Genomic DNA, 576,716 nt, shown 5'->3' on the forward strand with positions numbered 1-576,716 from the left:
CAGCAGGCTCTTTCTGCCTTAGAGGTTGAACACACTCTTTGAAAGCATAAGCAAGGAATGAACAGGCAGAAACAGCAGGGCATATTAACTCCTTGTTGACTTTGTGATTAATTTGGCAGGAAAAAAAGCAGTGTAATATTCAATATTCAAAAGTTCAAACTAGACAAATTGAAGCAGAAGGAAATCAGTTGTTTTGACACAGAGAGTACCTGTCAGCAAATATACATGAAGTCAAATGGGCTTTTTAATATCTAATTATAATCATAGACCAGCTTTATTAGAATTTATTTTTTGCATGAATGATTGGAATAGAAGTAAAGATTTGTTTTCTAAATGTTCTTCTTAATAATGAAATAGATTTAAATGTAGTTGAAAAGAAAAACAGAGAAAAAAAAAAAAAACAAAAGAAATCTGCTAATCCACTTTAATGAAGACAGAAACTACATCTACTTGTCTTGACTCAAGTTTTCAGTGAGATCTGGATCCTTATGCCGTCCCTTGTGACTGGACCTCTCAGCTCTGATCCTTTGCAGACCTTTAAAAAATTTCAAGGACTAATTAACATACTGAGGTGAATAGACCAGATTGATAGCATTTTGTAACCGCACAGACAAAAAATACGTTTTTGTGCACATAGTTTACAGAAAATGTCTGATTTCATTTTGTTGTAAATCCATTGCAGTGCCATTGGCTTCAGAGTAGTTGCTCCTAATTTCCCAAGGCACAAGAACTCCTGTATTTTATTTTCTTTTTCAGAAAGAAAACAAAACACATGCTTCCAAAGTATATTTATGGTCAGAAAAATAGCATATGTGCCAACTATTTGAACACTGTGCTCCTGAGTTTTTTTGACACACTGTAATGCTGCATGTACAAGGATTAGATCATAAATATTGGAATGCAGAGGTGAAATATTAATCCCACCTAACCAGCCATCTAGGATGTAACTCCTATCCAAGTTAGTTCTCTAGGTACCCTCTACAGAAAGGGATCAGCACCTTTGCTGGGGTGATTATTTTCATCCTATGATATGTGGGATAGGCAAACCTGTGGAATATTCTGATCTTGCTTCATAGAAGAAAATCCTAGGAAGCTTTGCTAGACAGCTTGCAATAGATCAGATTATTAACACCCATAAAATAGTACTAACCTTACAAAGCTTTGGGCAGATGGGAATCATTAGGTTTGGGGCCGGTTAAAAGAACTGAATCTGAGCAAAACAATAATGACAGGAGGTTGAACAGGGGGAGTTAACATATGCAATACTCACTTTTTGGCATGCTCACTTCAGTTGGATTCTCAAGCTTCCACCAAAGTTGGAGTTGGAATTGGATAGGTAGTAATGCAAATGATGTTAGAAAATTAAATTGAGAACAGACAATTAACAGCGGAATGTCAGAGTATGTCACTGTAATAACATACAAATGCTAATGGCGTCTGATGTATGAATGCCACCACAAAAGGTGGAAAACACTTGAGCTTACCTCATATATAGGAAGAAATGCAAATACTGCACCAGCCTGTTTGCTTGCAAACTCTTGAGTTTCCAAAGGTTGGAGCTGACCAAGGAAAGCCAAAGTCAGTGCATTAGTAGCAGAGGACAAAACATAATGAAGACATTCTTACTACTGCAAGAGAAGTTTTATATTCCCATGACTTTTAAGGTTATAGCCAGGTAAAGATGGAAGAGCTCCACTGATATTCAATTAGAGTTGTAGAAAGTATATGTAATGAAATCTGACTCTCTTGGCTTCTGATTTCAAAGGAACTCTGAAAGAACTATTGTATGCAACCAGGGATAATAACCACTGTTATTCTAGTACTTTCACGCTTCCTTAAGTAAACTTAAGATATTCAGGTTTTCTGTTGAAGCAGAGGAAAATTCTAGGGTTTCTTTTACATGTTTAAATCAGTGAATCAGTTTGTGCTACCTTTTAAACTGAAATTTGAAAATGTACAAAATGAGAATGAAAACCACAGACTCTTATATCCCTCTGTTTTTGCATTTTTGTTCTAGCTTGTCTGTTGAATGAGAAAGATATGTAGGGCTATTTACGGATAATTTTAAAATGAGAAATACATTTTTATTTTCTATGTGTTGCACAGAACATAAATATGTCATACATTAGCTACCTTTTCAGGACCCAGAGCTTTGAAAAACTTGAAGCTGTGAGCTGCTTCCCCGTGTCCAGCCTTTTCTAAATCTGAAGGTGAACTGGTCAGTGACTTCCACCTGTATGTACAAGACAGAAAAAAATCTGAAGTTCCTATCAAAATGACAGTTATGAACACAATATTCTTGTATGGCTCCAAAATGAAATTATTTTGAAGTGTAAGTGATTTCATATATCTTAAAAATATAATTTATATTAGGACCCCTTCATAGGTGTCATGGAGTGCTTCACTAATATTTTGTCAATCCAGGTATGGCTGTCACCTGTAGAAGGCTAGAAATCTTAATATATACACCATTTACAAGAGTCATGTGCTAATTCACTGTCTGATAATGGCTTTTCAGCATTTCTTTAAGTTCTGACTAGTACACCTGAATGTGACTTTCATAACAAAGGTGTCCTCTGCTCATATGTCTGGTTTCCAAATTTAGTCATGAGAAGAAATTATCTAGAGTGTTTGTTAGTGCAGATTAACTTGCCTTTATAATCAGAAAAATAAGTCAGGCCATACAAGCTAAGGAACTACAGGGAGAAACTACAGCAGGTAGGTAGAACTCTATAGAAGAATGAGACCATTCTTCTAGATGCTTCTATCTACCTGCTGACATTTTTCAATAGCTCTTCTGAGATACTTGTTTAAACTGTAAGCACTTATGCTGTTGAGATGAGTTTGTCCCTTTTCAAGTGCATGCACATTTGGGGAATATTTTCCCACAGCTTTCTTCTGGAGAAGCTGGCTGGTCATGGCTTGGCCAGGTGCCCTGTTTGATGGCTAAAAAATGACTGGATGGCCAGGCCCAGAGAGTGGTGATGAATGGAGTTAAATCCAGCTGGCAGCCAGTCACAGGTGGTGTTCTCCAGGACTTACTGATGGACCCAGTTTAATATCTTTACTGATGATCTGGAGAAGGAGATCAAGTGCACCCTCAGTAAGTTCACAGATCACAGCAAGTTGGATGGGATTGTTGATCTGCTGGACAATGGGAAACTTCTGCAGAGGGACCTGGACAGGCTGGACCAATGGGCTAAGGCCAATAGTATGAGATTCAACAAGGCCAGGTGCCAGGTCCTGCCCTTGGGTCACAACAACCCCTCATAGCACTACAGGCTGGGGGCAGAGTGGCTGGAAAGCTGCCTTGTAGAAAATGGCCTGGAGGTGCTGGTCGACAGTGGCTGGACATGAGCCAGCTGTGCTCAGGTGGGCAAGAAGGCCAATAGCACACCGTCACTAGCTCACAGTGCATGGTAGAGCACAGTGCTCATAATGCTACAGTTGTGGGCTTGATCCCTGTACAGGTCATTCGCTTGAGGATTGGACTCAATGATCCGTGTGGGTCCCTTCCAACTCAGAATATTCTGGGATATTCAATCTGTGTTATATAAATACTGTGGCCAGCAGGATTATGGATGGTTATTCCCCTATACTCAGAAAGGTAAGGTCACACTTCGAGTGCTGTGTCCAGCTCTGGGCCTCTCAATTCAGGAAGGACGTTGAGGTGCTGGAGTGTGTCCAGAGAAGGACAACAGAACTGATGAAGGATCAAGAGGTTAAGTCCCACGAGGAACAGATGGGAGAGCTGGAGTTATTTAGCCTGGAGAAAAGGAGGCTCAGGGGAGACTTTATTGATCTCCACAACTGCCTGAAAGGAGGCTGTAGCCAGGTGGGGGTCGGCCTCTTCTCCCAGTTGACAACAGGACAGGAGCAAATGAGCTCAAGTTCCACCAGGGGAGGTTTAATTTAGATATCACGAAAAATTTGTTTGCTGAAAGGGCAGTCAGGCACGGCAGCAGGCTGCCCAGGGAGGTGGTGGAGTCGCTGTTCCTGAAAGTGTTCAAAAGGCATCTGGATATGAGGGATATGATTTAGAAGTGATTATGTTTATCCTTGGTAATGGTTGGACTTGATGATTTTAGAAATATTTTCCAGCCTTAATGATTCTATGATTCCATGAATATATATCTGTTAATAACACATAAAAGGATTTGTGAATCGAGATCCTCAAATATCACCTAATTAGTGATGAATATTGTATGAGTTATCAGAAAAGTGAATTATACCAGCATCACAAAGATAAGTGACTTGTCCCAAGACAATTGTCTGCACCCTGCAAAGAACAAAGCCTAGCACCTGTAAGTAACACAGCCTTTTGTATGATGGTTGGCTAGCTCTCCGTTACAGTATTTGGTGCAGTTAATCCAGAGGAACCAAGTCACTCTTGAGGTGACAGCATACAAAGCTTGGAGAACAATAACACTGAAACTTTCTATTGTATGGAGTGTGGCTGCTTTTTTCCCCCCAGTTCTCTGCATAATTAAGCATTTCTCCTTTTCTTTGTCTGTTTAGTCAATGTGTTTATATGTATGATAGACATTCTCCTCTACTGAAATATTTGAAGAATCCTCAAAAAGTAGTCACAGTTTGACACATGTATGTAACTTATGGAAAGGTTCTTTCAAGTTAGCTGACTCAATGATAATATCTTTGGTTGCAGTGGTTTCAGACTGGCTGCTGATTATTCAGAGGAACTACAGGGGTCCTTCAAACACAGAGCCAAACACTTCTTTGTATTGATGAGTTACTGTTCTGACTGCAGTGACACTACTCATATTAGTAAGAACTTCATGGAATAATAATTATTAGCAGGATATCAAATTAAATCGGGTAATATTAAAGCACCTTAGAGGTTTTCTATTGTCCCAAAATGCTTTGGTTGAAAGGCAGCCTAAGAATGGACATGGTACATGAAATCTTACCACTAAATAATGCATAACTTTTTAAGTCCTAAACATTTTTTCCATATTTAGATTGCATTGTTACTTAAGACACTGTGTGCATTGCCTCTGAAGATGCCCTCTTCAATATTTCTGTTCATTTGGTTAATCCAATAATTAATGATCCAGAGAGTTCCAGAAATACTTAAACTAATGGGCTCTTTGACATGACTTGTAACTAAACCATATCCCTTAAAACCTCTACCTAGAAAAAAAGTTCAGCACTGCTATTGAACAAACATTTATGCCAGTTCCAGAATGCCATGATCTATGAATCCTCTACCCATGTATGTGAATATATCCATAACATCCCAGCAAATGTAAGATGACCATTTCTTAAGCTGAAATATTAAATTTGGTTTATTCTTCTAAAAGGATTTGTGTTTTGCTCGAAACTGATCACATTAAGCTTTTTAAATAAGTTTTTGGAGATCCAGAAATATAGCAACTTTAGGAATTTGAAAGGCAACAGGCTGCTAACCTGCACAGTATATATAACATATCACCTCTAGTTAGGCTAAAAGCTGAGACAAGTATCTAGTCATCACTATTACTGAGTTCAAACCTTGATCATCACCTAATCCTGACTGTCACCAACTCATAAAAATGACAAGATTCATCCATACTGGGTCAAAAACCATCTGAATATTTCAATGAAAGATTATTCTGAATAATACATATTACTAATTTTTTTTCTGACCTTCAGATGAAAGATATTTTTAAAGCATATTTTCAGAACTGTTCTCCCAATCATATATATATGTAAATGTATGAGATCTTACTTGTCTCTGTCCAGCCTGAGAGGATATATAACCTGCTTCTTTTCCATATGTTGGCTCTCCTCTTTAATTATAGCAGAAAAATCCTTAACATCAGAAGGCAAAATCAACCGACTGGTATCTGATAGTTCAAACTTCCTGGCTTGTCCAAAGTAACCAAAATAGTATCCAATCCTGGCGTGCCAAAGCCTACAGACATAGTAGAAGCAGTGCCAAAGGACAGAAAAGTAAAATGGATGTTTTTAGAACTGGAACAGAAGTGAGATAATATCTGTGTACATTATCAAAATCTGCAGCACTGTTCTAGAGTTCAGCTAGTTATAAAACATCAGTAAGATTGTTTTTATAATTTTAATAATTTGAGAATGAAAAAAAAATCATAAGGTCGTTGTAAAAAAACAGAAGAAAAACTAGTTCATGTTTGTATATACAAAAACAAAGAATAAATGTACCAAAATTCTGAATTGTTCCTGTTGTAAAGTGCTACCACCAGAGCAGGATCTACACAAAATTTCTTCATTTCTACTTCCAGAAAACAAAAAGAAGCCCCTTCAAATGTACTTGTAAGTCAAGAAGGAATTACAGTTGTCTATGAAGTATTTTCAAGCTTCCATGGTCTAATTGCATCCACATTGATTAGATGCCATGCTTATGATCCATGTCAATTTAATAAGTATTGAAAGCTAAAATAGGATTAGAACAGGAGGTAATTTTTAAAATGGTAGTCATTACCTATGTTTTCAAAGTAAAGCTAGAGCTGAAAGAAAATGACAGTCTGCAAAAGATCTGACTTCCAGAGAAGTGTTACATTAAAACCAGCTCTTACAGGTGCAGAACAGAAAATGCACTCAGTGTTTTGCTTTATTTAAGTTCTTGCCTATGTACAAGTGCAGCAGGAAAAGGAACTTTGGAGATAGCTCAACTGATTTGCCATAGCAGTAAGAAGTGTTGGTCATTTTATACCTGACTGAACCATCAATGGATGCTGTTGCTATCACATTTTTCTCCTCTTCAATAAATAAGTCAACCACTTCAGTAGCATGTGCCCTCCAGCAGAGCTCTTCCTTTATTTTCTGAGGGGAAAAAAGCAACATAATCACATTTGAGGCAGTTCTGTACCTCACCATGGTTGCTATCTTAGTGGATTTATTAGCATGTCTTTCTGAAAATTAGAAGAGGTGAAAAAATAATCCCTCCATGAAACAGCCTGCAAATGGCATGTGGTAAAAATGCCACCCAGAGGACATGGAGAATTTCATTTTTAATATACCTTCTTTAAACACAGTGAAATAATGCTAACACTGTTTTATTTGTTTTTCCATTTTTTTTCACAGCATTAAGTTATTATTTCAAGCACAAAACATGATCTTTATATGCAGAAAACATTTGTATCCCTGTAGAGCTCTGCAGTATTTTTTTTCTGTTTGTCTGGGTACACTGTTCAAGTTAAGAAGATTGGAAAGATAATTCCTTACATTTTTTTTGTTTCGTGAATCTTCTAAGAATGAGGCAATGTTCCAGCGAATAATATATCCTTCTGTTTAAGAAAGGAGAAAGCAAAACATCAGTAAGTTTCTTTAGTGCTACACCTTCACTTGTGTTTGCCATTTACTCTCAGTAGACACTGGGCAGAATGAAGCAGAGAACACAGGTCGGTTAGTTTACAGTGAATATAACTATCTTATTGTAAAGCTCAGAGTAGAAATAATGGACTGCTCATTAACATGCAAAGAAACACATATGCTGGTTGTAAATAATGTGTCATTAACTGGATAGGTTTGAAGTGGAAGTAAGGTAAAGCTTTTTATTTAAATTATCATTGAAAAACAAGTCATCTTGTCAAGACAGATGTCTATTGCACAGCTGAGGTATGAGAACTTCCTGGGGATTATACTGGTTTTCAATCCTGGTAAAATGGACAAAGTTTAATTAATTGTATACATAATGAATGCTTAATGTTTTACAACCTTTTAGCGCATTTATGTGGAACTAGAATCAAAGAACCATTTTTCTTATCATCCACAAGTGCTCTGTTCCCTGCCTAGGCTGCCTCTTCCCTGATGAAGTTGCCTCTTACTTCTCACTTCTACTACAAGGCAGAAGAATATTTTGTGTAATTCCAACTTTCATACCAGTCATATCTGATTTCTAGGACTGTACATTTGCAAACAAGGGAGGAGGCAGGCAGAGAGGCTGACCTTTTCATAACAAGGAAAAATCTGTAGAGGGGAAAGGAAATTGGTAGCAGCACTGCAGATAAAAGAGAAGAGCGTGGAAAGCATGAAAAGTAAATACACAGTGACACGAACACACAAAGGCAAAGGGAGAGTATTAAATGAATATGTAGTAGGGTAGATACTTTTCCACAATTAATTGAAATACTGTTCAGTGCATGCTGCCTTTCTGAACTCATTTATGCATTTGAATCTGAGAGGAGTAGAAACTCCTCATAATTTCCAGTATAAAAGTCAAATTATCGCTCAATTTTGAAACAAAAAGGGGAAAAATCCCTTGCTCCATCCGATTTCTGACCACTTAAGAGAAGGAAGCTGGCAGAAAATAATTTTAATACATATTTTAAAAGGAAAGTGACACATTATGATGGACACAGAGATGGAAAATTACCAGGGTGATTCCAAAGGCTTGAAGAAGAATCAGACAGCAGGTAAACTTTTGAACATTCTGCCAAAGGAAATGCTTTTCCTATATAGCTGTGTACTGCTGCAGTCATTACTGTGCACTCTGTATCAGTGTTTGAATCACAGCTCTTGATACAGCTCAAGTAGCAATTTTTATTTAGTATTATTACTATGGAACTGAAATTTTTACTTGTTCTTAGCAGTAATCTTTGCCCTTGGGATCAATGTCATAATTTAGATGGAAAGTATATTCAGGGCATGCGAATGAAGAAAATTTTAATGTTTTTTATGAAAACAATGCTACTGATAACACTATAATACTCATCTTTAATCTACCATCCTTTAATAAAACAAAACACCTTTTACAATTTTTTAATTATAGCTTTGATAGAAAAAACCTGGCAGCACTTGGATCATCATTTCCATATTTCTGGCACATTTACATCATGATATTTTTTTGTGCTCCTAACTGTCCTGAACAGAATGACTAACATGTTTACTCACCTTTACTGCCTGTCAAAAGAATTTTGGTGAAGATGTCTGTACACAGTACTGTCAGAGGACCTGAGGGATGTTCTGAAAATGGCAGAAGTTCTTTCATCAAGTTTCCCTAAAACAAATATTCAAACAAATAAATAAACCAAACATATTTATATTATAATACCTACATTAAAAATATTAATTTGTCAGAATTTAGGTGCCACTGATTTTATCTGTCTATCATATCTATCAGCTCACATCTATTCGGAAAGCTGCTAAGAAGGTGAATTCCTCAATCTACCTATGACAAAGATCGCTGTGGTGTATTCTTCTGGACTGCTGTCTCTTGTATGTCGAAAGGACAAGCTATTCAATTCTTCAGGCAAGTCAGTCTAGTTGTCTTGACCCCTACTTCACCACTTACCCCCATTTGGTGTGGAATAACATCAGTATGCCCCTCATTTGCTATTGAAATATTGTGCTTTGCTGCAAATAGGCCCATAATGTCTCCTTCACCAACTTGTTCTACTTTTCAAATTAGCACCAGTAGACTTTCTCCATTATTGCCTCTTCAAGTCTAGGAGGATGTGAGGCAGAATGTCTTGCTGATAAGGAGATTTTTACTTTGTCATCCATGTAATGATGATGACAATCATTTCAGTGTCATCATTCTGATGAACTTGGAGATTCCTACAGGAACCTAAACACACTAATATATTAAAATATATTAACTGTAAAGAAAACAAAACCTAGTAAAGCTCACACCCACTATACTTGGATACATTTACCATAATTTTCTATTTTTGCATAAAATATCTGCAAGGTTACCTCACCATCTTTCTGAAAAAATCTTCCCATGACTTGTTTTAGCTGGGATTCCTGTAAAAGCCTTACATGCCTGACTTTTTATGATCACTGTTTGCCACAATGACCAATATTACCAATCAATCAATCACATCATGGTACTTTTCCTTCTTGCTGTATTTACTTTGTGTATCTTATTTAGAGTAACGTGATGTCTGGAAAATTCTTATAGATTGAGGTGATATGACAAATAAGCCTCTGCCATTTAGTTGCATTACTGGCTTTTCAAGCCCATAACTGTTGTAGATGTTATGTGTTAGGACACTATTCTCTTCCGGTTTGTTATGCTACTAGTGCTAGCTGGCTTGTACAAATTTCCAGGCGTATTTATCCTCTTCTGAGAGTAAGACACTTTGCCTTGCCTATCATCCTTGCTTAGAAGGTAAATGTTGTGGGTAAAAAATCAAATTCTAGACTTTCACCTAAATTTAGAGTCAGTTTGTTATAATTATTTCAAATCATGTTTCCTTGTTTTCTGCTTTCCATTAAGCCCTGCTACAGTTACTAAAGCAGAACTAATTTGGGTCTACGGAAGAAATTGATAACCAAAAGATGCAATAAATATCTGCTGCTGCAATTGCTAGATAAAGAGCAATTTTCCAAAGACTAGTGGAATTGTCTTCTCGATGTTCCAGTCCCTTCCCAAAGACATTCAGTTGGCTACCTGAATACTCCATAGGCGGATGCAGCTACTTTCATGAGCAGAAGCCAGTATAGGCGAGTATCCTGCTTTAGCGTTCAACAACCGTGCATCCATCTCTGGATTTTGTGTGTTCTTACTTGTTTCTTCTGCTTTGGAACACAAATGATGATATATTTTCTCAAAAGGCTTTAGTATTGCTTTTCAATGCACAGAAATTACATAGCACCAGAAAAAGAATTACATTTGAAAATAATGTCCATCATCAAGATGGCATTACTCTAAAAATATTACAGGTTTGGATAAAGATCACTGAAAAGAAATGGGAACAATCTTCATCATCTTATCTAGACCAGCCAGAACTATTGCTCAGTGATGTAGGGGAACCTTATTTAAAAGAGAGCCATAGATTTTACAGGAACTGTAAGCACAACTGAGAGTGGAGGAGGAGTGCAGGACAGAAGTCATCAGGACAGCTACCAGGTGGATGTGCAGCCTCTGCATGAGGCTTCTAGAGATAACAATGAGTTCAGCAATGAAATTTAATAACTACATGACACTTAACAGTTCTGGAATCAAAGATTTCAATACTTCTCCAATTGAAAACTTCTGCTAAATACAAGGGGATGGCCACAGAGACCCTTTCTGTGTTTCTGCTGACTTCCAGAGCTGGAGATGCTGGCAGGACCTTCATAGACATTCAGTGGATGCAAAACCTAACATGAGTGTCTATTTCATTCGCAGCTACAAGGCTTAGGCATATTCTGGTTTTAGGGTATGCTTTCTTTCCCAAATAAATGGATAAATCTATATGGCAGATGATTGAATTTCTTACTACTGGGAAATTCTGCTTTCCAGCAGAGGATTTCTAAGGGATTCAGAACAATCTAGAGGATTTACTTCTTGCAAATTCTCCAACTCATTTGCACATCTTAACTCTTAAGCACTAGGCTCTCTCTTGATTATGATTTTTTTAAGGACAGATACCATAATGAAGAATTTCCCTTCTAAAATTTCACCTAGTTTCAAAGCTTTTGTCTGTGAGGCCATTTACTGATGCTAAAGTTGGCTTTTGCTATACTATTTCAATAATTCATTGTTTGAATATTTATGTAGAGGAAAAGTATGTATAGTTGACATTCTCAAACTCTGAAAGTATTATCATGTCTACTTGGAGAAAAAAAGCAATTAAGGTCTTGCATATCCTTCATCCCGGCCTGGCTTTTGGGAAATAACTGCAAATCAAGGAGGGAGCAGAAGATGATGAGATATGTCATCCATGTATCAAAGGTATCCCAATTATTCTAAACACAGTTTGCCAGACTGACAAATTTAGTTTCTACAATAATCTGGGCAGAAGTCATGGATTAACATCAAAAAGAATGGAAAACATCTTTCCATACCTGTTTTTATTTCAGTATTAATTTCATCACTTTCTGCATTTTTCTAAAAGAAAATAATAAAATGTAAGAGAATTAGGAACTGGAATTTGGGTGTAGCTACAGAACAGTTCACTAGTTGAAATTATTTTAAGAACTTTTTTTTTTGTTGGATTATTCAAATATTCCTCCAATTTCCACGAGTATAAACAAGAAATACTTTATTTGAAGAGAATCAACAGATGAACAAATCAGAAACTAAATTAATGGGAATTAAGGAGCATGTTAAATGTAAAATTGTCTGAATAGCCTTGATGTCTTAAGATAAGCAAAGTCAATCACTTAGAATCATGTGAATGTAACCTAGATCTCTTTGAGAGTGTCATTCAGAACATGCATATAGTCTTGTTACTGCCCTGAGCAAAAATTAACAAAGTGTATAAATACATTTATACATATATAAATATTTACTCATGTCTGCATTTTCAATAAGAGAATTTTCACAAATCTTCATTTGTGCCTTGCCACACAGGCTTCTGAGGATCCCCAGGGCTGACACAATCAGTATACTGACCTCAGAAATTACCAAGTCAAATAAGGCAGGGAAAACTCTGTGGCCATGAGTGTTTGAGGGATCTCAGAAGAGGACAAGTCACTTAAATCTCATCCTACACAATTATATGTAAGGCTTGATGTATGGGACTTTCAGGAATCTTTTTAAAGGCTGCAAATCACTTTCCATTTGTTATTCTAATGAGGACACAGCACGGTGTACTGGATACTTTAGTTTGCAGATGGCAAGTAAGCCAGTGTTTTCTTGGGAATCTATCCAAGTGCCATGTTCTGCTGAGACAACATGCTGGTAAGAATCTGAGAGGTAGCAGGATTTTCCTCTTTTTGCCTACTTACTTTTTATTGCTCTGCAACTATGGCATGTCCTTCTGGCATAGAAGGGCAAAAAGTGGCACAAAACCCCATAAGACTATCCTTAACAAAATATACAGGTTGAGATAGTACAGTGGTGGTTAAAAAAAAAAAAAAAAAAAGAAAAAAAAGAAAAAAAAGGAAAAAAAAAAAAAAAAGAAAAAAAAAGATACTTTCATTTGAAAGAATGTATCCAAGCAACTGTGGCTGCAATGTAGAAATGGTTCTGCTTTTATTCACGTACTTCATTATTTGTCTATTTTACCTTCCTCTTTGAATCCTTGTGTACCCTCATTTGAAAGTCAGAATTGCTAGTGATAAATATCTGTCAAACACTTTGATAGTCACCTATTCCATGTGCCACAGAGCCAGCTGACTAACAAAGGATTCTTAATGTCCTGTCCCAGTCACCTTAACAAAGCTGAACAAAAATAATTTCTTTACAATTCTTGATATTTTGTTTTGTGGATAGTGTTATGGAGGGATTTGAGTAAGCTACAGTATTTTAAAACCAAAACCAAAAAGACACCAGAAATTCGTTATGACTGCTACCAAATCCATCAAACCACCATACCTACCTCATGTAGGTCCAAAGAACTTCCCTTTTGCTCTGGAATGGCACTGGCCTCACTCCTCACAGAAGGAGCAGGGGACAGGGAACTTCTTTTCCTGTGTGAAAGAAATTATTGAAGATCTCTGACATTCCTGAAGATACTATTTGATATCTGGAAATCAACATCACCCAGCATTAAAAAGCATAATAAAATGATACTTGAACTGATTAGAGTGATTAGACTAAGGGTTATTTGTTTTATATATTTTTTAAAGTAACTAGGCAATATTTGCATATTACACAGCCAATCTCTCTCGGAAGGAGTTTTGAGCTAATGAAATCCATAGCAGACAAAAATTAACATTGGTATTCATCCTTAAGGCATGAAAGGGAAAAATTAACTGCATGTCAATGGCTTGCTCCCTTTCATTTTACACAGTACTTTCTCTGCAAATAGTTTTAAATTAATTATAGAAACTTATTTTCAATTTGTTATGAAAACTCTCAATAATGAGATTTTGTGAAGGAAAATAAGGAAAAAAAATGGATGTGATTGTAAATGGTTTTGTTTCTGAATCAAGAAAAATTCTGACTGAAAAATTCTGCTCTGTTTTTTGCAGGAGTATCTGAATAACTGGGATAGTCAGAAGGTATGCAGCTGGGGTAGTGCCCTTAAATTTGGTCAGGTGGCCATAACTTTTCAAAATTTGGTGAGTATTAAAGGCCTTTCAATTTTCAGTGTTTGCCTTTACAGATTTGCTATCATGCTTGAACATTTGTGTGTGTGCATGTGTATGATCAGTCAAATTTATCCAGGTATCTTCCCAGTAAACACAAAACATTCTAAGACACTATGTTTTTCCAAGTTGTTGTAGGATCCTCCTGTTTAAGAATAGTAAAGGCTTATTTTCATTTATATTAAAAAATTATTTATGAATTTTAATCACTTCTTTTTTATTTGGCTAAGATTTCTTAAACTAATCATTAAAATAGAATGTCAAAGAGAATTTATGTTCAATCAAATAGCACTGATATCAAGTAGCATAAGCTACTTGAAGATTTTAAAACAACATAAGACCATAAACCAGCTTTATGGTTCACAAGAGGAAAAAAGCTGTCTAATTGCTAAAAAAACTTAAAGCTGCGTAAGTATTTAAGCCATACTGAATCCTTTTGGCTACCACTGTCTTTGCATATCCATTGGAAGACAACCTATGGAAGCTTCTAGCTTGTTTTAAGAGGAATCTTGTGGCTGCACATTTTGATGTGCTTGCCTCTTTGCTGAGAGTATCTAAAAGCAAGAGGATTTTATGAGGTTTAAAATAGAGAAAAAGCCTGCTGCCACACAAAGGAAAAAAGGAGACCTGATTAGAAAAATAACATATCATATTGTTTGACAAACATTATGAAAGTATAAGAATGGGTAAGCTAGTTAACTGTACAAACTTGAATTGATTAAATACAAAAAAATCTGAATTTAAATAAGCTATCTTGGAGAAACATTACATCATTTTACTACAACAAAATTCCAAGTGACTGTGCCTGTCTTCAAGGAGGATAAAATGAACAGTTGTTACCTGGAAGGGGAAACATTATGTACAAGGAATAATATGGCATTGACTCCAGAGCCCTGGTTATCTTCAGGAGTTTTACGCCTGACAACAAAGACATTTGTACAGGATATGTCAGATAAGTTGTGTAATGTTACAGAAAATATTTCACATTTAACTTGTAATTTAAAAAAAAAAAAAACACTTTTAATTTCCCAGAATGCATGCCACCTAAAGTTTTAGACAGTATTTCAGAATCAGTTAAGCAGTTATGATGGTTTAATGTCAGTGGAGAGGACATACAGAATGTGCCTGTGCCGGGTAGAACAGGTACCTGATGGAATGATGAAATTTTCATTCAGCCAAGTATTTTCTTGAAGATCAGTATTTAAGAGGAAAGTGAAGTTACTGAAGTAGCTAAGTTAATGTTAGCAATATACCTTTTTCCTGGCACTCAAAGAGTGATGTGATCCCTGGGTAAAACACCCTACTTACAAAGCATTGACTTTCCTGTCTTCCATGCATCAGTATGAATTGGTTGCCTCATATACGGGGAAGAAAATAAAAAGAAAAGAGCCACTGTCTGAACTGCAGTGAAGTTTTGATTATTTTCCATGATACAGAAAACTCTTCTCTCTTTCTCACAAACTTGCCAATTTTACACATGAAGGATGAAGTGAAGCTCTTGGGTAGGACAGTTAGACATTGACTTTGTATGGTCCTAAAAGACATGTATTGCTTCACTAACACAGGAATACTGCCATGCTGCTCCATTCAGTCTAACCAGACATATTGCCATTGTTCAGTTTACTGATGTAGCAGCTTAATGGGCATAAGAATCTCTGGAACCATCCTGTGTTCACTCTTGATCACTTTCTCTGGAAGATCTTTGCTCTCAGACCTCCAAAATCACATCAGGTTTCTCCTCATTGAATGTGACTTCTAGTCCTCTAGGTACGGACAGTGATTGAGATACTGATAACGTAGAACACCTGCCATTATCATCTGAAGTAGCATTACTTCCAAACATAAAACTTCCAAAATAAGGATGTTTCTACAGGTCAATAGCAGCCTCTAATCAATGACTAGAGTGATGTATATAGTGAGAGTTGCTTCAGTGGCAGTGCTGAGTTAGGTTAACATTATTTTTTAATTACATCATCCCTTCCCCAAATGACTGTCCTGATCACTTCCCTACCTGCAATATCAGGACTAGCTAGTGAAGTAGTTTGAAGTGGGAGGGAGGTGGGCCCACATAAATTGCTTTAATTCCACTTGTAAATCACGCTTTATATTTGGGCATATTGAATTCCCAGTATGCCATTTGGAAAGTTTGTATGACATACTGGGGATCAAAAGTCATGAAAGTAATACTTACAGGCATTTCACAGAGGCAGATTCAAAATCCCACAAATTTATTTCACCATTTGCACTTCCTGTAGCTATCATTCTGAATCCTTCTTCTTTTGAAACATCAAAACACTTAATATCCACAGAAGATAAAAAAGTCTACAAAGAAGATGAAAAGAAAAAAGAAAGTAGGAGTAAGAGTAGGACACTACAGACAGTGAAATATTTTAGCTGTTAATCTAACAAAATGTCTAAATTGACAGTGTCTACAACAATTGCATATGGGATGCTATTTTAATACTAATGTACTTGAGCTACATAGAAGCAGAGGAAGTAGAGAGTGAAAGTATTGGGAGACTCCCTGCTGCAGAGGACAGGAGCCTCCAACCTGACCTGCTTTTTACAGCACAGTTGCAATTTGAACATGTGAAAACAGGTGTAAGGGCTGAAGATGAATCAAAAGTAGGTATCTGTGGAGATACTCTAATCAAGCTAAAGGAAGAAGTCACTGAACAGAGATATAATGACCTTTCCATAAACATCATCCACATCTGTTACAAAGTTGGTGAAATTTTAGAAGACAGGACTTAAGTCTTGTGGACTATTCAAGTTAAATTGAAACATAAATTTGACATTTTATTTTACTGAAGCAGTAAGAGGAGAAAATGGAATTACTCTGATACTCAGCTTGATCTTTACGTGCCACTATTACTAAAAGTCAGCCTAGCTACAGGAAGAAATACATCTCGTTTCTAGAGGTGTTTATGTGAGAACCTCAACTTACTATATTTTACAGGATTGTGAAGTGTATGTTCAGAGAAACTCCTTAATTATGGTGACAACCAGGCAATGAACTTCTAGGAAGATATAGCCCTTAGAAACAGTCACTTTCTTACATGATTTATTCTGTGTATTTATTTCAGTGTGCTGAAAAGTTTGGAATCACAGAATCACAGAATGTGTAAGGTTGTAAGGGACCACAATGGGGAATAATTTTTGGTTCTTGTCCTGTTGCTAAAACATGAAATCCTTGTGAGCACAATAAACATTTTACTTTCCAATCTTCTGTAAATGATGTGAAACTTCGAAGTGTTTCTCACCTCTTTATCATTTTTCATGGAAGTGGTGTTACACAGAAGCCGAATCTCTGGGAAAAAATCTTGTGATTTTAAGGAGCTAGGCTTCAGTGACAGATACACAACTGGATCCCTTCGTGGAAATGGCACTATCTCAGGAAGCACCCACGTGACATATAGATCTGTTTGAGCTGAGTCACCCTATTAAAATAACTGACTTAATGAAAGAGGAAGGAAAGAATTTCTCTATTCATGAAGAATTACAGCAAGTGTGTATCAAAAGCTTGTTTTCTGTGACAAATTACAAAAGCTGTTACAGTTATTAAACTAGCATATGCATAAACTGCAAACGAAAGCTTCATCTAGACATATTCCAGCTCTCCTTAAATTACCTGCTATTACATCAGAAGCTGTGCAGCGGTGGCGTTCAGAGCTATTGATTTTACTCATTTTAATTATCTCCTTAAAGTAAGTTGTCTCCTTAGTTTTAGCTGCTTATTTCACAAGCATTGTTACTCTCCATTTCATATCCACCAAAACATTCAGTAAAAGTGATGGTTGTTCCAGTTATGTGAGAAGAGAAGCTATAGCTCAGCTAAAGCCCTGAGACTCTGATTCCTCCCCCTCACACCTAGAGGCAACTGGGAGTTACTTTGATGTTTTTCCGACTAAACCAAATCCACTCCTAGTGAATTCATCTAGTTCCTGCTCTAACATTGAAATTTCTGTCCATTTTTTGAAGTTTACTGAAATCAGCTCCTTCAGTTTGCTACTGTTTTCACAGATATCTTGAGCTGCAGAATGAAGCAATAATTAAGATTTTAGTGAATCTTATGCTATTGAGTTAATCAAACAAGAAATGCCTTTAGAGAAGGACTAAAAATTGAGCGATCTCTAGTAAAGTCCTGTGAAAGATGAACTGTTTTGGGCTTCTACTCCAGTTTATCTTGCTAACTAGTCTTTTTAAAGCTTTTAAAAGAGCTAACAATAAAATAACTTGTATTTCTCATTATCACAGAAATGTTTGTGGAAAATGTAGTTCTGCAAGTATGTGAAACAGTATTAATCTGCTGAGCTTCATAAAGACTTGGAGGAGATTCAACACCTCACCAACCTGTTTGTCAAGGGATACATTGTTAAACAATTTCAGTAATAACACTTGGGAACAAGTGGTGTGATGCAGTAGTTCCAAAAAGTCTGAATAACAGAAGCAAACCTTGTAAAAGCAGCTTTTCATTAGCTGGCTCAAATGAATAAATTATTTACTGAGATGAGAGCCTGTATATTTGGGTTTTTTTCTCAAATATATCATCTGTCTAAACCCACATTTTCTATCTTGCAGACAGCAGCTTTAAAGTTTCAGAAGAATTTTGTCCCAGGTTAAACATTCCAATTTGAGGAATGTTCCATCCAGAAACATGGAAGTTTGTTTGAGAAGTTAAGCCATAATTATTGTAAGCTGCAAATGCATCCTGTTAATTTTAGCTGAAAGGAACACAGAATAGATGCTCGAAATCAAGCCAAGCAAGTCAATCTGATTTTTTACTGCATTGTTGCTTTGTATCAGTTCCTAAGAATCCATATCATAATCTATTAATTTTAAACAAAAATAAAATGAAATTATCTTTTCATTCAAATATGATCTTAAGAAGCTCTTTAAACAGACTAAACACCATCTGTAGTAACACCAATATTTTAAAGCTGTTGCCTCAAAGTATCTGTAACTACTGAAACTTCAATCACAAATGAAAAAGCAAGGAAAATATTGTGAGAGTGCTGAAAAATAGAGATGGACTAATAAACATTTTTAACACTAGACCAGACAGAAAGCTAATTGATTACATTAAAAAATTAGATTGTTCCTTGACAGTTTCTAAAAGTTTATCCACTAATTAATAAAAAAGTCATATTTTACCTCAGAAGTGAGGGGCTACCATATGAAATTAGGGGGAAAAAAGAAGCATATTTGAAAAACCTGAATAAGTTTTATCTTCCCTCTCTGCTCCAAAACAATAACAGCATGTTGACCCTCATCAGCCTTCAGATATAGTATCCTCAGCACACGATGCTCATCATTGCTGTGTTGTGCTAAAGGCAAGGCTTTGACTTCTTGCCCGCTTTCAAACTCCCAGATTTTCACTGTTCCTACACAGGGATGACAAAAATGTAGAAAAGAGAATGAACTTTTAGCAATAACCTGTGCTGCAAATCCAGAAGCTTAAATAGGATTAAGCAGGGAAAAGAGAAAGAAAGAGAAAATACAATTTGAGGTCAAGAGCTAAGTCACTAGTCTTTCAAAAATTGTAACAGTGTGTTTCTTAGCACTGGTCAGGGCAAAAAAAAACACAAAGAAAACATCACTACCCTCTCAAATTTCCCATCTTTTTTCCATGTCTACTGTTCTGTGCAGCCCAGGATAAAAAAATCTCTGCTTATACTGCTTGTTACAGTTTCTGAATAACTTTATCAGAGAGCAATCAGTGTGTGGGCTATCTGGCAGAGGACTTCAGGTTCTGAGCAACAGCAATGAGCAGAGTGACCTGATTGCTGGATTTATCCCAGAGAGCTAGTGGGGAGAAGAAGCTATGGAATTTTCTTAAGTAAAGCAATTAACTACATGTGACTTTTCTTTTTTAAGACATGACAACATTCGCCTTCTGTTCTGCTTTTAATATCCATAAAGGGTGCAGTCTCTGCTCCCAAGTAGAAAAAAGAAACGTGAGCCAGTATGTTGTGTGGAAAAGAGTTTCTCTTCATGTGAGGCAGCTTTCATAAGTTTCACGTACTTCAGAAATTCAGGTGTGTACTCTTGAACGTTTTACTCATGCACCCTTATTAACAGACATACAAAATATAGAAAACATCCCTCTCTCTCTCTCTCTTCTAGTGTTCAATGACTTCCAACACTATAAAATTGAGCTTAGAGACTAGAAAATTTAAAAACTACCAGTCTTCATCTGCAGCCATTTAGCTATAGATCTAGGTCCTAATTACTATGAAGAAACAACTTTTCAGACCAAGAGCTTTGAAGAGAGTCTTTCAAAGAGTAATAGGCTAAAAAACAACCAGAGCCCAAGCAGCCTAAAATCACAGCTCTGTGAACCACCTATGAGAGAGAACCCAACCAAGACCCATCCCACCCTTCTACAGACTGACAGCTGCACAATCAAAATTAATTCTGTCACTGAGACAGTCAAGGTGGAGAGTTCAGCCTTCTAATGTAATATGCCATTAAAAAAGACCCCAAAACAGTAATAAAAAGTAGTAAAGGTAAAAAAAAAAAAAAAAAAGAAAAAAAAGAAAAAAAAAAAAAAGAATAAAAAAAAAAAGAAGTTTTAATTCTATAATTGCTTTACCATCACATGCCCCAGTAGCAAGATAAACCCCATTTATTTCAATGGCTGCACATGTCACTTCAGTATTCAGCCCATGTGCATCTTCTATTTGATATATCTGAGATCCTGTTTCTAGGTCCCAGACCTGAAAAAATAATAAGATCGTTATTTTTAATACATCTTCTAAAACTAGTCACAAATGTGTTCTACTGTGATAGGAGAAATTTTGACCAGTACGAAATTTTTTACTGAAACACCAGTGTATTTTCCCTGAAAATGTCCCCCTCTCTCTAGGGAAGCCAGCCAGGCAAGGGGAGGCTCCATTTTCCATGTATGCTATGAAAAAGACCCTTCTTAAGTCAGAGAGATTGACGTTAAATATAAAGTGGTTTTACAGTTTGAAAGGAAAGAAATTTAATTAGAAAGAATTGTTTGAGTTATAGAGTCTGTTCAGAATATACAAATGAGGCTTTTCAGAAAGCTTTGGTCCAAAAATGTAGAAACAACTATCTCTGATCATTATTGAATCCTTTTAGAAATGTAAGCAACATCTTGTAACAAAATACCAGTATTAAATTTGGCCACTTTAGTAGGATAGCTCAGATTTAACTGGATTTATCAAGTAGCCACTGATTTCATATGCACTGGAATCTGAGTTTCTGTAGCACCAAGTGCTCCAAATTATCTTGTGATTGTAGTAGTGTTGCAGCCATGTGGTCTAAGAAAGGCAGGGTTTACAGTGTCAAATAACATCTTTAGAGAGAGTATAAACTGAACAAACCATTACACAAGCCTTTCTCCACAGGAATGCCATGCATCACCAGCTGACCCAATAAAAGATGCCACGTCTCCCTACAAATTTTTCCAGCTAATGTATCAACAGCTGGTGAAAACTACAGGTTCTCAGTACTTCTTATGATTATTGTAGCACTGTTAAAAAGAAAAGTTGGATCTTCTGAACCCAAGTAGGGTTCATGGCTACCACTTATTTGGACCCCAAAAATAGCCATAAAAACAAGACTTTGAATAAAAAGTACTAGTAAGTCATAAAATTTCCTGATATCTTATTCAGAATAAAAAACCCCTGAGACTTATTTTTCAGTACAAAGGGTGACAACTTACACTCACCTTCAGTATTGACTCAGTGCAAATGCTGAGAATCTGGTGAAAAGTCCTGTTGTAAAGCAGAACATTGAGGCTCTTCTCATGTGTCTGAGGCAACTCTTTTGAATATTGTATCACATTAGCTAGGGGATAAATATCAATGACTTCTGAACCTGCACAAGGTGAGAGAAGTGAGAATATATACATTTTGTGCATAATTACTTTTCCCGGAAATTAAAAGATTTCAAGTAAACCATTGGGATCATATGAGTTCTTCTGAAGAGAGTATGGAATATTGTTTGTTTTTTTACTACCTGTTCTCTTCACACAGTCCCCAAAAAGCACCAGTCAAACAATGACGAACTATTTATCTGTCTAACACAGTCCTCTGCCCACCTTTGATGAGATTGACATCCTGACTGCAAATTAGTAGAAGACATAAATCCCCCTGTTGCAGTGTTGGTTGGCATGAAATGGAAAGAACCCAAATATATAAAACCCTAACTGGGAGATCTATAATTCAAATAAATTCTGGTTTCTGCTTTCTTAGAGAAAAAGCAATTCTATATGCAGGCAATGATGATGTCTTTCCAGTACCTTCCTTTATACAGCACTGCAGTTCTGAATGGTGTTTTCCAAACACCTTCCACTGCTCTGAGATCAGGAGTTGCAAAGACAGAAGCAGATGGAGAAAATAAGATAGAAGAAAGGACAAGGTCTGTACAGTGCTTTCAAGCCAGAGTGCATGTGCAGTCTCCCATTCTAGCTCCAGTATTCCTGCCCCAGTGTCCCTGCCGACCTACCTGCAGAGGAGCAGCAGTGAGTATGGAGCAAAGGAGGAAGGGCAGCAGCTTGGAAACAGGCACAGAGGGAAAACTATGGCAATACTCAAATGAAGCATGAAGGTGAGCTGTGATTTATGAATGTTAGTGAATTACTAAGTGAAAAATCTCCTCTGTGAAGCCAGGTACAGAGCAATGAGAATGAATTCACTCATATGTAGCCTCAGTCTCTTGCCCTGTTCAGGGGCAAGGAGACATTCACTTAGGCTTTTAATGGAAACATTAACAGATTCTAGGACCACATGTTTACAAATATTTAGGCACTTATAGAACAATTTTTTATGAAGGCAAATTATCTCATTTTGTCAAGGAGTGACCGGTATAAATTCCTGACATTGCTAACCCCTGAAAATCCCATAAGCATAAATTTGCAATGAAGACAGCATCTGTATCCTTTAGTAATTAAAAAATCAGTAGAAACCATCAGGTTACTGAAAACAAAATATTTCACATTCATCTTCTTAGATCTGACAAGCTTTATGCCTTGTTCCTAATCCAAGGACAGAAAAAGCTGTCTCCAAAGACAATTACTTTATTTGCCAGGTACAGAGGCTCTTCCTTAGATATAAAAGGCTAACATCCTTAGTTACACCTGCAAAGCTTTGGTCCCTCAGAGGTGCCAGGCTCCCTGCTACAAAGTCAGGAAACAAAGCCCAGAAACTCCAGGTCGAGTTCCCACAATATTTTATTCCTAATCACTTGGGCAGTGTGTCTGTTGACACCTCAGGTTGTAGGGCTGTCTCTAGCTACTGAGTTAAATAAGGAGGTTGTTTACTGAGTTAAATAAGGATACTTGTGAGAGCTCTACAGAGATTGTATGCTGCTGTTTTCATCTCCAAACAAGAGGCAGGTTCTAGAGAAATAGTTACAAGAAGATCAATAACTTACTAGCTTTCAAGAAATGACAAGTCTATATAACAATATCTGTAGTTTAATTTTGCTGTGGGAGCCTCACCTTGCCTTCAGAGAAGCCTTTCTCATTTCCTTTGGTTCCTGCTGTTAATTCCCATGCTGCATATTTTCATGCCATTTTCAATATCGAATTTAGCTCCGTATATAACCCACTTGAAAATAGTCTTAGTGTGCAATACTCTCATCTCCCAGTATTCTGTGTATCCTCATATACCTTACTCCTGTATTCAACCTCGGTTCTATTTAATCATACTGATAATTGGATTCTAGGAGAAGGGGCATGCTCTCACAACTGCAAGAACATACCTGTGAAAAGCAGGCCATGATCATTGTCAAATACCATGGGAAAGGCATTCATCTCTTCTGGAGTCCCGTGATCTTCATAGAAGACCTGCAGTGGTGAAAGAGTCTGTATATCCCACACTCTAAAAACCTAGAGGGGAGAGAGAGAGAGGAGAGAATCTCATACTGCATCTTGTCTGGATTTTCAACTATTTTGTTTCTATGACATTAATATTGTAGCCTCTGATGAAAATCACATTGTCAAAAATCATACATGCCAGAATAAGCAAGAGAAACTTCAAAGATATCTTTGTCCCCTTTTTACTAGGGATAAAATGCACAGAAAGGTTGAATTTTGTAGTCTTGATCTGAGAGGTCCACAGCAGAACCAGATCTCATGAAAACTGGTTCTACCCCTTAATGACAAGATGATTCCATTGTGTCTTACTTTTCTACCACATATGGATAAATGCCACTTGTTTAAAAACTTGTATTTGAACTGGAGTACAAAATGGTGTGCAATAGTACAAAAAAAAATTTCAGGGGGCACTGGATAAAGAAATTCCTGAAAACTTTGACTGACAGCCGGTGTTGGACCAAATCAGGATCATAACACATTGCAGAAATATTATCTTTATGCATATAAAGTTCTTGTGCTTTCCACAAGGAAACGCTATCAACCCCAGTCAAGGAACCATCCTGAAAGGAGCATTAGATGTATTTAGATGTATTTGATCTTACCTTCAAGTTCAGTGGAAAACACAGCATCTGCTTAAACTCTAGAACAACTGTATGTTAGTAGCACTTTTCATTCTGCCTGATCAAAAGCTGTGTTGAAGTTACTGCTATCCCATGCAAACTATTTTTAATACTTCAAGAAATCATGATTTCTCAGATCCCATGGCCTTTAGTGTGGTCTATTTCTCTGCAAGATAATTTTACTATGCTCTCAAAAGTTATTCTGTCATCACATCTGCCTGCAATTCTTATTCAGCTGCCATAACTGGTGAGTCGTACATAGGCATTTGTGCAAGTTATTTTTATTCATTCAATTATGCTATTATTATGGCTTCCTTTTAACTGGGATTTTAACACAAAGACACATGTCGGTAGAATATCAACACTCTCATCAATACTCTGAGTGTTGTGGGCCTTGACAAAAGTCACAACAAGATTTTAAAGGATGTTACAGTGGATCCATTAGAATTCTGAAAAGGAAGAGAAGAAAAGGAACAGATACATCAGTCAGGGTTTAAACAAATCACCTTTGGCATCAGACAGAAATTCATACATAAGTATTTCAGAATGTTAAGTTGAAGAGAATTTCTCCTTAATATTTTGTTTGTTTTCAGAAAAAACTCAAAAATAAAGGACTCCAAAGAACTTCTTACTGAGAATAAATTTTCCCTGAGAAAGTACTGAGTCAAAAGAACCATGTCCATCACATTCCTCTGACTTCTGATTACATTTCAGAGTTCACTCAGACATGCAATTTCTAAAGCCTACAAAGACCAAAACAGTCATTGAGCAGCCTTGAAACCAGAAAGCCGTTTGAATAGGGAAAAAAAAAAAAAAAATCATGATGCCCTTCATCCAGCTGAACAGTAAACCACCAGAAATTGAAAGAAGAATCAATGATGAGAATTGAGAAAGTTAGGGCAATATCACAGCTGGATCTCCAAGCTCAATTCTGGTACAGTCACTATTACAGCATGTAAAAACAGGGATAAGAGCTGAAAATTAAGTAAAAGGAGGTATCTATGGAGATACTACAGTCAGGTGAAAATAAAAAATCACTGAACAGAGATAAACCTTCCCATAAACATCACCCAGATCTGTTACAGTGTTAGTGAAATTACACAAAAAAAAAATTTAAGGAAGACAATTATAACAGTCTGATGGACTATTCAAGTTCAATTGCTCAAAAAGTGAAACATAGGTTGATACAATGTCAAAGCAATAAAAAGAGAAGATGATTTTATAGCACATGAGCTTCCTGTGCTACTTTTTGCTGCTTGTTCAGCTGTTAAGGCCAGTAGCACATTAAGAAAATGCAGCCACTTAAACTGACAGCAAAACCCGAGATACATTGCAGCATTCATAAATCTCTTCCCTGCCTTATGGCTGCCTTCTTTTCCCAGCCTGTGGGCAGGCATTGGGAGATTACATAAACCACTGTTCCACATGAGTAACTCCCACACACGGCATCACCAGTGTGGCCGCAAGACACAATGTCAGTGCTGCTCATCTGCATCAGCACACTGACTGTGCATGAATCCATGCATGAACAGAGGCAACAAAAGGCAAGCTTATTTAGAAATCAGGAAGTGGCTAACGGGAGTTGCCTTAGGACTGTTATATTAATACTAGCTTTACTGTCCTTACTTATTTACTGAAGAATATCCCACAGCAGCCTGAGAAATACCAGGAATCCCTGAACACCTCAGGGAGCATATTCTTTATGGCAACATGCTTTTGGACTGTGGATGCTGAAATGCAAAATACAGACTATATACAAGCAAACAAAACATATTAGGGAGAAGGAATGTGGAAAGAAGGTACTTCAAGTGCTATTGGAAAACCCCCACTGTTTCAACTTCATAGGGAAAGCTGAGGTGTACTTCCAGAAACATTATAACTACAATAGTAGATATAATCATTTACATTAACAAGAAACTTCATTTTGTTTAGTTGTTAGCAGAACTGGCTTTGACCAACAGACAGACTTTTTAAAGAGTTGGCAGAGTAGGGATACTCACCTGTGTTCCCAAATTGTGACCAGCCTTCTCCACACAGTTGGTATCTGACACACAGCAGCATTCAAGGAATGCACACTGCATCTCTTTCCTCTATCTTGGCTGCAACAACCCCAGCAAACTACTCTGTTATCCTCTCCAGGACTGCAATTTCGAGCAATTTCCTCTGTTCTGAAGTGCTCTTCTTGTTTCATTTATTTTTCAACCCAGTGACAAAACCATATCATTACAGATGGAATTTCCACAGACACTGATAAAAATTTGGAACCAAATGCCCCCGAAATTCAGTGGGAGTTCTTGCCACTGAGACCCACTCTGAGCTTTCTGACATGTCCCGAAAAATTTAAATGTCTATATGTACATTCATAAACATTTTCCTCTTGAGCACCACCTTCCTTCAAGTCTTAAAACTCAGAACATAGAAAAAACTCTGAACAATCTTTTTCATTGGCTCTGAAGTCTTTGTTTTACGAGCACATAAAACTAGCAACACACCTCTCTTATATTTTTCTCAATACACTCAAAGACAGAAGGCAAAAGATTCATATTAACAACTAAAATGTGAAAGCAGAGGGAAATAGAAAAAAGATGGGAAATAGGGCCATTTGTAAATAAATTTGTAAATAAATTTTCTACTTTATCTCATAACAATAAAGTTCAGGCTTGGGAACACTTATCTCTTGCCAGGTTTTTATGCAGCTACTGTGGAAACATGCTTTGACTTTGGAAGAAGCAAATCCTGTTCTCCTTTCTGTCTGTAATTAACTGAGACAGATAAGGACTAAAGAAGTTCAGGTTTTGCCCCTCCCCATTCCCCCACCAAAACATAATCCCTTCAAATTTCTGCTAGTTAAGAATAAGTGTCTTTAAAATACTGTTCTGTGGGAAATATCTCAATAACTCTCCAGAGAAAACAGTAACTTTTAGTTCTTCCAAACTCTCACATTCCACCAATACTTTTTGAAAGTTAAAGAATATTTGTTTTTTGAAGAAGTCAACTTTCCTCAGTTTTACTGAATAGTGATGCTGCAAGTCTTCAAAAGGACTTGTGAAAAAACACTCATGCAGGGAAATTCAAAATCCAACCACTCATGGGGCTAGAAGTTGTGCTAGCCTCAGTATTCACTGTAGGCATAGACAGGAAGAGTAAGGAACAATTGAAGTTGATATTTTGTTGAAGTGTTTAGTTAAGCTGCTCCTGTTTTGCTACTCTGTTCACCTTTTTGAGAGGTCATTTAAGGCTCCATGGTCTCAATGAAAAAATTCCAAACTCATACAAAACGTCTGAGACTTCAAAGACAAAAATCATTAGGCATGAATGTCAAACTGCAGTTCTGCTTGCTGTGTTATTTAAGTTATCTGCAAAGAGTGCCTATACGTGTCTTGTGATCCCTGAAGGTGATCTTGCAAAGTGCTACAACTCACTGTCACAGTAAGAAGACTTAGGAACAAATTGATGTCAATGGGATTACTTGTGAGGTTAAGGCAAGGAGGACTTAGTTCTAATCATATTAATGCAATGTGTTGCAGCAGCCAGTTCTACAGCTACTGCCTTACTAAGATAGCATCTTGACAAAGTTCAAAATTACGAGCATTTCAAATCACTTCCTCAGATAATACCATTAACCTGGTAGTGTATAAAATTACTTACTTTTCCCAAACATGAAAAATTACTTACTTTTCCCAAACTGTTGTATGCAATAGTGAGTCTAATTACATAGTAAGGAGTCTGAAGGATATTTACTAGGTGCTGCTATTGAGACTGTAAATGCTCTGCATGTCTTGTCTCTGCAACTTGTGCAGGATGTGCTGACAATAGACATACCTGATCCCTGCTGCAAACACAAAATAACACTCAATACTTGTGGAGAACAGCTTCAGTGGACATGTAGATGGGAAGGGGGACAGAAACAGGAAGCTAGAGGTGTAGGACAGAGGTAGCTGCCCATGGATATCTGAATGAGAAGAGTTAACAAGTGAGGTTCCTCCTGTCAATCTTCAACCAATCTTAGAATAATTCTCTCACCTTAGATAAAGTTTTTGAAGTAATTTTACTTTTTCATGGAATAACAACAGTTCTGGTTGGAAAGGACCTTTGGAGATCACCTTGTCTAATACCATAGTTCAAGTTAGGCCACATAGAGCAGGGCCATGTCCAGATGGATTTGAAATATCTCCAAGGACAGAGATTCCACAATCTCTCTGGGCACCCTACATCTGGGCTTGGTCTCCCTCACAAGAAAGAAATGTTTCCTGATGCTCACACAGAATCTCCCGTGTTTCAGTTTTCATTGTCTTTGTTCTGGTCACTGGGAGCAACTGAAAAGATCCTGGTACCATCTTCTTTACACTCTCCCTTCCAATATTTATCTACATGGGTAAGATCTCCCTTGAGACTTCTGTAGGTTTTTGTAGTGATTTTTTTTGTTCGTTTGTTTTGGGTTTTTTTTTTCAGACTATCTAAGGTGCAGAGTCATTTGAATATTAGAAAATGGGACAGGAAATTACAGAAAATTGAGTATCTTACATGAAAAGTCTGAAAAATATTCAATGCTATTGAAAGATTATGTAATATAAGAGAAGAATAAAATTTGTAATATCTGGGAGAAACAAACCAAAGAGAATAAAGGCAGAGCAGTAAGAGAACTTTGGTTTCAAAGCTGTAAACAAAAACCATGTCTGATATAGATGTGGCCACATAATTTTTGTGAAGGATGACTGGAGCATATTTCCCAAATGCCTCTTTTTCAAATTATCTTGATTAAATTTAATATTGTTATACAATACATTCCAGTAACAGCCATTATTAGCAATGGTTTGACATAAATTAAGCAGTGTGTTTCCAGCTGAGTTGTTCTCATTTTTCAGGAAGACGAATGACTGCACTATAAATATATCCTTATAACAATATCATGTGTTTTCAAAACTGGTTAGACAGACATCCACACTAAGAGGCATTGATACAATCACCTGCTCAGTTCCAGTCTGACAAAGACACTTATGACTTCCCACAGGGATTTCGCCCAGCCGATATTAAGCAGATCAAGAGAGAGAGGACAGGATACTGATAACATCAAAGGCTGACTAAATTTGCAAAAGTCAGAAAATTAAAATCTAATAACGAATCTTACCTCCCTTTATCTTCTCTGAAATGTTAAAAATCTACTCTTATGTTGTCTAAGAATAAAGCTAATGTATGTACAACAGAGTTACTTTAGAATAGGCAAATTTTATCAGGGAAATGTTTATGTGGTTGCATCATGTTGGCTGCATTAGATTTTGAAGAAATTATGGATGTAATGAAACTCTCCCATGCCCCAAAATTGAGATATGAGTAATCCCTGTTTATTGCACTACTCTCCTGCCAGGTGTAAACATGTGCATTGCTCTTTAGCTGCCAAAAATGAAATTACTTTAAAAAGAAAAAACCTAAAGAACACTGCCTGCACTTGTTTAAAACAAGAGGTTCATATTTACAAATTATACTGTACAGTGGATTAAAGACTGGGACTATACTTCTTATATTAGCCCTACTGATCATCAAACAAAACTGTTTGTTTTTATGAATTGAAGCCTGTAGGCTCAAATATTGTTCTCCTGACTGACTTAGGTGGTCAAATTCAACCAAACCCACCACTGGAGATGTTCTCGTAAAATTAATGAGACAACTAGTGAAGTAAACTTTGGCTTTCTGACTTCTTCTAACAACTCAAGCAAGACATGAAGCTGTAGCCTCCACTGTTCAAGTTGTGAATCCCCACTCTACACTGAGAGAGAATGGTTGTCACTGCTTCACAGTCCTTTCAGTACAAGAGCCATTCACTCAGGTCTGATCTGTGCCATTAGCCTTAACCTCCTTGTTTCCACAAAGTTTAAGATCATCTTTCAGATAACGGCCTGCTTCCTGCCACATCTCCAGGCTTAATAGCCCCTGGGCCTATGAGTGTTTTTTTTCCCCCTTGATACTTCCTAAATGCATTCAATCAGTTCTGTAACATGAAAAAAAAAAAAGTAATAAAAGTAATAAATGCTTCATGATGCAGCACAAAAATAAGAATGGGGAGGCAAACTATAGAGAGACAGGGTCAATGAAGGACTGAGTGACATGAAGGACAGGAAAAAATAAATAGCAGAGGTTTTCTATGCAGTATTCTTTTATCTGTGCTGAAGCATCAAGTCAGCTTTCCATTACTTCCTTACCCCACAGACTGTTCTTATATTACCATACATTCTGTGAAAGTAATTTTTCTGTTTATTGGCCCCAACAGGAAAAAAACAACCAAACGACTATAGCAATTTCTATTAACTTAGCCTACTGGTATTTGTAGAAAAATGCATTAGTGGTAATGTAATAATCAGGAAGATCAAGTACCTTTATATAAGACAATCTTGCCTTGCCTAGCTTGAAACATCAAACTCATGTCATAATTCATTGTCTATCTAGTGTATCTTGGAGCATCTGAGGATGCTGCTTAGCTGTAATTCCAAGTTCAAAGCTGGCTTTTTAAAAAGGACTTAACATATTCTACCAGTATTTCTTGTCAATAAAAAAGTATTGTTGCTTCAGTACTCGAATAAGCCATACTATTTTGTAGAGAAAAGGTGTAAAATAGTTCTAACAGGAGGAAATAATCACTCATTCCTCTTTTTATAGTTCCCAAATGATAAATATCAATGGTATTACAACCCTAAATCTTGAGATATGCTTTGGCAGTCATCTTGGAAAAAATGTTTCCTGAAAGCTGCTTTAGTGGCTTCTGCATAATAACTCTGATCAAAGAGTTACATACACTTGCATTTGCAGTTATATACATATGCTTTTACTTTTATGCCAATAATCTAATCTATGCCTATAACATGCCGACCCTTTAGCAAAGAGGCATGTATTATATGAGAACCTGAGTCTGTATTTTGGTACAAAGACACAGGAGATGAGTTAATATATTCAGACAAATTTTACAGTAATTACTTTTTGGAAATGTTTTCAATCAAAATTTAGGTCAAGACAGACACATGGTAAGTGTGATGAATGTAGTTCATGCTGGTCTGTGGTATATAATTTAACATAAACTGTATTTGTAGGAAATCTGAACACAAGATTCAGAGCATGTTCCTATGATTAGGAACACATAGATCACATCAATATTTCAGATCTTCTTCTAAATTTACTTAACTGCTGAAAAAAAAGGTGTGGTTGTGGACTACAGCTGCAACTGCACCTATGCAAACTGTAATCTCCAAGGTCTTCACAATCTGGAAGATCGGAAACAAACTTATATCCATGAATATTATACTCCAGAGCAAGTTCAGCAACACAGAATTATGAAAATTCCAGCTTTGGCCCTCCCTTCTACCTCAATGTCACTACTATGGAAATACTAATTCACATGACTAAAGATCATACAGAAATTATATACAAATCAATGTCTCTGCCTAATTTGTAGATATCCTTATGTTATAAACCCAAAAAAACTAAGTTTACTTTTTTTATAGGAGAATTAGAAAAATTTTAATAGCTGCCTGACTACTTTTTGCTTTAATAGTTAAAGAAATCTTCATTTAATTAAATAGAATGATAGTTTGAATTTAAATTCCAAAATAGTTTCTTAATTGTTGTGGTAATTGTTTTGCTATTACTGGCACAGGACAACTTGTTTTCAGTTGGATTAAATATCACAGAGGTTTCTTTAATGCTTTCCAGAAAGCTGTATTGCATATTACCCAAAATGTCACAGAATAAATCAAGAAGTCTGCTCTAAGAAGAAGAGAGCACTGCTCAGATGTTTCTTCTGCTGAAAAAAAGCAGAACTGATCTAGTGAAGCATACTAGTTTTGACTGGAGTAGAATTAATTTTCTTCCCAGTGGCTGGTATGGGGCTATGTTTGGGATTTGTGCTAAACACAGGTTGATGATATGGAGATGTTTGTGTTATTGCTAGCTGGGCTTGCACAGAGCCAAGGCCTGCTGAGTAATCTGTACTTTTGGAATCTACCTCACAGTGATGCCTTCCTCCCCTTCTCCTGGGATCTACTCTCTTTTTCATGCTCTGGTATGTTCAGACTGTTAGAGTTAAAAATCTTCTAAACTAGCTCTTCTACTATGATACAAATCTCCTGTGATCTCTATTTTTTTTCACTAGTGCTGTGAAACGAAAGCTTCAGATTTGCTCATTTTTACATTTTTGTATAAACCACAATATGTACTTGTGTTCTATAGTATGGAACTAAGGCTAATTCCATAAAATAAATCCCCTAGTACTCTTGTAATAGATGTGTAAGATTCATGGTATCTTTAAACCATTCACTGCAGGTTTTGAGCCCTTAATTCAGCCAAAAATTCTTTAGACTGCGATGTGTTGCTGCAGCATGAGTGTAAAGCCAATACGATTCCTTACTTTTGAACTCTGTAGTATAAATCAGTTGCATACAGGCTGCAGAGACATTCTTGTGAGCACATTTTACATTGCACAAAAATATATTTACAATGACAAAGGAATTTTTCAATATAGCTCAAGAAAAATAGCCATAAAGTTTAAAATCAGTCATAATCTTCAAAGGTAACAATTATGTAACAAAGGTAACAATTGCAAATCTTCTGAAAAAAATTATTCCATGCTTTTCACTTTGTTTTGCCACTTGAGTTGAAAATGGCATAATAAAAAAGCTCTTCTTTTTATATGGATAGTTGATATGGTTTAGATTGAATTTAATTTTGGGAAGGTCTTGAAAAAAATGTTTAATTTAATTTTCCTAAGCTTTTCCTCTAGTTCTGGTATTCTGTCAAACATGTATTGTAAAATCTATATAAAGAAATTTTGTTTTGCTAGGGTACAATGCTTCTATGACATCATTGATATGTCTCTAACTTATTTTCAGTAAAGATATATAGGCTGTCCTTATTTTGCTTCAGTGGCCTCCTATATCACAGTCGCTGAAAGATGGAAACAAAACAGAGAAAAATATTTTGATTTTTTCTGCTAGGCAGATTGAAAAGCAAGTTGGTCTTTGCATTTTAGGTGGAAACAAATTAAATGGTAATGTATCAATAGATAGAATGATAGAGAAGAGAAGTTGCACACCTTTATGTAATTCCTGGTTCTTGACTGTCAAACACAAATGTGCTTTAAGCAGCTGGAAGCAGTCCTGTTACGGAAGGAAGCTGACCTCCTCCTGCTATTTGGTATAATATTTATCTTCTATAGATTGCATATTTGAGGCACAGAGTGATAAGCACTTTATTTGAAAGTCTATGTTTAGACTCCTCTGTGAGGGATTCCTTCTTTTCTGATGTAGTTTTCACTATGAGCACAAGATTTATATGACTCTTGAAAATCTAGGAATTTGTCCATTTTCTTTTTTTTTTTTTGAGAAGTGTAATTTCAGCCCTATTACTCACTGCACTATTTAAACACACATGGATTTTAATTAAAGCATACTTTCATATATTCATTTGCAGGTCCAAGTGATCTTACTGATGTCATTGACACTACTTAGCTATATTTAGTTAAGATCACGTGTCTACATACTTAGAGACTTTTAAAATAGATTTTGCTTTCTTATAAATCATCATATTGAATCATAGAAAAGCCCAGAAGGCCCCTCAAAAGATCTTGTACATTTACTGCTCCAGGGGCTTCAAACTCAGTGGCTTTTTCATAAATATCTTAATGTTCATTCATTCCCCTTAAGTCATGTCTTACATCTTATTCCATTTTCCCTACATGTATAGCTTGAGGCTATCTGTCAAAACCCTCCTTAATTCACAGTAATGTATGCCTGTAGCAAAGTTACAGAGTTATCTACAGAACAGACAGGTATAGATTTGTAGGAGTGAGGAAGGGAGAAGGGTTATGGCTCTAGAATTATGTGAACACAGGAAATTTTGATAATTTATTGTCAGCTAGTATTAATTTAGAAATGTGTGGGGGTTTTTAAGGATAAGATTAAAGAAGTGAAAATGTGGTATCTACTGCCACCATAATGAGCAATGGTAAGCAATTATAGCAGAGGAGTGGCATGGGCAGGACAAATAGTTCAGCAATATTTCCTACATAATCCAATAAAAATCTGGAAACCTTTGAGATAGAAGGATATCAGCTGACTAATTACATTGGGTCCTTATTGATTTATAGCAGCTATTTTTCATTGTCATACCTTCAATTTTAATGACCATTCTGAACTCTAATACTTCTGCTCAAGGCCTGAAGCTTTAACCAGCTGGTGGTGTAACTGGTTAATTTAGTATCTATTCTCTCTACTCCATCACTGTAGATGCTAATAAGGATATTGAATAGTGATAAATATAGAAAATATGGCATTGGACCACTTTGAAAGAGTTCTATAGCCGTTCACAACTACTCTTTCAGGGGCTTCTCTTATATTTTTGCACATGTTTATAGAAGTTTTTATTCTCTCCCGAGAAGTGTTATTTTGACAAATCATATAAATAACCAACACCATGATTCCACCAATCACTTCTCATATGCCCATCCCTTTTGAGCAGAATATTGAAATATTTGGTGGAATAAATGTTATTACTGATTTTATTAGCATTCCTGCTTATGGGCAATGCTTTGGATGAGTAAGCCTTGTAAAAGACTTAGAAAGAGATCAGTAGTTGAACATGATACAGAGACACCAGAAAAACTCCACCTATGGATTTAGTAGGCTGGTAGGAAGAGAGAAGTGCAAAAGAACAGGAAGAAATTTTTGCAGGTGACACTACTGAATGAAGCATTCGAGTATAGGTTCTGTTTTAAATCTTCCAGTTACTAAAGTAATACAGAAATCATCAGAATGTTAATATCTACTATTTTAAGTATTCTTTTGTCACACTTGCGAAGATAATATGTCAGATAGTTCCATTATAATCCTACTTCTCAACATAAAATAATTCGGAAATTTTAAGCTAAATCCCTGACTTTTTATTAAAATAAATGAACTGATAACCAATTACTATGGGAAATACGCAAAAATAGATTTCTACTTGAATTTATAACACTGATTTCACAGAATCACAGAATCATTTGGGCTGGAAAGACCTCTAAGATCACTGAGTCCAACCTCTGACCAAGCAGTCCTTTGTCAACCCTGTCAACCAGATCATGGCACGAAGTGCCACATCCAGTTGTGTCTTAGCACTTCCAGTGATGGTGATTCCACTACCTCCTTGGGCAGCCCATTCCAGTGTTCATGAACCCTTTCTGTGGATAAATTCTTCCTGATATTAAACCTAAACCACCCCTGGCACAGTCTAAGGCCATTTCCTCTTGTCCTATTTCTAGTTGCCTGGGAGAAGAGGCCAACAACCATCTGGCTACAGCCACCTTTTAGGCAGTTGTAGAGAGTGATAAGGTCTCCCCTCAGCCTCCTTTTTTTTTTCCAGGTTAAACACTCCCAGCTCCCTCAGCTGCTCCTTTTAGGACTTGTGCTCCAGGCCCTTCACCAGCCTCATTGCCTGTCTTTGGACATGCTTCAACACCTCAATGTCCTTCCTAAAGTGAAGGGCCCAACACTGAACCCAGGATTTGAGGTGCAGCCTCAACATTGCTGACTAAAGGGGGAAAATCACTGCTCCGGTCCTGCTGGCCACACTATCGCTGAGCCAGACCAGGATGGCATTGGCTTTCTTGGCCAAGTGGGCACATTCTCAGCTCAAGTTCAGCTGCTGCTGACAAGTAACCCCAGGTCCTTTTCTGCTGGACAGCTTTCAGCCACTCTTTCCCAAGCATGTAATGCTGCCTGGGGTTTTTGTGGCCGAAGTGCAGGACCTGACATTTGGTCTTATTGAACCTCATACTGTTGGCCTTGGCCCATCAATCCAGTTTCTCCAGATGCCTCTGCAGAGCCCTCCTCCCTTGCAGCAGATCAACACTCCCCCAGTTTGGTGTCGTCTGTGAATTTACTGAGGGTGCATTTGGTCCCCTCATCCTGACCATCAATAGGGATATTGAAGAGGTCTAGACCCAGCACAAGTCCCTGGGGGTCACCTCTAGAGACTGGTCACCAACTGGACGTGGCACCCTTCATCACCACTCTCTGGGCCTGGCCATCCAACCAGTTCTTAATGCAGCAAAAGTGCACCTGTACAAGCCATGAGCAACCAGCTTTTCTAGGAGCATGCCACGTGAGACAGTGTCAAAGGCTTTGCTGAAGTCCAGGTACACAACACCCACAGCCTTAACCCCAGCCACCAGGTGAGTCACCTGCTCATAAAAGGAGACCAGGTTAGTCAGGCAGGACCTGCCTTTCCTAGACCTGTGCTGGCTGGGCCTGATTCCTTGGTTGTCCTGAATGTGCCATGTGATCGCACTCCAGAGCCTCTGTTCCATAACTTTGCAGGGCACAGAGGTTAGGCTGACAGGCTTGGACTTCTCTGGATCCTTCTTCTACCCCTGTTTCGTTGAGGTTCAGAAAAGCTTTTTACCTTCGCACAGGAAAGGCTGATGACATGTTGATCTTTTTCATTTGTCACAATATCCACAATACTATGTCTGTGTCCTAATAGCTTCCCTATAGGACTAAAATTAACAACAGGATTCCACAAACGAAGGATTCTGTCATTACCTGAAAGAAAAAAATATTAATATATATAGTCAGAAAGAATAGTCACTTGTATTACAAATAAGCTTGGTAATTGAGAGCTTAGTGTTCATAAGTCTGTCCTTTCATTCAGGTAGACTACTCCCACATAATGATGTGAATTTTTCATTCCAAGACCTGGAATGCAGCTTATGTTTCATTGCTTATCCAGAAACACATATTAAAAATTCATAACTGATTAGGTTTTCAAAGCCTTTTTATTTTGCTAAAGGAAGGGCAGGGACACTGAATGGGACTACATGGACTAGTCCCAGAGGAGCAAAGTACTTTAACAGAAATACAATGGAGGCTCATATTTTGTTTCCTTCAAAGATGTAATTTAGAAAAATGTCAACAAGTTTTTGTGTCCTGTTAGCCAGGACACAAAGGGATAACCTCCTTTATGGAAGAAGGTGAATATGCAGAAAGGAGTGGGCATGAAAGCTGTGGGCAGACAGAAAACAGTAACTGCTGATTATTTAGTTTGTAGTAAAGTAAATGAGAATTAGGTATTTCATACTTACTTGTATGTTCAAACTTTGAATTTGCCTACAATTAAAGGAATAAACTTTGATTGTGTTATAGGTGAATGTTTGGTACTATTTTGCTAATAGTTTCCATAAATATTTCAAAGCACAAGTATGTTAAAAATGTATTTTAACTTTCAATTCCTGGCAAATATTGCAATTGCATGAATTGTATGCATCTAGTGAACAGTCTATTTTGAAACACAATAAATGAAACAGTCACATTTTGTCTAGACTTCTGTTTGAATTCAACTTTTCTCTCAGCTTCAAATGAAGACCAAAAAGCAAAAAAAACATAGACTAGGAAGTATATGCCCCAAGAGAACCAGCTCAATTATGTTAAGCACTCAGCTCAATTATGTTAATCATCTTCCTTAAGCTTGTTCGATATACTGTCATTAGTCAGTCCCTCCATTTCTCTCTCCAGAAATCTATTCCTTTCCTTCTTAATGCAGCAAGATGTGATTTGTTTTGGAGCACTCCATTTCCCTTTTCCTCCATTAAAAAATATTGTTCTCTCAGTTAAATTGATTCCACTGTTTATGTGGCTTCTCTCTAAATGAGAGAGGCTCACTGAAGGAATGATCTACTCTTAAAATAGCTGCAACAGAAAGCCATTTTGATTTATGCCAGCTCATTTCACAAGCACGACTGAGACTTCAACTGTGCGAAGAGCTGTAACAGCTGCACCAGCACAGTGGAGGGAGAACTTCTGCACAGAAAAGGAAGGCCATGCATAAGTACCTGACTGGCTTGAAACTTCAAGGGGAAGAGATTCTTTTTTAGGCAAAACTACTCTAGACAATCTGTATATGCTGTAAGCATGGCAGGAAGTAGCTTAAATGGGTTATAACTACTCAAATGGTTTATGAAGTCCTTTTGGATGAGGAAGCTCCAGAATGTGATGGATGTCCCTGCTCATTTCTTCAGAGTTTGTGTTAGGCTGTCCCAGACATGTCCTGCAAGTTAGCAGAACCCTTGTGTCCAGATCAGGGTTTAGGGTCAAGTCCATGGGAGTAAAACTGGGCCTGCAGACCTCCCATGAGAAGGACATGAAATACAGTTGACAGAAACTTCCAGTGAGACTGGTGAGATTGGTTAAAATATCAGAAGGAAGAGACATTGCTTCAAAAATATAACCCTTATCAGCCCCAGATGGAAACTGTCATGTCTTAAGATGATGGAGAACTGGGCAGAAGTTGTTGACAATATCTGATCAACTTGACTACCCACTGGCTGCACTTTTGAGGAACAGAACCTTCCTTGGTCTTCCTAACTGCTCTGTTCTTTCTATTCCTGAAGTGATGGAAAATTATTGGAGGGGAGGATAGTGCCCTATAATTCTAGCACAGAGGTTTTTTTAAGAGTAGATTCACTAATACATGTCATTTATTAGAGATAATAACAGGAAGATCAAGTGACATTGGAAAGAAAGCCTTTCCGTACATTAAAAAATAGTGTTTGTTCTTCATGTGAGAGTGGATTAATTTTAGTTCCTTTTAGTGTTGTGGAGATAATGGTAGATTTTATTATAGTAGATGTGCTCTCTTTCTCTGTTTCTGGACTAATGCCAGATTGGCCCTAACATTCACTGCTACACTGGAACATTTCCTGGAACATTTGTTCTCTCCATGCTCCAAATATGCCTCCGGGATTCAGAATCCTGACACAGAAAGTGTGGGTACCAAGCGCATTCAAGAAAAGCTTGAAGATGGTCTATCCAACAGCAATTTTTTAAGATTTTGTGAAATCAGTGATTTGAATCAAAACAGATTCAGTTGCGTGTGGTCTTTTCCATGATAAATAATTATAAAAACAGATGTTTAGGGTGTTTTTAGAAGTGAAATTCTACAACCACAGCTCTATTCTACCTAGATGTTATGGACTCAAATACTTTCTTTGAACATGTGATGCTCTGTCAAACTGCATCTCTTGCTGAGACAGTTTTGCAATTTGTGTGGTATTACAAGACTGCTGAGATGTCTGGATTCCAGTGGTGAAACCCACTTGAGAACAAAAACATTTTTGAATGGAGAAATGCTAGGCTTAGCCTGGCATCCTCGATAGACTGTAAATGAAAAATATACCTCCTGGTTTCTTTCTATGCTGCTACTCTCACACAGAAAACTCCTTATCCTTTAAAAGAACTTGTCTTTCCTTCAAATCTGCCTTTTAAATAATCTTGCCTTATAATGTCTGCAAAACTTCTTCAGAACAGTCAGACATCTAGTGAACTAGTTAATAAACATACTGACACATATCTAGGTTTTTTTTGTGCTTCCTTCTCTATCTTTGTATGTTCTTCTTAAATTTAGACTGTATCATAGAAAAGAGTTTGCTATGCTTCTGAGAGTTAATATTAGAGGAGTTCTGGTGATTTCTATCACTAGGATTCCTGGGATTTCCTGTAAATGTTCTTCACTTGTTCCAGGAATTTACAAAGGAAACTGAACAAGCACAGAATAGTTCCTTTTAACGGTGTTAATCTGTTACTCATAGATTTAGAAATCACTAATAGTTTTTCTTCTGCTTCATTGCTCACAGGAAAACAAAAGCCAGATTTGAAGAACTAATAAGGTTAGAAGTTGATGTATCATTTAAAACTGATCATCCACTGCTTTTATATGCATACCCAATTTGACTTTAACTGCAGTCATTCCCTGAAATGATGATAAAAGACATGGCTGGAATTGAAATTAATAGAGAATAAGAAGAAAACTTTACTACTCAATTTAACTTTACCATTCAGTATAATATTAATGCAAAATGCTACACAGAAAAGTTATTTTGAACTTCTCTAGGCTTTGTATCTTAGGCTGCTATCAGGCTTTTATCATTTTACTGGTTGAAATCTAGCCTGAAGCATGAAAAGCAAACTCAGTACCAGGTTTGTTTTTATCTTACTCATTTTTATAAATGTCAAATATCCAGAAGACAAAATCAGGTTGTGTCACAGTACTGACAAAGTCATGAGCATAATCAAATACAAATAAATGATGGAAGAGTATGTGTGTTAAAATATGACTTCTTTAATAGTCAGAGTAATAATTCATCACAGTATGTAACATTCCATTTGTGCTATGAACACCTGGGTAAATAACATTAAATTGAGGCTTACTAAAATGTTTAGCAGACTTACCCCTGCTGAATAATTTAGAAGCTAGCCTGCAATCAAAGGCTGGATTTTCTTTTATGTTAATAGCCAAATGAGACAAATAAACATAGCTTTTACAAATGTTTGAACATGTCACCAAGAAATCTATATATTATGATTCCTGAATTACTATTTACCTGAATTACTATTGTTATGGTCTCTCAGTTTTAGGATATATTACAGGTAAAATTGCAGACTCTCTAATTAACAGGACTAGCTTATGTTCATTTGAAATAGTTTAAATGTCATTAACTGGATCATCAACATGTGTTTCTCAACTGGTGAAGAGTGAGATGAGATGACAGATACAGAGAAGTGAAGATACAGAGGCAAACACAGTGTTTGCCTGAGGGTGTGCTGTGCCATTGTGAGCAGTGTATTCTATTAACAGAGCACAGAATTCTAAAGCTCAGCTTTTGAAGGCTTTATAAGAGGGGTCCTTCAAGACCTGTAGCATTATTCTAAATTCTGGATGCAGCTTCATAGTAGGCCCTGACTGATCTAACTTCACAGTGAAACTGAAAGAGATAACCCTACCCTGTCTTTGTCTTTAGGCATGCAATCCCATTGTGTTCTGGGACTCTTAGTAATACAGGTCAGAAATAACTTCCTTTCATATTCAAGGGGAGCAGCAGGGCTAAGCTTTGGGAATGAAGGTGAGAGGCAGGAGGTCGCCCTTCAATAAAAAGATGAAGGACAGGGGGAGAAGCAAGACAGGATTTCAACTCAAGGGCGTGTAAATATTATGAATAGACAGGAAGATTGGTAGAAGTACAATTTCTTACACTTCTTCAAAAATCATCAGTCCTTAAACACAATATTAAACTTTTTTCATGTTGCCTACACTTTCAGTACTTTCATGCAGTGAAAGTCAAAACAAATTAGAATTCAGTGTTGAGAAAACTCATCTGTTTCTAAAATATTCTGATTAGGGATCTGTTTGGACGGGATAGGAGGCCCTGCATTCTAAGTCTATCCTCCAACCATGACAAACAAGTGATGGAATCTAATGCAATCTAAACTTTTCAAAAATCCAAGCTCCATTTTAAACAGAGAATATTTTTCTGCAAATGCCACTACTCACAATTTTCCTGAACATCACTGCTCTATTTTTTGCTCTAATAGGCATCAGTGGCATTCCTTGTTAAATGTCACTTTTCTAGGTTATAGAAAAGATACTTTTTTAATCTCTGCACAATAGTGCAGTTAGAGCTTAGCTCAGTTGGTTAGAGCATGCTGTTATAAACACCAAGATTGTGAATTCAATGACTTTATAAGCCATTCACTTAAGAGTTGGACTTGATGATCATTATGGGTCCCTTCCCCCACCCTTTTTCTATATTCAACTAATCTTTCTCAAACATGGTTCGTATCAGCAAGATAGAACCAGCACATGTATCTAAGGCAATGGTTGCTGCATGATTGTCCTACTCCTTTTCTGTGCCACAAGTGTTTACTGCTGGTCACCGACAAAGTGGGATGAGTGCATTAGGCAGACCTTTGGTTTGGCCTACCACTGTAGCCCTGATTCATGCCTGAGATGTTTTGGTTTTCTGAAATTCTTTTCCCAAGAAATTTTCTGTAAACAAGAGACATGTTTTTGTAACTGCAAACTTTGTTTACATTCTTTCCCTAGAAGCGACTTCTTGATATCCCTCTGGTCTGACCAATGTAATTGAAGAAGTTTGTCTTTGTTTCACCAATCAAATTGGTAGAATAGTATATAAGGGAGACACATCTCAAAAATAAAGGAGTAATTTTCAGCCCTCTGAGGTTGAAGTCTTGTGTCGTTGTAGTATACAACAGTGTCATCTCACAGCTATTATAATTTTCTTAGAAAGTTTATCCAGATTTTTCTCTTCTGCTATTTCCGGAAGAAGAATTTCCAGTGTGTAAAAGAAACTTTTTCTAGTTCCTGTGTAACCGACTTTCTTTCCTATTCAGATACTTCACCTGGTTTTATTACTACAGCAAAATCCTCCTGTTGTACTGTATGAAATACTGAGACATTTTGTTCAATAGGACCTCCCTACTTTATATCATCAGTAAATTTCTCCAGACTACTTTTTGTGACAAAGTAATCAGTGTAAACAGTATCTCCTCCAAGGCTAAACTTCAGAATTTTCAATAATAACTCTTCTACAGCTGTATTGCTTTTCCTTTAAATCTTGTGTCTAGAAAATCAATAGAACTGCCTGGTATTTATTTTGATATCTTTCACAGTTTTCCATTTGGTAAACTATTACAATTTAACATAAATTGCATTACTTTCCATATACTGCCATATATATTACCAAGGCTGGACAGGATAGTCTTGGCCATTTAGTTCTCACTGTATATAAATGTAAGAGTTCTTATGTTCGCTATTGCAATTTTTAACAAAATTTTAAGCAATAAAGACTTGAAGAAAAGCAGCATCAATGTCACCTAAGGGCACCACCCTATCAGACAGAATATATAAACAAGATTGCTGCCATACTCCAGCAGCATTTCTAAAGCATCAAACATGACCACTGCAGTAGACAGGCCCATAAAATTATTGGATAACGGAAGAAATGGATGTAAGAGTGCCATTTCTGCAGTCTGCTTGGGAGAAAAGAACAAACAGTAATACTCTGAGGAAACATGATCAGAGAGACCAATGGAAAATACTAAGATGGGCCAATGTGATTGCTTAAGATACGAAAGGATGGTGAAAGAGTAATAGGGTGGAAGCTCTGCTGATGCTGCAAGGAAAAATGTGTGTAACCTGGTGAAGGCCACTGTGACTTGGAAAGATACCTTGGAGTAGTTGAACATACTGTTTCTTCTGTTTTATTACATAAATGATACTTGAATCAAACCCAAATGAGGCCCTTGACAGATTCCTGTCAGGAAGTATATCTCTTCAGACAAAGGCTGACAGTAATCAAAAGCAAGGCCTCTGTTTCCTCTAATTGCAGGCAGAAGCCATTGTTGAAATTCTTAACATGATAACTCAGCTTTATTTGATCTTATTTAACTCAAACAAAAAATTTGGATTTTTTTTTTTCCAAGAACACACCCTTGGAAAAAATAGTACTTGAACAAACCCAGTACTTACCTCCAGTGACAATGACTTTTGCCTTTCCACAGTATGTGAAGGCATTTACTCCTTTAGGGACAGAAAATTCCTTTACAGGTCTGCAATCATTAATAAAAGTCATGTAAGAAATATTAGGAAAATGCAGTCATTCTGCCTTATTTTTTTGTATTATACAGAACTGCTGTTTGCATAAGGTATGCAATCTCATGTTAAAGGCAAATTGATTTATTACAAAGACTTAAGATTGATACTGGCATCAATGAAACAGGAATAGAGTATACATTCCATTAAAGAAATAAATATCCATTCTGCACACCTGAATCTTTTAACAGGCAAACTCCAAACAGACTCCTAAAATGGTAGCTGTTGCCAAAGTAAGCTGCGCATAAGCCTGTGTGCTTCAAGCAATTCATCACTGAGGAAAAGTACCAAAGAATTTGTGTTTGCCTGTTTCAGACATGGAGGTCTACTGTGATCTCAATTCTACATTAAGTAAGTGCACTTACTTTTCTGTAGCTTCTGTATAATGTACTGCATGATGAATAGTCTTTATATGACCTATTTTGTGTGGTATGACAACATGAAGAGACCACAAATATCTGAAACTCAACAGTTATTCTATTACATTCACCGCTAAAGCACTGGAATTCAAACAGCCAACACAGACTGAAATTAACTCAGTGTTCCATCTAAACCCATCCTTTGTGCAACTTCTGTTTGTCTCTCCAAGTTTCATCCATTGCTACTAATCAGTGACTATTGTATTGATTCTGGATGTAGCAATAGCAGGGTTAACACCTGTCATTCCCAGGAAACAATGACTGCCAGTGTAAATAAGCTGTAGTACAGAACTAAATGAGAATACTTTTAATTTTTTTCCTTTGAAATTCAGACAAGTATTAGTTCATCTACCTTGGGCTTGAGTAGCCCTTGACATTGAAAACCAAAAATGGGGGTGGCAGTAAAACTGACAAAAGACTCTGGAAACTTATAGCTGTTATAATTATAGCTGTTCACTGACCATTTTTGACAAACAAACTTAAATCCTATAAGAGAGAAGATGCATTGCATCCCTCTGAGTACAATAACAACTCCTTGATACAAAGTTAATTGGGGAAATTTCTTTTGTTAGAACAAGTAAATCATGTTTTAAACTAGTTATTAGATGGACATTTCAAAGTGATTTGATTTATAGGTATTTTTAGGACTATTATTTTCATTTTAACAGCTGTGCAATTTTATCTAGTGTGAGAAACGGCGTAGAGATATGTATTTATTGCTTAGAGATACGTATGTGGAGACACAACTACAGCCAGTGTGAAATGAAGAAGAACTACCAAGATAGTTGCAGTTAATGTTCTATCTAATGTATTGAAGTATATGATAGCATCTGCTCTTTTGACTAGACTTTTGGCTCTGCAGACTTAGTATTTTTTCTCTTCTAACTAATTCTATTTTTCCAAAGCTCCCAACAAAAACAAACAGTATTTCTCAGCTTTTCAGCTGACATGTATGTGACCTGGGACAATATAAAAGTGCTTCATAGTTCACTTTCCCCATCCTCAACAGACATGCAATACTCGGAAAACCCAAAGTTACTGTATTGATTCAAGAATAAGTGCAAGAGTATCTATGCCCTGTGTTGTCCAAGAAATAAAAAATATTATAATAATTGTAGATAATAGCCTTAAAGACCTATTAATCTCTCTGGATGTACCTCAAAGAGGAATTGAACAGCTGTAATATTTACAGTATTTTGAAACATTTGAATGAAAAGTTCTATTTACATGTTATTTATAGGTCCTTCTTACATCAAATTGAATTTGTATTATATAATGTGTTATAAACTTTTCTAAATTCACAGACTAATTAGGCTTGTAATCAGTTAAATCAGCTAATAGCACTGATGAACAATATGAGTATGGACTTGGCACAAATAAGGAGGCTCCTTAAAACCTCTTTTCTGCTGTAAAGTAGAACCACTTCACAGCCCTCATAATAAATTATGTTCATGGTTTAATCTTGTATAACTCAAACCTGTGAAAATAAAACTGTAAATGAAATTAATTTGAGTTTATTTTTAACTGAATATAAATTTAAAATTAATGGATACATGATATATATGCAACAAACCAATCCATTTTCTACCTAAAATTTGCTTGCTGAGGAGAAGTTGGAGGAGACAACACTGTCAATATTATACATTTTAAGGGTTGTGAGTACTGAACACATATGGACAGTCCTCTCCTATATCAAAAGCTAGTTCACAAAAATATTCAAGCATTTAAACAATTGTGTTTTTGTTTTTCTTAGCAATGCTAATAGTAAAGGCAGATTCAATATAACAAGATGACATCTTATGAGGCACTCATCTCCAGTAGAGTTATAAAGCAGAAGACCTATTGTTTTCTAGAAGATGTCAGATACTTACAACTGGTCCTCTAGTCGCTTTATGTCATCCAAAACAAAAGAATTAATACTGTCTGTGGAGCAGGATCCAAAACGTTTTAGGGCAGAAAAATACTTAATCTTCCCAACCCAGTCATCATGTAGCTTGCGTTTAGGACTAGGGATATAGATGAAGAACCTATTAGGCAACAGTAGCAACTACCATGATGTGTCCGTAGGTCGACAGGGATTTTGTCAGTGAGATTATAGACACAACCAATGCTAGCATTTAACATCCAGGGCAGACACAGAACCACTCTTCCAGCTCAAATGCAAGCAGAGAGAAAGCTGAGGTTGAACCATGCACTTTTCTAGTCACAATTGTGCTTCCATCTCATTGGGCACAATAAAGCTGTTCCTTTGTCAAACTGGATAACAGCAACTGTGAATTCTGCCCTTGAATTGTATTCTGCATCCTCTCAAGTGTAAGATCTCCTGTAAAATCTTCTACTGAAAATGATGGCATTTCCTTCACACAACAACAAGCAAATCATACTTACTGCAGTCTGAAAAATTATTTTCTTTGGTTAGATGGGGTAAATTTATAAACAGAAGATAATCCTCCACTTAGGGCAAACAAAACCCAAGTTAAAACCAAAACATAATGCAAGACTGATAATATTTTATCATTAGCTACTTACATGTCAAAAGATTCGGAGTCCAAGATTTTAAATTGTGATATTTTCCCGGTTTTAGATTGTTTCATTATGAAGTCATCACTGGTGATAGTAAGCAGATAAACATAACCCTTATCATCTCCCATTAAGATGGTATCCTTAGCCAGGTTATCTGCCATAGTCACCGTACAAACACAGAGCAGACAGTTTTTCATTGGTTTGATGACAAAGCCATCACTCTGTGGAATATGGTACACAGTTTATTAGATATTGCACTAGGGCCCTAAAATCGAATCTATCATGCCTATCTAGTTATTCAAATCTTGACTTTGTTCTTTCAAGCTGCCCCTGTGGTAGCTGTTTCCTGGTATCAGAAACTCATGGAAGACTATGATGAACTGGAGTTAAAAGCAAATCCTAGAGGTTTCAGCAAGATTTTGTTTCATAGGTAGCTTCTTGCATTTCAGAAGAAATATTAATTACAAATTCTAGGAAGGATCTCTGCATGCTCTGTGGGATGGTTTATTTGCTAAGACTGTGTAATAGTTTCCTGTTCAAAAACAAGACACTCTCTACAAGAAAATTTGAAATAACTAAATTAAAGAATAATTCAAACCACAAAATATAGCAGTAGTACACAGGGAGAATCTATATCAGAGTCTGAATTAATAATACAGCCTGGGAGTGTCAAGTATACCAGTATGTTTCAATTTTTGAAGCACAGAAATAGTGGAAATGAATACAGTTGCAAGACACTGTGGTATTTTGCTAGAAGGCCCAGGAATGGTATTTTGGGTCATCTGCATTACACTGTTTATTGGTTCTACTGTGCGATTCCATCTGTTATTTGATTAAAGCATCCTTGCCAACCTAAACTGGGAACTGTTCACATGCCATAGGAATTAACTGCATCAAAGCTGTCTGTGTAGCACAGACATTAGAGATATAATAGAGATAGAACTGTCCATATAGTATTTCTGTGGTCTTGAAAGAGAGCTGCACCAATAGGATACATCAGCTCTCACTGATGTAATAAGTGGAGGGAACTTGGAGAATAATAGGCGGTGAATAAATACTTGAGCCCTCCTCCAAGAAGTCAAATTGGATTGACAAGAAGACTTAAATTGATGTGTCTCAGCTAGGGAAGCAACCTTTTAATATTGGAAAAAAAAATCAAATCCCAAGAAAATCTTACGCTAAAAATAATTACTTTGCTTCTCCTCATCATCTCAGCTAACTTGGAATTTCCAAGAGAAGTTGCAGGAAGAGGAAGAAAAAGCTGACATGGGTCAGCAAAAATGTGTAAGACATTAAAGAAAACTTTAACAATTTTGACATACATTATTAAGATCAAAATGTTTTTATCTTAGAAAGTCCTGAACAAAACACAGGATATGAAGAAATATTTTCTTTAAATCAGGATGTTTCCCCAAAAAGATCCTGTGTTATATTCCTTGTAAAACCTGTTCCTTGATTCTTAATAGATTCTGAGATGTACACTCATGCACATGTTTTAGGTATACAAGTGCACACATACACACTAGACACACAGGGAAAAGAAATTCTTTGGGGGGTTGTTTGCACCATAGTGTAAAATTTTTCTTTTCTCCCAAACTTTTAATATACTTTAATAATCCCATTTGGCATGTAGAGAGTATTCCTCCTTTAGTGTCAACTCTACGGCTTCACTGAGTTCCTACAAAGATAAAAATTAAAAGCCTTCATCCTGTTAGACCAAAGGTATGTGAATGTATACTGCAAACAAAGATTGATCAACTTTCAGGTTTCATTTTAGCATTTGTCTGATCCAATGTAATACCTTGCTCTCTTTTGATTTATAGTCCCAGAGAATGATTGTGCTTTCAGTAACAGCCACAACATATTTCAGATTAGGCAGATAATCACATCCAGTGATCCAAGCAGTATCCTGAAGAAAATAAAAAGAGTAGCTAAAAAAGGATTTTCTCTGTAAATTTATCAATTTCTCTATCATGTAAGTACATATTTTAAACCATTTTCACATAAATCACATATACTCTGCATTAGCACCTGCTAGGTCTAGTTCCACTGAAAGTTCTAATTCGAGGAATAGCTCATACATGAAGTTACAGAGGCACCAGGCTCAACCTCTGTTATCAATGACTCACCTGAGAGGCACAATGTTGCACAGGAGAGGACACAGTACAGTATACAGTTAGCTAAACGACAGTGACACTCTGGAAAAGCACTCTGAGCAGAGAAAGCTTAATCTAAAACATCTCAAGTAGATAAAGCTTAACCTGGAGACAGTTTGGTTTGAAACAAATGAAATTTAAAGGCAGCCAAAATTTCAGCTATAAAAGCAAAACTGAAATGAATGTTTATGAAAATAGGTGATTTTATTAAATAATTTACGTTCTCCCAATAGGGAGATCAACTATTTACAAATATATACATCTGCCCATATTAAGCCATTGTTCAAGTATACCTCCTATTATACAGTATTAACATAAAACAATTTCTCCTGCAAAGTATAGATCAGACTCCTGATACTTCTACTTTTATTTCCATTGTTGTACACAATATTGGTTTTGCTTGTAGTGTAAAGGGTCCAAAATCCTGACAGAGGGTATCAACACTGTTGCAGGAGAAAGCTTCTCTCCTTCCTAATGATCTGTGGGCAACTGGTAATAGACTTACAAGGAATTTTTTGTGCCATTTACAAGAATAAATGTAGAAAATGTCAGTCCAGCAGAGGCTTGTGGATTGTTTGGTAATTCTTATGGAAAAGTTTGATAATTGTGGCTTTTTGAGGTCCTTATAATAGTGTCAGATAACAAGGACTACATGGCTTGAGAAAGATGATTTTATATTTGCAGTTGTCACTAATTTGCTGTGCTGGCTTATGATAAGTCAAAGTAACAGGTTTCTGCTTCAAAGGAAAGGTTATTAGAATTTCTCTTCTTAGTGCTTGACATACTTGACAGATCAACTTGACATACTTGACAGATCAACTAGGCAGCTGCACCAGATCAACCTTTTCATTATGTTCTTACTCCATCCTGTCACCCAAGGGCTCTTATCTTTCCTTTCTTCTTTTCAATATAGCTTCTGTTTCACTCTCTCTTGCTTATCCATTGGCTCTGTTTATGCTTTTCTAAGTGATACTTAAAAGACATTTCATTTCTTTTTTGAAAGAAGTAATTCGTTCACTACTACTATTCCTATCATCATTCAGTTATGATTCTACATTGACTACTATTTTTGGGAGCTGTCAGCTGGACAATTGTTAGTCAATGCAGCCTACTGTTTTGTTGGTTCATTTTTTTTTTTTCCAGTGGTCATATTTTAAAACAGAAGAATGTGTGGTGCTAAGCCAAATACTGCATAGAGTATTAAGTACATTTTATGTATGCCTCTATTCTTCATTCAATCGCATAATCTCATCAAGAAATGAAATCAGTTTTTCTTGAAGTGATCTGTTCTCCGTAATATCTCTGTAACAAATCTATCCATAGTTCATGTTCCATTAATACCATCACAATGCTAGGAAAGTTCTGATGACTGCAGTCCACTGGATTTTATTTCTAGCACTACTGTGTTTCAGTCTTTCTGGCTTAATATCCTCAGAGCCAAGACCTCTGTCACTCTGTTTGAGTGGGTCTCCATTCTCAAGAAGGAGAACACTGAATAGAAGAAAGCATAGAAGTATAATATGTTGCAATCTGTAAGCCACCCTCTATTACAATAGAGACTCTCATGTTCAGCAGTAATGATCTCAACTGATCAAATGATCCCCAAATGATTCTCCATCCCAAAGATGGATATAAATCCAAACTATTTATAACCTACTTCTTTCTGCCTCTAGGAAAGGCTGAAAAAGTGGAAATATCTCAGCTGGGAAAGGATGGGAGTGCACCCTGTAACAAAAGTAACAGCAGATCAGGGTAGCCCACATAGATCTGGTGCAGAGCTGAAACAAGTGGATATTCACGGATACTAAAACTAGGAGCTTTACTATTGTATTTGTTTGGAATAACAATCCTAACAGCTATGGTATTGCACTGTTATACTGTGAGATACCATTATGTTAAACATATCCTTCTTTCACACATTTTATGGCAAAGATGTCCTTCAATGGTTCCTAATACTTCCACAGCTGCCAAATATTGCCCTACTTTTGCCACGAAAACTCCTTCACATTCATTGAGGAATCATTTTAAGACAACTGCTTAGTGCTCAGAGAGGAAAGGGACCCTGCAGCCACTGCAGCATCAGGCTAGCATTCCAGCTTCTTTCCTTTGGTGTCTCTGGGGGAGATCCTTCCTATGCATATTTGAATTAGGGAAAGTGGCTCCTACAAGCAAAGCAGGAATGACTAAAACTCACTCCTCCAGCATTCCTAGAGGAGAAACTATTATTCTAGTCAAGTTTCCAAACGTCAGTTGGTCTCAAGAAGGTTTCTCACAGTTACCTCTCTGCACTGATTCCACTGATCAGGTTAGTTGTTGCAATAAATTAAATGCAACTCAGGCCCAGAGCTGTTATTCTGAGTTGGAGTAATAGGGCCCCTGGTGTGGAGTACTTCTTTTGCATTTTACAACTACCACAATACGTAAGAGAGAACCAACAAAATGCACTGCCTCTGGCACAAGATACCTACATTGACTTTTAGGACAAGTGTTCACATCACTTTGCTAAGACAGATGTCTCTTGTCTATAGGTCATTTAAAAGAAGCTCATTACCTAAAATCTGTAGTGATACTCCCAGGGTAAACATGGTTTTAATGTATACACTGTGTAGCCAAATGTAATACCTATTACATTTGTAATACCTAGCAAAATGTAGAACTGTCTCTCATTAACAAATTTAAAATTTTACTTATTTAAATTTTACAGTGACAATCGACGTTTTGGATTTTAGAAGAAAAAATTCTGGCAAAGTAATGGGTAAAGGATAATTTGGCAGAAAAGCATTTATCGGAGGTTTTATTTATCAGAGGAAATAAATGAAGTTACCAAATTGTTTCAATAACTGAAAGGAATAAATTGAAACTATCTCATCTACAGCACTCTATGAAAAATCATGCAGAAGTCTCAAAGTTAGAAACGGCGTTAGAATAATGCTTAGTTTCTAATTATTTCAATTTAGTACATGCTGATTTTTACTTAAAATTATTTAACAGGAAGGAGATAAAAGAGGACTTACTTCAACTTCGATGGTTGTCAGAACCTTCATCTGAAAAATCATGAAAGATACTGTCACAATAACAAGGTAGTTCTTAAACTAAAAGTCTAAGCAAAGTCATCTCTCTTCACAGATAGATCAAAACAATAATTGCTAACTGAAAGAGCAGGCGGTTAAGATCTGAGAAAGATCTGAGAAAGACCTGCCTGCTGTCTGATCCCCTTTATATTGTGAGGAACTTAAAACTTCTCTTTCCCTCACAATTGTTTCACGGTTTCTAGTTTGAGATGTTGAAGTGAGCAAAATAAGTAAAAACCCCTCACTTTTGCAATGTACAGACTACAGATCAGCGGGCCTTCTCATGAAATTGTGCTTTTAATGGTTATTGACAGCTAGAACAGCATTAGCTCCTGTGAGAAATAGGATGTGTCATACAGAAACGCAGGCTAATGCTGGCCCAATGCCCATGTCAACTAGTGCCAGCAAATTCCCTGGCAGAGGCAGCACCTCAGGCTGCAAACAGGAATATCCACACTGGTACAGCATCTTTCATCAAAGGTAACTGCTGGTAGACAGTGTAGCATACGGTTCAAAACCTGAAGTGTCTAATGTGTCACCATCTTCCAGAAGAGACAGGGTTATCTTCTACGTCCTTTAACAAAACCACTAAGTTTTCAAAAGCAGTTTCAATCTTTTCTCTTCTGAAACACCCACAGATGATTTTTCACTTCCTCTCGCCTCTGCCCTGATCAGTAATTACCCAAAAGGACCTCATACTCATCCCACAATTCCACATTTCATAAACCAAGAGGCTACAGTCAAAGTTCCACAGAACAGGTGTCATCATGGACAGCCTTTGAGCAGAGTTTAAGAGTACTGTTAACTAAGAGATGGATATCCATGCACTGTATCTGACTTGGCTTTATCTATCTAAAATGTGCCGTTAAGGCTGAGTATTCCTACAGGTCTTATGTGCTGGTCAAGGCAGCATCATCTGAGAACCTGAGAAATGTGTAGTTGATGGTGTAGAGCTGAATACAGGTGTTGAGTCATATTAGGCCCACATTTGTTGCACAAAGCAATACTTAGCCCTCAAATAGAATCACGGAATCATAGAATAATTAAGGCTGGAAAAGATCTTAAGGATGATCAAGTCCAACTGTAAGACTAACACTGCCAAGTCTACCACTAGATCCCCAGTAGCCACTTCTACGCTTCTTTTGAATATCTCCAGGGCTGGCAACTCAGCCACTGCCCCAGGCAGTTCCAATGGTTAACAACACTTCGGATAAAGTAATTATTCCTAATATCAAATTTAATCCTCCCCTGGCACATCTTGAGGCTGTTGTAATGCCTTAGTAATTTTCAGAATCACTTTCTAAGTGGGAGTTTAGGTCCCTAATTCACTGTGTTAAGAAGCTGGGTGTAAAATCATTTACATTAGTCACTGATGTCAGATAACATCAGTCCAGCCTATGAGGAGGCAGCAATTCAACTTGAAAATAGCAGGGGCAGGTAGGGGGTAGGGAGGAGAGCTATTTTTAATCTTATACTTTGGGAAATTATTTTTCATAGGTACATAAGAGGGATAATGTTCTGGAGGACAGGCTTTCAAATACATTATTTCAGCATTTACCAACACTGCAGTACTGCTTTGTTATTTAATCATCTGCAAGAGTGCTTTCTTGGTTTAAATGCTCCCATCCTAAGTATTATGCACTGATCAGTGCATAACACTTATTCTAAATTCTAAAACCCATAGAAAGCATTAGTGCTGCTTTAAAGTTTTACTGCATTGCCTGAAATAACTTTTAAGGAACTGGTTGCATTAAAATTGTACAAATGTAAAGCACCCATAAAACACAGATGTGCGATAGCCTGGGTTTCTGTATGGCACATTCTATCTCATAGCATCTACAGGTGTATACCACTAAATAATAATATAATCATCTGGGAAATTATTGTAAAAACTTTAGTTTAACAGCATCTTAAGCCTGAATTTCTACTTATAATGGTAGAGATATCCTTACATTTTACTGATGAGGGAACTAACTGTGAGCCAGTTTCATGAAGACTGTTGTAAAACTCATGACTTTCAAGCTTCTAGATGTTGCTGTACTGAGTAAATCTTATTTGCTAACAACTGTCTCTGTCCATTCCAGATATTTTCAGTAGCTGTAGAAAACAGTTAATTCTCTGATTTCCACTCTATATCTAAAAGTTAATTCCAACAGCATGATTTTTGTTTAGGGAAACCTTTTCTAAACAGAAATGCAGATTATTTTCTATTAAATTAATTTCTACGAAGAATGCCATCTCTACATTCTATCAATTTGTGGGGACTGTCTAAGAGGTTTATAATTGAAAAGAACAATGCATATTTCCTGCTGTACTTAAAAATATAGAAAAAGTTAACTTTGATAAGAAAGATGTGTAGGTTTTTAAAGGGAAAATTTGAATGCTAGATCACAGTCCACTCAGTTTCCTTATGTACTGCCTAATGGAATAATAAAAGAGTTTGATTTTGAATTACCTGTTTGTTAAACACAGTTAGCACTCCTCGCTGAGAGGCTGTTATTGTGAGATGCAGAAGGGGCACCTTCACTATTCCCTTGATAATATCTTTTCTCTTGACAACTGTCAATGACAAAATATTACTCTTCATCTTACAGATAGAGAAAACATAAACAACTACATTAGTAAGGAAAACATAAACAAATGGGACTATAATACTAAGAACAGTTTCTCTTCCTGAAATGTATTTTGGTACCATATACAAGGTAGTGATGCAATTTATCATAAATTGTCCTATACTTGGTTTAACGAATCATGTTGCATTTTAAGTATCATTAATATCATAATTCTGGACGTGCCAGTTCTTCCTCCTATTTTCAAAAAAACACAGAAAGACCTTGAGTAACTCCATAAAAAATAGTCTAGTTCAGAAAAATTCATAATTTCAAAATAATTTAGGAACATAGAGAACTGGGAAATGCAGCAGTGGAGTGTTCAATGTTTAGTAAAAACCTATGCATTTTGGAACAGAGAAGAAGAAGCATGAATAAGCAAAGATAGAATGGTGATCTTATCACTCTACTTTCAAGCAAGTGAGCAGCACACTGCATTAGAAAAAATATAGTTTTTTGATGTAAGATGAAGTATGTCACCTGAATGAGTAATCTGCCGTTTTTCAGATACAAGCAAAACCATGCTTTCTTTCGATGGGGATGACATGCCATCCCTTTCTCCTGTGAAACAGCCAAAAATCTAAACAAAACAAAATAGAACTAAACAATTTATTGCAAAACTACTTCTGTAAGAGGTATGCGTGAAGTCAAATAGTTATCTCACATTATAATAATTTAATATTCTTTGATTATGATTTGACAAAACAGACAACTCCATATTTATAAACTGAGATATTCAATGCAGCATAGTGGTTTACACAAAAGAGCTTTTCCACAAAGATATGTAGATGCCCATCTGCTTGAAAAAAAAATAATATAAAGACCATTTTTTAAAAATCCTTTTTTGGCTATCTCCTTATGTCTGATGATGTTCCATTTGTACTGAACATGATGAAGATCCCTGCAGAGGATAGTTAGGTAAGTAGCTTCTTTCTGGTCCAGGGTGTGAAATTTGCAGCTGAAATGCTCTACAAATCTCAAATCTACAAAATCTACAAAGCTCTGTACCCAAAAGTAGTTTAGTAATTTCTTTAGGAAATTAGTCCCACTTAGCTGTGCAGATTTTTAAAAACTCCTTTCTTATATTATAGACATTATATATACTTCCTTTCAAGAGCTCTAAAAGCAATGCCCCTTTGGATGGGAGACAAAATGTTGTATTTTATTCTAGTTCAGTATTTTCCATTTTATACAATAGAGTTCCCATTTTCATTCTTTGAGAGATTCGGATGTACATCTTTCAAAAAAATACTCTCACACAACATTACTCTTCATCTTTCACTTCACAGCTTCCTCCATTCCATATACACAATTATTAGCTATCATACATCCACAGTTTTCAAGGAAGTTTAAACGCAAGCCATATTAAAAGACTGTTATCAGTCAGCTCACACGCGGTAAAATTTGAGAAATGCTCAGAGAAAGGGTTCTGGGTAATTTTATCCCAAGGAAATCATGCACAGATTTCAAAAGGAAACGAAAGGGGCATCACCTCTTTTACTACACCCCATACTGTGTTTGCTTGTGTAATTATGTAGCCAAATTATTTATGCAATTATGTAATTTGGTAACTCATTAGAAACTCAATAAGGTTTTGGAGTAAATGATCCTCACTCCAGCAAACATACAGAGCTTCCCTTACTTCTCTTATAAACTAATGAGCCCAAACATATTTTGTTACTGTTCTGCTACTCTAAACAAAGCACAATCAGTCCTTCAGACTGTGAGCTATTTTCCAGATTTGCCCCAAGCCCTACTTGAAGGAAATGTTTAATGGCTGACATGAGCAAAATCCATTAATAATGTGACACTGTAAGTAAAACAAGAGATAAATACTGTCACCATTTAAAGTTCTAATTAATTTTTCATATTTAAGAAAACTTTAGAAATCCTTACCTCAGGCCATTCTGGCCTTTCATCAGGGTTGCTCATAACCTTCCTGAAAAAGGCCTGAATATTCTGATCCTTGACTGCTGGACCAAAAAGTGTTCGTGTGGTTGAAGAGAACTTATCATAGTCTATCTCATCTGTAGGGGAGGAACAATGCCCACTCAGTTTAAAACTGGCAAGCTCCTTTCTTATCCACCCTACCTCTGGTTTTATTTCTCCTTCAATACCCACAGCATGCAAGTTCCAGTTTCTCTCACTGTATTCACTAATGCAAACAGAAAGAAAAAAATCAGTCCTAATATTTGCCCTTTTCAAAATTACCTAATTTGCAATGCATGACACAATGCATGAGGAAACAGATAAAAGAATAGATAAAATATTCTCACATCTTTTTTCTTCCCTTACTTACCATAATTCTGATTTGTTTTTCTGAACCTGAACGGTGTGTGGGATAAAGTTTATCCTTTCAAGGAGCAATAGCCACTTGCATTATTTACAAATAGTAACTGTATTTACGTAATTAATCAATCAGTGCTTTTATGGAAACAAATTAGCATCATGCTAACTTCTATATGTGGCAACACCACCAATTATATTTTCTGAGTGATCACCATGGCCTTATAATTTGGCCAGAAATCCTAACAAGAGGAGAAATGAACTTTCACAGTGTAATCTCTCTACTTCCTGTAAAAATCAAACAGCTCTAGTTAGAACATCAATTTGAAGGAAATTATGATCTCTCTATGATATGTTCTCTCCATGTGAAAATTAAACTTTTCCATCTGAATTAATATCTCTTACCATCATCCTTAGTATACAAGCCTGAACTCTCCTTGGTCTTCTGGACGATCATTTTTTCAACTAGATCCTGGAACTGCTCCAAAGCATTCTTGAAATCAATTGATTCAAGAGCAGAGCAGCTCTTCTTATCACGAGCCTTCTTTCCAGACATCCTTTATTAGCAGAAGACAAGAGGGAGAGCTCTTACAGCTGTGTCCAAGCCTTGCTTTGTTCCTTTAACTCCCACATGAATTCATGTGAGATGCAGCTGCATGACAGGTTTACCAAACACAATAATAAAGAGGAGACCTTGCCTTAGCATCTTGAGATGGAAAACAGTACAGTGACCTGTGGATGTCACAACATCCCATCGCATCACAGAATCCTACGCACTGAGTGCCCCCAGGTCATGAACCAGGATCATTAAGTAACCTGGCATGTGAGATAAAATTATTTCATTTTATCTCATGTAATTAGCAACAGAAACACTTAATGTTTTTTCTCACAGAACAGTTACGGTTGGAAGGGACTTCTGGAGATCATAAGAGTCCATCCTCACTGCCAAGGCAGGGTCACTTAGAGCAAGTGACACAGGAACGCATCTGGGTGGTTTTTGAGTGTCTCCAAAGAGATATTTCCCCCCAGCCTTTTAGGAACGCTTTTCCAAATGTTTCTTTGGGGAGAGAGCTGAAGGGGTGGAGAGCATTTAGCGTGTATTAACTGCATGAATAATTGTGATTTTTAGCTCTCCTTTCACCTCCTTTATGTTAGAGATCAATAAATATCAGCCATTTATCACTACACTGAGCCCAAAACTTTGTTCCAAAGTATAACTTGTGGTAAGGTGTCAAGTATTGATCTTCAGACACAAAAAAGATGGAGAATCCAACACATTTGTTTCAAAGGGTAATTGCACAAACTATTAAAATTTAAGCCTCTTTGTGTGGCTTATACTTCCTTTCAGCAGTTCTTGTAATATTTAATTTACAAGAAATTTATTTAGTTGGTACATTCTATTCAATATCTAGTTGGTACATTCTTGTACATCTAGGGGCCTTTGTATCTGGACTACTTCTCCTTTCCGTTAGGTTTCGATATAATTGTGATTCTTATCCACATTTTTCATCTTTTCAATATCTTTAAACAATACTGATGCCACAATAGTGAGATATATTAATAACTTGAAAGGCTACCTAGAACAGAGGCTAGACAGCGTGAAAGGAATAAAGTAGGTATTTATTAAAAAGGCCTTCAAAGGATACACCTTGGGCAGTACAAGAGCCCAGCCATGGCTCTACAGAAGATGGACAATGCGTCACACGTTTTTACACTTTTGTAAATTTGGTACATTTACATTTTGGGGTTAATTGTTCAATTACAGCTTCAGGTTATGAAGCTCATCCTCTCAGATTGTTCTCCTCAGTTCACTGCTGTTTATACTTTTGGAGCCTGAACCTGCAATGGTGTCCTTGATTCTCAAGCTAGAAAAGGATTGTTTTGTCTAACTAAACTGTGAAGAGAACTTGCTAACACTTTATCTGAAGTTCAGAGTTAAATACTAATGCACTACAGAATCTGGAAAATATGAAAGCTAAGATTTAAGGCATCAGTACCATAATAGGCAAATGATGAATTTCAGACTATTTGTTAAACTCACCTTTCTGTAGACCACACTGATCAATTTCTTTGTATAGTTCTTTAGCTATTGATCTCCAGATCCACTTTGCTATTACATCACCCAAGGCTGATGCCAGGTTTACTTGAACTCCTTTCTTGAATTCCTGAATGTGGAGTCTTAACTCTGTGGAGATTGTAGTTGAAATGAAGAAATTATATTTTATATTTCCTCATGGCAATCTAGAGGATTGATATCAAACAGGCATATTTCAAGAATACTCCAGTCACTTCTTCAAAGAAGACAAAACAAACAAAGACAATAGCTTTCACACACACTCAGCATATCAGCTAAATGACATTTTTGAAACATAAGGAAGGCAACTAATTGGTATTAAAGAGTTACTAAAAATAATGCATGGAAATATCTCTGCATGAAATCGCTAGTTCTTCAAGGAAAGTGGTGTCTCATGATATGCTACCTAACACAAGCAATCCAACAGTTTGGGATTCTATCATTTCAACAGGAAGAACCCAAAAGTTTCTGGGTACTTCTTCTGTACTGCAATGAACATTTCTTCTGATTAGAATAAGGAAAAGAGCTTGGCAGAGAAAAGCAGCAATGATGCCTGGAAAAGGGAGGGATAGCCTAAGGATACATTTTTGCTGTTTCCAACAGTAATTCTCCAAGAAAATATTTCCTTTATGTGTCATGGTACTCAGTGGCTGGTTAGATACTCTATCTTGGTCAGAGTTGTGGTATATTTGACAAACTGCCTCTAGCTGAATTCTTAAGCGGTGCTTCTGTTGATTAATTTTTCCAGTCTCTCTCATCTAAGCTTGTATGACATCAGGTTCTATTTTCATTTCCCAGTTAGTATCAGTGGTTTAAGGTTGATAAAGTCCTCAGAATAGAGAGGTGAAGAACAGAAAGCTGTGCTTTGTTCTCTTGCAAAAACCCATGTGGAAACTTCATGTCATATAACATAATGAAAACATAAAGAAACCCCAAATGAGGAATCATTGCTTTCAGTACCAGCTGATTCTGTCCTCTTCAGTGTTTACAATCAAGAAAAAGTACAGTACAATTTAAAAATAAGATGTGATGACTGAGTGGACTGAAAAAAAAGTAGAGGAGATAGGAACTGCATTAGAAGATAAGCGCAGTCTAAAAGGCAAATTCAATATTTAACTGATGAGTCAGGAAATCCTTTCATCAGTAGCCCTACAGTCGCATTAACTGAATGAAAAGCATTTCCTTCACTGTCTCCCTTACTGATAGTGTGGAAAGCACTGGATATGGAATATGATATAACTGATGTTTATTCAGAAGCTGACTCTCTCAACTCTTCTCTTCTTACCACATAATCTTATTAGTCTCAATTATTGGAAATTCTCAGATACAAAGATAATGATATGTCTGTTTGGGTACAAAGAACAGCTACAGCAAGTTGATTATAGGATTGATACCTCATTTGAAAAATCAATAATTTTCAATCTTTATCTCAATAACTACCATAAGTCTATGAAATGCCATGCAAGTTTTAAAATTCTGACCATGCAATTTGATGGCTCATAACAAATTACCCAAACCTACTGAAGAAGACAAACAGCAAAGATGACAGACCTTCTCTCTTGCCTGTACAAGGCTGCCAGTCACTCTCCCTGGTGGTCTTATGCAAAAGCAAATTCTCCCCAAGTAAAATGATGGTTCAGAACAGCCCCAAGTGGATCACACAGTGGATCTAAACTGGCCTTAGTTGTTAAAGAGGCTCTGAGACATAAGAAACTTTGTTCCTGACTCTGATTTTGGTCCAGAGAAAGTCCAGCCATTTTAAATGGGAGGAAAGAAAAAAATCAGTCCCTGAAGATGCTTTCTTTTGATAAGCTTACCCACCCTTTGCTATTTCTTCCGCATAAACATCCTGTTAAACCTGGTTGTGTTTAAGTTGTATCAGGATAGATCTGCTTGGGTTCAGACTGACTGAACTCTCTGACCAGTATGGGGCTGGGCAAGTAATAATTTTTAGCATTGTAAAATTAAAATTCTTCTATGAAACAGTGCTTAAGGGGTGATATCATGTTGACATTTACATTTGCTCACTCTTTTTTCCTACTGGCTCAATTTTTCACTTTTCTTCTGATATTAACACCCCACAAGCAGTATTGCACTCCTTGCTATAAAGTGATCTTCTCCTCTCTGTCATGAACAGCAGCTGAAATGACCAAGCGGTAGTTTTAAAAACTGTATAAAACTGTATTTCCTGTTAACTATATATTGATTTGTATGTTGGGCTCTGGAAAATGACAAAGCAGTGAGTTTGTTAACACTTTCACTTCATGTTTGTCACACTAACAAGAAGCTGCAGCATAAGTATGAACTACTATGGAAGGTTATTCCTTAAAAGAAACCAGTTTATATCACAAACGAATTTAATAGTGTTATTGTTGCATAAACTGGTGTTGCTGGTCCTATAATAGTTATACAGTGATAATGTTTAGAGTTCAGGCTGCCCTATGAGCTGTGTCTGTACAACCAAGGACAGTATGATGTCAGCAGGCACAAGCATATATCACCACTTCTCTTAATCTACTCTGCAAGAAACCAGTGCCACAGAGGCATCAATATGCATCTGCCATCTGAGCACATAGCACAGTCCCACACAGGTTTCTCCAGCCAAGATGAAGTTCATCTCATGTAACTTGGGCATCTAAAAGTTAATTCAAGTCATCTTATGTGCCAGTCAATAAACACTTCCAGAGGGTGATTCATCTTACTGGTCTTAGGTGCTTAACTTTCAAATGCATGATTTAGGTGAGATGAATCACACCTGCAGCTCATATAGCTCTTTGTACACATGTCAGGTATACCAGAGCTCAGACAGACTGCAGCCAGCTTCCAGCTGCAGCCCAGATGCTCTGACTGCTCACCATCACCTCCCAGGACTGCCTCCCCCTCTGAAAACACCTGTGCTTGCTTCCGTGAACTGAGTCTGAGCCAAGCACCTCCCTCAGCCCAGGATATTCTCACATTCTTGCACCATTTGCACTTTACCTGCTTTATGGTTTGGATTTAAAGTTCACATCCCAATATGGACTAGATTATACACATAGGATTACCAGTTCTGCAAGATGAACCAGCTCTCCTAGCTTTAAACCTTTACCATTAGGGTTGTGCATTTTGGTGGGGTTTTTTTTTGTTTGTTTGTTTTGTTTTGGTTTTTTTAATTTAAAAATTTCATTATCAATAAATGTATGTCTATATTAAAAGCCCTGTTTTAATGCTAAGAGGTTGGCAACAGATGAAAGTTTTCTTCTGTCCACAAACTCACACTTGCTCTGTAGATATACCCTGCAGCTATATATACATACAGTGAATAATCACTTGACTTTCTGCCTCTAAGGCTAAAGAATAGCAAAAACAACATGTAAGAAAAAAATATGCCAGGAGAACACTGTAAAAAACCAAACAAGCTGAAGCTAGGTAGCCAGAGTCTTTGGGAAGTGTTGTTTGTTTTGAGCAGCCTGCATTCTGGCTCTATACCATGCCATTGGAAATTATAACCTGTCAAAGTTCAAAATAGGCATCAAAACCCCAGCATTATCTGACCCCCAGAACAAATTTATTTAATAAGGACAAAAGCTTGACTTTCCTGCTCACTCTCTGCTTGTCAGGGAAGATGGGAAAGAACCTCTGACTTCAAAGGCACACTAGCAGAAGACAGAGAACAGAGAAAATGAGTGAAAGCAACACTTAAGTCAGTGAACATAAAATGAAATAGGTCTCTTGAATGCCTTAAAACACTCTTTTTCCACCCTACAATATTCTAACTGCAAAAGCCCAGACATTTTTAATGGTGCAGTTACAACTGGGAGTCACATTTTTGGTTTGTATTTTCACCCAAGCTTAGAGAGTAGCAGTGACTTTGAAAGTTTATTTACTGTGCTTCAGATTCCTCAGCTCCAACTCATGACACTCAATGCTCTGCTGTGCTGAAGCATTCCAATTACTAAGTACTATAAACTCTTGAAGACAGTCCCAGACATTGGCAAACTTTCTACTTGTGAATTATTAGTTCCAAAGCTGCGTTTTAAGGGTTGTCTTGTGCATATATAAGCATATTTGGCCACCTGAAAATTTACAGCCAGTGCATCTTCCTCATGTGAACCGTGCGTAACGGACAACATGTTAAAAGCAGAAGAGATCCAGGAAGTCCTTGGGAGTTTCAGAGACAGTTTTTGTAGTACAGGACTGGGGACCTTCTATTCCTGCTTCTTCTTGTACCTTTTTAATCCCATGAGCTCAGCTACATAGATATTTAGTACTTTGATGCACTTCCAGTAAGTCACATACATACACTTTAAAAATGGTTCCGGTCTGTCCTTTTATGCAGTGGCAAAAGTAAAGGTAAAACCCTTTTTGGAGCAGAACAGGATTGACTAAAGAATTAATTAGATTATTAAAACCATAGCTGCATTGGTTCTAGAGTGGGTTAGGTAAAACAGAATCCAAACTAGGACTGGGGCCAGGGTTCTGTTTCCAACTTTGTCTTTGACCTGCTGATACAGTAAAACAGCATGTCTTTTTGTTTTGCTTCATATGAGAAGTGACACTGCATGGAAGATGAATGGAACTCTGCTCATGAAGTCCAAGACCACTAGAATAACATTAGTAATTTGACAGAATTAATAATGGGACCTTGCAAATAAAGCATTGCAGAGATTGCACATCAATGGATCTATTTAGTTTTGCTGTGAAAAAGCCCAAACCAGGGCTGAGATATGATCTTTATAACCTGCAAGTTACGGGTTCTCTTATCTTCTATAAATTCAAAGACATCTAGAGGGATTATTTCTGGCAGGTGCTGTGGTGAAATACCTTTTGGAAGCCCTAAGTATAAAACGGAATCTGACAGTGGACACTATGTTTTCCGGCATGTATTACTCACTACATTGAATTTTTCCTGTTCTTCTTACCACCTTTTCTCTCCTTTCATTTTGCAGGGATAAAAAGATACACTAAATAAGATTTTCCTACACAGGCAGAAGATAGAGATGTCTTTTTCTCAATGAGGTGTAGTATTATTTTGGTTCAGTCATATCATTGTTGGACTTTTAGAATGCAATCACAAAATTATGTCTTCTCTAAAACTGATGCTCAAGTACTGTGGTCTATTATCAGGAATTTTGGAAGGTCACGCGTTCTGTAAATACAGCTTTTATGGTAAAAACCATATAATTGATTTTGAGAAAGGACGCTGCTCCTTCCTTTGCAACGAGAAAAGCCCGGTCGACCAGTAATGAAGGAACAGATCGAACTAGCTTTTTAAAGTAAGTTTCAACTACCGATTACATCATATATGAGGGATTTAACAACATGGATCATAAATAAAGTTAACGTCAATAAGAGTAGGTACTCTAATCAGTATTTAATTTTTCTGGGGAAGAAGTCTAAATAAATATTGGTTCTACCTCTGCCCGGAGCTGGCCGCAGAGCAGGTCTGCCCAGACGCGGCCTCCGTGAGGGAACTGCTGCTGACGGCAGCCGTGGCCCAGCAAAGTGCCCAGAGGATTTTTAAGAAAGAGGAGACAACAGCCACATCCCAGGCACGACCAGGCTGCTCGCCGCGCTGGGAGTGCCAGAGGAGCTGTCTGCCCGGAGCCAGCCATGCCCGGGCCCGCCCCGGGGCAGGCGAGGGCCAAGCACTCGGGGGCGCGCCCTCCGTGGGCGGGAAGGCGGCGGGGACTCCTCCTCCTCCCGGAGCCTCGGTGTGCCATGGGGCTGGGAGCGGGCCGGGAGCCTTAGCCCGCTCCGGCCGGGAGCCATGCCCGCGGAGAACGGCACGGGCAGCTCCAGCCGCCCGGAGCCCGCGGCGCCCGAGCAGGAGGTGCCGGGCGAGCGGCCCCTCTTCAGCGCCGGCACCTACGAGCTGCTGGCGCTGCTGGTGGCCACCATCGGCATGCTGGGCTTGTGCAACAACTTGCTGGTGCTCGTGCTCTACTACAAGTTCAAGCGGCTCCGCACGCCCACCAACCTCTTCCTCGTCAACATCAGCCTCAGCGACCTGCTGGTGTCCGTGTTCGGCGTGAGCCTTACCTTCATGTCCTGCCTGAGGAGCCGCTGGGTGTGGGACGCCGCCGGCTGCGTCTGGGACGGCTTCAGCAGCAGCCTCTTCGGTGGGTGCTGGGGCCGCGGGCGCCGCCTGCCCCTCCCTGTCCTGCTGGGTCCCTCGTCTATACCGCTTCTGCCGGCGGTCCCGCGCCCCGTCCCGCCTTCCCAACCGCCCGGTGCCCCCTTCCCAACCACCTCGTCCCCCCTTCCCAGCCGCTCCAATCGCCCGGTGCCCCCTTCCCAGCCGCTCCCTGCCGGTCCCCGCCGCTCCGTCGCGCTTCCCAACCGCTCCAACCGCCGCATCCCTGCCGCTCCCGCGGGGCAGTCCGGCCCAGGGCGTTCAGTCGCCGCCCTGCCGGGGGGGTGGAGCCGGCGCTTTTTGGTAAAAAGCTACCGTGCTGGAGAAAACGATCCGAAGCAAAGAAAGAAATTATTCGAGAATCAGGTTTTCGACCTTCCGCCTTTGCCTGTGTAAGGTGTGGTGGGACATTTAGGGAAAAGGGTAGCAACGGTGTTAGAAGAGGTCTCGAGCTGACTGAGTGATGCGCAGAATTCATGAGCATAAACGACTGTATTTTGTAGGAGGAAGCACTGCAGTCTGTGGATAAGGAGCACGTATGACTCTGGGTGTAGGGTCAGCAGTGTTCCACCTCCGTGGAACAGCTGGAAAAGCTGCTCTCCAGCAGCCTTCTCAGTGTTGCGTCTTGTCTGTTTATAAAGCTACATAGTGTGTGGCAGTGCCTTGAATTTCTTTAACCATATGTGAAATTCGAGTACCATCCTTCAGTCATAACGGTGTCACAGTTAGGCTTTGGGAAACCACTGATTCCTGTGAAATTTTAGCACTGCAGAAGCAATACTTACACTGTTTCCATTTCCAAAACCTATAAGCTCTTCACTGCCTTCCTTCCTAAAATGAATACATAGCCTTTGCAGAGGTCTGCAGAAGAACAGATTGCAGTCCAGCTATGTACATGCAGCCTCTTAAAAGGAATATTGCTTTTTGTTTACCAGTAAAGGATGCTGCAAAAGAAGAGACTCATGTTTCTAGTGCTGTGAAAGTAAATGTTTGGCTAACCAGTAATGAAGTCCAAAGCTCATGTTAGATACTTCTTCTTCTGGAAGAGCTGTATAAATTAGATGTGGATCACAGTGCACCTACTGGATGTATGTAGACTGAAAATTGACTCTAGGGTGGCATGTTAAAGTCTTCAATAAGCTTTGTAGCTTTCCTGCATACATAGCCTTTGTTTCACATGGCTCGGTGGTCTGCATTTGGTGGGCTACTCTGCCAAGGTGCATGGTTGCTCATGCTTGATTTGACTACTGCTGCATAGTGCAGCAAAAATTTTATGTCTTGAAAGTTATAGTGGGTGCAGGATGTGGTTAATCATTTGTGCAGTGTTTGGTACCAGATGATTTCTGCAGTGCACAGCTCTCAACATTTGTGTAGCTGTTGGTATCAGGGAAAGTACTAGAGAGCCTCACCGGCATAAGTTTGTTGCCATCACTCAGCCTATTCAAATTCTTGATAAACTCGAGTACTTGTCTGCTAAACAAATGCTGCCAGACAACTGAATGTTAGTCTTACACAGAGTATTGTGTAAGAGTAGAGTACTGTAACAGTAGAGTACTGTTCCTACCTTTGTCTCTTATACATTATACTTACTATTTTTAATGGAGGCATTTTTCATATAGGTTGAAAAATAAGATACACAGTAAGGGTGAAAAACCAGACTATAATATTCTCATACCATCCTCTTAAATAGTAGAAGTAGAAACAATGAGGTATATAAATTGGCAAGGAAATTGCTTGATCACATGTGACTTTAATTTCTGCTTATTTTGAGGTGTGCTACATAATTTGTTACTATAAATATATTTAGTGTTGATGCTTTCCTGCATCTCTCTATTTAAGAATTTTTTTCCCAAAGAAATGTAGGCAAATTCATGGGCCTTGTCCAGAGAGTAAAGTTAGCATCTGTGATTTGCAAAATTACATCTTCCTGTGACTATGTTCCCCTTCCATAATGTGCTTCATTGGGAAGAATTTTTTTATTGCTATTATTATTAGAAAAGTGTGTTTGTGTGTTGTTGATTATATGGAAGTGGAGAGTAAATGCACAACTTAATGTTCAGGAATAATGCCTTAGTTACTTTTTTCAGCTGCCATGTAAAGCAATCAAAAATATTTAACTTGGCTATCATAATTGAATGCTAATCTGATAAAGTGATGTCTAATTTTAACCTCCACAGTATTATTTTTATATTCTCATCTAGAAATAGAAGGAATGTCCTTTCCTGTTTTGAAGATAAGTGGTTCCCCACTTGCACAGGAAAGCAGAGGAAATGCTGAGGAAAAAAAATATAAATGATACCCTGCAGGTAGCATCATACTCTGTTTGCGATCTGGATTATCTGGATTACTGCTACTATGGCTTCTATTTTCATTTCGTAATGTGTTTATGGAAAAAACAGTAATTTGAAGGGGTTTTTTGCTTGTTTGTTCCTGTTTGGTAATGTTTTGTTGCTGTTTGGGGTTGGGTGTTTTGGTTGGGGTTTTGTTACTGTTGTTGTTGTTTGGTTGGTTTTGTTTTGTTTTTTTTCTTTGGGGGATTCTTAGTGGTTTCCTTCCTGGTTTTTATTTGGGTGGGCTTGTTTGTTTGTTTGTTTTTGTGAGTCTCCCCGTGGTGGTGAAGACACTGATTAACCAGGTATTATGTTTATAAATAGACTTCTCTTGTATATAACAGCCCAAGTCACCTGTTATCTTGAGGTGATGGTGGGAGGGAAAGTAATGTAATGGAAGTCTTACATGTGATCACTTACTTACAAGTGATTCTGAAAGCATAGCACACTCCCCAGAAATTTTTGGGAGTACAAAGTACATTTGTTGATCAGAAAATATACAAATTGACAGCTTTGAAAGGTGAAATTCTCATTAACTAAGCAGTGTACTTAAAGCTTTGCAGTGTTCAGTTACTCAGTAAGCCACAATGACATAATAAAGTGGTGGTAGCTCTGACACCATGGATATGGAGTCTATTAAACCGTAACAGATCATGTGAGGTTACTTTAGTGGTGTGGATTTGTCCTGGGGTTGGACCCAGTCTGGCTTATTTGAGATGATGTGACCAAAACCTCTTTATTTACAGCTTTGTGGTGTCATTCTTGGGTATGATTTTTTTTGGTATGATGACCTGAGCTTTCTGTGCCAGCCCTTCAGGGCTGCAGGCTGTTCAGTCTTATTTTCCATCCTTATGCATCTTCTTTAATCAGAAGATCAGCCCCTGAGACCCAGTACACGGTATAAGTTGTTCTCTGCATGTGTTGGCTTATAAATGAGAGGTTCCCTGATAGTAAACAAGTTTGGGACAAAATATCAAATCTGCTTTTTTAAAATTTATTTTATGTTTTTAAATAAGATTTTATTTTAAATTCAGAGCTAATTCTCAATAAATTTTAAAAATCAGATTCTTTCTAATTACTGTAGTTAATCAGGAATCACATTAAAAATCATGATTCAGCAGCTTTATTTTAATTTTCACGTGTTGTTACAAGGCTTTTTCTCATACTGTTTTGAAAAACAAAATCAAGGTATTTCTATGTTTTTCTTAAGGATTCAGTATGATTAAATACATAGGTGACATTTATGCTTAAAATAAACTGGTAGCATCTATATTTTCAGTAGCCTTCATTGCGTAATAATGACAGCTTCTTTCCCCCCCTCACAGATATGAGGGCACTGTCTATGCTTCTAATAATTTTGCATTGAAGAATTGAGCATTCTCTTTGTAAGAGTGCTTCTCATTTTGCCAGCTAAGTTGGAGGCGTATTAAGATCCCGAACTTAGACACTGTAAGCAGATGTTCACAGTCTGAGACTTGTAAGTTGAGAAGATGGCAGCAGAACTACAGATTGTCTGTCTAGGAATAAATGGCTGGTTTTGTGTTCGTCACAGTAGTCTACTTCTGAATTATCACAACTTTATCGTAAGACAAGCCCACGTAGTAACATCCGCTCGTGAGTTGCACTGCATAGCTCAGAACCTGATGTTTGTGCTACTGCCGATGTTTTCTTTGACTTGACAGATTTTCATTGAGCCTTTAGAAGGTGCAGAGACCTGCTTGATACTGTGCAAAAACTGATCATTTTGACTACTGAACATCTGTGCTCGTAAATAACAATCCCTATTTTCTTTTACCCATTAGAGTCTGAAGTCAAGATGCAGTTTAGGTACATGTCTTCATAGCAGAGGCAGCAAGAAGGCTTTTTTTCTCTACTACAAAGCCATTCTTAGCACCTCATATATTACTGTAGGGAAAACGACATAAATGATTACCTGACAAGTCTTAGTCTAAGCTTTGTGACGTAGTTGTCTGTTTTAGACACTAATCCCCACTTAGCTCCAGTGTTTATTCTGTTACAGGTGATGTATCTTGGTGTGATATGATAGCTGCACATCAATTAAGTGATGTATTTATACCATGAGGGCCACGTTTCTCTGGAGGTGTGCAGTCAGCTCCATGCTGGCCCTACTGCATCTTCCACCTTCTCTTTATGTAAAAAGCTGCTAACTCTTTCCCTGTCTGTAGTCAACCCAGCTGTAAGTAGTAGAGATTTGTGTAATCTCTTTATCTGATTTAACAATACAACTCATATCTGGGAGATGTGCTGTCTATCATTGACAGCTTAGCTTTTTGATTTTGATTTCTAGAGAAGACACCTGACAGCTAAGCATACCCAAAAGTCTTGATTAGCAGACATAGAATTTCTTTCTTCAGGTAAGAGGGTAATTGTGAAATACAGAGTCAGGGTGTCATGATCTTTGTATGTACCTGCTGGGTTCTCACAGATATTCAAGGTGTTGTTTTTTTTTTAATGACAGTGACTGTCAGAACTTGATGTGCACAAGAGAAATTTGTGTACTGCTCACCCCCAGGCAGTGGGTGTCTGCTTTACTGCCTTCTGTACATAGAAAGAGGCCCTGAGGGTTTTGAGGTAAGCTGGTCTTATCACATAGAGCATACACACTTAACCCCTCAAGCATAAATCACTTCAGCTAAAAGTAATGGTAGCTAAAACCATTGGCCAGTACTGGTGTCCTAACACCGTCTGAGGTGTTAGAAGGTCTAAAGCCTTCTTTTAATTGTGCAAAGGAGGAAAGGAGTGGAAAAACTGCTTGATAACAGGAATGGTCTTGGGGAATAGGCACCAAAACTCTTTATCTGAGGCAGTCTCTTGACAGAAGATTGCATAGTGAGGGTGTACTGTGGGGTAGGCTTTGTATCATTAAACTTCGTTTGTGATTGAAAGGCTGCTGTTTCTGAAGTGTGGTTAGAGACCTCTGTTTTTCCTAACTGCAAGCTGTTTTTGTAAGGGTAGAAAAAACTCTGGCAGATTTTAATGTCAAATTAATTAAAAGTATTATGTCCCTTCTGGACAAATTACCACTGGTATGCAGCAGCTAGATCTTGATGAGCTACCAAATCAATTTGGAAATCTGAGTGTATACTCCATTCCAGTAATGTGAACTAGAGGATGGGAAAATTGTAAGTTTTACAGACTGTACTCTCCTGTGAAAGGCTACTGTGTATACAGCTGAGGTCTTTTATTTGTTTGTTTCAAGGCAAGCTGATACCACCACCAACACCACACCCAACAAACACTGAAGTAAGGATTAATTGCCTGACAGTGTCTTGTGGACCTGGCTTCATTACAGCCTGTTCAACTAAGGCTCTTCCCCTGCACAGTGACAGTGATGTCCTGTGCCACCCTCTTGCATTACCCATGTATGTTAAATGCACTGGTTTAATCTCACTAAAGCGTTTTCTGTGGTTACTCAGCAGATAGTCTTAGGATCTTGTGTTACAAATAGCTGGAGGCTCAATCAGCATGCTTTCAGCTTTAGCTTTATTTATTTATTTATTTATTCCCCAGAGTTAGTTAATTGCTTGGAATATTGAATTTGGAAGAGGTGATATATTTCACCACAATTTTATAGAACAGTTACATATAAAATATACTTGAAGTTTGTTATGTCTAAGAGAAGTGGTTTTTCACCTACCTAGATTTGAATGCAGATGTTAAAATTGCTTGAAAAATTAGAGGTGATACATAGCTGGTGCCTGTTGCCCTAATCCTTTCAGCCTTCTGATGTTTGCTTTTTTGTAGTAGAGTTTCTCACAGACTTTCAGGTAAACAAAGTGATGTTATAGCAACTGTCCTTTTTGTTTATCATTCCTCTCTTGAGGAAGGACAATAAACGTCTAGTTTGACCAGTGTGGTTAGAGAGGTGGCAACCTCATTGTCTAATCCCTGGTCATTGTCCAAACTCTATATGAATCTAAGTAGAAAATAAACTTCTCTCTTTTTGCCCTGACGACCTGACTGTGGGTGCGTCATTCATTTTGTGTCCTATAGTGACAGGTGCCTAAAATACTGTAATGCATAACTGCTGAATTCAAATAGACTGGTTATATATTTTATAGTACAAAACTAGAGAGTGCAATAACACCTTCCCTTGCCATGGACAGGAACTTGCTTCTACTAAATTGCTGCTGTCTAGCTTTCAGATGTGAAAAGCAGCGAGGAGGGATTGCAGAAGGGTAGTTTTCTTCTGTGATTAGATATGCAAAATAGTCATTCAGCACTTGAATGTAGGGCAAGGATTAATTTATATAGAAAATAATATGGCTTTTGTCTGAAGTCATGGTCTGTCTCAGAAATGGATCTTATTTGCTACATTTTGCTGCAGTTGCTCTGTAGAGATGCTCAGTCTACGGGAATATTTGATATCACCTCTGACTAAATTATAGGACATGCTTGGGGCAGGGGCTCAATATGAGTACGCTCTTGCATGGAGAGGGCAGGAGCTGTTGTGATTGTTCAACCTTGTTAAAACAAACACTTCAGTTCTGAAGACACTGCAATGTTTTTCTTCTAATTAAGGATTATAAAGTTAGAATACGCACGTCATATGGTGTAATGCAGTACAGCTTAGCTGTGTTTTGCAGTCTTCTCTGTGATGACCTACACTATGCAGATTGAAGTATTTAATGATGTATCCAGAACTGACTCCTGGAAAAGCCAGAATAGGGAAGAGATAATTACCACATATGGTGCATAATCAAATCACACTAAATGCAGTACTTCAGTAGGAAAACATTACAAAATGGAAAAAAATTTAAAATTTTCTTCATAAACATCCAAATAACAAGAAGTAGCTTGTCACTCCTCCCTGATTCTTTGTGGCTGGCTACTGCAGAAAAGGAGTTGCAACATAGAATTTGCAACTAGTGGCTTAAACAAGAAGACACTTCAGTTTTGCTACATTTATCTGCAGCTTCAATGGAAATGACCACATCTGTGCTAGGGTAATTGCCCAGGCTTAAATCAGAGCTAAAACTAGCAGCAGTTCCTAAACACAAAGAGTGTTTATGTTTATAATCAGCACTTACAGATAGGGGTATTGTCTGAGATGAAAATCTGTATATCAGACATGCAGTCTCTGTAACACTGGGCAGTAAGTCTTTCTGAAAGAGAGTGAATTGCTGGTGGAGTAAATCAACCCTCAGAATCTTGGATCTTAGCCTTGAATCAAAATATGTAGATCTCCAGTACCTCAAGAAGCATAACAAAATATGTTTCAGATGAAAATAGAAATCAGTTTGAAATGTGTATTTTTGCTAAGGGGGGTGGGGCCAATAGCCAAACAATAACCATGATGGCCTTCTGTAACAGATTTGGTTTTTTAATCAGCACACATTTCATCATATTAAAATATGCAACTCGCTCAGGATGAAATTTAATAATTTCTAGAAAAGCTCCTGTGGAGGAGTGGGGGCAGGGGGGGGGAAGTAAAATTCAGTGCTTTCCTCTGCACTAGACTACAGAAATGGAATGAAACATAGAAAATGGAGCCATACCACATGCGTAAATCATATATATCTTATGCTGTGACCTGCATTTCCTGCCTCGTGCCTGTATGCTGCCAGGCACTCCTTGAATGCCAACACAAGAGGGATTTGCATTTTGATGCACACTGTCCAAAAGGCTGCCCAAGGTCTAATTTACAGTTCAGGGAGGAAATTCAAGTATGTCTTTCAAGAGCAGTGCTTTTAGACTGAAGGAGCTGGATAGAACGTTGTTTGAATGCCTATGTGCGCATATGGATTTTAGAGGTATTGAGCATCCTGTGACTTCCTGGAGAATGTCGAGGACTTGGTAAATTATTGCTTGTGAACACCTGTACTTTCAGCCAAGCATGTGTGCTTTTGATGACTTTGTCATGGCTAGAATTCAGTACTCATAAAAGGGATGGAGATAGTATTAAGACCACACAGGGACATTAGTCATTGAATACCATTCAATGAAGGAAGATTGTAAGGAGCAAAGGTTAATTTAGGTATTCTGACTCATTATCCTGAGGAGCTGCTCTTTCTCTTCACTGATCAGAGAAGCTGCAGTGCACTATATAAGCAAACTGAGCCTTAAGTGATGTGATTTTCCTCCATAAACATGTCTGTGGATGACTATCATAACTGTCAGGTAAACTTTAATAATTCCTAATCTTTGAGTAAGCGAAATGGAAGGGAACTTGTTTCCTTGCCTTGTGTTCAGGAAGAAGAAGACTGTATTTGATTGAATAAAGCCCTTACCTGAGCCAGTGTAAGTGTGGAAGAGTATCTCTAAAATCCTGTAGTCATTTTCTAATGCCTGCTAATATTTTTCTTAGATCCACATTGTTCAATGTATTTTCAGCATGTTAGGTCACAAAAAAGGGCGTGAAGGGCTACTAACTACTTTTCAACTTCATTCCCCCTCTGCCCCAAAAAAACCCCCCACCAAACAACAACATAAAACCCACAATGAACCCAGCCTTAGGTCTTTGGAAGACTTCTGGCCCACATTTGCTAGTCTGATTTCAAACTATGAAAGTGAAATTCTACAGCAATGCTTTATACAGGAAAAACCCCACAAAACTAAATGTGAAGGTTACTGTATGGCCAACAATGTCTACATCTTTTTGTGATGCAGGTTTAAAGATAGTTAGAAAAAAAAGCACATTAAAATATGTTTCATTTAATCGAGAAAGCTTTCTAAGCTCACCTCTTATAAAAAGGAAATCCTTTAATAATTGCAGCATAAAGTAACTTTCTTAGAATCCTAAAGGATATCCTACTGTGACATACTGGTTAATAATAAACTGCTTTGCTGTTGAATACCTTTACGGAGAGGCTATGTATTGCTCTAGATTTTGTTACTCCTAGTTGTCTTCCTAAAATCCATGTTGCTGGTCCTTTTGTGCTGCTGTTAATTTATCTTCAATAAATGTTTATCCTTTTTTCAAAATGAGATCAGGTTCCTGCTGAGTATAAAAGGGTTGTTCTCTCTTTGGGAGTGAAATCTGCAGCTAACCTTTTTAGAGCTGTACACATGCAAGTTACGGCACATATGAATGTACTTGGAGAAGTTAAGTTGTGTGCATATGCATGAAAAACTGCTTGTGCTTTGTACGAGATAAAACCTTTACAGATTTAGACACAGATATCTGTATAATCTCACAGAATGCTGTGAAATACACCCTTTGTTGCTTAAGAACCTGAATTGATGACTGAATCATAACACATTTCAGGTGTCTGGGCAGTTGCCTGATGGGAAATTTGGGTTTTGATCATGAAGTGTTACAGATCATTGAAATAGAAATCCTTATATTCTAATCAAGACAGAAATGCCTTGGCTTCATGAAATTATAGAAGTGTCTGGATAGGGTAATACTGAGAGCTGAAGATAATGTGTGATTTCTCTCATAACATGTTATAATTGTGTACTGGGTTTGAGGTGGACAGAAAAGGAAGAGAGTGCATAAATAAACAAAGATTGATACTTTTATGAAAGCAGCAATATGGGAAAGGGCACTCAAAATAATGGGATACCTTCAGCAATGTAATGCTTTGCCTTCCTGGTTCTTCTTGGAATGCGAAGACTTCCATGATATCTTGAAATAAACTGGGATTATTCTAGTCATTTGTTCACATTAAGGTGCACATTTCTACTTTCACTTACTGAAGGCTTTCTTCAATTTCAATCTCAACTCTCACATTCACAATAAAGAGATTTTCTTTATTGCTGATTATTCATTTTTATATGATAGGTTTTTTTCTTTTGAAGACCCTAAACAACAACAGCAAAAGGAAATCACAAACTCCAAGGGAATGTATGTATAACAACAACCAACCCTACAGCCAGTAGAAAAACCCCAAACCTTGGACCATGATACCTCACTTAATGAAGTAATGTTTAGGAAGAAGCATTGGCTTGGTCTCTTTTTTCCTTGTCCCACTTGTTAGCCATTATACATCATGCATCAGATGTCAATGTCCTACTCTGAGTAGTTTGAAGTTGGTGATTCTGTTTGGCTTAACAGTTAGTGAGTAATGCACAAAAAAATCTTATTTGTGTTAGATTCGTAATATGAGACAGGTCATTTGAATTAACCTACTACAAAGCAAACATTTATCAAGAGGAGTTCAGTCCAGTCTACAGTATTTGTGAATAATTTAATTGATTTTTTTTTTTTTACAGGAATTGTTTCAATTATGACTCTCACTGCACTTGCCTATGAACGCTACATTCGGGTGGTCCATGCAAAAGTGATTGACTTCTCCTGGTCCTGGCGGCTATCACATACATCTGGCTGTACTCACTGGCCTGGACTGGAGCTCCTCTTTTGGGCTGGAACAGATACACACTGGAAATTCATGGATTAGGTTGCTCAGTGGACTGGAAGTCAAAAGACCCCAATGATACCTCCTTTGTGCTCCTTTTTTTCCTTGGCTGTCTAGTAGCACTGTTGGGATCATGGCCTATTGCTATGGCCATATTCTGCATGCAGTAAGAATGGTAAGTTAGTTTCAAATAAGACTTCCCTTAATGTAATACTATCAGTGAAAAATATTGAAGCTGTATATTAAGGTTGGATCCAAGCCAAATTTGCGCTCCTCACTTTCCTTTTAAACTTTTGAATATTTGATGTTCATCTTTGTCAGGTACCACTAGATAGGTTGTAGGACTGGGAGAGAACCAGCCTAGAGCTGCTGAGGTCTATTTGATGTGTGGTTTTACTGGAGGGAAGTAGGGAAACTTGCTTGTGCTTACTAATCCACATCAGATCCTCACCTGAAAATTCAATCCAAATCCTTAGTATGAGAAAGCTTTCATACTAATTATGAAATGATTCATGTTTTGTGGGTAGTTAATCTGGACCCATTCAAGTTTATGGTCAACAGTATTGGCATAGCGGATAATTTGTGAAGTATGTTCATGTGTATGTCCTATCTTTTCCTTATTTTATGACTCAGGTAACATTGGAACCTGGGCTTCTGCTTTAGAGATTTCATCATTTAGGGCAACGAACTATGTACAAAGCAGTACAGAGAAATCTATTTATGAATTGTCTTTTGTCTAAAGATTTTTTTTCACAAACCTAGAGGACTGTCTAACTAGTGAGACAAAGGACCACTAATGCAAACTGAACTTGCTTATGCAATAGCTGAGGGCTAGTTATTTTTTTGTAAATGATTATAACTGCAGCATGCTTTGTAACATATCTGGATTTTTTGTTTTCTAGTAGATTGGCTATTCTGTTTTTTCTCAGCTTGTATTTTTACACTTAATGTAGAGAATAAAAGTCTGAGAAACATGATGTAAACTTCCAGAAGAATTATGGTTTAAAAAGATAATAAGGTGTATGGTGTCTGTGCCTTAAACTAAAAGAGTGAGTCAGTTACTTATAAATAAATGTAAAACTATTCAGGTTCAAGTAAAACATAAGGCTTACTTTATTTTACTATTTTTTTCCTCTACAGCTTCGCTGTGTAGAAGATTTCCAAACAGTTCAAGTGATCAAACTTCTAAGATATGAAAAGAAGGTGGCTAAAATGTGTTTCTTGATGATCTCCACATTCCTATTTGTTGGATGCCCTATGCAGTGGTCTCTCTCTTGATAACATATGGCTATAGCAACCTGTAACTCCAACAGTAGCTATCATCCCATCTTTCTTTGCCAAGTCAAGCACTGCTTATAATCCAGTTATCTATATCTTCATGAGTAGAAAGGTAGGTACATTAAAGGTTTTCTTATTTGAATTATTAGTAGCCAGTATCACACTTGTGGATGTCAATCTGATATACTTTAACCTGAAAAATTTTTGAAACATTTCAACAGCTATGATAAATGGTAACAATCTCAAGGAATAAAATCCCTGATGGTGCTTTAATACTAGCAGATTAGAAATCTTAATTTGCTTATATGTAAATTCAAACACACATGAAAGGGATGGGAAAGAGCGTCAGAGTTTAAATGTCTAGTTTTGACAGTTTACCTGTGAAATGGATTGCTGCTAGAAGACCTCATCTGAATCACTCCCTCACCACAGCAGAACTCCATCAGAGGAGGTTTAGAATAATCAGTTCTGTTTTTAGGAATAAAACTTGCCTCTGACTTCTGTGTTATACCAACACAAGGATTAAAACTGGTAGTGTAATGTACACATTGTAGTGTAATGTGCACATTTATACGAGGTTGTTAAAGATATCTGGTGTTTAATAGAATTCCTTGACATGGGTAAAAACCCATGAATGATTGCTGGAGGGGTTTTGCTGGTTTCCTTACCTTTAAAGCCACTATAGAGATGGAATTTTCTGTGATTTCCTCCACTGGCTTGCAGTGGCCTGTAGGGACCAGGCAGCCAAGTCAAGATCAGCCACACAGGCAGCCAGGCAAAGGCTGAGTGCAGCTCAGGTCAGGACCAAGGGCAAGGGGGAGCTTAAATGTTTCTTGAGTAAAAGCAGGAGGCTCCAGTGTGGCATCTTGCAATTCTTCCCCCACAGCTCGTTTCACAGCAGGCTGATCCACAACTACATGACTGCCCAATATCAGAGTTATTCTGGATATGGGAGGCTAACAACAGTCACGTTCTAAAAGGCTTTTTCAACAGAGTGACTTTTTAATACCTAGTTGTCAGGCTGAGTATCTTACCTGAAAAACATTTTATGGTTCTGATATCCAGCAGCAAATCAAACTTGTACCAGGTATAATGCCAGGAAAGACACAGTCAGGATAAGTATCAATCATCTGAAACCTGCTTATTGGAGATGCACTGTGAAGTATTTCTTCTCTTCGCTCTAATTCTCAGAGTTGGACCAAAAATGATAGTAATTTTGCTCATTTTTTAAAATTGTTTTAACCCTCAGAAGGAATCCTAAAACAAGTTCTCTGTGAGTAGTTTTCCTTTATCTGGCCTGGTCTCTACCGTGCTTGTACCAGCTTGCTACTCGGAGGTAGACCATTAGCCTCTGAAAGTTGGCCAAGGCTTCACAGTGACCATTTTTTCCTCTGAGATTACGTTCTAATGAGATCTTGTAATTAGCTATGTTCATTTCCCACAGGACACACCTATTGCCTTCCTTGTCAAGTAGGATAAAGTTTTTCCCACAGCAAAACCGTCAATTCCAACTTGGCATGTCAGATTGCTTGCTTGCAGGTTATCTGGGAAAATGGAGGCACTGGCTGTGCAGGATTATACAGAGTAATCCTTAACACAGCTAAATGGAAGGCTGTTAAAAAAAGATGTCCTACCCCTTTTTCAGGGAAAAGGTACATTTATTCCCACCTGCTCCTGGATGTTTGTTGTGTTTGGAGTTTTTGTTGGTTTTTGCTTTGGGTTTTTTTGGTATTATGGATGGTTGATTGGAGTCTTCTTCATACACCGCCAGGCAAATCTTCTTACAGGTTATTAATAAAGTGGAAGTACCATCTTATTTCTCATAGAACCAGAGTTCTTCCCCCAAAGGAATCATATTTGAGCTTCAAATGTATGCAGACATGGAACTACTGAATGAATGCATTCTTTACCCTCATACCTGGATCTTTGTTTTGTTGAAATGGAGACCATAATTAGAGAATTAATACGTTTATTACAAATTTTCCATTCTATGTGCTGGTGCCAACGTTCACTTAATACCTCACGTTATCTAGTCACTCTGTAGAACAGACTTCCTGTGTCACAGTAGCTTCTAGTTGGCTGAAGGACTTCTATTCCATCTATATTCAATGGGAACATTTGACTTGTGTTACTAACCATTGAAATTTCATTTTACATCTGTGTCATGAAATGCTTTTGTTAAATTCCAGACTCTGGAGTTATTTAAAAGGAAGAAACTTCCCTTGTATCCCTTCCTTGCCTTGTTCCTTCCTTCTGTATCCTCCTGTGGAGTGTTTGTGAGAATATTCTTCCTGCTGGATCTAATGTGTGATTTTTGAATATGGAAACAAAACCTATAGCACACTTTGGAACCTAATCCTCTTGTCATTTGCAGATCTTATAGCTGGTAAATTACTCAGTTCGCATTTCAGTGCCCTCTGTTGGCTCGGTGATCCTATTGAGATGTAGAGAAAAAAAGTGCCCACTACAAAGGGCACCATGTTTTGTTACTGAAACTATTCAGAAAACACATAGAACCCTGTTACTTTGAGTCATTTACTGTACAGTGCCCTTCACTTGCTTGTAGGTGATAGTGAGTGCTTAGGAAGCTGGACATCATTCTGTTATTCTCTCTTGCAGTTCGACGCTGCCTTTTGCAACTCCTGTGCTTTCCGCCTGATGAGATTCCAGAGGACAATGAAAGAGACCCCAGCAACAGGGAGTGACAAACCAATACGACCAATAGGTTATGTCTCAGAAAGCAGGGGACAGGCCCAAAGAAGAAAAGTGACTTTCAGCTCTTCCTCTGTCATTTTTATTATCACCAGTGATGACACTGAGCAAGTAGATGACAGCAGTAAATATAATGAGACAAAAGTAAATGTCATCCAAGTAAAAACCATTGCAGGATGAGTTGAAGAGACATGAGAATGAGATGGATTTCAGCCACTAGACTGTTGAGGCTGGAGACTGGTTTCAGTGGCAGTGTCTGTGGGCTGCCTAAGGAAACCACATTCTTAAGCTGTGAAACACTGAAGGATTCAGCATCTGAAGCTCTCCAAGTAGTCACTTTGGTCACAAGTGAGAAAATCTCTGCTAAAATTGTTTGATGGATTTACACTGAATTTCTTAAAGCATATTTTATGATTGCATTCAGAACTTTGGTATCTTAATGTTTCTGTATATGGAGCCGTTCAGTGGATAATTAAATGGATCTTATTTATATAATTTATTCTCAGTGAAATATTTTTTTCCCACAAACTAGGACATGATCTGATACTGTAGCTTGTTGGATACAACTTAAAGGGAAGTACTCGAACCTGAGAAAACAGCAGTATTTCAGTGTTTCAGCTGACCTTTCTAAAGATCAAGTACAGGGTTTGTAAAGAGAAACTACTCACTGTTCAGCGTTATGAAGGTAAAAATTTGAGTAAGTAACAATAACGTGTATGATTCTTTATTAGTAGTTGTACAACATATTTACGTGATTACTGGCAATCATGTAACAATATATGAAAATTAAACACTAGAAAGTTGTGGTAAATTTCTTACTTTAGGTACTCTGAAGTGCAGTGAAATGAGCTGAAACTTCATGAACTGATTTTCATTGAAATAGTGAGATTCATTTCCTTTCATGAAAGGAAATGAAACAAGAAATCAACAAATGAAGTGAAAAGTCAAAGAAAGGAAATATAAGGAAGTGAAATGAAATTGAAAAAAATGAAAATTCTTTGGAGAAATTAAATTTTTTGAAATGGAATGGAATGAAGTACAGTGAAATGAACCAAAACTTCATGAAGTGATACTCACTGAGAAATTGAGATTTCATTTCCTTTTGTTAAATGAAGAAATTTCTTCACTGCTGGGTACTGAGATTGCTCACTCTACACTTTCAGAATTTGAGCTAGCCATGGTGATGGGGATCACAGCAGCAGAGGCAAGTTGCCATTAGGGTTCAGAGAGCTGCAAGAGCATACAGCTCCAGGAAAACTGGGGCTGGAAAAGGCATGCTGCGGCAATCCTGGGAGGGGCACCAATTTTGCTCCTACATCTTTCTAATCTGGACCTCTCATGGCGATCAGAAAACCTGCCCTGGTGACAAGATGCCATTAAGCCTGGAGTTGGGGTTAAGAGAAGAAAGAGAGCCTAGAGCTCCAGGGACACTGGGGCTGGAAAAATACATGCCAGGAGGATTATGGTAGGGGCACAACATTGCTGCCTTCACACCTTGCAGATTAGGGGCCATAAATGGGGATGGGCATCTCAGCTACAGCCCCAAGGTTGCTAAAAGGTGAAAAAAAAAAAAAGAAATTCTGAAATGAAGTAAAAAATAATGGGATGGAAATAGTCATTGAAATAGTGAGGATTTCATTTCCTTTCATGAAATGGAATAATTTTCATTAAGAGATTAAAAAGTGGAGCCAGTCAGGTGAGCACCCTGTGGTGATGCCCTTGCAATACCTTGTTGAGTGTCAGTGTCCCTGACTGTAGGCTGAATTAACAACCTAAACTAAGTTTTTTGAACTGTTGGCGGTAACTTTTTCTCTGCAGCTTGTCAGATATGACTCTGTGAAATTAGTGTGCTGCAGTCCCTATTTGCTCATCTTTTAAAATATAACTATTTTCGTACTTACTGCAGCACTGTTTCAAAATTCACATCCTGCTACAGAATTTAAGTGTTTGTACCTGTCATCTTTGAGTAGCATTGGGTTATTCACAGTTTTGTCATATTTTTGAAGATTGAAAGTCCAGTCTTTGGTCTATTTTGGGTGTTGTCAAGAACCGGAAAATTTATTACAATGTAGATGGAAAGACTGATGCTGGACCTTTTTCTTCCATTACAGACATGGACGATGGTTAGAATTAGCATTTGAACACTTAGGTTGTTCATTGAACAGAAGTGCAGACTGAGAAATAGGAGAAAGTGGGAAGGACAGAAGGATAAAGAAGACACAAGCAGGGTATATAATTAATGAAGATTTTAAATAAACTAGTCGGTAAGAACGTTCATGATCCTGTCATGCAAAGGGAAATTATAGGTGTGTAAGTACCATGATACCTCAGAGCCAATTAATTTCTCCTAAGGATGTTTCATTGATTTTGCACCTAAATAAAAAAAAATGTAATAATTTACCTAAAATACTATTTTTATATCTGCAAATGCAGAAGCCTCGGTTTACTTGTTGCCTCCCAGCACCTGGTGTGTCAGACTGTTGGGTGGCATTCAGCATCTCCATGCTAGGGGGGGGATCCCCTCTCACCCTGTGGTTTTGAGACAGTCAAGAATCCTGAAGTGGTGCCCACTGACATACCAGTGCTGGGGCTTTTGCTGGTGTTCTGGATCCATAGAGGCAAGAAACTGCAGGGATGGCAACAGAGCTGCTCCACAGCCATGTCACCTTCCTCCTTTGTCAGCTCCCAGAAGGAACTAGATTTGTGCCGTATGTATCTAGCTTCATGCAGAAGAGTTGGGGCCTTATACTACTTTTTTATTTTTAATTTTTTTTAAGTTTTTTATTTTATTTTTCTAAATCACAGTCATTACATCAGTCAGGAGATCAGTATTCACAAGCATACCCATTTTGCTCGTGTCCTGCATAACACTGGTCTCCTGCTGCTCTTTCCTGCTAGAATACTGCCATCAGCTAAGTGAAATGGATATGCAACCACTATACTGTGCTAAACCACCCAGAAAGAGCAGCTTTTAAGAATACATTTATCCCTGGCTTATATAAACAACCTTCAGCTCAAGAACAGAATTTGACTGTCTAATATCCAGAGGTAAGAGATTAGAAAAATCTGGCTATGATGGTGGAAGATTTCACAAACTCATATTGACGCACATGCAAACATCTCAGTTTGAAAATATCTGCAGTCAGGCATTTCTTTTGTCAGTCTGTGTCACCACAGTTAAGAACGTTGTCATTTCTCATGAAGGAAAAAAGGAGGGGGGCTGAGGCTGGAACTGTCCCAGAGGATGGGAATGCCTGTTCCTGCTGCTATTAGGGCTGGCAGTAGGTGCCCCTTTGGGGTTAGCCTGGTGCTTGCACATGCCCCCATCCCTCCCTCAGTGGCAACAAAAGCAGGATGAAAAGCAGAAGGGAGAAGCGCCCAGCTGATTTCTGTTTTTCTTCTGCCACAGGCAAGCCCTGCAGCTTTTGAATTCCACTGCCTGATGCCAAAGGCTGCCTTGCCTGCTGCTCTTGACCTGGCTCTGCATTCCATTTATCCAGTTCAAACATAAGAAAGCTCTTTACTTGCTCTGCCCTGACCAGATTAGTATTGAAGAAAAACTTGTAACACATTAAATCTGAAGAGGAAATGAAATTGATTTTTAGTACAAATGGAGAAGGCACATTATTAACAGCAAGACTAGGCATGAAATGCTGGCTGGCCCTGGACCTTTTTCCTCTCATTTCCTTGCATTTTCCAACAGTGTTTGCACTCCCTCTTGTGGCTTGCTCAGCCCAAGAATGAGCCTGGCCTCCTAAAAAACTTGTTTTCCTTAGATGTTTCCTCTCCATACAGGAAGATTCACTGTTTCATGTCTACTGTATTTTGTTTATATTGCATATACTTCTGTCTTTGAAAATTATAGGAAATAGATATCTGTAACTAATAGGAAATCTGGCCTGTCATAGTGATAATTTGAAGACCTTATGTCTTTGCACGTTCTGGAGAATGAAGCCAGATAGGCTGGTTTTATAGACTGTGTAGGCATGGCGCTGGAGCAGCATATTAAAGTGCTTCTAAATCGATTTTTATTCTTGCTGAAACTTTCTCCAAGGGAAGGTAAAATTCCATCTGTTACTTCTCTAAAAGAGCACGAGGTCTGCTCTGTGGGGGAATAAAGTGTATGTGTAGCATTCACCACTCTATATTCATAGATAAATGATTGAGACGGAGGCCAGATATAGCACAGAATTATCAAACCTTATTTAATAGGCTTTCTGCCACCCTCTTATTTATCTGTATTAACTGAAATTTTGTTATATTAGCGAGCTTCCAGGTGTAACTAAAATAGGAATTTGTTTCTGTGATGGAGGACATGGATGAGGGTATTGAGTCTTTCATTAGTACATTTGCAGATGACACTAAACTGGGAGTGTGTGTTGATCTGGGAGGTGGGATGACACTGCAGAGAGACCTGGAACGGTTGGATGGATGGGCAGAGTCCAATAGGATGAAGCTGTGTAAGTCCAAGTGCCGAGTCATACATTTTGGCCACAATAACCCCCTGCAGTGTTATAGGCTGGGGATGGTGTGGCTGGACAGTGCCCAGGAGGAAAGGGACCTGGAGGTTCTGGTGACAGCAGCTGAACATGAGCCAGCAGTGGGCCCTGGTGGCCTAGAGGGCCAGCATCAGGAATGGTGTGGCCAGCAGGAGCAGGGAGGTCATTCCTTCCCTGTCCTGGGCACTGGTGAGGCCACACCTGGAGTGCTGTGTCCCGTTCTGGGCCCTCAGCTTAGGAAGGACACTGAGATGCTTGAATGTGTCCAGAGGAGGCAATGAGGCTGGTGAGGGGCTTGGAACACAAACCCTGTGAGGAATGATTGAGCGAGCTGGGTTGTTTAGCCTGGAGAAAAGGAGACTCAGAGGTGACATTATCATTCTCTGCAACTCCCTGAAAGGTGGCTGTAGCCAGCTGGGGGTTGGTCTCTTTCTGCAGGCAGCAACTGACAGAATGAGGGGACACAGTCTTAAGCTGCACCAAGGGAAATATAGGTTGGATATTAGGAAAAAGTGTTTTACAGAAAGAGTGATAAAGTACTGGAGTGGTCTGCCTGGGGAGGTGGTGGAGTCACCATCCCTGGATGTGTTTAAAGACTGGATGTGGCACTCGGTGCCATGGTTTAGTTGAGGTGTTGGAGCTGAGTTGGACTCAATGATCTTGTAGGTCTCTTCTAACCTAGTGATTCTGTGATCTGAGCGAGTAATGGGAAAATACTCATCATCTTCATGTATTCATGGTTTATCTAATTGAGTTACAGCAATATGTCCCCGATACACTGTGCCTTTCATTTTGTTTGCACTGTTGGTGTATTGAGTACATGGGATGGGCCGTGACTGATATCTAGAACAGTCCCAATGCAGATTCCACCTACAATTACTCTTTTCTAAGGCACGCTGAAGCCTTCAGTAAGAGGCCTTTACACAACTGAGCAGGGTTTTCTTTCCTTATGCCAAATACACATTTATTTTAGCACCCTTTCAGTAATATGTCTGCTAGTTGAGTCTAAGGAGAGTTTATACTTGGGAGCTCTTGAACAGGAATTCTAATTATGCTGCTAGAGGAAAAATACAGAAGAGGATTTTTGTCCACTTCTGAACCTTTTCAGCACTGAGCTTAAAAGATCTTTTGGGTGTTAATACAGCACATATATATATATATATATATATATCAATCACACAATACCAGTGTACACCTCAATGTCACATTATGGCTCCTATTAATCATGACTTCTGGCTTTACAGAGATGTAAAGTAACATTTATTTTAACCCATCGGAAATCAGTGGAACTTTTTACAATCCACAGAACTATGTATGGTTTTCACTTTCTCAGTTGCCTGAAAGCTCTTGAATGAGGGGCTAGTAGGACAGGAGAGAAGGGGGAAAGTGTGGGAAGACATTATTTTCTTTTCAAAATCACTAAAACAATGCCTGCTCTTTCTTCTAGTGTGAGAACATGATGGTAGCCATGTGACTAGTAAATACTTCGGATGTTTAAGAGTACATAAAAGCATCTAGAGAGACTCAGTAAATAAATAGTTCAAGTGAGATATCTATTTATGACTACACAAAATAGTCCAACTCATGAATTTTAGATGTATTTAAATTTTTAAGTAAAAGCTTAGGATATAGCAGTCTGTCTCCTGCCCGGGAGCTATTTCTATTAAAGTTAATTGCATATCTGGTTTTCCAGAGATTTACTTTGAAATGTACTGACAGTGGGGAGTATTTGCTTCGGCAACTGTTTTGAAATGGCTTATTGGTACCTACTGCTGCAATAAGGTGTGATAGAATAATAATCGTATTTATTTTGAGTTTTATCTAACTACCTTTTATACAACCAGATCAGGTTACTGTAAGACACTCAGCTTTTAAGAGATTTAGGAGACCATGCACTGCCAATTTCCAAGGTGAATGAGAAAATAGTGATTAGAAAAGGACATGTTGCTACCTAAAATGGACAGAATGTTTTCCAGGAACAGTATGTCCCAAGCCTGAGCTTTTGAACATCAAATCCTAATTGAAAAGTCCTTGAAACACTACAAAGAAGCACATAATGATCGTGTCTTTCTCTGAAAGATAATGAACAGAAACAGAAATTATATTGAAGAAGTCAAATATCAGAAAGTTTGATAGCCATACCTTCCTTTCTTTATCTAGTTTTCAGACAAACAAAGCATTGTTGTTTTCCTGAGTGAAGTCCCTTCCATATTCTTATTTTTCTGTGTTTCTTATTTTTTTAAACTAGCTTTAATATTCTTTTATCAAAATGGTATTCTTTTCTAACAGAAAGGCACAGATGTGTGGACTCTGCTAAGTAAAGAGGGAAGCATAATTTAAGACCTCTGCCTTATTGCAAGGAGGTTTGTGAGGCCGGCATGGATTTAGCTGTGGGAAAGGGAACTGACCTGGTGCATATTAAAATATTTGAGAGCACGATGTTCAAGTGAGATAGCATGTACTTTAAATCTAATATATCTTACATTTATTCTGCACATAACACACGGTTGTATCTGAAGAGAGGGGATACACAGATCTTGAGAATATGCACACTTCCATTAGAAACAGCTTGAGATATACATCAGTTGCATAGCAAGACCATTTTATATCCAGATGAGATGTGTCACCCTGCAGAGGGAGCCATTGGGTTATCAAGCCAAACAAGACCATTGTCTTGATTGCAGGAATTTGACGTGTGTGTGTGTGTGTGTGTGTGTGTGTGTGTGTGTGTGTGTGTGTGTATTCCTGTTAGGTCATTAGTTTTGTTTGTTTGTTTTGTAGTGAGCTTGGATGAATGATTACAGACTTAATTTTCTTCAGGCTTTGCTACATTTTGTGGAAACTCATAGCTTAAACCTATTTATCCTTCCTAGAGGTAACAATTACATGCTTAGTGCTTTCTCTACAAAGGAACAAGATAGGAAAAGAGGTTCATTCTGTTCCAGAGTAACAAGGACAATGTTTAATTTGTATAAATACACCAGATCTCACAAGGGTACAAACTGTCCAAGCATCATATCTGGTTTAGACTGCTCTGTGCAGATGGGAGCAGAATTCTGCTGAGGAAAAGAGAACAGTTATTTCATGGGAAAGATGACTTTCTAACAGGGACAGTCTGATGTAACATGTACAGAAAAGAAATGGTCTTTATTGATCAGAATTTAATTTTTTGCTGTTTCTAACTGTAATTATACTGTACCCCACCATTGCTAGACTTCCCCCAAATCAGAAAGCTGCACTCCTGGTTGTTCTTTGCCAGTCTGCTAAGGTGACTATGTCTGGCATTGCCTCAGATGTTGGCAGTAGACACATGCTGAATTACAATTATGTCAGACAGTTCCTCTTGGGAAGCTAAAGTTGTTCCATTTGTATTATATGTGGGCTGGACTGGCAGATAGAGACCTAAGACATTTTAAATTCCAAATAGAGGTTCAAGAGATGTTTTATGCTGCAGCACCTTCCTACTTGAAAATTAATGTTCTACGTCATACTGTCAGATTTCAGTGTTCAGTTAAAGCAGTTATTTTGCTTTCTTCCTAAGTAAATGTGCCACCAAATTAGGAACTCCACCCATTTCAGAACAATACAAGTCTGAAGAACATAGAAAGTAATTTTCACCATGCCAGTCTGTTCCCTAATGTTTGTCACGCTTTTCCCTTTATTTTGGAGGCATTTAGCACCTTTGAGCAAAATATATCTGTAATCTGCAAGACTTTGTGTGTTATGACAGAAGTGTCTTTCTTGGAGCCAGTGTATGTCCAAGAGAACTTCTATTCTTCTCACAAACATTATTTGCTCGAGTAAGCTGTAAGATTGTGTTGCCTAGAATTTTTTTTCCTATATTTTCTGGCTTATTCTGCTCTTTCCCAGTCCTCCTAATGTTGTTTTTATAACCTTTTTGAAGTGGTCTCCATTGGCTCTTGTACATCCCTGTTCAGATTATACTGAAGAGTTATCTCATTGCATTTCTCCCTTCTAAAGAAGAGAGAAGCATGCTTTAATTTTATAACAGGATCGTTTTTCCTTAGCAGCTTATATTTTCAGAGTTTTAAAATGTGTCTAAATTTTGGTCAGGTCATAATGAGACTTACTGACTTATAATATCTTTCACAGTGATACCTTCCAAATATAACTTGCTTAAAATTAAGGACAAAAATTGCTAATATTGTCTTACACTGAAGAATGTACCTTAAGGCCTGAGAAATATGCTGGGGGAGGAGGAAATGGATGGGAGGCTGGGAATAAACATGACTGCTGCAAACCTGTTCTTCCTATTCCCTTTCTACCCAGTGAACCACATGCTGTCCTGGTTCCCCATTCTCCACTGAGTCACTTTCTGGCCCAGTTAAAATTAATAATTCATAAAGGCAGAGTAAAGGGTTTTTTCCACATGCATCTTGGACTGTACTTCAATTTGCTGTATAAACATGGAAACCTTTTCCATGCATCCATGGGAACCACAGCAATTTCACATTCTCTAAAACTCTACGCTAGTACTTCAGTCAGGTTTTGGCTTTATTTTCTCCCTAGCCCACAAATGTCTTTGCAGATCAGTCATCTCAATGCTACTTTAAATGGCCTTGGAAAAATATGACCATGCAAGCAAAACCTCTTGTCTTTGGTACTTGAAGATTTCATAATGACACTCCTTCCCACTGTATGTCTGGAAGTTCTGAAAAATAGCAATATTTTACTGACAGATCTGATAGGTAGAAAACTGCCTGCCCTGAACTGAGTGAAGGGTTTTTCTGTCAAACCTGTGTAGTACAGGACAGTGATTTTACTCAATCCTTTGTTGCCCAAGCAGACTGGTAGGAAGAACCAGCAAGCTCTGGTCTGACCTAGTTCCCACAGGCAGGCCTCACGTATCGAACATCTATACAGTAGTTTTGTGAAGTAGCAGTATTACTAAACAGAAGTTTTGGCTCACTTTGTCAGTACAATTTCATTCTTAAAAAACAACCAACCAACCAACCATGACTCTAGAGAGTTGTTCAGCTTATCTTGGAGCAGCTTACATATGTTTGATGAAATGCCAAATTCTGAGAATTCCATTGCCTGTATTGACTAAAACTATTGATAGCAATGCTCATCAAAAATGCATGGCCTCAAGCTGTTGTTCCAGCAGGGTGCAGGTGTTCTGTAGGTCCTATATCAAATTTATCATACCCATGGATGTCTTGAATATCCTAGAGCATCTCAGATGTCCACAGGCACCTCTATATCTGCAAAAGTATGGAAATTTAAATGTCTGCCGACTTCAATGAAAACCTTATACCTTTATCTCATACCTGAGCATTTAAATTTTATGTGTCCAAATATGGGTGTCTGAATGTGGGCTTGAATTTTCCCCCACCTGCCTTTGTGAAACAATTAGTCAGTCATATCACTTCATAAATGAGTTTTATTGAGGGCTTCTCTTGCCTTCCTCTCTTTCTTTCTTTCTTTCTTGAGCAGAATACTATGAACTTCACCTGGACACTTTGGTTCCCAGGCAGCTAATCACCTACCATGCAGGCTGTGACATGCAATAATGCTTTATCCAGATGCATGATCTGGCCCAGTTTTTTACAACTATCAGGTGGCCACACAGTTTGAGGCAAGCTGTTGTCTGGAATGTGCTCTTTGTGTGTATTGTGATAGTTGCTGGTTTCTCCTATGAGTTTGATGCTAATGAATGCAATTCCACTAAACGGTGTAATTTCCTTGGAATAGCGTTCTCTAATGGAAAAGCATTGCATTGAAATATTTTTGGCTAGCACTACTTGAGAAGAATGAGGCAAACAGCGGTCTTTCAGTCTTTTTTATAAATAAAAAGTTTTTAGACATGTTTATGCTATCCCAAGTCAGTAGGGATTTTTTTTTCATTGCAAAGTGAGCAGCTGCTGAAGTATTATGGGCTTCAACAGGAGATATTACATGCTACTATAAAAAGTAGCACAAGAGATGGAGAGAAACTGTTGAGAATATTACTCCTGAAAACCATATTCTAACTGAAATAGCTTTGCTTAGGAACATATAATTAACTTGAAATTTTTTTTTTTTACTTCTTCACAAAGAGTAAAGCATCGTCAATTGAAAAATTTTTTTCCTGAGAATCCATCAAGTCCAGTGCTGTTTGTTACTTCATACTCGTGGTAGTGTTCTGAATGTTAAACAGTTTTCAACTTGTTTTTATCAGTTTGTTGTCAATTGGTGAAAAGGAGATGCAAAATGCTGCCAAATCAAGATTGCAGTAATTTGCATGCATTTAGCATTCTGGGGAAACTAACTGCATGAGATACAAGGCAAAAGGGACCCCACAGAAAGCTTCTCCAGTAGAATCTGCTTTGCATCCCAAAACATTGGGTATCTCCATATGGCTTCTCCATGACTGTACTGCCTGATCATCCCAAATTATCCTCACATTTCGGTACAGCAGGACAGTACTATGTCTCATACAAGGAACCAAGAAAACAGGCCCCACAGGAAAGTCAGTAGCAGCAGCAGGAGTATATTTCTGTAGTTCAGTGATCTGTGAACCCCCCTACTCATGAAAAGACAATTCAGATCTCTACAACAGAGATCTGAACCACTTCTCTTACCAGGCAAGAAGATATTCTTACTGCTGCTAACAAAGAAGAAGAAAGCAGTTCTTGATCAGAGCACCACAGGGGGGTGATTTTTTTGATAGAGAAAGTAATTGTCTTCCATTAAATAACTTGTAATCCCAAACTTCAACACTGCTGTCCTTAGCAGCTGTTTTAGGTTTCAAGAACATTGGAAAGTTACATTTAATTCCAGTGTCTAATTATTTCTTTAATCTTCATTTAAAAAGCTGTTGAAATAAAGGTCACAAATGCTAACTATAAATTTCCCAGGTCACTGCTTTTCTAGAATTCCTCTGTTGTTACTAGAATAAGCAAATATGTTATGACTGCAACATGGATTAAATATGCTAATATGGTTTTTACTCCTACCATCCTAGCAAACATGAAGATTGTAAGACATAATGATTTAGCAGACATTTTTCCATGGCTTGATTAACTACTGAGTTAACAAATGAATCCTTTTCAAATAAAATGCAATAGGAATGTTGAAGATTTTTTTTTGTATTAGCTTATGATTTTAGTTTCAGGGAACACTGGTAGACATAGTGGCTATCTTTTTTCCACAGTGCAGCACAAAACAAGCCATTATCAGAAATTCAAACCTTTAAAATGCTGAACATATTAAAACTGGCTTTGTCTGTCTTGGAGACAGACACTTCCATAATTCTGTGAAAACAGAGCACAGGGATTAAGTGCCTTCCCAGCTTGTTGGCTTAGTCAGACTTCATCATCTGTCAGATTTCCCTATAAGCACTCTCACACTTGGCTTACACTACACCCCTAACAGCAGCAAGATTTGGAAAATCACTAGCAAGAGAACAAATATAAGCGCTTTGGGGATGAACTTTTTGGTTTGTTTTTGTATTGTGCCCATTGTGGTCAATGTTGACCCTAAGTATTTGACAGCTGACATTACAAACGATGATGTCTTCTATGGAAAGGAACAGCATTGGCACCCTCATTCATTATGCAAGATGTCTAGCTGAAGGAAATTTTGGCACCTGCAATCATAGCTCCAAATGGAAAAGACAGATCCAGAGACTGTTCAGACTGACCTTGGGTAATAAAATACCATTTCATGTTCATGGATGTAAATCCATCATGGAATTTTCTTGTTAGCACTGCTACTAGCACTGCTTCAGCTCATGGAGGCTTGATAAGCAGAAATGTTAGTGGGGAATAAATGTAGTGTAAAACAATGTGTTGCAAGTACTTGGATGAAGCAACAGCCAGAGAAAATCAAATAAGAGAGCAAAATCTGTAGCTGTAAAAAGGTTTTGGCCTGGCCAAGGCCAGGGTGAGCAGTGAATTATGAAGCATCAGAGCCATAGCTTGGCAGGGCAGATAGCATGTAGCAATAAAGGTGCTACCTAGGAATTAGGGAAGCAGGTCTGTGGCAGAGAGCTGGGGGGGAGGTGAAAGCAGAGCAAGCTTAGAGAATCTAGCAGGAATCTAAACCCCACGGAAATAGCTGTCTTTTCCTGCCTCAGGCTTTCTTTCTGAAAATGGGCTAGCTGCTGATAGTGTAGATCCTTTGCTGATAATATACAGAAGCTATGTTTTAGCTGCTAATTTGCAAGAGATGTCACTCAGAAAACCCTGAAATCTAGCAAAATTAAATAAGAAACTATTAACATGAGCTGAATGGTGATTAGTTGCTACACTTCAATTTGCTGAGTCAGAGAAGAATACATCTCACTTGGTTGATATCAACAGTGCTTGCTCACCACAGAAGAGGCTGAAGTCAGTGGGAGATGGGTTAGGCAGTGCCCACACAATTATTTAACAGATTAATTGCATTGACCATCTTGGATTTGATTTTTTAAATGAGGTTATACTTTTCCTCCTCCCTCTCTTTTGCATTGGTTTTGTCAGCTGCTGTTGTTTACAGCAAACATTAAGAGAGAAGCAAAGCTACAGACCCAGCTGAGTTCCTCAAGGTCAGCTATTATGAGGCTGTTGTCTATAAACAGCATTGTGCACATGCTGTCAAGGTCCACAGGCTTTTCATTCCTAGCAACTGCAATTTGCTGTTAGTGGTAATTGGGAGGTAAATCAGGGCCTTGTGACATCAAGCCACTGCATCTGTGCTTCACTTCTATTCTCTTTGGTTTGCGTGAGCACTGAGAAGCAGTTAGTATGATTTTCATATTAGCTCATCTTAATGCTTAAGGGTGCTTGGATATCACAAAGGATCACCAGAATTCAAGGACAGAAAACTACACCACAAAGAAATGCTATTTTGAGACTTTAAACACAGTAACAATAAATCAAATAAGAGAAATTTATATTAAATACTATGGCCTGCTGGTGACCCTTTTCAAGAGAAAAAAACTAACAAAGATTAAACTCAAAGTCACTCGTACCAGCAAGCTCAGACCCATGCTGGTATAATTTGCAATAACATTATGGACAAGTAGGGCTGCCCTTTCCTGTACTCTAGTTTAAAAATGAGCAGAGCTGGCCCACAGGGCAACCCCAGGCAACAATCTCACTGGGAAATGCTAGATTGCTGCCTCACTATGATGACATAGGAGACAATAGAAACTACAGGTTTCTATATCAACAGATGTCCATCTGTCTGGGTCTCTAAGCATGCTTAGTGTGTAATTTACCCACAGAGAAAGCTCTGAGTGCTCTGTCTTAGCTTCTGGCTCTGCAAGATGGGCCTTTCCTTTTCTTTTCATCATCACACTCCTTTTGCAGTATGTGACCTGTGGCTAGCAATGACAACACTTTCCTGACATATGCCTATCTGCAACGCATGAGATAAAAATGCATGGTTGTTTCTGGGCTTTTGGGTGCAATGCTCCCAGCTCATTCCAGTACCTCCATTCCTATCTGCATTTATATCCATGTCAGTGCTTCCTCTCTGACACTAGCAGAAGTGCATACTGTCCTGGATTTCTTTCCCAAATTGCAAAATATCAGAAGAGACTTTACTCTCAAACCATAGCTACCTTGAGCAGAGACCAAAGCAACCATGGAAAGTTTAAGCTGTTAAGGAATGTAATAAGTGAGGAGTGTCTTAAGCCTAAGAAACTTAAATAACTTTTTCCAGTCTTGACTGCCTCTTGCTGCCCACAAAAGCCATGATGGAAACAGTTGTCTTTAAACCCTGATTTGTGTTCTGGACTCATGCTGAGAGTTCAGCTTGTTAGATATGAGAAGATTTTCTTCCAAGAGGATTACAGATTTTGCCAGAGGTAAAATGGGGACAGGTTGATACCTGATGTCATTCCTTAAATACACACTAGTGCTAACCCAGTGTTTTAAAAAGTACCTGCTGGAAGATGAATCAAAAAATCTGATTTTACATTCTTTTTCATATCAGTCTCAACCTATGGGTAGTCTGCATTGTGCCCCTATAGGGTCATCTTCAGCCTACAAAAGACTCACAAAGACGCCTGCCCTTAGTTCAGGAAATGCATGTATCACTTATAGTTTCAGTGACAAAATGGCTAAAAATTCACCTGTTTCTTCAGTGAAAGTATTTTGTGGGGAGAGAGCTCCTGACTTGGGGTTACAGTGTCCACCCTGATCTTTTTCAGCCTTCTGATGTTTGCGTTTTTGTAGTGGAGTTTCTCACAGATTTTTAGGTAAACAAAGGATTATTTTGGAAAACTAGTCTTTTGTTTACATACCTCTCTGGAGGAAGGACAATTGATGGACTTCTAGTTTGACCAGTGTGGTTGGAGAAGTGTCACCTCATTGTCCAATCCGTGATCATTGTCCATTGTCTATATAAATCAAGGTCAAAAAATAAACTTCCCTCTTTTGCCCTGAAGACCTGACTGCATGTGTGTCATTTATTTAATGTCCTCTAGCAACATTACAGTATTAACAAACGTGTTTTTCCACTTTTTAATGTTTTAAATGTGTGGTGGAGTATTTAGTATCCCTCAAATAGTTTCTGTCAAGCAGATTGTGGCAGCCTAAACCAAGATGAATGATCTGGCAGCTGTCCAGTGGGGAGATGTTTATATATAAAGCCTTCACAGGTAAGCATTTTCTATCAGCTGCATCAGAGTTGTCATGAATTGAAGTGGCCTCCAGAGTGAATTTTCCTCCCTAAGCTAACTGGGGTGCTCAGCAGCCATGGCTAAATAAAATATTGAAATCCTACGCATGAAGTACTGTAAGCAGAGACCTACCTGGTTGCACATGTTGTGAGAAGCAAAGGTGTCAGAAAAGGAAAGAAATGAGACCCAGAGCTGGGGGAGCGACTGGAGAGACCATTTTGCCTCTCTTGCTACTGCTGAGTGATAAGAGATAACAACTGGTGCATCTTGAGTTGCCTCTCTCTTCCTTGTTAAAAATTGACTGGTCTTCCTAAATGTCCCAATACCTTACAGTCTTTCTTAGGGTAGAACCTCCTCTGCAGCATTTGTGCATCAGTTGGTGACTGTCTTAATGATGCAAAGGTTTAGTCAGAAATGTCACCTTGGAAATAACGTCACTAAGCTTATACCATCAGGTCTTACTTTATTTTGTAGGGTTGAGGTAACTTGAGGTAACTTTAAACCCATCTGAGAGCTGTAGTGAAAGTATCCCACTTTATTAAGTCATAGGTGAAAGAAAAATAGTTGTACTCTTGAGGACATTGGAAGTTCCTACTGCCATTCTCAGTTTAATAGCATTTGCAAACATGATTTGCAGCATGTGGCTACTTCATGACACTTTGCTCCTTCTTTCCTCTGAAAGAAAAAAACTCTATAAAAACTGGTTTTATGGTACTTTTGTGGGCAGTCTTGGTGTGTTAGGAAAGAATGTCCAGTGAAAAAGGTAGAGAGATTTTGGGCTTGCACATTTGTCCTCTGAAATTAGTTGTGGGAGGCACAGAGCTGTTCAAGGACGAGAAGCCAAATTCAGGTGACAGGTTTTTAATATTGCCTCAGCATAAAAATTCCACTGTCATTATCAAAACAGCTCTGTCTCTTGGAAATACTAAACTTCCTAATAGATACAAGCTTACAAGTGCAAGGTTTAGGAAGGAGAGAAAAGGAAATGTTGCTTGAAGGTTTCGTTAATGTGCAGAGCTGTTTAATTAATCAGTGCTGGTATCTATTTATCAACCTGACAACTGCTTCCCTCATCTCCATCCCACTGTTTGTTGACACTCCATTTGCGTCTTCATTTTTGGAAAATGGAACGTTAAGGCAGTAAGAACTGGTGTAAAATGTGACTGGTATGGTGATGGTGTAAATTAAATCTTTCATTGATTTTTCTTGAAAGGGAAGGTGACCCTACCCTGTGTGAAGCTGTAACCATGGCAGCAAATCTAGTCACTGGGAAAAAAAATGATGCTGCTTTTACAGCAGGAGGTAAAAATGGACATTCTGAGCTGAATGTTTTCTAGCCCATGATGGGGAGCTGGAGACCTTTTCATTTAATAGGCTTTGACTTTCAAAATAGATTATGTTACTCTGTTTCTCACAGAAAAGATGTCAGTGGGAAGAGACCACATTTGATAATTGGGCTACACCAACACACAGAACTGAGGGACACTCGCACCAGAAGAAAGCCCAATCCCTGATGATAGTATCCAGTAACAGGTGTCAGGGACACAACAGTGTCCCAGATACATAGGGATCAACTGTTACTTAGATAAAGGATCTTTATATCATTGTCTGCATAAAGGCACCTTCAAGCATTGGAAAAGGACCTGGAAGCATTGAAAAAGGACCTGTATGTAACCAGGAATTCAGGCCATAGCACCTATGGGGCCCTGTAAGTCTCTGAAGTCCTCTACAAAGAGATAATTGTCCTTATTGCCTGGGAAAGGGGGAAGCATGGATACTGAGCCAGCAAGGCCAGCTTGCTTGCCTAAAGCTGAAGAGAAAAATCTGGGCCAAACTAGTGCTGGGAAGCATGATCTTCAAGTCTATGCTCAAAGCATTGCTGATCCTACACCACTTGCCCCCACAGCTGCCAGAGTGCTGTCCCAAGCTGTGCACTATGTGGTTAATTAGAGACTCTGTCCCTCTTTCTAGTCACATCAAGAAAAGTCAGCTTAGACTCCAGAAACAGAAACTTGTTCCACCAGCAGCATTTTGATTCAAAGCTAGTTTTGTTATCCCTGCTGTGCTACAGAACCATGGTAAAATTAAAAACACTTGTTCTAATGCTAGTTAAGAGAGAAACAGAGAGAGAGATTTATATACAAACTGCTGCTTCTGCTTTTTTTGGATGGCTGTTACTCCATAGACAAATTCTCTGCAGTAATACATCCAGTTGGAACTCAGAGGAAATAAGAGAAAATAATAAGCAACTTCACATGCAGCACTGAAAATCTGCCAGTATCAGGAATTCTGCCCATTGACAGAGCTGGACATGCTGTGTGCTTTACGCAGTATGCTTTTTGTATACAAGATCTCAGGGCTACCTTTTGCAATCCAAATATCTGATCCCAAACTTCCTTACCAGTTGTACAAAAGGCTGTGGACTTGTTTGTGCCTCCTGGAGACACATCAGGCATAATACTTGCTGCAGAGGCCAGTCACATTTCCAGTGGAGCTGTTAAGAAATCTGTTTCTCAGGTGGTGACTCTTTTTGCTCCAATAGAGGCATCCTCTGGGGTTTGTATCTACAGCACTGCCCCCCCGGCCAAGCTAAGTGGGAAGGCAACTGTAAGCAGGCAATAAGGAGAAAGGGAATTTGCTTCAGTAGGCACAGAGGAATGTAAGATTCTTCAGAAAAGAGTGGTTCGAGGATCAAGATCAAAGGAGAGAAGCAGAGGTCAGAAAAAAGGCAAGTGTGAAGGCTAGAGAATCAGAGGAAGGGAGAAAAAGAAATTAAAAAAAAATAGCCAACCGTTTAATGATCTTACTTGAAGATTTCAAAGGAGGAGAAGGATCAGACTTCCTTCAGTGCTGGGTCATTGCTGAAAGACATCACTCAGATCCTCAGAAGATGCATTTTCCATCTTGACAGCTAACAAATGATTGTTCAGGCTGACTGGCAAACCTCTTTTTCAACAGACTAATCTGCTGTTGGGATTTCTCTGGCACAAATTTTTTTTTGAATAGCAATTGGAAGAGAAACAGAAAGAGACAAATAAAGCATATCTCTCTGCTTCCCTTTCATATGACCCCTACTTTTTCCACCTCGTAACTAATTCTGATGCTGTGTAGGGAGTATATATATACATCTATCTGTCTGTGTGTCTATCTATCTATCTATCTATCTATCTATCTATCTATCTATCTATCTAACTATCTATCTATCTATCTATCTCCATAATAGCAAATGGGAAAGGGTAAAGAGAGACTGGCAACAGAAAGACAGAAAAGAAAATAATAGAACAGAACATTCAGTGTGGGAAAACATCCACACAATAGAGCACATTAGAGGACATGAGAAGAAAATTAAAACAATGTGGTTTTTAGGGGAAAATGCTGATGCAGATGGACAGATTTAGGATCAAAAATAACAGATACACATATAAGCAGTTAGTGGGTGCATAAGGTGAAGCAAGATTTTGTCCAAAACTTCTATTTGGGCAGTAGATAAACTTCAAATATTGTCTCAGTTTTAGCAAATAATTTTTTTAAAAAACCTGTAACAAATACCTTTCAAATAAAAGCTTTAATGAAGGTCTGTTGGTTATTTTTTGCATAATCTAAGCAAAACTAGCAAAGAATATTTCAAAATTACTAAAAAAAGATTGTTAAAAGGTTTTTGCAACATTAACTTTGTGTGACTCAGATTAGCATATTGAAAAGGTATAATCATACTCCCAGCAGGAGATGAAAATGTCCAGTTTTGCAGAAATATTTGATTTTTGCTGTATTGTGATCAGTGCATATTGTAGCCACATTATGTTTGGTGCTTTTAAACTGTGAAGCCACATAATATGAAATGCCTTCTAGTAGCTTATGATACCAGCATATTATTTATAAAATCCTCATTTTGCTTGGGAAAGGTGTATTAGTAACACACTTCGGGAGCTGCTTCATTGCTGAGAGCTCAGAACGCTCTAATGAGCACTGATTTGGATAATCATACTACTAAAAACATTCTTTAGGCTTTGATATGGCTCAGTTTCCAATGCAGGTAATATCAGTGCATATGCACATCTAAGTGTGTGTTTATGTGCAGGACAAAAGAAAAAAAAAACAGTTACACATGCAGAAGGCAAAGGAAAACTGCTGGTGTAGAACTAGACCTTCATTAAAGAGTTTGTAGCTGTAATTGTATTACTAATATAAAAACTCATGGTTTGGATCCTGAAAATGCTAATCGCTGCTTCTGATAACATACATGTTCTTTGGATCAAAAATGCATTGAACTTCTAAAAGCTCTTAGGAGATGCCTGCAGCTCCCTCCCTGACAGCTGTGTGGTCACAAACTGAGCCAACAGGGGATGAACAAACTAATGAGGAAGGCTTTTGATGGAGGTGACAGAGCTGAACACCCACATAGGCAGAACCTGAGGCAGGGCCCTGTTGGTCTGAGCTTACAGGACGCACCTGCTTTAAAGACAAATCAGACCAACAGTGAGAATAACAATTAACTGCTTTGAAACTGGTGTTTGTTACAAACCTTATCTCCTTGCCTTCTTTCTCCTCCTCTCCACCACCCTATGTGTTTTTTTTATTGGATAGGGGATGCAGGCCAGTGTTTGAGCAGTGGTTTGTTTCACCATACTGAGTAAGAATCAGATCACATGGAGCAGACTTTTTCTAATGTTAATTAACAGATACTTCAGCTGCTTTCATGCTTGTGATTCATGCTGAAGATGTCAGATGCTAACTTGTACTACAGAAAAAACAATCCTGCCCTGTCTAAACTAGAGGGTGAAGAATGCCATCAATATGGGTAGGTGCTTGAAGAAATCCATGGGTTCAGATTTTTGGGGGTGGAGCCCCCTATTCATTGGTTAGGCTAACTGAATTAAATTAGATTAATATTAAAATACAAGTGTCAGGATAAGGATTAACATTGCATTATCAAATCATACAGATCACAGTCTTGCTTTTTTATTAGATAAATGCTTTTTCTTCTATTTAACTCAACCAGAGTGATCTTTGCCAAGGCTATATTGTATCAAACACTCTGTTGTATTCATAAATTTGGCTCATGAGCAATAATTCCTAAGGGAAACCTTCTTGGTCACCACTTTGCTTGCATAGATATGCAACTTAAATGTTGATGGTCTTTTCTTGTCATTACCTTTATTCTTGTTCAGAGTAGAAAAACATGCAAATGTCAGACACATAAAACCATTTCCAAACAAGAAGCTAAGCAGTGAGCATTGTTCAGGGTCTGCTGGTTTTCTTCTGCAACATCTTTCATGTCACAGTGATGTCTTTCACAAATGGAGGGCTGCTCCTACAGATACCATGCATAGGAAGAGGAAGGCTTCACTGAGTGATGGGGTAGGGATGAAAGTAACCAACTGACATAATGCAACATGTGTTTCTAAAACGCTGAGGAGGTCTAGTTCATGTTCGTATGCTTGAGGATTCCTGTCTGTTGACACTCTGTTATTTGTACTGTGCTAAAAATCACTCTGTCACTAGTGAACATATCAAACATTGCACAGGGAGTGAGGTCTGACAGTCTTTGTTTTGTGTAATCTTTAAAGGTGAATTGTGTAGTTTTTCAGTATTTCTCTTTTGACATCATGGCTTCCATGTCGTGCTTACAGGCTACATAATCCATCACACTGTATTGCTTCATGGACTGAAGAAGAGAATGTACCTGAATAAATACTCTTGGACAAAGATTTGTGTCCATCAGCATGTATTTAAAATTACACAGTAAGCCTGTACCTGTGCAGGGGAGTCAACCAATGTTGACACCCCTCTTGCTCTTCTGGCCAGCTCTGATCATGGGCCAGAGGAGCACCTTGGAATAGGAAGATAGAAAAGCTCAAGAAGAGGGCTGAAGCACAGACTGACAATGATTTTTCATTCTTGTGTCATCTTCAGCAGCCTGATCAATTTATATTTACATGAGCTGACTTTAAATTTTATCCCTGGAGTAACAACCTTCATGAAGAAACCTTCATGAAGAAGCCTTCATGAAGAAAGAGCTTCCTTGTGTCCAAGAGTTAACATGATGATAGGCTCCCAGGATGTCCCTTGCCGCTGGGACTGGACCCCCCAAGACAATGACTCCTCCAGTGCAACATGTGGAGTGCTGACATCACCAGCCACCTTACCCCCTCCTCCAGCATCTAATTTAAGGTACCTGCAGCTCCAACACAGAAACACTGCACTCCCCACTCCTGTATTGACAGAAGGGCAAGATCATGAAAGGGCAAGAAAGCCAATATTATTTGGAAACACCTTCATATTTCTCCCTTAATTCAGCTGTTCTGGGACCCCTGAACCAGTGTGCATAAATGCCACCAGCACCTAAGTCAGGAGGCTTACTTGCTGCTTTCCTCGAAAACATTGACGCAGCTGAAAACCTGTTCCCCCCTTCCCTTAATCCTGCCTTCCCCTTTCTTTTGTGGTTCAGTGTTAGGGAATCAAATGCCAGGCAGAATATTCAGCAGCTAATAGGTACAAGGATGAGCAAAGTAAAATAACTAGGATCAGTGGGAGCAAGCTAACCTTATTCTGTCAGCAGAGATGTGAGTAGATGTATTAGTAGACAAAATAAGGTTTGCTTTTGGATTAGGTGTGCTGCCCTGAACTCACCTGCAGTCATTTAGGTGAAAAATAATAAAAAAGTTAAAAAACAGGCTAATGGCAGAAAGGAGGTTTGTTTTCCCCAGGGCAAACTAAAAAAATCACACATACCTTTCTATAACATTCCTGTAAGTTCTCTAACTCCCCTCTGTGACTAGGAGAACATCAAAATGAAAATGTTTTCATGACAAGTATAATAAAAAGTGGCTACTACCCTGAGTTTCATCAGATGCCTCCGGTACCAGTGGAGATCAACCAATAAAAATTACTTGTTCAAAGAAAAGTCCTAATTAATTAGGTTGTTCTACTGGATGTCTGTCATCCCTTGATTTAAAAAGTGCACCCCTCAAGATGTCATTGGCTAAAAAGTGGGAACCACACAAAAATTTCACTATGCAACAAAGTACCTTGGGATCCATTCTATGAGGTCAATAAAAATGACCTCATTAATCTCCTTCTGAAGCAAATATATATTTCAGCAATCAAACTGATAGATATCTCTAGTTCTGTTGGCTCAGAAAGGATGTTTACTTTCCTACCTGCATCTGGCCTCCTACATCAGACAAGACAGATGACTACAGTGTATAAGCTTTTTCCCCCGCACAGTCTCTGAAACAGATTGAGATCTCTAGACAGTGATGCACATTGGGAACCAGAGGAGCTGCCCAACAGATGGCTTGGGAGACTTCAAGCCAGTTCTCAAAAGCAATTTAGGAATTAAGGAGCTGATGGGACTTGTGTTTATTTGAGAAATGGAATTTTAAATTCTCCTGGATTACCACACTGCTTCCAAATGTTGGCCTCAAACCTAATTCTATTGAGGATACAGGGTGAGCTAAGAATATTCAGTGGAACTGTGTGGTGTAAAACCATTTCCAGTTTTTACAGCTATTTAGATTACTGGGGAAGGTGCTGTATGCCTGACTGTTTGACCTGTACATAGAGCTCATGAATCTCAAGTCAAGTATAACATTTTTGGTCAGAGCTGCTGAACCAGATAAGCAGAAGGATTTGGTGACAAGCAAAGCCTGTAAAGACATTGCAAAGCAAGCTAATTTAGTAAAAAAATGCAGAGAAGTTTTAGAAGAAAATCTTCAGAAATTTTCAGGAGTTTTCAGATTATTCTCAAAAAGCATTGGCTGCTTTTATTTGGAATTTTATTTCCATGCACAGAGAGACCAGAATACTAGATGAGAAGATTAAAAGGCAAACTCTGAGGCAAAAAAAAGCAAGGATACATCTGAACCAAAGCAAAATACCTGAACCAAAATGCTGACAGCAGTTAGTTTGTTTGAACTGGCGACAGAGTAAATGTGACCCACAGTCACTTGACGTGAATAAAAAGAATCTCCTAGAGAGAGACTTTTAAAAAATACTTTCTGTCCTGGAAAGTATGTAAGATTTATCACTAAACAGGAATGGTGTCAGACTAACAACTCAGACAATTTTCAGAAAATACCTCATTGAGGACAGTCCCTTCCTGGTGGGGAGCAGCACCATGCCAGAGGTATCCACAGAAACATTACCACGGTCAAACACAGACAAACTGCTCAGAAATGCCACACGGCAGCAGCATCATACTGCTGAACATCCCTGCAGGGGAATGATGCTGAGGACACACTGCTGGGGAGTTGTGGCTATTCCTCAGAGGAACAGGCAGCTTTGCTAGGCTGTTATTCTGGGGATGCTTGTGGAAGGGATGGTGATGTTGCTGGGGATGGAGAGTGAGTCCTGAGTTCATGTGGCAGAGGCTATATAGGTCCAGGATTGGATGGGTCCTTTGTAGCATTATCTGGCTTATCCTCTCATCCAGGAAATGAAGCACTTTCCTTTCCAGAAGAATTTGTGCCTACAGCAAAGAACCTTGCTTAGAAGTTGACCTCACAGTAATAAGAAAAGGTCTGGAGGACATACGATAGGTAGCCTGAAGTTTGTCAGCAAGAGCTTCCTTGAATCACATAAACTCATCATTATGCAAATTAGCAAAAAAAATTGAGCATAAAGAACATACTCCCTCGCTTTATAATTTTATCATTTTTCTACTACTTGAATCTAAGTAATAAAAATAAGTGCAAGGATTTTTCACATGCCATTACTGCAGGTGATACTGGGTCTTTTGAAAACAGTTACATCTGTCTAATTTACACTTAAGTCTTTTATACAGTGTAGAGGGCCTTAAGGGTGTCATTTGCACTTACACACACTTCAAGGCCCTTTACATTGCCATGTTCCAAACAAATCCATGGCAGCCTCCATGAAAGAGAAAATTGGGCATGGTTCTTCTAAAACCGAACTTCCTGGCAGATCTGCAGCCAGCACTGAGAGGTGGAAGGGCACCTAGGCAGTTTGAGGATTAGGAGTATTGTGTAGAGCAGTGTCCATGTTTTTTCCTTCTCCTCACACCCTGGTCTTCTCTTTCCCTCTCCCCTCTCCTGCTCATGCATCTGTTGCAACACAGAGATCTCACAGCTAAGTAAAAGAAAGTGAGGAGGGAAAATTATTTTATCATGATGGTTTCATGTGATCCCCTTGTAGGTAAAAATAAAGTTGTTAAACTGGTGACCATGCATGCATCTCACAGAAGTGACAGCACCAACTCCTCTGTGCTTTTCTTATATAGCAGAGCTAAAAATAGGCAATATGATACTGGCATGAGATTTTATAAGACTGTCTGTATTTCCCTGATGACAAAGAAATGACCTGGCACCACCCATCCCAGTGCCAGATCAGGATATGGCATGGAAGAAATTACATCAAGAACAAGAAGAAATGATAGGGAGCCTTTTAACAAAATCTTTTGAGGAGATTTCACTGTGGAGAGCAGGAGACTGAGTGGTTAGTGTGAGGCTAGGAGCAGCAGGAGACAGGATGCAATCAGTGTTCTATAGTGGGAGCAGGCATGCCCCCTTCTTCCTCCCTTCTTCTCCCTCCTATGACAACGCCAAGCTATTTTTTTTTAAATCTGAGTCCTGAATCTGATATCCAAGAGGCTACTCTGGTTTCAATGTCAATGACTATACTCTGACAACACTAATGAACACTCTCAATATCTTGCCTTTCTTCCTTCTTCCCCACAACACTCCAAACATATCTTGAGATATATTTCTTCTGGTTTACCTCTAGAATCAAAATCTCTGCATTCATCATCAAACAGAATTATCACATTCTGGCCAGTGAGAATAAAAACATGGTGAATAAGATCTGTGTAACCTCAGTGTAAAATTATTTTTCAACAAACACTTCAGTAGTATGAGGACTGAGAGGCAGTAAAAACCACTCACAGTCAAGAAAGAAAAGGGTTCTGTCTGAACAGAATTATTATGTCTCTGCACCCTTTTTGACTTCAGAAGAATTTCACAAGATAGGGTGGGAGAAGTTCTGACCCAAGCAGACTTTCCATAAGTGAAATCTGCTAACAGAAGTGTCTGATAGATCAATCATGCAAAAGCACTTCATCATTGCTATTGCTTTTCTAGCCCACAGTTATGAGTAATTTCTCATTTCCTTCCTCATTTCTTCCACAGGATGTTACAAGGCAGAGCAGATTGCCAAGAGAGCAAATGAAGGGATGGCACCAAAAGCAGCTGTCAAGTTTGGATTCTTAGACAGGAACAGTCTGATCACCAGCAAAGCCCACAGAAATATTAGGCTTTGAGTAATTTTCTCAAGGACCATGGGGAACAGAAAAAGGGAGAGGGACAGTAGTGAGGGAGATTGTTTCATTGCCTGTTTAATTTTGCTGTACATGGACATCTTTAATTTGGAGTTGAGCTTTTCATGCACAAAACATAAAGAAGTCCAATGCGATAAATATGAATCAGATATTTCCCAAATGCTCAAAGGATATTGTTCAATTTGAGAAGATCATGCATCATGACAAAGCTGTAACTATCTTTTGTAGTTTGAATGCACAGTTAACTCAAAAGGAGAGTTATTCCCATGCCACATTAAGGCATGGGCATACAAAGACTCAAGCAGCCTGTTCATTATGGAAATTTTGCTACTTGTGTCAGGACTGCCTTCCTAATTTATTTCTGTGAGCTTGACCTGTATGATTTGGTAATTTCTTTCAGTTTTTACCTTTGATATCTGTTTTGTATTTCTAAAGGGTCTCAAGAGATCAGTGTGGTCTCATGGTTGCTGTTGTATTTCAAAAGGGCCTCAAGAGATCCGTGTGCCATGGTAACTCGCACACAGTTAAGTACAGACAGAAGAGACACTTTCAGTGATCTTTCTAACAGCAATGTAAGTTGTTTCAATGCTGCTTTGATACCAAGCATGTGGAGTGGCAACTTTCCAGTTTTTCTAGGAGCTGGCAGCTAGTATAGCTCCTTAATAGAACAGCAACATATTTCTCTTTCAGATTTGCTGCTTCTAAATGTCATGCTTGTATGTTGATTTATAGAGATCTTTTCTTGTCAGACCCAACCAGTAGATATATGAAATAGATATAATATATGCAAAAAATAATGCTTTCCCCTTGATTCAATTAAAATTTATGGGAAACTATTGTAAAATTTGTCTCCTTTAGGCCATTTTATAAAGCAAATCAAATAGTTGGATCTCTTCGAAAGACAAGTCTTCTAATTTTATGCAGAATATTGCACAGTGCACTGAAGAATAAGGACAAATAGTTGTTAATTTACAAACACTCTTGACCACATATTTAATTCATGGAAGAGACTGTCATTTCACTGCTTAATTTGATATATTTGAATGAATAATGCATCTATACTGTTCACTGAAAGGTATGTTCAGATTTCTAATATTTCACTTGAACACTGTAATAGCCTCCAAACCTACATAAAGTGGGGAAAAAAATCTAATAATAAAAGAACTGCAAATAAGATTTTAATTAAGAGCCAGGAAAGACAGTCACTCAGCAGTCTTACCCCTATTATCTCTCATGAAGAAAGAGATAGAATTTGGTGGTCACTCTTAAAAAAATCTGAAGGGCAAAGTTCTAATATAGAGAAAAGCAATTGTGGTTTCTGCATATTCAACACAGAAGTGGCCCCTAATATTGGTGCAAATGTAAAGAGTTGTGGAGTCTTCCCAGGCTCCTGGGCTGCAGGTGAGGTACCTCCTGGGTTGCATGAGTCACTGTGGTCAGTGTCACCCAATTTGCACTGGGCTGTGTTATAAATAACCCCCAGTTCTCTGCTTGGCTTGTTCAGTTAAAATAGCTGCCAGTGATGCTCAGCAGATTTACAGCTTTCATGATCTTTCACATCACAGCTGACCTGATAGCTTCACCTTTGCCCCAACGCCACCTCTTTTGCCAGAGCTGCTGCAGTTTGTTTGCCCTGCCCACTTGTAGGGTTTCAGCTCCTCAGGTGAAAGAAAGCTAAGTTTGCTGCAGTTAAGATTTTTGCTGTCTCCTAACTTGACCTGCGTGGAAAATGGAGAAAAAAATATCCCTTAATGCAGGTGTAAAGACTAAGCCATGGGAATTGCAGCAGCATCTTAACTTTGCTGCCTTGATAGAAACATGCCCAGAAGGGCTGTTAGGACATGTGTAAGATTGCTGTGTCCTATAGGTACAACAGTCCTGCACAATGTAATTGGTTATTCACAGACAGATAACCATCCTCATACAATGGACAGACTCGGTGTGAGATAAAGGTGTTTTATTTTCCCAACAACAAAAGCTGATTTTTTTTTTTTTTTTTTTTTTTTTTTAATTGAAGAAGAGGTTTGAATTTTCAGAGAATTGTGTGGAAATGGCTGTGAAGTTGCTCAGCTTGGCTCAATTGTCTTGGAATGTTGTGGACACCAGCTATTGTTTAATGCACTGTGTGCCCATTCTGTGCGCAGCAGCCCTGAGTGCAAGCAGAGAAAATGGCCACCTTAGACATTTGTGCCCTCAGACTTCATTCCACAGAGATCTTGTCCACAGCTGGGCCTGACTCCTTTCCAAGCAAATGAAAAGGGAGAAGGCAGGGCCCCTCTCATGATGTGACCTGTCATTTGTGTCCAACGCGCTGAAGTGTATTTCTACTTTCTACAGAATATCTACAGCGAAAGATTAGAATATGAGGCTTTCATTGAATGACTGTATGGTAATACACCAAATATTTATTGCAGTGCATTAAATGGCTTTGTAAAGCCAGAAAAATATTTTCACAAGTACTGTATCTTTTAGCCACAATTCAGACTATTGAACAATTCTTGGATGAAATTCGGTAGGAATTATTGAAGTTCTGCAATAAGTGGCTGGATTTATGGGAAGCAGAATAGTTTCTGAGGCCTAAAGATGATTAATTTGGATGCAGAGCTTAGTCCAAGTAAAAGGCTGAATTTAAAGATGTAAACAGGTAAATAAACAGTGTGACATAAACCCATACACAATTAATAGATATGATATTTTAGGATGTACTTGTGGATAATAAGTATGTTTTCAGATAAGCAGCAATACAGAGTAGCAGTGAATGTCTTTCCACTCTGGTGCAATATGATGCTATTTTAATTTCCTGCAGATTTTAATGAAGTTCAACTGCATTATCTAGACTAACTATTTGTGAGTGTTTGATTAAACTTCTAAATAGACGATCAGAAATAAAATTATGGGATATAATGGTGAACAAAATTGAAAAGATGAAGGACCTTTTAGAATGAATAAGAATACATTGTAGTGGATGAAGTAAAAATAAAGTGAAAACAAGGAATTGATAGAACTCCTTCTCAGAGGCACTTGATTACTATTTCTCCTTCTAAATGGCTACTGAGTAAAAAGGCTCAAATGGTGGGTTTGCCATATCACAGGTCTGTTCATTTTTCTTTGTATTTTGGTTAGTTGTAATACTTGTAATCAAATTTATTCTGGCAATAACAATGTATTCAATGTGCTTTTTCAGATGGGAACCTCTATCCCTTGTCAGCTTTTGTAGTTCGGGGGCTAACTGGCAACAGAAGCAGTGACACTACCACGTTCCATTGCAATCAGAAAGGGAACTTAGGAACTAATAAAATGTTGATTCATCCCCAGTTCTTGTAACAAACTACTATTTACTATCTGTGCACCTTTTGGGTAGAACACCCAACTAGGAAGTAATGAAACTTCTCCATAGGTTAATAAGAAGTATCTCCGTAATTAAATTAAATGAAAGAAAATGTAGCAGCTTGTAAGAAGATTGTCAGAAGCAGATTGGATCCAATTTTTTTTTAGTCTAGAGGGAAAAAAAATTAAAAAGATTGAAAAATTGTTTGCTTTTCTGTGTTTCATGTTTTTCTTTCTTTTTTCTTGCATAATTTTTTGTTCATGTCAAGTGCCCAATCCAGGAAAGCCTAATCCAAACTGAAAAGGAAACGTCAGAAAACACTTTTTTTTCAAGAAGGAAAAAAAAGGAATTGGTGTTTTTGACTGATGATTGTCAGAATCACTGTGACTACAATCAATTTGACTTTTTTTTGTTTTGGTTTAGCTTTTTAAATTGATGAAAAGCTCTGCCATATTTTCTGCTTAATCTTTCTGGTAATAGATATTCAAACTGGAAACACAAACTTGTCAAAATGCAAACCACTGGAGCTCCATTGACCCAGTTGCAGTTGGTCTATACTGAACTGCTGTGTTCCTGCTGCTGGGAGAAAGGAAGTTCCCCTTCACACTGAGACACAGCAAAAACATCCTGACAAAGCCTCAGTGTATCTGCACTCTGTGATGCAAATACAGAGTTTGTAGCTTTACAGCACACAGTAGAGTGGGGACAGCTGGGGGAACTCACTTCCCTACTGCTCTGAACTAAATTACAGATGATGGCATGCTTAACAGCTTCACTGAGGTCTGCTCTCACCTTGTCATGGAATTCCTGATCATGGTAGCTTGTTCTGCAGCCTTTAATAGGAGACAAACCACAAATACAGCATTTATCATCTGTTTTTGGGTGATAACCTATGTTGCCATCAATTCTTTCTCATCTGCTCTAGCAACATAAAAGGCATTTTAGTGGCTGTAATACTTTTGGAAGGTGTTTGGTCAGAAGTCTGGGTTCTCACAGGTCTCAGGAAAGTTTGCACATTACACATGTTACTGGTAAATCCCTGAAGATAAAAGGATCACCTCTTGTGAAAAGGGGTAGTTCACATTTCTGGTGTATGAAACTGGGACTTGTCCATACTGCACAAAAACATGGTTTAATTTATCACAAGAATCTTACTATATATTTTTGTGTTTGTTTGGGAAATAAATGCACACATTATTTGTACAAACTACTGAAAATCTACCAGATTAAAATTACCTGCTGTCCCATGCAACTGACTGATACTGATGATCTAGGTGTGGCAGCTTCTAGATACCCACCTCTTTGCCATCTGATCTCACAGAAAAGTAAAAAAAAACCCTTGCATTTGCTTTGAAAACAGGTATGCCATATGACAGCATAGTACCTATTTAAACTCTGATGGCTGAAGCATATCCTTTAGTTTTCATGAGTCATGCTTTGCAGACATCTGTCACGGAATAACATCTGTAATACCCATGTAAAAGTGTGTCCATATTTTTTTTTCAATATTCTGATCCCTCCTCTTTTCTAACAGATACCTTTTTTCTATTCATTCACCAAACACACATAGATTATATGTTCTCATGAATATAATTGACCTTTACGCTGCTAAACACTATGCAGGTTTAGCGACTAATATGTCATGATTCCTTTGTAAGTGTTTTGATTTGGCCTGCAGTCAGAGCACTGGAAATAATTCTAGCACCTTAGCTTGATGAGAAGTAATTGTGTTAATTTTAATAATTGTGTCAGTTTTTGAAAATACACTTTAATTTAGGTCCCTCAAAAAAAAGTAATGATCAAAATTTCAAGCAGCTCAGACCCCAGCTGACACCTTCTTAGACAGAATGCCAGCTACTAATCAACACTAAAGATCAAATTGCAATTTTCCAGACTGCTAAAATAATATGGCTTTAGTCTTGATGAATTATAACACAAAAATTTTGCATGAACTGTAAGAAAACTTCACTTCTCTTTCTGCATAGGAATAGTCAAAGACAAAAGTATGTGAGTGTGAAGCAAGGAGAAAAAGTGCATCAAATCTCAGCCTTAACTAATGGCTTTAAAGAAGGCATTTCCAAACATCTTGTGGCAACTCTGTTTACCTTTGATGTCTCTTGCTGGGCTTCTAACCTCAATGTCAAAAACAGGTTCCTCAGAGGCAGCTGTCAGAAGTGCAGAACAGTCTCTGCTCTGTTGTGATGAGAGTCAAGTGTGCCTCCATGCTCGGTCAAGAGGTAGCCTGCCTGCAGGCAAATGATAGAAATGTGCTAGTGTGAGAATAATTAAACAAACAAATCTGGTTTAGACAAAAGCAGAAGCATTCCCAACAGTAATCTATTCCAGATTGCAAGGAAGTGTTCAACAGCTTTCTTTGAATTCTCAGGGGATTGCTGTAAAATGAGAACCAACAAATGTCAGAGAAACAGAGAGTATTCTTTTGCACTGTGTTAGCATTAGCTGCCAGCTCGAAGACCTCAGGATCACATCTACATGGAGGTTGGATGTAAGACACAGAACTTAGCTGGAAGTGGTGTCACAGTGAAGAATTGCTTAGTGGCTGTGGTCAAGCAGTTAATTTATAAGCAGTTCTGAGCTATACCACATACAGTGAGTTTCTTTTAACTCTTATATTCAAAACACTGGGAACACAAGCAAGTTCCTTTTGTCCAAAGTCACATTTCAATGGTATGCTTGGCTGCTCACAGGGAAGTGATAGGGAGCAGGAAGTTAAAATGTGACTGCTGCTTTCCCTGTGAGCCAGCAGATGCCATGTTGAGGTTAGCCAGAGGGAAAGAGTGCAACTAGGCACATACACAATACAAGAGGAAATGTCTCTGAGGAGCCTGGACCTACCAAAGACAGCTGCCACAAGCCCAGGTGTGACCAGACCTCCAGTCTCTCCAGCACAACAGCTGTTTTCAGCCTTGCTTGAAATCCTGAGATAAAACAATTTTTCAGCATGGGTCATCCCAGGCCAGTCATCATTAGCTGTGCTGGAATGCGGCCTTTTCCTCTTTACTTAAATTATGTTTTAGATGGCAAATCTGCCAAACTCTTTGACTGTATGCCTTGTCAACTGCAGTACTCTGGAGAAAGGGTTTATACTCTTGACAAAAAATCACTTATTTTCTTCAGTCAAAACTACAGGCTAAACTAATCATCCTAGACAGCAGTACATACCATTCCAGAGCTAAACTACTCATAAAACAGAAGACAATTTCAGCTAAGGGCTGGATCTTAATTTTATTTTGCAATTACACAAGTCATCATTGGTACAGGTAACTGGAGTTGTGCCAAATTATCTGTTCTTCTCCCTCACACTCCCTGACTTTTTTTGAAAGCTGTTGCTTCCTTTGGGAGAGAAGGTGGCCAAGCTCCAGGGGTTTGGTGTGTTTGAATTGATGTGGCCTAATAACCTGTCTCAATATCCTTGGTTTTTTACCTGACCAGCTAAAAACACGTCTTTTTGATCACACAAGTCTGTTGATTTCCCTTTTCTCTCCCCTTCTCACCTATCAATCTTACTAGCTGCTAGCTGTCATCTGTGAAATACCAGTGAAACAAGATGCAGTTGTCATTTACCAGCACACTCTGGTAGCATCTGCTCTGTAATAAAAGAGCAAGCAGATACCCAAGCCCAGAATTGAGGATTTATCTGACACACACCTTGTGTGTTGGTTAAAGGGCCCATCCAAGTAACGGAGCACATGTGGTGATGGGAGTGCTCTGCTGGGGACAATTTATGAACAACCATCATGGATCAGACCAGTATACTTCTCCCATTGTGGATAGCAACAGATGCAGAGGAAAACCAGACAGAGGTGAGATTTGCCTAGAAGTATTTCCCTAGTTCACCAAGACTTGCAGCTTGTTGAATTCCCAAGACCAGAGAGCATGGTTTTGGTATTTAATAGCCCAATGACATATTTTTCTATGTATTTGCATCTGTTGTTCCACAGCCATGAAACTTAGCACCTTCAGTGTACTGTGTCTCCAACATTAGGAGAAGATTTATTCCCCATTTTCATTAGTAATTAATCTGCAAAGGCCAAATTGTCTTTTGAGAAGAGCTAAGAACTTCACCCCTTCCTTCTAGAGGGAGTTTAATCCACACAAATCTACCCCTTCACTCTCAGGTGTGACTGACATGTCCCTGTAAACCAGAAGGGGCCTCTTCCTATATCCTTAGCAGATGTTTATCTAGTTAAGTGGGCATGAAGTCCCTGAATTTGCTGCTGCAGTATTATAGATGAGAATATATATGGTTATATAGGGTATATATCTCTCTTTAAGATAGCACAGATTTATGAGAAGATATATACTGTGATAAAGTATAGATTAAGGCAACATCTGGGTACCTTAAGAACTGCAGAGAAATCACTTCTGGGCATGCTTTGGGGAAATTTGCATTTGTGCATTCCCACCAATGATATGGCCTCCAGCAGTCAGCAAGCACTTGTTCCGGAGGCCTACAAGGCTGATGCAAATGTAGAGCTCCCTGTAACTGCTTCTGGCACAGCACATCTGGTCTAGATTTCAATTGGTAGTCTGTGCCTCTTTTAACAAAAGCTTTGGAGAAAGATCCAGGCAAAGAAATCATTTCACCTGTATACGAATGCAGAACTGTAATTTGCCTTCGTAGTGCTGCACAACTAGTGAAATAACTTTTTCTTGGGTAACAGCATAATATATTTTTTATGAATATACAGAAACAGTTCCTGAGCCATTATCTGTCACATCTGAGGTAGCTATTTATACCAGCTGCAGAGTTGTCTGCTGTTTCATTTTCCCAATACATTTTCAATATAAATTTCCAATCCAATCTAAGAAGACCAGTAATAATAAAATCTTATTTAATTATGGTATCGGCTCACTATAATTTTTCTAAATTATTTTCCTAAATTGTCTAGCTTTTTACCATGAATTCTATTATCTGCTTCCAGATTTTCATTTAGCTTCAACAGTAATTCACCCTCTCCTAAAAATGCAATGCTGGAATGCACATGAGAGCCTAACATATCCAACAAAAGAAGTTTAAATATATGCAAAAAAAATTTGAATATTTTGTAATCAAATGTCTTCAGTTAAGTGTTTACAGTTTACTGTCAGTCAGACTTATAATGGTTTCAAACAAGACTGCAATCACTTATGGCAGTGTGTTACAGAAATAGATTAGGAGACATCGTGGCTCAAATAAGGTGTCAATTAAATCTATCAAGCGATGACAACCGGCAAAGGCAAACAGCTCAGCAAGCTGCAATCACTTCTTAATGATAAATTAGTGACAGAGGTGAGACAACAGTCAAGGTTTCTGGGCCTCACGTTTTGCCCTTGTTTCTTGATCACTTTGCTCCTGCGTATGTAAATTTTGGTCCCGGCCATGCAGTATTTCTTTCCAGTGAACAAACAACATTTAGTTCACTTTGAACAACAAACTTTTGTATACTTAATCAGCCAGTTTATTAGAGCATGAAGGAAAATTGGTCATGACTTCAGTTCCTGTACTGCTGGAATTAACAAGCTGGCTGATGCCAGCACTAAACTTGGAAGTGCTAATGGCAATTAAAATCTATTTTCAAATACATCTGACAGTTTTAAGGTGAAGTACTTGTATTCATGTGAATTTCCAGACTGCGTATAAAAAAATGTGCTACTTTCTTCATGAAGGTGTCAGTTGTGGGCACAACATAATTAGTTATTAATTAATAATTAATTCTCTCTGATATAGCATTTTTTTCTCTTTTAATGGCTGTATGTGTCCTCCAAGGTCTTTGATTAAGGAAAGTTTGAAACTAAAATTTACAAGCATTGCTATTTTTAGTTACTGTTTTACACACACACACACACACACACACACACATACACACATATATATGCATATATCCCAGAAAGAGATGACAAAATAGTGCTAACATTGAAGCTGACATAAATTATCAGTAGCTCAATTATCATTTGACACATATTATCATTTGACATACAGTTTATGTAGCCTGACCAATGAATTTTCTCTCAGATGCATTTGGGTAAAATACTTCAAACTAACAAAGTATGTAACACCTAGCTCAAATCGGACTCTGTTCTTCCAAAGGTAATCTTAATTATTCAATATATTCGCACTATGCGGGGTGGAAAATAAGGGGAGAATAATCATACTTTGTTTTCCACTTCGTTTTCTAAGCCTGCTTCCTGGCTAATTCAATCTATTGGATCAGTAGGAGGGACATGGGATAGATTAAAAAAATGTTGACTGTCAGATCACCAGGGGATTTGAATTAATGTTCTTCTGCACAGAGTAGAAGCATATGGGCTACAAAGTGCAGTCCTCCTTGGAAAATTACTGTCAAAACAGTACTATCTCAATTAACACAGCTGCTGACTTGTGAAGCAGGAATCAGGTTTTACTTGAGTTAACCTTCAAAAAACAGTTTCAGAGTAACTGCTTACTAATAACCTCTGGCTACACCAACAATATTGCCTAATAATAGCTTATGCAAGTCACACCTGTACAACTCCACAAGTGCTACTGTAGCATATAGCATTCTATAGACTCTATGATAATGTGAAGGAAGGAAAGTAATATTCAGCCACCCTGACAATTGCTATCAAGATCCCATTTTCCTCCTGTCAAATGGGAAAGCACTTTTGATTGAATACCCTTCACATAAAAAATGGGAATTTCACAGTATGGGCTTACTGCTCAGTTTGCCTGCATTTCAGCTGATCTCCAAGGTGGAAGTTGTCTTTGTAGCTAATCAGATACAGACATTTCTTTTCGACATTTCTGCCACAGATGTTCCAGCTGGCTTCCCCACCAATTTCCATGAAAAATAGGATCTCTTATATGTAACTTCTTTATGTGCAAGCTATGGAATGTTTTATCTAAAAAGATCATTAACGTCTGAAAGTTAAGCTCTAAGAATAATGAGAGACTGCAGCTAAAGCTTTATCTAGACATGAAATAAGACTGCAGCCCAGCAAGCGACCTCTTCTGCAGAAACCCCTATCTCTCTCAGCATGCACCAGAAAGCGGTCACGAGGAATTCTGCTCAAAGTACTATCAACTAACACCATTAAAAAAATGACAAAGTTTGGTCTTCTTCACCATACTAAAGAAAAAGACATTCCAGCTATTAATAATGCATGCAAAAGTTGCATGAATTTATTGCATCAATTTATTAATGTCTCAAAAGAAATATAATCTAAAAAAATCCTCAAAATTATGGTAGTGCATCAAGAGCAACTTTAATCTTTCTGATACTTTCACAAGTACAATATGTAGGTCTCTGACCTCTTTCGTCATGCATAAAGATTGAAACAAGACTCTGACACAAAGGTGACTAGTGCAGATTTTTACAACCAAGAACATCAGGATACTGGTGGAATGTGCATCTTCAAATACATAATCGGTTGGTTTTTTATTGTGTCTATTACACTTCAAGATCCCTGCAGCATATGGTTTTATTTTCCATATGCATCAAAATTATGTAATGCATTTTTGGAGTCACTAGAGATTCTGAGTGCTAAATATAAGAAACATCTAAGGAACCTGTTTTACAGAGAGTAGCTCTGAAAAATGTTATTCAAAGGTGTACTGACTGAAATTTTTTTTTTGCCTCTGGATATGCAGGTAAATGTTTGGGCTTGTGAGCAGACTGCACATAAATATGCACTGAAGCAAGCAAATTACTTGAGTGGTTGGGTTTCAGTCTGAGAAAAGGGCTTGTCCTAAATTCAAGGTAATCCTATTCCATAAAGCTGCTATCACTAGGACATGCATTCTGCAGCTGTCTTTGGCAAATATATGAGGAATACCTCATACATCTTGAGGTTCCCCGTGTTCACTATGTATTTCTGCAGCCCCTTTTGATGTAGATGACTCATTCTTCTCAGATAAAAAAAGCAAACCATTTGCTCATCATTTACTCTTTTTAAACATTTGCTTTCTCTATAGAATGTTGTGAAAAATGTTGGAATTTCCCCTTGCAGTTAAATGTAAAAGCCTCATGGTTTCTTTGAAAAAGACAACTGATGAGCTCAGTTTAGCACATCTAATTGCTTTCTTTACCATTACGGGAGTCAATATAACGCAAGCAACACACACACACAAAACTTACGTAATAAGGACAAAGTACATTGTATCATAGATGGCAATTCAGCATACTCACACAAAAACTGAATAAAATATTATTATATTTTTGCTTACCCTGCTTTTTTAATAATTGCATTTATAAACTTTAAAGCAAATCATTGTTAAATGCTGAGCTTTGCCTGAAGTCACCCGAGAATCCATTCATGAGTCTTTGGACAATAAGCTACAGTGTAAAAATCAAGGCAAAAATGTTATTTTTCTTCATTCTTCTTTTCCCTTTCTCTTTCATCTCTTGCACTTTCTGCTGAAAGGCCAGTTTCAGTGCAATGTGAAAATTTTCTGCAGATGAGACACATTTCAATGGGTATTTCAGCCTTTTAGCAAAGTAGTCAGTGTTATAGTTTTACAACCCATGATAGGGAAGGAACACTAACTTTCACACACTTCAGTTCCTAATTACCAGAGGATAAATGGGCACAAAGTTATTAAGCAAAAGAATTTGAACAGCATCAAAAGCAATAAATGTTCCATAGGAAATTAATTTGGTACATTTTAAGGGCATTGTAACTATTCACCATAACTTCTTCAAGAACTGTAACTTATTTGGTACTCCATTAAATTATTTTAATCCTTTTTTAATGAATAAAGTTATTCAATTCCATTTAACTACTCAGAATTTTTTTAAAAGCAATTTGCAAGATCTAAACCCTCAAATATCTTTCTGTTTGCCTTCTTCAGTTTATCTCTCTTATTCAGCTTTTTATGAGTCACTTGAATTACTTCTGAATCGCAAACACATTTGGGTGATTTAGAAAACAACTGTAAAAAGAGGAACTCATCCTGGATTATTTAAATGACAACTGTAAATCTAGGGTTTATTAAAAGCCTTTTTATAACTTGCTTATGCATGGCTTTCTCAAATCATCACTGCAGGACTGGTAGTGACCTGCAAAGGAAAGGTACCTTTCAGCTCCTGTTGCTGCTTCAGAATTTGTATTCTGAAAAATGATGCCAAATTGCTGAGAAATTTGCCTTTTCAAAATGATTGAGCTATTAACAAGTCAAGAATGTATTTTTCATAAGGAAATTACTTCTTACCTAAAAATATTTCAATTCTGTCATGAATATAAGTAATATAGTAAAATGCTGGGTTTTGTGGAAGATTTTTGAGGTTAGAAATGCCTTCTGGCTTGCATTTGCTTTCTTTGCCAAAAGGAAGGGAAAAACAAGAGGTGTGGAAATACCTGCAAACAGCAAAAGAAAGTCTGTTAACGCAATACAGAACATTGCTCTGGGGAAAGAAAACACACTTTTCGCAACAGAAAAATGTGTAACACACAATGGAAGATCAGCTGCAAAGGAAAATGAGCCATTGCCTGGACATCAGGATGGGGTGAGCAGAAGTATTGCACAGAAGAGCCTCTTCAGTCTTCTGCTAAAGCTGAGTATATCAAATTCTGCTTTGGGGAATAAAGCCACATGGGATGATTTTGCTTCACACGCTCACAGCACACAAAAGATGTCTTGCTGATTAATATAAGACTATGTGCAGGTGGCTTATGCCACCAGGTTTTTGACTGATACACCTCTAGTGGAAGATGTAGACAAGCTGGTGCTATAAAACTTTATTTATCCTAGACAAAGAAGGAAATCAGTGCCATGTCTGCCCCAAAAAACTAAGACAGTAAAAAGAATATCCATCGCCTTATCCAATTTCTGGATTTACAAAGAGGCTGCCAGAATTTTCACAGTCACAGAAGGCAAGTGAGAAGGCAGATGGCAGAGAAAAGCTTTCCAGTGAGGGAGCAGAAACACCCTCCAATACTCTGACCATGGAAATCACAGGGAAATCGTCCTTCTAGCTCATCAGAATGTCTAAATTGGGCCAGAGTGGTGTAAGGACGTGGTCACACCTCCTGATAACATGCCTGTTCGCTCTGTGCTGGGGGGGCTCAGGGGTTTCCTCTCCTTTCATGTAACGACTTCAGTGGGGCTGAGAAGCAATGGGAAAAGTTCACAGGTCAGAATACTGTAATACCATCTCACGAGGTAGCACTACTACAGGAAAGGAAAGGCTGTATGTGAGGTAGCTGGAAGTCACTGCAGTCCTGAGGAAGAGGGCTGCCTCCCTCAGGAGACACCAGGGCTCAGAGGCAGCATGGCAAATCCACTTGGCCATACCCTTTCCCAGTGACACCACTGGGAATTCCACCAAACGGTTGAAGCTATTTTGCCTTGAAGTCCTGCCCTGTGTTACACACTAGGGATTTCACTTTCACTTTTTATTGGATGTAACTAAAAGGTGAGGCAAACATGAAAATTCTTCTATTTGGCACATGCCTATTCAAACTAGATTTTAGTAAAATACCTTGTCAGTTTCCACCTCTGTCAAAAGCTGTGTCCATCAGGCCTCTTATGGGACGTTCTTGAGAGTACTGATTCCAGAATGGCTCTGCTCTCCTCTCACTATCACCTGGCACTCAATTCCGAATCTTCCTGTGTCTCCTATGGGAATAAATATGTTTTGACAAATTGTTGAGCTTCCTATTTCAAAACTTTCCTTTTCTTCTGGCAACTGCTCAATTTCCTCAACTTCTTTCATTTTTTTCATTTCTTTTTAATAGCAGAGCCACTCTTTTTAATAATAGAACCACTGAGAAACAACATTTCCAGTTACTGTTTTTGGCATAAATTCTAATGCTTTTGGGACATGAGTGCCATTTTAACTGTGTTTTGACTCTGCATTTGCTACTGTTAACACCCACAATAACCATATATTAACTGAAATTTAAGGCAGTTGCATCTTTTCTAGAACCTGGCAGGAAAGAGCGAATATTTAAGCTTTTTACATCTCTGTGATCCAAGACAGGTATACTGGAAAATCTTCCTCTATGGCAAGGGGAATAAATCTGTTCAAAAATTCAGACAGAACAGAATATGCAAAAATAAGTGAGAGTGGCATATCTGAATTCTAAAATAAGTTAAAAGTCTCAAAGAGTTAATGACATATACACCAAATACAGGCCACAAAAAGTGCATAGCTAAAATATTACTGTGGAAACAAAAGAAAAAACAAACCCCACTGTAAATGTTGAGTGACTGCCTTGCCAAACACCCCACTGACCCACTGGAATGTACAAAACTGTCGAACTCCAATTTTATAATCAAATCCACCTTTATAATCTTCTGTGTTATTCAAAGACCAAAGTACTCAACAAGCAAACTAACACTGAAAATGAGAAAAAGGGTGCCAGGGCTACTCCATCAGTGAGTATGAGCAGGAGCTGAGGGAGGCCAGAGGTCAAAGAGCAGGGCACAGTCCCACTGTCTCTGGAGTCGGCAGGTGAAGACAGTGCAGATGGGTAGAGCCCATTCATCAGAGGCCCAAACATGGCTAAGTGATGAACTGATCCAGGGTACTTCCAGGGATTCTAGTCAGGAGGAGCATGAGGACAAAGCTGGAGGTAGTTCTGGAGAGAGGGCTGACCCATGCAGGAGGCAGGTACACCTGCTGACACTGCTCAGGGTAACAGAGGCCAATCAGTGCTCTCACGGCCCTGAAACAGTAACATTTACAAACAATGTGCTCTAGTACAACTTAGGTGCACTTTTATTAAATGAAGTGCTGGTGACACACAATGCCTGATCAAGGACAGCAGGGCTGTTTCTGGATTTTGGTCAGTTTATTACCGTTGTTTCAGTTTTTTTGCAACTTGTGGTTCTTTTTGATAATGTGAAATAATCTGAACAATTATGAGGCTATTAATTAAAAGGAAAAGCAAGCCTGCCAACCATATAAATAAGAAAGTGTTATATCCTTTGAACTCCAGAAAATATGCAGGAGTAAGCCACAGGCCTTGTCCAATGAACCACAGAAAGAGAAGCAGCACACCCCGATGCCAGGACATCTTAATACTAGGCATTACGAGGGGCAAAAGGCAGAGATACCAGACAAAGTACTGGGATGTGCATACTTTGTTAAAAGTCACAAAAATAGCGGTGTGTAGGAAGCAGCTGAAGGCAAGGTCTCTGTAGAACGCTATGGACACAACCAGGAGCAAAAGCAGCTGGGGAAGGAAAGCTGCGAGCCCAAGAGCAAAACTCCATTTGCTCTCTGCTGTCAAGTACAACATGTAGAAATAGGGAGAGAAGTTATGACGGATATCCCTTCTAGTCAGGTGATAGAGGTAGGCATGCTCCAAAAACTCCCAGCCATAGAGGTGATAAAATGTCAGAGTCAAGGCTGCCAGCACTGATCCGGCAACTGTTCCAAAGAGTAGCACGTCGCGGTTCAGCATCTTTACAAAAAGGTGCCAGAGGCGCGCCATAAAGGTGAACTTTGCCGTTTTGTCACGCAGCGCCCCGTCCCCGCGGCGCGGCCCGGCGCGCAGGCGGAGCGCTATGGGCAGCGCGTAGGTCAGGGGATAGATTTTCATGTGCACGGCCAGCCCGTAGCACACGGCGGCCTTGCCCACGCTGCCCGCCTCCACCCAGTACAGGGTGGCGAGCACCAGCAGCGCCACCAGCGCCTCCGCGTTGCCCCGGCTGGACACGGCCATGGGCAGGGGGTTGAGGAGCCAGGCGGCGGCGCAGCACCCACAGGCGCGGCGGGCGGCGGTCCCCCGGCGCCGCAGGGCCCGGTAGGCGACGACGGCAGCCGCCAGGTCCCCGGCCACGAAGAGCAGCTTCCCGAAGGCCTCGGCGAGGAGCACGTTGGGCGTCAGGAGCCAGGCCAGGAGCGGCGTGTAGCGGTACGTGGCCCGCCGGTAGGGCGAGCGCCCCTCGGTCACCAGCCGCGCCGCGTCCGTGAACACCCGGTAGTCGACGTCGGTGTAGCGCACCCGCATGGCGCGGTCCTGGTGCAGCCCGTACAGCACCAGCGCCAGCCTCGCCAGCAGCCCCGCGAGCAGGGCCGCGCCCGCGCCCGCCATGCCTTCCCGCGGGCTGGGGGGAATGCGGGAGCGCGGACACGCGGGGCCCGGGAGCTCCCGGCGCGGAGGCCGCGCTCGGGGCGCCTTCCGCCGGGCTGCGCGGGGAAGAGGCGGCCCCGCGCCTGCGCGCTGCGCGCCGGAGCCGTGCGCGGGCGGGGCCTCTCCGGGCCGGCGGGGAGCGGGGAGCGGGGAGCGGCCGGGGCCGCGGGGCTGCCGGGCCGGGCCGGGCCGCTGCCGGCCTGGGCTACATGAGGGCGATCGGCGGGCGCGGCTCTGCTGCGGGCCGGGAGCCTGGCAGGGCACGGGTGCCGGTGTCCGGGAGAGCTGCGGGGCACCGCCGCTGCCCATTGCCCCCTCACTGTGCCCGGGGCTGTCGGGCTCCACGGGCAGGGAGGCGGCAGATGCAGTAGTAGTTAAGTGAGAAGGAGAAGGAAAAACAACATCTGTTATTTAGCTTCTGCAAATTGCTGTGTTTTGCCTAGACGTACGAGCTCTCTCTAGAGCACTTAGGTGAGCTTCCTGCCGCAGCAGATTTCTCATTTAATTAGATCAGAAACAGTATCGTGAAAATTGGAGCTTAGAGAGAGTTACTTACAACAAAGGAATTCATTTTACTCTATTTTGAGGGGCTATTTTGTATGCTTTTCAGATAGTTTTCCTGTCTGGATATTTGCCATCACACATTTGAATCGGGGCTGATTGAAAAACAGGTGTTTATTACTTATCACTGTTGCGGGTTTTATATTAGGACTTATAAGGGATTTTCTTAGAGATGCTTTAGTAATCAAAAATACACATTTGCTTGTTTAATAGTAAATTGCAACCTCACTCTTTTTGCTAAATGGTTTCATTTGGGTATATTTTGGGAGCTGTAGCGTTACAGAAAATAATCTGCTTTCTCTCGGTTCTTAGGATACTCATCAAAGAACTGGGAATCTTTTGCATTTAGCAGAGGCATCTTGAAGGGTGGCCTAACTGGTAGGGAACAAAATATATTTTTGTTTGTGTGCACACAGCTATTAATTTTAAAGCTGTTGCTCTGTATGTAACAGTAGAATGGGGTATAGTCTGAGGTATCCAATGGGAGAAGCATAGTAACTAACTAACCTGGAGAGTCAGTTTTTCCTCTGTCAGACACTTGCATATTTTTTACTAAACTGGACATCTTCAATAGGAAATCTTAAGGGCATTCTCCATTAACTCACCATATGATGTCATTAAGTCCTAAAACTGATTCTTAGGGTGTTTCTGGGAGATGGAATGAGGGTGGTTGTTGATCCTTGGTAAATAATTGTTTACTCACTACTGCTGTTCTACTTTAGAACAGGAAAGATTGGTAATATTTTATTTTCTTCCCTCTTTTATATATATTGTACTATAATGGTTGGGATACTTTTAAAAATGCTTCCATCACCATATCATTGTGCCCAAGCTTTTCTCTGGAAAAGCTAGGAGATAGATACTGAATAAAATTAATGGGACTGAAATAACTTGGAAGTATATATGTAGATAGTACTAATTTTTTAGTTTGGAAAGGTTTGCAAAGAGCTAATCTTGCTATCTGCCAACTTTCTCCCAAGATTGTTTGCCGTTTTGTTGCATCCTGGACGGAACATGTTTTATTATTTCAGACCCTTTGAGGAAGCTATTCATAGTCAGATACGAACACGTTGCAGCTCATTTGCTGAAGTGTCCAGGTTTAATGATATCAGTGGAATAATATGAGTTTAATAAATAAACTTAGGAGTATGCTGATGTCTCATGGTTTTCTTGTCTGTTTCTGACAGTCTGTTTTCAGACAAATCTTTTATCTGAAGTTAACAGAAGTTGTTAAGCTATCAGTAGTGACTGTTTATCAGGATTCTAAAGAGGAATAAAGTAGGTAATTTAATTCTAAAGGGTCATGAAGTAAATAAAACAGAAAATCTACCTTAGCTGTTGCATATAGTGTGACTGTATGACATTGCCTGAGCTGGAAAAAGAATTGATTTTCCTTATCAATAATTTAACATCTTCAAAATATGCTTGAAGCTCTTCAGAGAATTAAGATTTGGCTCAAAAATGCATTTGGCTTCAGATTTGATACCAGCTTGCTTAACGTGATTTGTCATGTACTGTAGACTTTAATGCAGGAAGGAGGGCAGTCTTATTAAAGTTATAAATCTGTTGTTCCTGTAAAAAGCTGCTTTTATTTATATAAGTCACCAGGAGCCACTTTTAGAAAATGCTGGGAGATAAAAACTAATAGGACTGCTGGGACTGAAGCTGATTGATTCCAGTGCACACAAAGGTACAAACAGCATGAAGAAAAGTGTGGAATTGCCATGACATAAATAGGAATACATATATACATGTATATTCACTTGGGCATAAAGATTTTATTTCCTTACCTGCCAGCATTTTGTTTACATGGCCTCAAAGATGGACCATATTATGAGGTCCACGCTTGGAAGCGACTGAGGTCGCTTCTAAATGTGCTTTTATTGCCTACTTGTGATGGGGGATTATAAACCTGAACTCAAATATTAACTTCTCACTTCACTTTCTGTAATGGAGACTACTTGAGCAGCACCAGGACATATATTCCATAAACTCATACAAACTGCCACTACTTATGAGTTACACAGCAGTGGTAGCATTAAAAGGACAGTGAACTCAGGGCCTTGTTATGCCAACTGTTCTAAAGTCTAATGGAAGTTTTAACCATCTGAAAACCAAGGTACAACTGGAGGGTAGCAGCTGGAGTGAAGGAGACAGTGCCATGCTGGTTCCCGCCCAGCCAGGGGCAATCCTCACATTTGGTAGGAGAAGGGAACACAGGTGACCTTGCCCCTGATAAGTAACAGCTGTGTTAATTACAATGCAGCCTCACCCTGATGAGTCACAGCTGTAGCCAATAAAGGTGAGTGTGATAGAAGGGAGTGGGTTAGCAGGTGAGGGGAGAGTCATGAAGGAGGGAGGCTGAAGAAGGATCTTGAGGCGAGAGAATCGCTGCTGTGAGGTCAGTCTGGGCCTGCAGTTAGAGCAGGCTGTTGTTGGAACCCGCAGTCACACTCTAGCCAGGTAAAAGCCTGCAGTCAGAGTCTGCAGACCAATGCCTGCAATCTGAGTTTGGCAGGAAATAACCAACAGTCAGAGGCTTCAGGGGAAAGCTGCAGTAGGAGCTTGCTGCAGCCAGAGTCAGTGAATAGTTGAAGTCAGGATGGCTGAGCTGTAAAGAGGAATAGAGCAGGACCCTTTTCATGCTGTGAAAAACAAGAAGTCTGCATCTCAGCTTATTTCTAGCCTCTAATGAGAGGCCTGCTGCAACAGTCAGGTTCTTGCCTTTCAGGAGTTTACTGCCTGTACTAAGGTGGAAAGTTATGTTTTGAGAAAGGTTAAGCTGAGGCTGCTGCCTCGGCAAAGATGCCTCAACAAAAGATAAATATATGTTTGAATCCTGGATCTGATGGGTGCAGTAGGGCTATTGGAGAGACTAACAGATTAGATCTGAGAACTTTGAAGAGACTAAAGAGGCTGGTAAAGGTTGATGATTAGGAGATTACTCTGTTGAACATAAGGGAGATGTTGTGACTGGTAGCAGTGCAAGTAAAGAAAGAACAGGTGATGGTTTGTGATGGTGAGAACCTTATTAAGATTCAAGTGGCCTAGGGGACCAGATAAGCCCCCTAGGAAAAACTGAATAATTATGGAGGAAAGAGCAGTAAAAGGCTTTGTAGGAGGAAGGCAGTTGGAAGGTGCTTCCATGTGCTGTATTTTAGATCATTCTACAGAAACTTCGGGGTGAGTCATTTCTCATGTCTCTTCTCATAATCTATTTGCTAATGGCTAGCTATACTTTTAGACTTTGTTGTTATGAGATAGAATTGGATCATAAGGATTATCTGTTTTTCTGTAAGTTGTCATACTGTATGTATGCAGTGACACAAGTCTATATGTATAAAAGGTGGTAGGAAAGTTGAGTATTTAAAGAAGTAAGGCAGACACTGGGCAATAGCTGTTACTTGGTTTCAGACCTCTGAAAGGAGAGACTGCTGTGCTGTAGTGTATTAGAGTTCCCTTTTAACTCTCAGGTTTTGAACTCAGAACCTTTCCTTACATGAGAAATACTCCTGCCTAATGTATTTGTTGACTGACAGTAGGTTTTTGATAATATGATAAGTACAATCTGTTTCTTGTTAAACATGAAATTCTGTAGGAAAAGTGACCAACACTTTTCTTAGATATTTTGGGCTTGATAAAATAAATTGGTTTTGCAAATAGGATTGATGCCTTTCAAATACTTAGTGTGTTGAATTTTAGCAAAAGAGATATATTATTAGCAAAAGAGAAGTATAGTTAAAATTATATAAGATTATGTAAGGAAGTGTTTGTTTCGGCTTTAATACTGGAATGAGTAATACAGGAGGGTCTGCAAAAATTAACTGAAAAGCACATTAGAACTCCTCACAGAAGAAAATCACTGTTATAAATAAAAGGCCACCACACTCCTTTAAGAGGGAGTGGTGGCCCTTTATCTCCTTAAGCTTTTTCTCTTACTGTATATTCTTAAAACTGCCTGATAAATCTATACCCTTATTCACACATTGTGTTATAAATGTGGTTGTCTGGAGAATGTGTTTGGGGTTGTAAAGGAATTATTTTTTTTCACCACATTATGATTTTGCACAGTATGCTTTCAAGTGGTATTGGTGGTGTTCTCTGCTTGCAATGGTTATGCTGCTTGTATGTCAGTGTATTTGGTAAAATTCTAGGCCTTCAGGGAAAATGAGAACTGGATAAAAATCAGTCTGTAGGGAAGCCTGTTAAATTTACCATTAGAGAGGAAAGAAAATATTATGTCTGAGAAAACACAGGTGATGGCAAGAATAAGTCCGCTGAAGTATGATGCTGGCCTGGGGGCAATTGCAAAAATATGGCCTGTTTTGCTTATAAGGCCATGGTGAATCTGAGGTGTGATATAGTAAACAGGAGTTGCCTGCATCTAAGATGCCTGACTTGCAACACCAAAACAAAGCACTTTCCCCCTCTGTACATTACTTCTGTTGCTTTAGGTAATGGTGCAGGCAGCCCAGTGGTTTAGGACTCCAGAAGTAGGAACATGCAACCAAGGATTGTGTTGAATTTCCTTTACTTCTTAATTTTTTCCCTATTTGCTTCTGCTAGTAAAAGAATGCAGAAAGAGAACTGATGAACCCAGGTGAAAAAGAGGCAAATGACAAATTGTGGATTTAGGAGACTGAGGGTTCCTGGCACCCGAGTGCTGGTTTCTGACCATTGTGCAGAACTCAGTGTCTCCAGAAACCCTCCAGAAAGCACCTGTGAAAGGCTAAATCTAGTTGTGTTAAGCATCACTTCTTGCCACCTTTTGAATGTGTAAGGGAAACATATTGTGCATTTTAAACTTTTTTTCCAATTCTTTGGAAGGGGAAAAGAGACAAAACTTGAAACATAACTTTGCTGTTCTCAGGCTGTGCTGTGTTTGCAGTTACTCACTGAGATAAGAACAAGTAACTGTAATTACAGATAAACTCTCAAACTAAATCTTGCAGAGTTGGTTGATAGGATCACTAGGTACTATTTTCATCACCTTATGCTTTTGTACATCAGATAGATCTCCAAGGTACTTTATTTACAATAGATAGAAATATGAATTCTGAATCTTAGGTGCAGATGGAGCAGTTATTTTGTTTTATATAGCATTAAAAGGTTTATAAATTTGCACAATAAAATCAATGATGCAGTTTCCTGCTTTTGACTTTGTGGCCCACACTGGTCAGTTGATCAGAGGAATTAATATCTTAATTTCTTTTATACTTTATGACCAAGAAATGGCTTATGAAATGCTGCCTTTACTTCTTGCAATAAACATCATACTGTTTCTCCCCTGATGAGTGTTGCATATACTTTGACTACCAGGTGCAAACGTTGAAAATCATAAAGAGAAGGTCTCAACTTTTTTGATGTGGTCACAGTGAAAAGGAAGGGAAGATAGTTGAAAGTGAGTGTGGCGATCAGTGGGAGCACATTCTTCCCTTTGGATGATTTTCACTTTCGTTGGGGAAATCTCACATGCTTAAGCAAGGGATTGTTGTCCTACCACCTGCTTTAGTTGTGCTGACAGAATGCCTTTAGCAGTTCACACAGCAGACAGAAGACTGAAGCAGTATGTTATCAGAGATTCACACCTGCAAGTGCTGTATTGGACAATAAATACAAATAAAAATAGATGCCTTTTGGATTATTATTTCTTTTACTTCTCGATGATACCGTTCAGCGTAACTATTTTTCCAGCAGTTTAGAAGCAGCTGTTAGAAAAGGCAGAGCTCAGCTGCTAGGGCTGACTGTGCTGGAAGGGCTCCAGAGCTGCTTTTTTTAAGGAGCTACAGCACATGTGTGCATATATAAGACCCTGGGAGTGGTGAAAGAGAAGCATGAATAGCTTGCTGTTTTTTAGTTTCTTGTTCTTGTACTGGGGATATCTAGAAGGAGGAAAACCCCACCTGCACTATCTCCCTTGGGTGGAATGAAGGAATGTCCTGTAGGAGAGGGCAGCAGCTGTTGGAGAGCTCTAATCTGTAGAGACATAAGTAGTCTTCTGGTCTACCCAAAGCTAATTTTGCCTTTTGCTTCCAAATGTCTTTAAGATCTATCTACCTAAATAGATGTTGGGATTTAAAAAAACCCTATAAAACCAAATTAGCTTTTCTCACAAAAGAGTGCTCTGAGTTGGTTGGTACTGCTAGCAGGTATACAGTGTGTGTGGAAAAATGAAAATTATTTGGGTTTCTGCAGCCTCCAAAAGTTTTGAAGAACCAGTTCTTCTCTCATTTATTAAGCTTCAAACACTCCCTTTGGAAAAGGAAGGAAACGGAAGGAAACATTCTTTTAGCTGTCTTTGGCACTTTTGGCCTTAACCAATAAAGGGCTTTCCTGTCTTCTTTTGTGAATTATTTACAACTGGTTAAATATCTGTTTAGTATCTTTCGAACTCTTACTATTGTTAAACTTTTTCCCTTCACTATTTTTTAGGGGATGGCATGGTCTTCTAAATATTTTTTGGGAAAGAATCCTCAATTTTTCTAAAACCTTTTAAGTGCATTTATGGGAAAATGAGGATCTGTCTTTTCAATACCTTTGCCTTCCTCTTTTTGATAGCTTGTCAGAGAGATCATCTTGAAAAGTGCCCCTGAGTAATAATTCTACATTAATATTCCTTTTGCAGTTGTATTCTGCATAGTGTTTAAGATGCCATTTGTACTTTGCGTTACAGAATCATAAACTAAAGAGAGATGTCCTAGGGACTCAGCTGTACAAGATGTTTCCTTCACTAGCTGTCTGTGGAAATTCACCTTTTTTTTCCTCAGTACATAAGGTTTATTATCTCCTAAATATTTAGTGCTCTTCGTTCAGTCTCTGGTAGTTACTTGTCGGGTCTGTTGCTTATGTACTTGCCTCTTGCTGTGTTAATGATCCCAGGTGGTGGTGCTTCTGCAGAGTATAATTACCTGGTAGCAAAGTTGTGCTGTCTTTGGCAGTCACAGTTCTGTCCCTTCTTCTTTCAGCCCCTTACAAGATAGAATGATACTGTCCCCTAACCTTATGTACATGTGTCTTTCAACTCAGACTTCAGAGCTTATTAATTCCCTGCTGATTCGAAGTGACAGCTGTGCCATCAATCTGTTTGTCAGTTTTTCCCCCATTTGGTGTGTTGGATATGCTCAGCTTTACACATAGGCCTGGGAAATGCTGTCTGGTTGCTTCTGCTCTCCAGGTCTGCTGCACCTAAATCAGGTGTTGGGAGTCAGACTCCATTGGCGTGAGCACTCATGGTTTCAGTGGCAGAACTCCTATCCTAGGAAGGAAATCCCAAGAAAGAGAACTCAGGCTAGCCACGTGTGCAGACTTTGGACAATTCATACACAGTGTTCTATATCTGCAAGTGCAACTGGCAACAGGCATGTCACTCGTTTCAGGATTGCTTGTCTTTCTTCATTCTGGGTACTGTTGAATTTCAATATTTGTCCTTGCTGACTGCCATATTGCTGAGTTTGACAGGTTGTTGCCAGAATTTAAGTCTGCTGACATAAACGTTGCATATGTTTTAGTAGAGATTCAACCAGTGGCTATCCTGTGTCGGAGTAGATCCTGCTTTTTGTATAGTAGAAGGTTAGGAGAGGGTGCATTTTGAGGAAAGAGGACAGCTATATCTCCTATTTATTTGATGAATCTTTGAAAGAGTTGATTGTGCCAAAAAATACAGTATGAAAATATCCCCTGGATGAGATGGATGTTGTGTTGAATATCGATGCAATGAAAAGTACCTGTAGTTTTTCCTTATTTTGATTACTGTATATTGGTACAAAATGTAAGGAAATTGTTTCTGTAAAAAGAACAGATTAGTCAGAACTTGATACTTAACAAGAAGCCATGCTATTTAAGGGTGATAGAAATTGTCAGAGTTCCTTGAACAACCAAGACTGGAATCATGCAAAGTTAACATTATGTTGAACTATGTCATGCTTCTACAGAATGCATAAATTACTTGCAATGAATCTTACTCCTCCAAGTGCTTTCTGGGGTTACTGTGTTATTCCTGAAAATTAGATGAAAAAATACATTTTCTACTTCCAGTAAAAATCCTGCTGTAGTAATTTTTAGCTAGGATAATCCAGAGACAGTTGAAAAAATGAAATTTCTGCATCAGTAAACCTGTGGGCTTTTTCAGGAGGACTGCTCTGTCAGGTTTTAATTCCTGTTAAAATCATTAAAATTTTTAAAAGATGGAACAGTTCTTTGTATAAAATGACTAGAGAAATAATTTTTTTGTTCTTTTTAAATTGAATTGGTGTGTAAAGACAATTTTTTTCTGAGAGCCAATATATTTATAGAATTGCATGGGAAAAAATTGAGCAAAAGTTGCTCAAGGGAATGTTGCTATGCCCCCCCTTAGCACCGCCAACACCAGAAAGATTCATTAATTCAGTGTCCCTTTTGATTTTCCTCTGAATTTCAGAGTTCAGACTTCAACGAAGTGAGAGTATCTCGAGCAAAAGAAGATATCATATTGAGATTTGGCTTCCCCATATCCCTTGATGTCCTAGTGCAGAACTTGGTGTATAATTTCTATTTGAAATGAATGAACATATCTACCTGATTCCTTGGAGACTTCTTAAAAACTAAAAAAAAAATTCCTATTAATCTCTAAGCCCAAGTCTATAATGTTGCATCTGTTTTTCCTTGCACCTCACAGACTTGTCACAGTTGTGGCCTTTCATGCGACCATAATAATCACGAGGGCATCACACATTTTTGTTTGAATGGATTTAAAAAGAAAACTTAGTTTTCAAATGAAGTGGGGAAAGTTTTAATAGAAAATTCTAACCCAGGTTGTTTTAATTTTTAGGCAATTATTGACATGCTCTCTGTACTGTTTCTCCAATCCTAACAATTTACAAATGAACACTTTGTAACAAATGAAAGAAATGTTATAAATTATTTTTATTACCAGAGTAATTTGACAGTTTTATTTGTCTTTGGAGTCTCAAGATTTTCAGCCTCTCTGTTTGGAGAGGGGAGAAAACGAAACAAGTTTTCTTGGATATTCTTCAAACCAGGAAAAGTCTACTTGTGTTGTAATTTTTGCCACATTTTCTGTGGGTTGAACAAAACCCTGTCACCAAAACTTTGACTTTTGTGGAGATACTTGAAAAACTTTAGATACTGCTATCAGTCTGGGAGTTGTGAAACCAGTGGTTAAACAGGGCCCTAGAGTGCTTTCAGCACTCTTCTGCTCTGCCTAGAACACAGTTGACATGGAAGGGATGGTGTAATCACAGAGCCATTTAGGTTGGAAAAGACACTTAAGGTCAGGTCTGACTGTAATGGTACAGGTTAATTTCCTTCCTGCCTTTTGTAGGTCTGGAATATCTGCCTGTGCTGTAGATACCACTATTCTGATGGGAGAGGTGGATAAGAAATATAACTACTAAGAAGAGCTTCCTGCAGGTGGTGGTGCTGGTGAAGTCAAGTGTTTTCCAGGTGTATGTTTCATGCTAGTTACAGTGGTACCAAGAGGATCAGACACCATGTGGATTTGTCAGGTTATTGAAGAAAAACCATCACACTATGTATGGAAATGGGAATATGCTTCCAGTAGCATCTGTAATATCCTCAGGAACAGATCAGTATGTGTGTTCTCACTTGGTCTTCAGGATGCTGCTTTTAGGATTACTAAAAAGCAGTGGAGAAGGTGACAGAATAAGCCATTTCCTATAAAATGGGAAATAAAGTTCAGAACAGAAACATTGTGTTTCTTGAAATAAATAAAATATGAGATATTAATATGATAGATTTGCTCCCTGTACCATTCTTGTCCACATTTGATTTTTTTAGGTATGAAGAAGTTTACTGGCAGGTTAGGGGTGGCAAGTGATGTCTGGCTTTGATTGCAGCATAATTCTTGTAGAGGTGTCAGCAAATGGGCCTTCATGCTTGGAACAAATCATAAAGCAGAAATGCACTGTCAGTACATTTGTGTGAGGTGTTTACTTTGAGATAATATTTTCTTATACAGTGGCTCATGCTCCTGTTGTTTGATGAAAGTACAGCCAATAATGCTACTCTGAAGAGTTTCTTGTTTTCTAAAAGTAAATATTTTCTATGTGTGGGAAAGAGAAGAGAAGATTAATGTCTAGGAAACATGTGTGCAACAGTTCAAGGCACTTGATTATCGATCTCTCCCATGAGTTCTAATTGCATTGATTATTATTTTTTTAATCTACTCCAGGTGCATAATATATTGTCATTTATTACATATTAGCATATGTGATGATGTTGCTGCTGTAATTGGCAATCCAATGAACAGTTATGACAAGAATTTCTTATTTTTTCTGTATTGCTTTTTGCTTAATGTAGGGGCATATAAAATTGAAGGTAGTCCAGCTAAACTTGGCAGACAGTTGCTAGTTCGAATTGTTTCAAAGAAAATGACTGGAGAGAAGACCAAAAAAACCAGTAAAATTAGAAGTCTTGCTTGCCTTTTTTTTTTCTTTTTTTTCCCCCCCAAGTTCTCATGAAAAGGCTTTGGCTTAGCATTAACTGTTCCATATGACAGTCAGCTTGATTTGAATGTCACTGAAGAACATCTCCAGCTTCTGTTCCCCAGTCTAGATGAATCTTTTTGGAGGTGTACTGAATTAAAGATTAATAGCAATAGAGAAGATAATATGGAAGGGTTAACTCTGAGGCATGACAGGCTTGACTTACTACCTTTTAGGGATTAATTTGTACCAAAGATTTTTATGAAGTATTGAATTTCATGAACTGGTTAAGTATGTTCCTATGTAAACTTAAGCCTTCATTCCTTCAACCTATGTTTAAAAGTTTGAATATGTGTAAGGAAAGGAACATTAAGCTCAGACTTTGGTTCATTATCAGGTTCATTATCATGAAATACTGTTTACCTCAATAATTCTGTTATTTTCCTTGAATGAGATAATGCAGTATATCACGTTTTTGTGTATGGTCTGTAGTGGTATCCAAGTCACAAGTGCAGAATTGTACCAGTTGATCTTAGGATTTAAGAACTGAGCGACTTTTAATGTGCTTTTTGCCTTAGGAAGGTGTTAGAAACTCTTATGTAGTATAGAACTGAATGGAAGTAGCCTAGGGTAATGTTACAGTCTTGGCAGTCTGAAAGTTCAATGTCTAGCCTGTGCTAGCTCTCTACCTTTCTTCTAAGATTAATGGAAAGAAGTAGATATCCACAGAAAGCTGGAGCAGATGAGTCTGCCAAAATGATTTACAGAGACAGGTGGACAAGTATGTGTCTTTCATATATTCTTACAGTGAACTTTAGGTGTGAAAATATGAGATAATGTAATAAGCTAAATTTACTCCTTTATAATTAGTAAAAAATGAAGGTTTAAAAGGGGGAAAATAGATCTTAACACAAGGTTAGTATGCTATTACATTTGGTTTCAAATTTTTGCTAATTGAAGGGCCTGCATTTAAAGGTTGTACTTAAGGAAGAATAAGTATTGGTTTGTGTAATAATAAAGTAATAAATAAATAATAATAATGCTGTTCTAGTTCAGACTGCCAATCCACAGATAAAGCCCCATGATTTTTCCCCCATAGTCCCATGTGGCCAATTTTGGCATTTTTTTCCCATGTGGCCAATTCTGAATATATATAGAAGAGATATAAAGAAATGCTAACAAGTAAATAATTTGTTCTTCGTTCAGAACGATGTCTGTCTGATATGATCTGGTTTATCATGTAAGTAGCTGTAAGACTTTTGTGGGTCTTAGATTTTTACTTCAATGATATGTGTGATGTAATAAAGTAGCTCTTCCTGTTCAAGGAGGGAAGACAGCCTTTAGATTTTGCCTTTTGTTTTGAGGAAGAAAGTGTATCTTCACATAAATGGTTGTGTTTCTTTTCTTATATTGCATTTTTTTATCTCCTGTCCTCTGCAGCTTGTGAGCTGAGAGCTTGCTGGGAAATCTTTCACCAAAATGCCCTGGAAGAGGAGTAGGAATCTGCAACAGGTTGATGAGTTCACTTCTTAACCCAGAAAGTCCAAGCATGTCAAAATCATCCCTCGAATTTGCTTGTTCTTAGACTTGTCATAATTTGTTCATGTGCCTAAATGGATTGTTCAGCTGAGAAAGGTACCTTTGTGGACAAGTGACTCCAGGATTACTCAGCAGTGTAAAGCAGTATCTGTCCTCCTTCAGATTCATGTACAATCTGTCTCTCTGCCTACGCACCAGCTCTCACTTCTAGCTTCTTTCCCTGCTCCAGTATCTACTGCCTTGTATTCTCAGTTCATGTCCTTTTGTTAGAACCCAGTATTGCTTTTTCCTTGAGTTTTTGAGGTGGACTTTCCAGGAGGAAAATTCCTCTTTGCTCTTCATCCAAATCTATTCCTTCCCGTTTCTTGTGGAACCTTCATATGAAATACACAATTTGCTTCTACATAAAGGTTAGTGGTTGAAAATGTAGCATCTCTAGCCTCCAGCTTTGCTGATAACAGTCCAAAACAGCAGGGACAGGAAATGTCCAACCACTGCAGCCTTCACTATCTTCTTGAAGTCTTCAGGAAAATTCAGGCTAGGACCAACACCTTTTGTGGGGATAAATTTAGCCCAACAGTTTTTGGTAGATTTCTAAGCAATTTCAACACCTTTTAGAGAAGTGCTAGACAGCTTTAATAGATAACTTGATGATATGACCAGCCTTTTGTATGCTTGCTTATTCATTCCCTTACCATTGCATATTTTATCTTGGCAAGTGAATCCTGTCAGCACAATTACATCATCCTGTATAAGTCAGGAGGTTTGCTCACACATTAAAATTCATCCAAAACAGAACTGATCCTTGGTTAATGGAAAGGAGAAATTATAGTCTGAAACAAATAACTCTTGCAGCAAGAACAACCAAGAGCTATTTTTATAAGATGTTGAGCATGTACATTTCCAGAGAGCCGAGGACTGCTCAACATGACAGCATTTGTCATAAAATTGGTAGGAGGGATACCTGCTTAAATTTGGAAATGAGAGAGTATCTCTATTAAACTGAAAAGATTATTTTAAGGGTGTAGCTCTTGCCTTTGTGATTTTTTTTTTATGGTATTAGAGGTGTTATTTTCACAAACTGTTCTAGTTCAGCTTCTTTCTCCCTCCCCTCCCATCTTTTTTTGAAAGAGTGGGAAGGAGTCACACATCTTCAATGCATCTTTAATGTGATAGTCTGAAAATAATTCTAAGTATAATACTCTCAGTAACTGTGGTGAGTAAAGATGCTGTTATCTTAAGCCTTTTTACTTTTGTACTGCACCATCACAAATATGATATCACTCTCAGAAAAATTTGAGGGTGCCATCTTTTTAAAGAGACCTTGGTTACAGCTCCATGAGCCAATTGTTTGATAGTCTGTATGATATAATAGTATTTCTTCTTGTTCCCTAACTAGAATATGGAAGGGTGAAGGAGAAATAATCAGTTTGGGTCTTAAGGCTGTCTCTTAACAGTAGGAAACTCAGCAGGGCTAGGGATTGTGTTTCAGCACTGACCTGTGATTCCATATTCAGTGAATTCCCTAATGTGATTTTCACCTGAGGCAATTACTTTTTTTTGCTGCCAATACCTTGTGATAGATATCATGGACAATCAACCATTTGCAATAAGAAAGAAACCCCCCTTGTTTTGAGGGAGTACGGATTAGCCAGATGGATGCAAACTCTTGTGCCACACTTCCCAAAAGTAAAGACTGGAGAGGAGTCTCTTTCATTTCTCACGGAAATGTAGTTCTGTGGCCCAGTAAGACAAGGACTTGGTGATAGGACTGAGGTCTTAAAGGATGCAATTATGAAAAGAATTGGAGTTGTTTTCAGTACATGAAGTAGTAGAATAAACAGAAATAACTTGGAGGAGATGGTTGTTAGCTTGAGTCTGTAACAATATGCAAATATTGCAGGTAAGAAATGTGGTTAAAGTTTGAGTTCTCTAAGAGTAAATTTTTTTTTTAAAATCTGAAATTTTAATTCTATTTTATAAATAAATGCTTAACGGCCTGCACATAGAGAATGGAGTTTTGTCTGTAGGTTTTGAACCCAGAAACCTCAGCAACTTTAAGTTGCTGAAACAACTGGAAAAGCAGTTGTATGTATAAAATTGCTTTCACTTAACACTGATATTCAAGTACTGATCATTGTTCAAAAGTAACAGAAAATAACTGTTTCCTTAGCCTTCTAGTTTTCCCCACAAAGGAGACTAATTATCTGCACTTGAATTTAGTCAGAGCATCAAGATCTACCTTTCAATCTTACCTTATCATTTAATTCTGGATTTAAGTATTTGTAAGATTAAAATATCAGCATCGTTTACCTAAACACTCTCCTTTTACTGAAACAGTAAAGTCTGTGATAGGGTTTGTATTGAACACTGATTTTTAAAAAGGTAATACTATTTTTCCTGTAGAAATAGTATTTTCCTAAAAACCTACAGAAAATCTAGGTCTGCATAAATTGTGGAATGTATGAAAGTCCTTGCCTTACATGCTACATATCTCAAGATACAAAGCAAATGCAATTTTTTGCTTCCAAAAAATTGCATCTTCTGCTTGAAATTGCGCAGGTTTTCCTGTATTTTGGGTTTTTTACAAGCCATTCTTTCTAGTCTCTTCCCCTCAAACACAACATACTGCTATGATCCTAGGAATACCACACCTATTTTTTTTTTTGGAAGATGAATGTCTTCAGGGGGAAAAGCCTGTCTGCATGCTAAAATTTTTTTTTCTTTCTCATACTGTTCCCATCTCTGTCTTTCACAACAAAATCCTATTTTATGTCCTCTTATTCTGTTTCTTATCTAACTGTACTTGACTTACTATGGGCCGGAAAGGTTTTGTACTATTGTCTCTTTCCTTTGAATTCATGGCCCTAACTTTGTCTCTCATCATTCATCTGCTTGCTTACTATCTGTAAATTTCTCAATTTTATTTTGCTCCCTGTGCCAGAGTGACTGTCTTAGTGCTGTTTGCCAAGTAACACATTTTAAATTACCTGCTCCCATTTGCGACCTGGTGTAATTGCACTTTTCTCTCTCCTAGTTATCGCCTATATTCATATTAAACATCTGTTGTGTTGTGTCAGTAACAAGCTCACTGTGTCCTTAGGATGCTGCTGGAATGAGGTTTCAAAGAAGCCTTCTCAGGTGGGGTTCCACAGGGTCTGGGGGGGGACCAGAGCCTCTTTCCTTACTGTATCTCAGGGAGCTGTGGTTTCTCAGGTAATTGCCCTGAAATGGGATTTTGAAAGCTGTGGGATTACTAAGCCTGTCCTCGGTTATAGGATTTTGGTGTTCAAGTCGGGAAGGTGTGGCTGTCCTGAGAAACACTTCTGGATTTCTCTGCCCTTTGGGAACGTGTGTCTTGCTTGGAGCCCTGTGCTGATCCTCTGAGTGCTCCGGAGCTCCTGCCTGCCTTGGTGGCCTGGAAAGTCAGTATACTAACACAGAAAGTATTAAAAAAATAAAGTTCAGGACTGAGAGAAAACTGGACAGAGGAAGGAAAGGGGCTTCCTCAGCACCAGTCACTCCATCTGAGCACTGTAGCTAAAGGGTGAAATTCTTGCCCCAGTGAGTGAGTTGGACTTTGAGTTCCCTACACAAGAGATGAGCTTTTCAGGTCAGTTAGCACTTACTTTGTGAAGTCAGTGTGTTCTTAATGAGGGAAACAACACAGGAAAGGAAGAAGGTAGTTTCTCAGCAACCCATAACTGACTTGTGCTGCTAGCAGCATAACTAGGAGTTAGAGCCCTCCAATGGTCTGCAATGGAGATATTTCTCTGATAATCATACTTTCAATTTTTTCCCCATCTCTTTGACAAATAAATTGGGAAGATTCTACTGTTTACATGCTTGTCCTGGGTATAACTTAATTTGGAGAAAGTGAAATTCTTTGTTTAGATTGAGAGACAGCCAAACAAGACCCTGGACCCAAACCTTTGTATTATATCCTGCTGGTATAGGTCATAAGAGCTACATAAATTGGTATATGAAGGTAGATACAGTAAATAATGTTTGCCTGTAAAGTGAATGGTGAAGATTCTTTATTTTTTTCCAAGTCATCTAATTTAATTTTTAGAGGCAGTTAAAATTGTTACATAGTGTTTGGTGACCTGAGCAACATTAATCTATGTGAGTAATGCAGATACATTTCTTTTAATTAAACACATTTTTAAGAAGTTAAAGATCTGAAAAAAATCAATCATGCATTGTGTCCCACTTTTGATGCCCTAGAAAGCTCCTTTTTAGAATCTGTTTTTTGCTGCTTCACATGTTTAATTATAATGTTTTAGGTACTGTTCCAAGAAAATCTTCAAAAATATTTTATCTAGGTTAAGTGAAGCCAGTTGTACTTTATCCTGTGGACATGTTTTTTGTTGTTAGGGGTCTTATTTGGCTCAGACATCAGTGTTGCATTTGTTTAAGTGATTATTTATTTTTAAGGGAAGAGATACCTCCTTTTAAATGACCTATTGGAACTTTTGAAGGTCAAACCTGATTTCTTGCCTCTTAATTATGGTGCCTTTTTTTTTCCTAGAGATGGTTTCTGCTAGGCTGCTTTAAACAGGTTTGGCTTCCACTGTGACAATAATAATGCCTTTTTTGGCAAGAGAGCTGGGAAAAGAAGGATCTTAAAACACTGCAGAAAAATTAGTATATTGAAATAGCAAAACTCCTCACCTCCTTGTGCTGATGAATGAAGCTATGAAGTAAAAACTGTGATAGCATTTTCACTTTTAGGAAAGACCACAATAGTGGTTTGAGAATGAAGGGCCTGTGAAGTGGGGATGCTTCTGTTACAGTCTGTAGCAAAAGCTGAATAAAGCATCTAATTTCTCTGGAGTTGTAGGACTTATTCTTCAATAAGTTTTTATCCTTGAATGAAAACTGCAGTGTAAGTTTGGCTGCTTAGGCATGCAGTCATTGCTTCAAAGCACTCTCCTCTCTGCATTCAGACTGCCCTACTGACTGCAGAGTAGCAATTCCTTGCATTTTTGCAGACTGCAGGAGTCAGGAATCAGCACTGTGGAGGAGGAAGTATGACTTCTGTCCTGTTCGTTCCCTCTGAATTGCTGGCATGGAGAGTTTATCCAGGTAGCATTGCCCAAGTGCTGGGTAGTGAAATGGAGAGAGGCCAGAGTAAAGAGGATGGCATTGGATGCAGCACTTGTACCCTGTAATGATGCTATTATTACCTGGTGATATTTAGAATGAAAACATTTTCATATTGCTGTTAATCATCATCCATTTGAGTTCGTGACTTTATTTGCTTCCTACTCTAATTAGCAGATACTGACCTTCACAGAGGCCTGTATACAAGTTATTGGGATATTGTGTTTAGCCTTAGGGGGTGAGGCTGGGAAGAACAGTCAATAGCTGTGACTGGAAAAGCACTCTTACAGTATTTAGAACATTAGTAACAATATACTGGAACATGCTTCTCCAAACCAAAATGATATTTAGTTCATTAAAAACGTGGTTAGGTTGGTGTGTGTACTTACATTTCTATATCTGCTGTTTGTTTCCTGGATGTGAGTTTCATGTCTGATGAAGCTTGCTGTGGAAGTGATTATTGAAAGTGATTGTTGCTTTGCAAGGGATTATCAGTCCAAATTGTAGTGTTAGTTGCATATTTCATATTTCAGTTAGTTGCACGTATTCTTAAGTGTTTGCAAATTTTGATGTTTTAGCAGAACAAAAAATATTTCTGATGATAAGAACTGAAATGGTAATATGGCCATAGAAGTAATCTCCAAACAACTTGGGTAACATGAAATCAATTGGAAGGAGCTGTGGCTGACTCTGTGGACCTAATCATTGGCCCCCCTGAATGTCTGCCAGAGAAGTACCTTGATTGCTGCTTTTTGCTTGGTGTGCTTTTGGTCTGAGATGAACTGAGCTGAAGCCAGATTTCATTTCTGTTTATTCTTCCACTATCAAATGTGAAACCATTTTCTGTGATGAACTTATGCTAGACATAAGTGCATTATAATGACATAAAATGACATCTATTACATATGCTACATATCCAGACTGGTGAATGTAGAACAAATAGTGTTATGAAGTCAAATGCACGGGGTAGAACCTTTTCATTACCATCCTGTACCACTATTAGGTGACAAGATGCTGTACAAGAGAGGGTGTGTGAAAGAACTATGAGCAGTGCTTTGAGTTTGTGACTGTAAATTTCAGTACCATCTGACAGATAAAAGCCATTCAGTTAGGTTTTTAGCCACCCTAGGCTTTTTCTGCCTTTAGGGAACTCCTTGAAATCTCCTGTGGCTTAGACTGATAAATTAGGTTTTCATATTTTGAAACCAGTTTTGTTCCTTACTACCTAAACATATTCCTAGCTACAGAGCCATGCTCTCTCCATCTAAAAGTTGCTGAGAACTTGTTCCCTTATTATTTGTAGTCAGGAAATAGATGTTATCAATTAAATGTAAAGACTGGTGATCCTTGTCCAGTAACAGTGGACTTTTTCTGCTCTGTACCTATATTGCTCTTTGTTTCCTTTTTTGCCCAATCTCCCTGAGTCTTACCTTCATTCTCTTTTCTTTGAGAGTGAGGTGAATAGCCAGGTGCATTCTTCTTTTCTATAGCATTCAATTTTTTTCAGTATTCTTGGATTTAGTTTTTGTTTTTATTTCATTAAATTTAACCTGAAAATCTAATCAATTTGCAAAGAAAGTGGGATCAATGCTTGTTTTCTGAATTGTCTTCCTTGCTTCCTCTCTTTCATCTTAGTTCATTCTCTTACTTTACCACTGGAAGCTGCCTAAGTTTTGTTTGGCACACAGTCATTGAGATAGTGAAATCTGATTTCACTCTGCTTCCTTATTTAATAAGTAGTACTGTCCTTCCCCACTGTGGATCATTTTTCAGTCTGGATGTATTCACGCTACCTTCCTGCCTTCACTATTATGATCTCTTTATTCATTTTCCCCTATCTCTCTCCTTTTATCCACAGGCTAAATCTATCCATGGCTTAATATCTTTCTTTCCTCCCATAGAAAACAAGTCTTTATACTGTAAAAATCTCATGCTGGACAGCTGATAGCCTTGCATGAAATTTTAGCTCCCAATCTAACACAGGAAAGCTCTGCTTTCTTTAGTGCCATATTATTTTCCTGCTCTCGTCTGTCTCTCTTCTCCTGCAAAAAATAAAGTTTAAACCATTTCTGTAGTGAGGGAAAGTAATTCTTTCGTACTAAGCATTTTGTCACATACCTCATCATGCTTCAGTGTCTGCTTCTTGTACTTGAAGTAAAACCTAGTGACAAAGCCAAATACATGTATCTTTGTGTTAAGTAGTGATCTAAGTAGAGAGTGATACTGTGCACAGTACCAAGATTCAGCCATTTTGGAAAGAGAGCGCGCAAAATAAGATTTCTTTCCCTACATGTCTTGCATCTTTTCTTTCTTGTTTTTCCTCACTGCCTGGGTACTTCAGGCTATGAGGTCAAGGCTACTTTATTTTCCTTGCTTGTGGAGTGGCTTGATATTATAGTATAGTTTAGTACAGATGAAATTTTTACTCGCTGACTCTCAAATATTGAAAGCTGAGGCAAGTATTATGATATAGGGTTTTTGTGAGACTTTTCTTGGCTGTAAACTATTCTGATTGACTGCTTTGAACTGCTACACCTGCATCTAATTTAGATATACTGTTTTTCAAAAACAGCTTGTGATTTTAGATAATACAGCCAAGGGTTTGGTGCTTTTCAAAAAATAAATATAATTTGTTTTCTCAGCTAGCTGTTTTGAACTCTACATCTATATTTTGGAATTTAAGGCAGTTTCCTTTAATATTGGAGGAATTGTATACGAGTTGAATGTTTGCTAATAATCTTGTAGGCTGAAGTAAAACAATCGTTGTGGTAAGGAGTGCATTCTGGGAGGGACTTGAACTTATACTGTGGTTTAAAAAAAAAACAGCAAACCCACATCCCTATTTTGTGGTTTTTTTTTTTGGGGGGTGGGGGGGACTATTTAGCCATCATAGACACCTGCTTATTTCCACTTTGTAATTTTTAGTCCTTTGAGTTTCTAGAGAATGATTTAAAAAAAAAAGCTCTCCTTTTAGCCTGAATGCCAGATAGAGTTTAAAAGAATGAAAACTCCATTCATTTCCTGTGAGAGAATGATTATATTTATTGCGTGTACTTGGATATAAATGGATGTAGATTGGTTTGGATTGTGATGCACAATCAGCAAATTGATTCTGGCTGATTTAAACCTTTAGAAAAACAAAGCAACCTTTGGGGGAAAAGAAGCTGTTTTATTTGATTGTCTCTGGATATGAGGCAGGGAATTCATGAATGATAGAGGGATCTTCAAAATGAAAGGTAGAGGAAGGAAAGAAAAATGATGAACGAAGCCTGTTAAACTGCTGAGCGCTCTTTTTCTCTAGTGCATTCAGCTCAGTGAATTAATGAGATTAAGTCACATCAACTCTGATTGCTGGAGGGAATGAGCAAAGTAGGCAATTTCAGTAGTAGCTTGCATAGGCAAGTTTAGTACTTGCAGGCTACGTATGATGCTGTGCTGCTAACATTTGAAGCTATTTCCTGACTTGATAGCTACTGCAATTTTTATTATTTTTCTGCTATGTATAAGCTTATCTTGCAGTCTAAAAGGTATGTAGTAGATAAAATACTTTCTTAGTAAGAGAACACCTGAGAGCTTACAAAAGCTGCAGAAGTCAGCCAGAATCCTGTGTTTTTGGTGTTTACCTATGTAACAGGAGTTTCTAGAAATTCTCTCTGTGTATAGAGGATGAGATCAGATACAATAAGGGGCAACTTTTTGAAATTTCTCTATTGCTCCCTCATCTCTCCTTATAAACACTTTCAAGATATCTTCCCACAAACCCATTTCAACAGCTTGGAAGAACCACCTCCTCCTAACTGTGATCACTATGAGGGTTTCTGGATTTTGTTTGTTTTTTCATTGTTTTCTTCTGCTGCAATATTCTTGTTTATCAGCTCAGTTTTTTGCCTTGTAAATTATTCCTTCAGCTAGTTCTCAGTGTTTCCTGTTAATTCTGTTAGGATGTCTATTGACAATTAATCTGTTCTGGTCTGTAACCATGGCATTCTCGTACATGATGCTCTTTCCTCCCTCCCTTTATAGGGCTTCTGAGTCCTCCTTTCTCTGGTCCTTTTATGCCAAAGGATTCTAAATCAATGTCTTCCTAACTAATCCTCAATAAGTGGCTTATTCTATTTTGATCTGAGCAAATGCTGTCCTATGAATCAGGACTGCCTGAGAGATTTTCTTGAAAAATAAAGAGGAAGAGCCTTTTCCTTGGTCTGCTGAAGTTTTTTGTTGGTTTAGTCACAAAGACATATTATGGGTATTTTTTTTTTAACCTGATACTGCTGTCAGATTGAATTAAGCTAGTAGCTTAGACTAAAAGTGTTGTAGCTAAATTAAAAAAAAAACAAACCCACAGTTTTCTTTCTTTACTTTGTATGAAGTTGCTCAGTAACACTCTATGTGTAAAGTATGTGGTATCTGAAGATGCAGATATTAACCTACAAACTGCTCATCTCTGCCTCTGGGGAGAGTGCTGTAAATACCAAGTGATGGGAGATGCTGAGAGCAACACACTCTTATTTTAATTATTTTATCTGAAGCAGAGACAAAATGTCTCATTTTGTGAGCACAGGGTTTGTTCTGTGTCAATATTTTTTTTTTTTTTTTTTTTTACACGTAATGGAAAACATCCCCAAGAGCTATTTTGGAACCTGGGAGACAGGATTCAGAACGGTGCTTGAGTCAAGGCTGTTAGTATGATAAGATCCAAATTTGAATGAAACCTCCATTTAAATTTTTTTTCCCCCCACAGATTTGTTCTATCCCTCCTTGCTTGCTTGATTTCTCCAGCTTGTAACTTATTGTAAGATCAGGCTTATTAATCGCAGGTCTTCCAGGCAGTTTTAAAGGAAAGTGGTGTGATGTTTAATTTCTGTAAACACTCTCACTTTTTGGTGAAATGATGTTGTATAGTCAGTTGCGGTAACTTTTAGGTGGGGGAAAAAAAAAGTCTTAGTAGTGTGTCAGCCGACTGTCGTAGCCTCTCTGCCTGAGAAAGCCTGCCCTCTCCTGGGTAAAGTTAGAACTGGATAAATTTTCAGGACTGCAGTTGAACTGCTTGAGGTGGTTGTGCTTTGTCTGGAGAAGTTGTTGAATTTCCGTGGATAGCTTTGGTGGGCCACTGTATTGATAGCAAACTCTGCGTAGCTGTGGCTTTTCTGTTACAGTGAGGGATAACAGTAAAGGATAAAAATTGTTGCATTAAGGCTTGAAATATATGCAAATTGTACTGTGTTCTCTGTGGGGGTGTGTGTATCTCTCATACTTTAAAAAAAGATTATGGAAATATGGGCTTTCCTTATTTCTAATAATTTTGCATTCCTATGAAATTGTCTGTCTACAACTCATTTTTTCCTATCAGAGCAGTATTATTTTTTGTTAAATTCAGGTTTCTTTTTAGTTACCGCCTTCTTTTATATTCTAAAAATCTTAGTTTTTTTAACTCCTTCCCTAACTGATGGAATACCAGTAGCTTTGATCGTCAGCATCATAAATTGACAAAGGCGATTAATGATTCAATAGTGTGTAAGGTAGGTGACAAACCAAAATCCTAGAGCATAAAAAGATGCCTTGAAGAAAGTGGTGAAATTTTGAAGTCAGTTCTAGGAAGTATATACTGTAACTTGTAATCATTGCAATGGCATTTGAAGAACTACATTAAACAGATTAATTGCAATTCACTCCTGAAAGAGCAGGCGTTCAGATCCCATCAAAAAGGCCAAAGACTGAGCCTGGAATCACTGGGTACCTGCTCAGAGCCTGGCAGGGAAACACTTGTGGTTCTGTAGGGTCACAAATATACAAGTTCAATTAAATTGGGTAGATTGTCTGTGTTTAACTAGCTAGTGAAAAAAAGTCTTATACTGGGTCTTATACTTTAAGGTAGCACAGTATTAACTCGTGTCAGTGCTTAGAGCCCAATTAGTATGTTTATATTTTCGTAGTAAATTTGAATGTGGTGTTTGTAATGCTCTAAAGCTTTAAAAACTTGGTCACAGAACAAGGTCATGCTGTACTAAGAGCTTGCACAGCATGTCTTTACTCCAAGGAACATTTAGTCTAGGCATAAGACAAGATAAATTGATGGATATAGGTGGCATAGTGAGATAATGCTGCAGTATTGGCCAGCTGGATGGATAGCAAAATTTCTGATCATAATCTGATAGATTGTTGTGCGCATCCTGGCATAATACTTTTACTTGAAGATGCCACAGGCACGTGATGTTATTGGAATACTTGAGTTGTACTGACAGTGAAAGCTAAACACAGAAAATGTAGTCACCACCTTGCTCAATCATGTGTACTTTATTGCCTTGTTAGATAAAGCTGCCCCTTGGCAGCCTTTCCCCATCATCTTTGTTTTATTAATGAGTAGTTTTGCCTTGCATTTTGAAAAGGCCATTCCTCTTCTGGCAGACTATGCCTTCTGGGGAGGCTAATGCTAGTTGTATATGAGATAAGTGATGACTTTCAACATGGGAAAGATGTGTAAGTAATTTATGAATTAAAGCCTTTTATAGGCTATTGAACAAATACACCCAAGTACTATAGAATGAAATTATCCTGTTACATATTTTTAAAATAAATTTTCTTTCTCCTTGCACTTATGGAAGGGTCTCTTTCTCCACAAAGTGATGGGAAAAAGGAAATTGTTGGGTTGTTTCTGGTCTTCTCTTCTGTTTAACACCATTAGGGTTTAAAGTTCTACTTCATTTAGACTATGGACATCCTGATGAAAAAAAAATTTCATGTGATTCAGTGTAGCAGTGTTTCTCACTGTAGTTGTGAGATACATCACTGAGATGTTTCAGGTATTCCTCTGGCTTTGAGGACAAGATTAAAAACTATGTGGAATACAGTTCCTTTCAATGTTACTAGAGAAACACCTTTTACCTTCCATTGGCCCAAGTAAATTTCTCTGCTTTAGAATTGCATTTATATTATTGAAATTTTATTATTTTTAAAGAGCATATACAAACCTTGCATATAGGATCTTGTATTTTACTTTACTTGTGATATAATCAGAATGGTTAAAACAAAGGTAAAGTAAAGGCAAAATTGGAGGCAGCATAGCTGAAATCTAACTCAACTGGGGATGCTTCTGCCCTTAGCTTTAAGGACATTCTCAGAAAATAAAAGCTTGGAAAATGCTGCTGCCTAACTTAGTCAGCTTTGTTGGGGAGCTTTCCAAAGATAACTGCTACCAAAATCTATTCTCAGAATAGATTACTTATAGAAAGTAGGTAGTTTGAAGTCAGCTTTTAAGTAACTTCATGTAGGTAGTCCAAGCATTGTAGTAATTTCATTTTATGTGGTGTTTTTTTTTTTTTTTTTGTCCCTTACATTAGCAACAAAATGAGGTGGAGTAAGAAAACAAATATTTGATCTCATTGGAAACTTGCTTTTTATGCCCTTTAACACAACTGCTATGTTGAGTGGATGGCAGAACAAGTGGAAAGACTGTCTTGTCATTATTTTTAAGTATTTTCCTCCTATCCCTCTTTAAGGGTAAAATTATATTTGAATTATATTTTTACTTTGCAAAAGAAGTTTAAACACCAGTCTGATAAATAAGATCTTTTTTTGACTTTATTTTGATGCCATATGACCACAAGGGTGTCACTTGTGTTCTTAGCAGATCTTGGGAGGCATTCCCCTTGTCTTCTAGTGCACCTGTCAGACTTAAAAAGTCAAACCATTGAACTCTGAACACTGCAGTGCTGCTTGTCTGGGATGTCTCTGTGAAAGCTAGGGAAATTATAGACTGAAATCTTTATTTCTCGTTCCCATTTCTCAACAGTGGACTAGGCTGAATCATAGAATCTGTTGGAAGATTAATATTTTGAATCTGACTTTATTAGGCTCCCCAAGATTCTATTGTATGTCAAGTAAATTTTAGTGGGAAACAGGTCTTAGTTCTCTGTTTAATCTTTGGTTTAAGGAATTCCTCTGCCAACTGCTTTCAACATTGATAACTTCTTCACTTTATGCTTGTGCTGTTGAATTCTTTCTCTTGTTCTTTTCCACCTCAAAACTCAAGAGTTCTCTCTTTTCTACACCATTTGTTTTCACATTTCCTTTTCTTTGTGACATGGTAAATTATTCTCGTCTATCAAAGTTGAGACACACGTCTGTCTGCTACAGAGGTCCTGTTCTTTGTTGCCAATGTGTCTCACTGAACAGAGTTAGTTGATGGCTCTTTTCATGTCATTTCACCTTTTACAACTTCTGTCTCTGAAAAACATTCCTATTTGTGATGGAGATAGTCTTTCTTTATTTACTCTGGTGTTCATAATGGGGCCATTATCAAACTTATGTCTTCCTTTCCTCAGCTCTCCAAGAAGTTCAGATCAGTTCTGTCCATTTTCCTTCTTTTTGTGGTGTCCACTGTGACTCCCTATTGTTGACTGAGCTAATTTACCACTAAAGTACTAAATTATTTGGGCTCAAGTATCTCAAGGCATCTGCAAAGTTTGGAAGAGTAGTTAAAAGTAGTTGCAGTAGATAATAATGACAAACTTCTTGCAGGAAGTTTGTTGGTTTGAGGCTCTCTGAGATATTAGAAAAGTAGAATGAGTAAGAGTGAAGCTGACCCAGTATGCATGGAAACCTCTCTGCTTGAATTGCATGATTTCCCACTCCAGCACCCACTCCAAAAGGTGCAGTGCACAGTAGAGGATTCTTTTGTGAGATCATTCTTGTAATACGAACTACTGTTTCCAGAAAAGGCACTTTTAAATGGAAATATACCAAAGCTTAAACACTTAAGTATCTTGTGCTCTTGTGGATGTGGAGTTCTGGGCATTTCAGCCCCCTTTCAAAAGAGGTATTGCAAAAGTATTCTTGCCTGCGTGTGATGGGGAAGTAAGACTGACAGACCTGATCTTTTTCCTTTATTGTATCCAATGTGAGGCCTTTACAAATTAGGCAGTTGCCTAGGACATAAGCAAAACAGTCCCGAGGGTGTCTTGAGTTGTCCTCAGGGTTTCTTCCTGCCTGCCTAAAACAGACTCACTCACTCTCTGCTCTCTCTGTTCCACTGCTCAGGGAAGTCTGCAGTGCCGACAGAGCACAGGCTCTCCTTAGTTTTCACTGAAGAAAATACATGAGGCGTCCAGCATAAGACAGAGGAAGAGGCAGATTCCCTGTTGCTGTTGGTAAAGAAAGATGAAGGAGGCGACACAGTTTCCTCAACAACTCCTCCTTTCCTTCCCTATCCCATTAGCCCACATTCTCTTCCTGCCCAGCCCTCCAGTGATGCCTAATCTCATTTACAGGGGCTCCTGCCAGATCTGCTGCAGTTTCTTGGCCGCTGTTTTCGGTGAGGTAGCCGAGAGCGCCGAGGAGGAGGAGGAGAAGGAAGGAGGAGGAAGGCTGCTGCTGTGTGGCGGAGCAGCGGCAGCACCTTTGACGTGCCCGTCCCCCACGTGACGGCCGCTCCATTGCGGGGAGGGAGCTGAGCCGCCGCCGCTCCGGCAGAGCACGGGAGAGCCGCAGCCTCGGCGGCGGCAGCGGCGCCTCCGCCCGCAGTGCGTGTGTGTGCGTGTGTGTGATGAGCGATCGCCGCGTCCCTCCGCCCGCTGCCGGCTGACACCCACCGCGCGGGGCGCGCCAGGAGCAGCAGGAGCAGGCGAGGAGCCGCGGCCAGCGCGCAGTGACCTTGGCCCAGGAGGTAACCGAGCGGGCGGGCTCCGCGCCCCTCCGCGCCCCCGCCCCGAGCCTCCCGCCGCGGGGCCGAGGCCGCGCTCCCGCCGGGCCCCCGGGCGGCGCCGCCGCTGTCCGCGGTGCTGGAGCTGCGGGCGCCGCGCCGGGCTGCCCGCGGGAGAAGGCGGGCTGCCCGCGGGAGCCGGTCCGCCCGGCCCTTGGCCGCCCTGAGCCGCGCACCCCCGGCGGGCGGTGCGGGGGCAGCCCAGCCCCAACGCCAGGGGACTCGGGGGCTGGGGAGGGCTCGGGAGGTTCGTGCTCGGAGTAGGGCTCGGGCGGCTCTCCGGGCTCTCCGCATCCACCGGTGTGGTCTGTAGATGGAGCACATTCTTACACCTGCGTGCAAAGCCGGAGCTACGGCATGATCCGAGCTCTTGCTTAGTGCAGCTCCCGTGTGACCCGGGGGAGGGCGGGGAGGAGACGGGGCTGGCAGGGAGCCGGTGTTTGGCGGTAAAGTGCCATGAAAGTAGGTGAAAGCAACCTGAACAGTGTTCTGGCTTGTTTCTTCATTTTCCCTCGTCACCTGCTCCCCTGCCTCGGCGTATGTGCGAGCACAGGTGTGCGGGTGAATTACAAGAAGGTTCAAAGCGTCTGGTTTGCTTTTTGTGCGCTTGAATGTTGTGAAAGTTGTTACGACCCGAGCTGTGAGTGGAGGGCACTGCTGAATACACGTCATGGGCCGACTCAGTCCTCCCAAAACTGGCCTGGAAGGTGCAGAGCGTCCCTTGGTGCAGCCCGTGGCGGGGAGGAAGAAGCGTGTTGTGAGGAGGCATCTGTGCGCTGTGGTGGTTAGCGGTGTGTCAGGGAGCTGCTCCGAGTGACAATTCATTAACGCCTAAATTAGATCAACACGTCACATCCATTATTTACCGGCAAAGGAGAGTAATGACAGTAAATGGCAAATTAGCAGCTTTGCTCCAATGTAAATATCTGTTGGAGTAAGAGCATAGACTGATTTTGATAACATGTTGGTAGAAAGTCAGGTTCATTAATCATCAGGGAAGCAAGGAGACCTGAGGCAAGGAGACCAGGTATTGAAACCACTCTTACCTTTTACAGTGCAACATCCAAAAGCGGATCAAATTTGTGGGACATGGCACAAGGAAACAATTATGGGCAAAGCAGCAATGGGGTGGCTGATGAATCCCCAAACATGCTGGTGTACAGAAAGGTAAGCCTTTGTATTTTTCAGGAGCTGAGGAAGGTGAAGTCCTGGACTCTTTTGCTTAGCAAGTCAAGCCATTATTTTTGCTGCTTCTCTCCAATTTCTTGAATAGATAAATTACTGTATCTGTTGTTTGAAATGGTAAAATCTGCACTCGTCAATTTTGCATCTTGTTCAGAAGGAGCTGCTTTTCAATCTGAGATACTCAATGTATTTCAGTCACTTTCTGCATTGATACATGTGATGTGTGATGGTGGTGATGTGCGAAGCCTGGACCATATTTTGAGGTCAAATGTTCACTTTTAAAGTTTATTTGTAAAATGAATTGGTATGTATTTAAGCTAAATATCAACTGTACACTACGGTATTTCTGTCTTGTGCAGAGAAGTCGGAACCATTAAATTATTTCATATGGGGGAAAAGTGTTTAAAGATCTCACTTATCTGTGATTGCCACATATCAAAAACCTCCCAAAAACACACACTTTAGAGTTTTTCTCTGGGCAGACTTCTAGTGTAGTTATCTTAACATCAATACACAAAACTTCTAGGTGTTGAACTTCAATAGTGAGGCTTATTTAGGGGTTATACTTGAATTTAAGTGAGAGTAAACACTTGGAGATTTTCAGATGCCTTTATACATTTTTTAAAAGCCTTAATTGCATTTATGATCAAAGAATAGCAAGTTCTAATAATAATGGAGAAAAATAATTTTACTGTTGCAAACTGAACTAAGTAATTACGCAACTGATTGTTTATCTTAGAACACAGTGCTTCTTAACTTGTTTGTGGTTGTTTTTATCAGGTGGAAAAAATCAATACTTTACTTTGTTAGAGGCATTGACTTTTCCCTTTACAAGTTAACTGTAATAGAAAGCATCTGATATATACTCAGTTTAGTCTTTGAGGTGAACTGAAGCATAAACTGTGGTAAGTGTTCTTTTTCCCAGAAATTAAAAAAATAGTCTCAAATTGAAGTCCGATGCCTGCTTTTTTTCTTTTCCTGTTTTAAGATATGTTGCTGGTTTCAGTTTGTTGTATCTGCTATTTTGTGAAATTAGGCTCCTTTTACATAAGTGAATGAATTTATGAACCTAACTGCAGTTATCCCTCTATGAATGCACATCTAGAAAAATGCAGGGTTACCCTGCAATTAACACCACAAGTGGGTTTCAAAAGGCAGTTGCACACATGAAAATATGCTGCACATATGAAAAGCAATATACTAGGTCTTATTGTTCATTGTAGGTTTTTGATTTTTCTAAACAGACTCTTTCCACATTTGCTATTTACTTCAATGCTGGCAAAAAGGTCTTTTCTCAGCTTATTTAGTATGCAGAGGGACAACACTGAGAAATTGTTTCTCTCTTCCTTTGGTGAGTTTGGTAAAATTTGTGACCTATGGTATTTAGTATGACCTCATGCCAAAATTTGTCGTTGCCTCTGGGAAGCATCCAGAACAGCTGAGGCAAGTGATGAGAGTCCTGGTGATGCATGGAAGATTTGAAAACGAGGAGGGGGAATAGGACATACTACTTCAGGTGTATGCTCAGGAAATCAAGATATCAAACACCTCTTCTGTTCTCTGCAATACATCTCTAAAGGGATGGTATGAATTTGTGTCCTTCAGTGCAACACTGGTCCTTTCCTTGTTGTCATTAAACAAGTGGTGCTCTGAGTATTAAGCTTTGAAAAATACTGACCTTCTGCAGCATTACCTGCCATATTTGGTTTTTTTTTGCCTACTTATTTTTGTAGTGCAGTGAATTAAAAATAATTTCAGATTATGCACACTGTGTTAGAGTACAGAGAGAAAACTAAGTAGCCCTTCCTTTGGCAGTACTCAAGGAACAGACAACAAAATAACTTTTTAAGAAGTTGTCTGTCTTTTCTTGAAATAGGATATTGGTGTAAGCAAATATTCTAATTTCTGGGTCTGGAACATAAGAAGAGGATAGTCAAGTAGAAATGATTTCACTTTAGACTGTATAATTCTTTAATAGGAACAGCTAAATCATAGAATTCCTTGTAATACATTTGAAAACTCAGTACTTCTCTCTCTATCTGCCATTGTGTTGGGAATGAAAGGACTGTATGAACAAAGAACTAGATCTGACAGCTTCGTAAAAGACTCTTTTTTTGACCAACTGGGAAAGTGTTAAGAGTTTTCAGGGAAAAAAAAAAAAAAAAAAGTGCTACTGGCTGGGTTGAGTCCAAACTGAATTTCAAGTCTTATGTTTTGAATAATGTTCCTGACATGCACAAAGGTGGAAATGGTTTCTTCCAGTAGTTTAAACATCAACAAGTGGAAAAGCACTAATTTTGATATCTGTACCTGCAAAGAATTGATGGGACATCTCTTACGTATTTAATGAATAGTTAAAATTTGGCTGTGCTGCGAAGGCTGTTATTTTAGCTATAAACTACAGTTTTGTAATCTGGTAATTCTGCAAGTCTGTCTAACTTCCAGACACAAACTGAATTAAGTATATTCTGGACTGCATGGAGTTACAGCTCTGTATTGTCTAAATCCTGATTCTGTCAGGAGCATTTTATAAAGAATTCTATACAAATGGAGTCCTTGTATAGAATTTTTAAATCTGGTTTTTAAGGTTTGTTTCAAACTCTTGACAAAAAAGGCTGGTTTCCTATTTTTTAAAATGTTTGTTTTTTTTCTTAGTTGCTTATTTGTAGAATTGTATAGTTGATAATCAAACTGTAATCTCAATTAATGTAGAGTGTTGATATTCTCATAATAGCTTTTAGTTCTAGCTGAACAAGGGTTTGATTAACTTTTGCTTTAGAAAAAGAATTCTTTAAAAAAGATCAGTATAGGATAATTTAATATTCAGTGCACACATAACTAAGAATTACTTATTTGAATCTGGAAAAGACAGCAGCTCAGATAAATAGTTCCCTATATAATTTTTACTCTGCCTTTTAAGATGCTTGTGTCAGTGTTTTTATGCCTTGGGGAATAATTTTGATTTTAATAGAATGTCAGCTGCATTATTCTTTTTGTCTATCAGCCCAATTATAAAGTAATGACATGTGACACATCATTGGCACTGACATACCTTAGAAAAAGTTCTGAATTTTTCTGTTGGTAGCCTGAGGCAAATATGAAAAATGTAAACCCCCTCCTTTCATTTCTTCTCTGACAGAGTCCATTCCAGTCAGCAATTAAAAGAGAGATAAGAGACTGAAATCCACAGTACTTTAACATCACAAATCGTTCATGTAGAAATTTCATATTTTGGCAACACTAACTTGCTGCTGCAAGCTAGGTCTTAAAGAAAAAACTTGAGATGTAGTAGTGTAGTAGAAAGCCCGTACTGTGAAGTTTTTCTAAGTTTCAGAGCTTGACCTGCCTTTTTTATTATTATTAATTTTAAATCTGTGCACACAATTAAAAGAATAAGTGTTTCCTGTTAGGAACTTCTATTTTACATCTATTGCTGGTTTCTTTATCTTTCTGGTCTGTGCTTTGCTTACTTTTTCAATCAAACATATGCTGCAACTGTTAGGAGTTCTGATTTGCAAACTTAATGATTATTATATTGCTACCTGAACTAGCTTCATTTTAGAGCTGATAGCTTTATTTTATAGAAATAAGATTACCCTTGTCTGAAAGGTAATATTCTTGTGACTGAGGTTTTGGTTCTCTACCTTCCTCCTCCCCCAAGTATTAAAATGGCCTTTGCCAAGTCTGATTAAAATTACTGACAGTGGGCTTGTCAGTGTTCTAATAAAGATAATGAGGTGTTTGTTCTGTTTCTGTGACAGTGGCGGAAGGTCATATATGTCAGTACTTGTGTATAACAAGGGCTGTATTTGTAATGTCACACTGCTTAGTTTATCATGATCTGATATTCTTCATAGAAACCTTGCCTCCGAAGCATGATACTTTCCCATGTTGTAAATGAGCAGTAGCCATGCAGGGACAACATCTGAGGAAACAGTGGCACCATCTTCTAATAACCATTCTCCATCTCTGCTTGCACCAGAGATGACTTCCAGTGTAGACTGCAGATAAAGCTGTGTCCTCACGTGGCCTTTATCAACTGCTCCCTAAAAAGATTTTTGGAAGAAAATCGTATAATGGATAAATGTGTTCCTTAGAGCCTGTGAGACTAAAGAAGGACATTTTAGGTGGATTTTTCTAAGTGTCCTCACTCACTTTGAGAAGGGAAGAGTCACTCTGATACTACACATTTCTGAATATGCCATGAAATTCTATGAAGGCATCTTGTTTGTTACTACATTGGGGAACTCAGGGTGCTCTAAGGTAAGAGAGAAGTAGTGTGGGGTTTTTTTGGCTGGTTTTTCGATGTGGTTTTTCCTAGTATATTTATAAATTTAAAAAAAATTAAATTATATTATATCTCTAGATTGTGCTGTTTCTTCTTCCAAGAAGAATAGTGACACTGGTGTGAATCTGGTTGATGGTCTTGGTGTTATTCCAACACTCATCATTGTAGAATTATTGGGGAAAAATCCACATTTGTGAACCTTTGGAATTCCTGCTGTAGGAAGAAATCAATTTACCTTCCTATCCAATGAGTTATGAGGAAGTTGTTGTCCTGGAGTAACTGGCTGATAGTGAAGTAAGCTTTTGCACAGAGAAATTTAGGGAGCAGGAACTTAATAGAGATGGACAGAATAGTTGCTAGATGCTGTGGAGTACCTTTTGTTTTTTCTATATGCTCTCACCATCATGTTTTGTATCTATCCTCTGTGCAGATTCACTTTGCTGTATTCTCTCCTGGAATGGTCATAGTTAGTACTAGGTGTAGCATGTATCTAAATTGTCATCTTTTGTGATAAAAGCAGTATAAAGGATTTGCTTGTCTTCACAACTATATAGAATAACAGAAAATTCCAAGGAAACTTGATTGAAAAAGATGTGTCTGAGTTGGCAGGTGGCTAGATCAGTGAGAGTGGCACTTGCCCTGTTTTGGTGATTTCTGCTGGTATTTTCCATCCTTTCTGTTCTCCTCTTTCTTCCACTAGGTGTAGAAATACATCAAGTGATACTGGAGTGAGAGGTTTACTGCTGCTTACTGTTCTGAGCTTGATGTGCTTGCATCACTGGCATTACTGTCAAATGCAAAAACTCCACAGCATTCTGTGGCACCATGTTAATTCCTTTCTCCATCCCACATGTGCCATCTGAAAAATGTATCTGCCTGTTTTGATTGTGCATTGTCATTTTCAGCTTCTCTGCTTCTTTCCTTTGAAGCAGTCTACATTTGTAGCTATGGAAACAATGATGCTATTGAGAGTGACGTGCAATGTCGAGGCAGAAATTGTTTGTTTTGGAGTTTTGTTTTCTTTCAGTTTAGACTTAAAACATTCTTTGTGGACTGCAGGAATTTTTATAGTAATCTCTATATTGTAATATTTGACAGGTCCCCACCAAAGCTGATATGAACTATACTGGTAAATGCAATAAAATACTTCCATGTAAATATGAGTTTTAAAATATGCTGTTTTCCCAATTCAGGAATCTCAAGCCAATTGAAACTTCTAGTATTGGAGTAACTTCACCAACTTCTTCAAATCAGTTTGTAAAAGCTGCTAAAAGAGAAGAAATTTGGCTTAATTTCCACAATAAAATGGTCAACTGAGAATTTTGACTTTTTGGTCTTGATTGCCACTTGCTATTAAAAAAAAAAAAAAAATCCCAGGCCCAGCCTAGGGAAAAAAAAGTGAATGTATTCTACTGTTTCCATTGTTTTGTTCTAACATGCTTTAAAACTTTTCTCACACGGTTTTGGAAAGGTAAACAGTGCAGGATATAGTAATAGAGAATGTGAACAATAGCCAGTTTTCAACTATGACTCTAAAATATAAAGCTTTTTGTGAAAGAGATACATAGAATCACTCTCTGTGTTGCAGATGGATAAAGAGAGATGCGACAGTGATAGGGCAGAGCGGAGGAAAAGCTGAAAAATACTACCTGGAATGGTGTCCGTTATTCCTGCTCTGCCTTTTTTCTTCCCTTTTTTTATGGAAACAGATTGCAGTAATAGGGCAAGAAAAGTCTGGATTTTGTTGGTATTAATATGAACCTTACCAAAATGTATAAAGGAAGGGGTCTTAAACTTTGAGGGTGGGCTTAGTACTGGTAGAGATGGACCACTTCAGAGAAATGCCTTCAACTGAGATAACAATGCATTGATGAAAAAGTACATATGCAATTTCCCATGGTGAAGGGGTCAGCTGAAAATTTTGATTTTTGGCAAGATTGCCACCAGCTACAACTAAAAGGTGAAGGTAAAAGAGGTTGTGCTAGTTATTAAAGTATATGTTGGTTACAAGAGTAACTGGAGTACATACAGTGGGAATGAGGCTGGCAGGGAAGCCACGGGGGACATTGGAGCTGAACTGTCTGAGAAGCAGAGTTGGGAACTGCAATTTCATCTGGCATGTGAGAACAGCCTGGGATAGTGCAGGAGAACAGGTTGGCCAAGAAATAGAGCTGTAGGAACAGGTATAGGAACACCTCAAATTTTTTGCAACTGTCAGGGGAAGCTTTTACTAGATAACATCCAGAATTCTTAACTGACATGAATGGGACCATGCCATCTGGACTGTTTAGCCTCCTAAAATTTGGGGCTTGTTTTGTGCTTGTGTATATTTATCTGTGTTTGAAAGCTTCCTTTTTCAGATGCTGCTGTGCATCTTTCTCAATTTGTAATGCTCAGTGTGTCTTTGAGAAGACAGTTTTATGGGCTTAGTTTCAGAGAAGCTGCCTTTTCTGGGAAGGTGGTCAAGGGTATCAAAAAAACCAGTGACATCCCTTTTGCTTTCTCTCACTGTTATTGCCACCTTACTGTTATTCTCTCAAATATGCTGCTGCCTGAAAGTTTATTGCTGATGGTTAGAAACTGGAAAGATGAGACTAATGTGTATTTTATCCATGTTTTTTCAAATGAAGAGGCCTATTTCTCAAGAGTTTTATAATTCTACTATTTCTACTCAGTTGAGGACATCTCCATAGCTGTTAAATGAAACTGAAGCCTATTAGATCTATGGCGTCATTCAAACAAGAAATCCTTTTGGGGAAGGCTCTAAGAATTTATCACGTAGTATTCATATCAAACATGTGCTGGTTTGAATCTGCAAAACCTCAATCAAGAGCCAAATAAGCACCAAGAACCATCTGGATGGAAATTTATCTGTCACAGTGAAATGATCATTCTCCCGGCATTCATGTTACTGTTTTTACCAAAACTGGGTAAAATGGGAATTTTGAAGCTGTATTAGTTCTTCTGTGTCACTTCTGCTGGGGCTGTGTTTGCTTTCTTTTTCTGACCTGGGCTGAATCCTGTTGACTAATGGAGTGTGAAGTTCTAGGGAGATTGTGCCACAGAAAAAGAGCTAGCAAACACAGAGGATCTCTTCACAATGCAGTTTGGATGTAAAAGGATTATTTAGCTGAAAGTGAAAACTGCTACCTGTAACATCAAAGGAATTTTTTTTTTTTCATGTAACTTGATGAAGATGATTGTGTAATATGAATGTACATGTGTACATGTATGTGCATATCTTTCCAGCCATGCGGAGTCCTGCTGACCTAAGACTATTGATTATTGATTCATAATTGAATAGAGATGACCAAGTGCTTGCATTAAAAATATATAGTATTTGTATTTAAATATATAACAGTTTTTAAAAATCTCATGTATGTGATGTAACAGTATTGTACATTGTCTTCCATGTTATGAAAATGAATTGCACTGAAATATTTCAGTTAGCTGTTTAAAAGCACCTTAATTCTGATGGAAAACTACAGTTTTTGATTTCTTTTTATATCAGAATGAATAATAAGTTTACTGAATGCCATTTGAAAAGATGTATTAGTGCTTCTTAACACCTACACTTCTCTGAACTAGAAACTGCAATTAATCATCTTTGAGCTAGATTCTGCCCTCAGAGCTAGATTCATGGCATCTCTTGATATCAGCAGGAACCATACAATTGCATTTGATGTAGAATCAATATCAAAAAGAATGACAAAGTTTAATAACCCTCAAAATTACAAAAACTGGAGTCAGGTGTCTTACAGTAAGAATTCTTTGTGTTGTATACTTCTGTCTGTATGGAGGAGAAAATACAGAACACTTTGTGGCTGTATTGCAAACCTCCTGATACTATCATATTTAGTGCTGCAGGCATAAGTTCAAAATTGTGAAACAGGTTGGCTTCCTAGTAGTAAATGCAAAACTTAATGTATGAATAATAAATGCTATTGTATAGGGCTATACTGAAGTTTCTCTATGTCATGAGTAGTTTATTTTAGCTGTGTCATCTGCAAAATAGGTGGTCTGTGGTATAATTAAACAAGTCTTAGTGAAATTCTTAAAGATCTGTTTACTTCATGCGGAGTACCTTAAGTTCATCAAATTACTACATTGGATGGTAAAGTACTACGGTTATAAGTATGCAGTTTTAGACAACCAGAATACTATAAACAAGAGTTCCAAACAGCTGCTCACAGCATTATTGGTTTTCAAATGTCTCAGTTTCTTTAAGAGTTACTAAGCAACCAAAATTCTCATTCAAGTCACTAGGAGCTAAAGGTTTTTAGTACTCTTTCATAAATCATGTCTGTGACTTGGTGGAGTCATCACACGACCCGCCTGAATTATTTAGATTCTGTCTCCTGTGATCTGGAGGGCGTTATCAGTGTCCATCACAGTACAGGAGCCATACTAATGCCCAGTAAATGTTAGTTAAATTTGAAGTTAATGCATTGGTTTGGTTTCCAAAAGTGAGAAGAAATATCTTTTGTTTGTTTAGATTGTGAAAAACCAATACAGTGTTTTCTCTGTGCTCATTTCTTTAAAATCTATACTGCAAGAATAGTACTTCTGCTACAGGAAAATCTTTTCCAGAGTTTAACCAATGTACTGCTCTATAGACAATTGTGCCCTGAAGCACTTAAGTTTGTTTGGAATGGAAAAAATTAGTTCTGATCTTGCTCTCTGCCATCATCTCCACTTCTTTAGCATTATTTTTGGATGTTGATGTTCATATTCAGCCGTTTACTGAACACACTATCCTGTTCTTATATTGAGGGTAGTGTTTGTATCTAGTTTTGAGGTACAATCAGAAAAAAGAACTGTGGAAATGTTCTGTTTATGTAGCTGTATTTGTATTTATCTGTGATGTATCTGTGGCTGTCATGCTATCAGCCTTTTAAGACACTGTGGTACACAGCTGGTGATGCAAGCCATAGCCAACACTTGTTGTCTCTAGGATGCTTTTGCTTTACATTTGTTTTGCTCCAGAAATTGAGGGTGAACTTTGATTCCAAGATACTGGACTTTGACAATCGTTTCTAGTTGTGTATTCCAATGCGTAGGAACTCTCAACTATAAATTACAGAAAATAAGATGTGCTGTTGTGCAAAGCAAAGCTCAGGGCTTTCGCTTGCCATCTTTATATAATATATGTATAAATTTAATTTTAAATGTATTGAAGATTTATAATTCTTCCTTCCCCTTCAAACAGGATCTCTACCTTTGTGTTCTGTGAAATATAGTTTATTTCTTAGGATTGTTATATGGGGTTTATTCTTGGTCACTTTTGGCAGTATTAAAGGATATGGATTACGTTCAAGGACAAAATTCTGAGTGTGAGGCATGGAGAGAAATATATGAACATGGCATCATTCTGTCACTTGCAATACACTATTTATGTGAGCTATATCACCGGTTTCTCTGGCTGGTGAATATGGCAAGACAATCAGGGATGACTGAGACCACCAGAATTCTGCAGGTGCGGTGCTGGAGCTTCACTAGGTGGTGCTCTTCCTCCTGGGTAGGGAACAGACATCCCACAGGGATGCTGAGAGGGATTCTCTTGAGGAAGCAATGAATGCTGGTCTCGTAATGAGGTCTTCCATGCTAGGTGTTGATGTTGGTGCCTCTACCCCAGTAAAGTTGTTGATCAAGTGTTTTGACAGTTGTTTTAATTCAGTGATCCATGTTCTGTGGTTTCCAGGGTGGGAAGTCTTCACTGTCACCATGTGTTTATCAGTTGGTCTAAATACTACTGTTAATTGTCTGCACTTGTGTTACACATGAGAGCCTGCTGGGCTTAGCATTCTGTTGGCAAATTGAAAGGATAATTTTTGTGCATAAGATTTTCAATCTAAATATTAAGTGAAAGATGTCAAAGTGATTTGGGGAGACCAGTCAACAAAGGCTGGGACTAGGTGATTTTAATTTTTCCCACAGTGCTTGGAATGGTCTTTGTATCACCTTCAAAACATTATTTGAGGATCACCAAAATAGAACTGAAATTTGCTACGAATTCAGTCATTCACATGATTTGATCCAAATGTAATTTGTTTTATTTTTTTATCTTGACAGGTCTTAGTAAGAAATATGTTTCTGTATGTTCTCACTTTTCTCCCATATCCCACCTTTCTGACCTTTGCACATAAGCTACATAGGCACGGTAAATGGATTTTAGCTGAGTAGGCCATGGCTGATATGAATACATTAGCATCAGTTGAAGTTATAGCCATATGGTTTCTTGCATTGATACATTTTTGTCCTATTATTTTTCCAAGCTGTCTTGATTAGTGGACAAGATGGACTGTTTCTGTGCCTATCTATTAGCCACTTAGACTTCAGAATGTTTTCTAGAAATGCATTGTTACTTATCCTGGGAATATCTTTAAATGTCTCAAACCTGTAGTAGATGCAGTTGAGGGTAAACGTGCCTCCTTTTTTTTTTTTTTTTTTTTTTTTTTAAAGCTAGGGCCTTTCCTATTTACTTTGTTGAAATAAAGGTGCAATTTTGCCTTATTTATGTGGCCCAAAGTGCAGAGTAACTGCTGTACTCACTAAAGTTATTAAGGTTAATTCCTTACAAAGTAGTACTCCAAGCTTTCTGTGTTGAAGTGCTACTACAGAAGTTACATGCTGGTGCTCTGCTGATAGTATACTAGAGGAGTCAATTCCATCTTTTCTTGTTTTCTGCTGAAGTCAGCTAGGCTGTAAAATGAATTAGCTGAAACATTTTAAAAAAAAGTTTTCCATTTTCCCTTCAAAGAAAATAAATTTATTGACTTTTGAATGACTTGGTCCTTCTGTAAAAATAACTTTTTACAATTGATATATCAATTGTAATGTGAGCTACTCATGCAGTGAATGTTATCTGACAAGTGAGAATAAAGGACATAATAGTCATTAGCCAGAATAGAATCTTTTTCCTGGAGAGGGATAGTCTTGAGGACATAATCTGCATTAGGACACGGTGGCAAAACAGTGGCAGAGAGCATGGTATACTAAAATTCAACAGTATCTGTACTCTCTGCCAAGGCTAGGATGACTTGTGATCAGTGCCCTGTTACATCACTGTGCTAATATCAGATCTCAGCTGATTGCCTCCCTATAGGGCTGAAAGTGATTAAGCAGGGGGAGACTGAAAGTGTGAGAAGTTGTCTGGGTTATGCTGCTGAGTGGTTTTGAATAAACCATTCCATATCAAGTGAGCTGAAAGGCATATAGTCGCTTTGTGCTTAACTTTGGATACAGATAAAAGGTATTATTTTAAATGACATGTGAAACAGCATTTATCTTAAAAGTAAGTGATGCCTTTCCACTTCCCTAAGAAGGAAGATTGGAACAAGAGAAAATCTTGACTTTTGCAGTGCTTTAAAAACCATAAACTCCTCATGGCTGCAGAATTCTTGTAATGCTACCAGAATGCTGTTTGCCTAAGAGCAAGGAGTTAGTTTAAAATTTGGGTAGTAGAAACATGGATATGAATAATTGTTGTTCTTAATTTCTGGAAAAACGCTGGTTATTCTCTGCCTCTCTTTCCCATTTTCAATTTGGAGATAATTCAGGGAATTATTGAAGGCACACTGATAAGATTAATTTTTTGTTTTTGAACATTGTATAGTGTAGTGATAGCAGTTTTGCAATAACCATTATTTCCTTATTTTTCTGACACACATTTTTCCAGTCGTTTTTCACAATATCTCTGTGATTCATTACAGATCAAAACTTTGAAGTGATTTTTTCCCTTTTGAGTTAAACAAAGTTTTCCAGGCTGATGAAACCTGTCTCCCAGTAGAGTGTAAGTGGAGACACAGTGGTAAAATCTCCATGTGGTGTGCTGATAATATATTGTCTAGAGTCATTGCTTCTATTCCTTTACCTGCTTCTAATTCTTCAGTAAGTGATGACAGAGGAAAGGAGATGTACATGACCTGCAGTACAGGCCCATCTGTGAAGACCAGATGGCATATTTAACAAATTTTCCAATGATTTGGTTATTTTCCCTTCCATTTCCTGTAAATTGTCTAGGGGAAACTCATGTGCTGAAGGAAGCAAGAATGATGGAAGTGCTGACCTTTATTGACAGAATGGCATTTTGTGCTTTATAACCACTGCATCCTAATCTTACTCTGTAATGCCTGTAAGTGCTGTGTTCAAGTGCCTGTGTTTCTATGGAAGCCAAACACACGGGGTGCTGTTTTGTGGTGGTGGTTTTTTTGTTTTTGTTTATTTGTTGTTTTTTTTTGTTTGGTTTTTTTTGTGTGTGTGTGTGTGTTTTTTTTTTTTTGGAGGGGAGAGGTTTGTGTTTGGGGTTTGTTTGTTTGTTTTTAAAATTCATGCCACTAAAAACTCAGAGGGTATCTGTAACTGATGTGTGGATCCATGTTTGTGAGATTTTGCTTTTCAGGAATTTAAAGCTAGTTAGAACACTAAATAGGTGTCGTGGAGAATGTGATTCAAGGAACATTGATCCTTGCTCTATTACTTCAAGGCCTAATTTTTGTAACATCTACTTTAATTGTACCTTTCAGTAGTATATCCTAGCATTCATGATGCTGAAGCAGGCTTTCAGTCTACATTTGTATGGAAAGAGTGAGTCTAATATGGATAGGGATGATTTGAATGAACCTATGCAGCTTCATACACAGTATTCCCATGAAACATGATTATACCTGCAAATCAAGTGGCTTGTTTGTTTCTTTTGCTCGTGGTTGGTTTGTGGTTTTTTGGTGGTGTATTTTTGTTTGCTTGTTTTCACTAAGGTATTATTGACTGCTGTGCCATTGCCAGCAGTTTGCAATTCCCCAAACTGTGTGTGCATGTGTACCCATGTTGAGTATTCTAGTTTTGCCTAAGCTGTGCTCTGGAATGATTAGCTTTGCCAATGATATAAAAGATTTTCCTCACTTTGGATTAGTGTCCAGTTTCTTTATTTTTTATAAACTTATAGCATTAAATACACTTTACTATGTCACTTTTAAATTTCATGATGCTAAACCAATATGTTTGTCAAAAACACCTTTACCTCTTAGAAGCTGAGAGGGTTTTTTGATTATAATTGGCAACTTATGATCAAAAACAGTAAAATCAATCTCCCTTTAAATTTTTTTTTAGAATGTTGCTATGTGCTACTGAGGTTGAGTCATGGTCCTAGACACTGCATGATTTTGAGTCTGATGCTATGTTTGGTTTAGTGCAGTGTCTGAGAGACATACATGACAAATTACAGTTTGAGACTAACGAGGATTTTCCTTCTGCGATCACAAAAACTTATGAGCCATTGGACGTTTTTGCAACTTTGGTTCCATTTGCAGTGCTTCAGTTCAGTATAGAAATCTAATAAATCCTTTAATTTGTATGATGTAGTTGCACTGAAATTTAAACCACATTCCCTGAGTAAAGGACCAGATTAAACACCACATACATAGTTGGTGTGGACTAAGGAAATGCAGCTTTTTTACTGAGGCAAGATTTATTTCTTAGTCTAATTAGAGTATTAGCATCCTAATCAGAGTTTTTATTTGTCTCATTATAATATTTTACATAGACTCTCAAGTCTTTATCCCTAACTATCCTATTAAAGTAAATTTTAAAACGTTATAGCACTAAAACTCAAACATGAGCTGTTTTGTATCCATTTCTTTCTCTGATGTTAGGCTCTTTAGGGCCCTAGGGTCAATAATACCAAGTTGTCTTCTATGAAGGATGGTGAAGGATCTCTATCCTGATAGAGTATAACATTGTTGTTAAATATTTCTTCCTCATAGCTCTTGGATCTGCTTGCATTTCTTGTTTTGTTTGCTAACATGATCATATTGCTTGCTCTTTATTTGTTGCTTCCCAAGTTCTGTTTTATATCTGAGTCTTACTATATAGGTCTTGATTTACCCAGCTACTAAGTCTGCACTTCTTCACCAGGAATTTAAAATATATGATTTGTGTTTTTGGCCTGGAACCCAGGTGTCAACCTATACCAGTACCAGCAAAAATCTCTATCATCTGCTGCTTGAACTTTTGGGGGGTTTCTGTAAAAAGACCCCTACATTTCTTTAACAACAGTCAAGCTTCTTTAACGTAAGTAATAGGACATCTGCATCATCCCCTTGTATTAGGGTGACTGAATTGTTTACTGCACAAAAACAATGATCCAAAAGAAAATCTGTGTATTTACTGATACATGTAGGTATAGCTTTTGGTAATTGCTCACTGTTAATTTTGTTGGTATGTTACCAAAAGTCCCCTTTAACTGTTTTCACAAAAAAAGACAAATTAATCTAGTTGTAAATACAGTGGCCTTTAAAGCTTCTAAATTTTTTGACTTTTCTAAAGTAATGAGAGAACCACGGGGTTTATCTTCTAAATCTTGGATCTGTGTCTACAGTCTTGGATTTCAGTCTACAGTCTGTGGACCAGAACACACCATTTACACATTACCAGTAAAACAGAGGTAAATATAACAGGTCAAATCCATAGCTGTTATCCAAAAATAGTCACTTGTGCAGACTTAGTTTCTCGGTGAGTGTAATCTAAGAGGCCCTATTACAAACCATGACCTTTAACAAACAAGCAATTATTACCCCTGTTTCCACTTAAGTCTGATGCCTTATTTAGCAGCAGTTTGAACTTTGCAATTATCTTAAATAAATGCAGGAGAAAGACCTTATTATAAATAAAATAAATAAAAAGCAGGAGCAGACTGATTTTTGATATAATTTGAACATCCTCTTGGATTAATGACATTTACAGTACTAATCAGAGACCCTGAAAATCAGTTCTTGATGCCTAGAATAATTGAAGCATCTCAGCTGACAGTGTTGATGCTCTTGAATTTTATATACATGAAAGGCAGTTTATTTGCATATAACTTTTCTTGTTTCCAAGTGCACTCTGTCATCACTGACTATTTTTAAGAAAGGCTAAGAATTCCATTTCCATTGTGGGAGTACAAAAATGTGTATTTTCTTTTAATATTAATCAATCAATATTGCTGTGAAAACTGTAACTCAGTAAATCAGCCAACAATTGCAAGTGATATTTATAGAAGCTTTATTGGAACCATGTCGTCTTAACCACTGCAGCCAGTGACTTCTGTTTGTTACTTTTTAAGTGAGAAAATCTCTGAGCTTATTTTAATAATAGTCTACAAGGCCCTGTTTCAGTTTTGGCTGTTCATACTTTTTCCTATCTTGAAGTGCTCACCAGACATTGCAGATGAACAGTGTCTTTGATTGTCAGTGCTTCACTAATATGGCAAGAGAAAATGCCTTTTATCTCGCAGCCTGACAAATTGATTTTTTCCTGCAGGGTACTGTTGGATCTAACAGCTTAAAAGCGCTCCAGTAGTGTCCCAGATATATTTCCATTTACTGTTCCTTAAATGGAATTTGTGGTTTCTGAATTTTGCCTTTTTTGGAGCCTCTTTGAAAGAAATGAGACTTTTTTAATACACAAAAAAGTGAGGAAAATGTTCTATATGTTATTTCATTACTAACTTCTACCATACTCTCTCAAAGGAGGTGTGTTTATTTTCTTTCACTTTTGAAATACTTTGAATTCCAGTTTTACAATGATGTTCTAAGGTTGCACGAAGTTTTGAAATTGTTTCTATTGCTTTAGTACATTTTTCAAATGTTTTTATTTTAAGGAATTGGTTGAGTGATTGAAAACTAAGCTGTACACTTGTGATTTTGCTTTGAAATATATACTCTTGTCAGTGCAAGTGTCTTAAAAAAGATCAGATTTTTGCAAGCACTAATTGAATGAATTCATGATAAACAACATAAAAAAATACTGGGTTATATTATCATCTCATTTTGTTACATGGAATTAATGTGCTTGGAGAAAGACATGTTTGGAACATGGACATTTATTATTGTTTATTATTTATTGGACATTTATTTCCTTACATTTTGGATATGTAAGGAAATAAATTGCCAAAAGTACACTGGCTTTTATTACTCTGATTTGATCGATCAAAGATATTGTTATTATTTTTTTTCAGTTGCTGTTAAGATCTTGACTGTTGTCCTGTTTGAGGAGGCTCTTAAGTTTCAAGCTTGCATTCTGTCGCATGTGTTTCTGTATGATCACTTGCACTCACCATTTCAATCCTGGATCATCATTAACTTGGAAATGCTGGAATACTACCTGTAATACTGAAACAAGTTTTCCTGTAATTCTGTTGGTGACTGATTACTTAATGCACAGGCTAGCGTACGCTTTTGAAAGAGATCTACTCTTTTAGTATCCCAGCTGCAGAATAAAATAAAATTAATAGTGGCAGCATAAGCCACAAGATCCTGATTGAGTAGTCAAATTTTAAAACTAACAGAAATTTTAAAACCAACAAAAAATACCCTATACTTTTAGGGAATGTTCTGAACTGCAGTTAGTTGAATATAATAAAACATTTTTCTTACTGCATACCCATGACTATCTGAAGTTTGACAGATATGAATTACATTGCATAGGTCAGAGTAAGTTAGGTGACCTTTAAATGTCCCTTCCAATCTAAACTATTCTTGTATTCCATGAAGTCATCTGAAGGTGGGTTTCTTTGTAGGGAAGCGGAGAGGTGTTTTTCAGTTTGTGTTTTTTTTTTTTTTTTTTTTTTTTTTTTTTTTTTTTTTTGTTGTTGTTGTTGTTGTTGTTGGTTATTTTTTGTGTTTTGTTTGGGTTTTTTGCTGTTGCTTTAGTATCAACACTGGTTCTCTAAGTCTTAGCAGGAGACAGACTGTTGCTGAGCATTTATGTTGCCAAAATGGTGAGGCGGATCCATTCATTAGTAGGACTACATGGCTATGTATTTTTAGAACCTTCCTGTAGTTCAATTAAGGCAAACTGTGTGATTTGTCTTTGACACAACAACTAACAGATACACTTTACCATGCTGCTGAGCTGACTTTCAGCATGATCTGGTTTTATACCTCCTCTTGCACTGCAGAATGTTTGGCTTAGAAGCAAAACACTTGGCAAGGTTTTCTAGTTGAAGAATACAGGCCTTTATGCTGGTGTATACAACAGCTAGAGGTATGAATTTGGAGGTTCCTTAGTTTCCTTCTGAAATAATTGCTATATTCAAGGAGAGGCGAATTTTTTGTTGTTGTTTTTGTGGTTTGAACCTCCATGTGGTTTCCCCATGGAGGGTCCATCATCTATCTAACTGCCTAACTATAATAAAATCTCTTCCTGTTTTTTCTAAATGCTAATAGTCTGTGTTTTATAAAGTAGATGATACACATTATAACTAAACTAGTATTTTAAAATTGAGTTTTAAAAGAAATTTTAATTAAGTTTTGCTTTGTTTATTGGATATAAATCCAATTTTGTTGATAATGAGTTTCATTAATGTTGCTATGCTTATGGAAGCATTTGTTGTTTGATGACTTTCTTGCAGGTGTACTAACTGATGTTAAACTAGTGGTTGATATCATTCTAATTTATCAGTGTTCTCATCTTAGGCTGCATTGTATTTATATTTAACTACCTGCTTTACCAGTGATAAGTATCTATTGGCTGGCCTACCTACCTGCACATTACTGTATTGATCTCTCTTCTTATCTTGCATTTTGTACTCTTGTACTTGAGTCAATTTATTCCAAGGACACAGAGTACTTTTCAAGTCATTTAAACACACAGCAGGAAGATTATCCAGGTGATAGTTTTATCATTGATTTTTATAAAAAGGACTGTTGTTCTTTATTCTGAGCTGGCACCTAAGCCCCACACAGCTGTTCACTCTCTCTTCTCCCTTATTGGTTTAGGGAGAGAATCAAAAGGGTAAAACTGAGAAAGCTAGTGGGTTGATAAAAAGACAGTTTAACAGGGAGAGCAAAAGCTGTGTGCACAAGCGAAGTAAACCAAGTAATTTATTCGCCACTTCCCATGGGCAGGCAGGTATTCAGCCATTCCCAGGAAAGCAGGGCTTCATCGTGCACAGTGGTGACTTGAGAAGACAAGTGCCATCACTCTGAATATCTCCTGCTCCTTTTCCTCAGCTTTATATGCTGAGCATGATGCTGTATGGCCTAGGCTCTCCCTTGGATCAGCTGTCCTGGCCCTGTGCCCTCCCAATTTCTTATACACTCCCAGCACACTTGTAGGTGGGCTGAGGGGAGAAGCGGTAAAGGTCTTGATGTATCTGTGCTGCTTAGCAATGAATAAAACCTCCCTGTGTTATCAACATTATCATCACAAATCCAAAACATAGCTCCATACTAGCTGCTTTGAACTGTAGTTTAGTGTATAGTGGTTCCCATGTTCTTCCAGTGTTCCACAGCTATGAGGTGTGGGTTTTATTGCTGGAGGACTGATGGTATTGTTTTGCAAGCTTGGAAACAGTTCTTCAGCAAACTTGCCTGCATTTCACCAGAAGGCAAGGGGATAAAATGCTTTCTAATTGGATGATTTAATGAGCAGGCCCAGAGGTAACTTAGAACTCAAATTTTTGTGATGCTATTGAAAAGGTTTTGTGTAGTGTTAAGTGGCTAAACTTTTTGTCATCTCATCACCTTCCCATGAAACGTAAAGCCCATAACACCACTGGTATTTTGGTGCATCTTAACATCCAAAACATAATGCTCTTGTTGGTTCTGTTATCCTTCTTCCCAGTGCTTAATTTTCCTGCCTTTTTTATCTTGCTCTGTCTTTCCATATTCCAATTAGGTAAACTCTGTATGAGTTTTTTAGTATATGAGTGGGGTCCTTCTAAATAGACACAAAAATAATATACTCTGAAACTCTTGGAAGTAGCTTTTCATCAGGGCTATATTCTCTCCTTGTGTGCATTTGCAGAACTGGGAAACAGATCACATTTTTAAAAAGTAAAAGTGTCTGCAGCCACAAAGAGGCTAACTTTAGTTACTTTTGCAGATTTTCTGTGTCTATGTGTGTCGCCACATAACTGTGAATTAGTACGAATTTGATTACTTTCTTTCCTGCTTAACATTTTCTCAAACAAACTATGTTTAACAGCTTGCTTTCTCAGGTTATTCATGAGAGTGGAGGAAGTGACTGGTTAAACATCTGTACCCTGCAAATTTGATGCTTGAATAAATGTGTAATGGTCTTGTCTACTTGAAGTGAGGTGCTCCAGCCAAAGTTTTTTTCCAGCCAACAGGTTTCCATCAGCAAAAAACGGTGGAAGATTAATAACAGCTTTTTTTACCAACTGTTTCCTCACCAGTTCCTGGTTAACACAAGGAAAAGTCACCCAGGGCTCCATAATAATTGTTTGTCCTCTGTCATAACAGAAGATTTTTTTGTATAGAACCTTCTCTTTCTAAAATATTAAGCTGTTTTCAAGTGTGTTGGAGTAACAGACCTCCTACACTCTCTCTAAATATACATTATATCTGAAATATTCCAAGATGATAGGAAAAGCTGTGACCAGTTATTTTCTTATAAAATGAAACTATTCTGTAGATAACTCGAATAATCGATCTTCTCTTAAAGAAGGCAAACATTAATTTATTGTCTATTTGATTAGTTAATATTCTCTTGCAGAATATCTCATGATTATCTTTGTCTTGTGGAGCTCATTTGTGTCTGCTCCAGCTGACAGAACTGTTCCTGGTACCCATCCTGCTGAATACACTTTAAAGAGTGCTGCAGCGCTCTCTATAATGCAGATTATTCATTGTTGTTTATCTTTTGGTACATTTTCTACTTTGCACTAAAATGGTGGAAAATTTTGGTTGGCTTACTCCCCGGGTGTTTTATATTGGTGGAATGATATTTGGGCAAAATAATGCCAACTCTTTTATAGGCTGAGAAGTTTTCTGCTATATTCCCATTTTGTACAAAGAGGTATGAGGTTTCTGTGCTGTCACAGTGCTTCTGTTATCTTCCAGCATTACTGCAATTCCATCTGTGGAATTCAGGCCTAAGGTGTGCCCATCACTTTTCAATCTATGCTCTACTTAAGGAGGCTGTGTGGATGTGGTGTTAAAACTCTTCACTTGGAACAACCCCATGTTTTCCCCGTATCCAGGAAAGGTACTCTGCCTCACAAAACACCCCATAATAGACACTTTCTAGGTCCAAGCTCTTTGCAATTGGAGTTCTTCTATCACCATGGTACCTTTGCTTTAGAGATGCAGTCACTGTTCTAAGTTGATAATGAATGTTCTTATTAGTTGGTAAGATAAAAACATGTTTTCTGAATTTATATAAGATATGCCATCTTATATATGGAGCACTGAATTTTTAAAAAAATCCAAATGAGATTGTATAAACAGCTCTGAAATTTAATCTCTTGGCCAAGTCATATGCAGTACACTAAATACTTATTAAGGATAAGCTGTTTCTATTTTTAGAACCAACATTAAATGGCAGATGCCCATAATTCTAATACCAGATGCCTCTGATGGGAAGGATTTGTGATCTAAATACTCCTTAACAATTTCTTCCCTAAATGCACATTCAAAGTGGCACATGACTTAACTGATCTAGGTAACTGGAGAAGCCCTTATCTCGGCTCATGTTAGGAAATGTACATTGGCAGGGTGCCCTTGATACCATTCTGTTTGCATAGGGTAGAGGAGATAAAAGTACAGAAGGCATGGAGTTACTCTGTTTAGTGCAATCAGTTAAAACACTCTGACTCCAACATGGAAGCCTGTGGGCCAATGTTAGTTGGAACCTGAGAGTGCTAGAGAGAAGTATATTGCTCACCTTCTTCTGAAGAGGAACTTTTGGGTATTTTTGAGTCCCTATTGTACGCTGAAAGGGCTCATGACAGTGCTGATGTATGTTAAAAGATATGTTTCATTGGAGGAGAGAAATGTTTGTGAAGACAGAGTGGATGCAAGAGGCTCTTTTTTTTTTTTTTTTTTTTTTTTTTTTTTTTTTTTTTTTTTTTTTTTACAAGCCATTTATAAGTCCTAGGCTTGCTGCAGAATTAATTAGAGGAAGTTTTTTTGTACTTTGTTGTATACAAGGTCAGATTAGATTGCCATAGTGGTCTCTTGGAGCTTTGTGTCAAAACAGAGTCACAGTCTAACCCTGGCTAGCAACTGAATAGCAGACAGCTGCTCACTCACTCTTCTGCCTTCAGGGTGGAGAGGAGAATCTGAATAACAAAAAGTAAAATTTGTGGGTTGTGATAAGAACAGTTTAGTCATCAAACCAAACAAAAATATGCTAATAATACTAATGATAATGATGACAACAACAATAATAATAGTAATAATAGTAATGAAGAGGAGAAAGAAAGGGAGGGATTAAACTCAAGACAGACAAGTGATGCACAGTGCAGTTGCTCACCACTCACTGACCAGTGCTCAGCTCCCCATACAGCAATTGGCTCCTCTTGACCAACTCCCCCAGTTTCTATACTGAGCATGGTGTTTATGGTATGGAATATCTCTTAGGTCAGGTCAGCTGTCCTCAGGATGCTCCCTCTCAGCTTCTTGTGCACCTGCTCCCTGGCAGAGCATGGGAAGCTGGGAAGTCCTTCACTTTGGGTAAGACCTGCTCCACAGCACCGAAAGCATCAGTGTCTTACCAACAGTATTCTCAAGCCAAATACAAACCACAGCACTGCACCAGCTACTAGGAAGAAAGTGAAATCTATCCCAGACAAAAAACAAGACAAACAATCGAAGGAGATTACGCTTTCCTATGAAACTCCAGGATCTAGGTTACCTAAGCTACAGGTTACTTTTATTTCAGAATTACTTGTCAGCTTTGCCAGTAAAATAGCCTAATTTTTATTCCTTTATTTATTGAACAGAAGTAGTTATATATACGAAAGTTCTTTCTTTTCCCTGTCTGGGGCTGTATGTGCTTGCAAATGTCACTTTGAGACATAGTCCAAGAGCTCTCAATCTGTGGTGGATTCTAGCATGGTTTTAAAGCACAGTGATAATCAGCTTTAGCTCGTGGAATGGCTGTGCTATTGTCACTGGCCATTGTGCCCCAAACTTGGGTGAAGAGGTGCTTATTTACCTTCCACTGCTGGTTGCCCTTGCAATTTTTTAAATGGACAAAATCTGCTGTAAACTAACTCTGGCTTGAAAAAAATTAATATCCACCAATTCATCTGGATTCCAACTGACAGGGAAAGTTTTGTCTATAGTCTCCTTTAAAGTGAAGGAAAAAACCTTTTTTTTCCCCTTATACAAATGTTTCTCCTGGCCTGGTGGTTGAATATTTTGTTATCAGTATCATCTAGCATAAAGTTTCAGCGTGGAGAACTGTTTTAGATATTTAACCTCATAATCTCCCCACTTATTTTTTCTTTTTTTGCTTTTAATTTTCCCAGGAAGAATGTGTTTGCATTTTGTCAAAACAAACAACAACAACAAAAACCCCCAAAACAGCAAACCCGAACAAACCGAAATCCAACAAACAAGCAACACCAAAAAGAAACCCTGAAAACTTGCCAAAACTTGCCACATTGTTGAATTAGTTCAGTGTAGACTAAGCAATGAACTTGCTATATGGTTAATTTCTCTTTGTGTATATTTTTGTATTTTGAGGTTAAAATTGGTCCTTGAATCTAAATGTGTCTAATGGTGTCTTTTTTTATCCTCTTAAACAATTGCTTTTTGATTTGATGTTTCTCTTACCTTCTTTCAAGTGTTTTCATATTTTCTGTGGCATTTTTTCTTTTCCAATCCATTCTGTTTGTCCCATTCATAGTGCCAGGCTGTTCAGGAGTGATGTAATGACGTGTGGAAATGCTTTGTTGGAAATGTTCCAATTTTGTCCATGGATTAACCTACAAATACTAAACTGTGATGCTTTGGTTTAGGTTTGTTTACAGTGCCTTTCAACAGATCAAATGGAAATTCGATCTCTAATTATTAAACCTTACTTCCTAATTCTAGTTATTTACTAGATGCTCATGTAAAAAAATGGTCCTCACAGAAGAAACTACTGGTGTTCCATGTTGAATCAGAACTGTAATGGAAGTTCTAATCAAAGGCAGATTTTTTTAAAAAAGAATATGAACTGTAGGAGGAAACCATAATGAATTAATAACCTTTTTATTAGAATTGATATTACTGAAAATGTTTTGTGCTCTTAAATAATGTGATATTTGAGTTTATCATTTTTAGAGAATAAGAGTGCAATGTATATGAAACTGCAGTTGGTGGAACTTGAGCAGAAACTTCTACATTTATTTATTGACAGCAAAATTAAATTACTTTCTAAAGAAATCTCAATAGAGACAAGGTTACAAATGTGACTGAAGCAAATTCATTTGAAATGTCTGCTGATTTGTGGAAATCGTTTTCCTTCTTTTTGCTGCCTTCTACTTGCATATTCCAAGCCAAACATTGCTAGAATGCCAAAGACAACTTAGCTGCTGTGGTGGAAAAAAAGAAAATACTGGGAAATCTCAGTGTGAAATAACAATAAAACATGGTGTTCTGGTCTAGTAACAAGGTAAATTAACTCCCTTCTCTTTGTAGCTTGTAGTGGTACAGACAGGGAAAAATCATTTAGACTGTAGAAAGCAATAAAAATGGACAGTCTGTATTGCAGTCTGTAGACAATCAAATAGTTCTGTTACTAAACCCTTGGCCAATCAAAGAAATTTGTTACTAAAACTGTGAACTAAGTTCACAGTTCATATTTCTATAACTCAAAAGGCAATGATGCCTCATGATGTGAAGCTAAAATTCTCCTCCATCTTTGATATGTAACATCAATTTTTGACTGCATAACTTAGAGAATATTCTTCTGAACAGAAATGCACCTAATTGGCTGGACAATAAGCTCGGTTGGTGGATTTTTATATTTTTTTCCTTTTAGGTGAGGACAGGTATTTGTAGTAAATTTTGTTACCATATAGGAGAAGGTATAATAGGAGAAATTAACTTATCCCCAAAAACATGTTCTAATGAAGTCAGTGACCAATGGCAATGTTTCTTGTAGAAAAACAGAACTTTTGGAGAATTTAATCAAGATTGGAAGACAAGGGTTAGAAGTATTCAATTCCTCTCTCAGATGCTCAGCGGGACAAGCAATTTCCAGAATGTTTACTATGAATTTTAGTGAAGTAGCACCTATCCTCAAAAGCACTACAAAATGTAGTCTTCAGCATAAATACCCTTTAGAAAAAGGTCAGTGTGAGTTGTATCATTCAGGCACAGATAGGGATAGGATTGTGATAAACTGGTCTTCGTGATATTGCATGTCAACACCAATGTCTGCTAGGCAAAGTGCTTGTTGCACATGATGACATTTGAATTGACTATCACCTGCCCATGGAACATTCTAATGTACAGCAATGCCTCTGTTATGAACTCATGTTTTTAAAAGTTCAGTGTACAAATTTGTTATAAAGATTGATGAGCAAACAGTGTCACAGAGCTGATATAGAATAGTCTGCAGTATGAGGAAAAAATAGAATTTTGCTGTGAAAGATGGGTTTGGCTTGCACAGTATTTTTAACAATGGGTTTATACAGTTCATTACTTTTTAAGATGGAAAGGTGAGACACATGGCTAACTCTTTCATTGCATTTCTAGCTAACCCAGGAGAATATTGTCAAGACTATCCTTGACAATAGGATATTTTTCAATAGTGTAGGTTTACACTAGTGCTCCAGCAGCTGAGCACACACTGAAATGGCTGGTTTTGGAGTCATGTGTACATACACAAATATTACTTTTTAAAATTTATATAAAAGGCTGAGTGATGTTATAATAGATTTGAGAACACTTATTATTATTGCAAACAATCATGCCTCAAGAGACATGCCAGATATCTTTTACAGAAAACATAATGGTGAACAAGCAAATGCGGCCCTATTGACCTGCATGGATGTAGCTGCCATAATCATGTCTAGGAAAAAGTTCTGTCACTCATTTTATCTGTGTGTAAATACAGGGGATGGAATAAAAGCAATGGAGGTATGCATATGGAAATTCAGTTCCTATTAGTGTAGCAAATAAGGAAGAATTTAGAATTATGGTATGCTGTAACTGACATTGCTTGTGAGAATCTGTTAAATTTACTTGTTTACTTCACCGGTGAAGTATTTGTGCTTATAATAACCCGTTTCTTAGCCTCTCTATAATTCCTATTTACAGTGAGAATTTAATGAATGACACTATATTTCGTGTGAGGGGACAAAAAGAAAAGCTTTGTGTTGGAAGCTAGCTGTCTTATCGAGTTTTAGTGAACTGGAGATATGAGACTCTGTGGATCCTGAGATGGGAGGCACCTACAAGTGCTCAGGGAGCTGGTTGGTGTTGTTGAGTTGTAATTGAGTGTGAGGCTATTCAATTATTTTTGAAAGGTTGTGGTTACTGGGAAAGGCACTTGAAAATTGCAAGAAAGCAAATGTTACTGCTATCTTCAAATAAAATACGGTGGACTTGGGTGACTACAGCCAAGTCAACCTTGAACTCTGGAAAAGTGAATAAACAACTAATACTGGAAAGCCTTTCCAGGCCCATGAAAGGCAAGAAGGTCACCAGGAGTAGTCAACATGGATTCAACAAGGGGAAGTCCTGCTTGACCAGTTTGATAAACTTCTATACTGAGTTGACTGGGTCCCTAGACTAGGGTGGAGCAGCAGAGTTGTCCACCTTGACTTCAGTAATGCTTTTGGTGGTGTCTCCCATAAGATCTTCATAGAGAAACTGATGTCATATGTGCACACAGTGAAGTTGACTGAATACTCATTGAAAGGTCAGGACCACAGGGTGTTGATCAGTAGTACAAAACCCAGTTGGAGGCCAGTAGAGGGTGGTGTGTCAGGGAAATTTTTAGAGTCCTAAGTTTAACATCTTCATTAATGATCTGAATGGTGGGGCAGAGTACCTCAGCAAATTTGCTGATAACACAGAACTGGGAGGCGTGGCTGATACACCAGAAGATTGTATTTCTATCTAAAAGGACCTTGGCAGGCTGGAGAAATGGGCTGACAAGGACCTCATGTAGCTTTAGTTGTAAAGTTGTTCTTGAGTGTTGGTTGATTTTTATAACAAAAAATGCAATAAGAGTGCAAAGCACTATGTGAAATTAAGCATTGATTTATACCGTTTCCTATGCATTGGTAAACATGGCTAACATACAAACTCATTTGTCAGTCAAAAGCCCTAGACCTTCTATCTCTCCTTCCACTTCCCATCCTCCTGCCAAGTCTGCTTTCTTTCATGAGAGGCTGAATATGATTTGGTACTTACTTTAAATTATTTCCTAAATAACTCTGTTGCTATGGTAGCAACTGCTGCTGCTGCTGGAATTTACATGCAGAGCTCTCTAGTCAGTAGATTTACAGAAAAGTAATTTAAAATGGTCAAGTTTGTCAGCATTTTTGTAGCCCACCCACAAAGCAGTTCATTATGCATCTCTTTGCTACAAACCAGATGATCTGTTATGACAGGCACAGTTAGCAATATAATAAAAGAGAAAGAAAGGCCCAAGCTATCTAGTGTAGGGTCTTAATTTTTTTAGTTCTTACGGAATGTAATTTGCTATTGTGTAGGAACAAGACCTCATTATGATCAAATGATTAAGTGCAATGGCATTTTATGATTTTGCTTACAAAATAGGGCTAAGCTTTTTGAATGAAAAGCTTTTGGATTTGAAGTCTATATCAGTATACTATTTTCTGAAACATTGTGACATTTCTTTTGAACTGTTAGGACTTCTAACCTTGTACCCTGATGCCTGCTTTCAAAGGTGAAGCCCAAGCATTGCCATGCTTACTTGATTTGCAGGAGTGCTTTTATATGCAGACTGAAGAGAATATGAGTAGCTGAAAGGTCTGAGCTTGTATTCCTCCTTAAACTTTGTAACTTTTTCCTGAGTTGTAGTTGTGAATGTTGTAATTTTGACTCCATGAATCGAGAATTAGAATTAAGTTTGCACAACAGCACTGAAAGCTCATGACAAAAAGAGGGAGTAAAGATCTACTGATCAAAAAGTTTGTGTCATCCCTAAGATGTAACATTTATTCACCTTTTGTTTAATATTCTTCACTTTCTGAGGTCTTCAGGCGGTAATCAATTTAACCTGCAGCATCATCTGTGAAGGGCATCTTTCTTTGGTCTGTGGATATGAAGCAATGCATATGTTGTATGGTATATATGGCAGGTACATATATTGAATTAATTTGTTGATCTCTGTAGTGGAGAAGGAAAAAAAGATGAGCTGTCTTAGTCTATTCTGTGTGACCAGAAGCTTTTCCCATTCTGAAGGAGCATTGTTGCTCAAATGGTAGAGGTTATTTGTCAGTAAGCAATTTTCTGTTCCTATAACCCATATAGCAACTAAGAACAGACTCCAGAAGCTGAGAAGCCAGGCATAACTGGCCAAGATATGTCTACATTGTCATGCTGCTGAGCTATGGAGAATTCAGCTTCCCTTAGCAGTTGATTAAGGTATCAATCTGCTTTCTCCCCAAGTGGCTTCAAAGCTCCTGTTACCGTACCTAAAACAAATAATACCCTTCATTGCAGTAAAATATGAGTGAACAACAGATATGTAATTTTCCTTTCCTTTAAGGGGTTAATAGAGCCTTTTTTATGGATGTGCAAAATAAAGGTTGTACTCTTCAACAAGTGAGTAAATGTTCTGTTATTTTTTTCTGTGATATAAAAGGCTAAAGCAAATGAATGTAGATAATATCTATCCATTTTACTTATCCCTTAATCAGTCCTTACTTTTAACATAAGAAAATTTTCTCTATTTCACAAGCCTTGGAATAAAAATTAAGCTTAAAAGCCAACTGATTTTGTTTTGAAGTTTAATTACAGGTATTACATTGAGATGATTTGAAATTAAATTTGACTTAAAATAGAAACTCAAAGTACATATGACAAATATCTCCTCGTTTAGGTGTATTCTGGAAAATAAAAATCACCTAATTCAAACAGCTTTGGGAAATTGCATGGCATATACCAAATTTCCTGAAAGGGTTCAGTGTCCCTTCCCTCCCTTCTTGCTGTCAAAATAGCTAGTTATGAACATTTAATCTAACAAAACAGTGTTACTTGATGTTGTCATATTCAAAATCAAGCATAATGCAAATTTATGCTCTCAGAAAAACCACTAATTGCATTTTTAGATCTGTTATAGTATGTAAAACAGAGAACTATTAAAATACAAATGGGGTATGTGCAGCTTTAATTGGAGACTTTAAAGCAGGATTTGAATTTTAAAAATGAATTTGCCTGTGAAATAATTTGCAACAAACAGCAATCTATCCATTGAGGCTTAATAGAAAATGCAGGTGAAAAATAAATGCATTCTTAAACTATTTTTTTCTACCAATATGTACAAGCTATTTCCCCAAAGTAAGGTGGAGCAAATATGCACCTCAAAAAAATTCAGGGCTTTGATTGCCACAAAGAAAGAATTTTCCTTTTGTGATGACTTGTTATGCCATAAAAAGACACTGCAAGCTCAGAGTTTCAATAATATCTCTGTTAAGCCTGGAATAAAGCAAGTCATACTTTTACTTAAAGAGTACCTGAAATTTGTTAAACTACTATATAAGCTGTTACAGTTTGAGAAACTTTGTTATGTAAAAGTAATGAGGCAACCTACAAAGCTGACATGCCTTTACAGCAGAGAAAATGTCTTGTATTTCAATTCGCAAGCACTTATTTATGAGATAATGAATTGCTGAATGATGTAAATATCGTATGATACTTTATCAGTTTTGCTAATCAAAATACTCAGGTGACAGGATTGCATGGCACATATGGATGCCTACTTGCAAAAGTTAAGTCTTGATGAGTCTCCAGTTATACCCCCTTTCATTTGCTATGTGTAAGAGATTCCAAAATGCTTCCCTATGCAATCGGTTATTATGCTATACCTAAAATGAAAAGGGCAAATCTGGAAGAGTCTTAGTAGGATGTGGTGCATTTAGTGGAAGTTTTGGTACCTCGTTTTGGCTGGGAATGGAAGAACAGAATGTAGGGAAATGCCATATCAAAGAGGTCACATCCTAAGTCCTCAGGTCTTGGCAGTGGATCATAAGTCTTGAACAGATTTGCTCTAGGCTATGTTGTTGAAAGAGTAGTTTGTATAAAAACAGACTCTTAGGAGTGCAGTATGCACATAATTGTTTCTGTAAACCTACAGACTTCAAAAACACCTTTTGCCATCTGCCTTCTTTTTTAACTATCTCTGGCTTTACTGGCTTGCTTACAGGTACTACTTTCAAAATGCATTACCACCATCATTAAATCTCTTGGAAAAGATGCTCAGTGCATGATTGAAGATGTGTGCTGAGATTGCACCTAGGACTGGTACTACCTTGAGCAGAACTACAGATATTTGGGAGTTTTTGTGGTTTTTGGTTGGTTTGTTTGTTTTGTTTTTGGTTCTTTTTTCCACTAAGTATCATTAGTGGGATTTGTTCTCATTTTGTAAATTAATGTGTAGTTTTTACTGTAGATATTATTATTTCTTTTTTTCCTTGTAGGCATAAAAGGGAAGTGTGAGAAAGGATAAGGTTTTAATGCTAATCTTATGTTGATACTGACAGACTACTCATTGGGCTAGAACCTCAGCTAGGGTTGAAAAAGAAGCCATCCTAGATTTTAGTTTACCTTAATACTGAAGGAGCTTCTGATCCGACATGCTAGGTTTTACACTGTGACTAATAAATCTGAGAAATAAAAATTTCCTAAAAGGTTGTAAATTACCAAATCTTTTGTTCTGCTTGTGCAGGACTTGAATTTCTCTGTTTGGTGTGCCTCTAAAATGCTGTGGTAATATTTAGGGTCTCTCTTCACCCTTCTTTCCCTCAAATACTACTTTTAAAACTATATATATATATTATTCTTCATTCAGTTCAGCCAATTATAAAGTTTGGAGTCCAATATAAAGTAATAGTAATAACCCCTCACACTTTTCTGAGTTTTTTTTTTGATTATGCTTCTAGTACACATTATGGGTATTGCTGAGGTAGACTTTGAAGGCTGCCACACTTGTTGCACAGATTAATAGATTTTTTTTTTTTTTTTAGTCATGCTTAATGGGCTCCAAAACTAAAATTCTGCTCTAGGAAATAGAGCACCAATATGTGCCACCATTGAGACAATCTCCTATTTTCTGGTGTTTCGTGTGGCAGGTTTTGGAGAACTTGATAAATGGTATAATGCATTTTTACTGTTCCTGCAGGAAACCCAAGACATGCAGTCTTAACTTTAGTGCCTTGAATGTGGGAAGCTCTATGGAACTAGGAAGTGGCCATTGTTTCATAAAACCTATTTGTTTTTACTTGTCCAGCTTAGAAATTCAGAGGTGTGCCTCTGAATCTAGGTGGTCATCAAGATTGCCTTTAGAGGAGGCAAAGATTTTCTCTGCTGCTGATGGAAGGTAGGAATGTAAGAAAGAGATGTTACAGTTCTTAGTAAATGAAAAGCAATGATTAAAATATAGGCTTTAACAGTAACAAGTAATTTTTGACCAGGTACATAGATCTAGCATTTTAAATACTTCTACATTGCAAGACATGCTTTTATGAAGAAGTAGTTTAATATAGGTGCAATCTTTAATGTTTTTTTTTAAACTGATTCTAAAAAGAAAACAATCCCAAGACAGTCATGCATGCTTTGCAATAATTATGTAATTATATAAATGAGACCACTGCAGAGTTTTAGTAAAATGAGTAAAATGTCCAGTACTGCTTGTTAGGACAAAAATATGTTGCTGGGAAGAATATATTCCTTTGAGCATGGCACAGCTAGTGTCCTTTTTATGTAATCAAATAATCTTGCAGATTTCAAGTATCTCTAAAATTCCCTTAGAAAATAATGCAATAAAAATGCAATCAAGATGATGATAGTAGTTCTTCTGGAAATTTGTTGCTGGTGGCTTATTAACCAGAATTCTTTTTTGTTTGTAGATTGTGTAGTTCAAGTCTTGTGCTTTACAGTCATGTATAGTTCAGCACAAGTCACTGAATTCTAATGAAATACATTCTTTATTGAAAAAAGCTTACATTTTTGGGTGTTGAAAATTAGGAGACCTCATACATTCAAAATGGCCACTTGCATCAGCATTCTTATAAACCTTTTAGGCTGAATTTTGCTGACTTCAAAGGCAGCCGTTTCTGTTGATTTTTGAGAATTATGTGTCCTTGAATGCTGTAAGGCAGAGCAGCATTTTGAGACAGAAGATTGGAACAAAGCCACAGCACACCAGTGAAAATAGGCTAGATGCTAAATATTTTACCAAATAATCTCAGTGCTGTTTAGTTTTCTTGTCCTGAGACAAGGATTTCTTTTTCCCCTCTCTCATCCATTAGGTTAATGGATATAGATGGCTTCTGCTTATTTAAGCTTTTAGACACTCTCTGTCCTACTCGTAATTAATCAGTTTAGAGTAAGTTTGCAGGGTACAAACCTCACAGTACCCAAAAATGCTATGTTACATTTCTGTACTCATTCGAAGTCTGAGTAACAATGTAGGGACAGTTTGTTCTGTGGTTACACACAGCAGCCCACATAGAAAGTAACTGGTTAAAAAGAAGGATGTCTGACCTAGTCCAGAGTGTATTAAACCACGCTTTTAAAAACACTTCTCAATGTCTGTGGACTGGTTTTATGCACTAAGTGCATATACTAGGAAAAAAGGCAACTTGCAGTTTCAATAAAGTTTCACAAAATGTCAAAGCACACACTTTCTTGGATGACATGGATAAAGGAAAGGAAAGGAAAAGGATGAGGCTTTCTTAGGTAGTACCATGAGGGAGAAATTTTGTCCTTTTATAAAATATGAATTTCTATGCTTATCATGTGTAATGGTATGTTGATGTCAAGTAAAATGGCAAGCTCTCTTCAGAACCTGGTGAAGATAGCAGAAAAATCTAAAGATAAGAAGTGATGCATTTCAGGAAATCCTACTGTTTATTCTAAGAGCAGAGAGAAGCTGTGATTAAACTCTCGTTTAAGCTATAGATGACCCAGTTAAAGGTTCGTTCATAACAGAAACTGTAACTTTAATCAAGCCAATCTAGTCGAGCCTATCAAGCATCTAATTATGTTTCAATGTGTTTTTAAGATTGGAAAATATATTTGTGGTTAGCTGGGGGCAATGTGTTGCAACTTACTACAGGCAATATTGTTTGTGGATGAGAATGAATGTAGTCATGTAATTCTGTTTCCTTATATTTTAATTGATTAAAAATTCTTGTGTAAGTCTTCATGTATTTTTCCCTTGTCAAAACCACTTTTTATCATCTTCCTCTATGCAAAACTGTTGGTTTTTTTCTATAGCTATGCAAACTGTAGCTTCCTGCAGCTTGCTTTGACTTTGCAGACAGGAAAATAAATGGGAGCAGAAGAAACTTCTGCCTTCCTGTAAGATAATTTACCTGTAAGGAGTTTTATTATTGTTGAAGAGTGGAAGACAGTGGTTGTTAAAAAGTAAAATATTTGACTTGAAATGGTTGATATTTACTGTTTATAAAACAATATCTAAAAATGAACTGAAAAAAGCACATGAACACTGCCTTCTAGTAAAATTAGTGGGGGAATGGAAATTACTATTACCCTGAAAAGAAGAAACTTGTCATTAGACTCATAGGCATGGTCTTTGTTCTTCCCCATTGACATTATTAGTTTTAAGGAGCAGTCTCACATACTCCTTGTATTTGCCTTTTGTGGAAAGAAATGTTATGTATCAGATTAGAAGTAATGGGTGTTACAACCATCTGCTTATTAGAGGAAAATGTATAAAATTGTCAAGTGTCAAAGGATCTGGCCTACATTTCTGGGTTAACCAGAAAGCTAAATTAGCCTCAAAACAATACACAGAAAATAGCACTCCTCTTTCCTTTTTCGTGTTCCTTGTTCCTAAGTTGCATTTCCTTTAATGACAGTTTTGTGAACCAAAGGAAGAGTGGAAGAGTAAAGAAGATGAGACAGCTGGTAATAGAGGAATTGATGCAGAAGAAGAATAATAGGATGTTCTAGCTGAACAAGTGAGCAAAGAAACTCTGTGTGTCCCTGATTTCCTGCATTCAGAATAATTTAAGTTTTAAATTAATTTTAAACAGAACTCTAACCATGATTTGTAGGTCTAATAATTTTCCTACCTCTACCACTTTTTTATTGCCTGCAATAAGCTGAAAGAGTCTTGACTTGAACTACCTGATCAGGAGAGATGTGGGAAATAACATACGTCTCTTCACCAGCAAGAGCTAATTCTGATGGAAGCATGTTTTCCCTATATTTCTTTGTGTAAAAACTTGGTTGTTTGGCTGTTTTTTTGGTGGGGGTGAACCTTGTTTTAACAATGCTGTGCTTCTGGCCTGTTCTCCAAATAACCCATGTGACTAGAAAAGGAATGAGTAATTAGAGTTCTAAATGTATGATGACTGCTGCAAGTGTCAAAGGATCTGGCCTACATTATGCCTCTTATCACATGGTTCAGACTTGCTTTGTTGCAAAGTGGGGGCATTCTTAAACTTATTTGCTACATTTATAAAAGTACTTACTTTCTCCTGTGATTCTGATTAAAAAAAAAAAAAATTCTCTCCAAAGCAGTGGAGAAGAAACTAAAGTTGATCTTGTGTCCATGGCCCTAGTGACTTCCCAATCTAAACTGTATGTGCTCTTTTATTCTGACGTTCTTTGTTCTAGTTGAATAATATGAAAATTCTATTAAATGCAAGGGAAACAAATTTGGTAAAGGGTCTAGAGCACAAGTCCTGCAAGGACCATCTGAAGGAGCCAAGGGTGTTTATCCTGGAAAAGAGGAGGCTCAGGGGAGACCTCATTGCTCTCTGCAACTGCCTGAAAGAGTTTGTAGAAAGGTACAGGTTGTTACTGGGTTTTCCCAAGTAATAAGCAGTAGGAGAAGAGACCAAGTTCTGCAGTTGCACCAGGGGAGGTATAGACAGAATATGAAGAAAAAATTTCTTCACCTCAGGGGTTATTAAACTGGCTGCACAGGGAAGTAGTTAAGTCTAAGTTTAAATACCCCTGGAGGAATTTAAAAGACATGTAGAAATGGCAGTTAGGAACATGATTTAATGGGGGACTTGGTAGTGCTGGGTTAATGGCTGATTTGATGATGTAAAGCTCTATTCCAACCTAAATGATTCATTGATCTGAAAAATCTGGAGATTTTGTCATTAAATTGTATTATGTTTTCAAGGAATTTAATTTTGCTTGTTATAGCTCATTGTCAAAAACATGACTCCTGCCCTTTAGGTAGAAGTCGTGTTTCAATAAGCACAATTAGGCAATTATCATTAACACCAACACCAGAAGCTCTCTCCTGTAACTGGCAGAAATATCAGAATTACATTTATAGAAGAGTATTTGCTAGGGACATGCTTGAGTGACAGCTCAGTAAATACCAAAGAAACTACATTTTTCTTAGCAGTGCATGGGCTTCATTGATCCCAGCCTGAACCACCACATACAGCCTATATCCTGTCTTTTTCCTCTTTCCTCCCCTCCTTGTTTCCCTTGCCCTAATACATAACATTCAAATATGTAAGAAATAGTTTAGTATTGTCATCTCTGATTTCCAGTCATAGTAGGTGCAAAATGGCAGCCATAGTAGACCTCCAACAATTCTTGCTCCAACAGCCAGACAATTACAGGGTGTCAGTGTGGCACTCTCTGTATAATTACATTGATACTGTAACTTAATTTTCATACTTTGGTTTTCTCAGAGGTGTCTAAAAGTCAAACTTCACAGTGCAAGTCTTGAGAGATGCTGCCGTTACTACAGCATTTAATGTTGTATATTGTAGCATTTCAAAATTTTTTTTGAAGCTTTAATTTTTTCCACTCATACAAGGAAACAGTAATGTGACGAAGAAAAGGTTCATGCTGAATAAGCATTCATTATTTCTCATTTCTTGTTCATATGACTACAGAAATATAGACAGGTTTGAGAGTTCTTGTCCTTATTCAAATACAGAATGTTCTAGTGTCAGTGCGATTTCAAGTTTTGATTGTCCTGAAAGAGATTTGTGGCAGAAATGGCTCAAATCAGCAGAGTGCAAAAGTGTACAGAACTAACTAGAGGAGAAGATTTCTGGTTTGAATTCCTAAAGATTCATGATTATGAGCAGGAGTGCTCAATACAGCCCATTGGATTTCAGGGTAGAGTAGCCTCTGTGACTGGCCAGGTTTCAGACTGATTTCTATTCTAAAATGTGGGCAGGAGTTGTTTTAATATTAAAATGATAATTTTTTTCTTTTGGTTCTTGGAGTTATTGGTTTTTCTGAAATATTTTCAAACAAAAGTCTTGAGCACATGTCAGGTATTTGGCACCTTTAGTTCATTGGCTTATTTAGTATAATTTTATAAACTAGAAAATGCTTCTTATTATGGGAAATACTGATCTGTTTCAATAAGCACCCCATGCTCTGTTAGGCAGATTTTATCACTGAGCAGTGTCCACTGCTAGGCAGAATGGAAATGACATCTTCCCCTTTTACTAGAGTTCCATCTCTTGGGAATCATCAAAGCTGTAGAAGTTTCTTCTGTCCCCACTGTGATACTATCACAAATTAATTTTGTCATAACCCTTGCAGACTTGATAAGGAATGCTCTCATCCCTCTGCTCTGTTAGGCAAGTTTTACTGTAGGACACAGGCAGATATCAATTTACAAAAGTACAAATTATGCTTGAGGGTGATTTTTTTTTTTTTTGATACCTTAATTATATTTTTTCCATTAACTGATAAGTGGATGTTGCTTTACAAATATAGAGTTATTCTGTGTATCTCCAGCTTTGTGTTGTTTCAGCTCTGGAGATAAACACTCTTGATATACCATGATACTTTTTGCTTGCTTTTTCTACTCCTTCCCCATCTCTTCTTTGCAGACAGTAAATCTTGTTTTCAAATATGCAGCACAATGCATTAAATTCCCAATAAAATGGAATAATGGCTTAATAACAAGGATGTAAATTAGTAGGGATTCACTGTGGCTTTCAAGGTCGTTAATGAGGTGCAACTTTTCAGGACCTCTGGACTTGCTTCAGGCTTCTAATACTGTTTCTAAACTTTTGTTGTACTGACATCTGAAGTCAAACTGTTATATTTGGTTATCAACTCATTCTGCTTACGCATATAAGACATATTTAAACTTATTTGGTTCCCCTGTAGTATCTAAATCTTCAAAATTCTTGCTAATCTGAGTCTCACTGTCACTCCATTCCAAAATTGTATACTTCAGTTTGATGCACCCTTCTGTGATTAACCTTTGTCTTTAAGAAACAATGTGTCTGTATGATTTGGAAGTCAATTGGTATAGGCATGAAGCTAATCTCTGCTTCTCTGGGGAAGGTGAGGTTCTGTCTCTTGTCAAAGATATAAGAGTAGTTTGTCCATAATTTGATACTACAGCAAATTAATTTTGTCATAAAATCCTGTGAACTCAGGTTTGTGTTTAAGAGTCAAAACCCAGAGCCCATTAGAGGTTCATGATAGTTTGTTAGATGCTGTAGAATCTAACTAACTATGGACTTCCAGAAGAATCAATAGAATTGGTTCAGGGATTAAACTGGCTCTAATCTTTCATGACCCATAACGTGAACTTTATATTATAACTTTTATAACTTCATTCTAGATTTTCTGATATTTTCAGATTTTCTGCTTACAACACCTGTTAACAAAATCTCTTCTAAAGAAATGGATTATGACTATATATTTGAAGAGACCTCTAGACTTTAGTTACTGAAGGCATTAGGAACTCTGTTTTAGTAAATCCTTTGTTCTTCACCCTACTTTTTTTTCCAGTTGAACTCTCCTTCAGTTTTGCATGCATAAAGTGACTTGCCTGCATAAAGTCTGCAAAATTTGCCCCATGATCCCTAGAATGCCTAGGAGAACACAAACTGGCATCTCTATCTTCCCACAGTTCTTCTTGTTGGCATGAGATCCAAAGACTGAATTTTTTGGTTTAGATTTATCCTCTATACCAAGAGCCAAGTAAACAGAGGGGTATGAATGTTCCTGTTAATGTAGAGCTGAATTTAAAGCATATGTTCTACTTTCTGGAATTTTTAAAAATTCCTTTTAGGAACAAATTTTGGTTTTGACATTTTTGAGATGCTTGAGCAAACATGGTGTTCATCTACCTTGAGAGCCCCGGAGAATGTTGGTCAGATCACTTCAAACTCTAACTCAAACTCAGGCTTGTGTTTGTCTGAAGACTGAATACAAAGAGATTTGCAATGAATACAAACGTCCAGTTCTTGCCAAATTTGCCTCAGTTCTCCAATCATTTTTAACACCACCTCCAACATGATTTAGAGTCAAAGTTATATTTGGTCTACAGTCATACTAAGATTGCAGATTGCAGTGGGTTTGTAAGTCTCTTCTGAATTTGGCCAAGTCTGCTAAGTGGCTGCTGGCACCCATTTGTCAGGGATTATGGCATGCTTTTTATAGTTGTTGTAAAAATGTTGGGTTGCAGTTGGGAAACAAAAAGCTTTCTTTAAAATGATACATATCTGAAAAAATATGCATTGTGAGAGCATGCTGTGTTAAATACTGAGAACTAAGTCTTATGCATTCCCTGCAAGACAGAAATGTCTGCAGCTGGAGTTTTTCATTGATTTCAGATTAAAATGTGAAATTGAGTTCTGTACTAAAAGTTTTGAATATGAAAATGAGTAGTGGGATGTTGCATCCTTCCTGCTGATAAAGTTTTCAAAGTCAAATTATAATGTCTAAGAATTAGAAATGACTGAGGTTTATTTTTCACATTCTCATTCTCAGAAGATGTAGGAGAGAGGCTGGTTTGCTTGAAGAGCATATTTGATTAACCATGAGACAGTTAATGCTGATGCTGAAGTGAAACTGAAGAATTCATAGTTCTGAGCTCTTATGTCAGGCTTTATGCAAATTCAGGTAAACATGATTTCTACAACTTAATTGTAGTTTATGATTTTAGGTCTTATTTCCTACCAAAAAGCTACACTAGATTTATATTTTTTTATGCTACACAATCTTGATTTTCTACACAGATAGAATTTTAAATCTGGCAATTTAAAATTGTGCAGAATTAAAAAAAAAACAAAACAAACAAAAAAAACCCCACACACAAAAAAACAACTAGGCTTTAGTATGGTTTGTTATTTGATTCTGGTACTTTACTAATTATACCTATGTTCCTTTATAAAACATTTGGAATATGTCCTTCAGGAAAGTATGCATTTTTCTTTTAACATGTTTTATTAGATAACAAACTGTCCTTTTCTTCCTCTCTAGTTTTAATACCGGTTTTTTCAGCTGCTCTGTCCCTACCTGCAGGTATACCCATGGAAGTCTAGATGCACAGGGTGAATTCTACTTTTCTTTTGTTGTGCCTCCATAAAGTTTGTAGCTGTGTTTCATTAAGTCAGATAAATGAAGACTGCTTACAGCATGAGATATAATTAGTAGTCTGAATGCAATTTTAGCATAACTTTACCTGTGTCAGACCATTCTTATGCCTTTGATTATATGACATGGCATATCTTCAACAGATTAATGCCTGTAAGCAAAGAGGAATGTTTGAAACAGGTGTCTGTTCATCAGAGTGTTTTGTTCCATGATATGGCTCCAAGAACCCTGAACAGAAAGCACCATATGCTTTCCAGTAGGACTTGAAATTTGTGAGTGTATATAGGTGCCGGTGAGTTAGAGTAAATAAAACCTGAATTCAAGTTTGATAAGGGAAACTGGCCTTGAAGACCTGTGAAGTATGCTCAGGTTTAATTGAGACAGCTTCTGCTCCCAAGTATTACTGCCAGGTGTGTCTGGCTGTAAAAAGACAGCTAAAATTGGATTGTAAGAACAGGGATTTTGTTTTTTCTATTTTGAGTTTTATCTTTAACAACACTGAGAACTTAAAAGCAAAAGAATTTTTGCATGAAGTTGTCCCTGAAATAGAGATAGATCAGACATTTTGTTTCAGACTTAGTGCACACCATGCACACTATGATGACTAACAGATAGCACTCTTCCTGGAAAATGTTATTTGGCCAAAATGCTTGTGTGATGCATTATTTAGAGGTAGGAGAAATTGCTGAGCAGAGAGGTTTGCATCAGCATGAATTTTCGACTCTGGTTTGAACCCATTTTTAATTTTTACTGTTGATGCGATTAGACATGATCATCCAACTCGTCACTGGGCCTTCTCCCACTTTACAGGCCAGTTATCCAGTTCTGATGAGCTCATGAAACAGTTCTCCCTGCACCACAGAACACATTCCAGCACTTCATAATAAACTCCATATGCTGCCAGATGGTAAAAATGTGAAGCTTCTTCAAATGTTTAAAGAGTTTAAAATATATGCTGTCTCCTTTCTCCCTTATTTTTCTCCTTCCTTAAGGTTCTTGCTCACTTCTTTCCCACACCTTCCCCCATACTTTTATGACTTCACTCTCAAGCACCAATTCTTCTTTTTCCACCCCTTCACCCAGCTGCTGCTATTGCTCCTCCAGCTCTTTAGTTCCATTCTCTGCTTCTTTGTTTTTGTCTTTTTGCTGCTCTCCTAATTTTAGAGCTTTAAATTCTTCCCTACATTTTTAATCTGGTATTGGAATTCTTCTTCCAATTTTTCTTTATAAGATTCTTCATGAGTTGTCTGTTCAGAGAGAAATTATAGGGGTGAAGTTAACACTTGGCACCTTTCTAACATGTCCAGAGGTACTTTAATCATAGCAAAAATTCATCACTTTTTGCTTTCTGCTTGTGAAAATTATGTAACATATTTATTGCTAAAGTCAAAGCAGTTCTGTAGCTTAATATGGACAACAGATGCATTTTTCAGAAAAAGATTTGAAAGGCTAAAAGACTACTCCTTGAAATGTATCTTTCTCAGGCTCTGCTCTGAGCCTTGGTCTATCTGTACTTCCACACAAAGTAAAAGAAATTCTGATGGTGGGAGATAGTCACTTCCGAATTTCAAGAGACCTAAAATACATTTGCTTTGTTTTGAATGAAAATCTTAAACTTTGGCTTTCCTTAATTATATTTTTTGCAAAATGCAACATATCACTCCAATCTGTTTTCTCATATCTCCTCCATAATTTCTCTGTTTTTATACATTTGATGCAGTGCATGCAAACATTTACCAAAAGTACCCATCTTGGTGTCGGCCTTGCGAATCTCTTGGCATATTGGGAAATGTGAGTTACCCTTTATGAGAGGAGTATTTGGAAACACAGAAGAAACCCCATTGAATTCAACAGAGAGTGTATCACATCTCTTTTTTTTAGGTATGATTGGGCTGCAGTGAGGAACAAAATGCCTTGAAGATAATTTCTATCAATATTCTAGTGTTCTTTCATGCAGTCACTGTCTCTTGTGAATATTTGTTTTCAATTTCATATTAATTGAAACATATGCATTTGTTCAGTGACTTCTTACTAGTTTGGACAATTACTTGCTTCCTCCATCCCTACACAGTCATGTCAGCCTCACAAATAAAGATGTAAATGTAGCTCAACTTTTAATCATCAAACATAAATTATATCAGGAAATATTGTTTCATTTCAACTCATTCAAATGGCTCAAAATGCTTGAGTAATCCAGCCTAGTTTTTAGTGATTTGACTTTGAACCTTAACAATGATGTTAGCAAATCCAAAATATTTTAGACATTTTCTAAACTGCTTTGATATTTCTGCATAAGAGAAATGTGAAGATTTTTTCCTTTCATTTTAGGACTGAAAATTACGTTTGAAATCTTGTCTCTTTCTTCATGGGACAGGAAACGTCTTGGTCTAGCTTTTACAGCAGCTGATGGGTTTTCTGTTTAATTTTATTGCATATGTAAGAGTTGGGATTTGTATGTAGACTTGAATGGGAGCTGTGATCTTATAGTGTGAATGAAAAGGACCTGATTCTCCTTGTTGCTGTCTTCCTGTCTGGTGTCTCATCTCCTTTGCCAAATGAAGGCTATGTGAAACCCTGATTGAAACACGATGTTCTTTTGAGCACATTATACGTTCCAGAGTTATAAATTTAGGACTACTGGATTTTTGCCTGAGGAAACCTAGACAGACATGCAGGTAGATGGGTTGGAGAGTACACATGATGTAAAAAAAATTTTGCCTGGGATCCAACCACTATATATACATTCAGTCAACCCAGCTGCTGGACTGCACTCAGTGGGCAGAATGATGCTGGAGTTGTTAAAATGCTGCAGGCTGGGACTGTTGGTTTACTACAGACGTGCTGTTGATTTAGTGCCTTCAGATTCTCTTTACGGTCAATGAGGATAAACAGATACTTTGTGGGATTTGATTTTTCCCAGCCAAATGTAGATGTTCTCTTTAGTAGAGAGAAATCACACCCTAGAGAAGACTTGTTGGGCTAAAAAGAAGGATTGGTTTACAGGCAGATGTCTGCATTGCCTGATGAAATCTATTCAGATGTCAGCAAATCCAACATAAGTGTATTCCCTCATAAGAGAGGGCCAAAAGCTTTGCAGTCTTTGTACCCTCACTGCATTTTCCAGGTCCAGCCTAAACCCAGTTTTGTCCTGCTGCTGTAGCCGAACTTGTTTGTGAGAAGAGGCTGTGCAATAAGAACCTGATAGGAGGAGCCAGAGAATAAGCCTGTCAGAATTGTTTTTCATATGAGAGGTGTATTTCAAGGCTTAGAGAATCTGTAGCTTCCTGAACAAGTCCTTCACGGAATCTGTTTGCAGAATAAAATAAACCACATGCCTCAGGCTTTAGTTACATGATACCAGAAATACAGAAACATTGGGGGAAAAAAGGGGTGAACAAAGTCACTCAAATGCTGCAGTTTAGATGGGAGCCTTGCAGAGGACTGAAGGAAGTGCTGTCTTGTTTTTCTAGGGGTCTTTCTAAAGAACTGAAGAAAGAAAATCTTACATGATTATAGTCCTCAAAGTGTTAATGGGCTGCTAAAATACCTCAAGGCTGATAATGAAAGGGATAGATTTTTTTTTTTCCTCTGACAGCTGAATTTTTTTTCCCAGACCTGTGCAGTAATAAGTATTAAACTAAATAGTGTGATAAGACTGTAGACAGTAGGATTTTAAGTTGGTCTTGATTTTGGAAAGGAGTGATTCACCTCTTGATGAAAACCCCATTTTCCAACTGAATTTTAGTGCAGAGGTTGAAGAGTAGATTGTATTTAATAAAGTGCAAATCAAATGTAGAATAGAGGTTTTTATATCCTATCAGAGTGTGTAAACTTTTTAAAAGCACATTGCTGTTGTTGACAGCTCTATAGTCTGTTTTCAAAGGAGTTGACAAAACCCAACAGGACCTGCAATGTTACTTTCTCTCCATTAGAGGAATGCCACACTACTCTGCTTTGCTTAAAGGTTTGTGGTTAAAATGCACAGATGGTTAAAATAATCTCTACTGATGATTTCAGGAAGTTAAATGTAGATGAACAAAACTTGTCCAAGCTTTGGCAAGGCAAGGGTTGGAAAAACAACCTACAAAATAGAGAGAATGTCTGCGAGGTCAGTGAAGCTCAGGGAAAGATGTGAACCCCAACAACATGGGTAAGGATGTTCCAGGTAGGGTTGTACCTGGAAGGCCCTGTGTAGTGTCTCTGTGCACTACCTCACTGCTTTCTGTGCTATTTCACAGGGAAAAACACTGCTCTGTGTCTGGCTGGGACAATGATAGTCTAAATAAAATAAACTCTGACAATGGTTAAGCTCTGAACCAAATGTGAGGCATGCTCTGTCAACTTTAAGAAATGCAATTTACACCATTTTCCTTTTGAATGGAGAGTATATTTTATGCACCGATCTCTGAATCTTATGCAATTTAGGCTTCTGATATTAGTACTCATATTTCCCTTACTGTTTCTTCTTATCTCATGCTTTAATTGAGGAAGAGTTTGGCAGAAGGCCTATAGTTTAATACTGCTACCCAAGAAAACTTTTAAAGGATTTTTATTTTCTAGTATCCTTCTAAACCTTTGTTACAGGTAATTTGTAGGTGGCAAAGGAAATTTGCATAGCTTGTTTCCTTCAGTCACTAACTGGTTGGACAGAGATGTGTGAGATGGGTTTGTGTCTGGGAGATAATACTAACTGTGGGGTAGTAGTTTTTCCTATCTGTATTTTTTCACAAGAAGCTGCATCTTGTAAAGAGAAATTTGATTTGGATTTGTGCATTAATTTTCTTCCTTCAAAAAGGATTAAAGGCATCTTTTCTAGCAAAAGGGTCATTACTATCATTATCTGTTTAAATCCTGTATTAAAGGTGTGTTTTTATGGCAGTAGAAGTATGTCTGGAATACTCATTAAGCATTGTAGCGTGAAAGCATTTTCCTGACTAAAACATGTCCGAGCAGCCAGCAGATCTGCAGAATTGCTTCCTGACTTGTTTAGGCTGAGCTGACACTGACTCTCACCTCAGGCTCTTATCATCTCTCCTGTCTCTTGCTGGCATAGTGCTTAATCACACCGTGCCACTTTCTTTCTTATGTTGGCTGTGCCTCAGAAGGAGATTTCAGACATGTTTAAATGACTTTTACAGCTCTTAAACCAATTTTTTTTAATGAAGTGAAATAAATATATTAAAAAATAAATGTTTGGCAAATTAGAGTATGCCAAGGAAACACCTTTTGTGGCTTCTTGTGGCTTCTTGTCAGGGACATTTCAGGTGTCATGAACTTATGATTGTTAGCATAAGTTAATGATACTTGGCTGTACAGCTAATTATTGAGCCTCTATAAAAACTGGTGAAATGTGTCAAGATTAGGGTTCTTTTGCCTGTATCTCTGAGAAATGTTTAATATCTTTGGGGATTGTCCATAATATGAAGCAAAATGGAGACTAAATCTCAAATGGAGTTTCTTTTATGGGTGAAACTCATCAAGTGAGCAGAACATCTTTAGGGCAGGATTTTTTTCTTTGTGAGATTGCAAAGCCAGATATGACAATTGCTTAATGAGGTGGGGTTTTTTTAAGGGTTTCAAGATACGAGTCTTTTTTGCTTATGAAGTGAAATCTAAAATGCTACTGTATTTCAGTTATACTCTAAAAACTGGAGATAATGGGCAGCCTGCCTGCTCATGCAGCACTTACTTGTTTCTAACTTGGTATTGTATCAGATTACATGGTGTTATTTTCACAGTGGCACTGTGGGCTTTGGGGATCTTTCTGGTGACTGGGATATAGAACTATCCTTTTTTAAAAAATAAAATTCAAAATACATTTTATGTCCTAAAGTATCAGGAATAAAAAACAGTCTCGTAGATTCTGAAGACCTGTAGCTTATTCTTTCTCTGTAATGCCACATATATTGTGGAGGAAAATCATAAAGGAGGTAGAGGAGAAGCATATCTTATTAACTCACATGTGTAACCTGAAAGGAAAACCATCTGTAGCACCTCACACCACAATCTTACTCTTTTTGCGTGTGACGAAAGAGGTTTTTTTAAATTACTAGATAAAGTAAAATCCTGCCTTTTGATAACTTGTTTTTAATTAAATTTGCTGGGCTATGGTTATCCCTTGAGATTGCCTATGCTCAAGAATTTTACCACTTTGTTTATACTTGTTGTGTCGGTTTTGTGGAGCTAAATAGCAGCATTATCATGGGAGGAGAGTCGACACTTTTTTTGTGAGGCAGTCGTATTTAACTAACATTTCAAATAGTAATGACACTGCTTTTTTATAACTATCAAGTTTAGTCTCAACACTAATATTCTCAGTATTGTGACAGTAGGAAGCCTCAAGATTTTTGAACTGCCAGTAAAAGCTGAATATAACTTGCTGTTTACTTGAAACCGTCTGTATTGGAGTGCTGTCTTGCCAGTCATCTAGTCTTCTAACAGTATTTATTTACTTCGAGTACCATTTATTTTTTTTTTTCTATGACAATAGTTCTTGACTGTCAAACCAGTGTTGGAGTGTGGTTCTTCTGTGCATTAATTTTGTCCTGGTTGTTGCTTTTAGGTGATTGCAAGATGGATACTCTCTGGAGAAGGACTTGGGCAAAAAAGTTTATTTTCTGGGGTAGGCAGAACTGGTCCCTTGGGAAAGCCCCCTGTGGGGGTCCTTGCAGGAGTGCATGTGGACTGCAGCTGAAACTTGCTTTGATGAGACAAAATACTTCTCTCAGTCAGGGATGATAAAAAGCTTAGAGTGACAAAGTTTCCACACAGGGTGGTAGGGGGTAATGAGAGGAGACCTGTACAATGAAATAACTGGTGTGGTCCCCATCACACACACTTTAGGGACATTATTTCAGCCAACCTCTTGTCGGGTCCCATGGTGCAATGGATAATTAGGAGTGTATTTTTGTGTTTACCTTAGTGTGCAAAGAATTCAGCTGATGTCCTTTGAGGAGACTGCGTCATAATGTGAGATCTCCACATTGAGGTGAAAAGCTTGCCTTGCAAGTAGATTAGTCATCTAAACTGGCACACTAATGGAGATGAGTTCACAGGGAAGCTGTCATCCTGTTAGGAAATGCCAGCAAGAAGCACCTCACCTTAGATATCTAAGCCTTGGGCATGGTACATATGCAATCTCCACAGCTATCGATTCACTGGCAACTTCTTAATGACAGAACTTGGAATTTTTGAAGTATGAATACCATCCAGATGTGAAGCCTTTAAAAACTATAATTAATAAGAGGCTTTTTGGAATAAAAGATGGTTTTCCTTTTGGAGAATATTGAAATTTTAAGCATATCTGTTAAGGAAAATTTATTTTCTAAAAGAGAATAAAACCCTCTGACTTTAAATTATTCTAGTAAGTTATTACATTAACAATTCTGAAAAGTTATTTATTCAATGTATTTCTGTAAATTTTTGTGATGAGTGCTGCTACTGGACAAGAAGATTCTGTGAGTGTTTGATTTTCTGTTGTCTTTGCATTTTTTTGTATATCTTTTTTTAATACCCCATTTTAAGTTTGTTTTTTTTTTCAGGCAATTGCAAGTACAAATAATTTCTCAAGGACAATTTTCATCCTGATGTAAGAAATAAACTTTTTACAGTAAGAACAAACTTTTGCTGGAATGACGTCCCCAGGAATGTGGTAGAGTCACTGTGACTAGAGATTATTCATCACCCTGTTCAGTCTGGTTTTGAAAATCTCACTTTAAGGTTCCCTTTCCTACAAAAGTGTGGCCTGGAGGATTTCTTGAAGCCCCTTCTAACCTGAGCTGTTCTAGTTTTCTAAAATTTCCTGTCAGTTATTTTGTAATTGCTTTAATGAGTGCTCAGTGTGTTCTATGGTTGCTTGAGTAGCACTTAGCTAGAGTTCAAAATTTTCCATCAGACATAAATACTAGGAATAGATGCATATAAAACTTACGTAGGCTTAGACAGTTTTGTAGTTACAAACACTTTAGCTGAGCAATTGGGGTATTTTTCTCAAGTGTAGAGCTTTATTTTCTTGCTCCTTACACTGAGTAATAGCTGTGTCCTCCTCTTGCTCCCTTGTGTAGCTTAGTCACCCAGGAATGACTCTCTCAGCTCTGCCTCTCTGCAAGGTGAGCGCTTCAAAGAGCTGTTGGTGGCTTTTAAAGTGTGGCCAGGGAGGCCATAATTTGTGGTGGTTTTTAACTGTCTGATTTGAGGTAGTTTATTTTCTGTAAAAGATTCACCTGTCTTTCGAATATATCATATTTGAAGAATGGGAGGAAGGAAAAAAGCCATCTGTTGTGAAGGTGTTTTGGTGGAGAGCAGATGTACTTTTTCTTATCTTCTACACATTGACTTCCAGCTACTAATTTTCTTTTATGAGAAGTTTCTCTCAGAAATGCTTCCACTACTTTGTGCTGTTTTAAATCACGCGGAGGTAATTAGGATATAAGATGGTTGCTCTTCTGTCACCTCGACCTAGGCAGTAAAAAAACATTGTTTACTTGCCATTTGTTCTGGCAGGATAATGCATTTTTCAAGAAAGAAAGGGAACTGGAGAATAAAGGAAGCGTTCAAACAAGGCTGCCAAAAGTGTTTCAGAGCCCTGTCTTCACTACAAAACCAGCATGGCTTATTTTAGGAGAGTTAGGAAGCAACTTAGAGGCGATATTTAAGAAGTATATTTAGGATGTGTCATTTTCCCTTACCATACTCTCATCTTCATGCACAATTGCTCAATTTATTGTAACTATTTTGGATTTTGTGGTGGCCTTTTGAGGAAAAATGAAAAGACAGTAGCTCCTCTTGCTTCTGTCTTCTGATATGTGAATGATTACCCGATATAATGAAATATTAGAAAACAATAGGACAAGATAATTTCAAAAATTAAATCTTAATGCAAGTATAAGGTAAAATTAGCTGGGATTCTAAGTTTCTGCCTGAAAATGAAATTAAGGGAAGTGATGGAAAGGACTTTCAAGCCAGCAATGACTGCATAGAATAGACATCTAAAAGGATAATGTTAGAAATATTTGAAATCTGTCTTTAAAGCATGAAGTCTCATATGTGTTTGCTAAAATTTTTTTCGTGTAAGTATTGTTACTAGTTTCTTTGTTACTGCTTCCTCCTTCCGCTATTCATAGTTCAAATTGCCTAGACTGGTACTAAAACCTAGACCTGAGCTCTATCACTTGCAGCGTGTCTCTACTACTCAATAAGAGCAGTACAATGAGCTTAGATTACAGACCTTCTGGGCCCAATCTGCAACTAACCAGGGTTGTCAGCTTCTGAGAGTGGAATGATTAATTTTTGTGCCTGTGTGAAAACGAAAGTTTCTTATTCCTGAATATGTTGGTGAGTTCAGATTTGTAGGGGTTTTCATGCATAAGAAGATCTGTGCTTTATGTTATTTTGGATGGGCTTTGTTATTTCATAGCTAATACAATTTTTAATCAATTTCTACCCAGAGATTCTTCTTTTCTCTTTCCAAGAAACACTGAAATGTAATGTTTCTAATTTTTAGCATTCTCCCTGTGTGCTACTGTTGCTCAGTGACATTATCAAGATAGCAGCCAAGGGTTCCTAAGGTTCTGAGTCACAGTTCTGCAGTAGGGTGCCAAAATCCTTACTAGACTTCCCAAGCATGCCTGACTTCAAGCTGAGGCTCCTGGGATTTCTAGACTGCCAACTCTGTGACAGAAACTCTGGCATAACTTTCTTTCCTGTATCTGGCAAACCACAGGTGCTGGTGTCTTCTGTTAGACACACCTGGCACAATTTTCTGCAACCCAGAAATCTCATTTTTGAATATCTCATGGTGTGAATAGTCTGCTTGGTGTATATTCCCTACATCTATGGATTTCTTTATATCACCTGCAGCCTTTTGTGTCAAGAATTTTGAAGAAAGTCTTGGAGGAAGTCTTTTGGCAGGAGAAGACCTACTTCTATGTCCTTATTGTTCTGCAGGAAATAATAGGTGTTAGAGGTGTACCCTTTTAAATTAATGCATATTTTGAGATGCCACATACATTTTGAATTTCATAGTTAAAACATAGAACACTATTCCTGGAATTGTACAAGAACTTTTTTCACAAAAAAGCACCCTCAAAACAAGAACCAAACAAACAAACCAACCAAAAAAAAAGCAACACACAAACAAACCGCCCCCCCCCCACCCTCCCCCCCCCCCCCCCCCCCCCCAAAAAAAAAAACCCAAAACCAACCAACCAAACAAAAAAACCCAAGAAAACCCCCAACAAAAAACCTCCACCAAAAATTGGGATTGAGATTTGGATTTCTAGAAAAAAAGACTGGAATAAAGTACTCATGAATATCAATTTCATACCCAACTACCTCTCTTGAAAAACTCCCTCTAATAAAACAATAGTATCTGAGTAATTCATGTGTTTTTCAAATATCAAATGTGAGGAAGCAAATTCATGGACATGAAGAAGCTCAGAAATCTGAATAAAAAAAACTAGCAGAAATAACTAAGAAATTCCGGGGGTAAGAAGTTAAGAATTTCTATGATTTATTCATTTATATTGCTCTGACAGTACTTGTCATTACGACAGTACTTGTTATTACATATCTAACATGATTTTTATGTTTTACAAAACAGCTACAATTTTGATGATGTTTCAACAAGTTTTCTGAAAACACTCAGTGTTAACTTAAGGCTGATAATAAATGTTTCAGAATAACAAACATGGATCTTGAAGCAAGAGCATTGTTTTATGGCTGTTCAACTAGCTGAAGAGTAAAAAACCCTGTGTTTTTCCCAATGGCAGATCAATAAAACATGGTTGGTCAGGTAATGGATATATTTGGATTTAATTTTTCAGTCAGGCTTATATTGTTCTAGAGCAAAATGGCTTGGATCTAGCATCTGTCCTAGGAATTTTTCTACTCATGCACACCAGCGGTCAAAATGCCTGGGCTCGTTTCGATGTATTTGTGGGTGGAAAAAAGCTAGCAAGGAAAGTGTTCCAAGCAATGTCTGTGGTTTTTGTTTTGCTGCTGTTATATAAAAGGCCAAAATAATACTATGAGATCATCTGAGAATCTTAAATATGCAAATATGGGTTACTGTTACCTAACTCTTGCTGTTTATTTTCCTGTGCTCCCTTGTTAGGTTCGGGAGGATTCTATTTTGTAGAAGAACACCAGTTTCTAGGTGTTTGCTCCAAGCAGCACATTTAGATTCTGTGTATCTTTAATGAAATAATGCAAGTGTAAGTTTGGGCATTTCTGTAGCTCAGTGGACCTTGTTAGTATTTTATTTACTTAATTAAATAAAACATTGAGTTCTCCATAAATTTTGCTTATACCCAATGTGTCAGTGGGGTTTCTGGCATCACAAGTCAGTCAGGTAATGTATGCTGGTAATGTCAAAAGTCAGACAATAAAAATAACATACAGAGGTGAATTTGATTAATTCAGTTTATTGAATTGCTAATTTGAAATATTTAATTGTATCTGATAGTTATACTGCTTGAAAATACGGAACAGGAAGAGTCTTTCAGAATGTCTGGAGAGTACCTACTGCCTTGTTAGCAAACTACTTGGAGGAGATGGTGTTTGCCCTGGAGTGCTACAATTCAAGGAGGAAATAGCTGTATTACCACTGGTGATACACAATTTTTCATTTAAAATTTTCTTGGTGCCTAGGATTAGAGGATGGTTAAAACAATGTCACTGTTTAGAAAGGCTTTAATATGAAATCTAAAGAACTGCAAGTCTGTAAGTCTCTACTCTATATAATATAGTACAAATTACTTAAAATAGGTTTTGTGAACTACTGGATAAATATGATATAGATACAGTAGATACACTTGGGAAGTGTCAGCATGGCTTTTGTGAAAAATAAGCCAATGGTCTGGCATAACCATTTGAGTTCTCTGAAGGATTTAGTTCATTGTTGGTGAGGGTGGCCTGAATGATTGTGCTGTATGTGGATATCCCATATATAGTAACAAAATTTGGCTTCATGAAACAGATGATTTTATGGAAACAAGGCAGTCAAGACCCAAGTAGGAACATCTTTCCTTTGACAAAAAGTCAATTGAAAGCCAAAAACTGAGGATAGCAATAAATTATTTGGTTTGGTGGTGGAAGGAGGGAGAGAAGGCTTGCAGGGGTTTGGTCTGCATTCTGAACTATTCAGTATATTTTTAAATGACTGGAAAAGGGGATATTGTAATGGCAAATTATTGTGGGAATAGGGCTATGGATAATTGTGAGGAATGGCAGAGGTATTTTAAAACATTGACTGGTTAAAGAAGACACAGGTAAAATTCAAGTAGACAAATATCAGGTTCTTTTTTCTTCCATCAATTCTTATATCACATGGTGGTTTCCAAGCTGGTCCTTGCTACACAATGAGTTACTATCTAAGGAAGGACAAACACCAATCTGTCATTACAGATATAGTCATGGAAACATCAACTTAATGCTGAATAGCAGTCAAAGAAGGAAATACAATGCTAGAAGTCAGTAGGAAGAAAATGCAGAGCAAAGCAGAACATCAGGGCAGTGTTGCAGAAATCCATGGTCCTCCAGCATTCTGAATTCTGTGCAGGTTTCTGCTCTTCTCAACGTGATGAGGAGAGAGTGAAGAAAATTCAGGAACAATAAGTATAGCAACTGAAAAACCCTTCTTATCAGGAAGCTTGTTGCTTGTGCATTCTATGAGATTAAACCACGGTATTTCACCCAGTTTTTAGTCTCTTACAAATAGGAATTCAAACTATTGCTTCCAAAATATGCCTAGTTTGATACAAATTGCAATATGAATCCAATTAATGTTATTTTCCAAGCAGTTTTTCAGGATGCAGCTGAATCAGAGCTTAATGACATCAGCTGGCTAGGTTCCTGTGAACTGCAGTGGGCCTGGAATCAGGCATCCCAGAACAAATTGTAAGAGGGTTTGGGTTCTTACATAACAAAGCAGCAAAAAATAAGCATTGTGCAATTTTGCCAAATGTCCATTGGATGCACTCTCCCCTAAAAAACCAATTCTTTATTCCTGCATCCCAATTTATAAGGGGGGAAATGGCTTTTTTAAAAAACCTTTGCCACTCTTTAGATTGTTATTATTGCCAATATCTGGGTGAGATATTCTGGGAGAATCCAATTGTGAAATATATAATAAAGGGTAAGATTGAGGAGGTTTTCTGCTAATTCTTTGTGTAAGGAAAAACATGCAGCATCTTGAAATGCATAAAGAAATATATTACACAACACTACTTGCATCAAACCAGTGTTAGTTACAATAAAGTTTTTGCAAATCTCAGCTACTCTTCATGTTATCATCTGCAAATAGGATAGTTTCTCCATTTTTTTTTTTTTTTAATTATTTGCAACGTAAACTTGTATTTCAATCGCTGGCAATAAGTATAAACTTCTCTTGCCTTCTCTTGCTTTTGGCAACTTTAATGGGGGGGGGGGGGGGAAGAAATGATTTACTAATTAATGTTTTTGCCTGCTGAGACGCCTTACCTAAAGCGAGCCCTGTTTGTCACAGTTGCATAGCAAGCGTTTTGTCCTGAGGACTAATTGGCAGGCTAGGTGGACTGTGACATTCAAAAATATGGAACAGAATTCAAGAAAGTAGAATGCAGCCAGAATTTTAGACACTTCTGTGCATTTAATATGAGATAATCTCAGTGGTTTTTCATACTGTTTACAGCTTCTGGGTATTTAAAATTCCAATGAATTCTCTGCAGGTTTTGTTTTATTTCTTTCCTTTTTTCCCTCCTCTTAGAGTAAGCATCTGATTTTAAACCGTACCATTTCTTTCAGAAACTACTTACTATTTTTTAAAACAGTGGTATAATGATGAAAATCGATTGTGGTTTCTATATGCTCATTATATAATGTACTACATTTGGGGTATTTTTTTCCACTTCTTCCTTTAGTTTACTGAAAAATTTTATCATTGACTGTAATGGGTTGATGCTGGCTGGATGCCAGGTACCCATCCAAGCCACTCACTTCCCTCCACAGCTGGACATAGGACAGAAAATATAATGAAGTGTTCAGGAGTTGATGTAAGGACAGGTGAGATTGTTCATCAAATACCATCATGGGAAAAACAGGCTGAAAGTAGAGGTATCAGTTGAATTTATTGCTAACAAAATCAGAGCAGGAAAACGAGACCTTAAAAATCACCTTTCACCCACTGGTCCCTCCTTCCCAGCTCTCTCTCCTCCCCCCGTGGCACAAGGAGACAGAGTACGGGGGTTATGATCAGTTCATCACCTGTGCTTTCTGCTGCTGCTCAGGGAGAGAAGTCATTCCCCTGCTGCACTGTGGGGTTCCTCCCACAGGAGACAGTTCACTGAGAGCTTCTCCAATGTGGCTCCATCTCATGAGCATCTCTGAACTGCTGCAACCTGGATCCATCCCAGGGGCACTAGTCCTGCTCAAACTGCTGTGGTGTGGGTCACTCTTCCACAGGGTGCAGTCTTTCAAGGGTGGGCTGCTCCAGCCTGGAAGCAGTGGCCTCCTCTCCCCACTGGGCTTCCCACTGGATCACGGCCCCCTCCAGGCATCCACCTGCTTTGGTGTGGGGCTCCTCCACAGGCTGCAGGCAGATCTCTGCATCCCTGTGGACCTCCAGGGTCTGCAGGAGCACAGCTGCTTCACCATGGCCATCACAAAAGGTTGCAGAGAAACCTCAGCTCCAGCTCCTGAAACACCCTCTACCCCTCCTTCTGCATCAATCTTGGTGTCTGCAGATTTGTTCTCACTCTGCTCTTCTCTGGCCACAACAACTTTTTTTTCTCTTCTTCTTTTCCAATATGTTAGCACAGAGGTGTTACCACCATTCCGAATTGGTCCAGCCTTGGCCAGTGGCACGTCCACCTTTGGGGCTACCAGCGACTGCCTCTGCCAGACATGGAAGATCCTTCTGGCAGCTCCTCACAGAAGCCACTCCTGCAGCCCTCCCCCCGCTACCAATGCTCAGCCATGCAAACCCAGTGCATCAACTGATACAGGGCTCTATCAATTTAAGGAGTGCACATTATATGACGTGGTTTCCAGAGGCACTTATTTAGGAAACTTCTCTGGGATAGCTAGATTCTGCAGGTCATCACATGTTCCTGCCTAGGCTAGAGACTGTGATCTGAAGCTGACATTACTCCTAAACTGAAGCTTAGGTGTTAGTGGTATTATAAATACTCTGCTCCCACTGACTCAATTGTGAATAATCATTTAAAACAATTTCAACCTTATATAATATTTGCTTAAAATTGTGTGTTCATTTTGCTTTATCTAGGCTTGTCCTGCCACTCTCTTCTTCCTTTATTCTCCATAGGTTTATATCTTTACTTGTCTGCTATGTACACTGTTTAGAATTAAAACTCTTGATTGCTGGGATTGTGATAGTGCCTGTGAACCTCAGTCAGGATCTGCACTGTTGTGCTGTGTATGACAGAAGAGCATGCTGTTTTTTCTCTTTGTGTATCCTCTGACAGTTGTATCCTGGAGGTTACTTATCCCAGCAACTGTAGGCTGGACACACATCTGACAGTTTTCCTATATGCTGCATCCTGTTATGTTTTGTGATAGCACAATAATGAACAAGCAATATGAGTCTAGAATACGTTGCTTTAGCTTTAATGGTGATATTGAGATTAAATGTAATCCCTGGTAAAAATAAATTTGAATATCAAAATAACAAATTAGGTGTTTTTTGTCCTTTGAAAAAGCTAAGAAAAAAAAAACCCTAACAACCCCAAAGCAAACCAAACAAACCTGTTGTGCTAAGAATCCACAAGCCATGAAGGGAGAAGGGTTAGTTTGCTCACTTGGGGCATAAACTTTTAATCACTTTTGTGGTCTCTCCAAATTTGGGCCAAGTCTTTTCAGAATGCTCATAGTGAATGCAGTAAAACAAATATTTTATGGAATAGTTGCAAGTTAATGCAGCAATTGGCATAAAACTTGCTAGCAAAAGTTGTAACCATGCTTCCTGTTTCTGTTTTCCTATGCTGCTGGCATATTTTGTTAAAGTATAATCAATCCTTTTTATACACAGATGCTGGCCCTTTCAGAGTTTATAGTAATTAGAGAGCAAATCTAAATTTACTTCATCAATGTCAAACAGCATTGAATACCTATTGAGCTTTTAACATTATGTCTGTAAAATCTGTAATTGATGACTTTTAGGAAATATATGGGTTTTACTGTGTTTCTAAGTATTTGATTATTTGATCCTTATTTAGACTCAATTGTGAATAGTTACCCTGAATGCCAAATTAAAGTAATACAAATCGTAAATATACCTCCGATGAACCCATTTTTTAACTAAAATATTTGCTGAAAATTTAAGGTATAGGTGAAATGTTGACAAGAAGGGGAAAATGTAATGCTTAGTAAAATGATGGGGTTTTAGTTACTAATAAATGCTGGTATAGTTAATTTTTGCAATTTTTTTTTTTGTGGAACTGTAGTTTAGTTGGCTGTTGTGCCTTGTGGCTTTGAAATCTAGCATTGTTAACACAATTCCTATCAGCATACTTACTGAGACTGCCTTATTTAGCTGTGATAACTTATACCTTAATCTGTAGCTATGATTTTGTGAGGCAACAGGGGCATGACATAAGCTATGTAATGTTAGACAGAAGTAAGAAGTGGACCAAATTTGAAAAGCTTCCTTAAATTTATATCTCCTTAAAATAGTATTTTAAGGAATTATATGGGATCCTGGCAAACCTCACATGCCAGGGTGCTTCAGCATCTGAAATGCTGGGGATTCAACAAGCTCTATGTTTGAGACTGCTGTGAAGAATGCTACAGATTTGTGGACATGGGGTTTTTTAAAATTTTCTTGGTTATTTAAATGCTGTTTAGGTAATAAAGACATTTCGCTGTCCTTTAATGTATTTTAGTTTTCACTTCTTTTTTCTCCCACCAATTTTCAGTCTGTTATTGCACCACTGCCATGAAAGGATTTTGAGATATGTCTTGCTTTTAGGTTGACTTGGGATGATAGCTTTGTTTACATTAACAGTAAACGAATATGTTGTGTATGAAATATTTGAATTCTCCCCTACTCAGGTATTTGGGGTTTTGTGGATTTCCTATTTACATTAGTTGGGAAATATGAAGGTGTATTTATTCAAGGTCCCAAGTTATTCTCAGACAATATTAAAAGTGTATTCAGTAAAAGAAAATCATCTTCACTTTCTTAGTCATCTGTGGGCTTTGAATTGTATGGACTTTAAAATGTAGTGTAACTTAGCAAAATCCACCATGGTCCATGGAAATATCAGCGTCTCTTTGATCACCAAGCCTCTTGAATACTCTTTGTGAGCTGTGGGAATTTGCAAATAGCAAACAAATTGTTGTTCATCCAGCCTATGACTGTGATGCATTCTACTTTGTCTTCAAAAGGATGGAGTCCAAAAAACTGAGTGTTCAAGGCCTTGGAGGCTTGATTTGTGTATTTCAACAGGGACTTAACCTAGCTGAAGACAAAGGGCTATTGATAGAACTAACAACAATTGTGTATGTGTTAAAATTAATTTACAAAACATTAAGAAATATCCTTCTACATTTTTATTGGATTAATGTCAAAAATCTTTGGTTCAGAAAAGAAGAAAATCTTGCTTGTGTTTCTTTACTAACTACTGAAATTAGAAAGGCTTGGATTTTGGAATGTGTTTTACCTGTATGTTTGATAACAATTTTTACCTGATTGAAAGAAGGGATAATATATTAGTTTATCTGTATTTGTGTTCTTGGTAGGAAATGTTTTACACTGTTCCCTCTTTCTGTTTTATCCCTTTTCCTCTTGAACCACACTATGTTCCCTTCTGATATGAAAGCAAGATTTTTTTATTAATTTCTTCATTGACTGCTGAAACTTAGCAGGGCTCTCTTGGATGAAGTTTGCTTCTTTCAGACACCTCCACATTTTTGGGAAAAGTTATGAAACTGTGAAACGCTTCTACTCATCCAGGAGAGGGTACAGATGAAGAAAATCCTCTACACAATTTTATGGGAAGACTTTTTATAGAAAAATGAGAACTTAGTCGTAAAAAATTATTCAAAAGACTGATATAGCAAGTGCTTATATTATCTCGAGATTACCTTGAATGCTTCTGTAAAATTTCAGTATGTTCTAATGGGAAGTTATATTTAGTACTTTAGCATTTTCAGTGTCATTTAGAACATTAATAAATTTGGAAACCGTATCAATTACTTCCCAGAAATTGCAAAATTACTCTTTCAGTTGAGGCTTCCAAGCACATAATGTTCTGAGACTAAACATCAGTATTTACTGATAATAAACCTGATAAGAGGCAACTTCAGTGGGCAAATGAGAGGAATAATGACATGATAGTGCTAGAGGTAAATGACTTAATGAAAATAATTTTTCAAGAACACCTTTGTTCAATTTGAAAAATGTGATTCATTCAAATAAAAATCCAGTTAAGTTACCCACCAGAGATGGTATCAGACTTTTTTTTTCTTTTGTAGTGTTTTTACACAGGCAGATGGCATCTGATGATTACAGTGGCAAGATTGCATTTTTCTTTTAAGACAATTTCTTCTGAAACCATGGAGAATTTAGTTTAGATTGTTTTTCTGCCTTGTTGCCAGGACATCTTAAATGACAGGAATGGTTAATTGAAATTACTTTTTGTTTCTAAACCTTCTACTTCTGCATTACGTGTTTACATGTTTTGAAGAGATTTTTACCTTTGAATAGTGTAGCATTTTTTCGTCACTGGATTCAGTGTGATTGAGTTTGGATTTTTATTTTCATAAATTGGAGTCTTATTTCTGATCCTTGAAGGGCTTGGTCTGAGTTTCAAATCAATGGCAAATGCTGTGTGACTATATTTTTTCTGTCATTCTTTGAATACAGAAAGTAGCATTATCTAATATAGTAGAGTCCTCTGCAGGAAGGTCCCAGGCAGACTTCCAGGCAAGGATTAATTCTTGATACTTGGCTAGTTACTTTTCTTTCCTTCAGTAGTTTGATTCTACTTATTTATAAGTAGAGATATCATGTTGTCATGAAAATGATACCAAAACAGATTTTAGGAGATTCAGTGCCTTTCAAAACTGTGGAAACAAGACCAAAACTAATCTTAGGCCAACCGTGATAATTTTTTTTTTTTTTTTTTTTTTTTTACTAAAACCTCATTTTTGGAGATGCTTTGCAGAATCTCTGGATAGTCTAGTTCTAGTGCTTAACTGTTTTTTCCTACCCATTCTTGTTTTCATATGTAGTTACTTTCTAAGATATTACTTTCTGAACATCAAAACACAGTTTCATAAACAGTGTTGTAAACTTAAGCCTTGTATCTAATATTTCGCTCTTTTTTGTTAAGAGTCATCTTATATAAAATGCAATGTGGGAACATGGATTCATTTGATTATTGGGGAGTGGGGGGTGCAAGAGGAAGGGTGTTATCACAAACCACATCCTGGACATCATGTTATCTTGTATGCACCTCTAAAATTGTTTAGCATTGCCCAGTATTTTCCTGAGTGCCACAGTCAGATTGTCTCACCTTGAGTTTGTCTATTGGTTGTGTCCTCTGACTTTAAAGTATTATATTTGTATTTCACAAATCCATTGGTCTTCCTTGAAGTATCAAAAAGGTGTTCCTTTAGCTGATTCTTAAAATACTCTAGATTATACTGAGTTCTGCAGAATGAAATATATTTAACCTCTCTAAATGTGTTTAGCTCTCTGATTCTGACCTGTGTTCCTGCAGACTACTGTTTTTACATTCTAGTGGAAAGGAGTACATGGCATTAAACAAAGGTGGGGTGCAGATGCCAACGGGGAAGTGGCTGCTGCTTGGCCTGCAGCACATGGATCACTGGTTCTATTGATGTTCTTCACTTAAACTGGAGATTTTTGAGATGCAGCAGAATGTTTCAAAATCTGATATTTATTTATTACAGATCTCTTTTGACTGTCTCTGGAATTGCTTAACTTTCTGTGCAATACAGCAATTACGTTTCACTGAAGTGGGCAGAAATATATGGGGCAAGTTTTAATCCCAATCGCCCTATACAATTATGAAGCCATAGTGCCAAGACTCTAAAGCTCAAAGTAAATAAGTAGTTACAAGGCTGCCTTGTACTCAGTTTTTGCTCTGAACCCTGCCCTTCTTCAGTCACAGAATCCGATGTTTTTTACTAAGGCAATTGGCTGTGAAATTCTCAATATGTAATTGCTATTTATATATGTAACTAATTGTGGGACCCCAGAGATGGGAAAAAACATTTCACACTCTTCAGGATGTGAAACTGTATTTGGAGACAAAGCCCAGACTAATTCAGAGATGCATGTTAGCGAATGTAACTCCTGAGAATATAATCCTAAAACTGAGAGTAGCAAGTGATGCAGACTGATACTCTGCCAGTTCAACTGTTATTGGTTATATGGACTAAGTCAGTACACCTCAAGATAAATCCAGTGGTGTAAAAGTGTAGTTATGTCTATCATAGATGCACATTTTATTTAAGAATTCCTAAAGTGGCAGAAGAATGAAAAATGCAGTTCTTATTGGAAATAAATTACAGTGGAAATAATGATATAATAATTATATAAACAGATTCTCCACTGTGTATTTTTGTGTAGGAAATACAAAGATACATAGGAGGTGACGTGGTTCATGAGGCATTATGTTGGAGGAAAAACAATGTTAAAACTAAGAAATGTGTGAAAATGGCTTGGCTGTGCTCATACTGGGGATAATATAATGTAAAAATTGCAGTAGTAAGCATATTTTATCATGTGTAAAAATTGTTCTCTGTTTCATGCATTTTTTCAAAAATATTATTGATTCATCTCGACTGTGTCCTAAACTGTGGTTTGGACTCCAGCCTGTGCTCAGCGGTTGGAGAGCTTTAGGAATTGTGTAGGAAGCCTTTAACATAAGCCCAAGAACATTGCTATGAGGGCATGGGGCAGGCTGTGCATACCATTTGTGGCCTTGTCCTTGCCCCATGTTCCATCTGACCCTATGCCATCTATAGCCAAACCCCTGACTTGTCCCGCAAGATGCAGCTTGAAAATCTTATACCTCTACCTAAGATTTATTTAGGATTGATAAAACCTGGAAAGAAAATTTTTGGATCACAAATTATGTGGCAAGGAGATGAATGCTCAAAATATTTAACAAATTCCGAGTGGAAAAATAATTTTCAAACTGGCGCTTGTACAGTGAGCAAATAAATATGGTAATCAATCAGTAGAAAAGAAAATTAAGTTAGATAATTATAGTGGACCTCAACGTTACTGCTTGTTATAAAAAACATAAAACTAAACTGCTCAGTATAGATTTAGAAAGTACATGAAGCACTTTGGTAGAGTTTGTATTAATAGAGCCACATACATTGTCTGATGGGTAAAACTGCTTTTGAAGTAAGTGCTGTAGAAGTGTTAGCCATTGATAAATTGAACTCACTTTTTCTTGGGGCAATTTAATGCCTCCCATACTGGATATAAGGAGTGATCTGTTAACATAATCTGAAAAGATTATGTTTGAAAGGAAATATAATTTGCACACAAATACTCAGCTTTCCTAGTAGATGTTTAATGGAAGAGAAAGATGCTACCTGTATGACTTGTAGAATAATTTGTACCATACTAACTGGAGACTTAATTTTGCCAGACAAACAAAAGGGTGTTCAGAAAATGTGGAGAAAGTTGGATCTAAGGGACAGCTGTGCTTGCATGCTGGAAGAATCTTCACAGATGTGAATTTATGAAACCCAGTTTAATGGCAGTGAACCAAAGATGCTATGACTCATACAGATTGAAATCTGCTTTACTTATTCATCACTTTAACAGTTTTTTTTTTTTTGGACACGTGCATTAGTTAACAAAGACATGGACTATATCTGGTTACAGTGAGTTACTGGAGCTTTTTCTAAAAAAATGCTACTGATTTTGCCATAGAAATGCAATGCTAGAGCAAGTTACTGAAATTTTAAAATCTGTGGAATGTAAGAAAGGTCTTTAGGAATAGTTTTCACATTGCACGACAAAACTTTTTCAATGATGAGCACCAGTTGGAAAATACAAAATTAGTATATACTCACCTTCCCATCTGAATATTCAGATGGTCTATGATTATGTAACTGGACCATCCTTTTAATAAAATTCTCCTAAAATTCATAATGATTTATAAATATTTTTATTTAATCTTGCAAATATATTGAAAAGTACTTGAAAATAATGGAATTATAGAATAATATGGCTTCTGATTTCATGCTGAACAGTTTCTTTTACTGGGCAATGCTGGACCTCAACTGTCTTGTGGCAGAGGATTGCTGCAGCTCTTTGTAAGTTACATTAGAAAAAGAAAAAAAAAAGTTTTATCAGTATATTGCTGCATAGAAACATTTATTAGAGGTCTGCACCAGACATTTTAAATAGCTTCACAATTTGATTGTGCATCTAATTCCCTAGTCTTGGAATATAACCCATTAAAGTCCTGAATCCAAATATCTGCTCACTCAAAGTTAAATTTGATTTTGGTGACAGTAAATTCTGGAAAACCCCAGCCCGTGTCTCATTTACATATTCTTGTATTACAGGTAAAAGCTAAATAGTATAAGTTGTTTCTGTTTTTAAAATTCTTGTACTGTTCAAGAGCTAGTAAATTACCATCCTGGTTTTGACAAAAAGAATCAGACTTTAAGAATAATGTGTATTTTATTGGCTTCTCTTTGTAAATCTTTTTCTACTCATTTTGAACTCAGATTTTCCTGATCTCCCCCTTACCCATGCAAAAAGATTAATTCTGTTTAGTTTGTTCTTATCAGTGTAAGGGATGAAACTTGTATGGTTTCCTAGCAGTACGTATATTTATTAACATATTGTATTCAAACATAGTAGCTAGAGGAAAACACTAGAAACTTCCATGCCTCAGCCTTATATGCAGTTAGTCTTATGGACAAGGAAACTTTCTTCAATATGTGGAGCTTCATGAGTACTGAGTGACCAGCACAGGAAATGAATAATAGCTAAGCTCTGCTTCTTTCTCAAATTACTTTCTTCCATTAGCTGCTAATTCTCCTAAATTTTGCAAGAATTTAATGTTCAGGAACTTTACCATTGAGTAGAATGGGCTAAATGTAGGATGGGAATGTAGGAACTAATAAGGCTGAATGAAAGGGCACAAAATAGCAAATACGTGATATTAACTTCATAACCTTGATGTTTTTTGGAAACCAGCTACAACCTCTCTCCCTTGCTGTCAGAATTAAGAAGAGTGGTGTAAAGCAGTTCCTCCACTCTTGTCCTTGGATTCTGAAGTGGCACTTCTCTTCTCTGCTACCAGTAAAGTCTCTTATGCCTTCCCACTGGCTGAAGGGCAGAAGTGGGACATACTTTTGACTCTCAAGCTAACATAAAACTAAGCCACCTTCTTTGTAGTAATTGCTGTTATTTAGCTCTCATGATTTGTCTTTGCATGATCTTCCTTCCCTCACCCCTGTCTGTCTGTGGAGCACAGACCATCATTCTTGATCCTCTTCTTCATTAGTAAAGTCACAGGATTATTTTGCTTGTGATATGATTTAAACTACAATTGGTATGCCAAACTGATAATGTTTTTCTATTTGAAACTAAATCTTCTTGTATCAAAATGAAATCTCTTTGTCTAACCTATGTGGTCAGCTGGGGTTTTAACTAGGAAAAAGTTTTTCTTCTAAGCCTTTTTTTAAAAAAAAATTGCATTGGCTTCTGGAGACCTCAGGCTGACAAATACAAACATCTTCAGTTCAGACTGAGTGAATCTTGCCGTGCCTTCTTGCAAAATATTTCCTTTATTACTTTTCCTCTCCAGCTGTGCAGCACTTATCCAGCCTTTGCCAAATTATATCTGTTATTGAAAGACTTTCCGTTCTGTTTTGGAAAAGTGCAATCTAGTCCCACTCATACTTTTCAAATGCTTTGAAAAAATTCTGCCTGTTACTTTCAATAGGAATATTTTTACTTCATTTACCTCTCACAGTGTAAGTTTTTCAAATGTCCCAGATTTACAAACCCTTTTGTCTCCAGGTTTCAAAGTACTTTATATTGGAGTCTTTCCTTCACAGCAAGGTGTTACTACATTTTCCTGGCTGGTTAGTGATGACAGATCTTGTTCCCCTTTTGATAGATTTCAGAACGAGTACTTGTTTGTAAGAACTTGTTTAGTGCTCAGTAAATACTTGGGTACTCAGATTCCCAGCATCACCTTTCACTTTTTATGTACTGTTTTGCATGTGCTTATCCACTTATTTAACATTTGTAACATCTCTTCCTTTGATGCTGTGTCACTCTGGATTTTGCACTTGGGTACTAACTAAAAAACTGCAATGGGTCTGTAATTTTGTCTTCTTAGGGTATTCAGTCTGAATTATGCATTGAATTTGCGGAAGTGAATGTGTTCCTCACTTCGTGGTATTTCTCACACATTTTGATAAACTAGATTATCTAATGTTTAATATTTTTACACAAAAATTCTAATTGAGAAAGATTTCTGTATCACAGACTTCCTTGAGTAGTAATTATTTAATTAGAAACAACGATTATCACTCACAGTATTTGAAAATGTATCAACCTCCATATTTTACAAGTTTGCATGGGTGTATGTGTGATTATTTTCTTTTTTCTGTGATTGCTGTTGAAGCAGAAATAAAAGTCTTGGATAAGAACAGGAAAAGATACATATCCACAATAATTGTACTGTTTTATCAAAAACACTAAATGTAGCAGATTTTCAGCTCTCGACAAACAAGAAATATATTTTCCAAGTCAATAGTTGTCATTAGACATAGAGATAACATTAAAAATTCAGATAAGTGTATTGAAAACCTAAAGGTGATTAAGTGCAACTGTTGTTTGCTCTACTCACTGCCACAGGCTAATTCCAGACTGTAGCTCTTTATATACAGGTTCCACTCATGAAATTTTATTTAATTGAGGTAAGATGAGGCATAGCATTCTAGAAAGAAATACTGAACTTCAGGGGAAAGAAAAAGAAATACAGTTCATTTCTTGACAAGAAACTGAAGAGCTCTCTAAACACTGCAGTTCTCAGTCCTCTTACTGGCATAGGAAAAGTAATCGTTAATCACAGTATTTTGAAAATAAGTTAGCAAAATATTGGCAGAACTTCACATCAAAATCTGCACTACAAAGTTGATAAGGATGTTGGAACATCAGTCCAATTAAACCTAGAGCAACTGACACGCTTACTGTCTCCCTTTTTTAGGATTTAACTAGACATGAACAAACATTACTGTTTACATAAATAAGCTTTTGTTCTTATGCAACACTTCCATATTCTTAGTAGCATATAACGTCCTGGAGTTCTATTTCCTCATGTCAGTTGGAAAAAAAATAATAATTTTTGTCATTGCAGCCCTAATAAAAACTGTTCTAAGAAGTTAGTGCAGAAGTTTCTCCATAAGTGGCATTAACAGTGATTTTGCAAGGAACTTTTCTTGGGGATTACAATACATAATAAAAAAGGATTTCTAACACAAACTATACAAAGGTTTTGAGAAAGAGAGGGTTTAGTATACAACCCCAGACTAAAAGCTGCTGATTTGTCTGCCAGATTACACAGGAATACAGAAATATTTTGCATGCATGTTATCAGACTGCATGCATTGAAGGACTTTAGGTTTGCTGAAATGCTGTACCCAGATCTGCTCATTGCAGTTACTAATTACTTCTGGTCTTGCTTGTGGGATATACCCTGCAACTTTCTATAAGCTCTATGTCTCATACAAAGAGAAATTTAAGGTTTTGATGTTTTTCTGAGGATACAGCATCAGTGTGCTTTTCATAGTCAATCAATGTTTTTTCCCTTAAGCTTCAAGGCATTGAAAAGATAATTTGTGCAATCACCCAAGTAACAAAGAGTTTCAGTCTCGAACAAATTGTAAAAAAGCAGACCAGGAGTCTTTATTAAACATGAAGGAAAAAAGGAAACAACAGAGAAATCAGTAGCATTTTGTATAAACTAAATTTGCTTTATGAACTGAATTTCTTTTATGCTGGGAAGTAAATGAATGAATGCATCTATGTTTTTCCTCCCTGTTTGTTCTTGAAGTAAATTCCAGCTTGTCTGCCTCGGGAAGTACTTCGAACTGACATTTTCCAAACTTTCTAATTGATATGATGCTATTCTAGTTAAGTCCCCATGGTAACCTTTTCAAAGTCTTCAAGTGGAACAGCAGCAAGATTGAGCTATCATTGAGATGGTTAAAGTTCTTCAGGCCCTTCAGCATCAGGGAAATAGCACTGTATAAAAATGCTAGTGACGTGATTTGCATTACTTTTTTTACATAGACTTTGTATAGAGTCTTTGGTTTTGGACAGATTCTGGGCATTGGATGTGGACAGAAAAGAAAATCAATACCAGCTGTCAACACTTAGCATTATTTTGAAGTGAGCTAAAAAATTATTTTTCCTTTTAGGATGAACAGCTGTGCAAGAAATAAGAAAATATTTGTCTAAGTAAAAGTGCAATTTTTTTTAGAACTCCAGCTCTTGCAGGCATAAAACTATGTCTCATTTATTAACATCTGTTTAATGTGTTGTTACTTAGTGTTCATCAGTAAACATATTTTTCACTGTACTGTGCATTTTTAGAGTGTTTACCATTGTTTAATTAGGTTTTTCTTACATCAGTGAAAAGGTGAAAGCTTAATGTTTTGCTTATGCTATAGCACGCATTTCTGCCTCTAATTAAAAGGGACTATTATTTAAACCAAACAAAGCTATTTGCAAAATATCATAGCTTTTTCTACAAGAATGTAACAGTTTTAACTGTAAGTTCATAATGTTCTGCTAGATAATAACACCACAGGAGTAACAAAAGGATTTAAGCTATTAGCTTTAGGCAATGCCGCAGAATTTTTAATGCTACCGCTTGCAAGTGTTCTAAAATTACTGAGTAGACCATTGAGGTTTCTGCACATTCAATTCCAATGTAATTGGCCCTATTTTGAGCAGTGTCTTGGATTAGATGATCTCCAGAAGTCCCTTCCGATCTCAGTGGTGCTGTTTCTGTGTCATACAAGTGCGCAACAACCAGGTGAAGTTTCAGTGTGCTAGTAAGCTCCTTTGGTCTGCTGTTTCAGGGAAAGTTGTGGAAGAAGAGGCAGTAGACTAACTCTGTGTTGAGTAATGTTTTAATTGTCTAGAGCTTTATGATGATATGCTTAAGTGTCCTTTGGGTAAGACTCAGGAGGAAGGTCAGTAAGGCAGATACCATGGTGAGGGTCTGTTATAGACTCAAACAGGTGAATAGCTAGATGAAATGCTCTGTAAACAGCTAGGAGAAGTCTCACAGTTGCTGGTACTTGTTGTCTTGGGGAACTTCAGCTTACCAGGTGTCTGCTGGACATAGCACACAGCAAACATTCTGGGGCATTCCTGGAGTATGTGAGAGATAACTTCCTGACACCATTGATGTGAGAGACAACTAGGGAGGACACAGTGCTGTGTCTGTTTCCTGTGAACAGGGGACTGGCTGGTGATGTGATGGTTGGAGGTAGTCTTGGGCACAGTGATTGCAAAATGATAGATTTAATTACTGGAGAAATAAAGAGCACGATTAGTAGAACTTGGTCTTCCAGAGGGCACACTTTGGCCGCATTTGGAGACTTGTTCAGAGTCTCTTGGGAGGCAGTACTGAAGAGTGAAGAAATCCAGAAAGGCTGGACAAAATCTTCAAGAAGGAAATCTTAAAGGCATCAGAGTAGGCCATCCTCTGATAATAAAAAATCTTCCTATAAATACAAATCTTCCTATAAATACATGGGCAACAAAATTAGGGGTAAGGAGAATCTCCAGGAAACACAGTGACAAAGGCTGAGGTGCTTGATGTTGTTTTTACTTCAATCTTTAATAGAAAGATCAGTTTTTCTGGGGTACCAAGTCTCCTGAGGTGGAAGACAAGGACAGGGTGCAGAATGAGGCCCTCACAATCCAGGAGGAGATGGTTCCCTTCCAGCTACACTACTTAGACCTGCACAAGTCTATAGTGCAGGATGGGATCCACCCAGGAATCCTGAGGGTGCTGGTAGATGTGCTCGCTGAGTCCCTTTCCATCACTAACCAGCACTCCTGGCTAACTGGAGAGCTGCCATTTGACTGGCAGAGATGCCCATCTACAGCAAGGGTTGTGAAGAGGATCCAGGAAAGTGCAGACCTGTCAGCCTGTCCTCAGTGCCAGACAAAGTCACGGAACAGATCATCCTGGGTACCATCATGTAGTGCATGCAGGAGAACCAGGGAATCAAGCCCAGACAGAATAGGTTAATGATAGGCAGGTCCTGCTTCGCCAACCTGATCTCCATCTATGAAAGGGTGACCTGCTTAGTGAGGGTGGGAAAGGCTGCAAATGTTTTCTTTAGGAAGACTGTAGGGTTTGGAAGCCAAGTAGGTGTTGTCATAGGAAAAATCTGTTTCCATACTTAGCAAATCCCTTTCAGAGAGGAATAATTTGCAGTGCCTTAGCATATTGGTGTATCATCCTTGAGGTGAACAAACTCTTAGAGTGTTTGCTTTTTTATTATTGAGACCCTTATTTAAAACAATGGTTTTCTGCCATTTCAAGAAATCTCCACCCACCCAACAAAAGAAAAATGAACTAGGCAAGAGTTGGACACTGAGACAGCTCTAAGACAAAATCTCTGTTGTTTATGTTTTGTTATAGATGCGTCATAGAATTTGAGGTAATACAAGCTGGCTGCAAAGAGTTACTTCTGTCTGCTAAAACTAAGTCATAAAAGGAGAAAAAGTTCCATAAAATGACAAATGTTTTCTTCCTACCCTTACATTTTGCAGTTCCCCTGTGGAATGTACCTCAGCTGGCATAAAAGCAGTGACTTTATGATGGACCTATCTTCTTTCTCTTAAGCCCAGACTTGTGTTTCATAGTTACCACACTATATCAAACCTGATTCAAACTGACAGTTCATGGAGCAAAAAAGCTTACCTCTGAGAAATGCTGCTTATGTAAGTAAAAATCTCTACTAAAGGTGCTTTCTGTGAATTAGGTCCAGAGTATTAGGTAAATCATAGAGCTTACTTAAGAATTTCTCTTTAATTTTGTAGTTCATTAACTACATGTTCTTTCATAAAATTCACGGCTATTCTGAGTAAGTTGCATAAGAAACTAGTACTGAGAAAATGTTGTGGGCTTTTAGAAGTGTTTCCTAATGGAAGCATAGAAGTCTTCGCACTTTAAAGTATCAATAAAAATATTATGAGTATACAGTTGTCAAGAAAAGGCACATAGTTATTTCTCCCAGGGAAGCAAAAAAAAGAATATGTGTCTGGTGTCAAGATGATGGACTGTTCAGTTGCCTGCTCTTGTTTGATCCAAATACTGTGTATGAGTTTATTTCGGACTTTCTTTGCTGACATATGTTAAATACATTCAACTGTTTGGGTGTTTTGTGCATTTTTTTCTTAAAAAAAGTTCCTAACTTCAGTTCTTAGAGATACAGTACATGTGCCTCTGACCACAGTTAAAATAACTACTTTCAGAAGAGGAGCATATTGCCTTTGCTTTTAAAATTTAATTCCTGTGACTTATACTATACTATGTTTTTTCTTAAAATAACCATTGGTGCTAGATTTAAAAGCAGTTTTATTCTTTCATAGTGTGATAAAACAACAACAACAACAACAACAACAAAACCAACTAAAGGAGCTGGTGGGGGGGATAGTATTTCCTTTCTTTGTAAGTGAAGTAATCAAGATATAATCAGAGAGCTATGTACATTGTTGGGTCTTTTTTTATTATTATTATAAACAACAATAATAAAAGATCTTATGATACAGAACCGCTACTAAAGAGAAAAGGCAGATAAATTAGGGTTTTTCCCAAATTTAGGGAATTTCTTTCCAAGCCATTAATATTCTCACATTAGGCTTTCTGAGCCAGCCCCATCCTTGGTTGCTTCTTTTTTCATTGTTTTGTTTCCTCAAACAGCTTGTAAGTAAAGACCAAAGTATTGCAGAGGAAACTTTTTAATGAAACTGATGGATGGAGGTGTTACCTGAATCTTCTGCCATTTCTGTCCTATTGTAATTGTTAAAGTTTTTTCCTAATTTGCATAATTTCTGTTAGGAGACTGTTGGTGTTAAAATTTACCAGCCACTCAGTAGTGTGTAGGAGGTTTACGAGGTGTATCTTGTTGTGCTTTGAAATGCCTTTTCCAAGATACTCTGTTCTTCATTATCCTGTGTTACTTATTCTTGTGCCTAATATCCTCTTCAAGGCACTCCAGATACTTCTCCTGTTTCAAAATAATCTTGAGTTTTCCTGACTTATTTTGATTTTGTTTTGTTTTTCTTTTAATAGAGGGGAGAGTTCTGCTGTGATATCTCTTTGAATATTGCTAGTCAAACTTCCAGCTGCACTGTGATAGGGCAGATGTTTGTTGAAGGCTTTAACAATCTGTTTTCTTCACTCCATAAAGGTGATTTGTGAAAAGGAACATGGTTTTGCTTTTTATGAAAAAGAGCAAGAGCAGATTTTGTCAGGCAGGGGGGAAGGAAAACAAAATGCTATTTGTATTATTGCAGTAGGGTATTAATCCTGAAGTAAACATGGTGAATTCTTATGTGTCCTTGAGAAGGGTGATAATCAGATTCATGAGGACAGTGATTAACGTGAGCTGGGTGATTACTCCACATGCTTAGACATCCTGCTCCAGGCTACCTGCAGATTCAAGTCAGTATGTCTGTGTCATTTATGCTTACTGTACTGTTGTGATATGTCAACTTTCTGAAAAAAACCTGAGATAATTTTTTAATCGAAGTAGGGGATTTCACTTGCTTTTTTATGTAAGGATGCCTCACATTTGCGATGGAGACTATTGGCAGTAATGTCAATGGTGGTGCCTCTTGGCCTCCAGTATTGACTGTAGCTTTTGGCAAGCAGTGATTATTCTCATTGCTCAAGGAATAATCAAGAAAGAGTGTAAATTAAAGAAATAGCTTGTGAACTCTTCTGTCAGTGGGTTGTGGAGTCAGCTTGGACTGCTCTGAGTCAGTGCTTCTGTAGCACTTATCTTGACAAATCCTCTTCACATGGGAGCTGTTTGTTCTTAGCGGAACAGATAATCTAGAGTCCTAAGCCTCTTTTTCTTCCTTTCAAAGTGACTATACAATTTGTCCTCAGTTTATACAGGAGATTAACTTAGATCCAAATACCAATGCCTGTCTGCAACACTCACTTTGTTGATAAGGCCTAATGATTCCTCAGTTCAGTAAAAAAGCCACAAACCGTTGTATGAGTCTCTGGCTACAGGAAAATACTACATCAGATTCAACAGGCCTCTAGTTTATATCTTATAAGCATATTTATAAACCTTGTTTGTTTTTTTTGCATCATTCCTGTGTCCAAATGGAAGAAATCCATATTTCATTCTCCTTGCAGAAACAAAAAGAAACAAAGAAAAAAAAGCAGAAACAAGTCTTACTTTCAGAGTAATTTAGGTGACTAAAATATGCTCAAATTATCTACTTTATAACTATTTTAGAAAATCATAACAAAGTTCAAGTGCATGTTCATGTTTTTAATAACTCCAGAAGAATACTATCTGAAAATATAAAACACAGACTTATAACAGCTATGTATTTTTTAGCTATATGTCAACCTTTTTATCCTGATTTCTTGCCATGTGTGCAGTAATGAAAACGATAATTTTGATATGAAGATTGTATTAAGTATAATATATTTAAGAAAAGTTTGTCTTTTCATGAAATGCACCTTGATGTGGTAGTTATGATGGGTTTTGACTCAAAAACAACATCCAAAATCTGTTTGAAACACATTGATACCTCAAAGTACCAATAGTAACCTTCACATGGTTATATATGTCACTTTGTATCAACTTGATTTTATTGTACTAATTAAGCATTAAATTTGCGTTACTACAAAGAACCACAGTAGTCTTTTAGCCTGACCCTTGCAGGTATCTAAAAGGATTATGTGATGTATCAAGAATGTCTTTGTATGACACTGAACTGTTAATACAATATTGTGAATACCCACTCTACATGCATTAGAAGTTTTTATGCTTTATAGCTCCATCAGGCCATATGTCCTTATGTATGTCAAATGTAAGCTGTTACATATGGCATCAGACTTTCACTGCTTTGGTGCCAGCAAAAAAAATCTCTTAGATAGGTCTACAAAGAAGCCTGCTTTGTTTCTATTTTTGTTTTTAAAATGGCAAGCAGACCCATCTCCTCGATCTATAATGAGGACAACAGTCATTAGCAGCTGCTTGTACATCTCCTCATACTGTTTCTGCCATGGCAAAAGCGTGCAGCTGTGCAGGTAAGGTTTAGGTTGAGTGCTTTGGAGGCATTTCCAGTTGTGGCAGCAGAAGTCGCCTGTTTCTCCACAGGCAGATTATCTAAAAGCAGGGCTCTTCCCATATTTCTGTACTCTGAAAAGATCTGCTTTAAGTAGGTTAGCTACAAAACTTCTCATTGCCTCCTCCGTTAATGTCCAGAGGGGAGAAGAGAGAGATGCCTCTTGCTCCTCTGATTTCTCTCCCTAAGCTGAAGGAACTGCTGCACTAAGCAAAGATTGGTAGCCAGTGGAAGCTGTCAGTGTGGCTTTTCTGATGTCTGCAAGTGGGAAACCTTGCTGACAGCAGTTGCTGGTGATGGGCAATGCCAAATTCATGCAGAGCTCTATGTATTTTGTGTAGTTTTTGCTGGGCTTTTGTGTAGGTTTTCTTTGAGCCAATGATGGCAAATAAAATTGTCTAGCAAATGACTAAGAGCTCCATAGCATGATATATATAAGCATTTCAACTGAAACAGTGAAAGTCATAAAACCAAGCTGAATATTTTCCCCCAATGCATTTTATATTTCATAATTCATGGTAGACATGACAAATTGGGCTATTAGCTTCATATCCGAAAGCTTCAAGAAATATTTTGCATGTGTTGAAACTAAGCTCCTGTGCAGATCAGTTAGGCTTAATTATCCTTCCTACAGCCCAGACTTTTGTCTTCCCTAGAACTCACAGAAGACTATGTAACCACATCTTGGAGTGCTACAGATTTTGTTTAATAGCAACAAAAAGAGAAGCAGATATGTGTTGATCCATAGGCTTATGTAGATGAACAACAATTTGTAAAAGTAGAGTTGCACCAGTAGCTTTTTCCATCAAATCTATTCCATATTAATTATACATGGATGTTACTTACTTTTGATTTATGAAGTCTCACCATTTACAAAAGTATTGCCCAAACTTCTGAAACGTTGAAAATGCCTTTTGAATTAAAAAGGGTATTTTGATTCTGTTTTGAAAGTTCTCTGAAATTCATTATTGAAAAATGGTGTTTAGTTCTGACTCCTGCATGCCCAGAGAATGTTGGACAAAAAATCAGTACTGCCAAAAAGCAGTAGAGCAGCGGGCTGGAAAAAAAAGACTATGGAGTTGTCAGCTATGCCTCACTGTTTTTAGTTAGTCTTTCATCTTTTGAAGTGAGGCAAAAATAGTACAATGTCATGTTAGTGTCTGAAAGGAAGAGCATGAAGGCAGATATGCAGAGCAGTGCTGGCAACCCTGATTTTGGCTTTGCTTGGTGTTTTTAATGATTAAATGACCGCTTATGTTGTTGCTGTTTACCAGATTTTTAATATCTATGCAATGATAATATGATTATTATATTATGCAATTGTGTATAAGTAGATTAAAACCAAATGATAAAACCAAATGCCTTGTTTGTGAAAGAAAACATAGCCCTATTATAACTTTGCACTATTCAATTTATACTTAGGTTAGCCTAAGAGATTTTTAAATGTCCATTGTTTGTATTTTGATTGTTCCTTCATTTTCTTCAGCGGTGTAGATGGCGTTTCTGAATCCTCAAACTTAGAGAAAAATTGAAAGACAGAGTGGACAATTTCTAATCTCATTCACACATATTGGTGTCTTTCAGATGACAATATAATCTGGAAGAAATTAGCTGCCATTTATTTGTTTGAAATGTGTTTTTTAAGTGACAATTCATAGCAATTCACATAGAGAACAATTTGTGAAAAAGACTTTTTTTTTTTTTTTTTTTTTTTACATAGTTAGGATCAGCAGAATGGGAACATTAACATGAAAAAATCAAGTTATTGTTAGAATTTTGAAGGCAACTTCCCTCATGCCCTTTTCAGTTTCTATCACTTTTGTATCTACCTTAAAATAAAGTCTGCAATATTTCATGCATGGTTTCTTGTTAATGTTAAGATAATATGAAAAACAGAGGATCTCTTTTGTAGAGCTTGTTTTCTGGGACAGGGTTGCCTTTTATGATTTGGCACCATTCTGCCAAACCTTGGCAGAACACCTTGCTTTATGCTTCATCTTCTGCTTGCACAGTACACACACAGATCATACATAAATGTGCAGTTCATGGACTATGTGAAAGGTGCTGTAAAAATCAGTGCAGAAGCATTATAAATATCAAAAATGTATATGCTGAATTACATAGAAATTATTGAGATAACCAGTTTAAAAGTAATTAATCCATGAGGCAGGCTTTCCTTCCTCAACTCCATCACCTTCAGCACAAAATCTGCTACTAATCTGTTTTCTCACAAACACAGCAATTTCTGTATTCTAGTGAAGTGATTGCTTGGCACGTTTGTAGCGTATCAGCCCTTGAATCTGTGATGGTTTTTGTGGACCAATCAAACAGTGATCACTAGTAGCCTTCCTCCCTCACCCCCAAATTACTGATATAAATGAAAATTTATTATACCTTTTAAATATTTCAGTTTGCATTCTCTAAGATTATCTTGAACCAAAAGTGTGGTGATATGCTCAATTAGCTTAATTGGTGCAGGTTCACTGCAGTGAAGAAACTCTAGAGACAAAACGATAGAAAACAGTATAAATATCTAAAGATTTGTCACAATACTCTGAATACTCCAGATGACACTATCTTTGCTTTGTCACTGAGCTGATGGAATTAGCATGCAAATCACATTGAATTGAAATGCCTTCATAGATGTTTTTCGAAAGCCTGAGTGAGCTTCCTAACTCAGTTAAATATCAGCGCTGCTTTTGTGCATAGATCAGGTACCTCACAGCTCTGACTGCACACTGGCTCAGTCTGAGCTTATAAAAAGTCACTCTTGGGAGAACCATTTGACCATAAAAACAAAGCAAATCAGGTAAGTGGAGGAAAGTTTTGCAAATGCAGTGCTCTGCTGCTGCCTTTGGAGAGAAATACTTCGTGCAGATGTTAATGGTTTTCTAGACTTTGCCATTGAGCAAAGGAAAGAGAATGGGCCGAATATCAGAGTTTGTCTGTTGTGATTCCCTCTTTGTGGTTTTGACATGAGCACGTGTTTGTATCCTGTGTCACCAAAAATCTATGGTAGGAACAAAGTAACCATTTATAACTGACAATGGCGCAATTAGAAATGTAAAAGCTTTAAGATGCCTTTGCATGTGAGGTATCCATCCTCTGAAAGAAAACATCTTTTCTTCTCCTTTGTGGTTTTAGGATTAGCAATAACAAAATAGTATTAATGGACTGATTTTAAGCCCACTGACTTGGCCCTAGACTGGTCGTATTTTCTTTTTAACGGAGGGTAGCTTTAAGGCTATGTAAATATGCAGTCTTATCCACCTGTTCTGGCTGGGCTCCTCTGTGGGCTGCCAGGGGACCCTCCCCCAGTGCAGATGGCACAACTTCCCACCTTCTTCTGGGATGACCTGGCTATTTTCAAAGCTGTTTCTTGCATTTTTTCCCTCATCCCTTGTTGCTCTACAGGCATTTTTGTCCTTTCTGAAATGCACTTTCCCTGAGCCACTCTCCGGGGTGGCTGTGGGACTCAGCTGTGTCCCCCGTTGGGTTGTCCTGGCATAGGGCAGCTCCTGCCTCTCCTGCAGCACCTCGGTACCTGGGCAGGGACACCTAGAGCAGAGGTAGTCTTACAGCAGCAGAACATCAGCTTCTGTTGTATTCTCTGATTCTTCTAAAAAAGCCAGCAATGAGAAAGGAATCTGCCATTTCAGTCATGGCCACAGATGGCGGACTGGGAGTGACCAAAAGTGAGGTTCTCATGCTCTCTACTTCGTTAGTGCTTGCTGCACTCCATGAAGTTTCCCTCAGGCTCTGCATGGTGTGAGTTTTAGCTGAGTGGCACTGAAACACAGAAATCTTTCAGGGTTAAAAGAGAGGCTGAGTGATGAGAGTGTGGGCACCGTTGCTGTGACCTCAAGTGTGGGGAGGACATCCCTCAGTTAGGGCACAGGCTGTGAGAACACCAGTGTGTAGTGCTGGGCTCTGAAATGCTGTCCTCAGCTCAGCCTCGACTAAGTGCAGCCTGGGCATCTACCGTGGGCAGCAGTTTTTAAGGCATATATAGCTAAAAGCCAACTAATTGTTTCTTGAACTTGAAGCAGCTTTATATAAAGTGTATTAATTTCTCTAAAATCCCACTGATTCCATGACCTCCAAAAGCCTCGAAGAAAGAGATTTCCTTACCTACTCTTTTTGCTCTTTTTTATTTGACAGACTGATGACTCATTTATCTGTCAGCAAAACTACAACATCTGAAACTTAAAAAAAAAAATCAATCCATATGGAGTGCTGTGCCTAATTATGGCAGTTACTAAGAAGCTGATAACACTTCAGAACAATAAATGGTAGAAACATTCAAATTTCAAATTGAAATATTAAAGTGAAGAGTATTTTCAGTTATGTTTTACTGAAGTGTTGTACATCTTCATTTCATAAAACTTGAGTTTAAACTTGTGTAGAAAGCTGTGGAGATTTGAAATGGACTGGCAGCAGGACTGAGGTCTTGGCTTGAAGGGCTTCTGGTAGTGAGATAAAGAGCAGGAGGAGTTGAGAAACTGGAAGATGAACAATTTCTGTTGTCTTTCTGCTTGGTGTTTAAAAATATAGGAAGTTCTGTGCAATACAGAGAATATAAAAGGACACTCTCAAAAGTCAAGGCACTGCTGAGTTGTTCACTATGATGGTGTGCCCACTACCTCCTCCCCTTCTTTTCTCTTGCTTGAGTACCAGATATTGGTGATGGTATGAGTGGCTGTCTCTGGCTTAAGCTGGTCTCTGGGAAGATCCAGAACACAGTAGTTAGGGCCATAAGCCTTGCTGAACAGCTGAGGGATGTTTGAGCTTGTGCCAACCAAACTACAGCTGGTACGTGAATGTGACTATAACCAAATTATCCTACTCTATAAATAGTGGACAGGGCCTGCTGAACTCTTGTGCATGGCAAAAGGCTGCATGCCAGGATCTTCCCTTGAATTGGGATGCCTCTCAAAGTTACTGCTTTGGGCTGAGTCAGTAGGTGAATTGGGAATAAATGTGCTGAAACTTTGAAATAATTTCTAAGTGATTTAAAGTATTGATTGTACACATATAATTCTTTAGATATGAACCATTGGCTAAGTCTGGGACTAGTTCTAGATCCAGAACACTTTAAACTCCCTCAGAAAGGAGTTTAGAGAGCAAGGAGGTCCATTCTCAGTTCTGTCTGACCCTCTTCCCTAGAGTAAATAATGAAGTGTACCTTGCCATTGAGTCTTGTTAAACCTCTGAGACATTTCCTATTCAGCTTTGTTAAATTGCTGTTTTATATTGACAGACTTGTTGTTCTCCCTCACAAGTGCAGTGCATTGCTCCACCCGTGACACCTGTGCAGTAGGAGTTTGTGCATCCTTACAGGGCCTCTTGTTAGGAGCTCTTGTACAGTTTTTGTCACAGCAACCCAGCTCATTAACAGCATAGTAAGTGAAGACTTTGTGGAGTAATTCAAGGTCTTACACAGATTTAAGATTTAATCAGAATGTATGACATGGCTTTGAAAAGAAATACATCCATATGTTATCTTTGAAGCAGATTCCTTCTTTTGGATTTGGAACTGATAGGTTCTTTGATAGAAGCTAAGCAGTCTCTTCGTCTTTGAGTTTTTATGGGTAAAACTGTTTGAAACTATTTTAATATTTCAATTATTTTATTAAAATTATTATTATAATAGACATTAATGAACACTTTATAATATTATTATTTATATTTTTGGATGCTGTATATAATCATGTATACATAACATATATAACCAAACCATGGCTGTGGTGGATAAACTGTTGATATAAATCTGAATATGTATGCAAAAGAGAACAGTTAATACTGAAATGTAATTGTAAGTATAGGCAGAAACACATTATTGTCATTAGGTATCACTGGAAGTCTCTTTATCACATTGTGTCTCCAACTAAACTCCTATTTCTTTCAGTCTTGTCTGCACAGAAAATGCAAGTGTACCTGTAAAGTGCTCACTACTATGTAAATGTAGTGGCAGTTTCCAATTCCAATAAGCATTGTGTTGGTATGTTTCTATTTCCATAGCCATATTGAGGTGTTCTCTGTTTCTATGTGTTCTTTTCAGAATTTGGCATAGAAAATTTTGTCATATGTCAAATTACAAGTTACACTATGCTTTGGATTTTATTGGTAGATATTCTCTCATTCTATCTGCTTTTACTTCTGAGATTTTTCCTGGGGCTGATAAGTTGAAGCTGAGAGTCCTATGATAGGAGAAAAACGTTTTCAGGTGTTTTAGGTGAGGTAGAGAATAAGAGGCAATGAAAAGCTATTAAAACTCAGAACTACAAACAAATGAATGTGAAAGAATACCTCTTGTCTTTCTGCTGATGGATTGCCATCAAATACTTGGCTTGGATAGAATCTATCATTTAAATGGATTAGGTGGTGGCGCTCTGTGCAATGTTTGTCTATTTGGAACATGATGCTGACTAGGAATGCAAGTTTTTGCCCCACAATTATTTCCTGAATACTGTCACTGACTGAGCTTTCTGCCCCTACATTAGTGCATTCAGCATCAAAGTGATTGATTTAGCACAGATAAGGATGTGAAAGTCATCAGCAGTAGAGAAAAAGTGGCATAAGGAAAAAAAAGTCTCTGGTTTTATAAAGCTTTTACATAGATTAAATAATAGAAATGGTCTCCATCAGTGGTAGGTGATGGAGAGTTTCTACCTCTTAGTTTAGCTACCTGCCATATCAGTTCTCAGTTGCTTTTTTATCATGGCTTGAAATCCTGAAACAAAGTCAGAAATAAAATATTATTTTTCCATTGATATCAGTGGATATGATGTTTGTAGCTACAACCTTGCCAATCTTATAATTCTTTTAAAGCTCTGAGGTACCTTGACCGTCCTTGTAAGATAGGGCAGAAAAAAGGGAGTCCTGGGTCTGTCTCTATCTGACAGTGGAAGGCGTAGCATTCGGGACAAAATTCAATGGTGCCTGTTTGGAAAAATCATTAAAGAAAATTTGAAATAGTCAGGTTTTTGGTATACAGAATTACTCGTAGAGCTTGCTGTCTTGTGAGAGTATTTCACTTCCGTTGTGGGAACACTGTGTTGCTGAAAAAATTATAAACTACCTTTGTCACACTAAGTGATTGTGACTGGCTGAAATTCAGATTATGACTGGTTAAATTCAGGATTCTCTCACTCAGTTTTACCAGTACAAACTAAAACTAAACTTGAAATAAAATATTCTTCCATTTAATTTTCGTAATTCTGAATTAAGAGAAGCTCACCTTAGTTTTATAGTATATAAACTATTTAATACTTAATATTTATATTGGCATCTAGCAACTTGCTTTACAATAAATACGATAGAATAGAAATTTAAAAAGTAAACCCCCCCCAACCAAATTACCCCCCCCTTTGTTTTCCCGTTTTTCAATAGAAGAAGCATAGAGTGGGAAATTGTTGATAAGAAGAGGTGCTCAGCTCTAAATAAGAAATACAGTATTCATTGAGGTTACTTTATGGAAACTTATTCTTTGGTAACTGCATCTTGAAGTTAAGCCTGGGTTTCTTTGAAATAATGTGTAATGGTGCATATTTATTTTATACTAGAAAAACATTAAATTTTAAATTGTCTTTTTTTAAAAAAAAGTCTGTAAAATACTGTATGCACTTACTTGTTTAGTCTTTTTGATACAGTCATATTGAGATTATCCTTCTGTAGATGAGTGCAAACTCTCTGTAGATTTTGTGAGTATGTATTTGCAGTTTTTGGGAAATGTGTGAAGTGCATGATTTTTTGTCCAGGTGTACTAACTTGCTGTTTCCTCTCCCTCTCTTTTATGTTCCTTTTTCTTTTAAGGATTGTCTCTCTAATAATTTGGATATAAGAAGCTTGTGGTGTGGTTCAGTTGTGAAAGAAAGTGAGTGGCAATGATGTCTTCATACAGTTATAAAAAGACCTGTATTATCACAAAGTAATGGAAAATTTCTAGCTCGAGACCTGAACTGAAATTATGATTTCCGGAGAGGATTCAGTACTAGTCAGTTCTTTGTACTTAGGAGAGAGCAAACTTTCCATTAATAATAATATTAAAAAGAAATCATCAGAATTTTTTTATGCTTTTTTTTCTGGCAATTTTTTTGCTCTTATTCTGAAGCAGTACATCCTACAGTATATGCACTCCATAGTGTTCATTAGCTGGCTCATCATCTGTCAGTAATAGATTTTTATTTTTTTCAGACACCTAAAAGAAACTGCAGAAATCAATCTACATAACTACAAAATCATAAATAATTGAGCTGGAACAGAGCTCGACCATCTGTCTGCCAGTACCTGTCTTAATTTCAAGATATTGCTTGGAAGGTATTTCTGTGTAGTTTATGGAGAAATTATTGTACTTGATTTGAGGATGTCAGTTGTAGTCTCTACCTGAAAAATCAATGACGTGGAGGATACTTACGATGGGGGAGCCTGACAATGTCACAATTTGAATTCTGGAGGGCAGAAAAGAATTCTGTTCACTGTTACTTTGGATGAAAAAGGCTGAGACATTAGCTGAATTCAAGGATGTATTACCAACAGCTAAAAGGCAGATAGGGCTATGAGAGTTTGAAAGGAGAAAAGGATAGGTTACATTTGGAAAAGCAGAGAGGCAAAGAGAGGAAAAAAATTGCCAAAGTCGATGCTCAGACAGATAGTGGCACACTTTTAAATTGAACTATTGAGAAGACCAGCTGTAAATATTGAGGTTGAAGTGCATTTTACAGTTAAAAAAAAATTAAAATCCATGTGTCTAATTATAGCTGTGAAACCTTTAATCAAAAATTTGGAGGAATTGTGATATGTTACGGTAGGAATTGATCGTCTAATTTAACTTCCTATCTGAGCAAGGTATCACTCTGTATTGCTATCACTCTTAGTTCAATTACATTTAATTGATTAAAAGAGTTTATGAACCAAAATTAAATCCAAAATGAAATTTGCATGCTATTAGGTGAGAGGTTCTGTTGACAAGTATAAAAAATTATGAATTTTATAAGCTCTTAACTGCCTTGGTAATGATTCTTTATTATGACTGAAATAAAAAGGAATCCCATGGTAACATGTGCTGCAGTATAAACAAACCATTTTTAGTGGGTTTTATTTTATTCTTTGCACTGTTATTTAACAATTTCACCTGATCATACAGCTTACTTAATGAGCTGAATATTGTGCCGCAAAATAAGAAGTTTTTTTAACTGATAAGCTACAGATATAATATATACCTAAAATAAATTAAAATATATACAAAAAAGAGCAAACTTCAAATTTGGAGATTCAAAGCCGAGACAAACAGAAGACTTGAGCAGTATTCTGCTCAAGGACATACAGACAATCACAATCACTAACTTGCAGCTTTAAGCAACAGTAAAGAAAGTCTGGAGTTGTCAGAAAGTATAAAAATGTGAATAATGTAGACAGAGTTTATAGAAATCTAAAATCAATTTCAAATGGAGTATTTTTTTTTTAATGTGTGTATGACATTTGTGTGTATGACTACAGAGAAGATTATTGAATCAAAAAGTCTTTTTGACACATGAGTTGTTGAGGCTGATGTTAAAGATACATCTTGTCCAGTAGGAGTGGAAGAATGATGAAAAATATAAAAGTGGGGATGTTTTCTACACTTTATTTTATTCTGTATTTTTTAAATTGTGGCAAATCTTTTATGAATTCAAGTTGATTATGTCAGTCTTTGCAGTCCATGTGTCTTAGGCCCCAAAATTAGATTGCTTCAACACATGGGATGATGTTTGCAAGTACTGACAGACACCACAAGAAGAGAAAGAGGTTTAACTTACTTATAGTCTATCTTTGTGAAGTGTGGATTAAATGTATTGCCTTTTCTGTATTTCTTTCACAACTTTTGCCGAGTAACTAGTAGTAGAGATGTATTGTCCTTTGTAGGTGAGTGTGAGTTATGCCCCCACTGCCTTGGGGCTGCACATGGAGCACAGACCTAATCCCGAGCAGAAAAAGCTGCGAGTCTGGCTATGTCAGGTTTTTGCCATTGTGTTCATGTGGCTACTGGGCTGCTCGTTACTGCAGAGCACAGGCAGGGCCTGCTTGTATTTGTGTGGAGAATTTTGCCTAGGTACATTCTATTTCTTCAGTGGCTTATATATAAAATACATATATAATTTCTCCATAAAATGTTTCTCTGGGGAAAGAGGAAGTGCATGCTGTGATGTGATTAGACTTGGTCACTGCTGCCAAGATTGCCCCCAACCAGTTTTTTCTTGAGAGGTTGTAAAGCTCAAAAGGGCACTTGCCTTTCTCAGATTGTCGATCCTCTCTGTCAAGAAGTTACCATCAGTGCTCTCCAAAACCTCCTAGGAACAACCAAGATATCCAGCTCCTCCTGCTTGTTTCTCTTGCTGTTTGTGTTGGTGTACAGGCACTTCAGAGAGGCAGCCTGTGCTGGTTTCCTAGGAAAGGCAGGAGCGTTTTCACCACAATGCTGTCCAGTAGGCACATCCTTAGGTGGACATGCTTGAGATGGGCTCATTTTAGTCCTGTGCTGCTGATTAGGAGCACTTTTGTGTCTGATAAACCCCAGACAGCTTTTGCTTGCCCATCTGCTCCACCCCTTCCTCACCTGATTGCTGATCATCCTTTTGCACCCCTGTTGGTCTTAGTTTATAGCAAAGATGCTTTTGCCTCGTTTAGTCAGAAATAAATATACTGCTGTGGTGGAGAAAACATGGATTTGAAACAAAAATGTACTATTTTAGATTTTTTTCAACATTAGTAATATGAAATGGAATTACTGGATAAAGACTTAAATGATACATTTAAAAAATAAATAGAGTTACTTAAAATAGCTTTTGAAGATGAATGGTTTGGTTCTCAAAGATTTTGATCGGATGGGGAAAGGATGAACATTTGCTAAAGTTCAGAGATCTAAATATTGAAAGCATGTTTTTGTTTCTGTGCACTGTGTATCAGCATGCACAGCTATGTAGTTTCTCTTCAAAAAGCGTTTCTATTTGTTTTTGTTGATTCATTTCATTATTACTTGATTCTATCATAAAACCATTACCTCATTTTCTTTCTTCTTCCATGTATGAACTGTTTTCAGTTGTATGCACAGAAGACACAATGTATTTAACCTTCCTCTGTCATGCATTATCTTAGCTGAGGCATTAAATGGTTACTAAGGCTCTCAAAATCAGTCACACCCTGCCGAACTTTTTGCAGTGAAATTTTTAAGACACCAAGCATGAGAAAACATGACCTGAATTTGAAGGTGTTTAAAATAGTATAGTGTTATGCATCTTTAATAACTGCAGTTGAGGTTCTTGCAAACAGCACTGAAAGCTGTGCTTTGCTCCTAGTATAGGTAACATAAAGATCATTTAGATTTTAACAACTCTTATGTACAACAGAATCTGGAGTACCCATCTATTTTATTTGTCTGTATTGAAGTACTGTCTCACAACTTATTTATGTATTCATTTCTTTCTTTGCCTTAAACCTTTTACCTAATATAATTTAATTTTTTAGTTCATGTATCATGCCAAATGTTAATTTTCTCATACTAATTTTTTTTTTGCCTTTCATTGATCAGTAGCATTACAAAAGGCTACTGAAAGTGCTCTTTATGATTATCTAGTTAAAATCCCCTGCCATGGTCATGGATGTCTTTCACTAGGTCAAAAACCTGTCTGTCTTTCACTTTTGTTCTCTACCTATTTGGTAATCTTGATTCTTCATTTTCAGTGCAGATGTGTTGCCCGTTCCTTCAGGGACCACATTCCATAACTTCATTTATTCTTTTCCACACTTCACTTTTTCAGCACTATATCTTCTCTAGGTACAAATATTAATTATTTCTGTATAGTCAGAAGAGGGAATAGTACTGTAGTTTTAATTTCTGCAAGTTAAATTTAAAAAATCTAGAGAAGTTAAATGTTTTAAATGCTGTTAAGTTTGTAATCAATGTAACAAAACTGCTGTGAATGTTTTAATTATATGAGCCTTGCTGTAATGTCTGAAGTTCTAAAATAAACTGTATGTTAATCACTTATTAATTATATTAATCTGATTTTTAACGCTGGAGTCATGGATTTGACAGCATCTGAGATGACATTAGGAGAGCATTAGTGAGGCTAAGAACTAATTATTGTTTTATGTATGTGCTTGGCAAGGATGCAAGAGAAAAGGCAGCAAAAGCAGTTTGGTACTCAGAGCAGCTCTCGGGGTACTGCACTGTCCCAGCTGCCTCCGTGTGAATTGCAGAGGGGCTGAGGTGGGGCCATCCTGGTGCTGGATCCTCGCTCAGACTTTGGGGCAAGGCCAGAGAGCTCAGCCCTGTATTTCAAATGGGTTTCGATAGATTTCAACAGTGTAGCCTACTGCTTTACCAGTGTGAAGAAAACTTATTTTGGATATGAGTGAGGTGTTCTGGTGCAGTAGTTTTGTAGGATTATTAGTTTGCCAGCAACAATATTCAGTTGTTAAAACTGTGGGAATTACTATGTGCTTTTCTATATTTTGGCACCTGGTTTATCTTTTAATTTCTGTGTCTCTGAGGGTTATCAAAGGACATGCACTGTGCTGCTTTTGAACTTTCGATAAAAAAATTACAGTTTTATGATCTGGTTTGGAATATGTAGTCCTTGGAATAACCTGGACCCTAAAATAAAGTCTAGATTTCACATTTTATTGTGCATGCTGTGGAACAAATTCTGATTCGCACTTTCCAATTGGTTGCTACAATTCCTTTAGATGCTTTAAAGCACACAGTGGGATATCTCACAGGATAATAAGCCTAACTGACATAATAAAAAATGGAAATAAAGTAAACCATAACTACTTCCTTTATGGGTCAAATTGATCTCATAATTATTCCTAATGAACTTTCTGTGTCTGAAGATTTCTTGCATGTATTTTATTTGGAAAGTACTGTTAAGTGTGCAAGTGATTACTGTGTGGATTTGTAAATACAACAAAAATTTTAGAATTTTAAGTCTATGGTTTGATCAGAAATCTAAAACCAATACAATATTTCAGCATCTCCAAGAAAGCCCCTTTTGCATCAAGTTTTTTTAAGACATGCCCACAACTGCTTTGGTATGGAGAATGGACTGCTGCTTAGGAATGAATGTCAGTCTTTTGGTGATGTTATAGAACTAATTCCTAAAGTAAATCAAGGTTTAAGTTCACTTCTGAGAGCTTAAAAATGTTACCAAGGATAAACACAACTCAGAATGGAACCTGATCTCCTCCATACTGTGTTTATGCCCAGACAGAAATTAGGCACAGTGCAGCCTCTTGCTCAACCCACAGCTCTCTGCCCTCTCACCATGGTGCAAAGGGGCGGAGAATCAAAGTAAAACTTGTAGGTTGACATAAGAACAGTTTAATAATTGAAAATAAAGTAAAATGCAACTATAATGGTAAATTATAAAAATAATGGTAATAAAAAGGGAAAAACAACTGATGCACAATGCAATTGGTCATCACCTGCTGAGTGCTTCCAGTTTCTTTTGTGGACCTCCTCACTCACTGGCAAGGCACGAGACAAAAAAAGAGTCCTAGACTTGGTAAAAACATGACTTGACAAAACCCCAAAATATCAGTGTGTTTTCAACACCATTCTCATCCTGAATCCAAAACACAGCACTATAATTACTACTGAGAAGGAATTTACCTAGCTGAAACCAGGATACTGATGCAAAAGTCTGCAATTCAGTTTGCATTAGGCTGCAAGGTATACAGAGGGCATTAACATGTTCAAGACTGCTCCTGAACCAAGTGTATCATGAATGTCCTGATATCAGACTGTCTACACTGGTTATGTAGCATCAGAGATTAAATATTTTTATTGCTCTACCCATTTATACTACCTTAGAAGTCACTGCTGTCTGCATCTAATCTCAGCAGATTTACTCTGAATTTACAGTCTCCATCATTTTGGTCAGCATCTTTTTATGTTAACTCTCAACTTTCAACAGTAGTTCTTATGATAACAGATTATAAAATATTTGAGATACTACTAGAAGTACCATGGTCACTCTGTGGTGGAGACTGTTTTAGAGTGAGAAATGATTCAAATGTTGTGTCTGTGTTTGTCAGAATTTGTCATTTTTATCATAACAGTTAGATCTGGGGTCTTTGATGTTGTAAGATTTCCCTAGAAACTACCTTGATTTAATCTGTAAATGAAGATTTCTTTTACAATAGGATTTAGGAATACAGTGCTGTTACTTAAGGGATCTATTCTGGAGGCACGATTTTGGGAGGTCTTGCCAAATGTTACGAGACAGTAAATATTTTTGTAACTTCATTTTTCAGTATTAGATTTCAAAGATCCCGTCTAACTATCTTTAAGTAGGATTATGTATGAAGAAATAAATCCTGGTAAGGGTGTGTATGATGACCATAAACTAAAATGCAAATCGACACAGTTTCAAAGAAGATCAAAAGATAATGAACATGGATCTTTCCTTTGTCCTCCTTGTGATTCCTTCCTCCTTTTCTGCTTTGTCTAACACATAAATAATTCAGTGTACAAGTTATTCCTTATCTTTGTCTTGCAACATCATGTACTGGAACAGGATGTGATAAGGTAATGATGGAACAAAGAGGCATACAGTAAACAATTATGTCTCTAAACATTCTTCTTCAGAATAATGAACTTCTCAGCTAAGTTTAACATATTAAATGCATTCAAGACATCAACATCTAAGGTGTTAAGTTAGTTGTAAGAGGGGGACCATGCAAAAATACAGTTTTGTGGTTTTGTGTATGGAATGGAATGCAACATCTTTAATTTCTGGAACTTTATAAATAGTTTAGCTTTTGATAGAAAATGAAGACGGACTTTGACACTCATGGAGTACTTAATATTTAGAAGCCCAATGCCTAATGATGCTAATATTTATTCCCAAAATATAAAAGGAAATGCCTTCACTCACTACAGTAGACTTCGATTCATGTCTCTGAGAAGATATAGGGTGGGAAAAAATGTCAGGACTCTGCAGCTTTCTGGAACAGAAAGAAACTCCAGTCTGTTTTAAAATATGTATGCTATGATTTTATCTAGCATTACAGTGCTCCAGCACATCAAAAACTTTAGTTCTTTTGGTTTTATGTTTGTTTTTTTAATTTTAATTCACTCAAATCCATTTAGATTGTTTGGTTCTTCGGTTACAGGATGTCTGATTTTAATATTGTTCTAATCTCACGGCATACATATAGTAGTATGTGAATACCCAAACCTGTTTATAACAAAAGAATATCTCCTTTCCCAGTTGTGTATCAGAAAGAATAAAGTAAGGGTTTTATAGTCATTATTCACAATTCTCAGAGCTCACATATTTCAAATCTGCTAATGACTGCTGCTCTACTTTCTTTTGTGGCACAAATATGATTTGACAATAAAGACATAAAATGTTTCTAATCAAAAGAAAAATGACTGCAAAGGAAAATAAAATGTAGATACTGTAAATGTCAAACTATGAGTAAATTGGACAAGTACAGAACGTCCAGACCTGATTTACTTTAAAGTGTCTAAATCATGAGAATTTAAAAGCTCTAGTGTTTTGATAGCAAGATAGCCTTTTCTGTTTTCTTTATTCCAAAGGAAATCAAAGTATGGTTGGTTTTTCTGGGAAAATATAATATGAATTCTTAAGAGAAATTCATGTTTTTAAAAACAGATAAAAATTAAATAGGACAAGGGCACATAGTCCATTTTAAATTTCCTTAATTCCTTCCAAGTCCTTTTCCTTAATTCCTTCCTTAAGTCCAAGTCCAGTGGAGTGCTAGAGCTGAGGCAATTGCTGCATAAAACTGAAAGGAAGTAAATAAAATGTGTTCTGCTTTTCTTGATTACGCTGCAACCAGTCAAAATATAAATTGGGAAATGTCACATTGGAATAGGGTCCTATTTCACAAAGCACTGGAACATACACACTCATTGCTGTGTCACCCACTGTCCTTTGATATGTCAGTTCACTGGTTTTTAATGAGTTAGGTATTTAGTTGCTTCCATTTTCTTAGAAAATTTCAGCCTTAATGTTAACAAACTGTTTAAGTGCTTTGATAAATAAGCCTTAACTGAGGTTGCTCCCAAATCATTACATGGCAGAGGATTCTTATGAAAGTACAGCAATTTAGAGTGGGATTGAGAACAAACTATGTCATTTTTCAATAGGTGGAGAGATAGATTAAATTATAAGCGATGAAGGCAAGAAGTCTTGGTTTATGTGTTTGTAAGGTAACTACATATAATGGAATTAGGTGTGGACTGGCATTACTGCTCTTCAGCAGTGATTTCTTTTAAGAAAACTCCTGTGAAAGCCTACTTTGATCAAAGAGTATAGCTAATGTAGCTTTCATTTGAAAATAAGGAACTTTCATTTCTGCTCATTCATTGTGTAGAATCAAAACCCGTATCAAAATTCTGACTGACTCTTTTCCAAGTACCTCCTAAAGGAAACTATGGGCTACATTCTCTTAATCAAGTTATTTTTCCACGACTTAAGTAATTTTTAGAAGAATGCCAGGATTTTATGAATGGCATAGAGACATTGCCTCTGTTTTAGAAAAATAAGATTTTAGATTTGTCATAGAGTCTGGCTGATACAGTTAGAATCCTATACAAAATAACTCTGGAGATGCTGAGAAATTATAAATAAAATAGTGTCACTTTTGGCATCCTGTACAAGATACTATTCCTTGTTTAAGTTACATTCTATAATTTTGTTTCATAGCAAACACTCACATTTTGTTTGGGTATTTTCCACAGGCAATTTAAAATACATTTTAAAACTGTAAAAAAATGCAGAAAATACTGTTTATTTCTACATAAATTCACCCCAATGTTTTTGGTTTTTAAATGTGTGTAGAACTTATTTTTATTATTCCTCGCTGAATAAGAAGATCTATGACCTATTTTTCTTAAATCTTCTAATGTTTTGATTGATGAAAAGCTTGACTAATTTCTGTAGTCAATAAGAGATGAAAAATATTGCTTGACATGTAGAAATGCATAATTTTTGTTACTAAAGGGCAGGCTAATATTTGTATGCATTGCTTGTCTTACATAAACCTATAGTTCGCACTACAGTCCCTGAATTGCTACTAGCAAGAGCTATATAAAATAATTTTGCTTTTTAGCATGAAAATTAGTACTTAGAGCGTGTGTGATCTTCTCAAGATGAGTAAAAAATGATCAGGCCTGGAGCTTCTGCTGGCTCGAAGGGGAGATGATGATAAGACTTTTAATAAGAAAGGAAAATGTACTGGTGTTATTGGAATGCTGGTAGCTAAATTTTTATGGAAAAAAGTTCCATATGGTTCATTTATTTCAGTAATCTTCTTGATTTTTTTTTTAATTGCATGGGGAATGTACCATAATTGTGTTTTCTGACTTTATCCACTATTATCTGTATTGTTCACTTGGCAGATCAATAGTTCAGTATTTAATTTGTTTTCATTTCTTTTACATTGTTCTTTAAGTGAAAATGGGTGAATTCAACATGCTTTAAAAACTGACATAGCCAGAACATCCACAGCTGTCTATTTTCTATCTATTCAGATTAGGTAAGAATAAAATATTTGTTTTTGAGTAAGTTGTGTAACAGAGGGTGAACAGACTTCTGTGAAACCAGTCCATCTGTCATATAATGCTACATTACTGTATTACATCAGCAGCCTATTTTTTAAATGCCAAACAGAATTGATACTGAAAGCTTTCCATACTGTAATACAGTTAAGAGCCCTTTCTTTTACAAGAACATGATTTAAAAGTCACTTGTAAAAATTTATTTTGATGGTAGCAGTTTTACTTCTGTATTTAATGGAGTTTAATGACTCAGAGCAATTTCAAGGACCAAGAGATTTATAATGAAGTTTTTATACAGTATTTTTCTTCTCTAGGTGCTGAAATATTAACAGAAGATCAGCTTGCCTCCTTCAGTCTTCCCTCACCACAAGGCAGAGAGCAATGTAGAAATCACCAGAATACTTATAATTGTTTTCCCTAAAATGTTATTTCTGTTAATGTAATTTGAAACATTTCTTGTAATTACTTTTATGCTCACTAGTAGTTAAGGGATAATGATATTGTACTTTTTAAGAAAGGTTTCATCCTTGGTCAACCATAGCTGCCCCTAAAATGATCTGCTTCTGTGATATGGCTTTGTAATGTTTGGTATCATCTGACAAGTGAGGAAGAGAATCCAACCAGACAAACTTAGTTTTAAAACCATTAGTAACAGACGACATAAGAAAGATATACCAATATAAAAAAAAAATCTGTTTGTTTATACTTTAGATTAAATTACAATATTTCGGAGTAAATGTAAGTGTTCTCCAGAAGAATATAACACCTTTCTTTTTAGGTGGATGAATTTATCATAACTCTGTTATTGCTAATATTTTTGCGACTGTTTATTTTTTTGAAGGCAAAATGTGCTATTGGCTACAATTCACTTTTGTATCTGAGTTACCTATTTGTAAGCTAGCTTATTTTGTTATTTTCCATTTCCTACAAAAATGTCTGCATCTGTTTTCTTCTTTTAAATCCCAGCCTGTGTACTGACCAGAATCTGTCCTTTAATTTTTTTTCGTTGTTGTTGAATTTTGACATTTTACTTTTCTTTGTTTTTAGAAAAAAACCCAAACATTTGGCCATTTTGTAGTATTGTTTTGGAAGGCCCATTTGGGATCTCAGAGATTAGGTATCCATTGAACTTCTTTTTTTCTAAATGTACAGGGGACTTCATTTTTAGTGTCAGTATCATCATATTACAAATTTTCAGTACAACCCAGAAACAGCTTGGCTTTGAAAGACTGTATTTTTAAAAAGTTGTACTTTGCCTAAGAAATACTATTTCTGTCTCTGGTAGCACAGTCTAGAAGCTCAAATTTTGACCTGACAGATTAAGAAATATTATTTGTATGTTTAGCTGCTTTTATATATATATATATTATTCTGAATGAAGTATTTTTGCAGAAATCTCTCTATTAGTAAAAGCAGTCTTTCACCAAGGCCTCCTTTATCAAGCTGTGTTTTCTTCTGAGGTGTCCATAGTGATACTTCTCTTTCCTCCATCATTCCAACTGAAGTTTCATACATGTAATGGAAATAATTACTTCACTAAAAGCAGAAATGCAATTTCCAAAATTATCATTGACTTAGGTGGTTTGGAAATTTCACCATCTGGATGTTTTTTTTAACTCCTTTGGGTAAGCTTTCTCTGGTTTTGTTGTGCAACAATAACATTCAAGGTTTGAGAAATGTGTTTTTTTAATTAATTCTCCTTAGTCGTTTCTAAGTTCTAGGAAAAACAGGTAAATAAAATTAAATACTTTATCTATCTGAAATTGAAGCATGAGAACCATTTAGTTACAGTAGTAATTCTTGCATCAGTTCATAACCTCTTATATTTTCTGTATCTGATTCTGACATTAACTAAATATAGAAAATGCTTCTTAGCTAGAAAAGGCCAGAGTAAAAATAAATTATGAATTATTAATACTATGAAACAATTTTAAAGCATATCTGAATTATTTTGAAAGTGGTTAATTTTTTAAAAATAGCCTTTTTTCTTGCTTAAGATATTTTTTGTTGTTTGAAGTTGCATTTTCAGGAGGACTAGGGAACTGGAATTGACAACTCCCTAATTTTTCATGGACTTTAGTATAGCATTTTCTATGACCTTTTCTTGATTTCAAAGCTGAATCAGTATGATCTATTTCTCCAAAGTTATATGATCTTTCTGTAATGCCAGTTGAGTTGTTTTTATGAACTACTTCAGCCTGCCCTTCACAGTCCAGCTATATAGCATTGGTATACATTCAGTGAACTGGGTGTCTATCTTATACATCCAGATGTAAGATTCTTAGGTGAGATAAAAATCTAATTGAAAAAAGTGAGAATAATAGCCCTTGCAGTGTTACAGGTTTGTTGACAGTGTTCTGACAGAGTTTTCTCGCACTATTTTTCTGAATTAGAATGAAGAATAATTTTTTGAGGGGGGGTGGAATACAATATTAAGAAAATGTTTTCAGATCAACTTTTCCAAAGAAAAAACAGTGAGAAATAACTGTAGAATGATGGAAGAAATAGAAGATTGCTGGCAGATCTTCTGTTCACCCAGTGTATGAAGCAGAGAAAATGAGTGGTGTATGAAACCATGAGCTCAAGACTATATCTGTCCTTAGGAGAAAAGATAGTTACTTATTGGCATAAATTACTACCGACAGAATGTACTATATGCTATCTTCAAGTTCAGTGATGAAGATGAAGGGTTGATAGTAAGAAGACGCTCAGTGGGACTTCTCATTTAATTCAGCCTCAAAAAAAATTGCACAGAACTGGCGTCAATTTTCAAATAAATTGAAAATAGCCTTAATTATTCTTAATAAATGACAAAAGTTTGCCCTGTGATCATTTAATGTAAGCACAGACTTAGAGATGTAGTACTTTTGTTTTTCAACCAGTCTGAAACATTACCTGTTTGTTGAATATGAAACAGTATGGATGATTAGAGAAAATAAATTTGAATCCTGATTAGATATTCACATTGGTAACTACAAATGAAGCCATAAGAGTAATGACAGATAATGAATCAATACAGACTTTTCTACTACATGTGAAGCCAGAACATTTTCTGCTCTCCAAAGGTATTCTGTTTAGGGAGGGAATGAACTATTTGCTCACACCAGTGTCTTCATGGACAGAAGGAAAGAAACAAGAGGCAGAGATGCCAGCATCACAGGTACATGTAGAAAATAAGGCTCTCCAAACTCTCTCCAATGTATCTATTTAATATGATTGGAAACTTTTCTGTTGGTTTGCCATTTGATTTCATGATGTCAAATAATTATTTCAGCAAATACAGGCTCTGGAAAGAATGAGACCAGTCATTCTTGTATTCTTTTAATTAAGTTATTCTATAATTTAATGTTCATCAGAGAGTACCTAGGGCTGTTTCCTGTATTGGTAGACCAGAGATGCAATATTGCTGTCTTAGAAAAACTCCTGACTACTTTTGTATCAGCTAGCTCAGAGAGTTCGTGCATGACTGTCATTTACAGTTTGGTTAGTCTTGTGTGTTTCAAGCCATCTTTCAGCACTGTATTTTAGTCAAAAATCTAAATGTACTTTTCTGAACTTCTGAATGTTTTAAACTTGGTTTTCCTATCAAGTAGGAATGAAGAGTTGAAATAACCCAACTCTGCATTCAATGGAAAATGCTAAAATCTTTGGCAACAAAGATACTTAACCATCTTGTTTCTACACATTTGATTTAGAAAAAGTGTTGTCAGCATTCTTAAACTGAGATTCTTTATTTTACTTTGGTGACTTTGCCTCATACACTGAGTAAACTGAAGGTCTCCACTAACCTTCCATCTCCACCTCTGAGGTAATTTCTTACTGATTTGATCTGGCCATCAGTTTGCCTGTACTTGTGCTTGTCGGTGAAGCAGTCAGAAGAAAAGTGGCCCTTATGTTGCAAGGAGCCTTGTATCTGTCTCCTACCCTGCCAGTTTTGTTCAGCCCAAGTTGCTTGATGTACATGTCTGCACAGGCGATAGGCTGAGGAAAACTTCTGCAACCTTCTGGCCAGCTCTGTAAAGTGTTAGAGAGGGCGGAAAATATCTAAGGAAACATGTTGCATACTGTAAGAAATATGCTGTGACCCTTTGTACTTTTTAACAAAAGTTTGGACAAGGTTTGTAGCTAGTTCCACTGGACTATTCTACCCTTGCATTTGTGTAAAAAGGAGAAAAAAAAATAAGTTAGCAAAATGAAGAAAGCTGTAGTGTGGGTGGACCATGGTACACTCAATGTAAGACTAATCCCTGTTCTGATGTATGATAACTGAATACAAAATTATGCTTATTTCATTTTGGTATTCCTGAGTTTAGTCTTAATTCCCTGGCACTGAATTAATTTTTTTTAAGGCACAGGAATCAAATTAAGACACCTGTGGATGCCAGAGTAGGACAAGGCTTCAAGTTTACCATGTATCTCTTGAGCTAGCTTGGTTCCAGATGGATTACTTTTTCTAGTATCCTTGTATCTAGTGATCATCTTTATGTGGAATTGATTTAGGCTCCATTTTAATGGAAGAAAAAAAAGTCTTGTCCTGCACTAAGAAATGTTTTGTTTTTCACCGTTGTTGTGTTTGAATTAATGAAAAAAAAGAAAACCCAAACCAAAACCAGTTCTTAAGATGCAGTGATGCTGAATTATGGTTCAAATTGATAATTTTTGCAAGATGTGCAGATGAGCAGCAATGAAATTCTTATTTAGGATTTGGAATTTTGAAGAACAGGGTTTCCCCCCACAAACCATAAATCATATGGCATGGTAACACTGAGGACCATAAAAATTCTACTTTTAGGAGCTATATTTCTTTCACCTATCTGTACGTAGCTAAAGGAATCTCCCTCTGGTGTGTTGTCAAGACCTCCACTGGTTCTCCTCCTGGGGTGAGCTGGTCACACCTGCATCCCTACCTAGCTCCTGGTGTGTCAGAGCAGAGTGAGTTGTCATTGTTCAATGGTTCCTGTATCCTGTAGCCCTTCGATTACAGGGTACTGTTATCTGCATTTTTTTTGCTTTAGAGAACATGCACTGTCACTGTTGTCATAGAGTTAGGCTTTGAAATAGATTTCAGAGTCTTTACGTGTCAAGATGAAGGCTGCAAATTGCCTTCACAAGGAGACAAGTGAAGTTTTAAATATTAATATTGTAAGTTTTTTTTCTGAGTTGCTTATGCATCAGAAGTTTAGTGAGTTATTGTCAGGGTTAGAATTACCTCACTGGTAAAGAAATGACGCATTTTTTGGAGAAGACGTTTATTTAGAGAGCTTTCTGTAGGATCTGTGCTGCACTGAAATTTCTTACTAGCTATACTTTCCCAGTTAATGATGTATAATGATGACTGAAAAGCTAAAAGACATGCTTATACAACTTCCTCTTCTCGAGCACATTAACCTTCATTTGCAGAGTGATCAGGAGGCTAATTATTCATGGGTTTGTTTGAGTTATTTAAGAATGTTTAGGATTTAAAAGAATCCCACTGCAAAACGAGGGCTGGAGAGGTTTAGCCAGGTAAGAGCATATGAAAGAAAAAATTCTAATTCTGAGGTGAAATGAAGAAGCTTCTATTTCATTCTTGAGCATTGGGTCAGGTGACTCAGAAACAAACAATGCTACATCAGGAAGTAAAATTATTATACCAGGCAGCAGCATGTGTTTCCCAGATTAGGCTTCTTGAGCAAAATTAGATTAAGATTTTCTTTCATCATTCTAATTAAACTATTCTGCCCTTTTCATTGTCTTAGGTCATTGCTGATGAATGACAGAGGAGTGCCTTGACTGCTGTTTCCTAAATATAATTAAGTTTGATGTTTTTCAGTGGAAGAGGTTATATATTTGCTGAATTTAAGGCAGCTGAAACAGAAACAGCAACGGCATATTTTCAAAGTTAAACTGTGCACCTGCATATGTTGAGCTGGATAGGCTGGAATCTTTAATTTAAACTTTTTTTCTCATAAATTGCCCTTCATTTTCTAGAGTTCTTTTGTTTAAGATTTAAGAAAACCACAAACCACAAGTAACTTCTTAGATTTCTATGTAAGAGGTCAGGTATACCTAATTAGTGAACTGCTGTTGTGTTGTGTGTTCAGAACATTCCTGCTCACTTAGGAGGTAATCTCTGCTCACTGAGTTATCCAGGCAGTTCCCAGTAATGCTGTCTGGAGTGTGAGCTGCCTTTTGCACAGACAGAACTCATGCCCAACATAGAACAATAATATGAGCTTGATATAAAGGGGAAGGTGTAATTTTGCAGTGCAGACATCCTAGAGTTCACTTTGCTAATCAAAACCAGAGGACTCTCCCACAGCTTCAGTCTCTCTCAGAGTAAGATTTTATGCTGTTTAGATTCGATCTTGTCCGTGAAGAAATTTTAGGAAAGCGTATGTAAATGTCTGTTAACAATTTGTTCCATGCACTCTCAAAAGTCTGACTACTGACAGCACTGGGCATTTAACATCTGTGCTCGTGTTCTTGAGTGATCAGTAACTGTGTCTCTCTACCTGTAATACTGTGTTTGAGAAGTGGGGCCTGTATTTGTAGTAATCCTTATTATATAGCAAATATACCTTTAGTGTGTTGTCTTATGTACAAATTGTCTTCTATAATTTGTCCTTGTGTAACATATGTTGTTCCCTCTGCAGTTCTAGCAATATTCTCACAAGCTTACTCTGCATGTATGGAATCGATCATTAAATATGAGCAGCAAAAATATTTACTTGAATTTAAGTGCATTCTTATTTACTTAAGGGAAAAATAAGACAGTTTCTGAAGTTGATAGAAGCCTTCAGTCACTATGTGGATAAAAAATGTAGGGATGGGTGCCATTTCACAGATAATGGTTGACAAGCATAGATATGCTTGATGATTTCTTCAGAAATCTATTGATGGCCTTCCTTTTCTATTTAAATAATTAAATTCCATGTCAGATGAATATTGGTTCTTTTCTTCTGTTACATTTTGCACATTGCCTAAATCTGAGCAATAGTCTGAGATTTTCACACCTTGCTAACAATATCTACTTCTTGTGTTTACTTTTTGGTTTGAACAATGACACTGGATTTGCATTCCTTTGGTTGTTAATATGTGATCTATAAATATATGGAACATGGGAACCTTCAGGCACTCTATGCATAAATAGCTTTTTCTTGAGCAGTCAAGCTAAATGATTTTGTTTTTTTTTTTTTTTTTTTTTTTTTGCTATGGATGTTTGTTCTTTTTCCTAAGTACACCACTGGTGACCCCAAATGCTGTTCTCTTTCTTGGCTCTGTACAACTCTCTTATTTGGCCAATTAATGCACAGCTGCAGCCAATGCTGGTTTGCTATTTGCTAATGTGGGACATCTGACTTTAGGGGGGAAAGGGCCATCACAGAATTTCTTCTGTTATTCTGCTTCTACAACACAGCCCAGCCACAAACTTTTAATGAAGTTTTATTAGGTGTACAGAAGTGATATACAAATATTTTTTGAACTTTGACTAATGAAAGAGTATAAAATGCCCTGTCACATAGAGTTTTTCACGTAGAGCATGTTGGGGATTTAAGTAAAAAGAAAGTTTTAATTAATTTCATCATAGTTTCATTGAACATTTTGAGAAGTTAGATATTCAAAGAAAGAAATAAATGTGGAAATTATCAAATGTGTAAATTTCCATTATGAAATGAGAAAAAAGAAAAAATGGCATTGTAAGCCAGTGACTCTACTTAAATATTCTTGGTTTTCCAGTCATAGTTCATAGGAAAGTGAACCTTTGCATTGGGCACAATTTATAAAATGTGTGGTCCAAATTAGCCTAAAAATTGAACTGGAAAACTGAGCTAATATAAAGAATATATACATAAGAAAATCAGAAAATTGATTTAAAATATTTTTATACCTACTCCATTGTTACCTATGAAGAAATTTTATGTTTATGGCTCTGCTGTCTCCAGGAAAGCAAAATTACAACATGTTGTATTTTTGCCCTTTTCAAAAGAAAAGAAGGTGTTTTTGCTTTGAACTTAAAAGCTCTGGTCGCTTTTAAACATTCTGTTTGAGAACTCTATCAGTCCCTTAAAAGCCTGTGTCTTTTTTGCTTTTATGTGTGGTACAATACCATTAAAACAATCATGGAGTTTAATATCCAACTTTAACTAAATCTAGCTTTAACTAAGTTATTCTGCATTGCTGCTTCTTTCTCAAAAGCCCTTGAATACATATTTTTCTTACTGTTTTTCATGCATAAATTACTTGCAGTTTTAGCCTGTTCAATAAAATTGTGGAATATAAATTAAATAACAAAATACAAAGAGGGGACCTTTTATTCTGAGACATTGATCTAGTATTTCTTTGAGATTAATTTTAGGAAATAATTCTGGATGTATTTATTTATTTATTGTTCCTTTCTTTCTTTTTTTAAATTTAATTTTTTTTATTTCTCTGTTCAGATGGAAGATGTCATAGCCCGCATGCAAGATGAGAAAAATGGGATTCCTATTCGTACAGTGAAAAGTTTTCTTTCCAAGATTCCCAGTGTCTTTTCTGGTAAGAGTCAAAGGGAATTTCATACTATTTTAAAGTTTTCACTTGGCCTTATGCAAGGGGATGGTCTAGTGGGAAACTCTTTTAAATAAGTACTTTTGAGAATTCACAGTCATCTGGTCTGGAGTATATACACTTTATTCTTTGAATAGTTTAATTATAGAAGTTTTTGATGTTTCTCTCAGATTGGAGTGGGTTTACACAGATATTTTTGTCCTGAAAATTAGGTGAAGGGAATACTTAATTTACCACAAAAAGTTAATTATCTCAAAATTACAATATTTTTATGGCAGGTCAGGTCTGGTTTCTAGCCAGTTTCCATAGCAAGTATGAGTGTAGTGTGTTGGCCAGTACATGAAGATAAGACATTTCATAGCAGCAGAACAAAAGAAAAATCATCACCACACTCTGCAGCTGATGCTGATTAGAGGCTGTGACATTTATTACAATGTTCATGATCTGCTTCTGTACCTCAGTGCCTGTGCTTGAGAAACTAAGGCTGAGATCTTTATGGTGATTTGCAAGACAGCTGTAAATTTTATAGCTGGTTTGGGACAGTACAGTCATAGGCACAAAAATCTGTCTATTGATTAATTAATTAACATATAATTATTCTGTTGTTTACATAATTTTATGACAATTTATGCTTTTATGTATGTGGCTATATACTCCAATGAGTATTGACTTCCTTTGAAATAGATGCCACTGTTTAACCTAATTTTTTCACAAGCTGTAAGAGTGTATCCTTGTACAGAAAGTATTTATACAAGTTTCTACCGTCCAGTATACCAAGAAGAATCCTGTATTTTAATTTTCAACCTTTGGAATGTTTCTGCTGGTAAATAATTATGTCATAAAGAAGAATAGAGTCTTAAGAGTAAGCAAAACTGCTTCCTGATTTTCAGAAAATTTCACAAAATATAATCCATATTAATTGTTAATCTCTGCCTTAACTTGTGTACTATGGGTTTCAATATAGACTGACCAAAATGTTTTTTTTTTTTTTTTCTTTTTTTTCTTTTTTTTTTTTTTTTCTTTTTTTTTTTTCCCTCCTGTCCCAACTTTTCTATCAATGCGTTAACTTTATTAGCTTCAGAGGGAAATAGAAAATCGTAGGACAGTTTATTTTATTCCTCTTTTCTGATTTTCTCTCTCAAATACCAGGGAGTACTGGTAACTTTGGCTACACATGACTAAAACTCCCACTAGAGCAGCATAACTGTCATTTTAGTTCAATTAATCTACTTTCCTGTCAGTTCTCTATCCTGAATGGAACTTGAAAGCTTCAAATCTATGTTCTAAGTCACTAAGTTCATTTAGTGTGCTAGGAGTTTATGTATATGTAGCAAACAAATATCAGCTTGAACTCAAAACTGTTGATTGCAAGGAAACATGGGAATATTGTCTAAGGATCATGATGACAATAATGCAAATATAGTTAACAAAATCTTACTGTGCTGTTAATACCCACAAAAGCATAAAAGTATGTGCTCTTCACTTAAAATATATATACTTATATGCTCATATATTTTTTAATATATGTGTGTGTGTCTGTGTATAAATGATGTCTTGGACACATCCATCTCTCCTGGATTATGTCCCATAAGTACTGGAACTTTGCAATTGTTTGGTTTTGTTTTTTATGGGGAGAAGCAAAACAGGTAACTCTTCTACACTGAAATCATGTTCCTGCAAGCACTTAGGAAAGACTCTACAACTTGTAACAACTTGTAAAAGCTAAGGATGTCTGTAAATTGTGTGATAGGAATAGGGTCCTATGTGATATAGTTTTAATTATGTTGTTATACATTTTTAATGTACTTGTATTTCATGGTATTGCTTCTAAAAACAGCAAGTGAGAAACTAGTTGAAAGAGCAGTCACTTTTTATTGCTGAATTACTGGCCATCTCTAAAGAGGACTGCATTAGAAAAATCAGCCTGAGGAGTGGTATTTGGATTTAACAGAATGTTGGGATGGTAATAAATATGATGATGTAATCGTACTACCTCATTTACTGAGTCATTCCTGAAATGTTTTCACAAATAAAATACCAACAGAGGAAAACATTTGAAATACAGATATTTCCCTAAACACTATACAGATTTTTGTGCTTCAGAAAAATATAATCCTAATTTAAAGATTAATTCTAATCTTAAATTAAAGATTATTCCACTTTTTAAATTTTGAAAATTTTGCTTTATGTTGCATATATTCCATACATTCATAGAGACCAAATAAAAATTTGAAACTTTTAAGGCTCTAAGGAAAAAAGTAGGCAGGAGACTTTGCCTCTTCTATGTGATTATGCATCCTGATGAACAAAAGAAGGATTTACTGTTGTTGTCTTCGTGCTTTTGAAATGTTTTGGAGGAGTGAAGAAGCAAATGTATATAGACATTTTGCTGGTCAGCAATAATAATTTCATGAAGGTTGTCATGTGCATCTTTTATTAACATGGATTAGAGTATTAGGCATAAAGAAGAGATGATTTTCCTTGTCCATGGTTCATCTTTAGACCTGGAAATGGATAAAAAAAACTTGCTTGAAATGTTGAATTTAGGGAGTCTGACATATGAATCATAGAGCTTATAAGAAGCTCTAAAATATAATTTTTATTTTTGCTAAGGAGGGATATAAGAAAATGCCAAAGCTTTGCTGTTCACTTTGAAGCAGAAAGAATCATTCAGAGTTTACTGACAAAGCAATAGTTGAAGGTATGGTTTGGAAGTCTTTGTGAGGTGATGTGGGTGGTTTACCCACTATTAGTGCTGAAAGCTTCATGAGCTAATCAGAACATGAATATTTCATTAGGAAGATGTAGGGGTGTCTTGTGGTATTAGGGAATATCTATGTGATTCTTCATAGGACTTTAAAGTGTGCAGTACTTGGGTGAGCTTGATGATGAATAAAACCTGTGGAAAATATGCCAACTGAATGGTGTGTAAGCTTGAGTGTGGAACATGAGAATTTTTATTGAAGGAGCAGGGAAAACTATGAGAAATGTAAGTTCAGTTCAAGAATACACACAGAGGGAGAATAAAAACTTTTTAACAAAATCATGCTCATACTAGTTATTACTGGGTGTTTCTGATGCATGGCTCAGTGATTTTGGAATGTAGTCACAGCTTGAACCGACAAAAATAGGAGAAGGAGATCAGTAGAAAGGTGTGTTTTTAACATCTCCAGTGTTAAAGAGAAAATGAAAATATTAATTTAGTTTTCATTGGAAAATAAGATCCATATGAAGTCTTTGATTTTTTTCTCATTCCTGTTGGTGAAGCTGATATAGTATCTTTTCCATATAAGCGTTGTGTTTTCCCATTTTTTAGAAAGATTATTGCCATCATGCCTAATTTTTGTTAAGTGTTTTTGCTGATCTCAGAAAATGCTTATTTCTCTTTTACCTTGAAAATCATGAAAATAGCAAGATAGTGCATTTTGATTAGCAAATGTAATAATATAATGATTAATTACCAGTAACAGTATGCTTGGTAAAAAATTAAAGAATTTATGTGTTTGAACATAAAAAATCCATTTTAAAAGTAGACTGGCAGTTGCAGTAGCCTGGACAGATGTAGGGAGAGATTCTGGAGGAACTCAGTGTTATAATAGCTCATCATACTCACAAATCACAGGTGGGTGAGCCCAAGAAATGAGTCACAGGGGCTACCTGCAACAGTATTGCTTGTTATACAGAGGCAGGCAGCAAAAAATGAAGAGCAGTACAGTGAGAATTGGATGACTCAGGGGACTAATAACAGGAAAGAGAGTTTCATCTGTCAGTATTCTTTTTTTTTTATCTTTTCCAGTTGAGTAATGAGTTGTTAAACTCTGATGGCTTCTCAGTGCTGCATGTGAAATTAGTTGATTGGTTTATCCACTTCACTACTGGAGATTACCAATGTGAAACACAAAATGAAATAGAAAGCTCTGCTACTTGGTTTAACAAGAAGCAAAAGCCACAAGGCATAACACTTCGATCATCTGCTGCCTTTGGAGCAAAGTAATGTTGCATTATAGGTAAATAAAAGGATTTTGGAATTTCTATTTTTGAGAGATTTTCCAGAGTAAATAAATCATTTTGGAGAATCTAGGATTCCTATCTCCCGAGTCTTGAATTTTATAGACCTTGTTTTTAACTTCAGTGTCTCCTATGCTGGGTTGATGACAGGTTCCTACTTTCTTGTTCTATCCATTTCTTCATCTCTCTTTTCTTGCATTGTCCTAAAGTGTAATTTAATGGTAGAATCATTGCTGATTTCTTTATGTCAAATGAGCCTCTTGTTATTTGCAAACTGAGCCTTCAGTTTCAAAACTGCAATCTCACTGCCTTGACAAGGTTCCACTCACAGTGAACTGCTTTGATGAAAAGCTTGCTGTCAGTTCATGAAGGACAGAAGGTGGATCATTCTCTCTCCTGTGCCCTCTCAGATGGGCAGACTGGAGCAGAGACTTGCCATCTTTACAGTTTCACTTTTCAAAGCAAAATTTGGATAACAAAAAGTTAATAAACCTTGATTCCCAAATAAATATTTTGTTTGAAGTTATACCACCAGTCTCTTGCATTCGTCATCTTGTCAGTGACTGATTTGCATTCAGATGTTTATGGTCTTTTGGGAGTGGATACTTTTTGTTCATGATTTTTAGAGTCATGAGTAGAAGAGATTGACTCAGAGTCAATCTAGACTAGAGAGTGGAGTCATAAGATTCGACACACAGTCATTTCCAAGTATTGACACAATTAAGTGATTAATGAGTGATGATTTGTGTGCTTTACAGAAAACCTTAGTGGATATTTGAGTGCTGTCTTCATCCCTTCACCTCCTGTTTGTTTGCCTGTCTTGGCCTTGTGCCTGGGATGGTAACTAAGGATGATCTTAAGCTGCTTAAAACTTGACAGAACTTTTGTATCTTATGGAAGATCAGATTTGTGACAGCTTTGCCATTGGGAAATGAAGAAAGAACAAGCTGTGGTGGGCTGGGATCAAGTAAGATGAATGCTCTGCAGAAAGAAATGAAGAACTCTTTCCACTATCTTTAAGAATAGAATCATAAAATTGTTTGGGTTGGAAGATATCTTAAATATTATCTAGTTCTGGTCTCCCTGCTACAGGCAGGGATATCAGCCACGAGATCCAGTTGCTCAGGGCCCCATCAAGCCTGATCTTGAACACTTCCAGGGATGGGGCAGCCACAACTTATCTGGTGAGCCTGTTCCAAGATGATTGTGCTCTCCATTTTCATTTTAGGGAATGTGTTAATATCAGACCTTTATTAAATGAATATTAGAATAAAAAGCTTTTCCAAATGTGAAGTTATTTTAAACAGAACAAGTACTAATTTAAAGGTTATTACCTCTTCTTAATTGAGCAACATAACAAAAAGTTTTATTATGCTTACTTACTTTTCAACTCATTGGCAATTGCCATTGGGAGCATTAGTAAAAAGAAGGAAATAAAGTGAAAAAAAAGTCCAAGGCAATTTTGCACAATTGTTTTAGGAAACTGAAATATACTGAAAACTCATTGAAAAAGTCTTTTAAAGTAATCTGTGTGCAAAACAATCATCATAAAATTCTGTTCCCGTAAATATGAAAATATTATTTTTAAAGACATTTGCAAAAGAAATAGGTATAGAAGTCCTGCAATAATGGGAAAAAAAACCCCACCTTAATAGCTATTCACTTGTTGTGAGATGGAAAATTTCTAGGAACATTCATCTTTGAGGTTTGTCCACATGAAATGCATAGCTTGAATTAGATGATCTAATTTCCCAGATGCATGCTTCCTCCCAAACTCCTGTTTCCAGAGAATTAGCTCTGGGCCTTGTTGATCAGTGATAGAAATTTTTTACTACCATTTCCTACTATGTTGTTTCATAATGAAAATACTTCCCTCCTTTTGCTGTGCCTTCTTACTAATCTCCTTATGTGTAAGATTTTTCCGCTGTTTTAGGTGGGACAGGATTGCAGCTTTGAAATGTGAGAACTTTTAGAAGGAGTATGGGAAAACCTACTGCATTCAGCAAAGTCAAAAATGTACCTAATTTGCCACCCTTGACTCTCAGTCTCTGGACTCTGGATGTGAAACATTCATGAAAAATGTGGGGTAAAAAGGGAGCTCCAGCCTTACATAAATCTGAAATAATCAGGAATTCCACAATCTATCACAGCTTCAATTTCATTAGTGTGCCATTTTTTTCTGTTAATACTGGTTAATAATTGTGTTTTGCTGCTCTTCAATTGGCAACAGTGAATAGTACTTTGAGAAAGCAGAGAAAATAGCCGAATCCAACACAGACATACAAACATAAGTATTACACATATTTATGCCATTTCTATCTGCCCATGAAGGCAGTGCATAATATATCAGCTTAACAGAAACCCTCTTAAGCTGATATAAGCAGCATCTGTAGTAGTGATAGCTTAACCAAAATCTGTTATGTGCACAAAGCCCTGTAGGAAGAAAAGACTAGATTATGTCCAAAGAAGAGTGAATGTAAGGAAATATATTATTGAGTTCTGTGAAAATGATTTTCCTTCCTTGGTGTCTCTTGGAAATATCTTAAAAAGAAATATTACTGATGCTGCATTGCAATAATTAGAGCTAGTTCAATGAGAATTTTTTGGGTGTATTTTAAGTAGTTGTTTTAATTAGGAAACAGAGCTAAGTAAACTATTTAATCCACCAGTTTAAGAGGTACTTCTATGACTGCAAAAGTGCTTAAATCACATTGGAATTTTTACACAGAGCAATTTGAGGGAGGCAGAAGAAAAGTGCTTTCTCAGAAGAAAGAGTTAGCACTGTGTCTGCCATCACAAATTTTTGAGACAGGAGGGAAATTTGCAGCTCATTTTAAGAATGGGGAGAGGAAGCGTGTAGCTGAAGACAAATGAAGTCCCATCATGAAATTCTTTTTCATCATTAGTAATGTTGCCACAATGTGAAGTTGTGGTACTCTTGTGGAAATTCACGGTAGTCTTGTTAAGTGGTTTCTGGATACTATTTCAGAAACGGACTTCCACTTGGAGAAAGGAAAAGAAAACCAATCTGGTTCTTCTAAGGTCAGAACCCTTGAGTGCCAAAAAATATCCATTGTCTTGCCAAAAATCAAAACTTTGGAATGGAATGTGGGATTTGTAAATGTCAGTTTTTAGAGTGCAGTATAATTCTAAAGTGCAGTGTACTTCTAAAGCTGGGAATATGTGTTAGCAGGTTTGGCTCCTGAATATATTGTCAATTGGAATGGAATCAGATGGTTACAGGGAATTTCTGCATGCAATGCTGTAGTTAAGCAGGTACTGTAATTGTTTTATGAACAGAGACAATAATTATTGATGCAATTATATTTTGGAGTACATGCTGAAAAATATCTAATTTTCAGATTTATCTGGCATTGTACCATATTGTCCGGTGGCATGTTTTTGTTGCGTGATGATTATTAACTATAATTTTATAAGCAGTGTAGACATGTGATAGGTATTTCTGGTACAGGCATAAATAACATTATTTACAGGCATCCTGCTAGATGTAATGCACTGTAAACAAATTTTCTTTTTATTTGAGGATGATACATATGTGTCTGGAATAGTAGTCCTCTTTCCCTCTTAAATGATGTCTAACATTGACTCCTTTTGGGACTTTGCAAGCAACATAATTTTTGTCTACTTCAGTTTTACTTTTTTAGTAGATAATTTTCTATCTTATTGTCTTTAAATCTATTGTTTCAAAGTAATTTGAAGTATTTAAATGAACTTTATGCAAAAAGAAAGTTCTGTATTTGCAGATTTCAATCTTCCATTTTCACAGGCACATACATATAGTTGGCCAGCAGTTAAAATAATCAAACTAAGTAAAATCATTCCCTGGAGAATATGCCCCTTAAGCAAGAAATCAAGTTAGCAGGGTTTACGAGATTACTTGTGATTTAGCTCCTCATTGTGCTGGTTCCAGCTATCAGGAAAAAGACATTGTCATTGCACTTTCGTTGGAAGATTGCATGCTTGCCTTTGCAAAAGGAAGCAAGGAATAAATTGTAGTAATTGTAAATGTTTATATTTCTGTCGTTGCTGAAGTTATCTATAGGCTAGTTGTACAGGTGCTCAAGAAGTTCTGCTGCTATTTTCTGTCAGCTGCATTCCTGAAAAAAGTAACATACATTAAATTAGGAAGTCACCTTCGTGGGAAGTAAAGGTAATTTCATGAAGTGTACTGTGACTAACAATCTATCACTATGCAAATAAAGGGTCCATTGATAGTAATCAATTTTCTACAAATCATCAAAATAATTTTAAATGGAATTACAATATCAAGAACAATAACAGGAAATAAAGGTGCTCACATGTGTGATGAGATGCTCCACACATTTGACAAAGCCTATTATACTCCTGAGCTTCATAATAAAGGTAAATAATTGAGTTTATTGTTTAAAAACCTACTTTCTAGCCTATGCAGTTGGAGAGTAATTCTTGATGTTACAAAACCAGCACATAAGCTGGCTGTAATTACCATGTTTTCTCTTATCCCAGCCCCACAGACTAAGCAGTCCCTGAGGCCAGAGGATGTTGGCAGCTTTGGAGGCACAAAGCCCGGTGCTCCTGCTGTGTGCCTTGCCACACAGCATCTGTCTTTTTACCTTAAGGATGGAAGAACTCAGTGGGGATACTCTTGGTTTACTTGTTTCCTCTTCTAGGGAAGATCACTGGAGTAGGTGCTCCTTCCCTGCGGAGCTCCTTGTAGCAAAGGTTAGACCACAGTGGGAAACAGGCAGAGCTGTTGCAGTGATTGTCAGAATATCAGAAAGAGCTGGCTGGTGAGTTTGGTGTCTGAGGAACAGAGTAGAAACCCAGGAAGCTTCCAGAATCCAGGCAGATGGCACAAAAGAATGATCTGTTGTAGGAAGGAGGACACAGTTTTTGCTGAGACTTGGCTAGTGAAGCCAAGCTAATTAGAAAGCTTCTAGAATATTATATTAAAAAAAAACAAAACAGGGAAATTAGTATTAAACTCCCCTCCCCTAGCACACATTTTGTAAGATAAGATTTTTTATTAAAAGGCCTGGTAGTGTTTGAGTGTATAAGGATACACGTGGGACTTTGCATCTTTTTTCTTCAGATTCAATTACCATAATATGTGCATGGAAGGCTCTCATGGCTACCACACCTATGTGCCTGTCTGATATCAGAATTCTTGCCTTTTGAGATTTTATACAAAATGTGAGACAACTGAACTATGTAGTTTAAAGGCTTATAGAACTGAGTCTACAGGTATATATGTCCAATGCTTTGCTTTTTCATCAAGACCATTTTCTTGTAAGTTTTGGACTTATTATGGAAAGAAGCTTGCAGATCTTGAAAAGTATACAGTACAGTGCTCAGCTGTTTTCTGAGCTGTATCTCTAGACCAGGCAATATGTTGTGAATAGAGAAAAGGCTTTGAGCCAAACCTGCCCATTAATGGTTTGATCACATAAATTCTACCTTCTGCTTTTCTTCCCACATTTTTACCCTCTCCTTATTTTTCTAGTTGCTTTAATCAGTAATCAAGTTGAATTCTCTTTCTTCCATACTCTTTAGAGAAAAATAGACTTTTTTTGTTCTCTATTCACTTGTTTTCTGAGTAGTAGTATTTTTGTGTTCCTAGTACCTGAGTTTTGGAAGTGGGTGTTTTTTTAAAGAATTTTATCAAGTCCTTTCATACTTACAAAAGCATCTGTTCAACAGAACAAATCAGAATCTGTCTTAATGAGAGGTGGAGGTGGAGTGACTCATCTCCTTGACTTTTGTGCCTGAGGTCAAATACAGTTTTACAGAAATATTTCGGCCTTGTATGTTACTTACGTCTTTTCAGACTGTTGATTATCATCTAAAAAAATTATCATAAGTACTAAAATGACAAGCCATGAAAACACGGTTGCCACGGTCAGCATTTGCAGAGAGACCCCATCTATTTTTGCATGAGTGTCCAGTTGGTTGTCGCGTTGGATTGGAAGTAGGTAGAAAACATGGTTGTATTAAAGAACATCTTGTTGCTCAAGCAGGATTTATGAGGCTAATCTTAATTTTGTGCCATGCTTATAGGGAAGCTCATAGCAGGCATGATGTCTCCAAACTCTAGACCATATTAAGGCCAGTAATTGAGTCTATTTTCCAGAAAATGAATGGAAAACTGGTCATAGTAGCAATTTACTGTTCTAGGACAGTTTTTGAAAGTAAATAGAAGAGTGCAGCTTGTCTCACTTTTTTTACTACGTCTTAAAAATATATTTCTTCGTGTTTAGAAGAAAAAACAAAAATCACCCCCAAACAAGCGGGTCATCCATCTCTCTTCATGTGTTGGTCATAGCTCCTTTGGAGAGCAGTGCAAGGGACTGGGAACACAGCTCCAGTGTATTGAGCAGGTACAATTCAGCAGTGGTTGTCCTGAGCTCTGTCACACCAGCAGAAAGATAAAGTACGCATGAATTGGATGGTCTAATGTATTGTTTAATTTCATGTGATGTTGCTGAGATCTAGGACACTAATTATAAATTACCTCTGGAATTGAGTCACGATTAGTAGAACTCTCCTCCTATTATTCTAAGGGATGATATGCCATGTTTAATCCAGTCACCTGGTTAGTTTTGGATTTAGTCTGATATAATTACACTTCTGATTTATTCTTAAACCTTTTATTTCTAATCATTAATGATGGGATGCAAAATTTTAAAAAGCATTTGAACAAGTTTATATGAACACAGCTGTATTAAAATGGAATTGTGTATTAGGCAGAGGAAGATCTTATAGAGCAATTAATAGGCTATGAAAGCTAGGCTATTGTAGGAGGCTAGAGGGAAACCATTTTCAGTGAAATGCTAAAACTGAGAATAAATTGAACATGAAATAGTCTTTTGAAATGTATTTTAGTAGAACCAAAATAAATTGATAGAGTAACAAATTTAAACTAGTGTACTAATTGAAAAGTCCTATAAGAGAAATGGAGGACACTTGATTTTAGAAAATCAAGTGTGATTTTCTGTGAGCTCTCAGTTGCCGTGAAGAATTGAAGCAGACTTCTGAACAGGAAGTGCATTGGGAAGAGGGAAGACATCATTACATCTTCTTAATGAGAGAAGGAATGGCATTACCAGACACTACCAGATTAAAGGATCTAAAGTGCTTCAAGAATTATATTTTTTGATCAAAAGCATTGCATTTTTTTGGAAACAGTATCTGTTTGGATTATTTGGGAGCAGCAATTATTCATGTAGGTGTCAGAAAATAGGAAAATACTTCCTCAGTGTACATAAATTATTAAATGTGGAATGAGTCATTACTTCTCATAGAAGAAGCAGAATTTTATATGGAAAATGTGTCTTAACTTTTGAAAGATGTGAGTTTTGAAGGGCGTTCATGTTCTATAAAAGGCTATTTGAATTATGGCTATTGAGGACACGGTGTCAGTGTAGACTTTGTCTTTATTCTCTGTGGCAATCTTACTATTTTCTAAGAATTAAGTATCTCCATTACACATGTACTGGTGTCTTAAAATGTAATGTTATAATTGGTTTTGGTTTAAAACTCACTTCTTGATAGCTGAAAATGAAAAAAAAAAATCCTTCCAATTTTTATTTCTTTTAGAACAGTACAGAAAGCAAAATAAATATTGTGGTTAGAGAGTGAAATGTCAATTTAGTTCTTCTGTATATTACATCTATTTTAGATCAAGTCATAATCGTTCATCTGAGAAACAGCTCCCGCTTTAAGGGGTTTGTGTCAAATAGTTTTGGATACTTTGTTATAAAAGATGAGATAAAAATCTCAAATTCAATGTATTTGAAATGTTCTTCTGGCACCATCTCTACAGCCTGGATATTCAGGACACTCCATCAAACTTAGACATCAATATCTGCTGACGCTCTGTGTTCGGTTTATTACTAGTCAAGCCAAAATAGAAACTGTCTGTACTATCTGTACTCAAAAATGGAATCCTGATGTGCAGATAGGTTTTGTGAGAGATCTAGAAGCCCAGAAATAAGAGAAATAGATAAAATTTAATTTCATGAATAGTAATTTGTTACCTTCTGTCTAAGACACCACTTACAGGTACAGATAATAACTTGTTTTAAAAAATTACATTTCATTTGTGCTCTTTAGCAAGGGAGTTATTTAGTTTAAATGTTGTATTTTATAACGGGTTATCCAAACAGAAAATTTTATTTACAGAAAAATAGCAAACAGAAAGAAACAGGACACTGCACGGATTAAAAGCAGGAGTTTTAAGTTTTGCGTTAGTTTCAGCAAGCATGTAAACAGGCACAATACATGGCAAAAAGAAAAATGGAATATATTAGGTGTAGCATTTGCAGTAGGTGTCCTCAGTCAGCTGAAAGGCTTCTCAAATCAACAGATCTGTCAAATAAGAAGGAGATTATAGCCCTGGGTCTCAGATCTAATGAAGATTTGTATCACTATTGAAAATCTTTTGGAACTATCTTTTCTACCATTATTTTGGAAAGGAAAAAGTTCCTCTTGCTGACATAATTAAAAAAAATAAAATGTGTTTTTCATCTGTGAATTGACTTGGTAAAAAGAAGAATAAAAGAAACAATGTAAAAAATTCTGCCTCAAATCCAAAATGCTTTTTTTTTTTTTTTGCCGAGTTTTACTATTTCCAACATGAGATTTTTCTGTTGGTAAGTGAACCCTGCAACTTTAGTGCCAATAAAAGAAATAGATTCTTTTGAAATATTTGTGTGCACAAAGCTAACACCTAAATATTTTTTACAGGAAGAAAAACTTGTGTAAAATCCGCGCACGTTTGATTCAATCTATCTTCACTCAGAATCTTACTGAATCACTGAACTGAACATATAGCACAGCACCAATACATGAAGTATGTGTCTAAGCAGCTGTGAAACAGCAGCCTCTTTTTTGTGGTTATGGCTGAGGAGTCTGAAACTATTAACAGGCTACAAATTAGGCAGCACCCAGCAAGGTCAGAGAAAAACAAGAAAAATGCCCCCCATCCCTGTCATCAGGGCCCTGGGCTGCTGCTCTGCTGGAGGGGATGAAAAATCCTGTGCCTGCTCCTGCTGCAGCCAGGAGCTGGGTGCCAACACGTGGGTTTAATGGAACTGCTGCTGCCTGAAGAGTGGGGCTTGGAATCCCCAAAGTGCTCTTGGCCAGCGCTGCACTGTGTGCCCTCGTACAAAACAGACTCCCTCTGTGGCTGCAGTGGAGGCCCAGTAATTGTCTGAAATCTAACAAAGTGTGGGTGCACCTGTTAGGAGTGAGTTGTTGCCTTGGATTTCTTTATCTGCAAGGTTCTTCTCTACAGTTTCCAGCTGAGGGTGTTTATTAACAGTATCAAGCCTAGCATTGAATCACCCAAATTGTCCTTTAATGACCATTTGTAACTGCAAAATAATCCTATTTTCCTGAAGCAACTTCTGTATAACACAGCAGACTGAGTGTAATTAGCATTTCAAAAAACGTAAAGGGCGTGATAGGAATTGAAGTCCTGGAAAAGAGTGATCAGTGTTATATATATGCTGTATTTTCTCATGACCTTTTTATCTGGCAGGTACTCAGGGTAATATATGGTTATAGTGCAACAAAACCAGAGAGTAAGCCTGAAGTTGAACTCTTTTCATTGCTCAAGTGTTCAGTTTATGTTCCCTCTCACCTGCTTAAATCGCAGCAAAAAAAGAAAAACCTGGCAAAATGAATGCTAACGTTAATAAAAAAAAAGCAAGAAAACCCATTTAACTTATACCCAGCCATCAATGCAAATGATATGAAGAATTTTTATATGAAATAAGATCAAGAACAAGCCTGATATACTTGGAAGTCCTGCCTGAATTCATCATGTTAAACACTGACCTTTATCTGTATGTTTCCTGTATCTTGCATGCCTTTTATAAATAAATAGTCCATGGGTCATTCATTATTTAAGAAGTACTTGCGATAGTTCAGCAAGCTAACAATCAGTGTTATTAAGGCTGAATCTTTCCATCTGAAGCAACATGAAAAATTGCCTGTCATTCTTTAAATATGTTTTTTTTTTAAATATTTTGAGTATAGTATGAGTATAGTATTCCTCTTGTAAATGCACCAGCCCCCACACCTGCCAAAAAGTAAAACCCAAAATACCTCTTTTGGTGTTGCCAAAGGCATGCTAGCATAACCTATGGCTCATAAGTGGGGCTTAAAATTAAGTCTCTTGGATTTTCATCATTGGCCTAACTATTCTCTCTTTGTGGCAGCAGTCTTTTCATTTGGCCTCTCTCACCATTACCCCAGCTATAAAGCAAACTGTGTACTCACTTCATCATAGTAATACTGAGGGACTTAATGTTGCTGGAGTTCTTCCATATACTATTGTACAAATTTTAAATAAATAATTTTCTGTTATTCTTTGTAGGGCACTTTGTAAGTTTTATATCTCTAGGAAATTGCACTCACTTTCGTGATGCAACTTCTAAAAAAAACCAAACAAAACATGAGCACTGTTGTTTCCCTTGCCGAAAAGCTTTTTTTAGGCAGTGATCATTCTTCTGTCAAATCCTTTCCCTTGTGCTAAATACAGGTAACCAGCTTTGGTGCAGGTGATCACATCAGTCAAACCTAAGGCTACAGCAGGTCCTTCAAATAATATGTCCCTCATAACCTCATCCCACTTTTTGTACACACCCACTTGCCTTTCCTTTTGCTTTGTTTTCAGCATAGTTACCTAACTGGCATCTAAGACACTCCCTGTCTGGCACCCCAGAAACCTGTCCTCCCTCAGCTTCCCTGCACACAGAGAGGAGGGAGTGCAGCTTCTCCTGGTTTTTACATACATGACTTTAACTCCCAGCATTCGTCCATTTTTTCTTGTGAAAGCATCAATCATACATCAAACAAAGTGTTTTTGAAGGAGGGAATATCATTACATTGCTAATGGCTCTTGTAAAACAAATGTGTTCTACATCAGAATAGTCCACATGTTTCTTTATAGAGTGTGATCATGCTCAATAGAGAGCTTGGTTGCTTTCGTTTGCACAGCCCAGGAAGGTGCTTGAGACAATCAAGACAGCTTCTTAGACAATATGATAAGCTGGAGCCTTTTTTTGCACATCCCTTTCGCCTATCAGGTAGCAAATGTGCAGATGAGTATAAAAATGTACAGTGTTGTATAGAGAAGTTTTATGTTAAAAGTAGATAGCTCTAGGTGGTTGTGGTTGCACCACATTTTGCATGCATACTGAACTTAGAAGAAGTAAAGAAATAGACTTTAAGTTTCTTAAGTAACTTTAAATTGCCATTTGTTTTCTGTAAGTTGCAACATATGTCATAGCTGAGAAGAATTTGAGCCATATTTTAATATCTTTTTCAATCACTTCTTGAAACTATATTGATTTGAAACTTTGGAAATGTTTTTAGTGACCTTAATGGAGTTACTTTGGATTTCCCCATTGCAATAAGACAGAGAATGGCTTTTCCCCTTTGATTTATCATTCAATAAAGAGAAATTACTTGTAAGCATAGCACCAAAATTAAAAAATAGATTGGAAATTAAAGTTTAAAAGGACATGATTCAAAACTGCAAAAATAGTAAGTTTGCTCTTATTTTCAAAGAAAACATCTTTTAGAAGCTAAATTCCAGATACTTTCCAAATGTTTTCATCCCTACTGTATATAACTCACTGTCAGGAAACTGGTATAGTAGTTACAGGAGCTGTGATTATACAAATACATTTTCCAAATGGTATTTGCTATGTAAAATTGCAAGAAGTGTTAGCTTTTCAAGGCTCATCTGTTTTCTTTACTACACGGTAAGAGGAGCAATGACTCATCAACAAGAGAGTGGCATGGTATGAGATAAGGAGAGCTATCACTGCTATCATTATAGTGCTTATATTGCACAATCAGAATACCTTTGAATTTAGTTGAGGTTAAAATGGAGGTGGCAAGTTATTAAAGATATACAGTAGAATAAAAAAGTTTTTACTTATTCTGATAATGATTGACAAGCTAAGACCTTAAGAGAAAAAAAGCAGAAAAATTGCCTATTATTCTCTTCTTATTTTATGTCTTGTGCCTAAAACTATCAATTGAATGTCCTTGAGTACTCCATGTAGAAGGTCCTATGGCTCTGTCCTTTGGTCTTGTCTGAGAGATCATAGGATAATGATGCAAACCCATCTTAGTTCTGTTCAAGCCTTCTACACCTCCTTAATTTAGAAGAATTAACCATTAAGAGCATTTATGATTATATATCTGGCAAACCAGTTTTCTGCTGTGAAATGTTTTCAGAGCCATACTTTTTCAGGAGAACTTTTTTTGACATTGCCATTGTCAGAAAGTACTGCAATACTGAGGGGCTTTTTTATGGTTATATTATCATACTCCCATTAGAAGCTGTCATGAGTCAGAAAGATGAAGATGAAAAATTCTGTTTGTTTTATGCTAAGAAAAAGGTTTTGTCCCTGTTGAATCACACATTTTGATAGCATTAAAGGAAAATATTTTTAATTTTTCAGTTCGTGCAAGGCTTTGATGTTTGATGCTGGGGTTCCACTTCATATCAAAATGAAGTTTGAGAACCTCCAAGTGTGCTGCAAGGTGAAAAACTCTGGTGTCTCTGTTGTGATTTGTGAAGCATCTTTTTGAAGATGCACTTTCGACTGGGGAAACTCAGAGAATAACAAGACAGGGGCTTTATTGAGCAACCACTGAACATGATCAATGCAGAAAATCTTAATTATACTGTTAAATTATCACATTAGAAGTGCTGATTGTAGGATCCTTAGCTGAGGATTAACTGTTCCAACATGTTCAAATAGCAATTAGTTTAAAATGTTTCTATGTTAAAATTACTGAATGAGCTCTACAACATGAAACAGCAGAGCAACTCCTACCTCTTCTGGATGATTTGCCTTCACTGATATACTTGGTTTGGTGATCATCATCTTTACTAAGTTTAGAGTACATCAAATTTAGGCATCACTAAAGCATTACACGTTTGTATTTGCTATGTATGTGACAAGAGTTGCTTGTGGGGGCTTCATCTTAAGAACCTCTACTCAGGGCTTTAATTTTTCTCTGTTTTCTTCATGGACACACTCTTGTTTGGAGAACTTGTCTACCTTTGTTAGTTTACTTGCTAAAAACAAGAAAACACTAACTAGCAAGGACATCTTTCATAACACAAGCTAAATGATAATTTTAAACAAGTGAGAAGGAAAATCGCTGCAAGGTAAAGTGTATTAACAGTAGTAAAACCTTGTTGCTTTCTTTCCCTGAGTGACAGTCATTTCTAGACTGCATAATATGTGAGGGAAAACTCAATACTGTAAGTAAGAAAGGAAGACAGTTTTAAAGTTGGATCTATAGATATTTTTAATATACTCACCTAAATTACTACGCTATCACTTTCTCTACAAAAAATGCCCACAAAACCCCAAAAAACCCAGCCAAATAAAACAAAACAAAACAACCCAAGATAACCAAACCCATATAAATATATCCCATCAGCCGTTACTTAAAACCAAGGAACGTTGTTCCAGAAATGGCAATGACCAGGGACATACTCTTTGTTAAGTAATTAAAAGATGAGAGTAATGAATTTGAGATGAAGAAATTCTTCTGATATTTTCTGACTGGTGTGACTTGCTGCTGTGTTTGTATGCTGCAGGACAAATAGAGTGGCCATCTCTTTCTTGAGAGCAGCATATTTTACTGGCTGTAATGTGGCTAGCCTGTTCCCATCCATTGGACATTATTTGTTGGAAACAGTGCTATGGCAAGCATTTATTTGTATACTGGTTTTTGACAGGAGACCTGTTTTATGCAGACAGGAGACAAATAGAATTGGAATAGTAGAAAGGTGGACTAAAACAGCCTAGTATATTCTTAGTTTCTAAGTATAAACCTGCCTCATTCAAAGTGAAGCTAAAATTTGAAGGGGATAAACTACTTAAGACTTCCCTTCTACGTGACTTACATCCATCCTGTTTTGCATCAAGAAAACCTCTCACCAGTCATATTACCACTACCTTTCCCCTGTATTTTTGGAAGAACAGTTCTGTTCCCAAGCTATCAAGGGGAAGTGATCTGCATGCTGCCATAATCAGGCTATTTGCTACTCCAAGCACAAGCGCTCTTTTCTGCTCTACCTGATTTCTTATCTGACAGCAAGGTAGCAGGAGAATCATATTAATTGCTGGTGCCAGATTGAACAGGGTATATGTATCTATGAAGAAATACTTTAAACTTTTGAATTATGGCATTTTGTTGATTTTTTTTCCTGTTGCAGATGAGGGCAGCTATTTTCCTTTTGTACTCTGTTGATGAATTAATTTTAGCTCTTTTAAGGATGTTAGAAGATTGAGCAAGAACATGTTTTCCCCAAATGTCTTCTTGCCCCCTCCCTTCCAACCTTGGGACCATATTTCATGTAGACAGAACAATTCCTTAGCTGACTGACAAATCTTTATTGCTTCCAGGCCCTCAACACAAGAGTTGTGTCTACTTTTGCCTTCCACTAGTGAACAGTAATCCTAGTACTGGATATCTATTTGCTTTACATTTCTTTACTGATCCTGCCTTTTTTTTTTCCCAAGAGAATATATATATATTCTGTTCCTGAGTCTGCAGTTAGTGGTTAAGAAAGAAAAGGTGGCCATCAACAATTTTACATAAAATATGTACAAGTCCTCAAAAATTACATTATGTACAAGTCCTCAAAAAAAAACCAAAAGTCAAATAAATGGTTTGTACAGGGCCTGGGAAGGAGGCCAGGACTGGTTTGGATAGGTAGCTGGATGGCTGTGTGTACATGTTCTCTCACCAAGGGTGATTTTACGTCTTGATACTATTTATTCTTGCTCTGACAATGTAAACAGCAAAGACGCAACAGGTGCTAAAAGTAGTATTCACGTCACTGCATACTCCTAGGCAACAGTATGAACCTAATTTTTTTCTGCATTTTGTAGAGAAGGAAAAAAGTAATGAACTACAGTCTCATCTTTACAAAGAGCTTCTGTACTCACAAGTTTAAGTTATGAAAGACCCATCCTATGTTCACAGTAAGACACCATCAGTTTTCATCTGAAGAAATAAAACATTGAAAGGTAGATTAAAATAACATGAAAAGGAGACTCCAAACACCAGAACATGCACTATTACTTATTGCACTAGTACTTACAGGTTTATCTTTTCAAAGTACTTCTCTGTTCTCTAGTGCCTAAAATCCACAGCACAGTGTGAGGAACTATTATCTTTACTGTAGAAATAAATACCAAAGGTTACATCTTGGGCTACTGGTCCAGAATTGTTCAGAAAATTGTCTTTTTTTATCATTCTTCTACTTGGTAGTGGATGGTGGAAATCTACTCTCCAGCTTTTCCAAAAAAACTTACAAATGCTTCCCATGGGGTCATGGATTAGTGTTATTAAATGGTTGCTCTGGATGTAATGAATGTGAGGATGGGGATGGGAGAAAACAGAAGTTTTTTACAGAGATTGTTTCTTTGTCTGGGCTCCAAGAGACATTCCTAAAATAGAGACATTAGTGATGGCTCTGTGAACATTGCCTGATACTGACAGAAAGCAAAGTACTTTGTTTCAAAAGTGTATTTGATTAATGTGGTACCACATTACTTGTCAAAGCAGAAAGGTGGCTTTTCAATTCCTATAAAAATGTCATAGAGAAAAAGCCACTACTAGCTACAGGGCTGCAATTTATATCTTACAAATGCTGATGTGAACGTCCCTTGGGAAACACAGCAGCAGGGGAATGAACTTGTTAAGCTGAAATATAGAGGGATTTATTTTTTCCAAGTCTTACTTGGTTTGCTAAGTTCATTGTGATGGAGGAAGCATAATATATGAAATGATTGGCATGTATACTCACATCTATGAGTATACCTTTGAGCATATACCACACTTCAATTTTCAATTTGAGATAGAAATATATTACTTATTATGGGTGATATGATTAAGTTTATTTTAAATCAAAGAGCTCTTGATTGCATATTAAAATAGTAGTTCATGTCTATCTCAACTTTTTGGTAAATCTCCATTGAGGGATAAATCATGTTAGAGAATTTCAGTTGTCAGTAGAACTTACATTTCAATGAATATTTGGGAATTTGCCTCAAGAGGTAATAAATTTTATGTTTGTCTCAGGCTTCTTGAGGTGCATGTGTAAAGAGATACCATGAGAAGAACCATGAGATTTTTATAGCTTTGAGAGCAGACTCAGTAATACCTGCTTCAGATAGTTGTGTAGCACAATTATTGACATTTAGAATAAATTAATTCATAATCTTTGAATAGTGATAAAAGACTAGAAATGAATAATGCACTGAATTTGGTGGATTTGCTCGAGTTGGAGCAAAGTAATTTTTTATTTCTAACACAGTTCATTGCATACAATATAAGGTAAGTGATTTTTTTTTATACCAAGCAACTGAGCATACTGAAGTCTTGAAACAGTCCCATATTTCAGTAATGGAATTAGATTTTCAGTCAGGATAATGCTCAAAAATATAGGTACTTAAAATTTGAACAACTTAATTTCCTTTCCCTTTTGAAAATGTAGCCATGCAGCAGATATTTGAAGTGTAAACTGCAAGACATAGCAGTATTAAAATAATCATGGATCTGGAGGAAATACCACAAAAACATCCAGCCAGATTAATCAAGAACAGAAATTCATTTGAACTTTCCGTGGTCTATTGAATATTAAAACATTCCATATTTCAAATAGAAAAAAAAGAAGCCTTGAGCAAAGTTTTGATCAGAGTCAGTGACATTTCTGGTATAACACTTGAATATTTGGATTAAGGTTGAAGGTTTCTACTCAGCTTCAGCAAACTTTCTTGTATTTTATACTTTTTATTTACTACTACCAGTTGAAAAATAGCTGATCTGTGCTACAGGCTGAGGAACAATGGGAATAAAGAGCTAAAACCCCCAGATGACTACTTCAGCAAAACAAAGTATTTTTGTTCTGCCATTTCTTGGTATTTTGTTACGAAATTCATATTTTCAGACTTTCTGTTACAGCCTTTTTTCCTACACTGGATTGTATCCCTGAAAGATAAGTGTTTTGTGCAACTGGTGTATTGTAGGTTTTTTTTTTTTTTTTTATTGAGAAGAAGTCTTCTGTTGGAGTGGTTTCCGTAGGTGTGAGAGTGGCTGGGTAATGATCAAACTCTTGGGAAACTTGTGGCTCAGGAGCTTCTGCAGAGCATCACATTGTGCTGTTGTACTAAGCATCACTAAAGGTCTCTAAAAGGTGTATTTTTGTCACAATAATTAAATTAAATAGATTGGGTTAGTCAGGAAATCAACACTGATCAAAGAGGGGTTTTTTTGGACATCAGTTCTGAGTCTTAAGCAAAGAGAACAGTAAAAGCATGAGTCACTGAAAGAGTGGTTTGAAATAGCAACAGTGGAAAAACCCATTTTTAAACCAACTTTATGAATTAACTATTATTGTGTAGGAACACTTTGCGAGGAAGGACATTGACATTGTTGCTGGGCAAATGTCAAAACAGCAAGTCACTGTGTCCCCACTGACTTTCTTCCTGGAGTCAAAATCCCAAGTCAAGTCTAATTCAATTTGTATATTTATTCCCATTAGCTCTTAATTAGGACTTGAGGATTTTTCCCTGTGAAAATCCTCCATGAATGTTTAAAGTGTCTAGCAGAAATTGCATTGCTCCTCACTTCCTTCCATTGCCATCTGTGTGTGGGTGTCTTTTGGGGCCAGTATGACAAGAATTAGAAGCATTTCTCAAGGAAAAGATTGTATTTCTTAGAGATATTAATGTGGAAATATGAAAAAATTACATCATTGCTTGAAGCATGGTCAGGAGTTTCACAAAGCTTTTTTTGTTGAACATGGAGGATTTTTCATTTTATACTCTATTTTCAAACTGCTGATGTAAAAAAATAAGACAGCAAATGAGTTTATTATAGCAGAGATAAATTCAGGCAACTTTTACTGTGCTGTGAAGATTATCAAAATACAATGTGCAAGCATTTGTTGATATGTGTATGAGAGAAAGAACATACGCTTATCAATCTACCTGTTTTCTATATACAAAGCTGTCAGGAAGATACAGTAAAACATCCAGTAGATAAAAAAGAAGGCTAGAAGAACTATTAATAGTAAGTATCAAATTTTTCTTTTAAGGATACATTGCCAGTTTTCCAGAAATAATCTTGGATGAATTTTTCAAAGTGAGAGTTCAAGATAGTTAAACAGAAGTGATGTTACTATCTCCCTTTTATATGTTATTTGAGGAATGGGAGGTCAAACTTGGCATAGGAGTCACATGTCCATTTCCTTCTCAGCTTTTCTTGAGGGTGGCTGCTCTTACATTCATACCCTGCAGCGTTCTCCATCAGGATCCACTTGTCAGTGCTGTTCTAATTCCCATTAACCAAGACTGCACAGCAGTAGGGAGGGGACTCCAGGTGCTCAACTTCCCACATGGGTGTCTGACAGGGTTGTAAATAATTTATTTTCTCTTCTCATCTCCCAAGCTATTTAACACCAAAGAGGTACAGCTCCAGTAAAATGAATTAAAAGGGGCCCCAACCAGAATACCCCAACAAGAACAACTAAAAACTGAGGTGACATGAAAGTTCAAAGGCCTGAAACTGCCTGTGTCTGAGCAGAAATTTGGACTAAGCTGCCTCATGATTTACAGAATGCAATTAGCAGTAGAGACTGTTCTCTTCCATGTGGAGTTTCTCACTATTTTTAAAAAGAAATTACATAATCATTGAGAAAGATAGAAAAAAAATTCTTTAGGCTAGTGACTAGGCACTCACCTACAAGGTGGTGCATTGATATTGCAGAACAGCCTCGTTGCCTCTTGGTTTACACAGTACACACTGATGGCTGCTAAGGGCATGGACCCAATTGTGTTTGTTGTTTGGAGGCTTCCTGCTCTCCACTTGGATCCAGAACTTTTGGAGGATGTGATTTAACTTGAGTTCCCAAAGGTAGTGGTAGATAGAGAACACGATGAATAGCTGTATTCTTGGCTGTTTCTGTTAATAATACCCAAATGTATCTGCAGGTGTTTTAATGGTAAGGAGAGGAATTAATTGAGAGAAAAAGGAAGGGATATCATGATGAGAAAAGTTGGAAATCGCATAGCTTCTTACCTTCTTTTAGCATTATTTAAGATTTCTCATGAATGGGAAATCAAGTAGGTCTCACTGATAAGTCTCCTGGATTCCTTGTTTATCTCAGCCTATAGAAGTTTTGCTTGAAGAAAGCATACAGTAGTTAAAAATTAGATGGGTGGTGGTGTGGGGTTTTGTTTGTTTGTTTTGGTTTTTTTTTTTTTCTGGTTCTGGTTGATTGGTTTTTGGTTTGGTTTGGTTTTTTTGTAGGTGAGGATTTCTCAAAAATTAAATTTCTTTAGGGCATTTTTATGGTGTTCAAAACTCTTATATTTTTGGGGCTTTTCCCCCCATAAATATTTTTCACATAGAGGAAGTTTTTAAGATTCTACATGTCTTGTGCATGCTGATACTCTATTAGCGTTCATCACAAGATTTAACATAATTCTGAAGAAAAGCATAAAAATTCTTTTGTAATAGGCTGCACAGGGCTTTCATGGAACTTAGTTTTTCTAAACAGCATCACTCTTGTCTTGCAAATGTTTAGCATGGGGCAATGTTCTTCAGCAAGATGCTAAACTCTAGTGCTTGGGATAAGAGCCTTGGGATTACAGGGGTTTCATCAGTGGTTACTGGTGTGTTGCCAGTTATGCACAGCTAGTGTCCTTTGTAAAATAGTCATTTGTGGCTGTGGAAGAGATCTAAGTGGAGGATGTCTTTTGGGAAACTTTAGAGATAAATGTTGCCAGAATGAAGCAGCAATCCCTTTTGCTGAAGGACACTGGGGCCTGTGTGGATTTCCACTTTTAGAATAGAGTGGCACAGATACACAGCAGTATTTAATTATCCTTTTAGTGTTTATGAACTGGATTTCTGCTCTGAAGCTTGAGACAGGGTGTGACTCCAGGGTTTACATGACTGAAATTTGTTGATCAGCACCATTGATTTATTTCATATTGGTATGGAAGGGAAAGAGATTTTTGCATTCTTTATTAGCTCTTTCACAATATGAATGTAGATGAATTTTGCTGCCTAAAGCAGAAAGTCATAATGGTATCAAGCAACATGTTCTTTACAAGGTTAGGCTAGCCAGAATTATGGATCCTTTCTGCTCTTGTAGGCTTGAGTATTTCTGAGGACTACTTACAGCTGAGAAAGAAAGAATCCAACTCAAAATCAGTAGGATGATTCATTTGAAGGTTTTATTTCTGCAAATTCCTGTATCTACCTTCACTTTGGAAAAAAGTGTATTTCAGATTGTTGTTTTAAAACTAGAAAACTGCAATTACTTTTGTGCTTGAGTAGTTTTATTAAAATATGTCATATTCTCTCTACAGTTAATATTATTCAGATGATACTTTTAAATCTACACCTGGGTACAATCTTCCTCAACATAAGTCAAACAAATGTGTGTTCCACCCTCAATTATAATATATCAAAAGAGTAAGTTTCTGCATTTGTTTTCATCAGTCATTCTAAAAAAACTAGTGACAGAAGTGTGTGTGAACGTTGAGTGTGAAAGTTGAGCTGTAAATAATTTCCTTAATCAAATTGCACTCTGATCAACGATGTTTTTTTTTCTTTTAAAAATTCAACCCATTTAAATAGTAAAGATCAGAAAGTTAAATATGTAAGTGCAATTAACAGGGTATTCAAACTATTAATGTCAGCTCTGTTGCCACTCATGATAAAAAATACTATGAAGTAAAGTCTATAAATCTATTTTACATTAATCCAAAAAATATAGAAAAGAATGAAAAACCTAGTAAATAAAAATATACATAATATATATAAAAATAAAAATATGGGTGGAAAGAATTTCTGGAGTTTGTGATCCTTTGGGCACTTCTGCAACCCCAGTGTCAGAAAGGAGTCCATCCATCCTTCTTTCACCTTTCTGTGGACACTGCAATCAAGTGATGCAAAGCCTCGCTTTATTAACTGTAATAGACTTAGGGAAAAATTAATCGGAATAATCCAGTATAGGTACTGAATAATAATGTATTTTTCCATTTTAAGCCAAATATAATATAGCCATTGTTTTTCTTCCCTCTGCTCTTCTGCCTGTAACTATATAGTATTTGATTTCTTTCAGATATGTGCATGAAGACTTCGTACACAGTTTGTTCTTCTCAGATAAAGAAAAGAAATTGTAAAATATCCATGCTGTTATAACTGTGGCAATATATACTATGGTTTATGATTGTGAAAACTTCAGGGAGAATGCAGATAATTTTTTCCCCATTCACCAGTAGAAAAGTCTTTCTTGCAGAGTCCTACTCTCCATTAGACAGCAGTTTTTGTTCAAAACCAGCTAGTGCTGAAAGCCTGAGAGACCACTGGCTTTTACTGTCTGCTCATCTAATCCACTTTCTGTGTTTCCAATGTCTGAATCAGTGGTGAGAAATGAAATTGCACATTATATTTTTTTTTTTGTCATGATCAAGGATTTTGAAGTTTATATCAGTGACTAAACCTGATTTCCTGATGTATCACCACAAAGTGATGGTGTTGAAGTGGAAGTTAAAATGACCCAATACCCTCCTCTCTCAATATAAAAATGAAGAGAAATAAAGCAAATACAATACTGTTTCCTTACTAATTTAGTAATAGTCTTGTCTTCAGTTTAGACAGTGATATTTTCTAGTCATGTTTGTTAAGTTATCTGCATGGTGATCTGCCCTGCCAAAAATTCTCCAGGTTCTCATGGCTAGGTGATGGTGAAGCACTGAAGCTGAGCCAGCCAACCATGGGGATCCCTTAAGGGAGCATCCGAATGTTCTGCTCCTGCCTTTCAGCACCAAACAGGCCCAGCTGCCCAGATTTCACTGTGCTGGGCAAACATAATCTTGATGGTTATGCTGCTCTTGAGAGTTCAAATTGCAAAAGCCTTGGTTGTCAACAGCAAAACTCTTGGTATCAGTAATGCGGGGGAGCTTCCTGTGTTGCTCTCCCTCTTCATTATCTGCAAATACTCTGAGGTCTAAAAGTAAAAAGAAGAATAGATTTCTGTTACTAAACTAAAATATGGACAGAAAAAGACTGTTTTCTTTGCAAGGTTGAACCTCTCTCTTTATGAAGTAAGACATCATTGAAATAAGTTTCTCAGTAGTCTTTTAGTTTATGATTCTGATTAATAAAATATACTTTCTTGCAGCTGTCCCTTCTTCCACTAGATATGTTTTTGATTTTTAAAAAAGAGCATTTTGAACTTTGCTTTTCTTTTGCAGAACTATTATAATATCTTCTTTCTGTCAGATCAAGGCTTACATGGCTCATTGCATCTATGCATAGCATTGATTTACAATTCCTGTGAAATTTTCTATAGGTCAGAACCAGCACCTTTTGAAAATGTATTCTGTAAGGACTTGTTTAAAATAGGTGATTTTCTCTGAAAGGTAACCTTAGCATTGCCCTGGCCTTTATGACTTTGACTTGAAAATTAGTATTGCCGGGTTCAGAGAGCATGCTTTCCTCAAAAATGTTTTCTTAAGATGCTGTGACATCTTCAGCAACTGCTATTTTTGGACCATTTCATTTAAAATTAATCACTTGTGGACTTTTCAACAAGTACATTTCATGAAGAACATGACTGACTCTTTTTTATTTGTATATGAATATAGACATGTTTTTGCCTATTTGTTTAAAGAAGATTAAAATTTGCCTTTTTTTTAGACTTTAATAAGATCTTGTGAATTTTATTGCCTTTATCAGGGTAGGTGTTGGAATTTAAGGAATCTCACTCTTGGGTTTCAGGCTCTATATCTAAAAAAACCCCTTTTTCTAAATGTTTTCTGCTTTGCTATCTTTAAGATATTATTAAAAATTATTGCTTTGCCTTTTCCAGTTTTATTAGCTTTAGAAATTGGCATGACAGCTGAAGGTTTTTCTGGAATTTGAAAATTCAGTCGGCAATTTGACTGGTCTTCTTCACCTTGCAGATGTAATAGCAACTTGACTTTTTCTGCTGCTTGCTGGAATTGAGGCAGGGAGACCTGGAGAACTTGATAATCTGCTTTGACAATGTAGTACCTGGGTCTTTGATATCACACATTAAACAGTGTACAAAAAACTTAGTATGTGACACAGCTAACATTTTCTATTTTGGATAGCTGAAATTTTCCTTTTCAGGTGAGTCCAGAACCAAGGTAGTGGCTTCCATAAAATTTATATCATCTAACTAGCTTGTCTTTTTGCTAGATTTCTGGTGATAAGACATAATCAAGTTTGAAGGTTAAAGATTTTTCATCCTATAAATATTAGTTCTTGTTTACAAATAATGAAGTTTATAGTCTTGGATGATAATTCCTATAGATGTGAAGTGTCGTGTATGAAAACTCATGAATTTACTGGCCAATTTTTTTCAAAGCTACAGTCAGTAGCTTTGAATACAGGAAGTATTTTTTTCCTGTTTTCACCTGTTTTGCTGCCTTGTTTTTTTTTTTGTTTTGTTTTGTTCTTTTTTTTTCTTTTTTTTCTTTTTTTTCCCCTGAGATAAGAAATTAGAGTAATAGTTTTCTTTTAGAAACGCATTTGCATAAGTAATAAACCTTAGAAAATGGCAAAAGAAAAAAAAAAAAAAGGAAACAGTTTTGTTGATTAGATGTTAAGACTAATAGCTAACTATTTATATTAAACTAATTTTTTTCCTTCAATGTCAACCTTGTACATTTCATATGTATTTAAAAAGTGTTAAAATTGTATCTATAAAAATAAAATATTTTGGGGGATAGGAATATCTATCTGAAACATTTTTTATACCTCCAGCAGCATGCAAAGGTAAATTGCCTTGTTTAAAGAATAAAACCATGTAATTGCTATGAGAAACTCTGCCACTGCAGTTTAAAATCTCTCAAAATTTAGAAATTTAACATATCAATGAAAAACATTTACTCTGGACATGGTTGTTAAGTCTCTAGAGATTTTCACTTCTATGTAATCAACTTTGTAATGCATACATACATGAAAAGGTATGATACAAGCAATGAGGCTTTGTAAAATACATGATAAAGCTATTCACTAAGTGCAGTAAAATAAAAGCCAGAAGTAAATTTCCTTTCTTTTCTGAAATGCCTTTTTGAAATACTGTTTTCATTGCCTTAAGAAAAGCAAAGGAAATTTTGCAGTATGTAAAGTACAGGAAGAAATCTGAATCTAAGGAGTGACAGGGGAAATACACTCCACATTCTGATGCTATATATTATACTACATTTAAGAGATTTTATTGTTTTGGTTTGGTTTATATTTGTGTGAGATGTAGAGATTTTTATTATTGTTTTAAATTTAAGATTTATAAAAGAGTTTTGTCCTTATGCCTAGTGGGAAGTGTATGATCAACTTACATATTGGTTCTATAAGGAAATAGATTTCTCTATTACCTTGCATGTCTGAACTGGGCATGACATGAAACATGAAGAACATGCATGTAACATAACCTCAGTGTTTTAACCATTTTCCCTCTAAGCCAGTTTGGTTATTTCAAGTTGCTCAAATTATGAGTGTGGTTTGGGAATTTTGTCTGCAGCAATGCTTCATAATTTATTTTGCAAATCATGTTCACAGTGGGTGAAGTTCAACTGTAGCTTTTTACTCGTAAAACAAGGCTGACTTCAGCTTGTGGCATAAAGTGCAAGGTGTGATAGAAGTGCAATTGTTAGAAATGCATGCCCAAGAGGAGCAGATGGGTTAGGAATTAGGAGGTGAGGTTGGAAGGATACTCAGTGTGAAAGGCAGGAAGAAATCTGGTATCAAAGGTGTTAGGAGGTAAGCAATAGCATGGGACCTTACAATAAGGCAGGAAATTAAATAGAAAGAAAAGGATATGCAAAAAATGAAGGGGTAGAGAGCAGGGGAGACTGGTAAGGAGCAAGGAAGTGGTAAGGAAAGCACTTCAGCAGTGAGGGAAAAAAGAATTTTGTCAAGAGCTTAGCCAGGAGATGGAATTTGGTACACTTGTAGTCCACACGTAGGTAACTGAATATGCCTTTACTGGTAAAGTAACTTTTAAGTGGGATGGGGGGAAGGGGGAAACTTAAATTAATAAAGTGGTTTTTTATGTACATTTTGCAGTAGTGTAATTTTTAAAATGCAGACTACTACTGCACACTTAATGCACTTTTATTACTTTTTATAAGTCTTCGCCTAAAGAAAGAAGTTCTGTGTTTCACTGTTAAAACAAAGCTAAAAAAAGAAACCGAATTAAACAGAATGGCCAGTGTTGTTTTTTTTTTTTTTTTTTTTTTTTTTTTTTTTTCCCCTAGACAGACTGAGCAAAAAATGTAGATCTCTTTCATGGAAGAACAATATTAATTCCCTCAGGGATCTGAAGAATAGTGAGAGAAAACTTACTAATCTATAAATGTCTTTTCTTTTGTTCCTAGGCTCAGATATTGTTCAATGGTTAACAAAGAACTTATCGATAGAAGACCCAGGTAATTTCTGTTTTCTCATCTTCAAATTCTAGTTTGTTTTTTTAAAATTATCAGACCTGATTTTTTTTTTTGCTGTGGTGGGAGTGAGGAGACAACATTTGATGAGTACAATTTCAATAGCAAAATAGACACAAAATCTTGGAAAACTTTGCTAACAATCTGAGGATTTTGATTATCCATTTTATTGCAGCAGGTACGTGGAAACAATATGAGAATGATAATAATAATTCTTTTGTAGAAAATATGCTTGAGTCCATGAGAAATTTACTCAGTGTTACGCTAAATAATTTGTTAAATACATGCTGATTTTTTACAGATTTTTTCAATATATAAAAAATAAATAGAACTATTAAAATACATTCCTGTACTGTTGCCAAAAGCTAATCTTAAATTTGGACACTTCTACAGCATCTTAAGTGAAAAATGCAGTGCAAATAAAATCAGTGAAATGAGGAAATGAAGGAAGAACAGTTCATTGCTCTATCAGCTGGGTTGGGACATGGAAATAAGGGTTTGGTTCCAAACTGTGCCATTGATTTCTTGTGTGCCCAGCGGGAAACACAGGTTTGTTATTATATTTAGCTATTATTTATTTCCTGGATTTACAGGAATCTAGTTACCTGATCAGAAATTTTCCATAGAGGAATGATTTCTAGTAGAAAATGCTGACTTGCAGAAACAAAATATACTATGGAAGTGCTCATTTTCTTTTGATTAGAGGAAAAATAATCTGCCTTCTTTAAAAACTGATCGAAAATACTTTTTTTTCTTGCTTTCTTTCAGTTTTTTTTTTTTTTTTTGTAATATATTGGAGGTAATTTTTGTCTTTATTTTTAAAATGTGTTTTTCTATCAAATTAGAAATCAAATTATGATCATTGCAAAGAGCAAAATCACTGTATTTAAAATTGCTACTTGAGCAATGAGGAACTATCAGTAAATAATTTGATATTTGGAAGTAGTGAGTTCACAACATATTGACATGTTATGTGAAAGGGATTGCTACATTTTTAGCTAACTTTGAACAGTGTCATGTGCTTTCTTCCTGAAGATAATTTGGAGGCTTCAAGAGACCCAAGTGTGACATTGCATTTGTTAGTTTTCAGCTACAAAACATTGACCTGCTTGTATTTACCAGTGTTTGAAAAATTTTTAGACTATGTTTATTTGATGTGGAAGCTTAACCTTTGTTTGTGAAACCGGAACGGCCATCCTGGAATAGGCTCTCGTTCAGATTACCTGCTTGTTGCAAAATTTGGAATAGAAAAACTTCTACTAAATGGAAAACATGTCTCCTTGGTTCCCTATGTTCGTATCCAATTAAAATTAAACAAACACACAAACTACTAACATATGTAACCAAAACACCACAGTAATTTAACTGAAGCTGGATTTTATCCTCTCAGATTACATGGATGGAAAAAAAAATCCATAATGACAAAAATGTCTTATGTATTTTGGTCCTAGTCCAAAGTCAGCTATTCTGGAGCTGGTTAAATTCAGATCTTCAGCAAACAAATAGCCCTAAATGCTTCCTTTGGGTAATGCTCAGAATTGCCAGATGACAGTGAACTTGACAGATGGTGAGCAAGAGCTTTTCACATGACAGAACTTCTGAAAATGTTCTGTTTTTTTCAAAATCCCCAAGTGTCTTGCTTTTCATTTCAGTTCTGGACAAGTCAATCTAGAACCTTGTGTGGAAAAGCCCCAGATTTCTGCCATCTGTTGTCACTATAATTTGGATTTCCAATTTCTTCTGATTGCTTTTAACCCATGTGTCAGGATTTAACCTGGTTGTCTTTTAAAACTACGCAGTAGGGTCCTGTTACTTGTGAATCACTTGTGAAGCTATGCAGTTTTGTGATGCAGAAGTAAATAATACCTCAGTTTGCACTGAAAATTGTCACCTCTGTCTAAATCTGGTAACAGCCACATACCTGGAAGAACAGCATAAAGTAGACATTGGAGGGCACATCTTAAGAGTATATTCTACTCTGTTCAGAAAAATGTAAGGACTATTAGCACACCAAATAGTGCTGTGCAACTACTCATGCAAGCACATCGGGTAAATTGTGATTTAAGGGGTTTGTAGAGAGATTCACACAAGGGACCTCAGGTAAGAACGACCTCACTAGGTCATGTGGTCCAAAACTTTCATGGAGAGGCAAATCTGGGTTAAATTACTGAGCACTCTGTCCTGTCTCATCCTGAACACTGCCACTGGTGGGAACTCCACCACATCCAGTGATTGTTTGTTCTCACTGTAAAAAACTTGAATGGATGAAAACTCTCTCCATGTAACTTGTACTCATTGCCCCTTATCTTCTCAGTGTGGCTCTCTGTGAAGAGAATTTCTGTTCTCCAATCACTGGAAAAATGTGATGAAGAGCCTTCTGTTCTCCAGGGTGAAAACATCTAACTCTTTCAGTCAACTTGTTCTTTAATAAAACACAGAACTAGTAAGAAGAAAGTGATGCTACCACACTTTAAATATTTGAAAGTAGTATTTTGAAATGCTTTTTTTTTCCCTTCATTTTGCATAGGGAATAAAACTCCAACACCATGTAAGTGGGAATGACGTAGGCAGCTTTATGGGTACTGGGAGAACATAAGGCTGAAGAAGGCCTGACAGCAACTTTTGCTTCAGTGTGTTAATAAGTGTAAAGCTTTCACCTGGACACAGCAATTTACAGTAAAAAATAGTAACAAGTTGGAACTTGTAAACTGCTGGTCAATAAAACCATGCAAATTTTTAATAAATGGAAAATAGTATTCAGTGGAATATTTGAAAGATTTTGGCTTGCTTCAGTAGATCTCCATCAAGAAAATAAACTGGAAATAGGTGGATTCTGCTAATTTGTACCAGATTTGAAGTTATTTAAGAGGAGCAGAGCTTGTGCCCAGAATAGCTGTGCACAATGCAATGTACAGTTGCTGTTACATTGTTTGCTATTCAATATGTACTCAAAAAATGTTTGTGTTTCAGCCTACAACTCATGTGTAAAATTTTAAGGAACAGAAATTGTCCCAGTTATTTTTAATGGGGAAGTTTTATTCAGGCATAAATATAAGCATGATCTCAACCTGAAAAGAAGCAATTAACTGAGTTTACAGAATTGTAAGGGCTTGTGGTTTGGCACTTAGACATGTGTTGTTGAATTGACCGTTACAGGGTAAGTGCTGACTCTTCACTGATGTTGCCAATTACCCTTAATGTGGAAAATCTACTCTGTTTTTCTACTTTGTGTTTTCATCTTTTGAAGTGATCATTAATGACGTGAAATGCACCAGACTGGCCACATCAGATACTAAAGTTCCTGTAATCCTTAGTGGGAAAAAATAGAACAAAAAAGGGTAGATGGGCTGATTTAAAGGTATCAGTTCAAATTGCCAAGAGTTTAATCCTTTACTTGGTTCTTGCACTGATTTCTTCAATGTCCTTTCAGCAAACACTTGATTTCTCTATTCCCTGACATTCAATATCCTAATAGTAAATCATGCTTTGTGTCCTAAAGGAGAAAGAACAGTATGAGTTTTCCAGTCTTTTCACAAGGAAATGGTGTTATTCACAAGCACTCATTTCATCTTCAAGTCATCCCTAGAATAATTTCCATCTAGATGTCTCAGAAAATGCCTTAAAGTGTAGATAATGCATTTAGACATAATCCTCATGTTTTTAAACCTTTAACATTTTAAACCTTTATTGCTGAGTGTTGCTTATTTAATTTTCTCATATCTGCCAACCTGCTGAATTTGGCTGGCGGCACTTCTCTATTGAATTGTTGCTCCAGCAGAGCCACTGCAGCTGCTGTAGAATGCTCAACATCTGCAGTCACATTGCTTTGCTCCAGCTCATTTGGACAGTCTGTTGAAGTAGTTTGCTACTGCTCTTGAACATCAGGAATTACACTGAAACATATATTTGACTAAATCTAAGTTTTATAGTTATGAAAAAATATTTCCTTGATATTTGTGCCCTCCTGTGATTTTTCAGTTTCAGTTCTTACCATTTGTAGTCTTTTCATGTAACTGGTGTAACTGATTTGTAACTAGATGCCCATCAGCATCTTTGTGAGCTGTGGTCACTGATCCAGTGCAATAAAAAGGGAGGGCTCAGTAGCCCAACATCTGTTTATGTTCCAGTTTTCCCTCTTTAGTAAAGTCTCTCTCCAGCAGCTGGTGTACTATTAATGACCTTGAGAATACACAGTACTTGCTTGAAAGAGTTCAAAGAAAAATGTTAGGGTTTTTATTTGATTTTATGAAAGTTTACTTGAAAAATTGTTCAGTTCTCAGTTTTGCCCTTTCCCCAATTATATGCAGAAAGGTAGCAGCAAAGAGCAGGAGCCAGACAAGATGTTCTAAACAATTGCCATTTGGGAAACAGGACCAGAGAGCTGCAAGCAAAGGGGAGGTGCTTTTAGAGATTGCTAGCAGAGAAAGAGTCTCTTATGAGAAGGAATAAAGTAGGGAATGGAAAGGTCAGGCTTATCTTTGCAGTCTTTGCATTAATCAAAACCTGTGCAAGTGAAACAAGAGTAGAATGCTCCCCTTTTATTATCTTGACTTAAAAAAAACCCCAAAAACCAAATCAAAATTTCAAGAAAAGTAATTTATACTGCCTGCAAACATACTCTACCCCTCATACTGGGAACCCAGAGACACCAGGCACTCTCCTCTTTCATATGCCTGATAGAAATTCAGGCACATTTTCTTCTATGGCAAACCTCATGAACCTTCGTCAGTTCTAGTGTAACTAACTTCTCAATCTCCTTCTAGTGGGTGAATTTGATCTGAGCTTGTCAGATCCTGTAACATTTCAATGGAATAATGACTTTAATCTCAGATGGGCAAAAAGAAAGTAAACCAAAATTCTGTTTGAGAACGGAAAATGTCAGAAAGTAGACACTGCTTTAATTTCAATAATATTAACATTGTGAAACTCATGCAAAAAATGTATGGGTTAGGTTTCATACAATTCCAAGCAGCATAGGGGGTACTTACCTGTGTGTGGCAATCAGTGGGTTTCTAGCCACTCTTGAGGTTCCAGGAGTGCAATGGTAAATGTTCACTTGAAGAAGGTGTTTTATTTGCCCAAAGCCTTTAGAGGGATTTTGCAAATGGTGAACAGAAGTGTACTGTCTGCAATTCAGTTGTGACAGGATATATCAGATTTAATGGATTTCATGATTTTTTCCACTGAAGTGTCTTCCAGATTTGTATAATCTATTATCCTGTGTAGAATGCATGTGTTAGGAGTGTTTCCCAAGAGCACACAGACCTGCAGGGCTACCTGGAGTGAGCTGTTTTTCTACAAATGTGCCTGTACTGTTTGAACAGTTTCATTTCCAGGTAGTCACTCTTGAAAGTGATTAATATGTTCCTAGTTTGGCCATTTTATGTTGTCATTTGTAGATAGGTGGTAGGCTACATCAGTACTCATTTTCAATTGTCTTTGATGGAGCAGTCATTTCTTCTGACCTTTTAGGTAGTATGGCATCTGTTAAAGAAGAACAGTTTTTTACACCTTATGGGGAGATACAAAGTTTGTGGCAGGTACTGGTGCAAAGTATGGTATCATCATTATGATTAATATGTTACCATGATATTGGTGACACAGTGTTTCTTCCACATAACCTGATAGGTAAAACTATTACAACTATTTAATCATGCTAAGCATGTCCAAATGAAATTATTCCTCTGTTACTGTCTTAAGGAGGCATTATTTTGCAAGATTTCATAAAAAACAGTTAATGTTTTTTCACTCTAGTAATTAAGAAACTTTATAAATATTTGAATAACCTGGGAAGTATAAATGAGCTGTGTCTGTTTAATTTATAAATAAATTTCCATCTTGGAGTAATATGTAAAGATGACAAATATGTAATTTCCTGCTGTCTAGCAGAATTTTCTGTACAATATAATAGTTGTAAAAATAAAATGATAGTACTAGATATTGGTATGACAAAATACACATATTCTGTAAAGTTGTTTCTGTGAGCAACCTGCCTGATATTGTCAATAGAATACTGATTCAAAATGGATCTCTTTTGGTTCTAATTAGGCTTTGAGCAACCTGACCTACTGAATGGTGTCTCTGACTATATCAGCAGGGTTGAAACCAGATGAAATTTAAGGTCTCTTCCAACTCAAACTGTACTACAATTCTGTGATTCAACTATAACTTGTGTGACATACACATTTTCTGTGTAAAACAGATCTCTATTGATGCTTCTTTATCTCTGGTTAAAAGCAAGGCATCAAGTGATTTTTTTTAAATTTTACTTTTTCTTCATACAATTCCTTGGTGCTGACTTCAAAGATATTTATTTTAACAGGAAATAATTATTGCCTTTATTGTTAAAGTCTCCAGATTATACTCAGAATTGTTTTCAGTATTAAGTATAATACCTTCACATGATATTCACTCCTTTGTCCTTTGTTTTAATCATTAAAGGTGAAATTCCAGCCTCTGCACAAAGTTGGAGGTTTTATTTTTAACTCCAATGAAACAAGATTTAACTAGGTGCCTTTTGAAATAGGATTAGGTGTAACATGGCCTTTTAGCTACATCTCAGGCTAAAATCCAAAAGCCAGTTTATAAAACCTGCCTGATACTCAATTAGGTTTTAAAAATTGAAACAAACCAACAGCCAGCATATTCTTTACAATTCAGTAGGCAGGATGGACTTTATTCCGCTGAGGTCTTTGAGAGCTGTATTGAGAGAAAAGAATGAAAAAAATAACTGACTAGAATACAAAATACTGATTAAAAAATAAGTCTGAACAAGCCTACTGATATAAAAAGTTAATTTTAAAACTACTACCTGATCGAGCTGATAGAAGCTGAAACATCAGTAAGTTTTAATTTTAAGTAATTTAATTGGAAAAAGCTTCAGATGATCTGTTGCACCATTTGAAGGAATGATTTTCATCCTGTCACAGAACAAATTAGGACATAATCTAAATTACACAATTGAAATATTTAGCCATGAAGTTAGGGCAAAGTATGTTCTTTTAGAGAGAGCTCTGATAACTTTTAAAAATAAAACTAATTATTTAATTGCATGGGTTGAATTATAATAACCTTCTTAAGAAATTATTTTATCTCATTTCTACTAAAGCTACTAGGAATTTTTGTGCTTTTCTTACTGTTTGACAGCCTCCTTCTGATCCTTTGTGATCATACCGAGTTTTGGAGATTTAAGAGGAAGAATATTTACTAATTCCCAATTCACACTGGCATAATTAATTAAAAGCAGCTAAATAACTGTCTAGAGATTTCATTAGATTTCTGCTTCCTTGTTTGCCAAAGAGCTGTGTTATGTAGTAATGGAAAATGCAAGTAGGTGGAAGTGAGATTTTGAATCTGGCCAATTTAATTGAATAAAAGCAGTTGAAATCCTATTTCATCTTGCTGACAGCTGCTGCAGCTATTTATAGTCAAGTAAACAAAAATGTTTTGATATTTACATGTCATATGTAGTCTTTGATGACTGGAAGGTTAGTGTGAGACTTTCTCTTGATTTTGTTAATAATTGACCTTAGGAGTGTTTTAAATTTTTCCGTAGCACATGTAGAGAAATACAGCTCTACACACAGGGGCACAGTGATGGTCCGAGATCAGTCACATTTACTAGGCAAGGACATAACTTGCCATTTCATCTTGGACAGATTAATATTCCCTAGGCAGCACTCTCTCATTTTTATAATATTCCCTTCCCTCTTTCTCTGCTTTTTCTCCTGTCCTGTCCTGTCCCTGTCCTTGTCCCTGTCCCTCTTCCTCTTCCTCATTTAACTTGTTGCATTCAGTCAGTTACTCAAATTCCCAAAATTATCAGGATTTTAATTATTTGTGTGGCAGAGTGGGTGACAAGACCAATGTCGACTTTGGTTTTGTAGCTGCAAGACAGCATTTGGCTTCAGAACACTTTGAGCCACAAAATATAAAATATCTAGTGTCAATAGAATTTAACTTTTATAGGTGATAAAAATTTACTGCTCTCACTAAAGCTGAGGCTCAAATTAACTTAAAAAAATAATTTCAAGCCATAAAAAGACTTTATTCAAATCAGTTAGGGGAATACAGAAATGATTACAAGGAATTTACACTACCTTTTGAAAATTTGTTTCCTAATTACTATCTACTTTATGGTAATAGTTCAGTTAAACTGGAAAATTTAACCTTTTATTAGCCTTTAAACATATCAGAAATGTTAAATATTTGTATCTTAAAATTTTGTAACTATATACGTTATCAAATATAACCACTAGCATGAAATAAAAAAAAAAAAAAAAGGCAAAAGAATAAAAAGCAGCTACTATAGCATGGTAACTGTGAAACAGAATCATAGACTCGTTATGGTTTGAAAAGACCTTTTAAGATCATTGTGTCCAACCATTAACCCAGCACTGCCAAGTCCATCACTAAACCATGTCCCTAAGTCCCACATCTACACATCTTTTAAATAGCTCCAGGGATGGTGACTCAATGCCCTCCTTGGCAGCCTGTTCCAATGCTTGACAAACCTTTCTGTGAAAAAAATTTCCAGTCAAAATCACCCTCTGTGCAATTTGAGGTCATTTGCTTATTTTATTGGTTGTTACTTGGAAGAAGAGACTGTCCCCTGCCTGGCTGCAGCCTCCTTTCAGGCAGTTGTAGAGAGTGACAAGGTCACCCTGAGGCTCCTTTCTCCAGGCTCAACACCCCCAGCTCCCTCAGCTATTCCTCACAGGACTTGTGCTCCAGACCCTCCACCAGCTCTATTGCTTTTCTCCGGACATCCTCCGGCACCTCAATGTCTTTGTTGCAGTGAGGGCTCAGAATTCATTATGTGTGTGTGTGCTATGCTTATGCTCCTGCTGTCTTTCGGTTTGTTTTCTATTTCTTTCCTAATAATTCATTAGTTTCTGTTTGAGATCTGAGTGAACATTCTCACCAAATCACATAACACCTCTAGTTTTTCTTGAGCAGCAGCAGTAACCTAGCTGCCACTTATTGGACATGTACAGCTGGGGAGGGAAGGTTCATATCTAAAATGCTTAGTATTTATCAAAATTCAGTTTCAACTGCTTTATTGCTTAATGAATCAGTATTATATAGTTTTACATGATCTCCTCCCAACTAATTTTTTGCTGACTTCAGTAGTTACACTTTCAGCAAATTTTATATGTGACACAATTTTGTCATTCATACCCTTCTGTAGATAATTTGGGATTATCCTGAACAGTCCAGGACCTACTAAACACAGTTACTGTGTTCACCCCTGCTTCAGTTTAATATTATTACTTCAGTGTAATAATACATTATTTAGTGTAATAACTGATTTGCTGTCTCTAACCTTTATTCCCTCCTTTCTACCTGTTGCTTTTCTCACAATCTGCTTAATACCTTTAGAAAACATTTGAGGGAATCATGCCAAGAGCTCCCTGGGAATCCAAGATAATATGTTAACCAGATTTTCATAACCTTGTATGTTCTCTATTTCCCCATAAGAAATAGAGAACAGGGCTGTGAGATGTATCCAGCAATGAAAGTCATCCTGAATCTTCCTTTTTTGTTGCATTTATCTTTATTTTCATTCCTTCTGTGCTTTATTATAGTTCTTATTGTGTTTTCTGTATGGGTGTCTGTTTTGTACATCCTTTTTCCCCCTGTATTTCTGTTGGATATCCTTCTAAAGACATATTTTTAAACTTTTTTCCTTTTGTACTGAGGGTGATTAAATGATAAATGGCACACTATGGCTAACAGTTCAGCCATTTCATATTTTACTTGCCATAAAACGCAGATTGACCATTATTTTGAACCAGATACTTCTGTTCAATTTATTTTAAAGACTGACAGTTTTTGCTGCTGCTGTTGTCATCAGTCTCATATCTTCCTTATATATTCAGATTCTGTCATTAGAGAAGAAATAGGTCATTCATTGAGGCCTCTTCTCTTTTTGTGGGAAAAAAGGCACTCATGAAAGAGTTTTCACTGAGCTGTTTTTGCTAGTTAATATCTGTCAGTATTTCTGTATTTTTAATAGCAGAGTTTGTCTGGATGAACTGATGGTTCTCTAATCTCTATGTAAATCTATTGTAAGGGGGAGAAGTGAGAGCTAGGAGTGGGAGTTATGATAATAGGAACACAGGATGGCATAAAATGGACTTTTGCAACGTTAAAAATTTTGCTCCTTCATTTTGATGAGGAGTGAAATATATTTTATTTGCCAAACAAACTACTATAAATAATGGACAAAGAAAACTCTCTAAAAGTGATCCTGTTTGTAATAACTGCCAGAGGATTCTTGTGTATGTGCATCCCAGATAACTGTATCTGATCATATCGGGAGTGGCATGTTATACTTCAGAAAAGCCACCTCCACATTCTTTATTGCTGTTACCCTTCCTGAGCTCTGATGGCATTTTTTCTTGATGTGTGTCTCAATGACTCCAATTTAATTAAAAAGCTGTTAACTCCTGGTGGGCTTTAAAATCACAGCACTCTTCCCACAGAACAAGGTACATTATTTTCAGTATTTTATGCTCTCAGTTTGCTGGAGGTATGAAAATTGTTATAAAAGGAATTGTTTTCTTCTTTATTGAATTGAGTGCAGTGAAAGAGGCAGTTATTTTTCTAGCTGTGGCTGCTGCGTGTTCTTTGTATTTTCTGAACTGCTTGGTCATAAGTGGGTGTTCTGTGATTATGATAGCAATGCATGACAATGACACAAAGTTAATGGTTGATGCAAAAGAAATTCGTATCAAAACAGACTTAGAGATTAAAAAAAGTGTCATGATTCATCTTGACCAGCAGTAATCATTGTGGGAGTCACCTATTGCTTCCCTTAACCAGCTTCAGAAACTCCACGCTAACTGATGTCCCTCTGATTCAACAATATTATCTTCTGTAGTTCCTTCAGGAACAAATATTTTGTGCACTGAAAAAGCCTAAGCTTACTTTTTGTATTTGCTGGCCACGAATCCAAGTGGTGAATCAACCACACTAGTTATTCACATGCCCCAGATCTGCTAGGCTATACAGACAGGTCTCCTACTTTGAAATCCCATCCTGGATATAAAACTCTCTGTGGCAGGCAGTACCTATTGCTCATGTGTCTGGAATGTGCTTTTCTAAATGCTCCAGTGCTTGTGATGTCCAAGCAGAGCTGACTGAGAGGGGAGTTGGCAGCTGTGCCTTCCTTTGAGAGTGACAAAGAAGGGGGCAAGCAATGGCACTGTGCTGCAGCCAGGAAAACACAACATCACACAGGGCACTGGGTCTGAGGGAACTGTGACGTAAAATACTTTTCCTGGCTGATACTAACATGCACAGGTTCTTGGGTGTCATGTGGAGAATGAAACACTTGCTTCCCCACTGAACATTTGCAGCCAAACAATTTCATCACATGTCTATAGACTCAGCCAATGGAGGTGAGAAAAGTAGAAAGATCTGGTGTGCTACTAATGACTGGAAGAAAACCTGAAATAATAGCATAATAACTATAATACTGAGTATAAATAGTCTATGTCAAGTATTTTGGGTCTTTTACAGATCCTTGAAACTGTAGAGCAAGATTTCATCTGAAGGAATTCTCAAAAATAATTGGATTTTTGTAACTTTTTTTTCTGTCTTTAGCAGGTTTGCTCAAAAGGGTCCACATATGAATTTAAATATTAGCTCAGAGTTTCATACTGGAGGAGAGAATGAGCGAAGTGTTTGGAAATAATCTTATGGAGAAACGTTCAGAGTCATTAGGGAAAACAAGGCACACAGGTTTTGATTTCCTCTGTTTTGCCTTAAAGAAGCATGGGAATCAAAACTTAAACCAAAAAGTTGCAGTTTCATAGGAAGACCCAGAGGGAAAAACAGGAAACCCATACTTCAAAGGAGTTTGGATTTCACTCTTCTATCATTTCAATTTGAAAAGACAAGAGATATCAGTGGTAGAAGAGCAAAAAATCTGTGATTTCTATGATATTGAAAATAGAAAATATCAAAGAGTAGTAATAGTGAAATGAGAGAAAAAGTTTTATAAATGATGACTTCCATTGGTACAGAGCTAGATTCCACCACTGGAAGGCCTGATTGCTGGTGTGATATTGATATGTGCTTTAAAAAATTGAGGCTGGAGAGGACAGGGAAACTATAAAGGCAATTTAAAAAAAATTCAGACCACTTTTCATGACTATGTACTGGATGAACTGTGACAAACTCTGGTTACCGAATTGTGGTGTGTTCTGTTTTGCCTGGTAATTAAGTTTACCTTTTGGTTACAGCTTGAATGGATTTCTTTCAGCCTCTGTAGCAGCACATTTCCAGTTGGCCAAACAAACTCCCAAACAAATATTCCAGAGGTGAAGTTACAGCACTGCTCAATGCCAGCGCCTCACTCTTCATTTTTCTGTTTCTTGAGACCTCATGTTGCAAGTCCAATTTTTTTTTTTTTTAATTTTTTGTTGGTCAGCTTGAAAGTTTTGGTTATCGCCTCAATTCATTGCATTTTGACATCTCAGGCATCTGCCTTTCAGGATATAAATTTATTAAGAGAATAGAAGCAGACTTTAATAGGACATAGCAACAGTTAGTGTGTAAACAGCTGAAATGCAGTGGAAAACAATCACATAAAAATTAGGGAAATACTTAAAATTTTTAAAATGGAGGGTTTGTGTATTGCTAGCAGGGAGATGCAGCTTCATTTTTCAAGGACTACTTTTTTCCCCTCCAATATGATAATTTCTTTCATTTTTTTTCCCTTTCCTGCGGGTGAATAAAGGTAGTTTGTTTTGGTTTTGTCTTGTTCTTTTGTGAAACTGTAGGCCATCTTCCCCTTTCCTTCAGTCTTTTGTGGTGACATGACTTGTGTTGATCTTATCTAGATAAAAGTTTTTCAGATTCAGGTCAGTCTCCCCATTCACCCACCTCCTGTGAGCGCATAAGGCAGGACTGCTAGTGTGTCCCTGTAGCAGAGTAATTGAGAAAACCCTCTTGATCAGGCATGAGAAGTAGGATGTGGTGATTATGTAGGTGATTATTGCTAATACAGTATCTAAATCTTGCCAATACAATATATAAATACCAATTGTATCATCTAGTACAGTGGGTTATAGTATAATCAGGCTATGGTCCTTCCTGTGGAGTCAGAAAGACTCCCCTGGTTTCTAAACTTCTAGGGCAAGTTGGGTGCAGCTGAGTCCACTTCATCTCAGATTTGGTCAAAGTTGATGTTTAAAGGCTTATAGGATAAGCAAGTTTAGCTAGAAATGTACAGGCTTTCTGTCTTTGGCCTTGCAGAATTCACAATTACCAAGCAACAAAGCATAAGTGTAGCTACTCCAGGATTTTATCTCTGCATTGGACTGGATCTTAGTGCATTTTACTCACCCATCCTAAGTGTTCTTAACCTTCGGGCTGGATGTACTCGGCCAGAATCCCTGCTAGGGGAGTTTCCACCCAGAAACTGTGTCTAGCCTTGGAAGAGCAGTCAGTTTGCCCAGCTGGACCTGTCTCCAGAAGCATTTTACATCCTCTTGCAGGCTGATGTGGATTAAAGTCAATCACAAGCATCTCATCTCCCCATCACTGGAATATGCTAACCATGTGAGCATCCAGAAATTCTTCCTGAAATACCCACCTGGTGTTCTTGTCTTAGGGCAAGCCTCACTGCCCATCAGAGACAGGGCAGAAAGGAGTGAGGTGAGGGGAGGAAGCAGGAAGACCCAGCTCTCTTTGATCTCTGTCACTGCCTGTTTTGCTGGATGTTTTTGTGAAGAAAGTAGTTGATGTTTCAGGTGCATCATTATTTCTGTACTTGGGATGCGCTGCATGTTACACATAATCTCAGACTGTAAGGGTGGAAATTACCATTCCTTGGGCATATGACAACTCATAGCCCATCTTTGATAGATTTTCCTCCTTACCTGCTGAGTGATGCTCCTGCCAAAGCCTCTGCCCTGTTGATGGCATCAGCAGGGACTGTCTAGCACAAGAGAATTCCTGCCTGTTTAGGTAAATGCTTTGTTGACAGATAACGTGGTTTGTGATTGTTCTCTTGAAATCAAGTATGAATCTTGTTTTAATTATGTTTGGGCAAATAGTGCCTCTTCCTTCACTGCCTAGTTTATCCTCCTTGAAATGGCTCTCACCAAGTGCTGCTCTCCTTACAAATTCTGTCCTTCAGGTGGGACAAAAGAGAGCAGTTTACAGTGTTGTGGTTGTTCAAGAATGTTTGTAGCTGGTTTATTTTCTTCTCTTTAAACAGGCCAAAGTCAAGCCTGTTTGAAGAGGAGAAAATAAACCAGCTCTCTCCAAAGTCAGGCCAAGATAGCGACTCTCTCCTACTCTTTTTGTCAGTGTGAGAAGCAGGTTGTATTTTATTACTCTAATCCTTTGCAGCTTGTGTTCACACTGGCAGTGAAATGACAGCAGGAATGAAGTGAGATTAAATGATAAAGTCTTGGCATTAGACACTATCAATGAATGTGTGCTTGCAAAGTTCTGACTCATTAATTCTTTTCCCAGGCTGCTGTGTGGCTTAGCAGTGCACTTCAGTATTGTGATGGATTTTAGATTTGACAAATAACCCAGAATACCAAACACTTTATTGTTTCATGGAGAGAGAGAAGTTTTCATTTGTTTGCCATTTTTGGATCCTAAAAATATATGAAAAAATGGGAAGTTTGGAGTTTTCACTCTTTTTTACACCATAAACCAATTTTAAGGATGCAAAATGCCCCAAGTTGCATTCCGAGGAAATCTTTCCACATAGAATATAAAAAAGACTACAAAAAAGGATTTTTGAAAGTGGAGCACAATTGGAAAATACTCTATTTTTCTCTCCTTGCTCCCTCAATGATTACTGCAAGGCACTTCAGATGCTGCAAGATTATACTGGTATGATACCATGAAGTGTTTTACAGACTTCATAGTAAAAATAAATTAGATACCACATCTCATGTAGGCCTGAGATGTGTAAGAAAAAATAGAATCCACACTAATCACTGAAAACATATCCTTTAAGGGATTTCAGAGCACAGAAGCATGTTTATTCCAAAGAAAAACAAGGAACATTCTTCTGTTTTAATTCTCTGCTGTGGACATTATCCTAACTTGTTCCACCAAAACTACCATACCCTGCAATTTAAGCTGAGCAAACTGTCAGCAATCCATGCAATAATTATTACAGTAAGGAGAAGACTGCACTATGTTTAAAAAGAAAATAAAGTCAATATTCAACCACTAGAGTATGTTTTTTATTCCTTAGATTCTGTCAGGTTACATTGTCCCAAAGCATTGAAAATATCTGACTCTTGTATAACAAAGTATATTAAAAGTGACTGACATTTAATCTGTCAAGATCACTGTCTTGTAATGGGACAGCAGATGGCTGGGCAATATTTTGTCTCACAAAAATGATTTCTAATCAATCTATGTACATGTGTTGTTCACTTCACCCACTCAACTAAATAAAGTTCAACAGCAGAGTGAACTTAGCAATTTTAGCATTTTCTGAGCTTTTGGCCCAGTAATAACATACACATTAAGAATCAAACCTACATCCAAACAGTACTTTGTTTTTATATAAAATATTTTTTATCCTATTGAATTGCAACAGGCTCATAAGGATGCATTTCTATCTTTCAGCTGAGGAATTATTCTTCTATTAGCTATAGTTGCTCTCAACACTTTCCTTTTTTTACCTATAAAAGTTAAAAGAGCGGTTTGAGTAAATCTGGTTTTCAAACGTGTTCCTCCACTTTTCCACAGTTTAACTGCTAGGAAGTTTTACTTAAATCTGTTTACTGATATCTTCCAAAAGAGGTGCCAAGTTGAGGAAGCCGAAGTCTCTTCCATTTTCCAGTTACATCTTCAGGAGCTTTGTCTTCCTCAGATTTTTTACATGACATCTCTGGCTGCAGTTTGTATTCATTGTATAGCAGCTGACTACCATTTGAATTATGCCTTCTCAGAGAGGCTATCTGGGTGTGACTGGGGATATTGTTTAGATTCTGTTTTTTACACACTGTGACTGAGGATTGTGAAATAATAGTGTGCATACCACATTTCTGTGTGCATCTGTGTGCACTTGCCATCTAAAAACCCAGTATTTTTTTTTCTTTTATTCTGTTCCTCCAAGGTTTTGAGTTTGTATTCTGAATACATATAAACATTACTCTTTCTACCTGGTAACCAGTATGTCTAAAAACATTTCTTTCAGGCTTCTTTTTTCTTCTTATCTAATGCACTTCATAGATTTTTTGATGTTCCCAAGCTACATTTGCCATTTTTCCAGGTGAAATGTTCTTAAATGAAAATACTCTAACTTCATGTGCAAGAATAGCTGGGAGATATAGAAGCTGTCTGTATTTGAATTCAGGTTAGTCTGCTGCTGGCTTCATTTTTCTTTTCAAGCTCATGGGTTTGTTTCCTAAATACTACTGTTGCACTTCATTGGCTTCTTACAGTAGTTATTTTCTCAGTCTGATTTTAGCAAATTGAGATGGGTATCGAAGCATTGCCTCTGCAATACACTGGACAACCTGTTGCTTGGAGATTAGAAATCTCTTGAGAGCTGAGTTTTCTTTCTGTGTTGTATTTCTACTGCTGCTGCAGAGAGACCGTCAGCATTAGCCTTCTCCCAGCCTGTCATGAGGCAGGAATACAAACTGGGTATAATTTTGCAACACTCAAAGTGTGAGCTACAGTGGTGGATAATACTGCATGCATTTATATTAATGTAATTCTGAAATAAACTGATGGATTGATGGTCATAAAAAAATGAAAATTAATTGTGTATTAGTGAAGGAAAAGAAAGAGAGAACTTTATATGTCCGTATTAAGGCTTACTGGCTAAAGAGACAAAGGTATACCTTGAGTTAGTGTGGATTCCAGCTGAATGAGATTGCCTGAGGTAAGAATATTATCGCCTTACTCTCCATACATAACTGGAGAAGAGATGGAGAGCTGCTGTTGGGACTTATTCAAACCTTAAATAACTTTAAATGACTTCTGTAGAAGGGAAGGTGACTCTTTCCATTCTTTTATGGAGAACTATTGTGACTCTATACTTGCTTGTATGATTCAATGGTCAGTGAGAGAAATACAAGTTCTTGCTGTTTCTGTATCTAGCCTTGCCCTGGAGTATAGGCTGCTCTGGCAGGAGCTTTCAAATGGTTTCTTCTCCAGTTGTCTTCATCCCTTTTTTATGTTCTATATTCCACTTCTGCTTGACCCATCTAGAGTCACAGAGCTGTAATATAATTCAAGATGAGAGGGACCTCAAGAGGACTCTAGTCCGACTCCTTGCTCAAGTCAGTGTAAACTGTAAAGTCAAACATGTTGCCCTGAACTTTATCTGGCCAGGTCTTGAAAGCCTCTGAGGAGGCAGATTACACAGTGTGTCTGGGCAGCATCTCCTACTGCCTGGCTGAAAGTCAGAACTATACTTGATTTGGTTTATTACCATTTTCTATTTTATTTATTTCTTAATTTATTTACTTTATTGCCCTGCAACTCCATAAAGATCCTGGCTCCCTCATTTTGAAATCTTCTTTCAGGTATTGGAAAGTACTTCTAGACATCTCCAAAACCTTCTTTTTTTTTCATTCTGACCAAGCCCAGCTCCTCCAGCCTCTCGTTATAGGGTGCATTCTCCAGCCCTGGTGATCTTGGTGGACTCCCACTTGACTCACTCAAAGTTTGTTGATGTTGTTTTTGTACTGCAATGGACATGTTAATTATAAATGGACACAGTAGTCCAGATATGCTCTAAAAATTACTGGGTAAAAAGAAATAATATGAGCTCCTTGTGATCTTGAAAAATATTATGATTCAGAATCCAGAAAGCATATGAAAAAAATCTGGAGCCTATTTAGTGTATGCTAAACCAAAAGAGAGTGCACTCTCATTTGTGTCAGAGCTCCCTGGCAAGCCTTGTCACCCTTGTCTGAGAAAGCCTTTCTCTAGAAAAGTCAGCACATTTCTTCCTTGTTTTTCTCTCATTCCACCAAGATACATAATACATGGAAAAATATTTTTTTTTGAATTGGCAATAAGTTGCAATGTGAAGAACAAAGAAAAGCTTAATAAAATTAAAAGCTAGACAAATTGAAACAGTAAAAAAAACCCTCAGTGACTGACACACTACCGAAAGCATTGACTCAAAATTTCTGATTCAAGGGATAATAGTATTTAGCAGCTTGAAATGAATGAATAATGACAATATATAAATTTTTATAATTAGGACAAAGTTCAGATGGGGTTTTGAAGACATCATAGGCACAAGGAAGAAAGCAACTTCTTTCTGTTAGAGAGATTTCTTGTAGGCTTGCAGCTGGGAAAAGTCTAAACAACATTGCAAAGTTTTACATCAGGCTGGAGAACTCACTGCCAGAGAGGGTGTGTTGTATTTTAGGTAATGGCTCTGGCTGGAGGGACAAGAACCAGTTTGCTAAACATGGGGATGGCAATAAATATTTGATATCAAATAAACCCTGTAGGGTTATGTGCTCTCAATTAAGTACTCTCCAGATCCCCTTTCCTGTTCCTTTCACGTTTGCTGGCTTTGGGTTAGCCTAAACATGTCCCACTGCTTCTCCTGTATCTCCTATGTCAGTCAAGGTCTTCAGATGAGCAAAGGTTGAAGGAGGGAATTTTTGGGATGCTGATGAAGCATGGGTAAATAAACAAGCCTTCTCACATTGAAAATAATAATGGATGAAATAAAAGTGAATGTCTCTTTCTGTGTTCGTCAGCAAGAACACATGTCAGGACTTGAATTTCTTTCTGCATGATGATGCTTGACTGCTGGTCCAGCTGCAGTGGTGTTTCTAATAGTCAGGACAAGACAAATTTTTGCTTGCCACTGCTGAAAGTCAAATTATAGGCAATAGGAACAAATGAGCACCTCTTAGAGGATGAATATGGATCTGGGCATTATCCAGAGGAGTTGTGGTGTCTCACTCCTTTGAGTTATTAAAAAAACGCTTGGACAAGGTCCTTGGCAAGTAGCTTAAGGTTTCTCTGCTTGAGTGAGGGAGCTGGACAAGATGACCCTCACAAGTACCTTCTTACCTCAACTGTTCTAGGAACCTGAAATCCTTTGCTATTTTTCCAGTAATAAACTTCTGAGGATATCTCTGTCCTTTACAGTGGCTCTGATAAAGCTACAGAGAAAGATATCACATAATTGGAATCAACTATTTTAACATGTAATCAGAAATTGTTCTGAAGAAGAAAAGCAGGCTGCACCATCAAGGTAAAAGTGATAGCTGTTTTCAGCTTCAGAACAAGTGAGTGAACATTGAGACCACATTTTAATGTCTATATAAGTAGTGGAACTGCAGCTGCAAGTGGCTAAAAAAAAAAAAAGCTATTTGTTAAGGAGAGTGCAGTGGTTTTTTTGATTGCATCATTATATTACATGGGAAAAGACAGCTTTTTCATGATGGTGGGACTTTGAGAACAAAGTGGTTATCAGCAGGATATCAGATGAGTCTTAACAACAAAACTAGCTTGCTGAAAAGAAGTTATTTAACTTTTTCAGCTTACCTTTCTTTTTTTCTTGAAACAGTTGAAGCTCTGCATTTGGGAACTCTGATGGCAGCGCATGGCTATTTCTTTCCAATCTCAGACCATGTTCTCACACTGAAGGATGATGGCACCTTTTATCGATTCCAAGTAAGTATTTTCAATATGTTCTTGACTTGCACAAATGGAGCCTCAAAGGTCTTACAGAAAAGTTCATAGCAAATTTAATCATACTTTGTTTTTTACATAACCTGATAAAGAGTAGAAATTCTCCTAAAAATAAAAAATGGTTTTTATTTATAGAATCCTTTATAAAAACGGAATTTATTTATAAATTTTCAGTAAAGTGTTGGGATGATAATGACTATTTTGATATCTGGAATAAAAGTGTGATAATGCTGAGTGTGGAACTATCTCTCACAAAATAAATTAATGTAGTATTTTTGAAATATAGTGAATTAAATTATGTTATTGCCTGTTATTCCTAGTATAGTCTGAATCTGCAAAGGGGGAGATATTTTAAATATTAAGTTTGTAGCAGAAATCTGATAAATATTGGAGGGTAATATTTATTTTTCTTCTTTTGTGAGGATTTTCTTACTGGTAACTCAGTAGTATTGGAAGAGTGTGTATTCTTCTTGCAACTACAGAGACATCTTTACATTGATGTGCCAGTCCCGTTGCATACAACAAATTTGCAGATGGTTCAGAACAAGCTGGAAGCATAAATATGTACATATGTCAACACCTACCTCTTTTTTAGATATTTATTGCTTTGAAATGATATGATGATTATCATTATGAAATTGAGTTTGTAAATTCTTTTCTGTTACTTCTAACTGTATTAAATACTCAGTAAAAATAACACCTGGTAAAACAAACAAAGAATATATTAAGTCTATTGTCTTCAAGATATATAGCTCTAAACTTTTTCTTAAAGATTCTTTAAATAAGAAGCCAGCAAGAATAAAATAGTACTGAATTTGTGATCTTTCAATTGCGGAAGAAAACTAGAGATTGGAGGCCAGTCATAGCTTCAAACATTGTATTATATTAATCTCTGTACAATACTTTCACCAATATTTTGGCTTAAGTCCTATAGACCCACGTAAGGGAAGAGAAAGGCTTGTAATTGTATAAATCAAAATCTTAGCATGAATATAATTAAATATGCACAGCACAGTCTGGCAAGAGAAGTACTGTTGCATACATGCAAAAAATATTATCCTATTCTCATATTTAGATCTTGTGAGTCAGACTGCAATAAAGTTGTTCTTCAGCAGAACAGAAAGTTAGATGTGTACATGGGTAATACTAAGCAAGCATTCCAAGCCTCCTCCGCTAGATGCACAGTTACCTTTGATCCTGGAGAGAGTATTTGAAGGAAAAGGGGTTTTTAAAGCTTGTGAAGCTTCCTTCTCCTCAATGCTCAGTATAAAGAAGAGAGATGGCACATGGTTGAAGGGGCTTGCTGATTTGCTTATGAGGTAAGTGCAAGGGAGTCATGGAGTGATTCAGGCTCCAGTTCTTGGCTTGGTGTCCAGTTCTTGGTGTCTGAATAAGCAGCGTCCAGAAGGGAAAAAAAAAAAAAAAAAAAAAAAAAATACAAGGTCTTAATTTTGCAGAGAATAGTACTTACTTGCAGGAGTGCTTTCTGCAGAGCTGCTGGCCTGCCTCCATCTCTAGCACAAGAAACCAGCACCTGTGCTGGCATGATTGACTGAAGGAAAGTACAGACTAGAATTAGCTGCACTGTGGACCACTGAGAGTACTGCAGCTACCCTGCTGTGAGCTTTCCTCAGAGAGCTCCAGAGCCTACATGTTTGGCCACAAAGCTTCAGTGAGGGCTAGATTGTAAAAGCTTCTCAGTTTATTTTCGCAAGTTAAGAATTTGGCACCTATTTGACAAATGCATCTGAAATAAGACACTTTAATCAAGTGTTGCTCAATCTGTATCTGCAGTGTTTGGCTTGTTTACTTTTCTGTGGTACCTTTTACATTGCTATTCCTGTGCCAACAATGTGACTTTGTTGTTGTGACGATGCAACTCTAGCTGTTGATGCATAGGATGAGAAAAAGTGGTGACATACTGTTAACTGGAGTTACAACAGCAAAATTTGTGTGATTACATCTCCACGTTCCCCACCAAAATAAGGCTAGTATAAAATCTGTTACTGAACTGTTAAATTAGAAGATGAAGAGAACATATTCAACTGAGAGGAAAGCTTGACTGCAAAGGTGTGAAATTTGCACTAGAATAGATGTTCAGGTTCTTTGCAAATAGTACCCTCTTAGTACTGGACAAGATTCACAAATTTCTGGGTATTTTGATAGAAAGAGAAAACCATGCACCTGCCAGTACTGAAAAGTTCAGAAGCCACACCTGTGGAGAAATCTATGCAATACAAAGATCTAACTCACCAAAACCAAGGCTAGCTATAGTAATGTTTTCCATGTGCTTGGTGTTTTGTTTTCCAAAGGGTGACACATTCCCTCCTGACAGTAAAATTATCTCTAGCTTGTTTTAAACACCTTCTGTTCTATAGAAATAGCGAAAAGCAGTGGAGATTATGCTTCATTTGGACAAATGTCCTTTTATGGGCAAAAATTATACTTTTTCAGCTATTACTCTTGCCATCAGGAGGCAAGAGTGTAGTTACATCTGCTTTTTTAAATAATGTGAACTAAAAAAAATTCTGGCTCATTCAGTGACCTACTCAGGTGTTAATTAGGTTTGTTTCTGTGATATCAATTTAATTGCTTTATTAAGAGAGGAATTTTTTTATTAGTCTCAATAAGAAAAAGCAGAAACAGCTGTATGGCTTTTCCTGTTAATTTAAACCTGTGACCAAAAAAGGAGCTGAATATTTGTTCACCATCTTCCTCTGCCTGAGAGCAAATAAATATGAGGGACTCAAATAAGAAAAGCAAGCTGTTTCTTAGAAAGCATATCTTCCCTGGGCCAGGGATTACTCATGGAGATGTTTCATTTATGTCCACACAAAAGATAATATGTTCATCTTGGTGAGGAATGCCTGACTTGCCCTCTCAGCTGATAAACTTCTGTAATATCATCCTGCAGAAAAATATGCTGATTTCCTCTACAAGCCTTAAATCCATAGTGTCTCCTGATGTTACTTGTGAAAAATAATGTTTTCCAGTATATTTTAGCTGTAAACAAACTCCTGGGATATCTGAGACTAGTGATAGTGACATTCCCATTTTTAAATGAGATTAATTCATGATTTAACATAAATTAATTTTCTGAGGTGAGGGTTAGGTTTTGCTGGTGTTTTGTAACTTTTAAGATGAAAGGCACAAATATCTGAGAAAATGTGTGAAAACAGGAACAGTTTCTTGTGAAAGCATGAGTCTGGTGAAGATAGGAGAAAAATTCATGGACCTTGGATGGATTAAGGTGTGGAGTTTGATGTCTTCTGTTCTACCATTGGGAACACTTTCTTGACAAATGCTTTTAACTGCTCTGGCCTTGTCTTCCCATGCCTAAATTTGGGATAAAATTATGTAGCAATCACTGTAAGGATCTTGAAATATCTTTGTTCCAAAACAGTTTAGAGTGTGAGGTGTTGTGGACATGTCATGTCTCAGGTGGAATTACATTGCTTTACTCATCTCCTTGAGTCAGCCTTATTGAGCTAGCTTTGTCTTGGCTCATTCTGGACCCACCTCTGGCCCTTCTGAGTGCTGAGTCTGTGGCTGAACATCACAGCTCTTCAGCCACTCTCCAGAGCCTTTCTGGTTCATCTACTGTGCCTTGAGGGAAGCATTTTATTTAAGCCAGATTTTAGAAATGAAAAAGAAGCAAATTATATTACGCATCATTTGGCAGATTTTCTTTGGCAATTGCAGGTACGATAACTAATTCATTGTCTTTTCAGGTCAGGCTTGACATATACAAGTTCTGTTAAGGTTTCTGAGAGAAACAGATTTTAAATCCATGTCTTTCTGACTTCCCCATCAGTGCCACTTTTGATTTTTTTTAACTCCTTATTTAGACACACCTTGCCCCACACTGCTTTCCACGCTCATCCTGTTTTTGGTTAGAAGAGAGGAGTCAGAGAACCAAAATCTTGTTTCCAAATTCTTCAACTTCTATTTTAATTATTCTGAGCCAACCACGGGGGCACCACTTGCTTCTTGTATGGGCTTGACAGTGCTAGACTAGCAATCTTACCCTTTTAGTTTACCAAGAAATTTTTTTTGTCAAGTGCAACGAATGTAAAATGGAATGCCAGTAAAATCTGCCATCCATCATGCAAAGGATTTGAGATTGTGCATAACTACTTTTCAGCAAAGGCTTGATTTCTGCTGTTTATAAAGACTCCCTGGTGCCTGAGAGAAGAATAGCAGTAATATGCAAAGGTTTATAAGAGATTTGAATCCTCTTCCCCCATCCAAGTAATTGGATTTTAAAAAAATTTGTGGAGTGGAACAGAGCAGCTTCAGAGACAACAACTCTTTTTTTATTACTATTAACAAGGAGTAGCTGAAAGATGCTCAGTGATTTCCCTCCTTGGTTATGCAGTTTAATGTATAGAAATTAATCATGTTTTATAAAAGCTGATGGGCAACACTGCTTTTTACAAGTGGCTGTTTTATTAGCCCAGATATTGTTATTGATTAATTTTAAGGTAAAGCCAAAGCAGATCTATTTACTTTATCACTGGATTCTTTACGATGCATAGCAGCCACTGCTGCTAGGTTTTTTGGTGTTTTTTGGTGTTTTTTTTTTTTTTTTTTTTTGGTGGAATACTGTGCTATATTACAGGATTTTGTTTCATATGACTTTATTACAGGAGGATTATGGATTTTTGTGGTTAGGTTTACCTAATGATATTGGTGCCTAACACAAGAGAATCAGGATGTGTTTGTGTGTGCAAAACCAGTTTTCTGGTTAAAGGGCATAAAGGTCCTTGTAACTGTTTCATTCTGGAGGCTTAAATGTATCTGCAGTCACATCTGCAGTGCTAGGTAAGCCTTGTTTCTCTAGCACCTGACTTGTTCTGGCTGCTAATTCAAATTACACCTACAATTAAACTAAGTGCCTCAAGAGCATACTGATAAAAACTGGCAGCATTGTTTCTGCCTGGGCTGATAAACAGTCCTTGACTTTCCCATAACCACTCTACCACCCACCTTCCTTCAGCTGTAAGTGGGATGTCATGGCACAATGACAAACATTCCCTCTTTAATACTTCTTCATGCTGAACTGCTTCATAATTCTTTCTGAGGAAAAGTAAAATTCTTGAGTATGATAATTCCTTCAGGTTTTCTACACTCATGAAAGATAACCGAACCACATCAGTATTTCCTAATCTTCTCTTTGGAAATGGCGGTGTTGTGGTACATGTTATACCACATCCATAGCTCCCATGGGTGAAATCTTCACTTATGAGCTTTTAAATCATGAAGCCAGGTATGCAAATTGTTAATATTGGTGCTATAGGAATATATGACATTGAAAGGGATGCTATAGTTCTTCTGCAGTGTATTTGGATATGTGATTTGTAACAACTAGTTGAACCAACCTTTGTTTGCATAGTCTGGCTATTTAGAAGGTAATTTATGTGAGCAGGCCCTCCCTGCATTTCTGTGGGATATTTTAATAGATCAGATGAGAACAGGCAGCTTTCTCCTTTGCACACACCTCCTATTCTCATTCCTGACCTCATTCCATAAGACCAGGAATCTTCTTATCAGACTCTTTTTATTTCCTAATCCATCTGTGTTGAATAAGGCAAGTCTTTCTCCCGTAGTCTTCATGGATAACCTTTCTAGCAAATTCTTCTCAGAGATTGTTAAATATCTGGAGCATGAAATTGTGTGGAGACTTTTGAAACAGAAATGGAAATGTAAACTCAGCACATCCATTATAGTCACATGTTATGTGATTAAACTGTTTGATGTCTGTAGTAAGGAACAAGGGGAACTTCAGATTAAGACCATAATTTTATGACTGTTAAAATCAAGCAATTAGACAAGAAAATATGGAATATTCCTTTGGAAAAACATCAATCATTTTACATGCATGTTTATTGTTGGTGCTTTTTGTCCATACAAACACAACATTGCAAAAGTCCATTAATCAGAAACTGATTTTTATATCAGGCTTTATTTTCAGTGTCTAGGGTTTTCAAAGATTTTTTTTTTTTCTTGATGTTCTGGAATTTCTTTCTGTTTAAATCTCAATTTGTCCCTTATCCCAATTTTTTGCCTGTTTTTAGGAGAGTTTTCTTTATCGCTGTGCACATCAATGTCATTTCCTCCTTTGAAAGTGAATGATAGATGCCTACTCTTCGAATACAATTTTATCAGCAGCTGTAGCTGCCTTTGAGCACAGATCTTAGGGTGATACAATAAGTCTTGCTGGTAAGAAAGTAGCATAGGACTTTGACTTGGTCAAAATACATAGCATCTAATGTTTGTTTCTCCTTTAGTAAGGGTTTTACACTGTCAGTGACCGAATGGGTTTTTGAAAAATCCACATATTAGTAACCTTTATCTTTCAAAGATTGGAAACATATAGTGTATTACAACTGTTCAATCTAGAGAGTAGATGTAGAAACATTATAAAAGAGAAAATTTAAGGTTTTTTACCTTTTCTGGAAATACTCTTCTTCCCTTTGCTGTAATCTTCTGAAGCTACTCTGCTTTATGCAACTTTTTTTTTTTTTTTTTAAGTAACTGTCCATTTTTCAAAGGTTACTTGAATGAATGTTTTTTCTGTGTGTAAATTGCCTTTTGGGTAGCTTGAACTCCTTTAAACATCATGCAGATAGTTCAGTACTTTTGATAACTCTCACCAGTTAGATAATCATTGTTACAGAATACTGGAGATAGAGGAGAAAGAGAAATACCAGAGGAAGAATTGCATCATAGTATTTACACATGCATATAAATTACAGTCCTGAGGAACCAGGAGTCATCCTGTAGCTTGGTGAGGCTTTTTTTGCTTTTTCGGAAATAAACAGAGTTTACCCATGTGAAAACAAAAGAAATTCTTAAGCTTTCTGTGCTGAATTTCATCAGCCTTCTAACCTGAACTGTCTGACCTCATAAAAACAATTCCCTCCCTGAATTTTTTTTTGCCCTGTGCTTTGCCCTGTAGCCTTATCTCCATGTCCAAATTAATTTTGGGCATGTTCTCAGAGCTGATTGCAGGCAGAATTGAACTTTGTTCCCTCTGGGAGCCGGCTGGCTGGAGGCCAGCTCTGGCCACGTTGCGGTGCCTGAGCGGATGAGCTGTACTTTGCCGGTCCCATTAAATGTATCCGAGCACCGGGCAGGAAGGGTCATGGCTGGCAGCTCAGAGACAGCTTGTGCCTGCCCAGATCAGAGCATGGGAAAGGAGACCTCATGCCTCTCTGTCATTCCCTGGGCAGAAAGACCTCTTTCTGCTCACCATCTCCCTCCTTCTGGAGGGAGGGGTTTAATAATCTTCTGTGCTTATCTGTGTTAGCTGTTATTTGAACCCCTTTCTCATGGTGTAATGTCTGCCTTTTACAGGATTTTCTTTATGGCTTACCTTATCACACAGCTTTGAAACCTTTTAATATGGCTCATCATGTGCTTTGCTAATTAAAACATGTTCTGTTTTAATTTTTCTGCTTTTGTTTCCCTAGTACAGGGAATCTTACACTTGTCCTTAGTAGCCAGTGCATTATTTTCTGCCTTCTCCTCAATCTCTTCTCCACATTTAGGTTGCACCTTTTTATCCTTCAGAAAAGCCTTGGTCATCTCTGCCTTCAAGTGAGCCTAAGTGATAAGATTTCACAACACTGAAGATCATGTCTCCTTTCCCATATTCTTTTTAGTGCACACACTGCCTTCACCACCAAAGTGCAAGTTTCAATAAAACTTCAATGTGTTATTTCAACTAAAAACAGTATTCTGGCCACACATAGCTTTTCATTTATGTATGAAACAACAGAGTTCTCCTCTAACATCAGTAACACAGATGTGAATATAGAGTATTTGTACATAGCCTGTTGTAAAATGAATGCTGAAAGCAAAGTCAGTGATTTTTCTCTAAATCAGAAGATGGAATTTGTTTTTAATCTCAGCTGCGATTGGAGTATGTGCAATTTGTCAAGAGAAATCCTAAGTATGCATGAGGAGCTATAATATGGACTTTGCAGCAAGTATGCCCACAACTGGGAGAGTTTCAGCTGGACTGCTGCCTGAGCAGATATGGTTTCTATGTATTTAGTAACCCTCACTACATGCTTTTTTCTGAAGCTCAGCTTGAACCTGTCAACAGAGGTTAACCTTCCTTTTAGCAGAGAAATGATGTAGCTGTGCTTTTCTTCTTGGGCCTCTCTGGATATATATTCTGTGCCTCTAAGGAAGGACTGTTCTCACTTCCTGAGTTTGTAAGCTGTATATTTCAGTGATGGTGACTTTTTGCTTTATATGAATCACACTATGAAATTTTATAGTTGCTTCTCTAAAATGTGCTGAGAATGGCAATTCATTCTCTAGCAGTCCATCTTCTTTCTATTTGTGCTTATATGTGCTTCTACTGGTCACTCTGATTTCAGTGGCACTGTGAAGAAATGGTTGATTGGAGAATTACTTATTGTTGCTCCCTCAAAAGGTACTAAACAGCTTGCAAGAAATACATCTTAGCCTTTGAAGTTAGCTTGTGATAGTTCCTTTTTTATGCTTTAGCTCCTTGCTGTTGACTGATAAATAGCAAGTTCTAATTTGCTTTTATTAAATTTGATCTGTCAATGTTACAAAACCCAGAGATTTTTCACAATATATATTAAATTTGACAGTTGGTGTGAATGTGTCACCCTTCAGCCCTGTTGGTTTTCACATTAACATTAAAACAATTTTGAAGGGAAGTGGGCAGCAAACAGGTTTCAGTTTTTGCAGCTGGGAGATTTTGGCGAAAAAAACAATTAGAAATACAGAGTATAGCAGAAGGTTTTCCTGAAGAACCACCTGTGTTTTGAAATACCACTCAAACCACTTCACACGTTTAATGAGTTTCATTCAGCTACTCAAATACTATATAATTCTCTATATCTGTGTGCATGTGTTTATATATACATCAGTCACTCAATCACAGAATATTTGAAGTATGAAGGGACCAACAGGGGTCATTAAGTTAAGCTCTAAAGTGAATGGCCTCTATGAGGATTATGTGCTCTGTAAAAAATGCTATAATAATATCCATTTTAACCAAAAGTTGCTATTTTAAAAATAAAATGATTTGTTATTTTAAAAATAAAGTGATGTCTATGCAGTTTTATATTCTCCATTTGTTAGAAGTTAATTATTTTAACAATACATGTAGCACAGTCTTAATAAGTCTATTGTTGAAGAAGTTTTGGGTACTTTATTGTCTTTCTCTTAAAAAACCCCACATTTTAAATCACAACAGGTAAACAATTATTAAAAAGTAGACTTTGATGTCTTTGTGAAAGCTGGATGTTGTTAGTGGCATTTTAAAACAACACCAAGGAAAGTAAATTGAGTATTAATCTGTGAATGAAAAATCTCAAAAATCAAGAACTGAATGAACTTCAAAGCCTTTTCTGTCTTTATACCCCTAAACCTGATTCTCCAGGACATCTGAGGGATGTATTTTTAGGGAAGATGCAAAAGACAGCCCCATTACCTAGCCTTGTGGGTTTTGTTCCCTTAACTTTGAGAACAAAACGCCACTTTTTTTTTTTTTTTTTCTTTTTCAATGTCGTTCTGAAACTAGCATGATAATCAGGTGTACAAATGTAATTTTCTGTTTTGATGCCTATTTCAAAAATGTCAAGTTAGCAGTATAATAATCTACCAAAAATATAAATTGATTCTGAAAACCAGTAACAATCCAATGACTGTATAATGCTTGCATTGTCTAACTTGAGTTTCCTACTTTTTTATTTTGTCTATAGACACCCTACTTTTGGCCATCAAATTGTTGGGAGCCAGAAAACACAGACTATGGTCAGTGCAGAAATATTTCGTATTTTTTTTGGAAATTATGGATTGTATGAATGAATGCATCATTGCAGTCTGTCTTGTTTCACCATCCCACTGTTTAAAACATAATTATTTGTCATGTAATTCCTGTGCAAGAGCTGCTGATATTGAAATGAATGTGTCGCTACCTTTTTCAAAGTTTATCAGAAGCTTATCAAAGTCATATTTTGGAGTGGATCTGAGGAAAAAAACAAACCACCCAACCCCCAAATTCAAGACTCATCAAAACCTACATTCCCATTTATATCTTCTGTTTGCTCCAGCAAGTGTAATTATTTACGGTGGGAGAATCTCAGTGAAGCAGTGGAGATTTTATTGATGGTTGTGCAGTGGTTGTTATCAGATTGAGACCCAAAGATAGGTCTAGTTTAGAAGCCTTATTTCTAACATAAACCATGTGGAAAATTACTTATTATGAAAACTAATATAGTTCTAATATGAACTGCATTAGAAAATACAGTTTATTGTTTATTTGCCTGTGTCTCCGGGGTTTATTAATTAATTATATATTGTAATTACTGAGGTGTGCTTAGATGGCAAAATCTGAAGATAAAAGCTAGCAATGTATTTGGAAAAAATATTATTAAAAGTTATAATAAAATTAGGTTCCTCTATACATCAAATAGTGACCTAATTTTTAAAGGAAGTGGATTTATGAGCAGCCTCCTGTTAATTCTAATCCAGACTGTGAGTACTGAGCTCATCTGAAGACCAAGTCTCTTATTTAGGTAATTGAGCATGTGCATGATAGGTTATGTTTTCAAAACTTCAGACCATGAATGTCTCTTTTTACAGCTTTTCAGAAATCTAGGTAAGTGTTCACTTGTAATTTGGATTCTATGCCCTTGGGAGCCAAAGACTTCGGGGATGGATGGTTCCAATAAATGCTCCCTTCCTTTTTGGAGCAGACAGTTTAATTTCAAATACATTGCCAAATAAAGCAATTTTAAGCTGAGACTCTCAGCAGAGCTGGGTGTCTCCAAGGTACAGTTTGAAAATGTGACAGTTTCCTCATCCTATAGGAGTAGAAAAATATTCAATTTTTTTCCTAATATTTGAAGATGTTCAGTAAATAGTTATTGAAAGCTCCCAAGGAGGAGGGATTCTTACCACACGTGTGTGCTTAGCCACTCTGTATGAGGAAATTAGTCACTGAAGGAAAAGTGGTTGATCTACCATTTATTACTTCAATATATAATCCTAATATATTAAAGATCAGGAAGTAATTCGCTGTGTTTTAAGAGATGTGGAGTTGTTCAGCTGTAATATGTATCACATTACTGGGGGGGTTTAATAAATAATTATATGCTTAACATATCTGAATTTGAAATCAGGCTGAGAAAGTTTCTATAAATATCCTTTAAAGGAAAAGATACTAACTTTCCTGTGACAGCTGATCAGTGGATTGGTCAATGAATTATCAACTTTAGTCAGTAAATAGAAATCTTGTATAATGTGTCCAGGTTTGCATGCCAGGAATACAGAATTAAACCTGGAATCAGTGTCTTCATCCTGCAGGGAAGTGCTTTTGTTGAACAGTAAATGTACTCATTTGAGAGCTTTTGAGATTTAAATATGTTTCAGTTGCTGAGTTAAGCTCTTTGGTCTAACAAAGAGGGGAGAAGGAAGGAGAGCAAACCCTCCAGTCTTGCTATCTCATTGCTGGGTGCTATCTCATGGGTATCACATGGATAGCAAAAGTGCAATCCTGTATGAAACAGACCCACAGCTTCCCTGTGCAACAGGGCCAGAGCATTGTACTGGAGCAACCAAAGATGAATGTGTGTCACCAGAACTGATAATGCCAGAGCATTTGCAGGAAAATAAACTTTTTAGGCACCTTTTCAATACTGTTCTTATTAGGTTAGCATCATCTGAGTCCCAGAAATTAGCAATTCCCTTGTAAACAATGGTGATCAGAGGAATACAAGGAAATCAAAATATTTAATCAAAATATTACAGGAACCAAAATAAATCTAAAGTAGGTTTGAAATATTTTGAGAATATTAAAGGACAAATATCATCTCAAATATACACCAAATAGGTTCTGCAGATTTTCATGGTAATTGTTACTTCCTGGAAAATATAGTACATAGGATTTATCTTATTACAGATACACAAATGCATTTCATACTTATCACACATTATGGTGCTGTGTAGTGCTACTAATTTCATGAACTTGCCCTGAACAAGCTTGAAACTGTGCCCTCTAAAATTAATGACTGTGGCAGGCATTGGAAGTCTGAAGACCAGCAAAAAGTAAGCTCTCTCTGTAATCTTCCTTGATCAAATTTACTAACAAGGCAAATCACTTTCTTTGCCATTAACCTAATTTTACAAGCTATTGGAAATACTCTAGAATTTTATTTTAATTTAAAAATTAATCCTAACCATTCATCTTCACTCATCCATACTGGGCTACTGTCCAGAATGTAGCACACTGCCAGAAAAATAATTTATCTTAAACAAGAAATAAAATGAGATTGAGATACTGTGTCTTAGTTTATTACCACAACTAACTAAGAAACAAATAATCCTTACATATTTTTTATAACATATTAATGTTTTCTCTAAAATATAATTTGATTTATATGAGCTTGTAATATCAGATATTTGCCTTAAAATATTTTTTATATAGAAAGTATAACTGAAAAAGACATACAAATAGAATCTTCCAATATGTCAAAAAAACCACAAACACATTCTCATAATAAAGCTTTAGTGCACTGCTACATTGCTGTGGCAAAAAGAGGGCTTGTATTAATTTAATTTATGTCAAAATGGAAAATAGCCTTTTGATTGTAATGTCCAAAATATTGACTATGGTCATTCTGAGGTTACTGAGAAACTGCTGTTTTCCATAAAGTGCTGAAAAGCTCCCTCTTTTTTCTTGAAAATCATGCTTTACATGTTGTCAAGAGAGATTCCTCAAATTGCAAATAATTTTTACAAAGGTAGGTCCTTAAGTTCCATCTGTTGAAGTCCCATTTTAGTGCCATATGTCTTGGAGTCCACCCAGGCAGGACATGTTGTTCTTTGTAGAATCCCATTGGTTTTAGTGAATTATGTTAGTGAAAATAAGTAGTAATAATAACTACTGTTATTAAGGCCAGTGTAGTTCAAATAACTTTTTCCTGTGAGAGAAGTCATGTTTTTGAATTATGATTAGGTTTTGTGACAAATAAAATTGGCTCTCAATTCAGAAAAACTGGCACTTGAAATGAACACAGCTAGTGGCTGAGCATGTGACCTGCTCATAATTATCTAATCTTTTCTTACAGGTATAATTTTGTAACTGATGGATTTTTTTTCCTGGCATATTATAAACAGGTCATGTCATTAACAAGTAGTTAAATAGGGAGGCTAGTTAAGACAATTACATCCCAGAAAGGGGAAACATAATTCCATGTATGAAAACGTTATTCCGTATGCCTTTGTTCTCAGTTCTAATGGAACCTGTCAGGTCCTTTTGGAGGTTTAGTGACTCATAGCTGTTGCAAATTTGAGACATAGTCCATACCGTCCTCTATTTTGAGTAAGTAAAAAATAGGAAATGTTAGGGGAAAATTCCATTCACAACAAAAGAGCAATTATTTGCATTTTTTAAAATTCCTTAGGCTTAATTTAATACATTTATGAAAATGTATAAGAATTTCAGACATATAAGAGGAATTTAGAATTTTTACTCATTTTCTCTAGTGAACTTTTGCTGATAGACTCAAAAGTATCTGTGATATATCAGAGTTTTTCTTAAAGTTAAATGCATATTAAAAAAAAGAAATCTGCTCAAAGGAGAGAAAGAATGAAATTTAGAAAGTGCCACAGTCACTTACAGTCTTAAGGAGGTTTGGACCTACTAGAAGATAAAAAGTTGACTCCATTTATAGAGTTGCAACAGGATATTTGAGCATCATAATTATTTTTGTGTGCATTTCTCTCAAATGAGTTAAAAATGGAGGAGGACTGCAGAATGTTGATAAGTTATAGAGAACGCAGTAAATAACTGATAATGCAACATGAATTTAAGAGCACTTGACCATATGATCTCCTAATGATATTAAATGAGACTATTTTTTCTCTATATTCAAAGCAAACTCTTAAATTCTGTTGCTGAGAAGAAGGACAAGTTTTGAAAGTATAACATATTTTCAGTAGCCTTCCAGGTAAAGTCATGTATTACAAAGGCAATCTTCTAGGAAATTAGGGCAATCACAAGTCTTAATTATTTGTTCCCTTTAAAAGTGTAAGATACCTGTCCAGATAAATGCTGCAGTTCTTTAGATAGTAATCACTTTCTTATCTATCCTGTGTTACAGTAAAGTGGAGTAGCCATCTATTTTTGGTGTGTCAAAGCTGTTTTATTGCTGTTCTCCAGCAGTTTTAAGAAAGTACTAGTCTTTCCTTATTAAATTTACCTGATAATCAGCTAACAAGTCAGTCTGAACAACACTTCCTTCCTAATGATACTTTCTTATCACTTAAAAGTAAACTGACAGAGGCTTCTCCATGTTCTCTCTCTCTGCTGCTCTGTTCTGAACATGGGTCATTTCCCCTGATTCATTTCCCTCTTCTCCCCCAAACCCACAGTAATGCTAAAAAGCACATAGTGCACAAAAAGTAACTGCAGTCATGTATCATGTTTTTCACAAATGGAAAAATTTCCTATTATTTTCTCTTCAGAGTCTCTTGCCTACTTATTTTACATGCTTAGCTTCAAATTCCTCTATGAAAATTTGAGTAGTCTAGGAATTTTCTCTCTCATTTGTCTTTCTGTACCCTTTACCACAGAGTGACTGTTTGGAAGGAGAACTGTGTGGAGAATACATTATATATTTTCTTTGCCCAAATGCACAGGAAGGATTTTCTTGGCAACAGCTTATTAGTAAGCAATTTGTATTTGAGAAATACTGAGAAATACCCCTATTTCTTACCTGAACTCTGCTGGAACACTCATGTTCTCAGCATCTCTGAAAATCAAACTATAACTATGAGTCAATAGCTTGGGGCAAAACTGGTAGCAGAGAAGCATTTTTGATACAAGTTTTCATATATACATATACATACATACATACATACATATATATATGTTTATAAAATTGTTAAAATTCATGCCATGAGAATTTACAAAGTGTGAATAGTTTCTGGAAAGCTCTGCCATTCTATAATCTCAATTCTTGATTCTCAGTTCCCATTTTTTCAACAGCTAATGTCAGAATATGTCAGCAATGACTCTGCAAGCAATTCTTTTAAATCCTTAATACAGATCCCTCTGTTAAGGACCCATCTCTCAAAATTGTATGGATTTCTAGGTGTAGTAAGAAACAAGAACTTTCCTACCAGAACTCAAGTAACATACTTAACTATTTCTAAGACTGGGTTGTGACTCCTTAAGTGAATGATTTGCCTTTAGGAAGCTAAATATACAGAATATATTGACTAAGATTTTGATGACAGGACTAAGTGAGGAGTACAGTCTACCAAGAATCACAGCTCCTCAAGAAAAATGTGATGGTATCAGTGCTTGCTATGCAAAAAATTTGATCTGGGTAGGACCAAATCAAATGAGCTTTGAGAAAGACGTAGATAAGCAGATAAGCAGAAGAGGTGACCTACAGTATTTTTCCTATCTGAATTCATGTACCATTATATTTCTCTGCAGAGATACATTATACATTCATTAGAAGCTATCTCTGTCATATAAGTGATGAAATGAAAGTCTCACTTTAACAAGAATGGCCTGAATTTGGGTCTGATCCTTGCTAATTCTGACACTGACAAATCAGTGCCATGAGGGCTCTGTAACCAGGAGGCATTTCCTGATAATGCTTTCCAGTCATCTCACCACTTCAGGGTTTTGTGCTTTCCATAAAAGCACGAAGTGTAATAACACACTTTTCCATAAAAGTGTAACTTATTCCCATAATATAAGGAGCATGGAAATGTGTTTGGCCATTGCATGTGTATGCACACGTAAGAAAGGTAACTGATCCAAATACATGTTTCTGCAGTACCATTTTAAGAGCATTGATAATCTGCATCTAGATCACCTATAAATAAAAATAAAATTTCTTACCAGAATTCCAATATTCATAAACATAACTTGGAATTTTTTAAGTGCTTTCAAGTTGCTATGTTGAGTAAACTAAGCAGGTTTCATAGGGAATCACAGGGATCATTGAAGTCCAGCTCCTGGCCCTGCACAGGACAGTCTAGGAATTACATCATGTGCTTGAGTATTCTTCAAACACTCCTTGAACTCTGACAGTCTTGGTCCTGTGACCACTTCCCTGGGGAGCCTGTTCCAGTACCTACCAACTCTCTGGGTGAAGAACCTTTTCCTGATATCCAACCTAAACCTCCCCTGACACAACTTCAGGCCTTGTCGCTGGTCACTACAGAGAGGAGATCCATGCCTGCCCCTCCTCTTTCACTGACACTTAAGCTGTAGACTGCAATGAGGTCTCCCTAAGTTTTCTCTTTTCTAGGCTGAAAAGCCAAGGGACCTCAGCTCCTCCTCATATGGCTTCCCCTCATCCCATCACCACGAGTGACCCAGATTAGAAAGGTGTGAAGGAATGCTCTACTTTGCATGTCTTTTCCTGCCCCTTTGTCCCTGGAGCTGTAGGCTTTCTGACTCTCTGCAAATGTAACAATAAAGGCAAATTGAAGGCATTATGATAATATCAAGAAGCATGAAATGATTCAATGGATGTAATTTTAAATTGTATTGACCATTGGATATTCTTCATCTGATCCTGTTCATGTAGCTTGCGTGAGACCTTTCTCCCATACCTGTTTTTGTCACCCTGCAGGATTTTCCAAGGCCATCATCATCTGGAGCACTTTTGTATATTGAAGATGAATTTGCCTTTTTCTAATTCTTGGTCTCTTTGTTAGTTTGAAATTTGGGTTCTTTCTTGCCCTCTGTTCATGTAAGAAAGTCCTTTGCTTGTGTAAATCTATTATCAAATTGCTTTCCTGAAGTGTTGTATGAAAGAACAAGATCAAAGAGTAAAGAATAGAGAAGGGGAGAAGTGTTTCATAAGTTAAGGTTTTGATGATTTGGCATTTAATAAACCTGATCATGGTCTTCCAGAACTTAATGTTATTAGCATTTGCTTAAGAGTGTGGCTCTTTTAGAGATACACAGGGCTCTGTGGTGACCCATTTTTAAGTCTAAGTGAAACTCAGTCGCTGTTGCTAAGGGCAATTTTTTTTCCTATTGACTAAGAGCGGAGCTGACCTAAAGATGGTATGAAATAGCCCTAGAAATCCCAATGTTTAAATAAAAGAGTTCATTTCATGCTTTACATCCTGCAGTCATGTTTTGTGCCGATTGTCCTGTAATTCTCTGTCTGAAGCAGGCACTTGCATACACAGGGAAATCTGTCTGCCCACAGGGCACTTTGAAACCCTTAGACCTTGCAGAACTTGCTATTTTCTTTGTCTCTTTAGATCCAGACTAGGCTTATGCACATTGACTCTGAAACCAGGATTTTGACTCAGGGAGTACATAAATTTAACATGGCCTCAGTGGAGAGAGCGAGTGCTCACTGAAAGCACGCTCAGCATCTGGGGTGAATCAAGCTGTGACACCACTGGCACTGGCACAATAATGGAAGGAATTTACGTACATGGCGGTGTGGGGGGTGTGTGGGTGACACAGTCTGTGCTCTTCAGAGGCCCAGATGAACTTCCATTGAGTTGTGCTGTGGCCTTTGCTCCACTGTGGCAAAAGGGAAGATTTAGCCCCTGTTTAGCAACAAGATAAAACTCCCCAGTGTGAGTTTTGGGTGAAAGTTCTCAGTTTGGCTTTTCATGTGTTTTGTTTGAGTAAGTGTGTATAATATAATGTGTACTCAGTCCAGTTTCTTGAGTCTAGAATGAAACCTGTAATAATCTCTAGGATCTTATCTAAAGAAAAAAATCTATGGAGGTTTCTTAGGATCTTTCAAGTGCAAGTGAACAGTTGCTAAAAACTGTTAGGAAACATGTAGCTAACCATGAGAAAGGGGGTTTTTTTTTGGGTGTAACAGTTTAAGAACTGGCAAGAGGGAAAATACAGGCATGCTCTCTGTGCAACTCTGGCTTTGTAGTCTCACTTGAAACTCCCGATTGCCCACATTTTGTGGATGCCTGAACAGAATTTTCAAGAGCTAGTAGACTGCATTTACTGCACAGCTACTGAAATGTGTTTCAATACTGGTTTGTTGTTCAAATACCCATTTATGAACATAACTGACCATCTTTCATTATGAAACGTTACAAATTAATATGGCCTTTAAAATTATTGGCGAATTTTCTCTCATGGTAATCAGTCACTTCTAAAGCACAAGCTATGGCATCTAATATGTAATTCACTTTAGTAGAAGCAATTATGTTGATTGCAAAATCCATCAGAATACAGTGGCTCTAAAAATATGAGTGTATAAGGCAGTCCATATTTAGCAAATTGAGGTTATTAATCAGACCCTGTTCCTTGCATATCATTCATCCCCATGGTGAGCATTTTTCAGCACCCTTGTCATGAGTGGCAAGCAAGGGAAGGTAGGCAAAAACTGAGATTGGTAACAGGGCAGGCAGGAGCAAGGTATCAGCATGGGTAGGCTGCAGGGCTGGTTAGCGTTGTATCTACAACAGCTCAAGCCTGTTAATACTCAAAGCTCTGTCTAGTAGCTAGGCTTGAGCATAATTCCTGAGCCCAGGCCTCAGTGGAGCCCCTAGATGGGCTCCTTGGTGGAATTACAGCTCCTTGGTGTATTGAGGGCCCTGACCAAGACCTTTGCAAGATACATAAATAGAGAACTATATACAGAAATAGAGAGCTTTAATTGGAGATCCTTCCTGCAGGCTGTACTTCCTGTGAAGTAGTAAAAACAGTGTCAACACATGGAACTGGAAGAACAGGCACAGTAATTCGCTGAAATTCTGGGAGATCCTGACTCTGCTTTGACAGGGAAATTGATTGGCATCCTCAAAGTCCAACTACTGGACAAGTACAGTTACTTCATGTGTGATTTGGTGCAGAAAAGGAGCAGTGACTGTGAGAGGTGGGGGTATCCATATTTCAAATCTCATTGTCCTAAAAGTCAGACGAACAAAACCACATTACTCTATATCTTCAAATGATCTGGCTGAAAATGAGAGTGATTTTCACATTCTTAATTTCCAACATGTAATAAATTTTTTACATATAAGCCAAATAATGCGATAGAGAGAGTGTAAACTAGTGACCACTAATTCCTAAGCTGCTGCCAGCTTTTCATGACAGTACAGTTAGCTCTTAAATAGAGGCTCAGACATGCACTTTTATAAGGATGTAATTGTTAGCACATCGCAATAGCAGTAAATTGAGTCAGAGTAGGAATGTCCTCCAGCACTGTTTTCTTCTACACTAGTGGATATGCTGTACTTCCTAAAATAATAATTCTTCCTTGGGCATATTCTACCTAATTCACAGTGGCACATAGAGACATTTCTGACATAAGAAATCCAAGCCATAGTTATTATAATCATTAGGCTCCTCTGAAGGGGAAGGGATCTGGATATTTCAGTTAAAAAAAAAAAAGGTCTGAGGGATGAATATGATTTTTTGAGTCTTGGCCAAGTTATGCTCATAATGAAAACCAAACATCTTTGTTTGGACTCTTTACTATGTATTGGGAGCAAAGAGGGTCATTAAAAGAGCCCTTTAGGGAAAATAACTGCAGTAGAGTTACACAGTGAAGACACAGTACTAAATTAATAATGTGTCAAGTTAATTCATCTCCTAGTGACCTGGTGGTTGTTTCGCTAGTGTTGAAATCTCTGTTATCTGAAGATACTTTTTTTGATTAAACCTATCCTGACAGAAAGATGAGCAGTCAGCTACCTCTGAAACAAGAATTTTTGTTTCTACAAGGAGGTAGAAGGAAATATAGTCCCAAAATTTGCCCCGAATGGGACTCAAGGAAGAGCCAAACTAAAAAGTGCCTGTACTGGGACTATAAGAATGTGGTTTAAAAGTCTTGATCAAGTGCAGGAACAGGGAACATTTTTGTTTCTGTTCGGATGGTATTAAATTGGCAGACAAATTTTGACCCCTGGAATTCTCAGAACTGTCTAGACACTTATATAAAGTTTGTATTTTATTGCTAGCATTACAGGGGGTTTAGGAATCTTTTTTTCTTGTTCAACGAAATAACCAGTTTTGAAGGAACAGAGGAAAATGCTTCACTGAAAAAGAAGCTGAATGACAAAGACCATCTCTCTCCTCAAGAGTCTCTGACCAGTGTACTGATTGTGAATGCAGCTTTGGTGCAAAAGGTCCAAAATTCAACCCCTCATCTTTTTGTGACAATTCAGCATGCATGCCAATCTGTTAGTGTAAATGTACAATAATATTACAATGCATGAAAGCTATAGAAATTATCTGTCTGCTGTGTGTGACATGGATCAGCTTTGGGACCAGAGGATATATGGGAGGGGCAGGGAATAGAGAAAGAGACTGTGGCTTCTTATGAGAGTGGAAAGTGAAATATTATGAAAGAAAATAGACCAAATAACACACAAAAAAAGAGGAGTGGAGGAAAATATTAAAACTGTATTAAAATATAACTTCATTTTACATCAAGTAACACCTGTAACTGAAGGTAGAAGTGCTTGTAATCAATTTGACTAAAAGAACATTCATTGAAGTGGGTTTGCATGCATTTGCAGGTGTCTTGTCAGGAATTAATATTTCCATGGAATCTAAAATTATATTTGGGTTGACTACCTTGATACTCAAAGCTATATCTAAAATGAGCACCTCCTTCTTCCTAGTTAGGAAGAATTAAGTTCCTATGTGAAGTTATTTTCCAGAGAGGCTTTGCTCCTGTAGTAGACCAGCTGGCAGTCAAGGAGCAGGAACATTCCTAAGCACAACCAGTAACTGTGGGCTCTTTTTGCTGGATGCAGAGACAACAGATAAGTTAAGGTTTTGTTACCTATACTGATCAAAAGATTCATCCATCTCACATGAGCAGTGCTCTGAAGTAATGAAGTGGATAAATATTGAACTATTAGGAATTGTGCTGCACTCATTGCCTCAGTAGTGGAGGAAGCTGTGAAGTATTCAGCTTGTTTGGAAAGTTTTTGCTGCTAAATAAAGGCTATTGAAAATGTACTTCAGCATTTTATTACCAAAGATTCTGCTCTGTCTGAATAAAGTGGAGGAAGGACAGGTCTTCTGAAGGATTTTTGGATTTAGAAAATAAATGAAAGAATATTTTTTCTCATATGTAATAGATGACACTTTTTTTTTCCATTTTTTTTGGTCTCACATTATTTTCTTGTCTAAGTATTGGTTATAGCAGACTAATCTGTATGAAACATGAATATTATCTGGAATTATGTTTTAGCTAAAATCCTCTTAGGTTTAAAGTTTGTGTTTTCTAAATATAGAGTAAAAATAAAATCACGTATTCATGTTCTTAAAGACCTGTTTGACTAATACAGCAGCAGCTCCTGCTAAAATTCTTATTAATTATGATTGATGCACACACATTTTGAAAAATGTCTTTGCCATGTTTCTTTAATGTGCTAGTTCCTTGGCCATTGAAAAACCTTGTCCTCAAGTACTTCATGAATTTTGCATATGATGTCTGTTGCATAAAGCAGATTTTATTATTATTTAATGAACCTCTGTATCTGATCCATCATTTTAGTTACAATACTGGTAGCATTGATCCCATATTTAAAGCTTTCTAGAACAAAGGGAGAAATCAAACAAACAAAAAAAAGCTAGCTTTAAACCAGACATGAAGCTTTTATTTCTGATCTGCTGTGTTTGTGAGATAGTAGCAAATTCTGTGTTATTTTATTCTGTTCCAGCTGTTTACCTCTGCAAGCGGACAATGCAAAACAAAGCAAGGCTAGAACTAGCAGACTATGAAGCTGTAAGTACCTGGCAAAAAGTAAATTTCTCTGCTGCATCTAATGAGCCCATGAAATAATGTTAAGCATGAGAACTATGGGCATTATATGTGAAAATCTATTAGTTATTCAGTTCTTCCAGCTTGTAGGTCTAACACTGCTCGGTAGTCTTAAATGGTGTTTGAGGGACAATAGTGAAGACTAACTGGACAAATGTTGAGATTACAGTCCATCTCTAATCTTACTCTGCTCAGATCCCCATGCCAGGATCACAAATATCTTCACAAATCCCAGCTACACCATTAGTGTTTGGAAGCAGTTGTTCTCTCTACAGCATTTAAGGTTTGAACGAAGGATCCCTGACAACATTTTCAAAAGCTCTTGATAGATGTAGAAATGTAAATCCCATTCTTTATAAGTGATGCTGACACATGAGCCTTTTCCCATCAGCTAGATGAGAGGCAAAGAGGGGCAGACTAGGGGCATTCCTACTCTCTGACAGTTGTGCTGTGCCTCAGGCAAGGTAAGATAATTGGGGCCAGGAAGAGCCTGAAAAAGAGGAAGTTGGATTAGCTGATGAGGAATGGCGTTCAATAAGGAGAGAGATGTCTTGAATTCCAACTCTACCCCTGAGAAGTTCCTGAATTTTTCATCAGCATGTCAACATAAAATTCACAAACAGCCCTGTCTCTGTGCTGAAAGCTGTCCAGCTGTGCTGCTGTGACCTGCTAGCAGGATAGTCAGCCAGATACTCAACGCACCAGATACTCCAGCCACAGCACCATGCTGTCACTGTATTGCTTCTTCTGGCACAAGCTTGTTTTTCAGTGTACTGCACTGTGGGGTATGCATAATTTTATACTCACATGCCTTAGAAAACTCTCCTTCAGTGTACAAACTATGAGAGCCTTTTCTGGTATTGACAAGGTCTCTAGAAAGTCTGCTCTTTCTGTAGTCTTCATTTTCAGTGAGAATGGCACAGAGATACATTTGCAATGCATAGAAATATAGTAAAAACAACACATTTTTTGTTAAGAAGACTGCACACTGCTACTGTTGAGGCTGGAAAGAGATGTAAAAAGCTCTGTTGGAGACAGTAAAAATGTTTCATCATAAATGGAAGAATTTTGCAATGATTTTATAAATTTTCTTCCTGTTATTATTAGTAGGCTGTAGGATAGATACATTTCCTGTACAGTCTTCATTTTTAAAAATGAGGATAGCTGAGGAGGTTTGGCTATACTACCAAAAATGGCAGCCAGCACTGTTCAGTGGAAACCATTTGCATACATGACTGATGAGGAATTGTCATGTGGATCATCCAGGGTGGAGATAAGTGCTGTTATCTTTCGTTATTACATACTTTCAAAACAAGGAAAGTATCATGCCTGAGATGTTTTGGTTTTCTGAAATTCTTTTCCCAAGGAATTTTCTGTAAACAAGAAAAGTATTTTTGTAACTGTACTATGTTATTTATTCCTTTTTCCTAGGAGGGGCTTCTTCTTGATGTCCCTCTAGTCTGACCAATGTGAGTGAAGAAGTTTGCCTTTGTGTCACCAATCAAATTGGTCTGTGAAAAACAGTATATAAGGAAAACACATCCCAAAAATAAAACAATCATTTTCAGTCTTCTAAAGCTTGGAATCTGTGTCATTGTGGTGTAAAATAGTGTCAAAGGATGTTTCTTTGTACTATTTCAAAATTGCTAAGATAGCACACAGTATATAAAAATGTTTCAGAAATCTCATGTTCTGCTGAAGGATGCATCTACCCTTTTTATCAGCGTTTCAAAACTAAAATAGTTGAGGCATTCAAAAGTATTCCATCTCATTTGGTGTCAAGAAAAAACTTTGTATCAGATAAGGAAGGTCCATTTACACTGACACAAATATCGTGACTTGAATTCCATCTTGCTGAGGGTGAGGTGGGGAGAGGAGGGAAAGATAAAGCCAGGAGCTATCAGAGAGTAAATAACTTGCAACCTAACCCACTAAAATTGTAATGCATTTTCAGGAGAGTCTGGCCAGGCTACAGCGAGCTTTTGCTCGGAAGTGGGAGTTTATTTTTATGCAAGCTGAAGCACAAGCAAAGTAAGTTCCTTTGGGGATGAGCAGGGGGTTTTGCATGCTTTTTGATGGCGGGGAGGGGGAGGAAAGTGGATGGACATGTTTTATGTTTAAAATTACTGTCCTCAACACTGTTTCTTTTAAATATCCTATGACATTGACAGGGTTGACAAGAAGAGAGACAAGATAGAGAGGAAGATCCTTGACAGTCAGGAGCGAGCATTTTGGGATGTTCACCGTCCGGTGGTGAGTGCTGGTGGGGCTGCTGGGTCTGTGAGCAGGGCTTCTGGTAGATGTCAGCTTCTGTGGAGCTTTGGGGTAGCCTGGGGAAAGTAAAAGAGCAGTAGGGTGAGGGGTTGGGGCTTGCCTCCCTCTTTTCATAGAGTTTATATGAATCTGATATTGTAGACTTCCAATGTGTGTGGATCCAGTTCATGATTTTTAGTGAGTAGATGTGTTGTGCCTGGTTTCTTGAATCAGCAGGTACCTGTCTTTGACTATTATCCTCTCAAAGGTTTCCTGGGGTATGAGTCACACAACCTAAATTATCAGCATAACTAAAAATACCCTTAAATAAGTCTGACTATTTTTCTTTTTTAGTCTGCTTTTTTGCTTGCTAAGCCTTTTAACTTCACTCTAGTTACATTTCCAAACTATTTTTTAAATACATAAGGTTAGATATTGGCTTTGAGCTGTGGGAGTCACACACTCTCTAAACAAGATTTGTCTGAGTCCTTTGTCAAAGTTCATCTGAAACAAAACTTTAAAAAAGAAAGTTTCTTATATACTCAATTATATTTGAGTGCTAAAATTGTGAAAAAGAATGTCAACTGTTACAATAATTCCAATTAAACTGTACATATTTTTTGATTTACTGCAAAGCAATATTGGTTTCCTTTGACTAGAGTTAAGATTTCTTTTTCTGTTTATGCACTTTTTAGTATCATTACCAGTGAAATCATATATGAACTATATGTTTTGCTCTGACACTGGGGCAAACTACTTTTAGTGGGGGAAGTAATTAGGTGATGACATGTATGGAAGAGTAGAATGCAATGAGAAGGTTTAAATAAAAAATAATAAACTTGAAGATGGTCAGCTTACATTTGTGACTGTGGAATTGAAGCAATCTTAGAAGAAATCGATTTTTAGGTAGGATTTAGAATGTCAGGTAGCGAAAACAACTTGATGTGAAAGATTCCAACCACAGGAAGTAGATGCAAAAGGACTGGGACATTATTGTCTAATCACTGACATAAAACAAGGAAGGAGAACAGAAAGCAATTTTCTATCTGATGTAGATTGGAGTTATATAGGGAACAAACACAAAGTATCTGTGGACCTGAGACCTGTGAAAGAGCAGAGAGCTTTTATATTTGCTGCAGAAATGGATCTAAAGGTTTTGAATCTGAGAATGAGATGTTATTTTCACATTTGGAAGAGATGAATTGTTGAAGCTTCAAGAGAGTCAAAGGGACCAGGACAAGAGGAAATTGAATCTGATTAAGAGCTTTGGCTGGACTGTGAATAAATCTGCTTGGTCCAGCAGATGTTTTTAATCTGGCTGTAAACATACCTAGGAAATATCAGAGGACTTACAGTCAGCAATGCAGGCTCCTGGCTTTAGAAGCTATAAATAGATGAATGGAGAGGTTCATACCTTGGCTACACTGCTCCTCTCAAGAGCCATTGAAATAATATTTTTGAAAACACCATTATGAATTTACTGTCACAGTAAAAGCCAGAAGCTTCTTTTGAAAAGAACAAAAGATAAAATACAAACAGACTGAAAAGAGGAGGGTGATACTAGAGCTAATTACAATTTGTAATGGATTTTGAAGCCCCCCAAAGGCCTTCCAAAAACTTACAGAAATGCTTTTGCAACACTGGAGAGCTAAATTTTTTAAACAGCTTTTTAAGGTAATGTTTGGATGAGAATCTGTATATAGTGCTTATTTTTATTTACAGTGTTTCACCTTTTGATAAAAGTTCAGAGGCTAGTGGCAGTGACAATATAGTTCGAAGTAAATTTTTTTTAAACTGAAAACGAGTTTTGAGGATCAAATGTTTCATTATTTTTGGTTGGTTGGTTGATAATAAATAGTTTTTTCAGGGTATTCTTGCAGGTGTCCTGTTCCTTAGTTGGCTTATTGCTTTAGTTGTTACCTACCCAGCAACAGTACTGATACAGAAGATTCACATGTAAAAAATAAACTATAAATATTAAATTTGCATTGTATTTCAACTTTAAGCTGATGAAAGGAGCAGAAGAGGGAAGCAAGCCATCATTCCTAAAGGGCGGTGCAGCAGTGCCTTACAGGAGTGGGAGACATGAGAACAGCTGTATGGGAGTGGGGCCAGGAGAATGATGACGCAGAAAAAAAGGATGATGAAGTACCAGAAACATCACTGTAACTCATAGGGTTAAAATAAAGGAAATGAACCAAGGATGGACATGTAAAGAGAATTTGCCTCAAAAGACACAGTTGTTTCATGGATCCTGAGTTGAAGGCAACCCTCAGGTGATTACAGAAGTTCTAGAAGATTTATGTCACAGTCTGAGGGACAGACAAATTCTTGAAGGTCATGATGACTGTTACTTTTGATTGGCTGGCCTATAATATTTTTCTAGGTCTTCAGTCTGAGATTATGCTCAGAGATGAGCCAGAGAAATTTGGTTTGGAAAGTTTTATTCAAATAATCATCTATCCTACAATTTTCTTCTGAGAGACAGTTAAGAGAACAGCATTGTTATCTCACTGTTTAGTTTCCATTCCAATATTTATTTAATTGCCATTCCCCTGTGGGGGTGTTTTGGATTGTTGTTTTTTTTTTTTTTACAGAGGGAGAGAGAATGGGGCTTGTTATGTGTGTTTCTGGGTATATGGCATGCAATCTTGATCCTTTCTGTAAATCCCAATTTCTGCTTTATGGAAAAAGATCTTAGCTTTACATAAGATCTTAGATCTTATGTAAAAAGAGTATGGCTGAGCTTCAGCTGTAGATAACTGCAGCCTGTAGAGACATTCCCAAACATGTTCTAATTTTACTAGTTCAGATACCAGCCATAGTAAAACCAAGGAAATTTGTGTCAGGGAGAGCCGTATAAACTCCCTTGCAATCCTGAGCATCAGGCCTAGGATAAAGTCCATGCCGTTATTTCTAAGGTAAAACCAGTATCTGGCGTAGGTCTAAGATTACTATTACTCACATATAGGGATGCAGTTGTCTTTTTGATGGCAAAGTAAACATACCTTAAAAGTCTTTCTCTTCTTTTCACCTGCCTAGAAAGTGTATTATTTTCATAAGTTTGAAACTTCTATTGATAACAGACTGTGGAAATAAGCAAAAATTGGTTAGGAGGATTAAGGTGTTAGTCAAAAATAATAACAAATCAAGCTAAATTGGGGAAGTGAGTTACTGCCAGGAGAAAGAAATTGAGAAGCTGCTTTTGTTCAAAAAGAAATCTTATGCTCATTATTAAAGAGAACTTGTTTTGGCTTTCTTGAATTATTATCTCCTTTTAAACCCCATAATCTTGCATTTTTTAAAAAGGGACAAACAGGTACTAAAGCAGTAAATCCTCTAAAACATTCTCAAACCCACACTAAATACAGTCAGAGCAAAGTAGCTGTGGCTTGCTGTAAGATTAACTCTTTTAGGTAATAAGCAAGACAGCTGGTATGTTGCTGCTACAAATTATTGTCTTTTCTTCCTGAGTTATACATTCATGGAGTAAAAAAGGCTTTTTGGATACTTGCTGAGATTCAGATTAATTCAAAAATTATGATTAATTATAATTCTTTTCTTTTGAAAGTCATTTATATACTTTGTAACTGTAAAAACTAGAAAAAGCAATTAATTTTCTCCAGTGCCTCTCTGATCTTTGCCATCAGTCCGTGTTGGTTGTATTATAGTCACATTTAGCATGTTTCTGTGCAGTTTTTTTAAAAATGAAGATGGGAAATATGCATCAGATGTGCTAGAAAATGGCACTGGCGTATGTCCCTCTCCAAAGGTTAAACACTGGCGATGGTTTAGTCATAGTATGATTTGGTAAAGCATGAGCATGAGTCAAAGTGTGAGCCAGTTCTTCCATTCTGCCATTTATAACTTGGGTAAACCCAGTCCACAGGATTTCTATTCCCATTGCTTTTATCGGTTTGCTGGATTACGGTGATTAATTTGGTTCTTGGGGAAAAAAGTTGATATAAAAATATTGATAAGGGTCAGACTTGATGACCCTCAAAGTCTATTCCAACCTGACAATTCTGTGATTTTATGAAAAACAACAGTATTTGTGTGATTTGATACAGGACAGTGAAGTATGTGGAGTGAGTACATCTACTAAGGACAAGCAGTAATGTTAAGAGCAAGGGTGGGTTTATAATAATTCACTCTTGTTGTAAAATTCAGAAATATGTATCATTTCTGGATTTAGGTGTTCCTTTCTATTGTTTCCTAGCACCAAACTAGGAAAACAGTGTTCTTCAAATGTTTAAACTTTGTCACACATCCCATACCTTTTGCTTATCTCTCTTTTTATGAGACTCTATGTCCATTAATTTAATTATCTTTTTTAATTGTATTTTATGTGGTCTGAAGATGACTCTTGACATCTGAACTGGCAGGTAAAATTCCAGGGTGTTGAGGGCCAGGCAGTGAGTTCTCTTATATTTTAATGATTATTTCATCCTGTCCTTCAAGAGCAGCCTCAAAGACCTTTCAAAACAAAGAATTTACCTTGGATAAGATGGTGCACACATGCCTACATTTCAGTGCTAGACTTTTCTGAGCCAGTCACTTGTTTAGCCAGAGAACACTTCTCTCTGCTTCTTCATAATATTTTCAGAAAATTTTTAATCTTCAGGAAACAAATATGAATTGTGCCGTCCAAATTCTCTCTCCAATATCTCTCTATGATATATAGACATATAATTTTCATGTCTTCTTTTGCACCTGTTTGACCATATATCTTTATAAAGGAGTTGCCTTTACAGCAGACAGGGAATGCAGCCAAACCAGGAATTGTCATTCTCAGATAATTGCCCTTCTGATGATGAAACAAAGCCTTGTACAGTGCTTTAATTTCAAAAAATGCTTATAAAGTTTATGATCCATACTTAACTGTAGTTGAGGCACATATTTATAAACTCTCTAGCTGGCCTGCTAACTAAGACCTTTGTAGAAGATTTTGTACTCACGTTATTTAGCATTTTTATTTAGTCTGTACTTGAGTAAAGGTGGGGCAGATGGGGAAAAAGAAGTAAAGTTTCTTGCAATAGTGCAACAAAACAAATTTTTGGAAGTTAAAATTGAGAGGTCACAAGCTGTGAAATAGTTAATTGATGAGATGGTGGAAGGACACAAAGAAAAATTATATGACAATATGGTTTTGAGTAAGACCCAGTTCTGTGTGAAACTAGGAAAGTAACCTGAAGAAGTAAATATAAGGAATTTTTTTATAAGTGCAGGGCTTATACATTTATCTTTGTGGGAATTAAATGTACTACTTTAATCTACTACTTTAAAGCATTTTGTTAAAGATCTTCTTGTAAGTCAAAAGGCGTATAATCAATTTCTAAATGTCAGCTATATTTGCTGTCAACTTTTTCAGAGACGTGTTAGACTTTTCTGTTGCCACTTATTTTCAGGTGAATAACCTAAATTTCTTCTGTATGGAATCTGTAAACCAGCAGTCTCCTGCTTTTTGGGGTAAAAGAAAATATTGAGAAAGCAATAATGAATCTTAACTATTTAGCACAAGGGGAAAAAAAACAGATAAATTTTGAAATTTCCATTGTGCAGTAGTGTGGCAGATACTGGAATCTTCACATAATCATGCACATACAAAATTCATTTTAATACAGCCTTAAGTAAAATTAATATTACTGAAACTCCACTTTGATAATTACAATGGGTCTGACTTCTGTGCAACAATTTCTGGTTCTGAAAACCAGTCACTACAAAACTGAAATGGTGTATCATAAATTAAAACTAATCAGAAATTAAATCAACTTAAAAAAGAATAATTAAGCATAGAACTTGAACACAGTAGTATTTTCTTGGGTACAGCTTCCTGTTCAATTTCATATTACTTGTCTCAAGAATTAAATTATAACATTCTTTTCTTATGCATTTTGCATGTTATGTAATTCTGTGACACACAGACTACTATTTAAAAAAAAAAAAAAAAAAAAAAAAAAAAAGAAGAAGACCAAATCTTGTTCTCTTAAGGTGAAAGCTCGGCTTTTAACAACATCTGTCCTTAAAAACCAAGTGTGTGAGAACATAAGGGTCACTGTCATGGTTCAAGATGTTTTATCTCCTATGGATACATTATATGGTTTCATTTATTAGCATTATATTCCTTGAAAATTTCTGTGTGTCTCTCCTGTTTCAAACAGGTCTTCCATTTGCACAGCAAGTAGAATTCCTTGTGTGTCTGATACTACTCAGGGAAAAGATTTGAACTCTAGTTTAGAAGACAAATAAGTATGAAGTGGAAATTGGTGCAGTGGAGGTTTCATTTTGGAAAGATGCTAGAAGTCTTTAAAATTTTAAGTGATCCTAAACTCTATAGTAAGTGAGATTTCACATCTCTTAGTTTGAAAATCATCTGCATTTTACCTTGCTGCAAACATAATTAAAGTTTGATCACACTAATTGATCAAACGTCTCTCCTTTATCTGATGGTGTTTGAACCTCATTTGTCCTGTCCAAATAAGAGAAACAGCTCATAGTTGAATTTTTATCCATTAATTGCACACTTTTCTGTGTTTTGCTTAGGTCCATTGCAGAACAACAGTGGAGCTACTGTTATTTTGGTAGTAGTCAGTGATCCCCCAATCAATCCTTGAATAAAGGATGTATTGATTTTACGAGTTGGTCCAATGGCGAGTTGTCTGGCCTCCGTGTGGGTCTCTCTACCATATGTTTAACATATACATAAATATAAAATGCATTGTTTCTCTATCAATATAGTTCTAGTGTATGACACAGTAAGGTTTATTGCTCATTCATTTTAGTTTAAGAAATAAGTCTGTAACTTTTTCTTATTTATCTCTGTTCTTTAATGAGCCAAAATGAAATTAGCCATTGAGGACAAGTGTTGAGCATTTAAATTCATTCTATGCTATCTGCATAATTCTCTATTAAAACCTTCAACAAAGAGAACATTTAATCCTAACAAAGTTTTATTAACTCTTACAAATTAAGACAATTCCTTCATTTGAAGGAAGAAGTTCAATAAGATTTTACATTGAACATTCTGTGGCCTGAAATATCAATCCAATAAACCAATAAGAGAAAATTAAAAGCTTTTATTTACTTAATTAAAAGCCAGTAGGTTTTACATTATTATCAGCTGATAGCTGGTTTTAGCAGTTAAGCTGTGTACAACTAATTTGTTTCCATTATCCTACTTGACTGTAGATCACTATTTTCAGGTACATTTGCAGCATATTGACAGATTTTTTTATTGCATGCTTTAAAAATAGATTTGTATTAAGAAAAATGAGCAAATTTGAGGTTATTCTGTGCACGTCCAGTTACAAGTATATTCACTTACTTCGGTGTCACATTGAATCCATACACTGCAATTATTTACCCTACTCTGAGTTCCAAAATAGATAGTATTTAGAAGCATAACACATACATGATGAAAAGACTGTAGATATTGGAAATATCTAATGAGTCAGTAGAACAAGCAGGTTTTAATAACTTTGCCCTGATTATCTAGCAAATTTATGAGGCCTCTAGAAATAAAATATGAATCATGCTTTTACAGAATCTATAATTGAGAACAATCCTGGGATTTGCTTCCTAAAAGTTGTGTTTCATAGGTGGTAATTGAAAGATATAGCTGTATTTCTGAGAGGAGGCAACTCCTAAGAGTCTACTGGAAAAAATGAAAACTAGTAACATAGTTAAAAAAGTTTAAAAGTTTGGTCTGGAGTTGTAGAGAGGTGAAGTCTTGATAGGAGTTCTTTCCAAAGTAGTGATCAAATTTACACATTTATTACAATTTACATTTGCAGTTACCATGGCTGTTGGACTGTATTCCAAATATTGCTCTCTCTGTGTTTGCTTCTTATTAGAACTATAATGCAAGTGGGACCTCCACAAAAGCACTGGGATTTAACAGCAGGTGGAAGAATTCCAGTCACACTGCTTGTTTGTCAGACACGCAACTGAATCAAAAGGGCATGCTTTCTGATAGTTGTGCTAAAATTAATTGTGCAGAAACTTGGAATTAGTACTACTACAAGTAACATATAATATGATAATTTATTATTTTATATTGCTATGCATGTGTATGAAACTCCAAGTACTATAATATTATATAATACAACTATTAAGTAGCTAGACCCATCCAATTTAGTTTAGAGTTTGTAGTTATGGGATTATGGCGCATAATGAAAAACTAAAATCCACCACTTGTGTAATAATACTTAGAATAATATTTTCCCTCTTTCTTCAGACATCTGCTGATTTACTGGGATCTTGTTACTAGTGGTATTGTCAACTCCTAGTGCTCACATCCTTGATTTCTCAGAGTTATTTTCATGGAACTGCTGAACCAAATGGAAATAGTAATTAAAACATACACTTTCAGGGAGGATCATAAAGTTCATAAGAGTGTTTCAGACTAGGTACACCTAGTTGATTGTAATTTAACCAAGGCCATTATTAGGTTCTGCTGTTTTAAGTAGCAGTATCTTTTTCTAACCCAAAGGAAGTGGTTCCTGTAGCCCAGTCCCCACGATTGCTGGTTTGCCTTTGCTGCCTTGGGTGGTGTCACAGGGGCTGCTGAGATCTCTCCTAGCAGCACTACCAGTGCACAGCCCTACAGATTTGCAGGTTCTGGCAGCTATGGCTTCTGGGTTTATATTTTTCATCACTTAATTGAGGGTCATTGATCTCTAATTGTAAAGTGAGCTACATTTTTTAAAAGCATGTTTTCTGAATTTTTTATCTGGATTTGAAATGTTGCTGTCCTTTGACTAGATCTTAAGATAAGAGCCATTTTTCCAAATCCTCTTAAAAAACCTGACCACCTGTACTCAGTATGTTTGGAATGTTCCTCTGAGACTTTCTAATGTACCAGCAAAGTTTTTAATAGTGCAGCTCTTCCACTGTAAAAGCCTCTTTATTTGTTGACCCTGAAGTGTGTAAAATGAGGTAAAATCCCAGAATACAGTGATAATCATTACCTAAACCTCAACTTTACCTTGTAAGCCTTAGTGGATTCTGCACACTTGAATAACTTCCATCTCAGTGAAATGAAAAATTGCTGCAGTGCAGGAGAATGTAGCCTGTGTTTTTCTTTATGAGAGCTTCAGTTTTTGCCATTACTGACAACTTACTCAATATAGGATTTTAATGTCTCCTTTGATGCTAGACTATGTATTCCCACATTACCAGAGTCAAACTGGGTATTTTTCCAGCTAGTAACTCCTTCAATTTTTTCCAGCTGAGTGGCACTGACTTTTTTTCCTTATTCCTTTATTTTATAATCTTCCATTTCTTTTTTATAATCTTCTGCCCTTGATTTTTAACTATGCAGTGTTCAGATAGCTGCACAGATAAACTGGAATAGAAAACCTACAAATAAAAATGAACTCTGCTGTTCTGCTTATCTCGCACTGCCTAATTATCTTTTTTTCTCTACTTTAGATAGTGATATGAATAGTTACTATTGAGGGTTAGAAGACTCCTAGAAAAATGACAGGAATAGCAGCAATGACAAAAATAGCAGAATTGATTGTTGCAGAATCCAATTCAAACATTTGACACTCAGAAAATTTCAAATTTTAAGCTTATTTTTTTGTGATAATCTTCAATTTCACATAATGTAAAAGAAAGATTTCAATCTCTGCTTTTTCTTCATGTTTGTGTGTCTGACTTTATCCTTTCCAGAGAAAGAGACGATCTATCATGTCTGTACCCAGGTCCATAATTTAAAGTCTTTTAAGTCTTTAAATCCTGAAAGCCTGGAGATCTTGGAATTTAGTATTTTGCAATCACACTTAACAAATTATCCTATGCCTGAAAAAAAAAAAACCACCCAAACCAAAAAAAACACCACAACTATTTTGCAGTGTATTGACACTGAAATGCAATGAAATTGCATAAGGTATGTGAATCAATCTACCTAAATATTTACTGCTTTAATGAACTCTGAATTTATGGGTGTGCATATTGAAATGAGGTAATTATTTAAATAGCACCTATGTATTTTTAGCTAAAGAGACTGTGAAATTACGTTTCCTCAAATCAACCCGAGGTTCGTTTGTATGGGTTGAGAAAGCACCACAGGCTGCTGCAGGGCAGGGGCAGCAGTAAGGAAGGAAATACCAGTCTTGTTTCCACTCTGCTGTTGTGGGGTGGGGAAGGCAGAGAGATGAAGTTCACACCAATGTGAATACTTGATTGGAGTGTTCTGTAAAGTGGATTATTTGAGTTTCACTCCCTGCAGCTTGTGAAGAGTAGGCTGCACCACAGAAGTGTAGGCTGAGAGGGACCTCTGCAGGTCTTCTCATCCAAATTACTGCTCAAACCAGTGCAGATTTCTAAGCTGAATAAGATTGTCCAGAGTCTTGGTTTAAAAAAGCTTTGAAAATCACCAATGAGGGACATTCCATAGCCTCTCCTACTTTTATTGTGAAGTATATTTCTTTACAGCTGACTGGATTCCTCTACTGCAATTTCAGATTACTGTCTCCTGTCCTTCCACAGTGCACCTTTGGAAAAGGTCTCTTTCTCTAAGCCCCCCTGTAGGCACAAAAGGCAGCAGTTAGCTCTCCCCTTTTGCAAGCATAAAACAAGTCAGTTCCTCCACTAGATTTTCTCATTTGAAATCTATTTCTTGTGTTGTTTGTGGGGCTCAAAAGCAGTCTTGGTGCTCCAGAAGTTTCCTTGTGATGCTGAGTAGAAAGGAATAAACGCTTTGCCTGCTGGCTAAGCTGTTGCTAATGCAGCTGGGTACGTGGTTTGTCTGCATTGCTGCAAAGAGATAGTGCTGACTCATGTTCAGCTTCTCTTTCAGATCGTTTCCTACAGAGCAGCAATACAGACAGACACTTCCCAGCCTATGGGAATGCACGAGCTTATTCCCTCCCACATACAGGGGTATATTTGTCTCAGATACAAGAAAACTTCTGGTTATTTTGGCTTAAGTAGATTCACAGTTATATTGCCATCTTCTTTGAGAAAGAAAAAAAAAAAAAAAAGCCATCAAAACTTCAGCTGACCTAATTATAAGTATTAATTTGCTCTCTGTTGAGTGTTTTGCACTTTTTAGAATTACATCATAGCAAAGAGATTTTTATACAAAAAAGGCATTAACAGCTGTTGATTTGGGCTGTATGGCCAGGCAATAAAAAGGGTACTTGGAGTGTGCAACTTTGTACAGCAAGCAGACTATAAATACTCCATACTCTGCACTGCTTGGATGGAAATGTACCATGGCTCAGGCATGCCATTTTATGTAAATAATTAATTCTTCCAAAGAGCTCTTACAGGTTTCCTAAAATTAATACACTGTAGCACTGTTAGAAGGGCTTAATTAATTTAGTCACTGCTGCCACAGTTATCATGAATAGAACATTAATATCAAGTGGATTTTTTTTTAACTCAGCATACTCTCAGGTGGTTGCTTCAAATGCTGGTGGTAGCCAGATCAAAGCATGTACGTTCTGATACCTCCTCTCCTTACAGACAAGGCTTCTTCCTTCTTTTGTGTTTCATAGCAGAATCCTGGTATGCATCCTTCTAGACAGCATCAGTAGAAAGTGGTGCTCTTGCGATTCGTACTAACATTGTTATCCAATAATTGAAGTAGGGATTGAAATTACTCTATATGTGGGTTTTCTAATATTATTTATCTGTGTTCATTGATATCCACATTGAATTTATCACAACTGAACTGACCTGTCCTTTGATGTAAATTAATACAAGGGCATTTGTGCTTTGAGATAAGTACATGCAAAGAGATGGATGAAAAAACCTCGGTGAATTATGATATCTTTTCAAAAAGGTATTTAAAAATTGATGAGGACTGGATTCTACATCTTACTGTATGATAATTTTAAGAAGGTCACAAGGTTTTACTCTGTCTGTGTTGAGGGGAAATTGTTTTCACACAGAACATTACTCCTGAAAGAAATAAGCACTCTATTTACACATATAGAAGAGTTCTCAAGTCTTCCAGGAAATTTGTTTGAAAACTATTTACAGTATTAGTATGCAAATTATATACCACACACTAAATGGGATTCTTGCAGCAGAGCACTCTGACTGGCATCTCACTATTTGAACTATGGTAGAACAGTTAAAAAAACAACAGAAAAAGAAAACACAGCTGGATATAATTGTATTCAAACACACATTTATTATGTTAATGAGGGCGTACAAATAAAATTAAATGTTGTCCAGCAAAGGTTTTCCCACAAAGACTGAGTTATTCTAGCAAAATGTTCATATAATGCAACTTCTTGTGTTTATTTTAATTGAAAAGATGTTTGATATTTATTCCTAAATATTGACAGATGAAATTTGGCAGCATCAGAAAACCAATAAAACCCATCTTGTATCAAGTGTAATTTAATAAACATACTTCAGCTGAGAAGAAGATGTAACTTGTGTCCCAAACTACATTAGGTACTTCGAGTCATATAATTTAAATCAAATTATGAGAATGGTATTGTATGGAGGTAGTGATAAATGTCTTAAATGCCCATTGTTACCCCAGGCTGTCAGAGTAGTTGATCTCCCCTTCTGCACTGAAGCTTCCTGATGCCTCCCTGCCTCTGCCTTCCTGGGGCTGCTCTCCTGTCAGCTTCCCTTTACTCCCACTTGGGTCCAGCTTCTGCCCCCACAGCCTCTCCTGCCTGCCCCTGCCCGAGCAACTTCACCTCAGTGCGAGAGGTTTCAAACAGCCAGGTGTCACTAGAATCCACCAAGTGCTGTGGAAGGTCACTGCTGGGTTGGGCCTCTTTGCAACCAGCAAAAGCTTTGTTTCATTTCTAAAAGTCTCCCAGAATTTCTCGTCCCCCTTGCATCAATCTGCACAATTCTGGCATATAAGTTACCCAGGCAAGTTGCAGGATCTGTCTGTAACAATTTACTGCGGGTGGGCTTGAAATATTTAAAAATAAGAGGCTTCAATGAGGTTTATGGCTTTTTTTTCCCCTCCTCTCCATTTTTAGGACATGCTTTTAACAAACTCTAAAAGAAAACTGAACAAATAACAGTTTGTGCCTTATGTAAGCGTGCCTGCTATTCAAATTGTTACATTCAAAGGCCGTTGATGTTGTTCAAAGCCCCTGTCTTCTTCACTGCCAGCTGCTGCTGTAGTCCTCAAGGAGATGCACTTGGGTGTTTTTAAACTTTGTGTCTCAGTATAATGCTCAGAGAAATGGCTTTCTGTTTTTAAATTGACCATCATGCAGAACTTTGTGTTTTTCAACCTTTTTCATTGAGAATTGCAAGTTATTTCTGGGTTCAAAACCTCTCATTTTTGTTCAGAAGCACAAAGGGTACTGTCCCAATTCTAGTGTGTCAGATGCAGCCTTAAGAATATTGTCTATTTTTATCATTAGCATTGAGAAACTGTTTCTACTTCAAATGTTACATGATCAAATGCATATTATTTTTTACTTTAAAATAGAAACTTATTTATATATTAATTTTAAAAAACCCATACTGAATTAAAAAAAAAATCTATTTGGAATATTTTCCAAAGTATCATTGCTTTGTTTAATGAAAGATATTTTTTCTTAGCTATATAAGAAATTCTTAGCCTATATAAGAATTTTTTAAATTTGTCTTATTAAATTTACAGTCACATCAAGCATTTTTCATTATCATAAGAAGAGAGAGGTTGTATCATTAGAGCAATAATAAGTCCAGCTTGGCTGTTGGGCAAGTAAATTCAATTTTTAGCTTCTTCCATTAAAAAACCCCAAACATTCTTTCACTAAAAATCTGCTCCCACTAGAGAGCAGATTTTGTAGTTTCTGCTCAGTGTCAAATGTAATCCCTCTAAAATCAATAGACAAAATTCACATGAGAACAAAACACTTATTATTATTTGTTTCCAGCAATGGGTAAAAAACAGATTTACACACAGATTTTGTACTTAGAGGTAAGTGTCAAAGGAGGATGAATCAGGAAAGACTAGAGTACTTTTTTGCTTTGGGAGGCCGCAGAGTTGTGAGAATGAACCACTAAAACCCAAATCTGATGTCTTGAGAGTAATTTTGTTTATACTGTCAGTCTTCTGGTTAGGCTGCAGAAGCCTATTTTGTTGTTTGGGTTTGTTTTTTTCCCTTTCTTTTCCGAAGAAACAAAACCCATATTGTTACTTTTTAAAATTTCATTTTAAAAGAAGATAATCTTTAAAAATTGACCCAAACGCTCCTGAAGTGAGCCTGAGGTTCACAGCTGAGGTGAATAGCGCACAATTCTGTTTATTTTGTCTCATTAGGTCAACCATGCTCCTTAGAGGAATATCTAGACTGTAATGAATGACTTCTTTGGCAATAGCAAAGCAGAAATTGACTGGTTTCCATTATCTTGGCAATTTATTTAATTTCAATTTCATGGTGTGGAATTTATTTTTCAGTCTTGCACACTGAAGAGGAGTAGCTCAGAGAAGTTCTTTCACAGATTTAGCCTTTTGCTTTCCTTTCTTTTAATAGCCTGGCTGTGTAAACACTACTGAAGTGGATATCAAAAAATCTTCAAGAATGAGGAATCCACATAAAACGAGAAAGGTAAGTATGGTTGTTATAAAAGCAGGAGGTGGAGGAAATTTATAGAAAGATTTTCCATCATTTCTTATAGCATTTTTTCTTATAGCTGCAAGGAACAAATGCACAAACGTATATTAATATTTCATAAGCTCTTAGTTGAATTAGTATTAACAAATTTGCTAATGTTAATTGAATGCTATCACATAAGATTTTGGAGAAATAGAAAGGGATTTTGAAGATAAAATTAATTTTTGCATCCTTTAGTCATGTTCTTTAGTAGACTGAATAAAGCATATTAAAAAGTTTCTGTCAGTAATTAAGGAAAAAAATTAAAATTCAGTGTGAGCTCTAACAGCAGTTCTTGTCTTGGTCTTAATGAAAAGGGTGTCTCTACTTTACAATTACGCCCAAAATGGATGACTGGAAATTATGGAAGAAGTTAGCTCTATCTAAATTAGGTTGTAATTAGAGTGTCACTTCTCTAGGGATGTACAGATGGATTGGCTCCACACTTTCAAATCCTTTGCACCATAACCATTGACTCCCACTTTAAAGTTCTTCCTTTGAGGTGTATTTGCATGTTGACCCATAGAAAAGTAAGTTTTAAGAAGGAAAGTGGATTTAGAGAAAGTTTTATCTTGTCTTATTTATGGTAGTGAAAGGTCCAGATTAGTGTAATTCACCAGACAGTAATTGTAATTTTGGAAGTCCTCCAAATAATCCATGTGTTAGTGTACCTCTCAGGATAGTCCACCTACCAGTCATCTCCCCCTACTGCAATAGCATCTCTTTGTGTTTATTCCCCATGTTTAGTATGATGCTCATATAGAGACCTAATAAAAGTAAATCCTTTGTTATGTGACTTCATGGAATTGTGGGAGTTTGAGAGTCTTTATTTTACACTCTAGTGCAGGAGCATGATTTTACCTGAGTGCATGGGTTATTTCAGTTTCTTTAGGAAAAGATGATCTTGGCTAGCTTCTTGAGCACAATGTGCAAAACCATGACAGTTACTATGAGTGTGTGCAGAAAGCATTGACTGAAAGCAACCATGTTTCATTGTTCCATGTGTTTTTGCATAGTCTGTCTATGGCTTACAAAACGACATCCGAAGTCACAGCCCTACGCACACGCCAGTGCCAGAGACTAAGCCACCCACAGAAGATGAACTACACCAAGAGGTTTGGAACATATCTACAAACATGTACTTTTAAATGAACTTTGTAGGAAATAACTTTTTAGGTAGAAAACCAAAAATTATTGTAACTTGGAAGTTATTCAAAACAGCTGTTGCAAACATTTAATAAACCTTTTCCTTGTCTCAAGGTATATGGATTTAGGCATGTAACTTCCTCAAAACGAATGAGACAAAACCGGCATTTTTTGTATCGTGCATTAAACACCTGAAGGCAGTGGGAAGTAGGCCAGTGAGTGGGTTCATTGTATAGCTAAGCCCATTAACCCCTTCTGCTGTAGACATCTTGCTCTTCTTTCAACACTGATTTGAGGCTTGGGAGTGTACTTACCACTCCATGTAAGCACATATGGGTTCACACACTTATCTACTGTTAAAACTTTGTTAATCTTTCCTGAGATGTTAGAGTCTGGAGAAGGTAAGTGTCTGAAGAAGTATTAGTTCACCTCAAAAATCTAAAAAAAGGCTAATTGGATTTCTGTTGATGAACCTTTAGGGAAAATGTTTTATTGGGCACATTTTTTGTCTCTGTATGATCTTTTTGCTTTAATGGAAACTTCCATGTATTTTAGAGCTACACTGGTGAAATGTTGTTTTAATTCAGATATATTTCTCTTCTGTGCCCTAGGATAAATTAAGGTTCAATTACAGCCCTAATAAAAAAAGTTATAAAGTCAAGCAATAAATTACTCATAAAACTCTTTGCCTTCCTTTCTTGCAGATTAAGCACTGGCAAATGCAATTAGACAGACATAGATTAAAAATGTCAAAAGTTGCGGAGAGGTACGTATATTGTCACATTTTCTACTTTTTTTTCAATTAGACTGATAACTATTGGGAAAAATGTCAGTATGAAATAGTTTCAAAGAGCTATTCACGGAAAATAGGTCTTCAAAGAGAGACATGGGAGCTCAGATGTCATAGAAATAACTGATGAAAGTTTACTTTAAGTGGAGAAGTATGAAGTACTTTTAGTGATAAAATTATTCCAGATATTCCATGATACATTTCTGATAAACCTGAGTCGCTGAAAGAGGCTCTGACCAAATGATCACAAGTTTCACCTTTCATTGGCAGGGAGGCTAAATGGCAATGGTTCTGGGTTATTGTTCTGGTATTTCAAAAGGGCAGTCACTGATGAAGCAAGGGAACTGGCTGGTGTGGAGCTCAGTCAGTGCTTGAACAAAGCGAGTTTGGGCTCAGTTTGGGTCAGACATGTAACGTAGTTGGAATATGTCTCCAAATAAAACCAAAATTTGTCAGGAAGGGCTTAGAAAGCAAACAAAACAAAAAGCCCAACACTGCAGAAAATTGAGCTGCATAGGGCTTAGTAAAGGAAATAAGGTTAAATACAAATTGCTCTTCATCCTCTCATAAACATTTGTACTTATGTCTACTTATGCTTGTGTGCTTGTGTGCATACATATGCAAATACATACAAATATTTATTTTTAAATACAGCATGTTTTTTGTTTGCCGAACAATGAAAATATAGTGTACACTAAATATAATAGGAATTGAAAAGAAAGAATAGTTGTCCTCACTTGTCAATAATTTTACAAAAATGTAAGGCCAAAGGAAACACCAAGTAGAAATGAGAACAATGGGAGATGTAAATTACCAGAATAGATGTGAAGTTTTCAGTGTGTGAAACTGAGTCAGACCAATTCCAGAAGATCTAAAAAAAAAAAAAAAATAAAAAAAAAAAAAAAAAAAAAAAAGAAAAAATATTGATTTATTTTTGAAAAAACAAAACCAAACAAACAAACAAACAAAAAAAAAACCACCACCACCTGGGAATAGTGTCCTTTGATTAGGAAATAATAAAAATATTAATTATATTTAAGAGAAAATAAAAAGAGTACTAGCAGCTGCAGGGCCAATAAATATAACCTGTATAACATGCAGTGTTTTAGAACAGATTTTAAGGAAACTGATGTTTAAAACCAGAGGGATATAAAACATGTTCCTTTATGAAAACAAATGTACATGGAAGAAGTTGTATGATCTAATTTATTAGTGCCTAAAGGAACCTTAAATGGAGCTATGTGGAAGTATTAGGAAAGCTTATTTTATTTCTACTCTTGGTTGACCTGAGCCACCCCTCCTTGTTCAGTGTTCCACTTGCAAATGGCTTGTGCAAACCTATTTCACCCTGAGCTTGTAGCTGCCTTCTGAGTGTGTGCACACACAATTGCCATGGTTCACTTGATGCAGGGTAACTTGTAAACTGGGGTAACCTGATCAGGTTTCGTCTCCTCCTGACATGACAATGTTTGATGCTTTTGTTTTCCTAGTCTATTAGCTTATACAGAGCAGTATTTGGAATATGATCCTTTTCTTGTGCCCCCTGATCCCTCAAACCCTTGGATATCAGATGACACCACTTTCTGGGAACTGGAGGCAAGGTATATAATTTTATTTCTTCTTTGGAAGTAAGGGAGTATCACATGCTTTTCTGGAAGTGTGAAGATTGCAGACAGAGGTACTGCAGGAAAATACTGAGGCAGAAGGTCAATGCAGTGTCCATTTGGTCTTTCCAGTTTTACAGTGCTGTAAGATGGGAAGTGCTGTAGATTAATAAAGCTGTGTGAAATGTTACAGTAACCAGTTTCCAGGCTTCTAGTATGGTGGGGGAAAAAAAAAAAAAGACAACATTTAAAATCTGATAACATTCCTGGTTGGAAATCTTTACTTTTCTGTGTATTGCCTTCATCCGGTGTAAGTACTAACAGCCTGTTTGCTCATTGCTGAATATTGCACAGATGTGAGCACTCTAAAAATTGAGAAGACCATGGAACTTTAGGACTTTGTCTAAATTATGAACACATTGTTAGAATACTGAAATATTGCTCACTTTGGGTTCTGTTGTTTTTCCTACTGTAGCAAAGAGCCAGGACAGCAGAGGGTGAAACGATGGGGATTTGGCATGGATGAAGCTTTGAAGGACCCTGTGGGAAGAGAGCAGTTTCTGAAATTCTTGGAGTCAGAATTCAGTTCAGAAAATTTAAGGTAAATGAGAGCTACTTTATTTTTTTTAATAACTTGTAAGTTATTTTGGGTTTTTGCTTTGTTGGGTTTTTCCTGATACTTTTCAGTTTTTGACCCCTTCAAAAATTTTCCTCACCTTTCAGAATCAATTCATCCAGATTGCTCCCTGCTTTCAGTACAGGCTGAGGGAAATAGTCATATAGTTAACAGAGGCTCACATGAAGCCTATTTTTCCATTCATGTTCAACTTGTGATCAAATTACTACTACTAAAGTAACTTTTCTCTCAGCTTGTCTTTTAAACATGTATAAAACTGACTCATTCAAAGCCCATTCAATATATTTTATTTAGTCAAATATTATGAGGAAAGTAAAATGAAAATAAAAAAGTTTTAAAAAAATAAAGGATTTAAAAGTAAAATTCACAGACTTTCATCAGGTTGATTGATTTCTGGGGATCATTTTGAAAATTTCCATTAATATTCTAGTCCTTGTGTATCTGACACAGCTGAAGTAGGGTGACATATAGCTCTCAAATTCCTCACTAATTGTAAAATGGAAAAATGTTCCTAGTGTATGAAGCATATAGGGTATGTTTTTAAAAGTATATTTACAGAATTGCTTTTAAGTGAAGGGAAAACTTATTTGATTTTAAAAATGATAGTCCATCCATTGGTTAATACCATGGGGTTTTTTTTGCTGTTCTAAAAAAGCCATATTTCAGTGTGAAATAGTTATTTCAGAGAGATTAATAACAGCCTTTCTGTAGGCCTTTCTATAGACAAATTAAGCTGAGCATAGTACAAAAATATAGGCAACATGTTTTTCTTTAATTCCACCTTCTTTTCAGATGTCATCTGTATCACTTGCCATTCACCAATAGCTTAAGTAGGATAAAGTCCTATTTGCATTTACATTCTAGAACTCAGATTAATCCTAACCTACTTTTTTCCTATGCCAGTTCTCACTCTGAAGTGGTGCAGCATAGCCATTCATACTAAAATTATGCTTTTGTAGCATCTTACAAGAGGCATTTAATATTTATGGTGCTGATTTATAAATGCCAAGTAATTGCACAGATCTCCTTGTTGTTAATTCAAATTTGTCAGCAGAATAATTGGAGCTGGAGTTCTCTAAGTTGCTGACCATGTTCATGTTCAAACATTAACTTTGCATCACAGATACAGCCCAGCCTGTGTATGTTAATGACTTCATTTGCCACAGATGCAGATTTTTCTTATTAAAAACTCCAATTGATAAAATGAATTTTTAAAAGTCAGAATTATACCAAGAAAAGGAAAGGTAATATTTTAAAAATTATTATTTAAAGAGCATCCTGGTAATTTGTTATGGAGAGCAGCTGTTCAAACATGAACCTATTGAGCCAAGTGTGTGCTGCAGTTGCTGGTGCTTTTCTGTGATTAATTTGTCTCTCTGCCAACTAGACTGTTACCCACATAATCCCTAACTCTTTCGTCTAATCCTATTTACAACTCTAAATACAGGCAAACTGCAAGTAACTGATCTAGAAAAATTCCCTCAAGAAATTTCTTGAGATACAATTCCTTGACACGCCATCTACTCTTCTGTCTCTTCCTCTATGTTCTTAAAATGGCATTATAAAATATAATATCTGAGTAACCCTAAATATGATCTTAAAGGCCAGGCAAGGGATAAATTTGATCTGAAAAGGTGCTTTCTCTGATAATTAACTGAAGGGAAACTGTCTCAGAGGCTCAGAATTATGTTTGTAAATTCCCAAGCTGTAGGGAAATCAATCCATTAGGTTCACATGGTAGATTTGGGTTAGAAAACATGAATTTGTAAAGCTTGTTGTGCATGGCTGTCAAAATGTTTTAGATGTCAATAACAGAAGTTAAAAGCTTGATGATTTCAAGCATTACCACTAAAACCTTAGAAGGTTTCGTTGCTCACCTGTTAACTCCATCATGGTAATTTGGGGGATTTTAGTGGCATTTTTTTAATTACTATTTTGACAGCCACCTTGAGAAAAATAATTATGTCCACCCACATCTTCCCACTGCAACAAATTCAACTAAAATCAGTTGCTGGTTCTTGCACTTTTGCAGATCTAATCATGATAAAATTTACAAAGCTGCCAAGTCTATAGTTGGGTAGGCAGCTGGGACCGTGCTTTCGAGCTTTGCAGCTGAGTACAGAGGGTACAGCAGGGACTGCAGGCATGACAGGAGCTCCAGTGTTAGCAGATTAGATGGTTTATACCTCATTTTTGTGAAACAAGTACCAAAATCATGAAATAGTAAGTCTACTGGATACCCCATTTCTATTCAAGTGTAATGATCTTATGTAGCAAAAAGTCCCAGGGTTACATTGACTTCAACTGAGATTGTCTAAGATATCTGAGAATATCATTCTTGGCAGAAACAGATCATATCTTAAACAACACAACAGGGAAGAAGGAACATGAGCCATGATTTAATACCAAGAATTGTGCAGTGATCAGGAATATAACCAGCTTTCCCCTTCTTACTTTGCTTTTTTTTTTTTTTTTTCCCCCCACTCTAAATGGAGCTTAATAGTATTTCACTCCCTGAAGGATTGCTGTAAGGCATAGCAAAGGAATAAAACTGTCTAAGCAGTTCTGTCAATGCAGTAACTTCATTCCAGTGTGACTGCAGTTTGCAGGTTGGATTCTGTGCTCACCTAATGCAGGGTATGACTTGTGATCTCTTGTTAGCATGTAGATTTTTTTTGAAGAATTGCTTTGTGTGTTGCTCAACACACAGAACAAATAGCTAAAGTAACATATGATTTGGATAATAGATTTATGAAATTCCCAATGCTTAATACAAAAATGGTGACCATTGTTTGAAATACACAAGACTGAAGTTTGAGCATGATCCAGTACTACTGAGCTTGGTCACAAGATTTTCCAAGTACTAAAAAAAAATACTTTTCAAAGACAGTGAGTTTATGAAATCAAAATTATTTCAGCATGGCACCTGGAGACCTAATGTCTTTAATTTTTGTAGGAAATTGTATTCCTCTTCTTGTTCTTTTCTCTGTAGTGCAGCAGAATTCTTTAGAAAGTTAATATTTGTATGCTGAACTATAGGTTTGCTCCCAACTGGTTATTTTGTAGGAATTGCAGCCTGTAAAGATTTAATCATTTCAGACCTGCCAATCTGAAAGCCTGTCCAAATCCTTATGCGGTATTGCAGTGGGTGTGATCTCCAAAGCAGCTCTAAGACTGAAAAACTTCCCTGGGTTAGAGAAGGGAGAGTGGTGACAAGTTAGGTTCCATGATACACAGAAGGAAAAGCCACTGGACCCCTTGTCTTTTCCTTTGATGCTTATTTTTTAAGTCTGTAATGTGTGACTAGTAGGGAATAGAGACTTTTCATTCTTGTTATCCAGAAAAAGAAGTGAGGGACTGAGACATTTGCTAGATTTGGATGTTTTCCCTCACTTATTTTTGTCTAGCCATCCCCCTGCAAGCTGACATTTTGTGAGGTGTTTATCCTTTACACCGGTGATTATGAGGCCCTATTGTGGGTGCTAATAACTTGACCAAAATTTAATCCTCAAAGCTGAAATTGCCTGTGAGTTATTTCTCATTCAGACTCAAGCTTAAATGCCAAGTGTCAGCAATGTTGCCATTTCTGCAGGGTAGATGAGAAAGACCTAGTTGCAAGATGTAATGATTTTCTCTGTAATTTTCTTGAATTCCTTCAGTTCTACTATTCCTTGAAGCTTGAAGTTGTAGTTGGCAGGAAGGTGGACTCTAGAAATCAGAGGGCAGGTTTTCCTGGCCCTGGAAAAATATTATGTGATTTTATTAATAGAGCTTAATTAGGTTTTTGTTTGCTTTTTCTGAAAATGCTGAAAGGTGTCTGGCCTCTTACTTGTTGTGTCATGTGCACTGAGTGCAATGTTCACATAATTCCCACTTCAGTGTTTCCACACTGACTATACCTCACACATCTCACAGAAAACCACTGCAACCTTTCTTCCACTCTTTGTTCCTGCATTCTAAATTTAACTGATTAGTTTGGTCTGGAATCTGCCTGCACCTGACATTTAGGTCAGTTGATGGGACAGAAGCTGTGTTGCAGCTGTGCTATTTAACTATGAGGCCACCGAGGCTTTGAAAGTAATCCAGCTGGAGGACATAATCCCCAGATATGTATGTGTTTTACTAGTCCATGTGGCTGGATGTACTACTACTGTATACTACCCACTCTCCCTCTGCTGTGTGTCTGCTGTGTGACCCAGCATTTGGCAGCCAAAATGCTGGAGTAGAAGACAGCAGCAAGGTTTACACTCAGCTACTCAGGTCTCTGTTCAAACAGCGCTGAGCATCTGCTAGAAAGGGTCTCCATGGCAAAAGCAAACCTCCACCAACAGGGGATGCGGTTTCACCTAACAGAAGCCAGACTGAATTCTAGTTCCATACACAAAGTAGCACCAAGTCTGTGTGTATCATTGCCCAAGAGATGCAATTCCCCTTCTCCCCTCTCCTGCCCTTGCACATAGTTAACATTGCAGACTGTGTGCTTTTTACTACAGGAGTCTTTCCTTGCTCTGGCCACAGCTCATGAGGCAGAGGACTGTAAAATGGTAGAGAGAGCTCTTTTGATTGAGGCCCTGTGCTGAGGGCTTGCTGACTCCATTTCAACCTCATCTGTGCTACTGGTTGCCAAGGGATATTAGAAAAAGTTATTTTTGAAAATGCAAGAGAGGGCAGCCTTATTTTTGTCATTTCCTAACTCTGAATATTTGAATTCAGCTCTCTGTGGGAGGAGGGCAGGCATCTTTTCTTAAAAGATAAGTAAGTAGATTAGAATCTTAAAATGTGTGTTGGCTGTGAAATAAGCACCCTAGACCTAACACAGAAATCATAATTCTTCCCACTTTCAGAGAGATTTCTATATTTAGAGCTTCACATTTTTAGTAGAGTCTTTGAATGCTATTGTTGGAAGTGTAAAATTAAATTAATCTATCAAAGAGCTGGTGTTCAGCCTGTAGGAATGGGTCTATACAACATCCCTATTTTATGCTGCAAGCATAGAAGTTAAACTTATTGAAATTTATCTCCCATCTATTTGCCCATAATTGACTATAACCTTCTATATGAAAACAGTTTACTTGCAAAAGAAAATAGCTGCCTAAGACATGTTTACAGTGACTTCCAGAATTATTGGCAGTGATACAATGGAACAAAAAAGGAAGTGACATCTCTGAGCTAGATCCTCAGGATGTCTGCAGGGAGATAGAAAATGTGTGTTTACAGAGAGCATCCTTCCCTTTCATTTTTGTGTTCCTTACCTGACTTGGAGACACATGAGTAATCAGTCAATCCCAGAAGATGCACTTGAAGGGGTTAGCACTGCAGGATATGTGCTTTTAAATGCAAATATCTAAAGCAGCTTAAAGAAACCAAAGTAGGTTGCCCAGACTGAGTGAACTGAATTAGAGTTTGTGAGCTTTGCAGTTTTTAAACTTGAGTTATCAGGCATTTCTTCTTGCTGCATTGCCATCATATTCTCAGGATACATCCCCAGGCTCTGTGCAGAACTGTGTTCAATTCACACTGTCGTTCATATATAAAAGTGATGCTACACAGAAGTTTTGAAACTGGAGTTCTATTGGCACAGATCCCCTTTGTGACCTTGGAGAAACCACTGTACATTACTACTTTATGAATATATTTGCAAAACTGGGAAAATATTGCTTCTCTGTCTCTTGGAGAATCTTAGATGAAAAAATTGTGTGTATGTACTATTGAAATTGAAGGTTGTAGAAATACCTAAATAGTCTTGGTAGCATGAAGCTGACCATACTGGCTTGTGAAATTGAACACAGGCTCCTTCCATCTGTGCTACAAAGAAATTTCAAAACAGGACTATGAAGGAATAATTGCTTCCTGAAAGGTAAGTTTTCACAAGGGAAGAATATCCTAAAGCAGGAATACTGTAAGGTTTGCTATGCTTTACTATCCTCTCTTAAATGTTTTGCAATAATTAAATTAAATTAGAATTTGGATTGAGAGTGGTGTAATTTTGCGTTCTTGAGGGTCTGAGTACAGTTTCACTGTTCTTCTCTCCTAGCCCATCCTTGTTGAAATCAGCTAAGAGAGTTTAAGTTAATCTCACAGTGTAAGCAGGGTGCAACCACATTTTAAAGGTGCACCCCATTTATTTCTAAGCCTTGGAAAGTCCAGTTGATTTCAAAGTTAAATCACTTCAAGGCTCAGCTTATCTGTTTCATTGGATCAGCTGTGTCAGAGCAATAATGAAAAGTTGCAATGGTATATATTGCATGTTTACCAAAGTCAAACTTGAGTTGAGCTCTTGGATTTGAGGGAGAACTAAGTGGTCTGAACATGTCTAAGAATGGGATCCTAAATTAATTTAGGATTATTTTGTGCGAGAGAGTCTGAACACCAAGAGAAGAAATCATGAAATAAAGCTTATAACTGGTTAGCAATGATGATAAAGTGCTCAAGACCTTTTTAGTGATCTCTCTCTGGACTGAATGAGGATACAGTGGCTGCACTATATATGGCTGCCCAATACAGTGGAAGAGAGAACGTGTAATTCCATTCAGCATTTTTAGCAAAAATATGCATATAAATGGAAGGCTGAAAAGAGAAATTAAAGTATAATTAGCAAAACAAATGCTTTTCCAATGTATGCATGATTTGTGGGTAGCAAAATCACACAGTTTAGGATTTAGTAGGACTCAGAGATTCATGTAGATAGCCAGAATATAAATTATTAGTTTCTGACGGAATGTCAAAAAGCAGTCAGTTTATAAGTAATATAAGCCCTTGTAGTTTATCCAAAATGAAGCCTCAGTTTAATTCCAGCTAAATCTGGAATCATCCTGTAAGCATGTTACCCATACATAAGTAAGGAAGGATTTCTCATCCATCCCATAAAGAGCCCTCTAATAATTGCTTCCCTAGGTGGATTGATTGCCTTGCGACAGTATTCCAGAATGCTGATCCCAACATCAAATCACTCAGCTTTTTATTATTTTAGCACACCTAGATGAAAACTTCAGTTACTTAATTTCTTTTTTCAAGCAAGAGAGAATGAGGGCACTTACCCTGGTTATCCTGAGCTGGAAGTCAAGATGCTCTGTTGTGCCACAGGTTCTGGTTAGCAGTAGAAGACCTGAAGAAGAGGCCTATCCGTGAAGTTCCTGCTCGCGTCCAAGAAATCTGGCAAGAATTTCTTGCTCCAGGTGCACCCAGTGCTATCAACCTAGATTCAAAAAGTTATGACAAAACCACTCAGAATGTGAAGGAACCTGGAAGATACACATTTGAAGATGCTCAGGTAAGTTTGCAATCATGTTTATGGACATTTGAAATGGAATACTGCCTAGTGAAATCTATATACAAAAATGAGATGTATTTGGGAATTAAATGATAATGCCCTGTTTCCAAAAATGCCATTATGGCAATGCAAATGTGTATGCATTCTTTGTTCATGAGGCATATGGAGTTCTTCATGAAACTTCTGTGCTTGATATAGATTTTTCAGGTGGACCTTGAATAGAGGAAAGCGTGTAGTGAAGAAAAACCTAAGTACTTCTGCATTAAATGCAACACTTCATGTGACTTATAACTTAATACTTCATCTTAGAAGACTTCTGAGAAAAGCAATAGAAAATAATTGGACTCACAGTAAAACTGGCAGAACTGTTATCATCCTCTATTTTCAACACCAGCCCAGTGATGAAAATTTAATTATTAATGCAAAGTGAAATGGTGTCAGAAGGAGAGATTGAGATCATATCCCTGCAAAATTTCCTATAGCTTGATTATCAGGTCATCATCTTGGGAGTCAGGAGATGCTGCTACAGGCCCCATAAAGGAGAGAAGGAAATTGAATTGAGGCTTTCTACTTTTTGGGAGAATGCCTCTGCCCTAAGTATGAAGGGAAATAATTTTACCTCCTTTTCATTTTTCCATTATGAGAGTAGCAACCTATGAAGAAACAATAAAATTTTCATTAGACCCTGTGTCATAGCCACTGTTTTGAAGTAGTCTGTATTAGACCAAACATACAATATTTTGCTTGAGTCTGCTGATTTCTGGAGATTTAAGAATGCAGTGTATAGCAAAGACATAAATGGCAAAAGTAAACAACAGAGCAAGATTAAAGTTTAAAAAAAATATGTCTTTGCAGTTGAGTGAGTAATGGACATTTAAATTCCTTGCCAGCATCCTTTTTTTATATATTATAATTGTAAAATTTCAATACCCTTTTACTGCCAGATTTCTCTTCTTGTAATTTTGTCCTTCATTTATGAAAGACATGGAGTATTCAGTACTTATGCAAGCAGGACTTTGCACCTGGAGAGGACTTCTGCTTAGTTCATCCAGTTCAGCAAAAAACCTTGAACCTAGGAGCCTCAGTTTCTCTGGAAAAGGGACAGGCTGCGCCTGCTTGTGTCCTCACTTGAAGCTTTAGGAGCTTTAAAGTGTCCTGTGTGAGGTGGAGGGTTTTGTCAGGAATAGGGCTCTGCCTCTGCAACAGGCTTTTTTTTGGCCTGCCAGCTGGGAGGAGACTGTTGTGTGCCATTCTGGCAGTTGGTGGGTCATTTAATTGTGGTTAAAAATGTATGAAAAGCATTTCTGGACTGGAAATACAGAATGATGAAACTCCATGTCAAGTGCAGACACATAAGTAAAATGGGACAGATAAGTAAAAATAGCCTGATTGTGCTATATATGTGCATTAACGTGTCCTGGCTAATCTGTACATTAACAATACTAATACAGCCCAATTTATTCTTGCTTTTACAGGCATATGTACAGAAATAAAATTTTAATGCCCACCACCAACACTTTCTGCTCTCTGTTGACTGCATTGTCTGCTTTCACAGACACTGAGTGAAAAAAAACCTCCCCCAAATAAACCAGTCTAATGAATATACATCAGAATTCCTCTGCTTAGTGTGAGAAATACAAGGAAAGGCATTTAGAATAATTTTTACAGTTTCTAATACAGCAAAAATGAAATATCAGGTCTAATTTTACCTTGCCTTAATTTTCAGACAAGGTGGGCAGTTTTGTTTGAGTGGGGGTTTTCTTGGTTCATTTTTTTTTTTTAATATTTTTGGGGGTGGGGAGTGGGTTTGTGTTCACTAATTTTATGCACTACCAAGCTGAGAAACGGTATTTTCTTTCCAGTTTGTTTCCCAATTGCTGTACTATAGATTTCCTACAGTAAAAAATAGAATTTGAGTAAAAGAAAAACTCCATGAAAATAGCTAATGTGATTCTGAATTTTTAAAAAATATTCTTGAGAGTATTTTCTATTCTTGTTGCTTTTTCTACAAATCTTTTCTCTAGCATATAATCAGAACTAGAATTATTGAGTGTTCTACATCACAGATTTTTTTTCATCTTTTTCAGAAACTAGAATATTCCAAAATTAAAAGTTTTTTAAGCTACTCTTGTAATTTATTTTCTGAATAAAGGTTTCCAAATTTTCATATGCCTCTGATGAATTAATATCTTGAAAATTAGATTAGCCTGGAACTGTTTTTCAATTTACATATGTATTTTGCCTTTCTATTGTTAGCTGGAGAGCAGACTAAGCATCTGTCAAAGGATGTTTTCAAGAGTAGCCAGGGGAAATCCTCACTAACCTAAGCATTATTTCTGGTGCTGAATTGAAAACCTCTTCCTAGTACCTCTTCCTAGTCTCTGAAATCACAAGAGTATCTCCAGAAACTAATTCAGAAAATCTGATGAGGAAGGACCCACAGCTCTTAATTTCATCACTTAGTTAAACTAACTAAGGAGGTTTGAAGTTGGACCTGAAGCTAGCATTCGGTTGTCAATTCTTAGAAAATAATTTTGTACTGGAAAATTCGATCTATAAATTAAAGAAAGGCACGTTGTATAATTATGCATAAGAAATGGGTGGGATTTTGGCGTCAAGAATAGAAAGCAATGAAGCCTTAGCTTCAGACCCAAAGCCTGCTGTCCTGCAGTATTTCCTATCCATAGTAGTGCTAATTGGTGTACATTCCACAGCCAAAACATGTGGCTGCCTCCCATTTTACATGTGTCCTCTTCTATGGGAGTAACAGCTCCTCCTTTCCTTTTCAGGAGCACATTTACAAATTGATGAAAAGTGATTCTTATCCTCGTTTTATACGATCCAGTGCCTACCAGGAGCTGCTACAGGCCAAGAAAAAGGTATTGGTCCATCTTGCCTTTGTCTTGCCACTGTGCAAAGCAGTGGTTATGTTTGCAACAATACTCAGTCTTCTCTCCCCTGTGCCAGTGCAACTGGATATCTGGTAGGTGACCAGCTTGGCGTTTTTGGAGGGTCACATACACACAGGAGTTCAATATACATATATGTGTATATATCCTGCATGCGGGCATGTTTCAATGAGTTAATCTAGCAAAACTTATTTTTATTTTTACATCCCATATTGTACTGCTTTCTCTGTTATGAAGCACCTTAAATTGCGAAGTGCTTTACAAATACATTAAAAAAAATAAAATAAAATCCCAGAAGAATAGTCTTTCATGTTTGCAAGTTTGCTTATGTAATAATTGTTGTTCTCTTTATTCCACCTATGAAAGCTACAGAATGTGTTTAGCAACAATCTTATTCATATGAATAACTTCTAACATCAACTATAAATATAGGGGCTTCCTAATTTTGTTTCTTTCCCTATTACTACATGAATAGTTTTGAGTAGGCTTGGAATCTGTCTTGAAAGATTGATCATGTCACACTTTGGCAAACACAGGTTCATGTCTTGGTATGTAATATTTTCTTAAAAAAGTCCAGATTATGGAATGGGTTCTGAATAGCCACAGCCCAGAGTATGTGGAGCAGCTTTTACAGTGCAGATTTCCATGATGATAAGTAATTTTATTAGTGGGCTCTAAACAGTAATCTCCTAGAATCAGTTGGGAGCCCTGTGCCTCGCAAAATCAGGGCCCCGATTGTTACTGGAACAAGGTAGTTATTAACATGGTAGCATTCTATTGTTAATAATGACAACCTAAAATTAAATGAAAGTACTGTGTGATTTTGTTTTTTGTTCAAACATTGATTTCTGAAGATCCAATATAGAGAGAGATGTTGAAAATACCAGAAAGCTTCAACTGTCCGTGTGAAGTCCTTAAGTTTGTGAATGTCAGTTCATTAACACAAGATGTGCACTTCATTATTTCTTTTTACTTTCAGTTTTTCTTTAAATTCAAACCAGTTTGATCTCCATGAAAAATTATTTTTGTCGAGTACTATATCTGTTTTGCCCATCCCCTGTTTTGCTAAGTCCCATTACAGCCTCATACCTGTGTTTGCTTCCTGATTATACAAACTTTGTTTTGCAGTCCATTGTTACATCAAACCTTCTTTTCTACTCCATTGTTCTTGCTTTTCTTTTCCCCCTCCTTTTTCTTTTTGTTTCTTTTGTTTTATTTATTTCAAATTTAAGTTGGAAAACACTCTGGATCGTCGAACATCTTTTGAGAAATTCACACGCAATGTGGTAAGTTTGTTGCCTCGGAAGACTAGTAAGCCTGATGGGACATCCTTCTCCCCTTCCCCTCACTGATCCCTACTTTCCCTTTTGCTTCTCTAACTTGATGGTTAAAAGTGTATTCATCACAGCTTGTGAATTTTCCTGGGAATGACAGCTTTATAATGTACTTTCATTACAACCCCTCCTCCCTAGTCCCTTTCCCACTGATCTCAATGGTCACACATGGAGGAGTGGACCTTTGGGAGCCATGTTTTTTGCATTAGGAAGCATGAAATTAGTCACTTTCCCCCCTTATAATTTTAGTAAAGAATCTAAGATTATGCTTGATGTTGTTTCTTTTTCTGGTGCCTCCTAAAATACTAAGTCTAAAACAGTTGAATACATTGGATTTCCATCCTGTCTTCTTTTTATTTTATTAAAAAAGGCTTTGTCTCCCTTTTTTCAATTGGGCACAGGGAAAAAAAAATAATAATTTTCCCATCTTCCTTAATGTCTAACAGCTTCTACAGGACCAAAGAATTCATGCTGTTTATGTGCAAGGGTTGGATTTGGATTAATTTTCATAATGGACTACAAGAACTGATTTTTTTTTTTTTTCAATGCATAACTTTTGAAAACTGTTTCTCAAAGGCAAAAAAAAATGAAGGCTGGTAGATTTTGTGTGGGCATTCTTTTGCCACCTGCCAAAAGATCCACTGATTTCGTGATACTTATGATTCTTTTTACTTCTCCAGTTTCTTTGGGATTATTATTTTTTTTTTTTTACTTTGTGAAAGTTCCAACTAAAGAATTCAACGCATTTATTTTTGTAGGGCAGAAACATCCCTATTTTTCCATGCCATAAAAACTGTACACCAACACTGAGGGCGAGCACTAACCTGTTATGAAAAGAGGTAGAAAGATCTTGGATTATACTTGAGTTTGTCTGCATTGTCTGTTGAATTGTGCAGGTGACGCTGCTGTGTGTGCGTGTGCGTCTGTGGCTTTTTCTGTGAACTGGTTAGTGGAGCTGTGTGTGTTGAAATGAAAAATATGAGAGCTTTCAGCAAAGATCATGGTTTTTGTTTTTTTGGTTTCTAGGGAAGGAGAAACAGTTGTCAGAAACTGTCTCCCCTGTAATAAGGCTCGAGAGTATTGCCTCAAGTATTAAAAAAAATGCATATATACCTTCCAGTAATCAAAAAAAGAAACAAACACAGTGAAAGTTTTGTGAGGCTGTGGGAATATCTCACTGTTAAAAACAAAACAGTAATTCTTTAACTACTTTCTTATAGGTAAAGGCTTCCTGTAATATGCTTTGAATCCACTATAATCAGGAAGAAATTTGGATTCAATGGGACAAAGTCAGTAAAGGACACTAAAAGTAAATAAGCAGCCACAAAGGAAACTATCCCAATGTTAGAAACAAAAACCCCTATGTTTTGCATGGTGGTGTTGCCATAGCATGTTGCAGTGTGATTTGTGTGTTGTCTAAACAGGTTGGATCTATAAAACCACATCGTACATGATAGCACTATACATGATAATTCCATTATAATTCAGTAAGAAGTTTCATATTAATAAAAAGTCTAAAACAGAGTGCATAGAGTGGATAACACATCCAGGACCTCTGAGAGCCAGAGTTTTTCCCAGTTACAGTACCTGGCAAACTGCAATGCTACATTTATTCATGGCATTTGAGCAGCCCAGGGATCAGGAATTGGCTATGGTAAACACTATGGAAACAGTGGCCATGAGGGGGGAAATAGCAAGCTGCAGGTAGAGGGGTTGGGAATACAGCACAAAAAGGGAAAATGTGAAGACAAGGCTGGGAGATGCTGAAATCTCTCCTAGAGCAGCCTTAGGGATAAACCAGCAGTTGCAGGCACAAACATGGGAGCATTGTGCCCTGCAGCTGTGCCTGATTTTCATCCTGCTAATCACAGGCAGAAGTACCAGGATAGCAGCATGCCAGAGATGCAAGGCAGGCCCAATAAACCAGCTGTGAACTAGAAATGGAAAAGAGGATTTATGGAGATCAGTAGTTTGGTAGAAGAGGTTTGGTTTTTTAGGTTTTTTTTCACAGAGCAAACTCTGAAATAAAATCTGTGGTTTTGCTTTTTTTCCAACTACTGGCTGTTAACCTGGGTGGAGTCTGTCAAGTCAGGTCAGGTATGAAAGAAAAACATGTCACTGCTAGATCTATAATCTCTATTAGACTGACAGCTCTGAGGCTTGCAAATTTATCCAGAGTATCAGGATGCTCAAATGCAAACCATTTTTCCAAGATGACTGAATTCATGTCACCCACTTCCTCAGGACCTCTTTCCACCAGACATCCTTGTTCTTACACTCTTGTTCTTGGTTGAGATGAGTTTATAACATGTAATTATCTGTCTTGGTACAGTGGTTCCAACCAGCAGGGATGAGGGAAACATTTCTCAGAATATTCTAGAATGCACTGATTAACTTGATCATTAGTGAAGTGAGGGACTATGGAATAGATCTGTTCTACTGATTAATATAGAAGACAGGTGTGAAAAGGGTCTTCTACAACCTGGATAAATGCTATCATTTCTGATTTAGTGAGATGAAAATTACAGTTTCTCTTTGATGGTTTGCAATATTTAGACTGATTTTCATGGGATTTTTTTCCTTAGTTATACCAAAGTGGGTTTGTACTAAACTAAATTAGATCTCAGTTTTTTCCACTGGAAGTGTTTAATAAAAACCCAGTAACCCTGGCTGTGTCTAGGGACTCAGTCTGAACAGATGGACTTGTAATTCATTATCTGATTTGTTGATTCTAAGAGGCTCCTGATCAATGTTAAATGAAATTGGGTTATACTTGCTACAGAAGGCATTTCTTACATTAGAAGGTTTAGAAACTTTGTAGAGGGCAGTTGCTCTCTACTAACTCATTAGTTACCTGAAAATAAACCTATTATAATGAGTCATTATTTTAGTCTAATGGAGAAAAAAATGGAAGTGGAGCTATACACTAAGCTCAGCTCTGCATTTCTTTGACATTGAAAGGTTTTCTTTCCAGAAAATTTTCAGTAAGTTGATGCAGTTCATAAAAGGCCTAAATGCTCAGCTTAAAAACTGACTAATTAGCTGCCCTGTAGATTTTATAGTGCGAAATTGCTAATGCCTTCAGCAGTCTGCAGCAGAAAATATGGATAGTGTTAGAAACAGGTCTGCATTCACATAAAACACACAGAAGTAATAGCAAGCTAGCATTTGCTATATGTAATATTTATTACTGAGCACTTTATAGTTTGTATCTGAGTAGTAACCCCAGCTATCCTTGGCCTGCCTCACTTACACCCCCAGCTACTCTGTGAAAATACAGAGCACAGACAGTTCAGCACTACAGAAATGAAGCCATTGGATGAGTGAATTGCCTTGGACTAGCACAGGCAACCATGTGTGTCACAGCTTTGAGTAAGAGCCACAGAGAGCAGTGACACTGGGCTCCTCCCCTGCCTAGCTCAGCCCCTCAGCTGTCTCTTTGAGAGTAATAAAAGTCCAGTCACTCACAGCTCCCCAAGGGGCATGGGAAGTTGAAGATCTAAGTCATGAAACAGGAGGATCTCATTGCATGCTAGAGCATAAGAGAGACTGAAATCAGCAGTTTCTGTGACATTTAAAAACTGAAATTCTTTTGAAGGGTTCACATGGAGAAAAAAACTATTAAAAAAATTAAAATGAAAAAGCTCAGCAAATTTACTTCAAGTGCTAATACCTACATTACAGGGGGAAAAAACAGGTGAATATAAGCAGGTGAATATACACTGGTAATGTTGATGGCAGCAAAGAGGTTCTTCAAGGAACAGTTTTGTCTGTAATTTCTCATGTATGTGCAGGGCTTGTGACAACGACAGGCTGAGCAGGACTTTGTGAGCCCCAGCCTGATGCTTAGCTGTGATTACTGGTCTGGGACCCTTGAGACAAAGGGACCTGCTTTACAGGAGGAGTGAGTTAATTTAATTTCCACCCTAGGCAAATTTTACTGTCCCACCACAAACCAAGTTAGTGGGGCACCCTCCTTAGAGCTGTGGGGTGAGACACACCATCCTCATGCATTGGTGCCATGACTTCAGATGCCTCATAAAAGCAGCTTCCTCAGTTCCTATCAGTGGGCTGTAGTCTTCCTAGATGCTTAAACAAGTGTGATCTCTTTTAATATTAAAATCTATCCCTTTTATAGAGGAACAAAGCAGATCAATAATCAATTTCATCTGTTAATCAAGAAATGTTTCTATATGAATAGGTAAAACTTGTGTACACAAGGCCCTACTGTGCCAGACCAAAAGTCCATCTAGTCCTAAAACCCTGCTGAGGGCTGGATTTTTCTCAAGTATAGCATTGTGCAAGAAATTCAATGCTGTTTCAGCTGTGGAATCTTATTTTGAATTTACTTACAGGTTATTCCCAGTATTTAAATAAAAAAAAAAAAAAAGCTAGTCAGAAGAAATATAAATCACAAAGCTACTTATTTGACAAATACAAGACAAGAATGAAAATTATAATTATTTGTAGAAATGAAGGTCTTTTCCATTTCAAGAAGGGATGTCTTATTCATGTTTGGATAAGAATGAATAAATAATTGAAACTTTTATTTTGGCCTACTAATTAGTAAAAAACCCTAGTTTTAGGAGTTTTTTTAAGAATTATGCCCACAGAGGAAAATTATAAAGCTCATTCCAGTGAGGACAGGCCTCCTTGTGCTGTTCTGCAGTGACTGGAGCTAAGCTGCTGTGCTCTGTGCTGAAGAGCGAAGCTTAGGAGTAACACCAGGTTCATCTAAGTGAAGAGTTAGCAGAGACTGGTACTGGGCCAGTATCTGCTGTTTTCCAGTTGACAAACATTTACCTGATTCTTAGGCTATTTTCAGGAATGAGAACTGCAGAGAGGTATGGAAACTTGAGGAGTCAAGCCCAGGACAAACATACTGAAAATATTTTTCTTGTTCATTGGTCCCTTGGAAACCTACATTTCAGATGTTTATTCAAGTTCAAGGTACCCCATCTGGCAAGAGGTTTTAGGTTAATCACAAATGAGAGCAGCTCATCAGTAAATGCAAAGTGCGAAAGGAGAAAGAAATGGATGTCACTGGATTTGGAGTGAGCCAAAACAGGAAAGCAGTTGTTCAGCTGCCACCTCCCGCTTCAGGTTATTGCAGGAAACAGTATGGCCCTAATGAGAAGGGAACAAAGGGCTGCAAATCTCAGCCAGAGGCAGAAGGATTTCCCTGCACATGTATCTACTTAGCACTGCAGCTGTGCTGACAACTTGTGCCCCGAATTCAGTAAATACTAACCTTGTCCCCTTCCTCACATCTGAAAGAGAAATACACCTGCACAGATGGCTAACAGCAGCATTTTGTGCTGGTGTGGAAGCTGAAGCAGAATTCTGAACCCCAGAGAAGTGCTGAAGCAATTCCCTTGTGCTGGTAGAGCAAGGGCTGCCTCAGCATGGAAAGGCATTTACTGCTTCTATTCCCATGTCTCTTGAGTTGTGCTCCTGTCAGGGGCTGTTTACACACCAGCTCTGTGTGTAGTGCGCTGCAATGTCACCTGGAAGCTTTCCCTGCTGCTCTGGCTGGGCTGACAGTGTGCTGCAGGTGTTTCACATGTGAGCAGATGGGGAATACTGAGGCCAAGGAGGATTGCTTCTTGCTCCACATCTCATTTTGCTCACAGTGGGATGGTGCCTCTCTTTCCCCATCAGATGCATGGAGTTCTGTTTTCTAGTGCTACCAGTATAGGTCCTGGGGAGGAGCACCTGCCCTGGCAACAAAGAAACATGAAAAAGGAGCATTTGACGTTGCTTAGTAGAAAGGAAGATAATCTTTCAGAGGAAAAGATGTGATCTTTCTCTACCATACATTTCAACTCCAACGCCTATAGACATTTCATATTGATATCTTTTAAGCCACGTATATATGGAGGTTGTTGATGACTTTTTTGCTGGATTATTTGAGGTGTTAGTGTCATTCTGCATACATGGGTCAGTCAGTGCAACTGTACTTAGCAGCATCTACACATGGCTTTACAATTTTGCCCCCTAAATTCGCTAGAAATAAAGCTGGAAGGACAGCTCTATGTCAAGCAGTTAGTATGTTCAAATAGGGACTGAATGCTGGGGCCAATTGATTTTGTATTTTTAGATGTAACTGTTCACTCCAGCCGCTGTGCTGCCTTCTCATACTCTGACTCCCTTGTCAGGGTATGTGTGCAGGGTTCCAATTTGGCATCTGCATTATTAGTAAAATTCTGAAACAGTTACAAAGTTATGTCCAAAGTACACTACTAATACAGCCAAAAATTCCTAATCATCTTTAGAATTTGGCCATATGATTCTAAAGGTTGATGTCGAGAATATATTGAAAATATTAAGGATCTCCTTCCCATTATTCAGATAAACATCTACTACTTCTGATTCTGCCTCTCCTGCCCCAAATTTTCTTTAATCTCACTAGCACAGGAAACATCTTCATGTGCTACAACTCTGAAAACCTGCCTGTTAGATGCAGGTTCCCAAATCAAAATCTGGCTTATGGAAATGCTGCTAGCATTGTATCTGAAAGAAATAGTGAGGCTCAGCTCTTAAATTGACCCATAATGGATGATCCTTACATCGGTCTGTAAATTAAGTCTAGAAGCAGTAATTGTGAAACCCTTCCACAGAGAGCTAAAGCAAAAGTATACTCTGGAACAGAGTTTGAAAGAAATATTTTGTAAAGTGAAAAATAACAAGTCCCTGCAGTTCTAATAACAAGATGTGATAATTACGTATCTGTGGCTGAAATGGATTCTGTGAATTAAAAACTTATTTTCCTAATCAGAGAACTTAATATGATTCAGAATAAGCATTTAAGAAGATCTCTTAAGGAGGGTGTATCTTCCAAGCTGTCACTTTTCCAACTTTGTGATAAATTAGAACTACTAATGCGTGGAAAAAGACCATTTCTTGTTGTTGTTGTTGCTCAGATTGAAGTTCCTCTGAGGCAGGGAGGGGAGTTGAAGGAGAGGACCATCCAGAGAGTTCCTGATCACTGTAGGGCTTTGGAGAAAAAATATCCAAAGATCAGCAATATCCAGGGAGCAAGTTACATGGAATACAGGAAAAAATTGTCATGACAGCTCACTGTGTCTCTAGGGGAAAATTCAAACAATATGTAGAAAATGTACACACAAATCAGATCAATTAATAACTACTTTTTGGCCTGATTTTTATGTCAGGACTTCCTAGTTTATGTGATAACATAATTAATTCCTGAGATGCTAGAAGTTGTTTGTGGTCCATCTAGAACTTCCAGAAATTTTGGTACTCCTAAATAGTAGTTGCAAATAATAATGAACAATTATTTCATAGATTTTATGCCACAACAAGCATTTATGTAGATTTCCAGTGTAGTATTGAGCAAATTGTAACTAATCGAGAACTCCTGGTTTTAATATATTAATTAAGTGGATTATGTAATTCAGTACTAAAGGGAACTCATACCTGTTTACAGAAAGTAGCCAGACCTGTACACCTGTAAACTCAAGTGCAAATAACCTAATGAAAGGCAAAGATAAGCATATGTTCAGTATTTTCTGAGATTGTGTCTAGTACCAAAAGTCATGAATTGTCTAACAAAATTTTCCAACAGAACATTAATCTTGGAAATGCTTTTAATGTTTTAAATTGTATTTCAAGGCTGCACTGCTGTGGAGGCTTTTTTGACTATTTAAAAAGAAAAGGCATCTTACTATAACAGATTACTTGCAGCACTAGAGGAAAACATGGTTTAGGGTTAAAAAGTATCAAGAAGCTGTGAATTTAATATAGGTAGAAAGTGGCAGATACAGGGAAGACAGAGTGCCAGGAAGGAGACTTTCCATCTTTCAAAGAAGTAGGTATTAATACTGTCAAGTGATATGGGGGAACCCGATGGATGAGCAGTCTAACCCAACACTGCAAATCATGAGTTCCCTTTCAAATTATGTTGTAGGGGAAGTATTCATCCTAATTTGTTCAACTTGTATTTCTCAGCACAAAGAATAAAATAATTATTCTTCCTTTTTTATGGAGACCCACTTCCTTTTAATTTTCTTCCTTTTTTAATTATTCTTCCTTTTTATGGAGACCCACTCTGATATATTGCATTTGAGCGAGTGCTCAAGACCAACTTAGAGATCCCTGAGAGCTTAAATTTAATTGATAATGACAATAGATATTAAATTGTATAATTCCACTGAGTTATAACATTGCAGATGACTTAACAATTTATTGATATGGCAGAATAAGTTCATTTACCATTTACTGCAGAAAATGAAGCATCTTTCCATAGTTACAGTATTTTTATTGTAATCTCCTTGAAATCAGTTTGATACTTCTGAATTGAGCACTTAAAATGAACAGTACAATAAATGTAAGTATTAAACAGCTAACTGGTGAACTAGAGGCATTTTCTATTAAATGTTTTATGATATATTTGTGTTACATTGTCAGGGTATGCCTGTGATGTCAGCTTGCTGTACCAGCTGTGCCTCTGTTGGATCAGAGCCACAGCAGGATGGCCCTTGGAGAGCTATCTCCTTTTATGTGGCCGTAGGAGAGCTCATTCCTGTTCTGTGGTTTCTATCTGGCTCAGATAAAGCTCAAACCTGCCTGAAATATACCAGAGTGACACACCTTACACCATGCTCTTCACACTGTAGACATAGCTCTTGGGGGACAGTCATTACACCTTATTAAAAGAACTCGTTATAAAATTGAAACCACATCCTTGCAACAGAAGGAATGATGAGGAAAAACAACAATACGGAAATCTAACACCATCAAAGCAGTGTTATGCAGTCACATGTAATATACCTGACCAATGTTCCTTATAAATAGTAAATATGCTCTCAGCAAACCTTTTGCTGTGTTCATGGAAAAGATGCTTTCCTACCTGTATGCAATCTGCCTCTTACTTTCTTACCTTGCCTTGAAAGTAGCTTTTTTGTCCTCTGTGACAGAGCTACTGCAGTTTGCACATTCATCTTTTCAGCACAAGGCACCCTTGCTTGCGGTAGCCTTCAATTCCTGGGTGTGACTGACAGCAAAAACCTCAGCATCAGTTTCTCATCAGCCAGAACCAATCTCGTTCAAAAATGGCCTTTAAATTTGCTGGCTTGTTCTGTGAAACAATCTGGCTGGCTGGCAGTGCAGGTGTTTTAAGTGTAAGGACTTCCTGTGGTTTAAGGTTTGACAGACTCCAGTTGGTGCCCCTAGTTATTTGAGAGTGATGTGGCAACACTGAGTGGTTGCTGATGAACAGGTTTGCAGTGATCATGCCTCTGTTTTCTGTTTTTGTTTTTTGTTTTTATCTTTTCCTCAGGGGAAATCGCTCACATCAAAGAGGTTAACCAGTCTAGTGCAGTCCTACTAAAAGGATCACCTTGTAGCATGGAAGCAGACTCAAATCATTATACATACTTTGTAGCTCACTGATTGCCTGACTCAGAGGACAGTAGAACAAGATGTTGCATGAGCAAGGACCTGACTTGTTTTCTTTTGTGTATACTAAGGCATTACAGACTCCGAGGGACTCTCTAGCCTTTCGATGCCTCCATTTCGAAAACTGTCTGCTCACTTCCTCCTTCATATCAAGCTGGATCTGTGTCTTTTTATTTTCTGCAAGCTCAAGTACAGTGAAAAAAAAGCTTCTGCTAGGCACAGTTTATTAAAAAAAATACGTCAATCAAAAACTGGAAGAAATGTAAAAAATGCATATATTAATAAATATACATATGGCATCACATTTATTGCACAATAAATTAGCACAGAAGGTTTCATTTCACTGATGTATTCACATTGAGAAAGAAAGCCTGTGTCTTTGTCTGTTGTCTGTATATTCTCTGTTAATGTTTCTTGCATTTATTTTTATACCATATTTAAAAAAAAGAACACCTTTTACTCCAGATGTATTAAAGTTGATCCTTTCTCTGTAAATTTGTGTATGTTTATATTGTTGTTTTATCTTTCATTAAAATATGCAGAATCTCTTTCCTTTGGGAAGTTTGAGATTTTAATATTGAATCTGAAGATTAGTCAAGAGTAAAACGATCCCCCAAAGTTACACCCCTTGTGCTTTCTAAAAAGTGACATGAAATGGCATTTTCTTTCTCTCAGTGACACCTAATCAAACACACTTTGTTGATAACCATTTACGTTTTCTTTTTTTTTTTTATCAAGCCAGCAGCAGAGAGACCTTTCCCGCTTGCTCGTCATCGCATAAGCAAACCTTTCTTTAAGCTAGGCCTGTAACAGTGCAGCCCGCACAGTGATGGATGGCACTGCACTTCCTTAGGAATGGACATGAACAAAGCTGCCTGAGAACACAAGGGTACACTTGCTAAATAGGAAGGACAGTGCTTCTTTCTCCTTGCTGTCACTTGTGATGCCAGGCAGCATTTTAAGCTGAGAAGGTAGTGGTTTGGGAGTGCGAAGTATGCGGTCTGTGGAGTAAACCTCCGGTAGGAACGCAGGAGGAGGCTGTCATTTTAATTCCAGGGCTCTGTTGGCAGATGCTGTTGTGTGTCCACTGCTGAGCTTACTCACACAGAGACCTGTTGATAGATTTATGAGCATGTGTTGAGGTTGCCTGTGAGACAGTAGATATGGAGCTTCTGAAGCTAATCTGAGCTGCAACCAGAAATCTGCTCGGCCTAAGAAACAACACTGTTGACTGATAGGGGTGATATAAGGATAGTAGACAGAATCTCAGAGTGGAAAAGAGAGGATGGGAACTAAGTCAAATGACAAAATGCTGGTACTTCCAGGGCATGGTAGGATGCACAGGACAAACAGGCCTTTTTAGCAATGCACAGAATAGACTCAGAAAAGCCAACTTTATTACCATCTGTCATGCCGACTTTGGTTTCAAAGGGAGTGTGAATCCTAAACATGCACACACAAAGTGGTATGGCCATAGATACAAGCAGACAGTCAACTTGAATGCCTTAGCACCAGAGACATCTCACTGAGCATAGGAAAACCACCTGCATTGGTGCCATTGGGGACAGGACTGTTGCACACAGTTCTGCTGCGGGCAGAAGGGAGGTGAGCTGCCTCCTGCAGGGAGGAAGCCACCTGCTCTGTCAGAAGCCTGGTGCAGCCATAACCAGGAATGCAGCATCTTCAGACAGGCAGTCTGAGTGAACCCAGTACAAAATGCATTACAAACCCATGAATGGCTGTTCCCCATATTCTGCTCAGTTGAGGTTTCTTGAGGTTTGGGATATCTGTTTGTTCATTGTTTTTGCATGCCACCGTGTTTCTGGTTTCTAGGTAGGATGACAATTACCTCTTCAAAGTATCTCTGGTTTTTTTTAATGGAAATACCTCATCAGAGCTGGGTCCTATCAAGATCTTAGCAAGAGCTCCATGCAGGTCAGCTCAAAATATTCACAACCTAGGGAGGTCAGATGAATTTTAGTAAGTAACCACACTGAATCGCAGATCTTAAACTGAGGTTTAATTTTACAACAGAAATGTTAGCTCTGAGACATGAGCTTGGGGCCAGGTAATCTGCAGAAATTTGAGCTGTGCTTCACTTCTCAGTGCCAAATAGAGATATTTATTTCCAAACTCCTGCTGCCACCAATTGCATCAACTGGTATATTGCCTCCTTTGCCTTAGTAGTTAACTAATTAGATACCACTGTCTGCTTCAAAGAATCACTTCCTTCAAATACCTACTGTTTCAAATTCAAGCATTAGATATTTCTTGCAACTTCACCATAAGAATTTTTTTTTTTTCCCCAAATCGCTTTGCAATACCAACTGGTCAATAAAATGTCCTGGAGTATTTGTATTCCTGATACCCATTATGTACTTATTCTAGTTCTTTCATGTCATAGTTTAACTCCAGCTGGCAACTAAGTACCATGCAGCCACTTGTTCACTCCCCACCTACCTCCAGTGGGACTGTGAGGAAAAGAAGAAAAACTCATGGGTTAAGATAAGAAAAGTTTAATAATTGAAATAATTTATATTAATAATGACAGCAATCTTAATGAAAATGAGAGCAAGAGAGGAAGGAATAAAACCCTCCACCCAAGACAGACAAGCGATGCACAGTGCAGTTGCTCACCACCCGCTGACCAGTGCTCAGTTCCCCATACAGCGATCGACTCCCCCAGTTTCTATACTGAGCATGGTGTTTATGGTATGGAATATCTCTTAGGTCAGGTCAGCTGTCCTCAGGATGCTCCCTCTCAGCTTCTTGTGCACCTGCTCCCTGGCAGAGCATGGGAAGCTGGGAAGTCCTTCACTTTGGGTAAGACCTGCTCCACAGCACCGAAAGCATCAGTGTCTTACCAACAGTTTTCTCATGCTAAATACAAACCACAGCACTGCACCAGCTACTAGGAAGAAAGTGAAATCTATCCCAGACAAATCCAGGACATTTCCTTTCAAGAAATATGAAGTCTGTATTGAATGGCTGTCTTCCCCTGTATTTGCACAGGATTTAACATGATGTCTCTAAAGTAAGACCAGACATTACTAATAAAGATTTCAAAGTAGTCAGGGAGCTGTGTTAAGGTTTCATTTGAGCTTATTCCAAGTGATACAGCTCCACTGTGAGTGAACTTGGCCCAAACAAAGTCAATCCTACAACTAGATGATTTTATAAGGTTTATCTGCAATCTTCTGATACTTCACCTCATGACTGTCATCAGCCAGTGATACAGTACTGGGACTGGAAGCTCCAAGCAGGCACAAACTTCCTTTGCTTCCCCACAGAGAAAAGCTTAATTTATGTTTCCAAATTTATATGAAGATCCACTTCAGGAATTATCTGAGATTAAGGCATGCTTGCACAATAACCGAAGAGCTGTATTATGACTTTAGTTAGACAACAATTTACCAATTTAGAATGTCAGTGAGGCCACAAATCTGCTGAGGAAAATAGACCAAGACCGAAAATCACTCTGAAGGGACTATATTTCTTGTCTTCTGGGGAAAAGCCATCAGTCAGTGCTTCCTGGCTCTGCCCAAAAAGCTTAAAACCCCTATGTGGGTTTTAATTGTAATATTATTTGTATATTCAAATATTATTTGTATTTGTAATATCAATTGTAGTATTCCTTAAAGTGAGTGGTTGGAGCTTGAAACTTTCACCTAAGAGCTGGGGTTCCTCAGTCAGTTACTTTCCCCAAAAATCCTTGTGCATAAAACAGTTCTAAAGCCTAAAGGATAAAGTGTTTGATGGTGCCACTGCACACTTCAGGTGAATTTTTGCTCCCAGATCAGCCTGTGAAGAAAAATGGCTGGTGGGGGAGGCAGAAGATACCCTGGCGCCTACCTGACAACAGCAAAATATTCACCCCTTCTTCTCTAAGAATCAAGTAAAAATAGTCCTTCAGCGTTAGAAAACCAAAGAGAGACAAAAAGCGCCTTACAATAGTGATGAGATAAATTGCAAAATGCTGAGCTGAAACAGTAGTGGAGACAAGCCAAAAACTAATGAGTTGAAGGTGAACACAGGACTAAAAAATGGGAATTAATTGTGGTGACCAGAACAGAATCGACAAGAGAGGAGAACTGGAGTGCTGAATAATTAGGAGCAGGAGAGGCAGAATGCAGCTGGTTGATTGCCAGCCTGTTGGCCACAGCCATGCTGAGCTGGAATTAAAATCTGAAAAATCAGGCAAGATCAACTGTGACCAGCACCTTAAAGCCTGACAACAACATTTTTTTCATCTAGAAAATAATACTGAATAATAATAAGATATGTAGAGTTGCATTTTTCAAATTGTATACCCCTAATATTGTCTGAAATCATGAGACATAAATGCCAGATACTCTCCTGAGAAATAAAAAATAGGAAGGCAACAACCAATTCCAGAAAACAAGACCTATAGGAATTCATTTAGGATGTTATTTATTGAAAAAAAATTAAAGCCAAAGCAGACCATCAAAGGGAGGAAAGGCTGTTTTTGATATGCAACTGGGAGTTGGAAAAATCCAGTGATTTATTTGTGGCTCTTCCAATTATTTATTTTTATGCATAGTGAATAACAGCTCTTTGAATTTAGATTTTAAAACTGACATTTTTTAATGTGTCTTCTAGCTAAAGATATCATGCATAGAACTAACACTGCACTTATTATAGTAGGTGTATAATACTGGACTTACTGTGACAGGGGCATAAAACATAGGAATTTTGCTAAAGAATTTTAATAGCTACAGAGATTTAAAGACAATAAGGTTTTAATCCCAACATGTTCAAGGGAAATTATCAGCAAATTATTTGACCATATTCTGTGTCCACAATTCATTTAAGCAAATTACTAAGTGGTTGTGACTCACACCGGTCTGCCTTTTGATCTGACTATGCTGAGCAGATTGCTTTAGTCTCCTGTGGATTAAAGATATGCTGAAGTCTCAATATTAAAGAGGTGAAGGAGAAGAGAGGATGGGTTCTCTGAGGCTGGATTCCCCTCTTCATGCTGTTGCAGACTGTGGAGTCCTCAAGTGGCATGTGTATAATTCAAAGTGTTTTGTTTGTATAGACATCGACTTGAGGGCTGCAGTCTCTCCAGTCATTATCTCTGAAACTACAAAGTTTTATTTCCCTAATATCTAAACAGAATCTTCCTTGCTTTGATTTATCCCTTTATTTTTGACCAGGCTGCTGCAGTCACTGCAATAATATGTTCCCAACATAAATGGACGTTGCAATGTCACAACGTCCTCTGGTTTTCTTACTGGTATTCTCTGAGGTGTTAATGATTCGCCTCTGGGCCAGGGAGGCAAAATTTCTTGGAGGATGGTGCTTGCAGGACTCCAACCAGGAGGAGGGCAGAGGATTATTGTTGTCGTTCTGCCCATACACACAACTACAAGACTTGCCCTTTTTGCAGTAGATGGCCACTATTGAACTTATGTGACACAGGGATGCCCAGATCCTGGGCATTTTGGGGTAGATGGTTGCTCCCTTTTGTGTGTAGTTGACTCTTGGGTCAATAAGGGGCCTTGAATTGTCTCTAGAATAGAATCTTCTTTTTTTCAAACCATCTTTCACTTTTCCCAAAGTCTTTTAAAATTATTATTAGTTTTTATTCCACCTGTGCACTACTTGCAGTCCTTTTATCTGCAGGTATCATTATGTGAGAGTGAAGAATCTGCTGGCCTAGTTCTTTAACACAAACACTTGAATGAGAATGAGTACCATCATCACTATTTGCTGTAAGGGATCTGTATGTGTAAATTGCAAAGAAAAATTGTCCAGACAATAAACTCTGAGAACCTGCTCAAATGCTAGATGATAGTCCTTATTTACAAATGTGGACATGGACAGTAAATATCAAACAATATTAAGACACAATGGTAAATGTTACCTTGTTAGTGGCATTTGCACAATTTTTATTGTACTTTGCTCCCAAAATATATTGCACTGCATTCACTTTCATTGGCTTTCTTTTTGATTTGACTAGGTTTTGATATCTCTTGTTAGATTCATCATGGATGTCATCTTTCAAAAGGGGTACTGTTTCCCGTCCTTCCTCTTAACCTGGCAGCTGCTCCTTCAGCATGGGTATCACATAAATGAGGCATTTCATTATGCACATAATCTGTTCTATCCACCTTTTAATTCCTTTACCTCTTTCATTTTTAAAAGATGAGTGGCAATAACATATTTAATGTGACTTGCTTTTCTACCTTTTTGCTGAGAGAAATGTATAACCCAAAATCTGTGAACTGTTTTTGAGTTCATCTCTTATGATGTACTGTTCTTTAGACAACTTTTTTTTAGATTCTCTTTCTTTTCTCCCCCTCTCCATCATTAACACCTTTTTTAGAATTCTTCTTCTTTTATGTTTTTTTTTCCCTTTGTTCCTCTGATTCTTGCTCCATTGATCTCTCCTGCATTGTCTTATGGTGCCCACTAATGCTATTTATACTTACCTTCTCTGTTTTATCCTTCTTGGAACTAAAAACAAATTAGAAAAAACAAAACCAAAACCAGAAAGCATTAAAAGAAAGGCAGATCAGTGATAGGGCAGAGGCTGATGTGGATGCACAATATATGTGCATCTCTGACTCTCCTGATGTCAGGGGACCATCCTTCTTCCAGCAGTCCATCTCCTCCCTTCTCCACTCTGTTCCTAGGAGCTCTCCACTCCTCCTACAGCCACTGCTCCCCCAGGGTGAAGGGGAAGGGCTGGGGAAATGTTCTGGGCAGGAGGGTGTCTGTACACGGAAGGGACATCCTTCCTCACTGGTGGGGAGGTGTCTCTGGGAACCTCAGGAGTGACAAGGGAGCTCAGTTATTCCTTTCCTTGGGTGAATGGAGGTGGACAAAAAGTGTGACTCCTGTGGTGCCTGGGACTGATGGCAAGAAGGGGGTGGGTACTGGGGCCATTCACTCCCAGCATCACAATTTGGAATAAGGAAGGAGCTTGAGCTTCTTCCATGGTAAGAGTGAGGTGAGGATGTCCACAGAGTGATGCAGAATGTCTCTGTCTGTTATCAAAGAAGGTGTCTGTGGGAGGCAGGAATGGAGATTAAAGCCCAAGACTAGGAAATATTTTTAAGTCTTGGTCCACCGTGGTCCGGGTGGTAGCTCCAGTGACACCAGTGAACGGGCCTAGGGAAGCTCATGTTGTGCCTAAAGCTCAGATAAAATTTTTTGGGGGAGGAGGCACAAATATGGAATTTCATCAATGGATAGAGTAAACTGCTGATACAGTTCAGACAACTAGATAGATATGCTCAATTAATGAGGGATTGTTTTCCAGAAATCTTTTTTAGGGTCCTAAAGTTATTTCGGGTGATTCCATTTCTCCTTCCTCCATCCCTTCTGAAGCAGTTCAGCAACTTTTCCTGACTAGCAAGGTTTTGCCTTATGTCTCTTCCCTTGATTTCCTTCTCAGCTGTTTTCCTAATCCTTTTCTGACAGTGTGGGAGACTCCAGCCATGAGGGAGTGGATGAAGCTGCTGTCCCACCAGTCCTTTCGTGTGCAGAGGGGAAATTTTACTTCCATCTTTATTTTTGTCCAGTAATGAGAAAATCAGAATATCAGACCATCACTTTGTCCAAAGGGCTTCCTCCCAGTGCAATTCCCATTGTACAGACCCATAACATTTACCTTTTCTGTATACTTGTGGTACTGGGGGAAAAAAAAGAAAAAAAAATGTCCCCACCCCCAACCAACTAAAAACACAAACACAGAAGGTATAAATTTTTGATATCTCTTCTGCTGCTGGTCAGAGCTAAATGGAAGTACAGAAAAATACTAAAATACTCTCTCAAACCTCATTGCTGTATTAAAACTGTACTTTGGGATTCTTATCTGCAAGAAGTGCTGGTTTTTTCCTGCCCCACAGCATACTTCCACTGAAATCAGTGATGTTAAACCTTTAAGACTGGCTTTAAAATACAGCTACCCTTTGTTCCTAAAATTATGCTTGCTAGCTGGATATTAGTGGTAGAATCTTTGGTACAGTAGGGTGGGTTAGTAGGGTGGCTTTGGTTTTTTTTTTTTCTGAAAGATGGTTTAGACTTCTCCTGCTTCTTCTTTCATCCCAGACTACAACATGTGCTGGGAATGCACCTTTGTCTCTAGAAAGCTTCTGAAGCCAACCTCTTTCCACAAAAAGTATGTAGTAGGTGGACTGACTTTGGTTATTTTGTGTCTTTTAATAAGAAAGAAATAAGCAAGGGTTTACAGGCAAGAAGACTTCAAGGAATATGAGAGGAAGGAGTGATTAAAATAACAAAAAGAGTTGCTTTTATTTTACATCTAAATAAAGATTTTTAATATGTTACTGTAATAGCATTGTGGAAAACAAACCCCCCCCCCCACCACCAAAACCAAACCAACCCCCTGCCCAAACCCCAAAAAACCAACCAACCAACCCCAAAACAAACAAACAAACAAACAAAACCCCAAACCAACCCAAATGCCAAACCCAACAATAACAAAAAAACCCAACAAAAACAAACAAACAAAAAAACCAAAAAAAATCCAACCCCCCCCCCCCCAACACAATAAAAAAACCCAACACTCTCCAAAAAACAAAAACCAATAAACAAAGCTGCAACAGAAAAGGAGACAAGTAAAAACCTTTCCATGCCCAATGTGGTGAAGATGTCTGATGTTGCCTGGAACAGCTTCATCCTTTTCAGATCATGAGAGTTCTGCATCAGGATGGAGGTCATTATTCCTCGTTATTGAGGCCTTGCCATCTTGTGCATGCAGCAGCAGCTCTACCAGAGAAAATCTGTCTGCAGCAGTCAGCATCAGTCCTTCATGTAACACAGAAATGGCTTTTTTTAGCAACTCCATCCCCTGCATAGTCCTACTTTCTGTTTTATAGGTACTGACATGGTAGGGGCAGCATGGCCACGGTACCAGCACTGATCTGCTGCACTGCTGCTGCAGTTCCTGCTAAGGAAATTTGTGTAATGTGAATGATACTACTATGAATTGTGTAATGTTTGCTGCAAAAGATATTCATTAGAGAAATTCACTGGATGGGACTACTTTCAAATTCCTTATAATCCATTATTTGAGAAAACCAGATAGAGCATAAAATAAGAAAAAAAGGAAGGAAATCTAACCAATTTTATCACAGTAGAGCAAACTAGTTAGGTATTATCAAAAGCCTGGTGATTTCTTTTTCACCCTTTTCCCTCCCGTAGTCCTGAAGTGATCGTATACCCCTTGTTTCGATTTGGCATTTCTGGTTTTCTTTCACGCTGAGTCTTGCCGATGGATGTGCTGACAGCCGGTCGATATTCATGGGAGATAAATAAACCCGATATTTGTTACGCTTCCCCTCCAAGCCTCGGGGATGCTGCGGTGATGTCGGGAGCGGCTGGGCAGCTCTCTCCAGCTTCCCTGGCAGCACCAGCGCCCGAGAGCTTTGCCGGGCGTGCGCGGCTCGGAGCCGCTCGCTGTCCCCGCCCGGCGGGGCCGTGCCGCTGGCGGGACAGCAGTGACACCTCGTGGGCATCCCGCGGCACTGGGCTGGAGGGCTGGATGGATGGATGGATGGATGGATGGATGGATGGATGGATGGATGGATGGATGGATGGATGGATGGATGGATGGATGGATGGATGTTGGTGCGGCCAGGGAAGAGCAGGAGCCCGCCTGCCGCCAGGACGCAGCGCCTCTTTGTCCGTGCTCACACCGGCACTGCCTGTCCCCTCCCCTGGCTGGGGGACAAACGAAGCACCTTCTGCCATATCCCAGCAGAAAGACCGTGGAAGATTTTTGTCAGGTTACATCAGAGGAAACCGTCTGCTTTTAAGAGGATCCTGGGAACGAGTGTCGCTGCGCTACAGGAGTTCCTTCTAGGAAGTTGGGGTTTTATCAAGATACATTTGGTTTGTTAGAAATTTACTTCAGTGGCCAGTGGCACTTGGTTTAAGAAGAAAAAATGGGAGTACTGTGCAGCCAAAATATAAAGTACCCCCAAAGGAAGAAGAAATAGTGACAGCCACGGAGCAAAGCCAGTACTTCGAGGTCTGATTTAACTCTGGAGACATGCAGAGGCTGAGGACTGATGGAACAAGCAGTTCTACTTCTACCAGTATCATGTCCCCAACAAAGACTGCCCTGCTTCCAGCTGTCTGCCTACAGGGAGGTGGAGTTTGGAAGTAATGTGTGGGGGCACATAGTTGTTCCTGTTTTCTTCCAGGACAATGAGATTTTGGACCTACGATCTGTAAGCAAACAAGCTGTTCAGAAAGAAACCCCTTGCTGTCTACTTCTGATTTTAGGGAGAACTTCTTGACAAAAGCCAAAGTATAACTGGTTAACAGCTGCCAGACTGCAGCAGTATGGTCTGTATTGCTCTCCACACTTCATTTGTTCTTCATTTGTTCATTTCTGTATCTTGTTAAGAATGAGAAACCAAATCTAAAACCTCTGCTTGATTTTCCTGGGCTTCCACCTGCACAGTTGCATTGATTTGGTGTTTTCTCCTCTTCTCCAGAGCCGCTACTGCCTCTGATGGGATTGTTGAGAAACTCTGACTCAACCTTTTTTCCACCTTTTTAAATCCCATTTTTTATATATATCCCATTCCAGCTTTACCATCAGCTGCACTCTGCCTGTAAGGACAACAGGCAAACCAGGAATAGGCACCCTAACGACCTCAGGCACTGAAGCATTTTGGGGAGGTTTCTCTGTTGAGAATCATGTGTAAGGAGGATCTACTCTTCAGTTTTGACAACCCCAGAATGAAAGAAATATTTTCTGTCCATTAGTAATAGGCAACTAACCCTAATAACAAGATGTTTAATGAAAAATACTTTAGGTTTTTGTATGTAATATTGTTTTATGTCTGGAGTTGATATTATGGGAAATAATTTTCCTGGCTTTAGGGAATGGAGAGGAAGTTTGTCTTTGCTTGGATATATAGCACTGCCCTTTGGGATGGTGTCATTTGATAATTCCTGCCACATGTTCTTATGAGTAGGATGTTTTTGTTTCCTTACTGTGTCTCCTCTCAAGTCCTGCTGGGTAATATTTCAGATGGTCACGGTCAGAAAAGGCATGTGACAACTTCCAGATGTTCAAATAATCAAAGTGATCTGCAGATCTAAGGGAGCACACCAACAAACAAATGGAGGATAACTTGAAGGGCTGCAGTCTAGGTGGGGGGTCACGCTCAGAGGTGGCGTAGCAGGCTGAAGGATAGCGTTTTAATATCTGGAGAATTCACTGATGTCTAGATCATTTGCTAAAAATGAGATAGTCTGATGATGTGGCTGGGCAGGCAGTAAAACCCTAAAACATGGGGTCTGGTTGTGGTTTTCCCACAGCTTGGAGCAGAGCTAGCTTCCCTGGGGAGTGAAGAAGGCTCTCATAGTGCACCACAGCTCTGAGCTGAGCTGGCCTCTGGGCTCCAGCTGGCGTGATGCATCTGAGACTAAGAAATGTGACCATGTCCTGCTGTCATCCATGCCACCACGGCATCTGGGGCTGCATCCTTGCTGATGTGGTGGTGCCTGACACAGTGCTGTGTTCAACTGAGAGAGGGGAGGGCCTGTCTGAGCTCAGAGAAACCTGTGTCCTTCTGTTTTGCTCCAACCTGGCTGGTAGAGGCACCTGTTTGAGTAGAAATAGCTAGTTCTAAGCTGAGTTTGGGGAGCTCTTAATCAAAGCCCTTCATCAACCCAGGTGATTTTTGTTAGTCCATCCTCCTAGCTTTATAGAAACACACAAGACAATTAAAAATGTGTGGTGGTACACAGCATTCCTCTTTGGGAATGTAAAACCATTCATCATCTAGATTTAAAAAACTAATATGAGTCACTGGTGACCTGGTATTTGTAGAGGTGGATGCACAGGACTGTGATGCAGTGCGTGTGGAGCAGCAAGGAACACCAGGATGGAGGATGCATGTTGCTTCTGGGACACAGACTGAACAGTCCTGTCTCTGGTCACAGGAGGGACAATGTTCATCCACAGGATCCTACAGCAACTTTTCTGCTGCCTTTTTGTATGCTGGCATTCGATGTCACAGTGCCTGCACTGCTGGCACATCCTTTGAAACAGATGTTCTCTGCATCTGCCCACTCTGTGTGCAACTGGCACAGCTCTGCTAGAAGATTGCTTTCCAAATCCTTCCAGTGATGGAAAGGGGTGGGCGGTATTACTACTATTATTTCTACTACTGCTAATTTGTTTGGAAACACTGCTGGCTCAAAACCTGGCTCAGCTGCTGATGAAGCAGGGAAGATCTGCTCATGTCAAGAGAGCTTCTAGAGTTTTGGACTACAGGCTGATGCTCTTGAAGCATAACTATTTGGGACATTTCTACCAACTGTTCTTTCCCCTTGGTAATAAGGCTTTATATGATTTTTGTGCAATGCTACATGGGTCTTTTGCTGCTTGAGAGGTAATGGTGTAGTGTGCTAGAAAATTCAGTTCCACTCTAGGAAAAGGAACAGCTTTGTGACAGTTTGTCCATTGTCAATGGCTACTTTTTTCAGTTGAGTTCCCCATATGGCATTTCTGAAGGGCCTGGAGAATTTCTGACAAAATTAGTCTTTGGTTTTGTGCAAGGAGTACTTTTGTATGTACTTGGAAGACGGAAGATGAATACACTGCTCTTCTGGAGAATCAGACTGGTGCCTGTATGCTTAGAGGGGCCTTAGCCTGAAGAGGGCATTGGTAGCAGTGGCAGGGGCTTGGAAGAGACACACGACAACATGGACAAACACACAAAAGTGAAGAGAATGCTGCAATGGATGAAGACATTGTTACCTGAATGTACTGCAGGAGAGTGATGGCTGTGAAGAATTAAATCTGGATCATATGACAGATATTTATTGTGGCGGCTCATCTCTGTCCTGATCCATGAGCTAACAAGGTCATCTTATGTAGTAAACTTTGAAAATATTGGATGCCTGTAGCTGGGGCATCGACAGCACATGCTTCCATCATTTATAATGTTATTGTCAAGACTGCAAGCTCTTTGTCCATGTCCACAGGGAAAATTATAATTATGTATGTATGGTATATTAAAAATGGAAACCACTCATTGTGCTGGAAGCCAACTCGAAAAGGACAGATTAGAAGATTTGATAAGGGAAGTAAAACTACTGCAAACCAGAAAACTGTAGGAGAAACAAACTAAGTGGCCTCTATCTACCAACTACCCATCTGTTGGTCATCCACCAATCTCTCTACTAGCTACATGTTTGGATGTTACTATTTAAAAAACAGACAAGAGAGCAGCATGTGGAGGTCTGGCTGGGACAAGAGGAAAGCAGCTAAAGGACCTTTTTACTGGCTGGTAAATTCACGCCTGGTCTCCCTTCAAGATTTCATAGTTTAGAAAGAATTTCAGTTTGTTCTTCAAAAGATGCGTCAGTCTGTTCTGGATTAAGAAGACAATATGCCTTCCACATTTACTCCCCCCACAAAGACTGATTTTTGGAGGATTTACTAGTCATTTCATTTCAGACACATTTCTTAACAACTTGGCGTTCATTGTGTTTAAACTTAGATTCTGTCCTTCCTGAATCCTATAAGGCTCACTATGTGGTGTTTGTCCTTTCATGGTCATTACTGATACATACTCACTGCACTCACCGTGCTCTTCTAAAATTGTTTTGTTTTGTCAGGGTAAAAATTGCAAATTAAAACATTCTCTAAGAGGGAGGACCCCAAATATAATTTCATAACAAAAATTTCCCCAATCATTTCCAAACAATTTAAAACTGAATATAAATCTTTCCTTTACTACCAGATGTGATCTTCTCAAAGCTTCAGACATGAATAATCTCTCTGGATTTTTCAGCTATTTCAATATCCTATCCATACCGAAACCAGCCTGTGTCTCTACCACCTATTCAGGAAAATTTGCAAACAAGGCCAATGTCTGACATCTTTACCCATTAAAATCAATGATCATACATATTTTAATTTACTTTCTCAGTTTTCATTCCCTTCCATTGCTTGTTTGCAGCTGAACCTCCATCTTCTTCCCTGCCCCCGCCTTTTTCTTAATGGGAATTTAGGAAGTTCCCTGTATTTTCCTTTCTTTACCTTTTCTTTCTTTACAGTCTCTAGTCTCTTTCCCTTATTTTAGTAGCCATCATTCTTTGTTGGCTGCAGATTTTGGCTATATCCTGATAAAGTCAACAGAAAGGTTTTCCCTGGAATTTCAGACATGTTTCCATATTGGTTTTTCTTTCCACTCCTGTCCTTTTTCTTCTTGATGCCTGGCTGGCCGATTTAAACAAACATTTTCAGAACAACTTGTCCTCAGCTGACTAAACTGGTAAATAACGGATAAATATAGTTTCAATTGGGAACAGCTTTCTGGCAAAGGATGGAGAACAGCACTAAGGAAGAATTTTTCTCACCTTGAGTCATGGGACCTGGTTGGTTAAATTAAAACCATTTACTTAACCTATGTGTACAACACACAAACAGAAGAGATGTCCTTTACTTGTACTGATACTTTATGCTGCCTACAGTACTGTTGTTGTTGTAAAACACAAATAGACCGTTTTTCTTTCTTTCTTTGAATCTAGAGCAGCACAAACCTAATTTATATATTTAAGGAAAGGCCCAGGCTTATTTTTTCAGTCATTCTTTTTCCCCCACAACCAAGAAAGCTCTGTAATAAGCTTCAACATGTAATGATAGAATTATAAATTCCTTGATGTCCTAAGGCTGGCTACCTCCCATCGCAACTCAGTCTTGCTGCCACACATTACTGTCTTCTTATCAAAGTGCACTTCAATGAGCATACAAAAGATATGTTGCTATGTTTGTTAACATGATAATTTGCATATTTGCTTAAAGCATACAGAGGACTTCTATATATTTTTATATGTATTTATTCATACAGAGGGGCTAGAAATCTAAATATTACAGTGCTTTTGATATATAGAGAGAAAATAAAAAAACAATTCACAATAGTAAGTCTGTATTTTGAATTTTTATTGTAATAAATTATAGCAATAGTTCGCACAACCCAGCTATTATCTCAGATTGTCTCTCTGCAGAATCACAAAAACAATCTGAGTCATCCTGACTTGATTCATGTTCAGTTCCTATTTGGGAAGACTTCCCTCACCATCAGGCTGCCTGGTAGCCTTTTTTTTCCTCGGAAAGCTCAAATTCTGTAAAACAGCCCCACAGCTTATGGTAGGTTCTGCAGCATGAATCATGGAAAATATGTATCCCTGCTCGTTTGCAGCTGCTTATTTTCGCTGAGGTCCATGTGGAAGGAGAGCTGTACAGTTTTTCCTACATGATATGTGTCTTTTTAGCACTCTGATGGGAACAGATTAATAGAGACTTACCAAAAATATCAAAAGACGCTCAGCATTTCAAAGAGGGAAAAGAAGTGGAGCTGACATGCAGAGCAAAGGTTGAGTATCATCCATTTTCAGAAAGACAGCGAATTTGTCTTTATAAATAAACAAGGCACAAGAGAGCTGTTTCCCTTTTACTTCCAGGGTCCTCTTCATGGCTTGTCACTAAATTCTTGTGAAACTTTTATTTATATTTACTGTGGCTTTTATTTCACCTACATATGTTATATGAATTGATACATGCAAAATATATTATTTTAATTAGTTCATGAAGCTGATTAATTAATAACTTGCTGCTTTTCCCTGAAAAGCATGACAGGAGCACAGAAAATTACTTGCACTTGCTACCCTTCCTTACATCATTTGAGAGAGACTTCTCTGAGCTGAAAATGCAGCGCAGTAACCTTATATAATACCTTAGACATGAAGTGAATAATAATGTGGGACTTCAGGGAAATGAAGGTACACAAAGTACCAATGACATTGGCTAATATTTCTGTAGTTGAACAGTTCAGCAGTGAGCAGTCTTGCTTCTGACAATCTCCTGAAAAATTATGATACAAATTTTACTATTAGTAATAGAAGCATGAAATCATTGCTTAAAACCTTACAATGATTACAAAGATTCCCAGATTCCTCCATCTAAAATGAGGACTGAAGGAACTTTAGAAGCAAACATTTGAAGTGTTTGGTCATTTGATGTTGTATGACTGAGCAACAGCCATTTATGTAGTGGGCGAAAAAGAAGTCAGGTGCAGAGAAACAAATTGTGGGGGCCATATGTGCTGTGGCGAGAACACCTCACCAGAGGTCAATGGGCTTAAACTGGATATGCTGGTTCATGTCCAGGGCATTAGCTGGGTGTCAGCTCCAGGAACAAAACTGGTCAGAAACTAATGTAACCCCTGGGATTATGCATTTTTTGGCATGGAGGCTTGATTTCCTCTGTATGTGTGTTAAACTCTGAAGCACAGTGTTTGCTTCAGGCACTCTTCAAGATTGCTCTGAGACCAACCAAAAGGCTGGAAAAAGTCTTCAAATAGAAGTGGTAGGTGTGCAATCATTTAAGCATGCCAAGAAAATGTTTAAGGATTTTGGTTTTAGATGGTAAGTATTTACTTCAGGACTAATGCTCCTCCAATCTAGCAAGAGAAGATAATAAAAAGATCTGGTGGCTGGAGCTGGAAAAAATGCACAGGATGAAAAGGCTACGCATTTCACCAGGGAAATACTTAGCTGCTGGTGTGGATTACAAGAGGTTATTGTGGCTTTTCTATCATTAGCAATTTTTAAATCGAGAATAGATGTTGTTGGGTTTTTTTAATCTAAAAGATTTACTCAAGTTTAAACTGGATCAAATTCAAGGATGTTCTGTGTCCTAAATTATGTGGTTAGGTGACCACACAGTGACTCCTGGTTTTAAAATCTGAAAATCCTTTTGCCCTGACAAATAGGGCTGGAGGAGCTTTTACTGTGATTGATGACTTGGATTCATGGATGCGCACTGTGTTTACTGGGGTCAGCACTCACCTTTCTTCCTTCTGAACCAGCTCAGCACCAACTGTCCAGGCTGCAGAACTGCACTAAGCAGACCTGTCCTGCCTAGCCTAGGGATGCTCCTTTTTCACTTATTTCTCTCCTCCCAGGCTGGAAACCCACATTCCTTTTTCCGAGGAGCCAGGAGCCACCTTGAACCGGGGAACATCTGTAGCGCTTTGAGAGTAACCATTCACAAAGACCTTACAGCTCTGAACTACAGCACGCACAAAGAACACTTTTTTTCTAACAACTACAAAATGCTGCAATAGGCTTTGCTCCAATGAAACCTCCATTAGTGGTAGTGGAGCTTGGTTTAGTGACCAAGGATTTGACTATCAGATAACTGAGATTATATGTTCTTTCCAGAACAACTTGCATTATTTAAGAAGACAAACAAACTCCAATCAAGCTGGTCAGAGGTTTTGAAATATTCAGATGCAGAGTTCCAAGCTTTAGCCATTGGGGTACAGTGCAAAGTGCTGCTAAGCAGGCAATACGCTCAGGATTTATTGCAGTGACTGAACTTAAAAATACAGAAAGTTCACAGAAAAGCCTGCTCTTGTGAACTTTTAACGAGCATTTGCAAGCTAAGAACCCATAGATTACTTATATAATAAATGGATGCATATCTGTCCAAATGTTTAATAAAGATACTGTGTGAGAAGCATGTAACAAGTCATTTTCCTCTGCAGTAACAATATATTTTTTCTATTGTATACAGGACAGTCACAATAGCAGTTTAAATCTTTTGAAGCATCTATGTTCAGAAGATGATGTTTTGACAACAATTATACTCAAAATACAGGTATTAGAATGGGAATTTTCAGGTCAGATGAGACTAAAATTTGGTCATGACTGAATTCTCTTTAACTGTTTTTGATATATATGCACCATTTAAACAAGACACTGATACTAAAAAGTAAACTGAAATGTGCAATATGATCCAGTAAAACCTGTTTTTATAAGTGCTCTTTGTACCCTGGAAGACATGGGGATGGTGATACTATTGATTTTCAAAGGCAAGATCACCTGCTTCTGGTTACTTTGGCTAATGGAGTGTGTTTGGCCTGGGAAGGAGAACAGTGTTTGGCCACAGTTTCCATGTACCTTACAACTGCCTGCTCCCTATGCGTGTTCCCTCTGGCTCCCCTGCAAAGTCCTGACCAAGTGCATGTGAGTTACATCCACACCAGCACAATGATGATGGTTTCATTTCCTGGTTGCTCCCAGAGGCAGAGACACAAACTCCAACCCCAGGCTGACACTAAGTGTCCTGCTGCTGGCACAGCTGGCTACAGGTCTGGAAGTCTGGTAAGATGAGTTGAAAGTACTGTTTCTCCCACATGCACTCATGTTCCAGCTGCAACTCAAATATATTAAAAGAATTTTCTCTCCCTGAATGTATCTTCACATATCTGCATTTCAGATTTATGCTGTTGCCAATTCACTTTACATTTTGCATTATACCAAACGCCTACTTTAAGTATTGATATTTGGGCTCAACAAGAACAGGAAGGAAGTGAGGAGAGGAAAGAGACTAAAATGACTTGTGGGTGTATTTGTAGGATTTCTAAAGTTGAGCCTAGGTCTACTGAATCTTTGGCAGCACAATTTCCATCTCAGAACTGGAGTGGTGGGTGCCTATTAAGATTGGGCTGTTCCCAGGATGGGAGCCTGTTCTGTGCCACTGGCACTAAGCACACCTGGAGCAGTCTATTGAGGTCTGCTCTTCCGTAAGCATGAGTCTGTTCTCTGACTTTGTTTACATCTTTTCACTAAAGCACACACAGAGAAAATGCTTCTTTTGAGTCTAGCTACTTCATCCTGAGAGGATGCAAAGATGCCTGTTCGTCTTGCAGCCAAAGGATTCTCAAAGCCTTACATATTTGGGAGAGGTAAGTGACGGAGGAGGTGGATCTGCAAAGGTAAGAAAGACCATTCCTCAGAGCTAGAAATTACAGCAAAACTCTTGTTAAGTTCCCAAGCTCCAACTTTATGGATTACAGTGGAGGACCTCTGCCACACTTAATGCTGCTTTACTTCTGCTATCCATATCATGCAAGGAGATTCTACATTCTATACTTCCAAGATACCACTTGCCAAAGATACCACTCCATAGGATGCTATTAGAATAGCAGAAGGTGAAGCCAGGTGAAGAAAAACACATTTGTCAAGAGTTTGGTGTGACAGACATCCATTCCTGAGCTGTCATGGGTTGTAGTATCTGTTTTACATTCCTACACAGGGTTTTGTAACAGTGAGAGGAAGTGGTCAATCCTTTCAAATTTGAGAGAGCTGTGCTGGCACTGATTTCTGCGGCTGCAGTCATGTGTCAAGAGATTATTTGTGCTGGCACAGTGAGTTCAATACATGTCTACATTCTTGATACTTGAATCTCAAAAACTCCACTAGAAGAGATGCCAGTAAACTGTTATTTTCTCTAAGTACCAGTTCTCCATAGATGTAATCATAGTAACAGCTATCACATTCGTGCTAACACTGGCCAGCAAGGGTTGAAATCTTGGCCCGGTTGAAATCTTTGGTAAAGACTTGGCTGAGAAGTGTAAATAGGTTTCCACACAAAAATAAAAGTATGGAAGGAAAAAATAGAGGTCTGTGTAATAACAGTAAAATGTTTTTGACTTTCAGCATCCTGGATGTCAATGTTCTTACTCTATAAAAAGCTCAGATTTGTTTGTACTGCAAGCAATGCCCCCAACAAAAGTTCACTCCTCATTTCCATATCTACCTCCAAAACAGAAATCTTGTCAGGGCTGTGTTTTAACCCAGATGGTGGCAGAACTACAGCCCAGCTAGATACCAGACAGACCGATGAGGGGTGATGGCGCAAGTCATATGCCAGCTGAATTCCTTCTAGTGAACACAGGGATTTTGTTCATGTTCTGAAAAGCTGATGATGCCCCAGAGGGTATCCAGCCTTCCATCAGAAAGGTTCATCTTTGCAAAGGTGATCTAACAAGTGCCCTGTGCTAATCAAAATAGGTTTGTTCCCTGGTTTTAGCTGATCTTGGAAGCTACCTCTGTAAAACAAATACCTGTGGCACCAAATACCTAAACCATGAAAAACACTGTGGAGCATCAGGTCCTTGACGTATAAGCCACAGGAAATTCCAAACTAAATGTTCCTAAAAGTTGAGTTGATCACGCCTCCTCTTTTTGATGACTGTAGGAAATACTATTAGCTACATTAATATTACTATTAGTTACACAAAGATTCAAAAATGTTGCAAAAATTTAAAGGTTAAGTGAGGAGTTTTTTTCCTTACTAGACTTTTTACCTATTTCCCTTTAGAATTAATTTTTATTTATTCGCGATGCTGATTTATTTCAGTTGCTCTTCGCTGATTTGCCCAAAAACATGGGCAGCTTGAGCAGCAGGAGCAACAGCAGATGGCAGCACCAAGCTGCTGGATCGGCCCTGTCAGCGCAAACAAGGGGAAAACACGAACCGAGATGAACAAAAGTTTCTGAAAGTTTGTTTGCTTTCAGATCTCCTCCTTTTCTCCCCTTCCTTTGGATTTATTTTGTTTTCTTCCAGTTTTTCTACTCACTGTTTGAAAAAGAAAAAGAAAAAGAGCAGCAGATGAGGAAAGTTGCTATGTCAGGTCGTCCTGTATTGATTTAATAGAAGATGGTAAGACCTGATGTGACCTGCTGGATAGATGACATGAGGTTATGGCCTAGCCTACCAGCACTTCACGTTCTATTAAACACTCCACAGGGGCAACATCTGGAGGGTTAAACAGCTGCTGGGTAATGCAATTTTAAATACCACTTCATCAAAGTAATAGACTCCGCAGGACCCTCTTGGGATCTGTAAACTGATGTGTTCCAGGCTTTGTGTGCTGCAGCCCTTTTGTGTAACACATTAAGGAGACCCTGATAGCTCTGACTTAACAAGAATGATAGAACCGAGGTTTGCAAATTCATCTACAGAACAGCGCTTTGCTGAGCCTGGGATCAAACACATGGCCTTTATGGGTTTTCTCTTCTTCTTTTTTTCTCCCTCAAAGATTGATATTTTGTGTATCCAAAATTTCTGTAAGCTAAAGAAACAATTTCAGAAGAACAGATTTACTCTTGAGGCTTTTTTGCCAGCAATGTATGAGCTTCCAAAGGAGATCTCATCCATGCTTTCTGTTCTCCAGGGCAGTTACAAGACGAGGGAGCAAATCTTCTCTGTGCTCAACATAACCAGCCAAGCTTTCAATCTGAAAAACAAAAGGATTCCTCAGGCCCTTACCAGACCTGGCTCCTCTCCTGCATTCTTCAAATACAATCCCTAGCTCCAGCAACACAAATCATGAAGGAAATGTGGTCCCCAATTTGGTTGACCACAGGGGCTGGTGCCACTATCTAGCTGCAGATCAACACGCCTGACAGTAAATGGTATGCAATTTTCCAAAATAACTCCTTCCAATGTTTCAGAGCTGCTAAGCAATAATTAGGAGAAGTTCCATTAAATAATTAATTAATCACTTTAGTCACATTGAATAATTAATCACTTTGAGAAGGACAGCCCAATAACTTTTTCTGTTGCCTGCTAATGCAACATTTGCTTTCTGGTTCTGAATCCAGTGAAACCCTTAGCAAACACAGATGCCTGCTTCTGAGCAGGCAGAATTTGATAGCTGTCACTGATTGAACTTTGTCACTGCCAGGAGCATACGGAAGGACACTTGGCAACTCCTTTCCAGGGAGAAAAACACAGGGTAAAACTTGCAGCCAGCATGAGCCAGCATCCTTTGGCCGAAGTCAATGGAAAGTCTTCAATTCTTTCCGAGAGAGTATCTGCCCGTGGTGTTATTCTTACTTGGAGATTCTTCTCTCTGCTTTACTGCAATTATTTCAGATTAAAGGGCAGAGGAAAATTCCTCAGTTACCTGCCATAGTTTCTGTTCAGAAATTCTGGGTAATTTTCTTTGTGATGCCTTTTAAAGAGGGATGTAGTCGTAGAGGAGCAGGAGGGGTTTTGAACCTCCAATAGCCACCACTGCCATTTTATTTCTGTTATTGGGTACTTATAAACTTTGAGAGGTTACAGAGAGACCAGAGAAATGGCTGGTTTTGTCTCTGTCCCTACTAAGCTGTACAAAACATTCTTCAGCCACCGTAATGTCAACAGGAGAACAGCCCTGAACTGGGTCTGAAGTGCATGCTGTAGCCTCACTGGACATCCTCCATGCCATCCTGCACAAAGTTTTATGTCAGCCAGTGCTACCCACAGATGATTCCATTAGATAACTACTCTTTGAAAATGGTAACATTTTTGAATGCACATGTGTTAAAGATGCCCACATCTCACTAAACTCATTTGTGGCCTATGTTTTAGAAACAGAATCTTTTAAAACTGGAGGCATATGAGCTACTGTAATTTACTTACTGAAATTATTTTCCCTCAGTCATTACTGCTGAGGACACCACGGCTGCCCTCCATCTGTGGAGAGGTCTTCATAAGAAAATGGGGAGCAGTAGGGAAACAGCATGGATTCTCCAAAGAATGCCTTAGTTTATTTATTTATTTCAAATGTCTTTCATGTCTTGGCTTTGTGCATCTTTTCCAAGAAGCAAATGCTTCACAGATGGAAAGAAGCAATTTTCAGTTGTAAAAATTCTAAACAGTTCAGGTGAAATGAAAAACAGAACTTCCTGGAGAAATGCCAGCTTTTTCTTTTTATTCATTTTTTTTTTTTTTTTTTTGCCCCAGCCTCACTTTGATTGTAAAAATATTCACCCACCTACAGATTTTATAGCATGAGAAATGCCCTTCCTGGGGTCTAATCCATGCCTGAGGTATCACTGCAGATTGATCAGAAAGGAAGGCTCCTATTTCCACATAGACTTTACACATCTGCTCTGATTTTCTGCAGGGTGGATCCTCAGTAACACTGCTGCAAAAATTGAGTCTTATATAAACCAAGCTTATACTGGCATAGCTCCTCTTCTGGCAGGAGCTGTGGTACATTTTCATCAGAAAAAGGTCTAATTTGTTCACTGATACTCTGTTTTCTGTCAATTCATAGGGTTAGGTAGTGAAATCAGGGAAAAAGATCACAGTCGATTAGTGAGAAAGAGCAATGAGCTTATGTTTGGGTTCTTCCTGCTGATAAAACCTTTAAGGATTTATGGCAGATCAAATTAGCAGGAGCTTTAGTAGATACCCTCATAACCTTTGGATATCACACACTGCCTATGAGGCAGTTAAATCCACTGCACACTCCCCACGGGGAGCTTAACTCATCCTCCAGGACATCTGGCCTTGGAGCCAGACACCCATGGCCAGACACCTACACAACCACGGACTCCCACGTGTAGACTAAAGCCCAGGAGTGGACAAAACAGTGTCTGCCTAGCACTGCTGGTGGCCATGAGTATGGAGCTGGAGCAATCCCCACACGGGGCAGGCATCTGCGATGGGTGGAACAAGCACAGGGCACCAGAGCAGTTTCTGGGTGCTGAGGGGGTGAGTCCAGTTCCTTGGGCTCTGAATTGTCTGGGACCCCCAGGATCAGAGATTTAGGAAAGTAGAGAAGGTGGCCTGTAGTTATTAGCTGCTGCCACGTTTTGGGGAATGCAGGTCTGACGCACACCAATACTGAAAGCTCAGTCACCGGTGCCCTTTGGATATTGCAGTGGGTTTTGCAACGCACATTTGACAAGCATGTTGTGTGAGGGCCTACAGGAAGAGAATGAAACACTTAGCAATGGGTGCTGAATCAGGGTCTGAGTGTGTAATCCAAGGGTAATTGCTATAAAGTCTAGGACATTCCCTTTAAAATGTTGGGTTGTGCAGGAAATGACTGGTTACTTGTGTAACTGTTTGCAAGGTATACAAACTCATCAGGCTCTGACTCTCAAGTCTTGTGACAATAATGCATTTTCTTCCAGACATGTTCAGTTGCATATCTGATACACATATTGCTCAGCCAAAATGACTTGTTAGTGATTTATTTGGAATACCCAGCCCTTACCATATGACATCACCTCCTCAACTTGATGAAAAAAAGGTTTAGACTGAATTCTTCCCATTAAAAATAATGGGGCAATGGTTTCTTGATGCCAATATTTACTGATATCAAAGCAAAATATTGTCTTGGTTATTTCTCTTAATTTAGCCCAAACAGTACACAAAGCACAGTGTACGAAAACAATATGTTCCTTCTTCTAAACCAGATCATCACTTACTAATTGCTATATGATTTTAATGAAAACAGAGGCATGATTCTGTTATGCTTCATAAAAATTATCTCACTATATTTGTTTCTTTTCTTTCCCTGATTAATAGAGAGGCCATGTAAAATTACTATCTATATCTGCCTTCACAAAAAACCTCAGAAAGATTGCTTTTAAACTGCCCATTATGCAAAATACAGGAGAATGAGACCCAGATCCCTTGCTGAGTTATGTAAGAAACAGTTATATTATGTATATGTAATTGTATATACACAGGTAGTAAAATATGTGTGTGCCCACACATATATAATTAATTTTATACTTTGATTAAAGCTCACAGATCTCAATGGTATTTGAACATTCCTAAAATTCAGGTTTGGATGCATTTTGCATAGACCATTCAATGTATCTAAATCCAATATAAAATCCAACCTAGCCCTAGTGCAAGTTCAGGTGAGAAATTATATGCTCAGAGAGAATCCTTTGCTTCTGACCATGGGCCTGGAGGCAGACAGAGATGTGCTTTACCTTCCTGTGACTTTTTTTCTGTTTAGAAACTCACACAGAAACCCAAGTGTTGCAAGCTCAGATACAGCATCAGAGAAAAATAATTTCAAGCAAGCAATAATTTCAAGCTATTTACTGACATGTAAATAGCTGGAAGACTTTGTAAGAACTAGTCTGATTCCAGCACACCAGAAAAAGAAGACTTGAGCCTAGATTTTTTACGGAGGACTCTAGGACACATTCGATGATGAATGAACCTGCCCCTTCTCCGTCGCCTTTCCATTGCTTAAGAAACCTTTATCAGAAATTACTAATGCATTTTTATCAGACCTTTCTACTACAGCAAACCTCATTTACAGTCATTCAGTAGATCTTTGATCTTCACTAGATACATCTACATTAGGAAATTTCTCCTCCTGCCTCCTCGTGAGCAGTTCCCATTCCATGCTCCTGCACCAAGGGGGTTGTGGTGCAAGGGAACCGTGTTCTGTCAGTGGCGAGCCCATTAATCAAATCCCATTAATTGATGACTCCTGGACTTCAGTAACTATAAACAAGCCCAAACCCTGCCATACACACCCAAAGCTCACTTTTAGCCACAGCTCACACACTGCTACTTTTGTGGGGAAGGAAAAGGGAGGATTTCTGCCTGGTTGCCACTAGATGGAGTGAAGCCAAACCTGTAGATTTTATTAGTCTTGTGATGGAAACACATCCTTTCCTTATATTGGTTTGGGTTTTTTTGTTGTTTGGGTTCTTTTCTTAAATAAGTCTATTAAGCTGAGAACCAAGCCTGTCTGGTTCTGGAGCAAGAGAGCCCTGTTAATGCTAGTGTGCTGCTCTGATTTGTAACTTGGGTTCATGCAAAGGATTGATGACGTGGAATTTCCAAGCTGTACACTAGAAAACTGAAGTCAAATTCTTCAAAGACTGATTCTTTTCTTTGTCTTCCAACATCCAATTCAGATGGTTAAATAAGGAGTTTCAGCTATGGAGAGGGTTCTTGTGCTGTGACTACATAGTCACACAGGTCCTAGCTTTAGGCTTCTAAAGTAGATCATTAATATTTGGTGGTGGCAACAACCTTCAAAGATTTTAAGCAGTAGTCCATCTTCCCCTTTTTTCTTTCACTCTGTTAGCCCACCTTTTGCACTTATTCATGCATGTGTCTAAACTCCTGCCCTCTACTCAACTAATTACATACTCATAATACATGGGGAAATCACGAGGTATTTCCTCTTGGTGTGCAGTATATGATCAATTACTGTTTTCACAGCACAGTTGGTACTTCCCTATATGATCAGCATTGCTCTACTCAATCTAGAGGAGTTTGGTCATTGTTTTAAATGGCAGGTGCAATAAGGTAAAAAGTTGTGGTTTCTGAAAATCTAGTACACACAAATGTATACTTTGAAAAGTGCAGTGCAGTTTGAATGGTGAGCATACCTACATAAAGTTCATTACATTGTTATTTTTTAATTATACCAAATCTACATATGCCTGAAATGGTTGAAATCCCTGAAAGCTCCAGGGTGTTTTAGGAACTGTCTTGCTTAAAGAATAGGATAGGATAGGATAGGATAGGATAGGATAGGATAGGATAGGATAGGATAGGATAGGATAGGGTAGGGTAGGGTAGGGTAGGGTAGGGTAGGGTAGGGTAGGGTAGGGTAGGGTAGGGTAGGGTAGGGTAGGGTAGGGTAGGGTAGGGTAGGATAGGATAGGGTAGGGTAGAACAGAAATAATTGATTTGGAAGGGGCCTACAATGATCCACCTGCCTGACCAAGGGCTGACCAAGTTTAACACATGTTAAAGGCATTGGCCAAATGCCTCTTAAACACTGAAAGGGTTTGAGCATGGAACTCTTCTCTAGGAAGATTATTACCAGTGTTTCACCATCCTCTCAGTGTCTATTAAACTCCTAAGAGAACTTATTTCCTGCTACATTGTATTTGGCAAGAAAGTAAGCAACTGTTTCATACTCTTCATTGAATCTGAATTATAAGCTTTTTTTTTTTTTTATCCTTCTTCCTTCTGAAGCAGGAAACATTACTACTTTGCAAACTTTGAAGGCCTTCTGTTAAGCAAATGAAAACCTTGCAGATCTCTGCTACTGCTGATATTCTTCCAGATGAGGCTGCTTGGATGTTATTTCTTTTCCACCAAGTGAGGTTCTATTTTACAGAACTCAGTGATTAAATGATTTAAGGCAATAGCTGCTCAGAAATCCAAATACATCTCATCAAGAGCCTTTTAAAAGAAAACTTTGTTGAGGAATGTTTCTGGTTGAAGAATAATCTTGTATTTTCTCCAGGAAGTTTTGAACAGATTCAGAAAAAATTAGAAACTTTGAAACATTAATGTTTTTACTTTCAATATCCTGTTACAGTATTTTTCATATTTTTTTGGAAAGCAGTGAAATTACTAATTACAACAGAACAAGATATTATAAATATAATTATTATTAATTGATTGATATTTTTACTCTAAATATAATTTTGTTTGAGATTTTGAAACTGATTAGTGGAAATTACAGGACAGCAAAAACCATTGACATTTCAATGTGGAGTGCATCAGTTTGAAAAAAACCCCACTGTTTCTGCCTGAAAGAGTCTTTCAGCCTCTTCTAGAGAGCTCCCCATGTCAAAGGCTTAACTCCCCGTGTTGTGCATTCACTTTCAAGTCTGCCAGAGTTTAACAATGAGGGGCAGATTGTGAGATCTCAGTTGTGCAAACAAAACGGATTTTTTCCTTTCCAGGACTGAAATTGACGTGGATCAGGGCAAGAGCCAGACATTCTCATCATGGAAAGGAGAGGAAGAGTGGGGCAGGACTATAGGAGAGAAAGAGATGAGGAAATGCACTAGAAGTCAAGGCTTGTTGCTTCTGGGACTTCCAGGAGGAAAGGGAAACTGAGCCCATCTGGGCTGTGTCCAGCCAGGATTATGACAACTTCCCACATCCCAGCCCTTCGTTCAGCCAAGCGGTGGAAACATCCAGTTTAGCCGTCTGGCACACAAGTCTGATTTCTAACTAAAAGGCAAGAATTTCTAAGCAACACTTAGAAATTTTTCTTACCAACAATTGAAGCTGAATGGAGCTGTCACATCATGACTTCCCAATTAGGAGAGGGCAAGGCTATCCCAAGTGCTACAGGACGTCTTGATGCAAAAAATAAAGGGTTCATTGACCCTTCTTCACTAATAATTTTCTGATTATCTCCCCCTTCCTTGAAAATCCTGCTGGAGTATTGATTCAGTAGAAGCATCTTATGAACACCAGGTACATCCATAGCTCTTGAAATTAGCATAGACTTTCCTTCAGGGCTCTTACATGTCTTCTAACTATTCCTCATCCTATTTTCTTCACAATAGCTGGCACAACTGTATTAAAAATGGGCTACAAAGAAGTTTATGATTATTTGTTGTTTTGATTAAACACTGACTATAGCCATTAGTATCCATATACATTTTGAATCTGCATGGGTGGGGGTATTTACAACAACCTAACTTCAGTTTCTTAAAAATCACATCAAATACAAAAGACTTTGTCAGCTATTTTGCTACTCAATGAAGAGCAAAGGAACTTGTTTATAGGGCAAATAATTTCTTCTGATGCCATATGTAAGGCTATGGTACCAATAACTCAAAAGCTATTTTTTTCCTTCTGCCAGTCACCAAAGGGGACCTAGGTGACTAACTTAAAGTAGATAATTAATACTTTAGAAGGTAAAACTGTGTCAGATGAATCCCAGCAACTATGCTGTAACTTTATTTTGCAGTGAAAAATGGGAGTTTGGCAAGCAAAAAGCTCTGTATTGGAATATAGCTATTCATATGCTAATGCATATGTATTTAATACTAACGAGTCTGCCCAAACCCCATAAAAGCAGAAATATATTATTCTAATAATATTTTAATAATATAGTAATTCTTTGCACCAACTACATTCATTCCTTTTTCACCTACTTTTCCATCTCTTCATAGCTGAGAAGACATCACTACCTAAATACTTGGTACGTGGTCATAGTTTCTTTAACTTATTGAAGAAAAAGCTATTTGGAAACATCTCACTCTCTGCATTGCTTATTGTTTGCAATATTCTATAGTGCAAATAGGGTTTAAAAATTTGGTTGCTTCCTGTTACTCATCTTGTAAGCCTCAAGTCTTTCTGTAGCAGTGAAACACCATTTAATTCTAAGGCTGCAAAGAAAATTGCTTCCCTCACCATTGTTCAGGCAGGACCACCAAGCAAAGGGGAGAAGAGATTCTGCTGGGGGCTGCACTGCCTGTGCCAGAGGTCAAAGAAGGGAAAACTGAGTGGCTGCAGCTCATGTGCACACAGTGTTTGCTTCCAACATGTTTGTGCCTGGGAGCACAGGAGCCACAGCCTGCTCTCAGGACGGACACAGCTCTGGCAGTGTGTCCTTGCCATTCAAACCTGTTATTCAGCCTGCCCAGTGCTAGGCCTGTCCTTAGTCATGAAGGAAAATTATGCCAGTGAAAGCAATTCTTTTTGATATGGAAAAACGTCAGAAGGGGCTCGGATAAGATTAGAAAAACAATTTCCTTTGCTGACCAAACACAAATTTTAAGCCAGGTCACCAAAGGTGAAATGTCACTACACCAAGTTATGTAGTTTTGACTTCCCAGTTAATCCTTATTTCAAGGTAATGAAACTTAACTGTCAGCTGGAATACCGTGTCCAGCCCCAGTATCTACACCTTCAAAAGGATTTTGAAAAATTGGAAAGCATTCAGGAAACCACTTCAGGAATGCTTTGAGAACTCTTTAATCCAGCAGACAAAGGCATAACAAGATCCAGTATCAGAAAGCTGTGTTTTGAAATATTCAGATTAAAATAAAGGTTATAAGAATTGCATAAGCAGAGAGGGGCTTATTACATTATCCATCACTGCAAACTTTTGAATCTAGACTGGTTTATTTTATTAAAAAGACCATCCTTTGCTTAGCTAGAAGTATGGATATGAGTTGAGAATTTCAAGATTTTTAAGATTCCTCTTGGGCCTTGATAAGCAATAAGTCAATGTGAAGCAGGGTACTTACTTTCAAGCATTATGTCTCATGTCTTCTGTATTTGAGCATGTACTTAAAAGTTGGTAGAATAGTTGCATACCCAAAGGAAAACATAAGCCTAGCTTTAGACAAACTTTGATCTTTGGTCATTTTAAACTATGGTCTTTGATCCTTATAGATGAGAAAATACATTGTGGTGGTTTTTATTGTTTTGTTAAGGTTTTTGGTTTGTTTTGGTTGGTTGGTTTTTGAGGGGGCTTGGTTTTGGAGTGGGATTTTTTTTTGTTTGTTAGTGTTTGTGTGTGTGTGTGTGTGTGTGTGTGTGTGTGTGTGTAGTAGAGATGTGAGTTATGATCCAATCTTAGACATATGTTCAAAGTGCAGCACTTCAAAATGCTAGGGAAGAGATGATGCAAAGAACAACTATAGATAACAACTTGTTCCAGGACTTTTTCCATACTTATTCAAAGCTCCCTTGCAAATCACAGACTCATCAGATTTGATCAATATTTAGAGGCACTCAGCTATATTTTACTAAAAGAATATACTTCAGACCATTCATATTTTTAATATTTGACATTCTTATTGTAATGACTACCTGGTTTATGTTATGAGTGGATGAGTAGCCTAACATATCAAGCACAAATACTTGTACATGTGTCTCATCCACAGATGTTTCCTTGAGTAAAATTTCACTACTTAATTAGAACATGAAAAAGTGCATAAGCAAAACTGAAATTATTTGAGGTCCCTAAGATTTTCTTTGAGTTCTTTGCACCAGCACAGCAAACTTTCAGAGGAAAATGGACTGATAAATCAGACTTGTCATGTCCATTTCTCTTTTACACATCATTTTTCTAGGTGCTATGCTGCACCTTTTACTTATAGTTTCTCCATCTCTTTGTATGCAACTTTGTAGTTTTCAAATCCTTTTGTCACCAGAGCTTTCTCAGACTTTTCCTTATGTCTGTTTTCTTCCCATCCTGACCATTCCAATGCCAGATTATTCTATTCACACAGGCCTTAGATTTCGAAAAGCATGCAAACTGTGAAAATTAGGAGGCATATGTGCAAGTCTCCTTGCTATAGCTACACTGTGGAGTTTTGCTCATCTGAAGTCCATTTTTTCCACTGTAGATGTACTTGAATGAAGCTTATGGTACTTTATGATATGAAGTTATATTCTCACTCTATATAACTTCAGGAGCAGCAGAGGTTCTAACCTTTATCTCTGTATCTTTTTGAACTTCGTCATGGTTAGAGGGAATAGCACTAAGCCTGCCCTCTTATATAACATTTAATCAGACAGTGATGGTATTGAAAGCAGCATGTCTGTAGACATGCTTATATATTCAGAAGTTTGTTTGCTTACTTCTAATTATGTAAGTTGGCTTGCTAGGAGCAACATATGCCTTCTATTTCAACTAAAGGATTCATGAGGTTGTTAAATGAAAGTACAGATCTAGGACTAGAACAAAAAATAACTATGGGGTGCATTGCCTTCTGGTTTCTAGAGTGATTTAAGTGGTCTAATCTTGTTTCATTAGCCTATGAATTTCTCCTCATGCCTCCCCAAGCTTACCATCATATATTGAAAAGTGGATTATTCAGATCTTAAATAGCATGGTATGAAAAGAGAGATAAGTATGCATGGCAGTACTGTAATTTTCAACTTGCTGAAGATCCTTAAGTACTTTGCAGCTGTAACCTTTGGTTGTAATCAAATACATAACTTAGAGAAAGTACACTGCTTTTCCACATGCAGTGTCAAGCAGGCATGACAATTGCTGCAGACCCTGTAAAATAATAAACATACCTGCACTGTCTGGACTCCTCTGTGTTCTCTATGGATGAGCCCTTTCTGGTAATCATAATTTAGCATAAATTAAAATAGTTGACATATTTTACCTCTTATTGATATCGAAATGGAGATGCATTTATGTGAACAGTAGGACATCTCACTATCAAATCTTATTATCAAATTGTTATTACTAAGTGTTAAGTATAGCTACCTGAAGCACTTTGATGTCTATTATTCTGGTAATAATCCTAGTCCATCACTAAAAAAAAATAAATAGAACCATAGAATACTCTGAGTTGGAAGGAACACACGAGCATTATTGAGTCCAACTCCTGGCCCTTTACAGGAATACCCCAAGAGTCATGCCACGTGCCTGAGAACATTGTCCAAACACTTCTGGAACCCTCTCAGTCTGGTGCTGTGATCACTTCCTTGGGAAGCCTGTTCCAGTGTCCAGCCACCCTCTGGATAAAGAACCTTTTTCTAACATCCAGTTCAAACCTACCCCAACACAACCTCGTACCCTTCCCTTGTGTTCTGTTCCTGGGCACTGGAGAGAAGACATTGGTGCCTGCTCCTTAGCCTCCCCTTGCAAGGAAGCTCTGGATTTCTATAGACCATGAAAGACCACAAACTTCATCAACAGTTTTCTTGAGTGTTCATAAAGGATAGTTGATTATTGAGAATGGACAGCCATCTGCCTTCATTCACATTCCAGCCCAGCCTCCCAGAAGGCAGCAGGTGAGCTGGGTTAGCAGCATGTGTCCTCATGGAAATCAGGATGGCTGGAGTGAGAAGAGGACACACCTTGCTCCTTGAATTTGTGACTGACTTCAGGTGCCAGATTTGCTCTTGAGATGTTTGGGGTTTTTTTGGTAGTTCTGCTCTTTTATGTGCTAAAGGACATAGTCAGAAGAATCCAAGAAATTCTTAGCCTCTTCAAGAAGAGAAAAGACAAATCTTTATTTAATTTTTCCTTAAATTCACTCTCTTTAAATATTCCCTCTCTACATACATAATTTTTATTGCATAACACACAGTACTTGGAGTCGTGTTTTATTTAAAAGAAGAGGTCATAGTGAATCTGCCCACAGTTAAAGATCTTTTAATAACTAACAAAAAATAAGGAAGGAACTGACAGGAATTAAGAAACAATGTGCTATATTAGTTACTGCACATATATCTCTCAAAGTTTAGCTGGAAAAATTAGTCAGAAATTTTATTATTGTGTGGCATTTGGAGAAAAGAGAAGGAAAGAATTCCATCATTTACATAGAGTTGATAAATGAAATGTTAACAGTGCATAAATTGTATAAAACTGGCCAGGTAAATTAACAAAACTTGGCAAAAATAATTCAATTCATGGTCAAATTGTACAATTAAGACAAGCTGGTCCTGTTCAAACTGGTACATTTCACTTAAAAATACACCTAATATTCCTAGATTTCCAGCAAATAAACGATTCCACTTGTTCTGGCCAAATCTCAGTTCCATTCTGTTTCTTGCAACACAAGTGAATGGTTTTGTAATGATACAAATTTTTTGTTGTTATTCAGTTTTTGTGGTCTCTTATCACACCTATTTACTTCCTATTACGAAAAAAGCCTCTTAAGAAAATTACTTAGAATCATAAAATGTTAAGGGTTGAAAGGCACCCTAAAATATCATCTAGTCCCAACCTCACCTGCCATGGGCAGGGACAGCTTTCACTAGACTATGTTGCCCAAGGTCTTGTCCAGCCTAGTCTTAAACACTTGCCAGGGCTGGGGCATCCACAATCTTCCTGGGCAACCTGTTCTACTGTCTTACTACCCTCACTATAAAGATCTTCTTCCTAATACCTAACCTTTTTTCCCCTAATTTTGTTTGTGACCATTACTCCTTTTTCTATCACTACACTTCCTGATGAAGAGTCCCTTGACAGTTTCCGTAGGCCCCCTCCAGATACTGGAAGGTTGCTGTGAGATCTCACACAACCTTCTCCAGGATGAATATCCCTAACTCTCCCATCCACCTTTTCAGGGAAGTTGCTCCAGTCCTCTTAACAACTTCATGGCCCTCCTCTGGACTTGCTCCATCTTTTCCATGTCCTTATGCTGGGGACACCAGAACTGAACACAATACTCTAGCTGGGTTGTCACAAGAGCAAAGTAGAAGGGCAGAATCACCTCCATCAACGTGCTGACTGGACTCTTTATGATGCAACCCAGGATTCTATTGGAGAATCTTTCTGGGTTGCCAGAGCACGTTGCTGGCTTATGTTGACTTTTTCATCAAGCATCACACCCAAGTCCTTCTCTACAGGGCTGGTCTCAATTAATTTTTTGCCCAGCCTGGAGGTATGCCTGGGCTTGGTCTGACCCAGGTGTAGGACCTTGCACCTTGCTTTGTTGAACTCAATGAGTTTTGCATCAGCCCATCTCTCAAGTGTGTCAAGGTCCCTCTGGATGGCATCCGTTCCCTCCAGCATGTTGACTGCCACTCAGTGATACTCAGCTTGGTGCATCACTCAGATTGCTGAGGGTGCACTCAATCCCATTAGCCATGTCACCAGCAAAGGTGTTGAACATAAAGGGGATCTAGTCCAGGCATTATGTTTTCAAGGGCTTGCAGAGACAGCCATATTTGGCAAATGTTACATTATAAGATATTCTGTGCTCTGTCATCTCATCACCTAATTCAGAAGCAGCTTAGTATTATTTCTTTATAATAATTAGCTGACATGTTCATAATACATTTGAAATATTGAAGAGGATACTGTCTTTTGTTTGAACTGATGGTTTCAGTTAAATGCTTGTGTATTTATCAAAACATCCAGTGCCAAGTACTATCAGTGAGATATATTTAGGTTTAATTAAAATATCAAATTCAGTTGTGCCATGTGACATTAATATAACAAGGGATATTAACTTCTGCCTTGTGTGATGCACATATTAAATTATTATCACATGTACTCCATTCTCAACATATCCCTGGCAGGATTATTGTCACTTAAAATCTACCTCGCTGTCAGAAGAAATCACCCATCATTTTATTTGTTTGACTGGAGCATCTTCTGCTGCTTGGGGTGGGGGTAGCCTCTGTTTGCTTTGAGCATCTCAAACATCTTCCACAACCTGCTTGCTCTGTTGTAGTGAGGAAGAAAGTGGTAGTTCAAAGGAGACATGGACAGGATTGCTTCAAGAGCAGTACCAGGTGAAAGCCTGAAGTTCACAGAGCAAAAGAGGTGATGCATTCCTTACAAAGTGTAACAGTGACAGCACGCTGAGAATTGTCCTTTCCTCTTCTTCATAGCTGCTGTGACATGAGATCCACAAACAAGGACAATATGTCTCTTTCTGTGAATTTCTTCTCTTTTGGACATGATGCAACTAATTAGGCTTCTTTTATCTCAGGGAAGTTCAGAATAATTTTTTTCTCTGAAACACTAGAGATTTGAAACACTTCAAAAAGCAAGAAGCTAAAGCAAGAAGCTGGGGCATGTTATATGAGGATACAATAATTACAGCTGTGTTATAGACCAGATTTTGAGAGCAAAACCACCAGGAGATGAAGAATGAAAGAGGAACAAGGATACACTAGCTGATGCAGCTGGAGACAACTCCCTCCAAATTCTGAAAATTTGAATTTTACTTTTTCTCCCTTTCAAGTTGCATGAACTTGTGCTGTTTGGGAGTAGAGGGAGACGTTGCACAAAAAGCACCACTTGTGAGAATCTCACTCAACACATTTTCATGAAAGAAATTAACCAGAGACCCTGTTAATTACTCACAGTTCTTGGAAGAAGCTGTATTGGCTGCCTTCCTGGTTCCACACATACTGCCTTTATTAGGCGTTATACAGCAAGTGAATCATACATGACAGGGCTGGTCTGGCTCTAATATTTTGAGATTATCTGGTCCCATTTAGTGATGTTCCCTAGAGATCCAGAAGTCCCCAAAGCCTGTCATGGCAGAGAAGAAGGAAGAGAACTCATCTCAGATGAACTTGTGTTCTGTGCTACTCACCTCTCTTCTTTGTCTAGATAATATTGCAAACCAATCAGAGAAAATTGAGATGGAGTGGAGATAAACTGGTGACTTCATTCATTCATTTCATCCCAGATTTTGGCAGGATTGTCTCCTCTAAAACCACTAGAGCATCATCAAAACAGGATAAAAGAGTGTCTAAAGTTAATTTAGAGAAGAGGAATTACAGACTTCAGAGAGGTTAACACTATTTTTTTCTTTTGACTGTCACTGAAAGTTGTTACAAGCAAAAATCTAGACCAGTCATAGAGCGTATGAAACAGAAAATATAGGGCGTGTGTGATGCTTTGGCATATGAGATCACTGCTTTCATTCTAAATAAACAGTTCTTGAAAAATTCTGTCTAGCTCAGGTTCCTCAAGTTATTCTGGAGAATGGAAAGGTTTTGTAAAGTGTTCATGACTTAATGAATCACAGCTTTAAAGGTAGTCTTGAGAGGCACTTTCGACTCCTATATTGTGAAAGAGGACAGGTGAATATTTACAGACCCATTCTGTCTTAAAAGGGCATTAACTTTTCATATCCTTCTTCCTCCCTCTGCTTTTTTTTTCTGTTCTTCACTAGTTAGCCCTTTTCTTATCATGATCTCCTGAAAAACAGTATGACAGCACTTTATATAAAGTCTCCATCAGTCAAAGTTGGAATCATCCCCAGGGTAGAAAAAATTCCAATCAAGGAGAAATTTACTTCAGGCCCTGCATAGATTAATCTTATTTAATCTGGTGAAATTGAATTGGTGAGTCTTCTGGAGACTTTTCAAAGGTAGATGTGTGAGGAGCAATTATTTCCTCCCAGAGAACAAACAAAGGAGAAACAACTTTCAACTACCTGAAGCCTGAGTTCCTGGAGTGCACAGATGGGCTCAGGGCATCTGGATAGCTTGAATGAAATTTTGATGGGAATGAAGTGAAAGAAGCTAAAGGAAAGTGATAGCACTTTCTTTTCCTTCTAAGGTGCGCACAGAATAATTTATATTTGAAGTCAGAACCAGGAACTACTGTTTCATTCATGATGACTGTGAAATACAGAGATGGCATTTTTTCCAGGAATACATTTATCCATGTTAATGAAGTCCTTTATCGGGGGTTGTATTAAGTATTTACTCATGTTCTGGGATGGGATGTTGCCCTGTCTAGGTAGAGGCATATTTTAGAGTTGTTTTTCACATAGCAAAGATAAAGGACTGAAAAAAACAGGATCAAAATTACCGCTGCTTTGAGTGCTTTCCTGGCTTGAATCCACAATGCTAGAAAGAACTCCAAATTAAAAAACAGGTGCACTGTGTCCAAAGGCATTTAGGTGCCTAATTGTCTGTGAAAACAGCACAAGCCGTCGAAGATCTTGACAAGTGTGATTTATCTTACAGGGACGCCACATTCCCCTGCATTCTTGCATCTTCTCCTAAGCCAGGACCCCACATTGCCCACACGACCTACCCCACCGGCGGCTGAATTATCGTGCAGATAAGCCGTGTGCCAAATGTTCTGCGTCAGCAGTGGGATATCATGTTTTGAAATTCCCATTCAGAAAGGTGGCTTTGAACGGAAGTCGTTAAGGAGCCGCAAGTGGAATACTTGTGCTAAGTGAGTGTAGCTGGGGCGGGTCCAGCCACTGAAACTGAAGAAACTCAAGACCAGGAGTCAGTCACCAAGGACAGACCAGCCCAAGGCTCCAGATGGAAACACACCCAGGAAAACTGAGAAATCAGGGCTATCTCAAACCAAAGAGCAAATCAAGACCAAGGTCAGGAAATCAAAGAGCTTGCACTGAAAGTTGTGGATAAACATGAGCTAGGACTAGAACAAGACAATGCAGGTTAGTTTAGAGGCAGGAACCATGAAGAAACAAAGGGGTATCTGTAAGGCAGTGAAATCACTTTGTGGGACTGTACCTGAATCAGAAACATATGGTATCCCTTGGACAGTCAGGAGTCTCAGGACACCAATCTCCCAGGAGGGTATTGAGCCAGCTCCTGGCTGCAGAGCTTGACTGCTTACTCAGGGCCTAAGAGAGGAGGATATGTGTGTAACCTGACACAAATGGTCAGTTTGTCCATTCAGTGTAGATATGTCAATTTACAAACGAGAATAATTCCTATAATCACCAGCCAGGACCTCCAGATCTCCCAGGTTTTCTCTTTTCTGATTTATGCAACTGTGGGTAGTGTCTCAGGGCTGTCTCAGGAATGAGGTTGGATATGTGACTGACAGCACCATCTCTCAAGCCTCCTTTGGCTCTGGGGCTGTGCTACAGCCCTTGGTGCTCTGCAGGCACTCCTGCCAGATGTGCTCACAGATCAAGACAAGCTCTGTGCTCAGGGCTGCAGAGCAGAACAGTTCCTGTAGTGGCGATGACAAAGACATGGTCCTTGCTGTGAAGGAGATGGGCACCAGTTGTTTGTGTTTTGTCTCAGTGTGAGACAAAAGACACCGATTACAGTCATTCCTGAAGTGTGGCCACATCAGAAGTAGAATGTAGTCATTAAATCTCTAGAATAAAAGTAGGTATAGGCTTCAACATCTTGCTGAATTAATAGCTCTCTAATTGCCAGGGGACATTAAAAGGTTAGTCTGTTAGTTTCAGTACAGCATACAACAGAAGTCAGGAACTCACATTGCAGGAAAGATGCAGCAATATCAGTGCAAATATGCTTTACAGTGATATTATTGGATAAATGCTATCTGCAGAATATAACTATTTCAGTTTATAAATTCAAAACAAAAACTGCATAACTAACTAAAATATTTTAATGGCATAAAATTCTAGCTGTAGACCACACCAAAGAATAAATACACTGTTGTATTTTCCATGTCAGATCAAGACCCTTTGCAGTTCTCACTAGACAAACTGTAAAAAAAAAAAAGAAAAAATTTGTTTAGAATCCAAAATGTCTCAGTTTGCCTACTACTATATATGTGAAAGAAATATGTGGGAAGAACAATCATTGATCAAAAAGAAAATGAAACATTTTTGGTTTAGAAATAAACCCCATAATGAGAAAATAAAAATTATTTATGAAGTCAAACGACTTTTAAATCTTTAAATTCCCCACATACCTTCTAGGATTATAGTAACCTGTGGAAGGTCATTATAGTTATAAGGGAGAAGATTAAATAAGCACTTAAGCAGACATAAATAAAACAGACAGGTTAAAAGCTATCAAATTGAACAAGACTAGAGGGAAACTTATCAGTGCAGTAAAGGAATCCAAACACCGAAAGAAACAAACACAATGTTGAAAATAGCTAATGGGAAGTAGCAACTCTGGAAGAACAAAATCTTTTTAAGTCCCAAGTCATCTATACCAAAGAAAGTTCTTGGTCCATAAGGAGGAGTATGATGGATATATGACAGGAAAACTTCTGTAATGAATTCAGAGCTTTTCCCCCCCAAATAACACATAGCATGATACAAAATTTGCATTAAAATTATAAGACAATATGATTGAAAACTAGTAGCTGGAAGGAAGCCTGAGAGAACAGCCTGCTATGATGCCTGCTTCAGCCAATGCTCAGCTGGAGGGCTGTACCCCTTCCTCTGACACAAATACCCGTCTGTTGAGGGAGAAAAACAGGAGGCTGAAAAGAGGCCTTAGAAACGGAGTCTGCATTCTTCCCAGAAAAAAAGTCAAAGCGAAGACAGGCAACAATTTCTAACTTAGGAAATACTGGAAGACAGTGTATATATACATACATATATATATACAAGTGTATATACATATGTATGTATATGTAGATATAGATATATATATATGTTAGCCAGTCATTTGGATCAGGAGCATGCAGGGGGAGATGTGCCTGTGACAGAGGTGATGGAGCTGCAGTGGCTGCTGTGTCTCTTGGGCCGTGGCTGGAATATGTAGCTTGGTCTCTAAACCAGCAATTTCGCTTCTCCAGGGAAAAATAAATCGGCAACACGTGAAGAAAAACTTACAATTAAAAAGAAACACAATATTTGACTTATTCTTGGGGGGGGGTGGGGGGTGGGGGGTGGTAACTAAAGTTCCAGAGGTGTCGTTTCACTGAATTCGCTGAGGGATGTTTTTGCTAAAAAACCTTTTAAAATGAGGGATGGATTATACTCCAAGTATGGATATTTCTAAATATGTCTGGGTTTATATATTTCTCAATATTTCTATTTTTATTTTTCCAACTTTTGCCTGTACAAAATATAAACAAAACCATTCTTAACTAGTTCTGTATGCCCCAAAGAGACAAAAGTATGCATGCTTCATAGGGAATGAAAAATAACATACCATTTTGTAGGGAAAACTTAATTAAATACGGAATCAATTAAAATGTTATGGAGATCACCATGAAAAATGTACATACTGGTGTCATGCAAAGGTACTTCTGTAACTCCATTCTCTGTTTCAAATGTTTTGATCCATCAAATTTGGATAAATTTTGATTTTTAATGGCATTTGATGTACCAACAGGCATAGATGCTGCTTAATTCAACAGCATCAGTTAAATGCATTAATTAAGAGTGCATCTGTTATAACTCATCATTTTGTTCTCCCTAATTTTAATAAGCAATTTTCCAGCATGCTTACTGGAAATATTACAACATCTTCCTGCACTGAGAAAACCCACAGGACCTATTTATCTGGTTCAACTGTATGTTGTTTAAACAGAGGGTCAAACCAAAGGCTTGCCATTTTGCCCAGAAGACAGGTCTAAGATTTGCCTTAAGATTTGTCTTAAGTCATCCTGAGCAAAAGGAACCAAAGATGCACCAAGGAATGAGAACCAAAGCCGCTGAGAGTGAATAACCTGAGATTCAGGACGAGGAGGCATCCTGATTCTATTTTCTGTGCACGCCAAAGTTTGACGTGTAGTTGACCCAACTGGGGCTAGGAGCCCCAAACAGCGTAAGAAAAGCAAACTCAACTCAGGCAAAGAATGCTTTGTCCTACCTCTGATTTAGCCCTCAGGTGATCAAGAACTGCATGCTTTTAATTTTACCAGCTAGGGAAATTTTTTTAAAACGTTCAGAGAACAAATGTGTCGGGATATTGAGCATGACACAAAACGTCATGAACGCTTAAAGTCGCGGGTCCTTCAGCTGGCGGAGGAAGATGCGAAGGGAAGGAGGGTATTTTGCCAGACCCAGGGTGAGAATGCCCCCACATAAACAAAGGGCTCGGGATTGGACGTCGTTTTGGGGAGTGTGGGGGCGAAGGGGGGAGCGGGAGGGTGTGACGGGGAAAGAGCGGAGCCGGCTGTGCCCGCCAGGTTGGGAAGGCGGCAGGAGGAGCGGGGCCGGCGGCAGCGGAGCGCGTGGGGCGACGGAGGGGAGGCGGGCGGGAGGCGGCGGGCGGGCAGGCCGGTGTGAGCTGTTTGGCCACCGGAGCCAATCGAAAGCGGGGCCTTGATCCTCTCCTCGGGCAGTGGCTGCGCCGAGCCAGTGCCGCGCTCCCCGCAGCCGTCGGGACCGGCACAGCCGCCTCGCTCTCTCCGCGCACCGCCGGCCCCACCGAGCGCCTATGGGCATCTGCAGCCGGCGAGGGCTTCGCACCACCGCCACCGGCAGCAGCGGCAGAGGGCGGCGACCGCCACCCCGCTTCATCGCCCCTTGGGATCTATAGCCGGCGGAACGGAGCGTGCTGCGGACCCTTCCCCGCCTCCGTGCAGGTATGGGGCTGCCGGGGGGCGCCCAGCGCCCTGACCCGGCACCTCTGCTCTTGCGGCCGGCCAGCTCCCTTCCTCCTCCTCCTCCTCCTCCTCCTCCTCCTCCTCCTCCCCTGCCCTCTCACTGCCCGTGCGGGGACGGGCAGCGGGGCCCGCGGGCGTGGTGGCCGTGACAGCGCGGGGCCGCCTGCAGCCCCGTCCCGCACCGCGCCCTCCGCCGCCCGCCCGGCACGGCCCGGCCCGGCACGGCAGGGCACAGCCCGGCCCGGCACGGCACGGACCGACCCGACCCGACCCGGCACGGCAGGGCACAGCCCGGCCCGGCCCGGCACGGCAGGGCACAGCCCGGCACGGCACGGCACGGCACGGCACGGCACGGCCCGGCACGGCAGGGCACAGCACGGCAGGGCACAGCCCGGCACGGCACGGCACGGCCCGGCACGGCAGGGCACAGCACGGCAGGGCACAGCCCGGCACGGCAGGGCACGGCACGGCACGGCACGGCGCGGGGAGCTCGGCGGGGCCGCCGCACGCCTCGGGGCAGAGGCACGTCCGAGCCCTCGCCGCCCGCGGGGCGCTGGCAGGGGCACGGGACGAAATCAGCGAGAGCGGCGCCGAGCTCTGGCTGCCTTGCTGCGAGCCCGGGGAAGTTACCTGCGTGGCCAGGTCCCCCAGCGCTCGCAGCGTCGCGCGTCGCGTCCCCACGCTCCCCCACAAAGGAAAAAGAAAAAAAAAAAAATATCTCGTGCTTGAGACCTGTGCCCCTTTGTACCTTTCTTTCTTTGCTTTGGGTCAGTGGTGGTTTGTGATTATGAAACCCCACGAGGGATCAGCTCCAAGAGCGAATAGCATTACTTTAAGTCATGACTTGGAAATATACGTGTGTGTATACAGACACTCGGGGTTTTTTTTAATCTTGAACTTGAGGATTATACAAACCCATGTCTGTCTCACAATGAGCTCCTGACTGACTTTCTGGTAAAGTTAAGGAAATATTTGTACTTCCACAGGTCTTGCAGAATTGGAGGCACAGGTCTTATAAAAAATTGCAGTGGCATTTCGCTGAGCAGCTCTTATTTTTAGCATGCTATTGTGAAAGTGGTTATATAACTTTTAGAGGATTTTGAGGACAAAATTAATAGCTCATAACAGGTTAAACTTTTTTTTTTTCTTTTTTTTTCTTTTCTCTGAAAGATGAGAGATAATCAGAATGAAATCCCAATGAGTAGTCAGGTGAGCTTCAGCTCAATGATAGAGATTCCCTGAGAAAAAGCCGCAGGTTGTGAATCCCGCAGCCCTCTCAACTATCATGAAGCTGCAGGTGCAAGCCCAAGCAATGTAAGCTCAGAGCCCCAATTAGGAAGTTGGTTATCAGGCTGCTTCAAGGCTATTTCTTGCTAAACCAGGGTGAAATCAGCAATCACATCAGAATCTTGTGTTCCCACCCGTGCCAATGCAATACAGATGCTCTGTTTCCTTAGGGGCTTAGATTGTTTCTTGAACTTCAAGGAGTATGCACAGCCTGAAGTATTTGCTTATAATGCTTGATGTATTTTAATGCAGATGCTTCACTTGTAAAACTTGGTTCCTGCTTCTCAGGCTGGTCTTTCTTCATTACTTGGGAAAATTGAAGAAGACTTATACTCTGAGATTTTAAAAAATTGCTTCCAAAAAATAACTGTGTGGATCAACTGTGTGCCTACATGGAGAGCCAGGACACGAGGGTGCTGTGACAGTGTTCAGGCTCTGAGCAAGTTGTCTCTCTCTCACTTCTGTTGCATGGTCCTCATGAACTGCTGTCATCCGAGTGAAGTCCTGAGTTCTAAACATTTGTGATCACTGTGCAGCTGAAAAGAGAGAACTGGTTTGCAAAATCTCTGTTGTAGGATGAGTGAGAGACCTACAAGTAGGATTTTGCCTTCTCACCTCTCTTGCAGCCCAGTGTTTGGGCAGAGTTCTTGTATGCAGGGAGGAGGTGTGTCTGGTAGTGGCGAGTTTTGCTTAGTCTTCCATTGCAGTATGATAAGTAAGTGAAAGATGTGTCAGTGAAAAGTGTCAGTAAGACCTCCCCAAGAGTGCTACAAAAATAAATGCTGCTAACCTAAGATTTTGAGCTGATATGTTTAGCTGCAATATGTTGGGTTTTTGATCTTTCAAATAGACTGTGCCTGACTTTCAACTGGGAATAGAAAAAATGTGTGAAAAGTTGAAGAATTTAATTGTGCAGATTTTTTATACTTTTCATAGAATCAGGTGAGGGTAAAAATGAATAGCTGAAGTACCCATTTAACTGCAACAGTAAATTGGAAAATGCTTGGTTTCAGTCACCATTTGTCAATATCTATGAAAGTGCAAATCTGAGAGACCCAGACCATATTTGTAATAAATAGTCCTGTTTGAGTTTTGTTTAATAAATCTGGTAGCTGGTTTAATTCTAACATTATTGCTAAAATAACATAATAATTCTATCCCAATCATTACAAACCGGTAAATTCCAATTCAGGATTGGTACAATGGTATTTATAAGTTTCTGATCCAGAGTTAGAATTGTTTCAATGAGCAGTTCCAAGTCACTGATTAAGAATCGAGTGGTTCAAGCTACTGTGCAAATTTACTGACATCTGAAGAGCATCTTAATGAGTAGTACAAAGAAGTCTTTCCCTCCGCTCGCAGATACTCTCAGGTGTGGTTGTGCATTTATAGTGCTGTGGTTTGTGTCAGGAGTGGGATTTTGATGCCCATCCTTCAGTTGTTTTCTTTACTGTCCATCTCCATGTACCTCATGGTAGGCTGGTTGGATTCCTTTAAGATGAATCTAAACTAAAGGATGTGCTAGAGTTGATGCTGGAAATGCAATCCGTAGGACCAGATCTAGCCTGAAGTAAAACCCTTTAAAAAAAAAAAAAAAAAAAAAAAAAAAAAGTCTGCTGTACCTAAAGGTTTTGCTGTGCCTGTCAGTTCTTGTTGGGCTGTGCTAGCTGCTAAAGTAGACCTGGTGCATTTGCAGCATGCTGTTACTGAGGTACCACACAGTTTGAAGCCCATACTAGCTGTCTTTGCCAGGGGCAGGGGCTAGTCCCTGCTTCTTGCAGCACTGCTCCTGTATCTGCTACCAAAACACTCCTAGCGCCCCTGGAAAGCACAGGTTTGCAACCAACCAAAGCTGTCCTGCTGACATCTCTTCAGTTCAAAAGGAAGATGGCTAACTTTTTTTGGTTTCTTTCTCTAGTCTGGCATGTGATAGCAGACTAGTTTTTGAGTGGGAACTTTGGATAGTGTAGCTTTGTACTTGTCTGCTGGGTTAGGACCCAGCAGTTGCATTTAGGAAAGGACAGCTGGTGCTTCTTTGTGGTTTACCTGTCACTGGCCATAGCCCTTCTGTGTAAAACAGTCCGTAAGGCTGCTTATACTCCTCACTGCATTTGGGAGTGGTGAGAAATTTTGGCTTGAATCTTTAAAACTCGCATTTAGGAATGCTTCATTGTGTTCCCTTGGTGCAGCCTCCTGGCTGACTGCTTCTTCCACAGGGCACCAGAAGTATGGCTTGGAAGGAGATCCCACCTGTGGGGGTTAGTTCCTGGGTTCCAGCACATGATGAGAATCATGCTCTGATCCTGGACTCTATTGCCTCAGGCAGGGGGAAATATTTAAAGGGAGATGTTTAGAAACATCCACTTAAAACTTCAAGCTTGATTAAAACATGTTAAACCTTTTTTCTGCACTTTTCACTATAAAAGGAAAAAATTTCCATTCTCCGTGTTTTGGTGATTTGGCTGGCTTCCTACAGTTTCATGTTTTTCTTTAGTTTCCTTCTTTGGGGAAAATGATTTTAAATTGAAAAATTATTTTATTAATTATAAACAGTTATCTCTTTTATGAAAGCATTTCTTACTTTAAAAAGTATTATTGGAGCAATTAGGGATCAGATCGTTCTTTCATGTAGAAACCGAAGATGGTTTTCATTGCTGCAAAAAGTGGATTTCTTACCAGCTCTTCAGTTTTCCATACATTTTCATTGGATCATGATGGAAAGGGTAAGATTGCATGTATATAGCATGCTTGATAAAAATATTGTTCTTGTCCTGGATGACTGTGACTGCTCCAAGACTGCTTTTAGGTTGCAGAAGATGTCGTGCTATGCGGAACAATAGAGAGTGAAAAAACAAGAGAGGGTTTCTTTCTTACATGACTGTATTTCTGTTGCTAGAAGTTGTCTACTCCAAGTCTTATTTCAATACATAGCTTCTCTATGGGATGAAGTATAGACTTTAACATGAGTTGTGTAGATGATGATATGTCACTTGAAACCATGGTATTTTTTGTTCTCAATGCATTAAGCCTTTTATTATCGATTTTAAGAAGATTTTTGAAGGCTGTTTCAGAAAGGGAAGCAGACCATAAAAATCTGTCTCGCTCCAGGACATTAAAACAGAGGGCAATCCATCTTTCAATATCTAGTGTGATACAATCATGGCAGCTTCAGTTGTAACCTGTCTTTCTCAAAAAGTCATCTTACAGCACCTACTTTTAACATTTTTTTTTCCTTCTGTGCTTAACCATACTTATCTATGGCATTTTGATTATTTTGTTCTTTGTTGTTGTCCAGATAATATCTCTAAGAGTTATAATGGTGTATTTTAGATTAGTCATAAAATTAGAGGGATTTACTAAAGTCAGTTTTTCATATAGACTGTGCTGCCATATAGAATTGGTTGTACTGTAAACATGAGTTGTATATAGAAACATGCATGCTACTGTCTTTATTACAAGATTTTTAGAGAAAGAAAAAGGGTAAATTTATCTCTCATTCCCGACAGTCTTAGAGTCATTGTTGCTTAGGAAGTGAATATTTTAAGAAACCATAATTTGCAGTGAAACCTGAGGAAATTAAAACTGTGATATATTCAAGTAGAGAAAGACTCATAAAGGTTTTGTTTCTGTCTATTTTGTGTTAAGGAAGTGGGAGAGGTACACCGCGAAAGGAAAATATATTATTTACCCTCCAAATTTCATTTTGGAACTAGTTTTTATTGAGTGTGATGGGCAGTGCACAAATACAACATCAGACTGTGGATTTAACGCAATAAATCTTGAAAATTTCCTGAATTTTTAACATCTCTTAAAACTTGGAAACAACACTTGTACAGCTCATGAAAAACGCCTTGTTGACCTGGTGTTGTACAAACACTTTCTGGAGTTGCAAAACTGTGTTGAGCTGGTTGAGATATGAATTAGTTGCCCGTCTCCATTTGCATGCAGTTTTGTGGATTCCAGCCATGTCTCATCTATCTTATTACCCTACTTAAGTGCTGTTATGATAATGCTCAAATAGACTGATATTATACAGTAGTGCTAACAAAAAAACAAACAGCATTGTAAAAATTCTCCATGACCATTTCTGGCATGGAATGGCAGGGTTTTTTTTTCCCTGGTGCAAATCTCAGACCTAATCTCATTTCCAGTGAGGCCAAAACACTAGCTTGGCTTAGAGTTAAGTGAGATCCTGCCTGTAAATCTGGCCAGCCTCCATTGAGATAACATCTGGAAAGTTGTCATTTAAAAATATGTGGGAGAGCTTGGAATAGGGGTGTAAATAGTGGGTCAGAGCTTCTATCCAAAGGGAAAACATCTAAAAGGAAGCTCTCAGATATCAGACGTCCTTGCTCTAGGCATGTTCTTTGTTATGATCCATCTATCGTTCGTCTGTTCTTGTTCTGTCAACATAATTTGGAGCTCAATGTCCTTTGTGAGGAACAAGAGGAGGCTGACAGACAAAGAAGATGGGAATATGTGAACATGTTGCATGACTTAATGGATGCATCCAGTAAAGTTGGCTAATAAAGAGAGAGATGGCTATCACTCATATTTTCATTTAAATTGTTCTCTGGCTGACACCTTTCAGATTACTACACGCAGTGGATTTATACTAAGCATGTTTGTTGACTTTGGTCTATATTCTTCATTAATGATGTCCATGGAAACTTTGCCTGATTCTTCAGTGAGAACAGCTTTTGCCAAGATAGTCTGAAGAGTGACTACTTACCAACTGAAACAAATTCTGAGCATCTTTGATTCCATGTAGGCAGGGGAATATTGTTCATCTGTCTCTTTAATACTTCCATTCCTTACTGAAGCTGAACCTTTGGTAAAGTCATAGCTCAGAACGTGTGGCTTCTTAACGGTAGCTGAAGATTTAAATTTTGCAGAAACTGATTATTAGGAATATTTGTTGTTTGGTTCAAAAATCACAGATGATATGTGAAAACAGCACCATTGCATTCCATTTTTGATATATGTAATGACTCCTTTTCCATAGAAACCCTGAAACAAACAAGAGAAATGTATACAACTGGAAATTGAGCTAGTATGTGTCACTTGAGACTGTCTTGCTTTCAGGTTCCCAAAGTCCCTTCAGTCACTTACATAAAGTTATTCAACAACTCAGCCTAGATTTTTGGGTTTTTTTTGAACTATGAGACAAATCCCATCTTTGTCTACCGTACATTCCTCTCAAATGAAAAGAGGCTTTAAATACAAACTGTACCATAATAGATCCCATTTTGTTTTCTTTATCTAATTTTTTATAAAGTTGTCTGCACTTGATGTTCTTTCGTCTCGAAGGAGTATTGCAAAAGCTCCTTTACAAAGTAAAGTCTCCTATTTTCTGAATTCTAAATCCAAAATTCCAGTTGCTTTTTCCTTCAATTCAGGTAGACTGCTTCCTACTAGAAAAATATTTCTCTGTTGGTGTTTTAATAGCTGACTTGAAGAATATATTACATGCAAACACTATTTTGCGTATCTATCAGAATTTGCTAGTCTTCTCTTTATAAAAATAGCCGTGGTTTTTTTCAGTCCAAAATTATAATATTTTTGTGAAACTTGTTTCTTTGGAAACAAGTTCATTGTGTTATTCCAAGTTGATCCTAATTATTTTCTGGACATCTCTAAGATTTCTTTAAAAGAAGCATATGATATTACAGGAAGAATGTTCCTCTTGTTTGCCAGAGAGCTGTACTATGTTTACTATAATAAGATTAAAGGAAATTTGAAAGTCAACGCTAGCTCAGTGGGAAACTGATAAACACACGTCGTGCTTGCAGGAACACTCTGCCCAGTAGTATTAGGAAATTTATCACTATTTATTTAGCAGCTCAGACTCTCTCTAACAAACAGATTTGGTGTCCATTTAAAAGGACACCAGACACACAAAAAAACTTAACAATATGAATGTGATTTGCGGAATCTGAACTGTTATCCTGGCAAAGCCGTCTCATGTGGCTTAGTGTTGGGAATCTCATAGCATAGTCTCTAAAAATAAGGAGTCTGTATCTTATGGATCCTGTTGCTTTTCAAAGACTGTGGTTTGATTCTTGGCACTTCTGGTTAGGTCAGCTATTAAAGCCACAGTCATAAACAGCAATTTTCAGAATTTGGGCAAGCTAGACAAGGGTGTAGCTCCTTGGAAAAGCTACTCTGGAAGACGTAAAACCAGCAATATCTCTGGATCCATATCTGGCATTGGCAGACTTTGCTCTTGAGAAGCAATAACTGTCCAGTCTCATATTTACTAACATTTGTTTGTTTGTGCCTTGGCCAATGTTTTAACTAGAGAGAGAATTCCGGAGAAAGAAAACGCCACAGGGATGACTTTTCGTTCCTAAGTTTGAGTTAAGAGTTTGTCATTTTTACAAGGTCACAAATGCTGCTTACAAATCAGTAAAGTAGAATGAAGTAATTTTGCTATGAAACGCATGCAGGAAATAATTTTGGAAATAGTAGGAGTAGAGGGGAATGTATGATCACACGGTGATATATAAGCTACTATTGTAAATGTCTTCATCACCTCCAAAATGGCAGATCTCTTGCTAAAGTGGGCAGATACTCACTGTGTGCTTCTGAGCACCACAAAAGGCCAGTGGATTATTCCCACCATGTGTTGGTAATTAGTAGGATCTGCAGGATGAAGTCACTATTGGTTATAGAAGCTACTAGGGTTAACTGTACATGCTTTGTATGGTAATATATTTATTTGATAAATAGGTGATTAGGGAAGTTATTTCCACACTCCTCTCAACTATGAAATTTCTTAGAAACAAGTCTAAAAAGTGAGGATTACTCTTTGTGTGAGGTTTATGGATTTGTATGCTACCCATGAAGTCACCTGAAAATATTCATTCATTTTCCTGGTGATATAAGATGTGAATGTGAGCTCCTAATCTACTTCAGGTATTAAAATGTAGTGTCATTTCTTCACGTTGTGGAGGAACAATCTTATTTCTCCTTTGTTCCTCTCCCTGCCCGCCCCCGTCCCGCCCCAAAATGGTCTTTAAAGGCCTGTGGAATCAGTGGAAATGACTTTTCCATGCCAGCTGAGTTATCATTCCATTAAAGGCCATGCCTTTCCATTATAACCATGACTGTAGTACAGCCCAGCATGTTGTAGAGTCTTCAAGACTTCCAGGAACCATGGGAATTTTTATTCTGGTTGTAGGTGATCCTTTCACGCGGTAGAACTGGAAATGCATGGGTACGAAGCCCAAACCAAGGGTTTCCTGTCTCAAGGGAGACTGCTGTGTACTTAACTCTGGGGCTTCAGGCCACAGCTGGGGAGAGCTCTTCTACAGATCTGTCCTCAGCAAGTTCACCTGCAGATTGAAGAAATCTGTCATTAGGTAAACCAGAGTATTGCCTGTTATGGCTCTTCTGCTTAGCTTTTTCCACACAGGTAGATAGACTACAATCAGAATGCTTGCAGTGTGCCCCATTATACACAAATTGTAACTCAAGGCTCTACGGCACATTGCCAGTTCATCTCCCCACTCTGACGCCAGCTTCATTTACTCATATAAATAACTGGATAGCAGTCAAACAGGATTGACTTAAGCTGTTACTTTATCTGAATGTGTAAAATAGACAGAGTTTGAGAGGGCAATGCTGTGCTTGTTGTTTGGGTTTTCTTCTTCTACATTGAAATTTAGATGTGTTTTTTAAAACATTGAAACTTGTTGGTCATTATATTTATCATGGGTTTGGGTTTATTGTCACTGTTTATAAAACCACCCCAAATTAGTTGTTTTTATTGTTAAATCAGAATCTGCCTGATTAGGTTTGTATTCATTAAAGGGAGGCATATTTTCTATGATAAAAGTGAACTGCAATTTAAGATTTTTTGGTTATGAAGTGCTGCTCCAAATTAGATTTTTTCACCAATATATTTATTTTTCCTTTAAAAATATTTGAACACTGGCTTATGTTACTGTGATTAAGGCTGATGCCTTATTTTGAGCAACAGATACACTTTGAACTTCTAGATGTACAATAACATATATAGCAGTTAGTCACACAGTAGTGCTGGTAGAATTTTTTGGGCGTGGGTCATGCTTCAGTGTGTTTTTTAAGTCCTGACTTCATACTAATTGTAAACCTTTCCTAAAGATTCTGTGATGGCCTTTTGATTTCCATTCATGACCAGTGTTTTTTAGGTGACAGAATCTAATAATCTCTGAAGTCTGTGTCATGGTTTAGCCTTGTCTGGCTACCAAGCCCCACACAGCCACTCATGCACTCCCCTGCCTGGTGGGATTGGGAGGGAGAATTGAAAGAGTAAAAGTGAGAAAACTTGAGGGTTGAGATAAAAATGGTTTAATAGGGAAAGCAAAAGTTGAACATGAAAGCAAAGCAAAACAGGGAATTTGTTCACTCCTTGCCACATGCAGGCAGGTGTTCAGCCATCCCCAGGAAAGCAGGGCTTCACTGCGTGTGGTGGTGACTTGGCAAGACAAATGCCAGCACTGCAAACAGTTCTCCTACCATGTCACCATAAGATCTTGAATGTCTCGTGTGTGAGGTGGGGTCAGCTGTCGTGGTTGTGTTCCTCCACTTCTTGTTCATCTCCAGCCTTCTTTCTAGTGGGATCAGATCAGAAGCAGAAGCAGAAAAGATCTTGGTGCTGTGAAAATGGTGCTTGGCAATAACGAAAATATGCCTGTATTATCAACACTGTCATATCCAAAACAGCCATATACCAGCTATTGTCAGGAAAATTAACTCTATAAACTCTCCTTGCCAAAGCATCACAAAGTATTAATGGTCCAGAGAGTATCTGTATTTTGTTCTTCTGCCTACAGCTATGCCCATGTGACATCACTTTAGCTAGGCATAGGTCTAAACTTATAAATTAAAAGGATCATTCTGCCCTTGGCCATTAAGCTGTGTCTTAATTCTGTTCCAGCCCTTCTTTGTGCCCTCTGGCATGTCTGAAATCATATACAGTCAATACATATGGGAAACTGGCTCAGAAACTGCTGTAAATGTTCAAAACACTGTATATCCTCTAACTGGTGACACTTGTAGGTGCAGACTCCTTGCATGATGTCTTGAAAACCCTGTTAGTACTGAGTGACCTTAGTGGTCTAGATAGATGGGCTTAGTTGCCAAGTGTGGAAAATCTTTAGATAAGATTCTTGTTTAAGAGAGAGCCTGGAGACCAGCATTCCCAAATCTTCTGGAATGATGTGGGCTAATGGGAGTGGTGAGACCCAGGAACAGCTTGCTCAGAGAGCCGTGTATGTCCTATCAGTGCAAATGCTCAAGATCAGGTTGGATGGGGTTTTCAGCAGCCTGGTCTTGTGGAATATGTTGTTGCCCATGGCAGGGGGATTGGACTGGCAGGTCTTTAAATTTCCGTTTTAACCCACACCATTCTGTGGTTGTATAATGTTGTCATTGTTTGAACAGAACCTTATAGTTCACTTTATGAGCTGTAAAAACTTCTATTGTCATTGAGAACTTTTAAAAAAATTACGAAAAGCTAACGTGTTTCTCTTAACTGCTTATTGCAGGGTGATACATGTGCATGTGAGCAAATATGAATAGTATCTAAAAGAGGTAGCTATGATCTTAAGTGTAGAGACAAAAAAATGAAATGTTTTGTTTTTCTGCAAAGCCTGTAAGGATGTGAATTCTAATGCAGATTTGCACACCCTGGATTAAATTCCTTGCACAGAGAAGGAGAACAATGTATTACTTCAAGACAATGCAAATATGCTTTTATACTGAAAAAAACTGACACTTTTAACCATGCCTTCTATACAGTAAGAATTTCACCCCAGTGTGTATTGCTATGCTGCCTTCACTATTTAATGTTTCTAACCTGGGACATCCAAAGTTCTTATCTGTGGTTTGCACAAGGCCATCCATGCCTCTAATTTTTTTTTTACTATAGTAAAAGGAAGAGACAACAATTGCTAATTGCCCTCACACTTTTCTCTTTTGAAGCAGCCTATCTAAATTTAAGTACTACAAAGTAGGGAAGAGAAGATTTGCTTCTGATGAGTTGAACTATTCGATGCATAGATTGTTCTTGGACGTTTCAGTTATGCCTTTTACTTTGTGTGATTTTCACAGTAGTTGTGAGTCGTCATAATATTTAAGTGGAAACTTTCAAAACTGCTGTGTACCTACTTAGGCTTTATGATAAAACTGTATCATTTAATTCTGAAATTATTCAGTCAGCTTTTCCTGACTTGCATATATTGTAAAGGTCAGAATTGATTTCAAATTTGAGTTAAACTAGCTTAAGTGCTTTGAGACATGGAGTTAACCTATCAAAGACATGTCCACTAAAGGGTTGACATTAACACTTCTGAACTTCATTCTTTAAGAGTCACCTTATTTATAGCAAGATAAATGCACTTTCAGCTCTACTTGCACAGAGTGGCAAAAGCATTTTTCGGGTAGCCTAAGTAATCTAAAATATATCTTATCTGTGAAACCTCAAAGGATCTATTTATTCAAGAAGTTAGGAGAATTTAAGGGATGTATACTTACAGCCTGGATTTCAGAATATACAACTGCTGCTTGCACATTTTAAGAGGGCTGTTAATTTCTTTTAATTAAATAGAATGTTTTAAACATCATAAGCTATGTTTTCACAGAGTTTATAGGAAAGATATCATGCAGTGCTAGAAATTTATATAATAACTTGAAAAGTACATTCAAGAAGAAAATCCAAACAGATTAATGCTTTTATGTAACTGAAAAAAAAAATACAAACGCTGACAGAAATGAAAAGTGAGTTGAACTTTTCAGTGGTCTGAAGTTAAATTCCAGACTGTTTATGGCTTCACAGTGTGTGTGGGTTCAACAAGTGTTTTGGGCTTTTTGAAAGCAGCTTTAGAACTGTTTTTTTATTTATTGCAAACTATTCTGCTCACACATGCACTGTTTTTTCAAGTATTTTTACATGGCAATTTAACATAATTCCTACGAAATACTTTCAAGATGCATCTTTTAGTAAGATATCTGGCTGTAAACTAACCATCTTTTAGGGTACAGTCTTTTTCTAGGAATGCATACATACAGCTTGCTGTTTTTAAGGCTTCTCATGAGAAGTCAAGTGGGATTTATTCCTTCATAGACTTCCTTGGCTAGCATATATGAGGGAATTCACATCTAACCACTAGTAGATTTTATGTTGGGTAACCTTTACAAATATTCATTGCACGCATCTTGACAGATGAAATTACTTACTTGCTATTGACTTATTGAAGGATGATTTACATTGTCACCGTTGAGTCATTTCCATGCTATGTTGAGACAGCAGTCTCTCTCCAGATCGTCTTGTGGCATGCAACTATTGCCTGATGCAGCGTTGTTAGAGGTCTGCAGGAAGAATGTGCAGGGGAAAAGGGAGAAAGACAAATGCTGGCTGAATCTCTGCTGAGGACAGCAATCACTGGTGTCTGGAAGAACAAGGGTTTCACATTTGTAGATCTTGCTTGTTCCTGTTCACAGGGCAGCTCTGCAGGGCATAGTAGGGGCATGGGGAGATGAAGGTAAAGTATTTAGATGTTTTTCCTTTCTTTCTGCTCATAGGATTGTGTTATTAAGCTACACTAAAAAAATCAAGAATCCAGAATTGCTGTGACATTTCTCCTCTGTCTCGGTCACCTTCTCATATCAGCTTACCCTTTACTTAAAATATACCTGTTAGCCCAACCTTGCATATGTGTATGACTTGCAGTAAAACCTTGATTCTTGCATAAGTTAATGAAAGAAGCATTTTGCTTTTATTCTGGAAATTTCAGCACAATTTCTGAGTAACTTAAAAAGAACTTAAGAAGAATCTAAATGTGTCTGGCCTCTGTAGCACTGCTTAGTTATGTGGTGGGTAAAAGTAGCCTTTGCCTTCTTTCCTTCCACCTATCTTCCACCTATTTTCACTATGCAGAAGACTAGGCTGTTAAAAAGGTCAAAGGAATTCTACAAATAACTGCTTAGAGTGCTAGTTTGTGAACATGAAGCCCAAAACTTTTTATTGGGTGACTTGCCTAAAACCTTTTTCTTAACAGAGATTAATTTTTTTATCTGCCTAAAATTACAAAGGCTAGGAATTTTACATGGTCCTTGTACAGTGTATGGAGCTGTGAAGATTAGACTGACAGTCTGAATTTAATAGATCTTGCTGAGAAGCAGGAGACTAATAGCTGAGGTAAACTGCTTCGTGATAACCTGCCTAGGTGGCTTCCAAAAAAAATGAAGTGATCTGTAGACTGAACTGCACAGTATTGGGTACTGCACAGTATTGCAAATCATGGTTTTCCAAAGCACCTGTTTTTGAATGTGCAACTGAGCAACCAAAATAGTTCAGTAGAGGCATCACTCAGAACTCCTAAGGACTGTTGAAGAACACAAAAATTCGATGTCTGGTATCAGGGATTCCAGAGGTGGGGCAGACACCTGCACTCTTTATGCTGCCAGTAGGGAGTTTGGGAGATTAGCCTTTAAGTGTACATAAGACAGTCTGCCAAAGTGGGAAATTATTAAACTTCAGGTAATGCTGAAGAAATGAGTGTTTACAGAGCCCTACATCTCATAAGTGGAGGTTTCTGCAGAAGTGTTCAGAAAAAAAAAGGTGGAAGAAAGATTAGGAAATGCTGCAAGATGCTGCTTAATGCTCCCATGTTTGGATGTATCTGCTGAGATTTTCAATCTGCATGGAGAAAGGTGCAACTGCAGGCTGGGGAGGATCACTATGAGGATTGAATGCATTGGTTAAATTACATTCTTGAACTAAAGGTGATAATATTTTTGGAGCTGTAAGATGATGTAATTAGATCCACAGTACAGCTAGACACATTTTTACCCCCTCCCCTTAACTTTCAAGCCCTCATGTAAGGAATGGCCCCTGGTGCCAGTAGCCGGAATGTCACAGCTCAGAGCTGGTGAACCTTTCAGGGGCTCTGAGATTTCACAGATGCTTTTAAGGATCACTGAACATGACTTTACTTCAAGATGAGGAAGTCCTATATAACAACCAATTTTACAAGTCCAAAGTTCAGTTGGGAGCTGTGCACACAAAGGAATACAGATACTGAATTCTTCACTGATACTGTATTAGCCTTGCATGAGAAGAGATTAGGATCAGCCTTTCTTTGCTGAAATTATTTGCCTGGTACCGCCAACTAGCAGTAACTATGTCCTTCCAGCCAGGAAACTACCAAACAAGACATTTGTGTTATGAAGCCAACAAGTAATGCAAACGTTGTGGGAAAATTACCATTAGCTTCAGAAAAACAGTTATGTATCAGCATTGCTGAAACTGAACCTCATGACTTCAGATGATTTGATATCTCTGGTTTCTTCAGCTGGTCTGGTATCTCTGAAGTGAACCTTAACTAAGTCTTAATTTGGTTGAAACCAGGAGTGTAAATCAATGGAGTATGGGGTGATTCCTATTATATTTATAGCATTAGAATAGCATGGCACTTTTCTTTACATTTTCTCCCAGAAAAAAATTGTATTACAGCTCCTTTGTCTTCTTCAGTTACTTCAATATTTTGCCCACAGTGGTTTTCCATTAAGTTCTTACTAGATCTCTATACCTAAGGTCATGGAAAGAGAGAATGTTAGTAGATAATTATCAGTGGTGTATTGATACTAACTTATTGTGAGCTCAAACTTCTTAGAAAGACATTTAATGGTAGACTGAACCATTCTCAGATGTCTTAAGTGAGCCTGGCAGGTGGCTTCATGAACTTGCATAAGCAGGAAAAATCAGAAAGCAGAAATTTTGGGTTACCTCTGGCTTGCAGGATTCTATTGGACTGGATGTCCTTTAAAAGAGGAAACTTGTCCAGGCACTTTGGGGGATACCTCTTTACCCATGTTTTACAGAACCTCTTGAAATACTGGTGGTCTTGCAAAGCCAAGGGATTCTCTAATGTAGATTAGGATTTACTAGGCTGGATTTATTTGGCGTTTCACACAAGGCAGAAAACATTAACCTTTAGAGTTTTCCCTTGTCCATGTTTTTTTCCTCTTTATAGCTAGGTGGAAAATAATTAATTAAAATTACAATACAATTTTAAATATGAAAAATAACTAAAGATGCAGCATGTTATTAAGTGCAAATGAAAAATAATTTCTATTGGAATTGCAGGATATTCTAAGAACATAAATGTTAATCTGTTGTTTTAAATTAATTACTTCCTGGTAAACATTTTTTTGAATATTTTTTATTTTTTTTATCAGTCAGCTGTCAAAATAACTTATCTGTAGGCATTTTCTGGCTTCTTCAAACCGATCAAGTATTTTTAATGGAAGTACATTTTTGTGCTGCCTGAAATGTGTGAAATATCGGCAAGTCTACCTGAAGACAGATCATTGTTTGATCTACATGACAATATATTTTAAACTTCAAGGATTTTAGGCTGATATTTCCACAGAGTAAAATTATTGTCTCTATTGAACTAAAATAATTTTTTCCATTCACTTCATTGAGGTCAGTATTTGTCAGATAAAGCCTCTGAAATATTTTTAAGTACTTTTTCTGCAGAGAACCTACCCATCTGCCATATTTTCTTTTCCTGAGCTTGCTGAGCACAGTGGGCAGGTGTGAACTTTTTTGCTGGAAACTTTTTGTTGGTAGAAAGCATTGCAGTATTGCCCAGTGCATGAAACCTTGCAGGATGTTCTCATCTTCTACTGTACTGACCTGTTTAAGGATTCTGTCTTGTATTAAACGTCCCTTTTGTTTCAATCCTGCAGTTATTCCTTGGCAATGAATGATGGATGTAGTTTTTATTAGACTAAGAACATTTGTGTATCCACTTGATCATAGCTTTGCGTTGGGTTACAAGAGAGTATAAATGTAGCATTAGTTAAAAAAACCTACCTCAACAACTGGCATCTCTCAAGAGTAGGAGTATATTGGTTACTAAATAACAGTACATAATAAGAATGTAATAGCTAAGAAATAACTAATATGGGTTGTAGGTTGCTCTTAGGTGAAAGACTCTTCCCTGGCTTTTAGGAAACCAGGCACTGCGATGTCACCTCACCTGTTTATAGTAATCAGAAATATCAGACTATATCTAGGTAAGGAAACAGGTCCTCATAGGGAAAATGTCAAGGAGATGCCTTTACTCTCTATATTAATTTTAGGGAACTAGCAACAGTAAGCAAATCAAATTTCAAAACTTATATAAGTTTTGGAAGGATGAAGAAGGCAGATGGGAAACTTGAATTCTATTCCAGTGTGTGTTCAGTTTCTGTTTGAGGGCAATTTCATTATCTTATTTGTCGTGCTCTGTGGGAAAGGGAATGTTGGACGGTGGGTACAGCTTCACAGAGCGCTGCTGTGCTTGAAGGACAAATACCATAGCTTTATGATAACAGCTGTTGACAAACTATTCCACACCTGTTAATTACAGGTGTTACAAATAGAGAGGAATTTGGGTGTTTGCTGTCATGACGACATTACAGATGTTTTCTTCTGTGCAAACCTCTGCAGTTGGCCTTAGATCTTTGAGGATGCGGTTGTTTGTCATCCTGAGACCTCTGGGAAAGAAGGCACTCAGCTGTCCCATTCAGTTTTTGGTGGTGGAATTTGGCAGCTCCATCAGCTGGTTTCGCAGCAGCAGTGCAATTGCCAGCCTTCTAGTTCAGTGCATCTGTCACTGACTCCAAAGGGATCGTGGGGGATAAAGTGTGCATGGCACCATATTTCCATCTTCTCATCTAACCACCCTGGCTAATTAAGCAATTTTAAATCCTCTGTCTTGAAATTGGTCTTCAAAGATGGTTTAAAACTGTGCCCAAATTTGCCTTACGTGGAAAATGGCGTCTGTGTCCTTTATGCATATTTAAATATGTTTTAGGAAAGCTGGCTTATTTTCTAATGATTTATAACTTACATTCATCCTCTTCAAAAAATAAGGCAGTATTTCCTCTAAATAACTGAAATATTGGAAAAGCCAAGACATTCTTCAAAATTTTGAATCTTGACCTCCTTTTCCAAAAGTTATGTATTCTACCTGCAGCAAAAGAGGTCAAACTGAGTCTTTAATTCTGAAACCATCTGATAGTATTTGCATTATAAACCTGGTAGTTTCACATTTAGCAGATCCAGTGTGTTAAACATCAAGCTGGCTTTGAGTTGTGGTTTGGTCACCCTGCAGCAAAAAGAATGGTGATTTATTTCTGTGATAGCACAAAACCTAAAAGCCTAGGAAGATGAGAAGAGAGATGACAAAATTAGGCAAAAAACCTCCACAGCCTATTAAAAAGATAGTTATTTGGCAGATAATGACTGCTCTATGTTTTATATATTTACATATATATATATATATTTATTTACTTTAAAAGGAATTAAAGGAACTTTGAGAAGTTGTCTGTCTCTTCTCCTGCCTGTTAGGATCAATTTCACTGAACATAATCTGTGGCAGATGTGATTTTATTTTTTCCTTTTGCATCACATTTTCCTTAATAATTCTTATGACGAATCTACAAACTTAGGCAAATCAATTCCAATGCCTCACTATCTGTATCGTGGTGCTTGCTAATAGGAATACTGTCTGAAATCTTATTTGCTAAAATTACTAGATTCGAATCTATGAAGACTAAAACCATAATTTCATTCTTTGCTATTGCCTTTTATGCATTTAAAAGCTATTAACATCACTCCTCTGGACTTGGCTTCTTTGTATTAAAGATCCCTGATTCCTGCAATCTTGCCACATTGAGTTGGTATGTGTGTATATATATGCTCTTGTCTTCCTTCATTGTCTCCCTTTGGGAAGTCTACATGGCTTTCCTGAAGCATGGTGCCAAGAACTAGTTCATAATCTACTACTTTCCATTCTTTATTTGTGCACCTATGTTTTCAGGGGCAAAAACAGACTCTTGATTTGTCCTTTAAATCCTCAGTGTACCATCAGTGAAGGGTGCTGGTCATAGATCTGAGTTTAGCATATAAATTGGATTAGCTTCTGCTTTTGTATTTTTGTTTTAATTTCCAGGTGCAGAGGAGTTTCTTATCTGCTGTGGAATGTGTTTGGACCGATGTGTTCCTGTGATGCCTGTTGTGAGAGACATCAATGCTCACTGGAACAACAGAAAACTGGGAGAGTGTATGGAAGCTGAAAAAACTGTCAGTGAAGTACAGAGCCTTTAAGAACAAATATTACTTCACAATTGATTAAAAATTAGAGCTATAAATTTAAGATGGCAGTCACCTTTCCCTGTTTAAATGCCAGGTGATCCAAATTTTAAACTTATCCAACTGCTGCATGATTTCCATCTCATAGTTCTAATTACAAGTGAGTAGAGGGTGTGTTCCCTGGTGCTTATGACTTGCTGGTGGGTAGGGTGGGTTATCACACTTTTCTTCTAAGGTCTGGTAACTTTACAGGCTTTTAGGCCTGTATTCAGGAAGCCAATTAAGTGTTTGCTTAACTTCTACAGTGTTAGTTTAAAGCTGCCCTGTCTTAATCAGAGTCCTAATTACTAAAATATTCTCATACCTGCATGAGAGTTTAGTCCTATCTGTTGACTATTAATTATATTACATTTATTCTTGCATAAAAGCAGCTGCAGTTAAATGGAAAGCCTTAGCCCACTTGGTTCTCAGAGTCACCCAGGCTTTTGGAGAATGAAGGTGCCTTTGTACAATAACAAGGAAGAAGCTTAATGAACAGGTTCTGTACATAAGGCACGTTCCCTTTGACTGGCTGGTCATTGTGGTGCCTCTACGATGGCAGACATAAAGCTGGTGCTCTTTGGCATTGAAGCAGTCACCTGAGAGACAGTGTGGGGCCAAATGAACAGACTGCTTCAGCCTTATGCTGAATGAATTCTCCTGAATGTTTGCCTTGTGTTTTTCTTATACAGGTATTAGCAGCATCATGGCATCTCTTACCATGTCATTTGAATACACAACTTAGGCTTTTGCCTAAGGAGGGGAAAAAATCCATATGAATTCAATAGCAGAACAAGTGACCAACTCTTTTTTACAGCTCTTTTACTCTGTTCTGAAAGGGAGATTGGACTAATATTTGCATTCAAAATGTGTTATAACTTCTGACAGATTATTTTTTCAAGCTATAAACCAGCAGATTGGTTCTGTCTCATGAGTATTCTGGCAAATCTATTACCTGGGAAGAGAATGGAAAAGTGTTTCCTGCAACTTTTTTTGCCAAAACCACACTACTTCTTTGTTTGTCCTTATTTCAGTTTTGTTTAATTTTGCATTGCAGTAACTGCATGGACACGTAGCATCTTCACACAAAGAAAAAGCCACCTTGCCACCATCTTCCAGGTTAGACTCTGGATCAGGCAGGGAGAATCCAGCAAGGGTGAATGTTAAGACAGGTAGGATGATAATGATAATGGAGAAAGAGTGAAGCAGAAAGCATTGGTGTTTCATATATCATATATCATATAGATCATTTTTTGCAGTGTAACCAGTGGTTGTTGTTGTTTAATCACTTAAAACCCTGATGTTTTGGCAGTAGAAACGTTTGTATTTAAAAGGCAAGATACTCCAAAGTCAGACAGTAGGATGGAGAAGTTAGAGTACATTTTCATGCTTCTTTTTCCATGTTTAATATTTAGTTTTGCACTACAGTTGCAGAGCACATTTTCAAGATAAGATAAAAGATCCTCTTTTTAAGTACCACATATCTATTGAAGACTTGAGATAAATTCTGCATACCACTTTTGGAAATCTAGTCCTAAGTCAGACCTGTAGTGTTTAAGACACTTGCCATAATCAAATTCTTGTGTCTTTATAACGAAAGGAGGTTTTGATGGAGAGCTGGCTGCCCTAGCACATGTGCCTGTTCAAATATGCCACATCTCTCATCTGGCTTCCAGTGGCCACTGTAGAGGAAGGAGTGGGTGTCTCTCACAGGGTCTGTGTCTGATGTGTCAGCCTAAACAAACATCTTTGTGATGCTCTCGGGCATCTGAAATGGAACTACTCATCACATTCTATTCTATTATTATTATTATTAATCCTTCTCACTGCAGTGGTACAGACTGTACTACTAACATCAAGCCATTTAGATATAAGGACCATGCATCTCTTATAGGAAGCCAAAGCATGCAGTTTCATCTGTCAACGCTGCCTTTATCAGCCACACCCTCCCAGTTACATTAGCCTCCTCCGCCCTGAAACAGGTAAGATGGGTGACAGCTTTCCCAGGCCCCAGTCTGGAAGGAGTATCAGGGTGTGGTGTGGCCACTGGTTGGAGGCACTGTGCTTGTAGGCTGGAACTGGGAAGGCAGAGCAGCCCAGCTCTGGTAGGGGAGCCCAGAAGCACCACTGATCCTGCAGATCAAAAGCAGAAAAAGCCAAATCTTTTCGGCTGGATAAGCAAACTTGCCTTGCTGACTGTGTGGCTGCACCCATGCCTGTGTCCTGGGTGGGGGAGGTATGTGAGATCAGGAGCAGAGTGACAGTGGCTCACAGTCCAGAGGACTTAAAACTGCACCCTGGACTGGGTGACAGCATAAGATGATTTAAGCTTTATCTCGGGGGGGGCATGGTTTGCAAAAAGAAATATATCCAGCTGACATTAATTGCTGTTTTAGTTATTTCCAAAGGTGAGATAGAGGGTTTTCTATGTGCCATTACTCTTCCTGAAAGTGGAATTGTGCTGTCCTAAAATGACTATATATAGTGGGAATATATATTTGAATGAATATGCTGCAGTATTCTAATCAGAATGTAAAATTGAGTGAAAAAGGCATAGGTTTCAGTTGTTTTGGTCTGTGTTTAGTTTCATTTGGATTGCAAAATCTACAAAAATTGACCTTCTTCATCTGTCCAGGAGAATGATATAATTCAGGGACCTTAAATCAACACCTCACCCTCCATACCTAAAGGCCTAATGACATCAAAACAATGTTGAATATGGTACCATAATTCCCTTCAAGTCCAGGAATTTTGTGTTTATTGCCTACCTCATAATCCAGCTTTAACTGTAAAATATGGTAAATGCCTGTTTGTGCTTTCCATTTTCTCACTAACATTTTCTGCAATTTTTAGAGGTTGTGGTGGGGTTTTTTTGTTTGTTTATTTGTTTTGGTTGGTTCGTTGATTTTTGGTGTTGGTTTTTGTTTTGTTTTGTTTTTAACAATGGGAGGGGAATGGGGGTCAAATCATCTCTGGTTCATGTGTGTACTGAAACCATGAGTTTACATTCATAAACAGGGAAGATGGTGTTGAAAGGCTTGTTATAAGAAAGATAAGTAGCGTCCTCCACTGGCTACATTTTTGGATGAATGGTAGCAAGCAGTTGGTGCTATTCATCTTCCACTCAGTGGTGGCTGTATGTGAAACATACATGACAAAGCAGAGACCTTGGGGAGCTGCTGAGAGGCTCCCCAACATTATCTGTGTGAATGGCAGAAGAGAGCATCACCCCCTACCCAGCTGTATGTCTGGGCAACCTACAGAAACACTGGCACGTGGACGCATAAGCAATGTCGCAGTCCAGAATGAAAGCGGAGGCTTTGTAGGTGTGGGAACAGGTGTTTTCTGGATTGCTCACATTGATTCAAGTGATAGGCATGTCCCTGTCACCTATTTCTAATGTGTCTCTAAATCTCTTGTTTCTCTTAGATGCTTTGCCATGGATTTGGCAAGCAGCTTTAAACAAATAATATTTTGGTTTTTATAGGGGGTGGAGAATAGAGATAGAGAAGACTTTGTTGAAACTATAGTATCAAGGGGAGCTCTTTATGTCTTCTGTACAGTTATGCTGTAAATCCACTAGTAGCTCACAGTCTAAAGTTTGTTTCTATTATTTCAAAATCACCTGTCTTGCTTTCTTTTCTGTTTCGAGTCTGCAGTGCCATTGCACATTCTGCTTAAACGATACAGTTAAATTATTTAATCCTCACTCTTTATTTATTTTTTTTTTCATTTTCTTAGGTAAGCTTGAGAGTCCTCCCCTTCAAGTTTATAACAAAGATGTAGATACAGAAGTGTGCACTTGCTTTGATGTAGCTTTTTGGTTCTTTCATGTTGTTAAAACAAAGTGTTTGATTTTGAGGGTGGGAAATAAGGGAAAAAAACCCCACAAATGTCACTGTGTTCTTAATAAGCAAAATTTTGCCAAGTAGCAATTAGCACTCTTCAGTGTTTGTGCTAATTAAGAGCTTCTTAGGATCCTCTGAGAAGAAGAGGTTTTGCCAAGTCCATGGATTTTCAGACAGGTGAGCTGCTTTTAGCTTTACCTTTGCTAGGTGCATTTTTTATGTTTTTCCTAATTACTCTTCTGTTGCCCTGACATTCACCATGTCCTTGTGCTGCTCAAATCACTGATGTGATATGTATGAAGCTTCTCAATAATTTTGTGCTGGAGAAAAATTACAGAAGCTGAAGTAATCACTCAAAGCAAAAGCTGTTGTTCTGAAACTAAGTAAGGGAAGAGAGGAAGCTCTTGTTTTCCTAAGCCAAATTCTTTACTGAGCCTCCTTTCAAAATACAAGCAGAGAAAATCCCATGGGGCTGTGGTTATCACTGGCCCGTTGAGGTCCATCGTACTACAGGAATTGTGGTAAGTTCAGCTGAAACTTTTCTGTCTCTTCACACAGTGGGAATGAAAGTTTTCAGAGGTGTTGATCAAAATTTTTTTTCAAAGGAAGAGATACAGACATTTTTAGACTGAAAGCACCTGAAGGCCCCAGTTTGAATTGACATGCATTTTTAGGGCTTTCCCATTATGGAGACAAAAATGTGTTTCATCTTAACACTGTGAAATGTCTTCTTTGCTTTTGAGGATTTAGAATTTTACACTGAAAGTATTTTAAAATTAATTTCTGCTCGCTTCACCTCCTTCTTGAAAAGAAAAATAAGAGACAGTTCAGGATCTTATTATTTAGCTGATCTTAGGTGGAGACATAGGCCATTGTTAATATTTGCTACAATATCAAGATGAGGTTTCAATATATCTAGTTCTCATAGTGTCCGAAAATATTTCCCCTCATTCCTTATTTTAGATTCCTGTCCTCTTAATCCCATATTACACATAACTTTTTTAAAAAGTCTACTATTCAGCCAAGACATAAAAAAACAAGTTAGAAAAGTCTAGTTCATGGGTACATAATGATTTTTGTATTTTTTGTCTAAATCACTCATAAATGAGTATGTGAGCTGTGTGTGTGATCACTCATTAGGAACCAAAGTAAACCTATGGATCAGAGCATTTTCTTATGATCTTATTTGATTATAATCAGCTACAGTGACACTTAGCTAGTGGCACAGATGGCATCCAGTTGCTGAGCCATTACAAACACTTTCATCTGACTGAAAAAAACCTTCATCTGATCAAACTCCCTTGCTGCTTCAGTACGAAATTCGTGATTGCTTGAACCAGCACTAAGTGGTTAGGATTAGTAGAGTGGTGTAAACTCTAATGCCTATCTTCTCAGACTGCTTTGTAATAAGAGGAAAGAAACCAAAACAAACTCTGTATGGGCAATCTTCCTGATCACTCGTTCCCTCTCTTCCCAATCAGTTTTGCATTTACTGGTCACATGTGGACCTGCTAGCCAGGATCTCACTCTGTAGTCCTGTCAGAAGGGAAGCTCTTTGCCACTTCATTTGGACCATTCATTACTCTCAAACTTAACTCAAGTTAAGCACTTACATGCAGTGTAGTCTCGGTATCTTTTTTCCTTCTGTGTAATAACATGAGGGCATCCAAGATTACCAGAAGTGTTGTCTCTTCTCTAGATTCAAGGAAGAGCTGCCTAAGGTACATCTGGGGAAGAGCCCTTGCTTAGACCTGAAAGAGAAATGGGGCTTGTGATCTCACACTGAAATTCATTAGCTAGATGTTGGCTAATTCTTTCCAAGATGCTTTCCTGACATTTCTGAGAATAGCTTTCTGAAAGAGCCAAAGAGAAGAATCTTTAGATTTCATTTTACTTACTGTCTCTTTCTACTGAGCTTGAAAGTGTCAATAATGGAAAAATACCCAAACCTTAACTGTGGTGACACAGTTTGAATGGCTCGTGGCCAAACACTGTAAAAAACCCAAGGTCAGAATAAGTTAAACTGCACCTGGAGGCTCTTTATTATCTTCTGCTTGTGTTTGAGTCAAGAAGGTGCTCAGTTATTATGAGCCAAAAAAATAACCCCTCAGCCAGTAAGTCTAGAAGTTGGAATCCTTCCTCTCTGATGCTGCAAAATCATAAGTGCAGCTGAGGTTACAGGGATAGAAGTGGTCCTGAAACTGTTTACAGTAGGGGAGCTCCGGCACTTTTCTGTGGATGTGTGAGCAGAAAGTGTTGGTGATTGCCCCTGCCAGCTTTCTCCCTTCTTCGTTTGTCATAGGGGAAGATCTTCCCTGTTGTTATTAAAAGCTGTTTGAACTCATTCCACCCCGCAGGGCTCCTATATGATGTCTGGTTTCTTGTCACTTTTCTTGCTGGGTTAAAAAATGGATCTATCCAGATGACTCAGAATGCTGAACTTTCAAGTACAGGTCTGATCATCTGTTTATCATGCATCACTCCATTTCCTAAGTTCTGTATTTGAGTGACAGCTCAGTTCTGAGACTTTGTCCAGCTGCTAAGTTTCAATCATCATCATCATCAAAACTGGCAATTGTAGGTCTTGCCTTCCAAGTAGTGAGGAAGTTACTTCTTTAGCTCCATTACTAGCTTTCCCTCTGGTTTACTAGTCCAATGGCACGCTACTTTTGTTTTGTGAAGGGAGTCTGAAGAAACCAGCTTGTGTGTGTTTTTAATTACATGTTTGTTCAGCCCTTCGAGGATGTCAGGAGCTGTGAACAGCAAATGCCAAGTGATTGCCAGGAAGAAAGCTGCTGACTGCAGTCCATCATAGACAGAACCCTTCTGTGTAGCTGCCACTGCCTTGCCATGCACATACCGACCATATCTGATTTTGATTATAGTCTCTGCTCTGATGATAGTGCTGTCTCGGGTTCTCCTGGAGACAAAGTCTTGGTCAAGTGAAAACATAAGCAATGGTGTAGTCAAGGACAAAGTCAGTCAGTCTCCCCCAGATTCCAGTCTATTGACTCTTCTTTCTTCCTCATTTGGAGTTAACTGAAAGGCTAACAATCTCCCTTTAAATGAGCATAACTTGCTGTATTATGTTAGTCTAGACAAAGGAAATCAAATTAATTAGCAGAAAGACTGCAAATGTGCTGTGGAGGAGGACCTGTCATTAGAGTACCTCATTCAGGCTCCTGTGGCTTGCTGTGTATTCAGAATGATAGCTCTGGTCTTTGTCTCCACAGAAGAGAAATAGAATAATACTAGGCTTCAATTAGAGACACAACTATAATTCAGCCATGGGCAAGGAGAGGGGGAGGTGGGTAGGAAGACGGCTGCTCTGCAAAGCCTAAGTTATAAAACATAAAATCCCAGTTTACACATGGCAACAGATCCTTCTGAGATAGAATTACAGCCTTCATATTCAGTAGTGGGTCAGGTCTGTAAACCAGAATACAGACAGAGCAAATATTTACATTCTGTGTGTAATGACAGAGGGAGAATCACTGATCTGGGTATGAATCAAAGCCACAAGAACATAGATGTGGGACAGCCACGTGTTGCCAGCAGTGTGAAGTGGGAGGAATGAAGTAAATTTCCAGTATTTGGATGTTAAATTTTCTACAAATCATCTTGCTGCATTTAACTGAAAATTTGTCTTCTATTTACTTTCAGTTGTAACACACACTGCCAATAACAGTGTATAAATGGCAGTTTGCCCATTCATTCTGCATGCGATTATGTTTTCTAATATTTCTGGAAAGGTATTTCAACGTGTATAGGTAGTTAGCATTTTATGTTGATAGTGCCTTTATAATTCAATTTTCATTTGTATTTCTGACCTCATAGCATCTCAAAAGGTTTTTTTTTCTTTTGACAGCTGTTGAGCCGCTATGATTTGTTTTGGTCCATTTGACAGCTATGACGGTCAAAAAGGTTACTGTCAGTTTGGAAATATCAATAGACATGTAGTCAGGTAAAAATTCTTTTTTATATATTAGAAAACAACTTAAAAACAAGGGTCAAAAAATTTCCAAACTGAAGGACTTGCATCAAGGCATCAACTGGTGTATGGTCTAGGGTAGCCAAGAAGCCATGTAACTAAAGATTTTGAACTCCAAATGTCCAAATTTTGTTTATAAGCTTGCAAAAACACAGAAAAAAACCCGTCAGAGCACGTGGTAGCTGCACTTTTCAGCCCTTACAGGTGTGAATTATATTTTAGTTGTGTACATCAGGTTTTTCATGTAGAGACCCTGAATGAACAGGATTCCTTTCAGAGCAAAGCCCACAGCTGAGTTAAACATTTGAAACAAAACTAGTCCCTTAAACAGGGATTGTGATGGGCCATTGGTTAACCCACAGAAAGTAACTGCAAAAGTAAGACAAGCAGAAGGCTGGTGCTCTTGGGGAAAGAAGAAAGCAACTGGTGAATCTCCAAGTAAGTTTGTGAACAAAAGAGGTTACAAAATTTTACAGGATCAACCCAAAGATAATACCATGTGTGGTGTGCAGCAGTGACTTGTTCCTGCTTGGCTTCCTTCAACACAGAGTGCAAACAAGCTTTATGCTGTTGGGCCAGCTTTCACGGTGGGTATTAAAAACTTTGAGTTGACCCACTGTTAATTCAAGGTGTCTTGTGTCTTGTGTTACCTGTGAATGTTAGAGCTCATGAAGTTTGATTTTCTATGGGTGTGTTCAGTGTGCCAGTAACCCTAAACGTCCCCTTTGCTACTCACACCTCCTGTTCTAAATTGTGATACCATTGACTTGTTCACCCTGTCCCCTTCCCTGAAATATTTTTCATACATCTCTGTGTACCTAGGAGAAAACACAGTTAGTGTAATGCAATAGATGTTTCAAACCTGCCTTGCTGTCCAACCCACTTGAAATTTGGCAAAGGAAAAAAAATTAGTTGTGAGGAGGTGTCAGATGTGTTGCTTATAAACTGAAGGAAAGGCAAAATAGGATGAGAGGATTGCCTAGATTTAGCCTTGCTGAGGAGAAAAAATGCTTTTCTGTGAAACCAATATTTCTGCTAAGGCACTTAGTTATGTGTTTGTATGGCATAGACCTGGTTGGAGCTAGCGAGCTGCATGGGGTCAATACCTGTTTTATTTGCTCATTAGCATAGATCTTCTGCACTCTGTCCCCAGAACTGCTGCAAGTTTTGGTCAGGAGGACTGATGCTTTGTCAGGCAGATTTAAGCAGAGATAAATGTAAATGAAAAATGCTCCAAGCAATAAATTTATGCCATTTTAAAGACAACTGTATGAAAATTCAGCTGGAATGGTTCTTACAAGTGACATACTGGAAAGCAGTGGGATATATAGCTCAAATTTTGTTTGTATGGGAATTTGCATACTATCTAATTGAAAGATTAGCCTGTGGGATATTAGGATAAGAGCAATTCTTACTTGAACCATCTGTGTTCCAGCTCTATAAATAGGATACTGGCTTACGGATATTCATAATATAAAGCCTAGACCATCAATAGCATTCTAGATTTTTCAAACAGGAGCATGACCAGAGTCATAATGTGGTAACTGAGGATAGTATCTTGACAGAGAGCCTGAAGGAATAAAACTACCTGAATCTACCCGAAAATCTGGAAAATTTAAAGGTTACTTCCCTACTAATTAATCTAGTGTTTCTTATATACAAGATTACAAGCCACCTGTTGATTTTAAAAGTACTTGCATTTTTCTGGTCATTAAGAGAAGCAAGCACTTCTTTTGAGCACTTTTATGATGCTTTAGAGATCTCAGTTTTCTCCTAGAACAGAAATCATTAAAATGCCCTCTTTTTAGAATGATGCAAGTACAGTTAGGAACATATATTGAAGATTAATGGTCATCTCCCTTACTGAGGCTAGAAAATGAACTATGCATTCTAGAAGTGGTAGTGTTGTTTGAAGCTACAAAGAAATGAAGCTCCTAAGTCCATCCCTGTTCTATAAAAACTCAGGGAAACTCTATTGGAAATTTTCATACAAAACAATTTTCATTTACAAGACTATAATGTTTTTAAATAAAAGCTTGCCTTAGGGTAACAAGTCTGTATTTCTTTGCAAAAAATAATAGTATTGGTGCCATGCAGTGCAATTGAAAGATGTTGGAAACGGTCCATTCTCAGTTAATTTCTGACCTCCAGTAACTCACTTCCCCTCTGAGCTCAGTTCTGGTCCCGCCATATGTTGATCACCCAGTCAGTCTACAAACATTTGAAGTTGTGTCGCTTAGTCAGGCATTGGTCTCAGATGAGATTTCTGTGTTCTGTTGTAATGCAAACAACAAAAATATAATGGAGACTGTTCATTGCAAAATAGTCTTTTGTAGCATTGATTCTCCAGTGAGGAAGACTCGAAATGAGCTATTGTATTTAAATGCTGAACTTGCCCCATTCTTGTGTTGACTGTCCTCTTTTCCAACAGGCTGAGGGATGGTCACAAATGAAGACATTTGCTCAAGCCACTGCTTCCCTTCACATTTAGTTTTTAGTTTCCCAAGGGCAGAAGTCTGCTGTTTTCTCCTGAATGAAATGCTGCCAAATGGGAGTGTAACAGCTGCCTTCAACACAGAAGAATAAAGTTAAATGTAGGCTGTTTTTACTTGCTGGACAAAATGTTCATGTGCAAACAGAACTGAGTTGCCTCTTTGGAGCTCTTTATCTTGTGCTGAAAAGCTGAGAAACACTGAGGAAACTAAGTATCTTTTCAACTTAGTTCACTCTTGCAGGGAGACATTTTTTAGGCTCCTAGGAGAATTATCAGTCCTTTCCAAAAAAGCTCTTCTTGTATCCATTCCTTCCACCCCCTGACTGTAGCATTCTTCAAAACCAGGTTGTGAGGAAGAGAATCAGCCTCATGGACAGCTAGCAGAAATCTGGTTTTATTTTGTGGGTTTTCCCTCCTCCCACTCCCCCTTTTTTACCCAGTGTTGCAAATGCTGCCAGCACTGATGACTACCCAGACACTTCTGAGTAGGACATCTCACTCTGCTTGGGACAATTCACATGTGCTCACCAGGCAGACATTTCTCTGTGGTTGGTTCTAAAACCACAAGTTCCTGAAGCTGAAATAGCAACAAAATTTAGCTTTTAATCATAATGATACAAACCCCCCCCTTTGTCCAGTTACCTGCTAGTATTCAGAGTGTGCTCCTAATCCCCTAAAAAAGGCTTTGCTACATTATCACAGGTACTATAGGATGATTTTGCTTTAACATTTCTTGCAGCTTTCATTTCTTCTCTTTATTTCACTTTCCCTGTTTTAAAATGATAAATGCTGACACAATTGTTGAATCAAAATCTTTGCTACTGATAAATACAGGGTCATATGAAGTTAATAGTGTCCTTCTTCACTGTATTACCTGGCTAACATTTAGCCTTACAAAGAACCCAAACCAACAAAACTTGTATCATTGTTTCTTGCACTATTTTCTTCTAGTTGGGGCCTTAGTAATTGCATCTATTATATGTGTGTGTGTTTTTTGGGAAGCACTGGTGTTTATCATGGACATAATCACAGAGGACGAGTAAGGTTAGAAGGAACCACAGTGGGGCATCTGGTCCAGCCTTCCTGCTCAAGCAGGGTCATCCTAGAGCACACTGCACAGAAATACATCCAGACAACTCTTGAATATCTCCAGTTGGGGATACTCCACCACCTCTCTGGGCCATCTGTTTCACTGCACGGTCATCTGCACAGTGAAGAATTTCTTCCTCATATTCAGATGCAATTTCCCATGCATCAGTTTCTGTCTGTTACCTCTTGTCCAATTGCTTGGCACCACTGAGAAGAGCCTGGCTCCATCCTCTTGGCACCCTCCCTTCAGAATCTTTTAGGCATTGATGAGGTCCCTTCTTAGTCATCACTTCTTGAGGCTGAACAGGCCCAGCTCCCTCAGCCTTTCCTCATAAGAGAAAGCTTCCAGTCCCTTAATCACCTTTGTTGTACTGAGGATCCCAGAACTGGATCCAGCACTCCAGATGTGCCTCATCACTCCCTCGACCTGCTGGCAATGCTCTTCCTAATCCATCTCAGGATACATTGGCATTCTTGGCCACAAGGACATGCTGCTGGCTCAGGGACAGCTTGTTGTCCAGCAGGACCCCCAGGTCCTTCTCCACAGAGCTGCTTTCCAGCAGCTCAGCCCCCAGCCTGTGCTGGGCAGGGGTTATTCCTTTCCAGGGGCAGGACCCTGCACAGGCCTTTGTTAAAGTTCAGTCAGTTCTTTTCTGGTCAGCTCTCCAACCTGCCAAGGTCCTTCTGAGGGGCTGCACAGCCCTCTGGGCTATTGGCCCCTCCTCCCAGCTTTGTGTTGTCAGTGAACCTGCTGAGGAGGCGTCTGCCCCTTCACCTGAGTCATTGATGAACAAGGCAAACAGCACTGGGCCCAGTGCTGGACCTTGGGGGACACCACAAGTGACAGGCCTCCAACCTGACCACTTGCCACTGGGTACAACCCTCTGGGATCTGCCATTCAGGCAGTTCTGAATCCCCTCACTGCCTACTCATCCAGCCTGCACTTCCTGACTTTGCATATGTGATGTTGTGTGGGACAGTGTTGAAAGCCTCACTAAAGTTGAGGGAGATAATATCCACTACTCTCCCCTCATCTATCTCAGGTTTTTGTTTCATGGCAGAAGGCAATCAGGTTGGTCAAGCATGATTTGTTATTTGTGAATTTGTGCTGACTTCTCCTGATCACCTTCTTGTCATTCATGTGACTAGAGATGGACTCCAGAATGAGGTGCTCCATCACTTTTCTCAGGGTTGAGATGAGATTGGCCAGTACTTCCCTGGATTCTCCTTCTTGCAGTTTTTTAAGACTGGTGTGATATTTCCTTTCTTCCAGTCCTCAGGCACCTCTCCTGACTGCCATGGCCTTTCAAAGATGATCTTGAGCAGCCTTACTGTGGTGTCCACCAGGTCTTTCAGCACTCATGGACATAGCCTGTCAGGACCCATGGATTTGTGGATGTCAGATTTTCTTAGGTGTTCTCTAACTCAATCCTTCTTCCTTCTAACATTCCTTCTTCCTTCATCCTTTAGAGATGCCCAGGAGATGTCGTATCAGACCAATGCAAAGAAGATGTTCAGTAACTCTGTGTTCTCTGTTACCAGCATCCCCATTCCATTTAGTAATGCATCCACATTATCCTTAGTTTTCCTTTTGCTATAGTTACATTCAAAGAAGGCCTTCTTGTTCTCATTGACATACTTGGCCAGATTTAAGTCCAGAATAGCCTCAACCTTCCTTGTCTCATTTCTGCTTCTCTATATTCATTCCAAGTGGCCTAACCCTATTTCCATCTTCTTAATGATAAAAGTATGTCAAAATACCAGGGCTGACTTGATCAATACTTTCCTTCCTCTCCGGTCTTCTGGAGCTGTAGTTCACAACCAGGTTCTTTGCTGACTCTCCTCACAAACTCCTGATTCCGACTTAAAAAAATTAGAGACTTCTCTTTATTCCCCCAGCACTAATACTACTTAACCCCAAAACAAAACAACAAAAACCCATCAACAACAAAAAACCCCACAGGTTTAAATGCTATGCAAGATAAGGACGATTCAGCCTGTGAAGAGTTTAATACAATAAATCAGTGATACAATATTTAGGTCAATATACTTTGTGGTAGGGTGAGAGTGCAAAGAAGAGCTGCTGGATTAGTGTGGTCCTTTAACACTAATGAAGTGACCAGCTGCATTTAGAGAGGTTTCAAATGAGCTTGTCTTAAATTCCTGAAGGAAAGAATAGTTCTGTGATTTTAAACATGAATTTCTCTTGGCAGTAATGGCAGATAAGAAAGAGAGGACAAGGAAAAACCCAGCATTCAACCTGGTGAGTTTTAGTGTCAAGGGTTAGTTTACTTACCAGTTTTCTTCATTATTCCTTCTGTCTTAAAAATAACACATAACACATTGCTGAAAGACAGGAATAATGGGCTGAGTTGTTGGTTTGTCTTATATTTTTTGTGCATGGATCAAGAATTCTTCTAAACTCCTAGCCTTTTCAGAAAAAATTCAAAATAAAGCTCTTGGTAGTAGAAAATCTATTCAGTGAGAGCTGAATTAATATAATGGAACATCCTTTTAACTATCATGGGCTGTCTCCACCAGTGTCTTCTACATACTCCATTTTGTTGATGTTTTACTTTATTTTTCAGTACTTTAAGCTCATTGTTTTCAGGAACTGTCTTGATAAGTAGAACTTCAAAGTTCTGGCAATTTTGGGGCGATTCCTCTGTTCTGAGGAATGCAGGCTGGCATTGTTGAAACTTAACTTCATCTCTCCCTTTCAAAAAACAAAAGAAGAGCTCGCACAGTAAATTGTGGTTCCTGACACCTCCAACCTGCAGGAGGACCTTTCCTGGTTCCTTCAAAGCTTCGTGGTGTTCCCTGTAGGCAGTCTTGACTCTCTGGGGGAGAGGTATTGGTGCAAGAGAAAAGGATGGATCTTCTCTGTGGAAGGGATAGAGAAAGATGGAGGATCTCCATCCAAGAGAGCGAGTGAGGATACTAGGCATTTATTAAGTCTGAAAGAAAGGTTTTCTCCCCCACCCTTCTACTTTTAGGGCTGTGATACAACAAAATAGCTTTCTTTCAAATCACTATAGAAGGTTCTTAGAGGACAAGAATTGAAAAATTTCTGCCTGTAAATTTTTGTATTTTCATTAATTATTTCTATTTAAGTAATTGCTGCCTTTTGTGTTTTGTGCAGTGGTTTTGAAAAGTGATGCATTGTACTCCTAGAACATGGTAACTACTGCTATAATGTAGATCTAAATTACTGAATCCTAGCTGCAGTATTGTGGTTTTCACATTTTTAAAAGTTTGGTCTGCCCAGCCTTCTGCTTGTTTTGTTGTTGTAGCTGGCCTCACTCTTGGCAATTTAGTAATGGGAATCTATTAATGATGGAACGATTTAATAAGACTCCCATGTCTCTGCAACAGGAGATACAGTACAGTGTTCAGTTATTGCTAATGCTGTTGAGACATGAGAGAAATAGTTTCCAAAGGATAGTTAAAAAAGTTAGCACCAAATACCTCCCTTGCACAAAGATGCCTGATTAGTCTTTATTGAAGTCTTTATGAGAACATTGTACCCTTAGAATCATGCCTAACTATTAATAAATTAAATAAATAGCATTTTTGGCTTCCTGGTAGAGAATTTGATATTTCCTGGCTTTCCACATCTGTTGCTAAAGCCAAGTTTTAGTTCTTTGAAAAGCTATTGCCTGGCTTGTCTTCAAGGAGCACTTCTTGTGTCCCATCTTAAATGTGAGAACTAACCATGTACATCGTGTTCTTACATTATTATACATGTGACTGGTTTATACAGATTCTTTTTCTGACTAGGTCTAATATGAAAGTAAGGGGGGAGTAGAAAAAAATTTTGGATACAGGGCTTCCTGCCTTTAGCCACGATCAAGGGATCCCTAAGAAGAGCTCTCATGTCTCTGAAGTTTGCAGGGTGGAGACTGGACTCAAGCGATACAGGTGGTCAAATGTGGCCATCTATGTACTGTACTGTGTCGTGGGACCTGATTTAATCTAGTCTGTAATGCGTGCATTTTGCCGGTAGTTAAACAGAAATATTTGTCCAAGGGAAGCTCTTCAGCTGTTAATTAAATTTAATTTTTTCATAAAGCAAAAAAAATCTCTGAATTTGTTTATCATCTTTGCAGCTACTGGCTCTTACAGTACTTGAGACTGTATTTCTGATGGGTGCATGATAGGTTTTAGTACTAAATCTTCTTCATACTGTGATTAAGCTGAATAGGTAGTCTCAAATTCCATGGTAAGACAGGTTTTTGATTTTTTAGCTGTGGGTTGGGTTTTTTTGGTTGGTGGGGGTTTTTTTGGTTGTTGCTGTATTTTGTTATACTTTGTTCTGTTTTAAATTGTCTGCAACTTTTATTTTTGAATTCCCTCCAGAAAGGCCTGGTGAAGAGATGATTGTATCATACCTATATCAGAGAGTTGGATGCTTCTAGGAATGCTGATAATGCTGAGTGCTTTGTAGGTGCTACTAAGTAGTTGCTAAAGCAAACAAATGTGTCTCGCAACTCCTGATTTCCTGAGCAACTAACATAAAATATCACAGTTATCTTTCAGTTACATCCCTCTTTCTTTCTGTCCATTTGCAACCTCGAAGTAGGCTGGTCTTCAAACCAGGAATTCCCAGCCAGAATCTGCATCCTGAGCTGAGAAACTGGTCATGACTTTGAAAACTAGAGGAAACATCAGAGTGGCCACTCAGCACCTATGGGCACTGGTGTAACCTCCTGCTCTGCCTTTCAGACTGTATCACCCACTTCTTCTCAGGGGGACTTCTGCAAAACTATGAACTTGAATTCTGAAGAGAGAGCTTCCCTAAGCACAAAACTATAAGCTATTTTGGGGGTTATATGTCCTGCTCTGAAGCTGGACTACTTTCAAGAAAGCGTGAGTTTCAGAGCCAGAAGGTGGATATGCAGAAGGGGACCTGCCTTGGTAGGTACTTTATGTTACCTAGTCGTTGGATACAAAGAAGAAATAAAGCTAAGGGTAGACACAGTGATCCTGGGTCTTCCCCTCCTCGCACAGTGACTTGATCTCAGAATGACAGAGCTGGATTTTGACATTCATGCTTCCATGCATGAATGAGGATTTTTTTTTTTTTACACTTCTGGGCCTGATAGTCCAGCTCCAGCATGTTGGGTTTGATGAGTTTATGATGTCATAATTGATGCTGATTTCCTTATCTCAAATAGAAAAAAACTTGCCATGTGATATGTAAATGCAGCCAGGCCTTGTTGGGTGTCTTGTCTAAGGTTAAGTTTTTCTCCGCTCACACATGGGAAAAAAGGGCGTGGGGGGAACTGGCAGCAGCTGGCAACAATGCTTGGAGAAGTTGAAAACTGTCACAAAGGAGCTGCCACTGGGTCTCGTATGGGGACCCCCAGTGCAGCAGGAATGGGGGGCCCAGGCTGGCACTGGTGCAAGTTGTAGGGGCGTTGGTCTCTTGAGGCAGTTCTCCCTTGCATGGTCTCAGCTTCATGCTGTTTCATTCTGTTCCATCTAAGTAGGGCAGAGCTGCCCTGTCCTTGCCAAAAGCCAGATTCTTCTCCAATACGTTTTGTGTTTCTTCTCATCCTGTTCTGTCTGCAGACAGACAGCATTCACCGTCTTGCTTTGCATTCAAATTGAGTTTGCCAAAATGTTCTTTCTCTGGGAGTCCTGAAGTTTCTCTCCTCTTTGCATGTGAGTGCTGAAAATATACGTGTAGTCCTTGGCAAGTTGCTGGCACCGTGTGACCTTGTTTGCACCCTTACTTGCTTGAATAGGGGATTTGTGTGCCAGGGCTTAGAAAGGGGTGATTTGCAGACTAGTAAGGGGTAACACTGTGATTAGAAATTCCACAATCTGACAGAATGCACATTTGACCTGCTAGTGCAGAATAGATTATTACTCCCTTATGTAAATATTTTAAGGTTCAGGTTTGATAAGGATCGATGACAGAAGTCAGTGGTGCGTTCCTATCTGTTTTTAGAAGTACTTGTATGTATTGCAGTGTTTGGTTTATAACTGTACAATAGCGGCTTTGATTAATAATGCTTTATTAGTTATAAACACAGACTTACTGAATAAATCCTACTTACTCTATTGAATGGCTCTCCATGCCTACATAAAACCATTTAAGCAATTAGAATACTGCTATAGTATTTCTCTATATTGTAAACTTTGAGTTGTTAGTTCATAGAATTCAGTTTTCCTGAATTCCTACATAGGATTTCTGCGTGACCACCAGTCTTGACACAAAAACGAAACAAGTCCTTTCAAGTTGCATTTTATAAAGAGAAAGGGCAGGCGTGGTAACACAGAGTTTCATAGAATTGTGTCACGACAGTTGGAAAAAACCTTAAAGATCATCCCAACAAAAGAGAAGGGGTTGGGGGAATGGGTGTGTCTCTCCTTCTGACATTTGCTGTCCTCTTCTGTGCCAGGATCAGAGAAATGAGACTGGAGAGGCAGTATCCCAAGGGTTTCAAAAGAGTAGAAGAGTATGCCTGAGAAATGTGGCATGAGGCATCTTGTGGAGAGCTCACCTCTGTCTTTTTCTAGAAGACAAAGGTTTGTAAATCTGGTTTCTTTTCCTCCCCTTTCTATATAAAACACAAAGCACTGGGAATCAGTTGTTTTATCTACTACTGAAATGCAGCCATCAGTGCAGAATAACATAACAATTTGAAAGGAAGCATGGAACACTATATTCAACTGCAATTAATTACCTGATTAGGTTTTGGCCTGGCTGTGTGGGTTGACATCCAGTGGACTTGGCGACAATACCTGCCAGCAAAGCCAAGTCTAGTCTTGCTTCGTTTAAAGACTCTGGACAAAACTTCTGGACTTGCATGCTGAATGCTAAGCAGTGTAGTGTGAAAATAGGCCACTGATTTAAAGTACCCATGGCTAAAGTGGGGAGATGGCATGGTTGCAGAATGAATGAACTTTTTTGTGGTTTAGAAATACTGGTGGTTCTGTTTCAAGCATAGACTCTGGTAAAACTTAACTCTGCATCAGAACATACTCTGTTTACAGCTATAAGATCAGCACTTTGTTTGCTTCAGCACTTCAGGCTTCTCCCCCTAGAAACTTAGTCCAAGTCTGACACTGAGATCTTGTAGGCTTAGAAAATAACCTTTGGGATGTTATCTTGCCTAGCCTGCTAGAGTAATTCTTTATCTTCACAGAAGTTAAACATATTAGGTTTAGTTTATTAGGTGAGAAGCATTTGTTACTGCTATTCTTGTCTTCTTTTGCACCTTTACTGCAAACCCTTTTTTGATCTTTTGGTGTCATTGTTTGGAAAGTGACATGTTTTCCAGATGGGAGTACCTATGCAGTATCTGAAGTGTCTATAGTGTTAGCCATTATAATTATCAGTGTGATGGTAGTTTTTTTTTTTTGTCTAGGAATCTCTCTTAAAGGAAAAAAAATATAATCATTGCTTGGAAGGGTTTGAAGCTTTACTGAGATGAGAGGGCTAAATCTTCTGTGCACTATAAAAATACCCATTAAGATTAAGTGAATAGAGCACTTCAGAAAGAGTTGGAAGTGTTTTGGTCTCCAAATGGGAGGCTTCTGTGCACCCACTTCTGGCATTGAAGAGACCGTCTGTTCTCTTTTCCCAGGGAAAGTGATATGAAATGAACTGCCAAATCAGCAGTTCACTAGTGAGCATTGACTTTATAAGGCAATTTAGTACACCTAGTCTGATGTTCTGGAAGCACATCAAGCCACATTACTAAAATGAATCGGAAAAGAGCTGGTAAGAGATGCTCCACAGAACAAGAACACATAATAGACAATCATAGGAAAAAATATTTTTGCCATCTGGCTGACTGTTTTAACTTAGCAACAAGCTTATGCTCTAACCTATTGCTTAAAATCTAAAATAAATATTGAATCCTCTCATGTTTACAAACCTTCTTAACCCATTTGCCCAAGAGGCCTTGCAGTTGTGAAGTCCTCAAAGTTGTGTTTAAGCATTTCCTCTTACTGCAAAAATAAATCCATCAAGGTTTTGGCCTCATACAAAGACAACAAATACAAGCCTGTAAGTGCCACAAGAGCCCTAAGAAACTTCAGAAGCAATTTAAAATAATAAAAATAGTTTTTTGGATACCCTTTGCTACTTCTGTGGGGAATGAGGCTGGGCTGGGACTCAGGGGCTGAAGAGACATGGGCGTGCACTTTGTGTAACCTGCTATTCCCTTCCCCTCTCCCCTGCCATCTCCAAATCAGCTCTCACCATGTTGGCAAGAATCTCTTGAGCCTTTGCTAGCCAGGAGTTTGCCCAGCTGTTTGGCCCAGGATTTCATAGAGAAAGAGGAAATGTTTCTGGCTGAAGCTTCTGTAAAACCACCACTTCAGCCATGAAAGCATTAGTGTCTCTGTGGGGAAAAAAACAAGTAGTTGGAGAGTTTGGGGAGGGGTGAGGGGGAGCAGTGTGACTTTCCAAGGGGCTTGGCCTCTTCATGATAAGTAACCACCCAACAATAGAGCTAATCTAGGAAAAGTGATGGGATTATAAAGACGATAAGATCTCCACTTCTTCTAAAAGCACGTGTGAAGTCCCAACTCCATTCCAGTTCTGTGGTTTGAAAATACATTTCTCCTAACAGTGCCTTGTGTTGCCCTTGCAGGATGGTTTGGAAATTGGCCTTGTCCGTTTTTCTGATGGCAGCACTGGTTCGAGTGACGGACACCAGGAAAAACCGCCCTGCAGGTGCCATTCCCTCCCCGTACAAAGGCAGCAGCAGCAACCACTCGGAGCGGAGGCAGCAGCTGAACAAGGAGGTGCTGGCCTCCAGCCAGGAGGCCCTTGTGGTCACCGAGAGGAAGTACCTCAAGAGCGACTGGTGCAAGACGCAGCCGCTGCGGCAGACTGTCAGCGAGGAGGGCTGCATCAGCCGCACCATCATCAACCGCTTCTGCTACGGCCAGTGCAACTCCTTCTACATCCCGCGGCACGTGAAGAAGGAGGAGGAGTCCTTCCAGTCCTGTGCCTTCTGCAAGCCACACAAGGTCACCTCTTCCACCGTGCAGCTGGAGTGCCCCGAGCTGGACCCACCGTTCCGACTCAAGAAAATTCAGAAGGTCAAGCAGTGCCGGTGCATGTCTGTGAACCTGAACAGCTCAGGCAAACTGTGAGAACAGGCACGTAGCTGCTGCTTGGTGTTGCCTCCGTCAGCTTTACTGCTGCCTCTCCTCTCCCACTGAGCACACTGTCCATTTTGTTGGTTTGTTTCTTCTTTTCCTTTTTTTTTTTTTCCTGGTGTTTTGTTTTCTTTCAGGAGGCATCTCTCCAGCAAGGAAAGGCTCCTTGTCACTAGCCTTCTGGAATAATGCTTTTTAACCAGCTGTGTTAGGCACTTCACCATAAAGTTTCATTGTATTTTAAACATCATCTGGCAGTTGACTCTTCTGGAGTGGAGCAGGCTCACAGAAGTTGGGATTGATCATCTAAGTGAACAGTTGGCTGAATCCAGCATTAAATGTTTCCACTGTGTGGAGTAAAGCCCTCGTCCTACACTCCAGTTCCCTCCACAAGTTGAGAACGCCTTCCCCATGCTTTGGTTTGGAGCTTGCTTCTCTCACTTGGAAGTGCTGGGATGCTGCCCAGGACTGGGGGATACAAATGAGGGAGAGTAGCGAGGAGTAATGTTTAAAAAGCAAGCAAGACTCTCTGATGAAGCTCCTCTCCTTAAGATGACTTCACTTGTGCAATGACAGATGGTTCTGGGCTTGTTGTCTGAACAGCAGATCAGAAGCAAGGGGAAGAGGGTGAGGCCCTGGGTCAGCCACGGTGACCACAGAGCAGACTGAGGGTGGGTTCTGATGCTGTTGTGGTTAGAGTATATTGAACACATGGCCTCTGCAGCAGTGTTTATTTTGTAACCTAGCTATAGTAAACAGCTGTTTAAAGTATTATAGACCTAGCCATGTATATTTTTCTTGTGGCAGAGTATGCCAGCGATTAAAATGTTAAGAGACTCGGTTGCTAGGTCGGCTGTCTGGCTTAAAATGGACATGGTTTTACTATGCTTTTAGTAGGTTTTTGTATGTTAGATATGTGTGTGTCTTTCTTACTCCAAAAAGGACAACAGCCGTTTATGACCTTATATTTATGCCTGCTCAAACCAGGGGAGGTGGAAGGGTAGTGGGAGAGAACACTTAAGGGAATGATGTGTCCCCAAAGGTATAAAAGCACTGTCACACAAAGGACAAAGTTTGGTCATTGCTGGACTGAATACAAAAGCTACATAAATGTCATCAAGTTTTGGGAGTGGTGTCTCTCCCATGATTGGAAAGCATGTTAATGTGTTAGTGTTAAAGGACAAACGCCTCAGTCAGTGCTGCTGGAATGGGTCACAGCTGTGGGAGCAGGGAGAGAGTAAGTTGTAATTGCTACACTATTGGTGGTCCACTCAGTTATTGAGACCTGCACAATAAGTGTTGGTGAACACTCGCAGTTCATTTTAAATCATACTATGTTGTTATTCAGTTGATGGAGTTTAACATGCCCTGGTATACCCCCTTTATTACAGTTCTGATCTGTATTAGTCCCAGCTGCATTAAAATCCTGTCTCAAATCAGCCCCTTCCCCCAAACCAAAGCCAGTGCACATGCAGTTGTCTGAAGCTTACAAATTAACAATGACACGCTGACTCCCTGTGCGTGTCCCACGGCTCAGCATCTGCAGCCTGCTGCCGGCGCCCCTCCCCACCAGCCTCTTCTCAGGCAGCCACTTCAAGGGGTTAATGTGTCCTGCACTGTCACAAGCCGGGGCTTCAGAGCCACGGGTCTCCATTATGTGACACAGGCCTCCCTAAGAGGCTTTCAGGACTGATGTCTACCAGAGCTCCAAGTGGTTTACAGGGCCTGGCGTGGGCAGGGTGAGGTCGGTGGGGTCTGGCAGCCCTGTAGCATGAACAGACGTCGCTTTTCTGCTGTGACCTTCCAATGTGTCAGAAGTGCACAGGGAGACTCCTCGTGCAGTGAATGCTGCAGGGGCTGTTGCTGCTGCCCTGTGGCATTTTGCCATCCCCTGGATGGGCACAATCCAGACTAGTCTTGAGAGTGTGCAGAGAGGGAAGGTGGCAGTATAGTCTACTAAGACTCCAGGGATCTCAGTCTTCACTTGAAAGGAATGAACTCAAAGTCAGACAGTTTGGACCAGAGAGAGAAAAGCACCCTAGCAAATTCACTTATGAAAAACGTGCAAGAATCTTTACCTTTAAGCTATGCCCTGCCTGGGTTTTTCACCAGTTTGCAATATGAATATGCTGCAGCTTAAAGCTCCTTCTAGGAGCTGTGTTTATGTAAAAACTGAGTTGAGCTTGTAATGGTTAAAACTGTATTTAATTCTTGTTTTATAAATGAAAACAAAAAATGAAGAAATGCTTTAAGTATAATGTAATTATTTTATAGGTCAACTATTAAATTATAGATTAAATAATAAAGCTACTCTAGGGTTATATGGCATCCAGGTGTTTTGCTTCAACAGTTTGTGTCCAACTGCCCTCTAATCAGTATATTCTCCAGCTTCCTTTTCACCCTCCCAAATACAGATGAATGAGAACTGACCCTGACAGGTTGGGAAAACCTAACTACTTCTCTCCTTGTTTCCCCCTCCCCTCAGAACTATATGGAAGACAAGAGGGAAAAATAAAATGCAGTGCTCTGAAATTCTGGAGTTGATTCTGCATGCACTTATTCTGGGTTTTTTGGTAAACTGATGAGCAAAACTTTACCACTGGCTGAAACACCACCATCATTTGCCATGAGAGAAGTAACTGACCTCAGTAATTTTGTTTAATATATAGAGCCTTATGTAACAGGCACCAAACTACTCATAAGGAAAAAAAAAAGGTTATATCCTAAGACATAGGTGAGTTTTAATGGTTGGTATCAGCTCTTGAACAGGTTCACCATATGGCAGTCCAAACACAGTAACATTTTGGGGTATGTGGCATTTTTTCCCCCCTTACCAACCCAGAGATAATGCAGTTCCTCAAGGGAAAATTTCTGTGCAGAAAGGGAACTGTCACACCGATTGATGAGCCTCCACCTGACCAGAAGAGATGCCTGTGATGGGTCTTGACAGAAGCAGGTGAACGTAGACCACAGCTAGCAAGGGAGGGCTTTATGTGTCCTTTATGGCACTACTACTTGTAGGAGCCCTTTGCTGTCTTCACTTCCCTGTCCCTTGCCCAAATCTTCTCACAGTTCAGTGTCTGGAGACTTTGGGTTTTTAGTAGCTGTTGCTTTAGAGAACTAGTGTTTTGCTTTGCCCTAGGTATGGTCAGGCTCCCTGCTCAGACCTCCTGAGCGCCTCTGTCACTTGGCTCAAAGGGAGCTCAGAAGTCACCTCCTCAAATGGCCCTCTCTCATCTCCACCCCTCCCTTGGCCAGTCTCCTGCTTTGCAGGGTGTGGATTGCCCAGCACTCACCTGAACCTCTGCTGCTTGAGGCACAGCCCAGACTCCAGCTCCAGTTCTCTCAGTCTGCTGCTGCCCAGCTGTTGAACTGTCGTGGTACCAGAGGTACATGCTGTGATCCAAAAATCTCCCCCTTGTGGAAGCAATCCAAGAACAAGGCAAATCTCTCCGAGTAGTTGGAAAAGCTCTGGGTCAGACAGATGCTGTGACTTCTTAAAGTGGACAGGTGCTACAGGACAGGGAAAGGGAAGAGGACAGTGCAGGTTAAGCTCAACCACAATGGGACTGCCGTGTTGGCAGGGCCTCAGTTTGGGGTGGGTGGGAAGTGAAGTTTCTAAGAGTGTAAATTCGAGCAGCAGCTGGGAATAAATGAGATAACAGTGCTGACACAGTAGGGACCCTTTATGTTCAGAAAGACATCTTTTTTTTTAGGCAATGGACTCACCATTGGATGCTCTTACAAGTAGGTTGGATGAATATCAGATACAGGAACAGATGGGTCTGTTGTAAGCAAGAGAATAGCTCAGAAAACCTGTTTTGTAATAATCCTCTTGATGGGTGGCAGACATGAATGGTGCGGGGCATGGTTTTCTCTTTTCTCCCTTTGCTGACTTGCTTACACTTATGGTCAGAAAAACTCAACTTCATCAGTTTTCACTTATTCTGTCCATAGTAGTTTAAAATTTGTGTTACTGAAGTAACCAGCAGAGTAGATTTGTCAAAAATTTGGCTTTGTTTTTAACCTAGAGTCTGCAACAAAATAATTGCAATGCAATGACTTGCTGCATGTTCTCTCAATGAAATTAGTATTTGCTTCCAACTTTTTTAAGCTGATCACTGAAAAATGGGGGAAAAAAAGAAGTCAGCCTGTGGAAGATCCCTCTAATTATTATTCCCACTGCCACAGTTGGTTAATACTTAACTAAGTTTTGGAAATGTTTTGGGATGATGAAAGGTGCTACAAAAAAAACCCTAACCCACTACAGTGTCATGACGTGACAAAGTACTATGCTTCTGGAAGGCTTTAATTGGCAGGCAAAACAACATGAATCCTCTTATCTCCTCATAAAAAACCAGGATGTTCTTGCCAGGCAGTCACATCTGCTGCTCAGGTATGAAAATGTTTCTTTTGCTGCTGCATTTAAATAACAGCGAGAAATATGTGGTGGTAGCATTCAACAAAGGCTCAGAATTTTGTCTGTGAGAACTTTTGTAGAATTAGGGCCAACTCTAAGAGTAGAATGTTGATGTTGCAGTAAAGGGGGGAATTGCAGTATATGAGGACAGAAGGGACCAGTGGGGCATTCAACCTCTTTAAAACATACCCAAACAAACAAACAAACAAACAAGAGCATGGGTCCAGAATTTTGTAAAAAGTTGAGTATGCTGCTAAGAACAAAGAGCAAAAGTGAAACTTGTGCTGTGAATCCCCTTTGGATGTTCTGTGGGTCACCTGTGGTCCTGCACATAGTGGGCTACTTTGCTACTTTGGAAGTTTGAGACAGGTTGGAGAGGAGCTGTATAAAAGAAAGACATGTTCAACCCAAATAGGTTGGGTCTGAATAAAATGAAAGAAAAATCTATGTAGCAGCACGTGTCTTAAGATCATAATATGGTACCATCAGCTGCAGTCAACCTCTGACACTTCTTCAGAGAGAGAAAAAAAATTTCTAGCATCTGTGCTGCAGGTCCTGTAGAAAGAGTATGTATGTATGTGACAGATTTTGGAGGTTGCTAAAACACTTGTATATATATATATATATATATATATATATATATATATATATATAAGGATTATAATATGCAGATAATACTTACCAATGCATATTTTTGCCTTAATAGCAATTTCTTAAAAGCAATTATCCTTAATAGCAACGTTAGTAGGACCAGGTTACAAACCTGAGCCAAGTGCAAGACTGGGAGGCATGCACAAGGGGGAGAAGTGAGTTTTACATAGTGTCCTTGGGTAAAAAACGCTGAAGCTCTCACTACCACCACCTGGGGAAAAGGTAGTGTATCCACATAACCGGAAATCACTTGTCACTACCCTTCCGAAAGGCAAGCAAAGGGAGGCAATATTTCCTCTGCTCTCTTCACAAAGGCTCTTCCTCGATCACAGGAGCCAGAATGGCATGTGATGCTTAGAGAGAAGTTTGTAGCACACTACGGCATAGTCAGAGAGGGACAAGAGAAGGCAGTTATTTCATTATTATTCCTTTTATTTTCTTATAAATTAACATTCTAAAAAAATTGGAATAGAAACACTAAATACAGTATTGCACATAGTGATCTTTGTTAGATGATCTATTATTTCATTTAGTATAGTAATATACATACTGTAGGTACTGAAGAGAACAGGAAAGCTACAAATGAAAACATGCTACTGTATCCTTGCACTTAGGAGCAAAGGAGGAAAAGACTATTGTTTACATAAATACAAACATGGATTTGAATCAGTGCCATTAAAATAGCTTTACTCTTTAAAGTTTTTTTTTCTCCATAAGTTAGTTGCAACAGCAAATAATCTCTTATTTTCTCTTCCCCAAACAGTAATGTTACTCCCATCAACACAAAATTTTAGAATTCTGTTCTTGGTAATTTATATCCCTGCCAGAAATTACTACTAGTAAAGATTTTCACATAGGTTTATCAGCAACAGGAGACTTGCTTTTCACACAGTGAAAAAACCCATCTTTTCTAGTGCTTGGTATATGTGAAGAATAACAGATTCCTGAGGTCATATTTTGCCCTTCCTTTTATGACACCCTGTAGAGTATATTAGCCTCTGAACAGCTCGGGATGTCCCTTGATGTGCTAGATTAGACAGGGAATAATGCAACCCAGCAGGTTAGAGCTCATTTGCCCTACCCCAGTCTCTTTCAGGCTCCAGAGCTGTGAGCTGCTTTCAGGAAAAATTAGCTTTGAAAGAAAAACGTTATCAATCAAGCTGATTGGTTTGGGGCTCTTAAGTAAGGACTGGAGGAAGGGGTTGTTATCAGTTGAGCAGTCCAAAACTGATACAGTGAATTCTGGACTGCAAATAGGAAGTAAGCATGTGGTCTAAAATGGAAGCCCTAAGTCATGTATTTCAATCATTAACCTCCTAGTTAGGGACACTGAAAGCCTGGAGGAAATGTCTGTAATTTTGTTAAGTGTAAAATTGATGTCAATTAGTTGGTAGTCTATGTTCTGTCACTAGAATTGGCTACTGTTTTCCATAAATGTTGTCTCCATGTGCATCTTTTAATGGCTCTCTAAAGGAGTTTTAAATTAACTGTAAAGCTAATTCCAGAAGGGAAGTCATGTACATGGGGCCAAAAGCCTGTCTGACTTAAGTGATCAGCAGTTAAAACTATACTATACCTTCTAAAGTTCATGTAAAAGTATTAGCTGCTTTATATATTAACAAACTATAATAGCCAAATCTCTCATACTCTATCATACTTCTGTGCTTTTCTGTATTTTCCTGCTTTTTCTTTTTCATTTTTCCCCTTTTTTTTTTTTTTTTTTTTTTTTTTTTTTTTAATGCTGGATTTCTGACCCCCATACCACCTGGCATTCACTATCTGGCAAAAGATGAAGTAAAAGTATGCTGCCTTATCGATTTTAAAGATAGTTACAGTAAACATCTTGTTCCACAAATATTTAGTCATGGAGGGCAACCAAACAAGTTGGGAAAGCATTGATTATACTGTATAAACAGCACTTAACGATTCAAAATACAAACTACAAATGCCAACATGAAACAGATACAAACAATTCACTAGGAGTAACATTTCTTTCCCTAATCTAAGTGCAGTGCCATGAAGTGTTTGTGTTAGATGTTGCCAGTAGGAATGGAAATGTTTTACTGTACCAAGTAGCATTCTTATGAAGTTCAACTTGATGCAATTTTCAGCATGTTCAGAACTGATGCAGATGCCACTTTTTATGCATGCTGACTTTTCCTATTTTTAATATACCATACAGTTTACAAAATACCATTTTTGTGTGGCAAGGGAGATACAGAGTACAGGGAAGGTGTTTCAAGTCCATACCTAGTCTATTTCTGGGCACTCCATTGAAGTGATTACATTCGTGAATGAATGTACAATAATAACACATCAGTTGGTGGAAAACTCTAGAGAACAAAACGCAAATTTTAAAAGGTCAAGGAAGCAAATGATCAGGATGATGTAGTTTCCTTCCCTCTCACTCCCCACCCACAGGCATGTTGAGTTTTGGTAACCAGGTAACAATGGCTTTTGAATTTCTTCTCTCAGATTTTCATACTTATCTTTGCTTTCTGAAAAAGAAGATAAATTAAAAAATAAGGACAAAATTTGAGGGTACACAAAACCATCTTACACAAATCTGAAAAGCATAGAAATACATAGGGAAATGTTTGATTATATTTACTGTAGAACTGACTTCAAAAATAAACTTTGAATCTAGAACTGAAGTAGACTACAGCTATACCCTGCTTGTGAAATATTTTTTTGCTTTCCTTTTCACTCATCAAATTTTCACTAAGAGCGAAGGTCCGTATTTCAGTGCAAACAAGAATGATACAGGAATAATTGAACAAATAGTTATTTCTTAAAAGAAATTTCAGCGTCTTCATATACACCAGTATATAAGTTAGATGGAGAAATCCAAAACAATGTTAATTTGAGGTGTTTTTTTGAAATAACATTGATCTGCTTTTGAATAAAACTGATAAAATGTAGTTTATAATTCCTTACCAAGCTAGCACTCCATTTACACTTTTAGTGGCACTAACTACAGTCAACTCTCACTAAACATTCAAAATAAGAAACCATAAATGCAATATTATTGCTTCCTTTGTCAGATTATGTTAGTTAAAATACAGTAAGTTACCACATGCTTCATTTACAGAATGTATCACAGATAATATGACTGACTATACAGCTATGACTGCAAAGTACAAAAGAATTAAGCCATGTCTTGGGGTGGTGGGGACCAGAGGACACAGACAGGGACACGACACATGAGAAAATCTTCTAATATTTTTCAAACATAAATGATGGCCAGTTGCTACAGTTGTGATTTAAATGTGAGGTACCAGAATAATTTTTCTGTAAAATTAGTCATGATTCTCACAATGGTTAGGCAATCACAGGGGAAAGGTTCCATTGAAGGAACAGAATTACTCCTCTATTATCATTGAAGTCAGTTATTTTCAAAAGAATGGTGAAAGTACAGTATTATCTTTTTCTATTTTTCTATTCCAAACAAATCCATATCAGTGGATCATATACAGTGGATCAGAAAACACTGTATTTGGTATAGTGATGCAGCTTGAAAAATGTGTAAGTATCAAAATTCTACCTTTCATTTTTTCATCTGTAGAAAAGAGAGTGAATACAAACTGAATAAGCTGGAAGACCAAAACTGCCTTTCTGCCTTCTATGTGCATCCTGCACCAAGACTGGAAGAACACAAATTGGCACAGTGGAGCAATAACAAACTCCTCTTGCTTGTGCTACATCTATTTCGTGGAATAATATTTATAGGCAGATTTCAAGTTTGTTATTTTAATGTCTTTAAGGAAAATGTTAAACATTTAAGAAAAAAAACCCCAAAAACCAACCCAAAACAAAAACATACATCAAGAATAACCTACCTATACAATGCAGAGAGAAAAATGTAGAACAAGTGATATAAACAGAAGTATTGCATGAATTTTTACTTACAATTCCAGAGTCATGTTTTGGTCTAATATTGTATAGTGACTTCCCCTTTTTCTGCCTGCAGACTTCCTCTGCTTCTTTGACCCTGAAAAGAGACAAAATCTATAAATATATAGAAATAAATTCTCCTGTACACCAACAACATTTACAAAGACAATGCAGTATATAACTTAAAAGTTAAGGCCTGAGGACACAAGTGGATAACTTTATTCTCCATGTATTTATTAGCATGCTCCACAAAATAGTTCTTGCACTAGCCATAGCTGGCACTTACAGAGACAGGTATAATCAATTGCATAATCAATCTAGTTACAAAAGCAATCAGTACTTACTGCAGTTGAAGATTCAAATGTATGAGGGTTTAAAATACACTGGATGACATGAAGTTTACATTTCAGAGCATTACATTTCAGAGCAAATATTGCTAAGAAAACTTCTTTTCTTTTTATCACTGTTTAAAATAATTCTTCATCTCTTCCAACCCTCAGCATTTCAATTACAGTATAAAAAAAGTTTTTCACCAAGCTCTGTTCCATTCCACCCATTTTTGTTTGTGTTTAAAATGGCAAAATAGATTAACCTAAATTTCCAGTCTTTACTCTCTAACTTTAAAACAAAAAAATGGAAAATTTCCATGGAACATGATTAACCTAAGGTGATGCATGTCACTGCACACATCTCTTCAATTCCCAAGCTGTGGAACCTCAAGGCTTACGTGACCACTGGGGATTAATGCACTTGGGTTGCTTGGATGGAAAGAGAGGGGCAGGTTCTAAAGGTAAGAGTGCACTTCTTAGTGCTTCCTGACATGGCAAACAGTACCAAATTGGGACCGTGTGAAATGCCACCACATTTTCGGTGAGAGAAATGCACTTCTTGTCATGCAGACAGTAAACAAACTGTGAAAGGCAGAGACCTACACTCAGACTGGGAATCTGCCAGAATCAAGCTGGGTTCAATATCACACTGTAAAATGCTTCTTTACAATTTTCACTCATTTTATATATCGACCTTGTAAACACATGATTGCTCAAACACTGATAATAACACAGATTTATGTTATGAATTCTCTGAGCTAAAAAGACTTTGATAAACACTTTCAGCAAGAGAACATCATGTGAGATCTTTAATTTTTTTTAATGAGAGATTTATTGATAAATGAAAAAGTAGAAAATGAAAGCATAAATCCTATATTGGCTTGATCTTACAAAAAATATGGACTTGAGATGGCACTTAGTCTGACTTTCACCATTATCCAAGAGTGAAAAAAGAAACAACAGTTAAATGATATTAAGAAATCACATATCCTTGGCTGGTTCCTTGCAGTTTATCTCCAGATCACTTGTATGTCTGTTATTTCACTGAGGCTCCACAGGGCAATGTGAAAATCCAACTTTGTGTTACTATTATTTTTGAATATTTCTGTGTGTGTGGTAAGGGCCAAAATTTTGAAAACAAAATTCCAGCTGTGTCTGCTAAGCACATTAAAAAACTGCCTTCACATTCATCTCTACTTTCTTCAATTTTACAACACACACCTTGTTCCTTTTCATAAGTTTCAAATTTACTCTTTCAAAAATTAATTTAAATGTCAGTTCTTTCCCAGCACTTCCACAAGCTTCTCTATTCATTTGATGGCTTTGTATGTTGTCAGTGTTGGGAGACTGTCGTGTACACAGGTTGGGGGGAAAAAAAGCTTTGAAACCTGTTATTTCATGCTGTAATGCTTTCTCTCTAACTTCAAATCATATAGACTGCAGCATAATCTAAAATAAAAATGTAAAGCAGCCAAGTAATTAACCTTTAAAATGTATTTGAATAGATTCAGTAAAAGCAGCAGCCCAAATGTGTTGATAGCTTCCAAAAGAAACTTACAGGAATGATGCAGAATGAAGAAAAACTCAGACTTTTTTTCTGTATAACAATTTTTCATCTGCTTCATGTCTACTTTCCTCCAAAAGAGGAAAAATATCTGTGACATTGATCTTCCCATGGTCTTCCCTAAATGTTCAGACACATTCCAATCTATCAAAAGCCACTCTTACAAAGTCAGATATAAAATAGCACATCTATCATATACTTTCCTCTTTTTCAAATACAGCCATAGCTGGCTCTCTTCACTGTAGACATCATTTAAAAACCAAAATGAAATCTTACTTGTGAGTAAATTAGTATCAAATACCAGTACTTGTACAGGGAATATATCAGTTTATATATATATATACTATTATTATATATAGTATTTTTATAAACTATTGAGTTTATCAAAATAACTGTTTTGTCGAAGCAGTGTAATATATGCAGGTATTCAGACTACTTAACATACAAATGGCAGCATATGTAACATACAAAAATATTTACCAAACCAGTTCACACAGATCCAGATGTTATTCTTGGGAAATGCCAGGGAATCTTCAATTCACTCTTTGTCCCACCTAAATATCCCCCTTCCAGGATGGATTACCCACTGCTTGCTAACATAGCAGGTCATGAGACAACACAGCTCCCTGTGGGTCTCATGTTAATTCAAAACAAAAATCCTCTCACAGTAAGGAACCCTTGATAATGCAGTTCTTCTCTAAACACCCATTAAGTGTCACTGTCAGTGTAACATCTTTACATATTCTGCTTCAATTAGAGAAACAGCTTTTTGGAGAAAGGCTGTCTCTGCTTGAAACAGCAAAACGTTACTAACACACCACCACCCTGTGAAGGAGGAAGTCAGAACTTCTGTGTCCCTGAGATGGAATTTCAAAAATTATCCACAACCTCCAGACTGATAAGTGACAGTCTGAAGGTTGTGTTACTCAAATTTCCAGGATTATGTAAGAGGTGCTAATCTCAATAGTATAGTTGTGGTCCTCAAAGTTTTGGGAGCTTTTATGAAATTCCTTGGAATGTGAGCCAATTTATTCATACCAAGGGAAATACAGAAGATGAGAAGCATTACTCCCTAATGCACTTAAAGCTGAGACCTAGAAACCACTCAATTCCAGTTCCAACTATATCACTGACTCACTGTATGGGTCTGGACAGTCCACAGCCTCCTGGCTCACATCCTGCTCTCTCTGCAGGAAGATCCAAGTGGTTGGACAGAGCCACAGTGAAGCCCATGTGACCCATACATATGCTTCTTCAGCAAGAAATGCCCTTAGAAATAATGTAAAGATAGCACACGAAAGGGTCATTTCAAGGAGGCTTAGTTTGTGACCATATTAAGTCTGGAGGATGGAGAACTGTATAAACCTACAGCTCTATATAAAATAGAAAAGCCAGCAGACTGGTGAAATAGATGCAAAGGCAATTATTAGCCTTCCACAGGGCTAAATCACAAACCACTGAGTGTGGTTACCAATTTTTACTGTTTGTAAATATATTTTGTGAAGGCTGATCATTTAGTTTAATATTTTATTAAATGTAAAATTAAAATAAATTAAAATAACTTAATCCTTCCGGAAGAGGAAAAGGATGTGTTTTGTACAAGCATCCACACTGTTTAAACTATGGGATCTAGGAAAGCAGATAGAAAGTTACCTTTGAAGTAAGGGCAATAGTCTTAGTTCTGCTGGAAAATAATTGCCACTGGAAAGTTTTTGCCATCTTGGATTTTCTCTGTTGGCCATGAATGTTTTTTCATCTTTCCATGAAACTAACAGGATTTAGGCAAAAACACATTGTTTCTGTCAGCTCATGCCTGGTTCAAGCCATATTTCTCACAGTGGCAAGCAAATCCATGCGTACTTTCCTCTTGCTCAGGCTTTTCAAGCACTGCTTCCCACTGACTTCAGTGAGACCTTGATCAGCATGGAGGTGCAAGATAATATATTATCTAAGACAAAAAAGTGCAAAAATTGCATGAACACTACTGATTATGGGTTAACTCAACTGTGGTGAGTTGATAGAGATTTAAGAAAAAGCTAATGGATCTAATTCAATAATGAGAGAAGGAAGAAGGATTTTTGGAGAAAACAACACAAAACCCCAAAAATCACAAAAGGAGAAGCAATAGCATACAACAATGTATTTCCAAGCTCCAGGCCAAAATGACACTACCACTGTGCCAATGCAGAGCTCAAGGAGCAAAAAACCAGTTAAAAAGACATTTCCTAGCTAAGAAAACAATGGGCGTTCAATTGTCAGGCCTTGTGTGGAAAGATAGGCTGCCACTGAGGAGACTGTGGAAGAAAAGTCTGAGGAAGGTGAGTGTTCCCCAGTTCTTGAGAATTATGACCCTCAGGCAAAGGCAGGTATGTGATAGACTGATTCATTGTTCAGAAAATCTGTTTTTACTTAAACTATTTAGTTCTACGCTACTAATACTTTCTGTTAGAGAGGCTGTTCAGTCCCCTTATAGAGCCAGCACTCTCAATAGCAACCAGGTCCTCAGAAGCACGACAGATCTTCAAGGCATGATCTGAAAGTGGGAGAGGAAGATGGAGGTGGAAAGGACATGGTGTGCTCTTGAAGAAGTCAGGTGGTACCTTTAACTTGATAAGTGTGGTGGGAATGACTTGCAAGCTTGCAGTGTGCTAAACTTTGCTAAACTGATGCTCAAACTATCCCACTTCATACTTTACCACCACTTCTCAAACTAACTTTTTTTTCAGCAAACTGACTTTGGTTCATTTACTATCAATCCCTGTCCCATCTTATGACAATTCTGGCTCAGAAGTGAGCATATCAGTTTGCCAGAAAAAATAACATCAGCTGTGTTACCTTTAGCAAATTTTGCTTCTTATTCTTTTCCCAAGTAGTTTCTTGATTTTGTCTTAATGAGAACATAATCCTACAAAAAACTAGTATTCCCAGCCTAGACAACATGAGAGTTGATTAGCCCTCACTGCAGTAATCTGCAGAGCAGAGTTATTTAGGCCCAGGGAAGTTTCTACAAATACTTGTTAAGAGTGTTCATCACTTGAATCTCCTTAAATATTAAATTTAGCTAAAGCATTTCTTAGGTTATTTCAGAAAGAATATACTTCCAAATAGCCCCAACATAAGAAAACATGTAGGGAACATACAATATGGGGTGATCAGTGGATCAGTTAAAAAAAAAAAAAAATTAAAAAATATACAAGGGAATGAATAGCCAGCCATTTACAGAGTCTAAGAATTACAGTCCTGAAATCTGCTACTTAGTAAGATTGAGTCTATCAATTGTCACCTGTAACAAATAAAGTTGTTTCTTATTTCCACCAAAATAAAACCTTTTCTCCAGCACTATCACCTCCTTGTACCTTGTACTGATTGTGAGACAAACATAAAAAATATGATTAAGTTTAAAGACAGCCTGTAAGATGAATAAACAAGTTACACTTCAGCATGCACACAGCAAAAAGAAACCAGACATGCTTAAAACCCCATAAGACAGAGTGTTTTTATCTACCTTCTAGACCAAAAGCCAGTCTGGCCACAACCTTATCAAGGCTTAGAGACTTTCTGTCATCATTCAATCCATTGAAGGGGTAGCCACTTCGCTGCCACTAAACATTAATAATTTTGTCTGAAGTATCTGTGGCAGACAGATTCATTTCCTACTGGCTCCATCTAGGCTTGGCCGCCTTACACTTCACTAGCGAGCACTATGACATGACAAATGTAATCACAGTGAGAGCACTGGAAAGTTATGCCTTAGATAGTAGAGCTGCTCACAGAAACTTCCATGATGAACTCAGACAGATATTACTTTTACGGCTGACAGTATAGTTCATGAAATCCAGAAGACATTTTTCTGCAGATATTCTGCATTTTTAACACAAAACAGGGCTGAGGCCAATACACTTTATACTACTAAGTACTTATTATCAGTTAAATAAAAGGAGTGTTCCCAAAATATTTTGTGTAGCTTTGTCTGGGTTGAAGATTGAATTAAACTTGTTTATAATAATAATAATACCTTTACATACAAAAACAAATAAAAATTCCTCCACTAAATTATCAAAAGCCAAACATCTTTCAGATTTCAAGGGCAGAAAACTTTAAAACTTTCTCCTTAAACTCTTCCAGGGCAACGTTCCTATATTTTATTTGTTGAGTAAAATATTGAAAATATTTTTTTGCTAAGGGAGAAACCAAAACATAAACCCCAGAATGGAAAACTAGAATTTCTAATATAAACGTCAAATAAAAAAATCTAGAGCTTTTACTTTCATGCCAATAGGGTTTGAAGTGATGACACAGATATGATTCAGTAACTGACTGCAAAGACTTTATATAGATAAGAATTACATTGCAATGTACCTGGTCCTGTCAAACAAACTGATGAAACCTAACCTTGACCTACCAACAGAAACATAATGTATGAGACTATCCTGACATCCCTGCCAGCTCCTTGCATGGTTAATCCAAGGACCATGAAGCAGACAATGGCTGCTAGAAAGACACAGTGATTAATCATAATTTCACTCAGAGTGCCACAGACAGATTAAAATGTTTTAATCTGGCCATTTAACATAGAAAATAATCTGTAGCAGAACCCTGAATAAAATACCTCCTCTGTCAACAGTGTAGACATTGGAGAATACATTTCACATTTTTTTGTGAGCATCATGTCAAATAGGGCTAAAATAAAGCTTTGAGGCCGACTGAAATGAAAACGAGACTTTCCCATTTACAGAGTCTCACTGTGCTTCCCCAAACACTTAAAAATATTCTGAACATATTTCAATTCAGAAGCATTTAGTTTCACTTGGTTCTCTCTGGCAATCATACTCTTGGTGATCTAGGGGTTCTGCTTTTATCTATGAGGAGATATACGGATGTAAATAAATAAAATAAAATTAATACTGCGCAAAACCTGATTTCAATACTATAATTTTAACATTAAAGAGAATTTCACATTGAAAATGTAATGAAATAAAAAAATTGAACTGTTAAAGAATGGTTATGTTTCTAATACAAGGCAAACATACATATGCCTGCTTAAATACATTAATACATTTAATGACCTTTGTCATTAAATTGTCAGAGTGGCCAGTATTTTGGGCTGTACCTGGCTACCTTCAGGCAAGATAGAAATCATTTTTCTACAGACTTTACATATCAAGATTAAAATTAATCTAAGAAAAGACAGTCATCACCTTCCACTGTTTTTCTTGGAACTGAAGCCAGGCTGCTCTCAAAGAAGCTGGCTACATTGGAGCTATTTGGTTAGGAAATTCAACAGGAAATTATAGGGAAAGAGAAGATGATCAGAAGTGAGGTAAAACTGGTAACATATTCAGCAAGCAAAAGAACTACTGAGTGAACAGAAGTGTGAAATGCAGTGTTAGCTGTAAAACATTTTTAAGCAGCAGATGGAGTAAAAGAAAGCAAAAAAACCAACATGCAGAAAAGGATAAGTCTCAGTAAACAGACTACATGGAGAAGGTGATTCTTAAAGAGAAAATGGAAACATGTCCTGGACAGAAGAGCTACCTTCTTTTTATGCAAAACACACATACTAGGATGCAACATAATGTGCCAGCATGATACGCCACCATCACCAGACAGATACTACTGAAAAGCCCTTTGCTGTTTACATGAAAGCCATTCTGAAATCCAAACTCACATGTGTTGTGAAAACTAGGAAACATTATACATTTGGAACGAATTTTTACTAGATTATTCACTTTGTTTATGTTTAATATTAGTAAGCACCAGTTGGCTCACAGTTGCAAATGGAAATATTTCTCCTGTCTTATAAAACACAAGATTGCTTACAAATATTAGACTAAGGTATTCAAAAGGATTTTCCACCTAAGATCCAGATTGAGAAACATGTCTCCAAATGCTTTTTTCCCCACAAACTTTTCCCTCAAAACAATGCTAAGATATCAAAGTTCTGTTCACCTCCCCCAACCAAAGTACAATGATGTATTAATTAAAAACAAAACAAAACAAAACAACTAATTGCCCAAAAATGCACAAGGAGGAAGAAAGCAAACCATACATGTTGAGCAACCTCTTTTATCTTGACGGCAGTGTCTTTGTGAGGTACTGCCTCACAGCTAGCTGCTGAATCTTTGGTGTGTTCAGGCTTTTTAAAGTAGATTTTCCAGGGCCTATAACAGTATATTCTCGTCAGAAAGCCATTAAGGTTAACAATTTTGAAATAGTCTCAAAAACCAAAGATCCATGTAATTATTCAATTCAATGTCATGTAAAATTGTCTTCTTTTTGAAATGTCATTCTAACTGAGCTGTAAACCCATGCCTACCAGCTCAGTTGGTTAGAGTGCAATAAAAACATTGAGACTAAAGCTTCCAAGAGACGTCAGCAAATGAATCTGCCCATGACTACTCACTAATACTTGGAGCTTTTAGTTGGCATTACGGGAGCATGCCAAGCAAAATGTGACCCCACTAAACCTACCCCACGTGTTCATCATTTCCCTCTCATGTTGCAACTCCATAAACATTTTTCTTCTCTTTTCTTCCATCTCTGCATTTCTTTGCAAGTACCTATTCCCATGTCCCTCGATTTCTCACTCTCAAGTCTGACTCACTGGTTCATATTATAAGCATTAAAAAAATATCCCTTAAATTACTCTGAGAGGACACTGCTCGTGCTATGGGATTTAATGCCCTCCTCTGCAAGCAGAAGTGGCAGCTTACCAATATGCTCCTCACTGTGCAACGTACAGATATCCCATGCCAGACTTTAAATTGCTCAACAGCAAGTTTTAAATCATCCTGCCGAGGAGTCTGTAGGGAGACATACCAGTCTTTCTGCAGAGGGAGATCAATGAGCTGTGGAGACACGCTGGCCAGGAATCTCCCTTTCATCTAGATATACACAGTGTGACACACCAGGTGCCAGCTTAACTGCTATTCTTACGGGAATGGGCAACCTCTGCATTTGAGGGACGAGTGCATTTTTCTGAGTTTATAGATTATTTTTAATGTGTCAAAGATTTATCGGGGGAGTTAAAGGGTTGAACAAAGTCAGCCAAATGAAATTCTCAAGCTTAGTGTGATGCAAGATATCAGGGACTTACAGAATATTACCATCATGTTGATACTGCTTATGAACTCTCCTCTGCTGGCATCCCTGACACAGTCTCTGCTCAGCAACACGACTCTCAGTAAAGACAAGGGCCTCTGTATCCCTTACAGCCTCATTTACAGGACACCTATATCTACCCCTTGCTCCCTCCTCCTCCAGCTCTCCCATCTAGAAACACAACTAATACAACGTAAATCTTTGCCAAGCTGCACAGGCCCTCTAGAACAGCAGTCTGAAGAGAGAGAAACACATCCAGAGCTGGAGAGGACTAATACGTGTAAGCACCTCACTTGCACCCAGAGAAAGGGAAGCTGGAACTGCAGCCCTGCACATGAGTTTCTGCCATATCACTGATCTGTTTCTAGTAAGGTCTGAACAGGTATCTATCACCTGATGATATTGATACTAACATTTGACAGCAATGGAACTTTAAAACCTAAGGTCTCTTAAAGGACTGACTGCTTTTTGCTACTGTAATGAGCCAGGTGTATTTCATGGCCATAAAGAAAAGATGTAGTCCTAAAGATGATTCATTGTTGTCCATAGCGATATAAGATTTTCTGATAACTAACTGTATTTTTATATTTTATTTCCATGACCAGCAGTTGCTTAGCTTTTTAATTTTTAAAAACATTTTTAGAACATTTCAAGACTTCCCTCTTGGGTTGCTACTTCATGAGCTCTTTTTATCTTTCATTCTTAGGACAGCATATCTTTTTGTGGTTGGTTGGAAAATGGTAGGGTCTGGGCAACAATTCTGCAGGCCTTTGCTGGATGTCAAGAAAAATAAAAACATTTGCTCTCACAGAAGTGCTAGACTGGAATAGTGCACTTAAGATGGACTACATCTAACTCAGAAACATAAAGAAACATTTTTAGAAGCGAAAGGAGGAGATTAATGAGAAAAGGATTAATACATTTATAGATCAGCTTGTAAAAGACACTTTTTTTCAAAACAGGAGGGAAAGCCAGGCATTTGTAGATTGGTGGTCTGATTGCCTAAGAGTTTTCCCAAGAAGGGGAGGCTTTTGCAGGCTTGTTACTGCAAGCTGTGCATTATCTGACTGTATTCAGAGAGCGACAGGCATCTATGAGTATGCAACACCTCAAATTCATGTATAGATAATAAGGGTGCTGAATGGGAAGCTTGTGAAGTTCAAAATCATACTCTCTCTTTTCAAACATCATCAAAAAAATAGTAGGGAAAATTATTCAGCTCTTCTAGTCTTTCTTGCTGATTAAGCACAAAATGCAGACTGTACTGACAGTAAACCTTTCACGAGTTTGCAAAATCTGAATGAAAACCACAGACTATGACTGACACATTACAAATATATTTAAAGGACAATGACAACAACACAACTGTCAAAATTCAAAACATGCTCCATTAAATTTGATAACAATTTGATTTGATAATAATTTGATTGTTTTCCTTTTTTTTTTTTTTTAATTTTTGAAGTTGCTTATCAGAAAGAAGTAGTACTCGAAAATTTTCACTTAAAAGGACATATATTTAAGATAGATATATCATCAGAAATGTCAATCTCCTTTTACTGTACTTTTCAGGTGAATTTTTCTTTTTATTTCTACTGTATGTAAAAGTTTATCATGCATAATTGTCCCTTCAAATGGTATTTTCCAGTTCTGCTTTACTTCAAGTGAGAGAAGAGTGAAAGCAGTAGAAAACTTCAGAAAAATTAATTGTTTTTAACTTTGCACCATTTTTCTTTTCTCATCTTCTCGTAAAGAAATACAAACTGACAGTTCAATATCTTTTGCATACAAATGCCTGGCAAACCAATATGCAAGTTGAAATGCCAAGTGAAAATTTATTAAATAATAATAATAATTTAAATAAATTATTTAAAATAACAACTGTCCAGTTGCTTTCTTTAAAACATACATGCTTAACCTATAAGTAACAAAATATAGTACCACCTTTGGAAATACCATCTATGAAAATCCTTTGGTTAAATTATTGCAAAGGAGTGAGACATATTTGCAGAGACTAAGGAAGAGTCTCTATTAGCAGTCCATATGGAAACTGGGATACAAAATATTCTAGGAAAAACCAAACCAACCAGGGATTGATAAAGATGATCAAACTAAAAAAGAAAAGGGAATAAAGCTGTATATTATATAAATAATTTTTAAATAAAGTATATTTCATGAGGCAGAAACCTTACCAATAGCTCACCAAGGTGGCATAAGTCTTTGAAAAAGTCTCACTGTATCTGTCCCTTGATTTTGCTGCCAATAAACAATTACAGAAAGTTTCTCTCACCATTAAATTTCTAGCCTGCTCCTCAACAGAAAATATTTCAATAACGTTACCTAAAGAGGAATATCATCTTTCTTGAAATAATTACTTATAGTTCAGTGGCAATAGGCGGTTTTCAGATTTTTGTCACCTACAGATCTCTTGATCTAGGCTGAGGTTTTGAAAGCCGTCATGCACATCTGGACATCGAGATTTTTCTCCTTTGACTTCTCAATACCAAGACACCTTCATAGCACACCATCTTGGCTTTTATTGAGAGGCAGAAATGTGAAATCAAGAAAGAAAGCCTAAAAAAGAACTTCAGATATCAGGTTGAACTATGACTGGAGGCAAAATATTTTCTGTGCAAAGGCTTTGGTAAAAGAGCAGTTTAACCAAAGAAGATTCTTAAATTTTGGGAAAACGATATGTCTTACTTGAGAAACTGTTACTGCAAATTTGGCCAAAACATTCTAATTTCTAAAATGCAATGAAGAGAGCTTGACTTTGCCAGACCTGACACACAGCACCATATCAAAGATCTCTGAGTTGAGCACAACCAAGACATCAAAGGTCCCCAAAATCTAAACCCTGCCTTGCCTGAACAAATGAAATGGAGCAGAAGATTTAAACTTGATGAGGCAAGTAAAAGTTAAAATTCAAACCAAAAACCTACTTGTGATTTTCAGGACGCATTATTTTCAGTCTTAACCTCAGTGACTTCCTGGACTGAAATGAGACAGCCCTGTCTATCCCCCTGGAAAGCCTCCTTCAACCCACCAGTTCAGAGTCTGGGTTTGAACAAGTCTCCTGCTGTTCTTCCAAGGGATCTCCCAGTTTCTTTTCCTGCTGTAGGTCCCTCTCACTGCCCTTTCCCTTCCCTGTCACATCTTGCACCTGCAGTTATTTTGTGGGTAATACATGTTTCATTCCTTCCAGGCTAAAACCACCCTTGCCCTAAAAGGGACAAGCTGGCAGACAACTTTTTTCTCTGCTGCTTAAACACATCCTCTTATGATACACATACACTGAACTCAAAGAGGGTCAAATGATCGTATCTCAATCCCATTATTCTCTTAAGCTTTAGATGTTTAAGGAGGAAGAAGTTTTGTGCTAATTAGTTATATCTTTTAAAGACATCATCTATTCGCAGTGAGAACCCTCTGGAGGAGGGCTTTTTTAAAGAAAAATAGCTTAATATTTTGAAATAAAAGGACATTTTTCTTAAATCCTTTTCTATAAAATATACATGACTAAATTAATCTGTATTAACTAGGCAGCTAAATCCCTGCATAGGAAACCAAAGATATTATTTAACTGTCAAATCAGTTTCAAAGAGATATATTTAATTCAATAAAATTAATTTGGTCAGATATGAAACAGATCCCCAGAGATCTGCTGTACTGTGTTAACATTTACATCATGCTCTTGCTATAGTAGCAGAATCCAGTTTTTTTCACTGTGAGACTTGTTCCCAAATATACCCACGTACAGCAAATATATATGGTATACACGACATTGATTAGACAGGTGCCTCAGGAAAGTTTTCAGGAACTTTCTAAATCAGTAGTCAGATGTCTGTGACAATTACATAGGATGAGTACACTTGAAAAAAAGGGCCTGTTCTTGTCAATTTACCCAAAAACAGGCTGAAGTCAATAATTTAATGAATCTAAAGCTTCGATCCCATCGATGTTTAGGCTCAGATGTAGCTTCAACTCAAGCTGCTAACAGTTGTAGGATCATATAAGAATGCTTAGAATTTACATGTTTGCATTTGCTTAATTTTTCCTTATATGACATTTATTACTTTTTAAACAACGACATTAATTTCCTTATATGACATAAATTACTTTTTAAATAATTATCAATCATAATTAATTATGATTAATTCTTGGCATAATTTTTATAAACCAAGGGTGACCACAATGGACTATTGGCATGTGGGTGAGTACAGACTTCATAACTCTTCTAAAACATGGACCAAACACCATGGCTGATTTTTCAAAGCTACAGTCTCATTTCTTTATGCCATATTATACCACATTTGCTCTTGTGTACCCCATCACCTGGGCTGTGATTTGCAATACAATTTAGTCTGAGTCTTTTCCTAGCACAGGGTTAATTGACTTATTCCTTCTGCCTTTCTTTTTGCCAACATCGTCAAACAAATATCTACAATATGCCGTGTCTTAATGTTTTGACTTTCTTTGACTAAATATGCTAATGAAAATCTTTAATCAACTTTCAAGCCTAAAAGAAGTCTTCCATTCCTTGGATTCATACTAGCATAGTAGTTACATGCTCTGCCAAAAACATTTTTCAGGAAATGGACCCAAAAAACTTTAGCACAAACTGGTATTAAAATCCCATTGAAAAATTAGGATGAATAGGGGGTTGGGTGTCATGATCTGTTAAAAAAACAAAACCTGAGAAATCTCCAAAAGGCATTCAGTAGGTTGTGTGCTAATGAAGTGTGGCTGACTGGTTTCTGTGCGATTGCTCCCAGTAACATTCTTTGAGAAAAGCCTTTGAACAAACAAACAAATGTACCTTTCTTGAAGAATAAGTTTGTTTTCCTTCTTCCAGAAGTCTTTGAAGTCAGAACTGAATTCATGCCAAATACTGAAGAAAGAATGTGGGGACACCTCCTTCTCGCCATTTTTGGTTTCATACAGAAATAGGCTGTAGTTTCCAAAAAGCTGTCAAAGAAAGCAGAAAAAGCAAATGCTTCTGTACCCACGGATGTATTTTTTTTTTTTTTTTTACCTTGACACTGACATAGTATTTCATTATTCTTGGTAGCAGATCTAAAACAAAAAAATATAAAACCATAACAGTTCTGAGCTCTTCATATACAAGTAGCTCTTCATATACAATGTAAGATGATTCTTCAGTAAAGTCAGGATCTGGAATTTAACAGTTTCTAGTTTTGACCAAAGTATTTTTCATTTCAAAAGCTAAAATGAACACACTGTCTACAGCCCTGCAAATCCAGATATCCACACCCACCCATATATTGCTTTTCTGTTGTGTTTAAAGCTGTTTTCAAAACACAGAGTCAAGGCCCATAACGGACTGTAAATAAACTTCTTCAAGTTCTGTTAGATCTGTGCTACAACACAATGGCTTAGGCTGGAGCCTACACAGAAATATTAAAACTCAAACCTGCTTTGTACTAAACAAGAAATGACACAACAGAAAACTTGGCCCAGGAGCAGCAGTGCTAGAAAACAGGTGCCCATTGTGACTCTACCAGAACAATCCAACAATCCCTTCTGAGCACAGCAAGAGTAAAATTAGTGTTGCAAACACATGAGCTACTCCTCAAGTAAAAGCTACTCCTGAAATGCAAAGGTCAAATTTCCCACACTGAGCGAGGACTGTGACTGCAACTAAAATTTAATGTAATTCTGAGTTTGAATTGCTTGTATTTTATTTCAGGAATCTTACAGGAAGATACAGAATAATTATTTTTAAAAATATTGCTTGATAAACTATTATTTAATTTGGTTATTTCACTGTACAATTTGTAAATATTTGAGGTTTTAGGAATATTTTCCTGATCTGAAGCTCAACATGCAAGCCACTGAAGAATTGCCTATTTTATGAAAAATGCAATAAAGAAATCTCACTTGAAATATAATTGAAGGTGCTTTGTTCACTGATCTCTTACTATTCATTGACTCCTACGATAATTTTTTCTGAATCATACATCACAGTTTTCATCACTTTAATTATGGGGGAAAATCCAATTCCAGCTAAATGGATGGAAATGTAATTTTAGTCATAGAAGTTACATTTCATTCATGGACTATGATGGTGAAAAGAACATAGACAGATTCAAACCATTCAGAAGGGTCACTCTCACAAATTCTGCAAGAAAATGTTTACCCTAATTCTCAAACTTGAATATTCCAGTTGTTTGCCCAACCTGAAAAATGAGCACCTATATTATCATATTGCTGAATAAAAACCCCTACATCTCACAAATTTAGCGTCAATTTACCAACCAAATTTTACAATCACATTTTTCTCCTAATTTGAAATTCATTTGTCCATCTGCTGAAGCAAACAGAAGATGTTGAGTAACAAAGAGGTAACACATAAAATATAGAAAACATCCTCATTTTTTAACTTATGACATTGGTACTCAAATGCCACCTTACCTCATCATGTAATTTCTTCAGCTCTCTCAGCCTACTATGGTACTCTGTTCTGTAACTCAGTGTTTGGTGCAATAATTGCAGAACAGGATGGGTTCTTTTGTGGGCTTGGTTTGGGTATTTTTTCAAATTATTTATTATGATTGATACTACTGATTAAAATACTCCATTTTTTTGTTTATATTTTCCCCACAGTTTTATACTGGGAAAGATATTTATCATCTATCCTCTGATTCCACAGAATCCCCCGAAAAGAAGATCCCTGACATTGCAGAAAGCTGCACTGTTTTAAACTTCTTTCTATTGCCTCATATTTTCAAACTTTTTGCAAGACTGCAAATGTTATCAGGGAGGTATTTTTTCTCCCAGTCTCTTCCCCTAGACTTAGAGCTCTGCACCTGGCCAGTGGGAAAGTCATATCAAAGGTTCATTTGAATTCTCAGGAATGAACCGACATATTTTTGGAGGAATATGAGGGATAAAGAACAAGAAAAGAAATCTTGAGGCATCAGCTATGTCAATGACTTATTTTGAAGAAGCTCTTTGAATGAAGTCCATAAATGATTTGCAAAACAGAGAAAGACAGAATTTCATATAAAAAACCCTTGTTTTGAGAAATGTTTAAAACAAAATCTTTAAAACATTTTGCAAATGACAATGATGAGAAAAGAATTTGACAGTGAATGGCAATCCCAAGTAATGCTTTAATACATGAGATTAATGAGCAAGAATTCCATCACAGGAAAACATCCCAGAAAATGAAATTCATACTGTATAAGGAAATTCTTTAAAAAATAAAATTATATATATATATATAAAACCAGCACTAGTATCTGAGTGCAGGAGGAGGGAGGAGATAACCAGTGTTTTTTCTCTGGTGATGGAAACCTCCCTGAGGACTACTTGTATAACCACTGCAACTTACACATTCATACAGCTGTGTCTAACAGCTGTAACATAATTACTAGGTTTACAGAAAGCAGAGAAATGCTCATACAGGTTGCTTGACTCCCTAGCAGTTAGTTTGGGAGGTTAGGAAAATTAGTTGTCTGGGAAATGTGAAACAGCAGCAGCATAGCAGGCTGTCATTGTTAGTATGTCACACGTTTCTAATGCCCAGTAACAATGCACAAGACATCATCTGCAACACAACAATACTTCAGGGGACAAATCTCCATGAATCAAAATATTTTTGGTACATGCAGATCAAAGCAGTCAAGACAGTTGCCATATTTTTTCCAACCAGAGAGGTCTACTGTTCTTTAGCATTAAAGTCTCTTGGAGTTCATTTAGAAGACATATGGAAACCTGCTTGCTATACATGTGATGCTGTCATTCTTGTAGTACAAGACAGAATGGCATAATTCATACATGAAAGACAAAGCAAATAAAGCCAAGCCAAACACATCAAATAATAAAACATGACAGCAATAAATCCTCTCTGTTACCATGGTCTTTAAATATTTGATTTGGAAATGTTACATATGTCAAACTAGACATATCTCAAGGCTAATTCCAGGAGAGGATATGCATTTTAAATACAAAGAGTAATTTGGATGACATTGCCATAGCCCCAAGACTAGATACAATCCTTTCAGATCTCAGCCGGGCAGTAAATAACTTAAATATCTCTGGTGCTTTTCTCTGGGACAAGCCATTTCAAATTTTTCTGCGCATTATTTAGCAGACTTGTTTCAAAGTATCTGCAAATACCATTGTCACTCTTCTTAACCGTGCATCACATAGACATTTTGAATCAAAGAGGGGACTAGTTATTAAAAGCCTTTTGTTCCTATACTCAAATTACTTTCTGCATCATACACACTTGGGAAACTCATCTGACCTGTTCGAATTTCATTCACCTATCTGCAAAATTAAACATTTATTTTGAAACAAGTACTGCAAAGCTTGTTAGTGTCCATTTCTCAAGTGAAAAGGTTCATACTTATCCATACTCTTTCTGAGAGTCTTAAAGGAAAAGAATGTGCATTAGAGAAGATCTCTGAGTCATGGAAGAGGGAAAGAAGGGCATGCAACTTAGTTCAGGATTAGAAGAGGTAAAGGAGGTCACTCACTGCCTTTGCTTCTAACAGCCTGATTTTTCAAGCACGATTAAAAATAAAGACAGAGATGTTCACACTACCATCCTACCCTGACATGGCAAAACCCAGAAATCTTTAAATAGGATTCAGACTGGGCTTCTATCCTTTGTGCTGGCCCTGAAGGAGAATTAAACACATCATGTTTCTCTAAACATGGAAGAGTTGCTCATCTCTGACAAGTAAGGAAGGAGTAAGATCAGTAAAGACGGTTAGCTCCTTTTCTTCCTTTCTTGTCTTCTAATGTCTTTGGTTCAAGTGTTTGGGTAATCCAGAAAAATCACTTCAGACTGATGTCTGAACTCACTGCTTACTCAAATGTGGAAATCTGATGAATGAATCACTGGACTTTTATGTGTGCTCCCTTGAGTATAACTATGAGTCTATGAAAGTGATTTTTCTATTTGGAGGGAAGAAAGGAACAGATGTCCTAACAGCCAAACCAAAATTAATCATATGAAAAAGAAAATAAGCTATTCACATTGCAAATGACTTATTGACAGCAATACTAGCTAACAGATCTGATCCATTAGAAATATTTTAAGAGCAGCCATGGATTATTAAGCTTTTTTTCCACTCCATTCTGAAAACAGCTAGGAAAACGTTGCAGATAATGATTCCAAATCAAGCCTGCTGTCTGGGATGCATTGGCTGGTTTTTGAATATGTACAAAAGCAAATCAACAATTCTAAGACAGCAGTAGTTTCATCTCAGCATTATTTGATCAGGCTTCCTTAGCCAAACAAACAGCAAAGTAACCATAGGTACAGACATGCCCTGGCTGACCTTTCTGAGAATGCTGAACACACGCACAAACACACGTGCCTGTTTCCCCATGCAGCAAACTAAACCACCCGCAAGGAAAAAGTTTTGCTCCAACGTGAATTTAAAAGCAGAAAAAAATGTCTCTATTCCACACTGTTTAACAGACTACGTATTTTGGTTGAAGTTTGAACGTGGATATTCTTTTCTATTTTGGCTTTATAAATCTCTAAGCATCACTTGTGTACGTTAACCTTTAGTGTAAATGGTGTAACTTGTTACTTTTGGGAAACAGTTGTGTTTCAGAAGCAGTTCTAAATCAGGCTAAAACTAGTGAAGTACCTTTTAGCTCAGTTAAACTCAAAAAAAATTTAGAACACATTCTACTAAAAGAAAGAAGGTAAAAGGGAAATAAAAGACTAAATGTGCCCTCCTACTACTTTAAATCTGACACGAGTCTTATTTAAAGCCAAACCGGCTTTAAAGTTGATGGGCATGTAAGCCTGTTCACAGTGGTTGATCCTGAATTGTTGACTACATATAGAAGGTGAATACAATATATAGGTAACAGTATTTGCTTCCTGGATGCTAATTTGAATCATCATGTTAGTATTAGTATTTGGTTTGTTTTATAAAGAGGCCAAGGCTTTGTTCTATTTGTATCTCTATGTATCTATTTTCTTAATGTCTTCAATATCTGAAAGCAAGAGTAATCTTCAGACAGAACACCAACCAGTTCAACAAGGTCACACAAAATTATGTAAAATAAAAGAGTACAGTGTCCTGATGACTGAAACTGCACAAGACCATTAGGAAACTTTATATGGACAGCATTCTATGAAGGCTGTAATTTTCTAGTGATGCATTTTGTTGAAGGTCCTTCTCTGTACTATAACTTTACATTACTTTCCTCACCTTTTCTTTGCTTTTTTAAAAAAGTATTATTTCCTCTCCTCAGTGCTTTCTCTTATTCTGCATAATTATAAGTGAAAAAATGCAAAAAATAAGTACAGGTTCATTCAAGATATCTAGTACCTAAATGCTGGTAGAAGTTTCTTGTCCTTTTATTTCCCCCTTTTTTATAAAGGAAGAAAAGCAACTTTCTTATAACAAAAAGAAAGTTAAGATAATATGCCAGCTTAAACTAGCTGCCAGAATCATTAATCTTTTCTTTCATTTGCCAATTTATTTGTGTAACTATGTATTTTGTAATATTGTTCCTTAGAAAACAAAGGTCTCAAGAGATTTTTCCTTCCCTCTAAAAAAAAACCTGCCAAACATTTGCAATGTTTTGAATCCTAAGTCATCTCCCTCATGCCTGGTCCTTTGCCTCCTATTAATTCGTATTAAACAGAAACGTTTTCTATTGCTTCAACCATATGAAAATTAGCAGCTTCAGGAACAGAAAAAAACCCCCAACAAAACCCAACCAACCAACCAAAACAACAACAAAAAACAAACAAACAAACCAAAAACAAATCCCCCAAAACAACACCTCTACCTTTGAACCACCACCTTTTTTTTCTCCCAACAAAAAACATCCAATAGTAAGAACAGAAAATTATGTTTTGACAGGACGGTCAGTCTCGTTCATGAGAATTTTAACACTCCCCCTCCCACCATTAGAAATGCTTTACAACTTTAATGATCATCTACAATGATCAACATTATCATTGTACGTAATTAATAATAACACAAATGCAGAACTTCCATATTTTAGACTAATGGCAGCAGACCCTGTAACTGAATGCTGTCACATATATTATGTCACAGACTGTTAAATTCAATAGGTATTAGCACTATAGGACTGTATTTGCAGTTAAACATTCTGGGAAAGATAAAATTTTAGGAAGACTGATGATCACATGGTGTTAATAGCAAATAAACCCTTCCCATATCAGATTGCCATTTCAACCTCAATTTAAACTATTATTCCAGATCCTTCTATTCATTTAATTAAATGGGATATTTCTTATTCCTGTCTTTCAGGAACAAACTGCCTCATAATAGCAGGTTTCAGACCAGCAAATAAAAAAACATAACTAAATTAAATTATACTTTTGTTGAAAGAAGAATGTGAGCACTGAGTCTTTCAAAACCTTTATTTTCAAAAATATTTTTATTAGATCTAGATTAAGGTATATTGGTTAGGAATGATGAAATTTGCCTAATCAATTCTTGTTGCTTATATGTTCTGGAAACATTAGACTATCAGGGATCACAGTAAACAGTACATTTAAAAGGCATTCTGCAAGATCTTCCCTCACTGGTTTAATTATTTTTCAATTTGTATTTTTACTCTTGTTCATCTCTAAAACAATAGGCTACAACCTGGTCCCTCTATATGTTTCAGTTGGGTTTGGGCTGTTTCCGGGTTTTTTGCATTATTCTGATGTAAACAAGTGCTCCACTGTTATAACAATACCATATTTTATCCAAGGTGGCACAGGATTAGGTGTTAAATTTTATCAGGAGTGAGCTACCTTGGCAAATGGAACTTTTCCGGTGAGAAAAAAGTACTGTGGTACTGTGCTGAAAAAGCCATTCTGCATATACAGAGTCAGATTCCAGCCATTTGAAAATCAAAGGTCAGGTCATGTAGGTTAGAAGTATTTTTGCTACCTTTGTTATATCACGTCCAAGCATTTTTCAGCTACATCCCACCCAGTAACTGGGTTTTATATGAACTAAATTCTGCTGTGAATATTTAAAGGTCATATTTCCATTCAAGAATATTATTCAGATAAAATATGAATTAAGATATACATTAGAAACAGAAGTAACTTTGTGTCTTTTTCTGCCTCTGACATTTGTATTCTAATAGGCCACTCCAAGAAAAAAGATTTTAAAAATCAAGCATTTTTTAGCGTGACTGTTCGAATGCATTTTTAAGTTGCATATGCTTTTTCCATGTAATTTTAAATGACAATTTAAAATCAGTTCAAATTTGCTCCTTGGCTTGAGGTAGTTAAAGCTCTCTAGATGCACTGGCATTAGCTGCAACCCATTGTTACCTTAATACTTTGCATAAATGTATAGGCTCTCTATCTTGGACTTTAATGTTTTTAATTCCTGTTAGCATGGATATCATGCCCATGCCTGCCAGCTAAGCTGCTCCAGACATATGGCTTGCTCTGTGTTAAGCTAGACACAGGCAATACAAGCGTGTAAAACAATACCATGTAATTTTGTGCACTGGAGAGTCAGGCCCAGTAACATATCCAAGAGAAAACTATTCTTCTTTCTTAACAAGACAAACATGTGAGCTCCAAACATATTATATAACCCTTGGCTGGTTGAACTTGAAGAAATAACAAGGTGCTGTTAGACACAGAATACAGTGGTAGAATGAATTTCAACAGCAGTGGTCTGACACAAAAGCTGCTGGCCTAAGTGCTATGAGAAACAGCTAAAAGCCTCATGTGAAAACCCAACTTGACTTCAGATCTTTCTATTAACACTCCTCATGTTCACTGGAGGCCTTCTAAGCCACCATTATTACTTAAAGAGGTTATTTTACATATGGAAGCAGTGCAGAACTGTTGTGCACTAAATACTGTGCTAAAAACTATTATGGCTTTTCAGTTTATTGATTACAGCCATAGCCTTGTAATCTGTCTGCTGCCATGGTGTGGCTCATTTTTATAACTGAAATTCATGAAGAAGAAAGGTCAGGATTATCTAAGAAAATAGTAAAAATTATATAATAGAAAAAGAATTTTTCTTAAATGCAGAGCAGATTATTTATCTATCTAGATGGAAACCACCATATGCTTTACAAAATTTAGGTACCCATATATTAACTCATCTCCAAGCATAATTCAGCATAAATAAATTTATATATATGCATTGACAAAAAATACACTCTAAATATAGCAAGTGAATGAATGTATAGGGGTTTTTTGGCATAATCATAATAATTTCTATTTTGGTGCTTAAGTCAAACCTAGGTTTCAGTTTCTGTTCTTTGAAATTTTTTCTTATAGACTAAAAATTATCTGAAATACGTGGGTATTATAGAACATCCTAGCATTTTAAAGGTCTTTTGATTCAGTTTCACCTTAACCCTTTGTGTTTGCTCTGGAGAGCATTCTTACTAAATTCATTGTGCAAGAGCTCTCTCTCCTTAACATGCATCCACTCAGATCATCATGGCCAGCACAATTATGAACAGAAGAAATCAATCCTTTGCTGAAAACAGAACTTTCCATGGGGGTTTTCCTATTCTTAGAGTCAATTATGACAAAATCCCATGAAGGGAAAGAAACTGAAAGACTTCAAACCTGTCTTGATGAACTGTCAGGTTGGAAAGGTCCTTATCTGCATTTTTCAAACCTCAAGCACTTAAGATTCAAGTAATCCCAATACATTCTCTTCATAGAAGTGAAAGAATATTTGTGTAGATGAGTACATAAAATGGACAGCATTTTCTGTAAGGATAGTCTAAATGAAAAGGTGGCAGCCACGGGAATTAACAGAAATGTTGTATTAAACAACCATATCACCTCTGGATTTGTAAATCATCAAGATTCATGCATCAAAGCATAGCTAGAGAAACCATGACGCACTGGCCTAAGAAACTATCTCATGTCTGGAGGAGCTGTTCCTATCCCTTCCAAGGAGCTTCTAGGTGTTTCTAGTCTGGGGTGACCACACCCTAATTTTTTGTTTAGGGTGAAGCGGAAGTTTTACCTCTTCCGCAGACTGATTTAGGCGGAACTATCTTTCAGGCAGCGGCTGAGAAAAGAAGTGGGTGAGGTTATCTCATGAGAAGCCCCATTTAAGACAGGTATCTGACCCAGGGAAGCTGTTTCTGAACTAGCTTCTTAAAGCAGTCAAGAAACAAGGCAATGAGGCTGAGGAACAAATCAAGGAAGAGCAAAAAGACAAATTTTTTTTCCCTAGTTACCTAATCTCCATCTATGCACAGTGGAAGTTTCAGCAGTAGGCTGAATCAATCCCTATATTGTGGATCGGCTTGTGGATGGCAGCCGTCCATCAGCTGGAAATTGTTATGGAAGGAATGACCTATATTTTGCAGATTATTACTGGATAGTTCCCAGATGAGTTAATACAGCAGTTGTGACCTAATTAGATCCCATCCCTGACCTTCTGCTTTTCTATTTGCACATGAGTGACAACAGCAACATAGTATTTTAATACTTAAATTGTAACGTACAGCAAGGAAAAAGGGACAACTCCAGTGGCAGATCAGCAAAAGAGAGTAAAAGAGATGCATTGCCCACATTTAAGTCACAGCTCTTGCAGATGCAAACATGGACTATGAAGGTCTGAGGAAACAATCTAACCAAAGAGCTCAGGTAGACAACATGATGAAAGAAAAGTCCTGCCGAACATAATCAGAAGCTGATGCACAAGGGAGAGGCACTGGAGCTAATCCCACTTACACACACGCACACAAGCGTTTTACTTCAGCTGCAACAGCTCAAGAGGAATATCTTGAATTTTTGAGGGCTACTCAGTGAAACCACCTGTTGAACATAAACTGGAAGCCAAAAAAAAAGTGACACATTGAAAGAATTAATTCTTTTTTTCTCACTAATTTTATAATCTACATGGTTCTTCTATTTTTCTCTCTTTTTTAGTCCTCAGTCTAATGCCAAAGCATTAGTTTTGGGTTGATCCAATTATTTTTAACTATTTTGTTATCAGGGTGTTAGCTGTATTGTATCAATGTATCAATACTATTTAGCTGTGTAGCTTGGTTGCACCTTAAACTTTATCTTTTACTGTAAGATCTAAGAATAAACCCTCTACCTGAACTTTAGAATAAGTTGCATATAAATCAGTTTACACTGCAGAATATTAGATCTCTGAATTGCACCCCCATCTGTTAGGAGTCATATTATCATTTGTTCATATTAACACTGAATGCCATTAAACACAAACTAATTTCAAACAAATAAAATAAAATTATTTTCAAAGCAAGTAGGCCAAAATCTTTAAAAGAAAATATAATGCTCTTACAGGCAAAAATCAATCATCTAAACGGTTAAGGACTTGTGTCACTTGGCAAATATTTTCAGAAAAGGACAAGGACTTCATCTTCCACGATAAGGCAAATTATCCGTATTTTAGAAGAGACTTTCTGACATAACTAAACTGCTGACTAAGTTTCCATTACTGCATATCTACTGGTCCTGATATTTTGTCAGAGACAGGATACTAAACTAGAATGATCCAAACTGTTTAACAGTCTGTAAGCTTCTTCTATACACATTTCCTCTGCTTAGCAAGTATTTACTTTTTGCTGATCCAACTAATGTATACCTATGGTCTGAAATGTATTACCCTTAGCAATTCCAGCCTACATGCTGGGAGCCACACAGCGAGAAACAGACATAACAGTGAAGCAACCAACAATAGATGAATGACCAAAGAGTAGTGAAAGACAGAGTCCAATAGCATATTCTTGCCTTTCAGCTAAAAGTTTTCTTCTGGCTTTTTTTTTTTAACTAAATACCTCTTCCATTCTAAGCTTTTCACCAGTTTATTTCTATCATTAACTCAATTTTCTCTTTAACTTTACAGTTCATTTTGGAAACAATCCAAAACATTGTGTGGAGGGTAGCGAGGTGGGAGGAACATTTAATGTTTTAAAGGATTACCAGACTTAGGTGCTACATTTCGAGGTGTTGCTTTTCAGCAGTGCCATTGTACCACAGTCTGCTATTTCTCTAAATGTCATCAACTTGTCAGTTCATAAGCAGGTGTAAACCTTTGTTCCTCCCCAAGTTCTCATGTTCAGTGATGTCAATGGAAGTCTGCAAAGAGTGTTATGTCAAGAATAGTGGGGTTTTTTGCAGGCAATTTAAAGGTAAACATTTCTCTTTAAAATTAATGTCATTTTGTTGCTACAGCAGAAGAAAGCAACAACACATTTCTAACTGGATTATTAAGTCCTGAAAACAGAAGAGGTGCCTGGGAGGCTGCACTCAGAAAGCACTTAAAAGCCCAAAAATCACTGGAATGTGCAAGTAATGGAAGCAAATTATAAAATAAACCAAATAAAATATCCAGACATGGGAGATGAGCATTCATACCAAGCCACACACATCCTAAATTCCCCACTTGATACTTACGTCAAAAGGCAAAAAGTCGTCTGTTTGACTTTTTATAAAACAAATATATATTCTCATAATGCACTGAGATTTACTAAATGAATTAAATTCTAGGATTTTTTTAAAATCAGTGATGTACAGAAAGTCAGGACAGAAAGTGGAATTTCTGTCTTTCCAGGTCTTGTTAGGCATCAGGAAAAACAGGTAAACAGTTTTAAGCCACCAGAGTATGGGACAGCTGACTTTGTGACTTACCACTTCAAGCAGGGCTTTACTACCTGAAATACTAAAAAACCCCCCCCCAACAACAACAACAACAACAACAACAACCACCACACCAAAATGGAAAAAGATCTTTAGTACTCTTTAACATTTCTTGTATAGGTTGTCTCTTACAGGGGTGGAATATGAGTTACTTATATGAATGTGAGTAACTGAACTACTTTCAGTGCTGCTGAACTAAATTTAGAATCAAATGCTCCATTGTTAGATTGAAAGATAGCAGGAAAAATTGAAGATCATCAATATATCCAAGATTATAATTCCCAAGGTGTTATTCCAAGAAGACACAAATGTTTGCAGATAAAGGGGAAGGAAAAGATCATCTTAACTGTTTCAGTGGAAGAGAGATCACTGTTACAAGTCTAGATTTATTTGCTTTTTAAAATATGTGAATCTGGACTCCTTCTAGGGAGATGAGAACTTAATATGGGTTAGGTATTATAAGAAAAAGTAATAAAGTTACATGATATTCCTCTAGAGTTGTTCAGGTAGCAAGGCACAGGATCAGGACCTTCAACTTCACTGAAAGGTGCTTCTAGTAACTTCAGCCAGGTTGTTTAGCTATTTGTTCTTCAGAAATGAAGTGCAAGAAGAGGAGTAACTAACTCATTTCTGATTATAAGTCTGCAAAATGGTATTTCTGCTGTGGCTACTGCCTTTCACCCTAGCACAGCAAACAAGGTATCACTTGTCATATTTTTTGGACAATAATTTTGTTGCAATCTTGGTTCCTACTTGCTGTGGACACTTTGATAAAAGTCTACCTCATTCTAAAACTGCATTAAGCATACCTGGAAACAATAATACTTCAATTTTTTTTATTGCTGCCTAAGTAAAATCACATCTCAAAAGACAAAAGATATTTAACACTAAGCAAATGAAAATATAGAAAAAAGAGAGCATATCTATAATACAAGTCTTGGGACAGAGGACATGATTTCAAATTTAAAAAGAGAAGAAAAAATAAAGGGGCACTAAATTGAGGACTCCTAAAATACAGAAGCCTCTCTTTCCCTTCCTCCTCTCTCTTTTCTGTTTACTTCTTTCACCTTCCCCCAAAGAGTGATTTTTGCTTTAGCTTGACAAGTATTTCACAGTTTCTCAAGCATTTAGCAATGAGGATCTAATTGGAAAGTGCCAGGTTCTTTCTTATTACACTTTATCAATATTGTTAAGGGAATGATGTAATTGTTTGGGGTTTGGTGAAGACATTCCATGTCACTTCAGTGTTAATACCAGGCTGGAGCCTTCCTTGTCTGCCTGCGTAAGCTAGATAAACATAGACCTGTGTGCTTTCTTCTCATCTCAGGATACTTACTCAGAGAGATCTTGGAACATATGCCTATTGCGAGCTAAACATTTCACTTTTCATTTTATCCATGTGCCAGAAATCCATTCCTTGGATAAACACTTTACATACTGACACTCTTAAAGTCACTAAACACGATAAATAAAGAGAGAATACATCATTTCAAAACTGATTAAACATTTTCCCACTTGTGACAAATGAACAGCTATATACTGCATGGAGTCCCTGGAGCAGACATTCCATTTTCTTTGTCTTCATTTTGTGAGTAAGATTAACTTTCCATTTCAGCTCTTCTATTGCACAACTGAGCTTTTTTAAAGTACACATTGCTGAATTTTCCCTAAATCATTATTCATTTTAGAAACATTTTGTTTTTGCTACAAGAGCTTTTCTTTTGGACTTTTGTATTGTAATGGTGACAAATTAACAAAGAAATAATAATTTTTAAAAAATCAGAGTTTTTAATGAAAGGTAAAGAAATGCTTCCATGCAGTAGACCTGAACTTATACATGGGCTGAAGTCATCCACTTCAACAAGGAAAATCCAAGCACATTAATCACATTAACTTTGCTCCATCTAATCCATCACTTTTCCTTGCACTACTTGCTTATCTAGTCATCCAATGCACTGCTATCTACCTATGATTAGTCAAATGAAACAAATCTCTTATTTAGCTTCTTAAGCTCCTATCATCTTTTTCACCCACCCCTGCCAAAAATGACCCCAAGCATTTTATTTCCAAGTTAAATTAAAAATCTTATTGAAATAATCACACATCATATTAAAACTATATGAAGCTGTCTTCAGTGTTCTAACAAATACCACTAATCTGATCAAGAATTTCAGTGGCAAGGTGGAAGGAAGAAAGAAAATATCCTTGCTAGATATTCACAGAAAGGAGCAGCAACGAAGCAGAATTTTCTTCTTTGAAAAACTGTGTAAAAGCAGCTGGGAGAAGGAGGAACTAGATCAAGTCAGAAGAAACAGACCAAGCTAAACAAGAACCCATGGAGCCGTTTGGTCTCTTCCCCCATCAGTGTAATAAAACCAATACAAAGTTTTTGATATGATGGTTCCAGTCTTGCCAGGGAAAAAGATTAGAAGGGCAATTGACTTAGACACCGAAAGATCGTGATAAATCACAAGATTTCTGAACAGATTGAAGATTCCACTGTCAGTATATTCCTGTCACCCTTGGACTTGTATTCAAGGCTATTTTTGACAGGACAAATATTTTCCTTCAAAGAGCAATCAGAGATCACAAAAATCTCCTAACAGTACCATCTTCTCTCAAAGTTTTATTGCAAAGGAAAATTTTAAAGACAGAATTATGTAACTGAGCAGCTAAACAAACCCAAGAAATGTCAGGAATGCCTTTCATATACTCGAGAGAGAGGTACTACAGTAAACCAAAGCAATACCCTAATATTATCTCAGCTTGTTAGAGCACTGTGCAAACAGCACCAAGGTTGTGGGTTTGATCCATCTATGGGCCGTTCCTTTAGAAGCTGGACTTGATGATCCTGCAGACCCCTTCCAACTCAGAATACTGTGATTCTGTAGTGAAACTTAAGGGAACACAGAGCTGCTCAAAGCAGCTGTCTGTGAGTCTCTTATACTCCCTTTCCACACCATTATGGTGCAACACAAGGACCTATTCGTCTTACAAGTAAGGAGAGAGGTTCTTGAGGCACTCACTCCTCTTGACTTCCTTCCAGATGCTCCTTAGTACATGACCAAGGGAACAGAGGAAAAACATGACATTGTACCAGAAACGACATTGACCAACTGTGGCATTATTGCAGGTAGCAAATTTGGGTGTTGAGGCCAGAGAATGGCTAACAAACCATAGTAAACTAGAAAATTTTTAGTGATATTTTTAGAGGAATCCTATTTTACAAGCACAGGAAATGTGCTATATGAATACCTAATGAATAATACTTGCTTGGGGAATAGTAAATATCTCTCCAATCACCATGATTCTGGTGTATTATACGCAGTTTTCTCTCAGTCCAAACAGTAAACCCCGAATTTATTCTTACATAAGGTTAATGTATTTTCTGAAAGACAAGAATAATGTACAATACTTCTTTAAAGAGTTTCAATCTTTTTCATTGTCCAATTAAAATTGACCATAACTAAATATCACTTTCTTTCTGAGTGCATTTCTATACCATTCAAAAAACACATTAGTGCTGGCTATCAATACAGCAACAGCTAAAAAACCATATTTTTCAAAAAACAGTCTTACTACATTGCTCTTTCTTACCTTTGTGTGCTTCTGTCAGTGACTTCTCTTCATTTTCTTGGTCTATTTTGGCTGTAAAAATACAATCAAATAATTAGCAACAAGGCTAAATACAGAGATGTTTCAGGACAACTTTAATTAAAATATATCATGTTATTCAAAATTATTCAAAAAACTCAAATAATATGGGAACTTGTCTACCAAGGGAGGAAAAGCTGAGTAAAGAGCAGGAAGGATTCAGTCTTATAGCTTGCAATAACAAATGAAACTCTTTCCTGTCACTGTCCACACATCCATTAGTGAACCACTAGAGCTGTAGCAGGCCCATATTGACAACATGACTACTTTTATATCAATAGTATATAATCTGCTGATCAGGTGAAGGAAATTACAAATAAGAAAATGTCATTCCCCATGCATTGGTGAAAAAATTCTCTGTTTGCCACATGTTCTCTCATAATTTTTTGTACACGTTTCACTTAACTTAGATCATTAAAAGAACACTTAACAAAAAATCTACCAGAACGGGCAGGTCAACTTGGGCATCACCGATGTGCAAAGCAATTGGCAATCTGCTCTGTGCATGTGCTTAGGTTTATGTTCATGCAGTCATTCAGGTAATACAACTGAAATCTCATTTAAAGTCTGCAGGCTTAAGCAGAAAGCTCTTTTAATCTGGTACTTGATTCCCTTATCAGTCCACTAGACTTCTGGCTGCTAACTTGCAAGGAGAATTTTAGGATTCCCAAGAGTTAGAAAGTTTTGAAGCATGAAACTGTCCTGGTAACAAATGTCAGTGGTATAAAAAACACACAGTAATCTAAAAAAGAAGAAACCTTTCAGCTACTTTTAATCCACTTTCCCTACATAAATCTATATATTAATTCATTAAAATGATTATAGGTACATTGCCTTTGAAAAAGGAAACTCTGATTTTAAATTTGTTTAAAAATAAGCAAAGCAATGGCATCATTTGGATACAAACAAAATCACTAGTTTTCTTTTAAAATGTTTCAATCAACAGCAATTTACAAACATACACTCAAATAGGCATATAAAATCTGTAGCAAAGACAAAAAAAAATTTCCTTATGCTTTCCCCAGTCACAACAATGATCAGAGCTTTGTCTAGTGCTGCAAATGGTTTTTATTAGTAGCAATGTAGTCCTCTGAGCAGTAGCACTTCTGACTAGTGCCCGGATATTTGCAATGGAAAATGCATTTAGTAATCATTACTTGAAGACTTGAGCTCCATCACTGCTATCCTGAAAGTGAAAAAAAAGATACCAGCAAACCACAGAGAACTTGAGGGAGAGATGGGTAAATGTTCTCAAGGAAATTGAAGAGCACGTGAATCCTGCCTGATTACAGGTTTCAATACCGACTTGAAACTTGGCCCAGATTCTTAAGGAGGTTTGCAAGGGCTCACAACCCTTTTGAGTGAAGTTGAGCCCAGTGCTGAGTGAATTTGGGCTGACTTAGAGCTTTTCTTGAAAGCCTTGCATTGCTTTGGATAACAAATCAGGTGTATTGTGGCAGCTTTTACAGGATTTCATTTATACTTTATTTTTCATACTTTAGTACTGAAAATCAAGGTATAATCAGTAAAATCATGTAGTTCAAAAGAGAAGAAGCTGTGCACAAACCCTCTGGATTAAATGAGATCAAATATCTCATTCTGCATTAACACAAATCACAAAGTATCTGTAGATACAACTCTTAAAATAAATAATTCTATTACTGAGAAATGCAATTTGGACTTTTCTCACTTAAAAAATGCTTAGAAATAGAGGCTGCCATATTCCATCCTACAACAGTCTTGTATATGTACGATGCATTCTTAGGATATAAATTTTTATCATTTCCACGATTGGTGGGATGGAATATCGTTAGAGTTGCCTTGTTTAAGTCCTTCCTTCTTTATGTCAAATGTTCTGCACATGTTTACAAACAATTATTTGCCCACCAGTAATGGAACAAATATTCCACAATTTATTTTTGAAGAGTGTGAGCATAAAACATTATCTTAAGCCTTTCAAAACATGTCAGAATATCCCCAATATATAGCACAAGTTCTCTTCAATTAAAAAAGAAATTTATTGTGGTCCAGAGAAGAAAAACAAAATAAAGCAAAACAAAGCAAAGTTATTTCTAGTTATTATACTTTAAATAAATTCATAGAGAATTAAACAATGAAAAGAAACTCTAGAAAACCTGAACTGTGGAAATGCATATTATAGTGCCTTGTTTGTTTGTTTAAGTATTAACTACTTAGACATAAGGTAGCTACTGTACCCACAGAGAGAGATTTCATCCTGCATCAAATAAACTCTTGGTATTAAACAGAATCTTGCAAGGAAAAATTTTCTCTATGAAGAATTTCCTTGTAGTTTGTTCCAAATATGATATTCTTAAACCTTCCTCATTTTATCAAAAAGATATTACGAAGGTGAAAATCTAATTTGCCACCCTTTTGCATTATTATTTTTATAGACAGAAAGGTTAAAGAAATTATGAAAACAATTTGCTTCCATGAGACGACAGGTGGCACCAGTGAAAGAGAAAATATGGTATTTACACTCAGATCTGTCCCTGTCCAAAGAAAATAATCAGATATCTGCTTTTGTGCTAGACACAGTAAATATCCAAGAGCTGTAGAAAATGGCTAGCTGAAAGCATGCAGAGAAGTTTAATCAGTAAGGGAAGAAAATCTCCTGTTATCAAAATGACAGAATTTTTACTATCACCTGGATACAATGGAATAACTATTAGATGTTGGAGTAGCGGGAGATTGTTATAATGTGTGGAATGGGAACATTATCACCTGATATTAGTGGTTATATGTGCTTTGCTCTGTACTAATCACGTCATAATAACCACTTGTAATTAAGTTTTCCTCTTTGAGTAGGGGAAGGAAAAATTTAGTTATGATGGATCCAGTTGAAGTACCCCAGAATGCATTGTACTTCATCATTTCTCTCAGTATTATGCATCTTTATTATCACTTCTTCCTCCAAAGCAGTTCATCACAGTGTAAAAAGAGTGCATAAAAGGGTACTGGTACTTCTTCATTCTTGGCATATATCCATTATAAGTGCCAAAGGCCAGCTAAAAAGTGCCCACCTATGAAGAACATTCACGGGAGAAAAGTGTGTTTCCTGTTACAAAGAGAATACCTGTAACAGTGAAATAAAATTAAAAAAAATAATATCTATACCTGGTCCACAGTGATCATGATACAGTGATCATCAATGGCCAATACAGAAAAATTAGATAAATCCTAGGATACCATGGCAGCTGACCATATCTGAGCACTCTCCTCTGCCTCTACAATTACTCTATCATCTAGAAATAGGATTATTTAAAAAAATATCATTTGTTTTTCTTTGAAAAACACTAAAATAAATTTCGTATTCATGCAGTATCCATACCTGGTTTCATTATATTTGGAATCCATCAGCTAATATAGCAGTGACTGCTTGCAGGTTTTCTGACAGATGTAGGAATTTCTGCTTTTGGGTTAGTTTTCTTCCCAGATATTCCATATTTTATTGGCTCATCATATTTTCTAACACTCCCAGCTAAGAACTTGATTCTTGACACTAATTTGCTGAAGTATGTCCAAATAAACTGTTCCAAATCTATTAAAGACTGTATCATACCAGGAAATACTAACCCCTCTATTTTGTATAATACATTCATAAGCAAAAGTAACAGATATATATGTTGGCCTTCACACACAGCTTTCATAATCCTGAAGGCATATATATTCTGAAAAATCTACTTCAAATAATGTAGATGAAAAATGACGTTAGGTCATATTTAAAAATATGGCCATTTCAAAACTCACAGCATTTTAGAGTCAAAGTGACCTCTAACAGAGCCAAGGTATCTTATCAAGGTTTACAACATGTACTGATTTAGTTATATTTCCCTTTTTAGTCTGAAAGCATCTTCAATGCCTTCATGTTGGATGACATTCCACTGTTTGCCTGCTTTTTCCATTAAGATACTTCAGATTAAATAAAGTTGGTCTCCTTTTAGAGCAAGGCCTGTACTTCCTAAACACTTTATATATTTGGTCAAAATTCAGTACATTCCTTCCTCCCTACGTCACTGCTTACCAAGTGTGAGGACTGTAGTATATCCAAGGCTCTTATATCAATTCTTTTAACTAGAGGACATATGTATCTCTTCAAAAATTATCCACTTCAGATGTCTTAATTTCTATCCTATTATTTTTTTTTTTTTTTTTTTAATTTGCTTAAATGTACTGCTTGGTGTTTTATAATTGGGGCATAAAACTCGTTTCATGCAGTTCAAAATGAGCCTTCAAAGAAGATATCACAAATTAAGTCCAATTAACTGAATTCCCAAATCTTCTGTCCTTGTCAGCATATACCCACATTCCAGAATGATGCCATTGTTTTGTGTGTTTGCTCTTCCAATTCTTTGATTAGAGCCCTTCAAATGTTACATATAAACTTCTACAAAGGCACACATATGAATAACCTTATTAAAGTGACATATGCATTCATGAAAATCTGAGGTATCTCACCAAATTGAATGTGAGAAACAGATACAGGCATTTTAGAAAATGCTGGTCGTCAGAAAAACAGTAAAATTCACTTTTCAATAAACAGGCTTTTGTTTTCAAAAAGGCTAGAAGATTAAATTAAATTAAAAGGGGTTCAAAGGCAAGGACATAAATCATTGATTGACCACAAATTGTCCCCTCTGACCTTGGTGGATCATTTTGCATGTTATGCTAAGTTCTCTGCAGAAAGCAAGCCACATTGTGAATTAAGACAACTGCCAAGCACCTCTCATTTTCAGTCCAAAAAACTTGCCCTGCTAGTCTCCTCCAAATTTAACCACTATATCTTGTGCACCAAACCTGACTTTTAAAAAAGATAGTAACATGATATTATTTTCTATATCTACAGACTATTTTCTGTGTGGAAATATTGCAAATAACATCCATTGCCTCTATTATTAGTTGCAGCAATTTCTTGTTTGAAAGTGTGATATTTCCCTCTATCATTTCTTCCACAGGATTAAAAAAATCTAAAAAGAAATATTTGACTTACAACTAACTGGAAACTCAAGACATACAACCACTGGTTTAGACTAGGATTCTTGTGCTCCAGTGTTATATACATATTACTAAAAAGCAGGAAAATTTACAGAAATCCTTTTTACTGAAAAAAAAAAAAAACAACCAAAACAAACACAACAAAAAAAAAAAACAAAAAAAAAAAAAAAACACAAAAAAAAAAAAAAAAAAAAAAAAAAAAAAAAAAAAAAAAAAAAAAAAAAAAAAAAAAAAACCCCCAAAAAACCCCCAACAAAACAAAACAAAAAAAAAAACCCAAACAAATAAAAAGAAAACAATCACTAATATTTTTAAAAACCCTTGTTGGAGATTTACCAGGATCTTTAAAGAGGATGTATGTTCTTCCACACTGGTGATTAGTGAATAGTAGCTGGAACTTTAAAAATACACCAAAAATCTCCACTGGCAGAGGCACACATTCAAAAAAAGTCCCAACAAAACTAAACTAAGAACAAAAATGAGGGAAATATGACCTTTTTCTTAAAAAAAGGAACCTCAGGCAGTTCACCTGTCACTTCTGACCTGGCTTCATTAAGGCCTGAGGACCTGAGGTGCCTGACAGAGGATACTGCATGAGGATACCTTCTGCAGGTACCTCAAGCACGTGACCAGGACTGAAAGAAAATGCATACAGAGAAAACACTGGATGAACTACCTGCACACACAAGAGCATGCAGTTACTCTGCTATTATTAGGGTCTAAGGTCCAAGTTTACAAGAGCTCTGTCAGTGCCCCTGAGAAAATTCCCCTATTCTCCTTGGTAGTACATATACTTTTAAACACCCTCAGGAAACGCCAAAATAACACTTAAAAGAAATTTTTTTGGCAGTTAGCATACTATTCAAGATTGTGTTTTGAAAAACCTTGAAACACCAAAGCAGAATAGCAAATACATCAGAACCAACAGAAAGCCCTTGAGAAAGGTTTCCTTCTTCCCCTTCCCCTCTACCCCTAATCCCTTTTAGACTTCTGAATTTGTTTTGCTTCAATTTTGGATTTTGTTGGTGTTCTCTTTGCATGTTTTATTTAGTGTGGCTGGGGCATTAGGAATGCACTAGGAAGAACTAAGCCATTTTAGATGGGCACTATCAAAAGGAAGTGTAAAGCAAAGTTGACAATCATTAATTTTTAAATTATGACAGGGGCTTATGCTTAGTAGCTTTGTGAAAAAAAACCATAGAACTCAAGCTGAGAATTGAATATGACGTTTGCAAGAGACTTGATGAGAAAAATAGACTCAAAGCTAGCAACTAATAGGAATTATAAATGTTCCCCTATGTATAAATGTACTAGATAAGCATAGTCACACAACAAGCTGACCCGTTGGTGCCTATTCAGAAAGTATTCCAAGTAGACCTTGTTAGTCTACTCAAACTGCATTCAACCCCTGACAGAGCTTTTGTTCCACCATAATTTTTTGTTGTTGGTTTGTGGTATGATCTTGACCCAGTGATTACTGTCTGTAGTCACCGTCTGGCCCCAATCCCTGCTGCAATTTAAGCTATTTCTGCTGAACCAGTTTCAAAGGGCTATGAGTAAGGAGATGCACGAAACTGCCATCCCTTCTGATCTCCCGGTCTCTCTTAAGGGAATATCACATCTTCTCAGGTAATTGAATACAGGAATGCATCTGTAATCTCAGATGGAAGGCAACAAGAATCCTTTCATCTGCTTGTCTATGTCCTAAATCTTTTTGCTTTTTTCCTCTCTTCTTATTTAAAGTGTTAACTAGTATTTGTTTATAATTAGCTATGAATGTGCTTTCCAGTAACTTTCAAGTGGAGCCAGTTTTTTTTTCTTTTTTTTTTTTTTCAACAGATACAAAGCCTTTTCAATGACTCATTAGAGCTGTGTTGCTATAGTTTTGAGAATTTCTATTTACACTGAAAAAAGATCCAAGTAGATTTGTATGGCTTACTATCGGGTAAATTCATACTAAGAAAACTTTATAAGATAGTAAAGCAGGATTTCTTCTGGGAATCCTATCAAGAGTCTTACATCCTTCTGTACTTCCTACAACAAATTCATAAAAGGTCGTCAGCATGAACTTGTTCCCCCTCACCCCTTTCTAAGATTTCTAAGTAAGAAAATGTTTAAATAGAACATTTAAATTTAAACATTTAAATTTCCCAAATTTCTTGAAGATAACTTGGGACAGAGCATCCAATATGCTGAACATTTTCCTAATGTTCACCTAATGGTGTTGTTCCTTCTTTTTCAACACCAATGATCAGTTAAACACATAAATATTTATATTGATTCCAGCCAATTATACTTCATTATGATGTTATACCCTCACACAACAGGAATGCAAATTACGTGCTAGCTCCATAGATTGTGAGCAAGATTTATAGAAGCACAGCTAAAAACCTCATGGAATATGCAAGGCAGAAACTTGAACTTCCTTAAAAGTGTAAAAATAAATAATACTCTATAAAAGGAGATTTACTTTTGAATCAGTATTCATCAGCAAGTGGTCCAGCCACACTGCCGAAGCTGGAGAAGGCAAAGGCAAGGACTGAGAGAATGAAGAAGGAGAAGACTGGGTTTGAGACTAACTAAGGAACTTGAAGGTACACAAGTTCATGTGACCTGATGAGATTCATCTATGTATGAGGAAATGGCTAAGCCACCATCCATCATATTTGAGAAATTATGGCTGTCTGGTGAAGTTCTCAATGACTGGAAAAGTGGAAACACAATTCCCCATTTTAAAAAGGTAAATAAGGAAGATCTGGGAAACTACAGCCAAGCAGTCTCAAGTCAGTGATGGGCAATATCATAGAGAAGATTATCCTGAAAACTGTGCTAAGGCAAAAGGAAAATAAGGAAGTTATTGGTGACAGCCAGCATAGCTTAATATAAGTGCAAAGACTGCCTGACAAATTTGGTGGCATTCTATGATGGGGTTTCAGTGTTGGTGGATAAGGGAAGAGTACTGATATCATCTGCCTGAAATCATACGAAGCATTTGACACAGTCCCACATGACATCCTTGTCTCTCTGAAGAGACATAGGCTTAACAGATGGGACACTGGGTGGATAAAAAACTGGCTGATTTTGCACTCAGAGACTTGTGGTTAACAGCTCAATGTCCAAGTAGGAAGCAGTGACAAGTGGCATTACTCAGAGATTGGTTTTGGGACCAGCACTTTTTAACAGCTTTGTCAGCAACATGGACAGTGGGATTGAGGGCACACTTGGCAAGTTTGCTCATGACACCATACTGTGTGGTGCAGTCAACACCACAAGAGCTTTGTGGTGTTGGGAAGAGATGCCATCCAGAAGGACTAGGACAGGCTTGAGAGGTGGGCCTGTGTCAACCTACAAAGTTCAACAAGGCCAAGGGCAAGGTCCTGCACCTCAGTAAGATCAATCCTAAGTACAAACATAGACTAGGTAGACAACGGTTTGAGTACTAATGAGGAGTAAGACTTGGGGGTTGATGAGAAGCTCACCATCACTGGGCAATGCATGCTCACAGCCCCAAAAGCCAACTGTGTCGTGGGCTGCATCAAAAGCAGTGTAGCCAGCAGGTCAAGGGAGGTGATTCTATCCCTCTACTCTGCTCTTGAGAGACCCCACTTGGGGTACTATGTCCAGCTCTGAGGCCCCCAGCCTAAGCAGGAATCTTTTGGAGCAGATACACAGAAGGTGATAAAAAGGATGGAACATCTCTTCTATGAAGACAAGAGAGAAGGCGGCTTTGGGGCCACCTTACAGCAGCTTTCCAGTACCTAAAGAGAGTTCACAAGAGAGCTGGTGAGGAACTGTTTACGGGGACATTTAGTGATAGGACAAAAGGAAATGGCACCAAACTGAAAAAAGGTACAGTTACATTAGATACAAGGAATAAATCCTTCACGGTGAGGGCAGTGAGACCCTAGAAAAGGTCGCTCATAGAATTTGTGGATATCCCATCCCTAGAAGTGTTTAGCGCCGGTTGGATGGCGCCTTGACCAACCTGGTCTGGTGGAAGATGTGCCTGTCCATGGTGGATGGTTGGAACTAGATGATTTTTAAGGTCTTCTCCAACCTAAACCATTCTATGATTTGTCAGCCTTTGAAGGATGACATATTCTGTCAGCTGAATAGAGCAAGAGAAAAGTGGGACCCAAAGCCAACATTTAGAAAAAACCCAAAACATAACAACCACCAAAAAATCCCCAGCAAATCACTCCATCATACTTAGTTATGTATTTTTAGCAGCTACTCACTGTAATAATGTCATGTCACATTCACAGATGTAAAATGCATTGTATTTTGTGTGCAGCTTTGAGCTCCTCACTGCTTAAATCCTACACAGCTTAAAGGTCTCAGGTCAAGACTAGGCAGGAAACAGATGAAGTTAAACAGCATACCAATGACTAAATATACGTCTTGAGGTACAGTAAAGATCCAGCAAAAGAACTGTTCATCTGTGAGACTGGGCTTCACAGTGCTGAAGAACATGTGCAATTGTCATTAGGGTTCATGAAAGGACCTAAGTGCTCTTAAGTTTTAATGTCCTCTTATTTTTTATACTCCATCCCAAGACCTACGTCACAAAAGAAATCTTATTTGATTACATTTTTACTAGAGAACAGATTAAAAACGTGAATTTTCTGCCCTCCCTAACTATCCACAAGGTTATTACTATTTTTTTTCAGAAGGCACATTTTTCAGAGTCTTTTGAGTTGGATGACTTGTATCATGCTATTGTGATACTCACACATTGATCTGCTCTCATGTGATGACAAAATACCTTTTTTAAACTCTACCACACCTGTGCTGTCTGAACCCACTGTGATGCCTACAAAAATGATTAGATGAGGTCCTGTGCCAAAGGCACAGAACAGCTGACAGACTCAGTCTAAAAGTTTGGTCTTTCATGGACTTTGAAGTAAGGTAAGACTAATTCAGTGAAGCCTGTCTAGTGCTGCAAATGCAACACAATCCAAATTAGGATTATTATGTATAAATGCACACCAATGGAGGTGCTGACATCTGAAGTAGGCACAAGTTTATATCATGCTGATGTTAAACTATTTATCAGCATTAAGATGTCAGTATGAGATTAAAAAATACTTTCAAGACTCAAAGAACAAGTTTTAAAAGCTCCTTCAATAATTCAAGAAGAAGAATACTAACAGAAAAATGTAAACATTCATAAAATTAAACTGCTTAAGTTGAATTCCTGCATCCTTTGTTCTAGTGAGTTTATGTTGCATGCCCTTCATATTCTTCCAACATTTTCTTCTCAAAGAAAAAAAGCATTTTCTAGATCTTAGTTATGAGTATATTTTGGTAATCATAATAATATTTAAAGTGAGTGTCTCCACATAAATTACTAATATTCAACCTCTTAATGTTCCGTGCAATTTTTCAAAGAAAAACAAAACCACTTTTATTCATATATCTTCCTAATCATGTTTCAGTCATATTTTCCTCAAATTATTTTTAGAAAAATTATGAACTACTGCTATGTTCTTCCTTATATTAATCAAATCATAAAAACAATATTTAAAGAAAATAGAATCTGCAAAATCAATCATTCTTGGTTAGAAAAGGCCAGAATTAAAGTTACTCTAGCAGCACTCATTTTGCAATCACCTACAGTATTTCTGGAGCCAGGAACTTAACCCAGACATCCAAGATTCAGTCTGATGCTTTAGTCTCATCCGCAATCCATCATTTGATGATGCCCAGCCTTTTGCTACTTGACCTAATAGAACAAGTCATGACCAACTATCTGGTTGCAGCTAGAGCGATAAACAGAACTCACTGTGATTTACACATTCCTTTACTAACAGTTTGGAAACTGGGTTCCTGAATGCTCTTCCAGGCAAAAGAAGGAGATGGTTACAGACAGTTCAACCAACAGAACAATTTTAGCATCTTTATTCTGTAAGATCATGCGGATGTGACTAGAACTTAGGTCTGGAGAAGAGTCTATACTCTTGGGATCAGCAGAACAAAACCTGGTGCTGGTATTCACTTACAATAGTAGAATCGCAGAATTTTGCGAATTAAAATGAGAAGGAACCAAAAATTGAATGATTACCCTGTGGTCCAAAACTTAAAATCACACTGGAAGAATTCTTACTGCTTTTAAATGAACTAGCCAAACATCAGAATTTTTTGGTTTTACCTCTGCAAATAATGCTTGTACTTCTCCTGTGGCATGTTTTCTCTAAAGTCTAAAGCTAATTATATTGGCTTGGCTTCTTCATATGATGTAGGATGATTTGCTCAGATTTGAAGTCCACTACATTTTCAAAATTTATAGAATCGCAGTGGAAAAGCTGAGACTTCAACATATTGAATCTTCCCATCTCCCAAACAAGACTTATTACTCTGAGGGAATGATGGTTGCTGCTACCTCCTGCCTTAAGTTTCCTGCTTTATAGAGCTGACAAGAATGCACAGCCTGGACAGCATCCCAACAGCAAACACCCAAAGACTGCTTTTCACTGCAAAGTTAACCACAGTTAAAACCTGGGGACTCCGAATCATTTGTGGCTCATGCACACACAGCTCTTCAACAAGAGCTGGCTAACCTGTCCAGTGGGGACAAGGTTAAAGGATTACTAACTGCTAATGAAATTCCTCTACAAACTGCATGATAATTAATACCCTCAGTATCTCCCACTGTCTTGTGTCAGATTCATTTTCACCAGGAAAGGTAGTGATTTCCTAACCTTTCTAAACTGGTGGCTATGATCTCTCATCTCTTTGCATCCCTATCTACCCATAGCTACATATGGAACAATGGAGACGAGGTTCCCAAATAAGTGCTTTGCTTTCAACCTCTCTCATTCAACTTGTGATAACTTGTGGCAAATAACTCCAAGACAGAAAATGTGACTATATATACTATATTGAGGACATGCAAATTTAAAGTCTTTCTGTTTGGTATGAATAAATTTTAATTGGAAAAGGACAATTGCACTAAATTTCACCGTTATATAAACATATTAGAAATGCTTAGATAAATGGTTATAAAAAACTAAGTAAGAAACGAAATAATTTTGAACAGTTTTGTATTTTCTGACAACTTTTCTTCAATATCCTTTTTTGAAATAGATTTTACACTTCCTCCCCCTCCTCCCTTTTGAAACCATATGGCTACGGAGAAGTTCAGAAAAAAAATTTTGACGTTTGTAAGAACAAGAGAATCACATCAGACATTTGGTGATTTGATGTGATAGCAGCGTGTGGACCTCAAAAGAGGACATGAAAAGAAAACAAGGAGAAAACATGGAAGAAAACAAGAGAACCTGGAAGAACAGAAATTATTTTGTTGGAGGTTCTGAAGCACATAGGCCCTCAAAAATCCAGAGCATAGGATAAATCATGCTTGCCAATATCCACTAAGCCAATGTAGAGGGGAGAGCACAGCTAATTTAACCTTCAGTTAAGTATATTGATCATTTTAAGAATGATCATGAAGTCCCTCAAAAAAGGACTGGCATCCTATCACTAATTTGCATACTTTAATGCACATGCTGATTGTTTAGCCTAATGACTTGGATAGCAAGGCAAATACTGAACAGCTCTCATCATGCATACCACTACTGTTTCCATTTAAAAATTTCATGATTCTGAACACATTCTTGCTGCTTCCCCTTCTTTAGCTTCCAAATGAAACCATCTTTACAGTCAAGTGATATATTAACCTTGTTTCGTCTCTGATGAAATTAATAAAAGTGTCAACATTAAAAAAATATTTTTGTATTAATACACTATTAGCAACAATCAGCTAGACTAGTTGTAGTAACATAACTCAAAGGTATCTAGCTGTGTGCAACAGCAACTATTCTTATAAAGCATTGCCTTTCTAACCCCTTGCCAAAGATATTTAATTTGGTGTCCAAGTTTTCTTGCCTATGGGAAAACCATTTTCCATTTTAGCTGCTTGCAACATGTATAAGGGAATATGCTGTAAGTAACTAGCTACTTTGAACTTTTGGGTCCCATTACGCACACAAGTTATCTACTCTGAAAAGGCATCATATAAACATGCCCAAATTGGTTCAACCTTATGAAAATGCTTTTCATCTGAGTTATAAGTTAAAACTTTTTTTGACTTTAGAGAAACTGGAACTTGAAAAGATAAAAACGTAAAGCTTGATTTTCTTTGCCCAGAGCATATGTTATACAAACAAAATCCCCAAAAGGTGCCAAGACTTGTCCCTCTGTTTTTCTAAACGATCACGTTGCAGTCTAGCTGAAAAGACTCATCGATTATGTCTACACAAACAACAAAAGCCCTTAGAAAAAATATCTAGATCAAAAGCCTGTCAAACACTGAACAGGAAAGAGAAATCCTGCTTTAAACATGGCCTCTTTCAAGTCAGAATTCAATCCATGAAGTAAAAACAAAGGATTTCATAATGAAAGGTATTTTAAATTACTTATTTTTGGAACTTAACCAGGGATTCTTTTTTTTTTTTTTTTGCTATATGTTAGCCTTTGTCTTTCTTACATTGGGACAGAATTCTGCATAATATGGCCCCTACTTTTTTTAAAAAAAATGTGGAAATTGTTTAGTCACACTTTACTGTGTTCACAACACACATTTCCAATTATTTTCATCAAAATGAAACAGTGATATTTTACTGACATTATGGGTCCCTCCTTTTGTCAAACCACCCAACAATTTGACACTATTAATATGGAACACAGCAAAGCTCTTTATAGATGAGATGGATATCCTTTTTTCTTTTCTTTTTCCTCAGTCTCTCAAACTACAGACACCGTAATCACAAGGAAATTGCATATCCTTGCAAAAACCAGGTCACTATACAGTGCATATAAAATTATATTCTGGAAAGTATATCCAGAAATCATAAAAAAATGTATAAAGTTAGATGCTTTAAAAAAAATTAGTTTCTAAAAAAAACCCCACAATTTTAACAAATTTACTGTCTGCTGAAACACAATCATATACTCATGGAATGGTTGGGTTGGAAGGGACCTTAAGATCATCTGGTTTGAACCCCCTGCCATAGTCAGGGACACCTTTCACAGACCAGGTTGCTCAGAGCTCCATCCAACCTGGCCCTGAACACTTCCAGGATAATACCCATGTGTGATTTCCTGCTCTGTTAATAGGGTTAGAATGACATGATTTACAGTATGCCAATAGTGATATCTTACATACAAACTTGTGATTGAATACTCCCTAGCTATACATAAAGACTATATATAAACCTAATGCAAAACACTTGATACATGTTCAATCATATCACTACTGCAATATTTGTATGCCATATACATTAGCAGAATCCAGTTTTAAATTCGTTCATACCTACTAGTGCTGGAGACACATCCTGTTTTGCCAGGTCTGGCTAGTAGACATTTGTCTTAGAAAACATCAGTTCATATTGATGATAAAAATATTGGTGTGCTCAATTGATTCCCTGTAACTGAGAGTCCTATAGCATGGATCAGTACATGAGAAGCCTGGCCCAGTCCCCTCCAACCCAAACCATTCTGTGATTCTATCGGTACTTCTCACTTATAACATTGGGATAGTTAGTCATCTTGGATAGTCTAATCAGGAAGATACACAAGCATATCTGACCAGCCTCCCAAATACAAAGCACATTCAGCTAATAACTATTTCTAGATATAGTAGCTCTTTAACACATCTCTAGGTATCGAATCATCACTAGAAACTGAATTTCACATAATCCGCCTGTTCAGGAGACAACAGGTCTGGCCTTTAATTATAAGAGGGAAATGTCGAAGCAGAAGGAGCAGCAAAATGTTAAAATTACATTGGTGGTACTCATCAGGGTATTTTAACCCTGATGCACTGAATTCTGACTTGTATTAAAAAGCAAATTGGTGAATGCAGAGTAGTATTTCAAGAGATCCTCTGACATACCATTAGTCAAAACCTAAAGTTATCTATATTTCCTTTATCTAGAATCTTGTCAAAGAAAGGTCTAGTAAAGCATAGTATATTATTTAACATGTTTTTCTACTAATACTCAGGATGGCCACTGATCCTGAATATTTCTAATATATTTTTTTTCTTGCAGTGTTAACCATTTATCACATCCAAGTATTTCATATGGATTTGCAGTTTATCTGGAAAACATTTAACTACTTTGGTTATGCTTATTCCATGTGTTTGGCGCATACAAAAGAATTATCTCATTGGAATGAAGTTAACGAAGCAGATCCAGCTTCAATAATTTTTCAAGGAAACAAAGGCTGTAAATTTGTTTTCTACTGGAATGTTGAACTTAGAAGATCACACACTCAAGCCAATAGCATTTGTCTTTCCTGTCATACAAAAGAGACTGAGTCACCTACAGTACAAGAGAATAATTTTGCAAATCTGCTAGAACTGTGTGGCATCTGATCAAACTAATCCATGACTTCTATGATGCCAAAATAAACAGTGTCTTTCCCACAACGTATAAACATTGTTCCCATAACTTTCCTTTGAAATGTCATGAAAAGGTTAAGTGACGTTTCATTATTTACCTTGACTAATGAATTGCTCCATGTTGTCTTTGAAGGGCTGTAGGTGCTCTTCTAGTGATAGCTGATAAACTTTTGCTGCTTCTGTCTCACATGCTGAAATTGAAGTAACAAATTAGTTTAGGATGACACATCATAGCATGGATCTGCATACATTAAAGACACTTTAAAGACACTTTAATTCATGCCCAGTGAAACCACTGGAATATATGCCTCAAAGACACTACAAGCACAAATGCTATGATAATAGAATCAGGAACAGCCATGCTCCCAGTAAAATATTTTTATATGCAGATAATTTGTGGCCAGCGTGTGAGTTGAAATAAGTGGTAGCAAAATTTAACAAAAGTACTCAATCGTTTTGAGGAAGAAAGACAAATTTAAGGAGTGGAATTGTATGAGAACAAAATTTAAATCTCACAGTCTAGGCTGTATTGATATACCTGGCTCCAGCTAATAGTGCCTGAAACAAAATAAGGTTCAGATGCAAAACCTACACCAAATAGTAGGAATGACCTTAATTTGGGGAGTTAAGCCAGATGAGGGTCTGATACTTGATAAAACCACAGATGTAGTGAAGAGTTTTGCATTGTTCAAAAGTAACAGTGCAAAACGGAAAGATTGTAAGAATACTGTACTCATGGCTTGAAGTCTGTGAGAGAACTTGAACAAGAACACCCTGCTACTTATTGGACTAAAAACCAAGAAAGAGAATCTGGAGCCTAAAGCAGTCCTGACACAAAGATTATTCATGGGTAAGGTGGTACCATCATACCACCAACTATCCAAGCTAATATAATTTGGGTCAAGAGATGACCTAGATTATTATTTCAGGTTAATGTTAAACTCCAATTTCCACAAGAAGGGAAATCTCTTTAGGCTGTGATAAGTTGCTATCATTCAACAGAAATTAATCCTGCTTGATTCTCCCTCAGAATTGCCAGTTCAAGTGCACACATTCCAATGCATTTCCTTGCTTACCCTCCAGGGTTTCTCTAGGAAAGAAGAATTATTAATATGTGTTTCAAGACAGAAAACTTGTTAAAGGCTTAAAAAATATTTTGAGGGAGCAGAAAGCACCATCCTAATATTTAAAAAGCACATATTCCAAAAAGCAGACTGAATCAAATAACTGGTAACTCCACACAAGTGGAGTAAACTCAGGGTGATAAAAACAATTAAATGTTAATTAATATTTTTTTAAGCTTATAGCAAAATAGAAAAAATAACAGCAGACTTTTAGGGGAAAGATAAACATGAATATGTCTACTTAGACAGATAACCTACTTATCTAACAGTATTAAAATGTTTTAAAAAATCTAACACCCCCCCCCCATATAGTAATATAATTATATAATGGGAGGCCCGTGATTTTTAAACAAATACAAATATTTGTGAATACATGTGAAATAGGGAAGTGGATCCAAATGACCACAGATTTTCTTACACCATATGACAGAAGAAGAAACAGAAGACTTATGTACTATACTGCAAAGGGAGATGTTCTGATGGTAATATATAGAATTTGGATTATTCTTTTCTCTTATGCAGAAATAAGTGTCAGAGCTGAAAGAGGAAATATAACCTGCCATACATAACATTTAATATCATCGAAATTCCACACCTTTTTCAAGAATATGGATTAAATATTTTTATACTCTCTTGAATGTCTGTAGCTTAGTTGATGTCTCAGCCAATGTGAGAGAAGCATATTATGAAGACTCATACCCACCAAAAATCTTAGCCCATACCCATTTCATCAAAACATGTAATACTGAGAGTAAAAATAAAACGTCTCTCCTCTAACTGTTCAGATACTGGAAGCTCTCCCATAGCTGATTTATTTGTGCACATATATGTGGTGGGAGAAAGGGTGTACATTTAATGATAGCTTTGTTTTCCAGTTTTTGGTGGAGTAATTTTTTTTCTTTTCTGCCCACACCCCTCCTGCTGTGAAAAGACTAAATCAATTATGTACAGAGGAAGAGCAGTTCAGGTCCATTTTTTTACCTTACTCCTGAATCACAAACATTGCATAAATAATTAAAATCAAAAAGAAAATATAGGGAAAACAATCAGCATCTCTTGCTGTAGGGAGATAAAATATTGTATGTAGCATACAGACTTTAAAAATTAAAAAATCCAGTCATTATTACCATATTAATGATTATTATGATGCTTAAACAAACTAGATCATCAGTTGCTTTCTTCATTAAGAAATTAACAGGCCTGTAAGCTCTTCTTAAGCTTCTCAATTCTCCAGGATCACCAAGACTGATATTGAAGTCTATCTGCACAATGTATTGGATATGCCTCTCATTTAATATTTTCTGTAATTTGTCATTAGAATATAAAGCCCCACTATCCATATGAGCCATTGCTATTCCTCATTGTAACCGAAGAACTTAGAATGTGATCAAATGAAAGTAGTACAAACAGCATTTTCTAGTATTTCTGCCCAAATGAAGAAATAAGACACTGAGTAAATGCTTGTGTCAGAAGGGTATTTAGTAACTTCTAAGCAACACGGAGCAAAACCATGGAGGAAAAAAAAAAGGCAACAGGATTTTTTTTTCAAACTTGAAAATATAGAAACTAAAAGAAAAATAAAAACAAACAAAAGCCTCAGACCCAACAATAAAAAGAAACAACCAACCCATTTAAAAAAAAGAAAAAAAAAAAGAAAAAAAAAAGAAAAAAAAAGGCAGCAAGCAGACTAATGAATTATCTTGGATGAGCAATTAACAGATCCATTAAGCTGTTTTTATTAACTCATTCAGAAACTACATAAACTACATACTTATTTATAGAAGTCTGCTAGAAGTCAAGTGGATTTTCAAGATAGTTTAAGATTTTTGAGAGCACACCTTTAATCGAGACTTGATAGACTATTTGTTTTTAAGCCTTTATGGAAGCTTGAAATTAATGTGAATTAATTTTCTGAGGTTCTGAGTACTCAGACTTCCACAGGAGATGTGCCTGTCCCCTCCTTGTCTGAAAACTATAGAACAGTATAATCACTGCTTTCTCAACTTCCTCAGTGCTTTCTGGATTCCTTACAACTGCAACCTGTGACTTGAAAAGAAAGTTTAGGCTTTATCTAAAGGAAACAATGATGGCCTCATCAAAAGACAAACTCTGATGTACCCAGATGCAAATACAGAAAGAGCTCTTAATTTTCTGTTATTTGTTTTTTTTTGGAATTGTAATGACTTAACACTAAGAACTGCTGAGTCTTCAAGGGCTTCCATAGACAGCTCCTTGTTTGGAGTTTTAAGGGCAGTACAAAATATGACTCACAGATTGACTGAAAGTCTGGCTTTAGTTTACATCTGGTTTAGGTTAGGAATCTGCATGCAGCATAGCTGCAGCAATTAACCCTTTCAGTGATAACTGAACAAACAGATAGAATTGTGGACGCACAGCTGTTAATGAGTAGGTAGATGTAAAGATTTAATTTGGCTAAAAACAATACTTGTTTCTGTAAAGGTAGGGGGTACAGTTAACTGGAGGACTGACCCAAACCACTACACTATTTTGCTATTAATTCTGAGTGATTTAGCATTTTTTTATAAAAGTCTGAAGGAATTTTTTCATTAGAATATACTTACAGATCACAGAAAAAAAATAAAGTTCTATTTCTTAGTTGGGAAATATATTCATTCACATCCACACATATCAAAACTATTGACAGAGAATGACAAAACCACAAACATTTCAATTGTCTCAGAACAAAATGCTTTTGATGATGCAATGATTTTAAACAATACAATTTTTCTTACTTCAATTCTCCAGCTCTGTCTTCTCTTGAAACTTGAATTATCAGTGTACAAGCACATTAAAATCTTTTTGGGAAAACTCTTAGGATACACTCTATTTCACCAAACTTTAGTTTTTTTTTTAAAGACAGATCACCAGATTAGACTCAAGGCCTTTCCTTAACTGGAAAATCTATCAATCCTTAAACTGCCCCTCTCCTCTTTTAGGAGAGGACAATCAAATTTAGAACAGCAATCCCTTCCCTTTCTTCCATCTGAAGTGGAGTCCTAAATGGCTTAAGGCTGCTCAAGTTTGTTAACTGAAGTTACAATTACTACCATTCTTGCTTCTGATCAAGAAGTGGCATTGAAATGTTGCCAGAGTCTTAGATCCATAATCAGAACTGTGATGAAATACAGTCTTGAGGCTATGAAAAGATACAAGGATACATGTGTGTGTGAGAGAGAGGGGAGTAATTAAATTCTGCATTTTTTAAAATTTTAGTCTTAATGAATATTACTTATTAAAGAAGTAATAGTGGATGCAATCCCTGCATCCCAGACAGAGATTTGGCCATGATGAGCAAAATTCCATCTCCAGCTACAGCTCGACTGAACTCTCAGGGTTGGGAACTCTTTCTAGGTGTTGAGGGTAACCTTTACTGAGGCAAGAGGAATAATTAGCAAGCCTATTGCTGTCCAACTATCTCAGTTTGCACACTGACACCAGTCCAAATACAGCTTTTTAAAAGCCTTTTTATTGCACAAGATGGTACTTCCTATGCTCTTATTCACACATCGGGTGTTTAACATAGGAGCACAGAACAGCTCTACAGCTAGCAGCTCCAAACTGAATAGGTAACTTTAGGTGACTGTAAGAAGCACCGAAAAAAATAGGGAACGTGTATTTTTCCAAGATACTCTGGGCCTTTTCTTGGAACATACTTTTAAAATACAAAATGTTCTGCAAATGCTTAACACTTTATAAACATTCTCAGTCACATTTATTCCAAATCAGGGAGATGTACTGGGCCACACAGCCTAGCTTCTTTTGGATGGAGAATTTTCAATGAGTTGTAAACATTCAGAATAGGAAAAGAAAGCATCACTACAAAAATAATGTTTAATTTTATCACAATTATTTCTTGTAGTCAGTTTCCAATCAAATATATTAAATATGACATGACATGACATAAACAAGTACTGACTTCAACTCAGTTTCACAGCAATCTGCATTTCATTGCAGTATTAATCTCTTCTACTAGTCAGATTTACTTTTTGCCTGACAGTGTTTCTAATTCACTGAAGCTCAACTAAAAGGGAAAGTTTTGCAATAAGTGACAAGTGATGAATTAGTTTCTGATTAGCAAGAATAAACTTAATATTGTAAGACTAGAATGCTAATGTGTAGCCAAAGAATAACTTCTAAACATTTTTAACTTGCCATAATTCTATAACTCTCAATGCTATTCTAGTGCTCTAGTTCTTTCCTAAACTAAATACATCTTGAAGAATTTCATCCACATCCATTGTGCCTTTGGGCCACAGATCAAACATTTTCCTAAACCAAAATTTTAAGAGAATGTCAGAGCAAAGAGGGTTAGAATATTGATTGATTTAATACACGTTTTACTCATCTTTCTGCTCTATCTGGAACACTCTGAAGTGTCTAGAAAAACATAGTGATACTAAAAGTTATATAACAGAGGTCCTAATCAGTGAGTGTCACACACTGCTCCTGTGACCCTGGATGCCCGATTTTCTTTACATGGTGAGTTGATTTAAGTCATGTGGCAAGCACTAAAGTTTCTTCTGTGGAATGACACAGGAACAGAAGTCATTGCTTGGCATGACTGCATCAAGGAATGTTGCTGACAGCCAGGAGAGATCAAAAGCAGATCAAGTTGCTTAACAAACTGTATGTCACTGAAGTAAAAAAGGCTGAAGTGGGAATCCTGGAGAGCTGTGAAATCTAGGAGCAACAGATGGAGCCAAACTCACTTGATTTGTTAGTAAGAGGATCTACCTGTTCTTTGGTCTTCTATCTTACAAAAAACCTCTGGTATATAAATTTTATCCTTTGTATCTGCATTATTTAAAAACCCCAAGTTTCTACCTTACTCATCTTGGAACAGGCACATAGCATGATTCTAAACGTCTTTGGGACTTACACTTTTAATCCAAAATACTAGAAGAGATTATTTTCTTTTCTGAAATTTTACAAAATGCCAAGGCATAGAGTTCATACACTCGAAAATGGATAATAGCCTTGATAGTCAAAAGGGAAGAAAGCATAGAAGTTTGAACATCACGAGTCCTCTTTCTTTTTAAGCAGTCAGCATAATAACTTCAATACAAACATAAGCCCAAACTCCAAACTGCAGGTTAACGAAATTATTTTACAGAACCATGAAGATTATTTATATCTGCATGTACCTCTGTATACTACAGACATCTTTAGATGGAAAAATAGAGCAGTACTATAATGTACTGCTATCGTTACAGCTATGAAACTTTTTTTAAATAATAACTGTCCTCTACTTCATGGGCAATCTGTTGGGTTTTTTAAAATTTTATGAAAGGATCTTTCTGGAATGAAATTTACTTTTAAATAATGATCATGGAAAGTTTTCTAAGACAGCAACAAAATATCTGCAGAAGACTTTTCTCCCTGGGTGAACCAATACTTCCTTCCCACATTGTAATGAGCATCATCTCACTGCACGGTTTTCAGCGTATTTGAAACTAACATGAACAGAATACCCTTAAACTGTTGATACTGTCTGCATCAGCATTATCCACAATTTTCAGTTTCCCAGTGACAAAGAACAAGTCAAACACCCACCCTCACCAAATGGTGAAATTCACTCATTAAATTTGCCATCTAATTACTGATGAATCTAAGTCCAAGGTTACACATCTCCGTATAAAATTCTAATGTACTCTGGGCATTTATTTCTATGCATTTAAAGTCGGTGTTTCCCAGGAATGATAAATACTCATTTACTCATGCTGACTTCAAAAGAATAGGTTCATAATCAGAATTTTGTCAGAATTTTCTCAGCATCATACAACCCTCTTCCTTTTCAGGCATTTGATAAGGCACTTACTAGCTCAAATAACTCATAAGATTCCACATGTTCATTAGTAAATCTGGTAGCTTACTTTTAGTAAATGCAGAGAACAAGAACCCCTTTGAAGTAATTTTACGCATCCTGTTAAAGTTTGTACTCTATTTAGAAACTGTTGTCATTGAGACAGGCTATTCTCTCTCACTGAAATCATTACAACAATTAAGCTATCAGAATACACAGAAATTTTAGTGTTTTAGTGTATATATTTACTGTATTTAGTAAATTTAAGGTTATTTTAGTAAATTTTACTACTACTGCTCTTGTGATCATAAAAATTTTTAACACAAATGGTTTTAAATTTATATAAACACTTTGAGAAAGAAAGTCAACACAAAGCATTTTGCATATCTGGAGACTACTAAGAAGTCATGACTGATATTGCAGTCTGGTGTGGAAATTGTCACTTCATACTCAGGATAGGATGAAGCTACTGATGCTGTCCCCAAAAAAGTTTGTACCAAATGTAATAGGGAAAGAGCAATGGTGTTTATAGTTATTCTTCAGCTTCATTTACTAGAGAGAAGACTGACAACAGAGTCTTGAGCCTAAGGGTTGGATTGGAAGCACAGAAAGAATTCAGCTGCAATCTGCAGGCAGATGGAAGCATGTAATTTTCATTTTTACAGAACCTTTGCTTTGATCACTGCACAGTGTGAATTTATTCCACAAGAGATTTATGTCTGCATGCAAATTTCAACCTTGATGTGAAAATATTCAACTGTTCATGTACAAAACCCCATTTTTGGTGAATTTGTGAGGAAAAAAATCTGCCCCCATGTGTATTCATTAACATGCACCTGAATTCAAGTATCATGTTTTAATAAGACCTGAATATCTTTCTTCTACATGTTCAAGCTTTGATATCAACTCTGAGATTATCTGTAAGTTGCAAGAAGCATAGAAACAAGTTTTCATGACTGAATTGAGACTTTTGACCCCTAGATTGTTCAGGAGCCGTAAATGGATTATAATACTCTTCACTCCTCAGTGTCACACTAACTTTAATACAACTTTAAATACTAAAAATACTAAATAATTTAAATACTCAAAATAATTATTTTTTAAAAAATATCCAAACAGAAAGTTTGATAGGAGCAAGGTATGTCAGATATCATGTAGTAACTGTTATGTTGTTGTTGTAATAGAAAACCTTCCATTCTAGGTTACCCAGGGATTAATGGATTACCAAACCATTCCCAGGTCTCTAGAGGCATGGCATTTAAAAGCAGCAAGGCAACAGTAGTATCACTCCTAGATTTGTATCTCTCCCTCAAAGATTTATCCCAGTAAAGTAACTGACCAGTTTAGTGAACGTTCTTTGCAAAAGTATTGAAGATCATGTATCATTTGTGCAAACTATTCTTGCCTAACAAATGTAGTGCTTAGATCCCCATGTTAATAAGAAATATGTGATAAATGTTCTTCATTAAAGTCTAGCAAATATATCTTAAGTTTGCTGAAATAATTTAAATAAAAAATTTCATAGAGGAGAAAAAATACTTCCTTTGCACATTACTGTTCAATAAAGTCCAGATATTTCAAAAGTCTTTAACAATGTCATATATATTGTTTTATCTGCTAGATAGTATTTAGACCTGGTTATAAACCTTTTCTTTTTTTTAATCATGGACTTGGTCCAACAATTTGCAGTTATTTTTATGCTCAAAGACTTGAATTCAGTTTACACAAAGGGAAAACTAAATTAGGTTTTGGTTTGGTTTTGAAACAGAAGGTTTAACCTCACTGTTTTGATGGTTTTTAATTTAAAAACCTCTTACAGGTTATCTACAGAAAATTATGGATTATAACATAATGGTCATAGAAAAGGAAATTAAAGAAATAAACTAGTAACTGAGAAGTTAAAAACACACAAATGTTTTTACAGCATCATCTAATTTCTTGACATGACAAAAAACAAGAATAGAAGAGATAAAATGGTAACATAGAATTAGCACTTAATCTAGGTTCAGTACCTCGCAAATCTTTCTTCATTTTGCGGAGATCTTTTTGAAAATCATCAAACTTCAGTTGTGAAGCCTGGAAAAGATCTTGCGGATCCGGAAGAGGAAAGATGCATTGTTCCCTTCCAGCATCCTGACAAAACAAATGAACAGCTGCATAGTACTCATTTCAGTTCTGTGTTTTAGTATAAAAAAGTAAGCACAGAGAATATTTGTACCTATTTCTGCATCTCACCAGCACAAGAGAAAATTTAGTAAATTGAGTTGCTTAATCTGAATTTAGGAGTTGATTTTAATTTTCACTCACCTCATCGAAATTGCGCAAATAATACGAGACAATGTACGACAAAAGACTTCTGCTGTTGTCCTGCAGAGAAGAGGATAGAGTTTGCTGTGTTACTGAAACTCACAGAAAAAATAAAATTCAGAAAAGATAATTCAGATAAATGAAATATTTAGTGTATAAAAATACTTTGCTGGTTTGGTCGCTGCACTTGAAAAATAAAACCCCCAAACCTGAAACACATAAAAAACCCACCCAAACCTAAAACAAACCATACCCTGAAGTTCCATTTAATCATTAAAGAAATTGAAGAAAGAGAAAACACTTATGTAACACACTCCTGATTTTCTTAATTCTACCCAATTGCAAACTAAACCCTTACGTTCTGAAATTTCCCAAGTAGGAAGAGAGAAATTGTCTCTGGGTTTATGCATACAAGTTCTTTTGCAATACTACAACTATAACTAAAGCAAAGTTCAATTAAACAAAGAAAGCTTAATTTTATAAATAAAATTTAGGGGGCATGGGGGGGTGCATTGGGGCTTGAGGGAGCTTTTTAATTGCTTCCTCTCTGTAATCTCTCTAATGAAACTTCAGCAGAAAATCTTCCACTTGAAGATAATTTCTGATAGAATTAAATTTTCAGGTATTTTCAGAAAAGGGTTTTCTAAGAATTTTTCTGACTGATCAGTAGCAAATAAACTGAAAACATATCTTGCCACTGCAAGCTTAATAGTCACAATATTTCCAGCAAATCAAATACTGAAGTCTTGAGTTACCAAACTAAATTGAGGATTTAGCACCTCCACTGAGCAGAGCTCTAAAACTGGTGATGTCTTGGATCTAGGATCAATTTGAAGGTGCAGCTAGAGTTAACTGCCCTAAACATGTACTAAAGTGTCACTCACATCACCAGCTGCCTTGGTCTACCAAAGAAACTGGCATGCAAGAAGGAAGTTCCTCCATCCCTTTAAAAAGGCAAAAGGCTGACAACTCAGGGTTAATGGTCTGCTCACACAACCTAATCCAGCAGCTAAAAATGTATATTTAGTAAGGGACCAAGAAGGGAAACCAACTCTTTTTTTCTGCCATTTTCAGAATTGAAGATCCTGACAGTGACTCACCAGGCAGATGTAGGAACAATTTTAAGGCTCAAGAACTATTGCTATAATCTGTCACATTCAGATAAGGTTTTTCATTAGCCATAGAATCGCTAAAACTATTGTTTCCTTGTAAACAAAAGTAGATACTTGAATGCAATCCCAAAATGATTAACCAAAGTCAAAAAGTGCTGGTCACATACAAATTACAGTTTAGCACTGAGCGCGAGAAAAAACACTACTTATCATTCTCTTTACTGAGATGACCACATGAAACAAATCTTGAATCAAGAAGTCCTTTACTCAGGTGGCTGCATGTTTCAATGCTAAATATAAACTCTATAATCGTGGTGTACATAAAGAATGAATTTTGCGTTATCCCAAATGCTCTAGATGCCTATTTGATCATTTTCAGGAGTGACATTTTTCTCCTCACAAGTATTTTGAATCAGCATGGAACTCCTTCTACTTCCATAATAAACTTTTAACAGTAAGATCATAGTGATGCTTTTAATTACAAGAAAAGTTAGAACTATAAAGTGTACTGAAAGTCAAATGTACATCGGACTAAGAAGTAAAATATAATTTTAGGTATTTTTCTTTTTACAGTTGTGAAAAGAGATGGTTAATTTTCATAATTCTACAGAAATACATCCAACTCGAGAAGTGTGAAGAGATAAGCAGAGTTAATAGAAGTCCCTCCTACATGCCTTCATAAGCTTCACACCATTCACTCAGAACCAAAGTGATTTTCTAAGAATTTAACCTCCTCAGGCCTTCAGGAAGTCTCAAATCAACTTACACTGCTCTTTACATCTTTCAGTTTTGGCAGGATATCCAGTCCAAACCCATCAGCCTGTCCTCGTGTCCTGTTTCCACCATTCATGTAATTTCCAAAGGCAAGAACCAAACCCAGAACCCGCATAACTCCTGATTCATTCTTCAATGTCTAAAACACAGAGGAAAAAAATCTGTTTAAAGTCCCATTAATATTTATGGTTAATGAGAAGATTTGTTGGTGTTGTGTTTAGAAATAATACTTGTATAAAGACTCAGGTAAAGGAAGTTACCTTCTACTGCAAAACCTAGAAGTAGAACACTAATATGTAACTTTCTATGAATGGAGAATGTTATCTCCAAAATAGATGCTTAGAAAAAAATTAAAGAAAATCTGTACAGTATTACCACACATGACCTGTTGAGAAAAACAAATTAGTAATCCTTAACTGATATTTACATTGTGAATAGTATTTTTAATTTCAGAGAAAATTCATCAAGTGTTCATAAAACACTCAGACTGAACAATTAAAACACTTACTCAAATAAAAGATAGTAAAACATAAAACAGTTAAAACAGTTTTAAGTTATAAAAATGAAACCTGTATTTTAAAGCTATGTATTTGTTTTTCATGGGACTGCAAAATTCCAGTAATCTCTTCTGACTAGATACAACATTGCTATCTCTAGCTGATTTGAGATATCAGAAATATTATTGAGTTGCATATTTCTCAAGTCCAAGCAAACACAAAGTTAGCTGAACTGGCATTCCTTTGAAAAAGAGTGACAACAGTGACTGTGAAGACGTAAGATTCTGCTTTAACAAAAGACGACGGTGCACTATTTTCCAGAGACTAAAACACAGTGATGGCAAAAGCATTATATAATTCAGTAGCAAAAGCTACACTTAAAATTCAGGTAGATGTTAAAGTGCAATCATAAAATGTTCTATTCTGCTATCCTTCAGATTTTAATGAGTACTTTCAGTAAATAAAGTGAAATCTTTTGAAATATGAGTAAAGCTTAACAAGATTAAAAATCAGAAATTTACATCTATTCTTCCACAGAGCACAACCTACCTCACACAGTTTCTGTAACAATTCAAGTTTGCGACGGATTGAACCAATGCTTTCTGAAAATGTTGATTGGAACAGGATGCAAAAGACACGTTCTGAAAAGTTGGGAATCAGTGAGAGTTCATAGAGGAACCTGAAGAAGTGATTGAAGAAAATTATTTGAGTCACTGTCAGTAGGTACAGGCTTGGGGGAGGTTTATATATATTTTATTACAGCCGAGAAAGTTTTCTGAAGTGAGCAAAACTGCTCTATCGTAGAAATTTCTTACTGTTCTGGCTTATCCAAAGACTTGGCGTTTTCTTTTTCCTTGGATGCCTTGCTATGCTTTTCTATTTTTTCTAGTTCATCTGATTGTGCTCTCTGGAATAAAGGAAAAAAAAACCACAACAAAAATGCTTGTGACTAGTCAAATAACAGAGATAAATACACCCTTGTAACAAACCAAATTAATAGATTTTTCTTTTCTCTCAGCATCTGCTTACAGTAAAACTATAAGAGTCCACAAATTAATTTTAGATAGATATAAATAAATAGATATAAAGATATAAAGATATAGATAGATATAAATAAATAGATCTGATGGAGAATAGAATATCTTGGAAATAATAATACTGACTACTAGCAGTCTGCAAAATATTTACTCATTCAATGATCCACTCAGAAAATCTTCATTCCCTATTCCTTTTCTCTGCTCATTTATGAAGTGTTTGAATTGAATGATTCAAGAGGAGAATTGTATTTCTCTTCACAATTTCTCTTACTGCAATTTAAATTTTATTTGGGATTTGAAAACACTTCAGAAAAGAGCCACATTTGATTTATAATGGAACTATCATACATATAGTACATGAGAACTACTGCATAATTAACTATCTGGAATAAAATTGTTTTCATTTTTATCTTAAGAGAAAACCCCAAAACTTATAAACTGCTTAGTTTCTTGAAGAACTCTGTCGCACTCTGTAAAGTCTCTTTTTCAATATTCCAATCAACAGAAACAGAGCCTCACTTTTTTCTGTGCTCCAAGCTATGGTAAGTTTTTTGTTCCAAACTGTAGTACTGGAAAATGCAATGGCATGGAACGGAATAAAAGTGAAATGAAAATTTCTCCTGCTGACCCTTCTTTTGGCAATCATAGCAGTCTTCTAAAACTGCTATGAGATTCAAAACATTATTCTGCCAAGACTTTAAAAACAATGTATCTATCCTTATTCCTCTAAGAAAAAATTACACTCATTTTTTAACTTTCTCCACTACAGAACTTGAAGACAATGGTGTAAAACTATATTCTAATCACTCAGATAATGGCAAAGTGTAAGATATGCTGCATCTGCATTCTCTCTTGAATGCTTTTGCAGGGTTAGCAGAAGAGAGATAGAGCTGCTTTAAATCATAATGCCAGCTCCATCAGGAACCTGAAACCAGAAAGTTGGGTTCAGACAGTTTTTCTGAGCTTATTGAACATCTTCACATGTGAAATGGAGAAAATACTGATGGGAAATACAAAGATGAAGAGATGAAGAGTCATATAGCAGAAGTCCTTCAGAGTTTCTCTTTTTACTTCAAGGAGTTTGGAAATGACTGCAATGTCACCTGTCTTGGATGCCACATATCCTAATATTTAGTCAGCATTTCTGTGGATGTTCTTCAAAGGTCATCTCTAAAGTTGTCTGATGTTATATATTTAATACTTCAACAGAGTGGAAATATTGCAAACATATTTTTTTTTTGTCCAGCAATAAACTTTGTTCTCGACACTAAGAAATTATAGTGGTGGTAGTACCTGTACCAAAGACTAATAGGATAGCTGAGGTTTGGAGGGAACCCTGGAGACTAGGTGAACACACTGACACAAAGCAGAGAGGTCAGAGAAGTTTGCTCAGTATCATGTCCATACTAGGATCAGAAAATTCCATTTTCAATCCAGTCTTAGAAGATTCTTCCTGAGACAGGATGATGATTAGAAAACAAACAAGTAACTGCAGAAGTATTAACTTAAATATTGCACGTGCTGTTGAGGAGAAGGCCAGGGTCTGGTTTTGTGTTAAAAAAGCCAGTGTAAACGGGACATGTCTACACTTAATCTAGGACATTCTTACCAAAGTGAGAGTTAAAAGAAAATAAATTTTCCATCACATCTCAAATCAGTAAGAACTCTCTTGGAAATAGGTGAAATCTACAGATTTTAGAAACTGGAAGGATGCCATCATTCCAGTGGTCACATCATCAGAGCCATGGAGGTCTAAGTGTGCAAATGACATGACTATGTAGGAAGAGCTATTTTATTTATTCAACTTACATTTCAAAAAGTTCATGTACTCAATTTACACTTGTAAATTTGTGAAAAAAAAAATAATAAATTAGCTTTTTGTATAAGTAAACAAGTTTTCATACTAACAATTTAAATTAAGTTTCATTATTTCTGGCCAGTCTGTAATGTATGTTCTCTTCTGCTAAACTGAAAGAAAACCACTTGACATTTTTTGCATAACAGTTAAAGAGAGCTAAGTATTTTAGCATGGAGCATAAAACTAAATGGTTATTTGCAAATATTTTAGAATAAATGCTGAGAGTTCTCTCTATCCTGGCCTTCTACACATAGAGAAATATCAGTGTGCTGATCACAGTAAACATACATGCATGTTCAAGCTCTTAATGTTTCTCCACCAAATCCCATGGGCAAAGGTTAGGCAGACTCCCTATTCCTTATTTAAGCCGTTATTCTCAGGTTGTGTATGCAAAGAAGTAACAACTGTCAAAGATACAAAGCCTAAGTATGATCCACTCATGGGCAGGCCAGAGCAAAACTCAGGAGAGATGGTTTACACTCTTTCCCAAAACCAAGAAGCTGAAGTATATGGTCCAAGTTCAGAATCAAACCTGAATTTCAAGTCACTAATTATGGCTCAGGTATCCAGAACTGTGATCTATGGCTACTTTAAATTCTGACAGAAAAAGAATACCATGGTTTTTTGCACGGGTATTATCAAAGATAATTTTTAAGAATTTTTATCAGCTTTCTTTACTGTTAATGCCTATTTGTTGTCTGATTTACAGATGGATAATTTAAAAAAGGATTTTATACTGCCTCCAAATTTGTGTCAAGCGAACACATTCAGAATTTATCATAAAAGTCATTAATGTGATTGCATTAGCACCTCTTTGAATTTTAGTGCTCTTTCTTTCCTTGCCATTCAGCTAGATATAGATATATAGCATCAAAATGGGAAAAACATAATGTACTAGAATTTGATATCAACTATATATAAAATCAGACAGCATAAATCTGAATTAAATTAATGCAAAAATATTCTGCTTCAGTTGAATTATTTTCCCATTTTCTTCCACAGTATGAATTTAGCCTGAATTTGCTCTTACTGAAGTTCATAAGGGCTCTTTTTCCATCTCACAAAAGAAATCTTATACACTTCCTGGTTAGCTTTTTCTTTCCTTGCAACAGAACCTTAGATCTAGATTTAGATCAGTTTAAATATATGAAATTTTATTTTTTTTGCAAACTTGACTTAAAAAGTTTGTGTCATATATTTCAAAAACATTGAGTGAGTTGTCTAAGGAATTTTGTCAACAGCAGCTGAAACAAGAAGGATGTACAGAGATACCCTGGTTAATAATAAATATCCTATTCTTATGAAGCTGGATCATCAGTACTCAAGTACAATTTATAGGCTTTGCCAAAAAAATTTTAAGACATCACATTGTAATTGATAGTTTAAAAAAAAAGTTACAAAAAATAATTGAGGAGAAAGTTTGAATCTTAGTGGCAGAGAAGTGTCATGTACTTCAGACCTGTGGATGCCTTTCTCTCTTGCAAAGGCATTTTGAGGTTTTTGAGAGCATTCATTTAGGTCTCTTAAAGACAAAGACAGTGTGGCCAATTGACTGGAAGCCTAATTATGAAAGTATGCATGTTTCTTTTGTGATGTAAAAAGGGCAAATTCATAGATGAAAGATAATAAATGATTCAACAGTATTTTTAATCTGTTTTTATAAACTGTTTTAATGATATAGCAAGGACACAAGCAGAAGCAGACGTACCTTGTTTCAGTGTTTAGCTCCAACCCCGGTTGCTAAGAGGCAATCTGTTTTCAAAGCACTCACTGATTTGCCAATCACTACATTTCTCATCACAACCAGTATGTCCTAACACCACACAGCAACTGGCTTCTCTCTGTAATTATAGCTGTCACTTGACAGCACTGTTATAAGAGCATTTGTAAAAGCACATTTAAGTAACACCTCCATATGTAGTTCTATCTATAAAGGACCTCCTATTAAAACCGTCTATATATTAATACATAACTAATTATCAACACATATTTAAACAACTCTTCATAAAGCAAGCTACACAACCACACGTAAGGGCTGTTTGACAGCACAGCACAATGCTGCAGTAACACAGCCCTCACTTAATACAATTCAACTTAATAATACTAAATAAATTATTGAGGGCTTGGGTCTTTGGTGGGGTGTGGGCTTCTTTGTTTATAAGAAGTCACTAAGATATATACAATAACTTTGTGGTTTAACAAGAGTTTAATTCCTCAGTAAACAAGAATTGAACCCTCGGGACTGTGGCTTTTGAAATTAGGGTGTGTTTAGGTTTGGAGACTGCCCAAATTTCATTCACATTTAAGAAGAGAAAGCACTATGCCAGACACATGCAATCAGAAAAAATGATTACATTCTGAAGGAAGACTGTAAAACAAATGCTCCCATATGTCCCATACAGATCAAATAGAAAGACTGAGGAATAGTGCCGTGGTATTTAAATATCCCGGAAAAAACCCACCACAATAACAAAACAACAACAACAACAACCAAACAAAAACAAACAAACAAAAACCCCACACACACAGACACACACACAAAAAAAAAAAAAACCAAAAAAACACCCTCCCCCAAAAAACCCCCTCAATCCAATAAATAAACCCTAAGAACTAAAAATTAAGTTAATGGCTACAAAGTAAATGAATGCTGCAAAGTTATTCCCACTTACAACACAGGATGAGATTGAGAAATAAAGAAGGAATCAAACATGCCAGGCTCTCTGGTACCACCCATTGCTTACGACTGTTAGTGAACAATATTGTTATAATTAATGAAGCTAGCAAAGGAAGAAAACACAAGGTCTGAAGTGTTTTGACAAAAGGCTGACAGGAAAAAAAAAAAAAAAAGAAAACAAAAGTCAACTAAAAAGAAAGCTTCTTTCAAGAGTTTTATCAAAAAGAAGATCCAGACCCTCTTATAAAATCCTCTCCAAGTAAACTGAGGGCTTTTCTTGTTCTCTGGTTTTTGGTTGGGTTTTTTGTTGCCCTTTTGGGTTTTTTTCTGTCTTGTACCTAAACAAATACCAGAAAGTTGGACTGGTCTGTTTTCTATTCAAAGTAAAGAAATATATTAGGCATTAAAAAAATTTGAGTCTTTCCTAAGATTAACATATTGTATTTTCCTTAATCAGGACATTTCCTAAACATTTTCTGTAATAAGTGAAGGGAATTACAAAATTAACACAATGACATTTGGTTATTTCAATGAACTGAAAAGTTGCAAATAATCCATTACATTCAAATTCTGAAGTATATTAGAGATGACATTAAGTTAACATCTGAAACGTGTTAGTACATTATCAACATAAAAGGAATATTTTTTCAAACAAACAAAAAAATCTTGCTCATTATAAGCGAGGGAAGTATGCAAAAACTGACTATGACTGCAGTATCTATTCCATACTTCCCACAAGATGATCTCTCACATTCACACATATGTAACATATAAAATTGGTTCAATTTTCATGCTAAAAATGACATGGCATGGGATGTATCTGTACTGTGTAAAGAAGTAGATTAAAATAATTAAAAAAAAATACCATAGGCCAAAACAGAAATGCTGTGGAGCAAAGAAGAAAAGTGCTCATAGAGATTTGGAATATTGTTATAATACGTTTCCCGTTTGACCATTATCTTCCTGAGCAGTGTTGGGCAACCTAGCTCTTCAGTGACAAATAGTAAAAGTCCTTTCTAGCTCTTGTCAGACTATGTTTAGCTCCTCACTTTTTCTGTGAAGTGAACTAGAGCTTACTCTCTTTTTGCACCTCAAAGTGGACTATTTAGAAGGACTTCATAAACCATCAAATCATTCCAAAGTAGGTAACTAAAAGCTAAAGGCCAAACCCTAAATATCTGAAAAGCGAAAAATTAATTCACATTATCAAAACTTTGGAGGTTAGTTAAGGCTCCAGTACAATACAACATTGGCCATCAGTGCTGTCCTGTGGCTCATGGCTTTGTGTCTCAGATTTCCAGGCTTTTTGGAGGGCAAAGAGAAAGCCTCTTCACTCTTTCCAGAGATGTCTAGCCAGACCTCAACATATCCAGGCAAAGCACTCACAGAAAGGGGTAACGTTCATTGGCCTCAGCTGAAGGGAGATACATGCTTCTAAGACATGTGATTTTGAATTTTTTATGTGACAGGCTTTGTCATGTTTTAGAACATGCCTGAGCATATTCTGAATCCTTGATTTTACATACCTAGAGGTCAAATCTCTCTGATTATTACTACCAGACATTCATGAAGCCCTTGGAAGTTACTACTTCTCATTACATTACCTTAGAGCAATTATTTTCCTTTCAAAGAGTAAAAATTATTTTGGAGCAATCCCTGAAGCAAAAAAATAATTAAATATTCCAGTTCCACAAATAAAATAATTTCTATAATCAAAAGGCTTTTTGTAGTTGAACAGTGTTTTTATATTAGTGAAATTACAAAGTGAAGTCAAAAATATGGACTGTAAAGTTTGATACTGTTGATCAAAGACTGACACACCCAAGAAGCAAAAAAAGGAGCAAAACTTATGTCTGTTTAGTCATTTAGAAGCTGATCATGTTACTTATGTAGAAATACATGCACTTCATAAAACACACAATGGCAATAAATGCAATAAATATACTTGGTATTTTCATTGCTTTTGAGGAAAATAAAGTCACTTCAAAATAGAACTTGTTCTACAAGCTTTCTGAATACTATTGATGCCAAGTAAAAATACCTTTACATGGACACACAGTATTCTCACATTTTATAGACTTCCTTTGATTACTCACATTCTCATACAGGGCTTGCAGTGTCTCTAGGTCAACCACAGAGTTGTCCAAGTTCACAACAGCTATAAGAATGAGAAAAGAAAAAAGAGTTAGCTGTTCAGGATGATAATCCAGCTATGAAAAAAAGACTAGTCACAATACTCAGCAACAGTTTTTATGACCTACTGGTCATACAGCTTAAGGGTTTTAACTTTATTAATGCCTTGAATGGTGCCGTTTCTAAGAGTATAGCTAGAAACCTGGCAGAGCCAGGTGTCAAGTGTTAAAGAATTCATCTCCCTCCCCCCAAACACACAAACACGATCCCACGAGTATGGCCATAGTCAGAGATCAGAGATAAGCTTTACATCAGACTTTCATGGTCCAGCTGAAAGCATTATAAAAATTTGTAAATCTGCACCACAGCCACACACACAACATTCACACAACAAAGCTCATTCCTGTCGCTGGTTGACTTGAGTTTTAAACTCATTAATCCATAAGTCAGCCAGTTAACTTCAAAACACCTGACAAGGGTCAAGTCTTCTATGCACTAAGCCGACACATTTAGTATGGATACAAAATATGCCTTTCCTGTTCCCAACCAATTCTGGCACCACACACATACTGTATTTTTTTCAGCATCAAAAAACCCTAGTGGAACAGCTCAAAGAGAGTGATTTCCATCTACCTAACCTGGATTTAAAAAGAAAATCATTAAGAGGCACACACATTTAGAAATGGAACCCTGACTCCTCACTTGTTATAGAAACATTTCACAAGGCACAGGAAATATTTGTGCTAACTACTGAAAAACTGCTCTCAGCTAATACAAAGATTTATTTTTCAAATAGTGCTTTTCAGTCTTCCTCTGACATTTCTGCAAGCACAGTGACCATTCATTTAAAATCTATACAAAGCCAATTTTCCTCATTCAGACTTTTTTTTCTTGAAATTTAGAATATAGCATTAGAACATATCTGATGGCAATAAATAAATTTTATCATACTACACCAGTCTTTTCCTACTTTGCACTTCATTAATTTGTACCCTTTTTGTGTAATGGGCTTTTTGTGTATGTGTGTGGTGTGTGAGCGCACTTGTACAATAAGCTGAATAATTCTCTAGGTAAGATTACTCCAGAAATTGCAACACTGATCAGAAACCCAGCACCAGATTACTTTTTGTCCTATAAATCCGTGTCCTTAACTGTCATGGAGAAATCCTGTATACACCTAAAGACTACAGAATATAATTCAAGCTCATGTGTTTCTGATGGCTCCAAAGCATCCAGAGATAGCACTTTGAGTCTGGGTCTTATCATGTTTCCCCTTCCCAGGCCTGAGCCACAGCTTTAGTTGCAGTAAAGGAAAATTATAAACGAAAAAGTGTTGACCTTGATTAAACTAAGCAGGTCACACTGTATCTCTAAGCAAGACACAAAGCTAATTTTTAGGACTAAACCAAAAATAATTTAAAGTCCTTTATTTTTTCAGAAATAATGTGGTTTTTTCTATTTTTTCCTTACCAGAAAGCAATGTAGCAGATAATGCCAATGTCACATCTAACAGTTCAGGGAGCAACATGTTTTTTTTTTTCTTTTGGGGGAGGGGGCACATGCAAAAAGCTCGTATAAAATTATTTGGGGTATTTTTTAACTTCCTTGCCCCATCCAAGTGTAATAAATGTTGCAACAGAGACTTAAATATGCCCTCTACACAAGGCACAGTATTATACATTGTATTCAATAATCTCTGTTGCTCAATAAGAGTATATGTATGCTTAAAAATGTGCCAAATTTGCCTTGCAGAAGTGGACACTAAAATTAGCATGCAAATAGAAACTGTGTCTAGATAGGTTTGAGAGTTCTACTTTAAGAAAACACTAACATCAAAGCCTATATACAAACAACTTTACTAAATCCAGGATATGTTATGAAGCTCAGTTTATACTGTCTAACATTTCAGCACTTTTATGCTTATGCAATGTTTTCATATATGGACACACTCACAGCCCTTCAAATATTTATTTTGAGTTGGTGCTGTCTTCTCCCTACTCTACCCCCATTTCTTCCAGAGACTGTCTTCTCCTGAGCTAAGAAATTTAACATAAGTTCCCGCCCTGACTTTTGCTCAATGTTAAGATCACCCATGGATTACTCAGGGAGCAATAGAACACTTTTGTTTGAATGCTTGCTGGAGATAAGAGAACGCCTGGCAAACACAATGGTGCCAGGTCTGTGTACTTTAAACAAAACAGGTATGCAGAAGAGTGTACATACTTCAGGGAGCTGCTTAAAACAAATCAGTCTGAGACAAGGACATGGAGAAGTAAGATCCTAGGATATATCCTTCAAGTCTCCACCTCCAAAGAGAAATACATTTCTATATGTTTCATCTCAATCTGTGTATGTTCAGAAGTAGCACTCCAACATCTCAGTAGGATTTTTCCACGTTAGGTGTGCTGTCTGTACTCTGAGAAGCACTGAGAAGTCAGGATATGAGGTCCTGTTCTTAGGCCTGCAGCTTTGCCATACAGAATATAACAGCTGGCAAAATAAATCAGAACTACTGCATATTTAACTCCATTATCTAGACAATTTGAACTGAAAGAAACAATGATGTTTCCTTATGTAGCCAAGCTTACTAGTTAAACGTGCCCCTTACAATCAGCATGACTACACAAACATCTAACCAAAGGATTCCATATGTGGTGGCAATAGAATGATGAAACACAGACAAAGATTAATTTCCTTGCATGAAAATATTTTTAGCCATGCTGCAGTTCCAGTATACTTTGATGCAAACAACTGGAGAAGGGTTTGTATTAGTCTTGCAGTCGCTGGATATTTTCACCCAAGTCACTGGTTTAGAAAGTGATTTTTTTCTTGTTTCAAAGCTGACACTGAAATATCCTGGCATTAACTACTATGAAAGTGAAGAATGTCTATTGGTTCTTGCTCTAACAGAAGGAACTTTAATTGCATCAGACCCAGGAATTTAGTTCTTACTGTCAAGATCTCACAGTTTTGTTATTTCCTTGCATTCCTATTGCCCCTGCTGTCAATAAAACCAGCTTCAGTTTCAAGCTGAAACACTGTAAAATTATTTGATGTATAGATATAATGATATAATTGTGTATATGTACAAATACATATATTTGATTAAAAGAAATTTGAACCAAGTATGTCCAGATACCCACCAAAAAAAAAAAAAAACAAAAAAAAAAAAAAACCCAAAAAAAAAAAAAAAAAAAAAAAACGAAAAGAAGAATTAAAACCAAGCAATTTCTTTTTCTATTTAAGCAAGCATAGATGACAGCAAAAAATCCACCCAGTAAACTAAAGGGTTGTGAATCAATCACAAACGATTAGTTGATCCTCTAAAGGGCACAGAAGAAAAAGATTTCAAATGGTTTACAGCCAAATTAAAGGGTTTGGGGAATTCTTGCTGCTCCTCAGCTTTTCTGATATTGTCACTGCTTTGGTCACATGGAAATATAAACTGGTATCTTTGTGACAGAAGTTTTATTATATAATGGCAGAATATGGAATTTTTAGCAGAATAAAAGTTTTCTTTCAACTCTGTATTTAAACAATATAAATTGAACTAAATATATATATACAAACTCACATTAGAAAAGGCAATTAGATTAGGATTGAAGGCAATTAGATTGAAGCTAGAAAGATAAAAGAAAAACGCAAGCAGAGAGATAAAGATTTACCGTTCTTATTAATATAAATTTATTTGCAAGTGTAGAAGTTATGCCCCCTGACAGGAGGATACGTTGCTGGTAAAAAAGTGAGATTAGGGCACATATTCAGAGACATACTGGAACTGAAAACTGATGGATCTTCTTCTATATACTCAGAATATAATTTAGAAAGAGACCCAAATTAGAAAAAACCCAACCAACCAAACGAAAAACCAAACCACCAACAAAGCAAAATCACCACCCTCAAGTCTTCAGGGCAAGACAGTAACCAAGCCAAGATCAAACTTTTTGCCAGCAAATGCAACTCTGAAGAGGAAATGTGTGAGAAAACACCAACAGCAGGAAGCAGCTGGATTCTCAGTGCATTGTCAGGAAGACTATAAAAGGAAGTTGCTGTACTTTTTCCTTTGTTAGACACATCATGTGCTTCACACATCTAGGAGCACATGAATTACCAGCTGCCACTAAACCAAAGCTGATAGGCAATGCAGACCCAGCGAACCTACATTTCCCTGTGGCTATGACTAAATCCCCCAATAGTACCACTTACATAAGCTGTTAGAGAAAAGACAACTTCCTACAGCTAAGCAGTCCTTGCAAACCCTATTTTGTTTCAAAGTCCAAAGCTTTGGAATTTCCTTTTGAAATTAAAAGGCCAAAATTCAAAGTTTCCCACTGAGTAGAATTTCAGAAATAAAAAAAAAAAAAAAAAAGTGTTATAAACCAGACCCTTTGGATCCAGCTTCTGTGTCATGAAACTCTCATTAGCATAATCACGTATGGATGACTTTCAGAAAACGTATTCAGTTGAATTCTTAGTCTTAGCTTTCTTGTTTCTCAGGGCAGGTTTCAAATCACACTCCATTCCTCTGGCCTTTCCAAGTATGTTTCCTAAGCTTTTCTGTCTCTGGACTCCATCTAAAGTTAAGTGTCTCCTTCTTGAAACCTCCTGGAAGCACCACTGTCCCCCAAAAACCTGACTAAGCATTTTCCAAATCCTACTTGACTGATAAGATTACAGTTTAAGTCCTCATAAAGAAGCAGTAGCTGAATTAAAACCACATCTGAACCTCTACTGCTCCACTGAGATCTGTCCTTCTGGGAGACAAACAAGCAAACCAAAATCATAACCCATCCAAGTCTTTCCTGTTGATTTCCACCTCAGCTGACTTCTCCGTGACTCTCCACAAACCAAGCAGTATTGCTTCAAGAGGCCACTCCTTTTTTCCTTTTGCACATCTTTGCCTCGTCACTTTCACATCTGCCCTCTTTCTACAGAACACCAGGAGTTTCTGCAAGACTTCACAACTCCACTGACAAATGGTAGAAACAGATGGTCAATACAGCAAAATACAAAGGCGGATCTATTTTTCTTCACTGAGTGAAGGACCTCCTGCTTCTGCAGCAACTAATCACAATACTCTTGCCACACAGTTCTGTGTGTGGCACAGATCTGGGGGTTTCTCAGCTGTTATGCCCTTCATGAGACTCTAACATGCAAGGTTATAGGATACTGAGAGGTTCCAACTTCTATGGCACTTTTTCCAGACTTTGACCCACAGATATTTCTGCTCCACTGAAATCATCTATGGCCCACAAATATTACTGTAAGCTGAAGAGTGAAAGAAAGTGAAAAGGCATCAACAACCTCGCAACAAAAAATTGACTCTGTTGTTATTAAGAACCTATATCAATATACAGAAATGTAGAAACAGTAAGCTTTACATAACTACGGTCTCAAAATTACAACATAATTTTTTAGGCAGAATGGTACCACTAAAATTAATTCAACCAAATTTCACAGGACTTATAATTATTTTAAATTATCTGAAAAGGGTATTTGCAAGATAAAAAAGGCACGTAAGTAGATGAGTAGGTCCAGTGTGTCACTTCAAATGATCTTTCTTGAATTCTTATTACTGAGTTAATTAAAAACAGCTTCCTCAAGAAAAATATACAGGCAGTAAAAAGAAAGTGGTCAAAATCCAACACCATCAAAAAACTACCATACTGGCAAAACCTTAAAAAATTAAGAACTCTGAAACAAGAAAAACAAGTCAGATAATATATAGCTTGATCAACTCATGCTCTTATCAACAAAGAAAGAAAAAGAATAGATACAGAATATATACAGAATTGTTCTGTGAATACAGAATGGAAGTCTTCTCTGACAGGTGTCTTTGGAGGAAAATACAAGAACATGAAACATGCAAACATGAGCAAACCAGGAAAAAACTTCTCAACGCAGACAATTTCATCAGGTTCATTGGAATGACTGACTGCTGCACTGCTGAACTGCTCAATTCAGAAGTAGAAGAAAAAACACCTGCATCAGTGTTCTCATCAACAAAATAGCCAAAAGAACCTAAGAAGATGATCAAACTGCAATGGCTTCTTTTGCTCCTATAAAGATTATGTTTGGATGCAATATCAAGCTACCTGCAAAATAAACCCAGATTTACATCCCACAAATACGTAGTATTTATATTTTAAAATAAACTAATCTGCAAAATTTTCAGTGTCTTATTGGTTACATAGAAAACTTACAACCTCAAAACTTCATATACTTGGTTTCCTCCTCTTTCCAATCCTGCCCCCCTCCCCCACTACCCCAATTTTTTTTTTCCCCTCCATGTCACTTTTGGCTTCAGTCATCTACAAGGTCATATTCTTATCTGTAATAGTTCCAACCTGACAACTACAGCTATTTTCTTTGGGTTCTTCTTTATCTTAAGGAACAGAAACATCAATCTCCCAACGCAGAAAGTTCAATCCCAAATGAGGCTCTTTGAAATAAATTTTGTGTTTAAACAACAGTGCTAAAACCTTATACCCCTGTGCTAATGGACATTGCAGCAATCACACAAAGGCCATGACTGCATAATTTTTAAAGATCCTCAGAAAATAAGTGAAAGAAAAGAATTCTTAAACATAATTTGCATACCCCACTCCCACTGCAAATTGGTAGGTAGGTGAGGTATGGCTGCACTGATTAGTGCAGTTAGCATAAATTAATTTAGCAAGTTAGCATAAATTAAAAACTTCATATTATTACTTACCTTCTTGCCCTCAGTAACTTTGTGATATAATTGTCTATTAAGAAATACTCAGAGTTTTTATCCTGACAATGTTAAAGTGCACAAAGCACAAGGGAGACTGGAGCTTCAACACAGGTACATACAGCATGGATCAGAGGCAAGACACCACTTAGAATTGCTTGCACACACTTTTACTGTGGCAGTAATTCACTTTGATTTAAAGCTGTGTAAGAAACCAGAACAGTAAACAAAATTTCCAAGCAGAAGCCATGGATTAAGTTGAGCTGTTGCTTCAGACTGTTTTAAAATTACTTAAGAATTTTAAATACCTTCAAGAACACGCACTCATTTCTAGGGAGCAACAAAATAAGAATCAATTATGCATGAATATGTTTTGCAAAATATGAAGTAACAAAAGTAGACTTCATTAAAAGGAATTAATCTTTGGCATGATTTTTCTCTTATAAACATAATTCAACTTTCAGACAACTTTTAGACAGTTGTCCTGTTTTGTAACATAAAAAACCTGCATCAATAGAGGTTTTCTATATACAAGTAAATACATATTCACACATACAACAAAATACCACCAGATTTTATATAGATGTACACAGTTAATATAAACAGTTACATTACATACATTTCAAACAAGTGCCTACTTTGTTAAGGACAGCAGTTACTGATTATGCGAAGTCAAACTTCATACACCTATACAGTTTGTTTACAAAAAGTGTGCAAGTTCAGCTCATAGAGAAGAAATATATTTTGTTTGACTCAGTATGTCGCCTTCTTGTCTAGGCAGGAAAAAAAAAAGTGGAGAGCAATGCTGTAATCCTTTCAGAATAAAATGTTTAAATACAAACATGATTGCCATTGTAGACTGTTTAATTTAGAGAGATTGTATTTCAGTTCTGGCTTTGAGAGGTTTGCTGATTTGACTATAGAGAGTACTTCAATGCTTATCTTAATTGTTTAGATAAGATTTGTTTGAATTTGGCAGGTGAAAAAAACATGGGTGTGGGATATAGGAAGGTTGAGAAAAGACTGGCATTTTACCAGATTATGCGTATTTTAAACTACAGTGCACAGAGGAGCAAACAGTCCCAATGAACCTGCCAGGGGCTGGTCATCGGGGAGTGAATTTGAAGTGCCAGACTGAGTGGCAGGATTCAAGATTTTCAACAAACTGAAAAGGATTACTATGATTACTCCCAAAACGCTACTTAAAGCTTAACATAGTACACAAATGCAAATTATATAAGACATATTTAAATAAGTTTAAAAAAATATATTTGTGCTTTATGATTACAATAGGGAGTTGATCTCTAGGTGAACTTCCTGACCCTTAATTGTATTTTTAAAGTCTTTCAAGAACAAGATTTAAATACAAAATTAATACTGGCATATAGGTATATTTTATGTGTAAAAAATTCTGTTACAGAAATATAATTGCCGCTAAAAACCCCCCAAAACTCCAAATCCCTTGGATTTTATTTCAGTATCAATTCTAAGAGTACTAAGCTCTTTCAATTTCTGGTTAAGGTACTACAGCATGCCACAGGCATTTCATTTAGATGTTCTCAAAGGAAAACTTGTCATATCTGTCAAGTATAATTTTTTTGGGGGCAGACTATTAGAACATGATATCTGAGGAATATATTTTGAGGATGTTTATGTGTCAGTGTGTATTTACAGTGCACATTATAAAAACAAACTGTACAAATACATCTGCTGCAAAAGCATACATGTAGTAGGTCTGGCATTGTGCATCAATCTGTTTGAAAACAGATATGATTTGTAGCTTTAAATTCATGATTCAGGTGATATAAAATTTGGGTTTCCTGTGTGTTAAACATTTCTTTTAAACCCATACAGGCTGTAATGCCTTTCAATCTTGATTTCAGTGGCATTAAGACCAGGAGTTCCAAGCTAATTGTACCAATGACTGTGCAACTGGGAGACATTAGCAAGACATATCTGGAATACAAATGAGGGTTCAGGCTTCAAACTATTTGAGACTTTGAATTGTGTGGATTTTTTTTTTTAATTCAAATTTACTGGCTTTTGATTTAATCCCACCTAACCTATTTCTATTAGAATACCTCACACTAAGCAGTCATGTTTAACTCTGAGCAAACCCATAAGCAAAGAGACAAGCTTTTTATTTCTTGCTTTAGGCAGCTCATTATAAATTATAAAGTTAAAGTGCAGGAGAAGGAGGAAGAAGAAGAAATTTATCTGGAACCATCCAGTAGTGAACTGCTGTATTTGACAAAGTTATCAGGGCAGATACCTGACACACATTTTTCCAAATAATAGATTCTCTGCAGTAAGCAGCTAACTTGGGATCTTAGCTTTTTTCTCTCAATTTACCCATAGTTAGTGCATAGTTAATGGAGCTCCTGGTGTGCCCAGTTGGCAATTTAGAATACCTACATTAAATTATCAGTCAACACTAAATGAGCTAAAACTGCCCAGCTCACAGATCTGAAAATGTAATCACTCTTGAAACACTACAACAAAGGAGAGCGTATTTTAGGCTTTCATAGGACGCTGCTCTCAGCTTACTGCAAATATCTTTATCAACATTGAAATGAAGTATATTAAAAATAGTAATTAATCCTCAATGAAATCCAGGTGGCAACACTAATGGGAATGCTGTTCTTTGCTCAGCAGGCCAAAACACACCCAAAGAACTGATTTGATTACACTCTTTGTAATTATGATCTATGACTAATCTAAAACTCTTAAGTGGCTAGAAGTTAAAGCAATTTTTGGAGTAGAGCTAGAATCAATGTAGTATCAAAAAGACCAATAAAGGAGATAACAGAATAACCTCAAGAACTTGTCTTTCTATTGCACTGCTTCATCTATTTAACTTACACAAAGAAAGTTAAGAAGCTACATGATTACATACCTGCATGACAAGATACCTGAAAGCAGACAGCTCTGTAATTTCGCAGACCAAAAGCATGAAAGAATAAAGGGTACCTGCAAATTAATCTGGCAAAATCACTATGGAAAGCATATTTAAAGTGCTAAAAGTGAGGGAAATCAACCTTTTGAACAATGTTTCATGGGATATGTTGACTTCTCCATCACTTAAAGTATTTCTATGAAATCCTAGACTCACCAAAGCCAACTGCAAAACTTTCAGCAACTTCAAAGAAAGCAAAAGGCTGAAGGGTCAGAATTTCAGCTGGAACTCGAGATCATTTATACTGCTAAAATGCTGATATTTATACAGACTAATAGCCTGAGGAAGAAATTAGCAGGCAATATTACATAACTTGCCTTATTTAGCAGCAAGACTAAATGCTTAGAATGCTCTTTCTAAAAACCTAGACTTGAGCTGCATGTCTGCCCTTTGCTAGGTCCCTCTGAAATTACCTATCAGTCTTCTGTAACATCACCAAGCTTAAATTATTTTACACAGACTGCATGGAATGTTGTTACTGTTTGATGATTTACAACAAAGTATTGCAAGTTGTTTTGGCCATGACACCTATTATCACTCAGAAACAAGCTTTCCCTGCTTATGGTTTCAGCTAGCCAGTTGTGTGTGACATCAGCATCCACACTAGCAGAATTAGTTAAGAAACACTGCATGGAAATGTACAGGGTTTCAAACATTATGCAAAGCAGGTCCTCATTTGCCTATAATTGCTGTACAAGCAACTGTTTTAGCCACAACACAAAATGCACATTTTCTTGGTCAAGAATTACAAAACCAAAACATTTGAGAGGTTCCTTCTCAAATCCAAATTTCTCTTTCCTTGTCAAAGGGTGGTACTATCTCACTGAAAAAAAAAATACATACTCTCAATTTATTCTTCAAATCAAATAAAAAAATTATTTTTGGCAAAACAGAGAGCACATTAGATGTTGCCTAGTATTCTACATGTCTGGCCCATATGATGTCTGGATAAACACACCAGGGATTTCATCGTATTAAGGCACGTTAAGCCTTTCACCAAATATTCTGAAGTTAGAGTACTAAGGAGCTGCAGATGCTAAGAAAATGATGTAATGATCTTGTGACACCACGTTCTAAGTGTGGCGGGATTATGAAAATAATGCAAAAAGATTTTTGGCTAGGTACATGACAGATTACACAGATTTACTAATTCAAATCACAATACTGTGATAGCTGAGTGCAGATGGATGCCTGTATATGGTTTAAGTTCCGTCTTATTTCACACTCCAAAACGTTTCTCAAAAGCTGGTATTAATTCAAGGAAATAAAGGCTAGGATAACAAACCCAAATGCCCGTGTACACAGAAAACCAAAGTACATACATTAAAAGAAAAAAAGCCCTAAAAGTCATTTGGAACCACATATGTATATTTATTACAGTATCAGGACCAGCTTTGGCCTACTGAGGACTTTAAGATTATGGAAGGCAGTCGATATTGTTTCAGTTCAATAACACGGAGCCAATATTTTGTGTCTAGGTAGCAAAAGCAACTGCAGCTTTACTAAAAACAGAAAACACATTATACTGAAACAGAACTTAACACCCATTGCTTGGGGAAGTTTCACGTGAAACAGCAGAACAACAGAAATTAACCTGCTCTTTAATTGCCTTTGGACAACAAAACAGGAGAAAGACGAGAAAGCACTAAGTAGGAGAAATCCCGGTACCTCATAAAGTGACAGGTACAGGAACACCAACACCCTGACTGCTGCAGGGGACCAGCGGGCACTGGGACAACACCGTAATTTCCCCGCACTCCATCTTACCCTCCCCTACCATGGATGATGCATGGACACAGCGAACAAGCCGCTCTACCATTTTCGCATCATGCTTTCTCTTCCTTACACTCGGCGCTACCGTTTAAAGGAGCTACTTTCCCTGCCTGAGGACCGCGCCGAGTCGCAGCGCCGTGCGGAGCCGCAGGTCGAGCGCCGTGCCCGGCCGGGCGCCTCCCGGGGGCTGGGACACGGCTCCGCTCGGCCGGGCCGGGGGCTCCCGGCAAGGGCGGCGGGGCTCCCGGCAAGGGCGGCGGGGCTCCCGGCAAGGGCGGCGGGGCTCCCGGCAAGGGCGGCGGGGCTCCCGGCAAGGGCGGCGGGGCTCCCGGCAAGGGCGGCGGGGCTCCCGGCAAGGGCGGCGGGGCTCCCGGCAAGGGCGGCGGGGCTCCCGGCAAGGGCGGCGGGGCTCCCGGCAAGGGCGGCGGGGCTCCCGGCAAGGGCGGCGGGGCTCCCGGCAAGGGCGGCGGGGCTCCCGGCAAGGGCGGCGGGGCTCCCGGCAAGGGCGGCGGGGCTCCCGGCAAGGGCGGCGGGGCTCCCGGCAAGGGCGGCGGGGCTCCCGCGAAGGGCGGCGGGGCTCCCGCGAAGGGCGGCGGGGCTCCCGGCGGCAGCGCGGGCCGCTGTTGCCACCTGCTGCCTTAGCAGGGACCGGCCCGGGCCCGGCCGGGCAGGCGGCGATGCCGGGCAGGCGGCGATGCCGGGCCGGCCGCAGCAGCGAGGTGTGACCGCCCCGCCCGGGGAGGAGCGCGGACGGGCGAGAGCCAGGGAGGCCGGGCAGGGCGGCCCAGGTAAGCGGCGGGAAAAGGCCAGAATGGGGTGTGTCCCTAGAGTCATCTAACATCTGCAAAGGGAAGATTTGCATTGACCGGTGGACGTAATGGCTGTTCCTAGTGGGACAGGAGAACGATGATCAGCGCGACTCTAACAGTGGAAGGCTGTACGTGGCGCCCTAAAGAGTTACAGCAGAAGAGAGGCAGCGAATACTGAAGGGAGCATTAGCCGGGTAAGATAAAGCAATTGGGTGTAAAAGATTTACCGCATTCCCTGTGGAGGAAGTTCACGCCTAAATCGGAAGAACACAAGTGCGCTATTATAGACCACTCAACAATCATCTTAATAATGACTCCTACACTGTATTTCACTATTTATGTGTAAGCCGGTATGCCTCATAGAAAACATTCTAGCATAAGGTTTAATCTGTAAGCCATATTGCTTCAGGCATCATTTCGATCTAAATTTTACAGCATCAGAGTTATTACTCAAAGCAGCTACGCTGATTTACCAAAAGAGGTGAAGTGACACTTGATGTACTTCTGAATAAAGTACGAAGCAGTTGGAGACACCAAACCAGCCTTTAACAAAATTTCTCCATAGGATGAGGGAATAACATTTTTTAGGAGTAACACCATAAGTTTAGCTTTTACAACCAGAAATTAGCTTAAAATGAGAGGATAGTTGAAAGCCTAAATAAAGGTTGAGGGTCAGAAGAAAGCTTGAAGACACTTCATTAGAGCCACAGAGAAAATAAGTCAACTGGTAAATTTAAGTGCACCCTTTTCCCTCCCTTGTCATTTTACATCCCTAATATTCCTACTCCTCAAAATCACATATATGATTAAGGATAATAGCATGGGGACACCTGTAAATAAAAGATACTCTTCAAAAGGGGAAATCAGCCAAAGAAAACAAAAAACAAAGTCTTGGAAGTTCAATGTAAATTGTACAAGAACAAAAAGGTCTAAACCTAACTTGCCAAATGCATAAAGCTAGTAATAAAACTGCTTTCAAACACATCACATGTACGAAGCCTGACAGGAAACAGCTGGGCATGCAGATAATCTGGCTGTAAAAAGAGCACAAAAGAAAGAAAATCAGAAAAGGTTAAACAAAGTATTTGTGTAAGGATTCACAACCGCAGAAAAGGTCAAAGCAGTTCTCAGATGAGTTTTGTACTTCTCAAGTGATATGTTTTGGGCATTGTCTCAAATTGAACAAGCTTCAGAACATACAAATAAAAATTTTAAGAGGATTCCTCAGATGGTACTGGAAACTACAAATCAGTTATTCTGATTTTTTGCCTGGGAAATGCCTGTGCATTGTACAGAAGAGCAGTTTCTTTAAAGAACATACAGCTAAACCAATGTAATGAGAAAGCAAGGTAACACAATTTGTAGTAGGCATTCACGAGCAACAAATTTAGTAGTGCTGCTTAAATGGAGCGTCCGCAAAGACCCAGGTAAGAATGATCAGGTTAATATTGAATTTGCAAAAGGCTCCTCACTATCCTTATCTAAGGTTTCAGAAAAAAATTATACTGTCGTGGTATAAGAGGAAGCATCTTGGATTAGAAGCACCCAAACCAACAAACCAAAAAAAAAAACAAAACCTGCTCAAAACCCCAGAAAATCAATTACCAAAATGAATGATTAGTTTTCAAAGTAGAAATTTGCTGCAAAGAAGCCTTACTAGGACCTCTAAAGGTTACTGTTCTGTTTACTGAACATGAGGCGTCAATGTTCTCAGATAGTAACACCACTTAAAAGCTGACCACAAACATATAAAAGGATTTCTCAAATATTCAGTGTCAATACATGCAAAGTAGATGGGAAAAAAAAGAATCGAGACTGTAAAAGTGCTGTGACGCATACAAAATTAGCAAGTGCTACCCCCAGTAGCAAGAAAAAAGACACAGATTTCTTTTTTCATAGTTCCCTGAAAACATAAGCCCAAAAATTAGCAGCAGTGAAAGGCAAACAAAATATCAGCAACAATACAGAAAAAACAGAGCCTGGAAGAAGATGATGTGACATCTTGGCACAGGCATATGGTGCACAAAAACCTTGAAAGCAGTATGCAGAGCTAGTCAGTCACCTCATAGGCAAAGAGAAGAAAGAATCATGGACTGTAGACTGGTGACAAGGAAAAATCAAAAGAACAGATAACATGCATGAAAGCTGTTCCAAATAAACTTTTCAGTTTGAAGTGAACCACTGCAATAAGAGACCTGCAAAAATTACATAATGAGCAGTCAGCTTGGCTTTTTATATTATGATTACCTACAAAGGCCAGGTACAAAGCTAGGTAGATCTCCACTTGGTCAACTATAACGTATAGTTTTAATTGATATTTTAAAAAAAGACTGATAAAATACAGTTATAGGTACACTGAATGTGAAAAAAAAAAGTTTTACCTGTTTTCTTGCAATGATAGTAAATCCCTATTTTAACTATCTTATATTTAAATTGTTAGTAGATATATACATATAAGTGACATTAATTTTTGAATGCAAGTTTATTTCTATGTATAAATGTATTCAAATCTAACAAACACAGAAAAATCACAAACTGCTGTGGCAAACATCCTTCTCTTTCAAACCTTTTGATTTAATGAAAAAATATGTAACTGTATTGTTAGAAGTTCTTAATTAATAGGAATTTCTTAATTTTAATAATGCTGGAACCCCTATGCAGTTCAGCAATGTATAAGACCAGTGTATGACCAAATAACTGTGGAAAATACTTCTGCTATAAGACACAAAGTGCTTTTTTTCTCCCTCCTGTCACCAAATTTTTACATGGTACTAGTACTAATAGCACACGTTTTGTTGCTTTTATGCTAAGGATGATTTTGTAATCATCCCTTTTCTGAGTGAGTACACAAATGAGAAATAACAGTACTTTTTTTTTTCTTCTTTTTTTTTTTTCTTTTTTTTTTTCTTTTGGGAGAAAAGAATGTTCCTGAAACTTTTCTCTGACTTTCAAAGTTAGATCAGACTTGCAAGAAAAACCCCATGGTTTCAACTGAAACAACAGACAGACAATGCAGTTACATTTTCTTACAAAACGTCTCTATTAAATTACATTCATATGTTCTTAACAACAACAAAAATCTTTAATTATCCAAACTGTACAATGTGGCAGTAATTAGTCTCTGCTGATTCCAATATTGTGAAGAAAACTCAATATTATTTTCCTCATTTTAAACCCTAAACTTACATTATTTAAAATGCATTTTGCATTACTGAAAAAAAAATTGTATAATTCTGTAAATTGCAAAGAGATGACCTTAAGTATTCAGTTCCTTTCTTGTTCATACTAATACTTCTGTCCTTCATTATCTTGATGTATTGTACATATATGAAAAGAAAATTAGAATTGAAGTGGTATTTTTCCATTAACAACTGTTGCTATTGCTTTATTGACCTCTTGTCACTGTAAACTAAGTTTCAGAAAATCTTAGAGGATAGAAAGAGGACTAGAGGCATGGTTTAAATTCTCAAGACTGGCTTTCAGGACCTTCACCCAAAGCTCAGGGGTTTATGCCACATCCATTGGAAACTCCACTGGAAACTCCAAGGACTTCCACCTCTCTCCAAGGACTTTTGTTGTCCTTCCTCCCTAACTGTGTCTGACAGGAGTGGCCAGACAAGGGCTCCAAAATCAATGCTCAATGCAGAACACTGTGGGCATAATAACATCAGCATCAAAGCAATACATATATGTGACACTCTAATTTAACTCTAGCCTGTATTCTATAGAAGTAATTTTGTATTCCATTATTTCCCTTCCCAATAATTTCCCAATAGGAGCTTATAAAGTAATTATAAGCAAATAAAACAGGTAAGAATACAATCTAACAGCAGGCAGAATGTAATGAATATGGTAGCATAAAGTCAAGAAGAAACAGTAAGACTCAGCATTATGGTGTGAAGTTTTGAGGAAGTGCTAGTACCTGAGACGAAAAACTGCCGAATCAAACCGATCTTTACTTGGGTGTGTCTCTGAAGAATCTAAATAGGTGTTGGAAGGGCTATCAGAGGGGAAGTTTAAACCATAATCTTTTTGGGTTTGGGGTGTTTGCATGGACAATATTTGATTAGGAAAAAAGAGACACATTTAAAGAATTTCAATTATCCACACCAGAAGTAACAGGTTAAGTTTCAGACTTTGTAATTAACCTGCACTGATTACAATCCCTTTACTTATCATTAATTTATTAAAGAAATACAGACTTGTCACCTAACAGAAAAGAGGTCTGCATATCTTCCTACAGCAAACATTTCCCCCCATAACTTAAAGGGACAGAAATAACAGGGCAGCAGGTTTACTTACACTTTCTAGTGTAACCGTGGCCGGATAACTTGATCCAATCATGTATTGTTCTGTCCTCATAACTTGTTCAATCAGTAACATGTCTTTTAGGAAGGTACTGATATATTTGTGAAGAATGGGTACTCTAAATTTCAAATGATTGTGCTTCTGCACACTCATTGTTGTCAGGACAAATTATGCTCAGATCACCCCTGGGCTCCGTAAAATAAACTAATCCTGAGTCTAATTTTCCAGATGTTCAGTCATTCTTTCCTGATTGCTTTCCATTTAGAGCATCTCTTGGATCCAGACTACGTGATAGTTCAATACATGAATAATTCCTGCTCAGAGCATTGAAATAATGCAGTGTGAGGCACATTTTATCATCCTTCTCTATTGAAATAATTTATTTAAACCATTGACAAAGTCTCTCCTTGCTCATCATTTCTACATGTCAGCATGAGTGGTCAAGTAAGAAAACAAACCCAAGACTTTCTCTTGTTCTTTTGTCACTAAAAGTCAAATACTAAAGAATAAACATTTCTTTTTCTTACTAACATTTAAAGTATGTTCACTTCCTGCACATCTGTCTTAAATTCAGGGCAGAAGATATGTTTGTTGTTCAAACTTGTACTGCTGTTAGCAGAACAAACTCTGCTGCAGATAAACCTTCCAGTAAAATAAGCTCTAGTCCAGATTACAAGGTTGGTTTTTACCAGCTGTTAGGTGAATCTTACTGCCTTTTCTGGAATTATTTTTCCTATTTCCTGTTCTTTTTTGAGGCCTGTAATAGACAATGTCTTGGCCTTCCATTTCTTTTCCCCCTTGCAGATATCAGAGTTTCCTCAAATTCTGAAGACTACTAGTGTCTCAGAGAGGGGGAAAAATGACTTATTAAATGAGGAAAATGAGAAGTCATCCAAAATTCAGAGGCAGAAATCTCCAGACTACTTCCAACAGACCAGGGCAAACACAAGGTGCTATGCAAAATTTTACAGAAAAATAGTTAAGAGTATTATAGCAACACAATCCCTGGTGTGACAAACCCGGTTGAGAGAAACTTAATGAATTGGAAAAGATAACAGACAACTTCAAAAGACAAAGATCTGCATATGCCATTTTTGAGAAGCTTTTAATTTCAACATTTACAAGGCATGCTTAGAATTAAGACAATTTTCATGTGCTAAGGAATAATTTCCATATATGAAATAAATCCTAGATTAAAATCTCACTGTGTAATAAATTTAATAATTAGCTGCACAAAATACCAAATTTGCCTTTTTTCCTGGCTGACATCTTCAGTTTAATTTTTCCTTCTATTTTTATACACACAGAGGAAAACTTCTTGCTATTCTTACAGCACTTATTACAGTTGTAAACACAGAGAAAGATACACTGTTTCTTTAACAAGGAGACTGGAAAAGGCGCTGACAAACTTATTATCTGTACCATGGCTACATTTTCAAACAGTTGTTATATTTCAAGTGCTGACAGACAACTTGAACAAAGATGCCTTATTTACAAGACACAGTTCCTAAATGCAGACACAGGCTTAATGTGCAATTATATTTTAATATGTAGGATGTTCATCATAGGTTACTCTATGCAGTTACACCAGAATCTTCTTGTATCCCTAATCTGAGCACATTTTGCATCTCTGAAATGTTAGGAAAACCCCTCATAATATTAATGTTAAACCCCAAGTCTTTTCTCTAGGAAGAAAATCTGAATTATAAAGGAAAAAGAGGTAAGAAGTGCTTGTTTGGCATTTCTCAAGTTTTGGCCACATCATGCAGCCAAATATAGCAATATTTCCAGTGGGAACATAATACCGGGTAAAGGATATTTGCGGTATAGTGAAAATATAAAAGCAAGCAAAATGCCTGGATAAAGTGTTTTGCATAGTTGATAGATGATTGCAAAAAACCCCAGGCATCAGTAAGACCTTGCGTGAAATCAGAGAAACCACGAGTACTCATTTTTGTGCTAATATACAGAGAAAGGGCACTGCAACCAAAGAGACCCACATTTCTTAAAGTGTTTAAGAAATACTTTAACAACAAGTGCCTGGTCTGCATAAAGTAGATGTGAGTTCTGTTAGCAATTAGAATCTACTAAAAAAATCCCCACAACAACAAAAATTAACCTAGCAAACTTTCGAAGCACTACTAGAAAGACACTCTAAAGTTCAGTACAAATGTGCTCTGATTATTACAACTACTCCTTCCACACTGTAAAAATACTTCAAAATCAGACAGGCTCTGGGCATTTTTCTTACTAAACCTATTTCCAAAGTTGGAAGCAGACAAATGCAATTCTACAAGCAGAGACTTAACAACCATATAATAAAAGAAATCTATTTAAGATATATTACAATATACTGAGATCTTCTATTAAATGCCACACCTGATGAAATATGCAGACAATATTCTCGCAGACAGTATTTCATTAATATTTCGTATCTTAAAAAGCAAATAAAACTACATCAGAAACACCAACCAAAGAACAAAAATTTTACAAGATATTAGATACAACATTTAACCATATCTCAAGCTATTTTAAGGTCTTTGTCTAAACACAATATGATTTAAAACTTGAAATCCTAAGTTTATTAGGTGGATTAGTACTCAGCATAATTGTTTTCCCTTCTGTTCATGTAGAACTTCAATGTTTTCCAAAGGCACCAGAAAAATACAACACAGTAAGTAGCACGCAAAACAAGAAACAGTATCTCACTCAGCACTGAAAGTTTCTCTCTCCTTCTAGGTGGCTTTCTGAGGCCAGTAAAATAAAAATTACATTTCTGTGACTTGTAAGAACAGTGCATCCTAAAAATATGTGTTATATTTTATAATATAAAATATTTATTTCATATATATATATATATATATATATATATATATATATATATATATATATATATATATATATATATATTATAGGGAATATTTACGAGAAAGCTATAAGTTGGCTGGTACCAAAATTGTCAGGATGAATGTGAGGAAAAGTTTCATTTGACTGCATTCCTTATTTATGGAAAACAATTGCTTGTATTGTACTGAGATATGTGTAAATTTACATGTCAGTGTATGTCAAACATGGAAAAACCACAAGACCACTACTAAAACCCTGGGCCAGGGGACAAGAAACACTGATCACGTTTTTTACTGTATTCATTGTCATACAAATTTAATATTCATGTATAAAAATGCAAATGCATCAACTATTTCTGTTAATGCAGGTACTTTTGTTAACACGTTCTTGTTAGTATGTTCAAATTGCAGCAGAAAACCCAAAATGTTATAACACTCAAAAATATGTTAAACCTTTATTTTTAATTAGGAATTAACAATGTAATAAAGCCGAAGTTAAATACTTGGGGTTGTGATTCTATAATTTGTGCATGGGCTCTATGGTTAGATCACTCAGAGACCTCTGCATGGAGTGACTGATGCCAGAAATACTTCTTGGCAATATCTCTATTTTTGTTGCCCCCACCATGTAAATTTATTTCTTGCTTCTCACCACATTTTCTCCATGCCTTTTTAATGGTCATAAAAAAAAAACAAAACAAAACAAAAAAAAAAAACCAAAAAAAAAAAAAAAAAAAAAAAAAAAAAAAAAAAAAAAAAAAAAAAAAAAAACCACCACCAACCCACAAAAACTTCTAGCACCAACTATTTTCACAAATTCCCCCACCAGAAAAAAGTTCTTATGTTTGTTCAATCACTTCTGCACAGCAAGGGAATAAAAGAACTAATAAATTCCCTTTTGCAAATATTCTTAGTTTTAGAAAACAGCTATTGAAAGAGGAATATACAAAATCTGCACACAGCTTTTAGATGATCATGTGTGCTTAATATTGTAATAGGATAAAGGTTAAGAATAATATTGTTTGACCCCTTCAACTACTGACATTCATGCCATGTTATTGTTAGTGTTGCATGTTAAGCAAGCAAATTTTCAATGAACTTGTGTTGGCTTTACCACAGACACAGATGTTAGGCGGACTCCTTTTTTCATAAGGTTCTCATTATTAACTGAAACCAAGTTGAATATTTGACTGAAGGAAAGGACCATATCATTGTTTTCAGATTTTGCTCTATGACTTAACTGAACTACATCTGCCAGCTTTGGAAATACCAAGTACTTCTTGGCGCCAGTACTGGCGCCTTGCTCTATGACTACCATCTTAAGCTCTTCAGCTTGAGGAAGTCTAGTAACCATCAAAACAATTTAATAAAACCCTAAAACTGTGATTACAAGTTACTCACTAGATGACAGAGTGCTCTCAAATTTGTTCTATTTATGAATAATTGTGCAAAATAAGCAACTCATAGTAAACTGAATGCATGGCTGTAAATATGTAGCCTAGAAAGTTCACAAGATGTTTTTGTGATTTATGAAGTCTGTGTTATACTTGAAACCACATTTATTTAATAGATAGGCTGGCACTTCACAGGCTAATTCAATCTGCTTCAAATCTATCCAATGCCTTTGGGAAACATAAGGGATGCTATGAATGTAAATGCAATTCCACTTTTCACCTTTTTGCACTACTGTCTCTTAGCATAAATGTGAAAAGTATTACACTCCCCTAAAAGACCTCACTTTGGAAAAAATGCTGTTGAAGATGAAAGAACACCACAGTTTGTGCTAACCCAAATATAGGAACTATTTTATAAAACAAATAAATTAAACATTATAATTCACTTTTCTGGATATGTCCCAAGGTTATCTGAACTAAAATAAACAAAACATCATTCTTTTTTCCTTAAAAAGACCAAAAATCAAAGTGTCTATATTATATACCACTTATACAGCTGATGCTGAAAGGGGAATATAAATGCCAGAACAAGCTATTTTCAGAAAAAAATAGTGCAAAAAAGGCGTCACATTAATTTATTTTTTATATCAAATGATACAAATATTTAGCATTTCCAGATAATTAATTATGTGATCTGAGAATAATCAATAGTTATTTCACTTACCATGCTGAATGTCCTTCATGTCTAAATGAAGGCTAGACATTAATATTCCAACAGCTTGAGATCTTTTGTTACTTAACAACTTGACAACCTGCCAAAAGAAACAGAAGTATTATTATATTATGGAGGATAATGTACAAGACATTTTGCATTACTAATGACATATTCAAGAAACAGTTCTTTTTAATGTATATACATATCCAAAAATGAGCGAATTTATTATTTTTAAAGTTTACTTCTGCTGTATAAATCCATTACAAGTGCATGTAACTTTGTCACCTAGTTGAATTTAATCCTAAAAGAGTCACATCATAAAGGTTCCCCTAGTCTTCCTTCTTCATTAGGATGCACACTTTACTTCACACTGATGTTACTAAGTGTATGAAACATGCTGTCAAATAAAAAAATTCCAACTGTGTCTATCTTGGAATTGCTTTGGTTTCCAAAACCACACAATGATTTCCATCTTTGATGTAAGTTAAAGCTGTGAGAATTTGTATTTTATTTGAATGTTTGACGTAGTAGGCGCCAATATGAATTTTATTTTAAAATCAAAATAATCACGTACACATTGGGGTTTTCTTTGATCACTTTAAGGATTATAAAAGGTCAGAAAACTTTTTTGTTTTCAAAATAGAAAAAAAAATCCAAAATCAAGCCATCAAAATTACTTGCTTTGGGGGGTTAAAATCAGTGACTTCATCAAAAATCAAAGACTTTCATACAGGTTGGTCCTGCAAGAATAAAAGCAGCACGTAATTCACAGACCATCTTACATAGGGCCCTAAGTTGTTTGAATTCAACTTGATGGTGTAAATTTTACATCATTGTTAGGAGAAACAAGGAATGCCAGAAAAGGACTCTTATCTGTAAAACTACATGATTCTAGATGAAATAATTTTCAAAGCCAGGATTCAACCACTGCATATAAGAAGAAGGTTAATATTTACATAGGTTGTTGAGTTTTACACTGTAGTAAATGCACTGATGAAAACCTTTGTGAGTCATTTGGAGGAAAAAAGAAAAGACAGAACAATTAAAACTGTTAGTTCATGTCAGGAAGCATATACATATTTTTTTAAGTTACACTGCTACAGTTGTAGCACCAAGAGGCTGTATTATCTACAGCCACACTGGGAAAATTATTTAGAAATTAATTAATTGAAAAGAGATTAGAAAAAGTAGAATAAAGTTATCCAGAGTAAAGAATTTCATGATCCAATTCACATTTTAAAAATCAAAAAAAATACCCAGATGTTTGCCCTGTGATTCCCTCGTTCATTGCCAACTTTGATTCACTTACATTTTCAGATACAGGTCTGTACACTGATGTTTGAACAGAAGAAGAGAAGGAAAACCTGACCCTGAACTCTGCCACTGGATCTACTTAGGAAAGGAAATTTGAGAAACTCACTGTACTTACAGTATAGGTTTTCTGAGGATGTGGTTGGCTGCCCAAGTGTTCAATTTTATTTTTTCCCTTCTTAAAACTTCATAACCATTGATTATGAAGATATTTGATCCCCCTGTTCTCACAGATGCCAAACTAGCTGCAGTGGAGTGAAAATACAGCCGTAGAAGCCCTGAAGACTAATGTCTGTGTCTCAAGTATGAGCATCCAGATCACTGTATGGCCAACCAAGGATCCTTGGTAATAACATGCTGTGAGAAGTAACAGGATGTGGCTGGAGAAGGGTGCCTAAGGGGCAGGGCAGCAATTTTCTGGGACAGAAATCCTTGGTCTGGCTCCTGGACATATGCACAGCATGGTACAGTGCACATGCAGGAATGAGGGTAAGAAAAAGGATTGTTGACCAAAAGTCAACCCAGTGGAGGGGGAATCAAGACACCAGAGACCCCCCAAAGCCCTCCAACCCATTTTCAGAAAGGTGCAGAGGAATGAACTGTGCATGATAACTGATCTGCATAAAAAGCAAGAAACTTATCTCCAAGGTAGTGAAAACTTATCTATAAATATGTACCCCCATATAGCTAAGGTATACATGCTCCAGGACTCTGAACATCTCATTATCTAGACCAGGACTCTGAACATCTCATTATCTAGATTTACACTGGAGCAAGGAGTGGTGATCTTTTTTCCCTCCCTCTCTCCGATTTTTCTCACTCTATCTCTTTATCCAAACCCCACCACAGTATGCTTATACTGGAAAATACAGGAATAACATCCATTTTCATGACAATGTATAATTTACTAATAAAACTTTGTAAGCTTTTACGGACCTCCTGACTTTTGTCATTCCTTTTTGACCATGAGCATCTGCACACGTGTATATTCCCTTCCCTTTTGGGTTGAGATGCCTCAACAGCAAAAATACTGCTCATTAACTGAAAATTTTAACATTGGAATACAAGTATGTCATAACTGATGTTTACAAGATTAAAGACCTAAATTCAAGGCAGGGCTATTGAAATCACCTGTCAAAAATTACCAAGAAATTCCTATGTAACTTTTAATACATTTAATATACTATTAGGAATTTAAAACTGAAGTGAAAAGGACTGAAATAAGATAGGATAGTAAGATTTTTCTGAATTTAAATGTAAAACTAATGTAATTCAGAAAAATACAATTAGGATAACCTGCACAAGTCTTCTAATGGGCTATAATCACTCTAAATATTTTTTTAAGTGGAACAAAAATTTCTTTCAAGCCTAGAACTGAGATAAAGCTGGGTCAATATGAAATTTTCTTCTTATAAAGAGAAGCTGTTACCAATTTATTTCTTTGCAGCTACAAAAGGGTAGCAAAATAAAGTAGATCTTGGGCAGCAAGGTATAGACCAAATCTTTCTAATCTATTAAGTTGCAATCTATAATAGCAACCAAACAAGTATCTTGCATTCTATTAAAAAAAAAACAAAACAAAACAACTGAGTACAAAAGAGTACAATATTTCAAAGAGAACAGAATTTCTTCAACTGAAGTTGCTACCAAACTATACTTGCAGGAAAGGCAGAGCAACAAAAGAAACAACACAGTATGCTACATTAAAAAAAAAAGTTCGAACACTTCACCCTAAAGTTGTGTATTCCAACAACATTGAAAAGAATGAATTTGGTAAAAGAGGATGTTGGGGGAACTGTTGATTTCAGCTCCTATCATTATTGCTCAAGTCTGAAATGCATTAGCAGCATAACTAACTTGCTGGTGTCAGCATATTGTGGAAGTCCTTTACTGTCTTTATTTTGAACTAGAAAACCAACCCAAAGCTGAGAAAGTGAATTAAAAATCAAATGCAAACTCATTGCAAAAATACTATCAGAAAACAACAATATTCACACAAGATTCAAGAGCTTATATGAAGTAAGCTTGTAGATTTCCTGTCCCTCAGATTCTGCAAAAATGGAGTAGAAATGGAACTGATGCAGGATACTATCTTACCCCAGAGTAAAACAAAACCAAAGAAGAAAATTGAGAGTAAAATAGCTTTGTGATGTGTTCTTCCACATTAAAAAGAAAAAAAAAATTACAACTGCATTCAGGTGTGAATCTACCTAGAACCAACTTGACCCTTCCAAAGGAAGGAGAACTACCCTGTTCCCTCTTGGAGGCCCAAAGTACAGGGATGAGTTGGAGTCTGTTCTTGGTAATCTCCCACTTCTAATTCATCACCCAAGTACTGTTATATTTGTTTCAGATTGTGAAATCAGTTTCTATCTTCCATCAGAATTCTAAAGCTCAGAGAGCTGCTAAGATCAGGCTTACAGACACAACAAAGGGATCAACACTGGAGGGAAAAAAAAAAGAAACAATTAACTATGCTGTTGTCATGCATGCTAGAACATGATTCCTGTCCAGGAAGCAGGACCAAACTTAGTGACCTAGTAGGTCCTTTCAAATCCTGGCTTAAAAGTTACCAGGAAAAAAAAGCTACTTTTCTGAAAATGAGCTGATAGACAGAATAGTTGATTGCTGAGTGCCACATCTTGACAGTGATTAGAAGCAAAACAAAACAATAAAACCACTGTCCACATGAAGAATAAGTTATCTTTGCTGCCAAAATTCTGAACCATGATGATATCAAAAGGGTGACAAGGAGCATGACTGTCAGGTGAATGGGTGCAGAACAGCAATAGATAAAGCAGTTTCACATCGCAGCTACCAACTTTCTCTAAGTTTTATTTAAAATGTAGGGTTTATGTCAACTTTTATACAAATCTCTGTTATGCAGTTCATTCCCATTTCAGTCAGTTGCATGAATACTAGAGTTTCCTCCAATAGAATGGAAGTAACAATACAACACTAATTCAGAAAATATGAATATTAGCATAAATGCCTGAAGCAATTCCCACATTTAAAAGTAAAACAATAAAATAAATCAGCTGCATAGTCTGGGCCTACAGGCTACAGACAAGTGACGCCATTTAAAGGCAGAACAACAAAAGTTCGATAAATCCAATCTCTATAAGATCTAAAGCCTCAGACACAATACACAGCTCCTTTTTAGTCTGGATTCTGGAACTCTGCTTTAAACAAATTTTAAAAAATAAATAAAAAGGGAAGCTAGAGATGTTATCTGCAGCCTGAAGTCTAGGACAAACTTTCTAATTGTTGAGTGGTCCTCATTGTTGAGCAGCAAACAAACTACATGCCAAATTTGTTCCTGATTGTTTAACACAAGCAAAAACAGTCAAAGAGATATTTAGTCGAAAGGTAATGCAAGACACATGTTTGATGAGAACCCCTAAGCAAAAAATATGAAGACTCCTTTCCCTCAGAATAATATTTAGTTAATGCATGGAATTTTTTCAATGATTCTTGCTTTCTGTTTCTGATTTTGAGCATTTAGAAAAATTATCCCAAAGTTTTCACTGGTTAAGAAAAAACTACTGTACATTACACAAAGTCACATGCAGGAAATCCTACTTTACAAAGACCTATTGCTCATACATGTGGCAGGGAAGAGGCAGAAAAACGAAGTTCCAAATAAAATGTTAAGGAACAGGATGAGGGCAGTAATGCAGTCACCTTCTCACCAGGCATTGTGACAAGACTTTTCTGCAGATTCAAGGGTGTTCTAATTGTAAAATGGGCAATCACAGAACTGCATACATCATATCTTTCCCATGTATACCCTTCTTATAGGTATAATATACTCTTACGGGGGGGGGGGGGGGCGGGGGGTGAGTTTATGTGTGCTGTTATTTAACCTTTTGTTTGCCTTTTTATGAAGATAAATTCAGAAGTAACTTCTGGCTAGTAACGGCAATTGTGAGAATGGAAACAGAGACTACTACAGGTAGTGTGGTCACTTTTGTGTAGGAGATCAAAAACTTTTTCTTAATATCTAAAAAAAAACAAACCCCAAACTCCCCAAAACCAACATCCAGTCCCAGCTGTTCAACAATGTATCCATGCTGACAGGAAGTAATGATTTAACTGAACTCACACAGCATCAATAACAAAAGCATAATTTTCAGCAGCTCTCTGTCTCTTATCCTAACCAAAATGGAAAATCCCCTCTGGAAACAAGCTAGTTTCTTTACCCACTAAAGAATTCCATAATCTATATCTTCCTCTTTCTCATATAATTTTAGATGCAAGTTATTGACATGTTATGCAAATTAGTGAAGTCAAGCAGTCATGTCTGAAACTTTATGCTTGAGGGTAGCAATGAAACATATTATTGACTTTTCATACATTTTCTCTATTACCCTGTTGTGTTATTTCATAAATAAAGCTTTTACCAATATGGATGAGAAACAATTCATGTCCTTTTGTGCTGTTTTAGCACTAAATCGACACTGTTTGACATTAACATCATAAAACTATTACCGTAGGAGTAATACTTTACTAAGAGATTGCTGCCCCAGTTAATATTAATAATTTATGACATTAGGTGAAAAAATACTTAGATTGCTTTAAGTCAGGTAGAAACTAGTTAAGTTAGAGAAGCATTGTGTTCCTCAACAGGAAGATGAGCAATAATAAAATGTCCTTTACTAAAAACAAGAACCACTCTCTAAGTACTCTAAAGACTGGAGTGGCATTTTATTTCCAGAAGTATTCTCTTCCCACCGCTTATGTCCAACTTAAAATTAAAATATCCTGAAATCATAATCTAAACTGTTTCATTGATAAATCTTTTATGCACCTAAGGCTTTTGAAACCAAATTAAATTTTAGCAGCTTACTATTTCTATCCTGGGGTGGAAACAGTGTTTAAAATCTCAATGTCAATAGATTCATAGTGGACTTTCGACATAAGAAAATCTTTAACATTTTTTTAATTTACATGACAGATTATAAGCACCTGGTCTGTGATAGAAAAATTCATTGCAGTTATGTCAATAATGTTTTCCAAAACTACAGTTAGAGGACTACCAGTAAAGTTTCTAAAATGATGGTTCAAAACTTAGGAAAGCAACCTATGCAGGTCAGCTCAGTCCATTCTAAATCCTTATTATGCTGACTGATATCAAGGTTTTCTGATTGGTACTATTTTTCCACTGAACCCATTCAGTGGAAACTGGCCAATGTTTGCCATGCAATTACATTCTTAATATTGCATTTATAATCATTCTTAAGTACGTGGCCTTAATAATGAGACCATTTTCTTCCTGCTTTACTAATTAATTCAAGTTTTAAGTGCTGCAACATCTGCTATGAAGCAATTTTTGACACAGGTAACAGCTTAATTTAATAAGTAGTCATTATGGACTGCTCATTCCATGCAGATGACACGAGCTGTGGAAAGGGTTCGATGAAAAAGACTACCCAGGCACATAATCAAAACTAGTATTGTAACTACATGGCACAGCTGAACAAGAGACAAGAGTTTTACCCTCTGCTTGGGTCAAACAGCACAGGTTTGATGAAATTGATAATTTGGTTTAAAGGATCATCCAGATTAAAAACACTCCAGTCTCACAAAAAGTTTCTGAGTGAAATTACTTTCAGACAGATTAAGAGGTGACACAGAATCACAGCTCTGTATTTTCAGCTGTCAGATCTCCTCAGTTATTCACTCCTTCCCTGGTTACTTTTCTTAATTTTCCTTTGTCTCCCTCCTCTTGGCTCCAGTTTTCCAAATTACCAGTGAAAAGTCAGAAAAAAAATCTTCAGGATTATACCTGGGGTCCCTCCTAAGAAACAGGAACAGACCTCTAACCTGTAGAGCGTCAAAATTCGAGACACTATACAACAAAAAATATATATATAATAAAATTTCTCCATAATTCAAGTCTATGAAACTATGTGGACATGAGCAGAAACAGACCTTGTTTCCTTTCTTAACACTGGCGAAATGAAAGAGACACAAATTGGGGGGAAAAAAGTCAACCCAACAAAACATGCAGTCTAAAGAGCTAAGTTTTGGCAATGCTATAACAGAGATTTCTAATGAAAGTCAGACCACTTTAATAGGTAGCAATGGCTGCCCCACCTACAATATAGCCTATAAAGTACTTTCTTTGAAGATTTAGTAGGCATTCTCTTTGAGTGAGCCTGCACACATTTACAGCAGCTGAGGATTTGATATATATGCATTAACAGAGCAAAATAAATCACAGTTTTTGCCATAGCACCAAATAAGAGGTGGTAAAAATAATATCAGCTGCATTCACAAATAAATAATGACACTTCATTCTTTCTTTAAAGTTCTGGAATGGATTTTAATGCAGCCTTCATTCAATGCTAGGTGTAATATTGATTTTTTTTAAAGTGTTAGAGATTTATATTGTATTACTTGCAGATGATCATGCTGAGAAAACAATTACAACCAATAGTTGGGTAGGGTGAAATTAACTCATAAATTAACAAAAAACTCCGCAATCAACCCAGAGCAATAAGAATAATTTTACCACTTAAAAAGTGCTCACTATTCAAAAATAATTATATCATGCATGTGTATCTACATAGACAACAAACATATGTATACACTTTGGCTTAGAGAATGAAAGCCCTGTGTGCAGAACAGCAGCATACTTCAAAATCATTAATCTTTCACCCGCTAAAACATCCCCAAACTATCAAATCTCTCTACAGATTAGCTAGAATTCTCTCTTCTGCCCTGTGCAAAAATACATTTTTATTTTAGCTTGCAGTAAAAACAGTTTCATTAAAATCATATGTTTATACAGAGTACCAAATACTTTATACATTTGAAAGTTATCTGTACATTTTTTCATGACTACTATTTCCAGTGTAGCCAGTACTTTACTTCCAAACCCTCTAAGCAATACATTCACTCAACAGACCCTGCACATCAACACAAGAAGCAAAACCAATTGCCAGACAAGAGCTTTTCTGGTATACAGCAGAGTGAGGGTCTAGGTTCTGTTCTGCACAGTGCTTCTTCATAGTTCAACAGGTGACAAAACACATCTGCTTTGCATAGCAGGTCCCTGTAAAAATCACTACAGAAACACCATTTGTTAGATCTTTACAACACCCATAACTATCATAGAAGCCATGTAAGTCAGTAACCACTTAAACAGCACTTGGTGCTCCCTGTAAAAAAAATACTTGTGGAATTACAGCTGTGCTTTCCCCAAATAACTGTTTCTTCTCCTAAACATGAGTAAACTTCATTACCCAAGTGTTTACTGCAGTGTAAATTAAGAGAATTCTAAAAATGAAGTCCTGCATTCCAAATTGCTGAGAGGGTGTACGTGGAATATATTTGTGAAGCTGTTCTATTTCAATTGTCCTATGGCAATACTCTGAAAAGCCCTAACTGGATTCTCACACGAGTATTTAACTTCGACATCTGCAGTAAATGATAGCTCTAACCATAGTTCTAATGAATGCCTGTTTATCTGTTTAGTCAATCTTTTCTCCCCAGGTACTACAATTCCACAAGCCAGACTTCCCTATTAGGCAATTTTTTTTTTTAGGGAAGTACATTTGTTGGATTATCAGAGGAAGAGGAATAGAGTTCTCTTCTGTGAATTAAGGTGGCTCACAGGAATGTTTGTCCTAGGTACAGCAACTACTTTGATTGCCCTAAAGTTCTGTGTGGAAATTTCTGTCAGAAAAATCTTGTTCTTTTCAAGGAAGTTAAGAACAGTTAGACATTTTAATATAGCTGTTGCTCATTTTTTTTTAATTAACTGACAACACACCTAAATTTATGGCAATGCAAGAAAAATAAATATTTAATATTAAAATTCACATCTGATGTTTATTCATAATCACTGTGTGTCCTTCAGCTCTCTTTAAGTTAAAGAGGTAAACAGTGATGGTTTCTACTCTGTTGAGATATTTTCATAACCAAATGTTATGAAATATGCAGGGACACAGCATCACTTCTGCATTCCTTTTTTTACTTAAACAACTATGATGATAATTAAGCTAAAAATAACCATTAAAAATGTCTTTTTATAGGAGGAGGAAAGAGGAGAAAAGGTCTTGCACTGGAGATCTACTGCAGGACAGCAAGATAGCAACAGAAGCTTACATTTCCCCCCATCCCAGTTAGTACAGCCTAGTGCAGCACAGTGGTATGTGTTTGCACTATCCTTCCCATCCATCCAGAGAAGGGTTTTATCCAACACCTTGGGATAATCGTCCTAACTTCATTGCCAGTTCTGTTGCCTGCTGTAAGTTTTGTTGTCAGCACAGCAGAGCACCTGACCAAAATGTGTCTGTGGGGGCAAGATCTCCAGAACAAAGAGGTGGAGAACTAACAGGTCATATTCAGCTATAAGGTCTAGTGAGTAGAGGTTTTAGAGTCCCACTTTGAATCCCATGTGGAATAAAGTCTTGTACAGCACTAACCTGCATGTCAAAAGATGATGGAAAAAACTGCCTAGCTTTGAATTGAGTAGAGGATTATGAAACCAAGATAAAACAAGAACTTTAACTGCTTTTTAGGAACCCACAGAAGACCATCCCCCCTCTCTGACCTGAAAATCTAATTGAAAATTACTTAGCATACCGCCACAATTTGATTTTTACACAGGTACCAAGAAGATTACAGCCAAATAGTCACGTAAACATTCAGATTCAATTATTTTACTCTCGGGTTTAAACTGTTGCATTTTAAAGTATTCTTCCCATTTTTATTATATTGAACACCATTCTGTCTCAAGAAACTGGTTTGATTAATGTTGGATATTTCCCAGCTGTGCTTGTCATTTATTGTCTGTATAAACTTCATATTCTTTATATACATAAACACAACACAAACTTAAAACCATTCTGATTGGTATAACACTAGGAATTAGATTCTGAAGCATAATTTTTCTCTGAAGTCATGGTACTTCATATGCAACTCATTATTTAATGTATAAAATTAATCAGAATAATATATATACTACTCCTTGCACATCTGCAGTCAATTTCTAAGCATCATATATGCACCTAATTATTTTAATATTATTTTTGTTAAAGTGGATAAAGCAAAGATATTTTTAAGAAAATACATACTTGAAAAGTAATTTATGAAAAAAGCAATCTTCAGCCTTTAACATGTACAGCTTTGAAATCCATCCTACATTCTCTCTTTTTCTTATTTTTCTATAGTGTGTATTTATATATGGCAACAATTCCACACCAGACGTAATTCATCTCAGCTGCATGCAAAAATCTGTCTTTATGTAAAAAAAACAGCCTAGAAAAAGTTTGAAATTAAATGAGTACTCACTTGTTTAGTCTTTGTTTTTGTAATGGTGTCCGAAATAGGTTTCTTCCTCTCTTTAACAGCTGTTTTAGAAAACAGTTCTTCAAACTCATGATAATCTATGGAAGGCTCTTCAATTTTTTCCCACACAAGTGAAGCACTAGAATCTCTAAAGTTAAGCAAAAGACCTATGTAGGGCAATGTCAAACTAAATAAGGTCATAAATGGAGGAATAAAAAAAATAAAATAGCAGCAGTTTAAAAGTTGTTGTCTAAATTCTACTAGCAGCATTTTGATAAGAACTACTGTTGATTGTTCCTTATGCTTTGTGGTTTTCCTTTTTTTTTCACATGTGATATGTTCAGGCTTATTTATATTCACCCATGGTACATGCATAGGAATAAAAATAGTCTGATATAGGCTCTAAAACATACAGACATGGAAAGGAAAAGAAGTAGAAATAGATATTTACAGACCACCTGTGCGACAGTGACAAGGACTTGAAAAGAAAGAATAAATTCATCATTAAATAACAGCAGATGGGTTTTATAATTACTACTCAGAGATATAAGGAAAATATTTATAAGGAAACATTTTCATGACCAGTAAACCATCTTTTACAAACAAAAACCCCAAAAGACATCAACAACTGAAACCAAGTCATACCAAAGTAAGGTCTATCAGAATCACTTTATGCAAATAAATTGCAGATTGAATCTGAGTCTGCTGAGTGCACAACGTGAAAAAAAAGGTATTTTTAAGTCACTGAAGAAAGGAAAGAGAAGGATAGACTGCGTTCAGCATAACATTCTAGAAGGAAGATACTACCAAAACTTACAAGCTGCTCCAGAGACCAATGCTACTTGGAAATTTGAGGGGAATCACAAATATGACATTTTGAAAAACATTTCACAGAACACTTGGTGGCACACCATCACTGCTGGATCTCTGATCTACACATGATATGTAGCCCTAAAGACTCTGAGAATGCTACGACCAAAGAGCTTCCATGTGCAAATAACTTTCATGCACTTTAGAAAAAGCGGGCACCCAATTTACATACCCAACTACCCATAAAATCCTGTTTGCACCAATGTTCTCACAAAGCCCCACCTGTCAGGAAAGACTTTTTCTAATGACAAACTATACTATCAAGACAGCCATAAAGCAAGACCACCACTCTACACAACTCTATGACTTACCTTTTACTGTGGAGTTGAATTCTTGTCCAGTAAAGAGGCTTCATAGGTCGAGAAGGCTCTATCACGTGTTTCCTGCTCCCTTTCTCCTGATTCATCCCCATTGCAAATAAACCAGATGGCAATGGAGGAGGAAGAAAACCCTGTGGGACTGCTGGGTAGCTGCCACCCTGGGCTGATGCTGGAAGGGGTTGTGCACTTCCAGGCAACAGTGGTGGGGCTGGAGGAGGCATCCCCAATCCAGGCAAAGGAGGAGGTGGTGGAGGGACACCAGCACCAGGCAGAGGAGGTGGAGGGGGCACAGCTGCACCAGGTAGAGGTGGTGGAGGAGGTGGAGGAGGCACAGCTACACCAGGCAGAGGTGGTGGAGGGGGCACACCCACACCAGGTAGAGGTGGTGGAGGAGGTGGAGGGGGCACACCTGCACCAGGCAGAGGTGGTGGAGGGGGCACACCCACACCAGGTAGAGGTGGTGGAGGAGGTGGAGGGGGGACACCTGCACCAGGCAGAGGTGGTGGAGGGGGAACAGCTGCACCAGGCAGAAGTGGTGGTGGAGGAGGAGGGGGTGGAATGCCCCCTCCAGGAAGAGGTGGGGGAGGTGGCGGCAGTCCTGCTCCAGGAAGCGGGGGGGCTGGGGGTGGCAATCCCAGGCTGGGGAGAGGAGGAGGTGGAGGAGGGACAGCAGCCCCAGGTAAAGGTGGTGGTGGAGGGGGAGGTGGGATACCCCAGCCAGGCAGAGGAGATGGGACTCCTGCTCCAGGCAAAGGTGGTGGTGGAGGTGGTGGAGGGAATCCAGGACATGGTAGGAGAGGAGCAGGAGGCAGCATTGGTACCTCCCCACTTGGCAAATGTGGAGGAGGAGGGAGAGGTGACATCATGACATCTGGGAAAGAGTGGTCCAGGTGTGTTACTGCTGAGACAGCAGAAGAAGGGAGTCCTGAGCCAGGTAGAGGTGGTGGCAGTGGTAATCCTGCCGTAGACATGGGAGTAACAAAGGAATGGCCATGTGCTCCAGACAGTGGGGCAGCCTGTGCAGTCGCTGGCAGTGATGGGGGAATGCTACATGTGGGCTCTGGGGGCAAGGTAGGGGGATGTTCACTACAAGTTACATCTACAGTACTTAGAGGCTGATGGGAAACTTGAATTTCAGTCTCTCCTTCAAGTGCAAGGGACAAATCAACTTTGGGTCCTGGAAGAGGTGACTGCGGTATACTCTGTACTGATTGGCTTGCATCCAGTGGCACTGAGATTAGCTTCGGAGACAGAATTAAGGAGATTTCAGAACAAAATGTGGGCTGTAGTTCTAGAGCTGGCAATTTCTGGGTAGACCCTTCACTTTTGCCCCCTTCTAAGTGTGGTGGTGGGGGTGGCTGTGGCAGTGCACTGGCTGAAGGCATTGCATGTGTTAAATAATCCTCTGTTGGTGACGTTTGTACAGATCTCGCCTGTGACACAGTCCTGGGTGTGGGCTCCTCTTCATTCCTTTGAAGAGTCACACGGCTGAGTTCCCCAGAGTCTGCATGTGCGTGCTCATTTTCCTGCTCCCTCCCAGCAGTCTGTACCTCTGCAGCAGGAAACTGTTTCTCTAGTTCTGCAATTTTTGTCCTCAGATCCTCAATAGTTTGCTCAAGTTGTTGGATGACACTGGCACGCTCCTCAGATTTCACCTCAAAATCATCCTTTAAAAGGAAACAAAAAATAAGCTCAAAAGAGAGTAACAATCATCATGATATAAAAATTAAATGTAGATCAAGAATATTAGATCAAGAATCTAGTATTCAAGAGATTCAAAAATAAGTTAGTTATGTATGTCAAGGCTTTAAAAAGTGAGGAGTCATTTTGGCTAGCTACATTCTTAGTTGAAGACGACAGTTTAGGAAAATTAATTACTTCAGTATGACACTACCTTCATCAGTGCAAGCATATTTTAGACTGTGATTATAATTGTCAAAATAAAAAATCAGTAGCAACCCCTCCCTCCCTGCAAATATCCTGACTGAGAAAACAACCAACCGTTGAGCACAAGTACTGCAAGCACGTGGATATGAAGACATGGTGGTGGGAAAGCTCAGAATTACTTTAATTCTCTTAATTGAAAAAAATGTTAAGTTTTTCTTTAAAGGGATTCACAATGCATAACAGACTCAACATAGTAGTGACTGCTGCATTTCAATATATACCTTAATGATACAGCACAGATCAGGAATGCAGACCAGTACAAATACTATCTTCTGGAAAACAGCTAAATCTCAGAACAGAATAATTATGCTTTTCTCCAGACAACATGGATAGAGAAGAAAAGAAGCAAGAAAAAAACTAAGGGAGAACTTGCATCTACCCCGAATTTATAACTCCTCTGCCAAGTGACAGACTGTGATAGGAAAGATTCTTGCCTGGAATGATTATTCTGTATTTGACAGGTTTCACATTTTTTATCTCTTTCTCTAAAGCATCTGATCCTGCCCGTTGTAGACTGAGTAGAGGAACCATTAACCTTAAACGCTCATTAACGCCTACATTTTTTAAGAAATACCTGTAACAGACTACTAAATTTAACAAGTATGTGCTTTCATCCAAACCTGCCAATAGAAGTGCCATTTGTGCTTACCCAGGACTGATGAACAGGAGATAGACATGACCTTACAACAGAAAAAAATCTTCTAATAAAAATTATTTTCTAGCTGCTTATATTTACATTTCAGTACTTTTGTTTTCTCTTTCAATTAAAAAAAAATTAGCCAGCTCTTCAAGTATTTAGTTGAATTAAGTTGGTCATGCAACAGGTTTCACAAGTGGTTACAGCAAAACTTGTTTAGTGCCTTTTACTCCCTTTTACCAAATCATATGCAGCTCAGATAAGACCATGGGCTTGCTTAATAGGAAATATTTCAAATATTCAGATTATAGGTTTTGTAAGGAAGCCTACAAACAAACATGCAATACTTGATATACCAATTGCCTTGATTTTTTCAGGAAAATGTTATTCTCATCTTTTGACACATGAAACTATTAAAAGCATTTTTTTTTCTGGAAAAGAAAGTTATAACTTCCAGGTGGGGATTATTAATAGAATGTAATGTTCAATAATACTTAAAAAACGCTTCTGCACAGAATCAGCTTTCAGACATAAAACTTCAACTTCTTATTTATCTTAGAATTTCTTAGTTGTCCTAAAGCAATCTCAGAAGTAAAACAACATTTAAACCAATTATTGTTTGATTTCGAAGTACCATTATCAAAAACCTTACAATCTCTTAGATTGTCTGAACTTTCTGGAACAGCAGTTTGAACCAAAAGTTGTGTATTACTACTAGGTGTCCCTGCCACAGGTTGATGAAAAATGTAAAACAGAGAAAGGAACATGGAAAAATGGATAGTGATGGAATTAAAACAGACACAATAACAAACTGTATAATAAGAAGGAAAAAAAGACATTTCCACTACAAATTACTCATGGTGCTTCAGTCCATCCAGTTTCCTTTAATAACTCAATACTTCATAGCAGCAACAGTTTTACTGAAGAATTTCCTTATAAAGGAGGAATACAATATAGTTTATCGCTTTGTTTCATCTGCTGTTATCCCCCTACCAATCACCTGCAAATACAATAAGGCCTATCAGTTCTTCAAAAGGCAACACTATCAAAGGAAATGTGTTGCTAGGATTATTAAGGCCACACAGCAGTTTTCAGCTGAGATCAAATCCAGTTTCCCAAGACTGTAAGTCTCCTAAGCTCCCATTTTACACTGGAAGAACACTCCACAAGGGTTTTATAAGAGATACAGTAAATTCATTTCTGCCATAAACAAACTGCAGCCAACAGGATTAAGCACAATATTCAATGGCTCTGAAGAGATTTGCCTTTAAAATGGCTGATCTCAGAACAGTTCACTGTTTTAAATACTCTGCTACTCGGGAGATTAGATTCAACTTTTAACAAGAAAAAGAAGCACTTCTTGAATACTGTAATTCTATATTAGCTGCAGGAAAAACCTAGACTTCACTGTTCTACAAGACAATTCACCCTGCAGATAATGAAATTTCTTTTGAAAGAAGAACTACTTTTTGAAGTTCTTTAAAAATGAGCAATCCAGTGAGATGAATTAGGAATTCAGACCAGAAATGAAAATGTACTGATGAATTAAAGAGGCTGTTTAACCATGCCCTGAGAAGCACTGTTTCTGCCATCCTCAAGATACGGCATTTCAAACAAGCTGGTGATTTCCTATCATGTTATACCTAACAATCACCAACATATCCAGGTTTTCATAGAAACAGCACTAGTATGAACAAACAAGACTTTGATGTGAATGAAGAGATATCTATCCAGAGGATATGATGTACTTAAATTTATTTGGTCTAAAAACCAAGGAAACCAAAAGCAAAACAAAACACAGCCCCAGTATTTATGCGTTTCAGTAATTCTTTTAGACAAAGATATTTTTCACTTAGACTTTTAAGATGCCCTCAGAGTAGTTTAATTGGATTTTTGCCTTTATCCCAGTTTAAAGTCAACCTCTAGATCTGAAAGGGCTTACCAAAAAACGGAAGTCACAGAATGCTTCCACTGTACTCAACAAAGAAGGAAATCAAAACTGTATAAATCCAATCAGAAATGAAAATTCTATTATTTCCTTAGAGAACAAACAGGAGAATACTTAATTTTTCATACATGTAGAAGGTGGTCAAAAGCTTGACAAGACCAGAAGACTGAGATTTAAAACACCACACATAATGAAAAGAACTTTCATATTCAATCCAGGGGACAATTCCACAGCAGAAACCTATGGGGTTTAAAAGAGATATGAAGAAACTCTGTCTTGCCTAGAGTTCTTACCCAGGACCCAGGTACTGTGGAACAGTCTTCTTTCTGTAAAGAAAGAAAGAAAGAAAGGTGGAAGCTTAACCCTTGCTTTATCCTGGTGGCTTGAGTATGAAAGAGTGAGCAGGAAAAAACATTTCAGAGGTGTGTGGCTATAGAACAGTGCCCAGCATTTCTCAGTCAGGCTGTACATGTTCCATGTGCAATAAGTTGGATGCTCAATCTGGGACTGATCTCTTTGGGTTGGACTGATAGGATTGTTTGTACACGGATCTGGAAATATTTGCTTTACTGGCTAAAGGTTGTACACTTGGATCTGCACATGTACATTGCATACAATTCATTCCAATCTTGTCATGTTTTCCACATGTGCATTTCAGATGTCCAGCATAAAGCTGATCTATATAGACAGAACATGTCCAGGATCTTCAAACATGTAAAATATCAGATTGCAGCTACCTCCTGCCACAGAGTTGACAACCTAGTTTCTCAGATAAGTGACTAAAACCTATAGACTCTTCTGTGACTGAAGTTCCAGCCAGAAAAAAATCCCACATCTATAAAAGTTAGCCCTAGTCTATATGTATGTATAGACATAACATGTATATGTGTCTGTATAATATTTTTATCTCTATCTTTCTATCTCAGATTTCATTCACTTGCATGCTTTATGAACAGCCATAATGTATCTTTTTTAAAATAAACATAATGACAGTTCTTATTGGTAATTTTGGCATATTTGAAAAATAAAGACATATTACAGTTTAGTTTTAGAAGTTAATACCTTAGATTACAAGTCAAAAAGTTGCAGCAGCAATTTGATAATTTTCAGCAATTTGTCACTTAGTGCCACAAATTTCTTCTCTGCATAGAATTTATATTAGATGATAGTATTAAATTTGCTTTGATTTCTTTTTTTTTTTCCAAAAACCCTGACTTTTTAGTTTCTCTACGTCTATGCCGCTACCTAGTTGTGAGAACACACAGGAAATAGAAGCATACAGTTAAACATGACTAAGATGGCAAAATAAGGCCCCTCAGGTCTTCTACTAAGTGTGCCTGGGAGCACTTGATGGCACCAGCAGTGCACAGGAACTGGGAAGGATGCTCTTTCCAAACTGCTCTGTTAATAAATGCCTCTTTTCTACCCGAAGTGAAACATTTTTGAACGCGCACGCTCACCGAATGGCACAAAGTAGAGCCACAGTAAGAATTTAATTCAGTCAGAGAAATGTGATCTCTATTCAGGTTTCTCTCTTTAAAGCTGTCTCATTTTCAAAGCTACTTCTTGCAACTGCAGATCAACCTTAAGAAAAGGAGACACAATATTTAACAGGCATTTTTAGTGCTACAGTAATTGGCAAACGAGAAATACTGGTGGAGACTTGATTTGCATTCAAACAAAACAGAATCCATCTAATTAATTCTCACATTTCACTTAATCTCAAGGCCCATTGCAGCATTTTATTTTTACAGCAGTAGAAGCTGAGTCAAAAGTTGGCAAACCTTCCCATAGCATCAGGGAGAATTACTGAAGGAGTAGAATTAACACTGGATGCTAGTTTCTTCCTCAGACTACCTGATTAAATCTTTTTGAGAGAAGCTTTTACTATTCTGAAATTGCACCTGTGGGAACAAGGGGTACAAATTTTCACAACAGTCCATTCTTCTTCCTACAACTACAAGGATAGGATGCAGAGCTCCCCAGTATAGCGATGAACAAGCAAGCCCTGAAACAAAAACAGGGTAGTGCACTGCCCTTCCCGAAGTCACAAAACTTATTTGGTAAGTGTGAGCTATCTCCCACTCTGTGACAAACTGCAACAGATGGATTACACCAGTCTGCACTGTGCTGGCAATGGACTAGGTAGCTCTTCCTATCCTAAAGAGCTGGGACATGTCTAATCAATCTAGTGGTTTTGTAATAACCTATCATGTGTGACAAAACAAACAAACAAAAAACCCACAAAACCAAACCATTATGTGCAGAGATCACTAATTATTGAAATTAAAATAGTTCAAAAAAACAAACGCAGAATCAGCAGGAAGCATACACCTTTGAAGAAAGATGCAGCATTGCAAATGCTGACTTGGAATGTTGGAAGTCGGAGGAAAAAAAGGGCTTAGCTTCTTCAAGTTTCTGTTCCTGAACAGTTTGAATTCTTTACCCCTGAGCTAAGCACATTTCAGAGGATAAGATCTCAGTTCTTTACAGTACTCATTTTAATAAACAATCAACTTGAGATACATCAAAGATTGAAAGTGTTTTCTCTTTAAGGTATAACTCTTGACTTAGTTGGAAAATAACCTTAGGTTATCCCCAAGTTTTACTACGATAGAAACCTCAAAAGAATTTTCATAGACTACAGACAAGACAAGATAAAATCTCACAGAACCACTGACCACCCTAGGAGATGCACAGGAGTCAAGTTTAATTACTGTAGTATTACACAATATTACTTTAAACCTTCACAAATAACACTTGTGGAAGCTTAACTCTCGCTTTATCCTGGTGGCTTGAGTATGAAGGAGTGAGCAGGAAAAAAATACACTGAGAGGTGTGTATAGAGGCCATACAGGCTATAGAACAGTCCACAGCATTTCTCAAACAGGCTGGGCATGTTCCATGTACAGTGAGCAATGTCCTGACTATCCAGGCTGATAAACTAACCAAAAAGTTCCTCTCAAATCTTGAAGGTTTCTGTCCTGGCCTAGATGAAATTTCATTACTAGACAGGCATGAAACAGTACAGGAATAAATAATACTTCAAAAAGGGTTTACCTATACACATAACTTAATTTAGCTCAGAAATTCATTTAACTGTTCTATCACTTATCCAGTGTAAAACAAGTATGTAAATGAGCCTGGGTATTGAACAAAAAGTTGAACTTTATTAATTTTAATATAACCTTAGGTTACGTATTTCTGGTATCTTTTATTTTTTGTGCTGTGGATTACAAAGGGACTGCTAGTGCAAATAGAAAGATGACTAGAACCTAGCCACTTATGTCAGCAGTCCATAAACAACAGGTACCTTAAATATCACAGATTTCCTTAAAAGTTGGGATAAAAACTGTCTGGATTTATTTTCTCCTCAACATTAGATTGCTTACTGAAATGCCTAACACATGATTAATTGCTCCCTTTCTTCTGTCACCTATGTTTGTTCTAAAGTATTTCAACTATGATACTAAAGTGTTTGGTTAGTTTTCCTGTGTATCCAGGCCAAGGTAACAATTCATCTCATTCTGTTAAAACATAAGATCTGGCATACCTTCAACATTACTGCACTGACATATTAGAGAAAGGTGTTAAACTTTTTTCACACCAGACCTTTCCCTGATTTTCAATTCCGCTTGAAACCAACCAGCAACCTGGAAAACAGTCACTATGCAAACTAATTCTGTTATTATTTTTTGTGGTCTCTTTAAACGCAACAATTGTAAGCTTTTATGCTAGAAATAACAATATGGATTCTATGAGCCAAAATGTGAATATTAATGGTTTAAATTTGAAGGGCATCAAATGCCTTTAGTCTCTAGCAGGGCAGATCAAGAAAGGTAATGATTTTCCAGATGAACTTTGCCACATCCTGATAAGCAACTGTCCAGAGTATGATAATTCTACAGAGTACTTGCCCTTTTCATCCAAGGGTTCACCCAGACCACAAAGTGGGAGGTTCACATGTTGCTTTTGTCTTAGGCTTCCAACAGGGAATAAGCAAGCAAAAAATATCCACAGTAAAAATAAATCTTTGTAGATATGCTGAAGCATGAGCCTACTACTCACAACAGAAAATCTCTGGAGAAATGGAATGAGAGCCTTCACAAAAGTATCCATAAACATGCTGAAGGCAGGGGCCTGAAACTTTCTCATCTTTAACTCTTTAAAAGGGTGAAAGCTATATTAAAAACAAAGTTGTATCACTTTGAGTGAAAGAACCTTAAAAAATGTCAATCAAAATCAAGTAATCAAAAATAAGCTCTAGGTATTGAGAAGTTGACTAAAATCTTTCTAGTATCATGGACATTAGAAAAAAGCCAGTTTGTATATTTAGAAAAAGTTGAATAATCATAATAATTATACATTCTGGAATAGAAGAGTGAGTTTTTATTAAGAGTTTTGGGCTTGTTCTCTAAAGAATAAATACAAAGAAAAAGAGTGATTCAAAATACTAAAAAGGAAAAAAGTGATTTTACTGCTTTTATTTATACCAATTTAAGATGGAACATATAGTGATAACTTCTGATCTAAATGTAAGTAGAAGACAAACTGGTTACTCTGTCTTGTACCTAAAGAGTAGAAATTATTCTCAGCCTTACTTTTAAGTTCTCATTCCGGTTTGGCAGTATATAAATTTTTAAAAATTATTTAGGATATTTCAAAGTTAAATGAATTTTTTTTTTTTCCTAAGAAAACACTTCTTATCTCTCTTCTACAGAGAGGGTCCTGTGGAAAATCTCAGGATCTACACCACTAAAAGGTAGCACCTGAATTTAATGCCAAGAGAAATATAAGAAGAACTTGAAACAGTTCTCACTTTTGAGTGGAAGAGGTCTCTCAAATAATTTAAGTCCACTTGCCGAATGAAATGTCCTGCTAGGAATGTCACAAGAAGTTTTCTTTTCACATATTGATATATACACACACACAGACTTACACACATACAGTTTTTCAAACTGCTTTCCTGTATTTCATGCAATTTCTTCATCTGTTCTCTTCAATTTCTGTGGAATTTTTTTTAAAAAAAGCTTGAAAAGTACATACTAGAGTACCAAAACTATTTTACATAATCCAAGTATAGAATGTTACCACTGAACAAATGAAATCTCTGTTTTCACTGCTCTTCAAAAGATGAGAGAAATTTCATATGTAAATAATGAAGCTTACAGTACAAATAATATTTTGATATAAAAGGAGTTTACAGATTTTCATCTGATAGGATTTTAGATTTAGAGAATTTAAGAAAAAAACCTGCATTTTAACCATTAATGAACACAGCTCATAAATTTTGCTCTAGCCAAGAATACATAGATGGCATGAGAATTACCTCAATTTATCTATTCTCATGAGCAAAACCAGTGAGCAGTCAGAAGAGGAGTGAAAAACTTAAAAAGAATTCCCAAAAAGTATATAGCTATCATTCATTTCCATTCATGGCTCCCTAAGGGAAATTACAGTTCTGTGCTATTATTTTATGAGAAAATCACTGTAAAAGGCAAGAGAAGAAATATACTAATGTTTAGAGTGGAACACAGACAGAAAAGTGATAATTCTTTCTATACAGTCCCTATCCCATAGTTCTCCTTTTTCAAAAAGTGAAAGTCTCTCACAGTATAGACAAGGATTACAGTATTGCCAAACAATTCTTGTTAAAATAAGTTATTTTCTCAGTTTTACTCTCATTCTCCTTTTCCTCCCATGAGTTATTGCCTAAACCCTAAGGCTGGTGCTACATTTACAAGAACTTGTACCTAAAATGTCAAAGCCCCCTGTCTTTGTTGAAGTATAAAGCATAGTCAGAATAGAAAAAGGAGAATGCCAATTATGATTAAAGGGTACAAATTATGTATTATTACTATTTTTGTTGTTATTAATATTATTGATACACATTCTCATGAAAGTCTGTGACGAAGAAGCTGTGAAATGATATTAATCACAAGAAGTTTACCCACAGTTTCTTGAGAATTTTAATCAGTGCCTGAAAAGACTTGAATTAGGAGTAACTCACAGGAAATACAGGGTTTTAAAGCATACATTTTCATCTCTTTTAGCTGTTTTCAAAACAATGCATGAGAAACAGAGCAAGACGTACCACTGACTAGGCAAAGGAGATACATATTGCCATTACCTCATACCCATACTCAGAGATGAGCAAAGTCCTGAAAAAACCACCAAACATCTAAGCTAACCTTGCTTGGAGGAGGGCGTTAGTTAGGAGGGATAAAGGTTTGTGCATCATGACCTCCTAATGTCCACTCAGGCCTGAACTGTGCTGTGATTTTTTTGTGTTTCAGATCTGTGATATATGGCTGTCTCAATGAAAGTGGAAAAAATTTATAAAGAACTTGTAAAACTAAAATGAGCACAGAAGGAAAACTTCATCTTTTAACATTAAAAAAACAGATTAGAAAAAACAAATTTTAGTCTCACCATGACTAGGAGGAAGAGTGCAAAAATGTGTTATTCTAACTCCACTGAAAATAATAAAATGTATTGTTTCTTTTAAAGAGGCAAACACTGCCTTCAAGCAAATTAACAGAAGTCAATCCAAGTATTGTTAAGTCTGGGTATAATACAAAACACTAATGTTTGTTCTGAGAATTAACTGCTTACATTTTTCTACCACACAGGCATGACATTCTGTACTCCTGTATTTTCCTTTAAATATGAAGTCTGTGATTTATATTCTATATATATGCCAGTTAATTATGTCCAATGCAATTTTTTCTGTTTAATTTTTTTAAACTTCTGCCTCATCAGAACTAAATAGAAAATGGGTTCATGATTGTGGTTCAAGAAAAAAAAATAATCTTCAACAGAATATTGACCTCTTTATTTAAATGATGGTAATTCATTGATAATTTTTTAATTATCACTTCAAAGGCAGTCATCCATAAGGCTGGTAGACCAAACCAAATGTTTTCCTTTCACGGATTAAAAAAAAAAAAAAAAAATCAAAAAGAAACAAAGCAACTTGACAGTGACAGAACAGTGCTTTCTAAATATGTAGTGTTTCAAGGGGTTGGGAGGGTAGGAGATCTGCTTTGAGAGATGCTCAGATTGCTAGACCTTGATTACATTAAACATAGCAAGTGTATATACATTCTAAAGGCTGACTTACTAATTAGCAGAAAGCCGCTGCTTTGATTGGAACACAAAACAAAACAAAACACACAAAACAACCAAAAAAAAAAACCACCCCAAAACCAACCAACCAAAAAAAAAAATCCAAAACAAAAACAAAACCCAAAAAATCTCCAGAACCCAAAACCAACCAACCAACCAACCAAAAAAAAAAATCAAACAAAAACAAAAACAAAACAAAACAAAAAAAAAAAAAAAAAAGGAAAAAAAAAGGAAAAAGAAAAAAAAATCCTCTCTGTAGGGTGTCTGTAGGACCGCCCGAGAATGACTTGTATGTGCCTTGCAGTCCATTCAAAAATACTTAACTGCCATCTAGTGGCTGCAAAGGCAGACCTCTTAAGGGTGTCCTTCAGACTCTAAGTGCTTCTTCCCCCATTTCGAGTATTTCTATTTGTCTTCTCAGCCTTCTTTCATGGCCTAAGAAACCCCAACGGTATCAGAGGACAGTGTTTCATTACAAAGTGGCTACTAGCCATGTAGCAGCACAGACTGGAATGGACAGTCTCTATTTTAGCTATAAGGTCTCAACTCAGAGAATCTCGCTTAATATTTCTAAAAGTTTAGTTAATTTACCTGCTACACTTTTAGGAAATGAAAAATCTATTTATGCTTTTCAGGCTCTTTGGAAACAAACAAAAAAATAAACCTGAAAATGGCAGCATGTTTGAACTGAAAAGTAACTTCTAATATTAAAAATCTAAGAATTCCATCAATAAAACTTGAAACTCCTGCATAAAAATTATGTTTCATGAACAAAACTACTTGATTTGCACTTAACTTGTCCTGGAGTTCCCCAAAGTTAAATTCCCCTTTGCTGCCTGAGCAAAATGCTCTGCTAGCGGTCCAGTAAATCCTTCTGCCAGGTTTGTATCACCTTATTTCCCACAAACTTTGTTTCCTTTCTGCACAAACGTCATTTACTCTGAGTGCTAACAAGAAAACACTATCTACCTACATATAATTCCTGAAATTCATTGTCATAAAGTTAAGATACTTCAATTCTAACATTGGACCTACAAGTTGAATGTAAGTTCCTCCATATCACATATTACAAATCTGGGTTTATATCTTGGAAGATAAAAAATCCCCAGATACAGACATTTGAATTTTACCTTTTTGTTTCCTGAAATTTGGGTATGCTGGCATGATTTTGCAGAAAGTTTACGTTGGTACAGTTCTTAAAAGAAGATATACGCTCCTATTCATTATCATTTGATTCATATGGAAACATCCAAAAATATTTGCTTCTGTTACAGTCTTTTATTTCCTCAATGAGACAACTGTATATAGTAGATTCTTTTGAATATGTCATGCATTTTTTTGGCTGGCTTTTTCTTTTTACCCAAGTATGTAACTTATTTTCCCTCCTGAACTCTAAAGCTCTTGTGGTCATATCTTTGCAGGAAAACAATTGTTTTAGAGTAACTGTTCATTGCTTCCTCAAGCCTTATCTTCCCCCTTACAAAAAATAACCTGTCAAATAGAAAAAGGATGGAAGGGGAATGGCACTTCTTCACAGTACTTTTCTTAGTAAATATTTCAAGAAAGAACATGCAAAATCAGGCAGGGTTAAAAGTGCCATGGCCACAGAACTGTTTCTGAGCCAACAGAGGAATAATTCAAAATTTTCCTCAGGTTCCTGTTGAAGCCAGTAGTTCACTAGTCTAGTCTATAGTTGGTCTATATGCTGATAAAACCTATGTAATACCAAAATAAAACAGGTTTTGTACTAGACTACAAGTGTCATAACAATCTAAAACAGGTTTATAAAATCGCCCCTTTTTAAAAATTCTTTTTTGTATTTCACAATTTCAGACTAATCTTTCATCTACCTTTTTTGTCTTACCTTCACCTATAAAGAATAATCTCTGAAATTTCTCTTAAGAGAGAGTTTTGGGCAGCATGGATGTTTCTGATACAAATTCTAGTCGTGACATTTTATAATAATGAAAAGTAAATTCCAGCCTCACCAAGGTTTTATACTTTCTAAACAGACTGATTATGTATCTATCTTAAAGGATTTCAGAACCTTTTTTCCTGTATTACTAAGTGTCAAAATTGGAACATTTCCAATATCACTAAGATATTACCCTAAGGAATTATAATAAGTCATAGTCGAAAACTAGCATAAGAGGAAAAGCTTCTTGCTGAGAGAGGACTTACCAGTAAAGTGGGGTGGTTAGGAATATTCTAAAGCTACACCCCATGAGTCTGTTTTTATAAAGCAGAAGGTATCTTCAAGATGGCAAAACCTGTCTTGTAATTTAGTTTTAAAGATTAGCATTGTTTCCCTATGATATTGCTGGAAAGTGCACCAATAGATTATGCAGTAGAAACCTGTCTGCAGCACCTCAGAACTGCCAAAATTTTGTCTGGCTTTTAGTACCAGTGGAAGTACTTGGAATTCCAAAATGGCATATAATTCTGGTTGAGGATTTATTTGTTGGGTAAAATGCGGCAAACCAAACCAAACTAAATCAGAAACATTATGAGCATAAGAATTTTTTCATGACAAGCTTTTCTGACGTAAATAAAATGTGAATAGTCAGTGTAAACTATCTTATAACCAAACTGTTAGAGACCGCAATAGTCTGGCAAAACCTCCCCTTCTGTGGTGGGATTACAAGGACCAGACATGAAGTGACATGAAGTATTCATTATAGCTGGATGTTGATAATTAAATAAATGTAGTAAGGCTTTTGTTTTTAGAATTGTGTGGCCCATGGAATAGATTCTCATCACAAATGATCAAAAATAGAAATTTTAAATGATTTTATAATATGTGTATAATACAATGCTTTTAATTGTCTTTTAAACAAGTCTAGGTATCTGGCTCTGTGATATCCCACTACTAACTAAAGCCCAGTTTACATGTATTCATTTTACAATTTTTTTTCTTCATCTTTTTGCCTTTTCTTCATCAATTTCTACCTACCACATAAACAAAACCAAGCTACTCTGAAAAGCAAGTTTAAATTTAAGGAAAATTGTGAGGATAGTACAAAACATCAGGGCACAAACAGACCGGAAATTTGCTCTTGTACAAAGTAAGGCTGTCAAATTTAAAAATCAGGTTAAAAGATGAAGTTTCTAAATTAGGGCACTCAATTTTTCCTCTTCTTTCTCTAAAGGAGTTAAGCCTAACAAAACTTTCTCTGTTCATACTGGGAAAACTAAGCAGACATTGTTGCTATTTGGCACTTCAAAACCAGGACTTGGCTGCCAATTTTTCCACCACTTAACAATTCCTGTACTAAAAGCAGGCACACCCCCACATCCTTTTTTTTTTTTTTTTTTTTTTTTTTTTTTTTTTTTTTTTTCTTCTTTTTTTAAACTGTAATTTTGAATAATTAGATATTTTGGACTAAAAAAACCCTCTCTTAAAAAACTTTCAGAAATTATGTTTTAAAACATGCATATTATATTGTAAAGATAATGAAATGGAGAGGATATGTATGAAGAAGCCCCTTCAAGAGACATGAAAATATAGAATCCAAGCTGTATTACTTGTGCCCTTAATTTAAAATTATTCTGATTATTTTAGTTAAATGTTTATCATAACTGAGATAATTAGCACATCAGTACATCATGTTACAGTTGTGTTCTGGGCAATTATCTTCAATTATATTAGTGGTATGTGAGAAATGTCTTTTCCCAGAGAAAGGAGAGGGAAGAAGTCTATGAGAAGACTGAGCTGATCAATTCTGATTTTAAACTAGAGCTCTTTTACGAAAGAAAAGGAAGAAAAGTCACCTACTAGGCTAATTTCAACCAGTGCTTCCTTTTTTCAGAAACTAAAGCTGTAGACAACAAAAAAGGGCAGATCTCTAATAGAAATATTCATCACTTAAAAAATGCACACATAACACCAAGAATGATCTGATTGCAGAAAAGGATTTACCTACAAACATGATGGCCATTCTACTTGTTAGATGTTTATAATTTATGGACTGATACAGGTAAACACTGATGTATAGGTGGAATATGCTTGACTGCTTGGGACACTACAGAAATCATTTAAATATATACATTTTAGCCATATACAGTTCCTCAAAAGGAAAAAAAACTCCACTATGATTTTTAAAATAAATTAGAATGATGATGATATAATACAGCAAAAACTTGAGATTAATTTCTGCAAGTGAGATGATGGTTAGTTCTGCAGGTCATTGATGAATAATAGTATAGAAGGGAAGAAGTTCATGTAAGTGTTATAAGAGATCACTATGGATTAAGAGGGATGGGGATCTCCTAAACACTAGTAAATGGAATTCAGCAATTGGACAACACAGTGGGCTGGTTATAAAATAAAGAAAAGCTCCCAACCACATATGTCATTCAAGTGATCATGCAGTGCTCCAGAGCTCCTGGTTAAACTTCATTCTCATGATACTTTTAATATTTTTTAATAGGTAAAATAACTATGTATTCATAAACTTATTTTAAATAATTACATTTCCAATAAGAAAAACATTTATATAGGTAATTTCTTGCAATGGATTATAATACTAAAGACTGATTAAATATGCTCCTTACATGGAATAACTTTCTGTAATATAGGGGAAAAGTGCTTTTCCAGAATAAATACTAGAAACCATTTCTAGTGACTGGAATATAAAAATAGCATCAGAAAAATATATTTTAGGTTGATCTTAAAACACTGCAATGAAGAATTATTTTTTTAATATTATTTTAATTAGTGAGCTGCAGTTTTAAAATATTCAGTATTAGAGGTAGAAGAATTTAGGAAACCAACCAGAAGAACTCTTTATTGTTTTCTGGCAAGAGAAGCCCTAAAGTTAATACACATATTCTTCCCACCCATGGCTCACAAAATACATGATCAAGCTCAAATTAAATTTGCAAGTCTAATGATCAGTAGTATGTATTTAACTATACATTCCTGATTTTACCCTGAAAAGCAAATCACTGCTCATTTTCACAAATTCTGTTTGGTACCGTGATGCTTGAATTGTCTTGTCACTAACAGAAAAAGCCAAACAAATACCAAAAAAATCCTTAAACCCCACAGTAAAACACTCAGCAAACCAAAAGAAACAAAAAACACCACATAAAAAAACCCAAAACAAAACCAAAGGGGAAAACGAGGGAAGCAAGCTGGGAAACAGAGGAGAAAGAAAAGAGATCCCAAGAGCTTTTGGTCACCGCTTGTTTCAAACCAAGAGTTCAGAATTCAGCCTTCCTCCTAATGACTTCCAGAACAACTGAACAATGTTATCTTCAAGTAAGAGCCAAGCTGTTTTGTGCTGAGGAAACAGAATTTGAAATTTCTGAGCCCCATTAAACACCACCTTTAATGACAAATAGACCGTGTATGGTGATATGCTAAAAAATAAGAAAGACAGTGTTTCTGTGGCATAAGTCCAACCCAGACAGTCTCCACTGTCCCAGTATTACATTATCTCCTTTTTAAGTCAGCATGGCCCTCTAAAGATGTTCACGTACTACCACTGCTGTAAGCTTGAGGAGAGAGAAAAATATCCCTGCTGCTATTACTTACATGCACTTCTGTATATCAGCTATTATAATAAGATCTCTTGTATCTATTCCTTACTAATGCCATCAGAGATTTAACTTACTTTTGGAGTGGACAATAAAATTTTATAACAATCACCTTAGGCAGGCAGGAACCTTCAGTCCTTATACCTAGATACACTATGGAGCATATAAAACACCCTCACTTTGGAATTTTTTCATACAGAACATTTAGTACACAGAACTATTTTAAAAATGTCTGAAAATAAGTACTTAATTTTGCCCTCTTTTTAAAAAATTATAAACCATTTCTGTTAGAATCTTACCTGTGTCTGCTGAACACCACTTATGCATTGCTTCTCTGTTTCTAGAACTGTAGATTTCAACTCTGAATTTGAAAAGAAGATACAGATTTTAAAATGCTATAAACAAAAAAAATTACCTTTTGAGATACACAATTAAGAAATTCATGAAAGGAGTGTAAAGTTAAAAAGAATGCTAACTGTCCCACTTGGCAAATTATCCCCAAAATTACCTGTCCTTAAAATGGGTGACAGTTGCCAAATATGTTTTCCTCTTGTTCACTACCACAAAAATTTGAAAATTGCACAATGACATAGGTAGTAATACAGATCTTTAAAATAGAGCAAAACATAGAACACTCCACAGCTAGATCCCATTTCTTATTTTAAAACTAGATCACTTTTCGGACCTTAAATAATCACACCATGTCTCAGTTTTCTTGTCTGATAGAAAATAATCAGAAGGAAAAGAAGCAAACAACTCCACAGCAGCTACACAATGCAGAGATCTTTAATCAGTTTAGGAGCTACTACTAATAATGCCTCTTTGCTGATCATAGCCCAGTTATTCATACATAACAAGAACAGAAGTATTTTTCTCACACCTGCCCAGACACTATATGTGTGGCATCATTCCTATATGTTTAAAGGTACCACTATTCAACAGGGAAAAAAATCTCTTGACCATTTGCAGAAAGAGTGAGGCAGCTGTGAACCAGAGCCTCTGGATTACTAATTCCTAGACATGTGGCCTCCTCACAGCTTTCTGACAATCCCAACTGCTGGGAAGTACGTACAAGGAAGAAGTTCATTACAAGTGTGAATTATATCACAGTGCTTGAAAGTTAACAATCCACAACATTTTTTACCTGGATGTGGATAATCTGTACCTAACATGAAATAATTCATCATTTAGATTTTAGATTTCTCTGTGTTTGAGAGAAATGTTAATATCTATTTGATCTTTGCTCACAACAGATTTATTCTATGCTGATTTTCTAGTATTAGACATGCACCCACAATGTTTTCTACTTAAAGTTTTCTGCTGTGCAACTTAGCACAACTACCTCCCTTACATAAAAGTACTTAAGAAAATAGGAACAGGACACTCCTATGTATTGGTCAATATTTAACAATTTGACAGAATTGTTTAGCTTATGTTTACCACAGAAAGGTCATAATTTGAAAAAGGATTCTAAATATAGGCATTTTTGTTAAGCAAAACAAAAAACAAACAGGAAAAAAACCCGACCAAACAACCCAAACGCTACCACCACAGTTAGAAAAAAAGGCTTGGAAAACGAAAAAATTGATGTATGAGAAATGAAACCTTCCCTTTAAACCAAATCAAGTTTCTTTTTTTTTTTTTTTTTTTTTTGGTTTTTTTTTGGTTTTTTTTTTTTTTAAGAGACTAACTTAGATTTCAGGCTGTAAACCCACACCGATATTTAGTGGGCTGAGACTTTAATTTTGCAGAAGTTGCATTATCTTTGAGCATTATCATATGTGGTTAAACAGGCACATGGGAGACAGGATGACTGGGCTCTAGTGCCTGCTTACTTGTCTTTTCCTGTATGTAAAGTAGAATAGTGTCATCAGCAAATAATTAAAATAATTGAATTTCAAATGCCCTGTTGAGTTTAGATCCAGGTAATGTGCTGAGATGTGATAATGGTAGAGTGAAATGCCACAAAAAGAGAGGAATAGATTTGGGTATTCAAATAGAAAACTAGTTTCACACACATTGATCTTACTGGTGATGCTGGCTCATTTTTTCCAATACCTTAAGTGAATCCAGAACTGAAAAATGTTTTTTTAGAATGAATATTTGCTGACTTGAATCCAAATTCACATTAAGTATTTCCAAATGTCTGTTTTTAAATAAATAGCCAACATAAAAAATCCCCAAACAACAAGCAACTGACCAAACCCACTGTCCCAAAACCCCCAAAACTCCCAGCAGTCTAATAGCCCTTTTCTCACATCCAGCAATGCTTTACATGATATAGAGCATACAGCAAGACTATTAAATGCAAACGATACTAAACAGATGAATTTACTACTTTGCTAATTTAGGATGGATTATCTAAAATCTTGCAAAATTTTTTCTTGCCTTACTGAAAGCTTGAAGACCTAGTATTGTTTTAATGCTAAGGTATATAATAAAACCCAAACATTCTGTAAAAATATCCTGTTGCATTCCTCTCTTAATCAATGCTTTTGTCTGAAATGCATGTTCTTGTTTATGAGCTCTTGTTTCTAATGTTAATATATCTCTTTAATCCAGACAGCAATATTTTTCTTTATATATATATATACATACATATATATATATATATATATATATAAAATAAAACTACTCTGCACATAATAACTTAAACCTTTAAAAAATGTTTGCCCCCTACACACTGCTAAGGTGTAAATTCACAAAATTATTTAGTTACAAATTTTGAGGGAAGTGTTTATCCTCAGGTTCTTCCATCACTCACCTCCAGGTTCTTCCAAATGGCAAGCATGAGAATAATGAAAGAAAGTTAAATTATACATCTGCCTCAGTTATATTCAAAAGAATTGTAAATTTTACTTTTCCTCCATGCCCTACATTGAAAAATCCCACCAGAAGTTCAATAAATACATCTCAAGAGCTATGTATATTAAACTTAGAAAAACTGCCAATACACAATTTTTTCACTTTATTTCTATCTCTATTTCTGAATAGTTTTACTTTTTTGTTGGCTTTTTTTTGTTGTTTGATTTTTTTTTTTTTGCTGTTGTTGTTTTGTTTGTTTGTGGTTTTGTTTTGGGTTTTTTTTTTGGGGGGGGGTTTGGGGGTTTTTTGAGAGGGCAATGGCTGAGATAAGGAATAGACAAGCCCTATACATATTACACCCACGAAGTAAGTATAATAAACAGAAAACCATAGGATGGAAATAAATCATTTACAAAATTAAGACATTTAAAAATTATTAGTATTGTCCTTTTGATAGAAATACACTTCGAAGTGTATCTTTACATTCCAAAATATTTTACGTTATTACCATTCTTCCAGATTTTAGAGAAACTAAACTCTGGACTTATACCAACCTCTGCTGGGCTAAAACATTAACATAATTTAATTTGAAATTCAGACTTCTGTTTTTCCAGTGCAGAGTGTGCTCATAAATACTGTGATCACACATCCATTGGCTAAGTCTCCCGGCTGAGAAACACAGCTCAGAGTAGGTGGCAGTGAATTCTACCACCACATGTGGCAGCACTTTCATTGAATGCAACATAAAACAGGAGATCCTTGGTTAGAAACTAGACTAGGTCAACAATCCAGCACTGCAGAGTGCCAGACTCTTCATTGCATCAGCGAGATGGATGCAGAAATGTTTCCTCTATCTCCAATAGAATTCCTTTGGTAAAAGGCACAGCATAAACAGAATAATACAGCAGTATTGCATTTTTCTTGGCATCACTCATTTTGCTTGTGAACACTGAAATAAGTGATACCAGTAAAAGTAAAATGTCATCATGATGATAAGTGTCCATGCAAGAAATATTTTGCTCATGCTCCAGAGGAAGTGACAAAGTCCCAAAGAAAAGTAAATCTGAAATTAGCTCCACTCAAAGCCTACAAGATACCAAGAGGTCTGTTGAAATAATGACTTAACTCTTCAAATCTGAGCAAGGAAAATGAGGAGTGGAAAGGAATGAAAAATTTGAAAATACCCAGTAGCTCTCCATGGATGACATGGGAATGAATGCAGTCATCAGTTTTGGGAGCTGCTGAATATTAACTAATGGAAAGCAAAGCCTCCAAGAACCTGTGGTATTCATGGATAAACACTACTAACAGGAAACAGGCTTGAAATCCTCTTCTAAATTTCCTTGTCAGCTACAAGAGAGGTTTATTTCTTGCTTGGTTTTAATTTTCAGTGTAAACAAAGCTCTTTAAGAGCATGAAGAAGATTGCAGAAATTCGGTTGGCAGCATAACCTCACAAATTTTAAGGTAAAGTGACTTTGTAAGCAAGACTTCATTTTATTTTTTCAGATACACTTCTACCCCTCTGTCAGCACAGGACTGGTGAGTCTACAAATGAATACCTTACACCACTCTCATGACTTTCAGTATAGCATCAGTTGGCTTCTGAAGTTTTCCACATTTTTAAGAAGAAAATAGAACTCATATCTCATAGCTCTGAAGATATGTAAACTGGAAAAGAAAAATCACAGCACCTGGAAAAATCTGTTACTCAGCAGATGCCAGGTACACGTCTTGGTTGCTAACAAAAAAATGCATTTCTAGTGAATATTTTTTATTACATTCATACTAGCTGACATTATTCCTGATGCTAATCCAAGATTCTCAAAACCAGGTGTTTGTTAGTAGCCAAGATACTAAGTTTATATTTTGGATTCTAAAAAACAGCAGCTTCCCCTATCCTATACATTTATCTTCTCTGTATCCAAGAACTGTACCTTCTTCTGAAGTTTTGAGCCTTTGTTCTTCATCTGGAGGTTTGGGTGGAGGCCATGCAGATGGAATTCTCCTTGGAAAGCTTCCTTCAATGTAATCTGTTGAATGTGTGGGTTGGCTGACTGCAGCCCAAGTATAAAGCTGGTCTTGCTGTGATTTTAAAAAAAAAAAAAAAAAAAAAAAAAAAAAAAAAGATGGAGAAGTTCATATAGAAAGACAATTTCAACAAAATGTCTAAGCTTTTGTTTCTATTACAAATAACTCAATATAACTCAAATAACTCAAAATACTCAATATTGAGACAGATTTGGTTTTTTGCTCTTCAGTCTGATAAAGACTTAGGATAAATCTATCTTAAATAATTTTGTTCATTAACAACAGAGAATTAAGCTTTTAGTATTCTACAACCCAACAGCATGTTAGGATACAGTTCAGCACTTTTTTGAGTAAGGAACTCTTTACCATTTCTTTTCTTAGAAGAACACATTCTGTCCATCATGACTGCATTTGGTCACATACAGACAGTTTTATTGAAGGGAAATATTTCTCTCCACACCGTACATAATCATTTTAAACCAAATGCACAAGCAAGGAAAACGAACAGAATTATTTCAGCAGAAATTAAACTGATATATGCACTCTTTGCAACCCTATTTTTATCATTTCCATTTTAATAGTTTTAGAAAAGAAGGTTAAAAGGTGGATTTTCTTCTGGAGTAAAATGAAAAAACCCCAATCAACAGCTAAAGATATTCTCAGGCCTCTCTTATTGCTCAATAGCTCTGACTTAGAGTCTATGATTAAAAGTAGGACACAAAGAGAGTTTCTGATGAAAACTAGGGCAAACTTATGCTTTAAGCTAACAGCAAGATTTTAGATGACCACAATTCAAGTAGTCCTTGTGACTCCTAGTTTGCATCAACATGCACACCTTGTGATTAAACATTTACAATACTGTAAATTCTATAGAAATCATTTACAGCAATTGCTCAAATAACCTAGCAAATGATCTGAAAAGATACAAATATTGTAGCACGAAACTAGAAAAAAAATCAGGTCAAAGGATAAAAATGCAGTCACATCACAGTATCTTTTTACAAAGATGATGTTCATTAGGCTTCATTTATTCTATTGCCTGAGTAAAAACTGGTACATATTTCATTTTTAGATTAAACTTCTTTATTTTTATTTGACAAATAATAAACTTTGAAGAGATATGCAGGAGGAAGAAGAAAATGCTGCTTGCTTTTGAGATAATCACTATTCTATGTGACTAAGTTACAACTTCCCTAAAAATAAATTGTTATAAGAGTGCAAATGTTCTGTTGGGAGCAACTTATTTGGAACAGACAAATGCTGGTAATAAAGTAAAAAGCTTTGTTTTACAGAGGGTGCCTCAGTCAGGGTCAAAGGAAGCTCATCAGACCTTCCCAGCATGAAAAACATGGCAAAAATCCAGACACATACATTGACTTTAGATAAAGGTAAAAATAAATGGATAAAAAGCTTAAGAAAAAATAACATGAGGTTCTTTACATAGCCCTGAACTCTATGTTCCTAGAAAAGCCTGTCCATTAGAGTAGCATTACCATGCTACTCTATCTGAACATCTGAAAATGCTTGATTAATTCAGTCTTTTGAGTCACTTGATTCTTTCCTTTAGTCTATTTCCAGCTTTTTAGAGCATATGTATTTTTGAGTTTCGGCCCAATTTCCGATACTGTTTGAGTAAAAAGGAGAGGGACTCCTACCTGTACATGCTGTGTGAAGAAAAAGTGCTGAATTTTGCTATTTGTCATGTTTCTGCACCATTTAAATCTCAAAAACACACACTAAAGTAAGACTTGAAAAAGTCATTGACACAAACTAGAACAATTTTTTTTTTCTTGCCCACTCTACCACATTTTACAGTCCAGGGAACACAAGGAAGAACATGCTCTGCACAGAGTTAACTGGCTAAGCACAGATGACTTTCAATAGGGTTACACATAGGGTTATAGGGCAGTAAAACAAAAGACAACTGACTGTAGATAATGCTGACATAGCATAAATGAAGAAGACAAACAGTTAAACTGTTCCTGGATATGACATTTCACCATGTCACTTTTGAAAGATCTAATACAATAATTTACCAACAGATTCTTGAAATAAGATTAGTCTACATGAATCAAGAAGTATTAAAAAATATCCTCAAAATTATTGTACAGATGGTATACATTATGAAGGTAAGAAAATATGAGGTACCTGTATTCTTGCTGATATAATTTACATCATATAAAATATGAGCAGTTATAAATTAAAACATCACACAACTTGATAAAAAACTCTTAACTCATAATGGGAGCTTTGTGAGTATAAAAGACGGTATTTTTTGTTAGCATTGCATTTGGTGGGGGGGGATTTCTTTATTTTCTATTGAATACAAAGAAGGGCAATAGAGTATACTCCTCATGTAATGGAAATTTACAAATGTAAATGTAGGTTTTCAAAAATGCCTCTAAAGGAGTTGCATTATAATAAAGCATATCCATTTTCAACATATAAACAAGGTATTTAACAACTACTTTCAGATTACTTGCAAACTTATAAACATAATTTAAAATATGAAAAATCCTCATGACAGAAAGGTAGTCTGGATGGCAAATTGATAGCCCATAAATTACACTTTAAAAGAGAAAAGATTAACCCTGTCTCTACTTTCATGCCCTTCAAAAGATACAAATCATTTGAATGTCCTAATTCTTATGCACTGAATCTATGATCCAAAAGCTAATCCTCTTTATGTTTTGTCTTTAGCTCCTTGTCAGTTAATATACTAACCCATCTCATTTCTCCTTTTTGAAATCTGATAATGTCATAAATGTGCTTGATTATTAGAACAGTTTGAAGAAAGAGATATGCAGCCAATTCTATGATGCCGAAGTCCTGTTCAAGCAAAAGAAACAAAATAATACAATTTTTTTTTTAAAATCCCATTTTTTTGGTATTATTAATTACAAACCAATCATCCATGGACCTAGTTTTGCACATTCAAATTCTTCTCCTTTAATAGTTTAATTTCAGGGACAAGTTTTTTAACTAAATATCATTATACACACAATCAGTGAATACTCTTACCGTGATCAAGTTTTGGATGCATCTGGAATTTCCCCTTCATCTTGCTCCACTATTTAGTCTTTAAAGCATCTCTTTTGAGGGAATTTCCCCTTCATCTTACTCCACTATTTAGTCTTTAAAGCATCTCTTTTGAGGGAAAAAAATTACATATATATCCTTGTAATGAATGATCTCAGTCTTACTTATTCAGACTCATATCTCAGCAGACACTGGCAGCTTAAAGCTGTCTGAGTCCAGTGCACTAAACATGATGTCAAGAAGAGTTCTCATTTCCACACATCCTTACACAGCACTTTCCACTGGTTCTTAAAAGTGCAGAGCATCTGCACATGGGCGAGGCAAACTGCCTGCAGGATCTGATGGTACCTAATCAATATACATTTTACCACTTATAGATGCTAGCATTTAGAGTCACAGAGAGTTAGGTCTGTAGTTTAACTCACTCTCTTCCCAGAGAGCTCTCAGTATGCACAGAGAATAGGTTTTTGTTACAACTTTTTATTATCTGTGACCACAGAATTACACTTCGACTACGCGATAAATTCAGTATTAAATATTCACTTCTCTGCTTGAGCTGGAGATTCTTTCCTGCTCATCTTTTAAGATGAAAATGAGTGTTAGAAGCTACTTGAAGAAAGGCCCCTAACAAATGCCATGTGACTGGTGAACCCAAAACTAGGGCCATGAGTTAGACCCGCAGCAAACATTGTAAGTCATTCTGGTGGGCCTGGCCCTTTCGGAAAAGGTGTCACATGTTTTTCACACAGAGAGACAAGTTTTGTTCCCTTGGCCACGGAATCTGAATTAAAGATCAGTATATCCCTCACTGTATGAATATAATATGCAACCTCAAATGTATGCTACATTGTTCCTGGAGATATACAGGTAGTACCATCTTCTGCTCAATGTCATATTAGTTTTTAATCAGCTGTTTATCTGCTTCCAGTTCAAAGAAAAAAAATAGCCATTGCAGGCAAGGCTTAAAAGAGGTATAGGAGATGGAGTTGAAATAGCAACCCATGTATTCACATTTGGGCCAAATGGCTTCAAAAGCATAAATTAACAATGTGAGGATCAAGGGGGGAAAAAATCTAACCATAAGTTAGCCATAAGACAATTCCCAAGGAAAAAAAAAAATCAAAGCAGTCAGGTGGGAAAAGGTGAGACAGTACAATGCTCTATTTTAGGTAGCAGTAGAGGGAGGAAGTACTTTAGCTGTACCTCTAAACTTTCTTACATGAGAGTGCATTGGTACCAAACTTGCCTGATGGTTCCTGTGTTGAGCTGTGATGCAATAGGGTTCTATTTTGCATAACTTTTTTCTTTTTTTTAAGTAGTAAACTTGAATTTTTTTCCACTAGAACCATAAACATTCAAAGTTATCCTGAAAAGGGAAGAAAAGAAGTGCTGGCGTGTTCTCAGGCAAGTATAAATGGGTCAGGAGTAAACACAGAGCAGTAGTTATGAGAAGGTTCCTACTCATCAAACCATTCTGGATGACATGCTTTCAGTGGGAAGTAGTTGAAGAATGGGGAGAGGAAAAAATAAAACTGCATTTAAGCTGGGACAAGATAACTCATAGAAGAGTTCCATTTTATGTTACTTGGGATAAGAAGGGACCAGACTCCATGTCTCAGGGATGTTTTCCAGGCTAAGAGCTACAAAGAGCTTGTCCACATTTATGGATAATTTTTTGGCATTTAGTCTGTTTCAAGTGTGTGGAAAGAATGATTTTTTTTTTTCCATTCAGGAGGTTTAATCATTCTAATACACTAAGTATAGAGCTTTAAAGCCTTTAAAATGAAAGAAAGTCAACTGCATGTCTTCCACTGAATACAAAGAGTTAATTGTAGAAGCAAGGTTTTAGTTTGAGAAACTAGAGCCAGACTACCTCAAAATGCTCTTATCAGCAGGAGACTGCTTTATTTTAAGCAGCTTTTAAAATAAAGAAATCAATACTTTTAAGAATGGGGAAAGTGGTTTACTTTTTGAGGGCAGGTTCAGTAACAAAGCTCTGTCTTGCCACTGACAGAACCAGAGCAGTGATTAAACACGGCCCTTGACTTATGCTGCCTTTGGCTGCACTAGTGAGCACAGATGCTTTCCAAGGTTGAAAAGCAGCAAGTCCTTCATAATACTGTAATGTAGAGCTGAAGCAGCACTTTATCCTCATAAACTAAATTTGTTACATAAGCATTGTACCTGACTCGAAAGGATTTTTTTCTTTTCAGGGAAACCAATGTGTCTCAACAATGAATTTAGTAACACGCAGAGTGTGAAAAGACATCTTTTTATGACTGACATTCTGAAGAAAGAGAACTAACCTATAGAAAGTCATAAAATATAAATATCTTTTGAGGTGACAGGCTGACCACCACCTTCACCATAAGCACAATGATACTAAAAAATTTAAACAGCTGATATAAATTTAACATTCAGTATACAGCTCTTGAAGCAATTCTTTAGAACAACAAGCAAGTAAGCAAGGTTCATTGCATAAAGGAACTTGAAAATCTAGCAACATCCTACACATAAAACATCTAAGTTGAAAGGGTATACAGTAGCATTACCACAAGGAAGCAGAAATAAGAAAGAAAAGGAGTAAAAGGAGTAGAAGACTGCAGAGCCTGAGCTAACAACTGTAAAATAAATTGAATTTTTTTTAAGAAATGGAAGCAGGGAAGTAGCATAAGAACAAAACTTCAGCTCAACGATCAAATGTTTTTGTTTTACTACACTCAAGAACATTCAGAACTGTTCACCACAAAAGACAAAGTATCACAAAGCGTGAGTGGGCAATGGAAGAGGAGATATGGAGGCTTTGATTTAGCCAAAATGAGCTGCTATGGTAACCTATACTACAAACAAAGATTAGGACAGTAGATTAACAATCAGTTTTCTCTGCCCTACTCCACAATTTTCACCTGTTTACTTTTGAAGACTTATTCACTATTGACTCCAGTGTACTACTCTAATAAAATTGAGTACTCCAATGTACTGCTCTGATAAATACTGCTCTGAGATGGGCCTACATTCAGTCTTACATATTATATACCCAAGCATCAAAAGTATGCTTGAAAAAATGTTACATGCATTGCTGCCAGCTATGTGCTGCTGTTCAGAATTGAAGTTCTCCTAGCTGATGTCAGTACTTGGAACGTTCTTTGGAAACTGATCACTGGTGATATTTTGGCTCTGTCTTCTGAAAAAGAACTCTATCTGCAATCTGTTTACCCACTAATTTTCAGACTGATATCAGCAGTGCAAATAAGTTTAAATTATGTCAAGCCTTCACATCACTGATTTCTCTTCCTTCCGACTTGCAAAGTCCCACCATCTGCTACTACTCAGCAGAAAGAAAGCAGCGTCTTTATTTCCTTAGAAAGCATTTGCATCACCACAGGTGGCCAGGAGATAATAGGATAACAGCCTTTTTTTGCAGTGTTTTCCATTCATGCTGTCTGTCACTATGCTTCCTTGGAGAGGCCTTATTTCAGAGACAGATGACAGCCTAGTCAGGCATCATAACTACAAATGGCACAAGGGGTAGTGCCTATCCTAAACTGTCAAACATGACTCTGTGTAAAAATCATATCATAACACAGCAAAAAAGATACCATCCAGAAGATTTTATTTATCCCTTCCATTATAGAATGTGCTGAAACTGTTGATAAATCAAGAAGGCATTAACGGCTGTACTCAACACAGTAAGAGCATTAAATGGAAGCACTGAAAAGAGATGCAGAGTTATAGTCAAGTCAAAATCAAAACACAGACAGAGACGAAAGAAGATGATTTTTTTTGTTAATGCCACCTGAAAAGTAGTCATTACTGGACCCTTCAGCGTGAAATAGAGATTAAGTTCCTTAAACATAGAATACAGTAGGGATACTAAGGTATGCTCAGTTTTCTTCTCCAAAGCACTTACAAAATTATAAAAAAAAATCCCTTATCATAAAAAAAATCATTCAGAATTTAGGTGTTTCAAACCTAATGCTCAATTACTTGCAAAGCTTGTCAGAAAATTAAATAGGAACTTGGTATGAAAGAAAAAACTGGCCATAGCTTAAGACCATACAACATGAACTGGAAAATCTGAAACAGGAAATCGTAATTAGAGACTACATATTCAGAGAGTGTAGAAAAAACAGGTTTTTTTGCAACTACTGGATAAAATGCAAACATAAAGTACTGTCAGTATTTCTTAGCACTGAGATGTTAAAGAAAGTTGCCTTGCATAGGTAGGAAAATGCCAGCTTCTTCCTTGTTTTGAACAGTTAAAATCTAAAGCAAATATTTATAATTTATCCACATTACTAATGGCTCTCAAACAGTAACTATCGGTGATTATTAAGAGAGAAGCTAAGCAGATGTAAGATGTTTTAGTAAGCAGATCTCTACTTACTAAAAACTGTGATCTTCCAACAAGTGAAGGAAAAACTTGCACATTGTTACATTGTTTCCAAAGACACACCCTTTAGAAATGTCGATTTCATGATGATTTTACTCTAATAGGATAATTTAATGAGGTAGTATGCTAAAAAGCATGAGACTACAGCTGCATTACTTGTAGGAAGATAGGTAGCTCACACAGCTAACAAGTGACAAGACAAGGGGCAAAGGCTTTAAGCTGCTTCAGGGGAGGTTTAAATTGGGTATTATGTAAGATTTCTTCACCGAAAGCATAGTCAGGCATTGAACAGGCTGCCCAGGGAAGTGGTGGAATCACCATACCGGGAAGCGTTCAGGAATGTCCATGTGGAAAATGGCACCAGCCAAACTGGAGGCAATCCAAAACTGAGCTGGGAGTCTGACGATCTCAGAGATAAACAAAAAATATGGGTCTGGCTCTACTCACAGTTCTGGAGTAAGGTCAAAAAAGATATACCTTTTAATTCTAGACGGGTGAAATTTAGGTGTTAAGGCTAGTCCTTAATTAGGTCCTGATTCCTATGTCTTTAAAATAAACTGTTCAAGGTCTTTGCCAAACTTAAAAATTCTGTGATTCTATGGTTTATAAATGGAAGACTTTCACAGGGCATGAATGTCTTGCATAGCATTTACTCAGAAAATATTTTGGTTTTATTTGAATCTTTAGAAACCCTCTTGAAATAACTGCTCCAAAGGGAAAAATTTAA

The 576,716-nt window shown here is 37.4% G+C and overlaps 6 protein-coding genes across 13 annotated transcripts in view; 3 read left to right on the forward strand and 3 right to left on the reverse strand.

The window, feature by feature from the left end:
* Positions 1-396: 396 nt before the first annotated feature.
* WDR64 (WD repeat domain 64) lies at positions 397-57,498 on the reverse strand. The gene is made up of 28 exons (XM_066315658.1): positions 57,348-57,498; positions 56,553-56,683; positions 55,137-55,236; positions 54,503-54,606; positions 51,991-52,020; positions 48,622-48,729; positions 46,827-47,041; positions 46,169-46,303; positions 43,756-43,835; positions 36,838-36,977; positions 23,680-23,806; positions 21,644-21,792; positions 20,537-20,660; positions 19,156-19,325; positions 17,205-17,381; positions 16,133-16,263; positions 14,782-14,859; positions 13,230-13,320; positions 11,752-11,794; positions 10,373-10,497; positions 8,869-8,974; positions 7,201-7,262; positions 6,689-6,798; positions 5,729-5,914; positions 2,134-2,233; positions 1,485-1,559; positions 1,271-1,304; positions 397-535 (listed from the first exon to the last, which is right to left on the reverse strand). Exons 1-28 carry the CDS (start codon positions 57,496-57,498, stop codon positions 447-449), a joined length of 3,171 nt encoding a protein of 1,056 aa, XP_066171755.1. The 3' UTR covers positions 397-446.
* A 7,205-nt stretch (positions 57,499-64,703) lies between these two features.
* OPN3 (opsin 3) lies at positions 64,704-80,140 on the forward strand. Its single transcript, XM_066315659.1, is given in 8 exon segments — positions 64,704-65,117; positions 75,640-75,732; positions 75,735-75,902; positions 75,905-75,957; positions 76,923-77,022; positions 77,025-77,078; positions 77,081-77,172; positions 79,680-80,140. Coding segments are annotated over 8 exon segments (1,185 nt in total). The 5' UTR covers positions 64,704-64,765; the 3' UTR covers positions 79,953-80,140.
* A 35,729-nt stretch (positions 80,141-115,869) lies between these two features.
* Positions 115,870-121,616, reverse strand: PIGM (phosphatidylinositol glycan anchor biosynthesis class M). Its single transcript, XM_066315660.1, has one exon. The coding sequence runs from the start codon at positions 121,526-121,528 to the stop codon at positions 120,284-120,286; it is 1,245 nt and encodes a 414-aa protein (XP_066171757.1). The 5' UTR covers positions 121,529-121,616; the 3' UTR covers positions 115,870-120,283.
* A 26,869-nt stretch (positions 121,617-148,485) lies between these two features.
* RGS7 (regulator of G protein signaling 7) lies at positions 148,486-377,244 on the forward strand. 7 transcript variants are annotated; one of them, XM_066315665.1, is made up of 18 exons: positions 148,486-148,876; positions 149,968-150,079; positions 247,020-247,116; positions 276,609-276,659; positions 296,218-296,324; positions 306,095-306,146; positions 318,036-318,100; positions 320,091-320,167; positions 320,308-320,389; positions 334,849-334,923; positions 335,985-336,083; positions 336,819-336,880; positions 338,395-338,505; positions 338,984-339,109; positions 346,229-346,415; positions 349,205-349,294; positions 351,417-351,497; positions 360,150-360,236. In XM_066315665.1, exons 2-17 carry the CDS (start codon positions 150,002-150,004, stop codon positions 351,489-351,491), a joined length of 1,434 nt encoding a protein of 477 aa, XP_066171762.1. In that variant the 5' UTR covers positions 148,486-148,876; positions 149,968-150,001; the 3' UTR covers positions 351,492-351,497; positions 360,150-360,236. The 7 variants fall into 7 exon arrangements, with proteins under 7 accessions (XP_066171762.1, XP_066171759.1, XP_066171761.1 ...); XM_066315662.1 differs by lacking the exons at positions 351,417-351,497; positions 360,150-360,236 and adding exons at positions 350,557-350,610; positions 359,960-360,107; XM_066315664.1 differs by lacking the exon at positions 360,150-360,236 and adding an exon at positions 359,960-360,100.
* Positions 377,245-401,081: 23,837 nt separating this feature from the next.
* On the forward strand, positions 401,082-442,898 carry GREM2 (gremlin 2, DAN family BMP antagonist). 2 transcript variants are annotated; one of them, XM_066315670.1, is made up of 2 exons: positions 401,082-401,165; positions 439,681-442,898. In XM_066315670.1, exon 2 carries the CDS (start codon positions 439,682-439,684, stop codon positions 440,186-440,188), a length of 507 nt encoding a protein of 168 aa, XP_066171767.1. In that variant the 5' UTR covers positions 401,082-401,165; position 439,681; the 3' UTR covers positions 440,189-442,898. The 2 variants fall into 2 exon arrangements, with proteins under 2 accessions (XP_066171767.1, XP_066171766.1); XM_066315669.1 differs by lacking the exon at positions 401,082-401,165 and adding an exon at positions 437,367-437,605.
* A 4,072-nt stretch (positions 442,899-446,970) lies between these two features.
* FMN2 (formin 2) overlaps positions 446,971-576,716 on the reverse strand; it is a 151,215-nt gene continuing 21,469 nt past the window's right edge. Inside the window, 18 exon segments of the mRNA XM_066314421.1 lie at positions 446,971-447,763; positions 449,175-449,256; positions 462,970-463,078; positions 463,081-463,226; positions 463,585-463,594; positions 478,387-478,437; positions 493,963-494,055; positions 502,825-502,945; positions 503,120-503,179; positions 504,998-505,144; positions 506,052-506,181; positions 506,318-506,409; positions 513,168-513,229; positions 534,730-534,817; positions 545,335-545,479; positions 546,513-548,188; positions 564,022-564,083; positions 568,464-568,611. Of these exon segments, the coding sequence (XP_066170518.1) occupies positions 447,737-447,763; positions 449,175-449,256; positions 462,970-463,078; positions 463,081-463,226; positions 463,585-463,594; positions 478,387-478,437; positions 493,963-494,055; positions 502,825-502,945; positions 503,120-503,179; positions 504,998-505,144; positions 506,052-506,181; positions 506,318-506,409; positions 513,168-513,229; positions 534,730-534,817; positions 545,335-545,479; positions 546,513-548,188; positions 564,022-564,083; positions 568,464-568,611 (3,249 nt within the window). The 3' untranslated portion in view covers positions 446,971-447,736.

The sequence above is a fragment of the Sylvia atricapilla genome, chromosome 3 (assembly GCF_009819655.1).
Source record: "Sylvia atricapilla isolate bSylAtr1 chromosome 3, bSylAtr1.pri, whole genome shotgun sequence".
Classification (NCBI taxonomy): Eukaryota; Metazoa; Chordata; class Aves; order Passeriformes; family Sylviidae; genus Sylvia; species Sylvia atricapilla.

What these genes read in the sequence shown, in the direction of transcription:
- WDR64 (XM_066315658.1), bottom strand. Translation starts at nt 57,498, where the DNA reads ATGTCTGGAAAGAAGGCTCGTGATAAGAAGAGCTGCTCTGCTCTTGAA. An exon ending in TAACTGTGTTTAACAAACAG is followed by an intron (nt 52,021 to 54,502) that starts GTAATTCAAAAT and finishes ATGATTTTTCAG; the next exon opens with ATGAAGGTTCTGACAACCAT. An exon ending in TCATGGCCTGCTTTTCACAG is followed by an intron (nt 21,793 to 23,679) that starts GTATGTTCTTGC and finishes CACCTTGTGCAG; the next exon opens with GTTCAGAAGTCATTGATATT.
- PIGM (XM_066315660.1), bottom strand. Translation starts at nt 121,528, where the DNA reads ATGGCGGGCGCGGGCGCGGCCCTGCTCGCGGGGCTGCTGGCGAGGCTG.
- RGS7 (XM_066315668.1), top strand. Translation starts at nt 150,002, where the DNA reads ATGGCACAAGGAAACAATTATGGGCAAAGCAGCAATGGGGTGGCTGAT. An exon ending in GATTCCCAGTGTCTTTTCTG is followed by an intron (nt 247,117 to 276,608) that starts GTAAGAGTCAAA and finishes TTTTGTTCCTAG; the next exon opens with GCTCAGATATTGTTCAATGG. An exon ending in AACTAGCAGACTATGAAGCT is followed by an intron (nt 318,101 to 320,090) that starts GTAAGTACCTGG and finishes ATGCATTTTCAG; the next exon opens with GAGAGTCTGGCCAGGCTACA.
- GREM2 (XM_066315669.1), top strand. Translation starts at nt 437,538, where the DNA reads ATGCCTGAGAAATGTGGCATGAGGCATCTTGTGGAGAGCTCACCTCTG. An exon ending in TCTTTTTCTAGAAGACAAAG is followed by an intron (nt 437,606 to 439,680) that starts GTTTGTAAATCT and finishes TTGCCCTTGCAG; the next exon opens with GATGGTTTGGAAATTGGCCT.